At 44.0% G+C, this 576716-nt stretch overlaps 11 protein-coding genes and 6 long non-coding RNA genes across 28 annotated transcripts; 8 read left to right on the forward strand and 9 right to left on the reverse strand.

The window, feature by feature from the left end:
• Positions 1-4196: 4196 nt before the first annotated feature.
• SLC41A3 (solute carrier family 41 member 3) lies at positions 4197-44898 on the reverse strand. Of its 5 annotated transcripts, none has more exons than XM_082213275.1 (11): positions 44515-44898; positions 39240-39554; positions 28049-28156; positions 25286-25357; positions 23039-23183; positions 20294-20440; positions 14103-14247; positions 11506-11585; positions 7867-8001; positions 7461-7609; positions 4197-5929 (listed from the first exon to the last, which is right to left on the reverse strand). In XM_082213275.1, exons 2-11 carry the CDS (start codon positions 39528-39530, stop codon positions 5744-5746), a joined length of 1458 nt encoding a protein of 485 aa, XP_082069401.1. In that variant the 5' UTR covers positions 39531-39554; positions 44515-44898; the 3' UTR covers positions 4197-5743. The 5 variants fall into 5 exon arrangements, with proteins under 5 accessions (XP_082069401.1, XP_082069402.1, XP_082069405.1 ...); XM_082213276.1 differs by lacking the exon at positions 44515-44898 and adding an exon at positions 41611-41825; XM_082213279.1 differs by lacking the exons at positions 39240-39554; positions 44515-44898 and adding an exon at positions 32583-34098.
• A 17926-nt stretch (positions 44899-62824) lies between these two features.
• Positions 62825-68526, forward strand: LOC309527642 (uncharacterized protein). 3 transcript variants are annotated; one of them, XR_014217277.1, is made up of 4 exons: positions 62825-62948; positions 63141-63267; positions 63551-63633; positions 67990-68526. XR_014217277.1 is itself a non-coding variant. In XM_082214461.1 (4 exons), the coding sequence occupies exons 2-4, from the start codon at positions 63230-63232 to the stop codon at positions 68395-68397; spliced, it is 336 nt and encodes a 111-aa protein (XP_082070587.1). In that variant the 5' UTR covers positions 62825-62948; positions 63141-63229; the 3' UTR covers positions 68398-68526. The 3 variants fall into 3 exon arrangements, 1 of the variants encoding a protein (XP_082070587.1); XM_082214461.1 differs by having other exon boundaries at positions 68183-68526; XR_014217278.1 differs by lacking the exon at positions 63551-63633.
• Positions 68527-129999: 61473 nt separating this feature from the next.
• Positions 130000-133629, forward strand: LOC309522082. Its single transcript, XR_014214828.1, has 3 exons — positions 130000-130098; positions 131228-131323; positions 131414-133629. It is a non-coding gene; the product is annotated as an uncharacterized lncRNA (long non-coding RNA).
• A 1480-nt stretch (positions 133630-135109) lies between these two features.
• On the reverse strand, positions 135110-144405 carry LOC309526104. Its single transcript, XR_014216668.1, has 3 exons — positions 144280-144405; positions 140389-140436; positions 135110-136935 (listed from the first exon to the last, which is right to left on the reverse strand). It is a non-coding gene; the product is annotated as an uncharacterized lncRNA (long non-coding RNA).
• A 47676-nt stretch (positions 144406-192081) lies between these two features.
• KLF15 (KLF transcription factor 15) lies at positions 192082-218151 on the reverse strand. 4 transcript variants are annotated; one of them, XM_082210305.1, is made up of 3 exons: positions 217815-218151; positions 204501-205588; positions 192082-195187 (listed from the first exon to the last, which is right to left on the reverse strand). In XM_082210305.1, exons 2-3 carry the CDS (start codon positions 205532-205534, stop codon positions 195019-195021), a joined length of 1203 nt encoding a protein of 400 aa, XP_082066431.1. In that variant the 5' UTR covers positions 205535-205588; positions 217815-218151; the 3' UTR covers positions 192082-195018. The 4 variants fall into 4 exon arrangements, with proteins under 4 accessions (XP_082066431.1, XP_082066429.1, XP_082066432.1 ...); XM_082210303.1 differs by lacking the exon at positions 217815-218151 and adding an exon at positions 215168-215194; XM_082210306.1 differs by lacking the exon at positions 217815-218151 and adding an exon at positions 209525-210775.
• Positions 196119-204486, reverse strand: LOC309525437. Its single transcript, XR_014216281.1, has 3 exons — positions 204365-204486; positions 198463-204103; positions 196119-197949 (listed from the first exon to the last, which is right to left on the reverse strand). It is a non-coding gene; the product is annotated as an uncharacterized lncRNA (long non-coding RNA).
• A 22290-nt stretch (positions 218152-240441) lies between the features above and the next one.
• Positions 240442-241969, reverse strand: LOC309525617. Its single transcript, XR_014216460.1, has 2 exons — positions 241778-241969; positions 240442-240720 (listed from the first exon to the last, which is right to left on the reverse strand). It is a non-coding gene; the product is annotated as an uncharacterized lncRNA (long non-coding RNA).
• Positions 241970-242122: 153 nt separating this feature from the next.
• On the forward strand, positions 242123-269670 carry CFAP100 (cilia and flagella associated protein 100). Of its 2 annotated transcripts, XM_082210988.1 has the most exons (17): positions 242123-242297; positions 243153-243286; positions 245104-245256; positions 245668-245742; positions 247725-247831; positions 249533-249725; positions 251049-251116; positions 252562-252725; positions 259121-259201; positions 260173-260339; positions 261568-261748; positions 262431-262491; positions 263936-264087; positions 264994-265129; positions 265345-265547; positions 267114-267207; positions 269343-269670. In XM_082210988.1, exons 3-17 carry the CDS (start codon positions 245190-245192, stop codon positions 269454-269456), a joined length of 1863 nt encoding a protein of 620 aa, XP_082067114.1. In that variant the 5' UTR covers positions 242123-242297; positions 243153-243286; positions 245104-245189; the 3' UTR covers positions 269457-269670. The 2 variants fall into 2 exon arrangements, with proteins under 2 accessions (XP_082067114.1, XP_082067113.1); XM_082210987.1 differs by lacking the exon at positions 243153-243286.
• Positions 269671-269870: 200 nt separating this feature from the next.
• ZXDC (ZXD family zinc finger C) lies at positions 269871-286300 on the reverse strand. Its single transcript, XM_082210986.1, has 10 exons — positions 283873-286300; positions 281604-281756; positions 280764-280842; positions 280235-280365; positions 279502-279672; positions 277977-278662; positions 277087-277171; positions 274650-274804; positions 273181-273282; positions 269871-272859 (listed from the first exon to the last, which is right to left on the reverse strand). Exons 1-10 carry the CDS (start codon positions 285137-285139, stop codon positions 272773-272775), a joined length of 2916 nt encoding a protein of 971 aa, XP_082067112.1. The 5' UTR covers positions 285140-286300; the 3' UTR covers positions 269871-272772.
• Positions 286301-291267: 4967 nt separating this feature from the next.
• Positions 291268-339587, reverse strand: UROC1 (urocanate hydratase 1). The gene is made up of 20 exons (XM_082209730.1): positions 339055-339587; positions 331745-331875; positions 330923-331016; positions 328837-328896; positions 326054-326182; positions 324385-324446; positions 323905-323971; positions 322698-322841; positions 321090-321178; positions 319608-319670; positions 319102-319281; positions 316779-316876; positions 316151-316223; positions 314432-314553; positions 307808-307878; positions 305372-305470; positions 304218-304317; positions 302564-302645; positions 296106-296205; positions 291268-291535 (listed from the first exon to the last, which is right to left on the reverse strand). Exons 1-20 carry the CDS (start codon positions 339178-339180, stop codon positions 291395-291397), a joined length of 2031 nt encoding a protein of 676 aa, XP_082065856.1. The 5' UTR covers positions 339181-339587; the 3' UTR covers positions 291268-291394.
• A 4400-nt stretch (positions 339588-343987) lies between these two features.
• On the forward strand, positions 343988-397364 carry LOC309524808 (netrin-4-like). Its single transcript, XM_082209877.1, has 10 exons — positions 343988-344450; positions 354670-355211; positions 364276-364539; positions 379323-379449; positions 380903-381091; positions 387369-387582; positions 387893-388029; positions 388923-388991; positions 390040-390210; positions 395624-397364. The coding sequence occupies exons 1-10, from the start codon at positions 344363-344365 to the stop codon at positions 395758-395760; spliced, it is 1938 nt and encodes a 645-aa protein (XP_082066003.1). The 5' UTR covers positions 343988-344362; the 3' UTR covers positions 395761-397364.
• Positions 397365-403643: 6279 nt separating this feature from the next.
• Positions 403644-414491, reverse strand: CHCHD4 (coiled-coil-helix-coiled-coil-helix domain containing 4). The gene is made up of 3 exons (XM_082210858.1): positions 414338-414491; positions 409933-410031; positions 403644-404812 (listed from the first exon to the last, which is right to left on the reverse strand). Exons 1-3 carry the CDS (start codon positions 414357-414359, stop codon positions 404511-404513), a joined length of 423 nt encoding a protein of 140 aa, XP_082066984.1. The 5' UTR covers positions 414360-414491; the 3' UTR covers positions 403644-404510.
• A 501-nt stretch (positions 414492-414992) lies between these two features.
• TMEM43 (transmembrane protein 43) lies at positions 414993-430432 on the forward strand. The gene is made up of 12 exons (XM_082210378.1): positions 414993-415144; positions 418095-418244; positions 420322-420456; positions 421725-421819; positions 422661-422710; positions 423782-423851; positions 424181-424251; positions 424484-424605; positions 425216-425290; positions 425412-425513; positions 427486-427603; positions 428896-430432. The coding sequence occupies exons 1-12, from the start codon at positions 415133-415135 to the stop codon at positions 429096-429098; spliced, it is 1203 nt and encodes a 400-aa protein (XP_082066504.1). The 5' UTR covers positions 414993-415132; the 3' UTR covers positions 429099-430432.
• LOC309525544 lies at positions 424615-425145 on the forward strand. The gene is made up of 2 exons (XR_014216402.1): positions 424615-424912; positions 424959-425145. It is a non-coding gene; the product is annotated as an uncharacterized lncRNA (long non-coding RNA).
• Positions 430433-431633: 1201 nt separating the features above from the next.
• Positions 431634-451499, reverse strand: XPC (XPC complex subunit, DNA damage recognition and repair factor). 2 transcript variants are annotated; one of them, XM_082209617.1, is made up of 15 exons: positions 451300-451499; positions 449953-450092; positions 449554-449668; positions 448350-448434; positions 446463-446620; positions 445237-445354; positions 444270-444359; positions 441847-442800; positions 440122-440282; positions 439450-439531; positions 438399-438533; positions 437630-437799; positions 436300-436393; positions 435393-435482; positions 431634-433214 (listed from the first exon to the last, which is right to left on the reverse strand). In XM_082209617.1, the coding sequence occupies exons 4-15, from the start codon at positions 448392-448394 to the stop codon at positions 432990-432992; spliced, it is 2322 nt and encodes a 773-aa protein (XP_082065743.1). In that variant the 5' UTR covers positions 448395-448434; positions 449554-449668; positions 449953-450092; positions 451300-451499; the 3' UTR covers positions 431634-432989. The 2 variants fall into 2 exon arrangements, 1 of the variants encoding a protein (XP_082065743.1); XR_014216017.1 differs by lacking the exons at positions 431634-433214; positions 449953-450092; positions 451300-451499 and adding an exon at positions 433222-434520 and having other exon boundaries at positions 435282-435482; positions 449554-449662.
• Positions 451500-456532: 5033 nt separating this feature from the next.
• Positions 456533-459984, forward strand: LSM3 (LSM3 homolog, U6 small nuclear RNA and mRNA degradation associated). Its single transcript, XM_082210904.1, has 4 exons — positions 456533-456650; positions 457715-457825; positions 459204-459299; positions 459621-459984. Exons 1-4 carry the CDS (start codon positions 456630-456632, stop codon positions 459699-459701), a joined length of 309 nt encoding a protein of 102 aa, XP_082067030.1. The 5' UTR covers positions 456533-456629; the 3' UTR covers positions 459702-459984.
• A 5473-nt stretch (positions 459985-465457) lies between these two features.
• Positions 465458-475797, forward strand: LOC309525495. The gene is made up of 3 exons (XR_014216350.1): positions 465458-465559; positions 466971-467070; positions 470824-475797. It is a non-coding gene; the product is annotated as an uncharacterized lncRNA (long non-coding RNA).
• Positions 475798-576716: the final 100919 nt, after the last annotated feature.

The following is a 576716-nucleotide window of genomic DNA, read 5'->3' on the forward strand; positions in this document are numbered from 1 at the left end:
AAAAAAGCAGTGGTTCCATTAGGCATATTGGTGAGAATCCAGGGAGAGGGAGAAAGAGTTCCCTGGCTGAACTATGCACTTTTGTCCGCCCTGACTCCTCCAACATTCAGCTTCATTAGAGCTCCACAAGTTCTAGCATTAATGTGAGAGGAAACAGTCTAACTACCTGTGACCCCTGTGCCATGAATAATAAGAATACTTTGGTAAACTTCTATCAAGTCAACTTCACTTGCTTTTTCTCTATAAACTAATAAGCCTCAAATGCTGCAACCGTTCCTCACAGGGCAGCTGCTCCATCCAGAGCCAGTTTAACCACAAGGGAAACTAACTGGCTACTTAGGGTAGTAAAAAAAATCTGGAGTGGCAGAATTAGAAGAGCAGGAAAATTGGAAAGTGGATAGGCGATGATGGTGGAAGAGCCAGGAGCTACCAGTCCCAGTGATCTTTGGTGTACAGAAAGGCTGCTGCCATTTTATCTTGAGGATAAAAACCTCTGGGAAAGGGCACCAGTGGCTGCTTCAGAGCTCCCTCAGAGTTGTGGTCATAATGAGGAGGATGTGGCTGGCCCAGCAGGGTTTGGAGTAGAGGCTATATCCCTCAGGCTGGCTCTCTGTCTCCCTTGTGCTGGGGTGGGAGCAGATTCAGCCCCCCTGTCTCTGTGCCCAATATGGTCTCGGTACAAAATACAGTGTCAGAAACCTACCTACCACCTTGTACTGACTCCAAGTTCCAGGAAGCAAGGCAGAACAGAGTCTGAGTTAGCAGCTGGGGCTGGCGACTTTCAATTCTACCCCCCCCCCACTTTAAAAAAGTGATAGTCTTTACTCCACTTCATTTCCATGTTTGAAGGGTAGTTAATGGGAGGCGGAGCCTACTTGTTCTGGGATGGACAGAAAGATTGTTCATGGGAGATACAAGGCAGAGTTAACACATTTTTTAAGTGCTGAATGTTGTTATTTATGCTGTATGATTTTGGTGTTCAAGCTATTGATTTCCCTGTTATTTTTCTTTACATCCTACTGTCATTGAGGAAAGAATTGCTTTCTTAAATAAACTGGGTGTTTGATACTTACAGGCAAAGAGCCTGTTGTGTTGCTTGGTTGAGAGGGAAATCGTTCCTTTCTTGCCAGAGGTAGTGAGAGGTTTTGTGCTGTTCTTTGTATATAAGAGTCCCAAGAATAATGGGACTCCTGCCGTCCTTTGTTTCTCAAGATGGATGTGAGACAACAGTGATAATATCATGGACTGAAGACAGATAGTGATTTTAAAGAAAGGATTCCCCTCTGTGCCCTATCACAGTCCTGCTAGCCGTATGCTGCCGTGCAGCTTATCAGTGAAGCATGAACATGCGAGATCATCTGAGATCCGCAGGAACATGAAAGCTAGTAAAATCCTGGAAATATGTTACAAGTGGGCCAGGTGGATTTTATCTGCAGAAACCTGCCGTGTACAGAAAAGGCACTGAGATTTGGCCCTGAAATTCTCTGTGGGACTTTTGTGTATCTGCCTCGTGATGAGATGGTTCCCATCTCTCTACTAGAGAACGCAAAGATTGGGATGTGTGGGCCCCCTGGCAATATATTTTTTTTAAAAAAAGGTTTACTAGACAAACAACCTTAAATATGTGCCTTTGAAATCCTCTTTTATTGGAACTTATTTCCTCCTGTTGCATCATATCTCTTGAGGATGGGATGAGGGGGTGGGCATTAGTGTATGCCCTAGATGTTTGTCCGTGTTGCGCAGAAGTGAAGATGGCGTACAGCTTAGCACTATAGCAGGTGTTTCAGACTTGTGTTTCACAGAGAATGCCACCTAAGGCTAGTGCCATTTCTTTCCTTTCAGAAATGGGTATTCAGAGGCATATTTTGGTGTGGCTCCCTCCCTGCAAAACATCCACATAATTCAAAAGGAAAAACGTTAGCTGAAATAGATGGGTCTTGTTTACTTTTCACAAATAGGTGCATAGCAGGTAGTGATGAGGCCTTGCCCACAGCTGATGCCATCCCCAAAGTGAGTTGGGTAAAACCATTAACCTTCGCCCTAAAATATCATGTTTTGCAAACTGAGGGCTTGTCCACCCATGCCTAGAAAGCATAGGTCTGAGAGGTTTTCTGCTTTCTAGCCATGGGTCTAAGAGGTTTTGTGTTTGCCCTGCAGCTTTCCCTGAGAAAACACACGCTTTGCTGCTGAATTGGACCAAACGGCAATCCACGGAAAACAATCATTTGATCCGATTCAGTGGTGAACAGCGTTTCCCCCAGGGAAAATAGCCGGGTAAAGAGAGGTGTAGGCAAGCCCTAAATAATTAGAGCAGTATGTGTTTGTTTGTTTGTTTGTTTGTTTGTTTGTTTGTCAGTGAGTGATTTTGTATTATTTTACAAAATTTTGTGGCATGCTTGGCTTACCGGCATGAGGCACTATTTTTTAATTTTTAAAATTTGCCTACTTTTCAGAAGAAATTCAAGGCAGCCAATGCTACAGTGTTGGGGGAGACACTGATCTGCATTTCTCCTGAGTTGCACCCTAGGTGGCTAGCTATCATGTGCTCTGCAGTGTTTCTGTTCCTCTAGGATGCCATAAAGTACTCAAGAAAAGGAAGGGAAAAATAGCTACTATGACAGAGTATAGTGAGTGCTTTAAAATATGAAAGGGTAGATACTTTTTCCAGATCTCTTTGTTTCATCTCGTAGCAATAAGCACCCAATCACGCTCTATTCATCATCAGAAATGCAGAATAAACAAACTCTTACTGCTTGCAGCAGGCAGAGAAACGGGCTTCTTTATGGCTAGTTAGGTAGAAAACACAACTGAAACTGAAAAGCAGGGCAAAGGAAAGTCCAAGGGGTGAAGCTTAACTCCAGCCCATAATGCAAAGTTCTAATATTGAACTCTTCAAGGATCGTGCTATTATACAGCCTGGTCCCCCCCCCCCCCCCGCACCCGGATCATTTAAGTAATTATAGGGTGACTCTGATAATGAAAAATCTCTTTTTTCCCCTCCACTAAAAAGGGGACAATTTCTTGTTACGACTCCAGGGGAATGAACAGTTCAAGCCCTAGTTTGAGTGACGAAGTGGGATCAGTGAAATTAAAAGCAGATCCTGTAGTAGGAGCAGCAGCAGCAGCGATACACAGCACTGTCAAAAACACAGAAGTCCTAAAGTAGCGAAACTGTTGGGTCACACTGGCTAACCAAGCAGGCAGAGGGTTTGAACTGCCACCACACACCCCCTACGGGGGGGGGGTCTTTCCCCTCCAGGCCTGCTTTAGGAATGCCTTTTTTTCTTCGCACCATGCCTCAATTCTTTCCAAAAGGAATAAGCCAGTTTTAAGATTATATAAAGCATTGTGCAACTTATTATGCCTTCTCACCACCTTCTTTCAATTACTGGGAGCTTTACTCCAGCTTTAGAGCAAGGAACCATTCTTCCTCGGCGGACCACAAGAGTTGCAACACATCTGGGTTTGTGGCTGAATACAGCTGGAACCAAGTAATTCTGCCTTCGTGCACAAGGGGATGCAGATGTTTTGTTCACATGCTGAAAGAGCTCATTCATTATATTTTGTTATGAAGATGACTTGCAGGAGGGGAGATCCAAGTAGTTTGGGGTCAGGATATCTGAAGGATATCCCATATATACTTTCCCAGTCCTGCCAAGTCAGGTGAGGCATGTGAATACTAGGGAGAGGGCCTTTTTTGCTGGTGGCACCTGTTGTGGAATGCTTTCCCATAGACTCTTGTCATAAAGACTTTTTGGGGGCCAGGATATTTTTTTCTTAACCTCTTCCAGGCTAATAATTGAAATTTACTGTTTCCTTTGAACACTTTGGTCCCCACCCCACCCCTCCACTGAGTTTTAGCTTTTCATTATTGTTTTCATTGATTTTATGTTTTGTGCTACCATTATTGTTGAAATATTAGCTTTTTCTGTTTATTGCTTTGGTTTGCTTGTTTTATTTTCATTTTCAATTTGTGAACTGACCAGAGGACACAATGGATTGGACGTCTTGGTCTTCAAACATATACTTCGAGGTTTTACTTGCATAATTTTCCATGGCTAAAATGTGGAAACCAAACTTATATCCTTCATTTGGAAGGGAAGACTTCCTCATCTATACCTGAAGCAGGTATTTCCCATATATACTGTTCCAGTAGTCCTGGACCAGGATCCACAATGAAACTCTCAAAACATGAACCATTTTTACACTTTTATTTTACATGTGGGTGGGTGTTTCTACAAACCATAAAAACTCATGAGATTTGAAACTGCAAAACAAAAAACGAGGGAGAGAGAATGACAATTCTATCACGCTTGGCACTGATGCTGATGACATGGTGAAAATCCACCCTTGGGTCTTCCCGACAGGCGTGGGCACCCTGTGGTCCTCCAGATGCTTCTGGGCTACAAAGACAATCATCTCTGACATGCTGGCTGGGGCTGATGGGAGTTGGGAGACCAACAACACCTGGAAGGCCAGACATGCTCCGCCTCTGCTGCAAGCCATAAGCAATAACTCACTGGGTTTTTAAGAGCACTGTGCCAGGGATAAAGACGGCTGATTTTCCTGCCTGGGGAAGGACAAGTGATTTGACGAAATCCATGGGTACAGAACTCTTAAAAGGTGCTGAGTACTATCAGCTCCTTGTTCCTCAGGACCGTGACTTCCATACAGAATACAGAAAGCTCACCCCTACCCCCAGATGAGCCTTCAGAACACACTGTAGGGAACTACCTCAGTTACCGAAGAAGTACTGACGAAGTCCATCAGCAGAGCTGGCCATTTAATCTATGAGTATTCTTGCACAAACCCTGAAAGCAGTTTTGGACAGGACAACTGGCGTGGAGAGTGGGATGAGAAGCTGCTTAGCCTCTCAAGATTTTATGGGTGGGTAGAGTTGTTTGAAACCATTCAAACAGCCAATACGAAGCTTTAGTATTCAGTTTTGGCTATTTTACGCCTTTCAGCTACATTTCCCCCATCCTCGGCCACCTTCTCCTGCTTCTTAACTTATATTGCACTCCTGCTACTGCAGTGTCAACACTCTGAAACTTCTGCAAAGCACTCAAATTAAGCATCAGCATGCAAACCGAGAAACGTAAAGTACCTAAATTGCTATATACAATGCTGCAATGAGGTATTGTGAGGCAGAATCTGAGCTATTGCGGTGCAAAGTATTTTTGGTTTCCTTGTGTAGGATATACATTTATTTATTTTTTGGTGCAGAGTGTGACTAGCCCTGGACATAATTCTCTCTCCCCCACCCCGCTCTGTGTGGGAACATATAGAAGAAATACAAACGTGAAAATGTCATCTTTGATGGCCAGCTGATGCCTGGCAAAGACAGTGAAACATCCTCATCTAGGACATAATCTAAACCCCACTGAGATCAGTGGATAGCCTCCCATTAGCGTGAATGGGCTTTTCGGACTCGATCATTTCAATAACACTTCTTAACCAAGAGGAAGGTAGGCAGGAGCAGCGTTTCACAACCCATTCATTACTGACACTTCGGAAGCTGTGTCCACGTTGATGCCGTTTCATTGGTAGGTATCTTTCTCACTTCACATCTACGTGGTATTGAGATGGAAGGGGTGGGATATCCAAGCCATTCCTGTTTAAGGAGCTGGACATCCTCTTCTTCATACCCTGTTTGGACCGTGTCAAGAGCACCATAGCGATATATATACTTTTTTTACTTGCTGAAACAGTAGGCAGGTCAGTGCTGCAGCAGAAGTCCTCTTTAGTGCTTTGGTATGGGCTTCAACCCATTGCAGATCCAAACCAAGTGAAAGCAAAGGGCTAGGAAGCCAGTGCCCAAGAGGTCTCCCAGAGCGGTGAGGTAGGGGATGGAATAGTTGTCAGGATCCATGCCCTTTCTCCAGAACAGCCGCACGAGAATGTCAGCCAGGTACAGCAGGATTGCCACCTGTAAGCAGAGGGGGTGGGAAACCACATGGCCATCAGCATGCAGATCAGCCACAGTTCCATTCTGCTGGGAAGGGCTTCTGTTACTCAGGCACCGGACTTGGCAACAACAATGGGGCACAGAGGAACTTTGATTCCATGGACCACGGGAGCCCAGAGGGCAGGAATATTTAGGGCTGGGTCAAATTCTCCCCTCCACCCAGTTTTGCCACCACATTCACACGTGCTAAAGTGGAAGGGTGAGGTCACAAAGGGGGGGGGTAGTGAATGAAAGTGGGCCAGAGGAAGTGTGCTCTATCCACCCCTCTCCCTCTGCAAGCAGACTAACAGGTAGACAGAGGGCAGGAGGCAGCGTTGCCTTCACCCAGTCTGGTTTCAGGATAAACACGAAGTCGTTGCATCCTGCCATGCCCTTCCAACCTGCTACTGGTTTGTGGGTGGAGTGGGTGGGTGGGGGGAGGTATGGCAGCTGCAACAGGGAAGACACAGGAGCCGTAATGATGTGCCACTCACAAGGGATGGCATTTCTGTGTAGCACGCAGAGCAGGCCACAGGTTGCATGGGGTTGCCTGAAGAGCAGTCCTGGTATACTTGTGTGTAGAGCAGGTATCTACAACTTTTTTCAGACCCAAGACCCACTTTTAGCCCACGCGTGCCTTGGGGGACCCATTTCTCAAACTTTTCCCATGGGGGCAGTGCTTCTGTTGTGACACACTTTGAATCAGGCCGCGACCCACCAGCTGAAGAACAGTGGCACAGGAGGTCCTGCACAACCAAGACACTGGTGCAACTGGGTGTCCACTCTCACACAACTCCTACACACAAGGAGGCGCTCGCAGAGCGATTTCTCTGTAGATGATTGTGGGCAATATGCTGCAGGAAACTGTTGCCGGGTTGCGGATGGGGCTAAAATCACAGCACTGCTCTTCAGTCAGTGCATAAATGCTCTAAATGCAAGTACTGCCGGATGAAGCCTATGGCAGCCCCTGGGTATGAAACCAGCACCTTCCTAAAGCTAACTAGGCAGCTGTCAGTCTGAGTGGTGCCTGGACAGGTGAGAAACATATCTATGCCACCTTGATCAGTTCCAGGATGGAAGAATGGCAGGGCATAAATGCCCAAACTCCCCTTCAAGCTATTATAGAGATTTTGACTCAACAATTCAAATATCATGGGAAAAGGAAGGTGCATGACTGATAATTTTTCTTAGCAACATGGTGAAGATGTGAAAAGAGGGTAATGTGTTCTAGCTGGAAATGGGGGGATTTAATCTGCCACCCTGCAGCATTTTACACTGATCTCTCAATCAGTTTCCCCTAGAAATCTCTACTAAAAAGATACTGCGGCTTCCAAGTGGGTGCTGTAAATTTAGAAATCTAAAAGGGACTGGGATGAGGACGGTGGCCTGCGGTTTGTAGAAATCAGGGTCTCTCCCTGGTGCATTCATATAGCTACAGTGGCTAATTGACTCTGGAACACATGGCAGAACCCAAACTTATACTAAAAACAGAGGAAGTCAAGTTTCTGGTTACCTGTAGAACAGCAGCCATCAGGTAGAAGGAGACAAAAGTGAAGGTGGGAGCCGTATGGCCTGCCTGCAAGAAATGAATGGTGTAGATGAACAGCAGGTGCCCTGGGATCACTAGCAGGATCAAGACACGAGCAGACTTTGAATTTATTCCTGCAGGGGAGAAAAGGCAAATGACATCATAACTCTGGTTACACTGAGCGAATACGAAATGGTCTGCTAGTAAGGAGCTGGTCCCAAATGGGAGATCCCCTATATATGCGGTTTGCATTGGGACTTCTTTTATAGTAAGCAACAAATAAATACAACTAATATTATTATTAACAACAATAATTTGGGCTAGTGTAGAGTTCTCCCTGGGGGTATAGATGCGAGAGTAGCTAGGCACCAGTACCTAGAAAGCAGATTACCTGAACTGAAGAAGGTGGTACATGGATTTGGCCAGTGCTGCCTCATCTTGTGTGGCAGGACTCCAGGCATGCTCCAGAAGTGCAGAAATGTGGAGATGCGGCTGGCCTGGATAGCTACCAGATTGCCGCCGACGCCTGCAAAGCAAAAAAAAAAAAAAAAGCAGAACACACCCTTTAAGCCTCAATAGCTGGGAGACACTGGGAGGATGGCAATCAGTCAATACCCACTCATTCCCTCCCACAGGTCTGAAAGCTAAGCAGACGTCTGTCCTATAAGCTATCAAACCGCCTTACTGCCACTGGCTTACATTGCCTTCTCTAGCTCAGTATCCTTTAGAGCTCAGTATCCTTTAGAGCATTGCTCACGAGCGGATGGTGAGGCAGGAAACACGGCTGTCGCCTGATCAGCAGCGAAGTACCAGAATACTGACAGAACAACAAACGGATCGCTGCTATGGATGTTTCGTACAAGAACTGTTTCTGTTGCTACTGGCGTTGCCCCAGAGTTCTACCACCTGCCCGGCAGCTGCACAAGCACACCTGTACAAATCACAATGCCCTGAGTGAGCTTTAAACACGGCCAGCAATGCCAACGCTCAGCTGCTAGAGGTGGGGAAGTGAGAGAGGAGCCAGGGTGGGAAAATCATAGTTCCCAAGATCTTGTATCTCTGTCAGTTTGCATTTCTTAATATTGAAAGTATTGATCTGGTGTAGCGATCTTTCCTATTCTACTTAATTCAAGAGGGTTCTGGGAACTTCTCTTTGTGAAAGAAGCAAGCAGAAGGTTACTGAAGTTTGGGTTATTCCTTCTGAGAAGCTGAGTACAGCTGGTTTAAACTGGTTCTGTTATCTCTTTCTGTCAAGGTCATGCTGACTATAATAGTGAGGCCAGAAGGAGCCTAGGTCTCATTCTCTCTTTTTCTTTCTGGTGTGGTGTACAGTATATAGTGTTAAGGTTATAGTCTTACTATAAGTTTGTAAGTTTACGTCTGCTGCAACTGGATTTCTTATGGACAGTGCCAATCCTGAATGTATTGGATTTGTGACCATTACGCTCCTCCTTTGCCTTCAGTAGCAGTAAAGCTCTGCTGGATGAAATAGGATTGCCTCTGGTCTATTTTTTGGAAATCCTGTGACATGTTTAAGTTTTTACTCTGCTAATTATGCATTGGAATCTACTCTGGATTGATACTGAGTAGACTTCCAATGACAATCTCTACTGTGGTTTTACACAGAGAAATGGAAAGAAGCTGCAGGGGCTGCAGCAACTGCTCTTACTGCATTGAGGCCTCGGCAGGCACTGCAAATCTTTCAGGGGACAGAGGCCTCCTCAAATTTCTAACTACCAGAAAAGGAATTGCAAAACTGCTGCCAGGTTACACTGCACGAACTGCAACAGGGCTTCTCCTTTTGTTTCTCTTGCTCCAGATACATAACCAAATACTTCCAGTTCTGAGAGAGAAAGATTTCCCTCCTTCCTTATCACATACTGGATATTTGTGAGTTAAGATACCCAACACAGGTGCTCTGTAATACAACTTGTTTGACTCTTGTGCATAGACAGGTTCTTTTATAACAAACAGCTAACAGGTGCTGCAGTGCCTGGCTGTGAAACCACCTGCAGTATATCTGCAACGGTGGTAATTACGGTACCAGCAATTTCTATTCTGACGAAAGGAACCATGGAATGAGAGGACAAATTAAAAGTTCAGCACCATCAATCTAATTAGTCTCCTCTGGATATGGGCCACCTTGCATTCTGACAGGCTCTCGGCACGCTTGCTTATTTATTACTTGCGACAAAATTTCTATCCTGCAACTTCCTGCAACACCTGGAAGAGGTGTTCAAAGCAGAAAACAAAAACAGAATGAAAAACATACTACAATCAATTAAAATGCAATAGGATGGTAAACAACGCAGAGTGTTTGAACAGCATAAAACTGAGAGAGGCTGAATTAACAACAGCTTCTAGGGGGAAAGACGGTGAAGCTGGAAGCTGTCAATTGTAGTTGGACTAAGACTTTCCCCAGGCCTATTGCTGGGGACTCGAGTCGTAGCTCAATAACATCTTGAGGGATGCAGATTCCTGCTCTAGAGCCTGACTCCATTTCCTGCTCTACTGCTCCAGCTCTTGGGGCACACTGTATAATACTACTAATTTCTGGTTGTCACTCAGGTGGAACCTACACACATGTGAAAAACTGTTCTGAAAATTCTTTTTTAAAAAAGCGTTTATAGAAATACATTGAATTTTCCATAAGGCTCACCATCACCATCTAGTGTCACATTGTATATTGCGCTTAAAACATACTTAAAATGTTCTATTTGCACTTGTATAGCTGAGTCCATAAGCTTATGAGAAAGGACCCATAAAGTAATTGAAAGGAGAAAGCCCCCAGTGAATGTCTCCCTTTGGAGGGCTATTTTACAGCAACATTATGTCTTCAACCACCTCAGATATGAAGCAATTGTCCTATAAACCTTTGGCAATAATGAGTCTCAAGGACGTATCTGGCAGAGCAACTGCAGCACTGGAAATCCAACAGCTGCTTTCAATCCCTTTTCTCAGAAACAAACAGAACCAGAAGACTCTTAAGTTTTAAAAGCAAAGCATGGCAGAGCATTGTCACAATGTTCTTCTGGAGGCACTGGATTCAGCTGTGAGTGAATCAGCTGTATGTAATGCCTGGTAAAATTGCAAGAGAAATGTTAACTTTCTGAAGTGGAAGGAGAAGTCGCCTTTCGTGTTCAGCAGATAGAGGTTAGTTCTGTGGAAACCTGACAATGTCTTATATGTCTGGGATCTTCCACTCCTTAGAATGCTCCCTGATGCTGCCCATTTTGGCGCATTGATGGAGACAACAGTTCTTGGTAAAATCCTGTTCACGTGAATGCTGTTCCTGAGTTCAGAGTGGAGCAATCCTCTACTTCATTCTTGTGTTTTATTTCTTTAAAACTTTTTTATATTTGCCTTATTTATATCCATATTTAAAGAAAGCTCAAAACCACATTTGTTCCAAACCAATTTCCGTATCTCATGATGCAGTGCAGCACAGTTAGTGCTATGCGGAAAGGGAAATTCCAGGACTATTCAATTCATTTCAATGGGTCTACCCTGAGTATGACTGACACTGGATCTCACCCTAGAAATCCAATACTCCAGTCACTTGTGCCTATTTCCAGGGCCAGCACAAAAGTGTTAAGTACTATACACAGCTTTTGAAGCATTTAATCTTCTACTGGAAATTTAACATTTAAGTACACAGGAAGATGCTTTACTGAGTCAAACCAATGGATTGTTTATCTCAGTGTTGTCTTCACTAAATGGCATTGTCATGGGTGTCTTTTCCAGCCCTATCTGGAAATACCAGGTCCTGAAGCAGGACCTTTTGCACAGCCAATACATGTGCTCCACAACTGATCTTACGTTTCTGGTCTATCCAACCCAGACTTAAAGCTAATAAATTAAATGCTGCAGGTAGACAATGCCTTTCTGCAGCAAGCAGGATTTGTCTCGCTTACGGATCTGAAAACGAGGATTCTCTAAGTCCTACAACGATGAGGCTGAAAACAGGGACGTATATTTCACTTGCAGCCTGACATGCTTAAAAAGAAAAAGAAGAAAAGAATCAACCTACCATTGATCACAGGAGTGAAAATAGCTATGCCTTCAAAGTTTGGATTGGTTATGGTTTTGTCCAAGATAAGTCCCCCGATGCTGTTTTTAAAAAATGAGAGAACATGAGTATATTCTTCATCTGTTAGTATCCCACTACTCAGTGACTGTAAGAATAATCAGTATCTTCTTTGTTTACATTTGCTTCTAATCCTGATCTTTTTCAGCAATATTCTGTGGAAATCCTTACTTTTGCTGCTGCCATTCAGGCGGACAGCTTTACTAAGATAACAAAGATTTCACCCCAGTTCCCAGACTAGGAAGACTTGAGGGGAAATAGTATGTATTTGAAATCCCACAACAGGAAAGATTTTTGGATGAAGGGAGGTATACAAATTATATTATTATTATTATTATTATTATTATTATTATTATTATTATTATTAAACATTCTATCCCCCCCTGTACACTCAGGAAATGTCTTCAACACCAAAGCAATAAGGAAAATGTTTTAATGAACCTAACAGACCAAGCACAATAGATTGAAAAACAAAACTTGTAGCACTTTATAGCATATCATTTTAAATAATATGACAAGTACAAGGCCATAAATTTCATTTATTATGAGAACCATCATCATTTACGGCTTCAGAGTATTTTCTTGAGAATATAGCCATGCCATGACTGTTAGAAATCTGATCTGAACTAAGGTGGCATAAAAAGCAAAAGAAAAGTTGAAAAGAATAAACATATGTGATTGGAACAAATTTCAAGATAAGAACTATAACTCTGGAAGGTATCTCCACATAGCAATATGCACACCATCAGCATTATTCTTATTATTCTTGTAATTCATTACCTGCCCTTCACCCTACGGACCCATGGCAGGTTACAACAATTAAAAAACATTACTAATATTAAAAAATACAAAAATAAGGTGGGGTGTAAAAATATTGTTTTGAGTTTATGATTACTAGACTCCCCTAAATTCCTAGGTCCAGTAAGGGTTAGAATTTAATCAAGGCAAATGTTAAAATATAAGCCAGATCAGTTTCCTGACCCAAGAAATCACCTGGGGTGATGGGCCATTAGGAGGATGGTAAGGAAGGTAAGGAGCCATTAGAAAAGCAAAATTAGAGAGGGCTCTGTGCCAGATGGCAAATGGAAGCGACCTTTTGCTCTATTCAGGGTTAGTTTTTGGAAACAAAGCAGAGTTTGAAGAAGAGCCTTTAGAGTTGGCTATGACAGGACCTAAGAAAAAAGGTTGCAGTCTGTTAAAGTCAGCAAGCTGGAAAGAGGGTCAGAGCATGATGGCTGATTTCTGCGTTTGAATTGAAAACTGCAGCTATGGGAGACGCAAGACCCTCGGGGGGGGGGTCAGTGTTGTGAACCTCTCCCTTGCATGCTCAGGTTGTATATATGTGTAAATAAACCATATATCATAAAGACACCATAGTCTCCACTGTGCCTCATTTCTTAAAGGAAACACGGACCTTGGGTCAGTGCCTGGAACCCCTGGAGTCTTGCACTGCTTGGATATTGGAGTGACACACAACAATATGCATCTCAAGCCAGGGTGAAGAGGTACATCTTCAGCACTGGAAGGGAGCTGTATAGTGAAGGTGCCATACGCACCTCTGTGGAAAGGGAATTCCACAACTTAGGGACTGCCCTCTCTTGGACCACCACCACCCTCAGGGCAGAGGAACTACCAAGAGGGCACGCTGCCAAGGTCAATAATCAAAGTATGTTCCTCCTGTGCATCATCTGATGCTGGGTCCTGCGTTTTTGTTTTTTTAACATGGCTGCATTTCCACATGCCCTGACCTCCCAAGATAATCATAAATATGTGTGTGTCCAGCCTGTGTCTTATTAGCTAGCAGTTGTTTGGTCAATGAATTCTGAAATAAGTAGAGATATGCTGTTTACAGTTCAAATCAGCTCATTATGCAGTTATCCAAGCTGATTCCTTTTAAGAGGTGGGGGCCAATGGAAGCAGAGTTATATTGCAAAAGGACATGGCTGGAAGCCTGCACACTGCAACATTTTGTTTCAGGCCTCATTTGCCTCTTTTAACACATACACATAAGCAGTTTTGGGGTTGGTTCATGCTTATACCAAGAGTCCATCAGCATCTTGTGGTTACTGAATATTGTCCTCATTGCACGCTGTTGGGACTCCCACCCGCCCTGTGGAAAACCCTCCCACCAGATGTCAAAGAGAAGAACAACTACCAGACTTTTAGAAGATATATGAAGGCAGCCCTGTTTAGGGAAGCTTTTAATGTTTAACAGACCACTGTATTTTAATATTTTGTTGGAAGCCGCCCAGAGTGGCTGAGGAAACCCAGCCAGATGGGCAAGGTATAAATAAATAAATAAGAAGAAGTTTTCTTCCTTATTGTACCTCTATAAACACTGTACATTCCCCCAGCTTGCTGACACGTCCTGTGCATGTATGGCACTGTTTGGGCTACCTAAGGCTCCACACTCCAAGAACATGTTAGCTACAAACCAAATACACAGAAAGAAATTGTCCCTGGAAGCGTCGTATTTGCACAGTAAGCATCAGGGACCAGACCTCTCAAATTCCAGTCCATCTCTAGCCCACGATGCTTACCTGCTAATGGCCATGGCAACAATGACTGGCTGCCACCCAGTCTTGAGGACTTCAGCAACGGGAGGACTCTGCCTGGCAATGGCGACCCAAAGAGGAATCATAACAATGAAGACGGCACAGATCAGGGGCGACAAGTATCTCACCTCTGTCAAAGAAAAGGAAAGGTTTATTATTATTTTATTTTTATTTATTAAATTTGTATACTGCCCTATAGGCATAGATCTTGGGGTGGTTCACAACATAAAATCGTAATATAAGAAACAAACAAAAAATACATAATAAAAACAATGACAATGACAACTCAATAATCCCCCTTTCCACAACACATCTTAAAAGATATATGTCTGAATCTCCAAATCTGAAAGGATACAACTTTGTGGGGAAGACCATTCCGCTTTCTCAAGCGAAAGAACAGATGCAGTGATCGAGTGTCCAAGCCTCTTTGCTCTAGGATTTTTATGCAGCAATCCTCCATCACTGCCTGCTCCCATCAGAATAGGCTGGTGTGGGGGGGGGGGAATGCATTGGTTGCCGCAATAGAAAACCTAAAGCAAAACTAGTAAGCATGCTCTAGCAGGCAGGAGAGCAGGGTGTATTCCAGAGAACGTTAGAGGTGCAAAGTCTCAAAACCAATGGACTGAGTAACACTTATTTTTAAATGTAATTGATTTATATGGTTGGAATTCAACATCAGGGCTGTCTTTAGCAGATGCGGCGCTGGGGTGCAAATATCCTCCCAGCACTCCCAAATTACCACGGATAGTTGGGGGCCCCCCGAAGCTGCGCACTGCCAGCCATGGGGGTGGCGCAACTCTCCCCCATGCTGCTGTGGGAGAGCAAACCCGCAGAGGCTTGGGAGGGAAGCTGCGCACCGGCCAGCCACATTGTTGATGGGGCATAGCTGGCGGGCATGCAGGGAAAGGGGAGGCCACTGGCAAAGCCATGCAGCTCCCCCCACTCGCTGGGTGCCCTGAGAGGCCGGCACTCTGGCACAATGAACCACTAAGCCCTATGGGAAAGACGGCTCTGTTCAATGTAGTGCCAGGTGGGGTACATGCAGTGCTTGTGAAATTGGGCTTTTCTCCCCTCTTTCCCCTGTGCACCTCCTAAATCTGTTCTGGGGCTCCCTCCAACCCTCTGGAATAGATTTAGGGAGCATGCGAGGAGGAAGGTGCACGCTTTGTTGCATGAGCAGACCTTCTTTGTAATTAATCTATTATCTCAACTTTCCATCCAAAAGGATGTGCCAAGTGGGTTTTATATCAATATAAAACCAAAGCATATATAGAAGCCTAAATGAAGTAACACAATTACAGGACCAGCAGCAACAAAGCAACAGAGCTGGATAAGGACATAAGGAGCCACCATTAGTTATCTTCTCTTCCAAGTGCCCAGGTTCACATGGGAGAAGGTGATCCTTAGGATCTGATGCTTTAAGTGGAATTTAATTCAGCACGACTAACTTCAGGGTCAGTGTGTTTTCCATGTAAGCATCACACCAGAGTATACAAACTGGATTTGCTACTAATCTTCAGACAGAAGCCCCTTCATCACGTCGGCAAGATGGAGTTGGAGGAAGCAGAATTACCCAAAGGTAGAAAATTAAGAAACCCTAACTGACTGCTCTTGTGGGGTAATAGAACAAGCTCATTACCACATCTCCAAGAAGTGATTTTGTCATACTGCAGGACTCGGCATTTAAAAGAAGCTTGTTAATCCGTACAGAGGAAACAGGATACCTCCTAAAAGAAGCCAAGGAGCTTTCATAAAAGGAAAAAGCACACGGCTGATTTTTTTTAAAAAGGCTTTTAAGCAAGGTGTAGGAGAGCAGTAAACTAAGCAATAAGTGAAGAAAGGTAAAGGTAAAAGAAAAGGTAAAGGTAAAAATAAATGAAGAACACTATGTGTGTTAACAGTAAACAGGCTGACCAGAACGGAACTAGAGCCCCTTTTCCATTGCATAACAGTCACTGCTCACTGCTCACTAAGCAACACTGTTGAAAAAAAGAAAACAGACCCCAGAGCTTCTAACTGAACCAGTGAAAAAACCTGAGCATTTCTGAGTTCAGTCAAGGGAAGGATGCAGCTCAGACTTAATCAAGGGAGAAGACCTGACAACCAAGCATTTCTGACACTTATAAGGACAGTTCCTCACAAGTCAACTTTCGTTACCAAATTTTGATCAGCTGCGATTTGAGAAAAAGAGCTCCAGAATAGGAATTTCAGTTCAAGTGCTGAATGAAGTAATGAAAACTGGCTTCCACCCCTTTGACAATTACCGAGACCTCGCAATAGGTTTAGACGAGGCTTCAAAGAGTTAGACCATGTATAAAAAGTTCCAGACCTGGCCTGAAGAACTCTAGAATTTATAGCCGACACAGACCTAATACCGTATGCTGCTATCGTTCATGTTGTTTCAAAAGGAGCAGCTGTCTTGGTCTGTTGACTCGTAGAATTGTAGCGTTGGAAAGGGACCACGAGGCTCATCGTGAGCAAAGGCAACAAAAAACCCCATGGAACCTTGAAGTCTAACAAATGCACGGCACAGAGCTGCTGAATTATTTTGATGGTTATCCTCTTTATGTGGGTTTTTCCTTTTACCTAAAATACTGATTGTGGTATAATCCAGCTGTGTATCTCTAGCTGTGAGGTGGCTTTCTTTTGTGCCAGGCAGGCTGGATATAGCTTTTATATACTTCTTTATGAAGCACCCAGGACTGTTTGTGAAGCTACCAGACTGTCTTGTCAAAAAAGGGGATAATGGACTAGAATGCCAGCTACTCGGAACTAGAGCAATTACTGCCCTGTTCATCCCCACCCACCCCTGTCCCTTTAGCTCAGGGGTCAGCAAACTTTTTCAGCAGGGAGCTGGTCCATGCCCCTCAGACCTTGTGGGGGGCCAGACACTATATATATATATATATATATGCTTTCGTAGATTTTCACGGGTATAGGAATGTAGGTTTTGGTGTCTTCGGGTGTCTTCCCGTGTAAGAGTCGGGGTGTCTGTGCGACGTTTCGACGAGGTCTCACTCGTCATCTTCAGGCTGGTGCTTTCGGCTTCTTGTTACTGGAACAGTAACAAGAAGCCGAAAGCACCAGCCTGAAGATGACGAGTGAGACCTCGTCGAAACGTCGCACAGACACCCCGACTCTTACACGGGAAGACACCCGAAGACACCAAAACCTACATATATATATATATATATATATATATATATGCTTTCGTAGATTTTCACGGGTACAGGAATGCAGGTTTTGGTGTCTTCGGGTGTCTTCCCGTGTAAGAGTCGGGGTGTCTGTGCGACGTTTCGACGAGGTCTCACTCGTCATCTTCAGGCTGGTGCTTTCGGCTTCTTGGGGGGGGGAATGAACGAATTCCTATGCCCCACAAATAACCCAGAGATGCATTTTAAATACAGTGGTACCTCGGGTTACATATGCTTTAGGTTACAGACGCTTCAGGTTACAGACTCTGCTAACCCAGAAATAGTACCTCGGGTTAAGAACTTTGCTTCAGGATGAGAACAGAAATCGTGCTCTGGTGGCGCGGCGGCAGCGGGAGGCCCCATTAGCTAAAGTGGTGCTTCAGGTTAAGAACAGTTTCATTTTAAGAACGGGCCTCCAGAACGAATTAAGTACTTAACCCAAGGTACCACTGTAAAAAGACACATTCTACTCATGTAAAAACACGCTGATTCCCGAACCTTCCGCGGGCCGGATTTAGAAAGAGATTGGGCCAGATCCGGCCCCCGGGCCTACCCATGCTTTGGCTTATATCAGCTCCTGTTGTTTTATTTCTGTTTGTCTTCTGAATAAGTCAACCTTGGGGTGACCTTTAGAAGTGCAGCGAATGTCAGGAAAGAGGGAGAGCGAATGCTGCTTCTCTGACAAAACAAGAATGACTCAGAAGCAGAAGGAAGGAAGCTTCAGAAACACATTCAAGCAATGGGGATTGTGCCAGGCCTTTTGATATGCTAATGATCGTTCTTAGAGGGCTCTCTCCATCTGCTCTTCATAACTGGTGCAAAGCTGGGCCAGTCGCAACACATTTTGCAGGTAATGGAGCAGTTGAAGCATTCTGGAAATGTGCTTTATATTTTTTCTCCCTCTCTCAAAACAAGATTCTGTTAAAGCCTGAGGCTACAAGTATGCAGTTATCAAAGCCTTTAATCACAAAAGTTGTCTTAAATCACAAAGGATGTCACCCAAAAAGGGAACACACCTTTCTCTGGGGGGTGGAGCATGGGATTTTCACAGCCCTTAGCATCACCCCAGGTGATACAGGGCAGGAAGCATGTGCAGCAGCAGCAGCAACAACAGCAGCAGCAAAGGGGTGGGGGCTTCTCTGATTGATTTTATAACTGGAGGTTGGGAGTGTCTGAGCCTAAGCAACTCTGCTTTCAGAGACAATTATATAGCTATCAAGCGGGATACCTTTAGCAGGGAATGGTGTCCAACTGGGATTACAGTGGTACCTCGGGTTAAGAACTTAGTTGGTTCTGGAGGTCCATTCTTAACCTGAAACTGTTCTTAACCTGAGGTACCACTTTAGCTAATGGGGCCTCCCGCTGCCGCCACACGATTTCTGTTCTCATCCTGAAGCAAAGTTCTTAACTGAAGGTACTATTTCTGAGTTAGCCGAGTGTGTAACCTGAAGCGTCTGAAACCCGAGGTACCACTGTACAGATGCTACTTTTTACATCATAGGACTGCTGCAGAAAAGCTAGCTCTGTCAATATTCCTTCATCTGCACAATTATCAGAAACACAAGAAGCCACATAGCCCTTTGCATTTGTTCTCTCTTACAATGTAGGCACTCAGGAGCTTCACAACAACCCTTTGAGGTAAGCAAGGTCAAGAGCAGTCACTGGCCCAATGTTACACAGCAGCCAGAGATGGGTGAATCTGCCCACTTTGGTTTCTCTGTTTCTCATTTTCCAATTCTAAATTCAGGTCTCCACATTCCCACATCAGTTCCACAAATCAGTGTTGATTTCTCTTAATATACACATTTTGTATGCAATTTTGCCAAACTATTTTTGCAGAGCATAGTCCCTCTAGTATATATGCATTTTAATGCAAACTTTACCTCAGTATATGCATTTTTGTACACCTTACTTGGCTGAAGAACTGTACTGCAAATTTCGAAGGATGGTTCATTTTGAATTGAATTGACTCCATCCCCAATCCCTACCAGTGGGCTTCATGATTACGTTTCCGTGGTCCCAATCTAATGCCCTATTATGCTACATTGGTTCTCTGGTTTTCCTGAAGGGGAGGAGGGCTGAAATGGGAAGAAATTATTAGGCCACCTTTCTCTGCTGGGGTGTAGCATATTTGCTGTCATGTAAAATGACATAAAGGAAACCACTAAGTAACCCACATTATCTGCTCTCAATTTCCAGTTAACTTGGACTGCTGTTACTACAAACTTCCAAGAAAAAAAATCCTTAATCAACTGAAAATAAAGCACAAGCCAAAATCTCATCCTTCAGCAAACTCCTCTCAGACAGTCACCCAATAACTGCCTTGGCAATTTTAAAAATTCAGTGAAAGTGTACAGCAGATTTGAACTGCCTCCTTGTATTGGGAAACTTTGGTATCAGCTCTTAATATGCAGGCTGCATGGTGATGGGGTATCTTTTCCTATCTGGGAGGTTCTTCATGAAGAGGGAGCACAGACAAGGGATAACTGAGATTGAGGGTATCCTATTGTAGAGAGAGGACAATCAAGGCCAAAGAGAACAGGGGTGCCATACTTTTAGGAACACCTTTGTAGAAGAGGGGATCTTCTCAGGTTGTTTTCTCTCCCCAAAACCTACAAAATTTCATTTTTCACACCACTAATAAGGCACAGGATCCTCTATTTCTATCTGGTCAGCTTACTAAGAGCAAGCGAATGCACTGGGTAATTTACAGGGTGCTTCAAGTGCAGGAGTTTTGATGGGTCTGTTACACAAATTCCGATTTTCCCTTGTTGGTTACCAAAATGGATCCCACTGTGCCACTTTAAATGAACTAGGAGATTCAGAGAGTCTGAAGGTTCTCTCTCAACAGGAAGAACAAAGCTGTCCAGCCCTGCAGACCCTATTCAGCCTGGGAATCTGCTTTCCTTCCAACGTGGGCAGCTGTCTAGGGAGAGGCCATTCTGCGGTTTCAGAGCTCCCAGGCTTCTTTTGCTAACGTACCTATGTATTTGTAGAGGGTGCTGCTGATGGCAGCTAGCAGGGAAAGCGTTATCAGGTCTCCGAGGCTTGCTGCCAAGGGCGTAGCAATGTTGTCTGGGTTTATCCCCATCTTTCTTGCACCAAGGATCACGCCAATCATCACCAGACCTGAAAAAGAAGAAAAAAACAAGTGGTTTGGAGAAAGTTCAGTTCAAGGTGAGGGAGACTCCCTGTCTGCCAAGGTCTCCTAAAGCCAATAGAGGGAGCAGTAGCCCTGAAATTCGCCCAGGGCTTGTGCCCAGGATGGCATGGAAAGGCCTGGATCTGAAAGAGAAGCAAGAGCCGCTGAAGGGAGAAGATGAAAAGAGAGGAGCAAAGGAGGCTATTTTGGCAACTGATAAAGAAGCCAGCAGGGCCTGTGTCTCTCTTTTTTGGGGAGGGTGGGGAGTTAGTCCCTCCCAACCTCTACAGTGGTACCTCAGGTTAAGTACAGTGGTGCCCCGCAAGACGAATGCCTCGCAAGACGGAAAACTCACTGGACGAAAGAGTTTTCCGTTTTGGAGGTGCTTCGCAAAACGAAGCACCCCCCCTTTTCTAAGCCGCTTATCAGCTGATCTGATAAGCTGATAAGCCGCTAAAAGCCGCTACTAGCGCTAATAGCGCTAATCCGTCAATGGGCTTGCTTTGCAAGACAAAAAAACCGCTAGACGAAGAGAATCACAGAACGGATTCTTTTCGTCTTGCGAGGCACCACTGTACTTAATTCGTTCCAGATGTCCGTTCTTAACCTGAAACTGTTCTTAACCTGAAGCACCACTTTAGCTAATGAGGCCTCCTGTTGCTGCCACACCGCTGGAGCACGATTTCTGTTCTCATCCTGAAGCAAAGTTCTTAACCCGGGGTACTATTTCTGGGTTAGCGGAGTCTGTAACCTGAAGTGCCTGTAACCTGAAGCGTATGTAACCTGAGGTACCACTGTATTAATGTACATTTTCCAAACCATAATCAACAAGCCAAAGGAGTTACATTAACTACAGGAGTAAGTTGGGGTGAGGAGATAAGCTAGGGAGAAAAGGGCTTCTGTACAAGGTGGGGGGGGGGGAATACATCAGCTGAGGCCAGGTATAACATAGATATCCATTCCATATGCAGTCCAAATGGACTCCCTTTCACTGTGCCTGAAAGCTTTCCAAACAAGAGGGTCCTAACGTTAAGATCCCTGAGAACTGCAAGAATGATTGGACCTTCGTAAAGGCTTGAAAGCCCTGGCAAGCCACAATGGACTGGGCATTTCCTATTGGCAATGCTTTCAGACCTAACGAAGGCAGGGAAGGGCAATGGCTCAGTAGCAGAGAGTCTGCTTTGCCAGCAGAAGGTCCCAAGTCCAAATCTCCAGGTACAGATGGAGAAACGTCCTGCTTGAAACCGTGGAGAGCTGCAGCCATTCAATGTAGACAATACTGAGTTAAGATGGACCAATGATATCACTCGATACAAGGCAGCTTCCTGAGTTCCTAAGGTAGGGGGCCATCCACTGTTCCTTATCCCTAGTGAGTGATGTTCAGAGGAATACAGCGCCTGAATGCATAGCAGATACACTTAGCAATCAGAGCCAAAATAAATTCCTCCATGGAATGTGTCAATAGTATCATATTTCTCTTTCATACCCACTCAGATCACTGAGGAAAACAACGGAGTAGCAATCTGGCATCCTAAACCATCTTGCCTTGTTCAAACAGGAAGGAGCAGTCCATCATCCTAGATGTTGCCCTCATTTCTTTGTGTTTTAGGGTGCCAACATTTCTGATGCCGCCATCTACTTCCTTCTTTTTTAAAGGTCTTGTGCTGCTCTCTTGTGGAAAACTTGCAAGCTTCTCCTCTTAGCAGCAGCAATGCTCCATTTGGCAAAAAGCACCATGAAACAGTCTTTCTGGAGTGACATAAAATCCCCACAGCACAGAGAATGCCATCATATTACGACGGCTTAAGTTAGGAGATCAGAAATGAGAGAGGAATGCACTTAGTACCTAAGACTGCTCATCTAGATTTCAAGAGTTTTCTCTAAGTCAAGGGTCCCCAACCTGTGGCCCACGGAGGCCATTTAACCAGCCTGTGAGCCACCTCCGAACCGAACCACCCACTCAGTGAGTCCCCGAGCGCTGCGCTAAACCGGTGCAGCACAGCACAGGGACTCTCTTCTGTGGCTCCAGAAATTGATTCTGCGCATGCGCAGATGCCGGAAATCACGCCTGCACATGTCCACGGCATCAGAAATCACTTATGTTGCATGCCCAGATGCCAAAATTTGCTTCTGCACAGGCGCAATTTTTGGCATCTGGGCATGCGCAGAAGCGATTTCCAGCACCACAAACATGCGCAGACGCGATTTCTGGCGTTGTGCTGTGCTGGTCCAGCCCATGGAGGAGCTCCGCAGGAGTGATCCGGCCCACGCCCGGTAAGCCTTGTTGACCCCTGCTCTAAGCGGACAACTGGATCCCATGAAAGGCAGAAGGTGGGATATTAGGTTTGGGTGAAGGGCCAGAAAGCTTAGGGTGCTTGGGTTCCTAAAAGCAGCAATCAATTTTCTAACAGCTCTGGCTCAAGGCGAATAGGCAGTCATGACGAAACTACTGGGAAGCATACCTGAGCACTGGAGTCATCCTAAAAGAGAAAGTGGACCTGAGACTGTTTATGGCAAGGTACAGAGAGGGGCTTCCAGAGACAAGTGGATCCTACTCTAAAGTTGAGCAGTTTACAGAGACTCACCAAGCGAGAGGGCGGCTATGAACGCTGTCGTCAAACTGCTGGCACACAGGATGGCTGCTTGGTTCAGCTCCAAGTAGCCTTTGCTCAAGGCACCAAGAAGGACTGCTGCCACTGCAGCCAGGAGCCCCACCACCGTGGCCTGCAACTGTGGAGCAACAAGAATGGAGGACAGAGAGTCTCAGGAATTATTCGTCTGGTATTAACGTGCAAGCATTCCCGCAGACGTCTGGTTTAAGGTAGCACAGGAACAAATGGCATGTCACATGCAAAAGCACCAGAAAGACTCAAAATTTCTTTTTTTCAAAAAGGAGAAGCCGTTTCGAGGTAGCGAGGCATTGAGCAATGAAGCGGCAGTGTGTGTGCACGTGCTCACAAAACCTTTTCCCTGCCAGCTATCTTTCCGTATGCATGTGCTCACAAATGTTTTCCCTTTTGCAGGGTTTCGGACACACTTGTGAGGGAAGATGCAGGTCTGAAATCTCCAAGACAGGAATGTGTAATGTGGCGCTCAGAGTGTCATACTGTATTAAAATTCAGGCATCTTTAGGTTGTTCACAAAAGCTTACTGCTGCCCCCTCGTGGATGAAAACAAACATTCTACCCAATATTTCTACATGCACTCAACAGACAGGGCATCTCTGCACTACAAACATATCAATTTCATATCATATTAACTGCCATGGGTCCCACTCCCAAAGAATTCTGGGAATTGTTGTTTTGTGAGGTGCTGAGAATTCCCTGTTAGATATTCCTATTCTTACTTCGCAGTACTACAACCTGAGAAGAGAGTTTAAATATGTAATGAGGATATGGCCAATTCATTAGGACCATTAGCAGATGTTTCTGTTGATAAAGAAGTATGAAAACATGTGAGTTACACAGTTACATTTCAACCCTGGTAAGCAGCATTGTGTAACTTAATATTTTATAACTCCTTTACCAACAGACATTGGCCCAATAAAATGTACAGTGGTACTTCGGGTTACATATGCTTCAGGTTACAGACTCCGCTAACCCAGAAATAGTACCTTGGGTTAAGAACTTTGCTTTAGGATGAGAACAGAAATCTCGCTGCTGTGGCAGCAGGAGGCCCCATTAGCTAAAGTGGTGCTTCAGGTTAAGAACAGTTTCAGGTTAAGAATGGACCTCCGGAATGAATTAAGTACTTAACCCGAGATACCACTGTAATCCATTATCTTGTATCTTTAAAAGGCAGTTGAGAAAATTAACTTCTTTAAGCTGACCAATGTAGTGACCAAATAATAGCTCAGTTCAATTGCTATTATTAGGGTATCTAAATGAAGATGTACTGAACAAGGTATCCTTAAACCAGCCTTAATCAACCTGGCACAGCTGATGGGACACCAGGCTGAAAAAACGAATTTAAACAACCACCTTCAGGCATTTCCTTAAGCAATGAAAATAGAAGGAATTTAAGTCAAAGCATGTTGTGTAAAGTAAGCTTCCAGAATTCAACGGGACATTATTTTCATATATTATGTTCAGGACTGGAATCTTAATATGGGTTTATAACCAGGCCCAGGAAGATATGAAGAGATAATGTGATACAATTAATAATCTAATCAATATTTAGAAAACTATTAATATCTCTAGTCTGAATAGCTGGCTTTCATACTTTTCATATATTTCAGAACATATATTCAACTGAACAGGCATTTACTTTTGAAAAAAAGAAAATCTGAGGTTCTACCTCAACTCGCAGATAAACGTTGAGTGATCACAGCATACGGCATAGGAATGCCAATTAATTCCTAAAGGGGCACAGGTATGCAGGATCACATTCCTGTAAAGATGGTGACATTGGGAAAAATCCCAGACTATATGTAGACATCCATGTAGACAAGTTCCAAGGTATGCATATGTACACAAAAAGATTCCACATGAGCTATTCAGTACACTAAACCTGGAACTTTATAAACCTGACCTTTATGAAACATAGGTCACACTGTGAGGTCATAAATGAAGAAAAGCTGCTGTGGATGTGAGGCTCAAGCCTTAGGTAGTCTCTGATTGCAATTGCTAGGCTTTAAAAGCGTGCAGTCAACAAGACTTTGTACAGAAAAACGAGGCCTCCTCCACCGATTGTAAAGCACAGTTTTGAAAGCAGATACCCTAAGCCTTGCCTTGCTGCTCACACCACTCCACGCACCCGTGAGAATGTCCGCAGGGTGTGTAGTTTGACTAATACTATAAAGAGGTCTCAAGCAAAAGTTTAGATCTACCTACCTGAATCAGAGCCAAATTGCAAGTAGCCATTTTCCACTGTGCCTGAGTATCATCCATTCTTCCAGTATTAGCCTGGAAGGCAGAAGAGGGAAAACTTAAATGTTACTTGCTGGCTGACAAGGTGGGAGAGAATACCAGCCTGGGCTCACACAAAGTCTGGGTGTAGGAGTCTGGGTTGCAGTCATTTCTGTTTCCGCCCTTTCCATATGTATCAGGGCATTCCACATCGGCCCCTGCAGGGCATGGGTTTTCTTTTCTTCCCGTTAGCCGTGCAAACATGATCTGAGCATACAATGTGGCACCAGATTGTCAAGGACGGTGGCTCAGACTGGGTTCACCCAGTGTGCAGGTACAGCTGCAGGTTGTGCAGATTCCACACTGATGACCAAGGCATGAAAGAAGGAAAAAGCTTTTTTAAAAAATCTGTTCTGTCCAGGGATTAAAAACTTTAAAAACCATGTGTGTTTTGAATGAGAGAAAGAGAAAAAGAGAGGCAGAGAGAAATCATTTACAAAAGTTGGAAAGTCGGGAAAGAACTCTCCTAGGCAAGACCAAAGACTTATGTAGTCCATATCCTCCGATGAATTTATCTTTACAGGCAACCTATGTAACTCCATCTTGCAGCAACAAAAACTCCCACAATAATAAAATCCTGTCAAAATGTAAGTATGTGTATGCCAGTCATGACTAAATAAGTAAATAAAACTTAACACGTAACTAAGTGCTTGTTCATGTACTGACAAATGTATATATACATTATATTTTTCATTCAATCAATAATAAAAAATATGCCTAAGATCAGGAATGACCAGGTCTACAATGATATCAAACCTGGCTTCCTATGGTACCTAATATTTTAATGTGGGCATTTTTCTATTCCAGCCTGGGCTCTCACACAAACAATGATCGCTGGTTCCTAGGAGTTAATTCCTCAGCCCACTCTGCAAACCAAAACCCTGGGTGTGAAATACAGCTGCAACAATATGCTTAGTTAAAACTGAAACTATCTAGAAGGCAGATTGGAATGTATTACAGTGGAACCTTGGTATTCAAATGTCTTGGCTGCTGAACGTTTCAGAAGCCAAACGCCGAAAACCCGGAAGTGAATGTTTCCGTTTTCGAATGCGCCTCAGAAGTCGAATGGCTTCTGTGGTCCTTTTTTCCATTTTCACCATTCACTTTGCCAACAACCCTTTGATTTTTGGTTTTTGAATTTTTGGGAAGTCGAACAGACTTCCAGAACGGATTACGTTCAAAAACCGAGGTTCCACTGTATTAGATTGTGGGATGGTTTGCCATTAGCACCTAATGGTTTGTTCCTCAGCAAAAGGAGACTCTTGAGAGTCCCATGAAGATCAAACCTATCCATTCTGAAGGAAATCAGCCCTGAGTGCTCACTGGAAGAACAGATCCTGAAGCTGAGGCTCCAATACTTTGGCCACCTCATGAGAAGAGAAGACTCCCTGGAAAAGACCCTCATGTTGGGAAAGATTGAGGGCACAAGGAGAAGGGGACAACAGAGGACGAGATGGTTGGACAGTGTTCTCGAAGCTACGAACATGAGTTTGACCAAACTGCAGGAGGCAGTGGAAGACAGGAGTGCCTGGCGTGCTCTGGTCCATGGCGTCACAAAGAGTTGGACACGACTAAACGACTAAATGACTAAACAACAACAACAATATTTAATAGTTGGCTTGTGTGTGCGTGGAACAACAGGTTGCCACTGACTAGGCAATAGTATTCATTTTTATCATGGCCAATCTCCCTATCCGACACAATTTTTTGGGATTATCTGTTTCACATGTGAAACAGGGCCCACTAAGCCCTAGAAAGCCAGGCTGCCTTTTCCTCATTGCTCAGCTGATTGGTTTACATTGAGAATTAAGTCTGCTCCTGCCTTGTTTCTTGGTCGCACCAGTGACCTGGAAGCAGCAGTTCCATCATGAACATAGAGAAAAGTGGCTGCAGCACCTTGAAAGGAGAAGGGGAGGTTGCTCTGTTGGGAGTCTCCACCTCCATCATCTATTGCCTTTCCCAACAGGCAAGGGAATCGATCTTCACTATGGGCTGCTGCCTCAATACTGCTGAAGTACCTCAAAGCAGCACTTTCTCAAAGGTGCAGCCCACGCTTTGCCACTGCTGAGCAAGGAGGTGGGGCAGGGAGACTACGGCATCTTTTTCTCCTGACAATATCCATGCCCCTGCTTTGTTCTGTGGTAATATGTGTGTCTGTGTGCATGTGCGGGGGGTGGGGAGGCCAATTTTCTCTTAGCCATGTCCACCGTTGACCATCTGCCTCCAAAAGACTGGCCACAAAAATGTGGACCTCAGGCTGAAAAAAAGGTTCCCTACCCCTCGTGTAGACAATACTGAGCTAAATGGATGAATGCAATGAATAAATATAAGGTGGCTTCTTTTAATTGTTTCTGGTATAAGAGGCACACAGCATGTTGGTGTTAGCTGCAGCAAATCCATCCTTCCTTTTAATCAGATTTAATCAGCCAGTTAGAAGTACCCTGTAAGCAAAGTTTAAAAAATTAAAAAGGAGAGTAACAGGCAGGGGATCCAAAGATCTGGAGCGTTAAAGTTCTGGAGCTCAGGTCCCTGGGATACCCTGTAGCAACACCATGGGCAATTGATTTTCATGGATGGGCAGCTAAGGAAACTTCTTTGATTACACCTCCAAACTGTCCTTGTGAAATAAAAGTCATGAACACATCTCTGCATATTAAAAAGTAAAACAACACCAAAGTTGACACTTACAGCAGTAGAAAGTCTAGATGCCAAGGTCATTTCAAGGTTGCCCTTCAATCCGACAAGGGCTGGAATCAGGATAAATATTTCTGTGATAGTCTTGAACACAGGCCAGTGCTGAGAGAAAGGGAGAGGAGAGGATGTTAATCCACCACTATACCAACCACAGTCTTCTTGAGTCACAAACACGGATGCACAATTTCCACACATTGTACTTGGCAGCATGGTGATGCAACACTAGCTAAGAGAGATCTCCAGGCAATGAAATCTTTGAAATTGCTTGCCAAAGGACTAAATGATTCTCTTCTCCCCGCCCAAAAAAGTAGTGAAACAAACTAGTATTATCAGCCACCATAAACAATATATATAACAAAAATTGAGGCCACTTCTTTTATGTGACCACTTGCTTGTTGGCATAGGGATATGCAAGATTAGTAGTCATTTAGAGCTCTTCATCATGGAATAATGTTATGTTTCTGTCATGGGAACTTTTGGATAATGCCAATGAATCACTTACTCCTCCTTCCCAGAACATTTTGTGACGAGATCGTTTAGACAAAGTCATTAAGGGTGGCAGGTTCCTTCACTTGCTCTAAGGAGCAACCATTACCTCAACTTTTTGTTCCTGGATCTTTTGCCGGTCAGTCAGAGCAGAAAGCCCTGGGTTCAATGAACCAAAGGTCTGATTGTATATATTACTCTCCCTGACTATCCCTGACTGTTGTAGTCCAACTTCTAAAGGGGCAGAGGTTCTCCATTAATGACATGTGTGTCCATATGCCTTCATTCCAGGGTGTGGGAACAGGAGAGACAACATGGTGGGCCATGGCAGGAGACAGTTCAAGTGAGAATAGAGCCACACATTGGTATTCAATACCAGCTGGTAAACCTAATGACAAAGACCAGTGAAGGTCTGCAGAATCAGCTGGAAATTACCACAGAGGCTCAGTGGGCCTTGAAAAAGGAATGAGGTGAAGAAGAAGAAAAAGAAAAAGAAGCAGTTCATTGCTAAAAGCAGTTGTATATAAGGAGCTAGAAAATGGCCCTTGGAGGAATGTGACCCAAAGAAGGTGCTGTTAGATGAAAAGATAAGTTTGAACAAAGGAGAGCTTGAATTATAGATTAACAAGTAGGAACCTGCCTGCAAGGAATTGCAGGAGGCTGGAGCAGCAGCAAAGGAAGAAGGGTATTTTCTACCCTTCCAGTCTTTTGCTTATCTCTTGCTCTTTGCAGCTACTCCATTCCTTCCTTTCCTCAGCAGCTACCTTCTCCATGCAAATTTATCTATCTCCTCCCAAATTGCCTACATTCCTCCCCTCAATCTACCACCTACCTACTTACCTCCCCACCAAATTTCCCTTCCTGTAACCCACCCTTCTCCCTCGATTCTCCCCAGCCCCTGATCATAGATCTTCCTCCTCTTTCACTCCTCTCCAACGGAACAAGCCCTCACTCTTCTCCTCAGCCTATTGAAGGATGCTCGCCAAGAGTGCAGCAAAAGCCTCCCTGAGTCATCTAGGCCAGTAGCTTCTGAAGAGTTCCATATCAGGAAAAAAAATGGGATGTATGATGTTCTGCTGCTGAAGATACTCCCCTGAACTAGTAATAAACAACCCTAATCTTCAGGACTTTGAGAGAGCAGATGGTGCAATGACTCTACCTACCATTCTTCTGCAAGGACAGGCAATCCAAAACTTGCCAAGCATCATTAGATATGGATTGATTACTATGGGTTCCAACTACTAAGCTATGCATTTACATGAGTACTGTGGTACCTCGGGTTACAGAAGCTTCAGGTTACAGACACTTCAGAAATAGTACCTCAGTTTAAGAACTTTGTTTCAGGATGAGAACAGAAATTGTGCGGTGGCAGCGGGAGGCCCCATTAGCTAAAGTGGTACCTCAGGTTAAGAACAGTTTCAGGTTAAGAACAGACCTCCAGAACTAATTTAGTTCTTAACCCGAGGTCCCACTGTACCAGAAATGCAGAAAGGAACAGAATGGGGGGGGGGAGGAGAGAGACTGAGGATCAAAGTGTCGTTACAAAGCTGTGCAATATGAAAGAAAGACGCACAGGAGGAAAAGATACAGTGTAAGTTGCATTAGTAGTGATTAGTAGCTTTAACATCTTGGACCATGGTATATGGGATCAAAAAAAAATTGATTAGATGAGAAAAGTAACTCTGGAAATTAGCCTGCTAATCTTCCAGACTTGATTGTGTAGACCCAACAGCAAACACTTTGGTGACAACAAAAGCAGCCTAAACATGGAGGCATGTGCACGTTAAAAAGACAACACCTGTAGGTGCACGTTAAAAAGACAACACCTGTAGTTCAATTACAGGCAGTAACAGAGAAATCAAATAACCCCCAATTTCTAATTCCTTCCCTTTCCCCTTTAGAATACGGTTATTCTTCCGTGAATCATGATGTGTGACTCACAGCCTTAAGGGTTTTTTGTTTTTGTTTTTATTACATCAAATCCAACCTTCAGCGCAAATTACAAGAAACCCTCAAAAATGAATGTAAGTATTCTGAAATTACAATAGCTCCATCAAGGGTATAGACTGGCTTGGTGACCTCTGCATTCATCTCAAACTGGAGCCAAGAGTTACTCATTCCTCCCTTGTCTGCACCTCTTAATTTTGCTTTCCTCATGACACTGCTGAGCTCATAAAGCGGTGCTGCACAGAGGCTGCTCTTTTACAAAGTAGACAGTGTACACAGAGTGAGTAGTGTCAGTTAATGATTTTATTACTTTCTGCTCAGTTATGACGAGGTTGGGATCTGTCCTTATCGTCTGTATCCAGTACAGTCAGCTGAGCTCTTACATTATGTGGTCCATATGGCTGAAAATCCTACATGACACGGCTATCCATTAACATGGAGCTCAACAGTGCAATATTGTCTTTGTGGCATCTGATTCTAAGTGTTCAAAATGACGCCTTATGTGTAGCATACAGCTATATCCCGGAGTTTCGTTAATTAAATTATCGGCATCATGACTCTTTCTCTCCCCAATCACAATCAGAACAATAACTGCAGGGATAGGTGTGTGTGTGGGGGGGGTGTCAAATGGCACTGGTGGGAATGCCCTTCCTCCCAGGCTTCTGGCCAAATGGGGAAGGCAGAACATCTGTACCACTTGTGGCTGGAGAATAAAGAAATAAGTCTCTCCATACCATAAACTGCATTTATGGTAGGAATTTCCCTCACTCCACCTGTAATCAATCATGCTACTCATTAAGCATCGTGTGCAATTTGTCCCTGAGGGTGACAAAGAAAAACATGGCAGGAAAAGGGGCAAGGTCAGTGCTGCCAGAGATCTAATGGTGCATGTTTGATTTCCATTCCTTATATGTCGTGCATGAACTGGCCGTCTCTCTCTCCCCCCCCCCCGTATATCAGCTGATGCTCAGGGGAGGCAGCAAGAGTACTGGTGACATTTCTACCAGGATCAAAAATGACAGGGAGAGGAAAGGAGGGGAGAGAGAGAGGATGAATGAATTTGGGCTAATATAATATAATAGTGACACATGTTACAAAGATCAACAGCATGATTCTATCAACAGCATGCGGGGCTTATCCCCAAAGACTTGTGCACAGGGTTAAGCTGCAAATGGCTCTCTCCTGGTGTAAGCAAAGTCACACGCATGAGGGACGGCCATGGGACTCAATGGAACAGTGAAATGAACCACCCACAGACAAGGCAAGAGTTGTTGCATACTCAGCCGACTTCCCGGATATTGAAGAAAAACATTAATTTGGGAATTACAAACAGAAAAAGGTCACCACATCCTCCCACAAAAACAGACCAAGGAGGACAGGTATCATGGAATGTTGAGTTCAAACGAGTGTCAGTTGAAAGAGAGAGGGAGAGGGAGGGGAAGAGAGATGGAATTGGTCTGTCTGAGGCACTCACAGTAGGAATGAAATAAGGGTCAAGGGTTGCACCCCCAGTCAAATTCCACTATGTGGAAAGGAGAAGTGAAAATGATCCCCTCCCCTATGCTGTACCACTCAGGTTCAGAGCAAAATGAGCAGCATCCTGTTCACCTAGCACTGAACTTCAGAGTTCAGTAGTCTGAAGCTTGCCTAGAGAGGGATTTCCCAAACATTTATATGCTCCCCAGGATTCCCTGTTGGCCCCTCTCTCGTTAGTATTATACAACTCATCCTAGTAGCTGTGCTCCCGGACAGATACAGTCATGTGCCTTGAAAATGAACAAGAGCTTTCCTCTGAAATACCTCTTTGTGACCCTAGCATGCCCATGGAAGGTGCTTTCCCCACAGACAAGGAAGCACACAACACTACTCATAGCTCCTAGGTACCCACAATTTAAAAAGTGATGCTCAAAGTCACCCAGGCAACATTTACCAATGGTGTTACTAACGTACTTGAAAGCCCATACATACTTGAATAGTATCGATCAACAATCCAGCAAATAACAGGCCGAAACCTGAAAGGATGAATGGCACAAAAATCTGTGATGCTATGGTGAACGATGTTTCTGGAAGGAATCCACTGACTGATCTGATGTACCTGCAGGTGAAACCTCTGAGTTTTTTCCCATGGAAGCACAGCTCCAATTTCAGCTGCGTGACCACCATGACTGAGCGCCATTAACGCATACTCAAGAAGCAGGTGGGCTGGAGGAAATCCAGGATATGGAGGTGGTCCTCACTTTCAGTTGTACATTCCAGAGACTAAGGCACTTTTTAAGTCAGGGTTCTGCCACCACGTGTCTTCTGTTTGAAGCCTTCTCTCTTCCACCAAAGAACCACAAGGCTACTTTCTAAATTCCATTTGTCTTAGATAAATGCAGCTTTCATTAATGCTTCAAGGCAGCTCCTTCTTTACATTATACTCCAGAAAGGAAACAGAATCCAGAGGAAGGAATTTGATTGTTAAGATGTTTACGGATAAATACATACAAAACCACTTCTTCGGTGACTTCAGCAACCTGGATGGAAACCAGAAAGACCGGCTTAAGCTATGGCACCGAGTTCCATCAGCATGAAGCGTAACAGACTGTGCACAGATCCCTCTTGAATATTTCAGTCACTGGTGTCCTTTCTCCTCAAGTTACAAATACGATGGTTGAAAATGTAATCCTGGGCTGTTGAAACGGTCACAACTGCTTCCAGCTCATCATGTGTTGACACTGAACTATACTTGCTTGCTGTCCCGAGTCAAGGAGGCGGAGGGTAATGAACTCTTCAGTTTTCTCTTGTTTTCCCTCTTGTTTCCTCAAGGTGAAGAAAGGTCATCAGGGATAGGAGGCTGGTCCCACTGAAGAGGTCAAGAGGAATAGCTTAGGAGATGTACCGAGTGGAAAGGCACTCTTGTCCCTCTGCTCCCTTTTCTTCTCTGTTTCCCCAAGCTTTGCTAAGGGTGTAAAAGTTCAGGAAATATGTGGTTGCTTGTCTCTAAAAGACTGGCTTTCAGAAGAAGAAAAAAAATTCCACAGCAAAAACCAATGAGCTTCAAAGGCTAACACCCTTATCTGCTGTCATCACTTCAGCCTTCAGCTACTATGCAAAGGCCTGTGATAAGAGTCTGTGCACAAGTTTTATTTAAGGTAGTTCTTTAGTCTTGTTAGTCAGTGGAAAAGTTTCCAGGGGGGTTGGTTCTATGTGGTTTGTTTGTTTGTTTTTACTTCCTGTCCTAAAAGTCTGCAAGGCACTGTTATGCATAGCTTAAAAAAGAAAAGAAGACGAAAGAAGAAGAAAAAGTGACACAGTCCGTGGTGGCTTGAGAGAAAGGGTATATGGCACACACTAGTGTAAAAATGATCAGTGGGGCTCTATCAGTCCAACCCCTTCATGGAAGGGAGAGTTCTGGCCCAGGTGGTTCAAATTTTGTCAACTGTGTGGGAATTTAGATGTGGGAAGTTTCTGTCTGAGATATGTTGTCATCCCCTTTGATCAATTCTTTAAGAAGAAAATCTCAGTACACATTCTTGATTACAAGTGAGACCGGGGGGGGGGGGGCTGTCATTAATTGGATGGCAAATAGTTTGTGGTGTAGTTTTTGTCCATTCAGCGCCACCTTGAGTCTAGTTTTGGATCAAAAGGGATATAATAAAAAATGGATAGAAATCTGAATGTTTAAATAATTTTCTAAAAAGCGATAGCTCCCCCAAATTAAAGATGTGGAGGGTCATGTTTTCTTTTAATGGAAGTTTTGCAGGCATTTGGAGGACTAGACGTTTCAGGTAACAAACTTACCTGATTTTTTTCTGTTCTGTTATTTATTTTTTGTTCTGTTCTGTGCCACTTTTCGGTACCACAGATCCTCGCAAAGCAGCCTTTCATTCAAATGGTGCTACACAACGCTAACGCCCACTTTATCTCTGCAAGCACCCCCGCAGATTTCACTCTGATTACTAAAAGTGGGTTGATCATGAGGACCGAATAAGGAAGCCTTTCTGACACAAGCTGGATGGTTTTTTGTTTTTTTTTTAAGGTTTTGGTGATAATATCTGCCACGGGGAATAGGCATCTACTCAGTTAGACACGTGCCTGGCTTAAACCTAACGCATCTGCATCTAGTATCAGCTGAATGGTCCTTAGACATTACCTTGCTGCACAGGAAGAGGAAATAAAACCTCTTTAGGCTTCCTGTTCCTATGGAACAGCATCACTTTCAGAAAAACAATATTCACGTCCCTTGTTCCCTTCCAGAAATGGCAGCATGGAGGGGTACTGCAGATTCCCCTTCACACCTGCTACCCACACCCAGATCCCCTTAATCACGCTGTTTTCCTTCAGAGTCTGAAAACAACTGGCAGTTTGAGCCGAGTATTCTCTCTGGAAGGGAGGGGGTGGAAAGCAAGCTCCCCAGAGCTGCTTCTCCTCCAGCTGACTGCTGGGTGGGTTGGAGGTTCACACTGGTCTCCCCCTTGACATAATGTTTTCTTTCTGGGAGGCAGGGGGTACACACTGTCCTTAGGTCTCTCTGGCCAACGGACAGGGTCAGAACGAGATTCCCTGATTAAATATGGCTGCCCACCAGCAAACACAGCAAATACAGTACGCAATACAGGCATACCTTGGTTTACAAACAGCTTAGTTCTCAAAGGTTTTGGCTCCTGAATGCCGCAAACCCAGAAGTAACTATCTTTGTGTGTGTGTTTTTTAAAGAATATTTATTGAGATTTTAAACAAAAAATCATCCTTCCAATCAAACCAAAAAAGAAACAACACACTCAAAGCAAAACAGATAAATACAATAAAAACATATAAAAGGTAAGAAACAAAAAGAGAGGGGGGGAAACAAAAACATAGAAACAAGACATAAAAAAGACATAAAAATCCAAATTTTTACTTGTTGTTTTCGTAACCCTTCTTCCTGACTTCCTCACATCTCCCTTTTCTGTGTTCCTTTTTACACACTCATATTCAGCAATATCTTACCCTCTTTCAGATCTTAATCTATATTATACATTTCGACCCATTGTGTCTCCAATTTTTCCCTTTATATCCTTTTGATTACATTTGACACAGTGTACTCTAATTTTTCCGCCCTTGTCTTTTGAGACATTTGTTACGTACTCCTTTTACTTATATCACTAATGCCACATTGTCTTTATATCTTGCATCATTTTAGCCTTTCAACATTTTAACATTCCAACATTTTACAATGTTTTTGCAAATAGTCTTTAAACTTCAGAAGTAACAGAAGTAACTATCTTTGGTTTGCGAAGTATTTTTGGAAGTCGAACGTCTGACGGGGCTTTTGCGGCTTCCGACTGGAAGCCACGCTTTGGTTTCCAAATGTTTTGGAAGTCAAATGGACTTCCAGAATGGATTCCGTACAACTTCCGAGGTACGACTGTACTTAGAAAACAATGAAAAAAATCTTTCTAGTGGAAACAGAGTAAAACAATTAGATTAAAACACACACACACACACACACACACAGAGAGAGAGAGAGAGAGAGAGAGAGAGAGAGTGTCTTTCTCTCAAACCCCAACTCTACGAAATGGTGTGAGAGGCTTATTTAAAACAACTTTTTTTAAAAAGGTGGTGGGGGGGAATAGCTTTTAGGCACCATAAAATGGACACCAGGCAAGCCTTTTGTGAGGGGAAGGGGCCACCAAAGCCAGCCCTTCTCCTTAGTAGCCACTTGCCTTGCTGTATGTACAAAATACACATACATGAAAACATATTAAAGGCAGGCCATGTTATAGAAACATCTCCAAAATGGCAGGGTGGTGACTCTAGCTCCCAAACCTCACTGCCACTCATTTACTTTATCAACCCATTTCCCCCATCCTTCATGCTAAATCTTACAACCCTGAGAGTTAAAAGAGCAGGGACTTCTTGTAGCCCATTTCCCACAGAGGTGATGGGGCTCCAAAATGGCGTTCAGTTCGATCTCTGCCATTTCCCACCACCTGCTCTCTCTGCTGCTTTCCCTCTCACACACAGCAATTCCATGGCACAGGGAGCAGTTCCAGTTCCTACTGGGATGCAGTAGCAAGTATGGCCTTCAGTAAGGTTCAACAGTCTTGGGTGAATGAGTTTATTGCTCTCCATCTCCGTCCATTATTAAGCAAGCACCATAAAAAAGCCTACAGGCAACAAATCAATATTCAGAAAGCGCCAGTTAGCTCAGGAGACCTGAGAGTGTACAATTTCTTTCTTCCTTTATTACACAGTTAAGGTGTCTCCAGCCAAGAGGAATGCATCTGCCAGCACAGAAATAAATAAGCTTACGTATCTGTGCACACTTGGGAACAGGAGTTTTCTTTTCATTATAAGACTCCCGTATGGTGCCCAGCACCTCGAAGCACTAAAGAGATAAACAAGACACCTACACACAACACAAATAAATAAGAAATGCTATCAAAACCAAAATAACAATCCAAGTCAGCCAGTCAAGGATTAAGTGCTTTCAAACAAAGATAGCTAGTTAACTAGACAAACATAACTAGACAAAGATAGCTAGCCAACTAGACAAACAGATCTAGTTCTTGGTCTCTGATACTCATTTTTTATATTAATAATTATCTGTTGACCTCGTTAGTTGCTTGTTATGCAGAAAGGCACCCAAGTGACTTCAACAACATATTTAAGAGCATAAACGTCGGTAAAAATCCAACATGTGGCATTTCTACTGCACTTCTGCTGCACATTGTGGAACAGTCTCCCTCGGGAGGTGGTGGACTCTCTTTCCTTGGAGGTTTTTAAGCAGAGGTTGGATGGCCATCTGTCATGGATGCTTTAGCTGAGATTCCTGTATTCCAGGGGGCTGGGCTACACAGGATCCAACTCTACGATTCTATGATTCTAGACTTCCAAAGCACTTCACAGTTATTGTCAATTAGGAAGTAAAAGAGAGATAGGCAAAGTTGACTGAACTTCCCCACAGCTAAATCAAGAGGACCTTGATAGACGCAATGGCTATACAACAGAACAGACATAGAGAACCTTTTTCAGGCATTACCTCAATGGAAAGCTGTGTGTCCTGGGTTTAGAGCCATGCCACAATGGGGATGAAAACTAGACCCTTTCTTCTCTTCAGGGACATGGCCTGGGGGCCAGATTGTGAGGCCTGGTGAGCTGGATTGGGCCAGAGGATCCCCATTCCCAGTGTCACGATTCTCTTTATTGGATGAGGATAACATGTCCTTCCTTTGAACAGTGAATCTAGATTTTTTTATTTGTTTGCACTGTTGCTATTAAAATCCAATAAAAATGAATAAAAATAATTAATACAGTCAAACCTTGGCTACCGAACGCCTCCATTTTGGAACGTTTTGGCTCCCGGACACTGAAAACCTGGAAGTGAATGCTCGGGTTTTTGAATGTTTTTCAAAAGCTGGACAGTGTCGGAAGCTCCTGCAACCAATCAGAATCTGCGCCACGGTTGTCAAACATTTCGGAAGCCAAAAGGGCTTCCAGAACGGATTACGTTCGACAGCCGAGGTTTGACTGTAGTGATTTAACCGTCTTAAAAGGGTACATATTAAAAACAATAATATGGTGTCTGTTTATACAGGGATTCTTAATAGCGTGTGCAGTATGTCCTTTATTACCTAGTACAATAAAATGAGTTCTGGAACACAGTGTCAATTGGAAATAGGTGGGACCTCTAACCTTATGGGACCTAAGTGATTTGCTAAATATCCAGGAGAAATATTAACTTCAGCTCTGTTAAAGTGGGCAGGACATGCAGGAAAGGTTCTCTGCCCCCCTGCCCCCCCCCTTGTCTCAGTGTAATCCTCCTATCTGATAGATAAGGGGCAGCATGACCTGCTGCCTTGCTAGTTAAATAAATCAGGCAGTGAGAGAAAAGGATTGCAGTCCTTAAAAAAGCACCCATTAGGAAGTACTTATTCAAATTCTAGTTTTAACTTATGGAAAATACAGAAAACGTTAATATAAAAATAAAGCAGAGGGTTGAGTCACCTGTCTATAGTAATAAAAAAAAATCAACACTTGATTTAGTACTTTTAAACCCTTGTTTGTTTAAGACTGTAATCCAGTGTAGACACACCTAATTGATAGCAGTAGGACAAACCTCTGAGTTTAGGACTGTAATTTTTTTCTTGATTTTATTGTTTCATCCTTTTGCAAAACGCTTTGTTGTTGTTTACAATCAAGCAGTGTATAAATTTTTAAAATAATGAAATAAATAAATAAAGGTTTGTGTTTAAGACTATTTATTTCAGACATTATCTACAGCTATTGCACTTAAGACAGTACACAAAGCAAGATTAAAGCAATAAATACGTAACATTAGCAGCTAGCAGAGATCGGAATAGAGAACAGCAGAATCTGTAGATGTTATATACGGAAGTCATCTCTAAACAGCCCTAGGCCAGGAAGGGACACAGTGACACAGTGTTCTAATTCTTGAATCAACTAAGGAACTTAGGCACTCAAGAAAAATACCAGTACACCCCTACTCCATGCATATTTACTAAGTTCAACAGACTTGCAGGACTTACATAACTTCCCATATAAAGTGTTTGCAGAAATTCAGCCTTAGTCTTGAAGGAAATACAGGCAAAGGGATTCTGCAATTATGGACAACAAGGTGGGTGTGAATTAGCTTCCCAAAACAATATGAGATCTTGGGTTTTAACTGCCCTGGGCTGTTGACAGCTAGCAGAGAAACATCACAGATCCTGTCCTCTAGTCACAGAACACAAAGAAGCAAATGCACAGAACTTTCTGTTCTTCCTACCTGAACGTAATCCAAGACCATCCCCGCAAGGACCATGCCCATGCCCGCCATCATGTAGGGCAGGAGCACCTGCAGGCCAATCACGATGGCAGACTCCTCCTGAAGCTTTGCCATTGCCACTTTTGCTTCAGCAGGCTGCTTCTGAGGCAGCAGCAAAGAGCCATCCTCTGTCCCTTGGCTGCCAAGTTTGCTCTCTTTGTGTTTACCCTTGCCCTTTGCTTTGTGCCTGGACCGCTCTCCATTGCGAGTCCTGCCTTCCTTTCTCCGCTGCCGAGTTTCTTCACCTTTCATGTTGGCTCTTCCAGTTCAGGAGTCCTTTCGGGCAAGGGTGAGATGGAGACCAGACCAGAGAGAAAAAGGAACGAGAGAGAAAGAGACAAAGGCAATAAGAGGGAGCCATTCCACGATGCCTTTGAGAAGAAGAGTCAGTTGGCACTCTTTCATTTCTCCGTGTATCCAAAGGAAGGCAACACATTTCACCAAATTCACCCAACTTTGTGCACAGGTGGCCTTTAGAGAATGGACTCAGGGTACATAATGTAGCTCTCTCAGTCTGCTCATTGGCTGGATGGGACACTGCCTGAATGGGAGACCTGGAAGCTGCACAGAACTCCCCCCCCCCCAAGGAAGCATATAAGTGTACTAATTAAATAAAATGCATAGCCTGCAGATATCCAGGAACCCTGGTTTGTAAGCTGATCTCTAAACCAGTTCCATAACTGGCTAACACCAGAGAAACGAGCACGTCTGTGAGAATCAATTCACGTGTTGCCCCTTGGGCGTGAAACACCTACTTATCAACCAGATGCAATTCACTTACAGAACTATCCTAATCCGCAATCCATGGTGCTAGTGTGGGTTAGGATTTGGCAGAGATGTCCCTCCAATGGGCTCTGCTGCTGTGGAGGCACCTGCTGAAAGCACAGCGCCTGCTACTAGCAGTAGTGGTCTCACCAGCGGCAGCTAGTGTAAGGCCCCCAAATGATGCATTTCAGGAGTGGAGGGCAGGGATGGGCCCACTGGATCCAAAGCTGGTCCGGCTCCTAGAAAAGGGCCCAATCCACGGAGCTGGCACAGCAAAGTAGATGCAAAAACATGTTGCTCCATATGCCTTCTCTCCATTAGGATAGCTCCCCTATTTATCTAAGGGCATTCGTTTGTGGTTTAAGGAGACAGCTTTGATAACATTTCTCCCAGTACAGTAGCTGGCTACTCTGGTCCAGTCACAGTTCCTGCTGTTTTTCCTCTCTTCCATATAGCCACCTTATCTTCACTTCCTCCTGCCCAGAGCATTAGAGAAAACCCAGTTGTTGGTTATGGCAGCTCCTGGTCTCCACACTCTCCTGGTATTAATGCCAGAAGTGAGAAATCAAAGGAGGGGCATCACAGGAGGGGTGCAACCCTTACCTAGTGGCATGTCATACTCAGTCCAATTAAAGGGCCACCGACAGTTTTTTGTTGGCTTGCCTGCTGACATGCCCATGAAAACGTGAGGGGATGGTACACACACAGCATTTTTGCAATATTATTTCTACACTTAAGTTCTCAGTGGGACTCTTGAGAACTGGGGGGATCCATTAAGCACCATTGTTTGAAAAGGCTGATGGTTTCTCCTTCAGATGGTTTATACCCAATGTTTTAATTTTGCTGGGCTGATTTGGAATCTGTATTATTGTTTAAGTTTCTGGTGTTAACATTTTGATCTTAACAGGAACTGCTGCTGGGACCCATTATCCAAATTGAGTTTCTTTTTGAAAGCTAGGTGTGGAATAAATTTTCAAAGCAAACAAATTCCTGTGGAACGTAAGCGTTCTGAAGTACAGGATGTATACCTTACCTTACAGAATCTCTGACAACCCTAATAAATAAAGCGCTCTGGTGTTATTTCTGCTGCTGGACACACCAACGGGGGTGCTTTTGTGACCAAAACCAAGTAACATTAATGCCATTCCTGCACCTTCAACTGACAGTGGTGGACCCCAGGTGAGCCAGAGGCCAATGCTGAACTCTGCCCTGGGCGCAAGAGCGTCACAGATCCACATCTATCATGTTAATACAGCAGGACTTTCCTCTTCTGGAGCAAGTCGCTAGCCAGCCTCAGTTTCCCCAGCGACAAAAAGCTTGGATCACAGAAAACACTAGATTATAATGCCTTGGGGGCGAGGGAACACCACTCCAAATCCTACGATTTGGTAAGCATTTGTTTCCCCGAGACAAACGGATGCCAACTCACTCACTACGATTTTATTTTTTATTTAAGGGTGTGTGTGTGTTGAAAAGATGCGAGAATGCAAAGGTCTATAACGCAACGCTCCCTCCGCCGCCCCTCCATATAAGGCGCGGAGAGTCACGCCCCTCGCCAGCAACTTACCGGCGGCCGCCTTTGTCCTTCCCCGCCGGAGTCTATCGCCCCCTGGGACCCGACAGGGGCATCGCGCGCATCGGGAGCGCATGCGAAGCAGGGCGCGCCGCTCCACCCTCACCTGGAGCGGGCCCAGGGCTTCCTAGCGCGCGGCCCCGGGCATCGCTCGCTCCGCTGGGAGGCAGCAGTTGGCAGCGGAGCTTTGGCCAGGCGGCTCCGCGGCGGAAAAGGAAGCGGCCCGCGAAAGGGGGAAGCGGAAAGCCCGCGCAGCGAAGGCGAGGGGCGGGCCTGCTCGGAAGGGCGCGCGGCCACGGGCGGAGAGGGCCGCCCCTTCAGCACATACCGCCTCTGGACTCTCGCCCTGGGCTGAAGCCGCCAGCCGTGGTTGCCAACGCACCTCTGCTTGCAGCGCAGCGGGTTTTATATGCTGGTGTGTTTTACAAGAGGGGGGGGGGGTCGGTTTCCAGGGTTGTCTGGGGAGGCTTATTTCGGGGAGGGGGGGTCGGGTTAAGTGCTTGGAGCACTCTGCACATGCTCAAGGGGACGTTACTGCAGGGCAGAGAGGCTCTGAGAACGCCAGCGTCCAGCTGGGGAACGACAAGTAGAAATGGTGGGCGCTGCCAGTCAATGGACATGTAAAAAAAGGTAAAGGACCCCTGGATGGTTAAGTCCAATCAAAGGCGACTATGGGGTGCGGTGCTCATCTCCACTTTGCCAGCATTTGTCCACAGACAGCTTTCTGGGATCATGTGGCCAGCATGACTAAACTGCTTCTGGCGCAACAGAACACCGTGACGGAAGCCAGAGTTCAGGCAAATGCTGTTTACCTTCCCGCCACAGCAGTACCTATCTATCTACTTGCACAGGTGTGCTTTCAAACTGCTAGGTTGGCAGGAGCTAAGACAGAGCAACGGGAGCTCGCCCTGTCACGGGGATTCGAACCGCTGACCTGATCGGCAAGCCCAAGAGGTTCATTGGTTTAGACCACAGCACCACCTGTTGTGACTTGTAGGGGAATTACGCATTTCAGCATGTGTTTCAGCATTGATGCTGAGAAAACAGCTTATTTGTGCCCTGCAACGGCCTTCGTAATATGAGCTTGCACCCACCTCAGAGCTATTGAAAGGAGTGTCTTTTACCAGTTTCATCTGGTGCCACTGCTACAGCTGTATCTGGACAGCCTGACCACTCTAGTCCATGCATTGCTAGCCTTAAGACTGGATCACTGGAATGTGTTCTGTGCAGGGCTGTCCTTGGGCCCTGTCTACTTGCACTAGCTAGTGCAGAATGCAGCCACTAAACTGCCAATAGGGGCAGATTAGCAACAGCGAGTGACATCTTTGCTATCCTACCAGACCATGCTGTGGAATGCTTGTCCAGCAGAGATTCAGGCATCCTCGCTGCTATCTTCCAGGTCTCTCTTGGATATATTTTAATGCCAACAGGCTTTTTCAAGAAGAGATAGTCATTTTAAATAATTATTTTGCATTGTTTTATGGTTTATGGTGCTTTATTGCACCTGCTTTCCCCCTGTACACCACCTTAATCATTTATCTGAGGTGCTGTTCTACAAATGCATCTTTATAAAGCAAAATAAATTAGATTTGCGAAGAAATTTCCCCAAATGATTTGCCTTTGTTCGCAGAACACCACCTCAGATGTTTACAGGTACTTCTGGGCAAATCCATGGTATTTGTGTGTTTCAGCTAAATTGCATAGCACACAGTTGGGAGCTACATTTACAATACATTGAGATTTTGAAATACTGGTTGGTAGCCCACACAGAACGATCTGCCAGATACAAGATTTATTGCTCACATAGCAAATGTATGTTCTGCAAAGGAAAATTAAATAAATATTATTTTTTTTAAAATCCTGACAGCAGCATTGGCTTGTGGTTTGTCTTTGCTGAAATGATATACAGATTTTTGAAACAATAACCTTTCCTATTTTTCTTTTCTTTTCTTTTGTCCATTTATTTCCTAATGCCTTTGGCTTAAAAGTTGTAGGAGAGTGGGATTTGCAAATAAATTCTGTACTGTGAACCTCATGGGCTTAATAAACAGGAGAGTAATGGATGTAAAAGTCTGAAACAGTGAAAAATGGTCTCTTCTGCATCATTAACATTGTGTTCCATATGTGCTAGCACAAGGTTTAAACTCAAGGCTTCTTTATTAAAAAGAAAGACAAGAAAGGAAATGTACCAAGAGGAAAGTCTGAAAGGATAGGTGGATTTATTTATTTTTTTAAAAAGTATTTGACCACACACTTGATTCCCACTTCATTAATAACGTGTGCTGTCCTGTAACTTTTGTTTTTAATGAGCCATTATAAATACTAGGTATTGCCTGGTGGCCCATTTATTTTCTACAGCAGTTTGTGTGTGTCCTGCTTTCTCTGTTGCTCTTTTAATTAATTGTAGTTCTTCCCTTCCAAGGCAGAGAGTCAGCAAACATTGTCACCCCAGCATCATAGAATCAACTTTTTTGCTGCTGTTTTATTTCATAGAATTTAAAACACACAAACGCTTATTAAAGATGACACAGCAAAAAAGCAGGCCAGTTCCTAAGTTCAAAGGGGCATTTGGGAAATAGCCCTAAGTGCCCCACTCTGCATTGGAGCCCAGCAGTCATGAGTGGCTACAAGCCACCATTTTTATTTCCAACCAGTAAACGCATGCATCGTTTGCACAAGAAAGGGAAATGATTGATCTATCCGATACTAACTCATTTGTATCTCCTTCGATTAGAAGGAAGTGCATATACTTATCCCCTTATTATTGCCTGTTTGGCATTAAAATTAGTAATCACAACAGTTAAGAAAAAGGAACATTCTGTCAGCCATTCTCATGTTAAATTGATTGGAACCATGCTCTTTATGTTCTTTAAAGTTTTCAGGATTTAGAACCCTTACCTCCAGGTCACAGCTGGAACAACTGCCTGTTCCACAGGAAATAAGGTGGTTAGGCAAGACGCTTCTTAATTCCAGAAAAGGTGCTTCACATGGTCCTGTAAGGCTAAGGCTTCAACTCCACAGCTACAAAAGAGTTGCAAGATTTTGCAAGTGGCAGTAACTGAACCCTGCAGCTGCTGTGTCCCAGAGCTGTGCATCGTTTCAGGGTGTCGTTTTGAAACCAGCCAGGCTTAAATTTCAGCTCGCTTTGCAAAATTGTGTGTCTTTGCATCTTCACAAGTGGTGCTCCCTGCTGCGTGATCTGCGGCAAGGAAAGCTTTAGTTTTCCATCAGAGGAATCGCTGGACCACAGTGGTTGTGTGTTGCTCCACCTTGCTTACGTGAGTTATTATGAGAGCAGGCTTAGATGGAAGAGAGGAACGTGTTGGCTTTGTTAAAAATAGTGGCCTCGCCAAGATGCTTTTAGACTTGTTATGACTTACGCTATCAGTTTTCAACTGAGCTTCAAAAAGCAAATGAGAAGTGCCTTGAGAAATGTGCGGGGGGGGGGCAAACTTGAAACCTATAGCTGACTGTGCAAGTACATCACTAATTTGATGCCTCCTCAGTTTAACAATGATGCGTTATTAGTCATAAAATCATAAGGGTTGGAGATGGCCTTGCAGGTGAGTAGCAGTGGTGGCTATTCTTTTAGGACTCTAGCCTGCTCTTATCCAGTCCCCACATTGCTGCCTTCTGATCCATGCAGGGGGTGGCACTGCTTGTCAACCTCCTCCTTGGCCTCAGTTTTACCCCTGTAGAATTTGGCAGGGAGGCGGATGGGAACAAAACTAGAATTTGTTGGCTCTGTCCGGCTCTGGCTCTGGCTCTACCTACTGTTGGCCTCCCAGCCTTCTGCCCAATAGGGACCAGCCACTCCTGTCATCCAGTTCAACCTGCTGTGGCAGAGGAGCTCCAGAGCTAGAACATTCCCAAAAGATGGCTGCCCAGCCTCTGCTTGAAGACCTCCATTGAGGGAGAGTCTCTCTTTACAGCTCTCAGCACCTGTAACAAACTACACATCCAATAATTCTTTGGTGGAAGCCATGGGTGTTTAAAGTGGTATGATGCTGCTTTAAATGTATGGAGCAGATAAGGCCTAGCTCAGGCTCAGCGATGTATTCAAGGTCAAACTTTGGGGCAGAAGTCCAGGGCCCCATATGATCATTTAAAGAGTGGGTCCCTCCACGATACCATTTGAAGTAAGACAAATTAACACCCAGCATCTAAAATTATTTAACTGTTCCATCCCAGTCTCATACAAAATATTTACTTCATTTCCAAGGCGCCAACAACAGTTTTCATAAACATGCTACCACAGATGAATAAGGTTGCTCTTTCACAATCTGGTTTCATAGAAACAATTTGTGTACTGTTTTGATATTTATGTTACTGTCACAATGACAAATTAGCTGGCGTGTACAGTGTGCCAAATGTGCAGTGCATATGCATGCAGGCACAGGAATGAAGCGACAAAATTGAACATAAGAACAAAATAGCAGGCTGCTGGATCAGAACAGTGGATCAGAACAGTGACTCATCTGGTCAAGCATCCTGTTATCACATTGGCCGGCCGGAAGCTTTTGGTTGTTTATAATACTTTGGTCTGAAATACTATGGCCTCAGATTGGATTAATCAGAGGTCTCAGCTCTGATTAAATTAAGGCTGTGGGTGATCTCAGCTAATCAAGGAACATGTAGTCAACAGAATAACATTGCAACATTACATAACCAGTCAAGGTTAGGAAGGTGAGACGACAATTGAGAGCGACAAGAGAGACCAAGGCAAATGAACAGGTTAAAAAACAGTGTGGGCATCCTTAAAAATTATGAAAAAGAGGGATGCTTTTCATTTTTGACAAGTGTTGGAAAAATATTTGGCTCACGCCAAATAGGTGGATGGTTTGGAGGAGGTGTGTTTTGATGCTTTAGTGCAGATGTGGTTTTTATGCCAGTGATAGTTAGACCACATCTGGAGTAATGTGCCCAGCTCTTGGCACCACATGTAAAGAACAGTGTGGACAATCAAATGTGTCCAGAGGAGGGTGGCCAGGTTGGTGAGAGGCTTTGGAAATCAAGTTCTAAGAGGAACGGTTGAAAGAACTACAAATGTTTACCCTGGAAATGAGGTCAAGCTGCCTTCACATATCTGACGGGCTGTCACCTAGCAGATGGAGCAGACGTGCTCTCTGTTGCTCCAGCAGGCAGGATTAGAACCGTAGGGTGAAAATTGCAAAAAATAATAATTTTTGACTTAACTTTAGGAGAAACTTCCTAATAGAGCTTTTTGACAGTGGAACATCACAAGAAGTGATGAGCTCTCATTCTTTTAATGTATTTAAGCAAGCAGGGGCTGAACAGCCAGCTGTCTATGATACCATACATACTTTTCTTGAAACAAAATAAAAAAAATCCTTCCAGTAGCACCTTAGAGACCAACTAAGTTTGTTATTGTGTGCATGCACACGAAAGCTCATACCAATAACAAACTTAGTTGTTCTCTAAGGTGCTATTGGAAGGATTTTTTTTATTTTGTTTTGACTACAGCAGACCATCATGGCTACCTACCTGTAACTATACTTTTCTTGAGCAGGGGCTTCCAAATTCACCTTTCACAATAAAATCTGATGATCCTGTGGCTAGTTGGTGGTGTATGTACTACATCCAACTTCCATATTAAGGCCAAAGATGTTGGCCATCATGAAACTAGACCCTTGTATTCTTTCTCACTGAGTGACGCTTTTGCTTGCATATGCTCCTCTGCAGCCCTCCCACAGAGCTATCTCCCATGCTAGAGATACATCTGTTCCCTTGCAGTTGCCCCTTGGTCACATCACTGCCACAATGAGGGGCACATGTTTCTTTGATCTCTGAGCTGTCAAGGATCTGCCTACCAAGAGCCAGCACAGCTGCTCATAAATAGGATGGGTGCTGTGTCTGTGAAGATGTGTGTACTGTGGCTCATTGTAAGCACTGTGAAACAACTGTAGAGGTGCCCCATTAGTGCACAGAGACTTCAGTCCCATAGACCTGCCAGCCAATACGGACACTCTAAAGACCAGTGGGGAGGGACAGATTTGATTCGGTTCGCATTTAAAAGTGACCTTACCTAATTTGCAGCTCCCCAAACTACATAAAGTAAAGCACTGCCATTCTTTGAAATTTGTACTTCTCTGAATTTTGCAATGTGGTTCTCCAGTCCACTGATGCGCACACGAATGCACATAACACTGTATAGTGTGGATATAAATCTGTGTCTTAGGGAAACAGGTATACAAAAACACATTAAATTAGGGAACATTGTTTTGCAAGGATGTATATGTTAGGCAGAATGGCAAACAAGTATGTACATATTTAGGAGAAATTTGCACAACAATGCTGATTAATTTTCACGAGGACTTAAAAAAAATCACAATCTGATGTTGAAATGTGGAGAACTGGATTTAAGTTTAGAAAGATGAGAAACCGAGAGAAACCAAAACAGACACATTCCTTCAGCTCTTGGGCACACTACAGTATTTTTTATTTTATTTTTTAAAGGCCTGCAAAAAAAAAAAAAAAAACAAGCAAGAGCTGGGACAGAGCAGGTTCACATTAATCAGAACTACGTGCTACTTCATGCTGATTGTTTGTTTGTTTGTTTGTTTACAGGTATCAGGAGCTGATCCAGTGTGCCGTAATTGTGCTCTTCTCTAATATGCTATTACTTGGAGATTGGGTGCTTTTGCTTGGCCAACCTTTTCCATGGTGATGAAGAGCACGCTGGACCCATCAGTCTCACTTTATCCTGTTTTCCTCTCCCCACGTAATGCAGTGTAAGGGATCCCCCTTCATGAACAGGAAAGAATCCAAGAGGCAGCAGATTCCATTTTGTGCGGACAGGGCTTAACGCGCAATCGGGTATCTTACTGAAGAAAACGTATCTCTTTTTCCCATCAGCTTTTTTTGAGACCAGGGAGGCCTTGCCCTGATTGAGCTAACCGTCATATGCCTTCTTGCATGAGCAGAAAATTTGTAAAACTATGTGAATCGCTGAGGAGTCAAGAGGCCTATAGAAGGAACCCGTGAGTGTCCTGAGAGGAGGGTTATAATTTTTAACTGCACCAAGCAAGTCGGACTCCATTTGGTTTGGGGTTTTCTTAACAACAACAATAACATGTAGACATTATAATACATGAAAGCTCCCACACATGGGATCAGTTTGTGATCCTGGGAACTTGATTCTGGAAACAAGTAATGGATAAGATATTTTCCACATGATGGGTAACGCAAAACATTTTGGGGAGTGTGCACCTCCTGTTGTCACTTCTCTCCCCCCCCCCAATTTTTAAAATTAATTTTCACAAAATTATAAGCAAACAAGACAAACAAACACAAATCATAATCTTATTAAAAATTATACTTATTAACATTGTTAAATGACTTCCTTGCTTCCCCTTGGTTGAATTTCCATGCAAATCCATTTTAACGGTTTTCCAAATCACAGTTCTTATAAAATTTACCTTTAGCTTTAACATCTTTTAGTCTTTTCATTTTGAAATTATACAGATTGATTCATCACTTAATTTATATAAAATCCTAAGCTAATTAGTTATCTGCAAGTTATTTCCAACTAATTTAACTTAACATATTTAATTAAATAATCATTAATTTTTTTCCATTCTGCCTGGTACTCCTCCTCTGTCTGGTCGTGGACTCTTCCAGTTAGGTCAACTTGCTCTGAAAAATCCATCATCTTCATCTGCCATTCTTCTATCGTTGGTAATTCTTGGGGTTTCCACTTTTTAGCTAATAAAATACGAGCAGCTCCTGTTGTCACTTCTTAATGGTGACTGTTCATCTGCAGGGACTGGATGAACTCCCCAGAACTGGGATACTCCACTGTGGGACACAAAGATGAGTTTGGCCACTTGCAGGCACCATCCAGCCTATAGAATGAACTTGTCCATCCTCCGAGAGGTCCTTGAACAGGGATGGGGAACCTTTCCGACACAAGGACTGCATTCCCTCATGGAGAACTGTCCAGATGCCACATGTCAGTGGTGGGCAGGGCCAGAGGAGAAGTGGGCGGGGCCAGAGGCAAAAGTGGGCAGAACAATGGGTGTGACTCATTGTCTGCAGAAGCCAGAGGTTCACCCCCCACACACACACACAAACACCCTCCATTGTCTGTCCAGGCAAGGAGAAAGCAAAATCACAGTTTGAGGACACATTCTAGGCAGGCAAAACAGCTGAGGAGGGTATGGTGCAGGGCTGGAGAGAGCCACAGCCTGGGAGGAGCCAGATAGAGAGGCCTGGAAGGCTGTGCCTGTCCCTACTGAGGGGGTACCTAAGGTTCCCTCCTTGTCATGCCCCTCTTCAGGGTACAAGCTGGGAAGGGGTGGGAATGGCAAGACATGTCAGAGGAAGAGGACCCTGAAGTCTGGGTTCGGGAAATTCAGGTGGTAATGGGTTGCTGGGTGCCTTTCTCAAGGACAGGGAGTTACATGGGCCAGCCGCATATTGTTATTTTTTGGAAAGAGGGGTGCTGGAATGTTCTCCTGACTCCATGGGGACAGACCATGGAGAGGGCTCTAGCAGAAGCTCCCAACTCCCTAGAGAGAAGCTGGTAACTCCTCTCACACCTCGATTTGGACATTTCTCTGTGACACCAGCTTCTCCAGAAACTCTTTTTAAATCCCTAAAGGGCAGCACCTGGTGTTTTGAGAAACAGTGACATCAATGAGCAATTTATTTTAATGAGCAGCACGAATTTCATCCAATGCCACAATGCGTACCAAATGTATCCCCAAAGCACCAGTTTTTCTCCACATGTTCTTGCTTTAGAATGCCATTATTTTATTCACTGATGTTCAACCAGCAGCAGCGGTTTCAAGAGATGTAGAGAGCCCCATTCTAGCTGTAGGTGGCAGCAGAAGCTCATGAAAGCCGGTCGCAAAGGGAAGGGAAGCCCAGCAAACTGCCTGGAATGTCTGGACTTAAGGGATGGGGAAGCTGCGGGCTTTCACATATTGTTGGACTCCAACTCCCATCAGCCCCAGCCAGCATAGTCCATGGCCAGGGATGATGAGAGATGTAATCCAGCAACACCTGGAGGGCCACAGGCTCCCCATCTCTGCCTTATAAATGTGGGCTGCTTGCTCCATGGAACTTCCCCTCTCTCCTCCCCTCTGGACACCCCAAACCTCTTCTGGGGTTTTCCCCAACCCTTCAGAGCAGATTTAGGGGTTGCAATGGAAGATGAGGGAAGAGAGAGAAGGTCCTGTTGCACCAGCAGCCCGCATTCTGCACATGCAACAATGTAGTTGAGTCCCACATAAGAAGTTAAAAACCCACCAGGAAGTATTTCCTGTGCAGTTCCCTTTCAATTTACTGGGGCATGCTGGGTGAATTGCTTACCTAAGCATCTGCCACATTCTTGGTGTGTATTGGCATCATTCCTTCACATATCTGAGCTCAATACTTTCAGATACTGACTTTACCCCTGCTGGGTTGGGATGACCAAGGACACAAGAAGAGACCGTTGGATCAGGCCAATGGCTCATCTGGTTCAGAATCCTGTTCTTACGGTGGACAACCGAATGCCTGTGGGAAGCCTTGAATTTGTCTAATCCTCAAAACGATGCAAATTTCAGGCCATCACTGCCTGCTGTGTTTAGCTATGTGCCTGAATCCCCTGACAGCCAGCATTGTTGGATAACCATGCATTCTAGTACTATGAGGGAGGGGGTGAACCTTTTCTCTATTCACTTCCTCTATGCCAGGGGTGCCCAAACTTTTTTCAAAGAGGGCCAGAACATGCATTTCCCCAGGAAATAAACTTCTGTGGGGGCCAGATTAAATCGACCAGAGGGCCAGATTAGGCACCCGAAACAGACTTTGGACATGCCTGCTCTGTGCCATGCATACCTTTATACATGTCAATCATGTCTCCTCTTGTTTTCTTCTTCTCTAAACTAAAAAGCCCCAAATGCGGCAAGCTTTCCTCATAGAGGAGTTGCACTCAGCCATGGTTCAGCTGTATCATTTACTTACAGAGGGGCTTGCATGATCCCACCCACTCACACCCCCCAACCTGCATCTATTATTTTTCAGTTCTTTCCCCATGGGCTCCAGCTCCCATCCATCCCAGTCTGCATGGCCAACAGTTGGAGGTTATGAGAATCGAAGTGCACCCAACTAGATAAGGCTAAAGTTGTTGAAGCCAAGGAGACTTGCGCCCACTGCCTTCAAGGGAGCAGGAATGGTGGAAGTGGCCTACCTGCTTCAGCAGGTGCATGTCATATCCCTCTGTCCATACCTCTTCCCTCATCCCCCCTTTCTCTACCTTTTCCCCTCTCAGCAGCAGCTTCTACCCCTTACCCATTGTGCCCTAGAATGATAAAACAACCAGGACAGTTGACATTGTGCATGTGTGCATTAGCGAGAGAGAGAGAGTGTGTGATGGTGGCTTCTAAGAAAGTCTGCAGAAGTCTTTTCTGCTGCTGCTGCTGCTGCTGCTGCTGCTTTCACAGGTCAACTCACCAAACAGTACAAAGGAAGAAAAACAAATGAACAAAACAACAATGATGAAGGTGAACAATGTAATCTTGATCAGTAAAGCATGAAGGCGGTCAATGTGATTTGTATGAATTGAACACAACCTTATACAATGCTTATAAATTATATAAGTGCGTTGTTGTTTTTCACTCACAAGCAGGGATGGGGAACCTGCAGTCCTCCAGATATGGCCGGACCACAGCTCCCCATCATCCTTGAGCCCTGGTTATGCTGGCTGGGGCTGATAGAAGTTGAATTCCAAGAGCATCTGAAAGCACCACAGGTTCTCCACCTCTGCTTTACAGTATGTGCACAAGAGGGCCTCAAATGTATTGTTCTAGGCATTGACCAGAAGGACAGAACTGAGCAGCCACTTCCTCCAGCTGCAGATTGCCCACTCAGTAGGGAAGACAGAGAGCTCATGGGAAAGAATGGTCCTCACCAGGGGTGGCCCATCCAATTTCACTGACTGAGGCAAAATGGCAAAATGAGAAGCGGCAGCGGCGGCGGCAGCAAGATCTTGGACAGAGCCCCTCAAGAGCTCGCAAGAGTTCTGGGAGATTTTGCAGAGTTCTTGCAAAAGCTTGCTGGAACCCACTGCCATTTCGCCTCGCTTCTCCAGTGGTGGGGGAGGGCAGATGGGGCATCTATGGGGGCACCGCCCCATTGGAATTCCACCACCTGAGGCAGCTGCATCAGTCTGCCTCATGAATGGGCCAGCCCCTGTCCTCACCCACTGGGTGTCTTCCTCCAGCAGCAGTGGAACAGCTTTCATAGCCCTGCCACCCATAATCCTCCCCTCTTTGCAGGTGTCTCTCCATCTCATTCATGGGGGGGGGGGGCTCCAGCCCACAGATGTGCCTAGAGGTTCTAGAACAAGCCCCTGATGCTAATTCTTGATGCTCACAGAGTTTTCAGAGAGGCAAAACAGGAAAACCCCAAACTCTCTGATCTCATGGGAAGTCCTGCAAATAGACGGTGCTGCATGAAAATAAGAAAACAAAGTGAAAATTGCATTGGGATTGTGTGGTATGTGTCTGGGTCTATTTTCTCCCCCCTGTGTTTTTTGTTTAACTGTTCTGAGAACTTCTTCTGTTTTTAAAGGGCTCTTGCTAATGAGGTGATTTACATTCCCAGTTTATTGTTACTACGAAGGCCATAAGAAATGCAGATGTCTCGCTGAACACCAAAGGCGGCCTGCCAATAATAACAACAGTAATACAAATAAACAGAAAGGAGAAGGGAAGGGGGAAAGAAGAAGAAAAAAAGAAGCCCAGCGAACCCATGAGATAAGCAATGTGCCCAGAAAGCATATGACTCTGGTACAGTTCAAGATTGTGTTTGTCACACAGCTCCCTCTGTTCAAAGAAGTGAAAAGCATGCAGCTCAACGAGCTACGCAAATCCCTCCAGGCGCTTGGGCAGCCCTCCAGCCCATTGGTTTGCCTTGCTGCTAATGAATCAGCCTCTTTTGCAAAGTTACCTCCCCAGCTTGTTTACTTGGAAACCAAGTGCTTAAGGAACAGGGTGCTCTCCGCACATAACAATGACCCCTGTTTGAGATGCTCTGCCTTTGCCCGCTCGTATTTGCCGAGGGAGGGGCACAGGCGCAAGGGTGCTTGCATCTTGACGGGAACTTCCAGGAAACTGTCCCAAAGAACATGAGAACATTTTCATTTCGAGAGCTGACATTTTATGGTGCCAGCATTTTCACACACACACACACCACTGTATCAGCCAGGCCTAGATTTTTTTCTCTATGTATATAAAAAATGAAGACCATAAGAAGAACCTTGCCTGAGCAGACCAGTTCCAGCATTCTCCATCTAAACAATGGCCTGCTGCGTATTTCAGGCAAGCTTGCAAAACAAGCTTGGAAAGTGACATGATTCTCCTACTTCTAAACGGGGATACACAGTTTTACTAAGTGCAGGTAATAGACCTATTTTCCACAAACAAACTCTGCTTATATTCAGAAACCTGGACGTTCTCTTTCTTGCTGTCTGTCTGAATTAACTGTCCAGAGCTCGTAGTTAGCTCTGTTCACTTAGAGAAACTCAAGTTCATTTGATGACGATGATCAAATGATTTATTGTATTAACCAAAGACCATGACAATTTCTTTAAAATTTGCCCAGCTGCAAACCATTGCATACAGCACACAGCAATCACATTGATGTTGATGGATGTTGTACATATATGGGTGTTTGCTTGCTAATAAAGTATTTCTTGTAAATTACTATGTTGAATTTGGAACTTCACGTTGAAGATGGCCTACGGTACCAGGAGTGAAATAAGCTGAGTGAAGTTACTGCGGAATGTTTGAGGCCTCCATCTCTTTCACACGAGGCAGCTGAGGAATGGAATAAGTTTGAGTACAGTGAGAAAGGAGTGATGCTGAAAGGGGACAAAAGGAGTTGTTTTAAACAGCAGCAGAAATTTGAGCAAAGCAGGAGTGGAGGGGTGCATTTTTGTATATCATTTCCCCCAATAAGTGGATTTTCATGCACGTTTCCCCTAATATAGACTTTTTCATACGCATTCTTTGCTTGAAAAAGTGCAAATTTCAAAGAATAGCTGTGTTTCCATTCCCCTATTGTTTCAGGAAGTGCAGATTAGGTAGGCTCGCATCTCTCCACTCTCCTAATGAAGAAAGCTGCACCCACCCTTTGGAAGTCTATGCCTATTGGCATCAGGCAAGCACCCACTTTAAAACAAATTTTGTTTAAGCAGGCCTACCCAAACATGTCAATTTGCAATGCTTATTTTAATTATATTTTGAATGTTTTAAATAATATCGCTTTTAACTGATTTTCTTTTATTATTTTTGTAAACTGCTCTGATCAGTTACAACGTATATCAACCTTATGAAATAAAAATAAAGAAATGAATTTGCGGAATGGGACCTCTCCCAGTAATTTGAGAGTTAAGAGGATAAGGAGAAGCAAACGTATCAAGTCCACATGGTGTGATATCAAGTGTGAGAGTAGGGAGAAGAGGGAGATGCCTATTTGACTGACCCACCATGAATGAACCAGGCAATGGCTCAGCAACTTCCTGTTGCAGGAAGCTCCTTTGCCACTATTTTTCAGATTCACTGGGGCCAAACTGGACATGTGAACAGGATGACATGTGACCAGTCTCCTGATGGTTAGTTCTGATCGTTCCCCAAAAACAGCTTCAGAGGCTACGATCAGGAGCAGAAGACAGGAAGGGGCTGCTTCAGCCTTTCAGTTGATGCCTTTGTCTGCTGAAAATTAACCCCCTGTCCCAACTGTAAGAGAAAAGCAACTTGGGGATGGTGAATTTATGTTGGAAAATTGGTGGGAAAGGAAGGGGTTAAACAGCCCCACCCTGCTTAAACTGGCAGGGTCCAATCCCCATTTTTCCCCAGTTATAAAACAAGATTGGGAGACTGTTCATATGTTTCTAGTTTGGTCTTTAATAGTATATTTTACTTTGACATGTTGAGTACCTAAACACATTTAGGAATGCATCTGTTTCCTTCGAACGAGAGGAATAAAGTTGGCATCCAGCATTTCCTGACACATTAAAAGGCTCCTACTTAAAAGGAATCAAATCTAGACCGTTTATTCCCTTGAGCGCAATAGTATTAAAGTGTTTTCATTAAATGACTCACAAAGTGAGAATTCCACAAGAATCTTCTTCTTCCCCATCCCCCCCAGGCAACCATTTTCTTCTCCATTTGGCTGGTATATATAATTGTGCGCCATTGCACTTATAATTCATTTGCAGTTATATTTGTTTGTTTGCTGCGAATGCTTGGTGGTTGCTTCCCTGCCCCCTCCAGCAAAAGGCACTTCATAACAAATGTGGGTTTGTCTCTCTCAGGCTTCATTGTGGTGGGTGAAAGAAGACTTACCGTACTACTACGTTTGTTTTAAACAGACCAGCTTGCCTATAGAGCTTGTTAATGAAAAAGTGATGGTGGGATGAGTCCAGTATAGAACAACTGGGTAATTAAGAATTTCAGAAATAAAGAAAATCTCTAATGTATTGTCTGAGGACAATATTTGTGTCAATTTTTAAAAGAGGTATGTTGTTTGGCCATAAAAGCCCGTATCTGGGATTTAAAGGTTTTCTTAACTTGCCATTGAGGGCTAGAAACTTGAAACTCGTGGAGGATTTCTTGTTAGTTCTTAATGAGTTTTAAGGGAATCTCCTGGCCACGATTAATTCTACATTTATCACAGTTGTGCAGATTGCTATGCTCTCTTTCCTTGGGAACAGAAGCAGTCTGGAACACAGAAGTTCCATGACATTGTACGCGGCTACAATTTTGAATTTGTGGTCACCCATCTAGTCTATTCACTAGGCCTCTAGTTTAAACCTTACTTGGACCCAGTATATCTGTTAGAGGGGTGTCATGGGAGTATGACTGAACCTGATTTGGATATGAAACCCAAACCAGGACTCTCAGAAGTTCGCCTCAAAGGAGATGCAAGCACTCCCCCTCCACAAATCCTCTCTAGCTTAGGTCCGTATCAACACAAAAAAACAGATTCCACCAATCTCCCAAACACCCCGTTTTTCTTATGCTGATTGGGATATAAGAAGGCATCATTTTTCTATCCCACCCTGTATTTGTCACATATCACAAGCACCTCTGTTTCTGTTCCACTGCAGTTCATCTTCTGCCAAAATCTATGCTATTTGTCTCAAGCTGCCTGCTATGGTGAAATTACATATTCCGCCCCATTAATTTCAATGCAAAGAAAACACAATTCAAATCAATGATGAATAATCAGTTCCTGGTTTTTTTTAAAGACATCATAATTATGTGGCAGCATTTCAGTGCACATTTTTTCCTAATAGACACATTTTGCATTAAATTTCTTCCTAATCTGCATATTCTTCTTGCAAGCCACTTCCTCTAATGTAGTGCATTTTTGCGTTTTATTGTCACTAAAAAATAAAATATGCATCTATACATTTCTCCTAATTTTTGTACACATTTTGCTTCAGTTGGAGAGCTGCACTGTGCAAATCGTAAAAGAAAACTGTGTTTTGGTTTTCTTATTGTTTCAGCAATAGCAAACTAGACAGGTTCACATTAAAATGCAGATTGAACCAAATGTCATCCTCAGCCAGCTACTACTCTTTTTAAATATGATTATGTTTTGTTATATCATAAGATATAACAGTCTTCTTCTCTGTCCCTCTTTTCTCTAACTCATCTTTGATACTTCTGACACAAACAGTGTACATTGTGACATCATCACACGGTTCGCCTTCCTGCCAATATGCTAGCCAATGAAAAGAAAGCTCTGTGATTCTAATTCAGCTCTAAGAGTGACTTTTGGGTCTTGCTCAATCGACTCCTTACCCCCACTATGCAATTGCAAACAGAGACCCGGTGGTTGTTTCCATTCTCATTCTTCGGTTTCCCTCTAAAAGGGAGCAAACATACAAACCAGGCAGCTTTCCTGAAGTAATTTCTATTAGAGATAAAGCACCTAGAATCCCTGACATGGGCAACATTTCAGGAATGTAGAAAAATAGCACTGATGTAATGTATCAGTTAGTATATATCACATTTACTTGTTTTGTAAATCATGTAACTTAAGAGCTCTCTAAGTGGCGTGCAAAATAAAATTGTAGGCAAAGCACAACTATTAGAAATCCAATATGCATAAAATAGTTACCAAGCGGGAAGAAATCAGCAAAAACTTTTAAAATGAAATTATATGTCTGGGTAGGCTTGCTGAAATAAAACTTTTCAGTGGGTGTCTAAAACACCATTGCAGAAGTTGTGCGAATTTCTCCTTTGGTGTTAGCTTTTGGCTGGAAAAAATGTAATGGAAGATAGCTTTTGCAAATGAAAAATCTGTGCACGCATTCCTGCTCTGAGTCAAGATGACAGCAGAGTCGCACTTCCACATTTGGACATTGGATGGATGAGCCGAAGCAGGGAGAATAATGCAAGGCTCAAAGGGAACGCCACCACGCTCGACCCCAAATGAATGAAATGTCTGTGAATGGAAGCGACTTTTCCTGCTGGGAGCTGCCCTGGCATCCGGCATTTGGGAGTAACAAGAACCATAATAGGCATGCAGCTCTTCTGCTTCCCATATTTGTGGCATGTTGCTCGCCCTGGCTGTTTGGAGCCTCAGGCATCTGGATTAGCAGTAGCATGTTACATCTTGTGATCAGCTCGCTAATAATACTCTCGCAGTGATAGCGACATGAAAAACACCCCGGATCCTTTCTTGGAGGCCGTCCTGCAGAAAGGGGAATCGTGGAGGAAATCCGTCAAGAGCCTTGTTCAGAAACGCTGGGTGTGACTCTCTGTTTACAGGACTTCGTGCCCATCTTTTATTTCTGAGAGGGAGTAAATATTTCTTCAGTTTAATCAGCGTGTGTTATTTAAAAGCTCCTATATATGGGCTTGAAGAAACCCCAGGCAACTGCAATTATTCTAACCCAGCACCAAACACCCTCCTACTCTGATAATGTTTATGTCACCCTGTGCGGAACTCAGTGGCAGGAAGGATGAATGGACAACATTTTGTATTTTGGATGTTTGTTGTAAGCCACTTGGGGCACAGCCTTCTCTGGAAAAAGGTATGTGTGTCTCCTAAATTAAATCAATCTAGTACCCAGGTGCCTTCCAGATGTTTCGAACTGCCTCTCATCAGCCCCAGCCACCATGAACCTTGTTCTCTTACAATGGCAATGGTGCCTACCTGAGAGGTGCTGGAACTGAGTTCTGGTGAGATCCAGCTGAAAAAAAGCCCTGCGGCTTAAAATATTTTGGGGTTGCCAAGTTGCGGACGCGGGTGGCGCTGTGGTCTAAACCACAGAGCCTAGGGCTTGTCGATCAGAAGGTCGGCGGTTCGAATCCCCACAACGGGGTGAACTCCTGTTGTTCGGTCCCTGCTCCTGCCAACCTAGCAGTTCAAAAGCAAGTAGATAAATAGGTACTGCTCTGGTGGGAAGGTAAACGGTGTTTCCGTGCGCTGCTCTGATTCGCCAGAAGTGGCTTAGTCATGCTGGCCACATAACCCGGAAGCTGTCCCTTTGCCCAGAATAGGAAGTTTACTCCCCATATACATACTAGAGATGTTCACACATTACATTCAACAAGTTTAAAGTATGTGTGCCTGTGCACAACCCAACAGTCGAGCTGTTACAAAGCAACACGTGTGCACTCTTTCACACGAACACTTCTTCATGCATAGAGACAGCTTTTGCCTGTGCTCAGTGTAATGCGTGGACATGCCAATGTAAAAAAAAAAAAAAAGATGGAATGATTCAGGGTGAAGAAGCTGGTGGGAGAAAGGCTGTTGACTTGTGCCAGTATAACTGGGGTGTATGTGTGTGTTCAGCAGCCGCTCAAGGGAGAAGTGCTAGAATTCAGAGTCCATAGCTGTGGTCGTCATAAACGTCAGTGCGCAGCAACGGGATGTACAGCTCTGCAGCTGGAGTGTGAAAGTGCCTCTGGGCTGCTGCTGCAGCTGCTTTTCAGCCGATTCATAAAGCTCTCAGATCATTACGCTGATAACTGAACAGTTAACAGAGCTACTGTTTGGGTTTGCACTGTGATACTCAAAGGAACATGCTGTGCTTGGCAAAACCAGCAGGAATCGGAATGCGCATTAAGTTGGTGAATTCAGCATGGCAGGGGTGCTAGAATGTCATTTACGACTGAGATCATAAGCGAAGCCTTGGGGAGAGTAAAAAAAGGATGATTAATCATTGTTACTTGGATAATTACAGACTATTTGCGGTGAAAACTGAAGTGCCAGGAGAGCTCAAGCTACAACACAGTGCAGTCTTTCTAGGATTGAAGAGTGGCGAAACAAAATATCCCAGGCTGTCTGAAAAAGAACTGGAAGGACAATCCACTGGCTTTATTCTTCTACCATGAAGTGTCTCGTGGGGGTGTGTGGAATCCACTGTATAAACAGCTTCACTAATGATAGTCCACTCTGTGTGATAGATAGAGCCATTTAAAACCACCTTCCCCAATGGGATGGCCCTGCATATGTTGTTGGACTCCAGTTCCCATCAGCACAAGCCAGCATGGCAGGTGATCAGAGAAGATGGAACTTGTAGTCTGACAACATCTGGACGGCACCAGATTATGGATGGCTGATTTGCAAGAACAGGTTCTGTGAAGAGTTCTGCCAAAAGATGACTACAAGAAAGAAAGAACCTAAGAAATGTCCTTTCTAATCCAACATTCTGTTTCCCACAGTGGCCAACAAGATGTTTTTGGGAATCCCACAAGCTGGACATGAAGGCAACAGTTCTCTCTTGTGGTTGATCCCTAGCAACTGGTATCTAAAGGCATGTGGCTGATAACCACTGACACCACGAAGCCAGAGTCCCAGATTCAAATCTCCACACAGCTAGGTGGCCTCTCAGCTTAATATACCTGAGAAGGTTGTTTTGAGGATGAAATGAGGAGGTGAGAGAACCACATGCATGGACCTAAGGCCTTTGAGTGGGGTTAACAAATGTGACAAAAAGCAAGCATGTAGCCTTTTGGCCACTGCAACATCTTGTGGTAGTGAATTCCCATGAATTGATTGTGTCTTGCATGGAGAAGTGTTTCCTTTAGTTTGTCCTGAAGAAACCCACGGTGAGACTGAATTATTGGCGGAATAAGCCAAGGTCATGTGGATCTACCCTTCAAGTGCTTGGCTCAGTGGTAGCCAAACTTGGCCCTCCAGCTGTTTTTTGGACTACAACTCCCACCAGCTCTAGCTAACAGGATCAGTGGTCAGGGATGATGGGAAGTGTAGTCCCAAAACAGCCCTTGGCTGATCATAAATAGGCTGTTTATTGTAGTCATGTGGAAATTGGTACTCAAACGTTATTCTGTATACCTGAGAACTTTCCATTTCTAGAAGTTGCAGCCTTGTAAGGAATAGCAAAATCTGCTTTCGTCTTGTGCTGAAAAAGGAATTCTGCTACCATCACCCCAGTAGCATCATAGGAGCTACCTTCTCATATTCAGGTACAGCCATAACCAAAGAACATGTAGAACAGAAACCTATTGATTTCAACTCTGATCAGCCCCTGCCAGAATGGCCAATGGATGACGGGAGTTTGATCCAGCAGGGCTCATCTTATGTCCCAATCCACTATACTTTATGCATTTCTACTCACTTAGGCTCATATCATCCAGAAGGGATCTAATGGCTTATTGAGCATCTCAAAGTTATATGATGTAATAATTCTCTACTTTCCTCCTCAGTCACTAGGACTTCAGAACAAACTCGGTCCAGCCAAATCCTGAGATTCTTGAGTAGATAAAATCCCTTATTTTGGCATCTTGGAAAATCTCTAACAGGGTCATGGGAGCCCTGAATCTGAAAAGAGCCTTAGTGAAAAACAGAGACGTCACACTTTGCTGAAAAGCTTTCAGCTAATAATCACTAAATCTTGTGGATCCGCGTGTGCTTTGACTTTCCATCAAGCTAAAAAATGTAAACTATGCCAGCCGGTACTTTCCTCCCGGGAACAATGTTTAGACTCAATCTGTGAAATGGTTTAATACTGCAAGTTACATAACACAGTTATTCCTTCTGCTAATGGAATCGGTGCTTGCCGTGCTGCATCCTCTGACAGAGGCCTTTGTAAAACCATGTGGCAAGGAAACAGCGCCACACTTCACCTGGGAATCAGGACAAGTGGTAAGGGGCAGCTAGTTCCAGATTTACGTATAAGCTAAACAAGCTATAGTTTAGGGGGGTGGAATCTGGATGTACATTTCCAAAATACAGTGGTACCTCGGGTTAAGTACTTAATTCGTTCTGGAGGTCCGTACTTAACCTGAAACTATTCTTAACCTCAAGCACCACTTTAGCTAACGGGGCCTCCTGCTGCCGCTGCGCCGCCGGAGCACGATTTCTGTAATCATCCTGAAGTAAAGTTCTTAACCTGAAGCACTATTTCTGGGTTAGCGGAGTCTGTAACCTGAAGCGTATGTAACCTGAAGCGTATGTAACTCGAGGTACCACTGTATAAGATAAAAAAGAAATAAATTAAAACCTACATACAACAGTGTTTTGTGTTGTGTAGGCTCCTATTAGGTCCATAAATTACTATATATGTTATGTACTGAAGTTCTCACGCTGGGCCAGCAGGGGGATACTGTAGATGGTTATGCAAATGAAGGATCGAAAGTGGCGTTCAGTGATTGGATAGTTTGTATGCAAATGAAGGATTGAAAGTGATGTTCAGTGATTGGATAGTTTTAGAAAGTTGCTACAGTTACGTTGTTCTGGAGCTCTATATAAGCAGGCTGACTGAGCTCTTCAGTTCAGTTCAGTTCTGGCCTCTGAATAAACAAGAGCTGTTTGAAGAATCGCTGTGTCGTCTGATTTGTTCACCCACAACTTAACAATATAGCATATATTCATCACAAAAAACAGTGACAATTTGTTGTTGACAAAGAACAGCTAGGCATATAAAGGGCCCCATTACCTTCAGCAGCTTAGGGTCTCATCAAACCTAAATCCGGCCCTGGGGGCAGCTGATTATGGAGCATCTTCATTTTAGGTGGAAAGCGCTGTGACTCATCATTTCTCCAATACTCTGAGATGAATTCACTGAGACAAACAGTGGGGGGAATTATTAGCACTGTAGATAACAACCAGACTGCAAGTGCTAATCTGATCTCTGCTTTACATGCATAAATCTCAATATCAGCTGCTGGGAATCACAAGTGGGGGAAGTGATCTTGCAAAGTTGGCTACTTTGAGAACAGCAAGATGGATCATTGACTTGGTCCAAAAGAGCTCTTCTTATGCCAGTTAACCACTGGAAATGACATTGAAACGCTGGAAAAAGGAAAACGTCTGTGGCATGCATGGTTCTTGTTGAAGTAAGATTTTGGCAAATGCAGTTACTCAAATTGCTGAATTCAAAGTTCTGATCTGACAGATCCTTTCAAGAGAGACAAAACTAAGGCTGTATTCTCCACTTCTGTCTCCTCTGTATGGGCTGCTCTGACTGTGGGGGGATGGCTTTGCTAGCCTATGGGATGGATAATCCCAGGTTTCTTTCTCTGCACTAGGCTCTGGATGTGTTTTTGTACGCCCTCATCTGTAATTACAGTGGGAGAAATATCAAGAAGACGCCAGTTCGCTCCAAGAGAAGCATCACATGGAGATGCCTTGCCTGTTCTGCATAGTGACACAAAGGTAAGGAAACTCTATCTCCATGCTGTCACTAATGCAGCGATGTTTTCCTGGCCGGGAACCAAAATGTCATCTTGGTGTAAACAGCATCAGAGGATTTATTACAGCATTTGTACCACTGTGTGTGTGTGTGTGTGTGTGTGTGTGTGTGTGCCTTTTCACATGTTATTTAGTTTTAGATTATCTGGAAAGATTCGGATTAAAAACCATATGCCCCGTTATTTTGTCATCTTAAAAATTCTGCGCTTGCTGTTTTCACATACATATACGACCGTTCTGTTTGCAGAACTGGACCAGAAAGCGTTGCGCGAGGCCAGCGACATTTCCAAAGCTGGCAATGGAAATTCAGGAACAAGCTGCCCCAGGAAGGTGGGCCAATCTGTAAATAATCTGTCATGTGCCCTAGTCCCCAAAGTCCTGGAGATCTGTTCCTAAGCGTTTGACGCCAGAGGGGGGCTGCGATTACCACTCATCAGGAAAGCAAGGGAAGTGATTTACCTTACTGTTTTCTGCATCTTCTCAATCTATATTTGGTCTTGCTTGACATTACAGTAGCACTCCCTGTCACCTGAATTATCCTGTGCAGAACGCCCCCCCCCCCAGTGATTTCTATAGAAGGAAATCAAAGGGCAAAGGAGTGAAATACTGAGCCTTAAGGGCAAGGATTGTGCATTTTGACCCTAAATGTTTCGGAAGGAAGTGATTTGGCACCTACCTGCCGTTTCTTTCCCTGTGAAGTTCAGTACCTATTGTAAAGCTCTCTATGGAGCCTTGCAAGGGGAAAGCAACCAGGTGAAGTCCAGGGGATGTTAAATTTAATTTTCAACAGAAAAGTAGCAAGCAGGGGAAGGGGTAAGTTAGTCTTTCCCAACATGGTTTTGCACTGCAGTTCCCATCTGGTGTAGCCAATGGTCAGGAATTATGGGAGTTGTAGTCCAAAACAGGTGGAAAGCACCAGGTTGGGAAGGCTGAATTAAACACTCCCCTCACACCAGCTGCTACTGTGCTAAAAAAAAATAACCCCCTGCCCCAGCTGCTTTTCCCTACAAGAAACAGCTGTCAAGGCCATTTGGAATTTGCTGTGTCTGATAAAAATGCAGCCTGGTAATCAATCCTGGGCAATAAATGTCATAAATTTGGTTCCACTTGAGGCAACATGTTGGGTTTCATCTGGAAAATGGAGTAGAACCGAGCAGTGCTTCATGCAAATTTATTTATTTTATTTATTTGTATTTATTAAATTTGTATACCGCCCTTCACAACATAAAAACACAGTATGAAAAAGCACAGCATACATATTAAAAATATGAAACAAACACAAACCAATAATCCCCAATCCCGTCCTGTACTGGGTTACAAAATATTCAGCTAAAAGCCAAGTTGATGGAACAGGAAACAAGCTCTAATCATCCCAGTTTTGTGCCTGACCAAATACTCAGAAAACTTGCATCTTAGCAGAACTCTCATATGAGTGTGTCTTTGATAAGCTTCTGGTATTTTTGCAGATGGGAACTGCAGTGCAAAACCTCACCCTGTTCAGGCATTTAAAGGCAAGTAAGAGATTTTGTGAGTGGAGGGAGCGGCGGATGAACCCATTAGTCCCAGCCTCTCTGCTGCATCTCCTTACACAGGTCTGAGGCCTTCCTGGCTTTGTGCAAAATGAACTTCTGCAGCAGAGAACCCGCCAAGCTTGCGTAGGCTCATTGTGCAATTTAGAACCCTGATTAGGCAGAGTTCTAAGCTTTGCCAAGAGCTTCCGCTGAGGTGGCGAACAGGAGGTCTTCCCAATGTTGCCAAACCGTAACTTTATCAGGGGCGTAGCAAGGCGGGTATGGTGGGCGTGGACCGCCCCGGGTGTCATCTGGGGGGGGGTGACATTTGGTGCCAACCCTCCCCTACAAAAAGCTCAACAACTCCTAGCAATGACAATGGGTAGTGTTATGTACTGAAGTTCTCACCCTGGCCACCAGGAGTATTGTGTATGTAGTTTTCACTCAGGTCCACGTCAGTTATTTTAGGCGGGAAACCCTGGGTTGTTGTTGCTACAATGTTGACAGCCGGCTGCCTATAAAAGCAGGCCGGCTGAGCTGTTTGCTGTTCAGTTATGTGACAGCTTACAAATAAAGAGCTGCTTTGGAGAAATCGCTGTGTCGTCTGCTATGTCTACCCACTATTTAACTGGTAGATCACAGGCAGTCTTTTCATACTGGGAGTAGATCGCAGTCTCTTGGGAGTCCAACTAGATTTCAATGTGGGGTGTGTGTGTGTGTGTGTGTGTGTGTGTGTGTGAGAGAGAGAGAGAGAGAGAGAGAGAGAGAGAGAGAGAGAGAGACAAGAACTTTTCCATACTGGGCACCACCTGACCTTGCTACGCCACTGACTCTCATAATCTGTGATCATTTGGCAGGGCTGGCTGGGGCTGCTGGGAGTTTTAGTTCAACAAAATCTGGAGAGCCACGCAGTTTGGCCACCCTGGCCTGCAGCACAACTTCTACTGCGTTCTGTCTGCTGCAGATGCTTGCTCTGCAACAGCAGAAGGGCTGCAGAACTGGGTTAAGTGACACAGTGAAGGGGCAAAACCAATGGACTCAGCCTTGCTTCTCCCCTCGTGCATTTTCCATCACAGTGTTGTGAGACATGCAACCCTGCAGATGTTCCTGGGCTACAATTCCCATCAAAGCTGGCCATTTGCCATCCTGGCTGTGGCTGATGGGAGTTGCAGTCCAGCAATATTTGGAGAGAAACAGGTTCTCCATTCTTGCTGCATCACATGTATGCCTGAACAGGGCCAGGGTTGCGGATGCAGCAGCTACTAATATAAGGGCCCAAGTAAATTGCAATTATGTACACAGCTCTCTTCCCTCATGTGATCTCTCCATCACATGTCTCTAAATGCCTGAACAGGACTCCTGTCTTCTCTCACAGGAATTCAAGGCCAACTTCTCAGGCTTATTTCTTATGTAACCAAATGTTTTTAATATTAATTACCTCCTCTCTTTTGCATATAGTACACTTTGTCTCTCACAAATGCTGGCAATTTGCCACGAGATCAATCTTCATGTGGCAACCACCAGATCTCACTGCTGAAATGGGGTGGATCTGCAAACGGGGGGGGGGAGATGCTATAAATAAGTCAGAAATTAAATCGTTATAACGAAATAAAGAAAGAACCCTATGTAAAACTAACATAGAAAATTTATTTGCTCTCTGGCTCCATCTGGTGTTGCATGTTTATAACACATTCAAAGCGTCATCTTTTTTTTACTACTGTAGCTGAGTCCATGGTTGTGGTAAAAACTAAGGGCTTTCCCACACTTCCGCTTGTCCCGTGCCTAGAAAGGACAGAGCCTTGCACTTTTCTTTTTGCCCTGCCACTTTCCCATGAAAAACCTGCTCTTTTGTGCTAACTCGGAACAAATGGCTATTCATGGAAAACCTGATAATTGTTTGTTCACTGCTGAACAGCAGTTTATCTCAGGGGAAAGTGGCAGACTGAATGGAAGTGTGTGGATGGGCCCAAACTCTCCAAAATGTAGCATTTGAGAGTCTGGCATACCGTATTTTTCGCCCTATAGGACGCACATTTTCCCCTCCAAAAATGAAGGGGAAATGTGTGTGCGTCCTATGGGGTGAATGCAGGCTTTCGCTGAAGCCTGGAGAGCGAGGGGGGTCGGTGCGCACCGACCCCTCTCGCTCTCCAGGCTTCAGGAAGCTCTGCGCAACTCTTGGGAGACTGGCTCCGAGGGCTGCACAGAGCTGCCTGCAGTCCCGGGCTCAGCGCAGCTCTGCGCAGCCATCGGGAGCGGGGCGCGAAGTCCTGCCCGGCTCCCGATGGCTGCGCAGAGCTGCCTCCAGTCCCGGGCTCAGCGCACTTCTCCCCATCGCCAGCCCCACAAGCTCGGGGGACAGCGGGGAGGCGGAGCGCGCCTTTCCGCTGTTCCCCGACCTGGTTCTTCCAGTCCCGCACCTGGGGAGGAAATAATATTTTTTTCTTTATTTCCCACCCAAAAAACTAGGTGCGTCCTATGGGCCGGTGCATCCTATGGGGCGCAAAATACGGTAAGTTGCTCCTGTCAACAGGAGGAAGGCAAGCTGCAGATACACCTCTAACATGGCAGGGCTATTTGACAACTTAGTTTTATTTCTTCATCACCATTTATTTAACAGCATTTATTTACTCAAACCTCAACACAGTATAGAAAAGAGAACCCAAACTTGTTGTTTGATTTTCCCATTTTCCCTTTCCTGATTGCTTCTCCTTGCTTTAAAGCTGGTAAGCAAAATATGCAGAGGAAAATCACACCACTGATTTACCCCTCTCCTTCTCTAAACTTTTGTAAGTCTTGGGGCCTTGTGTCCTTCCGTTTATGCCTCTTCTGCTTACTATTCCCATGAGGTGTCTGGCATCCCAGCGGCAACACATGGGTATTACAAAAATGTGCAAAGAGTTAATTTAAGATTCTCAGCTATATGCTAGGAATAGAGTTGGCAAAGAATGCACCACACCTGTACTGAAATATCTGCATGGGTTACCAGTTTGTTTTTCCAAGCTGAATTCAAGGTGCAGGTTTGGATCTTTAAAGACTTATGTGGTCTGGGCCTTATTTGAGAGAGCCCTTCCACCCCAATGAGCCCACTTAAGAGTTTTAAAACCTGCCAACTTCCTGCTGAACACAAATGTTGTTTATTTTTTTACTTTTTGTCCCAGTTTTGTTACCCCTCTAGATGGCAAGAATGCAATAACATCAGTAGAACGATGTGTGGACAGTCCAGAAAAAATCCATCACTAATGCACTATTATTGCTTCAGTGGCACTCTGCAGAGCACAAGCAGCAACAAAGAAAAACAGAATGGTCAGTAGGAGGAGGAGGCCTTTTTCTGATATCGCCCAGCAAGCTCTATCTCTTTCTCTTCCCAGGAGCAGAATCCAAGCCAAGTGATACCACTGAATATAGAACCCTTTATCTTCTTCGGCCGAGTAAGATTGTCTTCCATAAACACGGTTTTAACAGTGAGTCTGTAAGTGACTGTGGAGGCCAATTCTGGACCCACATGTCCTTCCACAGTGGGGACATTGGTTTCCTGGCAGGAGTTGATCACGGTGTGGATTTGCCAAGCGTGCCTTTCTCTTAGCATGTTTCTCCCTTGCATCCTGAGTTTGAGTGTCTTCAAAGCCCATGACACCTTTGGTAATAGCTGTTCTCCAACTGGAGTGCGTGCAGACCAGTGTTTCCCAGTTGTCGGTGTTTATAAAAAATAAAAAAGTTTTGCCTTGAGAGAGTCTTTAAACCTCTTTTGTTGACCACCAGCATTACACTTTCCATTTTAAAGTTCGGAATAGAGTCATTGCTTTGGAAGATGATCATCAGGCATCCGCACAACATGACCAGTCCAACGAAGTTGATGTTGAAGAATCATTGCTTTGACACTGGTGATCTTTGCTTCTTCCAGTACACTGGCATTAGTTCGCCTGTCTTCCCAAGTGATGTGTAAAAGGAATATGGAACCCTTTATCATACCACTGACTGCATGGGTTCAAGACTGTTGCTCCCCGCTCACCTTTATTTTCCTCATCTGCTTCCTCCGGACCTTTCTTGGCAATCCTGGGCTGTCTCAGCCTCCAGGGGATTAAGCTGCACATGTCTGTCCTGGCAGAGAAGAACGGGAACATCATGTTATTTCCATTCACTTCCCTCTAGTGTTCTCTCACAGCCCTTCCATCCACCGCTCATGGCTTCCACGCTGAGCAGCCTTCTCCCAGGTTGCCATGGTGCAGCTGCTGGCTTGTCATTAATATGGTGAGTAACTTCAGATCCTTGACCCCCTTTGCTTTTCAGGGCTTTTCACGGCGAATTTCGCCCCTGATTGTATAGCTCCACATTCCCCAGCAAAAAGATAAAACGCAAATGAAAAGCTGCTGCTGCTTGAACGGGGAGATGTGTTTCACAAAGGCATGCTGCAGCAACGGCAGAACTCCAGGGAAGAAATGGGAGATTAAAAGATCCACAGACTCTGTCGGAGCAGGGAGGATGGCAGATGTTGGATTTTTTCCAGTCTGCTTACGCTGGGACTGTGTGGATCCCTGAAAGCTTAGGCTGCAATCCTAAATGCATTTTCCTGGGTGTAAGTGTCCTTTGAACGAGGTTTACTTTTGAGTACACATTGTGTAGAGCAGGTTTCCCCAAATTTGGGTCTCCAGCTGTTTTTGGACTACAACTCCCATCATCCCAGTGGTCAGTGCCTCTGTAAGTTCAAGGAAGTACAGTGGTACCTTGGTTGTGGAACTTAACCCATTCCAGGAGTCCGTTCGACTCCTGAAACTGTTCGAAAACCAAGGCGCAGCTTCCGATTGGCTGCAGGAGCTTCCTGCAGTCAAGCGGAAGCCGCGTCGGACGTTTGGCTTCCAAAAAATGTTCGCAAATCAGAACAGTTACTTCCAGGTTTGTGGCATTCAGAAGCCGATTTGTTCAGGAGCCAAGCCATTTGAGAACCAAGGTACCACTGTATAAAATACGTGTGAGACAGGAAAGAGTGTGAGGCTTTGAAATGTTGAAGATGAATTTTTTAAGAATTGCTTGACATTTTCAGGGGGAGCCCTGGGCCCCAGTGATCTAGCTTCTGCTGGTTGCGTGTTGAGTCCCACAATGCCACCCCCCCAAAAATTTCACACTTCACACATCAATTTTTGGTTAAGGTTTTTGGCATAATTTTGGCCACAACTTTATTCAAAATACAAAAAATGTGAGTGGTTGCTTAGGCATTGGTTATGACTATCTGTCCTTGCCCTCAGGGACAGAGCTGGCCCCTTCCGGACACCACCGGAAGCCAGCGTAGGAAACAAGTATTGGGTGAGAAAATGAAGCTGGGCATCAGTCCCTCACTTCTCACCCTCATGTTCCTGTGGGGCTTGCACGGCCCAAGTCCGATGCCAGGGACAAGGACGAAAAGAATGGCAAGCCCCTGGATTCCTTTAACGGAATTCCCTTTCCGCATCATTTGGAGGGGTAGGCACTTACCCCTCCAAGCACCAATTTAACCAATGCCTAACCGCCAGCCTTACAAGTTGTGACGATTTGCTACGCAGTAGGCAAAAACCAAATGGCACCAGCCAATCAGCCAGATGGCAAAATTCCTACCAGGCCCCCGCTCCAAGGTGGACGACCCCATGACAGGCATAGCAAGGTCAAGCGATCAAGAAAAAACCACCCTACTAAAGGAAGGGAGGGCGGGTGATCCGGTGCAAAACGGCCAAGAGGACATCCAACGTCTGGCCCCTGTATTTAAAGACTCTGACCCCTCCTCCAAATTGGCAACAATCAAAACTCCCCAGCAACCCAATCTTAACCACTTAAAGGCTTGGGTTCCTCACCAAATCTGCCCAGTAACGGCAGGGTGGCTTGTTCCCCCAACCGCAACACGTGCTCTCTGTTAGGGAGAACACGCTTTGGATAACTGCCTGAGGTGATGAGACAATATTCACTGACCACTCAATCAAACGTTAGAATGATGCAGGGTAAACAGAGTGAAGAGTCACTTGTGATTTTATTGTCATCTCAGACAAGAGGCCTGCAAATCTCCAGAAGTCATTGGAGAGTTTCGGTGGGGGGGGAGCGGGGAACAACGACAAAACAAACTCCACTCTTTTGGATAGTACAGCAGAAAATGATTCCCATTTGGCAAGAACTGTTCAAGTATAGCAATCGACTCTAGGTACAGCCTGTTCTCTTGCATTTAGTCATATAACTTTGGCTTATACGGAGTAGAATGAGACAAAGGCTCAGCTGTTGGGGGACTGTATAGAAGCTGTTTTGAATTTTGAGTGCTGAACGCATCATCTTGACACACTGAAAATCACAATCTCCCCCACCCCCAAAGCTTATTGCTGTTAGAAAGAGATTCATCTTTGGGAAGAATGTGGATTTCTGAAAGGAAATCAGGCTTTGTTTCCAAAACCACAAATATTATAAGGAACTTATCTATAGTTCCTGTGTTTGGTTTCAGGGCATGCCAATCTCATTCTCAATCTCATTCTCTTTATCTGGCTACCCCACCTCATCCCCAGCCGCCCCACTCTCCCCAGATCACGGCCCTCTGTGGTTCTGCTTCACACCATCCTTGGCTGCAATGTTTTCCCCGGGCATCTTTCTCTATCTTCCATCCAGGAAAATAAAAGGCGTTATCAGAGTTCAAGTGTTTGTAGAGACTATCCTACTGTAAGGGAGGCACTCAGGCACATGGCATTGCTTCTCAATTTCCCTGTCCCTGGTGGAGAAGCCAATTGGCAATGCTTGGACAAGCTCTCTGGCTCCCGCTGAGTTCAGCAAGGCTCTGGGGCGCACGGCAGCTGGAGTGGGGTTGGTGCAGGAGACGGCAATTCCCGCTTCACCTCACGTGGTGAAACAGGACAGGCCGCCACTGCAGCAAGCCTTTCAGAATAACTGTGTTTCAACAACAACTGTCTCAGAAATAATTTGGGCACAGTTATTCCTTCTTTGAGGCCAAGGATGGACAGGGTGTTGTTTTAATGCACCTCCAAGCCCCTAACATTTTTCATGATTTTATAACCGGCTCGTATGAATAAGACTTTACAGGCACAATCGTGGCTCAAATTGTGTCATTTGCACACAGTTAATCACCCCCATCTTTCCCTAAACATATGACTCAAAGCAGGCTTTTAAATACATTCCTGGTGCAGGCAACGCTCTGAAGTCCACAGAATAGCGCAAAGAACGAGGCACAACTCATCTCTCAGACTCATTACATGGGGTGCTGCAAAAAGCAAGACACTCATGGAACACTAATCTTAAATGCACAGCCAGCCCTTTAGAAAGCTGACCTATATCTGGAGAAAGTAATGTGTGTTTGTGCAGAAACAGTTGCATCCACTGTTTCTAAATATGAAAAAAGAAGCAGGAAATTATATTAAATCTTGGCTGAATCATACACAAGGTACACACTTTAGAGAGAGAAAAAGTTACCAGCTTCTTTCTCTTGCTGATCGTGCATGAGATCGCTACAAGGAGGGAGAGATCATGGATTTTCAATATTAACATTTTTAAACTTGGAAATGTTTATATTTATAATCCAGTGGCTCCCTCCTCACCCCCCACCCCCACATGGAGGATTTGATACTGGAATGGAAATTGCCGAAACCATTTTATAAACTGACATCGCTCAAGATAAATAACAGACCCAGAGCAAGCTCCAGAAGCCTTGTTGCAGACTGTACATATTTGGACAAAAATGACATAATGATTTTATGACGGAGGGCTTGCTAATTTGGGAACCACCTTAAGAAGCTGCGTGCGTCACCGATTTATACAGGAATGCTGACCTCTTTCTATGACATCACCTTGCAGGAATGAGAACGTAATTATTCTACCTCATGTTTAAAATCAGGGTTAACTTGGAACCACTCACTCGTATTTGGTTTCTTTTTTGTGATTGTGCAAATCAGCAGTCTTAACACTGCTCAGTAGATTTCTGAAAACTTATATATATATATTCATATGTAACTTTGATGGGGCAACTGCATTACAGTCTTCATGTAATGATGAAATGGCAAACTGGTGTAAGCACTCTGGTAGTTGCCCTTTTGACCAGTGCAATTTCTGGATTGATACTCACAGGTATAGTGACATCACACAAGCCATTCCCTCCTTCTGGTGTCTCCTGTACTGCTTAAATCAGAGAAGTGGCCCTCCAGATGTGGTTGGACTCCCATAAGCCCCAGTCAGTTTGACCAGTGTTCAGGGAGGGTCAGAGCTGTAGTCCAGCACTATCTTGAAGATCATAGCTACTTCACCCCTAGTCTACATCTAGACTCAGGGCAGAGACCCGTCTGCTTTGTTTTTGTTTTTTGGACAGCTAAAATTTGTTTTGCAAAAGTAGCTTATTAATAGTTACCTCGGAGATTCACTAATGGAATTGGCTTCCTTGCATTTAAATCAAGGAAGTCAAGTAATTAACTCATTATGATGACTGTTATTGTATTTCAGTTCAGCTGATGTTTTTGAAGATACCCAGAGAGGTTTATTGCTCTTTAGAATTAGGTAGAGGAAACTGGCAGCTTGCAGAGCGCATCCAGCACCTTAACTTGCTCCCATATTGACACTGCTGTTCTTGACCCAGAGGTGTCGCTGTCCCAAATGTACACCCTGACCTTTTATATACCGAATGCACATTTTTATTCTACATTTTTAAAGAGCCACTTCTTCATTTCTCTTGTCTTTTTTATTACCGTTCCAGAACCGGAGCTTGTTTGGGCTTTATTTTATTAATTTATTGCCTTTTTACCCCACAAATCTCTAAGGAGCTCCAAGTGGTATGAACGATTCTCCCCTGCCTCATTTAATTCCCACAACAACCCTCTGTGAATGTGGTTAGTCTGAGAAGCAGTGACTGGCCCAAGGTAAAATACTGGACATGGACACAAAGAGGGCATCTCTGCTTAAAATTGTAAAAGAAAAATCAATATTCACCCCAATTTCATTTTATTAATCCTCCTTCAACATTCCAGAAAAAGATTCCTTGCCATTCTTACATTACCTTATCTTGCATTTCACTAATTAACAAAACAAGTCCATCGCTGGCCAAATTATTCTCCCGTAATCTTCCTTTCCTCCTTTGGACCAATATGGCTAGTTTATCCACTCTGCTAATTCAAGGCTTTTCAATAAATGTTCCCAGTCCATTGGGATTTGTTGGCATTTCTTTGCCAAGAATTTTTTTATTTTATTTTTGCTTTTATCAATGAAATTGAAACCAATAATTTCAAATCCATAGAACTGTTAACCTCAGTCGGATTGAACAAGATTAATTTAGGAGTAAAACCCAAAGGAGCCCCAAGCATTACAGAAATTCTGTATTTCAACAGAATCATTATTCTGCTATGCTAATATAGAGACTGCCATGTTTCTCTTTATTGTTGCTTTTTGCCTAACTGGGAACATGTGTTTTCATTAAGGTATGCCACAGATCTGTATAAGATTTGAGCTTTATAATTTTATACATGGGGAGCAGCCATTGTTTCTTTAGCCTCAAACCCTAAGTTTGTAGCCTGATACCTGTACCATCTAGATTTAATCAGCCAGCAGTCTAAAAGCTGACTATGACTAAAACAACTAGCCCAACACTCTCTCTCTCTCTCTCTCTCTCTCTCTCTCTCTCTCTCTCTGTGTGTGTGTGTGTGTGTGTGTTTTGTTTCTGTTATGTACTGAAGTTCTCACCCTGAACCAGCAAGGGGATACTGTAGATAGTTTTCGCTCAGGTCCACATATGCAAATAAGGGATTGAAAGTGACGTTCAGTGATTGGATAGTTACAGAAAGTGGTTACTGTTGCATTGTAGTGGAGCTCTATATAAGCAGGCTGGCTGAACCCTTCAGCTCAGTTCTGTTCTGGCCTGTGAATAAACAAGAGCTGTTTGAAGAATCGCTGTGTCGTCTGATATGTTCACCCACAACTTAACAGTTTCTCCTTGTGCCATCCTCCTCCTAGGCTTTGCTGGAAAACACAGGAGGAGAGAAAACTCTTGTGCTTGGGTCCTGCTTGTGGGTTTCCTACAGGCATCTGGCTGGCCACTGTGAGAACAGGGATGATGGACTGGATGGGTCATCAGCCTGATTCAAGGGAGCTATTTTTTTTGCACTTGAATCCTACTTGTTAATTTAAGGGAGCTATTTTATGTTAATCAGTTTTTTGTAAGTAGGATTCAAGTGCAAAAGAATCCACTTACAAAAAACCCTGTTTGCAGTTAGGAAAGTGATGATGAAATGCATTGAAAACCATGGAATGAACAACTGATTAACGGGAAGACCTATAAACGCTCTGCAAGTAAATCAAGATGAATGCTTATTGTCATACAAGCTCCCCACAAACAATTCAGAACAAATGCTGGTTAAAGACTGGGTATAATTTCAAGCATTATGCAAGAAAATCATGCTCAATAAATAGATCATCTGGAGGAGCCTGAAAAGTTCCAGGGAACTCAAAAGCCTGCTACTATCTTGTAATATATTGGTTGGTCCTAATAAAATGTTGTCCAATTGTGTATTTAATATGTGATCTCTGACTTAATAGCACCCAATTCTTCATGCTGATGAATGCTTAACTTTTTCTGAAAAAGTGGTCTCTGAAATGGTCCTCAGACTATAGGAATGTTTTATACACCCTTTGGGAAGACTATTCTACAGAGGGATACACAGAAGATACACTGATGAAGAAAGCAGATTATCTGATTTTCATATGCCAAAGCTAAACAAGTTCTCCTCCAGGCCAAGAGGAACTGTGAACACTGAACATCTGCCTCTAAAAACCAGGCCACATACAAATAGAGTTTTATTTTTTAAAAAATAAATAAATATCCATCATCCATTTATCGCCTTTGCTATCCACGTAGCAGCCCAGATGTTGATTTGGCAACCTTTCTTTTTTCTGTGGACACCATTTCATCATTAATTTGAATGCATGCTATATAAGAGGGAAAACTGTAACAGGATACCTCACATAGGTTCCAAGATCCACAAGCTGGTTTTGGTTTGATTTTAAAGTCTGAATGAGAAATTTGAAGCAGGCAAGAAGCTCTCTGATGTAAGCCCGAAATGTTAAGGCCAGAGAAGATTCAGTAACCCAGGGTGGTTTGTTCCTAAGCTACATGTGTGTCCCTGTGGAAATATTTGAGTGCAAACATGTAATATTTTAATGTGAACTTTTTATTATGCTGGGATTTGAGATAACACATTTCTGGCCTAATGTAGGGCTGCCATACGTCCTGAATTTCCTGGACATAGCCGGAATATGGTTGTCGGAAACAGTGTCTGGGCAGAAACCGCTGAAATGTCTTGGAAAATCTGGACATATGGCAACCTATGTCAGAAGTCTAGATTTTGGCTAATTTCCTTAAAAATCTCTCAGAAACTGAAATGTTTTTGAGATTTGGGAGGAGGGGAATCAACTTGGCCCAAGAAAGCTCAACATGTTTTACTTTACAGCAACCCTAGCCTAAGGCAAATAAATTGTACTGTTTAGGTGTAGAAATTTCACAAGTTGATGTAGCGGCCATTTTGTTTTCTGATTTGGAGTCATTTCATATAGAGATGCATTCAGGGTTGGAGATTCACTCATAATATGCAGCTGTGGTGGTTAAGAACAGAAGAGGAGGTTTCCTGGTGGTCGTGGGGAGGGGACCATTTGGGTGCAAGGCTGGGAGGCCATTGATAGGTGGACCCAGAGCCAATGGCAGGTGGAGCCACATCCTGGCTGGTTGTAAGAAAGGCATGCTAGTGGGGTTGTCTGGGGGGTAGACTGAGGTTGATGGGGCAGTGACCTGTTCACCCTCATGGACCAGCCTTCGCTGCTTCTTCATCCATGGTCTAACTAGCCAGCGGTTGCTGAGCTACACCTCCCATTAGCTCCAGTAAGCATGAGCCTCCAGATGTTGCTGAACCATGACTGACCATTGGCCGTGCCAGCTGGGGCTGATGGATATTGGAGTCCAGCTACATCTGGAGGTCCCCAGGTCCCCCATTCCCTCTGTTAACTGAAAGTTTTCTGTTTCCACTTTTCCAATTGATATTCTGCATGGTCTTACAACATTCTGCAAACTCTGGAGGCCACTGAGCATACGTGGACTGGATCTGCATGTTTTGTGTGTGTGTGTGTGTGTGTGTGTGTTTCACCCTTCTTGTTTTTTCCCCCAACGCTTGGCAGTTTTGCATATGTTCACCCCAGCATGCCAGTATTTCCTCTTTGTTTCTTCAAGCTGCATACCATCACTTTAAAGTGCACGGCTTGGCCCCAAATATTGCTGGGAACCATAGCTTGTTAAGGGTGCTGGGAATTGTACCCCAGTGAGTAGTAATAAACTACAGTTCCCATGACTCTTTGGGGGAAGCTACGTGCTTTTAGTGCATGGTGCATACATAGCCTCGGTAGCCCTGTTTTGACACTGTTCCTGCCAACACTCAAGCGTCTGAGTTTGTGTGTGTGTGTGTGTGTGTGTCTGTGTGTGTCTTAGGTTGTTTTCTGCCCAAAGTCAAGCACTGGGAGAAATGTTAAGACACATGCAGAGCATGTGCTTTGTGTGTGTGTGGGTCTGGGTAAGGGATGAGGACCCGAGCAAGATTCCCGTTGCAGAGCACAGTCCCCCACAAAGGTGTTTTTTCGGTTTTTTAAAAATGAATTCTCCAATTAAGCATGAATCCGAGCCATTTGGATGTCCTATGAGTGGTTTTGATTTGTCCAATTCTACTGCGATGAATTGTGCTCTTTCTGGTGCCTAATGAGAACTGGTATTCCCATGATGAGAGATTAATTTAATTAGAGTATACGTCAGGGAGCTAAATCTGCTCGTTTGCAAGGGAGCCAGCCCCACTGCTCATTTCGGGGAAAACTGTTTAAATTTTCAGAAGAAATGTCTTTATGGTGTCCTTTTCCCTCTTCATTCGAGGCAAGTGTCACAAGGTGCTGCTGATGCAGTTCTGAGATTCAGCCTGGGCAAGTTCCAGTTGGATAGCCCGAATTCTTCGCCCCTGTGTTTTTAATTACCTAACACCAAGAGAAGCCAATGTTTAGCCAACCGCCAGGATTTCCAGGAGACTGATTGCATTCACAATTTTTGTAATCTTTTTATGTTCATTTAGAGAATACTAAACCTCCCCACATCCCCCCAAAACACAAAATCCAGTAATCAGAACTTGGCCAGTAAATTAAGCTCTTATTCAAAAGATTAGTTCACATCATCTGCACTCCATTAGATGTTCTCTCTAGCCAGGGAATATGATGCCAGCTATATCTTCTAGGGGGAATAACTTCGGCTGTTGCCAAGTGTTTGCAATTTACTGACTCTCGCAGTAGAGATATCGGGAGTTGTAGGGCTCTGGGCGCTGCAATTCCAAGCCCTGGCAGTTTATGGGATTAGCCATATGGAGTGCGTCTGTTTCATTTGGGTGTTAAGTGATTATCAATTACATGTTTGTAAGGCAGTTGGGTGGCGGACAGTATGGCAGTTTACGCAGAAAACTCATTCTAACAGTGTTTATTCAATAGCAGCTGCCATGCACCACCCATTGGCCATTTTTGTCCATGGCTGCTGTGAGCCTAACGGTCCTCCTCACCCCCATAGATGCTCTGCACCTAGTGGTTCCCCCACCCATGGTAGACACTATACAGCAAGTGGTCAGTTTTTCCTTGTGAATCGTATACATTCAGTGCCTGCTTGCCTGCCTGCTTTCTCTCTCTCTCTCTCTCTCTCTCTCTCTCTCTCTCTTTCTTTCTTTCTTTCTTTCCCTTTCTCAAAAAAGAAAAAAGATTCTAAAGTGGTGAACAAATATTAAATGGGGCAGGGAGTTCAATAATCCATGGTTCATAGGTGTAAAGCCATGAGTAGTAAGTCTATGTCAGTAGGAGCCTGCCAAAAACCAAAGCAGAAATGAAAAACAGCAAATACCTGAATAGCAGGTAGAAAAGAAAGGGGTGACTCGTGTGTGTGTGTGTGTGTGTGTGTGTGTGTGTTTCTGCTTGTGCTCTTAAACAGCAGGAAAACCCAGCAAGACCCAGGTATCTGAAGGAGCTCCCACTCCCAGATCAACTAGAATAAATGTGTCCATTTTGATTTCTCTCACTTTCTCATCTTGTCAATCTTATATTCAGTTCTCCATATTTCCACAGCAGCAGGGGCATGGGTGGCGCTGTGGTCTAAACCACTAAGCCTCTTGGGATTGCCGATCAGAAGGTTGGCAGTTCAAATCTGTGTGACGGGGTGAGCTCCTGTTGCTCTGTCCCAGCTTCTGTCAACCTAGCAGTTTGAAAGCACACCAGTGAAAGTAGATAAATAGAGACCTCTGGGTATATGGCAGTATATAAAACCAATAATAAATGAATGAATGAATGAATGATAAGTACCACAGTGGTGAGAAGGTAGATTACCTTTCTGTGTGCTCCGGCACTTGTCACAGTGTTTTGTTGCGCCAGAAGTGGTTTAGTCATTCTGGCCACATGACCCGGAAAGGTATCTGTTGACAAACGCTGGCTCCCTTGGCCTGAAAGCGAGATGAGTGCCGCAACCCCATAGTCACCTTTGACTGGACTTAACCGTCCAGGAGTCCTTTACCTTTACCTATTTCCACAGCAATTGGGATATTTTTTAAACAAACAAACAAACAAACAAACAAACAAACAAACATATTTTAAAATTATTATTGCTTATGAAAACCCATCAGCGTTTGAGTGCAGATTTTTCTGAATACACACATTTTTACAAGCACCCCCCCTTGCAGGATCTGGTTTTGTGTGTTATTTTCACAAATGTGCACATGTTCACATGCACTTCCCTTTCATGTGTACATTATTGTAGACATTGCAAACTTTGAGTAGGTACAAATTTCAGAGGATAACTGTGTTTTGATTGCATTGGTGTGAGGAGTGCAAATCACAGTTTCTGATGAAGATGCAAAGAAAACCGAATTTCTGCCCCTCCCTATTCTCAGCCTGCCCATGTCATTTTCCTCTAGGTGCCCTGAAGGAAACTGGGTGGCACTGGAAAAGGGGGAGTTCTTGGCCGTGCCACTCTGGTGGAATTCCCTCTCCAGGGAGCCTCACCTGGTGGCTGTCAACCAAATGCTGTCTTTTCCAGTGCCAGTGATCAGCGACAGCTCCATTGGCCCATGCCAGCCCAGATGCTGACACTGGGTCTTTTTGCAGTTACCATAATCTGCTGCTCTCTGTGTGGTCATTTGAGGGATCCTGGACTTTTGCTCTGAGGTTCAAACCTAGCTTTAACCACTGGATGCTGTAGCAGACAGCATGGTGGGCTGGCGGTGGTTACCGGACCTCCTGTTGGCAGGGAGGCTGGCATGGTGCAAATGCCCCAGCAAAGCCAGTCTGGCACGCATGCCAATATGTTTGCACCTTGCTTACCTCCCTGCTGCCGTGCCCCTCCAGCAACTCAGCTGTCAGGAGGTCAGATAGGCAGATCAGTCAACTTTATTGTACATAGCCAAAGGACTTTACAGTGTTTAAGTACTGCCTATCCACGATGTCATCTGCTACTGTCTGGGTGTACAACCCAACCCTTCTCAGTGCAGAATGAAAAGAACATTTAAAAGCACCAATTTGATCAGAGTCCTTCACAAAGTCACAGAATATAATGTGAACAGTCCTCTAGATTGTGTATCCCATGTTTCTTTCTAGCTGTGACTTTGCCCTCCCAACTCAGTATATTATAGAGTTCTCCTTGACTAAGTTTCCCTGGTTCTAGACAGACTATTGCTCTGTGTTAGCAGGTTTTGGGAGTCTGACTACACTCCCTAATTACATCATTGATCATACAGTTCAGGAACGTTTACTGGCCACAATGAATATCATTCTGTGTCTCTTTCCTGCTAGTAAGTAGTAAAAATCACTACTCTTAGCATTGGTGGAGTATAAGAGTGTTATTGAGCCAGCAGCAGTGTATGTACAGATGTACGTAAGTTGAACAGTGATCCAACTGTGGTGTTTGGTTCAGTTATACCATCTTCCATCTCAAATGGAAGCCAAGTGGTGGTGTTGGGAGATGAAGGCTGAGGATGGAATCAACCTTGAGCTCAGTGGTATGTATGCAGGTCCTTTTCAGAAAAAAACCTGAGCTCACACCAGAAGGAATTCAACGATGTGCTGTGGCAATTGTTCCATCATAGAATCATAGAGTTGGAAGAGACCACAAGGGCCATCGAGTCCAACCCCCTGCCAAGCAGGAAAGCAAGCATTTCAGTTTGCCAGATGAAATGATCCCCTCCACCCCCTCTTTGTGCTGTTCTGGGGCTTCTCCTAACCCCCAAGCCAATTTGGCATGCCCATGGGGTGAGGAGAGAAGGGAAACCTCAACTGTGCTAGCAGAAGTCCTTGTGCAGGCTTCTTCTAGTAGGACTTGCTAGTTGAATCCTGCCCATGAAGTCCCAGTTTTGCAGGATTTATTTATTTTTACATTTATATCCCAATGAGCTCAAGGTGGCATACATGGGTCTCCTTCTCCTCATTCAACCCCCAGAATAACCCTGTAAGTTAGGTTAGGTTGAGAAGCAAAGACTGGCCCAAGGTCACCCAGGGAGCTCCACTACTGAGTGGATATTTGGTCTCCCAGGTCCTAGTCCAGCACTCTAACCACCACACCACACACCTGGTGTGCTTAGATTCAGAAGACGCTAGTTTGATCTCAGTTGTAGTAGCTTTACTACACATATCACAATTACATTAAAACTACGCTGCAAATCCTAGAGCTTGGACTCATTAAGCAATACAGTAGGAGCTCTTCTTTTCCCCTTGTATTGCACAATAAAACTTTTATGTATGGAAACACGAATTGTTCCCAAAAATAGAGCAACAGTATTTCACTTGATATTAGCAGACTTAATCCTCTGCGATACTCCACCCTAGGCACTCTGGCTTCAGACACTGAAAAACATATTTCTCACAATTGAATCTTGGAAATACGGTGAGATTTTAATTACTAAATTGAATGAGTTTTTAATTTTATTATCATCCTGCCCAATAAATATCAAGGGGCTCTTCCCTTCAGGAAATGTCAGCCAAGCATAACCCAGTGAAAAATGAACATTATGTTAGTTTTGGCTTTCTCGACAGGACCAGAGTGTCCAAAGAGAGGGTAGAACAAAACAGAGACCCAGGCAAACAACCTGGCCTGGAAAATGGGCACAGTTTGATGCCAATGTGCTGGTATTCCAAGCCAAACCTGCTTGCCACTAAAGCCTTGCCAATTCAGATAGCTTTCCCTTTCAATTTCTCCAAGCCCAGGAAAGCACCATCAATAAAGATCCTGGAAGTCAGGGGGAAATAGAACCATGGAAGATTGATAGCTTCCAGAGCCTCAGGCCAATATCCACTTTCATCTTCTTCGTAGTATTTGTATTTTTTAGAAGACAAAGAAATAACACATTTGAACAGCTCCATCACTGTTTGGCGATGTCCGAGCCAGAATGGAAGAATCCTGTCGACGTATCTGCTACACATTGAAACTTTGTTGCAAAACATTTAGGACAAATGGGGGTTAGCTGGACTGTTCTCCCCCCCCCCCTTCTCCACCAGCTGCACTCCCAACAGACTCTGAGAGTCTGTGTACGAATGTTGCCCCTGTCAAACAAAAGATGGGCATGAGCTTCAAGCCTAGTGAGATCTTGCTCCAGAACTGGAACTGATCCCCACTCACCATCGCACTTTCTGCTGCTTGGCCATGACCAAGGTTCATGGAGAGCAAGAGGTGGACGAAGGATCTGTTCCAAATTTCATTACTAAGACAAAAAATAGAACAGCCTGAACAGGGTCACCAAACTGTTGTGATTGTTGACACACTTTGCAAATGGATGGTCATTATTCTTCCGACTTGCTTCAAAATTCTAGCCTCGAGACAGATGATCATTTTCAACTAGGGAGCAGAAGGTGGTTTTGAAAATGGACTTCTGCTGACAGTATGTGTGTTCACCCTGTGTTTACTTTTGGTAAACAAAAGGGCTCAATAATTTTTGGCCAGCCAATGAAAATTGGGTGGAGTTTAGTGATAAAGCAGATACTTTCCACGCAGAGGATCCCACTTTCAACCCTTGGTATCTCCAGGTAGGGGCGGCAGCAAAATCCATAGCAAGGACAGGGAATGTCCCCTGTCTGAAATCCCGGAGAGCCGCTGCCAGTCTGCGTGGGTAGTACTGAGCTAGATGAGACAATGGGATGATTCAGTATGCCAAGGCATTCAGAGTGCCTTTGATGTTCCTCTCAAGAAAGGCTGAGTGGAGCTTAACCAATGGCCACACCATAACCATACATCTAAAGCACTAGGACAGAGGCAGATTTGGGGCAGCATGACTGGTTCTACCACATTGGGTGCTGAGCCCAGCGGGTACCACAACTATGACATAGTGAGTTGAGCAAAATGGAAGATGAGAGGCTGGGGGTACTGAAATTTGGGCTTGCAAAGGGTGTGGCTGAAATTTGAAAGACCAGGGTCTGCCTCTGCACGATGGACACCACTTTAACTGTCATGGTTCCGGAGACTTCCGGGGAGGTGCCTCCGGCAATGGCTGGATTCCTCTGATCGGGAGGAATCAGCTCCGTGGAAATCTGGGTCTGGCCGCCACGGCGAAGGTGGTGACCCATTAAAAATCACAGGCAGGAGAAGCCTGTGAGTGTGGGATTCGGCGGGCACCTTTTGCATCTCCCCCACTCGCGGGGGAAACCGGTTTCGGGGATCCAGAGCGATGTGGGGTGAGCGGCGCGGTGCTTCGAATCATCTGCTTCTTCCATGGAGCGAAGCCGCATAGCTGTTGTCGGAGAGTGCTGACTTTTTCCTGTGGACAATTTGACTCTAACGTAACTACCCGTGAGTAGAGCTTGATCGGGAAAATTGGATTTTTAAAACGTCTAATTTGGCATCGAAACGGGGAAGGTTCAATACAGGAAGTCCGCCTTCCCCTTTTGTAAATAGACTGAAGCAATTGAGGCTGCAAGCTGAAGTCTTGGAAAGCTTTTTGTAAAATACTAAATTTTCATAAGTAAAGAATATAACCCCCCCCCCTTGGAGGCAGGAGAAGAGGGGGGAGGGGAGTTGTGGACTGAGTTTGCCTGCGGAAGAGACCAAGAGAGGTAAAATACCGCTGCTCGGACCCTGGGAACGGGCTGCTAGTAGGTCCGACGTTTGGTGGGACGTTTATTGACATCGTTTGGATCGTTCATTGACAGTTAGCATAAGAGAAGACACATTGTTTCTACTGTCTCCAGCAGTGAAAGTAACTGGAAATTAGTTTTGGGTCATTTGAACTGTGCCTATAAGAGGATATTATTTATCAATACAAATAGAAACTGTTTCCCTCTAGTGGGAGTTCTTGAAACTGGCGGCTATATAAGATCTGGGCTGGGAAATTTCCAGCTGTAAGATAAAAACCGTGAGACTGTGAGACTGACCTTGAATCTATTGAGTGTTGTGGCAGATGGGAAAGAGGCCTTAGCGGTTGTATTAGTGAAAATAAATGACTCGCTGGAACAGCTTCACAAGAAAACGGATGTGATAAATATGAAAGTGCATGCTGTAATTTTAAAATTGACTTAATGGCAGAAAGTTTAAATAACCTGGGACAAAAGGTGAATACCAATACAGAAACCACCCAGAAATTGATACAGGAATCTACCCTGATACGGCAAACTGCGGATGAAGTTAAGGAGGAAACCCTTGCTGCTGAAGTTAAAGTAATTCAACTGGAGAGAGAGAGAGTCCCATCCATACAAGGACAACTTGATGAATACAAGATGACACTTGTTATGACTGAACTTAAAGAGAAACAGATGAAATTGAGGATCAGAGCCCTACCTGAGGAAAAGAAAAGCTTGATAGAGTTTCAGGAGGAGATAGGACTAACATTGGTTGAGAAAGAGAGGTATTTGGGGGTTAGTATGACCTCCAGAAATGTGAATCTATTCAAGGGCAACTGTGAAGGACGTTGGCTTGAAGAGAAGGGGGATTTGGAAATAGGGTTAAATTGGAAGTTGTTATTGTTGGGCCGAGTTGCTGTGGGGGGGACGAGGGTTGCTGTGATGTCGGGGATGTTGCTTTTGTTTCAAACATTGCAAGCTTTGGATGGGACGGATTGTCTCAGGAGGTGGCAGAGGGACGTCTCTAGATTTGGTTGGCAGGGCAGGAAGCTTCGAGTAAAATTTAAGATATTAACGGATGCTAAAGAAGAAGGTGGACTTGCCCTGCCAGACCCCTAAATTTTGTTGTGAATTGTCTGCTTTTTGCTGGCTGAGAGAATCGGCAAAATCCGAGACCAGGGAGAAGAGCTGGTGGAAGAAGACTGGAAGTTTAAAGACTATTTATAGAAATATTGCAAAATTAATGAATGTTAGAACAAAGTTGGAATGAAGTTATATGGCTTTAACAGAAATGTTATAAGGAATTAAGTATAAATAGATTAATAGAGCATTAAAGGGAACAAAATAAGGTTAGAATGTGTTAAGATAATTATAGGATAGAAAACAGAGGAAGACGGAAAGGAATTGCTGAAATAATTAATTGATGTGGAATACAAAAAGGGAGGTGTGAGGAAGTCGTGGAAATAAGCGAACGAAAGATATGACATTGAAATTGTTTAATGTGCTTTAAATGGTCTTTGTTTTGTTTTATTTGTCTTATGTGTTAGTGTTTTGTAGTGTTTTTGTATTGTATTGTGTTGTTTTTTGTTTCTTTTTTCTTTATTCTTTTTTGTTTGTAGTGTTTAAGTTTTTGGAAACTCAATAAATATTATTTTTTTAAAAAAACAACAACACTGTCATGGTTTCTCCAACTTAGAGTCATTTAACGATCAGTCTTGTTTCATAGAGAACTCCAGGAATTATAGCTCTGGGAGGGGGACAGGGGGTCTCCTAACAACATGAAGCACCCTTAACAAACCCCAACTCCCATAACATACCCTCCAACATTTCTCTGATGAAAATAGGGATGTCCCATTCCATAATGACAATTTTGATATTTATACTTACACATCTTATTGGGTTGCCCCAACACTCCGGACAGCTTCCAACATATATCAAAACATAATAAAACATAAAACATTTTTTAAAAAACTTATATACAGAATTACCTTCAGACGGCTCTGGAGTCAGATAACTCCATACCCTCCAACATTTCTTTAATGAAAATGGGGACATCCTAAGGAAAAGCGGGACATTCCAGGATCAAATCAGAAACTGGGACAGCTTCTCTAAATCCCTGGAAAATAGGGATCCTTAGAGGGTCTGCCATAATTCTTTGAGGGAATCCATCACTGTTTGAAGTAGCATCACAACATATTAGATGTATTGTGTGAATGTGATTCCAGCACCATGACTGGAAGATTTGTGGGGCTGAAGACATTGCAGGGGGTTTAAGATGGCAGCTCCCTCACTCTCTCATGGCAGCTGCACAGTTCCTGGTGAGTGACAAGGGGAAAAGTTTAATAACACCCCTCTAGCCCAGTATACAAGTAGGCACTGCCAGCAGTGGGTCTTGCTGAGTCCAGAAAGAGGGGCCTGGCATTTGCCCAAGTGTTCTGTGCGCTAATGCCAGGCCTGTGATATCACCACAGATGAAAAACCCAGTATGTCAGGACACCAGAAGCCTAAAGCTACTCAGGATCCCAAGGTAAACCTGGATGTTTGTAATCTTCATGAAAGGCTGTGCCTGATCCATGGGTGGACTCCAAGAAGGGAAACCTTGGGAAACAGGATAACTTTTAAAAATTGCATTTTGAAGCAGCTGTTTGGCACCATGCTGCTTTTTGGGGGATGCTTGGAGTTGTCTTGGGAAGAGAGATGAATGTGAAAGAAACAGGTGAGGTGGTCAAAGCAGCTTGATAAATGGTGGTGATTTTTTTGAATACTATTGTACTGTAAAAATAATAAGCAAAGTGAAGGATGTTTTACTAGATGTTCAATAGCACGTGGCCCTTTGTGGGCTGGATTGATGAGGAATTCCTGACATTACGATTAGTGGGTGCTGAGGGGCCCCACCGCAAAGGTTTGTACTCAGGGCCTGTCTTTTATTTCCATAACTAATTCACTTTTTGTCAGTTAATAAAAGATGTTCTACTATTAGACAGCACCATCTTAGACATTTCTACCTAGAAGTAATTCCTGCTAAATTCAATGGGATTTACTCAGGTAAGTGAGGAAAGGATTGCAGCCTGAGTTGCTTTAAGGAATGCATGCTGATATTTGCATTAATTCCCTCAGCCATTTATCAAAATGTGGTTCAGAAGAGGCCGGAGTTAGGCAGATGGTGGATATGTCAATTGTTTTTTGACAGTGGACAAGGATATAATTAACTGGAAGCTCCATGTTTTAAAGGAATATATCTGTGATTACCAGAAACTGGAGGTGACCATTACCTTCATACCCTGTTTATGAGCTTTCAGATACATCTGGTTGGTTACTGCTGGAAAAAGAGTGCTGGATTAAAGAGACCTTGGTCTGATCCAGCATAAGTTCTTGAATAATTATTTTTTCTGGAAAAGGCACTAAGGTGTAATAAAATTGTCATTGGAATAGAAGCCAGCATAAGGATTAACTGTTCTTGTAACAAAGATGCCCAGCAGTGAAGATGAGAAGTTGCTATTGTGTTATATTTATGTCATTTATTATTAAATTTATATCCAGACCTTTCTTCCAAATGAGCCCAGGGAAATAACAGCAACAATTCCCCCACCCAGTCCTATTAGTCGGACATCAGATCTGAACTCTCTCCTTAACTTGATCTGACCACTGAAGCTAATCAAGTTGCAGTTTGCTCAGACACGAATCTTTGTTCATATAATTTTTCTAGAGAAACCATTCCAGATGTGAGGCACTGAAAGGTTTGCTTAACTCATGTCAAACAATGAGTAATATCCACCTAAGATATATTCAGTGTGGATGCATTGAAATTAATGGACTTACCTGCATTATTATTATTATTATTATTATTATTATTATTATTATTATTTATTGTTTTTAACCTTGATTTATTAATTGCCTTCTAAACCACTGTCTCATTACAATTTACATAAGAAATAATAACAGTTAAAAACACAAAACCAAATACATTTAAAACAAGATTTGAATATTAAAAAGGAGGCGCTTGTGGTAAAGACCTATTTAGCCAGCTGGGAAAGTCTGTTGGAAACAAAAGATTGACTTCAATTGTTTCTGGAAAGTATAGAAAATACTGCTATTCCACTGAACAGGGTCACCCACATTTAAAGCCCTGCTCTGAGTTTCTGCAGACCAGGCTCCTGAGACCGCAATGATCTATTGGGTGTATAAGGGATACATTGGTCTCTCAAGTACAGTGGTACCTTGGGTTAAGAATTTAATTCGTTCTGGAGGTCCGTTCTTAACCTGAAACTTTTCTTAACCTGAGGTACCACTTTAGCTAATGGGGCCTCCTGCTGCCACCGTGCAATTTCTGTTCTCATCCTGGGGTAAAGTTCTTAACCCGAGGTACTATTTCTGGGTTAGCAGAGTCTGTAACCTGAAGCGTCTGTAACCCAGTCCTGAGCTGTATAGGGCCTTGATTTCATCACTGGGTTTTATCCTATGTTCTTAAATGCTCTTACAAGGTGGCTAGTCATCTTGTTGCTGTGAGACAGTTAATATCTGTTCTGTGTGTATATAAGATGTAAAATGCCATTATGCATGTGAGGAATCCGTACTCGTAAGGTGAGCTGTCATGAAATCCAGAACACACGCAGGCATTGACTCCATTGCTGGCTCAGTCCCTCCTGCAAAGTTAGATGATGCGATAAACACTGTAAATAGAAACTGTTTGTTCTAAGCAATTGCTCTTAAAGAAATAAACAGCCAAAACTTGGGAGAAAAACCACTAATTTTCCCCCTCATTTATCAAACAAGACTATCTTCTTTATGCTTTTTAATTTTTTTTAAAAAGAGAGAGTTCTGTTTGTAAAGATCGAAGGCTGCGGGGGGGAAAAACACAAGACGTTCTTTCAGATCCTGTCTCTGGATCAAATCTTGCCTGGTCTTCATGTCAATGGTGCATAGAAAGCTGAGTGATGCCAGCATAAGGATTTGGCAGTGCGGCTGTTACATAATACAATCCTGTCTTTCACAGAAGAGCAATCTCTGTGCTACTCAAATGTGCTAAATGTTAACCCAATGCTTGGCTTTCTTCAGCCAAAACGGCAGTCCACTATTTTAACAAAGTACAGAAGGAGAAGGAGGTTCAATTTGGAAGGGTGTGGGGAGGCACAAAACTCCCCTGGAGAAAGAAAGCCTAGCGAGGTTAAAAAATATTTGCTTAAGGAAGTCCACACTTCTCTGATCCTTTCCCACAGAATCGGTGATGAGGAGGAAAGTGTTGGTTTTTGAAAACCAAATGTTGTATTTATAATACAAGCATGCCATGAATAAACTAACAAAATGTACCACAAGGGGCAAGGTTTGACCTAATCATGGGTAAGGTGTCCCTTTTTTCAGAAATGTTTGGAAGAATAGAAATGTCAGATGCTTCACTGTTTACATGATGCCGGGCTGTTTGGCTGCTGTGAGGGGGAATGAAAAACAGGGATAGTTCTTTCCAGCACATCTCTATATTTAACTTGCGTACTGCTTGACCAAAAAGCATGTTGTCTGCTCAGAGGTAGGCTAGAGTTGAGTAGGATTAATGCTTTGGAAAGTTGAGGGGGTCTGCGAACTGTGGCTTTATGGAGCTAAATATGGGAGAACTAGTAGGGTCCCTAAATAGTTCTAGTCTAGCTACATAGGCAGGAGCAGACAGTGAGGAGGCAGCGTTCACATGACCTCTGGTCATGTTGCTGCTGCCTACTGGGGGGGTAGAGGGCAAGGGATGGTGAGGTTATCGTGGTGCCAGTACCCGCCTGTCCATGAGGCAGACTGATTTAGCTACCTTGAGTGGTGGGATGTGGCCTTCCTCTAGTATCCTACCACCGGAGAAGTGAGGAAGAGTGGTGGCGGCAGGTTCTGGTGAGACCTTGTGAGATCTTGCAGAACACTTTTGAGATCTCCACAAGATCTTGCACAAGTTCCATGAGATGTCACTGGAAGCCATTGCTGCACAACCCTGGAAAGCAAGGCTTTAGAGGAGGGGCTGGGGGCTGCCCCTGCATGGTGCAAACATATCAGTGTTGTGTTGTTTTTTTTAGAAAACCGCATCCCACCACCAAACTGACTTGTTTTCTCTTTAGAACCAAGCTATATGAAGAGTGGGACATTCTGCCTCTCCTGGACACAACACATATATTCCCAGAATAGCTCCATGTGTATAAATAGGGTTCCATGCCAAAGTGTGAAAGCTTTTCTTAAACTGTTACTTTTATAATTACTGCATCTTTTGATATCGATCAGTGGTGATGCACATTTTGCTGTCGTGCTTTGCCTCCAGGAAAAGCCCATCTGCAACACTCCATGTTCTTCACGGTTCCAGGTTATTAAGTCTTCCATTATCAAAGCGATTGAGCAAGACATGTTGAATAAACAATACCAATGAAGAGGCATTTAACATGTAAGCGATGTTTACTTGAGTTGATGTTGTACCCTGACCATTCGTCATCCAAAGTGTCTTCAGATGCAAGCTATAATAGCATCCAAAGACTTGCACATAAGTCTTCCATATGTGCTAAGTGATGAGCATATAGCAGATATGTAAACACAGCTGTCTAGTCATTGGTGAAGTAAGAAGGCAAGAAGACAGAGTTCACCATGCATCCTTGCCAAATATCAGGTTCTAGCTGAAGAGCAGAACAAGAAACGTCCTTCAGTTTTTCAGCCATATTGCTAGCGAATTTGTTTTCACCAAGCGTGCTTTCTCACGCTCAAAAGCAACTAATGTTAAAGCAACGCAAGCTATAGTCATAAACAAATTACAGTGGGGGAATCATCCATGGGTCATAGAGTTGGACAAGACTAATACACCATCTAACTTAGCTTGAGACTTACCAAGCCAAATGCAGACCGCTAGTCATGCCTTGTGGCTTGCAAGGGGCTTGGCGAGCTCACGTTTGCTGTCTCTGGCATGCAGGAGGACAAATTGGCTGGTGAGCTGTATACAGTTTTGTGGGTTATGAAGTGCACAGGACTGATCTAGTTAACCCCCATGACCACCTATTTACTTATATTCCATAGAGCAACCAACACTGTCCGTTCTGTACTGTAGTGTGGCACAAAGCAGAAAGAGAGAAAGAGCAATGTGAAAAGATGCACAAGGCTCAAACAGCTCCAGATGACTCATGCATCCAGTTCCAGCTGTATCTTACATCTGTATCTTGCAGCAAAACTCCCCACGGATCATTCTGGCCAATGTAAACTTGGGAATATTCCTTCTGGACTCTAAATATAGAATGAGTCAGACTGTGAGTGCGATCAAGACCCATCCACAAAGTCATTGGGAAACAAAATTTGAGGCAGGGTTGGGGACTCGATTCCAACTTACCTGACATCCCATCTTGAACCCATCACTATTCCTTGAAATCTGCTCCAGAATTTCTAAATTTGCTGGAAGCTGTGGACTGGGGCTTTTGATGGTTCTGTTATTTTGCACATTACATTTTGCAGGGGAGCAGAATTGTGAGCTGAAGCATCATTCATGGGCAGTCCACATGTTGATGGGGGAAAGTTGATGCTTTTGCTGCCCACGGCTAGCCCAAACGGACTAACAGAATTGGCACTGGTGGCGATGTTACCATTGTGACAAGAACACTAAATCAACAGGAAGTACTTTAGTTAATTGCTTCCTGTTTTGTGCTATCTCTATCACCACTGTTGGTGGGGGTGTTGTTGTTTGGAAGTGCCATAAATCTTGCTTTGCCTTGCAATATTCATGTAAATTGTCTACATCTGCCTGTAGATCTGTAAGGGACTCCTTCTTGCTTTCACATTCTCATGCATGTAAGCCCAGTGTGGATGGCAGAGAAAATCTGGCTCACCGGGTCATTGTTTCCAAGACTATAAATAATATCAGGCTGCTGTCTAAGAAAGCTGATAGATTGTGAAATTACTTTCAGCAGACCCAAGGCTTCTCTTGGCTCAGGATCATACTGCTATAGGCTAGCTAAATCACTGAAGTTGGCAAGAGAGAAACAACTGAACAATAAGACACATTGCCAAATTCAGCAACGTGGTTAAATGTGGTTTGAGCGTTTCTCAAAATCAAAGCTTGAACCACATTCTTGTGCTGACTTTAAAACCACAAACAACTAGTTTTCTTTGAAAGAAAAGAACATACTTTTTTAAAAAAAACAACTCTCTGCTTTCAGCAGGTTAAACTTTAAGGGATCTGAAACTTGTCAAGAAGTTGTTTCTGAGGTTTGATTGGCAATAAATACCACAGTCCCTTTGGAATGTTACTTTAAATCCGTCTTCCAACATACCCCATTCTCCTCCATGGAGACACCAGACTCTTAGTAGAAGGGTAAGTATGTTGAGAAATTGTCCTTAAATAAGTGTTACATGTATAGTACATGTCCAGTAGCTAATTATCACATAGAAGAAATTCAATATATCTGCATTTTGTTTCTTGAAGCACACCCAAAGAAGCCTGGTTCATGTTAGCAACTCGGTAGCCTTGCCAAATCTGATCCTACAAAATAGTGAAGTCAACTTAGGTGTTTGTGAGGCACGGAATGTTCCAACCTAGTAAGCTTTTTAAAAATTGAAATGTTTAGCACTTGTCTAATTTTACAAGGCAGCTCTGTGCCCAAAAGTTGAAGCTGGCCTCAGTATTGTCTCACGCCCCCCACCCCCCATTCCTTTTAGCAGCAGGAAACTCAGGAGATATTTTGATTGCTATTTTCTTTTTTGGTGAGAAGACCTGGAAACATATTGTGTGTTGTAAACATGGATTTAGCATCAAGCTTTGGAAAGGTTAACTTCAAAGCAATATCAGTACACCCCTCCCTCAGAAATCCAATCCCCTCAAAAATCCACTCCAATGACCTCTTGGATGAGATTGTTCATCTATCTAGATCCATTTCAATCAGATTTCAGGTCAGGGTTCAGTGCAGAGGTTCCTCTTTCAACCCGGATGGTTGTCCTATACTTGGAGGACAAGGAATGTGTAGCCCTGCAAATTCTCCTGGGTACCTCAGTGTCTTTTGATACAATCAATCATGATACCTTCTCAATAGTCTCTCTGGATTGGAGACTGAGGGATTCTGTTTTAGTGGTTGTGTTACTACCTGGAGGGACATTTGGAGTAAGGTGTCATCAGTTCACAGATGGCAGTCAGTGTGATTGCTCCTTCTCATTTACCATCAGTCAAGATGTGGAAGTGGCGAACTGGTGTCTGGGATCAGTAGTGGACTGAAGAAGGACTAACAAGCAGCAGTTCAGGTGGGTGGTCTGTATGGAGAGATGGCTAATGCAGCCTACATTGTCAGAGAAGCCTCAAGTGACATTTCTATTTTACAAACAGTGAAGTCATCAGTTGTTGACATGTTCAACACTCTCAAGTGTGTCACAATAGCTGATTTCAATTGATCATTCCAAATATATTTTTTATGATCCGTGATCTTCACACGGTTTATATTCAACATTTATGAAGTCTGGCTTGTAACTCTGAATCACTGAAGCCTTCTTGACTTCACACAAAATGACAAGGTAGATTGGTGGTCAATTCCACTGAAATAAATCAGTGTTCCATTTGTCTCCATGGAAGTGCCACTTCCTGGACTAAACTGGAGAACGCTTAGAAAATGCTGCCTCATTGAGAGGGAAAGTATCCATGGCTGACTCCAGTGAAGTCAGAAACTCCTGAATGAGAGATATTTGTCAATCATCCTGCTCACTTCCTGAGCTCATTTTGACTTGTGCTTATCTAGCTGGAGTTTCCAGCTAGACTTTGATCCCTCTCCTGATCTCATGCCAGTGATTTGGAAGAGTAGGGATGTGTCTGTCGTTGTGTGTGTGTAATGAATTAGAAGCAGAACGACTTTGGTAAATGCCAAAGCCTGAAACCAGCATTTCAAGCAAATAAATATAATGGAGACATTGACTGCCAAGGCTGGAAACAGCAGCTGAGTGAAGGGGAAATGTAAAACGTTCTTGGCATTGCCCCAGAGTTTCAGCCAGCTGGGCTGCGGAGTGTGGGGGGTGGGGATGCAATTTCCAGCCCTCACCATTCTGACCAATAATCTCTGTTTCCCTTGGGGAGCTGCAATGTTTGTGATAACCTTTTTAAAATAAAAGTTTTACTCATGCATATGAATTATCATTCTTGTCTTGGGGGGGGGAATGTAGGGTTTGAGTATTGATGTGGTTATTTCTTAACAAACTTGGTGTTTCAGATCAAATTGCATGGCAATGCAAACACAATATTATGCATTAATTATATCAGAAAACTCATAAGAACAGGAGAAGAAGCTGGCCAATGGCCCATCTAGTCGAGTATCCTGCTCTCACTTGCCTTCCCCTAGCTGATAATTGAAATAACACACATGAGAAGACACACATTGGATTTGAAATTTTTATCTGGCTTGAAGACATCATTGACTTAAAAAGGTAAAGGTAAAGGTACCCCTGAGCAACAGGTCCAGTCATGACCAACTCTGGGGTTGCGCACTCATCTCGTTCAAGAGGCCGGGAGCCGACGCTTGTCCAAAGACAGCTTCCGGGTCACGTGGCCAGTGTGACAAAGCTGCAACTGGTGAGCCAGCACCAGTGCCGTACACGGAAATGCCGTTTACCTTCCCCCTAGAGAGTGGTCCCTATTTATCTACTTGCACTTTGAGGTGCTTTCGAACTGCTAGGTAGGCAGGAGCTGGGACCGAACAACAGGAGCTCACCCCGTTGCGCGGGGATTCGAACCACCGACCTTTCGATCAGCAAGTCCTAGGCACTGTGGTTTAACCCACAGCGCCACCCGCGGTCCCATAAATCCCATAAGTCCACCATTGACTTATGAGGACATAAATCCTGGTCCTCTTAGGTCCCTGCCAGGATGTTTTGGTATCTCATTTTGCAAACAATTTAATTGACTAGCTGATCATGGGGTTGAGATGGTTTTCCAGAATGCCTTGGGGGGGGGGAGCAAACCTTTGTTCAGTTTCAGACTGAATTTTTAGCAAACATAATGCTAGATGTGATACGGTTTTATTTATAAAGCATATTGTTTCATTAGATCTTTGCTCTCCTTCAGGCCCAGCTCATGAGATTGTGCCACCATCGCTTCCTCTCTGCTCCTGCCCCCATGGCTGCATCCACTCGCTGCTCCACCACTTGTCCCCTGCTGCTGTTGCTGCTGCCCCCATTCTGCCTACACACACGCCCCCAGCACTTCTGACCTTCATCCCCAGCTCACTCTGAAGAACGGCAAAGGGAGCCCTTCTTCAGTGTGAGGCATTCTGGGTGAGGCGGCTGAGAGAGTGCCTGCGCTGCTGCCATTGCCACGGCAACTGTTTCCTAAATTTGAACCGCGTTTCTAGCCACTTTGTCAAAACACAGTGGTGGTGCAGGTTTTTGTCTGGCCACTTCACCCAGAATGTCTCACTTTGAGGAACAACCCCCTTGACCCTTCCTCTGGGACTAGAGAGGGGCAAGGAGGAGGTGGTGGACAGCCTTTCTGGGAAAGCCATTTTGTCTGATGGCAAAAATGGAAGCTGAGCGATAATGAGGCAAGTGAGTGGGGATCCTACGGGGTTCCAGTTTGCTGCTCCCGACCCCATGGCTGCTGCCTGAGAGAATTGTCACTACTTGCCTCACTATAGCACTGGACCTGCTGTCTCTTATAAGCATCATCACAAGCAACATTTGATACTTAACATTTTGGGAGAAAGAAACGTTCTTTTCCAGAAGCACTAGCCAGTAATTATTAAAAAATGAATTCTCCAAGGTTTGGAAAATTCACCTTCTCATTAGTGTCTAATTGTCTGCAAATGGGTTTAGGGCCAGTATCCATTGCATTGGCTGCCATAACTGGCAAGTTTCATATTTTGTTTCTTTTTATTGGTCTTGGGAATTGAAAACAGGGAAAGAAGTTGGAATAGTTCAGAACCCAACTGGAAAAAATACCCACAGTCCGAGGACGAAACTAGACGTGATATTTTTCATGTAGTTTGCTCTTGCGAAGCTGATTTTCATTTAACAATTAACAGGATGGAGAGAGAGAGACCATGGCCTATGGGAAATGGGGCTTTAACCTTTCCCCCCTGCCATAATCCTATTCGGAACAGTTCCTTGCTGCGCCTGCTATTTGCAATGGGAGAAAAGTTGACCTCTGACTCAAGTCATTTCTATGTCAAGATGAAACTTCACTGAAATGAATGGGGATTCCGCAAGAACACAGAAGTCCTGTGCATTTCAGCAAGCCATTTCTAGTGGATTGTGCAAATTCCACTTGAGGCCCTTTTTTGTCTGCCCCCCCCAGAGGTCTGGAGGGTGGCAACACAAGAACGGGCCTTTTCTGCAGCGCCTCCCCATTTGTGGAATGCTCTACTACCCAAGGAGGCTCACCTGGCGTTTAACCAAGCCTTTCACAAATTAGCATCCTAAATCCCTTTAAATGTGTTTGTGGGAGGGCTAGGGGATTATTGTTTTGCTTGGCTATTGTTCTTGTTCTTAGTATGTACTTTGTGTTTTTATGTTGCATTTTAATGCTGCGAACTGCCCTGAGATCTTTGGATGAAGGGCAGGGAACAAATTTAATAAAAAAATAAAAACAGACCACTTTATAATGTTGCCGTCTGCCTATAACTCTGCTTTCAGACATCATTGCAGCAACAGCCATAGAAAGAAGCCCATTTAGCTTGGCGAGTGGGAAGCTGCTTAAAGGACACTGATTGGGATGCATTCCCAACAGTGAACATTTCAGAGCGAAGCCTTGGCAGGCCCCTGCAACATGAGTGATAAACTGTACAGGAAAGCAAACGCACGAGACATAAACAGATAAAATTATTATTATTTTACTATTATTATTCAATGTAAAATGTGTTTTAACCACATTACTTTATAATGTACGTGTATAATATTTATTTAAATTATTATCATCATTAAGGTAAAGGGACCCCTGACCATTAGATCCAGTCGTGGCTGACTCTGGGGTTGCGGCGCTCATCTCGCTTTACTGGCCGAGGGAGCCGGCGTACAGCTTCCGGGTCATGTGGCCAGCATGACTAAGCCGCTTCTGGAGAACCAGAGCAGCGCACGGAAATGCTGTTTACCTTCCCGCCGGAGCGGTACCTATTTATCTACTTGCACTTTGACGTGCTTTCGAACTGCTAGGTTGGCAGGAGCAGGGACCGAGCAATGGGAGCTCACCCTGTCGCAGGGATTCGAACCGCCGACCTTCTGATCGTCAAGTCCTAGACTCTGTGGTCTAATCCACAGCACCACCCGTGTCCCTATTATCATCATTACCTTCATTTAAATTTTGGATTGTATTGTGAACTGTAAGGGTCTGTAAACCGCCCAGAGGTGAATGGCTTAATAATCAAAATCGCCATTTCTTTTGTCCCACTGCTTTCCCTGGGAAAACCCCTGTTTACTGCTGAATCAGAGCAAATATCAACTGACAAACAAACAAAACCCCCACAGCAGACATTAGCAGGAGACAGCACAACGAGTCCCACTAGCACAACAAGACTCTGTCCTTCCCCATGTGCCCCCACACTCCCATATTGCCTTGCAGGGGTTGAGAGAACCCCCAGAACTGCCTTGAGGAGGAGGAAGAGAGGAAATCATTCTGTTTGGCAGGTAGAGATGCTTGTGCTGATGTCATGACAAACTTAGGGCCACACTGAATTCTACCCATGTACCGTATTTTTCGCTTTATAGGATGCATCCGATCATAGGACGCACCTCATTTTAGAGGGGGAGAATAAGGGAAAAAAATTCTCCCCCTCTCTGCGCAGCGCTCCTTCAGCGAAGCAGCAGGAGAAACGGAGCCCCTTCCATTTCTCCTCCCACTTAGCTGAAGGGGCGCTGCGCCTTAGCTGAAGGGGACCTACCCTTCAGCGAAAGGAACCCAAAGCCTCCGGAGCGCAGCGGCACCTCCCGCTGTGTTCCAGAGGCTTCAGGCGGCTATCCCTGAAGCCTGGAGAGCGAGAGGGGTTGGTGTGCTCCCATTGCGCTTCGGAGGCTTCGCGTTGCTATCGCTGAAGCCAAGGAGCCTGCATTTGCTCCATAAGACACACACACATGTCCCCTTAATTTTTGGAGAGGAAAATGTGTGTCTTATAGAGCGAAAAATACGGTAATTCTACCCGCTTCCCCCAAGTCTGTCAGTCACAATGTATGAATCCGCCATCACATTTCTCTAGAAGCCAGAGAACCCACTAGAGGAAGGCCAAACTCTGCTCCAGCACCTCTCTCACACATTTTTTGTCTCATTCTTACATACAAACAGAAAAGAATGATCTCAGTGCAAATGGGTCTCAGAATGAATGTAAACATGCTGGCTGCTCAACAAATTATTTGATTTGCTATGCATCAAGCAAGGCAGGAACAACTTTCCCTTCCTGCTATTGTAGAACTAGCCCTGATCCGGCAGTGACAGCTTGCTAACTGTGCAACGTAAGGGAGTTGTGGTTTCCTCTACACTGCTGGGAGAAAGCCGTACTACAAATTCCCAATTACAGCTGCTTCTACTTATCCCATTCAAGTAAATTGAAGCGGTGAAATTAACTTAACTAGAGTACAAGGTCTTCTGTTCTAGTCAATTTCACAAGGAAGGGAAGATCTTGAGTGCACAGAGGGGAAGTGCACATTGTTTAATTTCTTAAAAAGACAGAACTGAAAAATGAGAGCAAGCAGTCCTGCACTAGTTTTGTTTTCAGTTTAAAGGCCCATGTCAGTGATAGAGAAGCTGTGGTCCTCCAGATGTTGGATTCCAACTCCCATCATCTCTGACCATTAGGTATGCTATAATAATTCAACAATAATAATAATAATAATAATAATAATTTTTAAATACCCTGCCCATCTGGCTGGGTTTTCCCAGCCACTCTGCTAGCTTTGGCTGATGAGAGTTTGCGTTCAGCAACATGGATAGGACCACAGGTTCCCCATTCTCTGCAGCACAGAGCCAGTTACTTTGCCAGTTTTCTAGAATTAAAATAAAATCACTTGAGCTTCAATAGGTTTCTTACCCTCATGCCGCCAGTTTTCAAACTGATGGCTCACAAAAAATCCTAGGGGGTAGGAACATGATTTCTATTTAACCCACCCCCAAATGCTAAGGCCTGCGTTTGCAGGAAAAGCACTGCACATATCATTTTGAAAGCTGTCTGTAAATTGCATACAATTCTAGCAGGTGGGGTGGGGAATTAAAAAATAAACTTTAGAAATAAACTTTAAAGATTCCCTGCATGAAAATCCCTGTATGGATCCACCTATAGCGGCAGGTTTAATAAACTCTGGATGCCTGCACATTTCATCCACTTATGTAAAACATCCTGTTTTTAGATTCTCCATTATGAGGGAATCTGAATCCTCATAATGAGAATAAAACCGAACTTTGGATTTAACACATCAGGTCTGGACCCCAATTAAGAACTGAATAAAAACAACAACAACACAGAGCAGATCTGAAACAGACCAGGCTGCTTCCAAACATTACTAAAAAGATCAGCTTGTAGTCACTGCTCACTCCTAGGGAATAATAACAGCACTATGCAATTGACTTCACTTCCCTGGGAATTTTCTGGTCTGTATACCGCAAAGCCTGTGGCTAGGCTGTTTATTGAGAAGCATCCACTGCAACCAACTGTCCACTGGTGATTAGAAAGAGAGGTATGCTTTTCTCCCCACTATGAGGACATTCGTTTTTTGTTTCTGGCTTCATTTTGTCAGCAACACTAGCCACTTTGAATGGTGATAGTAAAAATCCCATGTCCCCAAGGATGGAGGAAGTTGCCTACTTATTACTTTATAATTACCTGCAAATTTTGGACGAAGTTGCCTGGAGTCCACTGTCCGCATTTTGTCCTGGCTGACAAACCTGGCAGAGGGATTTTTGTACCGGCAACAGAGAACGGGGAAATGTTGGAAAGCATGCTAAATCTGGAAAAGAAGCCTTTGAAACCACAGAGGAGCCTCTGATTAACTGGAGTCAGCCTTTGCCACTCCTGGTCTCTGCGAGCAATTCAGGTTTAGAGAAGTGAAACAAAAAGGCATTTCATTTGGGGACTTCTTGTGCCAAAGTGAATTAACATGAGGGAATTGTTCCTATTCTAAAGGCGCCTGGGCGAACCAGGTTTTCCAAAGACAAAAGAGAAAATAAGTGCTAAATATACCAAAAAGCCTTAAGACACTGTGGGAAAATGAGAAAACATTTTTTTAAATAAAAAAAATTCCATCACTCTTGTGTATCTCTCTTTCCATCTTTTCCACATCAAGGCCTGGGTACCAATAATTCACGATTCTTATTGTCTGGAGAATATTCCTGTAACTCCAATGGATATCTTCCCAGGGTGTTGCCTTCTTTATATTTCATTTTGGTCCTAGTTTTGCTTTCCATGCTAAAATTATGTTTTGATGAACTGAAATGAACCATTCCAGGTTAATAGTCAAGGACTTCTGATGCTCAAAAAGTGGATACAACATCTTTAAAAGATAACATAAATATATTCCACTCCTTTTCAGTGTTTATGGGGTTATTATGCCCCCCTTTTTCTGCACTATGCCTCACTTCGAGCTTTTCAGAAAATGAAAAAGTGACCAATCAGTTTATCTACTATATATTTTTGAAAGTGCTTCGTCTGCTTGTTTTCAACATGCTTGGACACCTTTTGAGATATTATTGCCAAACATGGCACGAGGGTCTCCAAGACAGGTGTGGCACTCGTCACTGATGTTTGGATGCTAGCCATCATTTTGATTCAAGTTGGTGGACCCAAATGTGACTTTGCCCTTTTTTTGACATATTTTTCGCCACCTGTCAGGATATGGTTACCAAACGTGGCATGAGGGTTCTTGAGGTGGGGGCGGCAGTCTTTGGGTGCCAGGCGCCATTTTGTATCAAGTCGGTGGTCCAGAACATGACTTTACCTGATTTTTGGCGTGAGAGGTCCAAGCTGTCCATTTTAAAATCGCAATATTTTTGGGTTTCTGAAAATCCCCGAGCAGTGCTAGGCTCTCCCTGATAAATAAAAGTCTATAAATAAAAGCAAAGTCAATAAAATTAAAATGCTCTTCTTCTTGTAACAGAATTATTTTGTTGTTGCATTGTATGGACTTATACAAAGCTGGAGCTGTGGACTGGATTGGGTGGTGGTGTCCCTCTACCCAGCTTTCCTGGCTAAAATGGCTGCTGAATGTGCGAGTGGGTGGGAGTCTTGCTGGCGGGATAAGAACAAATGAAGAACCTTCTGGACCAGGCTAATGGCCCATCTAGTCCTGTATCCTGTTCTCACAGTAGCCTCCCAGATTCCTGTCCATGTCCCCATTTCTGATGGGTGTTTTGTGAAGGCCACATCTAATACCCGCCAGTGTCAAGTAATAATAATAAAAAATTGCAGCAATCCTCAACAATCCCCAACCTCCGTTGTGTTCTGAGGGGCCTTATTGGGGGTTGTGCAAGTTGTAATTGAGCTAGGATTGCCCGCACACTGAGAAATATCAACACGTCTTTTCTCTGTGCGATTTATCATGGTCTTGATCCTCAGAATCCGAAATTAAACATTTTAAATGCCCTTTGCATGGAAATCTAAAAGCTGGAATCAAGCTATCCTTAACTGGCAATAATAGTGGAGTTTTATATTTTCCTAAACCAACCGGTGATGGCAATAATCAAAATAATGCAATGAGTCTGTTCCTTTTAGTGTTACCAGAATACCCCCCACAGGACGTTTCAACTTCTTACTGGCTGGTTTCCATTCCTCCATGTCCTAAGTGAAAACAAGCTTCCCATATGATATTAATTTATCTTCAAATTGAACACTTAACATTGCTGCTACGGAATATAGCTCCCACTGGAATCTTGGTGGAAAATAACCCAAAACTTTATTAGAAGGATCCATTGTATTATGGCTAAGGACTCCCAGAATGTTATGAAATTTGATGATCTCTAAACAGAAGGTCTGGGAAGCATTTTCCCTCTGGGAAATATTTTTTCCCTCAGTTGTGCAAGGAAATAATTGCACACATTGTCCACTGATTTATTTCTTTTTCTTTCTTTCTTTCTTTCTTTCTTTCTTTCTTTCTTTCTTCCTTCCTTCCTAAAAAGCAGCGTATCTTTTGAATTTGCTCCTATTGGTTTTAGAGAAGGATCTGAGGAAGGCGTATAGGGTTTTGCTGGTGAGAACAAGAATGCCAATGGACAGTGCAGAAAGAACACTGTGTTAAGAAAGGGGAGAGGCTATAATGAGCCTAACGAGTGTGATAAAAGAATCCAGTGCCCAGTTGTTCAAGAATGCATGTCTATCCAGCTGTAGTAAAAACAGATGAACTTGCTTCATGTTCTGTACTGGAATTCCACTCTTCGCCCCATTTCTGGACAAAATTATTCATTAATTGGTTTCTCTGGATATTTCATTTCATGAGGGTAGGTATACATCTCAGGTCTGTACTCTCTCTCCCCCCCCCCCCCCGCAACCTCCTTGCCAGATCCTGTTTTGCTATTTACATAATTTCCTTTCTTAGATAGTACAATGAGCCCCCTGTGTAGTGATGAAGTTCTCTTTCTCTGCAGATAGCTATGTCTTGAACAACCGAGGGAGAAGCGGTGGGGGTAGGAAGTGGACCAACGGCCAAATTCCAGATGACTCTACTAGGACATCAATACATTAGTACATTACTAACAAAAAGAAACTACCACTTGCTCAGCAAGACTGATTCTTTCTAGAAAAAAGCTATGGGGGGGAAGTGAATCTGTGCTGAATCCCTGGATATTTGAATAGGATTGTCACAATTTACTGAATGAATTATAAATCAAGTTTTAGAGTGAACATCTGAGCAGATCTCTGATGACAGTGGAAGAATGTATTTATGTACTTTTTAAAAAAGAGGCTTTGACATGAAATTCAGGATTCAGTCTCTTCTTTTTGGCTTGCATCTTGAGAGGAAAACACAAAGATGGCAGCCCTTCACCCTCTCTGCTTGGTATCACACTGTTCCAATTGTTCACAGAGAAGCAATCCTTAACAGATAGATTATGAGCATAATCTGAGGAGCTGATGAACCATCCCACAGCGAGAATGAAGCAAAAAGGCCATATGACAGAGACCAGAGGTCAGCAAACTTTTTCAGCAGGGGGCCGGTCCACTGTCCCTCAGACCTTGTTGGGGGGCCAGACTATATATTTGGGGAGGGGGAATGAATGAATTCCTATGCCCCACAAATAACCCAGAGATGCATTTTAAATAAAAGGACACATTCTACTCATGTAAAAACACGCTGATTCCTGGACAGTCCATGAGTTGGATTTAGAAGGCGATTGGGCCGGATCCAGCCCCTGGGCCTTAGTTTGCCTACCCATGACAGAGACCCATGGCATATCCTGGTATATAAGATAATGGCATTAATATTTGCTTTACACCAGTAAAACTCTGTTTCAGTTTTAATAGATTCCCTTCGGGTTTATGGGAAGAGCAAGCGCTGAACGCCATTGCTATTTGTTGAATTCCTGATTGCGATAGGATGCCAACATTGGCTAGTATCCCCCCCCCCTTTTATGCTAGTGCATTCTTCTAATAAATTACAGCCCTTCAACCTTCACAATTCCACAGGCTCCATGAATGATGAATTGGAGTGTTGTTTACCTCTCCTTCCTCCATTAATTCATCTGTGGTTTCCTACATAGGTACGGAAGGAAGAGAATGTAGCCTGTCTAAGGTGTAAGCTTACACACACACACACACACACACAAATATACACTCACTGATCAAAGGGAGGTCTTTTCCCTCAAGAAGCTATCTATCCTGGCATCAGCAGAAAGGAGGAGGGGGGCTGCTCAGGGAGACTTTGACAGAGAATTCCAAGGGGATGTCGACCACACAGAAGGTCTCCGGTCTGCAAAGGTTATGTACACTATAAATATGCAAACTGGACACGCTAATTTAGCATACCTCATTTGCGGTATGCTAAACCAACACTCCTATCCCCAACCCCTACCCCGCACACAAATATATAAAGAACGCGTTCTTGTGCACAAGCATCACTCAGATGTCTAACTTGATAAACCGGGTAGAAATAGGTAGATTGAATGCTCTTGGAGCTTGCTCCCTGTGGAAGGCAGCTGCTCCCTTCAATGATACTTCATTCTTCATTCTCCCGAGGCAAGAAAGAAGGTCTTCAGCGCTGGGGTTCTTGTTGCCACCCACCAGGTGTTTTCAGGCTGCAGTCCCTTCTGACCTCTCTCATGATCTCAAATCAAGTGTGTAATCTCACAGTTACATCATTGAATCATTTCAGCACTGCACCTTTTCACATTTTTCTTTAAAAACCAGGAAGGAAAATGGTATCTTCTTCCTTTATAGTTTTACAATTATTATTACAGTGGTGCCCCGCAAGACGAATCCCTCGCAAGGTTTTCCGTTTTTCAATGCACTTCGCAAGACGAATTTCCCTATGGGAAATTATTTATTCAGTTTGTATGCCACCCTTCATCTGAAGATCTCAGGGTTGTTCACAGCATAAAAAACCAAGCAAGCCAATAACTTTAAAATGCCTCAACAGATTCCAATCCAGAGAGCCTGCTGGAAATGCAGAACTCCAAAATCCAGGGCCGAATCTACTTCTGTAATCATCCCTGATTGAAACTCATGTCAGTCTCAATTTGCTCTTGTTATCAGCCAGGATAAAAAATACATAGTGATTGGCAGATAAAATCAGCCTAAATAACTATTGATTCTAACCCTGCTGTGGTTTTTTTAAATTGTGCCACTCACAATTATTTTAAAAGCAAGTTTCTGACTATGGAGATGTGCTCGATAACACCCAAACAATATGTTTATAATGCTTATTTCATTCGTACATCTCTTTTTCATAGATAAAAAATTAATGCATTTCAAATCCTGACTGTGCATGTGTTACTGTAATGGCTGCATACGGCCATACATTTAAAGTCCATGCCTTCCCCCCATAAAACCCTGAGAGCTATAATTTGTTAATGGTGCTGAAAATTGTAGCTCTGTGAACTAACCAGGATTCCCTTTTTTTGGCTGGAAGAGGAATGTGTTTAAAAATGTATTTTGTGGGATATACACTGTAGTCCTTAATATGCATTCTGAGTTGTCATATCCAGTATAACTGATATTGGCGGACAGTTAAGGGAGAAGGAAGAAGAGTAAAGCAGCAGGGAAAGGGGATCTGAAAAGATTTGTGCTCTAATAAGAGACTGGAAACCCTCGTGGAACACAATACAAGGTATCCAGCACTGGCCTTCTGCAAGTGTACATTGAAAGGCTTTAGCAACAAAAAGTCTTTGTTAGTCTACTTAGCGCTACATTCTGCATTTGAAGCAGACAGTGTTTGGAACAGCTCCATGCAGCTTCTTTATGTTCCCAAGACCAGAATACTCTCTAACGCTCTAATTTCCAGCTCAGCTACCCCAGGGCCAACTGGAGACAATAGGGACAGATTAATAGCCTCAGGAAGTTGGAAGAGAAAAACGTGGAAGATTTTCCGACGAAGGAAAACCTGGGAAAACTTCCCTAAACGTATAACTTTCAACACTGGATGTGTACTAATGAATTGTACATGGAAAACAAGTGCGTGCGTGCTGTTTTATCTCGGCTCCAAGTTCCCCAGACTTAAACTATTCCATAAGTTGCTTGGTTTAAAACAAAAAACCAACCCAAAACCATCAGTAGTTTTCGTGGGGCAAAAAATGTCCGCTCTGGTGATTTTGAACTTCACCAGTCTGAAGTAACATTGCTGGAATCATTTCAAATTTGTACTTGCTGTAACTGAGCAGGATTTGATCCCTTGTTTAGTTTCATAAGCTGCAAGAATCAAGTGTGCTTGTGAAGCTGCCTTGTACTAAGTACAATATAACCATTGGTCCATCTCAACCAGGATTGTTATCTCTTTGTGATAGCTGTTTTCTGAGATCCTAAGGAGAGACTCTTCCTAGCCTGGCAGGCAAACAGCCTGGGGGAGCCTTTGACCTTACACACACAACTTACATGTGCCATCACTAAGCTTTAGGCCATTCCATTCCTTTTTCACTGTTGGCAGCACATTTAGAAAGTCTTCATATGTGATAAAATAATAATCTTCTTATACCTATTTGGTGGTATATGGGATTTAGCATTGATAAACAAATTAACTGAAAAATTCAGACATCGGAAAGACAGACACAGAGTTGTTTATTGATAGATGGTTTGCGCTTCTTTCATATATAAACAATAATTCTTCAGTACAACATTGCTCAAGCAAGCATAGATCTTTAGGGAAGGACTTGACTGCTGCATGGATTTTGTGTGGTCGTTGATTCTATGAAGATTTGTCTTAATTAAGGACAATGTTCACGTTGAGTGATTGCATTTTTGTGGTCTTCTTTGAATTTATGCTTTCATTTTCGTTTGGTTTATCTGTACCATTCCTTTGAAAAAATGCAATGAAAATCATTTTTAAGATGAGGTTTTTTTTAGCCATTTGTAAGAAAGCTTCTACAAAGAGGGATCAACATAGAATTCATCCCTCTCTGTGATTAAATTGGCCTTTTTGGGGTTGAGAGGAGCCAGAATGATTTGCTGTGTTGGCCAAATATTTCCTTGCTTTTTCTGCATTGCATTTATTGAAGTACACAGCAGGGAGCTGCTAAGTCCCTTGTTTACACACACCTCCCACACTCATGAAATAATTGGGCATGTAACATGATGACCAAAGATAAGCAAAGAGCTGTAAGTTGCACAATATGCGCGCTTCCACTGTTGCAGTTGACAAAACGATTAACATTATATGAATAAGTGGCATGGCAAGGCACGCAATAGATCTAATCCAATGAAATACTTTGTGTACATTTGATTATTAAGCATTGTTTATTATTATTATTATTATTATTAATTAGTGATGAGCTAGAGGATGAGGGGAGAAGGGAAAAGAAGAAATCATTTATTGTTGTTGTTGTTTTTATTTATTAAATTTATATGCCACCCTTCAAACAAAGATCTCAGGGCAGTTCACCAGATAAAAATACAAGATAAAAACACAAGTAAAAAGTTAGAATAAAACAATAGCTCCCCTCCTAAAAGAACAATATTTATTATTATTATTTATTAACTTTTAAAAATCAACTGTGTGGGTTGTGTAATGTTGAATACACAACCCTCTATGTTGTACCACCAGTGACAAGGGAAGCTGCTTCCTTCTATGGGGGATTCTGGGAAAAACAAAATGGTGGCCACCAGGAGTCAGGTTCTCCCAGCACCGTCATCAACTTTAACTAAAAAGGATTTTGTAGTTTTTTTAAAAAAAATATTGAAAGTAAAACCAACTCTTGCACACCACTTGTGTGACATGGGAGGGCAATGAGATCTTTTGAAAGAGGGCAAGTCAAGAGCTTGGGGGAGGCTCAGTATTCAAGAATGGTAAACAACCTCCATTCTTGAGGCATTCCTCAGCACAGGTCTCCTGAAGTTCTAAGAAATGGCAATAAAATGCTATGGCTGATTTATTACATCCAAGATGCTCAACATATTTTAGTCAGATGTGTTTATCATCAGAAGGAAAAGCTGTTCAGTGTGAGAAACAAAGGGTTAGCTTATAGCAGGTGTAAGCAATATTTTGACCTGGAATTGAGAGGCCTTGTTGTCACCCAGTACAAACCTTTCCTTTCTTCAAAATAAATAAATAGTGGAATACCACAAAATGTGGCCAAACTGTTCTTCTGGAGGAATGATATGAGGTCCTTCCTTCCTTCCTATCCTCTGTTTTAAAGATGATCTTATTCAAGAGCCTCCCCACTCCACACAACATAGCGCATGCACCTTGCATGCAGCAGAGAACTGGTAAAATTAGTATTAGCTGTCTGCCACAGGAAACATCTTGCATGATTAAACATTCTATACCTATGAGTGTGTGCGTGTGCACACACTTCATGTGTTGGAAGACATTATGTTTTGTGTTAAGTATGAAAGAGCAGAATTGGAGACAGAAGAGAAGGAAATAGCAGAGATGTTAGGCATTTATTGTGCATCTGTCTGCAAAATGAAGTAAAAAAAAGACGATTATGGAGCAAAATTAGACATCAGCTGTGAAGCAGAGTTGAAGTACGCCGGGTTGGGGATAATGGAGAGAGAACATACTGCCAGCATCTGAAACTAATGTTCCAGTGTGTTCTAGGGAATTTTCCATTTACTTTACTTTTCTTTCTTTCTTTCTTTCTTTCTTTCTTTCTTTCATAGAACCCATTAAAAGTGTGGGCATGTCACACAAATTTCACACATTAGATATTTAAGAACACAAATGAAAAAGCCACCAATAGACCAGGACAGCCAGTACTTTGACAGAGAATCAAAACATTGGCCCTCATAGTTCTTTGTATTATCAGCCATCAGTGTATTAACAGGGACGAAGACAACCAAAATGAACAAGGGGTTGGGAGCACCTTCTGTACCAGGAAGGGCAAAAACATTTGGGATAATTAAACTTAGAGGGGAACAGATAACTAAGGAATAGGAGAGGGATGGGGCAGAGTTTATAAAATTATGAATGGTATGGAGAATGCACAGAGAGAAAGAGAGCGAGAGAGGGGCAGGCAGGCAGGCAGGCAGGCAGATAAATTTTTCTAAGCTCTTTCCTAACTTGGGGTCACCAAATGAAATTAATTGCCAGTAGATTCAGAGCAGACAAAAGGGACCATTGTTCCATACAATGTAGAAAACTAACTTATGGAGTTCAGAGTGGCAAATAATCCATATGTCAATGAAAAATTCTGTCACCTGCTATATGTTTACCACATTCACTACCACAAGATGCCCACTGCCTTAGATAATTGTTTAAAAATGATTAGACAAACTCATGGAAGATATATGTATCAATGGCTATTGGCCTTTGGAACTGCCATTTTCAGAGGAACTATACCCCTGAATCACAAATCCTGGGGAGAAATGACAGTGGAAGTCTGTTGCCATCATTCCCTGCTTCTATGATTCTCATAGCCTTCTGGCTGGTCATTACTGGAAGGAGAATGCTAGTCTAGAAGCACATTCGCAGCACATATGGAAAGCAGTATGATAACACATTAAACTGTCTTGCCTTCCCCCAGAGAATTCTGGGTGGCTCTGTAGTTTGCTGTGGATACTGAGAGTTGTTAGGTAACCCCTATTCCCCTCACAGATTTGCAATTCCCAAGTCAATCCCTCTTCACAGGTAACTGTGAAAATACATGGGGTAGTTTAAAGGGTGCTGGGGAGCTAATACTTACCCGCATTAATTGTTAACATAAATGCATGCCTCAGAGAAATAATAGTTACTTGGATTTAGATGTGAATCAGAGGAGCAGGCAAGCTGAGGTGATTCAGTTCCTTGCGAGAGCAAACATTCCTGCATTGTGTAAATGGCTCATCTTGAAAAGCCTGTGCCAAGTTGAACTTACTTAAACCAGACTTTTACATCTAACAGTGTCCATTAAGTTTTTATTTGCTGTACCCAATTTAGCATGTCCTCCTCTCCCAGCTCTCCCCACCACACAGATAAACAGTGAATCAATGGAAAACTATGAATGGCATGGCTGCTGGGCCATGAGCCCACACTATGTGGGATACTAAGTATAAAAACCATATAATGTGTTGACAAATACCATCCCTTGATGCTGGGAATGCTCTATACAGTGCATAATGTTCCCAAGTTTACCTTTGGCCCAGCTCAGTAGAGTCTTTATGTGAGGAGTATCAAACGACGGAGAGAATCAGTGTTGGTCTTGCTTGAGACACAGAAAATGTATCACTTTCAAAAGGAGAATACTTGTTTTGCTACAGTACATTGTGGTTGCCTCCATACAGATGTCTCCCAAGGGGGCTTCTATTGAGGGCATTTAGTGGTTTGGGAGAAAAATTGTCCCTATGCTGTAAAAAATATTTTTTATTATTTGTTCAACGCAAACACTAAACCTTCACCACCCACCCTGGCCTATATCTTCGTGTGATGGGTAGATTTTGGAGCTTGTTTGCTTTTCTTCTTTACTTTCAGTGAGTTTCACTGTCAAATGGAATTTCTACTTCAGCATTCATCAGTGGATATTGTCGTGCATTTTCTTGTACTTTGCTTGAACGTAAGATCGCCATTGCAGTTTCCTTAAACGAGGGGACGTGGTGAGAAATTTCATTGCCTGATACATTTTCCCTGTCGCCTGACCATACTTCTTTTTGCCATCTTTGTTTCCCTCAAAAAATTTCAGAGGTTTCACACAAGTGGGAACCAACAAATGCACCTCAATTTCTAAATTTTACTTTGGGACAAACATTGTGGAAATATTTGTCTTAATAACCCATGAACATTAATTTACTCCTAAGCTTATAAAGCAGCACTTACACAATGAAATATGATGCCGTGCACTTAATCCTGTGAAGAGCTACCTTGTTTGGCTTTAGAAGAACAGGTGAAACTGACAAAACAGGTTCAGTTCCTATTGATCCAGGTTATAAGCACAATAGTATCTGGGCTAGGTGAGCCCAGTTGGAACTTGAAGGCAAACATGTCAACTCTTTGTGCCAGCTTTTAAAACATTTACCTCAGAACTGCCTTCTTTTGCTGTGTCTCATGGACTTGCTAAAGGGCCATACAGTGACATTCTCTGCCACTCTATTCAGTGTCTTTATGGGCAAATTTAATTCTTGCAGGATCTCCCCCCCCCCCACTAGATCTGCCAGCTGGAGCCTGGTGCAAAAGGCATACTCAGAATTAAAGAAGTTTGAGCACAGGGGTTTGTTTTGGGAAGCAAAACTGACCTGAACAACTGTCTTTCCACACAAAAAACCCAGCCCTGGTCCCCCTCCGAGCTTCCTTCATGTCAGCTCCATAATAGAGTCGGAGTCATTTTGTCATTGCCTTGTTAAGAAATCATTACTGGTCTACAGCAAATCATCCAGTGATCTGCCAAGTAGATCTACCTTCTGCCCACCCCTGGTCCATAGGACTAGGTGTGACAGTGTAGAAATTTGCTATTATGTACACACCTTGGAAGGCTGATTGGAAACTACAGCCAGTGCAGGGCATTTTAGCCTAATTCTTTAATGGGGTGAATTACCAGAAACTCATCAATGCATTTTTATGTCATAAGAATGGCTATCATTACTTCAGTCTTGTATGCAATATCGCCTGTATATGCATAACCTCAAAGCGTCCCTATTTTCCAGGGACAGTCCTGGAATTATGAAAGCCTGGAATGTTCTGAGAGATTTTTGCATGGGCTGGATTCTAACTGTAGAAGTTACCTTTGTAAGTTTAGGTGTAGGAATTTGCATGTTTGATAGCAGTTTCATGTTTGATAATGCTTTAGTACAAATGCCTTTAAAAACAATTATTTAGATGCTATTTAGAAATACATAATCAAAAAATATCAGAATATCCCTTTCCGAAAGAGAAAACCATACCCATCACTGATGTTTTGCTTTTAGAAAAATAACTATGGGCAACAGTTAACACAGTGATCAGAAGCAGACAAGGGAACAGTACGTGTAGGAAGCTATAGCAAATAATTAAACATATTACCAAAGCCCATGAGATTATTGGGTTAGCATGTGAAGTGACCACTGGAGGAAGGCATTGGCCTCTGGAATGGCTTCATTTTCAACCTCAAGTTTAGCTCAAGTTTTGGGGGGGAAACATATTCAGCCATGACTATCCAGCATCTGCAAGAGGTTCATTGATCTGGGAGGGGATGATCAGGTCAAACCATACACATAAGCCCAAGCAAAAATGCAAAGAGGTTTGATACCTCTGTTCCAAAGTGGCCCCCTGAGGCCCTCAAAATAATTATTTTTTCTTTTAAACACGCAGTAACTTACCCTGCTCCTTCAGGATAGTTAAAAATAAATCTGAAGCAGATATATTCTTTAGTTTTCCCCATCCTATTATTACATTTGATTACTGAGTACTCTTCTCAAGAACAAAGTCATGGGACATGCTAAACGTTAATAGAAAGAGATGGTGGCTTAAGCTTCTGTGGGCTAAAGCTTTAAATTCAAGGAGAAACTTTTTGCGTTCGCAAAAGACCCTAATCCTGCTCAATTATAATGCAATGGAAAAGGTGCTTTGAAAACAGACCAGCTATTTTTTGAGATGAAGTGTGAACAGGGACTCTGCGCGATAAATCAAAACTCCTTGCTGGTTTTCAGGCAAGAAACATTTCCTATCCCTTTGCCTGATGTTGTCTTGGTTCCTCCTCACTCCCCAGGCACTTAAGAAGAACAAAAGGAAGCCAAATCCTTGTTTTATTGCTTGGAAATGACTGAGATATGCATCCCCAGCCCTGTTCCAACTGTCTTAATTGACCCAAGAGCAATGTGTTTCTTTCGCTGTCGGGTTAAGTTTTTACAATGTGGCTCGGCGCAAAAGCCCTGGCATCTCCAGATGACAGCTTCTCTTTCCATGGGGCTGCCATTCAATTGGGACATATACCCAGGATAAATTTTCCCCACTCCAAACATCCCACCCCCTATTTTCACATTTGTGCAGGTTATCCTGCACCATACTTTGTGTAAGTTACTCCCGGCTGGTTCTCCAGACAATCCCTTGGCAAGAGAGCTCCACAGAGCAGCTACTCAAGCTACTCTTTCATTACCGGTCAACTAACTGAGTCGCATTTATAGTGGCATGCCAGAAGAACACAATGGTTTGTCTAGTCCAGCATCCTACTCTCACAATGGCTGATCAGAAGTCAGAGCAAAACCTGCAAACTGGATATGAACACAGCAACACTCTGCCCACCGGCTATTCCCAGCAACTGGTATGGCTCTGGCAATGGAGGGAGAACATAGTCATTGTGGACTAACAGCTGTTGATAGCTTTGTTCTCCGTGAATTTGTCTAATCCCCTTTTAAGCCATTCCAAACTGGTGGCCATTGCAGCCTCTTATCTAATGGGAAAGGTCCATAGCTCAGCAGTAGAGCACATATTTTGGATGCAAAAAGTCCCAGGGTTTGGTTTATAAGTCACTGATCCCTCCCTCCCTTTTTTTTATTCTATCGTTTTTATTTACAGAAGACAAATCACCCCCATCTCCAGATCCATCTGCAAGTTATGCAAGGGACTTCTCCAGAATGTAACATCGTTCCAGTTGGAAACTCACACCAAGTACTTTATCAAACTGAGACAAGGTTTGATGGGAGAATGAGAATTAAGTTGCCCCTAGACACAAGTCTGTTTTATTTTGGGGATGTTATAGATTATATTTTAAGATGCAATGCCCATGGCCCACGATAGATGTGGAAACGTGGGAGAGCTTGCAGAGAGTTGCTTCCAGCTTCATTTGCCAGATCACAAGTTTATAAACAATGGAACCTCACAATGGGGTCTGTTATGGGCAATGCTTTTTTTTCTGAGGAGACGCAGGGATACGCCCCTAAACATTTTGTGAATCTTTGTACTTTTGTCCATTTACTGTAATTCTTTTTCCCGATTTCAACTATAAAATGGTGATTTTCTTCAGTCAAAATGGGAGCACCCCTAAACATTTATTTATTTTTAGGGGGAAATGCACTGGTTCTGGGTGTTTCAACAGGGGTGGAGACATAGCATTCTGAGGGGTGCTTTAAGCATTACATTTTAACTACCTGGAAACAACTCCTACGTAGGAAGAAATATGAAATAGCCGATGAATTGTCTCACATAAACAGGATTATCACATAGATATCTGTTTGCTGTGAGTGTATGCACGGGCAAGCCATGGCAAGCACATGTACACCTTTTATGCATACCTAGTGAAATAGGGGTCACATCTGCCCCTAACACATAAAGCACTCTTCTATACCACTTTCCCCAAAGAATCCTGGGAACTGGGAACTTCCGGTGAAGGGCAATATATAATTTTAACAAATAATATTAAATAGTACTGGGCTCTGCCAATAATTCTATTTTCATAGGACTCGTTGGGTTCCAGAGCTTGACTGGCAATTGCCTCCGATTCCATCCTGAGCCCAACATGTGGCTGTTCCCCATTGCTCACGTCTCTATCCAATGTCAGCTCACGATTCAATTTATACATGCTCAGTAGCTTATGGCCCAGCACTGACTCTGATCATCAGCTGCAGATCCATGTGTCACTTTCATGCACTTAACTTTGCAAAAGTGCTTGGCATGTTGGAGAGGGTTAACTCTAAGAACATAGTAGCCTGCTGGATCAGGCCAATGGCCAGTCCAATCCATCATCCCATTCTCACAGTGGCCAACCAAATGACTGTCGGGAAACTGGCAAGCAGGACTCAAGCTTGAGAGCACTCTCCCCCGCTGAAGTTTCTAGCAACTGGTACTCAGAACCCATATTGCCTATGACTGGAGGCAAAGTATAGCCTCCATGGGTGGTAGCCATTGATAGCCTTATCTTCCATGAATTTGTCTATTCCTCTTTTAAAGCCATCCAAGTTAGTGGCCATCAATGTCTTCTGTGTTCCATAGTTTAACTATGCACTGCGTGAGGAAGTATTTTTTTTTAACCTGACCTCAATCTTGCTACAAGCAGCATCACTGAATGTTCATGAGTCTTGGTGTTGTGAGAAAGGGGAAAAAAGCTTTTCTCCATGGCATGCATAATTTTATAAACTACTGTACAGTATTTTGGCATTCGTATGGAGCCCCCGTCTTCTCACAGACTTTTGACCCGTACACCACTAATCCGCTGCCACCAACCAGGTCCTCCCTGGTAAAATCACTTCAGTCTCAGTCAGCTTCTCAATTAATAAAGAAGAGTGTATTTTATTTCAGACACAAACAAACTTTTACGGCATTCCAAACGTTGTTGCTCTTTACTTTCTTACTCTTATTTTTCCTCTCTCTATCTCTTCTACCTCCCCACACTCAAGAACCCACTGCCCTAACTGTCTCTCTGTTACCAACTGCCTTTCCCAACCAGCCAACCCACTAAATCCAACCAACTACCCACCAACAACTCCCAACGAACTCCTCCCAGAACTGGTTTTATAGTCCCACTGACTCCACCCCCCTGGGTCCTGACTGTGCAGCCTATTTAACTATTTCCCCTCCAGTACTCTCTCATATATGTTAACGTCACAAGTATATCCCCTCTTACTACAACTTATAACGCTACAACTTATAATAAACATCTTTTGTAGAGTTAAACAGCCCTAAGATGTTTATTATAAGTTGTTGCATTTCCCCCACAATGTATATATGATTAGATATGAGAATCATGGTTCCAGGAGTCGGGGTACTACTACTAACACAGTGCTTTCAGCATAGGAATAGTTTTGTTCCTCCAACGCAGCTGATTGATTCAAATATGGTCCCCTAATCTGATGGAGTGTGGCTCTGATTGCATCTGAGATAACCACTCTTTGGGGAATACTAATAAAAATGCAACTAAATATGCACATCAGTGGAAAATAGTTGCCTCCTGCTACCATTTTCCAAGGAGTGAAATCAGAAAGGATTACAGAAGAGCTGGCCCATATGAAGAAACCCATAATTAGTCTCATGGATGGGACTACAATTGGCAATAACTCCATTAAAATAAATGCACGCTGGAGAAAAGCTTGAGCCCCATAAAGAACTTGGCACCAATCTCCAATTTACAGTTCTGTTACTAACAAGCTTTACTAAGCAAACATCAAGCCAAAGCTAGTGGAACATGCTGCACTTCACACCAGAGCACACTGAACACCCCTGGAATATAGAACATTTCAGTGGCACCCACTAATACTTCTGGCACAATATGTGCTTGGCACCATGGACTAAGCAGACAGTGCTGGGAAAGGGACTGTTTATTATCACCTTCAAAATTATGTTTGCATTATGTGGGAATTTCAGGAGGGTAGACATGGAATTGGATGCGAACAGCTTTGTAAGATTGGCTCCAAAAATGAGCGGGCTTGGGCTTAACAGATCTAGTTGTATCTCTGAGTTGGGTTCAGAGCCAGAAAGTTGATCCAGAAGGAGTTTCAAGATGGAACCAAGATTATAGGAAACACAGGCAGTGGCAAGGTGGTGGCTGGTCCCAGGGAGGTGCAAAAACTGTCCATTGCTATTTCCATACTCCCTCCCTTTGGCATCATAAATTTAGGATAGCTATCCCGAAAAGCAGATATGTGATTTCCAATAGATGTGGCCAAATCATTGCTGCACACTGCAGGCATAATTCTCCGCTACATTTTGCAATGGAAAACAGAGACCATCCTGCAACTAATTGTCGCCAGTTACATGAGCAAGAGCTTGGGACAGACGACTTCCAAGGTGCCCTCCGACTCTTATGATTCAATTGATTTAATTTTCTTTCTTTCTTTTTTTGCATCAATGATCCCCCCATTCTTGCGAAGGGTAAGTTCTTATTGAACAACATCTTGTATAATTAAGCCACTGCTCCCTCCACTCTAACCTAACAATAATATTTGGAAACCCAGTTTGGGGATTTATTGCAATGGTGAATATGTGATCTTTGCCTTGGGAGCAGGAAATTGTGGCTATTCATAGCATCCCTAACAGGCTGCTTAGTTAAAGGATTCAGGGAATTACTTGGCAAGATATAAGGAGCCAGCCAGCGTCAACTAGTCAGGTGTGGGTTCCAAGAAACAAGTAATGAGTTTCTGGAGAGCAGAACTTAGTGATGGTTACCTTAACCTAGGCCAGGGGTGGATAATCTTTGGTCCTCCAGGTGTTGCTGAAATACTTCCATCATGTCTTGGGCCATTGTCTGTGCTTGCAGGAGCTGATGGAAGTTCAGCAACATCCGGAGGAGCAAAGGTTCTCCACACCTGCAGTAGGCTAAGAAGTCACAGCTCTTTCCATCATTCCAGTAGGAAGAAGAAGAAGAGTTTGGATTTGATATCCCGCTTTATCACTACCCTAAGCGGCTAACAATCTCCTTTCCCTTCCTCCCCCACAACAAACACTCTGTGAGGTGAGTGGGGTTGAGAGACTTCAGAGAAGTGTGACTAGCCCAAGGTCACCCAGCAGCTGCATGTGGAGGAGCGGGGAAGCGAACACGGTTCACCAGATTACAAGTCCACTGCTCTACACCACACTGGCTCTCCAGGTGTAGGACAGTCACTACATCCCTTGCATGGCTTTCAGCAGATTATACCCATCCCTTTTTGTACCTGACCATATGAACATCTTGCACATTTGATTTTTTAAATGTGGAGACTTCCAATCTGGAAACAGATTTCATGTTTGGAAGTCAAATGTGATGATCTGGTGTGTTATTACAGATGCACCAGTTTCTTTTTATTGCCCCCACCTCTCGCTAATCTTTCTGTGGTGTGAACTGCACTGAAAACCTTAAAGCTTTGCATCAGTCAAGCTTTGCATCAGTCAAGAAAGTCAAGTTACTAAAAAATTCTCTTAGGACAACAAAGGAAGACAAAGATCTGGCTTGAGATGCCTAGGATGTTTTCAATTAAACTTGTTTTTCTTCTTAGAAGGCATCAGGATTACTTGTAAATCTCCTTCTAACAACAAGTGACTATGTTAAATATATATATAGTAAAAACCCTGTCAATAATTTTAAATCCCACCGAAAAGAAAATATTGTACCAGAATGGAGGGAAAGCTTAAAGCAATTAGCACTTATTTCATTTCATTGTTTTGCTGTTTGCAAAGCTGCTGAAAAGAATAGAGAAACACATTTGAATATAATTTTTACTTCCATAAAAACATCAATGGACATTGACATAATTCATACCCTCTAACATTTTTCCAATGAAAATAGGGATGTCATATTCTGTTGTTGTTGTTGTTGTTGTTGTTGTTGTTGTTGTTGTTGTTGTTGTTGTTGTTGTTATTTCCTCATCCATCTGGCTGGGTTGCCCCAGAGCAAGGCACACTCTTGTCTGCCTATCAGATATTTAAAGGAGCAGCATGGAGCTGCCTACAAAGGACTTTCAAGAAGCCGGGGTGTGATGGCCTGGGATTCCGATTCAGAGGCTGAACTGGAGGAATCCCAGCCTGCACAGGAGCCCCCGCCTCCAGGGCCGGCTGAACTGGGGCAGGGCCTTGAGTCTGAAGCGCCTGCACCTGTGCCAGATCCTCAGGAGCAGACACCAGATGAATCCACTCTGGCTCCAGAGGTGGTTGAGGACTCAGTGCCTACAGGTGAGTCTCCCCCTGGGTCCAGTAACCCTTCAGCCTCTCCTGAACTGCAGAGGCTCAGGGCAGAGAGGTGAAGGGAACTGGTTTCTCCCAGGAGGAGTGCTCGCCTTAAGGCCAGGGGAGGCGGGTCTCCTGGGGGCCGGGGCCGCCCCTGGCCTCAGAGAAGATAAAGGCTAGTCAGCCCAGTCCCAGGTTGTGGGAGCAACGTCGTCGTTGAGTACCTGCTCCTACCCGGACCCGGACCTGACCTTCCAGTGTTCCTGTCCCCGCCCGGCTTCCTGCTTCAGACCTCACCTCGCTCCTTGTGAACTGTTTCCAGGCTAGTGACCCAGGACTGATCTTTGACTACGATAACGGTAACCTACCCCCCAGGACCAGCACACGGACTCTGACCTTTGATGTTCTGACAACTGGGGCTTCAAAGCGCAACTTCACCTGATGTTACTATTGTATCAGGCGATTGATAGGTGGCCAGCCCTATCCACCTATCAAATTTGGCCTGTTGAGGGTGGAGAGAGTACAATCTGGCCCATCAGTCAGAAAAGGTTCCCCACCCCTGCATAGTTGGGATAGTGTCACCTTCTAAGTAACCTGGATTAACTTTCAGGTAAAGGTAAAGGGACCCCTGACCATTAGGTCCAGTCGTGGCCAACTCTGGGGTTGCGGCCCTCATCTCGCTTTATTGGCCAAGGGAGCCAGCGTACAGCTTCCGGGTCATGTGGCCAGCATGACTAGGCCGCTTCTGGCGAACCAGAGCAGCGCACGGAAACGCCGTTTACCTTCCCGCCGGAGTGGTACCTATTTATCTACTTGCACTTTGACGTGCTTTCGAACTGCTAGGTTGGCAGGAGCTGGGACCGAACAACGGGAGCTCACCCCATTGCAGGGATTCGAAACACTGACCTTCTGATCAGCAAGCCCTAGGCTCTGTGGTTTTAACCCATAGCGCCACCCGCGTCCCTAACTTTCAGGTAAGATCATGTTGTGTTTGAACACAGAGGTGATGAGATGTAACCATGACTGCATTTTTTAATTGACAAAAAGGACTGCTTTAACTGTCTTTATCACCAACTCATGCTGTTGGCATACCCAGTTTCCATCTAATGCTAATAGGTGTTCTCTATTACAAGCTTTGTTCCTTTATATAAAAAAAAGTCTTAAAATAGCCTGTCATAATTCCCACTGTATGCTGGCAAACACAACCTTTTGGCAGTCTCTCTAAGCTGACTGATGGCAAAAAGGGGGGTGGGGGTGGAATCCAATAAGTCATCTGTTTGTCTATATTCTGTCAAAAACAATCATTTTCTCATCCGTAAAACCTGGAACTCCTCCAAGTAGATCTCTCTAATTACACATTACGATCCCAACCAGTCAATCATGTGGCAGAAATAAATTTGCATAGTGTTCTATAAACGACTAATTTGGAACTAATTGGAACAAGTTTAGATAAGCTTATATGTGAACCACAGGGCACATAAACCTTAACAGTGAAACGTCTGTGGCTGTTTCCTCAAAAGTAAGACCCACTGTGTTCAATAGACATTTTCCCCCAGGGATTTTGCAGAGGATGTGAACCCAGATATTTGCTCATAAGAGACCGGCAGGTTCTTGTACATAAAAAAAAAGATTAGAGACATTCAAGCTGTTATTTTATGCATATACGCTGGCTCCCTCGGCCAATAAAGCGAGATGAGTGCCGCAAACCCAGAGTCGGCCACGACTGGACCTAATGGTCAGGGGTCCCTTTACCTTTACCTGAGAGTAAAGCAGTAAACATAGATAGGATTGAGTTGTTAATGTCGCAAGTAAGCATGGGTGTCTGCAGAAATAATTCAGGATGTGGCAAGGACTGACTTGTAACTACAGGTTGTTAATTATTTGCAGTCTTTATACGACTGAACTCAATGAGCTAAAGAGGAACAATTCAATGATAGGCATGGGTGTAGCTAAGGGGAGGCAGCTGCCCCCCCATCCTCAAAAAGTATTGAAAAGCATTAAAAATACTTAATTAACTGATGTTATGCCCCTATAAGAAGCTCAACAACTTTTGGGGGCAATCTCCCAAAAAAGCTCAACAACATTTTGCCCCCCCTCCCCCCCCAAGAAATCCTGCCTACACCCATGATGGCAGGCTGCGGCTGTTGGTGATTTTCTGCATTGTATGGGATTATGCGTTTCTGAATTAACGTCTAACAAATTACTTTGTTTGTTTAACAACAATACTGTAGGACTCTAAACCAAATTTAAAACCCAAGGCTAAGTTTCACACATCTTACACAGTATTTGCCCTGGCTGTGATATAAGCTCTGAAACCAGTCAGACTTATTTTGTTCACACTTGTCTGTCTATGACACCAAGGAAACTAGAATACAAAGAGGAATATTTTTTTAAAGGAAATTGGTGCCTTCAAAAGTATTAGCCAAAAGGGTCATTAGTATCTTCTACAAATTTGGGATAAGTCCTCAGCTTTTCTCTACGGACACATAACTAACACAAGCCAGACAATTGATCTTCACTCATTGCCAAACATCGCCATATATTCACCCTGAGCAAAGTGCTAAAGAATCATTCAATTATGCATTTTATAATTGGAAAAGTGCTGTCATTTTCATAGCACGCCTCTTTGTGTGGCGAGGCCCCAGGGCCCAAAGTTCCCCTTAGATAATAGACACACAGACACAAATATTTTGAGTTAATAGGATAAATAAGGCCACAACTTTATTGGTTACAGATGTGAGCGGTTTGGCTTAGGCACTGGGTGAAACCGACTATATCATGACTCCTGCACACCCGCAGGAAGTCTCTTAAGGGTCAACCTCCGATAGGGGGTGCCCTATGATATACATTAATTAAGAGAACCCCAGGGTCCCCAGTGGGGTTGTGGCATGGCCCTATCCCACGCCCAGGCTTCAAACAGGATCCACACCCCAGATCCCTTTAACGGAATACCCTTAATGAGGAGGGGCAGGCGGAGGCAACAACCTCCCTTTCTCATGAACCAGGCTTACCCAATCCCGGATGCCCGCCCACAACTCCACCCCCCCCCCAGGGAAGGGGATTGGTCTTCCCAAAGCCTGTCTTAAGCCGGCACTGGGAGGGCTGGGGGGAGGGCATTAAATGGACTCGCGCAGGGCAGCATATTACCAAAGGTGGCCCCTGCACATGCCAACAGCTTCTAGGGGCCACAGGTGAGAGCTGAGTACAGGGTGGGGACCAAAAGTGGGCAAACTACATAGCATTAGTATGTTGGCTATTAGATGCCATCTTTGGATGCTGTCACAAAAACTTTTCAATGATGGTTTAATTGTGCCAACTCTATTATGCACATTTACACTGTTCAGACCATTTACAGTGAGATAAAGTTTATGGGATGAGCAGTGGGCAAAGTTTGCCTAAGGATAGGTTGTCTTGATTTGTGCTTGAATCCTGCCCTATAGTTGCACAACCATTGCATCCTTGACCAACTAGCTTAGAGATCTAGTCCAAAATCAGAACAAGCAGATGAAATTTGGCTGGCTATGCCTACTGTAGCTTGGTCTGAGATTGAAACCAACCCAAAAATTCCTCCTGTACATTCCCATCACTTTCTTCCATAAATCTTACACCTAGAGACAGTTGTTCTATGCCAGAAATACCTCCTATTTCATCTGCTAAAACTGAGGATCTTATGTAAGCGTTAGTCTTCACAACAACATCTTCCCTCAGAAACCAGCCACACTGTGCTATTACCTCATTCTGCATACTTTTAGGTGTGTACTTAGCATTCCCTGCCCCAGTTTCCATTTTTTTTTAATTAAAAAGTTATTCCATCTCCTTCTTCAGCACAAAACTGTAAAAGGTTCTATCATGTTACCATGAAGGGCAAAATCATCTGACCCACAACAATAGTTCATAGAATCATAGAATCATAGAATCATAGAGATGGAAGAGACCACAAGGGCCATCGAGTCCAACCCCCTGCCAAGCAGGAAACACCATCAGAGCACTCCTGACATATGGTAGTTGATAGTACTGAGCACAGCTTCTGTTTATTTTCCTTTATAGCTCATGCTTGTGACTTACGAAGTTGTTGTCCAGTTGACACCTTTTTCCTGTTCATGACAGAAAGGAAGGTAGAAGCACTTTCATGTAAACCAGTCCATTTTGTGAGTGCTCTCTTGCAGCTTCACTGAAGGCTTTTCGCTCGGTGCAAATGTGGGTAATAAATACGCTATATTCCCCTCGTACTACTGGCTGGGAAAATAAAATGCAGTAACAATATAAAGCTCCTTTCGTAACAGTGAAGTGAGCTAATTAAGCAGAACATTTAGAAAGTCAAGCATGGGGAAATATTCTTGGACCCAGACTTTCATGCCTGATCATCACTTTCTGCAGGGGTCCAGCATTGTGTAAGCAGGTCAAATGTTAACACATATGACAGAAGATTAGCTTTTTATATTTAGTTCCTTATATCCAGTTTTTCCTGTCATTCAAGATGCACAGTACTGGTAGCTGCCTCCACCTTTATTAGATTGCATTGTGCTGTATTTATGGAAGAAAATTGGCTGGTTTGGGTGTGTTTTATTCAGAGCTAACTCCTTTGAAATAAATAAGGTTCCTTTTATACTGTGAAAAAAATGGTAATATTGCTCTTCCCCTCATTTTCCATGCCCTTCAAACAGCCACTGCTGGTTTCCTTGTCATCGCTGGGCTGTTGTTATTAATATACAGTATCCATAAAACAAAAATTTAAAGTGCAAAATGAATTGGCAAATAAAGCCATAACATCATCCAAGTTAAGATCCGTACAGAAACAGCAGTTCTTTCCCATAGATTGCTAGTGTGTGCACAAGACCCCAATCCACACACAGTCTACCAGACCCAAGAAATTCTCTTGGCAACACTGCTTGTGGCCTTCAAAATGTTGCGGGACCAAAACTGACTTCAGGATCATGGAAGAAAACTTATTCTTGGCTCACAAATTTGCCTCTAATGTAAGACATTTTGTGTCTACAAAGTTCTTTCAAATTTACTTTTTGGGAACCTAGGAGCGGCTAGGACATCATTAAAAATGTCATCCCTGTGTGTGTTTTTATTTCTCAAAACAGGCAATTGCTTATTATTATTACTGGACGTATTGCGGATCTCATTCATTGTCTGGCAAAGACACAGGCGAGGGGCCGAAAGGCAGGATATAAATATTTTACTAATAGATGGATAGTACAGTGGAGTAACTATCATGGTCTCAAAACAATCTGAGACACCACAAATTGCACTCGGAATGGAGCCACCTTATTTATGATTTTGCTAAGCAATATATGTTTATGCTGTGGGCAGCATAACACAGGCATGCCCATAATATAAATCTAAGTCAGTTCCAGGCTGCTTAACTGTTATGGCTTTCAACCAAAAAATCCTTGTGGCTCAAATCCTACAAAAGGGCCAGAGAACTTTAAACACTGAAGTATCAGCCATCTAAGATGATAGTTTGCTCTAGGGCAGTGTTTCCCAACCACTGTTCCGCGGCACACTAGTGTGCCGCGAGATGTTGCCTGGTGTGCCGCGGGAAAAATTAAAAAATTCGAAAGATTTTAGCCCCCACATGTGCATGACTGTGCCTGACTGAGGTTTTCCCCCCTCGTCTTGGCTATGGTGTGAGTCTGTGCTGTTAATTAATGGGGTTCTGCCTTCGGAGAAGATGAGCCAGCCCTCAAGGAGGTGATTATGTAATTTGCTAGCAATTCATGTCCCTCCCGGCGTGACGCTGCGTGCTGACGTCACGGGGCTGTAATGGTGGTGTGCCTCGAGATTTTTTTCATGAAACAAGTGTGCCTTTGCCCAAAAAAGGTTGGGAAACACTGCTCTAGGGGTGTGCAGCAACTTCCAGCAAATCCCAAATCCTGAGATAAAGTGGGATTCTGGGCTTCTCCAAGGTGAAGCAGATCTGGGCATGGCACCTTAGGTCAAAGCGGTGCACCTCTAAAGCACCTCTGGGTGCTTCAGTGACTTGGACACCAAAGCAGCTACAGGCAAGTGTCTACAAAGAACAGTACTGATATGTCTGACCTTACTGTGTAAGGAATTTTATGGGGAAGGTGGGGCAAATGCCAGGACAAGAGAGGGAGGAGGGAGAACTACATTGTGACTGACAGGTCAAGCTTGTGTGCAGACTCCACTGATTTGGGGGAGCAAAGTGAATTCTTGTTTCTCCTCTTCCAAATCGAATTTAAAAATGCCTAGCACGAAACCTACTGGATCAATTGGTCAGCAATTTGGCAGATTTTTTTTACTTAGGGACATCTCTTCCATATCTGCTACTTTCAGACCAAAGGGCCAAAAATCTCTAGAAACGTTTATATGGTTCCTTTTTTACCCACCTCAACACTGGAGGGAAACCGCTGCTCTGGCAGAATTCGTCACCACAGGAAGGGGCTACCATGCCTGCAAATTTTAATCAGTTTTGCCAAAAAGATAACATTATAGGCATTTCCTATTTTAAAAAGAAATTAAAATTTAAAGGCAACCAGCACATCACCTGCTGAACATATTTGTCTGGAATTTGGCAAGCTTAATGCACTTTGGAGAGGCCTGCAAATTATATCTGCCTCTGCCAAAGGGGGGGGGCTTTAAAAATGCCCATAATGAAGGGAAGAAATGAAACCCCTTTTCCAGTGCTATTTCTTGCTGCATAAGGATGAGCATGTAGACTTCTCAGTTGGACAAGTTATTAGAAGCATAAAAATTGCAGAAGTCTATGCATGTAGTTAACAGATTGCTGTATCAGGCCTAAGGGGATTTGTGGTCTGATGGCTATTTAAATAGTTCGCACCCCATTTAAATTTCAGCATCTGCTTTCTAATGCAAGTCATTCACACACAGTAGGGGTTTCAACTGATTGATTGATCGATTTTGCTTTGTGGTCATGTTTGTCTTTGCCAAGAAACCTATGTCCTTCCTCATTCCTTAGAATCCGAGATGCACAGTCAACTATCTAACAAATATAGACATTGACAGGAAGTAGTTCTTTTATGCTGAAATATGCAATCCACATTATCTCTTCTTCTCAGCCAGAAAGCCACACAGACTTTTCAGTATATGCAGCTGGAATCAGTATACAGTGGTACCTCGGGTTACATACGCTTCAGGTTACATATGCTTCAGGTTACAGACTCCGCTAACCTGGAAATAGTGCTTCAGGTTAAGAACTTTGCTTCAGGATGAGAACAGAAATCATGCTCCGGCGGCGCGGCGGCAGCAGAAGGCCCCATTAGCTAAAGTGGTGCTTCAGGTTAAGAACAGTTTCAGGTTAAGTATGGACCTCCGGAACGAATTAAGTACTTAACCTGAGGTACCACTGTACATGGGATAAAATAAAGCAAAGGTGGTGGGGGGTTTGGGGGGGAGTTTGGTTTGTGAATAATTTTCAACTTCATTCTTTTGCTAGCTGTGCTGTTTTATAATCAACCTCCCTTAACTTTTCCAAACATTAATCTGCAAGTCATTCTTGTTGTAAAGAGTGCCAATTTGTCTGGATGGATCTGACCACCTCCTTTCATCTGACCATTAGTGAAGATCCATGAGGCATCCTATTTCAGATATAGCATCATTATTTATTACTACTACTACTACTACCATTTATTCCCCGCCCTTTCCCCTAAGGTCCCAGGTTATTACAATCAAAACACAATGTTGATATTAAAACAAAGATTACACAAGATTTTAAAGCAGCTTAAAACAACTACAGAGACTTCTTCAGCTTTGCCCTATTGTTTTCAGTTGTTGATACCCAATGCTGATAGTAATTGGAGCTGTGCTTTATAAATGGGATTAATGCCATCTTTTGTTTGAGTCTCATTCACAGGACGACTTTTCAGATTTTGCCCAGTTCTCTGGCCACTGCAGAGATCGTTTTATCCTAGATTTGTGAAATAAAACTGACATCTCTAGTAAAAGATGGGGTTTTGGTGCAATTGTTTCATTCATGCATTGATAATAATGATAAAATCCTGCACCACTAAACAGACATACAGCAAGTCGCACATTCCAGAGGGTGTGCGTTAGAACAGCATATAAAATAAAATACACTGTACACATCATTTTATTTTTTATTTTTTTTAATAAATATTTTATTGGATTTTCAAATACAAAGTTAGGAACATACACTAAAAAAGAAAATAGAAGAACAAGAAAAAGAATAAAAGAATAAAAGAAGAGAAGAAAAAACCAACCATTCATCACATTTTTTATATAACTAACTGGACTTCCTCGCATCTCCCTTACCCTGCATTCTTTATAATAAAAATATCAGCAAATTATTACCTTGTTTCGTACCTTATTTTGTACTTTTCAAATACTATACCTCTAAATTTGACATACTTTTCATCAATTACTTATATCTTAAATTAAACATAGTATTACCTTAGATTTTAGCCTTTTCTTACTTAAAATATAATTTCATATTTCCCAACTTTAATTGCTGAAGCTATAGTTTCCAAATCGTGTAAATTTTTAACATTCGTACAACTTATATTGTTTTTGTAAATAGTCCTTAAATTTTTTCCAGTCCTCTTCCGTTGTTTCTTCTCCCAGATCTCGAATTCTGCCAGTCATTTCAGCCAGTTCCATGTAGGCCATCAATTGCGTCTGCCACTCTTCCAGCGTGGGCAAATCTGGTGTCTTCCAGTATTTTGCAATAAGTATTCTTGCTGCTGTAGTTGCATACATAAAGAAAGTTCTATCCTTCTTTAACACTTTCTGGCCAACAATGCCCAAGAGGAAGGCCTCTGGTTTCTTAGGGAAGGTATACTTAAATACCTTTTTTTAACTCATTATAGATCATTTCCCAGAAGGCCTTCACTTTTGGACAGGTCCACCAGAGGTGAAAGAATGTCCCTTCAGCCTCCTTACATTTCCAACATTTATTATCAGACTGGTGATATATTTTTGCAAGCTTGATTGCAATTGTTTCATTCATGCATTGATAATAATGATAAAATCCTGCACCACTAAACAGACATACAGCAAGTCGCACAATCCAGAGGGTGTGCGTTAGAACAGCATATAAAATAAAATACACTGTACACATCATTTTAAAAGCTTTTGATTATTCTGCTAATGCACATCAACAAATTCTGAAATGGCACACTTCTCGTATTCCCCCCTCATCCTGCATGATATCAGCTGCTACCCAACATTCTAAGTGGGAGTCTGAGTTAATCTGTGGACACAAACCCCATTTTTTCATGTTTCAGTAAAAATAATACTGAGCACGGGTAGTTCCTCTTCTTGTTATAAGAAGCATATATGGAGTCCTAAAAACATCTAAGATTAATTGCTGATATTCCCACAGACATGGCTCCAGAAGCCATCTTTGACAGTAGCGTAAATCTAAAATTATCAATTCCGCTGAGTTCCATGAAGCTGCTCTGGATTTACTGCACCACAACCAAGGTCTGACTCTTCTCCAAGATGTATTGCTTTCAGCTAAATGTGCAGCACACTCTTGTTTAAATATTTTCTGAAACAGTATACTTAGCTTCAGAGGAATAATTACAGCATGGCTGTAATTTATGTGCAAAGGCAAACAGAAGCATCGATGGCCAACGCTGCCTTCCCAGCGTGCACATATTCCGCAAAGCTGTTCTATAAAATGCTCCTTCGACAAAGCTGAAGATTTTCCCATCAAGTGGGAAAATGAATAGATGCTCTGTAATAACAAGGAATGGGCCTGGATGCGATTCAGATGTTCATTCCCGCTTCTTCCCCCCCCCCCCTGACAAAACTGCATCAACATACACTGTTGCAGCTGTGCAAAATGATTTATATAGTCATAAGGCTTTAAAGTATTAATGCTGGAACTCCTGTCCAGTGGGATCATCTTGACTGATTTACAATTAATATAGTTCATTTCTGCTGAAACTTGTACACCCCCTCCACCTCTTAACTATGGTCCACATTGGGGCTGTATAAGCAAGAGCAATGAGCAATGAACCCATCGCTGAACGCAACAGTGAAACTGGGTGGGGAATGGGAAGTGGGTTCACTCTGTACACACTAATTCAATTACAAGATTTTATAACTTTCCTGACGAACTGAAGGTCGGAAGTAGCCTCAAGGGCGGAATGAAGACAAAATCTTATAGATCGGCACTGGGAGGTTTATAAAACTAGCTTCGGTCCATGCAGCTGAGTAGGAGGAAAACTACAGGAATGCTGAAGAGCAGCGGTTAGGGCTCCAGAGGTAGACTTGAGCGGCCAGCTGTGCATTACATGCAAACTCGGGTAACAAAACTCTCCCAGCCACTTATTCTTTAAGCCCCCATATCATCTAAGGCAAGTTTCCTCAAACTCGGCCCTCCAGATGTTTTTGGCCTACAACTCCCATGATCCCTAGCTATAGCAGGACCAGTGGTCAGGGATGATGAGAATTGTAGTCTCAAAACATCTGGAGGGCTGAGGTTGAGGAAACCTGGTCTAAGGGAACATGTTCAGCCTTCTACTGGATTAGTTTCAGCTACCCAGAATCAAAGAGGAAAGTCAAACATCCACACAACACTTCAGAACATGGGATGGGGCTCAGTGAGTTTGCAAGGGAAGGAAATTCCATCACTGCATCCACATCTTACATGCCCCACAGTTGCCAGGGAGGCAGAAAGCAATATGTCATAGAAGGCCTGGGGTGGTGGGCATGTGTGTGGCATTTGCAGCCCACAGGCCACATTCCTCCATGGGCAACATTCCAGGGGTTGCATGCCAGTGGTGGGCAGAGCAATGCATTTAACCATTGCAGAAGATTGCATTCCAGCCATGAGAAAGTTAGAGGTTTCTACACACCCACTCACAGATCCCTCCCTCCTCAAACAAGCATCTGGGGCTTTTTAGTTTAGAGAAAACACAGGTAAGAAGTGACATGCTAGAAGTGATAGAGCATAGCACAGAGAAAGTGCATGGAGTAAAGCTGGCCTTTTAAGGAAAGCTGCTTCAATCCATTCAACCTGAACCTGCAGTCTGCAAACCCTCCTCTGAAATTCACACATCTCCGAATTTTGCGAAGTTGTTCTCCAACCCAAAATGCACACAAGTGAAAATACCATACCGGAACAAAGAATAGAATCATAGAGTTGGAAGGGATCCCAAGGGTAATCTAGCCCAATCCCTATGCATTCTCTTAGGGGGAAATTGCTTGCAAAAAAACCACAAAAAACCCACCTTGCGCTAGGCAAAACTGTATACAAAAGTATGGTTTTTTTAAAAAAAAGAAGAAATGTGCATGGAATTGCATAAAGATTTTCATGTTCCTCACCCTTTTAAAATTGCACTGAGATGATTTACACCAACCCCCCCCCCAAAAAAAAAAAAAACTGAGGTGAGGGAAACCGAAATCATCAGATTTCCCCTATCCTAGTGGAACCAGGGCTGGAACTCAATGCCAGCCTTGAAGGCAGCAAGCCAAGTGGCATCTCAAACCCTGAACCAAAGGGACCTAAACCTCATAGACCCAGCAATCTTTTACTATTCCACTGGGACAAAGTGTAAAAAGTCTGTTAATCTTATTTAAAAATAGCACAGTGCAACCAAGTATTGAATGCCAGAGATTGCTATTCTGACTTCAGCAAAAACCAGTGTAAATCCAGAATAGCCTTAATGAAGCCAGTGAAGCTGAGATCACCATTTGGCTGAAAGTCAACAGTCTGATAGCATGCCAGATTCATTACTGCACTCTTTCCCTACGCGCCTGTGTGTTAAGAAAAGAACATGATTTTTTTTTCTTTTAAAGAGAGTGTAAATTTCAAGCAGTCTAAAAGTACATTCTGTGATTTTGAAAACAAACAAACAAACCCCTTTGACGTAAAGAAGCACCACGGATTCGACAATATTTTGATTGGGTATATGTGTTTAAAAGTGCCTGCGTACACACACACACACACACACACACACACACACACACACTCTCAACAACTGAGCAAATATATTTGCTTCATGGGGGTGCAGTTTGGAACTTTCTCAATGGCCCATTCAAAGCCTGTCAAGGATACCAGCAGTGAAAGCACACTGTAATGACACTTTTGCAATGTGTGTGTGGCCCTGATGGGTGGGGGGTAGTATATATGAGACATGGTTTAGCTTGGGGAAAGTAACTGACACCAATTGTTGAAGACCTTGTAGATCAGCAAGCTGCCTCGAAAACTGTGAATATTTGCATGATCTTCTTCTCCAACATTTCTTCTCCAACATTTCACCAACAAAAATAGGGAAGGGAGGGAGGGGAGGAGGAGGAGGAGGAGGAGGAGGAAAGAAGAAGATGATGATGAAGAAGAAGAAGAAGAAGAAGAAGAAGAAGAAGAAGAAGAAGAAGACTATTTTCACCTTACGCCTGATGGGGTTGCCGCAGCCACTCTGGGTGGCTTCCAACATTAATAACATGGCTCAGGGGTCAGATAACTCCATAACCTCCAAAAAATTAACGATGAAAGTAGGAACATCCTACTATACCCTCCAACATTTCTCTGGTGAAAACAGGGACATTCTCTAAGGAAAAACAGGACATTCCGGGATCAAATCAGAAACTGGGACGGCTTCTGTAAATCCAGGACTGTTCCTGGAAAATAGAGACACTTGAGGGATCTGTTCTTCTGCAATTTCAGAAGTGCCCACTTCCAGGTCACAAGCTTACAATGAACCACTTGGCTATAATAATGCCTCCCACAGCCATCTTGACATGTATGGCTAGAATGGTCTTGAGTGCCATTTGTTGTTTGAGATTCACACTGACGTAACAAAAAGCATACGTCCTTGGTTGTCTAGGTGCCCACTTTTGAAGTCTTGAGTCATTTATACCAAGAACTTGTAGCCCAAGAAGCCTCCCTATCAGGGGACAACTTACGATTCCAGGAAATAAAATGTGAGCTCTGGCTACCAGAGCAGCTTTAAAATGTAAATGAGCATTGAGACTTCATAAAGTCTATTTATGCTCCTCTGTTTTAGCACAGTACATGCTTATAGGATTTATTGGGCACTTAGCAGCATGAAAGAGAAGCGGTAGCTTGTTATTTCTGCCAGTCCTTATGGCTATCTGTGACTCAGTGGCCTCTTGGAAAACACAAATATTTTCCAGAAAACAAATAACTGGTTCAAGCCGCAGTTCGCTGAGGGGGAGCGAGCCAGCACAACAGCCTTCATTTATAAAAAGAATGTGCTTTTTAAAAGAAAAAGGGGAGAGTATACAAAATCCATGACTACCCAGTGGCAGAAACGTAATCAATGCCTCCAACCTACGCAACTAAAGTAACGGGATGATGCTTTTGGCTTCTTCACCAGGTAGGAACATTTCTCTGCAAGACTGAAAAGGCAGAATGCAGTGTCATCATTCTGTGCCTCTAGGGACTGGAGTAAGCCAGTGACTATGGTGAGAAAGTTTCATCTTCTGGACCTGGAATGCTGTGAATTTGCAAATGAAATCCAGCTATTTGACTTTACTGAATATTTTTATTTACTGTATCTAAGAAGCATTTGGCTCTGTATGTGGTTCCTTCTCCCATCTTATCCTCTCAACAACCCTGCAGTGCAGGTGCAGTTGAGAGCTGTTGACTGACCCAAGGTCACCCACTCAGCTTCCTAGCTAAGCGGGGATTTGAACTCAAGACTTGCCAGTCCTTGCCCAGCACTCTAACTACTACTCCGCACCTACTATGCACATGTAATTGTGGGCTGTGACAGGACCTCTTATCCCTACAATGAGGTAAACCATGCTTTTCCAGAAGCTCTAAGAAGTACAGTGGTACCTTGGTTCTTGAACGGCTTGGCTCCCGAACAAATAGGCTCCTGAGTGAGTGTTCTGGTTTGCGAACATTTTTTGGAAGCTGAGCATCTGATGTGGCTTCTGTTATGTACTGAAGTTCGCACCCTGGGCCAGCAGGGGGATACTGTAGATAGTTATGCAAATGAAGGATTGAAAGTGACGTTCAGTGATTGGATAGTTTTAGAAAGTTGCAACAGCTAAGTTGTTCTGGAGCTCTATATAAGCAAGCTGACTGAGCCCTTCAGTTCAGTCCTGTTCTGGCCTTTAAATAAACAAGAGCTATTTGAAGAATCACTGTGTCATCTGATATGTTCGCCCAGAACTTAACAGCTTCTGCTTGAGTACAGCAAGCTCCTGCAGCCAATCAGAAGCTGCACCTTGGTTTTGGGAATCGAACGGACCCCAGGAACAGATTAAGTTCAACAACCAAGGTACCACTGTAGTGTCCCCTTCATAAAAAAGAAGTTTTCTAAGATGAAGTAACCAAAAAAATAAAGAAATATATTTAAAATATTGAAAGGGGGTGAACACTCAACTGTTTACCTTATTCCACTTGCAGACCTACAGTTCACATTGGGGTTTAACAATCAATTTCTCTTTCCTGGGTACTCAGAGAACTGGGAGCCACTCTCAGCAGCCTTGGAGAACTACAACTTGAACTCTGAAGTAGGGGGGAAATCAGCGCTATTGCGCTAAACGTAGCCTGGTGGTGATTCTGAAGATAGGCAGCTGTGCTGTAAGTTGAGAGGAATAAAAGTGTTTGGTGCTCACAATAACATTTTATGGTCCCCTTCTTCCACTTTTATTGTTAGCCTATTGGCGTGAAAGGAATGTGCCTCTTGTATATCCTAATTGGCTTGTTTATTGTGGGACCATGAAGTTTCCAAGCTCAAAATGCACATCACATTTCAATCCTGTCACTGGAAGCTGCCTTGAACTGAGTCAGGCCATCGGTCTGCCTAGCACCATATTGCGTATACTGGCCAGCAGTGGCTTTCCAGATTTTCAGGCAGGGGGCATCACCATGCTACTAGGAGATGCCAGGGTTGGAACCACAGACCTTTGCATGGGAAGGAAAAGCGGGTGCTCTTCTACCAGGGCCCAAGATGGTGTACAATACATGGAGTTATCTCCTTCCAGAAACACCATGTGAATTAAGGAGAAAGGAAGTGACCAGCTTGAGGATCCCCATTTTTACCTCCGTGGGTCTTCCACATCTCCTGCTAACACACTGCCTGCTACATACTACATTCTTCACATAATCATTCCCTTTAAGAGCAAACTTGTGTGACTGAGGGCCTTTCAAGTCTGGAGAAAAAACATAAAGAAGACAGCGATTTCCACATCCTTAGGGAGGGACTATAGCCCACCCACTTGTTTTGCAGCACAGAGCAACTTCTTTGGTTATGCTAATTGTGGTGCTCACCTAATCAGCCAAAGCCATTACCTGGACAATGGTTTGGCAAGCTTGCTGTTATACGTTCTACGGCCACAGATACAGAAACCCCGAAACTGGAAGGGACTCAGGGCATCATCCAGACTGATCCCCCCAAACTCATAATGGTATGCTTTCCTTTTTAAAAATAAAAAATTAAACCCTGCTTTTAGTGTTGTTTGTACTGTTGCTTTTTAATTGTTGTGTGTTACTGCTTTTAACTTTTGCAAGCTGCTTTGTGTGTTTTTAAATGGAAAAGCATAGTAGGAAGGAAGAAATAAGCACCAACGAGTGAGATATATTAAAGTGAGCCATAGTGACTGGCTCCCAAAACACCCAGTGAGCTTTACAGTACAGCAGGATTTGAACCCAGGTGCCACTGGTCTACATATTCCACTGCACCATATTGGCTCTGACTTTCTGGGATTGCTGTAGGAGCATAATTGTTCCCTTCCAACCATTTTATTGATGTAGAACGTTATTTCTTTATTATAGGATTGTTGCTTTTTAAAAAACTCACTTTAAATTATGACTTATTTGCCTTTGAGACATTGCTTGTGCATATGATTTATACTTTATAGAGGAACCTAGTAGTTTATAGGCAGCTCTCTTAATATTCCATTTGGGGGTTGTTCGGGATCATGTTTGAGAGTTTCAGTAAAGCTGCATGTGATGTTCAATCTTTTGCATGAGACTACAATAGCTGAATGTGAAATTCTGAAATTTACCAGTAATTTGAAAATTCAAAATTTCACAATACAAATGTTCTGCTTCATTTTGATTCCAATATTTGGATTTTGCCAATGTAATTGGAACTAAAATTTCAACCTGCATGGTTATTAAGAAATCAGGATGAGGCCCTCCCAGTTGCACCACAGTCTGCTGAAGTCACAGAATCATAGAATTGTAGTGTTGGAAGAGACCCTGAGGATCATCTAGTCCAACCCCCGACCATGCAGGAAGCTCAACTAAAGCATCCATGACAGATGGCCATACAACCTCTGCTTTTAAACTTCCAATGAAGGAAAGTCTACCACCTTCTGAGGGAGTCTGTCTCTCAAGAACTTTTCGGCTTGTGGTGCCTAATCTGTGGAATCATCTCTCTCCTGAAAAAACACAGGCAACAACTCTATTAGGTTTTCAATGCCTCCTGAAAACCCGGTTTGTTTATGCAGGCTTTTGCTGACAAGCCTTTGAAAAATTGCCTGACTTACTGTGGCTCTGCTGTATTTTATTGTACATATTTTAGTCTAATGCATGTGCCTTATTTGAAAGGGGTTTTTGAGTTGTATTGCCCTTTTTTTTGTAGAAAACTACCGGTATTTTAAATAAATAAACTTCCCTGTTCAATGCCCTGTGGTCAAGACTGCATGTTGGCCACTGAGTGCTGAGTTTTTCACTAAGATACTCTATCCAAAACAGAGTCCAGTCATACTGTTGTAGGTTTCAAAGCATCTCCATATTTGAACACATATGATAGCCAGTGTTTGGTTCTTCTTGCTTTTATGGTTCAGAATGATTTTAGCTTAAGAGACTGTGCGATGAAATACTTGGTCTTAAACCAGGGAGAGACTCGGGCTCAAGGTCCCATTCAGCCATGAAGTTCATGGTGTAATCTCAGGCCAATTTCTATCAACCCCTACCATACAAGGTGAAATTAAATGGAAGTGGAAGAAGCCCCATGTACCCCACCCTGAGTTCTGTAGAGGAAAGTTGGGATATGAACAAAAGAAATAAATAAGAGCACAATGGTTTATAAGAACATAGATATCTAAAGAACAAAGGGGGAATGTCAAATGTTCTTTGATAAAGTTGATGTATTATAGTGGTTAAGAGATGAATGAATCAGGAAGTCTCATGTATAAACCTCACCTGTGCCATCAATTCCTGTCAGTGACCTGAACTGCTCCATCTGCAGTGCTGGAGTGAGGGATATAATACTTACAAGATTCGTGTAAGGATTCCAACAATATAATTATGTGAAACATTTGCCAAGATGATGATAATGATTAGAAAAATGTCAAGACATACAACGAATGGTTGGTTGCTATAAAGTGTGATCCATTGTGTGGGAGTCAACCATGAGCACACACTTTGGACTTCTGTTCATGCAATTTTATGGGTTTAGCAACTCAATGCTGGCTTTGTAGTCAATAAGGGAAGCATTGTAATAATCCCAGCCTCCAAAGATTCACTCAAGCTATAATAATACTGCACCTTTCATCTGACAATCTCACAGCCTTTCTCAAACTGCTCAGTGAAAATCATCCTGGTACCATCATAAACCATGTGGTGATATTTAGTGGGATTTCAGCATTCATCTCCACCCCAAAGACAGAGAAAACTAGGCCTAGGCAGTATATGACCTATACCAAATTGACTATGGGGCTAAAATCTGAGGTGGCATACTTCCATGACAATATTATCACTTCCTAAGCTTACTTCCATTGGTGGCACAGACAATTATTGGGCAGGTGACAACTAATCTGACACCCAACTATTTCTTTATAGCTGCAATTCTTGATTTATTTACTGCATTTATATCTCACAATTCCATCAAGGAGCTAAAGATGACACACCAAGAACTTCCCCTCCCCGTTTTATTTTATCCTGAGATTCCTTTCCATGTGAACTGGCCCTGTGATTACTCCTGTTCCAAATCTCATTCAGGAACCTCTGGGAGGGGGGTTACTGTTGTCTGAACCATTAGTGAGTGGGCCCAAATTTTGAAAATTGGGCCCTAGGTCACATGACTGAGGTGAACAAGCTTTAGAATAGGTGTAAGTGTGTCCTTGCCCTCTCCCACTCCTGCTGTGCCCCTGGAACGCCCCTTTACAGGGACTCAGACTAGTGTAAATTACATCAACTTAAGTTCTGTCAACTGAACCAGAGTGAGGGACTTATGCTGGAGTCTCTCCAGCTCATCTGGGGTGAGGGATTTTGCCAGCATAGGCCTGGGTAGCTGGAAAAGTCCAATGTCCACCACATCCCAACTCTTTTATCCTGGTGGATCTTGGGTTTGGATTATGATGGATTATGCTAAGGCAGTGTTCCCAGTTTATCTTCTTCAAAACCAGTTTAAACAGGTCATGTCCCTAAATTAATTGTGCAGAGAGCACCAAGAACAGAGTTGTGCAAGGTAGCATTAAGACCAAACAATATATAGATTACTGTATGAAATCCTACATTACTGTATGAAATTAGGGTGGGTAGGGATTATTGTGTCATCTTGGGCTGATTATCCACCCACATCCTGACCTTTTTCCATTAGTTGCCTACCTGCTTTTTATTACCTTGACGCATAACAACTGCTTGTCCCAAATATGTTATTACGGACAAGCCAAATGGAACATGGAAACTTTGTGACATGGCTGAAAACAGGATTGCAGAGAAAGAGGTGGGAATGAAACCAAGTGACCTCAGTCTGCCGAAATGTGTACAGTGCTTCACTTTCAACAGATCTCTCTCAAACGCAAGGTTAAGCAAATAGTTCCAAGGATTCCTGAACTTTTGTTTGCTAGTAGATGAAGGCCGTTTTTCTTTTCTGTCATGATCAATCAAGGTTACAGTGACTCTGTCTTCAAAAGCACAGCTTCTGCCACATTTATGTATGAATTCTGCTCTCATTGATGGTCTTCTAGGACATCGATGTGGCTTTTGTTCATATTGCCAGTTACTGCATAATGGCCACTGGAATCCACACCCAAGTCTTCCCATAGATATTCAAACCAATCAAAGACTCGCTCTACACAAGGGATGAGGAACCTGTGGTCCTCCAGATGTCACTGGACTCTACCTCCCATCATCCCTCACCATTAGCCATGCTGCATGGGGCTGATCAAAGCTGGAGCCCAGAATACCTAGAGCAGAGCTTTCCAAACTTTTCATGTTGGTGACGCACTTTTTAGACATGCATCATTTTGCAGCACAGTAATTCAGTTTTACTTGCAAACTAACCCCTTTCCAGGCCCGGGGGGAGCATTTGCCTGATATACCTACACCCTGCAGCTGACACACTAACATGTCACGACACAGTTTGGAAAGCTCTGATCTAGAGGGCCACAGGTTTGTTACCCAGGGTCTACATTCATGCCCATGAATTCCTTTCCTATTATCACCCTCAGCTAAAGCCTCCTGTGCTCTCAAATGGTGCCACCCATTTTCTTTGCTGTTTCTTGAACACATAAAGCTACTTTATTCAGGGGAAGAGAAATAAATCAATGGCCAAGCATGTTTCCCACAAGAATGTTTCCAAGCTCCAGCATCTCCTGGTAGGCTAAGAATGGCATCTGCTTAGCTAGGTGGCTCAATAGTCTGCCTCATTATAATCTAATTTATGTTATACTGAGTCAGACCATTAAGTATATATTGCCCAGTACTGTCCACTGTGACTGACGATGGTTTCCCAAAGCAAAGTCGTAGGTGGAATTATTTACCAGGACTGCAGTATGAGGTTGTTTCTACTAGAAATTATGAGGAATTCAATTCCATGTGGAAAAAATATGCCCTATCACTGAGTTTATAATAGCCCCGTATGCCTCAAACTCTTCCCAGAAGATCTATGTGATGTCACCAATCTCTTTCTCCTCAAAAGCCACCTTCTCTACGAAACATTTGTACTAGGATCAACAAAAGTTTGCAATGTTGGTATAAAACCTTACACAAAATTCTGACGGAAATTCTCAGGTGTCAAAAAAGGTTATTTATGTATGCCACTACTGCAGCCCGTTTTCTGTTAGCCCAAAAATGGAAAATGAGCAAGGTCTCAACTGAAGAAAAATAGCAACTTAAACTGATGGAATATGCGCAGCTTGCAGACCTAACATATAGAAAAAGAGAACAAGAAGAACATACATTTAAAGAAGACTAGAAAATGTTTATTGAATATGGGGGGGGGCGGATTGTGTACACTTGAAAACATTGGCAGCATTAAGATAAATTCAACAGTGTAAACAAGTTTTGATGGATGTAATAATGGAATACTGAATGGTTTAGTTTATGTAAAATATGCAGGGATTTGTGATATGCAAAATGAACCACGGAAAGAGAAGGGAAGTCATTGACATTTTAAGGTTGTTTAAATGAATGTTCTAAATTGTAAAACAGAAAAATTAATATAAATTATTCACACACAAAATAAAATAAAACCTTATACATACCTTTGTTTATGGGTTAGATCTTCAAACATGGTGAGATTAAGGACTGTCTGTGGTTTGTTTTATTGTCTGGATGCTTTGCATTAGGTTAGACAGCTAGACTGTCAGAGAAGCAAACAGAAGCTTTCCCTTTGAAAACACAGAAGCCAGAAGTTATCTGAATCTGCCGCTAGCTCTAATTGGATCTCACATTTCCCTTGTAAGGCAAATAAATTGAAGCATAGAAAAATGTAGTAGCCCTTAAGTAATTTTAGAAACTTAGAAATTAGATGGTAAGTTATTGCTATGACTGGGCAAGGCATAATTTGTCAGTGTTGTAAATTGAAACCCACATCTTTTATATATCCTTTACTTTTAACCTATTAAAAAATAATCACTTTATCAATGAGGACCTCTGGCTCATACTGCTTGTTTCATCACTGTCCCTATTAAATAGAATTGGATCCTGTCTTACATAATAGCCAGTGTTTCCAAATCCATATGAAAAGCAGGTGATGATATCTTGTTTTAAATATATATTGTTTTCCGGTGCTATAGAGTGGAGATAGCATGGGAAGGAACTTAGATGTCAGCTGCCTCTCACATTTAGGCCATCCCACAATCCATTACTGTGGTTTTGATAGCCCCAAGATTGGCCTTTCAGCTGGCACCATTTTCTCTCCTTGCAATATCCTGCCCTCAGTTGGGAAGACACACAACACACATCTGCACACTGCCAATGTGTTGGACAATTTTGCTCCTGACTCACTGCTTAGATTCCCAGTATGCTGGCTTGAGAGGGAGAATCATGAGCTGTCACATTAGCTTCTGATGATGATGTCATTGAAAAGTTGGTGGAAACATCCCTCAGAGAATGTTGGGTTTATACTTTAATACAGTCACAAGCTGAACTGTATTAAAGTAGCATTGCTGAGGTGAAAAAATATTTGGTGGGAGTGGGATGAGAGGAAACCCTTTAATTAGGTGTTGAATTCAGGAATAAGGTCAGGCAACTACAGCTCCCATCACCCCCAGCAAGCTTAGTCAATGATCAGGAAGAATAGAAGTTGTAGTCTGGGGACCCAATGGTGCAGGGGAGGAACACTGCACTGGAACATATTTTCAATCCTTTCCTATTTACCTAGCAGTCCTTCCACAGCACCCATTTGCAGAGTTGCCATCTTCTCAAGTTGATTGAGGAAGCATCTTCTCAAATTGTGGGGAGTCAGGGGGCAGAGTCAAATGCCCTCTGAACATTGAGGGGGCCCAGCCCCCTCAAAAAATTGAGGAGCCTGAAACTGTCTCAGCTCCTAGGAGCTGGCACCAATGCCCCTTTGATTTCTCTCATTTCCCGTGTGTGTGTGTGTGTGTGTGTGTGTGTGTGTGTGTATCACTTCCCCACCAAAGGGCCTTCAAAGCACTTATCTGGCTAGAAACATGAAATAGAATTTTAGAATCTACCGGTACATTAAAAACAACAATAAGTAGACAAGCATTTTAGAAGGCAGAGCAGAAGAAGCAAATCACAGCAACTCAGCTATCTGTAGGCGTGTTGCATCAAATGAGTGTGCATTCTCTGTATCTCGGTAGTGGAGGCTGGTGCCATGGTAAATGAAACTTAGTCCACAAGATCTGCTCCTGGTTACGCACACTAAAGCTTTATTCATTTCAACACCATGATTTTTTTGGTGCTTAGAATAATTTCATTGTTTACTATTGTTAAACAAGTGGGAAAAAGGAATCCTTGCCCCTCTACTTCAAGCCACCCAGAGATCTACTTGTAGGTCAAGATCTATCTTCTGCCTGCCCCTAAACTATTGCATGTATACAAATACTAAGACAGAAGTATGCAGGACGAGCCCATCCATTCTCCATAACTTTGATATGAATGGTCATAGTTAATACACAATCTAAGCTTCTATAGGTTTTCTTCACCCCACTGCTCTAGAGACTGTGCTGGCAGCACCAGGTCCAGCCTTTCCACTGACTATTTTCCCCATCCAAGCCAAGGATATATTCCTCTGACCTTGCCAGGCAACAGCACTCCCCCAGTTAGAAAGACGCATGCCACATACACTCATGCCAGCAACTTGCACAACTTAATCTTGACAGTTCTGCTGACTTCTTGCCTATGTCCCCAGTACACTGTGCTTGATCCCTGGAGAGGAAGAAATATGAGCAGTCACTTTAGCTCCATATTATGTAATTGTGAAAAGCTGATGATAGATCTACTTTAAAAAAGCTAACCCCGCTGAAAGTAATGGGAATTACTTCTATACATGCATGTATAAGATTGCACTGTTACTTCCCCAACCTAGTGCCTTCCAGATGTTTAGTGCTACTACTCCAAAGCACAGTTGTGATGGCTGGAGATGATTGGAATTGGAGTCCAAACAAGACATTTTAGTCCAAAATATCTGGAAGGCACCAAGTTGGGGGTGGCTGCTATATACACTTACCTGGGAGTAATTCCCATTGAACTGATTGGGACTGGCTTGCGCTGTACAATTTTCATATGTTGCTTTATGCAGATGATTAAATAATTTACAGTTGAGGGAAGTGTGATTAAGTGGGGGAAGGAATCCCAAAATGTATGTTCAGTTTTCTGTTAGAAAAACTGAAGGCATTTTGGGATAACTAAGCATAAAATCGCTGAATAATTGATGCTTTTGAATTATGGTGCTGGAGGAGACTCTTGAGAGTCCCATGGACTGCAAGAAGATCAAACCTATCCATTCTTAAGGAAATCAGCCCTGAGTGCTCAATGGAAGGACAAGTCCTGAAGCTGAGGTTCCAATACTTTGGCCACCTCATGAGAAGAGAAGACTCCCTGGAAAAGACCCTGATGTTGGGAAAGATGGAGGGCACAAGGAGAAGGGGATGACAGAGGATGAGATGGTTGGATAGTGTTCTCGAAGCTACCAACTTGAGTTTGACCAAACTGCAGGAGGCAGTGGAAGACAGGAGTGCCTGGAGTGCTTTGGTCCATGGGGTCATGAAGAGTCGGACATGACTAAACAACTAAACAACAACAACAAGCATAAAATGTTTTGCATCAACACCAAAGGCTGGAGTTTGGCTTTTTCATAGCTGCCATGCACTGGGGCAACATGTTTCTTGAGCTCTCCATTATGACCTCAAGGCCTCATTGGCTGGTCACCACCACTTCAGATCCCATGAGCATATATGTGAAATAAAGGGGAAGGGGTTGCCCTTAGATGCATCACTTTACACTTGTTTACATTGGCTTTTCTGGTTTATTTCTCCACAGATTTCTATATTTTATACCATCAGTTTCACAGCCAACGTGCATCTCCCAGATAGCTTTTAAATCTACATTGTGTTCTGCTGTAATTTCTAGTAGCTCCTTACAGATTTTTGAGACCAGACCTTTCCCACTTGAACCTAGATTTAATGCTACAGTTTCAAATGGAGTAAGGGATTTGGTGCCCTATGCTTGAATCCAAGAGATCTGAGAGAAATCTGGATCTGAGAGAAAACGGTTTAATTGACATATCTCCGCTAAGGATTAAACCTTTTCTCCTTAAAACTCAGAGCTCTGTTGAAAAGTGCTACTCGTGTCAATATGAGGGAGGTTCAAGCCTAAACGGCTCTACAAGCCCACCTAGTTTTGTGTATGTAGTTCTTGAGGTTTGAGTGCTTTGCTGCTGGTTTCTGCTGGATCATGCATTTGAATATCACACGAGGTCATTTTGTTCAGAGGATATGTAGCTGAAGTTGCTATCTCAGCAAGAGGTGCCTTGAACTTCAATTACCCCTTGGCACAGAAGTCTAATTTGGCAATCACAGTTGTTGATCTTTGATTTTTTTATATCTATATAAAAGAGCAGCTGTGTCATTTAAGCTTACTTTCAAAAAGTGGAGCAGATAAACAGCTCAGGAAGGCACAGAAGGAGGAAGAGGGACTGAGAAGCCCCTTTAAGCATTCTTTGTTGGGGGCACTTTTCTGCCCAGGAAGTTGGAATTGTCACATAGCTAGGGGAACATATGTCCAGGTCATGTGCATGGGGCAGAAGAGAACAGATTACACAGATCCTTGACCACAGAATTAGCCTACTGCCATGAGATGGGAAAGATGCTTGTCACAAAATCAAATAATCTAACATTCAGCATTGATGTCTTTAATTTTTATTTTTTAAAAGGTGAAAATTATTCAGTTTTCTTTTATGGTATATAGTTCTCTTTTATGATTTTGAATGACAAGCCTCTTATTCTGAGTCATGTTCACCTCTATTCCAGCTAAACTGGGATCTAATGGCTGGTTTCATTATAATGCAGAGTGGAAAGTTGTGAAAGAAGATAACAAATCTCTCTGGAGGGTTAATTCACCAATTTGTTTGCATGCACAATATTTTCCACCTTAGAATTATCAATCTAACTGCAAATAAAACTAAGAATAAGCCATTGACAAGACCTTCATAGAACAGTAATAATCCATTGCGTGGCAAGGTCCCAGACCCTCCCAGGAACTGGAATAAAGTCACATGAAACAGTATTTTAGGATAATGGGCGGAAAAGGCCACAACTTTATTGGTTACAGAATGTGAGTGGTATTGGCTTAGGCATTGGAAACCACATGACTATATCTGACTCCTGCCTGTCTGCAGGGGTCTTGGAAGGGTTAATCACCAGTAGGGGGAGCCCTGCTGATGCACATCAACTAGGAACTCCCCCAGGGTCACCGCTAGGGGTCGTGCCGTGGCCCTAGCCCCCTGTCTGGGGCTTCGGACAGAGACCACACACCCTGGATTCCTTTAATGGAATACCCATGAATTAGGAGGGGCCACTACCTTCCCTCGCCTTCAACCTAATACTCCAATGCCTAACCGCCTAACATTACAAAGTTGTGATGATTTGCTATGAGGTAGGCAAAAAACCAAATGGCCGGTGCCAATTTGCCAAGTGGGAAAAAATTCCTACCAGGCCCCTTGGGCAACCAAGGCAACCAACCTAGGTCCATAGCAAGGTCAAGAAATAAAGAGCCTAACCTAAGGGTGGGAGGGCGGGAGAACTGAACGAGCAGGGAGAAAACAGGGGTGAGTCCTCAGCCATGGGCAGTTTAAATAGCCTGCACCACACCCCCGGGCCATCCAGATTGGATAGCCTAAAGACGACGTGGCCAAGGACCACCCAATGGCGCAAGGGCTATCCCATCCCATGGGGGGGGGGCTTGCTCCCAGCCCACAACGTCATCTCCACAGGAACGGCAAATGGTTTTATCAATTACACGAAACTCCCACAGTTTGGGCACCTGCAGCTACAGACCAGGTAGTCCAAGGTACCATCATACATTTAGGGTTTAAAACAAGGAAGCAGAGGGAAAGTCATCCTGTGTGCTGTTCTCTAAAGCAGATGTCTATGAATTGTTTTATTTTTAGGTGGGAGAGTTTTAGTCCATTTAAAACTGGCATAAACCTGAATAGCAGTGAGAGGAAATAAAATGGGCCATTAGATTTATAGGCATGCAGTTTCTTGGGTTCCTCCCTTTGAGATCATCAAGCACATGCCAGTGATCCAGAGATTGCCCCGCTCCATTGACTGTGCACCCCTGAAAAGTGAGGGGTGCCAAACAAGCTCTCTTTATGCTTGGGAAGGCTCAAACCTTTGACTTTGAGGAGGCTCATCGTGACAATACATTTGCCAATCAAGCCACGGATGAAATATTTAAGCTGCAATTGGGGATTGGGGAAAACTGTAGCCTTCCAATGTTGTTGGACTCTAACTCCCATCATCCCTGACCATTGGCCATGCTGCCTTGGAATGCTGAGAATTGGAGGCCAGCAACATCGGGACAGGTTCCCAATCCCTGCTTTACACACTTACTTAAGAGTAGGGATGGGAGAGCACTTCAGTTCCCATTCAACGGCAAATCTCTCTAAAGTGCATTTTCCAAAACACAGCCACACTTAGAAATTCACACTTCTTTGGATTTTGCAATGCAGTTCTCTAGCCAGGTAATGTATACAAAATGGCTACTCACCTGGTCAGAAGGTTGCGGTTGTGCAGCAGCCCCACGCAACACCAGAGGGCCAAATGTCTTCGCCATGTCAGCCAGCCATTGGAACACCTCCCTGGCCAACCGCCATCCCGAAGTTCAAAAGTGCCCTATCAGGGGCAAGCTGAGGGGTGGAGCCTGGAGGGGGATAAAGGCCATCTGGAGGCTGAAAATGGATATATACCCAGTGCTTGAGCCAAAGCCTACCTACAGCTGTAATCAATAAAATCTGCAGACAGACTGTTGCTTTTGGGAGAGGGCTGTGGGTGTATATGCAAATGCATATACTAAGGTGAAGTGTTGGGGGGATATGCCTTGCAAAAATGTGTATCTCAGGCAAAACTGCCTAGCAGAAATGTGTGCATTAGGAGAAACCCACACTAAGATGAATTTTTCTTCAAAAAAGAATTTGCAAACTGATGTGGAAATGTGGAGAATGGAATTTAAGATTGAAAAAATAAGAAACAACCATTTTGTTCGGCAAGAAACAAGGAACTCATATTAAAGTTGATTCATAAATGGTGCTAAACGCCTCACAGACTATCTTACATGAGTCCTGGTTCCTTGTCAAAGTGTTGGTAGAGGATGACAAGCCCTCAGGATGGACTTGCACATATGGTGGAAATGTCCAAATGCTTTGGGGATACAGTATGCCACGAAACTAGAACTTTTATAACCATGCCAGGTGACACCTTCTCCACTCCTTGTTGTCTTTACAGAGGATGACACTACCATGTTGTATAGCAAGAAATTAGTTGGACCCTCTCTTATTGCAGCATGATTCACAGCTGCAAATTTCTGGAGGGATTTCGCAGGAGATAATCTGGATTATTGGTATGCTAAATAAGGTATGGGATATTGCAGTACTTGAAAAATTGACATTCAAATTAAGAGTCTTTGGAGGCCAAAATAAAAGAGATAAATTTATTTTGGTATGATATGATTTTGTGACATATTTTAATGTACGGGAACTTGGATGCTCTTCATCTCCAGCTTTTAAACAGATATGTATGAGCTGAATTCTGTCAGTGCTCACACTTCCTCTGTTTTGTTATTCCTATACCCTGAAAAGGAAAAAGAAATGAAAGGAAAACCTTTTTTAAAAAATATATATGATGCAGATGTTTGTTTGATGCGGTTACCTGAGTAGATCACTTAATGAAGATGTTTATTGTGCACCTACACAGAAATTCAACCTTAATCCAAATTTTATCTGTTGTGATTAAGTTTTGTCTTTTTTATATTAAAATGTATCTTATTTTCCTGGATGTTAAAAATCAATAAAAAGTTATTTTACAAAAGAAAATATGAGAAACGGAGTGAAAGCAACTTTGACAGAGTCTCCCATCCCTGCTCAGGAGCAGGCCCCATTGAACTCAAATCTGAATTGACACACACAGGAAGGATTGTGCTGTAACATGCTGATGCTTCCAAAGCCTGCCTGATAAATCCTTCTCCCATCTTCCTCAGTTGCAGTAATTTGTGCACACTGACAGACTTTCTTTATTCTCCTAATTTGCTTGTTGAACTGATATTTCACAGAACCACAGATAACTCTTCCAAAATCTTTAACAGCTGGGGCGAAGATTCAGAGAAGGGGCCCTGTATTCCTACAGTGGGGCAGCCAAGGGCTTACGCAAGTTACTTTAAATGGCCTTCTGGGATTCTGCCTCGCCAGTTCAAGTGAAGTGGCAGACATCCCTCTACGTGTGAGGAGAATCAGCCCTTGCAAGAGGCTGTTTTGTTTTGTTTCCCTCCCTTGCGTCAAGTTCTTTTGAAATCCTTTATTGGTTGGCTGTCATACGTTGTGGAGTCCATGTTACATCCCTAGAGATTGTGCTCCCCCAACATACAGCAGTTCTCCCAACCAAGGCTTGTATCCCCGAGTCTCCTGACATGGTCCCCCAATCCTCTGAAATATAATGCTTTGCTCTCTTCTAGTATTTGAGGCTGATGCTTTACCACATTGCCTCAGCTAGACACTGTGGCTACAAAAACACAAAATAATCTATACAGGGCCTTGGGGACTCCTCCTCTGGAACAGAAATACTTTTTTAAAAAAAGTTAAAGAAGGCTTAGGAGCAGCGTGATCAATCCTTTTCTGTGACCGGTTGCCACTGGGAAACCCTGGAGCCTCTTAAAGCAAACTGTTCATTGTCCATGTGAAACTGAAGTTCGTACATTAGGTAAGTGCTCTCTCATTGCAACAGCTGGTGCAGTGGAATCCTCGGTCAGCTATAAGACTGGAGGGAGTTTATTTATTTACATATATCCATTTCTGTGTTGCTCTTCACTATCACTATTTCTAGGGCAGCTCACAATTTCTGAAGATATCGACGAACCTGTGAGTCATGTTTTGTCAGGACAAGCTACACCTGTTGAAACTGCCCCTTCTGCATGATTGTTAGATGTGCATGAGCCTTCTCCTCTTTTACATCTGGCCACTCTAGTAGCGTGGGTGGCGCTGTGGGTTAAACCACAGAGCCTAGGACCTGCCGATCAGAAGGTTGGCGGTTCGAATCCCTACGACGGGGTGAGCTCCCAGTGCTCAGTCCCTGCTCCTGCCAACCTAGCAGTTCAAAAGCACATCAAAGTGCAAGTAGGTAAATAGGTACCGCTCCGGTGGGAAGGTAAACGGTGTTTCCGTGCGCTGCTCTGGTTTGGCAGAAGCGGCTTAGTCATGCTGGCCACATGATCTGGAAGCTGTACGCCGGCTCCCTCGGCCAATAAAGCAAGATGAGCGCCGCAACCCCAGAGTCGGCCATGACTGGACCTAATGGTCAGGGGTCCCTTTACCCTATACCTTTACTCTAGTAGCAGGTGCCACAGTCACCAGCCTGCAAACCCCTAGGCTGTTGCATACAATAAGAATAACGTGCATTATGGTTTCTTCTGAAATATTTTCTGTGCATCAACAATGCAGCAATCATTTTGAAACTATGAAGGTCTGGCTCTGTTCAGAATCTGAATAGGAGATTGCCTGAGAACCCTTCTTGAGCTCCTGAGAGAAAAGGTAATGATGCAAATGCAATAGACAAATTACATACTACTTCAAGACCAAGGAAGAAAATAATGCAGCTCAAAAGAGACGTTCTGTCCATCGCACTCTGTCCAAACCACACTCATGGGTTTTATGGAATTTAGGTGTTTGTGTGGTGAGCTTCCTTCTCGCGGTCATCACACCATCCCAACATTGCATTTTCATATGTGATGATGGCCTTAAAATGAAGCCATTCAGACGTCAAAATGAAGACACAGCAACCGTATTGGTTTTATCACATAGTCCTCCATTAGGTAGATGGTGAATTGCCTCAGATGTACTGGGGGACAGAGCAAAAGGTTGTATTTAACATAGCACTAAGGTGAATGTTCCGTCAGTGCAGGGATTTTTCCTTGTGCAACAGAACATCCTCACTCTGTGTACCCCCTAGATCTAGGAGTTCCCCCAACCCTCTAGAACAGATTTGGGGATGGTGTGGGACATACCTGGGAGAGGGGAGAAATCACATTGCAGTAGTGAAAATCCTAGCACAATAATTTAGTTGAATATCACCCAAAGGCAACAACTGGTTTTATATAATCATGCTGTTGTATGGGACACACCAACATAAATAGAAAGCTGCCGTATATCAAGTCAGACCATTGGTCCATCCAGTTCCATGTAGTCTATACTGACTGTCAGTGGCTCTCTATAGTTTCAGGCATGGTGTCTTTCCCAGCCCAAGTGGGAGATGCTGGCGATTGAAGCTGGGAACTTCTGCATGCAAAGCATATGTTCTTCCACTGAATTACGACCCTTCCCTATGTGGTGTGCACACAGACCTACAGCTAGCACCACAAGCAGAATAGCATGGAAATGCTGGTAAATAATGTGGCCAAACTATGCCTTTGTTTCACCCGGAACATGTGGATTCCGCCTTGGAGAATGATGCTATACAGCGATCCGAAATGCAAATGCAGTAGACAAGATACATACAACTTCAGGACCAAGGAAGAAAAAATGCAACTCAAAAGAGCCATTCAATATAGCCCACTGCTGTCATGAGCCCCAAAGCATGGATGAAATGCCAGAAACTGGTAAAGAGGTAATCCATAACACGAAGCAACCATAGCTTCCCAAGGCGCTGACAAAGAATGCTTTGAAGCCCCAGCAAAGTATTGAGAGCAAGAATTCTCAATTCAGTGTTGATCATTAATCAGTTGGTCCTGGTCTTGTTCCAATTGGATCTGTTTGCTTGATTTTCAACTTAACATGATCTGTTTATACCCACCATCCAATCATTTGCCACACTTGCAAAATTAAGCCAGACTCCTCATTAGCCAAGGACGGAACTTGGCCTTGTAGCCAAAATTTTGCATTTTCGAGACTCCTGTCTTCTTTGCTCCAACCTTTGGGCTAGACGTCTAGCTGATATATTTAGAAGCAACTTTCCATGAACCCCGACTCAAATGAATCAGTGTGTCCAGTGTTAATGAACTTGGAGAATTACTGCTCTGCAGACAGTTCCACTGGCAATTGCAAAATGGCCTTTTCTTTTCGCTTTTGGAAATTTCACAATTGCCACTTTGACAAATGCCAAGCTAAGAGTCGGTATCTTGCAACACCGCTTATCAGGGCAACTGAAAAACACATCTGCCGCGTCATGCCCTTCATTGAGCCACCATGCTGGGTCGTGGCCCAGAGTTTGTCATGGAATAGCCAAGATAAACAAAGTGAAGGCATTACTTCTGTATTAGCTAGGACTCATCGTTGCGCTCTGAGAGCCACAAATAAGAATTTAGCAAAAACTTTGCTCTTTCAGCAATCTTTTAAGTTGGTGCTTAAGCTAGTGATTATTATTTATTGGCTGGTTCTTAAATTCCCCATTCCCAGAGCGGCTTGTAGTTGCAATTGTGCAGAGCTCCAAACGTTTCTCTCCAAATTGGGTGAATGGGTGGTTCAGTGTATGTATGAAGTGATGCACACTTGGGCAAAAATATCCTAACTGCACATGTACATTAATGGGGTGTGAATTGGCAGGGACTGACCAGAAAGGAGAATGTGCTCAAATGATGGCCAGCTCAATGAAAATGTTTGCCCAGTGTGCAGCAGCTGTGAAAGAAGGCAAATCATATATCATTAGCAGTGGGATTGAAAATAAATCTGTCAGTATCCTAATGCTGATATACAAATCTGGTCAGTAATGGTCACCACACCTCAAAAAGGATGTTGTAAAGTTTGAAACACTTCAGAAACGGGCTGCCCAAATGATCAGTGGGATAGAGCAACTCCCCAGTGTGGAAAGGTAACAATATTTGGGGCATTTTTAGTTTTGTGGCAAGAAAGGTTGGACCTGACTGAGGTATATGTGATTATGCATAATTTGGAGAAAGTGGATTGGGAGAAGTTTTCCTCCCTCTCTCTTAATACTAGAATTAGGGGGTCATCCCATGAAGCTGAACATTGGAAGAAGGTCAGACAAAAGATGGTCAGACATATAGTTAAATTTTTCCCCACTGGAGGTAGTAAAGCTTCGTGACGGAGCCTCAAGAACATCTTATAGGACGCTTATGAAAGCCTATGAGATGGCTATGAAAGCTGCTAAGAAATCTTACTTTGCAGCTTCCATTGCATCCGCTAGCTCTCGCCCGGCACAACTTTTTAGAATAATTAGTTCAATAACGTCCTTAGGAGGACAACCAAATTTAAGCATTCGACCCACAGCTGTGAGGCATTCGCGAGCTTTTTTGCAGAGAAAGTCCTGTTGTTCCGCCGTGACCTCCCTGCCAATTTAGATACAGTGACTGAACTGGAGGCCCCTCGGCTGACTTCAGGTCCAGTGTTGGACCATTTCGATCGGATACTCCCTACTGATGTGGATAGATTCCTCCAAGTTGGTAGGCCCACCACCTGCCTCCTTGATCCATGCCCGTCTTTGCTGATTAGGGAGTGTCCAGATGTTGCGCGGACCCCCCTGGTTGAAATTATCAATTTGTCCCTTGACACGGGGACATTCCCAGGGGAACTGAAGGAAGCAGTGGTGTGTCCACTCTTAAAGAAAACTTCATTAGATCCCTTAGACCTATCCAATTACCGCCCAGGTTCAAATCTTCCATACCTGGGTAAGGTAATTGAGAGAGCGGTTGCTGAACAGCTTGGTAGGTTGCTGGAGGAAACATCGGCATTAGATCCATTTCAGTCCAGTTTCCGTCCTGGTTTTGGGACGGAGACGGCTCTGGTTGCCCTAACAGATGATCTCCGTAGACAACTGGATCAAGGCGGGTCAGGACTGCTGATCCTTTTAGATTTGTCAGCAGCCTGATCGACTACATGGAATTGGCAGAAATGACTGGCAGAATCTGAGACCAGGGAGAAGAGTTGGTGAAAGAAGACTGGAAGAAATTTAAAGACTATTTACAGAAATATTGTAAAATTAATGAATGTTAGAAGGATGTTGGATAGAAACTAAGGGGTTTCCAGCTGTAATGCTTTAGGAGATACGAAAAAAAAGGTTTATAAATGGGTAAAAGCTTAATGGTAAGGATTTGCTGAACTAACAAATTGAAGTGGAATACAAAGAAGGGAGGTATGAGGAGGTCTGGGGAAATAAGCGTAAGGAAGATATGGTATGGAAAATTATTTGTTTTTTAACTGTTTTTATGTTGTATTTTGTATTTTGTTTCTTTTTATTTTTTATTTTTTCCATTGTTATATTTTAAAAAAAACTTTAATAAATATCTTTTTTTGGGGGGGGAATAGATTTGTCAGCAGCCTTTGACATGGTCGATCATGATCTTCTGGACCACCGCCTCACAGACGTGGGGATACAGGGCATAGCCTGTAACTGGTTGTGCTCTTTTATCTCTGGTCGGGGACAGAGGGTGGCACTAGGGAGGGAAATGTCATCGCGCCACTCCTTGGTGTGTGGAGTGCCGCAGGGCGCAATTTTCTCCCCGATGCTTTTTAACATCTTTATGCGCCCCCTTGCCCAGATTATCCGGAGCTTTGGGCTGGGCTGTCACCAATATGCTGATGACACTCAGCTCTATCTGCTGATGGATGGCCACACCGACTCGGCCCCGAACACACTGACCAGATGCTTGGAAGCTGTGGCTGGATGGTTTTGTGGGAGCCGATTGAAACTAAATCTTCGAAGACAGAGGTCCTATGGCTAGGTCGGGATGGCATGGGGATGAGGGACCAACTCCCTTCTCTTGAGGGGGCCCAATTAGTGCCATTGCCTTCCGTTAAGAGTTTGGGTGTAATCCTTGACGCCTCCCTTTCCATGGAGGCGCAAGTTACAGCAACAGCCAAGGCGACATTTTTCCACCTTCGCTGCATCAAGCAGTTGGTCCCTTACCTTTCCCGCCGTGACCTGGCCACAGTGATCCATGCAACGGTCATCTCCAGGCTTGACTACTGTAATTTGCTCTACGCGGGGCTGCCCTCGAAGCTGTCCCAGAAACTCCAGCGGGTGCAGAATGCAGCAGTGAGGCTCCTCACGGGGTCTCTGCCATGGGAACATATTCACCGAGTGCTTTTCCAGCTGCACTGGCTCCCGGTGGAGTACAGGGTCAGATTTAAGGTGCTGCTTTTGACCTTTAAAGCCCTTCACGGCCTAGGACCCTCGTACCTACGGGACAGCCTCTCCTGGTATGCCCCACGGAGAGCCTCAAGGTCCATAAATAACAACATCCTAGTGGTCCCAGGCCCTAAGGAAGTTAGATTGGCTTCAACCAGAGCCAGGGCTTTTTCAACTCTGGCTCCGGTCTGTGGAACGCTCTGCCTCATGAGACCAGGGCCCTGCAGGATCTGATTTCTTTCCACAGGGCCTGTAAGACAGAGTTGTTCCGCCTGGCCTTTGGCTTGGAGCCAATTTGATTCCCTCCCTCTCTTTCTTTTTTCTTTTCCTACTCCTCCTGTGATGAGGCTACATTTTAATATTTTAATGTTCCATTATTTTAATGTTGTATTTTATTTTTGTTTTTAAGTTGTAATCATTCATCTTGTTTTTATTATTGCTTGTAAGCCGCTCTGAGACCGGCCTTGGCTGGGGAGGGCGGGGTATAAATAAAAAATCCAAACTGAATGGATTCAGGTCATCCAGGGATATCTTCTGGAATGGCTCTCCCAACATGAACCCTTAGTCTCTTCTCTGGATCCTTCCTCTGAGGGAGACTTTGAGGGTGATGACAAGGGAGAGGGCCTTTTTAGTTGTGGCTCCCCATCTATGGAATGCCCTCTTCAGTGAGGTCCATCTGCTGCTTTCAGTGGCATATTTCAGTGTCAGGTATAGATTCGCCTCCTAGGCCTGTGATGGAATTTGCCTTGCTATGTTGTTAGTGTGTTGCCAAAGAATCTTATCACAGTTATGGTGGGTGGCTGTTTTCTGTTATATATATATATATATATATATATATATATATATATGCTTTCGTAGATTTTCACGGGTACAGGAATGCAGGTTTTGGTGTCTTCGGGTGTCTTCCCGTGTAAGAGTCGGGGTGTCTGTGCGACGTTTCGACGAGGTCTCACTCGTCATCTTCAGGCTGGTGCTTTCGGCTTCTTGTTACTGGAACAGAGCAGAGTCTGGTGTTTGAGTTCCTATAAATACTGTTGAGGGGTGTGGTGTATAGCCTCCACAGATCTGGCTGGCACAAGGCACAAAACCATAGCTCGCCCCTATACACGAAGCCAAGCCAGAGCACAACTAAATGCAGCACAGCCATCTTCTCAGAAAAACTCTTCACAAGCTCAAGAGGTCAAGACACGAAAGCTTTAGCAACTAATCTACACTTAATGACCCACCCAGTGATATTCAGAATATCACTCATGAAATCACCCAAGATATCCCTCAAGTAATTAAGGAACAAAAGAAGAAAAGGCACACTAATCTAGGAACTTCCTCTCTGCCCAGAACGTTGGAGGCTATACACCACACCCCTCAACAGTATTTATAGGAACTCAAACACCAGACTCTGCTCTGTTCCAGTAACAAGAAGCCGAAAGCACCAGCCTGAAGATGACGAGTGAGACCTTGTCGAAACGTCGCACAGACACCCCGACTCTTACACGGGAAGACACCCGAAGACACCAAAACCTGCATATATATATATATATATTCCAGTGGTGCCAACTTGAATAAAATGTTGTGGGGGCCCTAGTAAGCCCCACCCCACATACAGTGCACACACAACACTGTATGCAGTGCACACACAACATTTGAATGACAATGCCCATCAACTTTGTGGGGACCCAGCCCCCTCAAATATTTTATTGCGGGGGCCAAAGCCCCCCCTGGCCCCTGGGAGTTGGCTCCTATTATAGGTTGTATGAAATGTTTATGTTTTCCATTGTTTTCTAAAAGGTGTGATCTATTTATATGACTATTTTAAATGTAAGTCGCTCGGATACCTTCTGGGTAACAAGAAACTGATACATTTAAAGTAAATACATCATTGTCTTTATCATAAATAATATAATTTGGGTGGACTCAGAACTAGAGCTGCGCATCACCTCTGTATAAAGTCTGAATGACCAGGTGAGCAGGGAAGGTTTGGGTGAGGTTGTCACATGCCTGAGTTAGGCTACACTATTAACAGGATCAGTGATGCCCTAAAGTCCAAAGGCTAGCTCCAAGCACAGTGATTTGGAATCTTTCGTGACAATTTTGGAAGATATGGCTCCAAACATGTGGGAACATGAAATGCAGTTTGCTGCCATGAGCTTGGGACTCTCTGCCCCCTTTCTTGTGACACAGGGTTTTTTGAGAGAGCTAAAGAATTAATACTCCAAAAGCTGAGAGACACCGAGACGCAATCGCAAGTGGCTGTGATCAACATCTGTCAATCTAATACACTGTATGCTTCTTTTATCTCTTTGTATGCATCCCTGCCAAGATATCTGGTAGATTTACCAAATGTTAAAATGAGGATAGCCTTTACACAGACAAGACTAAACGTCCTTCCATTAGCAACAGAAAGGCCAACAGAAAGCAGTTCCTAAGAAGGATAGAGTTTGTGGCTGCAGCTCTGTATCAGCAGAATACAAAATTCATGTACTCCTTGAATGCCCTTTCTATGACGATCTCAGAAACAATTATATCCACCCATTGCTAAGATCACAGAAAAGAAGGTTGTCTCTTGCAAAGACCTGTTTTTTGCTGTCCAATGTTGAGAGAGATATGTCCTTTAGAACATCTAAATTTCTTGTTAAGGCTTTACAGATTCATGTAATGAAACTTGAGGTGGGAACAGGAAATGATTTATTCACTAGGTGTCGGGGAGTAGAAATGTAGACCATTATTAGTAGCAGTATTCCTGTTATTATTGTTGTTTTATTCGCGTAATGGCTGCTTGCTAAATACAATAAGCCAAACTGAGCTGAACAGTGATTTGAGGGAGGGATGTTGACATACCGTATTTTTCGCTCTATAACACGCACCTGACCATAACACGCACATAGTTTTGAGAGGAGGAAAACAAGAAAAAAAATATTCTAAACGAAACAGTGGATGTATGATTTTTGTGGTTCATGCTGCAGCCACAGACATGTGATCTGACGTTGAGTTTGGGGTGGCCCAATGCAAAAATCCTGAGGATCCATGTGGATCCATGCTTTGTAACCATGTTTTTGCACCATTGTGGCCCCAGGCAACAGTGGGTGCGTGATTTTTTTGGTGCAGGCTGTAACCATGGATCCTCTGCTCACGACTGCAGCAGATCCCCCTGTCATCCGTAGGCATTCACTCCATAACATGCACAGACATTTCCCCTTACTTTCTAGGAGGAAAAAAGTGAGTGTTATGGTGCAAAAAATACGGTAAATAAAAGCATTTGGTTTCCCTGTGATCATTCTGTGAGTGCTGCCTGGGAAAGCAAGGAACTTAGAAGAGCGAGAGGCTACTGGCATCCTTCCCAATCACTTCCCAAACAAGTAATTAAAACCAATACTTAATCCACTTCTTTTCATTCCTGTTTTTCCTCCCCTCCCCCTCCCTGTCCTGTTTGTGTTAGTTGGGTTTTTTATTTTGCAAATATTTAGGAGAGCTCAGTATAAGGTCACCCTACTTCTGTGCTTTCTTGGTTCACTTGCAGAGCTTTCTCTGTGATCGATTTGTTCCTTTCTGTTTTCCAACAAACAATAACCTGCTGCCAGTGGCAGAACAGGCCGATCTGGCACCTGGGGCAGCGCGCGTGCCCTGCTCCCTACAGCTGAGCGGGAGGCGGTGGGCGGACCGTTTGGGGCAGCGTGGAGTCTGCGGGTGCCCAAGCCACCACGTCACTCCCCACTGTGAGTGCCACCCAGAATTTTGTCACCCCCTCAGTGGGGACACCCGGGGTGGACCACACCTACCACACACCCCTTGCAACACCCCTGGCTGCTGCATGTTACTTGTTATTCATTTCCAGTTGCTGTTTTTTCCTCTCCTGGCTTTCATTGGCTTGTTCGAAGTTTCAAACTCCTCTCTTCGGTTTAAAGGTGCCTAAGATTTTATTACGCTGAATTCTTGCTGTCCAGTATTATCAATATTTTTATTACAATTTTCTCTGCTTCCCCCTTCTAGGTTTGATTCTTCTCCTGCCCTTCAGATGGTCCCTTTAGTAAGTTCCCAGTTGCATAACCAATTGCTACTCAGTTTACCAGAGGCACCTTCCTCAGGTTTCAGACTGAGTGCCCAGAAAGCACTTCGGGGGAGCTTCAGTGATTTCAGTTTAACCCAGCCCAAAATGGCAACATCTGTCTTTGTGGGAGAACCATGGCACCTGTCATTCTGAAAGTTGGCAGGCATCATCCCTTCAGAAGGGGCAACCATGCCTGCAAATAGCACCCAATTCTGGAAGAAAATGCAGTTGCTCAACTAAGTAATGTGTGCAAAAATGCATGTGCGGGGGTAAAGTGTGCCTATAAACGTGTATATTACAGAAAACAGCATGCAAAATGCATTCTGTTAGGGAGATTCACTTTGAGGGCAGATGCATATATCAGGGGGAAATGCATTAAAATGTGTATGTTGGGAGAAATTCTCACTAAAATGCTTGTGAAGTGCATGAATTCTTTTTAAAAAAAAAAAAATTGCAGACCAATGTGGAAATGTGGATAACTGAACTTAAGATTGGTAAAATGAGAAACTGAAGGAAACTGAGATTGACAGATTCACTCACCCCTGCTCTTGGCTCACCACAGTTTCAGTCCCCTTCATGCATACAGTGCAAATAGGGTGTTGTCTACACCACAGTAAATCAGTCATCCAGCACATCTTTTCTTTATATTCCAGCACACATATATTCTTTATATGTGTGAGAGAATTAATCCTGCATTCAGAACCTGGAGAGATCCTACTATTGGTACAAAGTGTCTCTAACAACCACACTGGGAGCACTTCCTCCCTCTTAGTACATTTCAGGGATCTGGACTCGCTCCATAATCCAGAAATCACTTACTGTCAGAATGCGCAGTGGAGCATGAAGCACCGAGAGTTCCCACTTTACAGCAATAAAGCTGCAGTGTGCTCACAGCATATTTACTGCTGATTCTCTTTTTTTCTATCCTTCCTGCAGCTCCATCAATGACCCCTGAAACACTGACAGTCAAAGAGACAGGTCTCTAACAGGGTGGCCTTCCCTGTGCAAGCATAAGCAGCCACAAGCTTGCAGAGTCAGAGTGCGCCTGGAGAACTTTAACCCTCGCGTTCCTGCAATTGTACCTGGTTTGCCCTGCATATCCTTCAGAAGCAGTCGGCTGTCAGTACTTAACAACTCAGTAGGTTTTAGCTCCACTTGACATTTCTACATACCATGTAGAACATTGTGTCTATTGACATAGTGTCTGTTGATGGGGGGGAGGCGCTAACTTGCACTTGTTTTTGCATCCTACGAGCACATTTAAACATCCAGTTTTACAGTTCTGGGAAAGTGTGAGTTCTACATGGAAGCTCTTCACAAGTACCCTGAGTCTATGGTAGAGCATGTGTGTTGCATGCAGAAGGTTTCAGGTTCAGTCCTTGCATCTTTCTGGGGGCAAGGATCAGGTTGTACATGGCAGGTGAGACCTCTCCTCGAGACCCTAGAACAGGCATGTAGAACCTTTGGCTCTCCAAATGTGGTTGGACTACAACTTCCATCATCCCTGCCCTTTGGCCATACTGGCTGATGGGAGATGGAGGGCCAGAGGAACCCCACAACTGCATTTGGAAGGTAGGGGGACTGTTTTCAACCAGAAGGCTGCATTCCCTTCTCAACAAACTTCAGAAAGACACCTACCAGAGGTGAGTTGGTACAGAGGTTAAAAAGAAGGTGCAAAAATGGATGTGACTTTTACTTTTGCATGCCAGCCATTCATACATTACAGCAGGGTTTCCCAGACTCCAGCTGTTTGTGGACTACAACCATCATCCCTGGTTAGCAGGACCGGTAGTCAGGGATGATGGGAACAGTAGTCCAAAAACAGCTGAAGACCCAAGTTTGGGAAACTCTGCGTTAGAGGTATCTATGTCCACCCATCTCTCCATCCTGAATCCAGGCAGGCAAGAGAATTGGCTTTGTACACGCTATACCTTTAAGCACATTTGAAGCACATTTCACCCCTCAAAGAATTCTGGCTGCTCACCACAAAGATACAAGTCTTATCAACACTTAAGGAACAGCAGTACTCAGAATTCTTTGAGTGGGGGGAATGGGTTTCCTATGTGCTTTAAATACATAATATGTACACTATATGTTTTGATCCTCAACCCAGTATGCAGCCATGACAAATGTCCTTGAGCCAGCATCAAATCCAAGACTCCCAGCACAGGGAGGAGGTGCACATTTTTACTAGATTCTGCATTACTGCTTAGAAATCAGGCGGTTTCTGTGGTTTCTTTCCTTCCTCATATTGACACCATTGCTTGTTTTTCTAAGTAGGAACGGCCACTCCATGTGTCCCTTTCGGCACGATATGGCACAAGTTGTCCCTCAACTCATTGTATTCTCTGAATTTGCTGCAAAACAAGCCCCCCCCCCATTGTAAAAGAACGTGTCGGAAACAAGGGCATTTTACATAACACCTTTTCTGCTAGAACAGGCTTTGAAAACTGCACAGGGATGATGTTTCAAGGGCTCTCTTATTAGGGTATATTGTGCTGAAGAAGAGGATGAAGCAGCGCCTTCTCTTTCTGGAACCTCTTCCTCTTTTCCTAGAAATAAGCTAAGTCACATGCACTTGTTTTGCTGCTCTTCAGGAATTCCAGTTCCTACTTTGGATGGATTGTAAACAAGGAAACCTGATCCCTCCAAGGACATAAACAGAGAGGGAACAAGATGTCCATAGAAAGATACTGGAGTGGTTTCAAACACCACACTGCTTTGTATTTGCATATGCCATAATTTCATACCCAGTTGCATTCCTAAATGCCTTGCAGAGAGAGGAGGGGGGGAGGGAGAGGCAGGGCTGGAGGAGAAAGAGCCTTCAAAGCAGAAGACAGAAATTGCTTTCCGAGGCACTGCAAATGAATGGTGTGTGTCTCCGCTCGTGCCTTTAAGAACATGTGTACATACATTTCTGCAGGTATAACATCTCTGTCAATGCTGCTGCAAAGGTTATGCTGCTGCAAAGGTTATGTATTTTATCTGAACCGTCCTTCCACAGTTGACAGTTCCACAGCACTTGACAAAACGAGAAGCAAAGCAATAATGTACAACATCAAACCCAAATGTGGCAGAAAACACAGTATGTACAAACAGATTACAAAGAAAGGGCAAGAAAATGAAAAGGTCTTTTTATGGAGTCGAAATGGCACCAGAGTAGGCACAAAGCTCCTTTGGAAGAGCCTTCTGTACCCAGACAAGCTAGTGAAACAGTTTCAGCATGGGCACAATATGGCCCCTCACCCCCAATTCCTGTTAGCAGCATATGAGCACTGCTTTTTCCTGGTTTTCACACCAGGGAGTCCAACTATTGCATTTTTGTGGTTCAATTCCAGTTCAGCTTCACTTGCACCTCAAGTAGAATAATAGAATTGTAGAGCTGGAAGGGACCGTGAGGATCATCTAGTCCAACCCCCCTGCCTAATGTGGGGTTCATACTCACAGCCCTGAGATTAAGAGCCACATGCTCCACTTTCTTTCTGATTCAGGCCAATAAAGACTCAGTCACCAAGTCACATTGTACTGATCATTTGCACAAATCTTGACCTGGCCTTGGCTAACAGAAAACAGACACAGAACTCACGCTGACTAGGTAAGCCTGTGTGCCTAGATAAGAACTTACAGTGCTTAAATATTGTTCCAAAATGGATTGTGTTCAGGTTAACATGTCTTCATTTACCTGTGACTTTCTGCTCTTGACCTTCATTAGCAGGCCAAAAATGTGAAGTCATGTTTTGATTCAACTTGTGGCCCTCTTCAGGCTGTAGACCTTCTAATGTGGCCCCCATGTGCCAGAAGATTGGGGACCTCTGCGGTAAACCATTACAAATGTAGTACAGAATGATTCGATTCCAGCACTCTTCTAAACCTCTGGCATGTTATTTGGCTGTTGCTGATCATTTGCACATCAGCACTTAGCTGATACACAACCAGTTTTTCAAAGGGTATCAGTCTGTATAAAGACATTGCATAACTGACCTTGCAGCAGGTCCTCACTGATGCAGAAACAAGGAATATTCTCTCTCTCACTCTCTCTCTCTCACTCTCTCTCACTCACTCACTCACTCACTCACTCTCACTCTCTCTAATTTATAGCCATTCAAGTTCCAGGGGAAAACATGTAGGCAGTTTGTGCTAAAGGCCTAGAAACCACAGGAATTCTGGGTGGGTCTTCTTGTTTTGGGAGCCCTGCCAGTGTATTATGGTATGCAATGCACTGTGCAGGATCAAATTTTCTAGACTACAGTCTGGTGGCAAGAGTCAAATAACAACAAACAATTAACATCTAATGTTCCTGTAACTTCATATTGATAATGGTTTTTTTACATGGATTTGCTGTACATGTTTTCCTTATAGAAACTTTAAATCATGGCTGAGAAGCTGAGAAGGCCTGGGAGAACAGTTAAATTTAGGGGCAAGAATGGAAAACTCTTTGGCACACCAAGCATATGGAATAATGGTGCTAGACAGAAGCTCTCATACAATTCTTGCACTGCTGTTGTGCCATGTTTATGTGGCAGAGCTCCCTGCCGCAGGGGAAACGTTTGTAACAGCAATATATGGTTGAATGGACAGACAATGTGATTGTAAGGTAAAGGTAAAGGGACCCCTGACCATTAGGTCCAGTCGTGGCCGACTCTGGGGTTGCGACACTCATCTTGCTTTATTGGCCGAGGGAGCTTCCGGGTCATGTGGCCAGCATGACTAAGCCGCTTCTGGCGAACCAGAGCAGTGCACTTTGATGTGCTTTCAAACTGCTAGGCTGGCAGGAGCTGGGACCGAACAATGGGAGCTCACCCCGTCACGGGGATTTGAACCGCCGACCTTCTGATCGGCAAGTCCTAGGCTCTGTGGTTTAATGCTGCTAGTCCTCAAGCAGGTAAGGAAAGGAACCATATCATCTGCACATCTTACAGGGCCAATCCAAGATATTTTGCTGCTTGAGGCAAAGGACAAAATGCTCTTCCTGTTCCACATATAGAAGGCAACTGGATTGGCAGTTGAATCTCAATTCAGCACTGGCATCTGAGGAGAGCAGGCTGGTTTAGGGGTTGCAGAACAACCTGGGGGGGATCTGATTTAGTTTGCACTGAAAAGCAAATCTTTCCAGTTTGCATTTTCTGAAACAAACCAAAACACAGCCATCCTTCTAAATTTGCAGCTACCCTAATTTTGCGATGCAGTTCTCCAACCAAACAATGTTTACAAAAAGGCATATACGTACTAGGAAAAGGTGCACTAAAAATAGCATACAAAATGCATTATATTAAGGGAAATTGTTTGCAAAAATGTGTAAATTAGTCAAAACTGCAAAAAATGTGTTTATAAGGCAAAAATTCACACTAAAATGCTAACTCGTTTTTATGAGGATTTCTTATTTTTAAAAAACAAGATCACAAATGGCTGCAAAACACGCAGAACTGAAATTAAGAGTAGAAAAAATGGGAAACAGAGAGAACTGAAATGGACAGTTCCTTCCATCCCTAAGAGCAGGTCCTGTAGCACACCCAGTTCTATCTCCTCCAACACCTCACCATTGCTCTCTGTCTGCCTGAGACAGTTGCCTTATATGTCTAATAGTAGGGCCAAGCCCTGTGCAACAAATCCTGGTATGAATTTAGCACAGCTTCAGCCCTGTACTCTTGGCCACGCATGGTGGACTTTCGATCCTGAAGCAATGCTGCAGCAAAGATTCTAGCCTCCACAGAGCGTCAGTGGGAAGCTTTATGCGGCATATGCATTGTCCCTTGCTAGTATGATCTCTCAATGATACAACTGTACACCTTTTGTTGGCACGCTGACATTTGCCCTTCAGAGCAGTGCTAGATCACTGGAGCTGATTGCGCCGATAAAGTTGTGATGGATGATGATGCAACACTGCTGAGTTAAGACATCTGGGAGTGGTTAATTGCCTCCCCTTCCCATCTGGACCATTATTTTTCTCTGTACCAAGAATGTGCTCTGCACTTTTTTGCAGCTCCAGTTCATTCTTTCAGTTGGTGCTAGCATCAAGATATTCGGGGAAATGACACCATCATTTTTGATTGCTCAAACAACAGTCATGGAAAGCACACTTTCCCAACATTGACAGACAAGCCAGGAGAAAGGCTGAAGAGTTAGATTCTTTTTGGTTACATCTCTTTTTAAATAGATGCTTTCTCTCCACCTTCAGTACTACCTATCGCAGATGAAGAACACATTTGTTAGTAGCAGGCTGAATACTTGAATGGACGGGCAGATCAGACTGTTTCTTTTCCCTGTCCATTTCTCATCTGTTCACTCATACGCTCAAAGCATCCCATTTCCACAATCAGAAAATCATCAGGCTGAGTTCTTAAGATCTGTCCTCCTGATCCAAATGTCTGACCCTCATCTTCAACCTCCCCCATTCCTTGAATCTATTTACAAACACAAACATGTATGCACATCATATCCTACACATTTACATGTATAAAGCCTTCAAAGAACCCATACCGAAAGGTGCTGAGATGTGTGTGCATATAGTCACAGCATGATTCTATTGAATGAAGAGCTCTTGAGCATATTTGTCCCAGCTCAAGGACTAAGCCCTCAAGGTTACGTACTGAATGAGAAGGATTCTGAACAGTGCTGCTATATTCTTTCACTCTGTCAGATGCCAGTGAATGCTCCAGTCCCTTCTTGATAGCTAATACATTGCACAGGGCCATTTCTTACAGAGTATACAGTCATACCTCAGGTTGAAGTAGCTTCGGGTTGAGCGTTTTCGGGTTGCGCTCCCACGGTGACCTAGAAGTAACGGAACGCGTTACTTCTGGGTTTCGCAGTTCGCGCATGCGCAGGCACTCCAAATGAGGTCACGTGCATGTGTGGAAGCAGCAAATTGTGACTCGCACATGCGCAGCCAAGCAGACGCAGGTTGCATTAGCTTCAGGATGCGAACGGAGCTCTGGAACGGATCCCGTTCGCATCCAGAGGTACCACTGTATATACATTGTGGGAGTTTCTATGTGAAAGTGTGAATGGGCGTGAGTCAGATATTTTTGAAAAATAGCAATATATTGAAATCATTGGAAGAGTTTATCAGCTTTCCTAGATTGGGGGTGGGGAACTATGGTCTGGTGGGCCTTCCCCAAGCCCAAAGGCCAACTATGGATAGGTTGGTGGAAGCACCGACATATCAGTCACCTGACATCATGATGATGTCAGGAGCCTGATAGGTGTGAGTTTCCAACCCTTGTCAAAGTTGACCTCTGGGGTGGGGGAAGGCTCTCTTTCAACAGCTGACTCTCTCATAACACTAAGTCTTGTGGGCATCCAGTGAGGATGAATGTTGGAAGAGTCAGGTCAGATAAAAGAATGTACTTTCCCCCCAGCCATCAGTTAAATTATGTAACTTGCTCCCAGGGGAAGCAACAATAGCCACCAAACTAGATAGCTTTAAGAGGGTTAAACAAATGTTAGTTGCTGGAAACCACAGGAGGGGAGAGGGCTCTTGGGCTGGGGTCCTGCTTACAGGTTTGCCATGAGCATTTGGTTGGCCACTGGGAGAACAAGATGCTGGACTAAATGGGCCATTGGTCTGACCCAGCATACTCTTCTTAAATTCTTCTTACCACATACTCCCAAACTGGTGAGTATTCGATTGCATCTTAAATCCCCTTGAACTCTGAAGGACTTTCTTCTGAGTAAGAATGCTTAGGATCATTCCTGAGCAAGAGTCAGTACTCTTGGAAACAGCTTTGTAACTTAAACATCTAGTTGCCATGGAGATTTTTGATCTCTTCTTTGTGAAGCCAAGCATATATCAGGAGTGGCTGGTGCAAAATGTAGGAGTTGCTGATGGGCGGAAGGGAGATGTTCGAGCCAAAGTTAAGCATTCTATAATCCAGCTGATCTGGAGTGAGTGAAACATGTCCCGCTGTAATCGACAGGACTTAAGAGGGCTTAACTTTGACTGCATGAAAAGTTGAAGCAAGAACAAGGCTGAACTGAGAAAGCGAAATTTAGGCTCTGGAGCAAAGCTGGAAAAGTATGTGGTGTTTGTTTAAAGAATTATATGGTGTTTCAAGTCTCGTTGAAGATATCAAACAATGCAGCAGAAAACTGGCAGCAATTCAAGCAGGTGTTTGACTTGCTCATGAAAGCATGTGGCCGTAATGGAAAAAATGTGTACAAAATATGGTTGTATTTTAAACTGTAGCTGGCCCTGCAAGATGTAATTGCTTTGAGATCATTTTCACGAGGCTGCTAAGAATTTGTATTGGCATGTTTGCGTGTGTAGCTTTTGGTACAGCCTGTTCTTCTAAGCCCTTATGTGTTGTTGGTGCAGCAAATATTAAAGATCAAACTGTAAGATCATCAGCGGAGGAAGAAAAGTGATGTTTTTAAGGAGAAAAGGGGACCATTATTTGTCAAAAGTTAATGAGGCATTTGAACATGTGGAATTCCATTCAGGAAACTTGATTAATAGGCAGAGTGTTGGAACTGAAACCATAGATCAAATTTTCAACTGTGACCATCTTACACATTCTTTTATCAGAGATCAAATTGCATTTGCCCCTAGTAAAAAAAACCTGTGTATGTGTGTGTGTGTGTATTGTGCAAGAATTTAATCTGAATTTGGAAAAGGCATTCAGAATCTGTCAGGTTACAGGGCTGAGTCAGCAAGGTTTCAGATCTATGAAGCAAAAGAGGTGACTACCAAGGAGTCATGAGTGAAGCTTGCAGTGTCTGTAAACCTTGGAGGCTGTTACCTTGACTATTTGTGTGCTTCAGCCCTCAAGAGTCTGTTCCAGACATTTGCTTGGGTCACCTTTCTACAAGGTGTATGCAAATTAACTCACCAACACAACAAAGTACACTAAAATGATGCATTTAATAAAATGTAACAATCACATTGCAAATTGCCACGGGAGCGGCAATGATGGCGGTGATCAGTGGCGTCATGTGATTAAATTTCCAGAACTCACGTGGGGCACCATTTCAACCAAAGCAGTTGGTCACATGGAGCTGCTTCCCTGAACAATTATGTTCTAGTGTCCTTGAGAGGTTGGTAGTGTATGTTTCACAAGTCACATTTTATATGTCATCATCCCCATGCAATACCAGTGTAAATGTGGTGTGCTTGTCTGCTGCCATCAAGTGTGCACCGCTGCATCTGATAAATCACATACCCTTAACCCAAAGGAATACTGCTGCTGATAGGCTGTTGTCCCCCCCCCCCCAAGCACACGTACTGTATACTGCACATTGTTTCAGCTCATCTTAAGAGCACACACCAATGAATGTGAATCTGGAGGTAAGTATAAAATATTTCAAAACCTCTTTTCGTTTTGTATCACTATAAAGCTCATAGATAAAAGTGTGACTGAAATGGTGAGACAAGAAATAGCCCCTCATCGTGAAAAAGCTCTTCCTTCCTAAGATATGACGGGAGTGGGGAAATAAACTTTTATAGCAAGGATGGGGAACCGCAGGCCTGGGTGAGGAGGGGGGATGTGACCCCCAGACCTCTCTATCTGGCCCTTGGGAGTCCCCCTACACCACACACTCTACTGAGCCAGACCCTTACCATCCCTGCTTTGCATCTTCAGGTTTCCCCCCCCGGGCTGGAATGCATCGGATAACGCTTCTTGCTAGCCTGGTTAGGAGACAGAGAGGGGTGCTTGCGTTTGTGTACGTAATAGCCCTGTTGTACAAAGGTAAAATTGTGTCTTTAGCACCACCCACTTTGCTTCTGGCCCCACCCACCACTGAGATTTGGACTCCAAGTGGTTGCCAGGAATGGAATGTGGCCCTCAGGAGGTTGTGGGCTCTCCTTCCTTGGAGGTTTTTAAGCAGAGGTTGGATGGACTTCTGTCACGGACACTTTAGCTGAGATTCCTGCAATGCCGGGGATTGTACTAGGTGACCTTCAGGGTCCTTTCCAACTCTCCAGTTCTATGATTCTATGAGATATATCTGAATAAAGTTGGGAAACAGTCAACAATACATTTGTACATAATAACCTTTCATTTCCGGTCATGTGCTCATTAACAGTTTGCAGAGCTGGCAGTCACCCCCTGCTCCAGCTTCAGATCTTCCACAGTTCACCAGAGTCACATGTATCGTTGTTGACTTTGGCCTCCAACGTGATGCCGCTGAAGCGTAGGCTCATCTCAAGAGACCCCTTTCTAGGAAACCGATGTCCTTCACCCTTGGTGTCCTGCACACCACAGTAGAGACCTTAACCCTTTCATCAGTGTTGCCCTTATTTACCTGACCTTTAGTAGATGGTATATACAGTATTGAGCAGACAGAAGATGTGGGGTGGGTTTATCTTATTTTTTAAAAGCAGATTAGTGCAAGTGTACTGCTTGAGTGCTCTAGTTAAAATGAAAATCCTTCCAACCAATTATGGGGTCCAAACAAGACAGCAATGGAGAGTCATGGTTCCAACTCAATGAACTGAGTCAACTGTTCCAGGACAGTGAGTTGTTTGGCGGAACTAAGTAGGAATCAATGTACATTGCTGAGATTTTTTTTCCAGAGGTAAGGAACTTGGTTGCCCAATTCCTATTAATTTTAACTGGATTAAAATGTCCCAGTTCCCTTGTGAAAACAACAGCATAGAAAGATTTTTTTTTTAAAAAAAAAAGAGCAATACCATAGGCCCCCATAGGAACAATTTAATGATACAATGATAGATTAGCATGAGATCGAATCCACTGAGACATCAGTGGCTACAGTTCTACTACAAGTTATACATATGCATGCAAAACTCGCCGCAGCCGAGCAAAACAGGCCAATGAGTGATGAATTTGGCCTCTTTCATTATGCAAGCATTCTGAAAAGGGTTGTGTGGGTCAGCATGTGAAAGCAACGGTGGAGATACGGTAGGCAACACGTATCTGAACAACAGACCCAAAGGTCTTATTTAAAGCTGCAAATTTGCAAAATTATTAACTATTGCTGTAGGAGTTTACGCTAAAGATTGAGAATGTATACAAGAGAAAGGAGAAAGAGAAAGAGAAATAAGAGCCTCCTTCTTCTGGGAACCCATTAGAGAAAGGAGGATTTCATCTAGAAGCCTGGCCTTTATCCGTTTTTTAAAAAGTTTTACACATTTTGCAATCAGATAAAGTATGACAATGGGCAGAAGATTGGTTTTTTCCCCTCCCCCTCCCCTCATATTATTCCAGTGATTAAAAACCAGTTTTGTAGAATTTTTCATGCCATAAAATCACATAGCTAAAAAAGTCCACAAGGCCACCTAACTCAGTGCTGTACAGCAAAGCAGGGTGCCTCAGCATCAATGGCAACTATGTAGATTTCTATATGCACTCCTCAATGGGCACTTTTAATAGCTACAGGGTGTGATCCAAACCATCATTATATGGAAGTTGATTTCATTTTTTTCATGCATGTTTTTCTGCAAGAGGTACACTTATTAAAATTAGACCCATCAGCTCTGACCCACCATCTTACATGGCCATTTACAGGACTATGGCTAATTACATTTCACACATTGTTTTGCGCTTCTTTCCCCTCAGTGATGGTGATAAAGATACAGAATCCCATATCTTTTTCCCAGTGGGTGGGAAAAGTAGCTGAGGGGAGGGGTAAGTTTGACAAATGGTAGGCAAGGATTATGCAGTCTCTCTGCTATTCTTTACTGATGCTTCCAGGGCTGCTTTTCAGTGGAGGAAAAAATCCTGTCAAGGTAGAGAAACACACAACTGTGTGTAACACACAGTTTGGCCTAGAGAATAGCTTTCTTGTCATGACTGCCAAAATGAGCAACCACCGCAAGCCAGCCAAACTATTGGAAATTTCTTGCCACTTAGCTTAAACCGCAGTTTTCCCATTTGTCATCCTCACTGGCTTTCTATGTTCATTCAAGAGTGCAGTCCCCCCCAAACATATGGTATTACTCTGCCTGGAGCACAATAAATTGATTTCTCAATAGCAACTACAGTTACAAAATACCAGCAAAGAACAATGTGTTAAGACACGGACTATGAGATGTTCTGCCTTAGCCACCGATTGCACCTTAGTGGGATTCCCTCCCCCCCCCCCCCGCACGCACGCTCTCTAAGCACCATTTACTCACCTTTTTGAGCAATTTCCTTGTCATCAATGATTGCATTCGTTTTTGTAAGAGTTGGAGCTGCAACGTTACCTTCCTGACTCCTAATACAGATGTGCCTTCAGCCCTTTTTCTGTATGGTGCTGCGCTCATTGCAGCAATGGCAAGGCGGAGGCAGGAGGAGAATATCCCCTGTAATCGAAGCTCTCATAGCTGGACACAGATTCAAAGGGGATGTCAGAAGTGCTAAGCGTGTGCTAATGATGGAGCCAATCCAGAGACCAGTGAATTCACAAGAGGAAGCTCCCACATAATTTGGCCCAAGCTAGTGCTTCATTTTGGCTGGGGGGGCGGGGCTTAGTTGACATAAGAGTTGAGAGGCCTTGTCACCATGACCATTGCCTTTGTCTTCAAGTCACTGGTCACTATATTCGAAGTTTGGAAATAATGTTCTTCCTCACTGCCCCCCCCCACATAACACATAATGGTTGTCTTGAGGATTAACACATTTGATGAGAAGCTCTGGGTGCAATGCTACTTGGGTTTGGTTTCCTTTGCTTGAGGGAACAGTTCTGTAATATTTGCTCTGTTTTAAGAAGCAAAACAAGAAAAGCATACATGGAGACACAAAAATATCTATTCCCAGGGCCAGATTTAGGTTTGATGAGGCCCTAAACTTCTGAAGGTAATGGGGCCCTTTATATGTCCAGCTGTCCTTTGTCAACAACAAATTATCACTGTTTTCTGTGTTGAATATATGCTATGTGGTAATTTATGGACCAAACAGGTATCTGAAGCCATTTGCACATAACAAAATATGTATTTTATCAAAGTAATTGTTGAACCGAAATACAATTAAGAAGTATGTTAATAGTGACATACAATTAAGAAGTATATTAATAGTGAAATAATTATTAAGCTCTAACTGTATGTAGGTTTTATTTTATTTGTTTTTTATCCTATATTTTGGAAGAGTACATCCAGGTTTTTCCCCCTAGATGCTGTGAAAAACCTTCTATTCAGTACCAAATCCACAATAAACTGCAACGCAGAAGAATCTGACCCCTCAGGAATGTTACTCAGAAGTAAGCTTCACTGAGCTCACCAGGACTTCCTGCTACTGAGTAATCCTGTGCATAGGATTGAAGCCTTATTCTTCACCACATGTACACTCTGTGGCACAACATCTGTCTGAAGGAAGCTCTGTGGCCATTGTCTTCCTATTATTTCAGAGAGTTCTTGCTCTGTTGCCGTACATCCAAGCCTGCAAACAGACTTATCTGCCGTGACAATGCAGCAAAGGGATATACTGACACACAGCTTGTCATCAAGGCTGTGCTTCATCAGCAACAGCGAGGGAGTTCAGAGAATGTGATTGGTTTAGCAGGAGGGTTGTGCAAGGGCAAGGAAAGTGAGGGCAAAGAACGCATGTGGCAACTTCTCTTTAAGACGATGCAGAAAGCAAAAGGAGAAAGGGAGCGGGAAAGGGAGCTGTTCTAGGAGGTTATATGTGGTGTGTGTTTCAGGGGCAGAACAACACGCAATCAAGCCACTTCTTGATGAAATACTCTAGAAAAGAGGGTAAAGTGCCAGGATGTCCATTCAAGTTGCAATCGCTAAACAATTACTTCTGCGACACTGTTTATTTTTATGGACAACTGAAGATTTTCTCTATATGGAAGCATTTCTATTAAAGGAACACAAAACCGCAGGTCTGTCCTGTTTGTGGGGAATGATATAATGATCCCCGGTGCTGGTCAGCTTCTTGTAATTGAAGCAACTCTGTATGGCACTGTTAAATCCCAAAGTGTTTATATCTAACCCTTCTAACATTCGTGGAAGCTCCTTCAACTTTATGCTGCCAACATCTTCTCATGGTGGTGAACATCCAGTCCCAAATGCTGCAGGTTTCAAAAACGAGAGCTCTCAGGACCAAATTGGCAATTGGGCATTTGTCTCGGGTGTTGACCTTGTGGAAGTCAATAAACAGTTTGCTGATGGGCACTCCTGCTTCTCTTGAATGCCAAGGACAACTGCATAATTTTTTTGGAGGCTGTTTCTGTCAGCTGGGGTTAAAAGGGGATAAAATGCTCTATGGCTTTCTGATATTAATGGGATATATTTTCCAGGTTTCTTACCATCTCCACAGAATGAGGCAAGAGGCAAGAGAGATAAAGGCATTCAGTTCTCCACATTCATTTGCAATTTTTCACACAAAAAAGTCCTCATGAAAGTTCACCAGCATTTTACCCAAATCTGCCCTAATACACAATTTTTTTTGTATACAATTTTGCCTAGGATACAAGCAATTTCCCCTCATAGAATGTATTTCTATATGTATTGTCACTAATGCGGGCATTTGAAGGGAAGCTTTCGCAAATACACAGATTTTTGTCCACATTTCTGGGTTGAAGCGCTGCATTTCAAAAGTCAGAGAAATGCAAATTTAGGATGGTTGTGTTTCAATTAACGTATTGGTTCAGCAAGTGTGAATTAGGTAGCTCTGTCTTTAAGTGCAAACTGAACCAATTTTCTCCCCTCAAAATGTCTGGAGACCGCCCTGCGGCCTACTTTTTCCTTAGCTGCTTCAGCTCCATACCCCAGCTCCCGCCATTGTTTCTCTGGGTCCTGAAGTAACCGAAATGCAGCCTGCAGGTCCCTTCTGATTTGGATCGTCTTCCTAGTTAGGGTCTGCAGAGAGCTATTGTGGAATCATGAAGCTTTTATGGAATTCTTTTAGAGAAGGCATTGTTCCTGTTTTCTACAATCACATAACTAGCTATTCTTTGCTTTCTAATTCAACACACATGGAGAATTTTGCACAGTGACAACAAAGTGCGTTTTGTTCTGTGTCACCCGATAAATAATTCGCCATCAGAAGGCTTGGATGCTGTTCTTAGAGTCAAGGATCATTGTTCCGCTCGATTCAGGAAGTTGGCAGCCTTCCTTTTCCTTCTTCCCAAGAGAATTGGGTCACTCAAAACATTGAGTAACAGTCAGCCTAGTACCCCCAACAAGATGTTCACAAAATGCCGCTGACTGGCGGGGAGGGAGAGGAGAGCGGTGGCTTAATTTGCTATTCGGCAAATGTTTACAGACAGCAGCTATTTCTTATTTTCTGCAATAGGTTTGTAACTGTTACTGCTGCGTTCCTCCCAGTCTTATCGCTCGTAATCATAACACAATCACTCATGTGATTAGTGCCTGGCTAAACGTCTTGGGTTTTGATGGAGTAATATCTGTAAATATGTGTAAACACCTGTCTGAAGGAGAAGTCTAATCACTGCAGAAGTTGACATGCTGTTACACCGGCTGTTTAACACTATTTAATAGATATGCCTCAAAGTCAAGGCTGAACTGTCAAATCTTCACGGAACCTAGGGTCTCCTAATGCTCCCAAGTCTTAAATCTCAAAGTCAGGCTTATCCACCTAGATCCCCTCCCCCAATTCCAATCCCTCTCCTTTATCTCAAACAGAAGCGAGTTCTCTCCCTGTTCCGCTAAACATATGAACAGCTATTACATATTACATGCCTTATGACCTGCATTATTGTATATTTAATATTATATGCACACAGACACATAATATTCTCCAGGTTTCCTAGAGGAAAAAGCACATAATCAGATACATGCAAAATGAATACACAGGGTGGTAGCCAATTAAGTTTTACTCAGAGTAGACCCATCGAAATTAATGACCATTAATTTCAGTGGGTCCCCTCTGAGTAAACCTCTACTGAATACCACCCACTTCTGTTCACATTCTTCTAATATTACGCAGCAGAAATATGGCACAGCATGGGGCTTGACTCTTTTATGGGGCTTTTTTTGAATACAGTTTTGCACATAATTAGTCAGCCTTTTATCTATAACTGGCAGAGTGACAGATAAAAGCATATAATCAGAATGGAATGGGTGTCGGTGGGTGGTAGCCAGATAATATCAAACAGCATTCAGGTCAAATGGCAGCAATAACAGCAGCAGCAACGACATATTGATGTGGCAGCAGGATATCACCAAAAAAGGGTCCAAATGAAATTACCAGGGAAGGGAGTTCCAAAGACTCCCTCATTTAAATGACAAACACGAGTCTGGGTGGAAAAAGAGAGAGAGGTTCTACTGTGTTTTCATATTTCGTTTATCAGAAACTGACCTCTCCTCTTCAGGGTTGTTGTTTTTAATCAATTATATCTATATCTTTTAAAAACAAACTCCTGTTCATTGTTCTTTGATAGACAATTCGTGATCCTCTATGCTTTGCAGTGCATCGCTAATGTGGCTGTGGATTTCCTCAGTGTGCTGAGTTAGAGGCCGTATTTTGAATAAATCTTTTATCCGAAATGTAGCCTGTTCCACACAGTAGGCATATTCATAAGTACCATTGGCAGTATACATAAGACTGGATATACCCTGGTGCTTTAGAGCAAGGGTGGCCCTCCAGGTATGGTTGGACTTCAGTTCCCATCAGCCTCAGCCAAAATGGCTGATGGTTAGGGGTGATGGGTGTTGGAGTCCATCAACTTCAACACAGAATGCCCCCGTGCCTGCTTCAGATGCTGCTGGTGAACCAACAATTGCGCTCTATTGCATAACGATATCACAAATGCTAAGTCACTTGGCAAGCATTCTTACTTTTTCTCTCTTTTTTTACATCAAACATGCAAGTTAGCATATAGTTTTGTTTGTTTGCATGCCAGCTTGGGCCCCTGGTGAGCCTAGGAGGTGATATTGTGCAACAGTTGCGTTAAAACATCCAGTACATTTCTGATAGCTCTGGCTCTTGTTTGCCAGAACAATTGACTCTGAGCGCAGACACTTATCGGCAGAGGCCTAAACAAATTAACTTTATTATTTTTCGCTGACTGAACGTCAAGGTCTTCCAGGGCTGCGGTTGCTGTAGCGACACAAGGGCGCACGCATTAAATGATCAACATCAATGCCAAAGCTATCAGAGTTGAAATGGCCAAAAGTTAAACGTTAACTTCAATCTTCTGTTTGCTTTTTTAAAAAAAAAAAAAAGAGGGAGAGAGAGAGAGTCCAGATTCATTTAGTTATCAATTGCTCGATGGAACCACTTTGGAAAGAGCTGTGGAAAACATGACCATAGGAATTTTTATATGAACGACTAACCGCTGACTATACTACTCAGGTATCTTCTCTGTGACAGTAACCAGATACTGCATGGCAAGGTGCAAAAAATAGTCATAATGGACTGTTATGCAATAAAAATGAAACGTGAGAATTATGACAGCTATGCCCTATAGCACAAGCCGGGGATTTCATAATGTTCTATCTTAGGAACATTTCTGTGAGGGATTTGAGAATGACAGCTATATGAAGAAACATAATCCCTTCCTTATCTTCTATGGAGGCCTCACATCTTCTCAGGATCTGTTGATTACCTGCAGATCCTGCTCAGCGAAAGGGCATTTCTGATGCTTCCAGCAGCATATGGTATGCATTGCTAGAGCTACATGCACGGTAAACAGTTAGGGACACTACCAGCAGCACTATAACCACTGCTAGCACTCCCATAGCGCTGTCACTAACTTTATCATGCATACAGCTCCATCAATATGCCATACATGGCAAGGTAGCTGACAGGAAAGTGTATAGGTTCATCCTGGGCTTGTTTGCTTACTCAATAATCAAAAGGCCTTTCATTTCCTGATTCTCAGGGTTATCATTTGGAGGCAGTTGCAGCCTCATTGCAATGCCATGTAGAAATCCAAACTTCCTCCCATACAAAATCAGGGTCAGCAGCACAGGGCCAATCGATGCTTGCTCACTGCAGTGTCGTGTAGGAATCCAACCCTTAATAATAGATACATGAAGGTGGTTGGCACCATTTTGAAGGGTGTGCTTTGTAAGCCTCCACACATATGCTGAGTGGTTGCCTGCTTTCTTGTCGAAGACCATCTCTTAGTACAACATCCGTGGAGATGTCAGTCCACGGTATTGTCAAGCTGAGGGCTAGGCCCCATATCACACCTTGACCATTAGGTCTATTTGCGTGTGAAGCTGGGTCCTCACAAAACAAGATAGTGGGTTATTCTCGTGTTAGGTTTTGTAGTTGCCTCCTCTGAAGGAGGAGGTTAGTAGTTTATGGGTACTCCTTGCTCTAGCATTGTCACTGGTAGTGAGAATATTAACCGGAGAATATTCTCCAGAATATTCCCTGCTAGAAAATTCTCCAGAGAACATTCTCCACAAACTGTAAATTCTGTGTCGTCTACACAGCTGCTTTAAATGTACACACCTCATTAACTGAGAATATTCTCCAAAAGATTATTCTCGAGAATTTAACATCACTAGTCACTGGAAACCGAGGAGGCCTCAGTGGCAATGCCTGTTTCCGCGTACAGCTGGTTCACCAGAGGCTGAAATGGTCTTGTGACACTGGTTCATGATCTCAAGTAACTTCACATTTAGACTACTGCAATGTGTACTGCATAGGGCTACCCTTGGAGACAAGCAACTCACTTAGAGACTTATAAACAGGCCATGCTGGTCTATGGCCATAATAAAGAACTGAATTGGATTGGATTATAAACAAGCTGGTGGCAGTGCTACCTAAGGGTCAGTACTGTGGATGTTCACAGATGGTTCCTGACAGTAAGGTCATAAAAACCAGCTTTCCATCAATTCTGATAAAGCAGAACTATTTGAATTAGTCTGCAAACAATCCACAATGCAAAATAATTTGAGGAGAAGCAAGGCTGTGAGACTCAGCTTGGTGCAATTTAGCTTACACTGCTGAGTAAACAAACCAGAGCAAAGGCAAAAGCCAGCTTTCTCAGTGGGAATGAGGGAGACGTGCCTTTTAAGTCAGGTGTCCCCACTTAGAGAAGGAGGGTTGGAAAGCATGCCTGTTCCAACCTAACAGCTCAGTCAAGCATTTTTAGGCAGTCTGCTGCCAACGCCCATCAGTTTCAAATCAAGAAAGAAAAGAGAGGTCTTCCTTCTGCTGCTGTGATACTCTCCTCATGCCCTGTCCATGGTTCTCATTTTAGCACTGCACATCCAACACGTTCAGCTTAGCAGCCCGACAAACAGATGTGCCCTTATCAGCTGTTGGCTCTTCCTTTTCTCATAAAACTAGGGAGAAATGTTTAGCTGATAGTTATGAGACCACCCTCCTTCCCAGCGCTAAAACTCTGTTTACATGGGTGGTGTTGTTTTTTTAAAGGACATCGCTAGAAGCCAGGACTTCCAAATTTCATACCTCCATCTAGTTAAGACTATTTCATATAGGAAGTATAAAATAATCAGTGGTGCTTTTTGGAAGAAGAACCAAGAAGCAGCCCACTGTTTACAAAGATATCCATTCCTGGAACCCATTTTTTAAAAGAAAGAAAAAGGAGAGAAGTGCCAAGAGTTCAGTGCCTCTCCGTTCCAAAGAAGCACTAAATATAGAGGGTTTTTAAAAAACTATGTTCACAAATAAAACTAGCTATAACTGGTAAAAAACCATTATTTATCACCCATGTTCTGATGTGAATGACTGCATTTAAAAGTTCTGTGAATCCTAAATGTTTTACAGGTGAAACACAGATGTGGAATTGTTTGCTGGAAATGATTTGCTCTTTGCTCTTTATACCTTGGTCTCCTCTTCAGCAAAGCCTCAGACATGCAGTCGAGAAGCAAAAACAAGAACATGACCTCAGCTGTGCAGTCTTGCTTTATTTTTTAGAGTAACAGAAGATGTGTAGCCAAGTGCAGCCATCTTCTCTAGCAGACATTTCGAGAGTTTTTGTTAGCTCCAGTGGATGCAGAAATTTCTCACCACTCCTCCATCCGCATTTTAGTGCAAATTGGCCCCAATAAACACTTTTTTTTAATCTTCGGTTTTAACTAGTGTACACATTTTCCCCAATATAATTCATTTTTGTATGACAGTTTCATGAAAATCTTCATTTTTAATCACGCTTCCCCCTAATGTATGCATTTTTGTAAACACTGGTTACTCAGACAACTGCATCGCAAAATTCGGCGATGTGCAACTTTCGAAGGGTAGCTGAGAGGTGCAAATTTGATAGATTCAACTTTAAATGTGTGTTGAATCAGATGTCTCCTCCATCCCTATCTCCAACTTAACACCAGAAGCAGCAGCGGAGTCTTAGCGCCTGCTTCCACCTCCCTCTGCGTTTTGAAAGCAACCCTCACTCAGCAAACACAAAATATGTTTACTGCAGAAACTTTGCACTTCAACCACTGCACTCAGTGCCCTGCCATGTGTTTGTTCTTTTTATACCTCCACAAGGAACAGATCCTTGCTCTTCTGAGATCGTAGCGGTATAGGGCATTTGTTTAAGGCAGATGGAGGGATACTTAAACCCGCTGTCTCATTAGGCTGATTTATTCACTTATTTTTAGATGGGTTGGAAAGACGGCATGTGAGCTAGCAGGATCAGGAGGCAAGCCAGAGTGTCGTTCATATGACATGGCCTCAGAGGTGCTAAGGGCTTCCCTATCTGCTGCAGGCAGAGAGAGCTCTGAATTCTGAGCACCTCTGGGCTGGCCACCACTAGCTCCCAACCCCAGGGCCCTCTTTTTGTTTCAATACGCAACAGAATATTCAATGAAAATTTGCAATGAAGAGCAGATCATAAATGCTCAAATAATAACAACAACCCCACTGAGTTGGTTTCCCAGCTGCAGAATTTGCACCATTTACATGCAGAAGAAGATCAGAAGCAGTAGGAAGGGCACAGAATGAGCTCGTCCACACTTCTGCTTGTCCCATGTCAGATGTCAAAGAGATAAACAACTACCTGACATTTAGAAGACATCTAGAAAACACCTGAAGGCAGCCCTGTTCAGGGAAGTTATAATATGTGACATTTTGATGTATTTGTAATGTATTTTTAATCTTTGTTGGAAGCCGCCCAGAGTGGCTGGCAAAGCCCAGCCAGATGGGCGGGGTACAAATAATAAATTATTATTATTATTATTATTATTATTATTATTATTATTATTATTAAGCATGGGTCTGAGAGGTTTTCCGCTTGACCCACAGTGCTGAGGCATGGGTCCAAGTGGTTCCCCCCCTTCCCCGCTCCTTTCCCATGGAAAACCCACTGTTTATTGCTAAACTGGAGGATACGTCAATCTGGAGAAAACCCCAATTGCTGTTTGCTCTAATTGAACACTAAAGAGCAGTTTTCCCCCAAGGAAGAGCAGTAGGACAAGAGGAAGTGTGGGTGTCTCTGAATGCCAGCTGCTGGAGAGAGTGCTGTTGCACTCATGTCCTGCTTACAGGCCTCTCACAGGCATCTGGTTGTCCACTGTGACTAGATGGCCTAGACTAGATGGCTGGACTAGATGGCCCATTGACCTGATCCAGCCAGACCTTCATATAGTCCTAGTTTCAGAATGCCTGTTGCAAGACTGCCTGGTTAGAGCAGAATCCCTGCAATACCTCTAGGAATGTGGGAGCCGCTTTTATGGGCTAGATCAAATGTCCGTGCGCTCTGTCCTGGACCCTGAGCACTTCCAGGCAAACTGTTTACTGAGCATTCGTCCTGATTTAGCTGTCACTGACCCTGTCACCCTCCAACTTGATGCCTGAATATGATTTTACTAGAGAATAAGCTTTACTGGACACAGTGGTACCTAAAGCACCTTTGGCCTATCACAATTTTCGGGTGGGAGTAAACTGTAATACAGGGAAATACAGGTTGTGCAATTAAAGGTGACTTGGAGCTCTTGCGCAACAAACCTACTTCCCCAGAAGATCAGACTTTTTGCTAGAAGGAAAGGGACAGGGAAATGCAAAGTCATCTCAGCAAATGGATTCTCAATAAGCAGATCATCTGGAAGCAACATTAGTTCAGAGAATAGTGCTGGATTCACCACTAATGACTGTTATTTTTTCTTTATCTTGATTGTTTCATGGATTTATATATACCCTGCCTTTTTAAAAGTCTTATCAGGTTTTTAAAATAAAAGTACATTTTTATAGAAGTATTTGCCAATGAGAATAAAAGCAACAATGAAACACATATATAATTAAAATAGTGCAGCTAAAAGGATTTTTAAAAGCCGGTCAGTATATACATAGTTGTTTTGGTTGTTTTTTTAAAAAAATAAAATAAAGTCATAAAAGGCTTTTCCAGCTATTAAATAAGTTTTCAAAGTGTGCTTCAAAGCACACAGAGAGGGGAACAGTTTCCCCAGGGAAATGGTTATGAACAATTAAGTGCGTGAGTGTAAGAGGTATACATCCCAAAGACCAAAAAAAAAAAAAAATCCCTTTGCTTGAAAACAAACAAGCATAGGGCAACTATTTGACCCGTGCTGTTGAAATTGCTATAATTATAAGGTACAAAAAAAGGAACCACAAAAATGTTCTTAAAATACAGTGGTGGTTCCTCCCCTGCCCTGGATTTAAACTTGGAGATTTTCAAGAATGGATGCTTAAACCCAAGACACTCACAGCCAAGAAGAAAGCTATTCTGTCTCCTTTGATCTGGTTATCAGCAGCAGAGTACCGCAGAAGTAAGTGGGCATTCCATTTACATACTATAGCTAATAGTAGCCATTGACAGATACTCCCTCCAGGAACTTGTGTAATTCTTTAAAAACAGTCTAAGCTAGTAGCCAAACGAGGGTGCCAACTTGAATAAAATATGGGGGGCCCAAGTCAGCCCCATGCTAAATAAATGATCACAAGTCCATGCACACCAGTTGAATGACAATGTTCAGACAATGTCTGGGGAGCTAAAGGCACCTTGGCCCCTAGGAGTTGGCTCCTATGTAGCCAAATGAAGCTATGTGTGAATTCTGTACGTTGGTGATGGGGAATCATTTCAGTCTAAGAGCTACATCCACTTTTGGGTAACATTCTGAGGGCACCTGCCAGTGGGGGGCAGGACAAGAGTCAAGAGTGGATGGAGCAGTACATGTGAATTGCATTCATATTATTAGTTGCTTTGCAAAAGTAAACTCAAAGAGACTTACACTCTCATGCAAAAAACCCAAAAAACTAATATAAAGCAAAATCCTGCTGTTATGGTAAGGCAGGCCCTGGACCAAACTCCTACCCCGGTTGCATTCACTCAGCCATCAATCAAAGCCTAACCCACGCAACAAGGAGAACAAACACTCTGACCTGCAGCCAGATATTCCACAGGTCAAACAACTGCTGCAATGTAAAGCGCACACACTTGCTGGCTGGGAGAACAGACCAGGCAAGGGCCAGGATGGTTCAAAGTCAGCCCCTGCCTGCTTCTGTGTGGGTCGGGCCCCCTGGCGGCTCTGCTATTTAATATCTACATGATATATCTGGTGCTATTTAACATCTACATCAAGCCATTAGGAGTGGTCATTCTTAAAGTACCATGGGTATTCGGATGACACTCAGCTCTATTTCTCCATAACATCTGAATCAGGAGACTGTACTGTACAATCCCTGGGTCGCTTCCTGGATGCAGCGGTGGAATGGATGAGGAAAAACAAGCTGAGGTTGAACCTTGGCAAGATGGAGGCACTGTGGGTAAGTAGTCTGGTGCTCCAGAAATTGGTCAGTTGCCTACGCAGAAGGTGGCCTAACACATCCTACCCACTAGAGAACACAATATCCAAGACCAAGGGTCAGCAAACTTTTTCATCAGGAAGCCGATCCACTGTCCCTCAGACCTTGGGAGGGCGGACTATATTTTGAACAAATTCCTATGCTCCACAAATAACCCAGAGATGCATTTTAAATAAAAGCACACATTCTACTCATGTAAAAACATGCTGATTCCCGGACCGTCCGTGGGCTGGATTTAGAAGGTGATTGGGCCAGATCCGGCCCCTGGACCTTAGTTTGCCTACCCACGTCTAAGACTCTCCAAGTTAAAGGCCGAAAGCTTGGCTGAAAAGAAACATTTTGCATGGCTCCAGGCATGCCTCCCCAGGGAAAACATCCCATAAATGGGAAGCTACTACTGAAAAGGCCCAGTCTCGTGTTTCCACCCTCTGCACCTCCCTCAGAGACATTTCGTATGATATTATTCATATTATTTTACAGAGCCTAACTGCCATAGACCTAACTGATCTGCTTGTACCTACTCTTACAAGCCACAGAGCAACCTATCACCACATCTTGACAAGGCAGCACATTGCAGTAATCCAGCCTAGATGTTACTGAGTCACATGTGACAGTGACCACATTAGCCTTCAGGATCCTGAATGGTACAATGGGAGCCAGTGTGGTGTAGTGGTTAAGAGCGGTGGACTCGTAATCTGGTGAACCGGGTTTGCTTCCCCAGCTGCTGGGTGACCTTGGGCTTGTCACACTTCTCTCAACCTCACTCACCTCACCGAGTGTTTGTTGTTGGGGAGGAAGGGAAAGGAGATTGTTAGTCACTTTGAGACTCCTTAAGGGGAGTGAAAGGCGGATATCAAGTCCAAACTCCTCCTCCTCTTCTTCTTCTTCTTCTGCTGCTGCTTCTACTACTACTACTACTACTACTACTACTACTACTACTACAAGCATGTCCTTGAAGCCAGCCTGACATTACACGGAGAGCCAGTGTCAAGGAGATAAAGTGGACACACACCCCTAATTACACTGGGCACATTCCCTCTACGATTGTTAGTTGTAAAGATTGGTAGATGAACAATTGGACATGCAAGTGATTCGGTGTAACTCATAGAAAAATATGGCCAATTCCTCTAGATACAGTAGTTAGTGTAAGTGCTATGCAGGACGGCTCAGAGCTGCGGTTCCCCCTTCCCCAAATTGCTCTCCAGAGAGGTGTGATCATTAGCCTTTTTGGCACCAGAGTTCCTATATCTTTTGAGGTGAAAGAGGATTTAAATGGTCCGCATTGCTTGCTGTCATTATTACTATTATGATATTGAAGCAAGCCAATCTGCATAGGGGATTTCAGCCAAATAAGCCCAACAGCCAACAAAACAAAGCATTACATACATCTCTCGCCTGGAAGTTGCTTTTATTTATGTTATTGGAAGTTGTCAGGGTGATGTCTGGGCTCCAGCCCCAAGGTGGAAAAATCTGGAGGTTGCTACACAGTGGATCTCTTTCCAGTTGGGCGGACTCACGCCTGTTATGCTGAACTGCAGGCAGGGTTGCCTCACAACACCACACATGTTTGGAAAGAGATGGAGGGTTGTCTGGTGCCCTGTGCTTCATGGTGCCAAGGGCACCAGCCATCGCTCTTCATGAGGAGAAAATAGATGATGGCTTTTCATAAGAAAAACTTAAGTCAACCCTCCCCACTTTTCAAATGGGCACATAATATTTTGGGTTCCCTTGGTACCAGAACAGAGTAATGAATAGTATGTTAAAAGCACATGTTCTTATGTTCTTATAAGAAGAGGCCCGCTGGATTATGCTAAAGACCTATCATGCTTCCTGTTCCCCACAGTGGACCAACAGCTGCCTTTTAGAGTGGCTGGGGAAACCCAGCCAGATGTGTGGGGTATAAATAATAAATTATTTTTATTTTTATTGATATTATTATTTGAGAAGTCTTTGAGCAGATGAAGGCAATAGTCCTCCACCCCTGTTGACCCAGAGAGTGGTATTCAGTAGTAGTAAATTGCCTTTGAAGTTCCGTAACCACCAAGGCTAGGAACTATTGATAGAGCAGAGATGAAATGTGATGTGAGAGACATAGGTTGATAACTCAGATGAGTCACTTGTTCACAGAGTAGCTCCAAACAAGCTGAAGTCTCTGCACCTTGTTTCCATATTTATAAAGCATGAGGTCCAAGTCCATGCTTCCAGTGAAGAAGAATAATTTTATTATTTATACCTTGACAGCCAAAACAGCATCTTTTGCTAGAGAACTAGCACAGTCATTTGCCTAGCCTAGAGAAAGTGAAGACTTTTAAAAGAAGATTAGGCACATTTACACAAGATAGGCCTAGCAGTGAGCATTAACCATAAAAATGGAAGGGCCCTCTTTAGAAGCTGTGTACCTCTGAGTACCAGAAGCCAAAGGGTATGGTCATTACTGTGGTGCCTTTATGGGAGAGGAGCTTTCTCACAATCTTGGATGACCACCACTGAAAGTAGATGATGTTCTCACTCACTGAAAGCCTTTGATGGTTCCCCTCCCATACAAAATTCAGCACTACACATAAGCATTGAATGCATTGCCAGTCCGGTGGCTCCTTTGGAACATATGAAAGAGAGCTTGTGTAGTTGTTAGACTGCTGGAGTAGGATCTAGGAAGCCAGAGTTCAAATTCCCACTCAGCCATAAAGCTCACTGCATGATCTTGAGCCAGTCACTGCCTCTCAGCCTAACCAAATTCACAGGGGTGTTGTGGGGATTATAAACAATTTTTCACTGAGAAGAAGTCACACTTGCATGAGCGCTCTACTTGTCTGAGCAGTGCGATGTCAAAACCATAAACTCACACAAAATCTCAGTTTTCCCTCTCACTCTCTGCAAAGGAAAAAAGGGTCTCCGCAATCCACAGCAAAGCTGTATTTAAAGGAGGGAGGTTGGTTATTTAGCAGCCACCCCCACATCTAGTGGAATAAAATTCCATTTTTTAGTTACACACTGCGTGAAAAAGTTAAATACTCTAGTATTAGGTTGATTAAATGCAGCGTGGGTGCCAAACCGCTGTGTTTCAGGCATAACAGTTTCAGCAGCACTGATCCCTCAAAAGACCCCTTTTGACTCCTACTCAGTACCTCTCTTCTTTCCTTAAAAAAAAATAAATAATCAAAATTGTATTATTATTATTCAGGTTGTTCTATCTAGTTTGCATAGGGTATTGTTTTGGTCTGTGTTATATCCCCAACATTCTCTTCAACCATTAATCCATTTATCCCACTTAAGAAAGAAAGTAGGTTAACTGCACATAATTTGCTTTTCACAAATCTCTGTTGACCAACTGCAGTCTTTAAGCCTTACAGTCAAATCCTGTGGTCTGCTATGGAAAAATAAGATCTGTGTAATATTACACATATCAAAAAAATGCCACAGATATTGCATTGGTATAGCAGCCTAGAATGGTGAAATTGAGTTTGTGCAATTGCAGCATGAACCATTGCAAAAGGGAGCTTATAGCCTTCACAGAATATCCACAGAGGATTGTAGTAGGCACACAAATGGGAACATTGTTCTATGCACAAACACTATGTGAAATAGCTACGTTACTAGGCATTGCCGTAGATGCCACCCAGCTGAAATATTCACAGGCCTGGATAGAGAAATGGGAATTCATCAGAAAAGCGGGAACTGAGAAGCACATCAAACAAGAGGACAAGTCTGCAAGACCCGTTGTGAACCATTAAATAATAACCTGGAACCCTAGTGTGGTGTAGTGGTTAAGAGCGGTGGTCACGTAATCTGGGGAACCGGGTTCGCGTCTCCGCTCCTCCACCTGCAGCTGCTGGGTGACCTTGGGCCAGTCACACGTCTGTGAAGTCTCTCAGCCCCACTCACCTCACAGAGTGTTTGTTGTGGGGGAGGAAGGGAAAGGAGAATGTTAGCCGCTTTGAGACTCCTGAAGGGGAGTGAAAGGCGGGATATCAAATCCAAACTCTTCTTCTTCTTCTTCTACAGATATTGAGACAAGTTTCTTTCAAAACTGAACAGCAGCTTACCACATCGGGGTTATTTTCTGTGGTGTAAAAAAGCTCCAAAAGGAACATTCACTCCACGCATGCATGCACAGGTGATATTTTTGGAGCTCAGCCATAATCAAGCTGCAAAAACGCCACACTAGTAAATCGATTTAAATTGTGTGTTTCTAAACGATCCTGTCACATAAAGCAATGCCCCATAATCTTTTCTTGAAAATGATAAAAGCGTACTTTCCTGTGAAAAACCTGTAATTTACGGACAAAACAATTGGTTCTAATGGACTGAACATTATTCCTGTTAACAAACCAGAGCTACATTGTATTATAATAGGAGACATTAGTCTCACAAGGAATGGGGGGGGGGACTATTAAAGAAGAGGGAATAAAGCATCCAAATTTAGCAGTGACTATTCCAATAACACAGAGGTGCAAAGCATCTGGATAAATCCCAGTGGAGTTTTCTGCTACACAGCTCATCACCAGGACATTTGCAGAAGACTGGAACAGATGGGGTAGCTTATGTGCTGCCCTCTAGCTGTTGACCTCTAAATGGTTAAGTCCAGTCAAAGGCGACTATGGGGTGCGGTGCTCATCTCGCTTTTCAAGCCAAGAGAGTCGGTGATTGTCCACAGACAGCTTTCTGGGACATGTGGCTAGCATAACTAAACCACTACTGGCACATGGAGGACCGTGATGAGCGCCAGTACACATGGAAACACCATTTACCTTCCCACCACAGTGGTATCTATTTATCTACTTGCACTGGTGTGCTTTCGAACTGCTAGGTTGGCAGGAGCTGAGACAGAGCTGGAATTCGAACTGTTGACCTTCTGTTTGGCAAGCCCAAGAGGTTTATACCACAATGCCACCCATGGCCTGACAGCACATGAGACCACTACTCTGCTGAAGCTAAGCAGATCTTATATACATACCTATATACCTTTTATACATAATTTAGTGTACCTATTCCCAGAGAGTTTGCAACACTCCATGCTACAGAAATGGAAAGGACTTTTAACCTGAGAACTGTGAAACAGATGGAACAGAAAACCAGAAATCCATCCCAGTTCCCAAACAGGGCAATATTCTGCCTAAATGCTGTAGGTTTATTGGCTCTAAGTTAAATTTTGCCCCTCAACGATTCAGTGATCCACTAAACCTGCTGAAAAACAGAACCCTTCAAACTAAAAGGACAGAATGCTGAACATTTTAACATACTCTGTTTAATTCCAGAGGTCTTGGGGGAAATTAATGAATGACTAAATGAACAGGAACAGACCAAATGAGGACCACTTTACAACTAGCTTCCAGAAATAGGAAGCCAACCCTATTCAGACACAGCATCCTATATTAATGGGTGACAGTTTCAGTCACTAGATGTAGTGAATGAATGACCACTGCTTCTGTTCTAAAGATGTGTTTTTGAGAGTTTCCAGTTATGCAAAGACAGTAGGCTGGAAATTATTGGCAGACTAAAAGGAAGGATGAGTGAACTATAAGAGCTTGTCCAGGTGATCAAGACTTGCTTTATCCATCTCCTGTGCCACCTGACATTTTAGCCTTCAGATGATGGTTCTACACACATCCAGTCTACCAAAAATGGTTTGGGCTGCATCTCGTGAGCACAGAATACAGACCTATTACCGTGTCCATCATTTCTTCTTTTTTTAAAAAATGCACAAGATTTGCACTACAAAGCTAGATAGAGAAACCATATAAAGAACTAGATAAAACAAAGGATTTAAAGGAAATCAATAACCCGGTCTTGTTTTATACAGTGTTTGAGGGAGGTAGGGTTCATGAACACAGGTGACCACACAGAATGGGGCAGGCATAAAACAACACTGGAATGTGGTCACATTGTCTAGAAAACTCCACCATACACCTGCAAACAAACAAAAACCTGAGTCAATAGAGACATGGTCAAATCCTCGTCACCACATGGGCGATTCCTACAAGCAACCAAGTTCCTCACCCAATTGAGGGCCCACCACAGGAAGTTCCTGTCTGGTACACAGTCCCTGTATTGGCACATGTCTCCAATTTCAATATGCAAGCTTGAGGTCTGGCACCTTGCACGGGATTTGACATGGTGAAACATGTGATTTTAAAGTTCTAGTTATGGCTTCAGATAACTCCCTGGGTAAGTAGTACCCACAAAGTCTGGGGAAAGGTATGTTTGTTGGATTGCCTCTGTCTATATGGTCGCATTGAGATGAGGAGTTGGTTATAGAATAGGTACTGCCCAGGCACATAAGTGTGGCATCCCCATGGCATCTTTGTCATCAAATTACCCACAATACTTCTTTTTGTAACATTTAATCTGAATTTCTCTTTATTGCGGGAAATCTGATAACTAACATGGGCAGTTACTGCCTGTGTGAAAACACATTGTCTTCGGGTGGATAGATTTTAACAGGTGTGGGTGGCATTTTGGTGGGTGGCATCTCATATCACACCCATACATTTGCTCCTCACCTGGGCACAACCTGGCTAGTTTTGTTGCTGACCCAAACCATAAAAAAATTCCTTCCAGTAGCACCTTAGAGACAGTTGGTCTCTGGGTTTTGACGATGCTCAAACTCAGGACGAAAGGGAGAAACGCGCTAAGAGGAAGGCATGTTTGGCAAACCCTTACCACGATCAACTCCTGCCCAGAAACCTATGTCCCTACTGTGGAAGGATGTGTGGATCCAGAATTGGCCTCCACAGTCACTTATGAACTCACTGTTAAAACCTTGTTTATGGAAGACAATCTTACTCGGCTACGAGTGATCGCCAAGGAAGAAGGAGGAGGAGGAGGAGGAGGAGGAGGAGGAGGAGCTAAGGCTGGTAATTAGTTCCCCATCTAGAAGCACCTTCTTTCTCTGCCTCTTATAGCATAAGAACATAACAGCTTACTTGATCAGACCAATGGCCTATTTAGTCCATCATCCTGTTCTCACAATTAACAGATTGTCTGCAAGTGCCCAAAGGGAGTGAAGAATGTGAGCAAGAACCTTGCCAACAAAGCTCCGTATAGTTAAAACTATGGTTTTCCCAGTAGTGATGTATGGAAGTGAGAGCTGGACCATAAAGTAGACTGATCGCCGAAGAATTGATGCTTTTGAATTATGGTGCTGGAGGAGACTCTTGAGAGTCCCATGGACTGCAAGAAGATCAAACCTATCCATTCTGAAGGAAATCAGCCCTGAGTGCTCACTGGAAGGACAGATCGTGAAGCTGAGGCTCCAATACTTTGGCCACCTTATGAGAAGAGAAGACTCCCTGGAAAAGACCCTGATGTTGGGAAAGATGGAGGGCACAAGGAGAAGGGGACGACAGAGGACGAGATGGTTAGACAGTGTTCTCGAAGCTACCAGCATGAGTTTGACCAAACTGCGGGAGGCAGTGGAAGACAGGAGTGCCTAGCGTGCTCTGGTCCATGGGGTCACAAAGAGTCGGACACAACTAAATGACTAAACAACAAAGCTTGCTCACAGTTTGAAATGAGAATGAAGGGGTGCTGCTAATGACCTTGAGGAAAATGTGGCTTTCATGGAGGAATTGGGTGGAAGCAGGAGAGGGGGCACCCCATTGATGCTGTGCTAGGGGGTTCTTCACACCATCATGGGCCAAACACCCGGCGGCCAGAGAACGAGCACTCATGGCCTTAAAAACCCTCTGCTTGTTTCTTCCATGCACAGCTCCCTCCTGCCCCATGGGTGCCTGGCTTCCATTTCTTCCTGACTCCCGTCTCCACTTACTTTACCCCCAAACCTCCCGTTCTTATCAATGGATCCCCTATAGCATAAGAGCAAATTATGCAAAGAAGGAAGCCCCGGGATGCAAAGGCAATTAATTTGCATGATTTATAGGGAGCCCAGATTTATACTGGGCGGAGAGGGTTATTTTGGTCCAGAGCACATACAGATCCAACTGTGTGCTCTCAGCTTGTAAACGACAGGGGGTTGGCACCTCTCCCAGCTGCTGGGTCTTTTCTCTTTCCAACCAGCACAGACCCACTCTTCAGTCTGAACTGGTGGACCTGTGTTTGTCATCCCTTGGCATAATAATATTTGCAAAACACTTTGCTCCCCTCCCCCTCCCCCCCTTCAACCCAGGCGGCCACCAGGGACCATCTCTCTGTTTTCCGCTCAGTAAGGCCTGGGACATGCTGTCCATGGAAAAATCACACTCATCAGAGAGAGAGAGAGAGAGAGAGAGAGAGAGAGCAGGAGAGAAAACCAGGCGACTACCTGGCTGCCATTTATAGAATCCTGAATAAGTGCCAATTTGAAAGCAGCCAAGCCCTGGTGTTTATGTCCCTCTTACATTTGCTATGGGATGGTTGATTAAATGCCTGGCGTCCATTTGGCACAATCCCCTAATATTGTAATTATGCTCCAGGGCCTCAGCCAAGCTGCGGCTGAAGACAATGGGGGCCGTGGATGCTGACAAACAAGGTGCTTGAGGTTTGGGGGTTGTTGTTGTTTCACTGTGTGAAAACCAATGAGAAAAGAGAGAAACTGTGCAACTGTGGTGCTCAGCTCTAGGGATGTCTAGGAAGCTCAGAATGTTCTGTGAGGTGTTCGTTATGTTCTGTAGGAAGAGTGTGCAGAGTGAAATCCATGTGTGTCAAAAGGATGTTGCCTAGTTTGCTCTCGTTTGTTGCAGTGTGATTAGGCTGCAATCCTAGGCACCATTATTGAAAAGTAAGCCTCATTGAGCACAATGGGACTCACATCTGAGTAAACAAGCATAGGATTGAGCTGTTAATATATGTCATTTTTTAAAGCATGCTGGATAACAAGCTGCAGTGGGTATAATGTTTTCCAGTACTTTAAACTGAGAAGCCATTGTTAGAAAAAGACCAGCCCTATTATCAGGCAGAATGAGGCAGTATCCTCAGGTGGCAATTTCCAGGTGAAGGAGAACAGCAATGAAAGGTTGGAAGGACAGAGCTGTGTCTGCCCTGAGCCAGTCTTTTGCCCTCAGGTGCAATTGAAAGCACTGTCCCATTATCACTGTTAAAGGGAGAGTCACTTGCCAGCCTAGTCAGCTTCTGACCGTGGAATGAGAGGGGACGCCATCTTGACCTTTGCCTCAGGCAACAAAATGTCATGGATCAGCCCTGGTTCTTAGTCTGCCCTCAAGGGCAAGGTGGTAGTGATGGAATGGGACATGAATCGGGGAAAAACACTAAAAGAAGGTTATTTTAGAATGATTACTTTTCTCCATGGCACCTTCACAAAGGCAAACACAGAAAATGATTCCCAATCAGGTGCCAATTTTTTCAAAAAAATTATGTGGCCCAAAGTTTCAAATTGTGGTCTTGTTTTTTGTTTTAAAAGTCATTAGAAGAGACAAATCTGCTTGTGGCAAAAAGTGCTCCCAAAAGCATTCAAGCCAGCACAGCATCAACCTCTTTCAAGCATCTTTTCAGTGCAAGGTAAGTTCTGTTCAGGTAAATTCCACTGAGTTCACTGGACTTATTCCCAGGTTGGTGTATGGAGTGGCACAGCCTTAACCACTTGAGAGATGAGGGACAGGGGTTTTTGAGAACTTTTTGAGAACTTGAAAGAGAGGGGCAGGACTGTGTCTGGGGGGAGATGATGTGGTCCCTCACTTGTGTTGGGAGGGTGTATGCCACCTAACACCAAACGGTCCTTCCTTCTTTGGAACTGCCATTGGAAAACCCAGCAAGACTGTCACCCCTTTGCTCCTAATCTAATGCCCCAAAGCCACTACACTCCACAACCCTTATTTATGTTAATTCTCAGGCCCACAACATTCAACTTACTTCCTAGCAAATGCCCTAGGGCAGGGGTCAGCAAACTTTTTCAGCAGGGGTGCTGGTCCACTGACCCTCAGTCCTTGTGGGGGGCAGACTATATTTTGAAGGGGGGGAATGAATGAATTCCTATGCCCCACAAATAACCCAGAGATGCATTTTAAATAAAAGGACACATTCTACTCATGTAAAAACATGCTGATTCCCGGACCCTCCATGGGCCAGATTTAGGAGGTGATTGGGCCGGATCCGGTCCCCAGGCCTTAGTTTGCCTACCCATGCACTAGGGGCTGCAGTTTTAGTCTTGATTGCGACTTCTATATCATGAACCATTTCCGCACTTAACATACAACAAGTGTACCTCTGTCAGCTTGCTAAGGTCTTATAAAACACCAAGGCTTCAGCTTACATAACACAGCAAAGGGTCAGAGTAATCATTAACCTTGCCCCTTTTCTAGTTCACTTTGTTCTCAAGTAACCTGTTTGCCTGGATTAAACATATAGCAATATGTTAAGAGAAGGAGAAGCAGTTCCACAGTGTTCTTCCTACTATTGACCAGGCATGGAATTTGAGGGAGGAAGGACAGGCATTCCCAGGAAAGGTGGCTTTTAAAAGAAGAAAGAAAGGACCAAGATCCACTTTCTTCCCTTCCAATGGATTCAATATGCCCAGATACGTTCCCCAGGAAATGACCTTAATAAAGAAAAGCTGCATCACTGGAAAGATCAGAAACGCTCATTAGCAACATTTAAGCAAGAACAGGGATGTTGTTGGCATTTGATTGCCATCGTATTTGTGTGTGTGTGTGTGTGTGTGTGTGTGTGTGTGTGTGTGTGTGTTGCTAATCAAGGCATGGGTCATAGAGTAAGGATAGGAAATTGCAACTAATCCAGAATGTTGCAGCTAGACTGGTGACTGGGAGTGGGCACCAAGACCACATAACACCAGTCCTGAAAGACCTACATTGGCTCCCAGTACGTTTCCAAGCACAATTCAAAGTGTTGGTGCTGACCTTTAAAGCCCTAAATGGACTCAGCCCAGTATCTCCACCCCCATTATTCTGCCCGGACACAGAGGTCCAGTGCCGAGAGCCTTCTAGTGGTTCTCTCACTGCGAGAAGTGAAGCTATAGGGAACCAGGCAGAGGGCCTTTTCGGTAGTGGCACCTGCCCTGTGGAATGCCCTCCCAGCAGATGTCAAGGAAATAAACAACAACCTGACTTTTAGAAGACATCTGAAGGCACCCCTGTTTAGGGAAGTTTTTAATTTTTGAAGTTTTATTCTGTTTTTAATGTTCTGTTTAGTCTGTTTTTAATGAAAGCCACCCAGAGTGGCTGGGGAAACCCAGCCAGATGGGGAGGGGTAGAAAAATATATTATTATTATTATTATTATTATTATTATTATTATTATTATTATTAAAAACAATGTTTGATGAAATAGGCAATTGCCAATAGGCTGCAGTTGAAGCCAATTTGTACAAAGAGTAGCAGTAGTAATTTTTTTAAGTTCTGGTCTGTGCCCCTACAAGTGTAAGTTTTTAATGTGTCCTCCTGGGAAAGGTATGTGGGTAAGGAGGAAATTCACTTTGTATTCTGAACAAGAATGCCCTGGAGAAAACTCACAGTTCAGATGTGATTCCTTCTTCTCGAGACATCGCTACATTGATATGCTCAGGATATTATTGTTGCACGCCACCCCAGTCTCTGGGTGGTACAAGATTCCAGGGGTTCCGGACGCTTACCCAGGCCTTGTGTTTCCTTCTGGAAATGAGGCACAACTGAGACTGCAGTGTCTTTATGAGATATGGTTTATTTGCACATATTTACAACCTGAGCCTACGATGGAGGGGTTCATAGTGTCAATACCCCAAGAGCGTCTTGCTTCCTCCATAGGCGCAGCCTAGGATTCCAGCAGAGATCCAATATGGTGCTGCCTGCTGCTTTGCTTCTCAGTTGCGTCATTCAGTCGCATCACCTCTCTAAACTAAGCTCTGATTTTATCTTCTGAGTTGGGGGAGGGCAACCATATGCCACCTCACAACAAATTTCTTTGACCCTTTGTAGTCTTAATGGCTTGTCTCCCAGGTGATTTCCTGGACATGGGAAGCTTAGCCCCGACATGCATCATCTTACGCTTGTCTACCTTGTATTGTCATAGCCAGTGGTCATACCAGCACACTCAAAGGGGAATGGGTTGTAGCATTTGCTTAGCATGCAGAAGGTCAATCACTGGCATCTCCAGGTATGGCTGGGAAAGTTTCCAGTCTGAAACCCAGAAGAGCTGCAACCAGTCAGTAGAAACATTAAATAAGATGGACCAATGGCCTGTGCCGGAAGTGAAACAGCAAAGATCATTCTGCGTGCAAATTAATGGTTAATTTTGTTTAATGTTAAAGTCAACTAGCCAAGAGGGGAGTGGGTGGAGGTGTTACTTAGCAACCATACAGAGTGACATGTTTACCAAGGTTGCACGTGCTCTGATTGGCTGTGTGGTCCTGAGGGATTTTTCCTCTGTATGTTTGGTTGTATGTCTCCCTGCTATGCACAAGGCCTGAAGTAAGAAAGACAAAACCTCTCTGTTATTGTTCAATTTTCTCAGTAAAGTGTAATCAGGATTTCTTTTCTGTCTGGATTTTGCGTCATTTAAGTTAGTTTCCTAGCAGCTCGGCTCAGTATAAGGCAGCTTCCTATGTTTTGAAATACTAGACATTACTATTCTTTCCCATCCACACTGCCAAGGGGCTCCATGGATTCCTGAAGAACATGATTGTGAAAACCAAGAAAAGCGCATAACATCACTTGTAAAATTTCAATTTTCTTTTTATTGTCAAAGTAAATATATTTTATGAAGAACAAAAGGAAAAAATATACAGGATTGTAACTTATGTACACTGGCTTTAAAGATATTCTTTTGTTTCAAATTTACACAATTTTCTCATACGTTATTAAAAGATATTTTATATAGATATGCAATATGTACAGTTTTATTTACATACATTCATAGGATGTGAGATAAAAACCAGTCAATAGAAGAAAGATTTGTTTATACTTCTTTCTTAGACGACAAAAGGAATGCATTCCTAGATGAAGGTAGTGAGTGGAGCTCTTGCTCGAACGTGGCGACGTGGTCTGCATTTTGACCTGGTACAAACGCTAGAATTGCAGTGTTTTATTTCCCATTTGGCTAACAAAAAAGTTGACAAGACAGACAAGGCTTAATCCTACAGAAGTTAATTGCAACCAAGTCCCATTGAAACCAATGGATCTTCAGGTAGGAGCTACTCATCCCGTCCCATTGCTTTCAGAGGGGTTGAGTCACAGACACAGGCACCATCTATGATCAGAGAAGAGATGCAACACGCTCAACTGTATTTTGCTTTAAACAAATGTTCTCTAATTACCAAATTCTATTTTGCTAGAAAGCTTCCTACGATCAGCTGAGTACATAAATAAAGGAAAAAGAGGGGGTGCAGGGGGGGGGAATGTTTCCTAACACAATAATTTTGCTGCCAGCATTGCATTATAAGTATATATATATATATATTGATATATATATGTATGTACGTATTCCCTTTTTTGTTGTTGTTGTTTAGCCCTTGAGACAGCTACTGCACCAGCTGGCTAAAACACACGATGCCCCAGTTGCATTGCATAGCAGCCCATGAAGATACTCCACATTTGGGGGGTGCTTGCCTCCTATGGCTCAAAAAAAGTGCTTTCGCAAAACATTCAAGAAGTCTTTTAAGTCCTCCCTCCCCAGTGACTGGGGGGATAAGGATTTCATTCCGTGCTGTAAACGTGGGGAAAATGAGTCCAGCATTTCTTCACGCATCCATCTGGGAAGATGCAAAGAGCCATCCCAGTTACTTCTGTGCCCATCAAAAGCCATGTGAGGAGGAGGTTGTAACTTTTGGCAGAAGGTACCTTAGGCTCCTGCAGAAATGGTACGTGATGCAGGCTGTATGCATTGTGAAAACACAGTGGCCCAAAAACAAGGTATCACTCTTACATCCAGTCCTCTCACATCATGATCACCGGACTATGAATCTTTGCCAAAGAGCAAACATCATTTCTACAAGCCTGTGAGCATCACTCCTCTCCAATGAAAAATCTTTTATAGAGCACATTGGCTTGGCTATATTTTTGGCCCCATAGGAAGCCAACATTCAACGCTCTGCCTTAACACCAGCCACACTCACACACAAACACACTGATCAGCTATTGTACTGCCAGCCTGCTTTGGATTCTGGCTGGACTGTGACTTTGAAACCTATGAAGCAGCAGTCAAGAACTGCTCCCAAAGACTGGAGGGGGGCAGAGTCTGTCGCTGAGACGCACCTCACCCTATGCATATTTATCATCCATGAACTGAATGAGACTGGTGTGTTTTAGTAATCTGGATAATTGGGCAAAGGGCATACATTCCACATTTTATCCTTTTGTTTCTTCCTCCTTTGGTTGCCAGCTTTTTGATTTCAAAAATACTGACCTCAGGAGGGGCAAGGGGTGGAAGACACTGGTGGAATAGCAGATAACATGGAAGACTCTTGTCAGCCTGGAAAGGAACCAGGGAGAATTAATTTGGTGGCTTATGAGAACAGGCCCTGACAAGACTCCAGAAGACTGTGTACAGAACTAGGAAGGATCTGGACCTTATGAGCTTTTCAGGCCACAATTCTGGCAGCTGGCAGGATATTGTGCAGCTCTGCTCAAGAGCAGCAAAATACCAGCTGGTTTGCAATTTCCCACACAGAAACACAAGTACACACATCATACACCCCCCATATGCTCCTTTTGCCCTTCCTCATTTGATAACCTCTACAGTGGGGCAGCTAGATCATTTTAGACTCTGGACCTAACAGTCGCATGAGGCATCCCTCTTTAGGTGGCAGTGTGTATGACTTCAAAATGTGTGCTGCATTTGGAGGCCTTCCTGCTCATAAGAAGAGTCCTGTGGGGTCAGGCCCAAGGCCATTCTAGTCCAGCGTCCTGTTCTCACAGTGGCCAACCAGATGCCTGTGGGAAACCCTCAAGGAGGACAGGAGTACAAAAGCACTCTCCCAGCCTGCGAGTCCCAAAATCCGGTATTTGGAGGCATGTGGAGATGGAACATGGCCGCCATGGCTAATAGTCATTGATGGCCTTATTCTCCATGCTTCTACTGCTGAGTGGGCCTTAGCCATCAAAGGCCTCTGCCCTGACAGGACTACCAGACCTCTACAAATTCCTAGCTAAGGAACACCATCACCTCAACAAAATATATAAGCCCACCCCAACCTTGCCAAAAAGGCATTGTTTTAATTTCGAAAGGAATTTGCTGTTTCCAAACTGGACGAATAGGCCAACTTAATAATAATGCTTTTTTAAAAAAAAAATTTACCCCTCACCACGAATAGCCCTGTACATGAGCAAAGCCTTCAGGAATGCCAGAACTATAATTAACTAGCAGCAAGTAGCCCATAAATTATCATGGTGCAGGAGAAAACAGCTAAAAATAAAACACTGTAATTTCAAAAGGAAGAAGCAGCAGCAAAGGAAAGGAAAAGAAATAAGGTAAAGGTGGTGGGTGGTTTGTTTTTTTCTTTTTCTTTTTTAAAAAATAGATGTGTGTGAAGTCATGGCATCAGCTGTTACAGGGAGACAAATAAATTATCGTGAGGAGGATACCGAACAAAGTTCTGTCAGTTCCTGTTCATGGGTGAAGGGGTGGAAAGGAGCAAGTGAGACCCCCCCCCCTCAGTTCACTGAGCGCATCGAGCGGCTGCTTCTAGGAAACCGGTGGACTTTGACGTGCTTGGACAAATGGTCGCTCCGAGCAAACTTCTTCTCACACACAGGACACTGGTACGGCTTCACTCCAGAATGCGAGCGCCTGTGCCGGGATAGTTCATCTGATCGTGAAAACCTGAAAGTCAGTAAGGGGGGAGAGGAAGGGTTATCAGTAGGTTGTTGTCATTGGTTGTCATCAATGCATGAAAAACCAAAGGACGAAGTCACACAATGAAAAGAGGACAAAAAGTGATTTATAAGCAGACAGAACAAAATTGCATGTAAAACAAACATATACATGAATAGCAGAGCTGGCTGCTGTTGTGCAACGATTCCAACCATTTCTCCAAATACCTCAGGTTATTCTCTTATTATGACAAGATCTCCTGGATTTCATCCAGTTTCAACAGAACAAAATGGAGAATTTCTCACAGGTGGCAGCTGTAAATCCCCTTTTGAAATCTTTGTTCATATGGTATAGTTCTTCCACAAAAGCTTAACCAAGGTACTTTCTATCCTGTAATCCCTATAATTTTATTTATTTTAGTAGATATCCTGCTTTTCTCCCAACATGGAACTCAACATGACATACATGGATTTCCTGGGCAGTCTCCCCTCGAGGCTCTGAGCATACTCAATCCACCCTACCTTTATCAAGGTAACAGTATCATTTGCCAATAAACCACTCCCCTATGGGCCCGGACTGCCCACTTGTCAGTCACCTGGCATCACAATTACACTCTGTGATCTGTTTTTCCATTGCACTGTGTACAGAAACCCTAGTGATCATCAGGGTCCTCTTTGCAAGCCCTGACAATCAACTGATTGACAGGGATCACAGCTAAAGAATCCCTGACAGATGGCCATCCAACCTCTGTTTAAAAACTTCCAGTGAATGAGAGTCCACAGCCTTCTGAGGTAGTCTGTTCCACTGTCAAGCATCTCTTACTGAGTCATTTGTTTAAGCTATGTGTAGACCAGTTAATTACCAATGTTTCTAATTGGTGTACATAAAAATTAAAAAGCATGCAATGGATAGGATTGATTAAAATTACTCGTAAAAACTATTTCCCACATGCTCTAGCAGATCTGTCCCCAAAATGGTGGCAACATGTGGGAAATTCTCCAATGCATTGGGACAAAGTCATTATCCATGAAATACTAGCAGCACAGAGGCAGATGTCGGCCACCAAGCATAGTTAAAAGTAGTCATTTCATATCCACTGGCACTGATTTCAAAGGAGGAAGAGAGTGACACTGTCTCATACAAATGCTCCTCTCATATCGGAAGGCACAGAACGACGCCATTTTGAACACAACAAGGCTCAATCAGATTGTGGAGACGGGGGAGAGAGAGACCCTCAGCTAGCAATATAACTCTCTGAGCTCCTGCCTAACATCAGGAAAGGGGAAAAGAAAAGAAAAACCCTAAATACAGTGGTACCTCGGGTTAAGAACTTAATTCATTCCGGAGGTCCGTTCTTAACCTGAAACTGTTCTTAACCTGAGGTACCACTTTAGCTAATGGGGCCTCCCGCTGCCACCACACTGCCATTTCTGTTCTCATCCTGAAGCAAAGTTCTTAACCTGTGGTACTATTTCTGGGTTAGCAGAGTCTGTAACCTGAAGCATCTGTAACCTGAAGTGCCTGTAACCCAAGTTACCACTGTACTGTCAATACTGAGATGAATTCATAGTTGCAAGGCAGGACAATGCTGATTTCTAGCTCTGAGTAATGCTGAAACTCCTCTGAAAACCCCAAGTGTTCAGGATGCACAACTGAGACTACTGCCCCTTTCGAAAGATGGTGCTATGAAGTGGGTGTCAGCTGGAAGAGTAGCAAAGGTTGGCACTGAAAATAATTCCTAAGAAGTGCTGTCAGCTGTTTGCTTGTAGTAAATGAATGAAGCCGCAGTCATTTACTAAATGCAAATTGCAAGAGAAAGGAAATCTGTAAAATGTGTTTGCCTGAAAAGATAGTAGATTGCTATGTTTAGGTGAATGCATTTTGTTTTGTTTTTAAGCAAAAAATAATAATTCTCAAGAGAAATGCAGGAGTGCCAAATTCCTGTGCCATCATTGTGTGATGCTTGGATTTATTTCTGCACACACACACATAAATGCTGAGTCCATTGGGATGAGTTTTTATTATTAGCAAAACCAGGGGCAGATGCATAAGCACCTCAAAGATATGTGCTATCTGAGCCATGGAAAGCAGCGTGAGTTAATATGATAAGAATATTCTTTACCTCATGACTAAACCCTGCAGTTGATCAGGTAACAATGTTGCTATGCTGTTGCCCAGTTTGCTTGGAAAGATCAGCTTACTATACCAGCAGAAATACACTCCCTGCGTGTTTATACAAAAGAAAAGACTCGGAAGGTGAACATGTGAAGCACGTAGAATCCCTTGCGATCGCCACACGCTAGCCTTACCAACTTTTGTTTGCTCATTTTGGCTGGCCTTCATGTCATGGTGCACATGGAATGATGTAACATATCCTTAAAGAGTTTGATTCAATCACAGGTGGTTCTCGGGTCAAACAAGCAGGACATGTGACAGATCCTGGAATCATGGTAGCAAGCTGCCTGGGTTTCACAGCAATTAGCTGAGCCCGGAAAGTGAGAAAGGGGGACATCTTTTCCCATATGTTACTTGCTCAGAAAATCTGGGTAAAAAGTGCTTCAGTGGGATTTAAGCATGCTTCAGTGGAGGGTTGCTGGCAGAGTGAAGCAGCTGCCTCAGGTTGGTTTAGGGGTGTCATAGAAGGGCAGCAGTTTGTTAGTTATTTAATTGGATGTTGTGCCTTTACTCCCAAGGAGAGGTACTTGTGGATTTTCTGTCTCTAGTGCCTCGGATACTATGCACCTTGACTCAGAGGGGGGAACCCTCTGGAACTGTTGGAGGAGGGAGTGCTGCACATTATTCACATGTGGAAATGTGCTTCATACCACATATATCTTCTTTACTTGACAGATATCCCCACACCTTTTAATTTTTTTATTACGGTAAGGCACATCAAGAGACAGGGACGCGGGTGGCGCTGTGGTGTAAGCCACAGAGCCTAGGACTTGCCGATCAGAAGGTCGGCGATTTGAATCCCCGCAATGGGGTGAGGTCCCGTTGCTCGGTCCCTGCTCCTGCCCACCTAGCAGTTCGAAAGCACGTCAAAGTGCAAGTAGATAAATAGGTACCGCTCTGGCGGGAAGGTAAATGGCGTTTCCGTGCGCTGCTCTGGTTCGCCGAAGCAGCTTAGTCATGCTGGCCACATGACCCGGAAGCTGTACGCCGGCTCCCTCAGCCAGTAAAGCGAGATGAGTGCCACAACCCCAGAGTCGGCCACGACTGGACCTAATGGTCAGGGGTCCCTTTATCTTTATCTTTATCTTTACCTTTACCTTTACCTTTACCTTTACATCAAGAGACACAATTTGCTTTGTGTTAGTAAATTGCAGTATTCTTTAGCACCTTCATATTATGCACCGCCAGTCCAGCTTCCTTGTCTTTCAAAAACCCGCCCACATTTTCTTATGTGATGGCGGGTGCTTTAGAAGTGTGCAGACTGCAGCTAATGGACTGTGTCTGCTTTCTAGTGCAGCTGTGCTGAATGCCTTGCATAAAAGAAAAGGTACAAGAAGTAGCCAATAGGCATTGCTGTGTCTCCATATGCCCTACATCAGTATTCTTCAACCTTGAATCCCCAGGTATTTGTTAGACTACACCTCCCAGCATCCCTAGTCAGTTTGGCCAATGGTCAAGGGTGATGGGAGTTGTAGTTCGACAGCATCTGAGGACCCAGGTTCAAATGCTTCTCAGTTAAAACTATTATCGTTCCCCACCCTTGAATTATACCGCCTTAATTGACAAACATTATTTTATTTTTATTTACTTATCAGATTTATATACACACAAAGGAATGGTATTCTGAAGGAAAAGCTGGTATATTTCAAGTTCCAGGGGCTGATATATAGAATTTCAGATATCACACATCCTAAAATATCAAAGATGGGGGGTTAAATATCGATTTCATAGGTCAAATACCAACCCAGGAATTGGATATCTGCATTCAGCATGAAATCTGAGTTCAACTATGTGAACCGTAGCAGATTCCAAATTGGATTTTTGAATGAAAAATGCATTTCTGAGTTAATTATGGTGGTCCAGCCATTATAAGTGTATTGATGGCTTTCCAAATTATAAGTCCACAGCTCACTTACATTTTGTGTTTGGCGATTGCTTCATCACAGGTTCTGGTAACACTCAGCTCTTGCTAACCACATGTTGCATTAATATAATATTTTTAAATGCTGGTTTAAAATTGTTTTTAATGATAATTTGAATGTTTTATTTTATATTTTTTGTAAACTGCGTAAGAGGTTTTCTTACAATCATGTGGTATATACATTTTGTTAAATCAAATAAATAAGCAAACAGACACCTTGAACTGCATTCATAGAGGAGATGCAGTGCAATCGTGGGAAAGCGTCCGTTCCAATGGGAGATATTTGTCATTTGCCTGTAGGGCTTGTTTGATTGGTTTTACACAACAGGTTATTTATTTTGTAGGCTCTCATAATGGTACAACAGTAACAAAGACAATAAATGGTCCCAGGGTATGGTCTCAAGGCAAGGGAGGCTACCACCCTGGTGAAGCAAAACTGGTCTGGCTTTGAATATAGAAAGCTGCTTTATTTTGAGTCAGACCAATGTTCTGCCTAGCTCAGTATTATCTACTCTTGACTGGCAGAAGATATCCAGGGTTTCAGGCAAGACCTTTCAGTTGCCTTGCATTAGGTCAGACCATATATTTATTCTACCAGTTTGGCATTGTCTGGCTAGCAGTGACTCTCTCTCTCTCTCTCTCTCTCTCTCTCTCTCTCTCTGGGTTTCCAAGACACAGACCTTTCCCATCACCTGATGGGTCTTTACTGGAGGTGCCAGGCACTAAACTTGGCTCCTTCAGCATCTACTTGACTCTACTGAGGTTTGGTCCTTCCCCATGGAGCAGGAGCAGAGAAAGATCCATTTGATTCTGCCTTGCCTCCTTTATTGTGTTTTGATGTTCTACTATGGTAGTAATGCACTACTGTAAGATGAGCAACTGTGGGTAGATAACAGCCTGTGTAGTAAAGTCATTGCTGTTGCTGCAGCCATCATACTACAGACAGAAGGAGGGTCGTACCACACAGCAGCATGGGGTAGCCAACATGGTGGCTCCCAGGCCTTGCAACACTCCAGCTCCCAACTTCCCTGAGCACTGGCCAGACTGGCTGGGGCTGATGGGAAATAGTGTCCAAGAACATCTGCAAGGCACAACACTGACTACCCCTGCAACAGAAGAATGAAGAAATGGAGAAGCCAATCTGTAGTAGATGTATTAGAATATAGGCACATCAGATTTCCTGGTGCATTTTGAATACCCAGGTTCTCTTTTGAGGGAAGCTATTCAGCAGCATGACATTTTGTTTTTAACCTCACTGTCTCATCTAAAAGAAGGAGCAGCTTTAGTGCTGTCCATAGCTAAGTTACAAGAAAGGAGATTCCGACCAAACTTCAGGAAAAAACCTTCTGACAGTAGGAACAAACTCCCTCAGGAGGTTGTGGTCTCTCCTTTCTTGGAGGTTTTTAAGCAGAGGTTAGATGGCCATCTGTCATGGGTGCCTTAGGCCCTTCAGTTCCCTTCCAACTCTACAGTTCTTTGATTCTAAGTATTGTGTTTCCATTTACACAGACCAGGGTAATTTTCTTTAATTGCTCTTGATGCAGGGTTTTTTAAACAAACAAACACCTGAAATGCATCTGTTTGGAAAAAGGAATCCTACACAAAGAGGAAAAGAAAACAGCTAAAGGAAAAATACCAGAAGTGTATCTCTTGGGGCTGTGTGTTCAATACAGGGCGATAAAGAAAAATGGAAAAGAACAGAAGCTCCAGGTGTACTCGGCACACACAAGTCATGTGAGGTCCCAGCTCTCTCTGAACTTCTGGAAAGTAAACATTCTCTGCTGATAAAAGGAAAGCTGTGCAATTTTGGGCTCACTTAGCCCCAGCTACTTGCCAATCTCACTTGGATGGCCAAAAACACCACATAAGTGTGCATTGAAATCCTGGACTAATCCTAGAGAGGTATATTGGAAGAAACAAACTCCCTGGAAAATGGGTGGCTGCCTCTTCCTTCCTTTTAATAACAAATACCCATTGCAAATGTGGGGTGGGAAGCCCTGGGCCCTTTCTGGCCCTCAAGACTCTCTGAAAGCTATGTTCCACCCAAGCCCTGCCCTTTACACGCAATCCACACCCTGCAGTGGCCGTACTCTGCCATCTCCTTGAATAATCTTGCCTGCCTGCAATCTGCCACTGATCTGTTGAGCTGCTGTCTTCCATAAGTCTCCTCCTCATACTGACCATGAGCTAGAGCTGTCAAATGTACAAATCAGCTGATGTAGTTAACACAGGCACTGCCTCAAAATAATAGCTCCCACCCAAAAAGATTAAAGGGCGTAAGGATCTGCAGGATGTGTAGTTTCTCAAGTAAAGAAAGGGGAAGACCTCTGGTGATGTATGTTATTGTTCTCCACAGCACTTAGACCCTGGATGCCACAGTACCAGGCCTACACAACTCACGATGCACCAAAGCAGATCACAGCTGTGCACTGTGGCCTGCGAGGTGCATGCTGTCCCTTCCCCTGATTTTGCAGAGGCAGCAAAAACAGGAGAGATCTATCAAACCTCTGGTGGACAATCATCCATGGCTGATGTACATCACTCATGTTAGTCAGCTGCTACTCACAAGGACGCAGGCAGTCATCAATGCAAGCACATTCCCCATCCCAGTAATGCAACATATCGCCTGGGCCATATCCACTGCCCTCTCTCCTGTGATAAATGTAAAGCTGCCATTTTCTGAACTTTGTGACATTCCACAAAGCCAAACCTCATAAAGAAGGTATCTTAGATAATAGTTCTTATTCTGTTTAAGGGTTACGCACTCCGGGCCTCTCTCTCTAGCCCTCGGGCCACACTTCCTGCCTTAGCCACAAGCCATCGCTGGCCCATCTTCTCATGAGTGCTTTTGCATGGCTGGAAAGTATCCTTGAATTCTGTCAATGCCCCTTGCTTGTCTGAACGGAGGATAGATTGTGCTGTGTAAGCGGGTGTAGAAACTCACCTACTGCACAAAGGCAACATTTGCATTTGTTGCTCCACCCAATTTGCTTCCAGACTCACCCAACACTTGCATGTGGCCTCTGAACAGTGGCCAAGAAGGGAATGTGGCCCTCAAGCTGAAAAGGGTTCCTAGCTCTTGCTGTAAAGCAGGGGTGGGGAACTTCGGGCTCTCTGGGTGTTGCTGAGCTACAACTCCCATCAGCCCCAGCTCAAGGCTTATGGGAGCTGCAGTACAACAACATTTGGAGGCTAAAGGTCCCCCACCTATGCACTAAAGCAGAGTTTCCCAAACTTGGGTCTCCAGAGGTTTTTGGACTACAATTCCCATCATACCTGACTACTTAGCCTGCTAACTAGGGATGATGGGAGTTGTAGTCTGAAAACAGCTGGAGATCCAAGTTTGGGAAACCCTGTCCTAAAGCATACTAAAAAATAAATTTTAAAAATTGGTGATTTCAGGCTCTTCTCTACAACTTGTGACAGTTTCACCCACTGCCCTCTTGACATCTTCTGCTCATGCTATCCATGCTCACTTCCCTTGAAATTAGGAAAATGACGTACATTTGTGGCTTTCATAAAGTACATCCTCAGAAGAAAGGATGGGAAAGCAAAGAGGACTGGAGAGTCACTGAGAGTCCTCAGATAGGCTTGCTGGGATTTCAAGTCCATTGGCTACAGAATACCAAAATCATTTTCCTTCACCAGCATTTTTAAAAAATCTGAACATTTGTCATAATTTCCTCACATCCCCCGCTCAGAGAAACAAAATTTTCCACAAAAATATTTGCATTAGGGTTCACTGTTAGGGAGAGCAAATATTCTAAATGCCATGACAGGAAGCCATCAGGACGGGAGGCCAACTGCGTAGTTAATAATCAACTATTTCCCTAAAAACCACGGGTGAGAAATGTTATGAGTCGCTTCTTGCAGGCATAGGGCAATCAACCTAGGGAAGTGTCACAAATATGGAAATTGAAGAACATAAATACTGAGTCAAGCCAAATGTCCAACCGAGAATCTCATGCCTCCAGGCATGACCAACATTGGATCCTACGCCATAGGAAAACCACAGCGATTACACAGCGATTCCTCTGTCTAGTCTCTCTTACTTACAGCATGCGGAAAACTGAGGGTTTGGAGGCATTTTGACTAAGCCTTCCCCATCCTGAAAAGAAGCATGCCCATTTCATCCTCAAGTATCCATGCCCAACTGCAACTTGTAGTAAGCACCACCCACTGCAAGATGGCATTTGACGTCGCCTCACAAGTGCAGGGGTGGCAGCCACAACAAAGATGCTCAGCACACAGATGAGATGCAGGTCAACAGACATTTAGCAGACCAGATTTGTAATGCCTGGAGAAATTTGTGTTGATTCAGTCAGAAGGAGTGTCAAGCCATTCAGAAAGCAGATATTTCCATGGGTCTGATTGTATGCATTCACTTAAAAATAGTGAATATGGATATATAATTGATAATTCCCCCCTCCCTCTTTTTTCACTAACGGCAATTATAGGAACATATGAAGCAGTCAAAATACTTTGCCCATCCAGCCTAGTACTGTCATCTCACCTGCCACCCAACCATTTAACTGGAGAGGCCCAGGACTGAGTCTGGGACTTTTTTGTATTCAAATCCCGTGCTTCACCACTGAACTCTTCTTGGCACCTATCCTTTCCTTTAGTGCTGATTGTGGGAAATGCATCACAACCAAGCCCATAGTATACAGCTCGCAATGCCTGTTCTGACAAGTTCAATCTCTCTTTTATGAGCTGAGATGACATCTGTTTTTGTTGAAAAACAAAACCTTTTCTGCCACTAAAGCCCAAGAGGTTGTGCCATTTGATTCATAGATGTTCCTAGCGTCATCTCATTTCGAGAGAACGTGCTTACCGTATTTTTCGCTCTATAAGACGCACCAGACCACAAGACGCACCTAGTTTTTGGAGGAGGAAAACAAGAAAAAAAATATTCTGAATCTCAGAAGCCAGAACAGCAAGAGGGATCGCTGCGCAGTGAAAGCAGCAATCCCTCTTGTTGTTCTGGCTTCTGGGATAGCTGAGCAGCCTGCATTCGCTCCATAAGACGCACACACATTTCCCCTTACTTTTTAGGAGGGGAAAAGTGAGTCTTATAGAGCAAAAAATACGGTAAATTCTAATGATCGCCAGGTACTAGAGAAGAAGGCACATCCTTCATTTGGTTCAAAATCACCAGCTGGCAAATAATGTGGAACGCATGGCAGTATGATGCGACCCAGCCTGCCACCACATCCCAATACTGACCTCCATCCACAGCCGGGCCACGTACACGCAAAGGGTTTCTCCCCCGTGTGCCTCCTCAGGTGGGCTTTCAAGTGGCTGCTTTTGGTGTACATCTTGGTACATCCGGGGAAAGTACATTTGTGCATTTTAATGAGTTCTGCCGCAGGGTTCTTTTGAAACTTTTGACCCATGATGACCCCCGTTTGCCCCTGGATCGTACCTCCAGGCCCGATTGGTTTTGCAGCGATCGGAACTGGGGCTATGCGGACAAATTTGGAGGAGGAGTTCAAGTTGGACGACGGAACAAGCTGTGGCACAAGTGCAAATGTTTGCCCTTGGATGTTGACCAGGAGCTGGGCAATTTTAATGTTCTCTTGCGCAGGTCCCTGTGAACTAGGGCTCGCGTTTGATGCTTGCTTTACTTGCACTGGTTGGATTTGGAGCATGACTGGGATCCCCCCATCAAGGGACATGGCTCCATTTGTTGCATCCATTGTGCCGCTTGACTGTTCACTTTTGCTATCTTTTAAACTACTACTGGGTACCATGTGATCTTTGGGCTGCATGGAAGCCACAGTTATCTGGCCGCAAGCTCTCATGTCTTTGGTCTCGCTTTTGGGTCCTTCCTTGAGCTCTGTCTCCATGTTCTCTTCCAGAAACTCCTCGATTTCCTCCAGGGTGGGCTGAAATGGTCCCGAATCCTCCATCTCCACTGTGAATTCGGGCATCCTATAATGCTCCTCCTTCACTATAGGCTGAAGTCTCCTTTTGTCCCACCAAGAGGCATGGCCATTCCCCAAGGATGCCTGAGACAACAAGTAGTCCAAGATGCTGTCCTGACTCTCGGCACTTGACGAGCTCCCGCAGCTTGAGCTAAGGACCTGGGAATCGGGACTGGAACAAGAGCAAAAACTCGAAGAGTCACTGTCATCTTCCGACAAGGGGGACGGCAGCATGTGGTACGACCTGCTGATTGCTGTCATGTCCCCAAAGTATCCGAGAAGAGGCCTTGCAGATGAGAAGGACTCATCCGCAGGAAGCAAGTGATCCACCATCCCGGGAAATCTCTTTATAGGTCTCCCACCAGCATGTACCAACAGAGCGAAAGCCTGGATATGGGAAACACAAACACCAAGAGTCAGAAGTCAGGTTTAATCATTCATCTCAATGCACTAAAACTACAAAGCTTTCTCCAGCCTGGCCCACAATCCTTGCTGCGTGCTCATGTTGCTACATGTTTTGATATTGCCTGTTATCACCCAAGAGGATTTCTTGAGCGCTCTTTTTCCAAGATTGCACCACATGCTTGCAAAAGAATTCTCTCTGAAATGCCATTTCACAACTATGTGTTCTGGAGATTTACAACAGCCTACTTATTTCCAAAGGATTGCTGGTGAGGAGAAATATGTCCTTCAATGTCCTTTTCCTTAGCCGTGGATCTTGCAGCCAATGCTAAAGGGTAGAGAGAGCCGGGAACGAGGCCGAGGAAGGAGAACTGTTGAAACTTTTACCATTCCCAAACCTCCATATCAAGCAGAGTGTTTATTACTAGGTTGCCGCTTTCCAGTGGCTTTATTTTTAACTTTCTCACATATACAAATATAGGCTAATCAGCGTAATGCAAAGCTTGGGGCAGCAGGAGCTAAAAATATTGGCTAGACTTTGACAGTGAGGATTTTCCTCTCCGGGTTAATGATTCAAATTTTCTACTGCCATTATCTGTTGCGCTGCTCTTGATACAGGCTTGAACCAAGCCGGATTATTTAATCGCCATACCTTGGCAAAGAGGGGGCCGTTCCCCACCCCTCAAAGAAAGATTACTAGCAAATTTTAGCTCTGGTCTGCATGCCCACAAGCCCAGTGTAAAAACTTCTCTCCAGCATATTCTCCTGCCTTTCATTTGAAGCACTGCCTTGGGATGAACTGAAGCATGTGACAGCTTCTAAATTTGGAAGACTCCGGTCAGAATTAGCATCTCAATTCTGGCTTTGGATTTCAAAGCATTGTGACCAGCCTCATTGTGCCATGTTCCTGACAAGCACCATCAACTCACTTAGCCTCAGGAAGGCCTGGGAGTGAATTTCCTACGGAAGCGCATCTGGGTGAGGGGGGGAGGAGAGAAATCATGCACAGGCCTTTCCCGCTCTAGCGGCCCCAAGCAAAACTCTGACAGCAAAACACCCAAAGCTTGTGCTCTCGGTTGCGAAAGGGAAGAGATACAGTCTCGGGCAGACAATTATTTGCTCTTCCAGTCGAGGCAAACCTACTTTGCCTTGGAGGAGGGTATATGAATTGTGGTGGCAGATTCTTTAAGGGCCAGTGCTGGTGTAGTGGTTAGAGTGTCGGACTATGACCTGAGAGATCAGGGTTCAAATCCCACCTGGCCATGAAGCTCACTGGGTAGTCTTGGGTCCGTCACGGCCTCTCAAACCTATTCTACCTCACAGGATTCTTGTGGGCATGAAATGAGAAGAGGGAGAACCTCTTGGAGGAAAAGGTGCAATATAAATGCAATAAACTTATAAAACCTGGGTTTGGAAGAAAGAGTGAGAGTGTGAGAAGGGGCAATGGAAAACAAAGGAGATCTCAAACACACCTTTTGCAAAGTCATTTCTAGCATGCTCGTCTGCTATTGCTACCACAGCTGCTTTGCCACAAACTGTTGTTGATATTGTCCAGGGCAAAAGATGCTTACTATTCCCTGTATAATCTGTGCTTTTACTGCATCTTTTAACTCGCCCCATCTTTGCCTCGTTCCGCTCAAAGAAATAAAATCCAAAGCACGCACCGCACAGCTGAGATGGCAAAAGATGGATTTTGCACACATCTTCCATCAGCACCAGCCCACTGACATTCCACAGGAAGCCTGAACAAGCGAAAGTACATTTCTTTGAAAAGCAGCTTCCTGACTGATGCAAGGCTGGGGACGTGGATGGCGAGTCCTGAAGCAAAAAAAGCATGGGTTGGCTTCCCAAGCTGCACACTTTCCTAGTTTACACACAAACGCCAGCCATCTCTTCTTGTCAAATGACTGCACTTATGAAATGTTCACATGTGCTGAACGGGAGGAAGTTCAATCAAAGGTTAGGCTTCACGGTGCAAAAAAAGAGGAAGGCGAACAAAGTTATTATGACATAAGCTTTCATTAAATGCTATGGCGAGTTCTAGATACATATGTGGTTGCACCAGAATGGTATACTGTGAGATCAGAAGGAAAGGTAATGCCTCCAAAAAGGACAGGAGGTAATAATTATATTTTATTAACAGTGATCATTCACACATAAAAGGTAAAGGTAAAGGTACCCCTGCCCGTACGGGCCAGTCTTGACAGACTCTAGGGTTGTGCGCTCATCTCACTCTAGAGGCCAGGAGCCAGCGCTGTCCGCAGACACTTCCGGGTCACGTGGCCAGCGTGACAAAGCTGCTCTGGCGAACCAGCACCAGAGCAGCACACGGAGACGCCGTTTACCTTCCCGCTATAAAGCGGTACCTATTTATCTACTTGCACTTAGGGGTGCTTTCGAACTGCTAGGTGGGCAGGAGCTGGGACCGAAAGACGGGAGCTCACCCCGCTGCAGGGATTCGAACCGCCGACCATGCGATCGGCAAGTCCTAGGCGTGAGGTTTTACCCACAGCACCACCCGCGTCCCTTATCATTCACACATATAAGTCATTAAATAATTCATGTAGGGTGATTTATTTATTTTTTAATCCACTGTGTTGGTTCAGTTCACAAGAGATAGCTTTGAGCCTCTCAGTGTATGGTAATTTATCCATTCCACAATGCATTTTCACCTCTTTTTGCATAATAATCACTATGAATAGTAAAGGGGATTCTTCACCTACACAGGTTAATTACCTAAGGATGCTTCAGATCTGAACATCCAGAGTTTTCTCCTTTGTACTGCTCCAGGTTTATAGTTTAACCCTGTTCATGTCTACTGATAAGTGAGTTCCATTGATTCAAATGGGATTTGTACCCAGGTACAGGACTGCAGGTTTAATCAGTTTGATAGATTAATCAACTAAAGCTTTGGCTGATTAACCGGTAGGGAAAGGTGAGCATACATGTGTTTATTCAGGCTGTGGTATATTGGTGTAATAGGAATTGGGGGAGGGGTGGAATACAAAAGATGGCATTCCCTTATAAAATTATAATCTCACACTCGCTTTAATATTGTGGGGGACGGGGAATCACCCTGATAATGGGCATAAGGAAGGTCTTCCGGGTAATATCATCCTCCTTATTTCCTGACAGTTTTGGTAATACGCCGTCAATGAATTGATCAAATCAGTCAGCAAGCAGGCGATTAACCAACCAGGGATTTCTGGGCACAATTCACACAAGGGATTGTCTTAATCTATGATGTCCTAAGGAAACTTTGCCAGCATACACAAGTGAGTGTACACACCAGTTCAGTATGTTCAGATCTTTGGAAGACACCCTGCTCTGAGTGCCATGCTTTCTGGCGGAAGGAAGGTCTTCTGAGCAATAGCATCCTCCTTACAGAATCTCCTCCCCAGAGATGCCCAGCAAGCTGCCAGCTTGTCCTTTTTCTCGTTTTGAATCAAAGCTTGTTGGGAGGGAAACACATCAAAATGCAGCGCTAGGCATTCTAATATGATCTTCATTAGTTCCTCTGCAGGCATTCGAGGGCCACGTGGTGGGATGAAGCATTTCAAAGCAGAGGTGCATTAATGAATCCTGCCCCAGTTTGGTCACAGTCCAAAGCTGCAACTTTACCAGGGAGGGAGCCCCCCTCTGAAGCTAAGGGCACTTGCTTCCGAGCAGAAATGCACAGTTCACAAGCTCCACTCGGGTGTGCTGCAGATGGCATGCAGGAGGGAGGGGGGAAATAGGAAACATATGTCTCCAAAAATGCAGGGAATGCATGCTGGGGCGCCTTAACTCTCAAATGGCAGTCTATGCCTCACCAAAGGAGGGCACGCATTTGATTTGCATAAAATCTGCATGAATTAAATGTATATGCATAGATACAAAGTAATAAACCATTGTACTATAATTTAAGTAGAAATACAGTACCTTTTACTACAGTGGGGAAGGTGGCCTGTTTGCCTGCTCAGCCTGCTGCCCAGGCGTTCCCTGTTGTCGGGCAACTTCAAGGCTCTTCCTGCTCTTCCTTCTGATGGGTTCTTTATCTTTAAACTTGACTCGGATGCCTTCAACAGAGGGCTGTCCTCCATAGGACACGTGGCCTCCCTAATCTTTCCCGGCAAGGGCCTACAATGTGTCCCAGGGTATTTGGTTTGCACGTCTCTCTTTTAGACTTCCATGCTTATGCCCATTCATGCAAATGGACTGAAATCTTACCTAACTCTGTGCTGGACTATGAGCAAAGTGCAGAAAACAGCACTGTATCCAGGTTGCTATGCAGAGGGCCAGGAAAATGGAGCACTTTAGAAGGAAAGCGTGCATGCCAAACATACAGGAAGTGGAATGAAGCTGAATGGAATGGACAGGCAAATGCCGTAGGTAGAAAAACAGGCAGAAACTATCAGGTTTGCAAGTCCTGGGAGCAAATGCTGTAGGGCTTAGTCCTGAACAGATACGTATAGGATTGCACCTTCAGGGCACATTTTAAACCATGAATGGCTGATTTGTGGCCCTCCATAGGTTGCTAGACTACAGCTCCCACAGCATCCCTGACCATTGGCCATGCTGGCAGGAACTGAGGGTACTTGGAAGCCAACCACATCTGGAGAATCGTCAGCCAACGCTGTTTCGAATTGTCCTTGTCAGCTCAGGAGCTAGCATTTCAAGCAGTGATAAGGGCAATATTAATCTCCGTGATTTCATCAGAATGAAGGGTCCTTGAATCAGGTTCTGGGGTGGGGGAGGAATGGCATGAGAGTCGGCAGATGACGAGAATGCTTTCTAGCGCGGGGCCAGCTGCTATTCATCTTACATTCCCATATCCATATGGCACAAATCAGTGCTCTCTCCTCCAGTGAAAGAAGAAATGCCAACAGGAGGCAGAAGGGTGAAACCCTAAAGGCACAGAGGTCAGTAGGCAGATGTAAGAACTTATACCACTTTCCTTGCGCTATCAGAGCTGTCACTGGAGCCAAAGGGAATTCTGGGTATTGGAGGAACATGCTGGATTCATCACTTGCCTGCTAATGATCAAATCCTTTTCCCCCCTTTTCTCTTTTGGAGATTCTTAAAGAAGTATGTAATAGTAATATTAGAGTCATGGGGAAAATACATAGCTGTATTTTCATTTACTGAGGCCTGCCCACTTTCAACAGTTTATCCATGAATAAGTTTTGCTATGGTTTGGTTTGGTTTGGTTTGTTCTTGTTCTTATTCTTATTATGTATTTTTATAGGGTTTTCCCCCCCTCTGCAACTGAAATGCAGTCAGCTCTAGGGTGAAGCACATCGACCCTTCCACAGTACTCCAAACCTCCGCAATATCCTCACAATATTGTTTTCTTGCTACTGATCTTTCAGAGCTGCCTTGTTTTGGGAACAACAGTTGCCTGTTTAGGTCACCAGCTAAATATTAAAAGGGCAGCAAATGTACTGCATGCCTGTGCACTGCTGTATTTCAGAGTAAGCATTCAGAGGAGAATGCAGAAAGCTATGCTAAACTTGAGCTGCTTGTCACTCCAGGGAACATTAGAGGACGACTGGGGAGCAGAGAGATGTTGCTGCTAACAGTATAATCCGATTTGGTGCCTTTTAAACAGCTGTGGATATGCTGACAGCTACTTTCTAGGGTTGCCAACATCTCCTCTCTTTGATGCAATGTAATCCCCTAAACCTATGTTCTCCCTACTGCAACCGATTGCACCAAGAGGGATACCTGCTGATGGAATGCACAAGTCCCATTGGGACATCATCAATGCGCCTTCAAGAAAGTCCTTGCATCAGGGCATTGGGATGCCACAGCCCAGGGATCCCAATAAACAGCAGAATTACTTTGCATGCAAATGTCATTGCTTCTGTATAGGGAAAGTGCCAAGTCAAGAAGCCAATGTGGACCAGTGCTGGATCTGTTTCCACCAAGGGAACTCAAGTCCCAGCCTCTGCTTGACTGTAGGGGGGTAGACTTAACTCCCTCCATCCCTTGTGATCTAAGGGTACTGCATTGCTAGCTCTGCTTCCCTCCACTGTCCTAACTGGGCCCTAATATCTGTGCCCAGGTGAACATCCACAGGGCTCTTTCACGTGAGGATTTTCCCTCACATGGAGGAGACCTATGTGTGTAGCTCTGCATGCACAAAAGGGCATGGCCTGTAGGATACCTGTGATCTATGCCCTTAGACCACATCCCAGTCTCAATTCTTTCTCTGCCTTCTCATACATGCTCTGTATATACATACCCTCCAACATTTCTCCGGTGAAAATAAGGACTCCCCATTCCGTAATGATAATTTTACTATTTATACCCCACACATCTTACTGGGTTGCCCCAGCCACTCTGGGCAGCTTCCAACATATATAAAAATATAATAAAACATTAATCATTAAAAAAAACTTCCCTATACAGGATTGCCTTCAGACAGCTCAGGGGTCAGATAACTCCATACCCTCCAATGTTTCTCCAAGAAAGTAATATAATTATTATTTATTTCCCAGCCACTCTGGGCAGCTCCCAACCAAATGTTAAAAACACAGTAAAGCTTTGAACATTAAAAACTTCCTTAAACAGGGCTGCCTTTGGATGTCTTTTAAAAGTAAGATAGTTGCTTATTTCCTCGACATCTGATGGGAGGACGTTCCACAGGGCAGGTGCTACTACTGAGAAGGCCCTCTGCCTGGTTCCCTGTAACCTCACTTCTCGCAATGAGGGAACCGCCAGAAGGCCCTTGCAGCTGGACCTTGATGTCCGGGCTGGACGATGGGGGTGGAGACGCTCCTTCAGGTATACTGGACCGAGGCCGTTTAGGGCTTTAAAGGTCAGCACCAACACTTTGAATTGTGCTTGGAAACATACTGGGAGCCAATGTAGGTCTCTCAGGACATCCTAAGGAAAAGCGGGACATTCTGAGATCAGATGGAACGGCTTCTCTAAATGAGGGACATTCCTGGAAAAATAGGGTTATTTGGAGGGGCAGATATATATATAGCTGCAGCATGACCAAGATGCAAACATTTGGACGGAAATATGCAAATGAGGAGGCGGGACTAGGCAAACAAAAGTAGGCTCAATTTCCAAAGATGGCATCACCAGCAGCAGGAAACAGTTATAGCCCTGTGCACACCAAACACCAATGTACCCTGGAGTGCTATTCTTCAGTAGCTACCAATTTCCTTCTAGAGACACCTGAACTGCTGCACTTGCATGGCAGTAAGAGCCAAAGCTCTCTTCTGCTGTTGAACCTGGATGGCTGAGATCCTACAGATTCCTCGGGGAGCAGGCACACAGGGGCCAGCATGTGTGCATAGGCACATGTGTTCATCTATGACACAAGGACAGAGTGGACCTCTTAGGAATCTTTCCAAACACAGACGCTCTAGAAATAATCTTGCCTTTGATAACGTATTTCATTAGCAGCTATTGTAATGCTCTGTAGGATTTTACGCCCTTGAGAAAAGCCCTACAGATCAAAGTGCAGAATGGAGGAGTACTGGACTACCAGCAGTGAATAAATGCAACAGGATAGAAGAGTTGCAGCAACTGTGAATGATGAGCCAGCTTTAATTCCTCAATTTGTATCCTGGTCTTATTCCCATCAGCTGAAGGCAGCAAACATAAGGTTGTCCCATTCCATCCTCACAGTGCCCCTGAAAGGTAGGTTTGTCTGAAAAATACTGACATGTTCTGGGGGTACTCAAGGACGAGCAGTACCGCCCCCCCCCATGTTAAAAGCATGGCAGTTACTATAGCAACTTCATGGTGAGTACCGGCACCTTTTGTTTCTTTAAAAAACAGACTGGACATGCCTCAAACCACCCAGAGAACTTCACAGCTGAGCAGAGATTTGAGCCAAAGTCTTTTTGTTGTTGTTGTTCCAAATCGAACTTCCCAGACTACAGATTGGGTTGTTTTTAAACCTAGCTGACAATCTGGCATCAAAAGAGGTATGTTTACAGCCCCATCGTATGCTCTGCTGTGTGCACTGGGTCAGCATAAAGGGATGAAGCATATAGCATCTAATCATCATCAGCGCTGTCGTCATCCTTTACTGTCATCTGCCGTCAGGCTGGTTTAAAAATACGTTTGCTGTTAAATGCGGCAAGAAAGGTTTCCTGATTAAGGAGCCTCCAGCCTGCATAGCACATGACTGCTTGGTGGTGCCAGTTAAATGCTTAAGAGAAAAGGCGCATTGGGCAGCGCACAGCAACAACTTCAGGGTCTGCTCTCACTGCACACGGTTGCAGCCGCACAGAGTGCCAAGGGCAGCTTCTCGATTCTGGCCAGCACCAAATATCATTTTACAACACAAGGCAAGTTTCTAGATCTCACGGCTGGAAAGATTTTTTTTTTAAAAAAAAAACAACAACAACCCAAAACAAACAAAACCAGGAGCACATCTGCAAATTGAGTTGTATGCAGTGTTGGTCCTACTTAGAGTAGACCCATTGGAATTGATGGATATGGCTAACATAGGTCCATTAATTCCAATGGATCTACTGTGAGATAACTGGATATAAGAAATAGTTCCGTGCAAACAGAAAAAGGTTAAAAGTATTTCCTTCCTCTCCATGGAAAACCCTCCCAGCACCTTTATCTCACCTTACTGTCCACCAAAGAATCATAGAATTGTAGAGTTGGAAGGGACCACAAAGGTCATCTAGTCCAACCCCCTGCAATGCAGGAATCTTTTGCCCAACGCAGGACTCAAACCCATGACCCTGAGATTAAGAGTTTCATGCTCTACCAGCTGAGTGCTCTCTCTCTCTCTCTCTCTCTCTCTCTCTGGGACCTCTTTCCTTCTCCTGATTCCCTCTATTCACAATTATACATTAAGAATACATAATTTATCTAAAGGCTGGTAGCCTTGCAGTACGTTAAGAGCCCTGATAATTAAGGAGAGGAAGGTGCTCCAGTATATGAGATCAAAACATGCTCCGGTTAGCCATGTTTACACACACACACACACACCTCTTTTTCAGAGCCTTGTCAAAATTTCTGCAGGAGCAGAGGAGGATCGGGGGTGTGCAAGAAATCCCCTTTCTCTCCAAAAGCCAACTGGCTTTAAAACGCACCCATTCTCCTTTGTTTTCCAGAGGAGGAAAGACTTTGTTTACAGCAATAATGGCCAAAGACTTTAATCCGGGCTCTAGATTGTGTACATTCCGCTTTGACATTCATGCTGGTCACACACACACGGAGTCCCAAGCCTGTCTGTGCTAATCTGTCAAGAGGTGAATGGATAAAAGCTCCGGGATTCATTGCACTAAGCATGGGAGGGGGCAGCACAGAAAGGGAGAAGGGATACATTTCATATCCCTTCAAGAACCAGGCTGTGGTTTTAGTGCGAGGAGTCGGGGGGGGGGGTGTTTTTGCTTCCTCTAAATAGCCGAGTGTGTTTAACCCAACCTCAGCTTCACAAGGCTGGGTATTAAAGAGGCTGACTGAACACACTGTGACTGGTGGAGTTCTCCCTCCCTTTGGCCTCTGAAGTTTGCAATGACCGACAGTAACCCTGCAACCATCTCTCTCTCTCTCTCTCTCTCTCTCTCTCTCTCTCTCTCTCCTTTCTTTCAACATTACCATAACAGCCATAGCAGAGCAAAGCGCACAGCTGCCTCCTCCTGTTGCTGCTGCAGGAGGTTGCTTCCCCAACATTACATCCTCACAAGCCACTCAAAAGTTGCTCAGGGAAACCAGTAAACAGAACCGTGCTGTGCAGTGGCGTAGCGTGGGGGGTGCAGGGGGGCCGTCCGCACCGGGTGCAACATCTAGGGGTTAGGGTTAGGGGGCGCAAATCCATGGGCTAGGGGACACAAATTATTTGCCTTGCCCCGGGTGCTGACAACCCACGCTACGCCACTGGTGCTGTGTGCCGCAGAACTTCTGCCTCTCTCTCTCTCTCTCTCTCTCTCTCTCTCTCTCTCTCTCCAGTATGTCAAATATCTCACACCCTCAAGTTGAGAACATAGGAAGCTGCCTTGTATTCCAAGTCCATCCAGCTCAGCATTGGCCACACAGACTGGCAGCAGCTCTCCAGGGTTTTCAGAGAGGGGGTGTTCCCATTCCCACCTGGAAATGCCACTGAGTCGCACCCCTTTGCTGTTAGAAAGAGATTGGCAGAAGAGGCAGAACATTGTGAGTGAAGGGGAAACATTTCCTAATTCTGACGGCAGTTCGGCAACAGAACTGCACCCTTCGTCCCCATTAGAGTCATGCTCTCCTCCAGTCACCCAAACAGCTGTTTGGCAGGCTGGGAGGAGCATGGACTATACATGAGGAGGATGCATGTTTCAAACTGGACAGCTCCACTGGTATGAGCACGAGACGCAGAATCTCAGGGTTGTGGGTTTGAGCCCCACATCAGGCAAAAGATTCCTGCACTGTAGGGGTTGGACTAGATGACCCTTATGGTCCCTTCCTACTCAACAATTCTATGATTTTACAATGCTCCCCATGTGCCTCCCTGCACATCACACTCACACTCTCAAGCAATCTGTGGTAATTTTTGGGAGGGGGTTGGCAGTGGGAGCAACTGGGGCATGCACATCAGGTAGTGCTGAAGGCCTTCCAGGGCCACATCATGTGGCCCCTGGGTTACCCATATGTGCCTCAGAGGCAAAACAAGGGATGTTTTTCGATTCGCCATCATGTGCTAAAAGTCAACGTGTCTTTTTTGCCATCTGCTTGAAAGCCACGCCATGGACATGTGGCCCAAATAAACCCATGATTTTCTCACATGATGGCATACAGGGGTCTCACATACCCATGCCCTGCACTCCCCATGGAGAAGTTCCATATGGGAAACAGTCCTGGACTTCCTAGGAAGGGTGTGCAGTATCTTTTTGTTAGGCGCATTAAAGGGGAGGGGTACTCAATAGGTATGTGTCGGGATACAGCTGCTCCAACTTTGCCTACTCCTAAGGCAGGATTTGGGACTGACTACAGGACATGGAGCCCCTTCTAGCTGTCAGGTTGCATGCTTTGCTTCCCAGTGAGAAAATGTGGCCTCTTTTCTTGATTCGGTTATACCAATATTGATGTCAGGCTGTGCAAGCTTTGGAAACGCACAGAATCCTTCATCCAACAAAATGTTCTTTGCAGCTCGGAAGCTACTGCCCTACCACGACACAAATTAGCTCCACGTATAAAGACAGCCTCCTGCTGGTTTCGTCATCTCTGCCCTGTTCTCGACTTAACACCGCAACCACAGCTGTCTTGTCCTGTCTAGGCGCTCCACGTTAACATAAACTCCGAAGCCACCGCCATCTGCAGCGCCCATCCATTTGTCCCATAGCCATGCATTTGCGTTTCACCCCCTGGGGGAGCGGGAGGGGGGGTCCAGAGAGAAAGCCAGCGGTGAAGCTTTGAAACAAACCAGAGTCACTTAAAACACCTGCTGGAAGGAGTCAAGCGTGCAAGTTAAAGGCAAAACGGGGTTTGGGGGGGGGCGAAAAGGAGGGCATCCCTAACAGTACAGGAGGAAGGATCAGTAACCGGATCTTTTCCAGCGTGGCCAGCGAAATGCACGCCGTGGGCTAAGAGAGGAAGCGGGGAAGTACCTGCACGTTTATTTCTTATTAAAGGGAAAGCGCTGGCCGCATGTTGCCTTGCTGCTGAAACTCCTCAGCCAGGCAACCTTCGCATATGGTGGGGAGCGCTGCCTCTCTCCAGCGCCAGGAGCGGAGATCGGGGTCCGCACAGGCGAGGATCTCTCGCCCTTCACGTCCAGGATCCGGAATTGGAGTCTCTGCCCTCTCTCCCTCCCGCCCCCGATCACTGTAAACATCTGAAGGCGCGCACACGCGCCCGGGCACCCACACGCACCGCGTCCTGCCTCCATCCGCTGCCGCAAAGAGGACTCGCCTCGCCTCCCTTCCGTCCACATTCCTCGAATTCTGCGCGCAAGTCGCCCCGGCGGCCAAGCCAGCTAATCGATCCTTCGATCCGACGGCCCTCTATATTGATCCGCCAGGCTAGAGCCGCCGCCGACCGATCGCCTTCTTGCTTAGCGTTTCCTGCACGCTCAGAATAAAGCAAGCATGCTGCCGGGTCCCTGGACTAGAAACTGGCTGCTTCTTCGTTTTCTTCCACTGAGGTTTACCGCCGCCCCCCCCCCCCGCCGCCCCGTCCTCCTCCTTTCCTTCTCTCCCCCCCCCCCACTCCCGTCCCGCATCGTGCACCCCCCAACACCTTATTATGGGTCACAATCGTGTCATTTGCTTCTTACCTGAACTTATTCAGTCAACCCCCGAGGGTGAGAGTGAGGAGGGGGACAGCGCACACCCCACAATTTAAACTGCAAAAAGATCCCAGTAGGCAGCAGCTCCACTTGACATTTAATTCTTTTTTTTTTTTAAAAAAAAAAAAAGGAGATGGGTGGGGGAGGAGAGAGAGAAGCAAAAAATAAAACAAGGATGGATTAAACCCCTTCAAGGAGATGATGGGCTGTGTGGCAAGCGGCGTCCTTGAGAATCGCCCGCAGGCAAACAGGGTCCCGATGGGCGGCCAGCAACCCGGCCGGCGATGTGTCCTTTCGCTCTCCTCGCGTAGTACTATATCCCCATCACATGACTGCCAGGGAGGTTATCACAGTAAAAGGCAGGGGAAGGCTTGAAGGAGGCTCGACCCAAAGTGGCGCCCTCATTGGCTGAGGGAAAGGCAAGGGGCGGGCCTGAGGTTTTGTCGTCAATGGAAGTATCTGGTATGCTCGCTCCGTTCGCCTTCCCTCTCCCTGGTCCCCCGCTCCGCTCCTCTCCTCTCCCTCCACCCCCCCCCCCCACCGCGCGGTCCATTTTTGTATCAAAGCCCAGGCAGGAATGTTTGGCTTCTGCTCCCCTCTGCTTACTCTCTGAGCCATGACAAAGAAGATCATGTGAAGGCGAGGTAGAAATCCCTCGGGCGTATATTTAGAAGGCTTGGAAGAAGCACCCCGCCCGGGGGACAAATGTCCTTCTGACAATAGTTTGGCATTTGAATTGGTCTTGTTTTAGGGAAGGGCTGTAGCATCTGCCTCTTCCCAGGTTCGATCCCTGATGTCTCCAAGCAAAGCTGGGAGTGATCCCCGCACCTGCTAGAGGAGCCCCAGCTAGATAATACTGTTGCACGCCACCCCAATCTCCCAGGGGTGCAAGATCCCAGGGGTTCCAGGCATTTACCAGGGTTTGGTCTCCTTGGAATGAAGGGCAGCAGAGATTGTGGTGTCTTTATGATATGTGGTTTATTTGCAGGTATATTTTGCACGTGCTTCAGGTTAAGAACTTTGCTTCAGGATGAGAACAGAAATCGTGCTCCGGCGGTGCGGCAGCAGCAGGAGGCCCCATTAGCTAAAGTGGTGCTTCAGGTTAAGAACAGTTTCAGGTTAAGAACAGACCTTTGGAACAAATTAAGTACTTAACCCGATGTACCACTGTATTATAAGGGTCTCCACTTGCAGCCTAACCCCCCCCCCAACTCATAACACTACTGAGGTAGAAGGACCAGTGGTCTAACTCAGCAGGAGGCCCCTGCCAGGATGGGTGACCATACTTCACTGTAATGAAGACCTGTATAGGTAGCTTTTCCTTTGTTAAAATCCAGTGCTTTCTCTTTTTGGCTTTTGATTCACCTTGGCTTCTTCACCGTCATTTTCTTTGGCTTAGAAAAGCCCATATCACCCCTGGATGAGACATAATGTTGGAAAAAGCATGCTCGTTTGAAATCCTAAAGCTTGCATATTTTAGAGAGACAGAGAGACAGAGAGAGGTACCTTGCTTGCATATAATATATATATATATATATATACACGCACAGTGGTACCTTGGGTTAAGAACTTTGCATCAGGATGAGAACAGAAATCGTACTCCGGCGGCACGGCGGCAGCAGGAGGCCCCATTAGCTAAAGTGGTGCTTCAGGTTAAGAACAGTTTCAGGTTAAGAACGGACCTCCGGAACGAATCAAGTTCTTAACCTGAGGTACCACTGTATACACACACACACTTCAAAAATAATAGACTTGGGTTTTGTTTTTTGCTGCTTACTCAAGAGAATTGACCTTGTGTCCACTGGTAGAGTAATTGCCCTGCTGTACCCATTTTAAGGTAGCCTGATCCCTTGTCTGGGCGAAGTGCTCTCAAATACTGCTGTTTGGACATGATGCAAGGGGAGTGTAAGATTAAATCATGCTGGGTGATTTCAAACAAAATGGGCCATAGCCTGAATGCAAGCATTTCAGTGTGATCAAGGGAAGCAGACATGCCAAAATGTAGAACACAGAGATGACTTTAGGACTGTCATAATACACAGTGATCTGGGAAATGGGTGTGTGGTGGGGAGAGGTTAAGAAATGGTGCAGTGCTCACACAGTCCACACTTAATCTCATTGTGTCATTCACTATTGTTTTAAAGATTTAGTCCCCTAAATCAGCAAAAGTTAGGTGTGTCTATTCTATGCATCTTTCATCAGAAGCAAATTCCTTGTGCAGTGGAGGCCTGAGCTTGCTTTCTCAGCTGTAGATCTCATTCCGTTCCATAGTTCTTACTCACTAGTAAGTTGGTGCAGGACAACACCCTTGGGGGCAAATCACACATTCTAAACGCGCAGTCTGCCACTGAATGGGGGGACATTTTTCCTTTAAAATAAAAGTTGGGGTGAGGTGGATCTGGATCCTAGTGGGAGACAAGTAACTTGTTCTTCTTTGAAACATTGTTGTCTATAGCTCATTTTTTCAGTCAGGTGTCAGTTTTGACCAGAAAAGCCAAGACCATACAAAATTCTACTTCAAAACTCTACCTTTGTCTTCAAACTATCTCAGAGCTTGAGGAGGATCCTCATCCATTTTCCCTCTGGCACAGAGCCCCTTCTCCTTGGCTTTCCTAATGGCTCTTCCTCTTTCATTTGTCTTTTTAATGGCTCATCTCCCAGGTGATTACCTCATTAGGAAACTGGCCTGGCTTATATTTTAACCCTTGCTGAATCCAGAAGTTCATTGTCTGGCACCCAGGTTAACACTCGGAGCACTGAGTAAATTCCAACACATACTAGACCCAGGAATTTAGGAGAGACTGGCACCCACAAACTCATAATATATATATATATATATATATTTACTGCATATGCATGCAAAAATTCAATTCCTGACATTTCTGGAATGGTCTAGGAAAGACTTGTAAACAATGCTGAGCTTGTTGGTCCAATGGATTGATTCAAATCAGTGATTTTCCTGCCCTTGTTATGCACTGGTGTACAGCAATACATGCAGTCAGCAGATGGATATGCCTGAGGCATCAGGAGCTGCGCCGTGTAAGGAACAGCACTAGCTCAGCATCATCTTACATCAGTTTGTCTCTCGTTGAAAATGTACAGCTTGTCCCGTGATCTTTCCTCTTTCTCAAGTCTGCCTGCACTGGACTTGCCAATAGAGACAAAACACTGCAAACCCAGCAAAGGAAATTGCACTTGATGATTCACTTCTTGTGAATCACCTGTGTCAAAAAGAAAAAGAAAAAAGAAAGGACAGGAACCTTAAGTCATGTGTTTCCTTACTCTTTTTCTTCTTTTTTAGCCAATCTCTTCTCCTTCAGATTACAGTCTGGACTACGGAATTTCCCGTTTCCTTCTCCCCCTGTTACTCACAATGCAGTCTGCCACCCTGTCAGAAACAAACTTAAAAATAAAGCCTTAAAAACTGCCACGGTACGGTTATTCAAAGGACCTTCTCCTGACAGATGAAACTGGCCACACCTTCAGGACATCAGGAAAGGGTCTTCCATTCATTTCTTTACCTTACCAGACATTGGGAGAGATGCAATGGAGAGCATTCTCCAGAAGTACTTCCCAGGATATGGAGCTCTCTGCCCCCAGAGAGCCACTCAGATGCCTCCAGGGTAGGTTTTAGGTGCCATCAGAAATGGGGTTATTGCAGGGGGCTTTGGGTTTGGCTGCTGGTATTTCCACCACCCAAATTTCAAATCCGATGCATTATTTTGCTATATTATTCAGGTTTTAATTTACTTTTAAAGGTGCTGTTTTATAGTTATTGGTGCTTTTCTGCTGTATACAACCTTCAAAGCAGGGCTGTGGAACATCCAGATCTTGTTGGAGTCTCAACATTTGTCAGCCCCAGGCAGCATGGCCAGAAGTTAGGGATTATGACAACTGTGGGCCAGAGGTATCTGAAGGGCCTCGGGTTTCCCTCTGCAAAGCAGGTTATCTAATTACGAATAGATGAATAAAATAAAATATTGTCCTGCCTTTGACCTACCGAGGCTCAATGTTGTTTCACCTGCATTTATTTTATTTATTAGATTTATATACTGCCCTTCCTCATAATATCTCAGGGTGGTTCACAGAACAAAATACAGGATAAAAACAGTGCTGTTTTTGTAGAAAAAGGGGTGCCGGGACTCACCACGAATGCCTCCCTTGTTCTCTTATAATGGCAATGGCGTCCATCCAAAAGGTGCCGGAACTGAGTTCCTGTATGTTCCAGCTGAAAAAAAAGCCCTGGATAAAAACAAGTAATAAGTAAAACCAAACAGCAAACCAATAACCCCTGCTTCCCACAGACACATTTGAAAGGCTGTAGAATACAGTCGTACTTTGGAAGTCGAATGGAATCCATTCCGGAAGTCCGTTCGACTTCCAAAACGTTTGGAAACCAAGGCACAGCTTCCAATTGGCTGCAGGAAGCTCCTGCAGCCAATCGGAAGCTGCAGAAGCTGCCCCAGATGTTCAGGTTCCAAAGAACGGTTGCAAACCAGAACACTCACTTCCGGGTTTGCAGCATTCGGGAGCCAAATTGTTTGAGTCGCAAGGCGTTCATCAACCAAGGTACTACTGTATTAATCAACCAAAGGCCGGGTTGAAGAGGGACATTTTCTCCTGGCGCCCAAAATTACATAAGGAAGGTGCCAAGCAAACCTCCCTGGGGAGAGCATCCCATAAATGGGGAGTTACTAGAGAGAAGGCCCTTTCTCATGTTGCCACCCTCCGGATTTCACGTGGAGGAGGCACACCTCAGAGGATGAATGCAGAGTCCAGGATTGTTTATGCATCTGAAGCCTAACTTTGGGAGGTGTGGGCTGACAAGACAAGCATTCAGTGGTTTCCCTTCCCCTTGCCCCACCCCTCCTGGTGACACCACCCTTATCAAGCAAATGTGCCTTCAAAGTCAGTGGCAATTCTGAGGAACAGACCAAGGATCTGGCTGATGAATTTGTTCAATATCAAAAGCACAGGGGTGGCAATTTAAGCGACTGATAGATATTGGTGGTGTCAGTTGAGGAGGGCAACTCAACACATGCTGTGTGAACTTCCCAGCTGCTGTTCTCTCCATCATTGAAGGGAGATATACCGTTGCAAGCGATAAATTATTACATTGAAACAGCTTATACAGTATTTCAAGTCTGGGTGGTATTTCAAGGATAGCCAATGAAGATAACAGTTTCTCTTTCAAACTGGCAACACACATGCTCTTTGGGAAATCGTCTTACATGAGCTGCCCAAGTTAGGAGATATGGATGCAGCTGGTTCGCAACACACTATCAGCGCCAGAACTCATTCGCAGGGGAAATCTCCATTCAAACTCATTTCAAAACTGCATTTGTGATTCATGAAAGTAATTGAAGTTGCCATTTTGAATGAACATGCACTGAAGTACAGAAAGGGGCAGTCAGATTCAGACAAGAAAAATGCACAAACTGAACAACACGGAGCAGATCCAAAGCAGATTGGGCTGTTTGCTGATGCTGCAGATACACCCCTAATACATGCATTTATTAAATAAACAAACAACACGATTTAAAACAGCCACTATGATAGTGGCTCCAAGTGTGTAAGACTGTAACCATAGGCCAGACTAGATCTGACCAAATGTGTCTTTTCAAATTAGCATGCAAAACTGCAAATAGCATTTGCACCTGGAGAGAACGGATCTTTTATAGACTCAGAGCAGGCAGTTTAACCCCTGCCTCTTCTCCCGAAGCCCTAAGAAAAATCCTTTTTCTGAAGCTTCAGTGGCTTTAAAATGGGATTGGACGAATTAATGGAGAATGAGGAAATGAATGGCTTCTAGTCACAATGGTTCTATAGCTTGTTACTTCCGGTATCAGGGACATTATTTATTAATTCCATGTGAGGAATATTGCGCTCATGTATAGCTTTGGGCTTCCAATTGGCATTTGTTTGGACATTCTGGGTGAAGATACAAATGGGCCGTTCTAGTTTCAAAGAAGGGATTTTCCCTTGGTACTACAACAGGGATAGAAAGGGTTAAATGATCCCTTTTACAACTACTTTGATCCCGCTAACTATTTAATTGTGCTGCTTGTTTGTTTGTTTGTTTGTTTGTTTGTTTGTTATTCTTATTAAATTTGAATACCACCCTTCATCTGTAGATATCACGGTGGTTCATACTTGCAATATTTTTTAAAAAAAGAAACCACTATCCATGCTAAATGCAAGGAGCAAAAAAACAGCCACATAAAATTAAGATATTTCTTTCAGCCCCTGCTGGCAGGAACTCACAGGAGGCAAAAATGACCCTCTTCCAGGTCCCTTGGCGGTCAGGCCAAGATGTGTGTGAGACAGGTGGGTGGACAGCTGGCCAAGTGAAAGCATTCAATGTCTTCTTCCAGTTAAGCCTGTAATTCAAGAAGCACCTCCTGGCCTTTAAATAAAAAGGGAGAGAGAGGAGAGAGAGAGAGAGAGAGAGAGAGAGAGAAGAAGAAGAAGAAGAAGAAGAAGAAGAAGAAGAAGAAGAAGAAGAAGAAGAAGAAAACACCTTTCCTATTGGCTCAAATTCATATCTCCAGAAGGAATAGCCTTCCTCCGGTGAGATCTTGCAGCCCATTTTTATTCAGCACAGTGACACACATATTTCAAAGCCAGGAGCTTCTTCAGCTAATAATGAAAGGGCTTACATCCCATTTGTACGTAGGCAGATGGGCTGTTTTGACCGCATTCATTTGCAGTCCTTGAACAGATAAGAACTCCAAGTCCTCTTAATGCTACTGAACTATTGACACAAAGAACGTGTTTATCCTCTGCTGCTGTGCTGCAGCGCAAGGTAGAAAAATCGGCAGCTGCCCAAGGGTCCATTGTTTATAAGGTTTCTCGAGGGCATTCAGGTAACCTGGCTGTTATGTTTTCACTTTGACACCGCTTATGCAATTTGGCAATTGGCCAGTCTAACAATACCAGCTCGCAACACTGGATTCCCCTCTGCATGTGCATCTTGGATTGTGGTGGGAAGGGGGTGGGGAAGAGGTTGTACGCAGACCACAAAGCAACAATGGGCAATATGGGCCCCTCCAGGTGTTGCTAGACTACAACTCCAGTCATCCCTGACCATCAGCTATACTGTTTGGGCTGATAGGAGTTGAAATTCTAAGCATACTTAGACAGCTGCAGGTTCTTCACCCTAGGAAAGGGATCTTGAGGATGGGGTTGATAGCTCAATGACAGCATCTGTCTGGGCCAATTTTGAAGGAGTTGGATTTCACTTTTGCTTACAATATTGAAGGGGGACAACGAAGTCCCTAAGCCACCTAGGACGGTAAAATAAGGTAAGTGGCACATTCCCTTTCCTTGTCTCTCGCATCAGATATGCAGTCAACTTGCTATCAAAGAACGCTCTCTGCATTTGGTGCAGGTGTAAAATCTTTGCCCAGATCAAAGCCAGGGGGAAACGCTTTCTATCCGTTTGGAGCCAAGGAGGATGAAAACAGCACTGATTGGTTGACTCTTGTGTCAGTCATGAAGCCACCTCCTCCCTCCTTAGAACAGCTTTTCAATTAAAAGATTTAAATCAAACAAACATGCAAAGAAAGGCACACAAAAGTCTGCCTGAAGGCTGGAGGGGATGGTGAAGTAGAAACCAGCACCGGATTTGGAGCAAGTTCATGTATCATTTGAGGAGCAAAATCGGAGGGAAACACTAAAGCATTTTAAATAGAGGGGACCTCTATTTGAAGGCAAATCTGTTGGCTTCCCAAACTTAGGGGACATTGGCTCTTCTTTCAGCCAAGACATTTTTAATATGAGCTGCAAGTGCTTCTCTAGCTTTTTTTTCTCTCCCCCCCCCCCAATTGAAATGACTGGAATTCACCCGGGCTGCAACTGTGTAACTAGGGGCCCTCTGCTGGTCAGGCCTGAGGCATCAAGGCAAATGCTGATTGTGTTGGTTTTGGTTTGATTCGTCCTTCCACCATCCCTGGGCCATTGCAAGCAAAGGGTCTGTGCTTCCCACTGATCTAGGGGCAGGGATGCACACTGCAAAGTGGGGAAAGATCCTATGGGACAATAGTCTAAGGTTTGGGCTTACAGGCGGCCAGCTTTTCTCTGACCACACATTATTGAAAACTACTCTAATATAACAACTTCCCATGGAAGCACCCGAGGCTGCCGTTTTTGCTGGCACATTGCAGCAGTGAATGGGTGCTCAGATCCAGCCCATTTGCCTTCTAAATCCGGTCTGTGGACGGTCCGGGAATCAGCGTGTTTTCACATCAGTAGAATGTGTCCTTTTATTTAAAATGCACCTCTGGGTTATTTGTGGGGCATAGGAATTTGTTCATTATTATTTTTCAAAATATAGTCCGGCTCCCCACAAGGTCTGAGGGACAGTGGACCGGCCCCTTCTGAAAAAATTTACTGATCCCTGCCCTACATCATGGGGCTATATAGGGCACAACCTCCTTCCTCCTTGTTGCCATGCTTGAATCCCCTTCAAGGATTCAAAGCTCATGCAATGAGCCCTGAAAGATCACAGCTCTCAATCACACAGGGAGCCTGCTTACTATGTGAGCTGAGAAGGCTCTTTGCTGCACAAGTTCAGCCCCCAGTGCAAAGTGGTGGGGATAAGGCCAGCGGCTTCATCCCCACCTTCATCTAATAACTGTGGGGGGAAAGAACGACTGAAAGGGATTTCAATAGTTTCTAAAGCACTGGGATGCTCTCCTCTCCATCCACTAGGGGGCAGGCCAATTTGTAGGAGAGAGACTTCACCAGGGATCTGCCTAGAGGTCGCCAACATTGTCTTTATGTTTCAGACTTTTTTATTTTATTGTGTTTTTATGACATTGCTTCTATTTCGCAGCATTTGCATTAGCTGCCTTCCCTTTGTCGTCACCTGAAAACTGTGCTATTCAGGCAGGTCTTTGCTAGGCACTTTCTTTTCACCAGCTAATTTTTACTGGTGTTGATGTTACTGTAATTTTGTATGCCGCATATTACCTTGCTGTATTTATATGAATTTATTTATTTATTTAATTTGCATCCCACTTTTTCTCCAAGGAGCTCAAGGTGGCATACATGGCTCTCCTCCTCCTCCTCCTCCTCCCTCCTTTAATCCCCACAACAACCTTCTGAAGTAGTTTAGTCTGAGAGGCAGTGAGTGGCCCCCAAGTGAGCTTCATGGCCAAGGTTTTTTGGGTTTTTTTACCCTGTTCACCCAGATCCTAGTCCGACGCTCTAAGCACTACACCACAGGGGTTATTGAAGTGAAAATGCAGTCTGTAAATATTTCAATACTAGTGGCTCACCAACCCCTCTGTCATTCCCCCCACACTAACTCTATTCCCACCCTATGGAACTTCTAAATTTGCTTTTCACCTTCCCTGTCCCATTGCTGATCCCACTTCTCTCATCTATTCTTCAGCCCTGCTTTGCCCCCCAGTTTTCACCTTTTCCCCATGTCTATATCTCCCCCTTTTTTTTTACAATTCCCCTTGCACACAAATCACCCCCAAGGCAACCTCTGCATCTTCCTCCACCCACACATTGCAACTATTACAAATCTTTTTCACCTTCTCCCCAGTTATGAAGTCACAATCTCCTCTCCAAATCTTCCAGGGCAGGATTAGAGTTTTACATTTTTATGTATCTAGGAAGAAACAAAACAAATCCTTCTGCCTAATCTACCTCATAAGGCTGTTGTGAAGATATAATGACTTGACTCCATATATATGTCACCTTTGAAGGAAGGGCTTAGAAGTTACGGTCTGGTTTTTGTCTAGGGCACTCAAATGATTTTCGGAGATTGATTGCAGAATCTCTTTCCAATGGGCTAAGGGGTTTGCAGGCTTCAGCATCCTTCTGATAGGAAATCTCTCTGCTCTGGGTCCACAAGGAAGATTGCAGGCAGGTCCCTTGGCTATTAGGCAAGATTGAAATAACAGATCTGTCCAGGCAGGTTATTAATCAACTTTCACTTGCTTGAAAGGAGAAATGTAACTACAATTGAATGCACTTTTGCATAGTGCAAGTTAATGCTATGCACCTGGTTTTATGGGCTTGGAAATCCCATTCGGCCCCCTGATAACAAGGTCTAGAATAGATGATGGAAATCCTCAGTCTGGCACCTCAGAAGTAAATGACATATATGTGGAGGCACACCTTGCAGTAATTCAGTTCAGCTCTCAACAGCCTTGCAGAGAAGGCCTTATTCCCCCACTCTTGCATAACATTGCTGTTGTTTTAAGACATCTGCCTGCAATCCCCACTTTGGACAAACACCCGAGTGTTTTTCTATTGGGATGACGTCAAAACCTGCAATCTCCCCCACATATGTCATTTCAACACCAGCAGAGATCACAGCTTTCCTGGCAAGCTCTCCCTTGCTGTCACTGAATGACAGAAATCCCATCAAGGCAGCTTCGATCCAGGCAGCATGGTTAATCGGTTACCAAATGGCAGCACGTGCGGTCCAGATCACTTTGCCAGAGGAATAATATCTGCTTGCATTGTTAGCTGTCCCTGGTAGATTCTTTCAGCAGCAGGGGTCAGAAAACCTGTGGTCAAAAGAGAAAATTGCTTCCAAGCAGGAAAATGTTCTGAACAGGGCAACTAAAAGATCAAGGGGATGGAGCAGCTCCCCGATGAAGAAAGGATGCAATGCTTGGGGTTTTTTAGCTTAGATCAGGCTAATGGCCCATCTCTACAGTATCCTGTTCACACAGTGGCAAGCTAGATGCCTGTGGGAGACAGCAAGCAGGACTCAAGTACAAGAGCAGCTTCCTGTGGGTTCCAGCAACTGGTATTCAGAAGCCCTGCGCTTTCAATTGTGGAGGACAGAGCTGGTGGCCACGGACAGACCTGTAGTTCTCCAGCCAGGCAATGTGAGCAAAAATACACATACTTGAGTAAGAATGCACAGATTCATGAAAAATGCGCACAAAAGGCATTTTATTAGGGGAAATGACTTGGGGGGGGAATGTCCCTAATAGGGGAAAATGCACACAAAAAGTGTACACTGGGAGAGATGTGCTCTAAAGTGCTGGTGCATTTTCACGAGGACCTTAAAAAAGAAAAAATTGCACTGAAGTTATCATATTCACCCATCTTTACCTGTCACCCATCAGCCAGGACTGATGGGAGAGGGAGTCCAATAACAACTGGAGGGCAGCAGGTTCCCCATCTCTGCTGCAAGTTATACTTTTTCTCAGCTTCTAATAAGTTACTGGGTTGGGGCTGCGGGACGATGACGGTGGCACAACTCTGCATCCTCTCCTGGTAATGGTTCCGTGACAGTTTGATATCAAGCATTTACAACAGCCTTTCTTTTTCAAAACCAACATATCGACTGAATATAAGGAACTTGCTTGGTGCCCAGTTGCCCAAGGGCAAACCCAGATTCCACAGAATCAGTAAAGACCCAGTTCCCAGCTCCCAGGCATCCATATTTTGGTACTGTGTTGAAGGACAACATTGCAGAACTGAATATCAGACTAGACAAAACTTTTTTGCAGCATCCCATCCCTAAGCAAAGTCTAACGCTTTAAGGACATTTTGCTGCAGCCAGTGGAGCTGCAGGACTACAGCAGGTGCTGCCATTCTATTTATAGGCTTATCAGATGTCAGCTAAAACTGTTTGCACTTTCTATAGATTATACATCAAGTACAACAAGAAAACACTTCAGAGTCAGTGCTGGTGGAGGGGCAGGTGCATTAGCCCAGGTTAAAGGCATCTGCTTAATTGAATGCATCTGGGAAAGGACACATGCTCTGGCCCTCTGCCCAGAACTTCTCTCAAGCTCCCAGAAAGCCAAGCTAATTGCTTTACAAACAATATTGTGTCAGGAGGAAAATTGGAGGTATGTATGTGCACACTTTAAAAAACGAGGCGACATTATTGGGCAGGAAGTCATTTTCAGGCCCAAGTCCATTTACAGATGCCTTAAAATAATACCCTCTTGCACGTGGATTTTGCTGAAGATATTCCAACAGCAGCCTATTGCAGTCTTGCATGTGACTCAACAACACCTCTGAATTCTGGAGCTTGCACCTGTGTGGCTTTTCTGAAACTCAATCTGAGTCTGTTATTTCCAAGCAGCAGAATGAATGAGCTGAAATATGTGAGCTTCTCAATACGTTCAGCTCCATAGGGGTAGTTTTTCTTCATTCCATACGCATAAGATATTCAAGTGTGCATATTATCCCTGATACTGAATACACATGAGCTCAGTGTTAACAGGGCTGGAAGCATCCACAGATTTATTTCAGTTGTCAAACCACTACCAGCTCCCTGTCAATGGATCCAGTTTCTCCCTGACATTCTGAGTGACCATTTTATGACAAAGGAAAGAAGAATGGGAGACTCTGCCATATAATCAGGAGCAATTTTGCTCAGCTACCTGCAATGGCCAGTAGAAATGATTGTGTCTAGATCAGGGGTATGCAGTAACCACAAGATTCAGTAAAGACCCCAAATTGCTGCTTCAGTCTGAAGCACTGCCTGTTTGCTTCATAAGGCTGCCTGATTTGGCTTGGGCCCCAAGGTCAAATCCGCTTTGGAAGGAAAACACAGCTTCATTTCCCCATCCCATTCATTATTATGGGGAAATCAAAACACCTATCCCCCCCCCCCTTTTGGCAGAAGTAGGTAAAATTTGTGGGCATGGTAACCTCTCTCAGAGTAGACAAATTACAGGCAGATAGGTCCAGTGGTTCTTATGCTGGACACCTTTAAAATATATTGTTTGGTTTAAAAAGGGAATAGTCTATAACTTTATTCTTTGGTGGAGCTTTATGAAATTTGCAAGCCTAGTGCATCCTCCTGATGCGGTGAATTCAGAAAAGTCCATGTAGTGGTTTTCCTACAAGAGCAACTTCTACGATGGTTGGAAAAAGGATTCCCATAAATCTCCCCTGGTGTTTAATTATCGGCATGACCTGTCAGCCATAGCCAGCATGGTGTAGTGGTTAAGAGTGGTAGACTCGTAATCTGGGGAACCAGGTTCGATTCCCCGCTCCTCCACATGCAGCTGCTGGGTGACCTTGGGCTAGTCACACTTCTTTGAAGTCTCTCAGCCCCACTCACCTCACAGAGTGTTTGTTGTGGGGCAGGAAGGGAAAGGAGAATTTTATCCACTTTGAGACTCCTTAGGGTAGTGATAAAGTGGGATATCAAATCCAAACTCTTCTTCTTCTCTCTCTCAGGGGTACTCTGGCATTTGTTCTATTTCCCTTCTCCTTCCCTTCTTCCCCTCACAGTTTCCTTAAACAATGAGATGAACTACAGTAGCTTAGCTTTCCGCAGACTCTTGCCTGGAGGGATTTTTGGCACCTGAGTCGTCAGGGCACCATGAGATGCTTCAGCGGGTCCCCATTTTGATTGAAGGCACCTCAGGTGCAGATCCCTCTTTGCCTCAGACAAGCTGAGAATCCCACTGAAGCACTTCGGTTGAGAGTCATCAAAATCTGCTGCACACCTTTATTCAGTACTATTTTTCTTGACAAAGAGGTGCTGAAACTCCCCATGAACATCTCCCTCATTCTCTTAGAATGGCAATGGCGCCTACCTGAGAGGTGACAGAACTGAGTTCTAGCGAGTTCCATCTGGGGGGAAAAGTCGTGTATGTATACCCTCCAGAATCTGAGGCAGTGTGCTTCTGAATATCAATTGCTGAGGGGCAATAGCAGGAGAGAGCTATGATGCTCATGTCCTGTTTGTTGGCTTCCCACAGGCCTCTAGTTGGCCTCTGTGAAAGCAGGATGCTGGACTAGCCTTTGTTATGATCCACCAAGACCCTTCTCATGTTTGTAAGCAGCACACAAGTCCATAGACATGTATATTTTCTGCAGTGATGCCTAGTGGTCCACCATCAATCCTAGTTGCAGGGTTTTTTTAATTAATCTGCATTTGACACCATAAACCTAATGAATAGAGTTGTAAATCACACCCCAACATGGGTTGGGCAGGGGAAATGCTCCCCTCAAATATAGGATGGCTATTTTTAAAATCACATCTTCCCCACCAAGAAGCGCTGGATAGTGGTAGGTAGGATTTAGTGTAACCACATTTGGGATATATTGAGGATTAGTCTGTCAGAGAGATTCTGCGATGCTGAGAGGCAAAGAAAGAAGCAAGCATATTGTCCTTATAGGTATAAGAATTATTAAACTACAAATGAGAAGGGAGGACAGATTAAAGTTATAGTGGCAAAACCCTCTCTGGTAGCAATTATTCCTCTTATCACTATCCAGGGCGATGACCTGCTGTACAAGCTGCAGATAGGGAAAACTCAGGCAGAGCAATGCTAAATGCAATATTGACACAAGAGGCCGTTTTTTCTGGAAAACAGCCTTCAGGGTTTGCTGACATCCTGGTTCACGGAACTCTGTACTTCTAGGCAGGTGTGGCCTTGAGGAGTTCAAACAATTGGCCATGGAGTTGTATCCTTCCCACTAAATATTACTTCAGATTGAATCAAGGTTTTTGGCTGCTTAGAGGTCTGTGTAAAGAAACGGGGGGGGGGGCCACCTCATTTATTCCTGAGCAAATGACCCAAAGAACCAGCATAGTCTGTTCTTGTGCTTCTAGCATCACCTTGATCTGCCGAAATCAGCAGATGACACTATCCTGCAAGGAGATAAATATTAGCACCTGCAAATATTTGAACTTGGAGGATAACTGAGTGCAGAGCTGGCAAGTTAATTATATAGATGCTCCTGAAAAATAATCTAATCATGGAATCTGAAGGTGGGGTGCAAAGGCCCCCTCCCACAACCCCTAAAAGGTGCCTCTTAAATGGAGCTTCTCTAACTCAGCTTCCCACATGGCTAAGAAATTAGGATTCAATGTTTTCCCAGCATTCCATATTTCACTGCACAGACATACTGCCCTTATATTTACCACTTTAAGCATTTTACTCATTCCAGCAATGAGCCTACAAGGAATTAAGAAAGAACAGAACAAATTAAAGATAAGTTACATTCTCTTTCAGGGTGCCAACTTGACTAAAATATGGGGGGGGCAGATAAGCCCTGCCCCACATGGTGGGGTGCACACACACCATTTGAATGACAATGTCCATCAACTGGGGGGCAGGGGCGAAGAAAGAAGAAGAAGAAGAGTTTGGATTTGATATCCCGCTTTATCACTACCTGAAGGAGTCTCAAAGCGGCTAACATTCTCCTTTCCCTTCCTCCCCCACAACAAACACTCTGAGAGGTGAGTGGGGCTGAGAGATTTCAGAGAAGTGTGACTAGCCCAAGGTCACCCAGCAGCAGCATGTGGAGGAGCGGAGACGCGAACCCGGTTACCCAGATTATAGATTTCTTAAGTTTCCACAAATCCTAACATCACTGGAAGATGAGATAATTCAGCACGTATTATCTTCGTGAAGCCACTATGAGCATACAGGATAGCAGAGGTTTTTTCTTGTTTCATCACATCTACAGAACACTGAGGGTTCCACAAAACAATTTAAAAACCCCATAGTTCAGTGGAACCTTTAAAAACTAATAAATGTTTGTTGCATCAGGATTTGTAAGCCAAAGCCCTTTGCATCAGATGCATGGGATATTATAGTCACCTAGCTTTTCCATCTTTGTGTGTATCTTAATAGACAGAAGGGGAATGTTATTATCAAGGAAAAGCAGAAGATCCAGCAATTCAACAGATAGGTGTCCCAACACTACACTGAGCAGAAATACAAACAAGAGTAAAAGATTTATTCAGAGTGGTGAGTGTAGCCCACTTCCAATTGGCGTTGCTTTAACCCTAGCCCTTTTCCCTGGAATTTAGATATTTTGTTTTCTCACTTTCTACTGAGAATTCAGAAAACATTGCCAAATCGTTGCCTTTCTGTGTTTTGCTTTGTTTTAGCTGGCTTGTGTGACCTTTCTTCCAAAAGTAAAAGAAATGTGATTGCAGCACCAGCCTTTCCATTGTGGAGTGACAATGTGCTTTTGAGGCTTCTAAGGGCTACTATACTTTTACAATTTTGGGGACGCGGGTGGCGCTGTGGGCTAAAGCCTCAACGCCTAGGGCTTGCCGATCGAAAGGTCGGCGGTTCGAATCCCCGCGGCGGGGTGCGCTCCCGCTGCTCGGTCCCAGCGCCTGCCCACCTAACAGTTCGAAAGCACCCCCGGGGGCAAGTAGATAAATAGGTACCGCTTACCAGCGGGAAGGTAAACGGCGTTCCGTGTGCGGCTCTGGCTCGCCAGAGCAGCGTTGTCACGCTGGCCACGTGACCCGGAAGTGTCCCCGGACAGCGCTGGCCCCCGGCCAATAGATGTGAGATGGGCGCACAAACCCCAGAGTCTGTCAAGACTGGCCCGTTCGGGCAGGGGTACCTTTACCTTTTTATACTTTTACAAAAACCTACTAGTTCTGCCTCTTTTAGTCTTTCTGTTCACTTCAGCTGGGATGAGTGATTAACGATACTACACCTCTATGTTACTTCAAGGTGTTAATCAGGAAGGGGAGGACCTATTTCCCCCCCCAAAAAAAAATTAAAAATTGAAAAGCACCCTTTGCTACAAAGGAAATAAAAAATGGAGGGGGCTAATAATTAAAGCACCATTTTCTTGTGGGAAGCAGGAGTTGATTGATAACGGGACATTTCATTTGTATTTCTCCAACCATACCAAACAGAGAACTATGAAAAGAGATGAAGCTGCAAGAGAAAACATTTAATTAACATAGTAGTGGGGGTTTCTGAGAAAGCTTCCTTGTGAGTAAATGCAGAAGGATCTTGGCTGGTGCTAGAATGATTGATATAGCACTATATTAAGTGTTGAGAGTAATCCCTGTTTTACTTCCCTTTGCAGATAATTGTGGGGAAATGCCCCTTAATTGCGAAAAGCCTTTAAGTAAGGAAGCAACCCAATTATCAATTGGCAAAGCAATATGATTAATGCCAAGACATAACCTTAAGAAGGGACAATAGCTTTCTGTGGGGAGCGTGCCACTATTAGCTGAAAGGCATTACTTATGGTTTGCAAGGGGGGACGGGACAAGAGCTTTTAAAATAATAATTATGTAATATAAGGTGTCTTGGTTCTCACTGACTCACTCATTTGGTCTGATTATTAGGAAGAGGAATGACATTTTTGTACAGCTCATAATCAGAAAATAGAAGATTCCTGCTTAGTGTGCGTGTCTTTTTTTTAAAAAAAAAGAGATACCTTAAATGTTTAAGATAACCTTTGTGAAAAAAACCGAGGCTTTTTTATTAGGAATTATAGGTGCAGAAATACCAAAGGAGCAGAAAAGACTATTTAAGTACGCAGTGATGGCTACGCAGATGCTTTTTGCCCAGAGATGGAAGAAAGATAAAGTTCCAACCAGAGAAGAATGGATAATGACTGGGAAGATCAGAAACCAAGAAGATATAAACTTTAATAAGGAATGGGGAAAATTTACAGAATATTTAGGAGAACACTGTAAACAATTAAAAACTTTGCAGGATTTTAATAACACTTGTAAGGGTATAAAAAGGAAGTTAAAGAAAAGATAGATTACATTATGTGATGCAGTTGACAATGATAAACCATGGAAACCATGGAGTGGCATAGGGAAGTCCAAGGATTCAGGGAATCCTATATAATATGTATGATTTTGATTTATATTTGAATGCAAACTGAATAAAGATATATATTAAAAATGCAATAAATGAATAGTAGAAGAAATTTTAAAAAGGAACCGTAATTGCTTACCCATTATCTCTGCTGCCTTATACAAGTCAGACCATTGGTCCATCTACCTCAGTATTGTCTACATGGGACTGGCAGTGGCCTTCCAGGGATTCAGGCAGGAAATCTTTCCCAGCCCTACCTGGAGACAACAGAGATTGAACTCAGGACCTTTGACATGCAAAGCAGATGCCCTACCTCTGAACTACAGTACAACCCTTCCACAGTGAGCTATGGCCACCCTAACCCTTAGGAACATACAGGTGAAACTCGAAAAATTAGAATATCATGGAAAAGTTCATTTATTTCAGTAATTGAACTTAAAAGGTGAAACTAATATATGAGATAGACTCATGACATGCAAAGCGAGATATGTCAAGCCTTTATTTGTTATAATTGTGATGATTATGGCATACAGCTGATGAAAACTCCAAATTAACAATCTCAGAAAACTAGAATATTGTGAAAAGGTGCAGTAGCTATTCAATCCATAACACCTGCAATGGGTTCCTGAGCCTTTAAATGGTCTCTCAGTCTGGTTCAGTAGGAAGCACAATCATGGGGAAGGCTGCTGACCTGACAGTTGTGCAGAAAGCCATCATTGAGACCCTCCATAAGGAGGGAAAGCCTCAAAAGGTAATTGCAGAAGTTGGATGTTCCCAAAGTGCTGTATCGAAGCACATTAATGGAAAGTTATGTGGAAGGGAAAAGTGTGGAAGAGAAAGGTGCACAAGCAGCAGAAGAGGATTGTCAGGAAAAGACCATTCAAATGTGTTGGGGACTTTCACAAGGAGTGGACTGCGGCTGGAGTTAGTGCATCAAGAGCCACCACACACAGACGGGTCCTGGAGATGGGCTTCAAATGTCTGAATTACTGAAATAAATGAACTTTCCCACGATATTCTAATTTTTTGAGTTTCACCTGTAGGAAGCTGCCCTATGCTGAGTCTGACCATTGGTCCATCTAGCCTCAGTATTGCCCACACTGGCTGGCAGCAGCTCTCCAGGGTTTCAGGCTGGGTTCTCTGCGGGATTGAGCCTGGGATCTGATGCACGCAAAGGAGATGCTCTACTGTTTGGCTATGGCTGTTCCCCTAACATAGGAGGCTGCCTTATACCAAGTCAGGCCTGTGCTCCATCCAGTTCAGTGTTGTCCGCACTGGCTGGCAGCAGCTCTCTAGGGTTTGATGCAGGTAATAATTCCCAGCCCTGCCTGGAAATACAGGGGAATGAAACTGGGACCTTCTGTGTGCAAAGCAGATGTATCTTACTTTCGAACTTGTCTCCTTTACAGATCTTCTTTAATGAGATCTTAACTTCCATGATGATGATGATGATGATGATGATGCCTTACTGGATCAGGCCAATGGGCCATCCTGTCCAGCATCTTGTCAGCGCTTGTCAAATTCAGCCTAAGGAATAAGAAGCCGCAGAAGCAGCCCTAGCCTGGCCTCACTGAACTCCCTTGAAGCTTATGAAGAATACACTCTTATGTGGGCACAGTGCAGTCAAGAGCCTGGGCTGTTCACAGTTATGTTCAGCAGCATCCCTGTCCATTTAGGTCCCCAAAATTCTGTAAATTAGATTCCAGCCCAGAATAGCCTGGCCTGGCCTGAACCCCACAAGAGTCAAAGTGCCCTGTGTAACCTCTAGAGAGGACAATCGAGCATAGGAGCGTGCAGTTAGTAGTCCTTTCAGCCCAGTTCTCTTGTTTATTTTTAACTGCTGAAAAATGGCTGGAAGAAAATAAACACCCAGAGTGTTCATTGGAAGAGATGCGGTAATTCACTGACAACCATCTCAAGCTCACACTCTCTACCCTACCAGCTTAGTGGGCTGTTCTATACACAGAAAAGAGAGGAGAGGAGTTCTGTTCTATTCCAGGTATACAAGCTGGGTTTGCAACAAGCAGCTGCTTTGTGGAGTGCTCCTGAACATATTTTTTTAGCCAGACATGCCCTTTTCCAGAATACTCCATTCCGTCCCTAATAGCCATGATGGCTGTGCACTGTTATCCACTGCCAGAGGCAGTAATGCATGCCAGATTTAGGGCAGTGCCGGCACTTCCCCTGCACAGGGTGCTGAGCTGAGAGGACACAAAATAATAAAACCTATATTTATAAGGGTACCTACTAAGAAGATCCACAAGAAAGCCATTGTACCAAAAGAATTATTGTGAAAATGAGAAATATTTTTGGGGGGCAGGCACCAAATTTTGTCTTCATTCAGGGCGCCATATTACCAAAGTCCACCCCCCACCCCCCCGTGCAATAATCTGTCTGAATACCAGTTGCTGGAAGCCACTGGAGGGGAGAAGGCTCTTGTGGTCAGATCCTGCTTGTGGGTTTCCTACAAGCATCAATGCTGGAATAATAATAATACCTTTATTGTCAATGTACAACCTGTGTACAATGAAATAAACCAAGCCTAACTGAGCCTCCCTCCCTCCCCACCCAAACACTCAATCTCTTTGCACTCTGTGTGCTTATCGCACAACACACCACCTCGCAAGTCAGTTGCGCTATGTTATTTTCCGTTCAACAGCCTAACAGCCCACGGACAGAAGCTATTTTTTAGCCTGCTGGTACAACTGATTATACTTCTATATCTCCTGCCCGAGGCTAGAAAATTAAAGAGGTGATGTCCGGGGTGTGAGTCATCCCTGAGAATTTTTCTCACTCTCCTAAGGCAACGATCTGTTGAGATGTCATCTAGCGGACTCAAGGGACAGGCCATGATATCATCTGCTGTATTCACCACCCTCTGTAGAGACTTTCTGTCCGTGGCCGTCAAGTCAGCATATGCAATGCTGGAGAGCCACTGCCAGTCGGTTTAGAGTCCAGGCATGGCCAAACTCGGCCCTCCAGCTGTTTGGGGACTACAATTCCCATCATCCCTGACCACTGGTCCTGTTAGCTAGGGATCATGGGAGTTGTAGTCCCAAAACATATGGCGGGCCAAGTTTGGCCACGCCTGGTTTAGACAATAGTGAGCAGCGGCTCTCCAGTATTTCAGGTAGGAATCTCTCCCACCTCTACCTGCCAATGCGGGGGATCGAACCTGCAACCTTCTGCTAAGGACTAAGTATATCACCAGGAAGGATGCTTCTAGCAGGGCCGCATGCCTCTTCTCTGTGGTGACATGAAGCAGGACCTTTCACGTAGCAGCACAAGTCTTACTGAATGCCGTCCCAGCAGATACCACACAAGCCTTCGGGATTTTGGTGCCTGTTGAATGTATTTTTTTATTATTATTAGTTTTTTGTATCCCATCATTTTTATTCCACCTGATTTGGTCACTGTTCATTTTGGAACAGTAGAAAGTTAGTGAAAGTGTTTTTTATCTGATGGTGATATTGCATTGTATTGAGATTCTTTTTAATACAAAGCTATTAAGACATTTTCTAAACCAATGGTTGAATACAGAGCTGCCTCATCATGCAGAAACTCAATCCAGGGTAACTAAGCTGTGGCCCTCCAGAGGCAGCTGGACTCCCAACTCCTTCAGCCCCGGCCAGCATAGCCAATGGTAGGGAATTATGGGAGCCGTAGTCCAGCAACACTGGGAGCGCCACAACTTAGCCACCCTGATCTAAATCTTTAAATGTCCACACACACAAACAAAACACCGAGCTAATGCCCTCTCTGCCTCTCTCTTTCCTCATCTCTCTCCTTTTCTCTCTCTCCCTCTCTCTGCTAAGAGGAGACTACATCCCAACATCAGATGACATCCTGTGGCAGATTTGGGCAGTGCACTTGTTAGAAGTGGAACAGCTTTTATGAAATTCACTGAGGGAGGTTTCCGCAACAAATCAGCAAGGTCCCTTCCTGTATCACACACCCCTATTGACATTTCAGGAACAAAGTTTAGGAAGCTGCCAGAAAATGACTTTGAACCAAGGACAGGGATCGTTTTTTGGTGCCTACTGAAGACCTTTCTCTCCCAAGAAGACTTTTAAGTGGGCATCTTTCTCAGTCTGCATCTATACTTGAATTGTTTTTAGATTTTAAAAAAAATATTTTGTTTTGTGTGTTTGCTGCCCTGGGCTCCTTCAAGAGAAAAGGTGTGATATTATTTTTGATAATGATGAAGCTGTCTGAAGGATCAGATGTTAGTATGAGATACACCCACGTCACCATGGTTTTTATGCATTTATTATATTTTTGTTAAGCTTATCTGATGTTATAAATATGTGCACATTTGGTCAGTTTGCTTGCCCACCCTTCAATATTGCCCTGGCCCCTGCCTTGTGAACACATTGGGGGTAAATCTTTATTTAAATAAACATTCCTAATTTGACCCTTAAAGAAATTTCAGACTTTGTTGCTCTATCAAAGTCCTGAGGTTGCTGAAGATTTATTCCCATGTTATGATAAATGTTTTATTTATACATATATAACATACCTGGAAGTTTCACAGTTTGAACCCATCCAACAAATACTGCTACCCCATTATGTTTCAGAGGCAGCACGCAGCGCCTCCTTCAGACCTCCCAGAAAATCCTACAGTTCTGACCTTGTTCTCAAACCGTCTCAAGTAGTAACTACCAACTGCCTCCTTTCTTCATATCTTCTATAGACCAAATTGGCACATTCCTTAGGATAGAGAGCAAAGGGGCATCCCATTCGGACATTTCCTGGCCATGGATGCACTCCATCTTCATAACAGAAGAGAACCTATCAGGCTAACCATGTGACCAGTTTGGCCATTTTAGCAGTCTTGTCTTAAACACACAAGAATCACTGGATGAGAAGGGAGCCTGGGAGTCATTTAGATCTACCCCCAAACCCATAACAATATTGTGTTGGCCTTGTTTTTGTTTTTTAAAGCTAAGATTCCCAACAATCTTAATCAGATTTCAGAGCTTCCATCATCTATCAGGAACTGCAGCTTTATATTATTATTATTCAATTCCTAGTCCTCTTGAGTTTAAACATTTTTAAAAGCATTTCCTATGTTTATAGGATCATTATTTTTTATTGTTATTTCTGCATTGGAAACCCTCACCATGACAAAGTAGTGATGTATGTGCACTTGGATGAATTTCTTTAATTCTCACTGATGAATGCCACGGGACCTCTGTGCAGCCTAAACAGATGTTTGGTGTGTTGTTGTTTTCAGAGTTCCACAATCAGCCTCCTTTCTCTCCTTGCTTGTTCCATTCACTCGTTTCACAGTTTGCTGGCTCCAGTATCTGAGTAACCAGCAATTACAGGAAGCGATGCCTCTGTGACAACTAAATGGAAGTTTAGAGTTTTGTTTTGATTTTTCAAAGAACAAATTGTGCCATTTATTTTATACCATACTGAGCTTCTGCAAGGTCCACAAAATCATCTGGAACATTATTGGCATATGACAGGAAGCGTTGTTTTGAAAAGCTCAGGCACCAGCCTCTGCAATTTGAAGGGGGAGGAATGCGGGGCTAGGAATAAATAACAAGGATTTGGGGCTTCAAATACACAGAGCTGGATCCAACTCTCTAGCAGCACAGCCAGACGTCTGTTTCCTCTCCTCACTCACACCCCAAATTTGTTCCAGAGAGTCCCCCAACTTTCTAAAGCTGAATTTGACAGCACACAGGAGAGGGGCTGGAAGGGACTTTAAAGGTAAAGGATCCCTAGATGGTTGTTGTTTAGTCGTTTAGTAGTGTCCGACTCTTCATGACCCCATGGACCAGAGCACACCAGGCACTCCTGTCTTCCACTGCCTCCCGCAGTTTGGTCAAACTCATGCTGGTAGAGAAGACTCCCTGAAAAAGACCCTGATGTTGGGAAAGATGGAGGGCACAAGGAGAAGGGGACGACAGAGGACAAGATGGTTGGACAGTGTTCTCGAAGCTACGAACGTGAGTTTGACCAAACTGCGGGAGTGCCTGGCGTGCTCTGGTCCATGGGGTCACGAAGAGTCGGACACGACTAAACAACAACAACAACAAATATGCTATATGGTAATTTATGGACCTAATAGGTATCTAAAGCCATTTGCACATGGAGAATGTAGGCACCCTATATATAGAAATGAGCAAACCAGTGATATTTTAGGGAGCAGGCCTGCAGGCGGGGCCCATTACTTACATCAAAGGCGCCTACACAACACAAAAAACTGTTGCTCTATGTAGGTTTTATTTTCTTTCTTTTTTATCTTATATTTTGGAAATGTACACCCATTTTTTCCCTTTAATTTTTTTGAGGGGCCCCAAGAGAGTGGGGCTCTAAGCTACAGACTGTTTAGCTTATACGTAAATCCGGCTCTCATTGCATCTTCTGGGGGACCGGATTTCACAGGTTACGTACCTATTGCGTAAATAGGTAGCTTTGTTTTGTCTAGCCTGCGTCTACCGCCCCTCTCAATTCACCGAATGACACACACAGAGACCGAGTTCTAGTATTACCAGTTTATTATTATAACGAAAAAGGGGCTGTTAAAATTCGAAGCAAGGAAAGCCTGCCTCTCCACTGCTGCGCCCCTCTGCGCAGTGCCCAGGTTGGCCAACCATCCCTCCGCAACGACGCGGCGCTTCTTCCTTTTATGACGTCAGCATCTCCCGGCAACGGGAGAGAATGGTTGCCTTGGCGACGTAAACAATATAGGAGAACAATGGCAAAGGCAGAACGTCGAGACACCAAATCGTGTCTCTGGTGCAGAAGTGCAGCTGCGCTTGAACGCAGGTGGCCGAAGGGGCTTTCCAGACGCCGAGATTCTTCCTTGCCGTTAAATGAAGCGTTTAAATGGGGCACATCTGAACTTTGTTTTCCTTCCTTGTATTTTTCACTTACGGTGTTGTTGTTTTCCAGTCGCAACTGAGAATTCAGGGTGAGCTATGCGCTTTGTTAAACCTTATATGCATTGGTGAAAGATAGGTTGATAGCTCTGAGTTGTCTGAAAGCAGGGAAGTCGACAGGCTAAATGGATGTTTTTTAGGGGAGAATTACAGTACTGTGACTTTCGCGGAAGCATACCATATCCTCAAAAGAAACTAAACTCTTGTGGACTTTACTCAGCGGTAGCATTACACAGGCACACACATCCGCAAATATTTAAAGTTGAAGATCCAGCTGCCTGTGGAATAAGTTTCCCTTCCAAAATATTTACATCTATGGTCATTCATCTGCCTCTTAAATTCCCGTCAGGGGGTTTAAAAATATTTCCAGTGTTTTCTCAGCCCAGTTGCTGTTTTTGCTCTTGACAGCTGATTTATATATTTGTACTTTTAAGGACAATCTGCTCATTCAAAGCACCAATATTTTAATGTTTATGTTTTGTGTGTGTAACCTTTCTGAGGGAGGGAGAAATTATAGACCTCGGGGGTTCAGGTTGCTCTTGACATTTGTCAGTTTAGCCTTTAGAAGGCAATGCAATCTGTTTCATTTCTTAAGATTTTTACATTGTAACCTGGGCTCAGCTTTTGGGAAAGAGCAGGCCATACTGAATAAGCATCTTTAATCTCTCTGCTCTGCAACTGGTTAAATATAATTAGTTTGCTTTTTTAAAAAGGAAGTTAGCAGGCTGTGACTGTATACAGACTTAACTTGCAAGAAAAGCTGCACCCTATGCACATTTACTTAGCCGTATGCCCTAAGTGACATTTGTTGAGAAGGGCTGTAGCTCAATGGTAGATTAAATCCTTTACCTGTAGAAAATCCCCAATTCTATCTTCTGCATTTCCAGGTAGGGCTGTGAATATCCCTCGCCTGAAAACCTAGAGAGCTGCTGCCAGTCACTGTCAACCATACTGATCTAGCTGGATCAATTTTCTCACTCAGCATAAGGCAGCTTCTATGATCATATGCCCCATTGAAAGAGTGGGTTTATTTCTGTGTAAACAAAGATCATGCAGTGTATCCCATTGAGCACAGTGGGACTTCCTTCCCTGTAAACCTGTTTTGGATTGTGTGCTGCATGAAATCTCACAATGCTACTGTTCCTTAAGTAGTTATTATCTTAAAGAATTACCTCAAAGTATTATAATATGCAAAGCTAGTCTTGAAAATTAAGACTATCCCACAAATTATAGGATTGGTTCTATCAGATGTAGTGATTTACTTGTGGTTCAGGTCCTGCAAAGACTTTATGCACATTTCATCCGTAACTTTGTTCCATTTCTCTGACTTAACTTGAATCAATTCAAATAGCTTGGAAAGATAAGACCTGTAGCTGTATGAGTATGCAAGTTTCACCCTCATAATATTTTAGTTCACTTTTGGTACACAGATATCAGTACAATATAAAACAGTGCATAATGCATCCGTGGGCATAGCTGGAGGGGGCAGCTGCCCCCTTGGATCAAGTAAAACAATAGAAATACTTATCTAACTGACCAATTATGTTGGTTCTGCACTCCAACCAAGTTCTGTCCCCACCACAACAAAAATCCTGGCTACGCCCATGAGTGCATCACAGACAAACAGAAGTTAAGGGCATTGGTCATACTGTAGTATTGAAAGAAGTACAGAGTTTCTTTGCATGTGATTTTTCATTAAGAAGGACCGTTCCTAAATGTTTCATTGGAAGTGCTTGTATAAACTAAATATTCGCATATTGTAATAATAATTAATCACCAGGAAGAATAATTGCCTCAGCTGAAATAAATTGCAATTTTACGTATTTGGGAGGAAAAATTGTACTTTCTCTGCTTCTTTGAGATGAGAAAACTACTTAATGGAAACTTTTCCCTCAATCGTAAAAAATTTGGGTCCTCCTGTTCATTCAGTTGAGTGGGGCCCTGGCACAAATGGCTCTGATGGCACAAATGACTTTGTGGTGGTCCCTTCAACAAGGCTGGGGAATGACTACCTAATGAACATGACTACCCATGGCCCCTACCTAACCTCTGAAACCAAATCTCTGTTGCAGTGCATCAGGTCCTTTTAAGCTTGCCATTAACATGTCTAAAATGATTATTCAGGCTTTTTGTGATTAATGTTTTTGGGTGCTTCCAGACAGTCACTATTTTGGGGTGGGATTCAATCACATATCTGCAAATTCAGGCTGCACAATTGTAGTTGTTTGGGAGGTCTTGGGCGACAAACCCTCTTCCCCAAAAGATCAGACATGTTGAAATAAGAGAAGCAATGAGGAAATGCACAGAAATATGAGGGATAATACATGCTTCCATGCAATGCCATCTAACTTCCCCACAAACTCATCCGAATGAATGCTCCTTAAATAGCCAATGCCATTTAATCTCCCTGCAAACTAATTAGGGTGAATGCTCAATAAGCAGATTGTCTGGAAGTGCCCTTGTGTAAGTTATGTACCTTTAAAGCACATTAAAAAACATTTTCTCCCTCAAAAAACTGGGCACTAAAGTTTATAAAGGGTTGTTGTTGTTGTTCATTTAATTTCTAGACCGCTTTATATTTTTAAAGGCTGCTTGGAATTGCAATTCTCTGAGGGGTAAGCTGCAGTGGCCAGAATTCTTCGATGTGGGAAAATGAGCTTTGAATAAGCTTTAAATGTATAGTGTGCTCACAGCCTCAGTAGTAGTTTTTACTTGTCCCTCTGAATATTTATATATCAATTTTATTTTATTTTCCTACAGAGACTGAGCAACATAGGTGCAGTTGGCTCTTCCCCACTCGCCTGGCGCATCAATTCTGTTTTTCTGCTTATGTTCTAGGAAGTGAACGCAGCATACGGTTTGGGGGAAGCCAACGTCCAGTGTAAACCTTACCCTGTATTTTATTAAGGCAGAACATCGCCAACATGTCTGTAGTCTCTTTTGCTCGTTCAGATACATCTCTGAATGCAGAGAGCTCTGAAGCAACTTACAGTAAGTTTTCTCTTTCTTTCTCACCACCTTAGTTAACTGGCTTGGCCCGTTTGGTTTGAAAACTCATGTCGTAATCTGAGGAGCTTCTGAAGAATACAGAAATCTCCAGGACGTAGACATTTGTGGGATATATATTTTTATATGTCTGTACATTTTGCCTCATATCTAAGGTTCTATCAAGGCTTACTTAAAAGAAAGAGACGGTATAGAAAGTAAGCTGGAAATCTGGGGCACTAAATAAAGCCCACGGGGACTTGGTTGGCCATTCCTGATCTAAACAGACCTCATGGTGCAGGTCCTATCATTTGAGCATTAGTTCCAAAATTATCCTCGCTTCCTGAAACCTCAAGTCTTTTTTCCAACTCCTGAGATATCCATGACTAAGGGTGGGATTGATTCTTATTGTTCCAGGAGAAAGACTGACATCTCGGCAAGTTGGGGATGTGTTTACAATTCCCTCAGTTCAGTCAGGTGAATCAAAACTAGGTAAGACAGTCTTGCAGATTTTTATTATTTCTGTTTTATAATTGCATATATGTTCCAGTTTTCCTATTAAGTTGTTCAAGCTGGCGTAGCTCCCCTTCTACCTTTTATCCCAGGGAACTCTGGGAACTATAGCTCTGGGAGGTGGACATAAGGGTCTACTAAGAACTCTTAGCACCCTTAACAAACTACAGCTCCCAGAGTTCTTTGCAGGAAGCCATGGCCATTTAAAGCAACACCACAGTGCTTTAAATGCATGGTGTGAGTGTGACCTTTGATTACACAACCTGAATCCCATCTGTAAAATGGAGACAAGTCCAGAAGCAGCCTGGAGAGAAAGAGAGAGAGAAGGTGGAGATACCCTAATGCAGGTGTGTCCAACCTCAAGTAGGCTGTGATCTATTATTCAGCATTAAAAACTGGCAGTGATCTACCACACTCTCCCATTGTCATTGGGGGCAAGGGGTAAGGTGTTGGTGGCCAGAAAACACCCCTTTCTTTCATTAGCACGGATTCACGATTGATTCCATCACCACCTTCTATGTATTGCCCAAATGGAGGCGACAGCTGATTAAGCCACAGGTCGCTCTATATTGAGGAGGAAGAAAAGGCGCTCTCATTTTATCCAGCCTCATCTCGAATTCAGAACATCACCACCCCACGCCCCAATTTCTGTTGCTCTCTAGGGGGAACACTGCACCCTCTCCCCGTCACACGAGTGCAGTCCTGCAGGGCCGCCCAGCCGAAGGCGGCCTCCTTAGTAGAGTAATATGATAGAGGCGCATGCTCCAGAGCTCATGGGACCGCAACGAAGGCACAGATCTGACCTGGGAGGGCGGAGTGCTGACTGACTCCAGCTACAAAAACAGAGGCTGTTGAACATTGATATTATTGTTGTATCTTTGGTCTTAGATCTTGTGATTTATGTGGAAATTGTTTCCATTTGGTTGTGTACTTTTTGATATGTTTTATTTATTGTTTAGGACTTATGTTTGTAATTATGTAAATCTTGTCATGTTGTGGGCATGGTCCAACTATGGAAAGTTGGCATACAAATAAAATGAAGAAGAAGAAGTCTCTCCCTCCTGCAGTCGCTTTCAAGCCCCATTCAGTCCGCCGGCTCATGGGATCACAGAAGCGGAGGCGCAGCTTATTCCCTCCCACAGCCGAGCCCCGGCTGTGAGGGAGGAGCAAAGGCTGCCTGGCCATATTGTGATCGATGGAAATCCATTCAAGGATTGATCTGTTGATGCCGATCGACACCTTGGACATGTCTGCCCTAATGCATCTCCATCAGCATGCCTGATGTGGTCCTGAATTGCACTGGACTTGAGGACGGTCAGGATCAATCTCATTCTGGCCCGCAAAGAAAGCTTAGGCACCAACTTTGCAGCAAATATAAAGCAAAACAAGAACACTACTCGGTTGCCCTAAAAGGGATGATGGGAATTGTAGTTCCGAAACATCTGGAGGGCCAAGTTTGGCCATACCTGCAAAGAGCCATTAATAATTTTGGGGTGTTTTGTTTTGTTTTGGTTTTGTTTTAAAAAAAGATTAATCTTCCTCAAATGGGGAGAAACAATACTTGTGAAGGGGGGAAATACTTTGTTTTTATATGCTACATGCATATAAAATACAAATATTAGAATGTTGTATGTGAGAGAAGGGGAAGTCTCTTCTCAGGTGGTTCTTACCACCTGAGATTCTTATATTTTTTAAAGTTGCCATTTTAAAATAAAACCTGCTGTGTATGCAGTTCTACTCCATCAAATGTTGCTGTGTTTAAATTGATTTAATCCAAGCAATCAATCAGCTAAACATTGCAGCATTGCAATTAAATACAGAATCTTTCAGGTGTTGGGGTGCCATCCATCTGTGGTGGCTGTTCCACACATGCAGATCACCATTTAGCATCATGCAAATATTTCCCCCTGAAGGGCAGCTGTTCCCCCCGCCCCCCGCTTATAACTTCCTGTTTCTTGCAGCTTCTAGTCCCGCCACAGACTTTCAGTTAGACAAGAACCCGTTCAAAATCCCTTCGGATATTGATATCTTCTTGCTGCGAGACAGGCAGAAGGAAAAGGCAAGAGCGGTATGTACCAATCACAGGAGGTTCCTGGAGGAAATCTTTCTTGACCACAAGCAGTGTAGCATTATTGTTATTGTTTATTACATTTCTGTCTCGCCCAGAGGCAGCAAGGAGCAAAGCAATGCATTTTTATAGAATTAAAATAAATTAACACAATTATAGACCATAGGGTCAGGAAGCAAGTTGCGGGAACAATGCGTTCACATGCTGCGATTTTGCATATATCCAGGGAAATCTCTAAAATGAGGCTCTGAGCTCCTTGGAAAGTGAGCTGGACACAAATGTTATAAATAAAAAGTGCTCATAAAAATACAGAAAAGAGCAATCCAACTGATCAAATTCTCTCTTTTTTAGGGCAGATAAAATAAAGTACCTCTCTGTGCAGTACGAAATTAGATTCTAGAATATGCTGCCCTAAAATGTAGCGATAGCCACTCATTTATAGTACTTTTTAAAAGGGCATTAGCTGAATTCATTGAGGATAAATCTCTCATCAATTAGCCATGAGATCCAAGTAGAACCTCCATGTTCAAAAGCAGTATACCTCAGAATACCCAACATGTTGGGGAGAAACTGTGGGAGAGGGCTGTTTCCGAATCTGGAAGTCAACAGCGCTGAGGTAGCCTGAAGTGCTGGTCTTGGGACTAGAAGCTCAGCGCTGAGTTCTGAGATCATCTTTGGGCTTGCTGGGTGACTTTAGGAGATGGACTGTGGCTCTGTGTCTTGGATGCAAAAGATCTCAAGGTTCGATCCCCAGAATCTCCAGGTAGGACTAGAAAAGCCCCTGGCGAGCAGCTGCCATTCATGCTGACAATATTCTGGCTTATTATAAGACAGCTTCCCACATCCCTATGACTTTGCAAGTAGAGCTATAGGCATGTGAGAATCCATATGAGCCATCACCTCTGGGACATCTTTCCCCCTTTACATTGTCACAATTAGCTCAGGCTTGAGCCCACAACCAATTTATGCTGTCTGGACATTCCTTTCCCCCCATAAATAGTTTTTAATTTAATTTTAGAAGTATAAAATTATAACAATATCAAATACATACTCAGATTTAGAGATTTCTATGAATCTCCAGACTTCCCACCATCCCCTGCAAGGGTTTTATTGTCATCATTTACAACTGCATATTATTTCATCATCCATATTTTAGGTCTATCCACATTATCCAAAGTCTTTGGTACATTACGAGTGGTGCTAAAATCCTGCTAATGTTTTCATTTGTTTACAGTGGTCTCTTAGATAAATTATAAATCTTTCCTGTTCTTTCTTGAAGCTTTTGTCTTCTTGGTTCCTGAACTTTCCGGTCAGTTTTGCCATTTCGTCATATTCCAACAGCTTAATTTGCCTTTCTTCTCTGGTAGGGACTCTTATCTTCTTTCCATCTCTGGGCTAACAACATCCGTTAGGCGGTCGTTGCATACGGTACATAAAGAGTCTTTTCTGCTCCTTTGGAATCTTGGTACTTACAATTCCTAATAAAATTTGCTGTCTGGACATTCCTTATCAAAATAGGCATTGGCTGTTAGAGGATGGGCAGTCAGATCTGATTTCAGCAGAGGGTCCATTCATACCTGTTCCCCTAGTTGGTCACCATTGGCCACCACCACCCATTCAATATATATATATATTCAAAGCAATCTTGGAGGTTTCTGAAAACTGGATGGAGCTATAAGCCTACCCCCTTTTTACCCTTAGGAGCGAGAGCGAAGGAAGACTTTGAAGGTTCACGAGAAGATGACCTGCTCCACCCTGCAAGGTGCCAAACAATCTGGGTTCAAGAAAGAAATCCAAATGGAAGAGGAAGCGGAAGACAAAGAGTTGGCTGCAGAAGCAGAGCGCCTGAAAGCTCTCCGAGAAAGCATCTCTTGGAAGATAGCAGTCACTAAAGGTAGGGATCTTTACAGAAAGCGTCCAGATCAGGACACAACCAAGAGACTGACAGCAGTTTGAGTGACAGAACGCGCACTGCTTCAGGCTGCAGGCTCAGTTGCTGACACATCTCCAGTAGCAAAAGACCTCAGGCAAAAACAACCCATGATGTGCAATTGTGTGCATGTTTCTCCAGTATGTTTCGTTTTTCAAACCTAAAGCAGCCATAGGATGTTGCAGTCTTTTGTAAAGGAGTGCCCCAGGGTGTGGGCGTGCGTACACACATGTGCTTGACCCTTTCCCTTCCAGCTTTTTTTCCATTCAGAATTGTGGGCACCTGCTTCCACAGAGAGAAAAGCAACAGTGGGTTAGGGGGCAGACGCTCTGTGGGGGAAATATCCATGAAGCTCAGGGGTGAGGAACCTTTGTTTTACCGTATTTTTTGCTCTATAAGACTCACTTTTTCCCTCCTAAAAAGTGAGGGGAAATGTGTGTGCGTCTTATGGAGCGAATGCAGACTGCGCAGCTATCACAGAAGCCAGAACAGCAAAAGGGATTGCTGCTTTCACTGCACAGCGATCCCTCTTGCTGTTCTTCTGGCTTCTGAGATTCAGAATATTTTTTTTCTGGTTTTCTTCCTCTAAAAACTAGATGCGTCTTGTGGTCTGGTGCGTCTTATAGAGCGAAAAATACGGTAATTCCGAGGGCCACATTCCTTTCTGGGCAACTTTTGGGGGGCCGCATGAGGGTGGGCAGGGCTAGATGTCAAAGCAGGCAGAATGCTGAATGTGTGTTTAATCCAGGCATCCCCAACCTGCGGCCCTCCAGATGTTTTGGCCTACAGCTCCCATGATCCCTAGCTAACAGGACCAGTGGTCAGGGATGATGGGAACTGTAGTCCAAAACATCTGGAGGGCCCAAGGCTGGGGGTGCCTGGTTTAATGCTTACGCAGCAAGCTGATTTAAACAGGTACTTAGCCACAACCCTCTCTGTCCTCCATCCAGAAAAGAAAGAAGCAGGTTCAGAGTTCAAGGGCATATTCCCACCTTGGCAAAAATGCTCATGGAGGTTGTGAAGCTGCTCCAGTGAGGGGTGTAGCCTTGGGAAATTCTCAAAGGTCAAATCCAGAGGCCAGGGCCTGAGTTCCTCCACCTCTGATGTAGCTGGTTGTAGACTCTTAGTTGCAAGTACATCTCAGCTTCTTGGGGAATTGATACTGATTCTTGAAACTCTCTGAACACAGCTTTTTTGCACATGGTCTGCCTTTGCTTCGCAGCTGCTTGTTCTGTCTCTGCTTTGCACAATTGTCTCTCTCCCTCCTGCCTTTCTTTCTTTTTCTAGACCAGGTCGTCGAAAGAGAGACCATGCACGACTACATCAATCAGAAACGGCAAATGTTCTTGCTGCAGGTATATGGCTTCAGCTTCGGTGGAATTTGATTCTGAGCCAGTGGAGGGCAGCAGTCGAAGCAATGGGCTTGGCTTCAGGTCGCTGCTCAGTCATGGCGCTCAGTGAGTGGACCTGGACAGGCCAACTTTAGAATGTTGTGAAGGTATAACGGAGGGAGACTGCATACATCATTGGAAGAGCAGGTCACAGTTGTGATCATACATGTTCTTGCTAGCTTTTTTCCTACAGGGAGACTTTCATGTGAGAATAGAGTTAGATATAGTGGCTACTGCTGGCATCTTATAGTGGTACGATCCTGAAAGGACTGTACCGTGTGCTTATGTAATTAGCTAGGGTTGCCATACATCCGGAATTTCCCAGACATATCTGGAATACTGCAGTTGGAAGTAGTGTCAAGATGGAAATCGCTAAAAAAAATGTCTGGGGAAATCCAGACATATGGCAACCACTGTCGGAGGAATAGGGGTGCGGGGGGATACGTCCGCTCTGGATGCCATCCCGGGGGGGTGACATTTGATTTATTTTGCATGTATATGCCGCCTTTATCTTCCAAGAATCTCAAGGCGGTGTATATGGTTCTCCTCCTTCCAATTTCATCCTCACAACAACCCTATGAGGTTGGTTAGGCTAAGAGATGGTGACTGACCCAAAGTCACCCAGTGAGCTTCATGCCTAAGTGTTGTTTCGAACCCTATTGTCAGGGAAGTGACATTGGAGCGAGAGGCGAAGGGGAGGCTCCCAGATGATGCTGGCGAAGGACCCAGCAGCAGGGGGAGAAACAGCTCAGTAGAGGGGGAAGCCAATCAGCGCAACACCAGGGATAAAGGGGGGCAGATGGGGGAAGTGGAGAGAGGGATCCAGGACTCTTCACTGGACATCAGTGAGGAGAGCCCAGGTCCTCCGCTACCCACGCCTTCCCTGCGCAGAAGACTCCCGCGCAGTGAGAGGAGGAGGAGACTGGGTGTCAAACAACTTTTATGTTGGAAGAGGTTCAAGAAACGCCCACTGACGGATTCTGCCAGTGACTGAGGCAGCCACCATGAGGAGAGGCTGTGCAGTCAGAAAGTTTTAACAAGGCAAATTAATCAAGAAAGGCACCAGTTTACGCACGAGTAACTCATACCCATTACACCTATCCTATGTCATTATCTGCTGTTCCCTATGACCTCTCCTTTGCAGGCCCAGACAGAATTGATCCAGCTCTAGGAAGCAATTATTTCACCTTGAAGAAAATGTATTTGATTGGGACTCAGTAGACTTGGGGTATAGACTATGGACTCCCTACATGACTTTGGGGAGAGAATGCAATCTTTTTGCATTGCATTTCTTTTCATACGCGACTTTAAAGGGTTGCTGAGCTGAGTCAAGAATCGTAACAAACGCAATTCAGCAAGTCTCCAGTGGGGGCCAGTAATTTTTCTCTTCTTCTTGGCCTAAATTGCAGTATGCTGTAACAGTAAAGAAAGATGAGATCCAGAAGCTGGAAAACTTGGCCATTGAAGAAGAAGCAAAGCTGGAAAGAGCCGAGGAAGACCTTGAGAAGGATGCCGCCATGTTTGATGAATTCCTGAAGGAGAATGATAGGAATTCTGCACAAGCCTTGAAAATGTAATGCTGGAATTTGGACTCCATTAGATTGTGTGTGTGTGTGTGTGTGTGTGTGTGTGTTTTCCAATATACCCCCAGTGTTTCCCTCCCCAGAATAATATGGGAGAATGGTGGGAATCAAATTGGGATTTAGAAACTGAGGAAGACGTATGGAATAGACTGTGGATCAAAGCCCCGTATAAATCTATTCCGGCATTGACAAGAGAAAGAGCCCTCAAAATTGCACATGGCTGGTATTTAACACCTAGATGTCTAGCTTGTATAAAACCCAGCAGCTCTCCTTTGTGTTGGAGAAGGTGTCCCACTATTGGGACATACAGAAATATGTGGTGGGAGTGTTCAAAAATAGAAAAATTCTGGGAAAATGTCTTTGCAGAGTTATCTTTGATTACATGGCATATAGTTCCTGTGTCTGTAGGACTGGCATTGCTTAATTTGTACAGTCAGGACTAACCAAGAACTAGAAATAAAAGAACTGACCACGGGAAGAATGACCATAGCCAGAACATGGAAAACATTGCAATGTTGACCATGGATAAGTGGTATGAAACGGTCTGGCAGACAGCTTTGTTGGAAAATCTAACATGGAAACTGCAGGTAGAAAGAGGCTAAAAGAAAAACTCCTACACCGTAGGGGACAATTTTATTGAACACACAGATAGTGAGGCACATGGGGGGGTAGTGTTTGGGGTGGGTAACATCGTTTGGAATACTTGAAGTATACATTTTAACCTTTCAAATCGTTGCAGATATAATGTATTCCTTCCTTTCAATGAGATTGGAGCACATGGTGTGTTGTTTTATGGTTTTTAAGATCATGAGAATGTTTGAAATATATGCTATGGCAAATCAACTATTTTTAAATGGAAACAAGAAACCAAAAAACCAGGGACTAAACTCCATATCAAGACTGAAGATGCCCGGAAAGGCGCATATGGGTGGGATTTTAAAAGGCCCCACATATCCTGCCAATGACTGCACACTCAAAGGCAGCACAAGTTTATTATGGACTCAGTCCTGCTCATGCCTGCAGGTTTTTCCACAGGGTCTAGCATTCTCATCCAAATGCCACCCCATTCCCACCCCACCCCACAATTTAATCCAGATTTACAATGCCCATTTATCAGATTTCTTGTGGAAACTAAATCTGGATTAAATGGAGACTATGTGGTGGGATTCTGAAGATGCAACTGCAAACTTACATACATGAGCAGTGCTGAGTCCAGACAAGGCTGCCAAGCAGAAGAGCCCTGTATGGACTGTTGTTATTGCAGAGTCCTGTGCACAACGGAATGACGAACAGTACGTGCCACATGCTTAAAGTTGCTTTATTTTCAGTTCAGTATTGAGAAATCACAAACATGCATCTTGCCTCTGCGGGAGCAGAGAAGCAACCGTCCTTCTCCTCGGAATAACGAAACACCCAGAGAGCAGTGAAAAACAGGAAACCAGTGTATGTCACATCCAGCTTCCCATTCCCGTGGGAAAACCCAACAGTGCTCTGACTGTGGAATGTAAACATTGTCTTGTGACAAGCACTTCGCTGCACAGTGAAGAGAGCAGAAACCAACATCCTCCCCCTTTCTGTGAACATCACTGGGCAGCGTGTTCGTACAATATCAGTACAAACCCAACTTCTGTACATAGGTACAGTGTTGATCCCTTGATACAATCTTGGACAATACATCAGCAGGAATTTCATTACCTGGCATATAGGACACCGTTACGAGTCCCTTCTGAATATGTTCCCTAGCATGTTGCACCTTCAACTGCAAGTGCTTCGTGCTTTGCTTACAACCTTCCGAATTCAGCAAAGCCAAACATGCTTTGTTGTCCTGGTAAACCTGGATTGGACATTTGACAGGAATTTTCATGTCTTTGCACAATTGTAACAACCATTCACAATCCTTAAGTGAATAAGACAGTGCATTCAGTTCAGCTTCACAAGTACTTAAGCTAATTGTTGTTTGCTTCTTGCATGACCAATCAAATAGACCCTGATTGTACATGTAGCAAACTCCAGACGTACTTTTCCTGTCTGTAGTGTCACTTCCAAAACTTGCATCTGCAAAAATCTCAAGACCACCAGACTTCTGATTGTTAAATCTCAGTCTGTAATGCATAGTGCCTTTCAAATAGCGTGCTATGCGTTTCAGAGCTTTCCAATCCTTAACAGTAGGATTGTTAACTTGTCTGCTTAGCAAATTACAGCTAACAGCAATGTCAGGTCTTGAACATCTGGCAATGAAGTTTAGCTTGCCTAGCACACTTCTGTACAGTGTAGTGTCAGAAAATGCTTCTTCAGTGTCTTCTACCTGATAACCTGTTGTCATCGGTGTGTCTACAGGGTTAGCATCCATCAGGTTTAGTTTGCTTAACACATCAGCAATCTTTCGTGACTGGTGTACTAGAATGTTACCACTTTGATCTTTCTCTATTTCCAGAGATAGGTAGTTGTTTACCTCACCAAGATCTTTCATGTCAAAGTGCTCTTTTAGTTGAGCTAGGGCGTTATTGTACATTGTGACATCTTTCCAAAAGAATAAAATATCATCAGCATAAAACAAACAGTACAGCTTCTTTTGCCCTTCCTCTTTGACAAACACACATGGATCAGCTTTCCCTTGTTGAAAACCTAGAGAAAACAATGCTTCAGTGAGTTTTGTGTGCCAACACCGTGCACTTTGTTTGAGACCATAAAGGGACTTCTTCAGAGCACAAACAAATCCCTGTTTTACCTGTACGCCATCAGGTGGAAGCATATAAAGTGATTCACCTAGAGATCCGTACAAAAACGCTGTATTCACATCGTGGTGACTAATGTGAAGATTCTCCTCTGCAGCTAGCTTGAGCATCAGCCTAATGCTCTCATATCTCACAGTGGGTGAGTAGGTCTCGTGATAGTCTTCACCCGGTACCTGTGCAAAACCTCTGGCTACCAATCTGGCTTTGTGTCTGACTATCTTGCCATTTTGATCAGTCTTCGCTTTGAAGACCCATTTGCTTCCAAGCAGTTTCATTCCTGGAACTACTGGAACTAGCTCCCAAGTTTTGTTCCTTTCTAAGGAATCAAGCTCAGCCTTCATAGCATTTAACCATGGCTTCCTTAGAATCCAAATCCTGGATTTCTTGGAAACTTGAAGGTTCAAATACCTTCTTGGAGCTTTTAACAGCTGCTACTGCTGTCTTAGCAAATTCATCAGCAAATCTCTTTGGAGGTCTGCCTTTTGTGGCTCTTTGTGACCTGCGAATTAGCCTTTGGTCTTCAACACTCTCCTCTTCCTTCTTAGGAGAAAAGTGACCTATTGTGAACAATGGTTCTTCCAACTCCTGATCAGAGCTTTCAGAGGGTCGCATAGAGGCTTTCGCACTCTTGAAATCCTCTGAATTATCCGATTCAGTTTCAGACTCAGAATCAGAACCTTCATCAGTGGGTGTGGGTTGTTGTTGCTTATCCTCAGTCTCATCACTGTCATCAGGATAACATTGGAAAATTCCCACATTCTCCCCCCACTTGGCATTGTACTCAACACTTCTTGTGAGCTTAATTGTCTTAGAATCAGTCATCATTATTCTGTAAGAACCTTTCTGATAACCTAGAAAAATACCATGCAATCCACGTTTGCCTAACTTGGAGCTTTGTGGTGAGTGAATCCACATGTCAGAACCAAAAATTTTCATGTGTTTGATGTATGGTTTCTTGCCAAACATCTTCTCATAGGGGGTACAACCAATCACTGAAGATAACCTGCGATTGTAACTGTAAATAAAACACGAGAGAGCTTCGGCCCAATAACTCTCTGGAAGATTGGCATCATGCAGCAAGGTTTTTAACCCTTGAAGCAATGTTTGATTTGCCCTTTCGCAAAGTCCATTCTGCCATGGCGAGCGAGGACTGGACAAATCGTGTTGAATTCCTTTCTCAGTCAGAAAAGCTTCAAACTGCTGAGAAGTGAATTCTCCCCCGCGATCTGTGAAAAGAATTTTTATCTTCTTACCATGCACATTTTCCAACCAAGCACAGAATTCCTTGAACCTTGGAAAAGCCTCTGATTTCTGCTTGAGATTATACACGTAAATATACCTGGAAAATGCATCAATGAGAACCATGAAGAACCTATTGCCACCCAAAGAGGGCGATAGTGGACCGACTAAATCAGCATGAACAATCTGGTATGGTTCTGTAGCTTGCCTACTAGACACCTTACCTTTCGCAGCCATTTTCACCTTGTTTGCTGCGCATGCTTTGCACTTCATGTGGTACCTGCAGGGTTTAATAGTCATACCTTCAACCAAGGCAGGCATTTTAGATACTGCCTCAAAATGCAAATGACCAAATTTCCTGTGAAAATCATGAATACATCCTGCATGCAAACTTTTGTTAGAACCTGCAATGCAACAAGTCTCATTCTGCACAACATCATCATAATACAAAACAAACAAACGATCAACACATTCAGCATGCAATACATAATCGTCTTTCTTTGTGATGGTGCATTTCTTGTTCTTGAAGGAAACGTCAATGTTCCGTTCATTCAGCTGCATCACACTTAGAAGATTGTGTGTGGCATCTGGAACGTAAAGTACATCATGTATCTCTAAGTCCAAACTGTGAAGAACAACAGTTCCGTAGCCTTGACTGGGGATCGTGTGGTCATCCGCCTGGTGAATCGCACCTTCCTGCGGTGTAAAAGACACGAACAGTCTCTTATCGTTGCACATGTGGTGGGTAGCTGCTGAATCAACAACGAAGAAAGATCTAGACGTCTTCTGGACCTTTGCAACCTTTGGAGTGAAGCGTGAGACCATTGCCTTGTGCTGCGTTGTCCTGGACACTGGACCTTTGCCTTTGCTTTGGCCTTTTCCACGCGATGAGCTTCCGCTGCGCTGCTCTGTCTTGGCCCTGGGATATCTGCATTCCCTCTTCATATGGCCTAGACGTCCACACGAGTAGCATTTCACTGCCTTCAAAGCTTTGGCGCCCTCTGGTGGTTCCACTGCACTCTGGGATGACGTCTGTGAAGACTCCCCCTTATCCATGCAGCTAGCACCCCGGTGATCTGCTTCATTCTGGATCACGGCAGTAACATAGGCTACTGTGAGCTGAGCAGTTGGTTGAACAGCAATCTGAGTGGCAACGGACTCCCAACTTGGACCCAAAGAATGTAGTATCATGAAGGAATACACAGCCTCTGGAAAGTTGAGTCCTCTCTGTTGCAGCTCGTGTCTCAGATTCTGCATCTCCATCAGGTGTGTATGCACATCTCCACCTTCAGCAAGAGCCATATCATGCAGCTTGGCATAGTAGTACATTGAGGAACCAGCTTCTGTCCTCAAGTGAGCCTCTCTTAAAGAGTCCCAAATTTCTCTGGCTGTGGTCTTTCCACGCAACAGACAGAGCTCTTCTGGGGATACTATCAACGTAAGCGTTCCCCGTGCTTTGGAATCCTTAGCAGTCCATTCAGCTGTAATTGGAGCTAGGGGGTTGTCTGTAATAACATTAAACAGACCTTCTTTCCGCAGAATTGCCTCTGCATAAAGTACCCACTCTGTGTAATTTTTCTTATTGAGCTTAGGAATCCCAAAAGCATCAACCAGCTTTGCATTAGCCATTATTGCTGCTTTAAACGAGCTGCGTCACTGTACTGCAGCTTCTTCCAAAAGCACTTTTAAAAAGTACTTTCGCTTTCTCAGCCATTGCCTGTATCGCGGCAAAACGGCTTTAAAAGTACAAAGTCCAGCCATAAAACCATAAATTAGAAACTGGCAGGCTGCTCCGGGCAGCATGAGCACATACCTTCATCAATCAAACTTGACGCGCAGAGCAGATAACGCGATCCGTTCCTCTGTTCCTCTGCCGGCATTCCTCAGTTTGATTTACGTCTTTCTGGGCCCATAACCAAAATGTTGTTATTGCAGAGTCCTGTGCACAACGGAATGACGAACAGTACGTGCCACATGCTTAAAGTTGCTTTATTTTCAGTTCAGTATTGAGAAATCACAAACATGCATCTTGCCTCTGCGGGAGCAGAGAAGCAACCGTCCTTCTCCTCGGAATAACGAAACACCCAGAGAGCAGTGAAAAACAGGAAACCAGTGTATGTCACATCCAGCTTCCCATTCCCGTGGGAAAACCCAACAGTGCTCTGACTGTGGAATGTAAACATTGTCTTGTGACAAGCACTTCGCTGCACAGTGAAGAGAGCAGAAACCAACATCGACAAGGCTGAGCTGGGAGGTCACAGAGGCAAGGAAGCTGGAAGAAGCTTCTCCCTCTGTCTCTCTCTGAGCAGCTGCATCTGGCTTTTCAGGGAGAAAGACCTTTAGTCCCACTGCTTGCGTCATCCCCTGCTGCTGTTCTTCAGGTAACTGTTGTTTTGATGCCTTTTTCTTAGCGCCGAAAAGGAAACCAAAGCCAAGCTGGAAAAGATCCTTGAGATCCGAGAACTGACCGCGCAAATGATGAACATCCAAAGGTCAGAACTGATTGGAAAATATTTGGAATTATTGTCAGTTATAGTAATTTTTTGTAATACCCCAGAGGCTATTTCTCCAATCCTGCAAAGAGATCTGCACTGGTTGCTGATTTGCTACCAGGCCGAGGTGTTACTATTACTATATATACTTGGGGACCCTCTTACCTGTGCGATCGCCTTGCCCTCTCAACCACTACAGTCTGTGGAACTGGTACCACATAATACCCATTCCACATCTGTGAGAAATCAACTTTTGACATGACACGAGGCAGACAATAATTTGATTAATCTGAAAAACTTGATTTAGGGAGAGGTTTGTTCCCCCGCCTTTATACGCGGGAGGTCCAACTCTGGCTGTTGCACAGCTTTCCCTGTTGGGAAACAGCAGCAGTGTGGTGTAACAGTCTTCTTTTGAGGTAGAAAGTTTAGTAGTTGCTGAAATGAAGCAGACCCCTCTGTGGCTTTGCCTCTGCCAAGAGACAAAATACATGGGTTGAAATGGTCCAACCCTGGAAGCTTTTCCTCTGGGCAGCGGTGGAGCGAGCCGATTGGGTGCCTGGGGCGGGGTGCATGCCCTGTGTCCAGGGGCAGGGCCAGCCGTCCATGGGGTTGGGGCCAGCCGCCCACAGGGCAGGGCGAGCTGGGGCAGGACATTCCATGGGGCCTCTGAGGAGACTGCCTGCCTCCTCCCACTAGCTGCCCTACAGCTGAGGGGGAGGCAGAGGGAGGACTGCTTGGGGCAGCATGGAGCCTGTGGGCGTCCAAGCCACTGCGTCACTCCCAGGAGAGACGCGTGGCTCAGGTGCGCTGCAGGCCCTGCGGTGAGTGCCGCCCACCATTTTGTCACCCCCCTCAGCGGTGACACCCAGGGCGGCCCACCCCCCTTCCTCCATCCCTGCCTCTGGGCAGAGAAGACTGCAAATGACTCTGTTCACGGTGACTGGAACCTGATGGAACTTCTCCTCCTCTAGCGAGATCGCCAGGTTTGAAGACACTATGCAGGAGTATGTAGTATTCAAGGACTTCCTCTTCCAGCTGTCCCCCAAAGAGTGGCGGGAGGAATATGAAAGAAAGCGAATGAAGGACAAAGAAAAAACGGTGAAAATTGTACCTGACAAAGATTTCCCACCTTCCAAAAGTAAGAGCTCCCAGCAAAGGACTGTCCATTGTTTGGGCACATGTGCACCTCCCATTTTATGGTTGTTTATGACAGATTAGCATAAAGGAATTGGGGAATAAGGAAAATAATCAAGCCAAGGCTAGATACTTCTCTGCTTTTCTTTGAGGGGGTTCTTATTTTATGCTGGCAGTTTTAAATTGGTAACACTTCCTTTTCTAATTAAATACTAAATGCTGCATTTTAGCTGTCTGAAAGCCTTTTGTTAGAGACCAATATTGTCAGGAGAAGCACCGCTGTCTTCAGTGGTGCTTCCCCCCAGCTTTTTCTGCAGAGAATTTCATAAATGATACATGGTTGATTAAGGATGTAGAAGCAGCTCTCCTGATCCCATGCTATCCACAAGACCACCCTTTGCTAGTCTGCTATCCTTATATGGTCAGATGATCCGAATAAATTTGGTATTATTTAGTACTCTTCTTGTAGGCATGGCTGTAGGAGCCCTTTTGCTGAGCTCCTGTACTTCAACATTTACCACCACTGCACATAGCAGAACAAGGAGGATTTAACAGCAGACGGAAACCAGTAAAGGAGAGTCGATTTGCTATCCAGGGGCAGGCAGTTTCACAGTCTGGGTGCCACAATTGGTGAGGCCCTGGCAGGTCTGGTGTGTACATTGAACAACAGGGACATAGGTGGCACTGTGGTCTAAACCACTGAGCCTCTTGGGCTTGCCTATTGGAAGGTCGGCGGTTCGAATCCGCATGATTGGGTGAGCTCCCATTGCTCTGTCCCAGCTCCTGCCAACCAAGCAGTTCAGAAGCAAGCCAGTGCAAGTAGATAAATAGGTACTGCTGCGGCACGAAGGTAAACAGCATTTCCGTGCGCTCTGGTTTCCATCATGGTGTTCAGTTGCGCCAGAAGCGGTTTAGTCATGCTGGCCACATGACCCAGAAAGCTACCTGTGGACAAATACCAGCTCCCTTGGCCTGAAGTGACATGAGCGCTGCAACTCCATAGTCACCTTTGACTGGACTTAACCATCAAGGGGTCCTTTACTTTTACCTTTACCTACATAAAAGCTCTCTAATGACACACCATTAGGCTCACCTACCTGTTAGAAAGTCCTGTGAACTGTAGGGGTAAAATATGTATACACCTCTACTCAGAAGGAATCCCCATTGAGTTCAATTGCATGAAATGTATTTGTCTGTATAACTTAAGGTGCATTTTCCCTTCTCCTGCTCAGGCCGGGATTGGCAGCAAAGGAGGAAAAGCCGATCACTGCCAAAGCATTCCAGTTTTGACCTGTCTGGAACAGATTTGACCTCCTCCAGGACTCAAAGCCAAGTTTTTGCTAGAAGGGACTCTCTTAGGCTCAGCCAGGTGTCTTCAAGGCAGAACCTCAGATCCCAGCTTGGCAAAAGATCGTAAGTGCAAAAGGGGAAGGAATTATAAAGGCAACATCATTGGCCCACATACAATCATGCCTGTGATTTAAAAAAGAAATTAAAAAGTAAAGCTCAGTCTGGAGGCCCTGCCCAGAGGTGCCAGGTTGGCAACTCTTGGTGAAGTGATGAGGCTGGTAAAAAGTGGCACACAGGACAAAAGAGAACTTCTGTAGTGACAAAATAGCTAAGGGATCTAACCAATTTACTCTACAATCCTACACTCACTTACTGTACCCGTAAGTCTAATTGAACTTAATGAGACTTACTTTTGAGTAAGCTAGTATAGACTTGCAGTTAATTGCGACACAGTAGAACCTCGACTTACGTTACCCTCGGGTAACGTAAACTTTGGGTTGCGAAAGCGGCAAACCCGGAAGTATTTTTATGCGTTTCACCTCTCGCGCATGCGCAGAAGCACTCTACCGCCATGCATGCACAGAAGTGAGATGCGGCTGGACCTCTGGAATGGATCCTGCCCGCAACTGTAGGTACCACTGTCTTTTGTTTTCATTGTGTGCTTTATTTTCCGCTGTTATCGCTTGCCACAAGCTCTTGAAAGGGGCAGGGCTAGAAACTGATTTCTATTGTATTTTTAAATCTCAAGTTATCCATTGTTATGGTCATGTTGTGCAAGCATCTAACTTAGAAATAACCTTTGCAGGAGCGTTGCAGGAGACAGGGAAACTCCAGAGACTCCATCTGATGATGATGACGACGACGAGGTTAGTAACCTTTAAACCAACATATTGAACGTATTCTTCTTGATTTACAAAATGGAGGTTTGTTGCTTGTGGTTTGTTTGGCTTACTCAAAAGTAAGTCTCATTAAGCTCAGTTAGACTTACTCACAGGTAAGCAAGTGAGCGTAGGATTGTAGTGTAAATTAATTAGAGCCCTGAACTATTTTGTCCTTGAGCTAAATAAAGCCTAGCGAGACTAAATAAGGCATAATACTACAGTTTGTATTACTTGGTAAAGAGTTAAGCACAGTAAAGCATAAGGTTACCAAGCAAGACGCTTGGACAACAATGGACACGGCCTCTGACAGCCCAGGTCTGCAGCATCGCAGGTCTGAGTTTCAGGGTCTGAGCTTGTGGGGGGCCAGATTATATTTTTGGGGGGATGAACCAATTCCAATGCCCCACAAATAACCCAGAAATGCATTTTAACTGGCCTTAACATTCCTTGACTATCCTGATGACTGTGGCACAAAAGCAGCAGTGTGAGAAATGGACTCGGCCTATTTTAAAAGGATATCCAGCCAGCTGGTCAGCTTCTCATTTTGGTCAGCTTCTCATTTTGATCCTCCCTTTTAGCCCACCACTCGTTTCTGCTAATTACAGTATTTTTCGCTCTGTAAGACGCATCAGACCATAAGACGCACCTAGTTTTTGGAGGGGGAAACCAGAAAAAAATATTCTGAATCTCAGAAGCCAGAACAACAAGAGGGATCGCTGCGCAGCAAAAGCAGCGATCCCTCTTGCTGTTCTGGCTTCTGGGATAGCTATGCAGCCTGCATTCACTCCATAAGACGCACACACATTTCCCCTTACTTTTTAGGAGAGAAAAAGTAAGTCTTATAGAGCAAAAAATACGGTAAATGCTGACTACAAAGAAGCCATACTAACTCCTGCAAGGGTGGGTTACAATAGGATAATAGCAATGCAAGACTAGGGCCTAGGCCTAGGCATCAGACCGAAGCATGAGAGGGGCAATTGCAGGCATCAGTGTAATTCAGGGGTCAGCAAGGGGGTCGGTCCACTGTCCCTCAGACCTTGTGGGGGGCCAGACTGTATTTTTTTTTTTTTGGGGGGGGAGAATGAACGAATTCCTATGCCGCACAAATAACCCAGAAATGCATTTTAAATAAAAGCACACATTCTACTCATGTAAAAACACGCTGATTCCCAGACCGTCCACGGGCCGGATTGAGAAGGTGAGTGGGCCAGATCCGGCCCCTGGGCCTTTGTTTGCCTACCCCTGATGTAACTCCTCAATATATCAAAGGTGTATTGGGATACACGTTTTATTTGCAGCAAAGGAGAACATGCATGCTGTAGTTAACCGTATAGTATCAAGGTATCAATACACTCATCTCTCCTGCCGTGCATATTCTCCTGTGTGCGTAACAGAAAGGACTCCTTGATGCTAACACTTTCCTTTGCAGGAGCCGGTGTTGTACTTCACAGATCCACACCAACTGCTGAATCTGTTCACTGAGTTGGAAGAACAAAACTTGTCCCTAATTCAGAATTCTCAGGAAACAGAGGAAACCCTTGATGAACTTCGGCATACCTTGGCTAATACGCGGAATAAAATGTAAGTGATGAAAGGACACTGCCCACAGTGAATTTGCACAATACATAGAGGCTTTTGCATCATGAGTGGTTTCCAATTTATATCATCAAAATCTATTCTGAGAAGCATAGACAGGAAAAAGAGACATCTCATAGGACATATGACCAGTTTCCCCATTAAACTTTGGAGAGGGGGTGTTTCTCTATGATAGAATCCACGCAACATTCATTCATCCAGTGCCGGATTTATGTATAAGCTAAACAAGCTATACCTTAGGGCCCCACTCTCTTGGGGCCCCCCCAAAAAAAGTAAAGAAAAATACTGAACGTACATTTCCAAAATATAAGATTAAAAAAACCCAAATAAAATAAAACCTACATACACCAACAGTGTTTTGTGTTGTGTAGGCTCCTATGATGCAAGTAATGGGCCCCGCCTGCTAGCCTGCTCCCTAAAATATCACTGGTTTGCTCATTTCTATATATAGGGTGCCTACATTCTGCATGGACTGGTTGCATGGCAACATGTGCAAATGGCTTTAGATACCTATTAGGTCCATAAATTACCATATAGCATATATTCAACAACACAAAAAGCGACAATTTGTTGTTGACAAAGGACAGCTGGACATATGAAGGGCCCCATTACTTTCAGTAGCTTAGGGCCTCATCAAACCTAAATCTGGATCTGCATTCATTTCATGAAGACCTTGTATTAGGATTCCCATGCTTGAATAATAGAGACATCATTTCCCCATGCCAAAAGAATCCAGATTATCTAATACCTGTTTGCTAGGAAGCTGAATGTAAGTGAAGTTTTATAGTTAACCTGCCTACAGTTATTGCACATGATTAGCACATGGTGTGAAAATAATGCATATCAAAACTCCTTTTTTTAAAAAAAAAAAAATGTTTTCTTCTGGACCAGGGACCGTGAAATAGAGCAACTGAAGCAGCTTACAGTCACTCTTCAAGCCAACATTGTCAAAGAGGAGGAGACTGCAGCAGACCTCGAACTCAAATCCCGAGTCTTTTCCTTTGGAGAATACAAAGCTGAGGTTCAGGTATGTATCTGAATGAAATTGATGACTAAACAACCTTGGCCAGGAGAAGAACAGATAACATGTGCCTGGAGATTGTCGCTGACAGGAGCTTGACACCTTTTCTCTGGTGTGGGGGGAATAATACCGGAAGTGTTACTCCAGAGGAATTGCTGCGGAAGGAATGTGGTCGTTCCAGTCCCAGGTTCGTGGAGGTTAATACTGACTCCTGCCCGCAGGACAAAATGTTGGTGAGCTTGCATCGAAAGGTGCTGGAAGTCTACCGGCGCTGCATTGGGGAAAACGAGGCAAACCTGGGAACCCTGCAGATGCTAACTGTGATTGAGCACCAGCTGGACGACTTACTGGAGTGCCTGGAGAGGATCCCTCCAGCCAAGATAGAACAAGCTGAGAAGGCCAAGGAGAAGGAGCGAAGGATGAGGTCTGACAGGGGCCGCCCACTTCTTCGGGGAAGGGGCAGAGTGCACATTTGGAGGTTGGGGGAGGAAAGTCCTGTGGGCACCAGTCACCAAATGGCTGCCAAGGCATAATACAAAACAGCTGGGGAAACAAACCCAGCCAGATGGGCGGGGTATAAGTAATAAATTATTATTACTATTATTTAAAGAAGAGAGACAGCACCATCACTTCCAAGGGGAAAAGGGCACCTCATCACCATGCTCACTCAAAAGAGAGAAGCTCTTTGTTCTTTATTCAGAACAGGAGCATAGATGGTGGTGGTGGTATTATTATTATTAATAATTATTATTATTGACCCAACCACTCTGAGCGGCTTCCAACATATATAAAAACATAAGAAAACATGAAATATTAAAATGCTACCCTGTACAGGGTTGCCTTCAGTTGTCTTCTAAAGGTTTTTTAGTTATTCATCTCCTTGACATCTGATGGGAGGGCGTTCCACAGGGCGGGCGCCACTACTGAGAAGGCCCTCTGCCTGGTTCCCTGTAGCTCCACTTCTCGCAATAAATATGGGCATGTTTAAGGAGGTGGGTTCAATGTAGGAGAAACTGAGCCAGTGCAAATAAGATCTGAGCAGGAAGAGCACACCTTCCGTCTTCTGCATTGTGGATTTACGAGGGCCTATTTCCTGGGTACCATTCACGGATGCTATTGCAGGTACTAGTGAGCACCCTGGCACCTGCAGGCACCATACTGCCTGATTGTCTCCAGTCCAAGTGAGAACATATAGAAAACTTGACCTGTGATGGAACCTGTGCTGTCTCTGCAAAGGAGGCAAGGCATGCCAGATACTGTTAGTTGCTTGTCAGTCCTACTGTTTAAACAGTAAAACTAAATCAGTTGATTAATTGCACCAATTTATTAAAAAAATGCAACCTGAAAAATAAAATTAAGGCACAGAGAAAAAGTTCACCCCATTTTTGAAGGCTGAACCACAGCTACACAGCTCAGAAACTTATGGCAGATTCTGACTTAAAACTTTGAACTACCTCTGTTCAATTTACTTGGACAAGAGAATGTGCCAATGCCCAGTTTTAAATTGGGATTCAAAGCACAGGTGCATAGAAAATTGTTCGCTTTCTCCTTCTGGTAGCAGCTGTCTTCCTCTGATAGACAGGGGCTTTTGTCACAGAACCCCATAAAGAGGCAATGGGCTGTGGCTCAGTGGGAGAGCATCTGCTTTGCATGCAGGTCAGTTTTGATGCCCAGTGCCTCCAGTTAGGGCTAGCAGAGAAGCCGTGTCTGAAATTCTAGGAGAGCTGCTGCCAGTCAGTGTAGACAGTACTAAGCCAGATAGGCCAGTGGTCTGACTTAGTAGAAGACAGCTTCTTATATTCTTAAGGGGCTGCCAGCAAAAAAAAGGGGGGGATTGGTTCGGTTTTTGTGTGTACATGGAAGCACATGGCATGGAAACGCCCGAGTCCCAGTCCTTGTGCCAATTCAACTTAATAGAAATCTAATCAGATAAAGTTGGCTTACATGACGTGTACTTCTAGCCCTTAATCTGTTTCATTTATTTTGCCAGGATGAGAGAAGAAAAGATAAGGCAGCAGAGGCTATTACAGGAAGAGAGGCTGCAGCGTGCGCTGGCAAGAGCACAAGCTGATGTTAAGAGAAAGGTAAATCCAGCAATTCCAGACAACTGGTCCTTGTGCACTTCCTTGATTTCAGAATTGCAGCCGGCGCACAAACCTTTCTGCTCAGTCTCCTTCTGTAAGCTCAGTTCCACTAAGCGGTGGCTATAAAAAAGACAGGGCTTTTACTGAAACACTGCCTACATCTGCCCATTGCTTGGAAGAACAAGGGATGTTTGCCCAAAGAAACTTGATGGGCAGCTTCACTTGCTACAAGTGCACTTAAACTTACTAAGAGGTCGAGCACTCAGCAATTCAACAAGTTTTCTTTAGGCTTGCTGAGAAAAGCGTGGGTTGTTGCACAGGGTAGTGGAACAGCCTGAGAAGGCCCTCGGACATCTCTGCTATGGGCTATCCCACTTCCTTTCAAGGAGCGTGTAAAATACAGAGATTGCAGTTGCCCATGCCTGGGATGGACTCAAGCAGCAGTGGTGATGGTGAGAGTAGGTGGAGTAGTAGGACAGTAGGTGGAGCCTGAGCCAAATGAGATTCCTGCATTGCAAGGGATTGGACTAGATGACCCTTGGGTCCCTGCCAACTCTACAATTATATGGCTATGCTCTGCCTCCATATTCAGAGCTCCTGTATTTGCAAAGATGAACAATAGAAATCTGCCTGACTGGGTGTTACATATTTTACTTTGTAATGCAGAACAAGCTGTGCTGACCAGGCAAAGCTATTTTTAGCAATTTGGGAACCAATAAGAAAGGGTGAACTTCATAGAAATGTTCTGGGAACAGCTGATTGACTGATCTTACTGTTTTTATAAGGCAACCAAATGTTTGTCCTCCTTCCAGTTGTTGTTTTTTAAGCACCTGGTAGCAGACAGGTTATCTTCTCTTAGCACCTCAGCCATTTACTGGGGCCTATGCTGTATGTGGGAACCTGCTGTGAACTTGTTGCTTCTCTGCTGCCTGCTCCTTTATCAGTTATTAATCCTTTAGAGACCTATCATCTTATGCCATTACTGCTGAGCTTACACAGGAGCTTATGAGGGGCTTTGTTGAAAACTCCAGAAGTCCAAGTATACAATGCTCACTGGATCACCCTGTGATGTGCTAGTTGAAAACCCTGTGCAGTTTTAAGAACAGTAGGATCTTTGAGGTTGAAAAAAGCAGGAGCTTATCACATCCACTTAGAGCAGTCTCACCTTTCACTTTCCATCTGCTGTTGTAGTTTGTAAGGCGCTTTCATGAGAAGCTGCCTCTTGAGCCAGAGTAATAGGAATGCAAAGCTGGACGTGCTGATTTGGCAACCCTTCCCTCCCCCAATAAACCATGGCTGTAAGGTGGTGTCGTGCCAAACCAGCTTGGGCATATGGCTGAATGGTGCCATTATGGCAGCAACAAACTCAAAGAACCCACGGTGGTGCTCAGAGTTCCTATCTGCCCTTAGCTTGTTATTGTGTGGTGCTTTCCATTACAAAAGATGTAGTTGTAGCACAAGGACAATTTTGTCAACTTTCTCTTGCAAGAGTTGCTACCTCAAAGATAACTTCTGATAGCACTATGCTAGTGCCAGACCTCTTCCTCCCTTTTACATGCCTCCTAAATCAGGTGCACTCAAGAATAGCAGCAGCATCTTAAATTGCAGCAAAGTGCTAACAGGATAATGAACCATCTACAGAGGGTTATTGGGTGGTTAGAGGCAGTTGCACCACATACTCTGGGAGAGGGGAACATAGAATTAAGACAATGCAGCATCCTGCAGATGTTGCTGGACTCCAACACACAACATCCCTGCCTGTTCATCATACTAGCTAGAGCTGGTAGGAGTTGGAGTCCACCAACATTTGCAGGGCCACAGGTTAGCCACCCCAAGGATAAAGGTGCAGCCGTGCATCCTTTCTAGAACTGCCACATGCGTTAGCCCTTTTGTTTCTGCTCTTTCAGAGAACCATAGGAAGAAACCACACTGGTGGTGGTTCATCTTTTTCTTCTGCAAAAAAAGCAAATACTGCAGTTGGCTCTGCTTTTGCAGATGTACTTTTTAAATGTTTTGGGGGTTTTTAAGTACACTTAGAGCTTATGGTTTCGGTAGTTTTAAATATCGCCATTTGCACACCACACATGAAAATTACTAAGGGTTCTTCTGATGCCTGTCTTTAATGTGTCTTTTAGTCTGGCAGAAGGTTGGTATTCCGGTCTGAGCCTCCTGCCTACAAAGAGAAGGAAGATGAGGATCAAGGACTCATAGACAAGGAAAAGGAAGAACTACTCTACTACTTTACTTAACAGCCCTAAAACTGTAAGAAATGGTGGAGAAATGTTTTGGTAGTTAGTACACTTTATCAATAATTTGTTCACTACTTTCATCCCATTTCCTCATTCTGGTTACATGTACACCCCCAGTAATCCAGGACAGACTACAAGTCAGTTTGTACACTGCTTTTAGTTGGACAATTCAGTTTTGCCTTTTTGTAAATAAAACTGCTTTTTTAAAATCTAACAGGCCACCATGGTTAGCAACAGCAAGCAGTCCGATGCTTTGATTTCAGTCTTGAGTCCTGGAGATACAAAAACGAAAGGATTTCTGCTATTCAGAGATTTCAAGTCTCCAAAATTAGAAAGGTGTTTACAACTTTGCTTCTCTTGCAGTTAAGCAGCATCCTGATTGGAAACAACAAAAAACAACTGAAATGGAGAAACTGGACATTAGGTTTTTTTTATTAGTCTCTTTGTCTCACCAGTTCTTTAGATGTCCACTGCCAGCAATGGACTTAGGCAGAATAAATCTGATGTTGACCTTTAAGCCCTTACCCTTCAATGTTTACTACAAATTCCATTGTAGGAATTTACAAAGCCAAGTAAATGATTTTTTAAAAGTAGACATGTTTACAAGTCTCAGGGGAAAAAACAACCCACATGTGACTTATTCATAACTCTGCAAAACAGAAGCACCACGTTTTGATGGGCCCAGTTCATACTCTTACCTAGGCTGTGATCCTTTCAGCAGTAAATGAATGGGTGTGCTGTCCCCACCCTCCCTGCATCAAAGGTAACTGTTTACCAGGCACTCTATGTAAAAAGCTGTAGAGGAATTCTTCTTGTTCAAGGGGTGAGGGAGTAGAAAGAACAGGAGATGAAAAGGCCTCATCACAGAGCAGCCCAAGTTACCTCTGAGGATCACTGCCAAAATGAAGTGTATGAACCAACCCCACAGAATAAAGAATTTGAGGTGACTTTTTTGGGGGGTTGGGTGCAAGCCTCCAATACTCTTTTAAGCAAAGTCATACATCTGCAGACCACTCAGAGTTTTGGTTTCTCTTAAACTGAACTTTAGTGATATAAAAAAAAGGTTGAATGAGTTAGCAGTTTCTTCACTCGGTTCATCTAAGGCAGTGGTGGAAAACCATAGTCTCTTCTGGGCAAGCTGCTAAGTGCCACCTGCCAGCCATGAGTGGAATCAGAGGCAAAAGTGGGTGGGGGGAATGAATATTCATTTCACCTTTGTACACAAAGCCAGTTTCCACACACTCATAGCAGATTCACTGAAATTAATAGACATGACATGACTTAAGGTTATTAATGCCAGTGCTGCTTCTTGGAGTAAAACTTAGCTGAATACAGCCTGCTCCTCTCAGTCATCCACCCGGGCAAGCAAGAGGCATTGTCAGAATTCAAGGATACATTCCAGCCATGCAAAGACTCAAGGAGGGGTGGCGAGGAATGTGGCCTAGAACCAGTCCCAAGGGCCAGAGAAAGAGGCAGGCAGGCAGGGCAGTATTTAGCCACATAGTTCTTCATTTAGTGAACTTAGTATACCAGGGCAAGGCGGTAATCAGGTAAGTTACACCACTGACAATTAAGAAATAAAGTAGTTAAGAATTTTTTTAAAATACCCATAAATTAAATCTGAAGTGATGTATAATCAGTATAAAAATGCCTTTACAATTTCAGGGAAAGTAAGTAAAAAGGCACAGGAATCAGTACATTTCTAATTACTTATGGGCAAGCCCCCTCTCAATCTTAATTTGGAATGAGCTTATTGAAGTGATGCATGGTCCAATAATAGCAGAAAATCATTTCCAGGGCCATTCTAGTCAAGTTGTGCTCTCGATTACATGCTATGGAGTAAGGATAGGTCGAAGCAACACATCCCCAGGCATTAGGGATGTACCAGGAAAATCTTCTGAAAGGATGACAGAAATCCTGGTATCCAGAATGCTACCATCAGAGGCCCTTGGACCAGCTCACCTCATTGCCATTGTTGCCAGGTAAGTCTGGGTGGCTGCAGAATTAGTCCATTCCAAATTGTGCATGAGCTTCAGAGGCATATGGGCCTGGAGAAGGGTCCAATCTGGGGAACTCATGCTTTTTAGCTAGCTACCCTCTTATTAGTGCATTCCATGACTTCAAATAAATATACACAAGGTCAGATCACATGTGTTCAACTGCAGGATATCATACTTTGTAAAAAATAGAACTGCATATGCACGCTCACACTGCAGGAATAAAAATTCATACATACACACGCTGCTTTTTAACAAAGTCCTATATATAGATACATATATATAATTTTACATCCTTGTGGCACATCATGAAAAAAGTATGTTTAAAATTCCAGCCTTGATGTTGGTTGTTGGAACACCAAGTTCTTATATTCTATGCTCAACTGAAATCTTGACATTTGCTTTTTAAAAGTCTACAGAACTGTTTTCCTATCAACTAAAGTAAAAAAGGCAGGTTCCTATTTAAATTAAATATGCACTTTCCTTCTGGGTCAAGTAACTCACCTGCATCTCAAATCCTATGACACTAGCTAGAAGCTCTTTGCTCAAGTATATAGTCTGTGTAAATGGCACATGGACCAAGAATGCAATCCTATGCACATTAACTTGGGAATAAATTTATTTCCAAGAAAATATGCATGGGACTGGGCTATACATACTGAAAGTGGCAACTTCACAGGAATTGGCAATACTGTTTTGTATTACTGTAAACATATTCAAGGGGTAAGAATTAGCATCTGCTAGGCAGCCTCCTAAAAGGTAGGAAGTGTATACTGCACCATATCAGGGATGGAAGGAGCAAGGAACAACAAGGTTCAACTTCTGCTACCCCCCAAGAACTGTATTATCATTCTGCAATTATTTCCTTAAAATTATATTCAATGCCATCAGAGAAAACAGTCCGATAATAAACACTTCAATGGCCTTAACTGCCAAGTCCAATATTCAACTAGGGGCACTAATTATGTGTATGGGTTTTACACTGCCAAGTGTAACTGTTGATATTGCAGCACTGTCCTTGAAGACAACAGTATGGAGTACAATCACAGCATGTCCATTCTAAGATAGGGTTTCAAAACATCCACTGCATAATCTAAATAATGCTTCCATAATCACATTTTTCTGACCACAAACAGAACATACCAAGATCTCCAAAGCCTTATCAAATAAAATTTACTGAACAGGTTTCCATTGCACGATAACCATCAAGCCACGAAGTAGCACTGATGTGTGCCCACTCCTATTTTTTTCCTTCAGAAGTAGGAACAAGTTTCTACTTCTCAAGATGCTGTACTTGAATGTTTCTGTCCACAGCACAATCATTCAAGGTCTTGTAGGTTAATGGTGCTTCCTGTAAACTGAGAATTATCAGAACTAGCATCCTCTTCGGTAGAGTTGTGTGGCTCCTATACAAAAGCACAGAAAAAAAATTCACAAAATGACATAGGCATTCCAATTTCCAAGTTTCACAGGTACATATGGCTGATTTAATAAGCTTCCAAATTCCATCTCTGGGAAGATCACACACAATGGATGATTAAAGAAAATCATACTCTTCTACGGCCTGCTTTTGGTCTTTTACCATTTATCCATCAAATTTTAAACAAGCAAAAACAGCATACCGAAAAGGCATCTTTTAAAAACTTATAGCAGCTATCCATTTGTATCACGCAGGGCAACCAGAATTTGTGTTGGTGTCCAACTTTAAAACACAAAAGGGGTTGTACCTGAAGGATATGAACAGGCAAGTCTACTGTCAGCTGAGAATGTGAAGACGATGACTGAGAACTGAGCTGAAATGGCAAATCTCCCTCTCCTGGGGAATCATCCTAAAGAGAAATGAAACAAGATCAGATTCTAGCCACAGAAAAATCCCAATGGCAACCTAATCTTCTGCTATAAACATATAGAAACATTTGGAAGTGGCAACATGTCTAATTAGCTATGCATTTTTAAGGCTCTCCATCCTGAAAGTAGAAATCTTAATCATTTCTATGAAATATTTAAATATATAAATCATGCTGCCACCCAATTATGGAATGGAAAATATTTACAGTCATACCTTGGTTGACGAACGCCTTGCGACTCAAATGTTTTGGCTCCCTAATAGCGCAAACTCGAAAGAGTGTGTTCCAGTTTACGAACGTTCTTTGGAACCTGAACATCTGATGTGGTTTTCATGGCTTCCAATTGACTGCAGGAGCTTCCTGCAACCAATTGGAAGTCACACCTTGGTTTCCAAACGTTTTGGAAGTCAAACAGATTTCCGGAACGGATTCCGTTCTACTTCCAAAATACCACTGTACTTAGTTACTTTATTCACTATAAGCAGACAGTTATTAAAAGGTAATATTCATCTAGCTTATTGTTCCATGGATACCATCCTCTGCATATACTAAATGCAAAAACAAGAGAGTACTTCATACAACCAAGTACTGATCTAAATGGTATCCCTTTGCTAAAGGAAGGCTTTTTGACCCAGTGGAGCTATCAGACAGCAGAACAAGAATAAAGGGAATCTTCAAGTACCTCCCCCTCCCTACACCACCACTTCCTATGCTGTTCCAAAGGGCCCAACCCTCCAGAGCACATCAAACCTGTTTTTATTCATCACCATTTGCAAATTGATTACACTTGTTTTAGACAAAGGGGTCACTTCACCTGGGACACCTGCCAGTCTACTGTATACCAGCTCATCTTCGCCCCTCCACCCTGACTTTACCACCAACTGTTTGTTTGAATGTGTTGCTGCCCGTTTACTGTTTTGTTTTAACATATTCCCAATCCATTTCACATATATATATATCAACAGTTTTCGTTTTCAGTAAACAAGCGAGGGAAGGGGTTATCATGTGATGGGTAGAGAAGAAAGCTGAAAAGTTGAGAATAACAACAACAACTTTTATTTGTATCCCGCCTTCCCCAGCCAAGACTGGGCTCAGGGCGGCTAACATCAAATATATAACATTGGTATAAAATCAAACAATAATTAAATTACCTCCTAAAAACAAGTTGGGATAGTTTGCAAGTTATTTTGTAAATGCCCTCCAGGGATGTTGCATCTGAACTATATAATGGATCATCATGCACACCAAGAACCACCTACCAGTTGCATAAAAGTAGATGTACAGTGTACATTTCTAAATACATTAATTTAAAAATGAAATGTAAATAAAGTCAGGTAGTGAATTCTTACCTGAAGTAGCTGGATTTGAACAAACTGTGTGCCAGCTGAGGAATCTCTTACTGTTAGGTTTCCATTTGGCAAAACACTATTGCATGACCGATTCCCATGGTTAGAAGAACTAACTTTATCACTTTTGCCTTTTCTTATGCCAGAGTTAGGGCTTCCTAAAATAAAGTAATTGACGTGTGTAATACAAAGTCATGTTCCAAGGAATTGAACATATGCACTTCTAAAGAATGTATTTCAAAAAAGCTTTTAATATAACAATACATGCTTCTCACCAAAGAAAGTAGGTGGTAGGTAATACTACACATGGCATATAAAAACATGGAGCTGAATCCTGATATCCCATTAGTGGAACTCAGCTCACAGAATCCTGTACCGCACAGCAGTGTTCAAAACGCCCATTGTTCTGGGTGCATTTTGCGACAGGGAATTTCATTAATGCAAGCAGTTTCTGAGCTCTGGGTGCAGCACTGCACCTAAGATTTAAGATTAAAATTGCAGAGTGGAAGGAAAGGAGGACTTTTTTTCTGCCTCCCCACTTCCAGCTACTCTCTGAAGACTGGAGAAGAGATCCTCGTAAGAATATTAGGGGGGTGGGCACGGAAAGAACTAGATCATGTGAAAAATGAACATAGTATTTTAGCTGCAGTTTTTTCTTTTTCAGCTTTGTATTCTTGTTATAAAAGAATGTGCCTAGACATTCCATTCTAGTGACTATAACCTAGGTTTAAGGTGCCATTTAGCTCCTAGCTTTCATATCTCAGTTTCTAACACTGCCTCATAGGGGAAAAAATGGGGTTTCCTCCAATGCCATCTTCAGGAACCAGTCTCTATCCCCCATATACTCCAAAACAGTGAGGGAACCTCGGGAACAACAGTGGGAAATTGGAGAAAGTTACCTCCCTTTCAGTGAGCTATAGTTTCTGAAGGATCACCAGTTCATTCACTCACAAAAGAACTAAAGAACTAGTCCTGATCAAAGCATGGTGAATGGTGAGACTAAGTTGCAACACTTTCTCAGGTACATGAGATTACACACACTTTATATATCAATCTTCCTATAAACATAAAAAGTCAGGTTGTAAGGTGCACCAAATAAGGAGGCCAGACATGCTGGAAGGTCTCCCTCTTTATACAGTCAGAAAATTGGTCATCCAGCCCAATATCACATTACAGGCTTTAGATGAGCCATTAAATAGGGGAATAGGTAATACAGACTTTCAACTACCCCTGCTTATGCCTCATCAAAAATCAATCTGGCATGTATACATACAGCAAGCTTTTACTGGGGGATGGGAGGACGACAACAATTTCTCTTTTTCCTACTAGTGAAAAATTAATTTCAGATAAGTACTGGAAGCAAGGAGGGCAAGTCAACTGTGTTTTTATCTCTCTGCTCATTGTCATATAATAAATAGCTCTGAATTCCTAACTATGCACAAGTAAGTTGCATTTATTTAAAATGGTGAAAGGCATTCCATGTGACTGAAGCAACTTGGGCCTCTAGTGACAAAGATGCGTCCAAGAGAAACTGGACCACAAACACATAGGTGTAACGGTAGAAGGGGTAAGGCCAAGAATCCAGAGAGATAAAGGTACCGGTAAGTACACCTCTGTCTCAGGTGAGGCAAAGACTTAAACTGAAAGAGTGACCAACCACTGGAAGATGAACTATAAAAGCTGTTGATGTAGTTCCTCGCCTTTTCTGGAGCAGCAGGAGGAACAATAGTTAGGATGATTCACCAGACCTTAAGGTCTCCATCTTAAGGAGCAGTTTCACCATTGTCCACTTCAAAGGTGGTGGAAACAGACCCTCTTCAAATACATTAATTACCTCCTAGACCAACCCAGTTACTTCACTTCTCCAAATATAATTACTAATGAACAGCATGGACTGAGCACACAAGAGTATGACCAAATTTCTCTTAACACCATGTTTACATCCTTAAGTCACAATAACTGAAAAAAATCAATCCAACAAAACTGGACCACTCTGTGTCCTAGACAAAGCAACAGAAACTGCTTTACGCACAGCATCAAGGTCAGAGCAGATATGATTATAATCAATGTGTACATGCCCGAGGAAGGATTAGTAATCATGGTTAGGATTGGGTGATAAGGGTATGTTACAATTACCATTTCATACAAAAGCAAACATTTAAGAAACAGGGAAAGAGCTTCATTAAGCAGTATTTCATTGCACTTCAGTGTTCTATCATCCATGGGTGTTGTAGAGAATACCCACTACTAGAACATAGCAAAATTACCCCAATTTGAGCAAGTCTTCTAAGAAGTGAGGCTCTATTCACGCGAATAGCCCCAAACTAACCATGATACTACCTTAGTAATCTATGATGGCTTGTACCAGGCACACACACAAGTCTTCAAAAGAATTTCACTCGGTAAATGGCATCCTGTGCTGGAACAATTATATACTCACCTATGTCATTCCCATTTTCTTTCTGTTTTCTTTTCTTGGCAAGCTGAATGGCTCGATAATCTGTTCTTGCAGACCCACCACTCTCCTAATGAGAGAAGGAGGTTTATGCATGTCATCAATACAACAGGATTCTTAGGATTATTAGGTTCACATTTTAGACAATATGCTTTTCCAAACATCACTGAATAGATCCCTAGAAGTCTCCCTGCATGGTCTGAACTTTTTCTATGCTAATCAGCTTAACAGTTTAATGGGATAGTGATGCAAGCATAGGGAAATTCAATATTGAGGTCACCCACTTATCTGACTTGCAGGGGATTGGAAGTACTGCATTAAGAAGACTACCACCGAAACACATTTTGGAAATGCAGCTCAAGACTATGGTCTTCTGTCTTCCTCAAACTAACGCAAGTGTTTAATTCAACTACCACTCAGAAACCCTGTTTTTGCTGCATGTGGGATAATATTACTAATAATAATAATAAGACAAGGATCAGAAGAGAAGGAACTCTTCAAGATATTGCATTGCATTTTCCTTGTTCTATAAGCAGCGAACAGGGCACTCCTTTTTATTTAGTCAGTTCCAAAGTCAACCATCACTCACTTTTGAGTACTTACAACAACTTGGAAAAAGAGGTTAATAGCACTAAGCTCCAACTGGGAAAACAAAAAGCAAACTTTCCTCCGAATGTGTAACTGGGTTTAATACTTTCACAGGCAACCACAACTTATACCACTTACGTTGTACAAAACATACGACGACTTCGTTCGTGGCAGACATTCCACAAACCCATTTGATCTGGTAGAAAGGATGGCTCATATACGGCAATATAATATCCTCAAAGCTAAGATACTAATGAAAACTACAGTTATTGAGAGCTACTGCATACCAGAAAGGAGCTGCCAGTCACCGTGCTCAGATCAGTTTCTTTCTGTGCACTGTAACTTCCTGGAGGGTTGGAGAACACAAACTGAGTCACCACTTTACTGCCTTCTTGCTGTCCCACAACATCCAGGCTAGGAAGTAAAGTTTGCTCTGCTTTACTTGGAGCCAGTAATTCAGATGCATTGTTTCCACCAAGGCTGCTTGAAGGGGTTAAAGTGGCTGTGTCTACTGACAGGTTATTACTGGAAGTCAAACCATGCAGGTCTTGACTGGAACTCCTTGTGGACAATGATGCTAGGGAGCCTAAGGCTTCTGCATTCACAGTCTGTACATCATCCAAATTTAAAGTGCTTTGCTGTAAAACTGTGGCAGTGGTTCCCAGCAGAAGAGAGCTGTCCAGGCTGTGTGGAATGTCACTGCTAGCCACTAAAATCAGTGGGTCAACTGTCTGACCAAGAGAACTGCTACCAACGGAAAGATTGCCCCCAAGCGTGGAGCCAACGGAAGCAACATCTATTGTGAGAATTCCAGAGTTTATCAGAGCCATGTCTGTTGAAATTCCAGAGGTGTTCCCAGAAACACTGGAAAAAAGGGACACAAGGTCTACATTGCTGAGGTCACTTTGTCCTGAACTGGCAAGTTCGCTGCTAGGCGTGAGGGAACCGATAGTTTCCATCTGATTTAAGAGATCTGAAACAAAGATTTAGCATGTTAGTACCACTGTGCCCATGGAACATGGGAATCAAAGGCCAACAATAAACCCCACCTGCTGCCTCTACTTCCAACTTGGCTGCCCTGCCATTCCTCCAAACATCCTGCTGTCTAAATCACTCCAGCAAACATCCTTCTCTCCTTGCAGAAGCCAATGTTAGCTAGGAGCCTATTTCTGCTTGTCACTATTCTAGTCTGTCCTTTCGGATCATTTTCAAACCCTGCCTCCCTGATATGCACACACAGTGGCATGGCTGCTGTTCAATGTCATTTTCATGTGGTCAGGGTGCCACATACTATGAGAATGGCTTGAATCAGTTTCCTGTATGTTATGCAGACTGAGAGGTACACGCTGCATTTCCCCAGATTCTGGCACCATTACTTACCACTCAGTTTGGCTAAACCACATAAGAAACAAATTCATGCAGTTCTCACAACCACGTAGAGCTTCTATCATACAGAAGCAATTTTCAGTGGCAAACAAGCCACTACTGTAGTTATATGGAATTGATCATAAAGTGTCTGGAAGCATGAGATCAATGTCTGAGAAAACCACAAGTTGACACCAGTATCACTCAGTCACTGCTCCTGCTATAAGTTAGGAAATACTATTATAAATTAATGCCCTCCTTTTAAAAGGATACAACACCCCATAGTAATTAAATGGCAAGGACTTAGGGGGAAAGCATTTGAAACCACAACTTATTGGGCTTTCTAAAATAACCAGTGTTTCAATACCAAAAATAAATATATTATGTTTTAGATACAACACATACCAGCCTTGACATATTGCCAAGCAGTCAGTCAATGGGTCATACCTGCACTAAAATTGTGTTGCTTGACCATGTGTGTTTTCATACTATGCTTGGAAGTGAACAATTTATTACAACTGGATACAGGACAACGCGTCTTCAGTGAGTCCACATCCTGAAGGTGTTTTTTGGAGTGAATATACAGACTACTACGTGCAGAGAACTTTGCACAACAACCTGAAATAAGATATCAAAGTTTAGATACTGTCCCTTAATTTACATTTTTAAATTATATCCTCTTTTCATTTGGATGCCAAAGGCAATTATCAGGATTCCCATTCCACAAAATTATGTCATGATTTTTTTGTATGTATTGTCATAAAAAATGTGGAAATTTTATTAATACAAAGTAATATAATATGGAAAATCCATTTAGACTGCAATCCTATACTCACTACAGTACTTGGGAATAAACTCCAATATGGGAATTACTTCTCATCAGACATAGGCTGTTAGTGTGGAAAACTTAAAATCTCACAAACAAGCATGTATAGGGTATCCAAAAGTGCCAGAACAAAACCGAAAACACCTTTTTAAAAAGTAGTTGTGGAGAGGAAAACACTAAAGGGTTTCTCCTATCCATGCTGTGCTATGAACGTGCTTTGCTCCCCATTGTATGATTCAGCAACAATTCAAATTTGATGCATAGAGCAGCTACCATCTTCATTTAACCCTCTCTGCATGACTAGGAACAAAGGAGATAAACACAAGCATACAAGAGCACATATACAAATAATACCTTCTACTGGGCATTCGAATGGCTTTGTGCCAAGATGAGTTATACTATGGCCTTTCAAGTGTTCGGCTCTTGTGAAGGATTTTCCACAGCCTTCTACAGAACATGTAAACCTTCTGTCATCTTCATGTTTCCTACAATAAGAATTAAATAAATTCAATATAAAATGCTAAGGGCACAGGCATCAATGATTATAGGTTGGATCCTAATCAGTTTAGCTGAACATGTGCATATTGCTATACTGTACCTGGAACACTTAAACCAGAATTCCACAATCTGGTACCCTTCAGCTGTTTTAGACAACAACTCAATTCAACCCCAGCCAGAGGGGCCATGCTGGCTGGGGCCCAACAGCACCAAAAATAATATTTCAGATATGCCTTTCCCATAGGAAGCAAAGCTCATTTATCTTCTTATATTCATTTCTTTCCCTTTGCACACCCTCCTGATTTGTTATTTCCCCCAATGTCAATGTTTAAAGTGCAAGCTCTTTGAGGACCTCTGAACAGCCATGTACAGTCAGGTAATTTACCTTTTGTGCCTTAACAGCTTGGACATGCTAGTGAAAGACCAGCCACAACCTTCAAAGTCACAGATGAAAGGTCTTTCACCTGGAGGAAAGCAAAAGCAAATTTTTTTTAAAAAAAAACCACGAATGCAATTACCAGACATTTCTGATAAAAAAAACCCACAACTGCTCACACTCACATGTTATTCAGGAAGTCTAATAATTTTATGTTTACTACTGGTTTAATTGTTCTGTTTTGTGCAGCTTATGAGCTACTTTGAGAACCTTAGCTAAAACCAGTTCATTAAATTTTAAAATAAATAGAAGAAACATTCTCACCCATCCAATGACCCTTCTGCCCGATTCCTCTCGAGTTAAATAGCTATTGGTTCTTTAACGCCAGAAGATTCAGAGCAAGTCATGCATATATCTTACATTGCTCAAAATGCTGCTGACCCCAGGCAAGCAATATGCACAGTTGTTTAAAGGACACTCTCCCTATAAATCTGAAAATATTATTTCAAGTTTACCAAATCCAAGGAAGACTTACTTGTATCAATCAGTTAAACATTAAGTTCTATTTGCTTCCACCTCCCACTCACTTAAATAAAACCAGCAAACCTGAGCTTAAGCCTAAGTTAACTTCTACTTAAGATAGCAAGCTAGCAGTGCACCCAAGGACACAGAACACCACCAGGATTCAAGTAAATCAAATAGATTGGGGGAGGGAAACCCACACACAAAACTGTGTTTATTCCTTAGTACCACAACTCCATCTAAGAATCAAGGACACATTTCAATTTAACATAATCAGTTTATCTATTAATGACAAATCAACTTTAACTAAATGCCCTAGTTTCACACCTGTGTGACTTCTCATGTGGATTTTCAGTCGGCAGGCTTTGTCATACTGCTTGTTGCAGCCGGGGAAGGAGCAGGAGAACAGTTCTTGTTCCCTGAAGTGGATTCGATTATGAGAAAATAATGCACTCACTGTTATGAAGGTCCTCTCACAACCTAGAGAAAGAAGGAAGAACCAAACTCTGCTTTAGTAGAAAATAAAACAACTGGTTATTACCGTGAACTAGAATATTATTATTACCATTATCTAGAAAAGTTCATGATAATAATAATATCATTTAAATTGTTTTAATGGTGTATCTTACTGTGTATATCATGTTGACATATCATTTCTAAGTACTATGGGGGGAATTGCCTAAAAAGTGGTCTACAACCCCATTAAAGGTAAAGGTACCCCTGCCCGTACGGGCCAGTCTTGCCAGACTCTAGGGTTGTGCGCCCATCTCACTCAAGAGGCCGGGGGCCAGCGCTGTCCGAAGACACTTCCGGGTCACGTGGCCAGCGTGACATCGCTGCTCTGGCGAACCAGAGCCGCACACGGAAACGCCGTTTACCTTCCCGCTTGTAAGCGGTCCCTATTTATCTACTTGCACCCGGGGGTGCTTTCGAACTGCTAGGTTGGCAGGCGCTGGGACCGAACGACGGGAGCGCACCCCGCCGCAGGGATTCGAACCGCCGACCTTTCGATCGGCAAGCCCTAGGCGCTGAGGCTTTTACCCACAGCGCCACCTGCGTCCCTCTACAACCCCATTAAATAACAGTAAATACATACATACATACCTCATTAAACTATGAAGACCTTTCTGGGAAATTGCTTTGGACTAAGTTTATTTCCAATACTGCAATGTACTGCAGTATAATGTCACAGCTGAAGGTAGTTTTTTGCATCTCCTTTTCACTAGCACACTGCCATTCTTATACATCACTCTGCAATTTCCCTTTCTTCTAAACTGGAGTGCAAATGTTCTTGCTGTTTTGCTAACCTTTATTCTCCACATCAAGGGACGTGGGTGGCGCTGTGGGTAAAACCTCAGCGCCTAGGACTGGCCGATTGTCAGGTCAGCGGTTCGAATCCCCGCGGCGGGGTGCGCTCCCTTTGCTTGGTCCCAGCGCCTGCCAACCTAGCAGTTCGAAAGCACCCCCGGGTGCAAGTAGATAAATAGGGATCGCTTACTAGCGGGAAGGTAAATGGCGTTTCCGTGTGCTGCGCTGGCTCGCCAGATGCAGCTTTGTCACGCTGGCCACGTGACCCGGAAGTGTCTGCGGACAGCGCTGGCCCCTGGCCTCTTAAGTGAGATGGGCGCACAACCTTAGAGTCGGACACGACTGGCCCGTACGGGCAGGGGTACCTTTACCTTTATTCTCCACATCTAATACTGTAGCATTCCAGCATGGTAAGCATTCAAATGTACAGAGACAATGTACATAATAGCTCATCTAAAGTAGATTATCTCAAGAGTACCAAATGCAGAAAACAGCAGATGGCCTTCATGCCTGCCTTCTGTGATTTCCTCTTGGAAACAGAATGGTGAAAGTTATGCACAAGTCTAAATATTACAGTGCACTTATATTGAACCCCACTACTGGGTGATTCCATATCAAGTGATCCAATTTTTTTACCTCACCCAATTTTCTTAATATTTTGTACACTTGTTGAATGATCAAAACAAACTTATTTCTAACATTTTAATTTTTTTAAAGTGTACAAAATATTAAGAAAACTGGATGACATGAGGTTAAAAAAAATGAATCATTTGATATGGAATGACCCTACAGCATTGTGGATGTTCAAACCCTCACTTACCTGCAAAGCTCAAGGAGTCATTTCCGGGCTTATCACTATCTCTAGTCTATCCCACAAGGTGCCGAAAACACCTAATGAAAAGTGCAGGGCAAAATATTTTTTTCTTAAAGAGATTAGTACTGCAAGTGGCTACTGAGATTATGGTACAACTCAACTCTCTTCCGCCTTTTCCACTGTGCAAAACAAATCCACATTGCACATTTAAAGTGCACTACTTCTCCCCAAAGAATAATGAGAACCGCAGTTTGTTGAGGGTGCTGGAACTGGTAACTGGAAGCTGGTTTCCAAGGATTCTCTGATGGAATTCGTGCGCTTTAAACGTGCAATGGATGCAGCCAGCAATCCGGGGGTGCTCGCCTATATACAAATCCAAACGGATTTTGAGGCAGGGCTCTTACCCAAGTCTGAAAGGCCGCGACTTGTTGACCTTTGTAAAAGCAATTAGAGGGAGAGCTGCCGGCTGCTTACCTGGATACTCGCAGCGGTAAGGCCGGTCGGGCTCCAGGTGGCTCCTCCGCTGGTGAGCGCCGAGGCGGGCGGCGCTGGGGAAGCGCTGCCCGCACGCCTCGCACTTATGCGTCGCCTCCTGCTCGTGGGCCCGGCCGTGCGCCCGCAGGTTGTAGATGGTGGTGAAGCGCTTCGAGCAGCCGGGCGCGGAGCAGGCGAAAGGCCGCAGCTTGTCGTGCGAGTGCAGGTGGCGCCGCAGCTTGTAGGCCGTGGCGAAGGCCCAAGAGCAGCCGGGGACCGGGCAGGAGAAGGGCCGCGCCGCCCGCCCGGAGACCCCCGACGCCGCTTCTTCTCCCGCTCCTCCTGCTCCGCCATCCTGCGCCGTAACAGCAGCGCCGCCGCCGCCGCCTCCGTGCGCGGACAGGCGGTGTAGTCGCAGCAGCTGCTTGCGGGAGAAGACCTCTTCGCAGCGGGGCTCGGGGCAAGAATAAGGCGCGGGAGTCCGAGACGGGCCTCCTGCCGAGGCCTCGTCGGCAGCGCCTGAGGAGCGCAGCGCCTGAGGAGGAGGAAGGAGCGGCGCGGGAGGTGGAGGCGGCTGCGCGGGCCCGCCGAGGCTGAGCAGCCCGTTCTCGAAGCGCACCAGCAGGCTTTGGTTGTTGATGGTGAGCGTGCCCGAGAACGAGGAGCCGGCGGCGCCGGGGTCGTCGTCCTCTGCTGCCGCCGTCTGTCCGCTCCCCTCAGGTACGGGCCCGGAAGCCTCGGCCTCGAGTGCACCTTCCCCCCCGCCGTCGCCGGGCTTCTCCTCTCGCGGAGGCGGCGGCTGCTGCGTCGTCGTGGTGGCGGCGGGTTCCTGCGAGGGGCTTCCGGAGGCTCCGCCCCGCACCAAGTTGAGCACCAGCAGCAGAGCGTCGCTGTCGTGCGGCTGCCCGGGGCCCGCGGGCGGCAGGGCCAAGGCGCTGCTCGCGGAAGGCCCCTGCGGAGGTTGCTGAGGGGCGGGCGGCGGAGGAAGAGGGGGAGGAGGCGGCAATGGCGGCGGCGGTTGCTGCTGCTGAGGCGGTTCCGGCGGCTTCTTGCCCTCCAGGAGCAGCAGCACCGGGAATGTCACGTCCAGGCCCCAGGCTCCCGCTGCCGCTCCAGCCCCAGAGTCCCGCGGCTGCGGGGGTCGGCGGGCGGGCCCTGAGGAAGAAGCCCCCTCTCCAACGGCCGCGGCGCCGCTGCCGCCATGTTGCTGGGTGCCGGGCTCGGGCCGGGCCGCCTCCACCGCGGCAGGCAGCCCCTGCGTTTCCATCTTGGGGGTCCCTGTAGCAGCGGCTGAAACCGGAGCCGCGGGGCGGGGCCGGCGGGGCGGGCGGAGAAACCCGGAATGCGGATCGCTCAGCGAGAGAGAGACAACAGCTCAGAGAGGGGATCCGGAGCTAACGCGGCTGGGTGGAAAACCCGGACACGGGATTGTTATGTGGAGTGTGCAATAGCGCAGGAAGGTGCGCCTCGCGGAGCGGAATTGGGAAATTGGAGAGAAGTCGGGGGAAAGGGAATGCAAAAATTAGAGCAGTCGTCTTGGATCAGGCCAGTGGCCCATCCCGTCTTAACACCCTCTTCTCACAGTGGCCAATTGGATGCCCGTGGGAAACCTGCAAGCAGGGTTGACGCGCAAGAGCCGTCTTCCCTCTCCTTCCCTTTCCAGCAACTGGAATACAGAAATATTGCTGCTTTCGACTGTGGAGGCAGGGCTATAGCCATCGTGGAGCTATTGATAGCCCCTCTCCTCCATGAAGTTGCCTAATCCTCTTTTAAAGCCATCCACGTCCTGCTTTTCATGTGCAGGACGAACCTAAGTGTCAGAAATAACAAGGTTTCCACCTCCTCTGTTGAAAGAGGCTTACACCTAGATTGGATCCTTCTTGTTTACATTTATTTATTACTTTATTTGGGAATTGCCTTTCACATACACCTTAAGGTGATTTAAATCATACCAGCGAAAGCAACAAAAGCAGGTTTAAAAAACTGCAAAAAGCAACTAAAGATACTGTTACCCGCCACCGCAATCTCCAAGCAGTGCAAAATCCCAGGGGTGCAAGGCACATACCAGGGGGTTCAGGTTTCCTTGCAGTGAGGGCCTGCCAAGATTGTGATATCTTTAGGATATATGGTTTATTTACACACATATACAACCTGAGCCTGGGATGGAGAGGTTCACAGCATTAACACTCCAAGTGAGTCTTGCTTCTCCCATAGCCACAGCCTTGGATTCAAGCAGAAATAAGGCATAGCTCTGTCCCCAGCTTACCAGCTTCTAGCTCACATAACTCAACTCTCCACTCTGGCCTTTATCTTGTGAACTACCAGCGAGCTGAGGGAGGGGGGCTCACCCATTTGTTTTCTGGCACAGAGCTACTTCCTTTGTTACCTTAATGGCCCACACTTAGAGGGTCTTTAGCTCCCCAGGAAGCTAGTCCTGGGGATGAATTGAATCCATGAATTGAATAATAATAATAATAATAATAATAATAATAATAATAATAATAAATTAATTTTATTTATATCCCGCCCTCCCCAGCCGAAGCCGGGCTCAGGGCGGCTAACAACAATCAAATAATCAGTCAAATAATCACACAATCTAAAAATATTTCATTATAAAAATTAAATCAAATTGATGGATGATGAATTGAATCCATTTGTATCCAGGAATTAGAAAGGGGCTGAAGCATACAGCCTATCCCCAACAACTCATAACAATACAATACCTAAGCTGTAAAGAAACGTGATGTATTCCCACTATGTACAGATGACTCCCCACTTTACACGGGTTCAGGCACCCTACACACAGTGAAAATCGTGTAAGTGGGGAGCACCCTTTAAAAGCCTCCTTCCTCTCTCTCCAAATTACCATACTACTCTCCAAAAATCAAAAATACTGCACCCAAAATATCCACAACTGGAATTGCTACAATATCATTTAAGCAGCAGGTGGTGCTATACCACCTTGGGAAAAAATTGCATGTTGGTCCTAACTTTTGACACACCCATTGTGATTTTTTTGAACTTTTAAAAATAATAATCACAACACATCTTTGTTGCTATGAAATGGACAATCTCCTCATGCTTAGCCAACTGCATTATTTCTAAAGCTTTCTGAACTGCCCCCTTTCTGTATTGCTAGGGTATTTCATACACCTGCTACAATATGAGTGTGGCACAATCAAGTCCCTTTCCCCTGCACCGGGGCAGTGGAGAGAAATTCAATTCAGTTCACATTTAAAGGTTTCTCTGCTAAATTGGCACTTCCTGAAATGGTGTGTGAACCGAACACTCAGCCATCCTTCAAGATTCAAACATTTCTGAATTCTGCAATGAATTAAGGAGTACAAAAATTCATATACTAGGTATAGGGTTCAAAAAATTCATCTGTCTATCATTTGTTAGTCACTTTTTTCAAAAAGTGTCCCAAAGCAACCTGGAAGCCAGCTAAAAGCATCCAATAAAAATCTAAAAACACAGCTATATAGATAAAAGGCAGGTCTTACAGATCCCACTCCACTAAAAAAGTGCCACCCTTCAAATTAAGGGCCAAAAGCCCGGGTAAAGATAAACCTTTAGCACCTAAAAACAGATGAAGGTGGAACTACACATGCTTCCCTGGGGGAAGCATTCCACACGCAGGGAGCCACCACTGAAAAGGCCCAATCTTGTGTTGCCAGCCTCTGCACCTCCCATGGAGAGGGCACACAAAGAAGGACCTCGGATATATTAGTGAACATAGTACCCAAATATTCACTGGTGAAAATTGCTTGCAAATTTGCCCTATAATGCTGAATAATATTCATGAAGACTCTTAAAAGAAAATCTGCAAACTGATGTGGGAATGTGGAGAACTGAAATTAAGACTGGAAAAATGAGAAACCATAACTGACACATTTGCACGTTCCTAGCCACAACTTTGCTAATCCAAGCAACTGCTAAGCATAACAAGTATCTAAAACCGCCATGAGGAAAAGCTAAGTGATGCTGAGCATTTTCTGTTGGAATTCCATATGCTTCATGATGGACCTGCATATTATAACATGGTAAACTCAAACATTAATCTGGCCTTGTCACAATGGATCATCTGTCATTGTATTCAGTGCTGTAATTTGTTAAATTAAGAGACTTAAAGGCCTGATTCGGATGTCGTAACAAACCATGCCACCATATGATCTTGGTTGGATATTTTAGTTTGTGAAGAAACAATTTGCAGTATCAACATATGTACACAACCCCATTTCTGCTCATTAATTTATCTGCCTTTATAATGAATATATCCGTACCCAGAAAAGTTATTTACACAGTTTGCTTTGTTGGTGCAGTTTTAGTATATCCAAATTCATATGAAGAATATTGGCCACAATATTATGTCTTGTCAGAATATTGTCTTTATATTTATATAAAATCTTTATAAGCGTCTTTTTAAAAAGCAACAACCCATTATTGGGAACAGGGTGTCTTTAAGTCTCTATTGTAGAGCTCACTTGGGCTATTCAGTGAGATACGATTCATTGACAGCTTAAATTGAACTGCATTCCACTGGCACAAAACCATGGAAGGAGGAAAAAATCTTGCAATGAATCGCAGTTATGAAGGAACCAAAAGTCATCTAGTTCAGCCTCTTCTACCCATAGCTGTCAACTTACAGATTTGAAAATAAGGGACCAGCAGCCAAAATAAGGGACCTGCAGCCTCACCTGTTCCAGGCACTCCAGTCTTCCTGTCGTCCTGCAGTCTGGTCAAACTCATGCTGGTAGCTTCAAGAACACTGTCCAACCAACTTTGTAACCAGAGGTTCAACTGAATAGAATCTGAATCACATGCACCACAAGGCCTATGCAGCCTGAACTTAAGATGGCTCCCCCAGTCTGGCTTTGCATTGCAAAGTTTGCAGCAGCATGTGCAACAAAATGGCGTCCAGCATTCAAAACCCCCCTCAGCTTGCATTAACTAGCCACACACAAGGCATGCAAGCTCCACTCCCCAGTCGTTCTTATACTTCTTATTGGGTGAGCAACACAGCCAAGCAACACAGTTGGAGCCTCCCTCCTCCCTGGCCGGCAGGGAGGGAGGGAGAGGAGCTGCTTCCTTTGAAATTTAAGGGACATCATTTAAGGAACATCCATCAATAAGGGACAGCAGCGGGACATGGCACTGGAATAAGGGACTGTCCCTTCAAATAAGGGACACTTGACAGCTATGCTTCTACCCCACCCCTGCACAAGAGGGGAAATCAAATGGAACAGTTCCTGTTCACAGAATCATTTATTGGAAGCAATTACTTTAGGTGCAAACAGAGTGTTTTCTACATAATTTTAACCAAGGTGATTCCATGAGCAAGTATGGCAGAAATGGAGACCCCAATTTACCCAGTATCTATGCTGCGTTCAGTAATTAAACCCATGGTTCAGCCACTTTTCATGTATTACAACTGTATTTTTCACCCTATAGGACGCACTTTTCCCCCTCCAAAAATGAAGGAGAAATGTGTGTGCGTCCTATGGGGCGAATGCAGGCTTTCGCTGAAGCCTGGAGAGTGAGAGGGGTCGGTGCGCACTGACCCCTCTCGCTATCCAGGCTTCATGAAGCTATCGCAAGCCTTGGGAGCCCGCGGGAGTTCCCGCCGGGCTCCCCCGGCTTGCGCAGAGCTGCCTCTTATCCTGAAGCCCCGGCGCGCTGAGCAGTCGCGCCGGGGCTTCGGGTAGCTCTGCGCAAGCCACGGGAGGGCTCCCACGGCTTGCGGAGAGCAGCCTGTTCCGGGGGCTGGGGTTGAGGGAAGCTCGGGCTTCATTTTTTTCTTTATTCCCCCCCCCCAAAAAAAAACTAGGTGCGCCTTATGGGCCGGTGCGCCCTATGGGGCGAAAAATACGGTACTTTATAAAAAGCAGTTTGAGCTATTTAGTTAAACTGTTTTTGTTGATGGTTAACTATTCTAGATTAACAATTAATAATTACATTACTCTTTGGGGGGATGATTATTTACATCTCATTATTAGCACATTGAAATAGCAACAGAAAAGTGTCTTTCCTCACCTAGGAAACGAAGAAAGCTAATCGGGTTCTTGTACTGATCAGTTCTTGTACTGAAAACAGATTCCTAGGCTCAGAATGTGCTCAGAGGCATGCTGTTCTTTAATTCTGACTGTTTGTCTGTTGTACCAGGCTCTGGTTACTGGATCTTGGGCTTCGACTAACATAATAATAATAGTAATAATAATAATAATAATCCAACAAGGAAGGAGCCCTCCCTTCTCTGATGTCACTGATGAAGCTAAATATTTGGCTTTACAATCTATGGCCAAAAGCTTTTAAGTGAGATGTTGAAATATTTGGCATTGTCTGCATGCAAACTGGGTGTGGGTAAACTCCAATAGAACCGGGAGCTTTTAAATTTATTGGCAAATTCCAAAATCAAAAGCACATGAAGATAATATATCACTGTGTATGTGTGTGTGTGATCTGGCATCTAGTCAGGAATGTTCTGAACGGAGAAGTAGCTTTTGTGACCTAAGAGATACAACTGTGAGCAATTTTCACATTGGATATATCAGCACCGAGTGTGATTCATCACTGCAGCTCTGTCAGCCTGAAAAGATCTCGACCACCAGCAGCCGAGGCCTATTCCTGCCTCCATTCCAGCTCGCAGCCACAACCCCATCAAAGCTGTGGCATTGTGCAGCACCAAAAGGCACCAACTCTTCTGTAGGCCATTTGCAAACTGTGGTGCAAAATGGTGGCATGTTTTTTCCTTTTTAATGAATGGAGATGATGTTGCAGAAGGAGATGAATGATGCTATGAGACAGGATGACAAGGAATGCAATGTGGTGGTGATGGTGAGTTCTCACATCCCTGATAGACAGATAGGGATATAAGAAAGGGGATGGACAAACAGTAAAATTCAGGGGAGGGGAGTGAAGAATGGGTTGTGGGACAACTCTGATCCACCCATCCATAGTGCTTGGAAGGCAAATCATCCAGGCAAACAATTAAGTGAATGCTTCACCCTTGTGTATATAATTTAGCTAAGGAATCGGGTATCCAAATCAACAAATAAATGGATTTCCAATGGGGGCCCGTGTCAGACCCTCCTGAGCAGCTGAAGTGCTGACACATAGGCATAAATATTCTCATAATAACAATGCTGGATTTTGACTACAAACCTGAAAAATGGGTTGCTTAAAAGAACATTAGAAATGGAAGATGTGTGTCCTTATTTCTTGTGCTTGGATTTCTAGACTGACAAACAATCATAGATCTTGACAATACAACTCATGCTGGATAGATTCTTTGGCTGGGAAACATTCACTGTGATGCGATGGAAATATGTCCGTTACTGTTGAATGTTAAGTAGGTTGGAGTTTCCAAAAAATGAAAATAAAAAGATTCCACTGTCCTGGAAGACAAACTCAAAGGCGTGTTTATTATGCCAACTAAACTAAGGCTTGTTGAAGACCAGAAGGGCATTGTTCAAAGCCTGTTGTTGTTGTTTAAAAAAGGCAGAGTAAAAAATTTAGTATAAGGTTAACAACTCAAGGCTTGTTCCAGGATGTTGTCATCCACCACCTTATGTGGAAGAGTCACCTTCAGCTTCTTGTCTTTCTGCATGGCTTGGCAGATGGTTTCATATGCATTGTTGTTGCCGGACCAACAGCGTCTAGCAACCTGTCCATAGGGAACAAAAATAAATGGGTATAAATTAAGAAAAGAGTCATTTGTCTCTCGGCTATGTCAATCGTAGGAGAACACTTCTAATCAAATGGTTCTCATTTTTAACACATTTGATTTCTCAGTACAGTATCTAGCTCCTTCACCCCCTTGGCCAGGCATAGGCAAACTCGGCCCTCCAGATGTTTTGGGACTACTATTCCCATCATCCCTGACCACTGGTCCTGTTAGCTAGGGATCATGGGAGTTGTAGGCCACAAACATCTGGAGGGCCAAGTTTGCCTATGCCTGCCCTTGGCTGTCCCCCCCCCTTTAAAGTAAACCTGGTATGTTTTAGTTCCAGTTACAAGTTTATTGGCCAGCACTAACCACAGGCAGTCACAGTATCAACCGGGCACTTCACAAGGTTCCCTCTGATGTAATGGAAATACTAAGGTGATCTGTAATATGTTCCATTTTAGATACAGGCATTTCTTGAGCAATCGCTGCTCATTGTATGGGGAGGTGTTACACGGACCCTAGCACTCCGAAAACTGACTGAGTACAGTGATAAAGCCTTTCCCACATTTAAAGAGTGGGGAGTAGTTTAATTTTAGCACTATTGTTTTTTGCTGTGCTTCTATTTTTATTATTCTGTTAAGTTATTATATAGTTTGTATTCTGCCTTTTAAGGGGAAGGGTCAGGGCTGCCTGGGAGTGGGCCTCAGCCAATAGAATGGCTGGGGCAGGTTCCACAGGAGGGAATGTATTGGGACACCCGATCTCAGTGATCACGGGCCGGAGGAGGAGTTACGCTAAGACCAGACCATATCATTACCGAGGAAGCAGGTTTAGTCATTGTCTGAGGACTATCCCTGCCTCCAGGTCTGGTCCTGACCGGAAGGATACTGGAATCAGCAAGGGAAACCCACATGACCTGAAAGTGTTGCTGTGCAATGCCAGGTCAATGATTCATAAGACCACTGCCATCCATGACCTGATTGTGGATGGAGGATTTGACCTGGCATGTGTGACCGAGACCTGGTTGGATGAAGCAGATGGGCCTGTCCTTGCCGCTGCTTGTCCACCAGGTTTCTCTTACGCACAGCAACCCAGGTCATGTGGGCGGTGAGGGGGGGGGGTTGTAGTGATTTTTAGGAAGTCATTAGTTTGCACCAGGCGTCCTATTGAGAAGACCCAGTTCTCTGAGTGCATGTTCTGGAAGTTGGGCAGGCAATAGGGGCAGTACAGGATTCCTATTGGTGTACCGACCTCCCCACTGCACCAAGGATTCCCTGCCTGAGCTGCTTCAGGTCGTGGCGGATGTTCTCCTGGAGACACCTAGCTTGGTTGTCCTGGGGGACTTTAACATCCATGCTGACACGACCTTACAAGGGGCCGCTCGGGACTTCGTGTAAAGCATGGCCTCCATGGGGCTGTCCCTGAATAAGTTTGGCCCAACTCATAGCCACGGACATGCCTTAGACTTGGTGTTTATCTCTACAGATGTTGGTGATCTGACATTAACTAAAAGTGAAACAAAAGAAGTGCCATGGTCAGATCACTTCCTGGTGCAACTGGACTTCTCCGCGACCCTTCCCCTCTGCAGGGAGGTGGGACCGATTCAGATGGTCCGCCCCCGCCACTTAATGGATCCAATTGGCTTCCAGAGAGTGGTAGGGGGTGTTTTATCCCAAGTTGATGGCCTTTCAGCTGATTTCCTGGTGGCCCGCTGGAATGCGGAGTTAACCAGGGCTATTGACTGTCTGGCTCCGAAGCGCCCTCTCTGATTGCATGGAGCCCAGACAGCCCCGTGGTTTTCCCCAGAGCTGAGGGTGATGAAATAATCATTGAGACGGTTAGAGCGCTGGTGGCGGAAAACTCATTCTGAATCAGACCGGACACGGGCTAGAGCTCAACTTCGAGCCTACCAAGTGGCAATGGCAACGGCGAAGAGGGCCTTCTTCACCGCCTCCATTGCATCTGCAGAAAACAGCAACAGGAGACTTTTTCAGGTGGTTTGCAATTTAGCGGAACCACCTGCTACATCGGGGCCCAGTACGGGCCACATGATCTCCTGCAATGCTTTTGCAAAGTTTTTTGCAGATAAAGTCGCTCAGATTCAGAAGGAGGTAGACTCCACCATGGGAGCAGGGCCAGGGTGGGAGAGTGCTAGAGTTCTGTCTAGTCCTGTTACATGGGATCAATTCCAATCTGTTACCTCCGAGGATGTGGACAGGCTGCTTGGACAAGTGAAACCGACCACCTGTCTCCTTGATCCTTGCCCATCCTGGCTGATAAAAGCGAGCCAGAAAGGGCTGGGCGATGGGCTCTGCGGGGTGGTGAATGCTCACCTCTGTGAGCGAGCCTTCCCAGACCCGCTGAAAGAGGCGGTCATTAAACCGCTTCTTAAAAAAACATCTTTAGACCCAGCCAATTTGGCCAACTATCGCCCAGTCTCAAATTTACCATTCTTGGACAAGGTGATTGAGTGGGTGGTTGCCAAACAACTCCAAGCACGCCTGGAGGATGCGGATCATTTGGATCCCTTCCAATCGGGATTCAGGCCTCACCATGGGACTGAAACTGCCTTGGTCGCACTGGTTGATGATCTCCAGCGGGCTAGGGACAAAGGTGAGAGCTGTTTCCTAGTTCTGCTGGATCTCTCAGCGGCCTTTGACACCATCAACCATAACATCCTTCTGGACCGTCTAGAGGGGCTGGGAGCTGGGGGCACTGTTATACGGTGGTTCCGCTCCTTTCTCCTGGGCCGTGTCCAGAAAGTGGTGGTGGGGGATGAGTCTTCAGACCCCTGGGCTCTCATTTGTGGGGTGCCTCAGGGTTCCGTCCTCTCCCCTATGCTTTTTAATATCTATATGAAGCCGCTGGGAGAGATCATCAGGGGGTTTGGGCTGGGTGTTCATCAGTATGCAGATGACACCCAGCTTTACCTCTCCTTTAAATCAGAACCAGTGAAGGCGGTGAAGGTCCTGTGTGAGTGCCTGGAGGCTGTTGGAGGATGGATGGCGGCTAACAGATTGAGGTTGAATCCTGACAAGACAGAAGTACTGTTTTGGGGGGACAGGGGGTGGGTGGGGGTGGGGGATTCCCTGGTCCTGAATGGGCTAACTGTGCCCCTGAAGGACCAAGTGCATAGCCTGGGAGTCATTTTGGACTCACAGCTGTCTATGGAGGCACAGGTTAATTCTGTGTCCAGGGCAGCTGTCTACCAGCTCCACCTGGTACGCAGGCTAAGACCCTACCTGCCCGCGGACTGTCTTGCCAGAGTGGTGCATGCTCTAGTTATCTCCCGCTTGAATTACTGCAACGCGCTCTACGTGGGGCTACCTTTGAAGGTGACCCGGAAACTGCAATTAATCCAGAATGCGGCAGCTAGACTGGTGACTGGGAGTGGCTGCTGGGACCACATAACACCAGTTCTGAGAGATCTGCATTGGCTCCCAGTACGTTTCCGAGCACAGTTCAAAGTGTTGGTGCTGACCTTTAAAGCCCTAAACAGCCTTGGTCCTGTATACCTGAAGGAGCGTCTCCACCCCCTTCCTTCAGCCTGGACACTGAGATCCAGCGCCGAGGGCCTTCTGGCGGTTCCCTCATTGCGAGAAGTAAGGTTACAGGGAACCAGGCAGAGGGCCTTCTCGGTAGTGGCGCCCTCCCTGTGGAACGCCCTCCCATCAGATGTCAAAGAAATAAACAACTATTTTACTTTTAAAAGACAACTGAAGGCAACCCTCTTTAGGGAAGTTTTTAATGTTTGATGCTGTACTGTTTTTAATATTCAGTTGGAAGCCACCCAGAGTGGCTGGGGAAACCCAGCCAGATGGGCGGGGTATAAATAATAAATAATAAATTATTATTATTATTATTATTATTATTATTATTATTATTATTATTATTATTAGGCTAGGAAAACACTGTGCTTTAAGGGTTTCAAAATCAGATTTGAAGTGTTCAAATTTGAGGAAAGCGCCTGGAGGAATCCCGCAGTTATCGCATCAGTTCAAGCTTTGTTTACAGGCTGCTGCTTTTATCATCTGCCTCTGATAAACGAGGCTTATTAAGAGTGTTCCTCAGTGGCTCAAGCCTAAAGATTAACTTCCTATACGACATACCCACATCTCTTTCAGCAATGATAAAGGGAGTTACATGCAGAGCAAATCCCTTTTGAGTCCTGCATGATAAATTGACTATGTCCACTAAAGCAGGGTGGTTTTCAGTTGCTCAAATCCCTCCTGCAAAATTAAAGACCCAGAATCCAAGACCCAGTAACACTGACCTGCCTCCACAAGAAAAAACCTTCAGCTACTGGAGCTAAACGGGAGCCATATTCCTCACTGCACAGGACTATGGCTGTTTTTTAGAATGTTGTACAGGACAAACTCCTGGAGACCTTACTAAAGCTGCAACTGCTACATTTCATTAGAAAATAGCTAGCCGAGGAAATGACGCTTCGTGATTTCACGTGAACTTACTAAGACATTTATGAAATTCTGTATTTTTCAATACATTTAAAAACAAACAAACACCAAAGCAATATTTCAGAAAAAGCAGATCAAGCATATTGGCTTACTCCATTGGAAACATCCCAGCTTAGCATCATCTTTGCACGTTCTTCTGCATCTGCTGAGCCATCCAAGACAAGGCCAAATCCTCCGTTTATCACTTCTCCCCTTTAAAATGGAAATTTATTTATCACTTTTTTGGAGTCGAATAAATCACATGCCAGCGCACTACAATCAGGCACACATTTGGGGGGAGTGAAAGATACATATTAGACCTAAAACAGTGCTGTAATTGGGCACATTTAACTGATGGCAAATGGCCAGTTCAAGTAATGGACTCTGAGAATCCTGGTGCAGGATAAGGATTTTGCCTTTTCCCACACTATGCCCAGCCAGCAAGACCAATTCTTATTAAAGTGCCAGTGCCAAGGGTTGAGCTTGCTGTAATTCTCCTGAGTACAAGACAGTCCAAACAAGTACTTGTTTAAACAAAGAATGAAAATGCCTGCATGTCTGATGATTAAGTGGCTAAAGTTACTGGGTTTCTCAAAGGCTATTGAAGTCGATTACACTGCAGCATGGAATTCAGTTGCTGTGGTGGCGATGACCACTTTGGAATATGAATAATGACCTTGGAATAGGGTCCTAATGGAATTATGAGAAAGTATTCTTTCTTTCATTAATTATTTAATTAATAGGTTGTGTCCCCCCCCCCCAGTTCCTCCAGGCTTTGTTATTGGGGGATTTGTTTTCATGTTACCTTGCTGACAAGTCATAAGAGCATGACATTTGCCCTTTGCAAGTGTCAATCTAGTCCAGTACAGTGGTAACTCGGTTTAAGAACAGCCCTGTTTACGAACTATTTAGTATAGGAACTCCGCAAAACCGGAAGTAGTGTTCTGGTTAGCGAACTTTACCTTGGTCTATGAACGGAAGCAAAACAGTCAAAGGGCACTGGCGGCAGGAGGCCTCATTAGGGAAAGCGAGCCTCAGTTTAAGAATGGCTTTGGTTTAAGAATGGACTTCCGGAACTGATTAAGTTCATAAACCAAGCTACCACTGCACTCTGCATCCAGATGCTCCTGAAGTTCACAAGTAAAGCGTGAAAGGGATGGTCACTGCCTGTTCTTTATGCTAGGTAGCTGGTACTCAACGTCTACCTGGTACTTAAATGTATACCACATCATATCTGGATGTTCCTATTTTAGTTATTGTGGATAACGGGGACAAAGCAGAACTCAACGGACTCTATAACCTGTAACACATGCTGTAAATGTGGATGAAGGCCTTCAAATATTTTTAAAGCCGAGATGATAATAGATTAAACAGAGCAGAAGCTGATACTTTAAGGGTGCCTTCATTTGTAGAGGCTGCAGCTGGAAAAAAAGTAATTAAAGACTGTGCTACTTTTCTTAGAGGCCCAGGTGTGAGTCACGTACAGAAAACAGTTAGCTGGAAAGCTCTGTAAAATGCCACCCCACTGTTCATTAAAGAAAGTTTTAGACTACAACCACAATAAACTAGTTTCAACTCTATTTAACTGCTATATTTATTTAAAGGTATGCCTCCTTTAAAAAAAGGGGGAACTTAGAAGGGAGGCATAGTTCTACAATTCTGTGTTGAAAGAAGCCATGCCAGTTAAACCCATTTCCAAACATTCTAAATTTTTCTCCAGATATGGCAACAAGTCAGAATTTGACCAAGGCTGAAGCCTAAGTTGTGTAAGCATTCTAAAACGTATAGGTTTGCATCTAACAAAGTATCCAATGAGCAGAATGACTTCCGCTCAGCCAACAAAAGATTCTCTCCCTCTCCTCCCCTGCTTGTATCCTGTGCACACACACCCCACCACTGCTCTGGGGTCCCCCAACTCTCTGGTGCAGGTTTGGGGTGGGACGAGAGGGAGGTGAAATTCTACTCCAGAGAAAAACTGGATATACCTTAAAATACTGAATATACACTGAAATAGACAGAATGGATGACAAGGTTATGTGTAAAGGGTTAGATTTTACAAAGGCAAACAAAGAAGGAGTCTTCTTGCATTTTAAAGACTAAGAAATTCATTATGACATGAGCTTCCACCATCAGATGCAATCCACAAAAGTGTTTGCTTGTCTTTTGTTGGTGTTTAAGGTGCTACAAGACTTTCCCCTATTTTTGTTGAAGGCTAACATGGCTGGAAGTTCTTAAAATGGATTAAAGTAGCCACACAGTGAACTGAGATTCAACTAATGTTGCCAGGGGAATGTCTTCAGGAACCAAATCAGTATTGCCACAGAGGCCAGCATGATATGAATAAAAAATTGTTAGATGTTCAGGCAATGCTGAGATTAAGCACCAATTTACAATGCTTTTCCAAGTGCTGTAGTTCCTCCACCTATCTCTGTGTGATGCCTGGTCAGAATCACTTTCTAAGTTTCTCATACTGGAGTCAAATCTAGAATTCTGCCATGCAGTTCAGTAGCTAAGACAGTGAGGTCCACGTTTGCCCCACTCCACATGCCTAAAAACGCTCATAAATTAAACTTACAACAAGTCATGTTTGTTAAGCTGAATTTTCCAACAAGTCTTCTCACTTTTATTGGAGAGCGCTTTGCCCTCATTAGTACTGGGTCATATATTCAAATAATTAAAGAAAGATGTGGCATTTTGACCTAAGCTACCTCCTATAATTTCCAGATGTCTCCATCCAAGGTGATCAAAGAACTCCAGGCCCCTCTTGCAATCAAGACATCACACTGTTGACTGTGTACTTCATTTGGTAAATTGCCTCTGTCTCTTTGTTGCTACAAGTCACTTTGGCCTCCTGCTAATAAATGGGCTTTCAGAACTGAGCTGCCCTAACAATGGCCAACCCTAATGTAACTCCCTATATGCTCCAGCTAATAGTAAAAGGATTCCGATTCATGTGAGTAAGTAATTAATGTTCAGCTCTGTTTAGGCGGCATGATTATCAGCCTATAAACAAAAATATCACTTCGGTCTCTGAAGGAAGAATAAAAATCTGCGGAAAGGGAACTAAAACATGCATATTAGAAGTGGCTGATAAATCCATGTGTTTATCCATTGGTAAAAACACTGCAGTTCAGATCTGTCAGTTCTCTAGCCAGCAGTATTGACAATGGAATGCTCAGCCTCACAGACATAAGACAGCACACACATTTTATCATGAACTGATGAAAGATTGAAAAAAAGCATGTCTGAATGATGGAGTTTTCAAGGACCAGATGTATGGATCCAATGCAGCCAATCCCAGTGCTGGGCATGAACTAATTCACTGATTAATTCACTGAATTAATTCGAAATTATCTGACTCACACCTGAAAATAGTTCCCGTACTTCCCAGGTGAGTTGAATGTGATTTTATTTTAGTTTATATGGGTTTCATCACACATAGCTCTGCATCTGTTGTGGTCACTGCATTTTCCATTTTTACATATCTGAAAAGTGATTTTGTTTTAGCTTAAAGATCATAATTGTTGGGGGAAACAAATAAAGCAATTCTTCACATTGTACTGTGTGTGAATGTTTTGATGTTTTCTTAGTCTTATTACAGTGGTGCCTCGCAAGACAAAATTAATCCGTTCCGCGAGTCTCTTCGTCTTGCGGTTTTTTTCATCTTGCGAAGCATGGCTAGTAGCGGCTTAGCAGCTTAGCGGCTATTAGCGGCTATTAACGGCTTAGTGTCTAGTAACGGCTTAGCGGCTAGTAACGGCTAAGCGGCTTTAAGAAAAAGGAAACAAACCCGCAAGACGTTTCGTCTTGCGAAGCAAGCCCATAGGGAAATTCATCTTGCGGAACGACTCAAAAAACGGAAAACTCTTTCATCTTGCGCGTTTTTCGTCTTGCGAGGCATTCATCTTGTGAGGTACCACTGTACTTATATGTAAAACATCAGCAGAGCGGCTTGTAAAAATTTTGAAGGCTGAAAAAAATGTGAGAACCACATGAATGCATTGTGTCTTGAACTGTAATGGAATTAGCTCCATTTTGGAGGGGGTGAACTGGAACTGGTACTAATCCCTTCTAAAAAATGAACTTTCCGAGCACTGCAATCCCCGCCAACCTCAAACTTCAGATCACCTTGATTCCTTCTAATGGGCAATGCAGACAGCCACCATGGAGGGTGGAGTATTATCACTAGTGCTTTTTTACCCTTCCTATTTAGTGCAAAGTAGCCAATGGAAAGTATGAGCTTAAAATGCATATTTACTGCATTGAAATCAGACCCTGTTATCTTTTGACTGGGGCAGAATTACAAGTTAGGAGAAACACAAGAGGGCAGAAGTCTCATTGTACAGGTGGAAGTCCTTGTGCTAACAGGCCAGCTTCATTGGATACAACCCACAGAAAGGTGCCTGATTCTGAACAAGGCAATTGGTCCATCTAGCTCAGTATAGCCTGGACCAGAGGCATAGGAAGGGGGGTGCGGTGGGGGCGGTCCACCCTGGGTGTCGTGACTGGGGGGGGGACACAAAATGCCAGGCTAGTGGGCTGCACACCTTGCGCCTGGCAGCAGCAGCTCTTCTGACTTGGTGGCAGAGAGCAGTCCTCCTCAGCCGTGGCAAGGCACACCCGGCCACAGCAGCTCTGTTGCTGGGTCATGTCTGACCTGGCTGCGGAGAGCAGGAGAGTAAGCAGCAGCTGTCCTGCCCCTCTCCTACCCTGAACTGTGGCGAGTGGGAGGGCACCCTCTGCCCCCTGCCCCCTTTGGGAGCACGCCCACCCTGGGCAGTATGTGCATATGTTCCACCACCGGTATGGAGAAGGGGTGGGGGAATCTATGGCACTTCAGATGTTGAACTACAACTTCCACAACAACCCATTACCATTCCAGGAAGCTAGCTGTACTAGCTGAATACAGACTGCATGGTTCCTGTGATCATTTATGTCTGCCAGCAGGAACAACAGGAACCAGGATAGCAGAATGGGTGAAAACCTCAATGGACAAGCGCTGCAAGGTTGAGGCAAAGGAAAGGAGCAGGGACTGTTGTGCCTAACTAAGAGCTTGGGGAGGATATCTTGCTCTAAGAAATCTTCCAGGTTCAGTGCCCACAGAAAAAAAAGGTTTAATTTGCTCCTAAAAAAAGAATGAAAAAAAAGCTAAAACTAATTGGAGTGAGAGCGGAGGAAAAAGCAGACTGGCACCTGACCTGTTTTGTATCAGCGGTCCCTTGCTGCATTTTAGCATATGGACATGTTATATTGGGGTCCAAAGGTCACAGGTTTAAATGCAGCTTGCGGGGAATTGAAATGCATCTCATCCACTGGCACCCTGAAGAACTAGGCAAGTTAATATGGTGTTGGAAGCAAGTTCTATTTAGAAAGAGAAAGAAAGAAAGAAAAAGAAAGAAAGAAAGAAAACCTCGAAACTACCATAATAGTCAGTTTTCCACTGAATGCAGTGGTCGTTGTCTTAACATCTGGGACTTTTTGAAAGATCTGGGAACGAATTAGAAGAGAATCTTGCAACATCAGTCAATAAAAAGAAACCTCAGAGTCTACTTAAGGGTTTCTTATCCTGGTTTTGCACTCTGAAGGCAGCTAATACTGTAACTTCATTCAAATGCAGCCCACAGTAATGGGCTGTGCTGCATGAATCCCACTGGAGCTGTATAAAAGCACAACTGTTCCTCAGTTTTCATTAACTTGCATAGAGATTGTGTGGGGCACCTTGATGTGTTTCTAAAGCACAGGTGGAGAGACTGTGGTCCTCTGCATGTTCCTGGACCTCCATCCCCCACTATCCCTGACTACTGGCTATTGCTGGTTAAGGGAGTTGGAACCCCACAACATCTGGAGGGCCACAGGTTCCCCTTCACTGTTTTGAAGTCTTTCCAGAGGAGTAACTATGTTAGGCTGCTTCAGCAAAAAAACTAAATGTGACACATTAATTTGTCACGGCATAAGCTTTCATGAGTCCACATCAGACTGTCATCAACGAAAGCTTATGCTACACTACGCATGTTAACATGCCACACTAAAGGTAAAGGGACCCCTGACCATTAGGTCCAGTCATGACCGACTCTGGGGTTGCGGTGCTCATCTCACTTTATTGGCTGAGGGAGCTGGCGTACAGCTTCCGGGTCATGTGGCCAGTATGACTAAGCCGCTTCTGGCGAACCAGAGCAGTGCACGGAAATGCCGTTTACCTTCCCGCCAGAGCGGTACCTATTTATCTACTTGCACTTTGACATGCTTTTGAACTGCTAGGTTGGCAGGAGCAGGGACTGAGCAATGGGAGCTCACCCCATCACGGGGATTCGAACCGCTGACCTCCTAATCGGCAAGTCCTAGGCTCTGTGGTTTAACCCACAGTGCCACCCATGTCCCCTCACATGCCACACTACCCTTTGTCATTTATAAAGTTCGAAACAGAAGCAATGGAGACTCCCATGAAGGCATGCCCTTCAGCAGCTCAATCCTGTTGCCCTACAACCATTGCTGTTTTTTGCTGCAGCCGCATGGCACTTCCTTTACTCAGGAAACGACGTCTCCCTTCCTTTTGAAGACAAATTCTCCTTACCAGCCAACACCACCGCCGTTGTGCAAGGCAACCCAGGTGGCTCCTCTGAATGAGTCTCCCACAAAATTCTGTACAGCCATATCTGTGGAGTGAGAGAGCAGATGAATTACCGAAGCATGGGGATTCTTAGGTTAATGTGGGGGAAGGCGCATGATATACGTGCAGCTGTGAACCCAAAGCTTTCCTTTCTGTCTTCATTTCATTGACTGTTTCCATTCCAGCTATCGCATTGCCCTAACATTGTTGCCAGAGGGCTAAAGCAAATGCGATGGTAGCAGATCTGTGTGGCAAACTTGAGATTGCTGCCAGATGCCATAGCAATTTAAAGCACAGCCAGTGCTAATTCCGGAACTCAAGACATCCTTAGTGAGTCACCTGAACTATGAGGAATAGGCCTGACCAGGGCAGGCAGCTCAAGGAGTGTCTGCTTCTGCTTCTGCTTCTCCTCCTTATGAGCATCACTATGCTGGCTCATGACCTGTCCTTCCCTCAGACAGGTGAGCAGGCAGGCAGCGCCAGCCAGCATGACTAATGGCCAGGGATTATGAGCGTGCAATAAACAGGTCATCCAGGGCAACTGAAGGCATTACAAAGATGTCTGCAAACATGACATGCATCCTGGCAACATCAGCCCTGACATGTGGGAACCCCTTGCAGGCGACCACAGTGCTTGGAGATAGGCAGTCAAGGCGTGTACCCATAGCAGTAACCAGAGGAGAAATGACTGCTGGGAGGAGCGCAGAGAGAAGAAACACCATGGTGCGTCATGACGCTTTCATCTGCCCCAGCTGCAACAAAACATATCTCTCCAGTATCGGTCTCTACAGCCGCAGCAAGCACCGTAACCCTCCAATGGTTTGACTTCACCCCTGAAGGTGCACTCCACCGTGGTCTCCCAAGACAGACAGATGCCAACCATTAAATGTGCAGAATCTTGGGAGGGGGGAGAATTTCCACAGTGATTTAATCATCGGACTTTCTTCCCCTTCCCTCCACTAGGCAGGATATCTGCATTTTTATGTTTTGAACTGCCACAAATGTGTTCATTGAACTGACACCTGACATTTTGTTTAACTTCTAGTAGCTCCGCCTATCAGATGCTGGGATCTTGGTTAGCTGAGTAGAGATGGGAATACCAGCGGGTTCAGCTTGTCATTCAGGGGCGAGAACAGCTGTAGATTCTGAAATTCTCTCTTTTATTCAGGGACAGGTACTTTGTCCTTCTTTGAATTAGCTCCCTGTGTATTGATGGGGTAACGGCCATTTACATTATAAATAGTTAGAATATAATGTTTACAGTATCCTGGTCTATGTGTTTAAGTTGTGCACTCAAGTTCTGTACTCTAGCTGCAAAGGATGTGTTATTTTTACAACTCCTTTTTTTTTTAACCTCGCCCTATGTGTGCTTATGCCATCTCTGTCTACTTACTGCCTCAGAAAAAGTAGGATATTCCCTATGGAAGTTCAGACTACCATAACCTAGTTAACCTTCCAAGCCAAGGATGTTTCAACATCTCCCTCACCCCCTATTTTGACATCACTGAATTGCGGGCAACCTACCAGACTAAACTCTCCATGCTATTCAGCAAAATTATTTTTCGCATCTTAATCAATTCTGATCACTCAAAAGAGACTATTCACCCATTCAGCTGACCTGCACAAAATGCTGATCCATCATAGATGTTCGACGTTTCTCTGTAAGGACTGTCTGTCCCACTTACGTCATGGTGATCTCGACTAAGGACAACTGGTGCCTGCAATATAAAATAAAAGCTGAGGAGAGAGCAGTCGGAACTAGGGTGTGTGGGTGGGTGGGAACAGATCACTCTTCCTATTTAAAAGGAAGAGCCTCAGTTGACAAATGCACACTAAACCAAACTATGGCATAGCTCCAGGTAACATGGCAGCAGAAAGACCAGGGAAGGAGTTATCACAAAATCCACCCTTTTAGATTCCAAAAATACTTGCTCCAAGATAAGGCCCACTGAGTTCAATGGGGCTTGCTCCTAGTTAAGTTGGCATAGGGTTTCAAACCTAAATCACTCCCATAATTCCCTATTGCCATCTGGCATGAATCTCTAATGGGATGGGTCAGAAATGACAGACCTGGTGAGGAGAACAAATTTTTGTTTCTGATCTTCTGGCAAGATTAAAGGATTATCTTCATCCTCAATCCCTGCTGTAAATTATTTTAGCATGGAGACCAGTCCAGATGGAGGTACCAGCTGACATCTTCTCAGGGAAAGACTTTAGCAGTGAGTGCTTGTGTTTGATAAAAAGCTTAAACTTATTGAAGTGGAAAGATATGGAGCATGGCCCTGTTTTAGGCTGCTAGCAAATTATGTGGTCTGCTTGTAGTGCACTTATAAAGATGGAAACCATGACATTAGATCATGCAGACAGAGAGAGATGATAGTTCGGCATGAGGGTTAGACCTCGCCCTACATTTTTCATTTATAGTCAGTCTTGATTGATAAAAGTATCTTAAGTATCTGAAGAAGTGTGCATGCACACGAAAGCTCATACCAAGAACTAACTTAGTTGGTCTTTAAGGTGCTACTGGAAGGATTTTTTTTATTCTGATATTCTTTGTTATTCTGCTGCACTTTCATTTGCTTCAGGTGGTTTGCATTTTTAAAGGAAATATCCTTGTCCCAATGTTTTACCTTATCCTGCCAATGTGGGTGGTGTTCAACGTGTATTTACTAGATAGCTGAACCATATGGCTTTTTCCATCACAGGCCAATATTGTATGCTAGAGGAAAAGAAGCAGGTCACACCAAAGTGATATATGCAAAGAGAATGTACCTTAATTTTTCCTTCGGCGATGCTTCGGTTAATAGCCAGTGCAATAGCAACACGACCCTTCTGATCTGAGTACAAAATTCTGGCTTGGGAACCCACAACCTAGAAAATAGAAATAATAGAAATATCTCCAATGCTCCAGATGTGAGCCAGCGACATTTCTCTTCCTCACAATACCCATCTTCAATGATTACGTTATGATGATGCCATTAGGCTTGAAATAAATTATTATTATTACTATTAATAATAATAATAATATGCTGCCCATCTGACTGGGTTTCCCCAGCCACTCTGGGTGGCTTCAAGCAAATTATAAAACCACAGCAAAACATCACACATTAAAAGCTTCCCTATACAGTACAGGGCTGCCATCATATGTCTATCAAAGAAGCCTTTTATTGTTTCTGGGTGCACAGTTGTGGTGCGTGTGTGGCCCCAGCAACAGTTTATCTGGTTTGCAAATGTGCCTCCCAGACTCCCAAAGTTTGGCAACACCTGGTTCATCCCAATCCTAGAGCTTTAGCACTTAAGCTCTTCACGTTTAGGTCATTTGTACTGATAGGGTGTCATTTGAAACATTTCTAATGTTGGACAAAAATAGCAGTGGGCAGTTTACCCATGCTTTGGGATTCATGCTTGGCTTTTGGTGCTGAAGGACTAATGCTCATCATAAGAATAAATCACACATTGGCTGCCTGAAAGCACTTTTTCTTTAAAGGTCTGCCTGCCAGAAATGAAAATATTCCCTGAAAGTCCTGTTAGCTTGGAAATTTTCCAAAGCCCCTTCCAATTTACATGACCCAGTTAGTGCAGCAACTATGGCCTAGTTTTTGTTAAAGTAATAAATCTGTGTCTGAGCTGGGCTACTTCAGATTGCAAATGGGGCGCCTCAAATGTTTTAATGCTTCTCTGTGCAAAGGAAAATAGATGTCAGGGACAAGGGTTCCAACTTTTCTCTGGTGCTTAGTTTTCTAAGAGCAGAGAATTTTCATATAAAAAAGCAATCCATCATGAAAGGTCCGCCCTGCATGCATGTTTATCACCTCAATGAGAACTAGTGACCTGAATAGAACTAGGCTGGATTCTGCATACAGCAAAGTTTGCAACCAGGGCTACTTAGATAATCCACCTCTGCAGGGTTCCAACCCAGATTTTGAGGTTCCACTGAGTCAGATATGTTTAATGGAGCAAAAATTAAAATCTGTTCTTGTTCGGGAAGTACATTTCCAGAATTTGCCAAGCCAACAAGAGGATATTCCTCTCTTTTCTGCATCTTTTCTTTAACATAATGTGTGTATGCTTAATTGGAAATAAAACCTGTAAACTGTTTTCAAACCTTACATCTTTGTAGTAAAAAAAATGCAAATTTAAAAAATGAACTGCACCTCAATTTTAATCTCCCCCCCCAAAAAAAAATTAGTAATTGTACTACAAATTGTGATATTGCAAACATTAAAAACAACAACAATAAAAATACAAACAATGGCTTGGACCCTAACTTGCCTTTGAAACAGAATTCGTGTTCATAGTATGGGACTTTCCTGCTCTCTCTCCCCTGCCCCCTTTTCACAGCCCACTGTGATCCCAAAGATTTGATCCCATGGGTTGTTGTTGGTTCTTGGGAATGGTGTGGGAATGCAGCTTGGAGCAGCTGCATATGGAGGTGGACTTGGCAGAAATCACACACACCCTTGAGTGAATTAGAGGTACAATTCTGGCCAATTTGTTTTTACTTTTTTAAAAAAGAGAGAGAGAGATGGATTTTTTTTTTTTTTAGGGAAAGGTTTGTGTATTTCTTCATTTTGGACACATGCACAAAATCCATTCTATCCCCAAAACTGGGAGTGCTATTATTACTCATCTGGAATGGAACCAAAAGGAATGTCATAATTTCAGACGTTTCATGGAGCAGAACTGAGAGAATTAGTTTATTCCTCCTTGCAACCCACATCATTGCTCAGCCTAGTGATGGCAGCTTTGCAATGATGTGGCAAATGTGATTCAAAATGCAGAAGGCAGCATAGCCACATGGACATTTTATCACATGCTGTCTGATCCACTCAGGCCACAAATGAATGAGGAAAATGTGATAGTGTGAACTGGGATGCTCATGAATGTAGGGATGTGAGACGCCTCTGTATCCAGAAGGTGATTTATTTATTTTTCAGAGGCCTGGAGGCCAAGGCAAATGTCACATACACAAACCTGCATACTATAGCCCCACTCTGTTTTTTTTTTCCTGCCTTTACGTAAATTGCTTTAGGAAGGTGCCAGTGAGATTCTGGCACTGAGAACACAGAGACAACCATTTACCAAGACAACAGTTTTGGGTTTTTGATTGGGCTCAGTCTTCCATTTGGAAACTATGCCCTTTAAAATCATGACACTGAATCTGAGCAGTGCACACAGACATTCTTTTAGTTGGCTGGATTCACATACCAAATTGTGCCTCCTGGCTTCCTGGATCCAGCGGATGTTATCGGAGTATTGCTGCTTCACAGATGCAGTCACTGGACAAGAGGAGGGGAGAGGGGACAAAATGGCTCATAAAGTGAGTACATTGCAGCCTAAGCCATGTGGTAACTCCAGAGGCCAGCACCTAGATACACTATATAGAGAATAAGATACAGGGAATGAAAAAGGCATGAGCACCTTTAAGATGACAAGTTAAATAGGAATGGAGGGTGGATAAATGATTGATTGATTGATTGATTGAGGATTGATTGATTGCCACTAGGCTTGGCTTGCACATAAACATGCACGGTCTAGAGGCAAAGGAAATAATTTACCGTTCTTAACCTGAAACCGTTCTTAACCTGAGGTACCACTTTAGCTAATGGGGCCTCCCGCTGCCACTGCACAACCGCCACACGATTTCTGTTCTCATCCTGAGGTAAAGTACTTAACCCGAGGTACTACTTCTGGGTTAGCGGAGACTATAACCTGAAGTGTTTGTAAGCTGAGGTGTTTGTAACCTGAGGTACCACTGTACTTTATCTATTTAGCAAATTAATAAACCACCCTTCATCACACTGTAATCCCAAAGCGGTTTCCAATAAAATAACAAAAGCAAGATAGCATGTTCATGACCAAATATAACCAGCTGCCAGAGATAAATGTCAAATATGTGCACCAATACTGAGGAGACATTATTTTAAGCCTGCCCAGGCATGATGTCTTCCATGATGCTTGCAGTTCAGCTACAAGATCCTTTAATTAAATGTTGAGGATTAATATGCCAATCTTTTTAATAACCATGAATAAGACATCTGCTTCCTCAGGAGAATTATACAGTGGTGCCTCGCAAGACGAAATTAATTCGTTCTGCGAGTTTTTTCATCTAGCGAATTTTTCGTCTTGCAAAACACGAGTTGCTCCTCGAAGTCAAGTCGCAACTGTTTTAAGAAAAAGGAAACAAACTTGCAAGATGTTTTCGTCTTGCGAAGCAAGCCCATTGGGAAATTCGTCTTGCGACGCAACTCAAAAAACCAAAAACTCTTTCGTCTTGCGAGTTTTTCGTCTTGCGAGTCATTCGTCTTGCGGGGCACCACTGTACTGCATTTTAAATTCCATAGGGAACTATCCTATAAAAGGACATTGGGAGACTTGAATAAAAAAATGTGTTTAATGGGCTTTTGCAAAATATGACAGAGCAAATACAAAAGGGAGTGTGAATATCTCTGAAAGGCTTTAGATCACCCTGGAAAACAAACATGGTAAATCTGGGGTGCAAAACAGCTCAAGGAACAAGCATGGACTCCCCACTTCTATTCTGTCCAAGTGCGGCAATTCATTCACCCTTCCTAGGTAGAATCACTGACCTCTCATTAGCTTAACTTTGAAAATCCTTCCTGAATTGCTGAGTCTCACATTTAAAATAAAAAGGGGGGAAAGTTGCCTCTTTTCTCATGAAACTGATCCTTTATCAATTTACTTTGTTGCCTCTGCTGCTTGCTGATCTTTATTTAGGTTCCAGAAGATACTAAAAGTATGTTGTGATCTCAGCCACATTATTTGTGTCAGCAAGGAAACTGACTCCCTAGCCTGAGAGTTATTTTGTATTTTATTTTTACATCATCCAAGCCTCTCCAAATATACACAGGAAAGCACATTCTTCACATAAAACCAGTAAAGACAATTTCACTCCCACGCCAGCCTTGATGCAGAGAGGTCATCATTTCTCAGCAGATATTCCAATTTTTACAGAGTGTCACTTCAATGGGATAACCTTGGACATACTAATTTTGACTTTAAGAACATTGCAGGAAGCAACCATAATCACATTTGAGTGTGTGTGGTGCAAAACACCAGCATTAGACTATGATTCAGTCTAACACTTTATATAGGTTAATGCACAACAACCAAAGTATCCTGGGCATTCTGCTACACAGAAGTCTATTTGCTTGTAGTAGCTATAGTTCTGAGGGTTGCCACAGGCACCAATAATTAGTCTAGTCCTTTCAATAGCACACCTGATGCTTCCATTGCTATTTATCTATTGACTGCCCTTAGCAGAGAGCTGGAGGTAACAGCTAACAGAAGGAGTCGTACCAGCACTAGCATCAACGCTGGTGAGAAAGATGGAACAGCTCTCCATGTACACATAAAAAAATCACTGGAACTGACAGCTGATACAGCCACGCAGAGGCCTCTGTACACCTGAGGTGGGTGGGTTAACAAGGTTCTTAGCTGAGGATTGGTTTTGCTCCTCATATCTTTTCCTTCTGCTTCACATTGTGTGGTAGTCCTTCTTTCTGCTTCATAGCATGGTGTGGCAAATAGCATCAAAGGCTATAAAGTTTAAGGGCTTGCTCACTGTGCATGAGAATCGCTTGGCTACTCATCAGTTGCTCACAGCTGACTGTGAGGTAATTGGCCTCACAGGAAAACTTTTCATTTGATGTGATTAGAGCAGATCTAAAAGTTCTCCCTGTGGTGGCCTTTCTGCACATTCTATGAAAAATATATTAAATAGCTGTTTGTGACTGTTAAAGCCCCAAATGGCTTAGGACTGGGACACCTTTTCTATGGCTGCATAACTCTCCACCGAAGAAGAAGAAGAAGAAGAAGAAGAAGAAGAAGAAGAAGAAGAAGAGTTTGGATTTGATATCCCGCCTTTCACTCCCCTTCAGGAGTCTCAAAGCGGCTAACATTCTCCTTTCCCTTCCTCCCCCACAACAAACACTCTGTGAGGTGAGTGGGGCTGAGAGACTTCAAAGAAGTGTGACTGGCCCAAGATCACCCAGCAGCTGCATGTGGAGGAGCGGAGACACGAACCCGGTTCCCCAGATTACGAGTCTACCGCTCTTAACCACTACACCACACTGGTTCTCTAAGAAAGCTCACTTTGGTTGCTTTCTGTCCTCACTATGCTAGGACCTTCCTTTGCAGTAGGCATCTAACCTGCCAAGTCATTAGTGATAATCTCTCCTGAAATATCCAATACTTGAAGTGCTTTACCTGCTGCAACTACTTTATCTGTCTACAGGGTGCCAATGTGGTGCCCCCTAGATGGTTTTGAACTCCAGTTTGCATCAGAACCAGCTGTTGTTATGGCCAATGATCAGGGATGATAGGAGATGTAGTTCAGAAGCATCTGGAAAAAGCACCATGTTGGTTACCCCTCGTCTATTAGTTTGCATTTTTAACTGATCATTTAAATGCTTCTTCTTCTTCTTCTTCTTCTTCTTCTTCTTCTTCTTCTTCTTCTTAAAGGAAAAAGCAAGGTTAAAACATTTTTTAAATAATAATAAATAAATAATGTGACAGGTTTCTGTCTCTACAGTTTTTGGCATTCCTTTTCCATTCTGCTTGATAAAATTAATTTTATTATTATTATTATTTAAAACAGATGCAGCTTCCCTTCTTCAGAATGACAGTGTATGGCTAGGAGCCTGAATGTGGAATGTCCCAAATTCAAAGAATTGGAATTTTGTTTTGGTCATTATAGTAATGATATGCACATTCCACAAGAGGAGTGTTTGAATGGCCCAACAAAGGAGCGACTGTAGCTATTAACCAGCCACTCAATGGCCAGCTTGATCTAAAGTTGCTGACTTGGTGTGTCAAAAATGGATCCCATGAGGCCATGTTCTGTACCTATCTGTGGAAGACAAAGAGGCAATTCAAATGTCCATATGGAGAATATGGGTTGACTGGAACCAGGAGGAATTTGGTTCACAGTGAAGCCACTGTGTGTTTGCTTCACCACAGGCACAGTTTTTGCCACTCAGCTCACATTGACCACACCATAATCCCTCCACTTCTGGAACTTTTCCAAAAGAATGGTAAATGTGGTTTGGGTTGCCAGCAAGGTCCAGGGTAAAGCAATCAGACATTTCCCCATGTTAACAAACCCCGCAGAGATCCATTCAACTGGCTTTCTCAACCTTCCAATATGTCCCTCTTGAGGATGAGGACTGTAGCTGAAGTTCTGCTTCTAGCTATAGCATAGCTGAAGGGCAAGCAGAGCATTCAGTAAGGAAGAGGTCAAAGGGGATTCCTAGAAAGGTTCATTTTATTAGACATCCACTCCACTGAAATTCAGTAGTTGTTTCTCTCTGAATTCCTCTGTCCATTGCTCTGCCAAGCACAACAACAAATTCAATAACTGAGATGCGACTTAATCTCCTTCAGTCAGCTGGATTTTTAAAATGTCTATATATATACACATACACACACACAATTCTGATGGGCACTTTCTTGTGAGACACAGCCTTACAGCTTTATCTTGCATTAAAATAGTTTGGGTCTCTATCCCCCTTGAACGGTGGGAAAGTCAAGGCAGCCTTTCTAGGGTCGGATGCCATACCTTCCGGGAATATCTGCACTGTGAGAATGAGAGCGTTCCAGCTTGTCACTGTGTTTGTCATCACCCAATCACACAAAACAAAATAGTCTTTTTGCAGGCCCCCTATAGTGCCATATGGGCAGGGGGTAGAGGTACCTTTGCAGAAGGACCATAGCTCAGTGGTAGAACAGGCTCCTTGCATTCAAAAAGTTCCAGGTTCAACCCCTAACATCTCCAGGTATGAGCTAGGAAAGACTCTGTATGAAACCAGGTGGGGCTGGGAGATACTGTCGGAATCTCCACTCGGCCAAGCTGATAAAGCTCATCTTCCTCCAGCCGAGTCTTTCAGAATCGCCCTCCGACAAATAATTAACAACCTGAACTTTTGATAAGGTCTCAGGCACGTTCTCCCATTCGGCAGAGAATCCAGCACAGGGTGATGAGATTTATGCCTACATTGCTATGCTTTATTTCTTACTACGCAGACAGCTAAGAAAGCAGAGAGCAACCGGACAAAGGAACAAAGGAAACAGGAAACCAGTACGTCACATCCATCTCTAGTCTCCCGTGAGGCTTCCAATAGCCTGGACTGTCTCTGGAATGTAAACAGAGCCTTGTGACTCTAAGCAGCTGCTCAGTGGCAAAACAGAAACTAACAGATACCCCTGTCTGAAACTCTGGCACTATTGCCAGTTACTACAAGCCATATTGAGCTAGTTGAACTATGGTCTGCCTTAGTATTGAAGCTTTCTATGTGTGTTATTAGGCAAAGGTGCTCTTTTTAAAATTCCAAAGTTTGGGGCCATTGCCAGCAACGTGCTCACATCTACTCATTTCCTTAAAAAAAAACAAATAATAAAATCATATTTAAAGTACTGTAGTGGGGTTAGCAAACTTTGTTAATATTGAGGGGCACATTTTCTCAGGTGTCAGGGGCTGTATGCTGGCAGAGGGCAGGACTTGTGGGTGGGTCTACGCCTTCTCTCTCATCCTCTCTCATTCGCTCTCTCTGGCACTCCTTTTTCTCTTTCACTCCCTCCTCCATTCTACCAAACAGGTAGCTGGCAGAAGAACAGACCTCTTGCCAGAAGTCTAAAACTATCCCTTGCAGAGGGATTTTGAAATTAGGCCAAGGGCCACATTAAATTAGGCCGAGGGCCACGTGCAGCCACTGGTTGTCCACTCCCATCTTACAGGAAGCCTTCAATCCTTTGCCAGCAAACCAGCCAAGAGATGCCAAGATCAGAAAGCCAAGTAATGAAGACTTCATATGGCAAAACCGCTATTCATTCCTTAAGCATGACAACATGAATTATTTTGCTTTCAGTGTGTCATCAGGTATATGACCTCATTATATAAAAATATCATATTTAATTCAGTCTGTCGTATCTGTGTCCCATCTTATTCCCCAAAAGCTCAGTTGCATAGATGGGGTGGTATTCAACTAAATAACTGAACTCATGCAAGAGTTACCACTAGTGCAATTTCCTCCCCTCCTCCCCCCTGTGCTTGCCATCTTTAGATCTTTCCTGGAGGGTTGGTGGAACCCCCAGAGCAGATTTAGGAGGCACACAGTGGTTGCGGGGGGGGGGGGAGGAAAACATTATATTGTGCAAATAGAAATCCTTGTGCTGATAATAATTTATAATAATAATAATAATTTATTATTTATACCCCGCCCATCTGTCTGGGTCCCCCCAGCCACTCTGATGGAGCATTAGCCTTAATGCTACGTTAAATACAACCTCTCATTTTACCCCAGATCTCCCACTCCAAGCCCTACACTCTGTCAGTCACTCTGGCCTCCTCTTGATGTTTCTACTCAAGATTTACTTGGTTTTGTTGCTTGTAATAGAGGAAGCGGTTGCAGGTGTCAATGACCCTGCAAATACACATGGAAATGGTGAGAAGTTCCAATGGCTATAAAAGACATCTGTGAACTCTGCTGTCAGAGGCAGCATGCCTTAGAACACCGGTTGCTGGGAATCACAGATGGGGAGAGTGCCATTTTGCTTGTGTCCTGCATGAGGGCTTCTCAAAGGCCTCTGGTTGGCCTCTGTGAGAACAGAGTGCTGGGCTGGATGTGTCCCTGGCCTGATCCAGCAGGGCACTTTTGACATTTCACACCCAGAAGTTGTGTCTGTCTGGGAAATTTACCTTGTATTGGATAATAATTTGGTATTTATGGTCTTAGTTTCAAGACACAATAAACTGCAGGTAGGTTTATCCATATCCCATATTCACCTTCCATACTAGAAAATGGGTCATCTTACCTCCCTGAAGTACAGCTTTCTCAAGCACTGATGTTGCAATGAAGTCGGTGGTTGCCAAATCTTCTGGGTTGCCTGAGGTACAAACCCAACGGAATGGTCCAAATCCCAAAGAAAAAATGTCACTGGGAAGGGAATATGTTTCACGATTAGAAGATAGCTGAAATTCCTGCCATATTTATCCTGGCAGTTAGCAATGCTTTTCTTTCATTAACTGAAGATGAAAGAATTCCAGCTATTTAAAAAAACAAAACACTAATCCAAACACTAAGTTCTTTGGGCCATTATTTTTGAATTTCCACCAAGGCTTTACAGATGTAAGCTATTGTTTCTGTCTGTGGTTATCACACCTGCCATAAGCACGTTCTGACAGAAGAACAGGGAGGATAAGTGAAGAAGCAACCAGCTAATTTCTTCTACTCAGAGTAGACCAATTGAAATTACAGGCAACAACCATTTCCTGCAGGGCTTCTCTTCCCGGCCCCTGCATATGTTGGCAGGGGATGCATAAGCATGCATAAGTGCATTTATCCCCAATTTCACCCTCTTCCCAGTCCAAAAGGACCCACACACCTGCAATTATGCATCAGTTGGACGCACCTAAAATGGTTGTCACCTGTAATGGACCTAGGTTAGTCATGTCCATTCATTTCAATGAGTAGAAGAACTCGGTTGGATACAACACATATTTTATACTTCAACTACATCCACAGTTAGCAGCTAGGGTGGGTTTAGTAACTCCTGGTTTAGTAACGTAGCATGAAATCAGGAGTGCAGAAAAGGCAGGGATTTCCCTTTGGAATGCCCTATGATTTACATTTAAGCTGAATTAGCTGATCTATATTCTCTGGGGTGTAAAAAGAAAAAAGAAAAGTGGGGGAGTAAGTTCATTCTTGGAACACACTACGTTTTGTCTCTCAGGTGTTTCATCTCTCTTGCCTGATTCTCTCATTACTTTCATCCAGCTCAGAATTTGTCTGATAAATCCCCACCAGCTCTCTATACCTGTTCATATGCACATGACAGAGTGGCAAACGGGACGAGCTTCTCTATTCAAGGAGCTCACATTAGTGTTTAAAGCCCTATAGCAACTTAGGTCCCAAATATCTGAAAGACCACCTTCACTCCTACTGACGTTCTTGGGTGTTAAGATCTGCAGAGAGGGTTTCCCTTGGTAGTACCTTCACCCTCAAAAGTACAGGGAAGTAAAGCCCCCAAATTGTGGAAGACCCTTTTCACTGACGTGCATTTAGCATCTTCACTTAACAGTTTTCTCTGTGTGCTGAAGATGCACCCTGGCCTTTGACAACTAAGGTATTTTGTTTTATGGGACCGACCTCTTTTGCTGAATTTATACTGTTCTGTTCTATCTGGAATGGTTTCATTTAGTTTTTATAACTCTGGTGGTTTTATCTGTTTTCATTATTGTATATTCTATTGTAATCTTCCCTGGGACTGTACGGTGAAGGGCAGCTAAGAAACCTTTTGTGAACTGCAGCTTTTAAGAACCCATCTTATAGCTTCTGGTCTACCAACAGATTACTTAATCACAAAAGACAATTCAGTTTTTATGAATATACAGGAATGACAAAAAAATGGTCCCAAACAGGAAAACTCATTCAGTGTCTTTCTCCTTCTCTTCCTAATCCCCACCCAAAGCACAAGACACACTCACATCTTCTTTCCACATTGGTGTTCCACATTTTATTCTCTCCTACATACCCCATAATGTGTTGGACGTAAGAAGGGTATCGGAATTCAGCTTTGTTGGCACCTCTTTTCTCGATGTCAGCACCTTTGGAACAATTTAAATACAGGTTTCAATTTAAAGTGTTGGGGTTTTTTTACCTTTAAAGCCCTACACAGTTTTGTTGTTGTTGTTGTTGTTGTTATTGGATATGGAATTATGCTGCTTTGTATATTGTGCTGGATATGACTGCAGAAAAATAGGATATAAATGTGATGATAATGATGATGATGATGATGATTCAACCTTTTTGCCAGAGTTTTACAGACAGGGTTTGGGTAAGCAGGATTGGATAGCTCTCCAACTGGCTGACAGTGGGGCATATTGGAAAAAGTTATACATTTTAAATGCCACAAAATTCATACACAGTAGGTATTGCATGCGGGAGAAATTAACATGAAACTCACATGTGATTCTTCTTGAATGTGAGATCATCATATACCAATGGTTACATGCTTTTTCCTACACAGAAAAGCGCCCCCCCCTTTCCTGTAGAAAATGTGCAACATGGGGAGCACCCCTCTTCTTGGGATATGTTATCTGCTGTACTCGGCCAAATGCACTACTTGCTTAACTTATGCAAAAAGGAAAAGAGCTACTTACCAGCTCTCTGAGCTTCTAGAAGGAAAGCATTTCCATAATCCCAGAAAAACATTCCTTGATCAGAGAGCCTGTTGATGGCAGCCACTTGTCTCCTCAGACTGAAAATGGAAAGTTATAACGTTCTCTCAACACTATATGAATTTCCATAAAGAAAAATTATGAGCATGCACTAGGCCCTGAAATGAATGAACCAAAGTCTGCCATGTCTTAATTGCAATGGGTCTACTCTGAGTAGGACTAGCATTGAATACCACCCGTTATTCACAGTCCTGTGTTTGATTTGCTTATTCTTTAAAGCACCCTGGGATCTTACGGGATAAAGGGCAGTTAAAAAGTGTAATTCATTAATTAAGACTGAGACTAGTCTAATTAACACTGTTATTGTGAGGATAACATGAGCCAAGGATATACTGCAAACTTAGAAGAAGGTAGGAAAGAGATCATCACAGTAAAATATTGAAATGGGTGTATTTATTTATTTGCATTGAAATTTATGAGGCACTTTTCCATCCAAAAGGGACCCTTAGAGTGGAATATCGGAGGGTGAAGCATAAAAGTTATAAAATTAATGCAGTAAAAAGTCAATCAAAATAAATACTGAAAGAATAATGTATAAAATCCTAAGCCGCAAAAACAAAGAAAAATCCCCAAGCAATCCATCAACATAGTCAATACTGCATGCACATAAATAAAATAGTAGGGGGTAGTTTTCATCAGACATATAAAGGTCATTAAAGAAAGGGCCAGGCAAACTTCCCAGAGAGAATTCCAGAGAAGGCCATTCCCAACAGCCATACCTCTGAAACTGTTGGTGGGACATGGATCAAGGTCTCCCTTGAAGATCTCGGTAGATGGGTATGCAGCCCTGGCAAAATAATTTGTGTTCCTAAAAAGGTAACTATTAATTGACATAGGCTGACAGCAAGTGTGAGAGTGGGCAACCATGGTTTGGGGGCAATGACTGCCCCTATCATGTACAAAGTGATTATGTAGACGAGCAGACTTGAAGTCTTCCCCATCTTGCTGTTTACCTTCCTGCAGTCTGATATTTGAATGTCTTTTGAACCCAGAGAGGCTCCAATACCAGAAGTAAACCCAGCTGGGGAAGCAGGTGCTGGGGCAATGGGAGCGGGGGTGGTTTGACCAATGTTGAATGCAACTTTCTACTATTGAGCCAGCTTCCTTGAGTGGCCTTCTTGTCCCTGGAAAATTTGAAGTCAGAAATACCACTGACCTCCCACATTCTAGGGAAGAATGGTTATCACTCAGGTAGGACATTTCAGTTTCTGACAACTCAGCTCTCCTCACTCACATGCTCTTTTTGTTCTTTAAGTCAAACCCTTTTCTCGCTTCTGATTTGGGCAGACAAATGGATCTGCTGCCATGTTGCGTCTAATTTAAACCGTCAAATCTGTTTGACCTAGCATCAGTCGATCGGAGTGACTCCTGGCTCCCAAACCATCTTTTATGAAAATGAGACCTAACAGGAACAAGCTACAGGAAGAGAATCATTACCGCTAATCTATAGAGCCTAATTCCCTAATTCCCAGCTCCTGTGAGAATGCATTGGAAAAACAAGCAGCTGGCAATGGCTCAAAATCAATGCAGCTGGGTCACTTAACATTTGAAGCATTCTCAGAAATAAAACTCCTCTTCCTGCACAGTCATTTGCAGATTTGATTTTAGAACAAGGCTGAATAAATGAATGACATTTCTGTAGCCTGCCTCGACCTTCAGCAAGGAGGATTCTTCTTTCTGGTGCATAGTAGTGCCCCTGAGTTTGTCATAAGTGTATGATGCTGATAAGGAGATATTCTTTCAGACTGAATTTGATATCCCAGTGTGCAGTTTCTGGTGTTCGGATTTTATGAATGTCATTCCAAAATCAATTCCACCCCCCTATAGCTAGCTAGCTAGCTAGCCAGATAGATAGACCCCAAACTTAACTGTGTCTATAGAAGGAAAGTGAATATTACAAGAGACATTTGACCTCACAACAGAAGAAGAAGAGTTTGGATTTGATATCCCGCTTTATCACTACCCTAGGGAGTCTCAAAGCGGCTAACATTCTCCTTTCCCTTCCTCCCCCACAACAAACACTCTGTGAGGTGAGTGGGGCTGAGAGACTTCACAGAAGTGTGACTAGCCCAAGGTCACCCAGCAGCTGCATGTGGAGGAGCGGAGACGCAAACCCGGTTCCCCAGATTACGAGACTACCACTCTTAACCACTACACCACACTGGCTCTCACACCACACTGGCTCTCACAGAGAGTTTTGTCTAACAAATTGTCACAAGAAAACTTGTGCAAATGATTGAAGTACCTCTCTTGCACTAGGGTTCGGAATTTCACAGGACTGCTGGACATGAGCTGGTTAGCCTCCTTAAAGCTGAGCTGTACCGGATAGTAGCCTCCATTAAAAGGATTGTGACAAGATGTTTGGTCAGACCCCAAATCAGCTAGCAGTTCTCCAGTGGTATTGAATTCCTCTGCAAGTCTCTCCCTGCACACAGAAAGAGGAAAAAGTGGACAACCATAGACCAGATTTTGGTATGGAAATAGAAAAGTAGATACCAGGAGCACCTAGACGAAATTTTGGTAAATTAGCCCCTTTGTATTGCTAAGGGATGGATGCATTGTAGGGGATGGCACAACCAACACTTCAAGCAGTTGAAACACTGATTTCAGTGACAAATACTTTAATCTCCCATTAAAATCAATGAGGCTGAAGCTGCGGGGAGAAATTTCACGACACATTTTTTATCAGAACTGCAACATGGATTCCCCACTCCTCCCCTGCCATTGCAAGGTTCATTATTAGCTACTTACCAAAGATCTACCACGTTCCCATGATATCCCAGACTAAGAGGCATTTTCTTCTTCTTTGCTTCTCTGTGTACAAGTCAAAAGGGATTAACTTTTAACAATTCAAAAGCAACTTAATTTTAAAAATCCTCTTGCAGCTATAAAGTGAGATAAAACTACTCTCCTGACATGCTGCATTTTTCTCATCTACATCCAGGGACCTCTTTCTTCTTACAATCCCCTCCTTGACATCTGACCTGACTGCCTGTCCCATTTCTCTGTATGTCATTGGCTGATCTTCTCTGATGTCAAAGTGAGTATTCAGGCAGGGATGTCACAGATGTCCTGTAGGTACCAGAAACTGTCCTGGTCTTGAGGGCTTGGATTATTACCTTTAAGACTCTGAAGTGTTTGAAATTCCAAAAATGCAGGAATAACTCTTTTTAACAAATTAAACATATACGAATCAACACATCCTTTAGCGTTATTGGATAGTATCTGGCTGAGGCTAATCAGGTGAGAGGTTTGAAAGCAGGCAGGCGACTCTTGCTGTTACGTGATATTATGTTATGTGGTACTTATGTTAATAGTGTGGTTGTTAGCAGTGATCTGTTCTGCAGTTTGAGCACTGGTGGAGGAAGAGGAGTGCGGGGGGAGTGCACCGTCCCCGGCAGCGTGACCCCGGTGGGGTGCCATCGCGGTTGCCCCCCCACCTGTGCTGGGTGCTACGCCCCCGCAGGCAGCGCGCCACGCTCCCAGGAGACTCATCATGCCCCTGTGGGCGGCGAGCCACGCCCTCGGAATACGCACCAACTCCGCCCCCGCCTGCTCTCTGCCCCCTGGTGCCAGAGCATGAAGCTCAGCCACTGGGTGTGAGATCAAAGCACTAAAGAATTCATTTATGTTCTGCTCCAAAGTGGAAAAATTATTCACACTAAGGCAGGTATGGGGAACCTGTGACACACACACCGTGTTGTTTTTCTCCAACTCCAATCAGCCACAGTCAACATGGTGAATGCTCAGGGTTGATGGGAGATGTAGTTCAACACCTCTCAGAATGCCACAGATTCCACACACCTGCACTAAGGCGGACATGGTAGAAGATGTGAGCCTTGATTGCGCTGAAAAAATAGGACAAGAATCTTATACATGCAAATTCCTACTTCCAGGAATGTGGCAAGTTGCATGTGTCATGTTTTTCACCACTGCAAAGTCTTAAATTGTTAGCCAGTTTCTGCCCCTCTTCACTACACACCTTTAAAACAAATAGGGGAAACAGATGTCAGGACCAGCCCCAACAGAGTTTTTTATTTTAGTGAGGAGCACTGACCTAGTAGTCACTCACTTCTGAGAAATGTGAGGTTAAGCACTAGAAATAAACCATAGCAGAGATAGGGCAGAGAGGGTTGTCTGCCCCAGACCTTTTCTCCATGCTGCAGAAAGGTCCTTTGGTGGGATGTGGAGTTAATTAACAAAACGCTAAAGGATGTGTTTATTGAGCCATACCTGAGCTGAGCAATACAGTGGTCCAGACTGCTAGTGATTTCCATCAACCATCCCTGCTGGTGACGCTTTAAGAGGGCCGCTTCATCAACCTGAGAGGTTCCATTAGATAAAATTGAATAGAATTAAACAAGCAACTACTGAACTTTAGAATAATTTGCCTTTAATTGCTTATCTGATTCATTTCCTACCCTTTACCATAAGTCTCCAGGGCAGGTCACAGCAATTTAAAAATACAATATTAAAAACACTTGAAAACAAATTACAGTTGCAAGGATAGAATGGGTCTTAAAAAAATATATATCCCAAGTGTCAAAGGCCAGGGTAAAGAGGTGCATATTCAGCATACAATGGAAACTATATAATAAAGATGCCATGGGCAGATCTGTGGGGAGGGAATTCCTCATCCTAGGGATTTCCACAGGGAATGCTCTTGCCCAGATCACCCCCACCCTGAACTTCTGAGGGAAGGGGAACTAGAGACTGCTCTCTTTGCTGATCTTAACACCTGAGAGGGTCTGTAGGGAATGAAGCAGCCTTTCAGATTTAAGGGTCCTAAGTCATTTAGGGCTTTAAACTCTATTGTGAGCACCTTGAATGTGGTCCAGAAATGATCTGGCAACCAACGTGAACAGCAGGTGACTGAGACCAGTGGTGTGTAGATCTGAGGCCTAGCCTGGGACAGGCCACTCCTAGCTGAAGAACCACAAATGATCAATCATTGAGATTTCTGACCCAAGCAAATTTAGAAACAAGATTTTCTCTCCATCATCAGTGGTAAAATTACACGGGTCACTGAAGTCCTTTATTACCCTGTTTAACAGCATAGCTATAAAGCTGTTATTATAGTAAGGCCTGTTTCACATGAGAACATTTCAACTCCATGGGGAAACCTTTTATTGAGTGAGCAAGATGTGCATGTCTGCCAACCACCATATAGCCTGAATTACAATCTGCCCAACAAAATTCTTGTTTGGTTAAGAAAAACAAATTCACATTAGCAAATCCTTTCATTGTTGTTTGGCTTTTTTTGTTGTTGTTTTAAAGCCCAGCTGCTGGTTTAAATGGATGGAAGCATTTTTTTCCAGCCAGTCAAGGTCTAGGGCTGGAGTGGGTAAGTTAGTGCGCAGCTCACTTAAGACCACAATCCAAAAGAGAATAAAATGCACGTAACCCCACTGAAAATCAACGGGCTTAAGCACACTTAAATCAGTTTGGGGTTGTGGCCTAATGTTCTGTGTCAGTTTTCACTGAGGGGTTCATAACCTTTAGATAAAATGATGAATTCTTTAACAGTGCGATCCTAAACTTATCTCTTCAGGTGTAAACCCCATTAAGTTCAATAGGGTTTACTCCCAGGCAAGTGGGTACAATACTGTAGCTCAAGGCATTTGCCCCTCTCTAAGCTACTGAAACCTTAACTTTTGCTAGAGTTTCCTTGTAAGCTCTCTCTTCTTAAAACCCATTTGTTCATTAAAATGCCTTAACAAAATCATAAATGAGAGGGAAGTACAGGGAGTGGCCACATGAGAATGGACCTTTTCAGGGGAGGTTGATTTAAAAAAAAACAAAAAACCAAGCAGAAGCATACAAATAAACATACAGGCTTACCTCAGCAATAATTCCCACACAGCCAGCAATGACTGCAGCCTTGGCTTGAGCGCCACTCATTCCTCCAAGGCCAGATGTGACAAAGACTTTCCCAGCCAGATTCTCCACTCCCAAGTAGCGACGGCCTGCATTGAGCACTGTTAGCTAAGGCACATTGCAAAAAAGGGTGGTGACTGTGCATGGTACCCTATGGTGTCATTTACCAATGGCGATACTTCTATCGTATCTCCATTTGTTTATCATTTGCACTTCCCATTTCATCTACTCAACAGAACCTTACATGCTCAGGAGTGAGCATGTAAAGGCCTGAAACAAAGCAATGGAGGCTTCAGTCCAACCACTCAGGATCAATTACAGGCAATTAAAACAGGAGAATACATTTCATTTTCTCCTACACTTCTGTGTGAACCACTGCTCTGGTTGTCCTTCCCATTTGGAAGGTGACAGTTCTGATGTATTAGTAGTGCTTTGGTGGCGGCAGAAAAATTCCACTCTCATGCACCTGATGCAGAGATAGGGCAGAATTGCCTGCCCCCAATGGAGATGGGTTTGAAAGAGGCATCTACGGTACATGGTTCAGAGACACTGTGGGAAGCCTCTTCCTTAGAGGAGGAATATGTGCTTATAGAAGCCTTTATAAGGTAATTGTTTTTTCACAAAGCAGTTCCCTTGCCGCACCCAGCTTGAGAGTTGGTGGCTTATATACGTTGCAATGAGCAATGTGTCGCATGGAGCTTGTTATGCATTCAGTGGTCTGTGTTTGCCTGAGCTTGAGTATGGACTAAGGATGCTGAGCCCCTGTGTTCTGATTCGATACATGATATCCAATCACAGAACATTTCAGGATTTGGGCCTCTGCCATTGGCCCTTAAACTCTGAGTCATGATTCGCAGCTTGGAAGTTTAGACAGCCAATCACGTTGGGAGTGGGAGTGGCCCAGGCCTTCAGAAATGTATATAAGCAGTTGTTTTGCCCCTGTTGTCCAGCTCAGTAGTTCAATAAAGGTTCTTGCTGTTATCACTGTGTCTTGCACCCACCTACACTTCAGTGCTTTAGAGCAGGGAATGGAGCAGTGGGTCAGCTCTGCATTTGTTGTTGTTGTTGTTTGTTAGAAATACTAAATAGATCTTTAGTCAGAAGAGAACTGATGCTTCCTTATTCTACAAATGATACATTCTGCCCAACAGTGATAGTGAGCAGTTCTTACCACAGTTCCATGGACTATTCCCTGTGGTCCAATGTAGCAGTAGCTACCTGCTGTCATCTGTCCATACCTGTCAATAGGAGTGAATGCAAGGCAGTTTTTTCAGTAAGCTATGGATGTTGTTTTATTTTTATATATTCTGCCCCTACATTACTCTGTTAGTCTAGTAGTGCAACATTTCCCATGTAATGGTACCCTTTGACACATTTCTCCATATTTCTCTTTTTCTCCATGTAGCTTCCTACGGTGTGATTCTATACATTACTCAAAAATAAGCCCCATTGAATTACACAAATATAAGCCCCACTTCCCCAAGGAAGTGAATGCATGGTTTCAGCCCTTGGGTTGTATTTCTGCATGTATACATATCATGTTCTATCCCTTCACCATCGCAGGCCTGCTACAAAAAGTTCCCAATTCAGAACTAAAAAGCAGACCTCAGAAATTAATTAGGAACATTAATTAGGACAATGGATAACTTACATTGTAACCCCCATTGCAAATAGTTTCTCATATTCATCTCTGGAAGAATAGTTAGGAATCACCTAAACAAAGCAAGGAAACGTGTCTTATTTAGAGCATTTTGACAGCACTTTTCAGCTGACCAGGCAGCCAAAGAACTGTATACAGGTACCGTAACTAAAATCAAGCCAGTCCCTGTCTTCAGAACTGCAATCTAACTGCAATGACACAGAAGGAAAAAGGGAGGAGAGGGGCAAGTAGACACCAGTTCATAAAATTACAAGAATTAAAATAGAAGTCCTGAGGTGGGGATGAAGGTGAAAAGAGAGAGGTGTCTCTGGTTAACACTGTGATTCTACCAACTTGCCAGCACAATAAAGGTAAAGGTAAAGGGACCCTGACCATTAGGTCCAGTTGTGGCTGACTCTGGGGTTGCAGCACTCATCTCACTTTATTGGCTGAGGGAGCTGCTGTACAGCTTCTGGATCATGTGGCCAGCATGACTAAGCCGCTTCTGGCGAACCAGAGCTTCACACGGAAACGCCGTTTACCTTCCCACTGGAGCGGTACCTATTTATCTACTTGCACTTTGACATGTTTTCAAACTGCTAGGTTGGCAGGAGCAGGGACCGAGCAATGGAAGGTCACCCCATCACAGGGATTCGAACTGCCAACTTTCTGATTGGCAAGTCCTAGGCTCTGTGGTTTAACCCACAGCGCCACCCACGTCCCATGCCAGCACAATACAACCAACCTATTATGGGCGCTCCCCAGCCAAAGGAATGCACACAGCAGATAGTTAACTGTATTGTCAAAAGTAGACACTTACAGTAGTTCCTATGGCTCTGAACACCCACACATAGCAGTCTAGCATCCAGGCAGCTAGTTCCTGGTTTGTGCTTTATCGAGCAGTTGCAGCAACCCCTCCATCAGTTTATGTACCTTCCCCTGATGGGCTGCACACACACAGCCAGAGGCTGTGCCTGTGTGAAAACTGCCTCTGCTCTTCCCTCTTCAATCCTCTCCTGGTTCCAAGAGACAGTGGTACAGGAGAGGGTGGGGAGGCACCCAGCCCTTCACTTGCCTGACCTGCCTCTTCCTCCGATCCCTTCTCAGCTCCATTCTCCAGCTCTGGAGCTTCCCCTGCTTCTTGCCTCTGGCTGGTACAGGTCCCCACAAATCACTAGCCCCCTCTCCTGAGCCCCTTGTTTCTCTGACTCCAGCCCCTTGTTTCCCTGTGTATACTCATCAGTGTCCTGCCATTCCCTGACACACCTTACTAATGCTGAAAGTGTGAGGGAACCCATTTGAACAAGCAAGAGGATCTAGTTTTAGATGCTCCAATTATAACTAATAAAGTTTGACCCTCTATTAATTTGGAAAATTGAAGAATATTCAAGAACACCCAGATCTTTTCCTCTCTCTGTCTCTCTTTTCCAAGGCCACAGGGAAAGGACAGCAGGAAAAACAACATGATGCTATTGGATGTAGTGGTGGAGGACAAACTCGATTCAGTTTGCATTTAAAGGTGACCCTATCCGATTCACACTTTCTGAAACAAACAGTACGTGAACCGAAACACGGCCAACCTTTGATCAATGAGGCAAAGCACAGTGCATACCAGAAAACACTGTGGGTCGTGACAAATGATAGTAAGCAAAGAGAGGACAAGATGACAGCAGCTATTTACCATGCCGTTGGTTATGACTAATCGAGGAGCGTTGTGGTGGCTGGGGAAGAGTCCCAAGGGATGCCCACTGTACATGACCAAGGTCTGGTCTTCAGTCATCTCAGACAAATAGTGCATCACCAGCCAGAACTGAAAGAGAGAGATAGAATGGGAGAAAGGAGCAGGCTAAGCTTCCTTCTTATATTGATCTGTGTTTGTAAGGCTTTTAAAGGGCAAACTAGGCAAGCTGGTAACAGGCCACCATTTTAGATGAACTGGGTGGGTCACTAGCCAATTCTTACAAAGTGACTTAAAGTGCAACATTGGCAGGTGGAAAGCCAGGTAATGTATCACACACAAACACACACACCTTCCCCCTGAAACTGCTTCTCCCCACCCATTTTTCCCCCTTCCAGTTGGATTCTGAAACTAGAAGTAATGCACATGGAGGGGTGGTGGAGAGCAGTGTTTGGGGGGAAACATGAGCTCTGGGCTTATACTGAGTAGTCCATCTAGCTCAGCATTGCTTGACGAGGCCCCAGGCCCCGCAGTTCCCTTAGATAATAGACACATGGACACAAATGTTTAGGTTGATGGGATAAAATAGGCCACAACTTTATTGGTCACAGATGTGAGTGGTTTGGCTTAGGCATTGGGTGAAACCAGACTATATCCTGATACTGCCTGTCTGCAGGGAGTCTCATAAGGGTAAACCACTGGTAGGGGGAGCCCTATGATATACATCAAATCGGGGCACCCCGGGGTCCACGATGGGGTCGTGACATGGCCCTAGGCCATGCCCAGGCTTCGGACAGGATCCACACCCCCAGATCCCTTTAAGGGGATACCCTTAACGAGGAGGGGCAGGCGGAGGCTACAACCTCCTATCCCATAAACAAGGCCTACCCAATGCCTAACCTTACAAAGTTGTGACGATTGCTACAAGGTAGGGGGAAACCAAATGGCTGGTGCCAATTTGCCAAGTGGAAAAATTCCTACCTGGCCCCAACAATAAGGCGGCCTACATTCGTCCGTGGCAAGGCTGATGTCAAGCAATACATAAAAAAGAGGGGGGGTGGAGAGCAGTGTTGGGGGTAGACATGAGCCCTGGGCATATACTGAGCCAGTTCATCTAGCACAGCATCGTCAACACCAGCCTTCCACGCCCTGGTGCTTTCCAGTTGTCATTGGACTACAGCTCCCTCCATCCTTGTCCATTGACTGTCCTGGTCGGACAGATACTGGGAGTTGTAGTCAAATGACTTCTGCAAAACACCAGGTTAGGGTGCCTGGTCTACAGCGATTGGCAGCAGCTTTCCAGGGTTTCAGACAGGGAATCTTTCCTAGTCCTCCGTGGGGGTTGCACCAGAGGCCATTTGCACGCAAGGGATGTGCTCTACCTACTAAGCTCGGGCCCTTCCCCTGAACTAAGTGGGTAACGGCTCAGCACCCCTTCACATGCCACGTTTTCAATTGCCTCTCCTCCCTGCACCAGAAATAACACTTCTAGGAATAACGTTGCTACAACATCTTTACAAACGGTCTCATTTTTCATGAAACAAAACACCGAGAACAAACTGTCCTTATCGCAGTGAAAGAAAATCATTCATCCGACTGCTGTTCTTAAGTAACCAGTGACAAAGGCATATTGTTTTGCTCCGCTGTGAAACTCTTGTTAGACATCACAGTCATATCGAAGCTGGACATGGCTGCCGGTGCAAAGGAAGAGATAGCAAGTTTCCAAATGTTGTGTTTTCTGAATGTCACCTTGCTAGACATGAGGTGCAGAATCATGTTCTTTCCCTCTTTTTCAGAACATCATGGTTGTTTCAGGAAAGAAAGCTGAAAGAGCTTAGCTCTGCCTGGGGACCTGGGAGTCCTAATCCCAGATAGAGCAGGGGATTCTTGTGGTTCCCGAATGATGAACCTAAAGCACTCTGCATCTGCTCAGAAAACATTCAGACTAAATGATATTTAGGGTGCTTCCAGATTCGTGTTTCTTGTTTATGCATGGTGTGTGCAGCATCCAAATAATGGCATAAAAATGCCAGCCCATATCTACCCCCACCCCCATTTAACCTGGATTTACCCTTTTCATGAAAAAAAATCTGTCAAGTTAAAGTTATTTTAACCAAATAATGACCCCTCACAAACCTTGTAAAAAGGTAACTGCCAGGGGTCCTTAACCTTTAAGTCCAGTCGTGAACGACTCTGGGGTTGTGGCGCTCATCTTGCTTTACAGGCCGAGGGAGCCGACGTTTTCTGCAGACAGTTTTTCCAGATCTTGTGGCCAGCATGACTAAGCCGCTTCTGGTGAAACCAGAGCAGCACACAGAAACGCTGTTTACCTTCCCGCCAGAGTGGTACCTGTTTATTTACTTGCACTTTGACGTGCTTTTGAACTGCTAGGTTGGCAGGAGCTGGGACTGAGCAACGGGAGCTCACCCCATCGCGGGAATTCGAATTGCCGACCTTCCGATCAGCAAGCCCAAGAGACTCAGTGGTTTAGACCACAGTGCCACCTGTGTCCCACAAACCTTGTAGCCTTCTATAATTAGCAGCAAAGAAAGCAGCCACAACAGGTAAAACAGCTGTCACCCCACCCGAAGCCCCCATAATTTAAGCACTGGATTGCTCTTTTGATATTTCTTAAAGTCAAAAGCCCCAACAACTGCATGGATTCATCGTCAATAACAGCCAACAACTTAGTCACATCTTCAACGAAGCAAAATATGGATGTGATGGATTAAATAAGAGCATGGTCAAGCAAGGCAAGCAACAAATGTATCAACACCATACCATACCTGTGCCCAGTTGCTGAAGACTTGTCCATTCCCTCCATAAGTTACAAGTTCCTGGGGAAACTGCAAAGAGCACATTTTAAAGTATGTTTAAAACAGTGTCCCTTATTCCAGTCTCAAATATGATTAAACCTAGTTTAATCAAAACACTGCTTAATGAGCACATAGCAGAGCTTAAATCTGACCAGGGGCATTCTAGACTGTGGCCTATTCAATTATCCTCTGTGCTGCATGAGCTCCAGAATGCCAGGAGGTAATAGCTTTTACCAGGTTGTGCCTATGGCTTCTATTAGCACCCGCCACTTCTTAGGATGCCTCTAACCTCCACTGATTCACAAACTGTAAAGTCGTTCACCTCCCCGTGTCTCCAAGCTATCCAAGCTCCAGACAATAAGCAGCAGAACCAGCGTGTTGATATAGCTTGCCTTTCAGTAGAAATGAATGTTGGTGGAGGGACAGGGCTGACTCAATACATTTTGCTGCCTGAGGTGAAGGACAAGATGACACACTCTTCCAAGGCCCAGACATAGGCTACCTGGACTGAGTGTGAAATCTTACTCAAATATAGTGGTACCTCGGGTTACATACTCTTCAGGTTACATATGCTTCAGGTTTCAGACTCCGCTAACCCAGAAATATTACCTCGGGTTAAGAACTTTGCTTCAGGGTGAGAACAGAAATTGTGCAGTAGCGGCACGGCAGCAGCAGGAGGCCCCATTAGCTGGAGTGGTGCTTCAGGTTAAGAATAGTTTCAGGTTAAGAACAGACCTCCAGAACGAATTAAGTTCTTAACCCGAGGTACCACTATACTAGTAAAAGGACTGTATCTTCAATTTATTGTCACGTGACTGTTTCGTGCATTTTAACTGCCTGTTTTATTACCATTCCTTGGTGCATCCAAGCAAAAAAATAAAAATTACGTAACATCCCTATCAATGTGGTATTTGTTGAAATATTTATAGTGCTAACAACATTATTCATATTTTTGTTTATGGGAATGAAAGAACACCAACCATCTGATTGCAGGAAATTGCTTCATAAGCTATGAAAATGTATTCTAAAAACAGTCACACAAGCTGTGTTAGATATAACAAACTATGAATATTTCTAATAGTTTTATTCGCAATAAAATCCTTTTTGGCAAGTATCAGTGGGATGGTCGAGCTTGCATTTTGCCAATGATTTGATGACTGTCAGAAATAGTATCAGATCGTTGTTGATACATAGCTTGCCTTTGTATTTTGTCTTCATAGCATAGGGTAACATATTCTTATTTTGACTAAGCAAACTTCAAATCACTCTTGGCTTAGCTATTCGCTTTACCTGGTGGCAGATTAGGTGATATTTTTCCACAAGGTGCTTAAACAAGGAGTTGTTTTGAGTGATTCTTACAGCAAGTTCTCACATAACTTTGACCGAAACTTTAAGAGGGGAAGGCTGGAAAGAGTAGGGGTGGCCAAGTCCATGGCTTCCTTCAAGAATATTAAAAATAAAAACAATATTCAAACCAGATCCATAGCTGTGCTGAAAATTCATGGATGGCAAAACTTAGAAAGCCATTTTGCTGGATAGTCTTCAGAGGAGGACTAAAATCTCCAACGGTTTTAGGAAGAGCTCAAAAAAGCAAAAGAAGAAAGTCAAATATTGGCTGGAAATTATTTTCTGAGAAATGTCAGCTCAGCCCTGTTTGTTTTTAAGCATCACATGCTCTACCTCAGAGTGGCATGCGAATTTTGCACCTCCGCTGTTCTCCTGGTGGTGCAGCAATAAAACAGCTAGCACATTTGCAAGGGTAAGCAGGGTTCGGTATGGTCTCAAATTGGATGGGGGACTGTGTGTTGGGGTTCCTGCATTGCAGGGGATTGGATTTAGATGACTCTAGAGGGTCCTTCCAACTATGATTCATTAAAATTTATGGGGGAAAGTGGCAATGCATTGATTAAAAAAAAATTAATACATTTCATCCTTTGTTCTATTTCAGAACAATCGAAGCAGAACTGCTATGTGTCAATTCACAAAAATCAATGCATTGTCACTGCTATCCGTTTGCTTTCCAAGACTAAGCCTTCCACCAAGGAATGTTCATTACCTGTGCCACTGCAGGGTCAAGATTATTCATAATCATGTGCATTATTGCAGCAGCTTGGATGGTTTTGCAGGGATATTCCTGGATGGGGTAAGCTCTGAAATTAAAATACACCAGTGAGGAAATGAAATAATTATCTTCAACCTTCTACAAGTGCGTACTTGGATTTATCACAAGCAAATCATAATAAAACCAAAACGAGAATAAAATGTTTGATATGATGGTAGAATCAAACGGCATCATTCTTCTTCTCCCCCCCCCAGAGTAATCAATATTTTCAGAGATTTCTCTGTGTATTCAAAGCACTTTGAGTGTCCCTAGCAAAACGCACCCCCACTACAAAAGCTAACGCTATGCCAAAAATTACTTCCATCGTGGGGATTTGAACCACTGACCTTCTGATCAGCAAGCCCTAGGCTCTGCGGTTTAGACCACAGCGCCACCCGTGTCCCCACAAAGAGGTACTATACTGTAACTACAGAACCAGCGATTGCCCAGCAACACAAAGAGCCAACAGGAGTCCGATTAAAGTCACAGACTCTGGCCTACTTCCTTGGTCTGAGCGACACCTTTAGCACAAAGACCAAACTACTGTCAGATTCAGCAATGGGCCAATTTACCTGCCTGCTTGCCGGCTTCCTAGCTTGCATTTCCTCCCCTAGCCAGCCTATTTGGAGACAAGTGGCCTTCTGTCTGTTCAGTTTGGTTCATGGGCTGTGCCTCCACATCAACTCACTCTGACGGAATTTAGGTACAACTCTAAACAGACAAATGGCTTTCACTCCCAACATGCCATTCCACGTAGAGCCCTCCTCAAGCCTTTACCTCATCTCAATGCGGGGGCAGAACCTGTACATGTAGATATGTCCATAGAGTCTCAGCTCCTTGGCAAATTCTGGCGCCAGGACTTCGTGGAAGCTGGAAGGGAAATAACGCAAGGCGTTCTTCAAAGCCAGCTGCACAGAAAGAGAGAGAGAGAAGGAAGCCAAAAGAAAGTGACCAAGTGGGTGGTTATCATAGCTAATTAAACACATGCATTTTTATCAGCCTGAACGGGAAATGTGCCCAGATGCTGCAAACGTATTCAAGGGCACTGACCGTTAATAAGTATGAGGCTCCAACAAACAAGGTAGCACAGCACTTTGAATGGGATCTTCCCACCCTAACCTTTGCATAAACAAGAGGCTATCCTGGCACAGGCTCCGGGCTGCACCCGTTCTCCAGAGGAGATGGAACAGCAAGCAGAATCAGCTGCAGATAACAGACATGCCAGGAACTCCATTGTACCATTATACCCAAGCACAGCATGATGCAGGACACCCCTGGTGCCTGTTTGACAACAGAACTTTGCCAAGTCAGGTTTGTAGCTCCATTGTCACACTGAAATGGCACAGAAGGTTCAGTGCATGCTAATCTAATGGACCAAGATCCCCCAGTGCTGTGCCAAAGAAAGCACAAGACTTCTGTGCTCAAATGTGCTAGCATTGCCAAATGCTGGGTGGCTGATCTTGTATCAGGAGCAATCAAAAGAGGAGTTTGGAACCAAGTTCTATGAGAAACAGTTGCACAATGATAAGATTAGCCTAGAGAAGAGAAAGTGTCTTCAAATATCTGAGGACTGTCACACAGAAGATGCAGCATACCTCTTCTCTGTTTTTCCAGAGGGCAGAACTGGAACAAATGAGTGGAAATTGCAGGAGAGCAGAGTTTAGTTAAACATTAAGAGAAACTTCCTAACAGTAAGAGTTAATTGACAGTAGAATAGACTAGCTCAGGAGGCTGTTCATTTGACAGTCATCTGCCAAGGATGCTGCAATCACATTCTGTGATTCAGAGTAGATGATCTCCAAGGTCCCTTCCAACTCAACCCCACCCTGTCACTTTGTGGTGGCACCTGCCATATGCCCTGAAAGGGATTCACTGAAGCCTTTTCTTGCTTTGGACATTTCTGCAGTTGTTGCAGTTTTAATATTTTCTGAGAACCATATACGGTTCATCAAAATGTGCTGTTTGTTACCTTCACCTCAATCTCCAGGGAAGGAGCAAAGTCTGAATATTTGAAATAAGTAAAATATGCCAGCAGGAACCCCAACAATACTTCAAAGGATAGTTGTTCCTCCAGCAGGCAAATCAGATAAAATCTTTCCTATCCTCCTCAGTAGGGTCCTCCTCATGTCATTGTCATTAACTTTAAAAAAAAAAAACCCAACAAACTACCATATGGGATATGAAACAAGGAAACGTTTGTTCACTTCTCAAGTTCATTCCCTGCTTTGGAAATTGTGCGTGCTATTAAATGTGTGGGAGCCCCAGCCCACCTGGGTGGAGTAAAAAAACTAAAACCATAAAGCAGACCCTTCTACATCCAAACTTCAGTTACCATATGTAGAAATTTCATTGCTTCCACCATGAAAATGCTAAAGGGTATAGTTATCTGCTCTACTTTGTGAAATCAAATAAACAGGCAGCAGAGAAGGGAGCTGACTTTAGCCTTTGGCTTGCATGGTATACGAGGCCAGGAAACCGTGGTGAGATCAGGGCTGTACAGGCACATTGAATTGGCTCTGCCAGCGTATTTGCACAGCCCTGACCTCACCACTGCCTTGCCTCCCACTCCTAATCAGTGACAATGCTGCTGCCAGAAAGCTATTGCTCCCATATGGAAAGGAAGCTCCACAGATGGCGGTGCCTTCAGACTATGCAAAAATATGATGAGCTAGCCCAGTGTCTCCGTGCTGACAAGATTCAAGCTCAACTTGAGCAGCATTTTAAATATTCAATCGACATTTTAAAAATACTGTTTGCAGCTCTAGGCTCAGTTTTTAGGAAGAATGGCTTACAAATCACAATCTGCTATATATTTTGCAAATGGGCTTGTCCATCAGCTCTCTTTGTTTCCAGGCACCTCTTGAGATATTGTCTCCCAATTTGGCACAACATTTCATGAGATGGTGGAATGGTCCTGAACCAGATCAGTGATCCTCCAGAGCTGCTATCTTTCCTGGGAGGGAAGTTCCCATTGGTACCAAGTCAGAAGAACACAAGGAAAGCCTTGCTGGACCAAGCCAAAGGCACATTCATTTCAGCATCCTGTTCACATTGTGGCCAACCAAATGCCAGGACCCCCACACAAGAACACTCTTCCCACTTGTGATTCCCCACAACTGGTGTTCAGAGGAATACTGCTTCTGACCGAGGAGATGCTACACATAATGGCCAGCAGCCACTGACAGCCCTATTCTCCATAATGCTCTAAACTACTACTCAAGTAGTGGTAACAGCCTAGCAGTAGAATAGTCTTTAGAAAGCCATATCCATTATTTTGGCACACTGTGTGGAAACAGGCTGTGATGCATTTCAGACACTGAATGAACCCAATTCCCTTGTTGTTTGTGGCTTAACATCTAGTCATCTGGAATTGACAATGCTGTGCCCTTTTCCAGGTGAAGACTTTTGCATTGAGCACAATGACCTTCACGTGCAAACTAACATGGCCATTTGTCCTAATTTACACAACCAAGTACTGCAGACAGCTACATTTTAGAGACAAAAGACTCTTGTCTGCAACTGACAGTTCTAGATGGACTCTACTTAAGAGGCTAGCACAAAGAAGATGAAATGTGTTTGTGTTCTACTAACTAAAGTAACTGGATAATGATGGGCTATTTGTTGGGCAAATGTCTTTGTTGAATTGGCAGGTGAAGCCACACGATGAAGAGACATCAACTGGCAGGTGGAACAATAGACGCTAAAGCAACAATCTGGAGAGCTGGCGAGGTGTTGAATTTTGACAGGCTGCAAATTGTTCAAATAAGCATCTGCTTTGTGTATCCAAACAAGTTAATTCAGTGTGGCTCCAGTTTTCCATGTGCAAACAGGAGTGGCCAATAGGGATGGATGGATCTGATCTCCTAGCAGCAGTGCCACCGTCTAATACTGGGACAGAATAGTGGCAGTGTCATCCAACCAGTGTGCCAATTGAGTGTGCCCAAACTGCCTCAACCTTGATGCTGCCCTGCTCTACATCTGCATCACTCTGGTATGCAGTAGTGGCACTGCTGCCAGGTCCACAGTGGCACCTCTCTTCACTGCTGTCTCCTGTGTGGAAATGTTTCAAAGCATATCCTTTTGGGGAGGGGTGGACCACTGCTCAATAACAGAGCACATGCTTTGCATGCAGAAGGTTCCAGGTTGAATCCCCAGCATCTCCAGGTAGGGCTGGGTTGGAGGACATGCTGCCTGAAACCTCAGAGAGCCGCTGCTAAGTCAGTGTAGACCAGAGGTTCCCAAACTGTGGTCCACGGACCACTTCATTCAGGTGGCCTGTCTGGATTTGAAGGCGGGAGATGGTATATTCAACATTCATATTGATTTTATTTCTTACACTGTATTACAATTTGAATGCTAAGGAATTAAAATCACAATGCAATGAAACACACTGTGTTAGAAATAAAAGAAACCCATTAAAAATACTGTTAAAAACCATACAGCACCTAGCACATGGGTAGGCAAACTGAGGCCCGGGGGCCGGATCTGGCCCAATTGCCTTCTAAATCCAGCCTGCATCTCTGGGTTATTTGTGGGGCATAGGAATTCATTCATCCCCCACAATACAACCACAAGCTCTGAGGGGCAGTGGACCGACCCCCTAATGAAAAAGTTTGCTGACCCCTGACCTGGCACAATGCATTATAATTGCTACAACAGGCAGAGAAACCATCAAGTGGTCCGCTAAGATGCTCAACCATTTTCATGTGGTTCAAGGGGGTGGGGGAGTGTGGGGGCCATTGGAGTAAATGATACTGCCCTAGATGGAGCCATGGTCTGGCTCAGAATAAGGCCATTTCCTAAGTTCTTATGTAAGGCAAGTTTACTCTTTAACAGGGGCACAATGAAGCGATGCAGGCTATCTATGTATTGCAGACAAAGGAAATGCAGCAGAGAGTCCTATGGCATTGTAGGATAGCAGAGTAATACATTTAACAAAAAAATGTTGTTTTTGCTGCATCAGGCCAACACAGCAACCCTTCTGTAATTTGCCAAAGGAAGACACTGTCTTTCTTAGGATTGGTAAAGCACAGAGACTTCTGCCTCTGGGCAGGGAAAAGGGGGAGACAGAGGATGTTGCGGCTTTAAGTCCCGAGCAACAAAGGGGCTTGGAAGAAAGAGAAGTCAGGAACCATATATGGAAAGAGCCTTGCAGATATGGTTTGGTTTATCCAAGGAGATTAAAGATGAGATGGTGGAAAGAGCCACGTAGCTCTTCCGAAGGACCCTGAAGCACGTGGCTAAAGCTTTCATAAAGGCCTTATATTATTGCCAGAAATAGAGATGCATGAAAACAAAACATGAGAACAGTTTTGGGTTAATACTGCAAATATAAATGGAAAATAAAGCGCTGCAGATACACAGGCCTGATCCTCAGCTTATATTAACTGGCATTGTTCCCTCAGCTTTGGAACACATTACGGTTACACTGCCGATTCTACTTCTAATACTGCTACTACTATTCCAATGAATTATATTATCATGGCTGATATTATTAATAGTCACAGCAACAATAATCATTTATATTAATTGCAAACTTGTTCTCCAAGTGCTGGTCTTGGGATGGAGCAACTGCCCTATGAGGAAAGGTTACAGCATTTAGGTTTTTTAGTTTAGAGAAAAGGAAAGTAATGGCTTGTCTATATTTCCACTGTCCCGTGCCTAGAAAGCATGGCTTTGAGCAGTTTTGTCTTTGCCCCACTGCTTTCCCCCAGAAAACTCACTCTTTAGTGCTAAATCAGAGCAAACATCATTCTGGAGAAAACCCAATTGATGTTTGCTCTGATTCAGCAGTAAAGATTGGGTTTTCCTGGGGGAAAGTAGCAGGGCAAGCAAAAGTGGATGAGCCCAAAGAGCCAACAGGATAGAAGTTTATAAAATTAGGCATGGCCTGGGGAAAGTGGTCTGATGCCAGATCCTATAGAGAAAGTAGCAAGGCTAACAGGCTGTTGCAGGACCACAGACAGCTCCCAGTGAGCAACTTGCTCCCACAAAAGTTGGGAGCAGACTAAACCCTTTTAAGCTTCTGTGTCCAGACTCCCTCTTCCAGACTCCACTGCCTTGTAGACAACTTCAGAGTCTTAAAGGGCCAGCTCTCTGGCCTGAAGACAGGCACTCTGGCCCTGTTCCCTAGTTTCTCTCCTGGTGTGCTCCCTGCACCGTTGAACCAAGAATGTGTGGTGGGAGGCCTCCGGTTTCTCAGGGGAAGGGGCCTGTGATGGTCCAGGCTCTGGCCCTATAGGCCCTGGTGGTCGACTCTAGGAGATTCTTCTGGAGGCTGCTGTCTAGCGGCCTCAGTTGTAGTCATCTCCTGCTCTCCAGCAGTTAGTTCAGGGCTCTTAATCTGACCTGGCTCCTTAGTATGTGCCTCTGCAGCCTCTGACTCTGGGCCTGGATTGCTGTGGCTTGATTCAGGGGTCAGGACAATGCAAAATTGGTGCAAAACCATCTAGCGTCAGCTCAACCCCTCTCTGGACAGAGAGCCTTTCCACCCACTGTACCTTTGTCTTGTGTGAATTATCTCTGATCTAGTCGGAGGCAGTAGGCCTCTGAATACTAGTTTTGGAAACCACAGGAGAAGAGACTGCTCTGGTGCTCAGATGCTTCTTGTGGGTTTCCCACAGGCTTCTAGCTGGCCTCCACGAGAACAGAATGCTGGTTGAGATGATATATTGGTCTGATCCAACTGGCTATTTCCCTCATGAAAGCCCCCATTGGTCCTAATTGCCCTCTGTCAATGCAAGGGACACACTAATGGATACAAACCCATGAGGTTAGACCCACTTTGCAGGATGATGCTATCTAGGAATATAAGCCTGTTACATTGAAAAGATACATAACATTTAAATTACCTGCTAAATATGTTTGGAGAAAGCGACTCACAAATATATTATGTGCCAAGACTTTTGAGCCAGCTACTGCCTCTCAGCCTAATACAGGGTGAATCCTTTAAAAGAGGCCCCGTGGATACAGGGTACACATGTTCCACGGGGCCTCTTTTAAAAGGCTCACCCTGTGCAAAGATGCCACAAGTCCTCTCTGATTCAAAGTAAAACAATCCTGGAAGCACTCTCCTGGGAATTTCTCACTGGTTGGGGAAGCGGTGGGCATGTAACAATACTTAAGAACCCAGCAGGCAACTCAGTTACTGCTTAGTTAAACAATTATTTATTTTTTGGTTGCCCAACCAAAGAACAAATCATTAACTCAACTCACTCAAGGATGAGTCTCAGTTTGAATATGCCAGGCCAATCGATTTCCCCCAAAATGTCCCTCACCACCATATCATCAGAGCAGTTTCTTTTTAAAGGCTTGAGAAACTAAGTCAGTCTCCTGCACAGACTGTTTTTGTTGAAAATTGAGAACCTATAACCCTGTAGACAACAATTCACTTTATTTATTTATTTATTTATTTATTTATTTATTTATTATTAAATTTATATTCTGCTTTTCCTCCAAAAGGAGCCTAGGACTGAAAACAAGTGAAAAAATTATTTTAAAATCTCAAAAACAATTTCAGTATGAATACAGACTTGGATCATAGGTCAGTATCCATGACCATTGGTCATTCTGTCTGGGGCTGATGTGCATTGGAGTCCAACATCTGGAAAGTAACAAGTGGCTCATCCCTGCCTTACAAGAACACATATCTCTGTATACATAAATACAGTGTTATTCTTACATTCTTATGTTAAAGGGCAAGTCTATCCATTCCTTTAAGTTTACAAAGCTAAGCACACTTACTAGAAAATGTTCCCCTAGAACATGCACAAGCGTTATTTAGGACTGGGCTCTACTTGTGGAAAGGCATGTTTAAAAATAAGCAACTAAATGTATTGTCTAATGACTAAGCAACAAAAGTACTTCACGCTTTATTTGCTTCACTGAGGGACAACAGAAGGACCATGATGATTGCTTATGGTCTCCTCTTTTGTCTAGGCAACATGTGTCTCTATAACCAGTTTCTGTGAGTATTTTTATTCCTGTGCGTTTGGGGAACCAGGATGCCACAGACCAGCAAAGGCTGAAGTTCTGGTGGGTTTAAACTGGTGTGGGCACCCAAAGAGATCCCATGCAAATGTTCTTACCTTTTCTTCATGAGAATCCAGGTTGGGAGTCCTCACGGGAGCATGAGGGATTCCACTCTTTCGGTCCCTGTTCTCTGGAAGAGGGTTCAAGGGAAGCCCGCCACAAATTTCTTTCAGGCTGGACATGGCTTGTGAGGGGATGTAATTAGAGGAAGAAGATCATTCACAGAGAGCTATTGCCTGAGGGGCAAGACAGAAGATAGAGGCTCTCTTTGGAGAGTCCTGGGGGATCTTCAGCAACTTTGAGGTGACCCCTGATGAAAGCAAGCTGCTCACTGGCTTTTGTATGTGCACCTCCAGTTCTCTGGAGAAAAGACACCATGCCTGTCAGACACACCTATTCAGTCTCCACAATCCTATTGGCCTCTCCTGCCTCCTCCTCCTAAAGAATAATTCACAGGCCTACTGATTATTCTCTGGCCATTCTTTGCGCATGCTTTTGGGCCTGTCACTTTGAACCACATTCGGCAAGCTTATGTACTTTGCACACACACACACATTCACTACTCTGAGGGGCCTGGTGGGTTTTGCGAGGTTTTGAACCAACTGAAAGACACAGCAGTGTGTGTCAAGTTTAAAAGATTCTACAATCTGACAAAAAAATCAAATCTTCGTATTTGCGTGTTTTCATTTGTGGGCCTTAATGTAGATCACCTTTGAGACTCCCCTATCTGATTATAGTAGTAGTAGTAGTAGTACCCTGCCCATCTGACTGGGTGACTTCCAACAAATATAAATGCATAACGAAACATCAGACATTAAAAACTTCCCTATACAGGGCTGCCTTCAGGTGTCTTCTAAAAGTTGTATATTTATTTATCTCCTTGACATCTTATGGGAGGGCGTTCCACAGGGTGGGTTCCACTAGTGATTAAATCATCTGTATACCCCCTTTGGGTTCCAGTAATCACTAGCAGAGCTTTACAACAGGTAAAATTCACAATAAGGTGATGAAACATACATATATATGTTTTAAAATCACAGCAACAAAATGTCCTATAAAACTGACAACAACATGTAAGTCTACAAAGAATCATGGGAGCCATGCAGCAGTAGCATAACATAATGACAAAAGCTCCAAATTGCTCTAAAACAAGGCAGCCCTTTCCAGGCATTTGAAGGAGCAATGTGAACTCTCCTCAGGAGAGATTTCTATAATGTTGGGGCCACCTTTGAGAAGCCCCTGTCCTAAGGCAAGCCCCTTGCTTCTCTGATCATGAGGAGGGGGAGGGACTCTGAAGAGGATCTCAATATGTGCCTGGCTTCATAGAGGAGAACGGCACAACTATCCTATTCCATTCATTTGGCTGCCTCAGTCAGTCAATTTGGGTTGTCAAATTGCTGATTATTTAACTTATTCTTATCAGGCACTTCCAGACCATCATATTTTAGTACAGATCTCTCACACTTCTGGGTACATGCTGGGATAATATGCCTTTTACACAAAAAGAGCACACCTTCCTAATTCACCCCCACCAGCCCCAGTGATGAAAACATGCCTAATGGGGTGGGCGGAGGGGGGAGAACTCTGATGAACCAAGGCAGAAGTGAAGTGCTTCTTACTATCTTAGGCCTTACACACATGGCCCACAAATGCCTTGGGGAAGAGAAAGAAAAGAATGTAATATTTTTGCAGATCAGGGAAATAAGTCAAAGGCACATTTGCCGAGGGTAGGGATAATAAGCCTGTTATCAGTGGGCTGCAGGCCTGGAAATCTGGTTGGAAGAAAGAAATGAAGAAAGGAAAGAAAGGAATGGCTGGTGGAAATTTTGCCCCTGAATATGTCTCACTCATGCAGTCAGTCAGAACTATTGCAGAAAGAGATTAGAAAATCCACTTTATGGCTCCAGTAGGCAGCAATCAGTTCTGGTGATACAGACACTCAGGGGCTAAAAACAGAGAGTTGTGGAAATCGTAATGTGACCCAATAAACAGACTGCTTGGGAAGATATAGAAACTAGGGTTCAAACCCCACCTAATCTGCATATTCGCTGGGTGGCCTTAATGAAATTCCTGCCGTTCAGCATTGACACACCTTCTGTAAAATGGGTATAATGCAGTGATGTATTTTGTGGTGTTGCAGCAAGAAGACGGGAAAGGATCACAGCAGGGAACAATGATCAGTATACTTGTACACAACATGCAAACATAACCACACGCATAGTTGTGGAAACATTTTGTGACTGTGGGTAAGCTAGGGGTGGGGGAACTTCAAGTCAGCAGGGCATGGTGGTGGCCCTCTAGGGCCTCTGTATCTGGCCCTAGATACTCTTCCCAGGCCAGAACCTCTCTCTGCAGGCTACACTCATCACTGGCCTGCTTCCCACCCCAAATATTTGTGCCCAGCAGGAAGGTGACCTTGAGCTCTCATAATGCCTTCTGCTTGTCTGGGTGAAGGCTAGAGAGGGTTAGTGTGAAAATCAGATAACTGCTCTCCCACTTTTGCCTCTGGCCACACAGACTTGGTGCCTGCCAAGATCCCCTGCCCCTTATTTATTTATTTGTAATAAAAAAAAACAAAGGTTGGCCTTTGTTGTTGTTCATTGCTTGGAAGGGGCTTCTCTGTTCAGTGTGAGGCTTTTGTTGTTGTTGCCTGTGTTAGTACATATGAACAGCCTGCCAAATCAGGCCGATGACCTATCCAGTCCAACATCCTTTTTGTCACAGTGGCAGAAGAGTTTTATCACTTTGCAGGGGTACGGGGAGGTATTTTTGAAAGCAGTTCTGAGCACCACCAGTTTGTTGGAAAGGAGTACGGCAAGGCTGTATATTGTCTCCCTGCTTATTTAACTTATATGCAGAATTCATCATGCGAAAGGCTGGGCTGGATGAATCCCAAGCCGGAATTAAGATCGCCAAAAGAAATATCAACAACCTCAGATATGCAGACGACACAACCTTGATGGCGGAAAGTGAGGAGGAATTAAAGAACCTTTTAATGTGGGTGAAAGAGGAGAGCGCAAAATATGGTCTGAAGCTCAACATCAAAAAAACGAAGATCATGGCCACTGGGCCCATCACCTCCTGGCAAATAGAAGTGAGAGATTTTACTTTCTTGGGCTCCATGATCACTGCAGATGGTGACAGCAGTCACAAAATTAAAAGACGCCTGCTCCTTGGGAGAAAAGCAATGACAAGCCTAGACAGCATCTTAAAAAGCAGTGGAAGACAGGAGTGCCTGGCGTGCTCTGGTCCATGGGGTCATGAAGAGTTGGACACGACTAAATGACTAAACAACAACACCATGATGTGGGTATTTGGCAATGCCCACAACAGTTTCTTACATTTCCAAATCTGTCTTCATACGCAAAAGTGGCTGAGGACACCTCTAGTCTTTTTGCTGTAAGAGACTTGTCCCGGCTCTCCTTCTGGAACTTTGCAAGGAGAAAACGTGGAGGACTGAATACAAATTTGTAAAGGGCTGGGCTGAGTTTCAATATCGTGAAAGGGCAGCTAATGGTTATGTATTTCACTTGCAAAGACACTTGTGGGATATTCTGTCTCAGATGCAAACAAATGAACAAAAAACCCCACCTTGGCTGGCCTTGGGAAGGACACGCCTTGAATTGGAGCAGGGAAGTGATATACTGTTTTGCCTCTTGCAGCAAAATAACTTTGCATGAGCCTGTAAACCCCAGGGGGATGGAGAAAACCCAGCCTGCACTGCGACCAGTCCGCCAAAGCATTGCTTCGTTTCCAACCAGCTGCAAAAATTCAATCTTACTTTTCCCTGTTTAAATCCAACTTCTTCTTCTCCTCCCAGACAGGCTCTGGCAGGTTATTAACGCTGCTCGTTAATCAGCATCCATCCTTAGTGGTCGAAGCCACTAAGCAGGACAGTACATGTCCGATCACAGCAGCAATTTGTTAAACCCTCCTCCTCCTGGACCACTTTACCTCTGTCGCCTGCCCGCCTCGGTGCTATGCGCAGACGGCGCCTGCTGCTGTTGGCCGTTATACCTGACGGGGGCGCTGCGGAGACACGAATCGACCCCGAGCCTGGCCGGTGCGAAGGGGGGAGCAACGGAGGAAGGAGCGCTTTCCCCGCCGGGCATTTGGTTTTAAAGGCCCAGGACAGGAGCAGCGTCGGAGCCGGAGGCTTGACGGGCTCTTGCGAAGTGGGGGAAAGGAGAGGCTCTGCGAGCGAGCAAACGCGGACACGTGCGTCTGGAGAGCGGCGCAAGCAGCCGAAGGAGTGCGCAAGTGAGATGCAAAACACAGACACGCACACGTATCAAAGGACAGGAAGAGGATCACATGTCAGAATAATCCCTTTTGCAGCCAGACGGGGCTAGAGGGGACCGAGGTGGCCGGCAGAGGCGATCGCCGCGGGGTTGGAGAGACGCGAGCAGCTCGGCGCAAAGAAACCTCCCTCCAAAAAAAATTAGCTCATCGTCATTTTTTATTTTATTTTATAGAAGGCACTGATCCAAGGCACCTGAAAGTGAAGGAAGGGACTATTCACCAATCCCCACAAAAGCCACCCAAGCCCTGAGCTGCCCTGAATAGTAGTAGTAGTAGTAGTAATAATCCATTTTCTTTTAAAGGCGGTGGAATACATAGGATCGCCTCTGAGACACCGGCGATAGTCCAAAGCGGGTGGGGGAGAAGGCCGTGCTTGGGCGACCGAGGAGGGGGTGGTTGGGGGGGTGAGAGGGTGGCAAAACAAAGGCGGCTTTGCCCTCGATTGCACTCGCGTTAGAGGAGCGTCAAAGCGCGAGTCAGTCCGGCGCGAGGAGGAGAGCCGAGTGGAAACATTCGGGCGGCCGAGGGAAGGTCCGAAGTGAAATCGAAAGTTGAGCGAACTCCGAAGGAACTTTCGCCCTCCGAGCCGCGCCGCCGCCTTGACCCTGCTAAGGTCGACGGGCGAGGAGGAGGAGGAGGACTAGGCTTGCTCCGCTCGGCTTGCTGTGCCAGACGTGTGAACTTCACCTCGTCTCCGGGGGGGGGGGCGAAGGGGCTCTATCTCGAAGCAGCCAGCCAGCGCTCTGCCTGAATCCACTGGGAGGCGATGGGCGGCTGAGGTGGACGCGCCGGGGGAGGCGAAGCGGGCGCGGAGCTGGGAAGCGCGCCTTAGATCCGAAGGGGAGAGAGAGAGGAAAGATACACAGAGACACGCGCGGCGGGTTCCCACCCACCCCCTCAGGGAAAGGGAAGCACGAGGAGCCCGCAGTCATCGCTGCCCTGAAGGAAAGTGTTTTTGTTTTGTCTGCTCTGCCCCCGCCCCGAAAAGAAAGGTCATGTGGGCACCAAGCTTGTAGAAATATCATCATCATTATTATTATTACCCTCGCGCCTCCGGAGAAGATGGATTTCCTAGGCGGAGTCATGCAGCAAAAAAGCATAACGCTGATCGTATTCCTGGAGTATATTATTTCTGGCCATCCTGGAGCAGGTAAGCGGAATTACGCCTAGGTTCCCAATCAATGATGGGGGAAAGCTTTAAAGCCCTTTCCGAGTGTTTATTTGTAGGAAGAGGAGAAGCCGTCCGTTTTTTCTTTAGATGTCTAGCCCACTCTGTCACCGAGTCCAGCGGCTGGCAATACCTGTGTTTCATCCCCGCCTAGGTCCCGGTTGTTCCCATTTCAAAGCCAGGAAACTGAGGCACAGAGAAAGGTAATTCTCCCAGAACCGTGCTGCACTGGGATTCAGACCAGGTTGAAATGGGATTACTGGGGATGGTTTTTCAACAGTGAAATCTTATGCAAGAATTTTTTGGTTCTGCTATAAGGAGAGCCACACAAGATTGAGAGTTATGATTCCATATTCAGCACGCTGTCTGCCTGCAAGTACTTGAGATGGGCTGTGACTTTGGGTGCATAATGTATGTGCATATCAGTGCTTTGAGTTTGGACTTAGCGCATAGGATAGTGTTGGGAATAAACATATCTTAATAAGAGCAACTTTCAACTCATGCCACAAAACGTGTCTCGCTCACCAATATGCACTGTTTCTCAGGAAGAGCATATCTATGTTTCTAACCCTCTCTGGTGAGGACTGAGATGCATGATTGACATAGAGCATGAACCATCCCCTCCCATCTGCATGTAGAACCACTCTAGTGTGCTCCTGTCTGTAAGCATGAGGCTGTGCCCTTGATGGGTCTACCTCAGCGCTATCTTACACTGACTGGCAGCAGTCCTCCAGGATGTCAGACAGGAGTTCTTGCTCAACCTGACGTGGGTGTGCTAGAAAGCGAACACAGGACTAATGGCATGTGTTGAGTTATGGGCTCCTCAATGATCTAAGGAGGGATAACAATGGTCCTTCGCAATTTGTGACCCAAAACACTGAATGCAGTCATGTTTTTGGCATTACAAGTTGTTCAGGAACATAGGAAGTTGCCTTCTACAGAGTCATACCATAGCTAGTCCATGTTGCACAGAGATGTCTGCTTGACACTGACCACCAGTGGCTCTCCAGCCAGGACTAATAATAACAGTAACAATAACAATAATTTATTTATACCCTGCTCATCTGGCTGGGTTTCCCCAGCCACTCTGGGCAGCTCCCAATAGAATATTATTATTAATAATAATTTAAAAAGCGATAAAACATTAAACATTAAAAACTTCCCTAAAGAGGGCTGCCTTCAGATGTCTTCTAAAAGTCAGATTGTTGTTTATTTCTTTCTCAAACCCACCTGGAGATGCAGGGGACCGAACCTGAGTTCTTCTGCATGCAAAGCAAGAGCTCGGCCACTGAGCTAGAGCACGGTTTCTCTATCTTTTTCCCTGACCGCGACCCCCTTTCGACCTTGTTTCCTTCATGTGGCCTCCCCTGTAAGAAAGGTAGCTATTTTGTTTGTAAATAAAACATCTTCTATTTACAATTTTTATAATTATATAATTGTACTTGTGGCCCCCCTTGGACTATCCTGGGGGTCCCAGGGGGCTATATGGCCCCCGGCTGAGAAACACTGAGCTAGAGCCCCACCACCTCCACCTGCAAGGGGATATGTTGCCACTAGGGTGAGTGTACCGTAATGCACCTAGCCATTCCCAAGAACACAAGGCCCTCCCCCACTTTTCATTGGCCGGTTCCACTTCTGTGGATAGAGCATCTTATCATTAAGAGTAGGTGGGCATATTGGCCAGCGGTTGGCGCAGCAGTAGCGAGAGCTCAGTGGGTGTGGGGATCCTCTCCTCATACACAGAGCTGCATTGGGTGAAGCCCGATTGTGGCTTAGTTTTCAGGCAGTATGGCTCTTGAGCAAGGAAAGCCGCATGGTGGTAGTAGGCCTGTTGTAAATATTGAGTAAGAAAGGAAATGAACTCCAGTTTGATGCTCTTTAACACCTGTAAAGCAAGGAGTCCATTTACGCTGCCAAGCAGTAAGGCAGGCTATGTTAGTTTTGATCATGATACAGTGGTACCTCGGGTTACATCCGCTTCAGGTTACATCCACTTCAGGTTACATCCACTTCAGGTTACATCCGCTTCAGGTTACAGACTCTGCTAACCCAGAAATAGTACCTCGGGTTAAGAACTTTGCTTCAGGATGAGAACGGAAATTGTGCAGCGGCAGCAGCAGGAGGCCCCATTAGCTAGAGTGGTGCTTCAGGTTAAGAACAGTTTCAGGTTAAGAACGCACCTCCGGAACGAATTAAGTACTTAGCCCGAGGTACCACTGTATTCAAATTGTAGGGGAAATTGTTGAGAGGCAATCAAGGGGAATTCCTGGTTCTCAAATATACTTGTGAAAACCTAAATATCAAGGTGCATGTATGAAGTTTCAAATATATCCAAATTCCATTCAGCTGCATTTTTTCAACTCCCGATCTCTGTACAGCTTTCTATCCGCTGCACCACACCAGGCTGCCTCTTCTGTCTATATACAGCTTCATAGCCCATGCTTGCTATTTTGGTTCTGTTGAAACAGCAGATAGGATGCAACCCCCCACCCCTTCTTGCCAATGATTACATTGGGTGGTGGATTATACCCCTTAGCTTGGCTGTTCCTTCTTCTTTACCATTTGTTCAACAGCTCTACGAACCAGTGAAACTGGTGTGAGTGTTTTGCTTTTTAACTCAGCGATGGCAAGCAAAGGGAAGCGTTTAGTAGTTTGGTTTTGTGTTAGTGAAAAGCATAAAATAATCTTGTGATGTACAATAAATGACAGATTATGAAACAGATGAATGCATCAGACAGTGGCTTCTCCCATTATCTATTCTCATCAGAATTGTTGTCACTTTCCATCAATCATACACGGCAACGATAAAATTACCCCTGATCCACTTTGTTTTCAGCCATTTCCCCTTTATCCTGTGACCAGTGTAAAATGTGTTACCATATTAACATTTAGCAGCTATATAAAGTTAGAAACTGCCCAGTCTTCATACATTAGGAGTAGCACGCCTTGCAAGGTTTGTGTTACTCTGTCCTGGACTGTCAGATGTTATTGAAGATGTGCCACTGTGGGACTGCATTGTGTTGAGAGCTAAAACCTCTTCACTGACCCTAGTGACTCGGATGACCTCAGCCACTGAGAATCAAGCCCGGCCTTATTTGCATAGCTCCACCCTTTCGTGATCTTATGGCCAACAAATTTCAAAGGGGATTAGACAAATTCAGGGAGGATGAGGCTACCAGTGGTTACTAAAGCCGATGGCTATGTCCTGCTTCCATGGTTGGAGGCAGCATGCTTCTGAATTCCAGTCGCTGGGAATTGCAGCAGGGAAAGAGTGCAGTTGCGCTCAGATCCTGCCTGCGGTTTCCCCACAGGCATATGGTTGGCCGTACTGAGAACACAATGGTGGACTAAATGGGCCATTGGCCTCACCCAGCAGCCTCTTCTTATGTTTTTATGGCCAAACCCTGGCTCTCCCTGCTTGATCCCACTGGATGCAAAGCTTTTGTACAATAGTGATACAGTATTGCTGAAAGACTGACGATCAGAAATTGAGGGATGAAGTTAGATCCAAATGGTTGATATCATTGGGACCATGCTACAGTAGTTGGTTACTAGACTAAGTAGCATGGCTGTTTCCACACAATTAAATATGTTTGGCTGTAGTAATTCCCCCCTCACTTCCCTCAAACAAAGCAGAAGCAGAGGAGGTGACCAGTGGAAAGTAGGAAACCATTTCAGATCCATTTTAATACTTATTTAAGGTTGAAAGGGTAAATCAGGCAATAGGAGAGAGGTGATTAGATCAGAGGGCTATGAACTAAGAAATAAGCTAGCATTCTGGTTATATGCCATCTCTATTTTCCTTCAGAGGTTAGATAGTAGGTTTATATTTCAGCAGTTTGTGGTGAAGCTTTAAACAACCTCACTTTCCCATTCTACATTTAAATACCCTACAGTCTCCACTGGGAAGAATAGCTCTCAATATAAGTTTAGTTTATGTTATTTCATATCATAAGCTTTCTATTTTAAGTGATACCACAGATGGGAACTTCATTCATTGATTTGATTTGTATGTTGCTTTTTCCACACACACCAAAAATGTGTGGCATCACTGTGTGGCAGATTCTGACCATGTTTAGCCAAATATTCAAAGGTGACCTCTTCGGACCTTCTTCTTCAGCATGCAAAGGCCTTAGACTGAAGCAGGCATGGACTGGGATACTGGGAGAGAGGGCTGAACACCTGGACAGAGCTTAGGTGTTATATCACTAGTAAAGGGACCCCTGACCATTAGGTCCAGTCGTGGCCGACTCTGGAGTTGTGCCGCTCATCTCGCTTTATTGGCCGAGGGAGCCAGTGTACAGCTTACGGGTCATGTGGCCAGCATGACTAAGCCGCTTCTGACAAACCAGAGCAGCACACGGAAACGCCGTTTACCTTCCCGCCAGAGCGGTACCTATTTATCTACTTGCACTTTGACTTGCTTTCAAACTGCTAGGTGGGCAAGAGCTGGGACCGAACAATGGGAGCTCACCCCATCGCAGGGATTCGAACCACCGACCTTCTGATCAGCAAGTCCTAGGCTCTGTGGTTTAACACACAGCGCCACCTGCGTCCCTCACTATAGAGTAGTAAATCCCATGTTCTCTTACCTCTCTTACCAATATTAGCTAGATCAGCCTTCATAAATCTGATGCCCTCCAGATGTTGTTGGACTACAACTCTCATGACTGATGGGCGTTGAAGTCCCAAGAACATCTGGAGGACACCAGCTTCGTAAAGGCTGAGCAATTTCCCCCCACCCAGAAGCTTCTTTACACAGTAGCACATAAACTATGAAATTTGTTACCACAAGATGTGTTGATGGCCACCCATTTAAATGCCTTCAAGAGGCAATTAGAATTATTACGCGACACATGGTGCATTGCATAATTATATCAGCAAACAAGAAAGATTACCATTTCAAAGAGCCTATGCATTTCAACAGTTATAAAGGAAAGGGAAGAGGGAACAGTTACAAAGTTATAAAGGAAAGGGAAGGATAAAGGGAAGAGGCAGACTGCTTTAAGGAGTTAGGCTTCATGGAACAGATTAGCCTACTAAAATGTATATATAAAGAGGAAGGGACATATATAAAGAGATTTTCCATTGCACCGTTTAGAATTAAAACTAGCAGCAGCAATTCTTTTTTCAAAGAGTTGGTTGTATGGAAGGGAACCTTGGTCGGCCTTAGAAAAAATGGTTTAAGAATAAGAACTGATGTATAAGTTCGATGATTAAGTTTGGATAAGGTAAAATTGGATTTTGTAAATGAACTAAATTAAATGAAAATAAGGTTATCAAAAATAAACTGAAGAAAGGGATGAGAAATACTGCAAAATTAATGAATGATAGAACGATGACGGCTTAGAAGCTAGGTGGTTTATAGCAATAATGTTCAAGTTAAAAGAAAAGAAAGGTTAAAACTAAATGAAATTAAGGGAGAGGACTTGCTGAAGAAATATTTTGAAATTGGAATACAGAAAGGGGAGGTAGGAGGAGGTCAGCGAAGTAAGGCATAAGAAAATAAGGGATTGAAATTATACTTGTTCTTTTTTGTCTGTGTTTTGTTTGTTTTTCTTTTGTATATAATTTCTGAAACTTCAATAAATATCTATTAAAAAAACAACAACAAAGAGTTGGTTGTAGAAAGACTCCCCTGGTTTTCCATTGCTCTCAAACGGAACATGAAGCATCCTCACCATGGGTGTGGTGTGACAACAGGAGCCTATGTACCATGGGCGTAGCCAGGATTTATTTGGGGGGGCAGGCTTTATGTTGGGGAGGGGAAGAACCGAGATATCTGCAATGCAATTGGTCAGTTAGTTAAGTATTTCTATTTACAGTATTTACTTTATCTTGGGGGGCAGCAGCACTCCTGCACCCCCTGACTACGCCCATGCTATGTAGCAAATGTGCTTGATGTCAGTAGTTATTGAGAAGCAGTGGTGGCCCTGGCAGTACTCCTGGAGGACATACCATTATCAACATCCCATCCAAGAGGATGAAGGAGAAGGTGACTGATCGCGATGAGCCATAGTTTGGATCTGCCCAATTCTTTGCATATAAGATTTTTTAGGAATGGGAGCAGTAAGGTCATGGATGCCTACTTCCAGTGAACACACATACTTGGAAGAGATTCTTCTGACAGCACAGAGGAAGAATGGCAGAAAGTAGACTGTGATCCACTCCACTGGTGTGTTGCTAGCCAATTTCCAATGCTTCACCTAACATCTGCTGGTTACTGGGATCATTGCAGGGCTAGGTTGACCTTAACTATGGTAATTCAGCAATACATTTCTTCTGTCCTTAAGCAAGCGTGCCTAGTCAGGATCCCTTAACACAGAATAGTTATGCCACGCGTGTGTGTATTTTTGTGTAAAATACACTTTACTAAATTCTAGTAAAGAATTTAAAGTGCTTTCCAGTGGCATTCCACTCTTTCAGTGGAGCAAGAAACCTGGCCAGTCTTCTCCCTATATACTGGTTTGTTTATTTTTCCATACTGCCTGTGGTTTGGTTTGGTTTTTTCTTATTTCATAACATGGCATCAATGGGTGAAAGGCACTCAATAGCAAGGGCAGACCCACTAACTTGAAACATCAAATAAAGATGGGTTTGCATAACTACTAGCTTGGAACATGTGGCGCTTTGAGTATATCATGCAAAGGTTGCTGCAGACCCACTTTTCAACCCACATGCAGCCAGCTGAACTCGATAAGGCAAGGCACACACACTATTGACTTAAAACACAGCTGTGTCATTCTTTTTCTCAGTGTGGTTTGAAGCTGGTTTGGGGGCAAACATATCAAAACACAGTATTTTCCTAGATCTGGATTGTGGCTAATGCCGTGTGTATAAAGGTAATTGTAAAGGGACCCCTGACCATTAGGTCCAGTCGTGACCAACTCTGGGGTTGCGGCACTCATCTCACTTTATTGGCTGAGGGAGCCAGCGTACACCTTTCGAGTCATGTGGCCAGCATGACTAAGCCGCTTCTTGCAAACCAGAGCAGCGCACGGAAATGCCATTTATCTTCCCGCCAGAGCAGTACCTATTTATCTACTTGCACTTTGACGTGCTTTCGAACTGCTAGGTTGGCAGGAGCAGGGACCAAGCAACGGGAGCTCACCCCGTCACGGGGATTCGAACCACCGACCTTCTGATTGGCAAGTCCTAGGCTCTGTGGTTTAACCCACAGCGCCACCAATGCCATGTGTATACCACATCCCAAACCAGCTAATCTGCTCTCAGCCATCAGCCATCTGAAAGGTTTGCCCAGCTTTTCGATGACTATGTCATTGCCAGATGCTCCAAACATTTGCCAGAAGCCCTCCGACAAACAGCCACCTTGCTGAGCGACTCCCCTGGGATAGCAGGGTAAATGCATAAATAGCTGAGTGGCATTGATTATTGCGCAACGCCATCTATCAAGAGCCAGGCACCATTCACCTCGGTGACATACAGCCCCCTGGGAGCGAGGGGAGGAGGGCGCACTGCAGCCTTGATTGTTTAGCCTGGCATGAATTATTCAAGGAGTCCCTTTTGGCATTCAGGGTAAGTCCCTGGTTGCCGGAATGCACTGCCCCTTTGCCCACCGTGCCCCACTTCTATGACCTCGCGTTTCAGAGAAATAAACCAAGTGATGGATGGGCTGCCTTATTGGCACATTAATTGCTTCCAATGCAAGACTCTTAATCAACTGCAGATTTTGATCCGGCTCTTCCCACCCACCCCCCTCTCCGCTCATTTGTCACATGTGCTCTCCTACTCTGCCGTTCCTAATGACACAGCAGTTCAGACAGGAACCATTTATTGATGTTGCTGCATTAGCAGGCACAGCAGATAAGCCTCCTTGTCATCACCACTGATTAGAAAGCCAACTGTGCTCTTCCCCACTCTGCCTGCTCCATAAAATGCAGTTAGAAAATTGGTGGCGGGGGGAGTGGAGGAGAGAGAGAGACAGGCAGTGGGATGCTTTCCGGTTCCATCTCTAGGAATGAAAAGAAGCAGATTTCCATTTTAATTTTGAGCCACGGGGCGAGCGTCATCTGTATTCATCTCCTGTCATTCTTGCATTCTGAGGATTCATTGGAAACCAGGGCAAGTCTACTTTTGAAGCAGAGCCATGCAAACAGAGCAATTCCATAGTTCTTGGGTTAGACCCAAAGGTTCCCTTCTGCATGGGGGAAAAGCGTAGCTGATCACCCAAGACCTGTTTTACAGCTCATGCTGGAGCAGAAGAAGGCAGGAAGTAGATTGGGATCCATTGGTGATTTGCAGCACAGCAGCAAGGGTTTCTGACTCGCAGTGGTTGGACAATAGCAACAGCACAATGACTCCCACCACCGCAAGTTGGACTGCTGAAATGGGAAAGAAAAAAAAAGCTTGGAGGAACCAGACTTGGATTTTAGTGTGCAGAACTCGGTTCAGTTCTGATACTTAGAACAAATCCCTGAGCTCACTGCAAGTTCAGAGCACTCATGTTACTCAATTCTAAGTTCTTCAGTTCCTTTTGCACCTGGCGCTGGTTGTTAGATCTCGTGAAACACAGAGTAGATCCCACAAGCCTTAAGTCTGCCTTCCCCTGGGCTAGAGGACCGTGCAAGAAAAGTGAACCTAAATGCAAAGAGGTGCTGCCATTTCCACAAGCAGACATTTGAGAACCACTATGGGATTCTTCCCCTAGTTCAGCCGTCCCCAGCCTGTTGCTGGACTACAGCTCCCATCATCCCTGAACATGGTTCTTGCTGGCTGGGGCTGATGGGGGCTGGAGTCCCAACCATCTGGAGAGCACCCGGTTGAGAAGAGGGTGCTCCAGTGCTTGCACCATCAACTGCAGAAGACAATTAGCTGCTCTCCCTCTCCCCAATTCCAAAAACTTTAAATCCAACCCACAAATTTTAGTCGATACACTTTAGACATAAATAGTGTGTTCTGCCTTTTAAAAAAAACTTTCTGTAGGTATGAAAAGAATAAAGCCATAGAACTGTGAGAGGCCCTAGTTCAGGATGATATTCTGCCGCGGAAGCATCCTGTGAAATTGTGACGGAGGTAATGGAAATGAGCATGGAAATGGATTTGGAACAGGAACAGAAGATGCGTAGCCTCTGGGTAGGAAAACTGGAAGTGAATTCTGCTTTTGACTACCTTTAGAACGGAGCTGTCAACTACTGCTTTGCTACTTCCCACTTGTATTTATTATTGGAACTCATTTTTTCATGCACTTAGGGCCATTTGATGCAATATTTCTTCTGATGGCTTTATGGCACTGTCGAGGCGGGCTTGATCATTTTCTCTCAGGGCGAGTTCAAGCATTCAGGTCTTGTTATCAGCTGCTACATGAAGTACCACTGGGCTGCCACTGTCTTAGGACTGTTGCCCTAAGTGTGGCCATGTGGGGGCCTCTCTAGTTTGCTCCTCCTGCTGGCAGCTGCTTCTAATAGCAAGTTTTTGTGTGTGTGCTGTGTGACTCATGGTACAAGCGCTCCAATTTTCTTCTTTTTCTGTCGCCCTGCCCTGTTTTCAGGAGGTCTCACAGCCACAGTAAATTATGCACGTTCTTCTCCATAGCAAAGGGTTTCAATCAATGCATGCATCATTTTTTAAAACAATGATTTGAGACGCAGAAGGTAGATCTGTACGAAGACATTTTAAAAAATATTTATCCTGTTGTATTTTATCCTTTGTATTTGTTTTAAATGACTGGCAAGCTTGACTTGCATTATGATCGTATTGTGCACCAATTAATCTGCCAATTAATTTCTCATTTCACAACTGTTCCTTGCAAATACCTGATCTTATCAGCCAAATTGATGCTTGGTTAAGCAAGATCTCTTTTTGGCTTTTCCACACATTTGATAATACCCGATTCAGTGGGGAGGATCGGATTTTCACAAGGCACAGCTGTGGAATGAGAATATGTCTCAGACCCAGAAAAATCAATTGGTACACAATGCCATCAAATTTGGGTTAAGTGAAACTGATGGATGGGCCATAAGTCTCTTTGAGACTTTTTTTGTTTTTGTTTTGCAGAAAGCAAACAATAAATACAAATAATAATAATAATAATAATAATAATAATAATAATAATAATTAATGATGGTGTTAAGTGCTTGGTAGGGAATCCAGGGCTGGGGAGGGACTGGGTGATACACAATGGTGCAGAATATTGATTTTATGCAGTTTTGTATCATTTTGTTCCCTGCTGCTTGCACTGCAGATTCAGCGAAGCTACGAGCCTTCCGATGCGATGGGCACTCCTGCAATCCTGCCGTGGGGAACCTTGCGACTGGAAGAACGCCAGTCACGCTTACCACCTGCGGTCAGAACAGCACAGAACTTTACTGCTTTTACCCAGACCACCATCTTCTCCACCACGGCCCCCAGGGGTGTGGACAGCCTAGGTGCACCAAGTGTAATGCCAATCAGCCTGATAACTCTCACCTTCCTTCCGCTATGACGGACGACTTCTTCCTAAACCCCGCCTCCTGGTGGCAGTCTGCGCAAGGGGTGCACAGGGAGGAGATCCGGCTGGATTTGGAGACGGAGTTCTACCTGACCCACGTCATAGTGGTGTTCAAGTCGCCTCGCCCAGCGGCCATGGTGCTGGAGAGGTCGCAGGACTATGGGCAGACGTGGAGGCCGTACAAATATTTCTCTGCCAACTGCACGGCCACTTTTGGGCTCCCAGACGATACCACCGAGGAAGGGTCTCTCTGTACCTCCAGGTATTCTGACGTGATGCCTTGCACTAGAGGAGAGGTAGGTGACGGTGACTGAAAAATGCTTCACCTTTCTGTAGTCACTGAGAGATTATGCTAAAAACAAATGGTAGAAGCTGCTGCAGAATAGAGCAGCCCTGTTGTAGTCGTGGGCAACACGTTTCATGTACCCTTTGACAGCCCCGGATAGGGTCCTATCCATCCTATTTGCATCATCCAGCCAGTTTAGCAGAGTTTGGGTGAGCATTGCTTCAGAGAGATGGAAATGAGCATCAAAATGCACATTGCATGGAGATGTTTCTTGTGGAACCGTAACCATGGATTTTTTGTTTTGTTTTTTTTAAAAAAGGCATAATCATATAATTTGTTTTCCAAAGAAAGAGAGATTTTAAAAATACACACTCAGAGAAACTGTTCTATTTTCAGCTGACAGTTTTTCTGTATAAAGCAAAGTCATTTGTCATGTTGTCAGTGCACACAGAGTACTAAGAACATTGCCAGTGCCTTGTTTTCAGAAACCTGGATCCTGTACTTCTACATGTGTGTGTGCGCGCGCGCCAGTGACTATTTTATGCATGTCTGATTGACGTACGATCATGCACACACTTGTTGCTGCTGACCCGGAAATGGCTAGAAAATGGGGCAGAATGGAACTGGGCGGGGCTTATGCATGCTCCACCAACATGCCAGGAGGTCATGGATGGAACCCTTGCATAAAATGATTGCCATATCTATCTATCTATCATCTATCTATCTATCTATCTATCTATCTATCTATCTCTACCTACCTACCTACCTACATCTATCTATCTATCTATCTATCTATCTATCTATCTATCACCTCTCATCTCTCTATCTTAATGTTTTAATTTTTTTGTAAGTTTTTAAATCTATGTTTCTAGCTGTTCTTATTTTATCTGTAAGCTGCGTTGAGTCCCAGCCAGGGAAAAAAGGTGGGACATAGAAAAATATAATAAGAAATCTCTGCAGCAGAATCCTGTGCAAGGCAAGTGTGTGATTCATCTAGTGGTACTGACTGACAATTCTGGAATTCTCTTATAATTGCTTAGCATAGTTTATCAGGCACTTGTGGCTATGTTGACATATCCTGCTCTATGGCATCCAAGTGATTTTTGATGCCGCATGAACCATGTTCAGGTTTTCTCACTTGTGGAGCCTCTATTCAGGTGGCATCATGCCTTATGAGCACCCAATTTAGATGTTCATAGAGGGAAAGGCAAAGGACTGGAGGCCACCACTACCAACGTAGCCTATCCCCTACAGTTTCACATTACTAGCTCACGGTCTGGGTCCACTCCCTTCCGCTCCTTCCTGATCAGAGTGATAGGGCAGAAACCTAGTAATTCACCTTGCCTGAAATTGTATGGGAACTGAAATGCAGCCAGGCTTCAAAATCCGCACTTCTCTGGATTTTGTGATGCAGCTCTCTAACTAAAAGAAGTGCGAAATAATTGTGCATATCAGGAGGACGCGTTCTTAAAGATGCACATATTAGTCAAAAGATGCATATGTTAGTCAAAATAGCGTAGAAAAATGCACTATATCAGGGGGAAATTCTTGCAAAAATGTGCAAATTAGGCAAACTGGTATACAGCAATGTGTATATTTAGGATATATGTTCACTGAAATGCTGGTGAATTTTCATGAAGAATTTTAAATTAATTAATAAATAGCAAACTGATGCAGAAATGTGGTAAACTGGATTTGAAAAATGAGAAACTGAATTCAAACAATTGTTAAGAAGTAGGGTTTTTTTCAAGGGTGCTGAGAGTTCTTAGGAGATCCCCTATTTGCTCCTAGAGCTACGAGTCTAGAGTGCCCTAGAAAGTAGGATTGATCATTAAGACACTCTGGAAACTGTCTCTCTCAGCAACTCTCAGCCCCCATTAACAAACTACAGTCCCCAGGATTCTTTGGGGGGAAAGCCCTGACTGTTTAAGGTGGTATGATGCTGCTTTAAATCTACAGTGCAGACAGGCCCCAAGTATGTTTAATGGGGCTTAAACACATGCCCACGCAACTGCATAGGATAATTTATTTTATCCATTCATGAAATTCATATACTGCTGATTGTAAAAACAAACAAACCTCAAAGCACTTTCCGAAAAGATTTCAGCCTTGAAAGTAGAGTTATCTTGATGATCCAAACTGGTTGTCCAAATGAGTCGCGTGACTCTCAGCTTACCTTTCCAAGGTGTAGGATACAGCAGTGTACGCAGTGTAAGTACTTGTCTTATTTTTCACCTTCTGAATGCCTTCCTAAGACATGGAAATAGTTACAGAAAGTTGCACCGTATTGCTATTTTACAGTAAACAAGAGAGGCAAATAAATTCAGTGGTGGAGCAAGTTCTGCTGGTGAAAGAGAATGCAGGCATAGATATATGCCTACTGAACTTCAAAAGCTTGCATTTTTCATTTCTTTGTTTTGCTACCCATAGAAGTTGATCTAATAAAAAGCCTTCATCTGGCCTGCTTTAAGAAGATCTTCAGTCGCATGTGCCCCAGTTTTTAGTTTTACATTCGCCTGCATTGTGCCAGATAAACAGAAGGTGTGATCAAAAGCAGACGCTTAGGTAAAAATGCTGGTGCAGATTTGTACCAAGGCTAAGGTCTCAGATCAGATAGAAATTGGAATGGATGTGTTCAATTTTTTGATTCTGATTTTTGTATCGTCCTTATTGGAGCAGTGGAAGGGTGGCAACTGCAATGCTCCCCTTTGCCGTCGCAGGAACTGTAGGTCAGAAAAGTCTGATCCACCAAGAATTTATCGACTTGCTTCTCTATTTGTGTTCCTGTCAGAATCTATAGGAGGCCAAACTACCAAAAGTCCTTTCGTTCCATGTGAGTGTCTCTTGTGACAGATGACACCAAGGGAGTGTGCTAGAATGATTACTGGAATGGACTGAGGGAAGAGGAATTGTGTATGCCTGAACAAGGCAACCCATTGCTGTGGCAACAGGTTAGATGTGCCCTGCTTGACAGATAATAATAATAATAATAATAATAATAATAATAATAATAATATATACCCCACCCATCTGGCTGGGTTTCCCCAGCCGCTCTGGGCAGCTCCCAACAGAATATTAAAAACATGATAGAACATCAAACTTCCCTAAACAGGGCTACCTTCAGATGTCTTCTAAAACTCAGATAGCTGTTTATTTCTTTGACATCTGATGGGAGGGCGTTCCACAGGGCAGGCGCCTCTACTGAGAAGGCCTTCTGCCTGGTTCCCTGTAACCTCACTTCTCGTAGTGAGGGAACTGCTAGAAGGCCCTCAGAGCTGGATCATAGTGTCTGAGCTGAATGATAGGGGTGGAGACGCTCCTTCAAGCTTTGCTAGCCAGCCTATGTGGATTGGTACCATTCTCTCTTTTCAAACCACACCAGTGGCTCAAACATTGGATTTTTCTAATGCTTTCCTTCCATGAGACTCAAATTCAGATCTGGTTCAATCATAACTGCCTCAGGATTCACAAACATGAGCCTGAGGAAAATAAACCAGCAAAAGAACCTTATTCTGGTTCCAAATCTGCTGTGAAGCCACTGCTAGTTGAGTGGAAGGACAAGAGCTCTCACACTTAGGGCCGGTCCTGCCATTAGGCAGTGGAGGCGACTGCCTCAGGCAGCATATGATGGGAGGTGGTGGTATCCCTAGGCTCTTCCTCCTGAGCTTCCTGACAACCCATTCACAATATTAAGTCCCTGTCTGGAAGCCCCCATTGCTGCGATTAAGAGGGCGGGGATTCCCATAATTGCAGCTGCATATATTTAAGCTGTTGTGATGATAGTCGTCATGATTTGGGAAAATGCAAGAGGTTAAGCCAGGACACCACCCCGCCCCCCAAAAAGATGGTGAACTCCAGGGCCACCTATTGAGTCTAACATGGTCCTGGAGTCAGCAGATCTGCTTTGGCCACCATGACAAAGAAAGCTCATCATTCATGACTCTTTAGTTATTCCAACTTCCAGCTGGAAGAGATCGGGGAAGGGATTAGTTGCTCATAGAGGCAAGTGCCCAAATGTTATGACTAGGGCTGTCTGTTCAGCATTTCGTTGAACTTGAGCTGCAGAGGAGATAAAATGCAGAGGCAGGGGAGGAGGGGAAGCAGTTAACTCCAGCAGAATAAACATGCAGATAGCACCGCCAGGTTCTGCTTCTCCAGAGGAAAGGGCCGTAATGCAGTGTGAGTGTGTTGGGGGAGTGCGCAGTACCAGGCAAATATGGTTTTGCAGGGGGGAAAGCAGAATGGAGAACAACTCAGAGGCAGCTACGATGGAAGAGGAATCCTCTTCTAACCTGCATTTCAATGAGCCACATCTGCAGGCTTGCATTCTCTTTTTCTTCTTCCTTCTGGTTTTTTCCCCCAAACTTGTAAGCTAGCCAGGAAAAGGCGCTGTTTTTCTAGCATTATTTCTGCACTTCCTGACATGCTGGATAGCAGATACTGAATAGATTTATCATCCTCTCGTCATTATATAAACGCCCAGTGAAGCTCCTGCTTCATTGGTCAGACCTAAACGGGAAGGGACCTGGGGAGCTGTTCCTATCAGAAATTGTTGCCTTTTTTTAAAAAAAAAGTTGCTTCTTTTTTATGTATAGAATTGACATTTATTAGGCTACTACCCCACCCTTCTTTTAGAAAGTAGGAGGATCAGACGGGTTCCAGTGATCCTGGGTCCAGGCACTAGTTAGCAACAGGTGCTCCCAACTCCATTCAAGGCACTCAGAAGAAACACTTTTCTGAATGGTCCTCTCTGTAAGGACAATGGCTGAAAAGCTTTCTTCTTTTCCCATCTGAGTTCATTCTAGGAAACTGGTTCAAATCTATCTGAGATTGGCAGGCACCAAAAGCAACTACTATCTGATGGCAGGGTGTGAGCACTGAGCTTGATGGTTCACAATCCCAGAGCCCAGACATCCATACCACATCACCATGACTTTGGCAAGATAAATTTGCTACTTGGTGACAAACTCAGTGTATTCATACCTAGGACTCAGCTACACTCAAGTCAGTTATATCGTTGTAACTCCATTGTAAAGATGCAACACCAGATGGCGCTGTAGAGCACAAAATTTGTCTACGCAATTTTACATAGGGGTTTTTTTTCTTTTGTTATGACGATCTAATTTATGACTTATTTATAGTGGTTTTCTTCCTGTGTGTAGATCCAGCCATAGAGTTCATTCACAAGTTCTGTTGGGTGCTTCTGAGGTGAGGAGAACTAATGGTGTGATCCCAACCAATCCTCTGCATTTACTGTGTGCACCTGTTATCAACTGCTGATGGTGCTGAAAGGAGCCAATCTCTTTTGCTGTCTGTTCTGCTATCTCTTTGCTGTGTCAGAAGGAGGGGACAAGACCATCCCTCCAGTTGTCCTTCCAGCAGTGGCCTCTCCGTGTCACCAGTTGCCAGCAGGTGATAGAGGGGTTCACTTTAAATTTTATTTCAGCTTATTATCAATCATCATCATCACAAGGTTCTGGTCTTTGATTGCTTTTATTTTGCATTGATACAGGCTAATTGCTTTATGCAACTTTGTATTAGTTGTTTCATTGCCTAGAGATCCTGCTGATTAGGATAGGCAGGACATAAATTTAATAGGGTAAATGAATAATTGTGCGTGGAATCTTCTACCTTCTAGAAGGCGCAATGTGCCTTCATTGTTTTAATTTTCTTCTGACATCTTAAGGAGGATCTTAAGATCTTTTCTTGGGTAGCCTGCCGTAGGAGGTCATGCGTAAGAAGTGCCCTGACTCCATGACTCACTCATCCTTCTTGACTCTGGGCATGAATTCCCGATAAGAGGAGCTTTTGTTGTGGCCGCATCGTTTCACGTCAACTCCAGACTAGGAGATCAGGCTGTAATAACAGAATTATCTGCATTGGGGAATGGAGAATCAAAACATGGACCCCACGAATGGCAGGAAATCAAAAATCTGAGACATTGTCTCTGGAATGAAGATGACCCTCTTGGCCGGAGATAAAATATCAATGAGATGAAGAACTGCCAGCTGCTACTGAATAGGGTGGCGGAAATACATCCCCTTCATGATGGTTGTCAGCTTGCATTTTCTGTTGCTCTAAGGCACTCCTAAATTCCTTGCTGCTAAAAAAAAAAAAAAAGATAAAGGGGGTCAGGGCAGGCAGGGATAATAATATTCCATTTATGATGAGTTGCAGCTGAGCGACTGAAAACAATAGCATGTGAGAGGTGAGAGTGAAAGGAATTCTTGCAAAGCACAGAGCTCCAGCATCAATTGGGATTATGCAAGAAAGACAGAGTTTAGCTCTCTTTTCTGTGGGAGCATTCAAAATAATTCAGAGGACACTTCCATTCTGTAAGTTCTTGAAAGTTAGCAGCCGAGCTCCGAAGTCCTAAGAGGAACTGAAATGAAGCTGGAGCTAGGATGGTGTATTGGGGTAGTATACATCAGGTTGGAGCCAGAGATGTCTACGGTTCGACTCTCTGCTTGCCCCACTTGTTGTGGGGAAGACTCTCACTTTGTACAGCAGACAGGCAGAAAAGGGGGGAAGGTGAGGGAACCACAACAACTTGGCAAAGCTAGCTGGGCTAGATCTCATAGGAGGTCCCAATCAAGCAACGCCACATAAAAAGAACAAAAGGTAGTCAATCAGAGGGAGAATTGATTATTGGGCTGGCATGGTGGGCAGGAAGCAATAGGTTAGGCGCAAATGAGATGAACTGCAGCAAAGCGAGCTGGTGAGGGAGACCAAAGCAAGTTGTCTAAGCAGGCAGAATTTTACTGGCCTGCCTAGAATTGTCTCCTCTTGGCCAGTTGCCAAAATGAATGTATTTGTTATGAGCAGCTAACATCCCTGCCTTCCTTTCCCAACAAATTCATTTTCACAGTAGTCTGCTGCCCCTTTCTAGTCAGCAGCATTCTACGTCTTTGATAATTCAAGAGAGCTGAGGAAACTGCTCATCCCAGAGCTTTATTTCTCAAGCAGAAAGAGGCCGTGAATTAATCATAGAATTGCACTTTAATGTGGGAAGCGGAAGTTCCATATAAGGATATTCAGAACCCGTTGGGACAAGCCTATCATACAATAAGCTTTGTTGCTGATGGATCAATATCCAACAGCTCGCGGGGACCAAGAGATGGCAAAATAATATGAAATATGAAAGGCAAGGCCAGAAATACATATTTGCAAAAGAATGGAAAGTACTGGAAACCTTTGCTATCTGTCTTCTTCTTTCTAGAAACTAGAGTCAAATCAACTATTTACTCAACTTAAAACAGATCTTAGGAACACTTATAACAGGGCAGAACAATGAAGGAACAAATTTGCCAGTTTTTAAATGTTGCATTTTCTTTGCTGTTGATTTAATTTGCAAGGAACCATATAGCACAAAAAATATTGTTATTGTATTGAGGAATGCTCTGAGCAGCTGACATCCTGTTCTAAAAATATTCCTCAAATGATAACACCTCAGGAGAGTTCCAAGGCCTTGATTGCAGCTTTCACAACTGGGAGGACTTCAGAAATGTTTCTGTCTCCAAACAAGTAGCTTGGTTCCAAGAGGGCAGTGCCACTGGAATGGTCCATAATAATGTGCTATATGGTTCTTTGTAAGCCTTGCTGAGATGTACACTTTTCAACTATAATGTTGTTTTGTCTACCTTATTATAAACACCTACTTTCACTGCAATGATTGACTATGCTTTTGGGTTTGGCTGTGATCTTTCTAAAGCCTTCTCTGACATTGATTTCTCAGGTGATGGCTGAGAGGAAGATGTGTGTTGATACCCAAAGACACTTCTTTCTTCTGTTAAGAGACACCAGAGACTGTAAACCACCTTGTGATCCTTGATGTAGGGCAAGATCTAAATCATCACCATCATCATAAGGCGAATATAGAAATCAGGGGTTGTGTTGGTTTCAGTGGGTGTCCTTAGGTATTTCATGCCATCAGCAAAGCACCAGACATTAAAAGCAAGCTAAACATGTAAAGAAATGCTAGTCCACATACACATCTCAGACTTTGCTTGATGGCACCTAGAACTGCAAAAAACTGTTACCTCTAGGTACAACTGTGATTAGGAAAAACATTTTTTTGTGTGCATGCGCTCCTGATACCCAGCTTCAGGTGTTGATTTCAGGATCATGTGACTATTTGGGGCTCTTGGATTTTGAACTTCAGAAGAGGAAATCTCAGTTCCAGATATATTCTCTCAGTGGCTTTTGAATTCATATTGAATTTCAGTGCTTCTCTACCAACAATGGAATGGTGCTATCTGAGCTAAATAAGCTTGTCGGTTAGCCTTTGTTTCCATTAACCAAGCTCAGGCAGGCACGTGGATTGAGTAAACTTGGTCACTGGGCTTTAATTCTGTCCATCGAAAGAATGCTGGGCACCTGTACTAAACAGAATGGGCTGTTTGCACATGGTTCCATTCCTCGGGGGAATGTGGACAGCTGGCCGGAAGGGGCCTCTGTTGTTTCTCGTGCTTCCATTGATCAAGGAATGTGTGAACACCTGCACTGGGCGGCCTAGGCTGGGCACTTTGCCCATTGCTCCCAGGAGCAAGGGACATCTCCAGTTTGAACCCTGGGCCACTTGCAAATTGGTGTCCTCTAAAGAGATGGGAAGACGATGGGGAAAAGAACAATGAGGTGATGTCAATGGAAGCCCTGATAGAGCTCCAGACAGAGTGTGTTGTTGCCCAAAACCCAGGATGAGAGAACTCAAAGTACTTTTTGCTGGCAGGACTCAAGACAAAGCAAAAATAAAGGTTTCTGAATCTGCAAAGTATTATCCATGAATAGTAGCTTTGAAACTAATGTAAACAGTGGTTTTTAGCGTTCTGCCTTGAGGGAACAATTGTCCCATTGACTTTTAAGCTGTCGTGAAATTCTTCTGTTCTAACAGGGAATTTTCAGCATCCTCCCTAAATCACAATTCCTAGGATCCTTTGAGGGAAGCCATGTGAGTTAAATTGCTAGAAAAACACTATAAATGGGCTGCATAGCTAAATAAAACCTCTGTTGATCACATGTGGAAAACTCGACTTCACGGTAGATTGTTTCCTCTCTCTCTGTCTCTCTGCTTCCAGGTGATCTTTCGTGCCTTAACTCCTGCTAACAAGATTGAAGACCCATACGGTCCTGAAGCACAAGACCTCATGAAACTCACCAATCTGCGGCTCCTCTTATTAAAGAGACAAGAGTGTCCTTGCCAAGGCTCAGGGCTGCTGGAGAAGCCCCACAGATTCTCCCATTATGCCATCTATGACCTAATTGTCCGAGGCAGCTGCTTTTGCAATGGCCATGCAGAAGAATGCCAACTTGCCAATGGGACAGTTGTTGTGGACAACATGGTAAGTGTTCAAGTTATGCCTTCTTAAAAACAACATAAAACAACCCTGCATATCTAGTGCATTAGATTTATCCTTTTGCATGGCTAATAGACCACAGGTTGTTGAATGTGGCCACAGTGTGTATCTCCAAACAATTAAAATACCTGTTTCAGGCTTCTCTGATCAGAACTTAGGCCCGGCTCAAATGTTGCTGTGGTGACAGGCCTGCTGCAGAACTTCCACACAACCAAGCTCTATGCCACTGTGGTAACATTAATTTTATTATAGCTTTTGACACTTGAATTGAGCACAAATGAAGTCAAATCAGATATTAATAAAATCACAATAAAAATAAAATAGCCAAGGCCCTCTGGTCGTGGGTGGGGTCAGTCTAGCTGGAGTAATCTGAACAATTCATCTACTGCTGATACCTTTCTGTAGAACAGGCTTCCCTAACCGGGTATTCTCCAGATGTTTTGAACCACAACTTCCATCAGTCCCAGCCAAGACAGGTGCAGTGACACATCCACTTTATCCAAATTTCCTTTAGCATGGGATAGGATGGGATTGTTCTGCACACGCAAGTTCCATAAGAGTTACCAGGTTGATAGACCTTGGTACCTGTTACTTGTGCAGAAAAGGACAATAATCACAGGATGGCAACTCTGTTCTAACATAATGTCTCAATCCCACGGAATATCTGGTGAAATTAAGTTGGAGAGATGTCTGCTTCTGAAGCGGTATGCCCATGTGGCTTTAAAGTTGCAGTTCTGCAATTATGAATGAAGAGCTAAACATCTAAGACATGTGCTTTCATTATTCCTGGCCATACTCAATGGATGTGAAGTGTTAAACTATTAATATTTAAACACTGGTGAAACACTAACATTGCACTGGGCACTGGATATTTCAAATAATTCCCTTTTTTGAAATGAAGGAAGGAAGGAAAGACCTGGAGGGAATGTTAAATCCTCTTCTGATTAACAGCGGCTCTCAATTCCAACCTTATTTTGGCCTCTAGAGAAATGCCAGATTTGCAAGGAGTCTGGGAATTAGTCGTTTTTTGGATAAGCTGGGAACAAGTTTATAATTACATCTAAAACAAAATGACAGAATGAGGGCAAATTTGCAAAGCTCATTTGGGGTTTGTGACTTACATTTACCTACATGTTCAAAAAATAAATAAATTGTAAGAACCCTTTTCTCAGTGTTTATCTTTCCCAGCAGTTTAAAATGAAGTTGATTAAAATGGGTTTGGCAGGTGATGATGAAACTAGCGAAAGGCCTATTGCTGTGTCAGGTGGGATGCTTGGAGAGAGAAGCAGCGCTACTGCTAAGGCCTTCTAAGCCAGGGGTTGAGAAGAACCTCATCCCCACCAAGCCCCTTTGGCCTATCCACGCTCACCTGCCAGTCCCCTGACACCATACAGGGAAGACTGTTTAAAAACTCAACAGAAATTGACTGGACAAAATAAATTCAAAAATAAGAAGTGACATAACAATAACTAGGAGGGAGCCAGATAGATCTTTTTGGGCAGGTACAGCCTAGGCATATCCATGGACTAATGCCAAGAGTATCCACCATGGACCTGTTCAGATGTTGTTGGACTACAACTCCCATCAACCATGACTGTTGGCTGGGGCTGATGGGAACTGCCCTCCAGCAACTTCTGAAAGGCACCACATTGGCTACCCCTGGACTAGGTCCTCCTTATAGATCTTGCAGTCCAGTTGCAGCCTCCCTCCACACACATCCTTACTCAAATGGGGAAATGTGCACACAGCACCAAAGAGTGATTTTTGCCGGTCTCTGCTCTTGGGCTCTAGGACGTTTCCCGATACCTGCTGCTCACCTCCCTGCTTTTCCCAAGGTGAGTTTACTTGTCCTTGAGAGAAGAAAGGAAGGCAGAAGAGAGGGGGGGTTTCCCCCCTCAAGCGTTACAGCTGAACACTTGGAGAACCCCTCAGGGGTTTCCGAGCTCCCAACTTTAATGTTTCTGGGGCACAATTAATTTTGGGGGTAAGGTTTGCAGCCCCCAGAACCTATATGAGTAAATCTGTTAGGCCTCAGAGTGCCAGAGGCCAAAGGAGAACTTCCCTAGAACCAAACATGGAACAGTGCCCAAAGAGCTTTTGTCATGCACACACAATTATTATACAGACATGACCTTCTGCCATTCCTACTATAAATACAAATCAGGCAGCAAGAAATATCAGGAGTTTAAACAAAAGGAACTAGAATGAGGCAAATAGGTGTCTTATTTTATAGAGGAAAGGCCTCTATCTTGAAGGCCTGTCAGAGGACAGTCTTATATTTGGAATTGTCTTCTGCTTGAATGGTGAAATGCATTGTATTTCTATTTCAATAACAATAATTATCATGTGCAAATTTCCTGCAAAATTTTTACTCTCTTTTTTCTGAAGGACCCCCCCCCCATTTCTTTCAGCAGTGCATGAACTGGTCACTCTAGACACCAGCATACCCTCCAATGTTTCTCCAATGAAAATAGTGATCTCCTATTCCATAATGGGGACGCTGGTGGCGCTGTGGGTTAAGCCACAGAGCCTAGGGCTTGCTGATCAGAAGGTCGGTGGTTCGAATCCCCGCGACGGGGTGAGCTCCTGTTGCTCGGTCCCTGCTCCTGCCAACCTAGCAGTTCGAAAGCACGTCACAGTGCAAGTAGATAAATAGGTACCGCTCCGGCGGGAAGGTAAACAGTGTTTCTGTGCGCTACTCTGGTTCGCCAGAAGCGGCTTAGTCATGCTGGCCACATGACTCGGAAGCTGTACGCTGGCTCCCTTGGCCAATAAAGCGAGATGAGCGCCGCAACCCCAGAGTCGGCCACGATTGGACCTAATGGTCAGGGGTCCCCTTTAATTTTAACAGGGAGAAATGTAAAGTATTGCACTTGGGCAAAAAAAATGAGAGGCACAAATACAAGATGGGGGACACCTGGCTTGAGAGCAGTACATGTGAAAAGGATCTAGGAGTCTTGGTTGACCACAAACTTGACATGAGCCAACAGTGTGACGCGGCAGCTAAAAAAGCTAATGCAATTCTGGGCTGCATCAATAGGAGTATAGCATCTAGATCAAGGGAAGTAATAGTCCCACTGTATTCTGCTCTGGTCAGACCTCACCTGGAGTACTGTGTCCAGTTCTGGGCACCACAGTTCAAGAAGGACACTGACAAACTGGAACGTGTCCAGAGGAGGGCAACCAAAATGGTCAAAGGCCTGGAAACGATGCCTTATGAGGAACGGCTAAGGGAGCTGGGCATGTTTAGCCTGGAGAAGAGGAGGTTAAGGGGTGATATGATAGCCATGTTCAAATATATAAAAGGATGTCACATGGAGGAGGGAGAAAGGTTGTTTTCTGCTGCTCCAGAGAAGCAGACACGGAGCAATGGATCCAAACTACAAGAAAGAAGATTCCACCTAAACATTAGGAAGAACTTCCTGACAGTAAGAGCTGTTCGACAGTGGAATTTGCTGCCAAGGAGTGTGGTGGAGTCTCCTACTTTGGAGGTCTTTAAGCAGAGGCTTGACAACCATATGTCAGGAGTGCTCTGATGGTGTTTCCTGCTTGGCAGGGGGTTGGACTCGATGGCCCTTGTGGTCTCTTCCAACTCTATGATTCTATGATTCTACCCCCTTTACTGTTCCATAGTGATGAGGATGCCCCAGTCACTCTGGGCAGCTTCCAACATGTATAAAAACAATAATGAAACATGAAACATTTAAAAAAACCTTCCATATACAGGGCTGCCTTCAAATGTCTTCTAAAGATTGTATAGTTATTTATCTCTTTGGCTCAGGGGCCACATAACTCCATGCGCTCCAATATTTATCCAATGAAAATAGGGACGTCCTAAGGAACAGCGGGACATTCTGGGATCAAATCAGAAACTGGGATGGCTTCTGTAAATCTGGGACTGGAAAATAGGGACACTTGGGGGGTTCTGTGCCAGTCAACATTTGGTTTTTCAAAACAGACAGGGCCTTTCGTGGGAAGAAAGGGGAAAGAAGTTCCGAATTACAAGTTTGTATCAGGCCCAAAGAATTCATGCTTTAGCCATGGCTCATGGTTATCAGCTGTGCAGTGTGGGCCAGAAAAACCGAAATGCATAAGGTTCTTGCATGACAAGCATTTGAATCAGAGCTCCGGGTATGTGTGGAGGAAGGGAAATGGAAAGAAAATTACACACTGCAATGAAGACAAGGATGGTCGGGAAGTAATGATAACTAAAGCCCCTCACCCTGAGATATTTAGAAAGTTCTCCAGATTCAGGTTCCAAAATCAGAATCCAGCCCAAAATCAGAATCCATACTTCTATCTTGGTGAGACATGACATTACACAGTCCAGGATTCCTTTCACAATGTAGCTTCATATACCTTTAGGTTTTTGTAATCTTGCCTTGCTTTCTTCTGAGGTGGAAATTCTTTGCTTCCATTTCATTGTTTTAGAAGTCAGGAGGACAAATAACAACTGTATGAGTTCCACAATATTTTAAGAAAAATCCTGAACCACCACAGCTCTGGCATACATCTAGGATTCACCCCCAGTATCCTAGCAACAAAGGATGTTATTAAACTCCACTCACAGGAAATATGGGTCCACTTAAGGAATGAGTCGATAAGAGGAAAGCAAACAGCTAAATATGCAAGTGTTGAAGCCTCACAAGATGAATAACACTTTAAATTAACGCAGCTGGTTGAAGAATAAACACACTGCCCAAGAGAAAACACATTATGGCCCACGCTCTTGGCACAGTGATTGTAAACCTTAGCTGGATTTCTCTTTTATATTTTCCTCTAAATATTGTGCCACTAAATGACTTCATCCAGCATGGAATTGAATTGTTTTGTTTAACTAAAATTCATAAATTCCCCATTTCTCAGAATTTAATAGGAAGAATGCATCCAGATACATTAACACTTCTTTTTTTTTAGAATGAACTTTATGAGTTTTCAGCTTGTTTTCTTGAATGTGGAAAAATACCTCCCATTTTTGTTGCTGGTTCATCTTTGCCTTTACTCTGAAGTTTCACTTGCAGATGTTGTGATTTGATCAGATTGGCTGTGATGGCCTGCTTGATTTTGTCATCAGTGTTGCATACAGTGCATGTGACGTGATTTCTGCATCCTTGGGACTGGATCCAATGGGTTTAAGTTTCAGGGTGATAGAATTCCAGTAGGCAGTAGGAGAAACATCTTGGCAGTAAGAACAGTTTGACAATGGAACCGAAGGTCTTGAAGTAGAAGGTGGTCAGGCATCTGTTGGAGATGCTCCAGCTCTGGATTTCCTTTATTGAGCTGGCCTGTACCATCTCTATGCTGTCACAGGACACATGTAAATAGAATCACATAAGTGGCCACAGCCAATAGCATTAAATAGCAGTAGATTAAGCTGTTTGTTTGTTCATCCAATAGAGGGTTGTTGTTGTTTTTTTAAGAGGTACATAAATTGTTGCAAGTCAGGGTAATTATTCATACCACAGGAGCTTTCCAATAGGTAACTTGTGGCATTTGTGCAGCAATACATTGCAGTTTTGAGTGCAAGGAAGGTGTGGTGTCCTCACTATAGGACTATTTAAGAGGAATTGAGATGTTTGGACCTACTACAAAAAAATGAGTAACAACTTTGCATTCATTGTGCAAAGACACCATAGTTTGGATATTTAATATATCCAAGGTTGGCTCTGAAGGAAGTGGTCCTTCCCCTGGTCTAATCAGGCACCTAGGGGTACTTGTGGAGAGACATGCATCAACAGTGGTGAGGAATACCTTTTGCCAACTTTATCTGTTACATGGGTTTTGCATCTTACTGGAGTAGGAGGAGTTTACTAAGCTGATGCATTATTTTATAACTTTTAGGATTGACTCGGTCCCAGCTCCTGCCAACCTAGCAGTTCGAAAGCACATCAAAGTGCAAGTAGATAAATAGGAACCACTCTGGCGGGAAGGTAAACAACGTTTCTGTGCACTGCTCTGGTTTGCCAGAAGTGGCTTAGTCATGCTGGCCACATGACCCAGAAGCTGTCTGCGGACAAACGCCAGCTCCCTCAGCCTAAGGAGCGAGATGAGCGCCACAACCGCAGAGTCGTCCACGACTGGACCTAATGGTCAGGGGTCCCTTTACCTTTACTGTGATACACTTAAGTAGAGCTGCCCTTGAAGGTGCCATCGAAGCACAACACTGCTGTCTGCCACTTCTTAGACTTCCACATTTGCAGTGTTTCCAAAGCACTTTCCCCAAATATAATTTTATTTTATTTATTGTTATTTATTTATTTATTAAACATATTTGTTGTTGTCACCCGAAGGTCTTCAAGCGACTTATAGCAAACAAAACAATATATAATATAGGGAAAACCATATAATGCATTAATATTTCATATAACATAACATTTATAGGGGGGAATAATATCAAACAACATTAACAATACTCAAATAATAAACAAAGCTATACTCTGGCCCACTAATTGGCAAATAAACAAAACCCTCAACCTTGCCTCCCTAGTCCAAAAATCATTCACATCAAACCAATAATCCCCTCCCCCCTTAACATCCTCACTCCATCCATAAGTCTGGTGTCAAGGCCAGCTGTTACAAATCAGTGGTGGGTGGGTCCAGTGTTCTCCAGGAATGGTCCAGCATCTCTTTTCTCCCTTCATGGGGGAGCAATAGCAAAGCAAAGCAGGAAGATGGTAGCAGAGGTTTTAACTGCTCCTCACATTGCTGGTGTAATGCATTTTTGTATGTTATCTTCATGAATTTGGGCATCATTATATACTCTTTACCCTAGCATATGCACACACACAGACACACACGCACACACACACACACCACTATTCATTTGGAAAACAACATTGTGAAATTTGGAGATCTGCAAATTTTTAAGAATGGCTGTATTTTGATTTGTGTATTGCTTCAGAAAGGGGAACTTGTGCAGGTTCACCTTTAAACGCAAACTTAATCAAATGTCTCCCCATCCCTACTCACTGTGGAGCATGAATGGGAGAGTGCTATTGCTATCAAATTCTGCTTATGGGCTTTGTTCTTATATGCCATCCACCTCATATTGAATTGTTGGTTGGGGTAGCTGAGCAAAAACCTGGGTTGTGTAAGGTAAAGCTAGTTTTTCTCTATCTCGGCCTTCATCTTGGTGACTTGGCTGTCGCTTTCCCTTGCACACATTATCTTCCTCTGTGAGAAGTTTTGTTCTGTTCCCTCTCATAATCCCACAACCAACTGAATTTGTACACTATCTGATCTAAGCTTTGCCAGTCTGTGTGACCTCCAAATACCACAGGAACTACTGTGTGTTGTAGCTTGCAATTCACCAAACATGTTTTTATTGGGAGGGAAGTTTGACTGTATATGCCAGTTAGCTGACTAACCCAAGAAATAAAGAGACACTCAGCTTGTGGAATGATTCAGACTAGTTTCTGCTAGGGTAGAAAGACTCTGAGTTGTTATATCTGAAAAGTTGCCCACATAAACCTTTGTCCATGAAGAGGAAACTTATTTGTTGCATGAAAATACATGTAACACTGGGTTTTGTTGTTGTTGTTAGGAAAAACATATTCAGAAGAAGATTTTTTTTAAGTGGAAATGTAGCAGTTAGTAATACAGATTTTAAACCCTTCCTCTGGTGGTTGTTTTCCCACTCCGGATCACCACCTTCCCCAGACTGCTTTTCTTCCCATGGGAATCCAGATTAATTATAAATGTGCATTTGATTTCTATCTGGAACAGGTGGAAAGCAGCTGGAAAAGTGTTTGTTAGAAAAACCTGCTACCTACATATTAGCCTGGTAAAAGAAGGACAGTAATGGCTCCTCATGATGTTCCTAAGAAACAGGTGTAGGTTTATGCCTTATTATAATGTGTGAACAAGCCCTGAACAAGGACCAAGTCCTTATAATTGTAATGAAAATGATAGGCACCAGAGTCACAGTAGTGTGGCTGAGTAAAAAAAATATGAGTTCTTCTTTGGCAATTACTTGTAGCTGAGTGAGATTGTCTTTCATGAACATGGTCTTAACAGTGAGTCTGTAAGTGACTGTGGAGGCCAATTCTGGATCCACACATCCTTCCACAGTGGGGACATAGGTTTCCGGGCAGGAGTTGATCATGGTGAGGATTTGCCAAATGTGCCTTCTTCTTAGCTCGTTTCTCCTTTCCTGCCTGAGTTTGTGCTTCTTCAAAGTCCATGACACCTTTGGTAAAAGCTGTTCTCCAGTTGGAATACTCACAGGCCAGTTGTTGTTGTTGTTGTTTTTTAGTCGTTTAGTCGTGTCTGACTCTTCGTGACCCCATGGACTAGGGCACACCAGGCACTCTTATCTTCCACTGCCTCCCACAGTTTGGTCAGACTCATGTTTGTAGCTTCGAGAACACTGTCCAACCATCTCGTCCTCTGTCGTCCCCTTCTCCTTGTGCCCTCAATCTTTCCCAACATCAGGGTCTTTTCCAGGGAGTCTTCTCTTCTCATGAGTTGGCCAAAGTACAGTGGTGCCTCGCAAGACAAAATTAATTCATTCCACGAGTTTTTTCGTCTAGCGAATTTTTCGTCTTGCGAAGCACGGTGTCGGAAAAGTTTTGGAAAAGCTTCAGAAATCACCAAAAACCTCAAAAAAGGCTACCACACCGCGTTCTATGAGTTGCTCCTCGAAGTCAAGTCGCAACTGTATTAACGGTGTTAAAAAAAAGGAAACAAACTTGCAAGACGTTTTCGTCTTGCGAAGCAAGCCCATAGGGAAATTCGTCTTGTGAGGTCAAAAACTGCAAAACCCTTTCATCTAGCGAGTTTTTCGTCTTGCGAGGCATTCGTCTTGCGGGGCACCACTGTATTGGAGCCTAAGCTTCACGATCTGTCCTTCCAGTGAGCACTCAGGGCTGATTTCCTTAAGAATGGATACGTTTGATCTTCTTGCAGTCCATGGGACTCTCAAGAGTCTCCTCCAGCACCATAATTCAAAAGAATCAATTCTTCGGCGATCAGCTGTCTTTATGGTCCAGCTCTCACTTCCATACATCACTACTGGGAAAACCATGGCTTTAACTATACGGACCTTTGTTGGCAAGGTGATGTCTCATAGGCCAGTATTTAGTCCAAACAGAAAAGAAAGCAAATGACCAACTCTTATTCAAAAAACAAAATAAAACCAGGGCATAGGAGAAGTGAGAAACCATATTGTGGCCATTTGGCTGCAAAGGGAACCAGATGCCAAGCAGAATGTCCACTCCAAAAGAGCTATCAAAGCCTGGAAAGCTATATAGAAGTTTCAACTAATAAGAAGGCCAAGGCGAAAACTAGATCTGAAGTAGCACATGGACACAGGATGCCCAGTAATGTTTGTATGCATCCAAATATATATATATAGGCACAAGTCTTTGATAGATAATATAGAAAATGAGCCCGCAGACTTAAATTTGTGCCTTTTAACATAGTGGGTTCTGTGAAACTAAACTTCCTTCTTTTGTCCTGTCACCATTCCATACATTGGAGTCAGAGCCCAGATTCACTTATTTTCTTTCCTAATATTAACTTTTAGGCAAACCCTTAGCTCCTTCAGGAACAAAAGTGAGATATAAATTGATTGATTAAATAAATAAATAAATAAATAAATATTCAAAGGAATGTCTATGGGACATTTAAAAGGGGAATGGTTTGATTGCTTAACCGCTTGGCTACTGGTGGGTTTTGGTTATTTTAATCATTTAATTGCGACCTTGTGGCTACTTTCATCCCCTGTGGAAAATCAGCACTAATCCTGCTGGTAGAGAGACATCTGATTGGAAACACTTGTAAAGGCTAATAAACTGGTTTAATTGGCCCTGTGTCTTTGTTAAAGGAATTTTTTTGCTATTAAACACATTTTTTAAAAAAAGAAAGAAGCAATCAATTTAGTTTGGAACAGTCAAAAAACATTGGAAACAAGAATTGTTCTAGAATCTTCTGGAATGACAAAATGTCAAAAACTTGGTGGGTTATACCTACATTTCCCCCCATTATACTCTTCAACTAATGTGTTGTATCAGAGGTCTTTGTTACCTGTTGCTTTTCTCTGCAGGTGAATATGACTGTGTAGGTCAGGCACAGGAACAGAACGAGCAGTCCCAACCCTGCTTACACACATACACAACACATTTATTGAATATCTGCGCAGGGCTTCAGATAATGCCTAATTCTTGAATATGTAAACAGGCCCAAAGTTTCCCTTTCATTCATCCATGTTAGAAGACAGGAGCTCAGGTAACAATTCTATCCTGTCCTACTGAATATGCTGCCCAACTCCCGGGCAGGTGAGAAATTGTACTGGTTTGCATGAAACCCAATATGAATTCTTGCCTGTTCCTTGGGGCCTGCAAGTGACTTGCTGATGATGATATGCAAATCTCTCTGTGTCCAAAATTGCTTTGGCAGCAGTACAAAGTGAACGTGTAGCCAAATGACAAACATATTCAGTGAATTGGCATCAGATGCCCAGTTCTGGAAAGGTTCCAGTACCCAGACTTCAGTCAATGGGACCTACCCCCGCCCCCATTGACTAATGACAGCCAAGAAATAGCACCAATGGTAGCAACAACAGTAAGAATCATCAGCAGGATAAAAGAGGCTAAGTGGAGAAACACAAGAGGAAGGAAGGATAAGATGAAACCAAATGGAAACACAAGTCTGCGTCACAATAGCCTGCGTCACCAATGTTCCAGCCAATGTGCTCCTTCCCACCTCCACCATGAAACTGTAGTTTCCATTCCTTTACCATCATGATTATGATGGCTGGGAACAAAAGGAATTCTTGATTGAGGTCCAGAAATCAAAACGTTGTGACAAGAGCAGATCACAGGCAGCACATTAATCCTCTTCTTGCTCAATTCCATTTGCCGCCAGTTAGCTTCTGGGGATTATTCAAGATGCTGGTTATTATATACCAGCAAAATGCCTATCGTTATGGCCAGTGTGTGTGGAAGGAAGGAAGGACATGCATATTTCAGGGACATCATGGGTGGAGAGCACTGGGTCTTTGCTTGCCTTGACTTCAGCAGAGGCCATATATAGAGTTAGGGGTCTGACACCATCTGCATAGCCCTTGCATCTGCTAAGCCAAATCCTGGTTCTGTTTCTTGAGTGCTCTAAGCCAATCCCCAAAAGTCAGAGGGAATCTGATAGTGAGTGGGGCCATGGCCTGATATGGGCCAGGCTAGAGTATACACATGTACATACATGCTAAAGCATACCCAGGGATGACCTGTCCTTTTTTGCCACCTGAAGCATAATACGAAGGTGCTGTACCCATCCCCCCAACCATGCCTCACTTGCTAGGGTCACATGGTTGCAGCGGTGGCTTCCAGTAAGATATCGTAAAATCTTGCTGAACTCTTTTGAGAGCTCTGTAAAATCTCACAGTATAGAGGTCTTGTTCAGAAAATAGACTAAACCCATGTAGCTTGTGGGCTGGGCCTACTGCTGTTATCCTGCCTCCCCATATCCCAGCACTCAAACATAAAAAGACCAAGTGTCCCCTCTTGTCCTGCTGTGGTAAACTTCAGTGACATAGCTGTCAACTTTTCCCTTTTCTTGCGAGGAATCCTATTCGGAATAAGGGAATTTCCCTTTTAAAAAGTGAAACATTGACAGCTATGTTCAGTGATCCTTGGATGAAGTGAGTTATAGAAATTCAATAAATTATAATATTTATAATGCTGTTAAGTATATATTATGTAGGAATGTTAGTCCTATCAATGCTGCCAAATTGCTTCCCAATTTTAGATCACCTTCAAGCAAGCAAGCAAATATCGTTTTTGTTTTTTTAAGCCACCAGTTCTTCATCCAATCAAAAAGTTACGGGAATATTTATCTTTCAAAGTGTCTGTCATGCCAGACATGCACAGGAATGAAGTCTACATGGTTCTCAAGGCTGTTTGTTGTTGTTTTTTTAAGTGATGCATCTGGCTTAAAATGTTTTACTTCTGAATTAACCAGAAAGTCCCTAGCATTCAACAGGATTGAGTCATAATTTTTTTCCTTGGCACGGAATTGTGGTTTTCTTGTTCCTGTTTTATCCCATCCAACTTTTTTTTCAGTCCTGCACTTGGTATTAGGGGTGGGGGAGAAATTTGATTAAGCTCACAGTTGACAACAAACTTATTTGATCTGCACTTTCTGAAGCAATACGCAAATCGAAACGAATCCATCCTTTGAGACTCATAACTGCTCTGAATTTTGCAGTTTTCCAGCCAAATGATGTGCACAAAAATGCATATGCTTGGGTTGTTGCTGGCGTCTGTCTTGAGAGACAATGGAGTGTGCCTTCAGGTGTGAAGTCAAGTCTCTGTGTTAGCAGCACCAAAGTGACCTCCTTAGGGAGCAAGACTATGCAGTGTGTATGGAGGTCCTGGTCTGCCCAGACAACAAGACCCCCATCTCAGCCTTGCTGATGTGGTCCAAAAGAAAGCAGAGCTTGGCTGCAGGAGTTGCCGGAAGGAGGCCTATAAGGCACAAGTAGATAGTCATGAAAACAACACATGAAAATGCATTATATCAGGAAACTTGACTTTCTGTATAGTAGGCATACTTGTTTGCAAACATCCACCCCAAAATGCTAAACTTTTTGAGAGGGGTGGAATTGATTTAGAAATGTAGGGAACCCAACTTAAGACTGGGAAAGTGAGAAACTGTGAGAAGCCAGAATGGACCCATTGACCCATCTCTGCTTGATAGACAGTCGTACCTTGGATCGCAAACACCTTGGCTCCCGCACAAATTGGCTCCCGAATGATCCAAACCCAAAAGTGAGTGTTCCAGTTTTCGAGCAACTTTTCAGAAGCTGGACGTCCGACGGGGCTTCTGGGGCTTCTGTTTTCAAACATTTTGGAAGTTGAATGGACTCCTGGAATGGATTCCATTTGACTTCCAAGGTATGACTGTATAACTTATTTGGTTTAAAAGAGGTCTTCACACACTGAAATACTAAGGTGACAGTTATTCAGTTGTTCTTTCTTTCTTTCTTTCTTTCTTTCTTTCTTTCTTTCTTTCTCCCTTCTCAAATTAAAAGCAGGTTCGGGGTTTTGAACACAGGCATTCTTCTACGAATCCCTAGAGGCTTCCTGTACAATGTACTCTGTCCCTTCCATCCTCCCCTGAGGCTGACTGCAGCCAAGTGCAGAGAGGGAAAGAAATGCATACCCCGAAGTCTCTGCTCAGTCTTCCGTGAGGAGGCAGCAAACTGCTCTGGGCACAGAAAATCTGCCAGCTGGCTCTAGAGGAGCAGTGGCATCAGCCATGTAGCCTGTGTCCTCATATCTGATCTGAAGGGATTAGGAAAGAGGGAGAGAAGGGGGGGGGCGGATTGCTGTAGGGAGCAAGCTGGTGAAGGGTAGCAGAGAGGAGCGTAGAGGAGATGTATCTATAAATTTAATTTTTTAAGAATACGTCTCACCAGTTTCTCACCTGCAACAACATGTATAGGCCTTGCAGCAGATGAAACACAATTGCCCCCCCCCCTTTAAACACCATAGAGAACTGCCAGTGGCATTAGTAGCAAGATTAAAGGGATTTAGATTAGATTCATGCCTCAGTCAGAACTGAAATCTCAGGCTCCACTTTTGTATATAATATGCAGTGAGGCAGAAGCATGGCTGCACGGCTGCAACATTTGGTACCCCAACCCCATGTGCAAGAGAGGGCGGTGGAAGGAATTTAGGGGTGCAGGGGGTGGTGTTTGATGACTGGAAAATTGAACTCAGTGGGGCCCATTCAGTTCAATTTTCATTCATCTCACAACCAATACAGAGGGGCGTGACTGGGAGATCTCTTCCATATTTTAAAAATCACATTTGAAAACAAAAGAGAGAAAGACATTTGAAAATGTGAGGGAAAAGGAAAATAAAGTGAACTAAACCACAGAGCCTAGGGCTTGCCAATCAGAAGGTCAGCGGTTCAAATCCCCGCGGCGGGGTGAGCTCCCGTTGCTCGGTCCCTGCTCCTGCCCACCTAGCAGTTTGAAAGCACGTCAAAATGCAAGTAGATAAGTAGGTGGGAAGGTAAACGGCATTTCCGTGTGCTGCTCTGGTTCACCAGAAGCGGCTTAGTCATGTTGGCCACATGACCCGGAAGCTGTATGCCAGTAAACCAAGATGAGCGCCGCAACCCCAGAGTCGTCCACAACTGGACCTAACGGTCAGGGGTCCCTTTACCTTTTAGGCTTTCTGCAATGAAAACAAATGGCACTTGAAGCAATTTCTCTCCCTTTGCAACGCCCACTAAATAATTATTTTAGGCTGTCAGTGCTTGTGTGTCCTGCTAAAACCCAAGTAGGCTTGGTCTCAAAGAGGTGGCCAGGTGAGAGCTAGTGACACACTTCTGCATTAAAGCATTAGGTGCAGATTCACATTTTTGCAGATTTTTCAGACCCTCGAGGTTTCATTTCTTCTCAGAAGGAAGAATAGGTGCACATTTCTTTCAGCATGTCACCTGTAAGCCTGTAGCTAGGCCTTCTCCAGTAGGACCAGATCAGGCTGCTTCAAGATATTGCCACTGCCATCCATCTTGGAACTGCTGGAAGACGCTGTGGCCAATGGGGCCTGGAGCTTTGGGCTTGGGAAAGGGGCAGGAGTCGCCGTCATCCCTCTGCCCCTTCCAAATTTTGGACGTCCAAGTGGAGAGGGTTCCAATGAGCAGCCCTTTGGGATGCAATGAATGCGTGTTCTTCCACCAAAAAGACCTCTTAGCTAGTGCATTTTAGCGCTTTATCGTTTTCTGAATGTGTGTGTTGTTGTTGCTTTCTTTGACAGGTCCATGGGAAGTGCATGTGCAGACATAACACTGCAGGACAGCATTGTGAGAGGTGCGCGCCATTGTACAATGACCAGCCATGGGAGCCAGGCGATGGAAAAACGGGGACACCAAATGAATGCAGAAGTATGTGGGTATGGCGAAGAGAGGGTAGAGATGAAGGGTTGCAATGTAATCCATCTTTCTACCCAGCAGCAAAGCCCAATAACAGCCAATTCATGGAGTTGGGATTTACGATGCTCTAGCGACAGATGGGGAACGGGATTGCCAAGCAACTGCCTGAAACTCCTTTCAGTCTCTCTCTATATGTGTGTGTGCATGTGTGAGCAAATGTGGTTGGCCTATGTGATATATTGTAAAATAGGGTACAAAGAGCAAAGCTCTGGTTTTCAAAGAGATTTTGCCCTAGCATTGCCTACTAGAGTTTTGGCCTACGATGAGAGTAGGGGAAAATATATAGATTTTTAAAAGTCCATCTGTTTCTCAGCAGGTACCATTGTAGATTTATTTATCTATTATTATTTATTGGATTTATATACCGCCCTATACCCGCAGGTCTCAGGTCGCTTCACATAATTTAGAGGCTCTCTAGTTTTATTTCATTTCGTCAAAAGAGTAGTACTTCATTTCAAGGTGCTTTTAAAAATGGTAAAGGTCCTACCATCGTTCCTCAGAAAATAATATATTCAGAATGGGTATGTTAGCTGAAATAGTGATTGAAAAGAATACATTGGATAAAGCAAAACTCCAGTTACAGTGAGGTTTTTAAAATCAGAGTTAAAGAGGCTCAACTCTAGAGGTTTAAGGTTTCCATAATCAAAATTCTAACCTCTAGGGATCCTTTCGCCTTAAAACTATGGCGCAGTTAGTGGCCTAGATGGAGATGTGTCTATCATTGCCCAATTTTACTTTTATTGGCCTAATGTACAAGTCACTCTTCCAAAAAAAGATTCTGGTTTAAACTAGTTGAGGTGGAGTGGGGTGGGGTATTTGAGGGACGAGGACTGAACATCACAGATACTTCAGGCTAGATGCAGCCCCAGAGACAATATTTACATCCCTTTTATCAGAATGGGGTGGGGTGGGTGAAGCTCTTCTCATGTTTTACATCTTATATACTAATAAAAGGCAACAAACTTTATGTGGAATCAGTTTTGCAAATATGATTACAATAAGTGCTTGGTTATCAGCACAAAAGAGGTAGGTTTATCACTTAAATTACTCAGTCTCTGCCCTACCCCTGCAAATCCTGGCTTTTCTTAACTCATACTGATTGAGGGAAATGTAAAAGGAATAATTTGTTTGTTTGTTTCATAAAACTCGTATAATGCTTAGTTGTAAAATAACAGCAACAATAACCCTCAAAGCGGCTGACCAGAAAACACCACTCACGTCACTGGATTTTCTTTACACGTCTTCCCAGCGTTTCCTTGCTCTTAACTAAAATGTTAGGACTAAATAAATCCATGCGAGGGAAAACCCCACATTTAAGTTCTATTCACTTGTACTGCAGTGTGAGTAAGAATCATGTTGCTCCTTCTTCTTTTCCCTCTCCCCCTCACCCCTGGGCTCTGGACAGAGTGTCGCTGTCACAGTCATGCTGAGAGCTGCCATTTTGACCTGAGCGTCTGGTTGGCATCAGGAAAGCAGAGTGGAGGTGTCTGTGACAACTGCAAGCACAATACAGAGGGCTACCGGTGTCAAAGGTGCAAGCCTGGTTTTTACAGAAACAAAGGGAAACCCATGTCTTCGCCAGAGATTTGCAAACGTAAGTGGGGATGGGTGGGTCTGCCAATTTGGATTTCACTTCTTCTTTCCACCATAAATTTATTTCTTCACATTTCTGCAGCAGGCTGCAGTGCTGTTGCTTTTAAAGTCATGAAAGTTCATTGGCATTATAATGTGAATTTCTACGAAGATGATGATGATGATAATAATAATAATAATTTATTCCCCGCCCATGTGACTGGGTTGCCCCAGCCACTATGGGTGGCTTCCAACATAGTATAAAAACACAACTAGCCATCAAATATTAAAAACTTCCCAATACAAGGCTGCCTTCAGATGTCTTCAAAAGGTTGTGAAGTTCTTTATCTCCTTGACATCTGATGGGAGGGTGTTCCACAGGGTGGGCGCCACTACCAAGAAGGCTCTCTGCCTGGTTCCCTGTGCCTTCACTTCTCACAATGATGGAACTGCCAGAAGGCCCTTGGAGCTGAACCTCAGCGTCCAATGTGAACAATGGGGTGGAGATGCTCCTTCAGGTATACAGGGCCCGAAGTACACATTTTTGTATGCACTTTGTGTGACTATTACACACCTTTCTGCAAACAATTTCCCCTAAGGTGATGTATTTTTGTATGTTATTTCCCAAACACATGCATTTTATGTACCCTTTTCCCAAACATATACATTTTAATACACATTATTTTGTTGGAAAACTGAATTGCAAAATTCAGAGAGGAGCAAATTTGGAATGATAACTGCATTTTCGCTTGCATATTCATTTGAGAAATATGAATTAGATATTAAAAAGAAAACTGGACTGAATTTCTTCCCCATTGTTAAATGTAAGTCATCAGCACACTTGTTTTAGTCATATTTATATATAATAAAGTAACTGATTGATTCAAAACTACCAGTGAATTTGACAGGGGGGGAGTTTCAACATGTACAAACTGGTAGAGCCTATCTCAAAGCACCATCGCTGTATGCCTGTCCTTCTCCAGGGTCAAGCTCTGGTATAAAAAATGGTTCTGCCCATTTGTAGGAGAAACCCACAGTACATGCTGATCAAGGATGCCATTGTGACATGTGAAATGTTCCCCTGGTCACTGGGACAGCTTTGCACGCTAATACATTTCCTTTCAAAAAATGGAAGTGGAAGCAAACAAACTGATGAATGCTTTGGGATTCACGCAGCACCTGAAAAAAGAAGAAAATTCTGAATTTCAGTGCAGGGCAAGATAGTCTGCTGGGCCACTGTTTGATTCACTAGGAAGCACATCTGTCATTTGAAGTACAATGTCAGTCTACTCTTTTAATATTCCTGTATCTGTATCCACCCTACTGCCTTGCTTCTGGTCTTCTGCTGCTACTTTGGTAGACCTGATCCAGGTTTCCTTTGAACTCTTACGTTTCTTGCGCTGTAATTTCCGCAGGCCCCTGGTATTGCTTGAATGGCCCTGTTCACAACACATCCTCTGTTTCTGCTCTTTTGTGTTTGCCTCTTCTGAAATGCTAGTGCTGGCTCAGCCTCCGTCCCCCTCCCTGCCCTGTTCACCAACTTTTAACCTTTTGTGAAAGCACAAGGAATGAGGAGCTGCTGAGCTAACCTATTGGTGTACCTGACCATATTGCATGACACCCAGTGACTTCTCCTGTAGCTCCTTTCTCTTAACTCTTGAGAAATCTTAGGGAAAGTAAGCTTTGTAAAGCCACCCTGCCACAAGATTAGATTTCAAACCTCATAGCAGTTGAAAGATTTGTGCCTGAGTACCAAAGTGGGGTAAATGTTTAAGTTAAAGAGCAGAAGGGGAGCGAAACCATTATTTCCTAAGGAATCAACTACAAAGCAGCCAACTTGAATGAAACTGAAGCTCAGTTTTCCAAATGGCTTTTGATCTAATATGGCTGCCTTAGCTCTAAGACAAATCTTCTCGCAAATATTTTCTTCAGCATTCACTTCTGGGAATACTGATGTTTCAATGCTTTCCAGATATCCTCTGAATATTTTCTGAATATTCAGGGAAAATCACAAACAGTATTTGATATCCAGTGGGATTTGATTTCAGTATTTGATCATTAACATTATGTGATAGTCAGCAAGTCTAGTAAAATTAATTGATAATATTTGATTTGATAGCTGGTATGCATTGATGGTTTGTTCTTTATAGTATTTGGTGGCTGACAGACAAGTTGTTGTTTTTTTAAAAAACGTAATTTTATTAATCTAGATTTCCAAGATAGCCTATAAAAGAAAACCATAAAACAAATATAAAACAGATAAAAAACATCAGAAACAAAAGCAGTTATCGAGCCACATTTAAGACATTTTTTTAAAAAAAAAAGATTGCTCAAGATTTTAACTGACATGCAAGTCTTTGACATGTGCATTAGTATTTAGTACAGTCATACCTTGGTTTTCAAACAGCTTAGTTCTCAAATGTTTTGGCTCCCGAACACCATAAACCCAGAAGTGAGTATTCCGGTTTGCGAACTATTTTTGGAAGCCAAACATCCGACGGGGCTTCCACGGTTTCTGTACTTTGATTTCCGAACGTTTTGGAAGTCGAACTGATTTCCAGAATGGATTCCATTCGACTTCCATAGTACAACTGTATTTGATTACTTCCAATATGTCACAGTTTGCCACCTGCCAAAATCAAAACAGACAAGATGCGAACAAGTCTGAAGTACCTGACTTGTGAAGTAAAATTTGAGATGCGATTTTTGAATTCTTACTTGAAATTTCACATAGTAGTAATATTAATATTAATAATAATAATAATAATTTATCATTTATACCTCGCCCATCTGGCTGAGTTTCCCGGCGGCAGGTTGAGTTTGGCAATATTTGAAAAATATGTCAGATTCAAATTATTCCTTTCAGTTTTCCAACAAGTTCTGCTCCCTGTTCGCGCATTCTGTGGAAAAAGTCTCTTCTGTCACATATCAAGCATGCAGAGCCTACGTATAGCGAGTTTTTACAAACAAAGGTTCCTTCACAAGTTGTGCTGAACGTGTATGTGGGGGGAGAGCTCCTGGTTGCCATCCTGTGCCCCCTTTCTATGTGTGTTGACTGTGTACAATTCTACTCAGTCGCAGCCAATGGAGCTGCACAGGTGAGGTGGCAGTGCCAGATAGTGAGAGGTGGAGGGGCAAGGCATCAGAGGTTTGGCACAGTGTGGGCACAGCACAGACACAGTGGCAGGAACATTGGGTTGTCTCCCCTATAATGCCCACACTGTGCCAAGCTCATTTTGCCCTGCCCTTCCACCTCTCAGTAAGAGGCTTTGCCACACCATGTTCAGAGACAGGAGAGCAACACAGCCTTACCAGCTACTCCTGGTCCTACTAACTGGGCATTAATCAGCCTTCATCCTACCTCACAATTCAGATTTGTACCACACCCTGTCCTGCTGACCTTCAGCAAAAGACCGGAGGGTTTGTGATGTACCAGTAACTCATATCCTCAGCTTATTTTGGCTGAGAAATGCTATGTTAAATATCCACCGGCTTACAAAATAAAAATAATTTTAAAAATGCTGCGGATACCAAAGAGGAAAATAACAAATTTGTCACAGCAGATTGCACAGATGTTTGTGGGATGAGCAATGGAGTTCTCAGCCCCATTGTGAGAAAGGAAGAAATGCTTTGGGGAAGGGAGAGAGGGAACGGAAACTGCCAGTGTCTCTCCCGTGGGCACTGGGTTGGAGAAGGAAAGGCCGAGGGGGAAAGCTGAATGAAATACCCCATTAATCCCTTCGTGAAAAGCTTGCTTTAAGAGTGTTCTTCCATCCAGAGCAAAGTCCCTCTGTTAAGCTGAAAAAGGCCCTCAGGCTCCTGAGAAGAAAAGCGAAGAGGACTTTCTGCTCAGAAGGAATCTCTCAGCATTAGTCACAATAATCGAACACATTCTCTCTTAATCACCAGTAAGAGGAAAAATGTGTTGTATAACAGTCTGAATGCTCTGGTGCTAGCCAAATCCTCCTCCACAGAGTTCTCATTGGTAGGGATGCACAGACATTCCTGCAAAATGAATTGAAAGGAAATAAACCAGCCCAAAACAGCAAACACATAAACATGCCTTCCCCTTCCTGTCACCTCTGTTCATCCCTGAACTTTCTTCAACTCTTTTGGTATTTTGCTGGGTGGAAGGACAGACATGCACATTAGGGCAGATGGGGCATTGCCGGCTCACCTTACTTGCAGCCAGTCAGCAAGTGGCTGGGCACACAGCTTTGGTTTCTGTAAGGTCTACAACTGACGACACAGGAATGCATGATCAGATTTCCTGACTTTTTTGTTTTAGCAGTGAAACAGGGCTCCAATTTTTATTAGAGCAGGCATAGGCAAACTTGGCCCTCCAGATGTTTTGGGACTATAATTCACACCATCCCTGACCACTGGTCCTGTTAGCTAGGGATCATGGGAGTTGTAGTCCCAAAATATCTGGAGGACCGAGTTTGCCTATGCCTGTATTAGAGCAACACTAGTGAGGGACAGGGGGCTTAATTTAGAGCCAGCCCTACTGTTAGACAAAGTGAAGCAGACACTGAAGAGTGGAAAATGCAGAGGGGTGTCGTGCCTGGCCGGCCTGCTGCCCTCTGGTGTGGTGGAGGACTCTGCCCCACTGTCAATATCGAAGTAAGAACCAGCTGCAAGTTAGGCTGGCTTTTGTACATGGAATGGGAGTGACCACATCTTGCCTTTTATCTCAGTCAGCAAAATGTCTTGGGCTGGCCCTGGCTTAACCCTCTCCCACATTCCATTTCCCATTCTAAATCATGCCCACCAAGCTGCTACTAGTCCTCATGGCGGGAGGGGCTAAACATAGGACTGATTCAGGAGCATGTGCTATTTCCTGTGGAAGGCGGACACTTCATTGGGGGAAACAGCATGGGAAATGAAGCAAAAGGTCCTCTCCCCTTGAAAACCACACATGGGGGGGGGAGAGAGAAATATCTGGAGATTCAATCACAGATCTCCCATTCCATGTGAATTATGGCCTTCAAGTTGCAATTCTGCTAACCAGGGATTTGCTTAATTTCCACTAACACCTTCAATAGGATTGAAGCCACTTAAGTGCATTCAGGGTACCAGCCAAGGCATGTCACTTTCTGGTTCACTGTGTTTTTTTTTATATTCTGTTGGAAGCCACCCAAAGTGGCTGGGGCAGCCTAGTCACATGGGCGGGATATAAGTAGTAAATCATCATCATCTGAAAATGCATCATTTGAAAATTGATTGTGTAGGAGCAAGAAATACAGAAAGAAGAAGGACACCCACACCCAATCTGACTGGCTTTACACAAATAATCCTGAAGTGCCATTCCACATATGGCTAAGTGTACTAGGTAGATGAAAGCCATTTTCTTTTGTTGTAGCATAGATAGGAAAACTGGAGCAAACAGCATTAAACTTGTCAGAAGTGTGTTCATTCCTCTACCCTTGGAGTCCATGTGTCAAACATTTCATTAATGCCAAAGTCCAAATTTGGGCGAACCATTCCATCAACAAGTCTCCAGTGTTTGGCGATAATTTAGCCGCCACAATTAGGTATATACAGGCAGTGACTGTTGTACACGTGTCCGATTGATGCTTGAGCATGCACACGCTCGTTTCCACGGACCCAGAAGTGGCTGGAAAAGGGGGTGTAATGGGGAAGGGGCATAATGGGGCTAGCTTATGCATGGTCCACCGATGCAGGCGGTGGCCAGGAATGCAACCTGGAGCTAGGTTTTTACTTAACACTGTTACAGATCGAGAATCAAAAAGAAAAAGAAGAGCAAGTTTAAGGTCAGATGAAAGTTTCCGATTAGTTATGCATTCCGTTTCTTGGAACACTTTCTGCCAAAACAAAGTAGCTTTGGGATAGGACTACCACATATGCAAGAAGAAACCAGGGGCCCTTGCACCCTCTTTAGACTCTAACATCCTACAAAGTTGTGATGGATATAAATACCAGTCCTGAGTAAGCTTAATCGTATTTTCTTTTACCTTGGCTGAAACTGACTTGAGGGGTCCAGATTGCTTGCCAGCCTTAAATATGGGTCCACCAACATCGCCCCTCACAACATGTTTTTCCATTTCATAAGTAAAACCTGGTAGGGTTTGAGAAAGAACTTTGCAAAGCTTAATAATAAGGCCTGGGTCTAATGTCTCTTGGTTATAAATCGGTGATTCAAAAGAAGTTAAAGGGAAAGCAGTCTATTCCGAGAATGTTGTGTTTATGCATCTGACATAAAGCCCTTGCAGAGATTCTGTCCCTGCAGGTGACTGTCGGCTAATCTTCTCCATTCCACACTGCGCTTTCCCATTCAGCTTGCTCCTGCCACCTCATGGGCTCAGTGAACACGACTTTCAACCAGAGCTGGAAATGCCACCCAAAGACAGGATTCTGCTTCTGCAAACCAGGCGTTGCAGGCCCCAAATGCGACCGGTGCCTCTTGGGCTATTGGGGATTTGGAGAGAATGGCTGCCAGCCTTGTGACTGTGCCAGAGACTGTGACAAGCACACTGGAGAATGCCTCAACAAGTAAGCAAACTCCTTATCACAAACTGATAATGTGCAGAATCCCTAGGCTGGTTCAGTCCTTGCTCAGGATTAGGATATTTTTGCCTAATTGAAGGATACAGAAAATATCATTGCATCTTTCTGCACAGAAATCACTAACGATTGGTTCTTAGAAATGTTCCTTGCTTGACTTTGCTTATCAAAACCCTGGAGCTAGCATTACCTCTCTGTCACTGAGTAGTAAGTGAATGAAGCAGAGGCTACCTTATGACTATCACATCCCGGGATCTAAGTGCCATTTCCATTTGTTCTGTTGTCCTCTTCTTCCCAGTTACGACAACCAGGCTTTTTTCAATATTCCCATTGGTGGAAGAATCCCTGACCTTATTCAAACACCAGCCAATGAAACTGAAGATGAGTGGCAGTGGAATGACCACGAACAAGGGTTTTCTGCACTAAGACATCCAGGTACGGATTTATATCGTTGCACGAAATGGACAGGTGCCAGTTATTAGAATCATAGAATCATAGAATCATAGAGTTGGAAGAGACCACAAGGGCCATCGAGTCCAACCCCCTGCCAAGCAGGAAACACCATCAGAGCACTCCTGACATATGGTTGTCAAGCCTCTGCTTAAAGACCTCCAAAGTCATAGAATCATAGAATCGAGGAATTACTTTTACATAGAATTACTTTTACAATTGAGTGGAGCGTTTTAGATTTACAGAGTATTTGTCATAAGTTATTGTAGTGACTGAAGGGTACTTGAGTCTGATCTCTGACTTTCTTTTTATTTAGCATATATATTAATTGTGTGATAATTTCCATGCAGAGTGTTTTGCTTCCTACTTAGAAAGCTTGGCTAGATAGGGTGGTGTTTCACTTTTGCCATTTAAGCATCATATTTGCAAATAAATGATTTCTCTTTAAAACCTATTTTAATAAGACATACTCATCTTCTTGGGCAAGGTTCTTGGACCAAATCTAGGCATTCTTGGAGGAAATTGATTTTCTGGATCAATTTCAATCGGGGTTTAGGCCTGGTTTTTGGCACAGAAACTGCTTTGGTGGCCCTATGTGATGGGCCTCTGTCATGGCCTTTTAAACTCTGTGTGTAGTATGTATTTTTGTCCTTTTATATTCTAAACGGCCCTATGATCCTTACTTAAAGGGTGGTATAGAAATTTAATAAATAGATAATAAAATAATAAACAATAGCAACAAAACATTCCGATATTTGAAAGCATATGTGCATGTGTACATGAAAATAACTTCATTTCTCTCTTTGCCAAACTCACCCAACCCCACTTTCTTAATGTGACCCTCCTCCATCAACACTGGCCTGCGATTCCCTGGCTAGAAAAGTGTGTCTGCAAAGAAAGGATACTAGGAAGTGTCACCAATTTCTGCCAGATGAAATATGCTTACGGTAAGTGAGTAAAATACCTTCTCCCATTTAAATAGTGGGAACCAAATGAAGCCCCAGAACATCTTTCCTGCTGCTCTTCATCTTTCAAAACTCCAAAGTCTGTAGCAGAGAAGCCTAACATCTGCACAAAGTAAACTCGGATACTTAATGCTCCCATAAAAATAACAATTATAGATGATGCTCATCTTACACTTATTTTACTTACACAATTGCATAAATAAATGGAGAGCGGCAGAATGCCAACTTGAATAAAATATTGGAGGAGGTCAGGTAGGCCCTGCTCTGCATAATTGATCACAATACACACACACACACACACACACACACACACACACACACACACGAATGGCACTGCCCATCATTTTTCAGGGGGCAGCCCCCTCAAATATATTTTTTGGGGGGCAAAGGGACCTCAGCCCCTAGGAGTTGGCTCTTATCGAAAGCGGAGTAAACTCACTTTCTATTTATTTTCCTCCCACCCAGCCAGAGCTGCGTTCACAGGCTTACCTGGCTTTGTGAAGATGGTGTAGGAGTTCTGGGATACTGCCAGACCCTCTGTGCCTCCTTCCCAGAGCTGGAAAGGAGGTGGGAGAGCTGTAGGACCCTGCCGCAGCCCTTCTACGCCCTTCCAAAAGCTGGGCAAGCAGCCCTCTGCCTTGCTGGGTGGTGGTGGTTCTGGACGTTCCTGGCTTCAGGCATCATTGTTTTCATGCTTGGGACCCCGGAATGAAGCCCTCGCATAAGATGTGTGTTGCCTGTATGAGATTGAATTTCTATAACTCTGTTTGTCTAGATATTATGTTATGGGTTGGCATTTGTGTTTTATGTTGTGATCATTTGATACAGCTATAATTAGCAAGATATGTAGTTTCTCCCTAAGACAAACTATCCAAATTCTATGACAGCTCTCCGAAGGCAGTCTGCTAATGCGTTTGTGTATTAATTAAGATGTGCTATAGCCACGTCTTCATTTTCTGCCAACCAACACAGCAAAATAAATTGCCCAGGGTGTAAAATTAATTGTGTTTCCTTTTGTGCTCTTTGGCAGTAATAAAAGCAAAGATCCTCTCCGCTCATGACAAAGGAACCCATGCAGAAGTCATTGTGAAGGTCAAGAAGGTTCTGAAATCGGGAAGAGTGAAAATCACGAGGAGTAACAGAAGCATCTATCCTGAGTCTTGGACCAACAGAGGGTGCACATGCCCAATTCTTAATCCTGGTAAATGCTCTGTATTTATCCCTGGCATGTCCATGTAGGACAGGAATTGTCTCCAGCCTGAAACCCTGGAGAGCTGCTGCTAGTCAGGGTTGGCAGTTATGAGTTAGATGGAGCAACTCTTTTCCTCAGAAAATGGGCATGGCAGTGCCAACCCACCCTCAGTGCTTCATGCCCCAAAAGCACTTTAGTGATCTTGTGTGGGTTGCCCTGTCCCCACAGAGTTCCCACCTGTTCCACATTAGGTCAGTGTGTAAAGGTAAAGGTACCCCTGCCGGTACGGGCCAGTCTTGACAGACTCTAGGGTTGTGCGCTCATCTCACTTAAGAGGCTGGGGGCCAGCACTGTCCGGAGACACTTCCGGGTCACGTGGCCAGCGTGACGAAGCTGCTCTGGCGAGCCAGAGCCGCACACGGAAACACCGTTTACCTTACCGCTAGTAAGCGGTCCCTATTTATCTACTTGCACCCGGGGGTGCTTTCGAACTGCTAGGTTGGCAGGCGCTGGGACCAAGCAACGGGAGCGCACCCCGCCGCGGGGATTCGAACCACCAACCATGTGATCGGCAAGTCCTAGGCTCTGTGGTTTAACCCACAGCGCCAGCCGCGTCCCTTAGGTCAGTGTGAGATAATGGTAAAAAGAAGGGACCATATCCAGACAATGTATTATTTGCTTCAGGTGGTTGGTTCTGTGACATAATCACCGCTGAAGACCTGCAATTTGCATTGAAGGGAAAGCTCCCATTGGAATAAGTGGGAGGTTTTTCCCTCTATGCAAATAGCCAGTGTGGGGACTGCAGAGGGGGCAAAGAGTTAAAACTCTCCTATTCCACATGCCAGGGCTCTGCTGTAGATCAGGCATGGTCCCAAGCCTGTAATTTACTTTTGAGAAGCCAGTCACAGAATTACTAAATACTGTACATGATGGGCGCTTCATTTGTTTTGGGCCTTAGTGCCAGAGTCTCTTGCATTATTCCTTCCAGTTTCATCGCTGTGCTTTGTAATTTGATGCACACTGCCACATAGGTTCTGTTGTCCTTTAAACGAGAGCCTGGGAACATGCTTTGGATTGTTTCTTCCATTTAAAGTCCAAGTAATTAGAGAAGGAACTAGTTTACTTCTGGGCTTCATCAGATTAGGATGAGCAAATACGTACTTCTGAAGGTTGCAGCAGTCTTGCCCCCATCCCTTGATAAATTATATTGTGCTTTTTTATTGTGACTAAATTAAACACACATCCACATTGACTGAAAGGAAGTGTTTTGTCTAAAATGTAGGGTTTATAACCTAATCACTCACCATGATTAACATGAGAAGACTTTCCCATCAAACGCCTAGAATACCACCACTGTTTCGATTTCCCATTTTATTTCTGCCCCATAAACTGAGGCTGGAGACAAACAATAGCTTTCTTGAAAGAACTGACAGCAATTTGAAAGAGGGTTTGCTGCTTAGGGTATATAAATGTACCGTTTTCATTTATGGCAAGGAGGAGTTTCAGGGTTTTGTACCATTTAAAAACCTGTGGACCAGTTAGATCTGAGTTGACCTGGGACAAAAGGAATGAAGGGAAGATTCCTTAAAATGGTTGGTTGGTTTCCAGCCTAACAGTAAAGCGGTCAACTTTCATATCCTGCCAATTTATTTATTTATTTTATTAGATTTATATACCACCCTTCATCTAAGGGCCACAGAATGGTTTATAAAAGCTCTTCCTTTATACACCTATGGGGTAGACAGTGATCATATTCCTCTCCCTTCCATTGAAATCTTCACTTAGGAGAAATTCAAACTGAAATGATGATGCAGAAATGTAGAGAATAAACTCAAGGTTGGAAAAACAAGAAAGTGAGAGAAACTGAAATTGACCTATTTCTCCACCCCTACTTCCAGACAACCAGTTTATTGAGCTTTCATCCTGATCCGTTTGCACAAATTCTGCAGGTCACATGTCACCTGCTATTCAATGAACCTCCCTTCTGATTTGTTTTCAGGGAAGTGAGATGATGCTGTGCCCAGCAAATGTTACCCCACGCTTTATAATGCATTTTTGTAACACTTTCCTTATTGCGAAAAACCCCAAGTTTTAGAAGAAGTGAGTCTGCTGCAGAAGATCCCCAAATCAAATTTAATGGTCAACCTGAATTTGTCAATATGTGCTTAAACCCCACCTGAAAATAATGAGAGTCTGGAAGTGCCGAGTCAGGGGTGCCAACTTGAATGAAATATTGCGGGGGCCCAGGGAAGCCCTGCCCTGTGTCACATGACACAGGGCACGCACACCATTTGGATGGCAATGCCCATCAACTTTGTGGAGGTCTGGCCCCCTCAAATATTTTATTGCGGTGGCCAAAGTCCCCGCGGCCCCTAGGAGTTAGCTCCTATGCAGCTAGTGATGCAATAATAATAATAATAATAATAATAAATAATAATAATAATAATAATAATAATTTATTTGTACTTGACCCATCTAGCTGGGTTTCCCCGGCCACTCTGGCTGGCTTCCAACAAAATATTAAAATACAATAATTAATCAAATATTAAAAGCTTCCCTAGACAGGGCTGCCTTCAGATGTCTTCTAAAAGTCCGATAGTTGTTTATTTCTTTGACATCTGATGGGAGGGCATTCCACAAGGCGGGCACCACTACTGAGAAGGCCCTTTGTGAGGGAAAGGCTTTAACGCTACAGTAGGGGAAAGACGAGGTGGAGGAAGGGAGTGGGGATGCTGACACAAAGTCAGCTGCGATTTAAAGCAACAGTAGAAAAAAGGCGGAAAACCCCGGTGCACTCTGACTGGCTCCTCAGATCTGTGTAAACTAATAAAAATATAGTTTGACTTTTCTCACTTGTTTAGCTACTTGTCCATCTAACAACTATATGGATCTGTCATGATGATATCCAAACATAACTATTGCATCTGTGAAATAAAGATCCATTTATTTATTTAACAAACTTCAATGACTTTGGAGGGTGGTAGATCACTGCCAGTTTTTGATACTGGATTGTAGATCACAGCCTACTCAAAGTTGGACATGCCTGGACCAGATGACCCTCAGAGCCCCTTCAAATTATGCAATTCTGATTCTATGAGTGGAGTAGAGTTTTTGAAACAGCATCTGTTGGAGGTCCTCTAGTTCTTTATTTTGTGTGAGGAGCAGGGGACTGTCACGACCCCCATCCAGCTGTAGAATCCTATGACTGAGCAGGGAATTGAGCGCAAGCCCCAATCCAGCACTATCCTCAATGCCACACTTTAAAGCCCTAAATGGCCTCTGTCCTGTATACCTGAAGGAGCGTCTCCACCCCCATCGTTCAGCCTGGACACTGAGATCCAGCGCTGAAGGCCTTCTGGCGGTTCCCTCACTGCGAGAAGTGAGGTTACAGGAAACCAGGCAGAGGGCCTTCTCGGTAGTGGCGCCCGCCCTGTGGAATGCCCTCTCAGCAGCTGTCAAGGAAATAAGCAGCTATCCTATTTTTAAAAGACATCTGAAGGCAACCCTGTTTGGGGAAGTTTTTAATATTTAATGCTGTATTGTTTTTAACACTCGATTGGGAGCCGCCAGAGTGGCTGGGGAAACTCAGCCAGATGGGCGGGGTATAAATATATTATTGTTGTTGTTGTTGTTGTTGTTGTTGGCATGTGGACTAGTTTAATGCACATGCATACAAGCAGCAGAACAGAAAATAATTTGCAAGTCCGGTTTTGACTATATTTGCATTCCCTTTCTTCCTGAATGTCCACAGTGTCCCTTCCTGTCCCTTTTTGTTTTGTTTTGAGCAAGGGGAAGGGCATCTTTGGGAAAAGACAAGGAAATAATCCACACTCGCCCCTGCTAGTCCCGTCTGGCACTGCATTCATCAGGAGTTTCTGCTGTGCGCAGCAGTCTGGCTCCCTGCCCAACCATCTCTGTGCCATTGTACGGCATGTTCTTCCCTAGCTGGTGACAGGAAGTCCATATCTAATCTCATGGCATTAGAGTATAATCATAAAAACTTCATTTATGGTGTGGTGCAGTGCAATTGCAGTGTGGGTTTATTTTTAAGTAAAAACAATAATAACAACTAAAAACAATAATAACAACAACAACTGCCTTTGTCACCAACAGAGATATAGCACCTTGAAAAAGAAACTGCCACCTTTCCCCTGCTCCCTAAATGTAAAGTCTGATTGGGAAGCCATCAGTTGGCATTGTTTTAACTGGGCAATATATTACTAGAGAAGGCAGACCTTTGGTCCATTTAGCTCAATACTGTTGACACAGCTTGGCAGTGGCTCTCCAGGGTTTCTGGCAGGGGACATTAAATGTAAGAAACACAAACAGTATAATTGCATTTTAGCTTGAAATTTAGGTAATTTCAGTGACTGCTCACGAAGCTGTGTTAATGATGCACGAGCACCCTTACATTGGTAAGTGAATTAAGGCCTGTAGTGGGATTATGCCCCGTTAATCTCAAGTCAAATCTACCATGTAAAAGAGCCAGTGTGGTGTAGTGGTTAAGAGCGGTAGTCTCGTAATCTGGGGAACCGGGTTCGCGTCTCCGCTTCTCCGCATGCAGCTGCTGGGTGACCTTGGGCCAGTCATACTTCTTTGAAGTCTCTCAGCCCCACTCACCTCACAGAGTGTTTGTTGTGGGGGAGGAAGGGAAAGGAGAATGTTAGCCGCTTTGAGACTCCTTAAAGGGAGTGAAAGGCGGGATATCAAATCCAAACTCTTCTTCTTCTTCTTCAGTGTAAAAATATCACGTAAGTTTTCCTCATATTATTTTTGGAACCTGTAAAGACTTGGGAGCCATGGCGTCGTTTTCCTTAATATAATTAAGACTCTTTCTTATAACTAGTTACCAGTAATAAATTGCATTTCATGAAACGTTTTGGCCATTATGTTTATTAAGTTTTGCAGGTGGTGACGGGCTCGTCTTTGATGAGGGTAAATAAGACTGGTTCCCCAATTCATTTGAAGCGGTCTCTGCTGTTGTGGGTTATACCTAGTAGAAGAAATGGGGGAGAATGGGTTATTACTGCTTTTCAGGGCCAAATGAGGGTCACATACCCCATACTAAGTGATTATGGCACTAGCCAGCCCAGTCATCATGTCCAGGCTGTGTTGGTGGGGCATCTGTTATTACTGTCAAAGATCCCTCTGCCTAGCTGACAATCAGGCAAATCTATTGCTTGCAGTAGGGATGCACTGACCACCCTTTTGCCTTTATTGTGAGATTACTGAGCAGCCTTCAAGGAGAAATGATCTCTGTGCTAGCATCATTTCTCAAAGCAGGGATATGATCCTGTGTGCTTAGTACTCTTCGCAGCGGAGAGGGGTCATTTTGGTTGGTTTTTTAAATTAATGTGAAATCCGCTGGTGGATTTAGAATTTACTCTTTTTCTAACACCTTGCTGTTCTTTTTCCAAACCAGGTGTAGACTATCTGATAGCAGGACAGGAAGACACACGGACTAACAAACTTCTCGTGAACATGAACAGCCTGGTGAAGCCCTGGAAAGCTCACTGGGGGAAACTAGTCGCAGACATGCTTCGAACTGGATGCAAATAATACCTTCTTTCAAAGCAAAAGCCACAGACTTTGCATATGTTAGTAATATTGCAGTGAAAGGCCTAAGTAGTTCTCTTGTTGTCTATCAGAACATTCCTAAGGGGAATTTAAAAACAGAATCTCTCTCTCCCCACCCCCGTCATATTTTGTGTTTTAGGGAGGCATCTTGTGCCTTGAGTTCTTTCTTCCAAGAATCAAAGGACAACGACAAAGGACAACGACAAACAATCCCAGCCCACAGACTTGGAAACCTCAACCCTTAACTTTGTTTGCCTAGGAATCACAGCTTATAGCTTGCCCACATCGTTTATCCAGAGCTAAACCCCACCCCCCCAGCCAGTGTCAAGATTACAAAATGCATCCCACGTTGATGCTTTCAAGTCCCATTCTGATACTACTAACGCATAAACTTACAGCTGCTTCACTAAAGCATTTGTTTCAGGGTGGGTGGGTTGCTTTTTTGAAGCAGCCATCAAGGATGAGCAAACAACTTTGTCGAGCTTTGGAGCGACAACATGCTCAACGGTTGGCCTGTCACATGACTCCCGCTTTATTCGACAATCTTTTCAGCTCACTAAGCAAGCTACAGTTAGAATAACATACGCAGCCTTTGGGGGTCCTTAAAGAGTGTGTACATTTGCACCGGGATGGAAAGATTCTGTAGATTTGTGTTGTCTGTGTCCGAACTTTGCCACCAGAGAAGCAAACAGGCAGAGCCTGTGAGAGGTAGAAGAGGCTGAACGCCTTCCCAGGACTTAGCCCCTTGGGGGATTCTGAGAAGTGTGTGCACTGCGTACAGGGAGGGGGGCATGGCTGGGGTCTGATCCTGCAGGCAGGAGTCTCAATGGACTTCACCTCCGTTCTTTCACAGAGCTTCTGGGGGAAGTGGTAGGTGGAGAGAGTTGGATTAGAGATTACAAGGACTGATGAGTGGAGAGTTGGATTAATATCATTTGCCTTCTCTAGGGCTGTTCTCTCAATACGTGCACCAAATCAACAATAGTTTTGGCTTTAATTTTGAGCCCACCTGCTCTCATCAAAGGTCTTCTCCCAGCTTGCCCTCCCCCCGGCATCCATTGCACCACGCAAATTTCAGGAGGATTGCTGCTAAGAAGGGCTTGTGCAGCACCGATGATTCCTTTGTGAGGGAAGAATGCAGCACCGGCCCACAGTTTCTGCATGCAAGTAGTGAAAGAAATCCTGGAAGTTGATTAGGTTTGGCGTTGGTAGATTCACCAAACCACCGCAGAAGAGGTTGAAGGGCCGCTAGTGAGACATACATTCAAGGAAACATCGGCTACCTCTGGGAACAGCCATGTGGTTATTCTGACCTGCTCTTTCCAATATTTGAGTCTCAAGTGCTGTCCTGCTAATATTTCATGTAAAAACTGTTGGGGTTATAGCTGCCAGCAACCACTTGCCTGCGGCAATTACGTTCCGTTTAAGAGCAGGGCTTCTCAAAGAGCTCTCTTCTCTAATATGAAACAAAGATGGTCAACTAGTGCTGTTGGTATTCTCTATTTTCTGTTGGTTGGTTCAAAGAGAATGGCACCATGAAAATGCTTAAGTGTTGGCCTTTAAGAAACACAGCACCTTGTCTTATTGATCTTGCCTTGTTTTACTGATTTAGCTGTGATCCCTGCAGTGCAGAGGATTGGACTACAACTCTACAATTCTGATTCTACAATTCCTGAAGAGCTGAAGCACAGAACACTCATGTAACTGCATCTTGCATCACCTGCAAGGTTGGCAAGTAGTGTTCCATGTCCTGGCTAGTCAAGGCACACAGAAATCTGCAAAGATACAAAGGCTACCTTTGCTTGCTACACTGAATCATGGTTTAGCATGTGTGTGTGTCTCACAGGCTCATACTCTTTCCCCTCCTCTTTCTCCATAGCTGGCAGATTGAAAGCTTCTGCTTCTGACTAACCACAGTTTACTGTGCCATCTGTGGCTCATCATGACTATGTTAAGTTTAAACAAGCCCGCTGCAGTTAACTATGGTTTGAAGTTGCCTTGTTTGAAACTAACAAGTGCTCATGCCAGTCCAAATGAAAAAGCAAACCATGGGCTAAGCAAAAGCTTTCAAACTACTCCTGGCCCATGAGATGAGAGGGGACATAGGCTTATTTCACTGCAGCCCTGTCCTGCTTGCTCATGTCACTCTAAACCATGTGTAAAGTGCAGCTTTCACCAGACCTGCCACCCCTCGAATCAGGTAGCCAGATATAGCTAACAGGATATGTTTGTCCATTGGAAGAGGCTCAAGATGCTTACAAATATATATATATATATATATATATATATGCTTTCGTAGATTTTCATGGGTACAGGAATGCAGGTTTTGGTGTCTTCGGGTGTCTTCCCGTGTAAGAGTCGGGGTGTCTGTGCGACGTTTCGACGAGGTCTACATTGTACATTGGACAAACAAACAGACGTACATTGGACAAACAAACAGACGAATAAATGCACGTATCGCAGAACACAAGAATGCCGTCAAAAAAGAAGAAAAAACTTCCTCTCTTTTCCAACACATGAAAGAAACAGGACACGAAATTAATTTTGCAGATTCCAAATTGCTCTTTAACATGGAACATCACCACAAGAGAATAATCATGGAAGCCATCGAGATAGAGAAACACCCTCACAACATGAACAAGCGTGACGACACGTCCCGCCTGCCAGACATCTGGAAATTAGCCCTCCCCACAAAAACCGACACCAGAACCAGAGGCACACAGAACGCCGTCACCAATCAACCACACCAGACCCAAACCCAGACCCTCTCCACAGACATATTACAGACTCCATCCAGTAGCCAAACTATAGTGGCACCTCCGGATGCTGCACCCCCCTGCAATCCCTACACAGATCTGGCTGGCACAAGGCACAAAACCACAGCTCGCCCCTATACACGAAGCCAAGCCAGAGCACAACTAAATGCAGCACAGCCATCTTCTCAGAAAAACTCTTCACAAGCTCAAGAGGTCAAGACACAAAAGCTTTAGCAACTAATCTACACTTAATGACCCACCCAGTGGTATTCAGAATATCACTCATGAAATCACTCAAGATATCCCTCAAGTAATTAAGGAACAAAAGAAGAAGAGGCACACTAATCTAGGAACTTCCTCTCTGCCCAGAACGTTGGAGGCTATACACCACACCCCTCAACAGTATTTATAGGAACTCAAACACCAGATTCTGCTCTGTTCCAGTAACAAGAAGCCGAAAGCACCAGCCTGAAGATGACGAGTGAGACCTCGTCGAAACGTCGCACAGACACCCCGACTCTTACACGGGAAGACACCCGAAGACACCAAATCTCTCAAATGTGTTAATCGCCAATGGATACCAGAAAAACAGGGTTACGAAGCTAATCCAAAAAGAAACACCCCCCAAAAACCAAGACACAGAAGAAAACAATGGCATGGCCCTCCTTCCTTATATCAAGGGCACTACAGACAAAATCAGCAAAATCCTCCATAAACACAATATCAAAACAGCCTTCTGCACCAACCAAAAAATAGCCAATATCCTCAGAAACCCAAAAGACAAAATCCAGCTGGAAAACCAAGGGGTCTATGAAATACCCTGCAAAGTCTGCCCAGCCACGTACATTGGACAAACAAACAGACGAATAAATGCACGTATCGCAGAACACAAGAATGCCGTCAAAAAAGAAGAAAAAACTTCCTCTCTTTTCCAACACATGAAAGAAACAGGACACGAAATTAATTTTGCAGATTCCAAATTGCTCTTTAACATGGAACATCACCACAAGAGAATAATCATGGAAGCCATCGAGATAGAGAAACACCCTCACAACATGAACAAGCGTGACGACACGTCCCGCCTGCCAGACATCTGGAAATTAGCCCTCCCCACAAAAACCGACACCAGAACCAGAGGCACACAGAACGCCGTCACCAATCAACCACACCAGACCCAAACCCAGACCCTCTCCACAGACATATTACAGACTCCATCCAGCAACCAAACTATAGTGGCACCTCCGGATGCTGCACACCCCTGCAATCCCTACACAGATCTGGCTGGCACAAGGCACAAAACCATAGCTCGCCCCTATACACGAAGCCAAGCCAGAGCACAACTAAATGCAGCACAGCCATCTTCTCAGAAAAACTCTTCACAAGCTCAAGAGGTCAAGACACGAGAGCTTTAGCAACTAATCTACACTTAATGACCCACCCAGTGATATTCAGAATATCACTCATGAAATCACCCAAGATATCCCTCAAGTAATTAAGGAACAAAAGAAGAAAAAGCACACTAATCTAGGAACTTCCTCTCTGCCCAGAACGTTGGAGGCTATACACCACACCCCTCAACAGTATTTATAGGAACTCAAACCCCAGACTCTGCTCTGTTCCAGTAACAAGAAGCCGAAAGCACCAGCCTGAAGATGACGAGTGAGACCTCGTCGAAACGTCGCACAGACACCCCGACTCTTACACGGGAAGACACCCGAAGACACCAAAACCTGCATTCCTATACCCGTGAAAATCTACGAAAGCATATATATATATATATATATATATATATATATATATATATATATATATATTATATATATATATATATACACACACACACACACACACACACACACACACACAAGAATCCAGACTTGCTGCAGTTACTTTCTTCTGCAGCTTGAGAGCTCCTCATCACCCCCACGGCTGACACACTAGTGCTTTCCCCTCTGTATCTACTTTTTAGTTTGCAAATCACTGCGTGCACATTTATTCCTTTTAAAAAACAAGAAGTTTTTAACATCTTGCAAAACCGCTCAGGCCCATCAGTTCTCTATACAGCTAGCTTCTATTGCAATATGCCAAACCTTTTTGCCTGAGGTCAGTCTTACAGAGAAATTGCCAAGTCCATACACAAAAAGTGAGTGTACCTCCATGAGCTTGAAATGGTGTTGTCTACAGAAGCCACACCTGGAACATGAAACTTGGGTCACACAGGGCAGTCTATTGAAAAGATATTACAAGGCAAGGAGACTTGCATTCCTTAGCGTTTACAAAGATGTAATATTGACCAGACTGGCTTAACTGAAGGTTTGAAGTCAGGCATCCATTAGGGACACATTTTCATCAACTGAAATGGGAGAATAGAAGATGCGTTGCTCAGATATTACTTGTCCTAAAGATTGTGAAGTTTGTTTTGAATGCCACTCGGCTGCAAGAGAATGGAAATCTAACTTCACTTAAACACGTGGAAAGGTTATCTGTAGGTTATGGGAAACACTGTCCGATGTGAAAAAATGCTCGTACTTAACCACAGGCCAAGGCCTTCTACATACAATTGTTCTTTTATTTAGACTCCGGTATGCATTTCAGGTGATCTATGAGTAGAAGCCATTACTTCTAGTTGCTCACAGTTTTCATTAAAAGTGCTAAAGTCAAACTGGATACAGTATTGTAAACTACATTTATATTATATTGTCTAAATGTAACACTGACTCCTTCATATTTTGTTATGACAAGAAGCACTCAGTGATGTAAAGAGGCTAGCTAAATATTGCTATAGCTCATCCATATAAAAAATGGATTAACGTAGATCTTCTTTTGTACCTGCAGTTTTGTGGGTACCAAAAAAAAGATGCATGGGCAAATAATACTTAGGCTCAAAATCCCTTGACTTACATGGAGTGGCAAAAATTAGTTTATTAACTAGACAGGAGAAATGATGGCAGAAGGATGGGGGGGGGGAGAAAAAGTTATGTTCTTAGAGCAGCCTTTCTTACTCTTGGGTTCCCAGGTGTTTTTGAACTATAACTCCCATCATCCCTAGCTAGCAGGTCCAGTAGTCAGGGATGATGGGAGTTGTAGTCCAACAGCATCTGGGGACCCATAGTTGAGAAAGGCTGTTCTGGAACTCAGATAACCAATGGGGTTCTTGGACTATAACTCCCATCCTTGGCCACTGGCTATGCCGCTTGGGGCTGATGGGAGCTGGAGTCCAACAACAGCTGGAGGGCGCCACCTTGGTGATCCCTGGTTTAAGAGGCAAGAACCAGAGAGGAATGAGGGTCTTAATGGAATGCCCTAAACTGGGCAATTTCACAACAGGCCCATGCACCACATTTTTGGACTTCTATTTGCTTTATAAAAGCAAACTTGCAATATGCATATTGTTTCATGTGCTTGTGAACTAGGATTATGCCGATTTCTGTTTTCGCAGCACAGAACGGGAAACAGAAAGTACATAGACCGGCCATGTTTGCAACTGCTCTGTTGGTTACACATGCCCCACCCAAATAAATACTGGTATTTACTAAATGCTGAAAATGAAGTTCTGAAAGATAAATACTGTACCTTAAAAATAAGCCATTACTGAAGAATCCTCTTCCTTCTCCTCCCTGCTCATGCTAGACAGGTTCTAAAATGGGGGCCAATATCTTCATATGTAAATCTGTGGCTGCCTTGAGGCCTTACAGGAGCAACAAGAGAACCATTTCCTATGGTGGCCCTTAGGTCCTATGGCAGGCATAGGCAAACTCGGACCTCCAGATGTTTTGGGACTACAATTCCCATCATCCTTGATGACTGGACCTGTTAGCTAGGGATCATGGGAGCTGTAGTCCCAAAACATCTGGAGGGCCAAGTTTGCCTATGCCTGTCCTACGGTGTTCAAAGGCTGGCAGGACTGTTGTGGGATTGCCACACAAAGAAGCATCTCCCAGTCTCTTGTGAAAGGCACATTAACACCCAGATTCTGTAAACACTGTTATAAATCATTTTCAAAATGTGAAAGAAAGAAAAAAGGCATGAGAAAGGAGATGAGAAAATACAAAGGCTGGCAATTTGTTTGCCTTAATACCCAGCCAGCCGAGTTTCCTTTTCAGAAATGACAGGTCCAGGTAAACCCCACTCTTAACAAGTGCCCCATATTTTATCTGATCACTCAAGGCTCCATCTCTTTGGGCCAACGGCTTAGGCGCCAAGCTTTTATCACTTCTGCACTTTTGGCACCTGCTTTGTTGCCTACTCTGTATGCAGACTGAGAGGCCTTTTCATGCTCTTTTTCTCTTTAAAAAAAAAAAGAGTAGAATGCACTTTCGAAATGCCTGCTATCCATCCCAGGAGTGAACTGCTGACAGAGAGCTGGTACTTCCACTCCACTTCGTTAAATGAAAAGTGGATGATAGAAATCAGGCGGCACTTAAGAGAAGAGGCAGCAAGGAGAGCCACTTGCAACACATTTAACAGTCTGGTGTCTGCGCAGAGGATAATATGCTGCTAAAGTGACAATTGGTAACACTTGGAAGCTCATTAAAACCACTGTAAACATACACCAACTTGGTCGGCTTTGAAAGAGGTTTAGACAAATCCATGGAAGACAAGGTTATCGTCGGCTACTAGGCAGCTTAGCCATGTTCTACCTCCACTGGCAAGAGGCATTATGTCTCTGAATGCCAGTTGCTGGAAATCGTCAATGCAGAGAGTGCTGTTGTGCTCCTGCCCAGCTTTCAGGTCTCCCATAGGCATCTGCTTGGCCTCTGTGATGAGAGGATGCTGGACTAGACGGGCCCCTGGCCTGATCCAGAAGGTTCATCAAGTGTTCGCATATTATGTTCTTACTGTACCAGCAAGCACCAAGGTACAGCAATTGTGTTAAAACCTTTTGGAGATTTTATTTCGGCTTGATTTCAGCATACACTGTACTTGCTTGCTAAAGATATGCTTGGAGCGTAACCTCGCCTACTAGACACAAAAATCCATAAATCTAAATAACACAGTGTAGTTCTGCTAGCGTGCATCTTCCAGGATACAGTAGCTTGGCTACAACAGCAACAGGAAAAGAATTGAGTAATCAATCGCCAGCATTAATAAAAGACATGAAGGCTTCAATGCAAGTTAGAAAGGTTTTGCCTTTAATGTACACTCTAGTCACAATTATCTAGTCAGAGGCTGTTACACCAGGTAACATTGCAATTTCCTTGTCAAGGGCATCTATTTTAGCAACCTGTCTGGAGAAGGGACAGGCTTGAACAGAGAGGAATCCCACAAAAGCAGGGTTGATCAGGAACATTGAGAAACAGTAGTTAGCATTCTCCCCTATCAGTGAAATCAAGACCTGATCAACACTTTTGAAAAAAATAATAATGCAAAAATCATTCCCCCCTTTTACACACACAATAATTTTCCATTACCAGAAATCAGTAGCGTATGCAAATTTCACATGCTATTAAAGCATATAAACTGTGCAAATGAAAACTTCAATCATTCTCAACAGTTTCTGAATCAATTTTAAGAGTTTTATGCCTCCCACCCCAAAAAAGCATTGGGAATATCTGAGACTATCACTGAAAATCAACCCTGACCGGACATCCTTGCTGACGGATTTCCTCCAGATTGTGTGTTGGCTCCACCTCTCTACTAGTCTTGTTCAAGTCAACCTGCAAACTTAACATGACTGGAGAAGGAAATAACTATTAAAGCAGCGGCAGTGCCTAAGAATGGCTTGTCCCCCTGCTATGCACTGACCTCTTTGCAGCATTATTGAGACCATGAGGCCAAGGTGTCTTACTTCCTTGCAGCAAGTAATTTCACAGGACACAGTGCACTGAAGAGAGGTGAAGGGTGTTCCTTGAAGGATCAGGGGAAGGGGCAGAGAGGGAGGGAGGGGAGGGAAGGGAAGGGAAGGGAAGATGCTTTGCATAAGTTATAGTGTGTCTTTGAAGTTGGAAAGGAGACCAAAGCCTCCGTGGAGCTTCATTAGCTGGATCCCTTCTCTTCCTCTTTGGTTACAGAAGCAGCAGCAGCAGCTTCTAGAGTTTTGCCCTGCTTTTCTTCATCTTCTTCATCGTCATCATCTTCTTGGGGGTACAGCTCTGGGTACTTCTGCATGCACTCCTGCATTGCACGAAACTGGTCCACACAATCGGATCCCTTTATTTCTTCCTTGCTATAATGGAAACAGGAAAAGGCAGACTTGAATTGTTCCCCGCAAGGACCACTCGCCATTCCGCCAAGGCAAGGGCAATTCCAGTTGATATCTCCATTAGGCAATATCAAACCTAGGAAAGAAAAAAAGAAATCAGTAAGCTAATGGCAGATAATGGAGATGTGACTGAACTTGTGTGCTGTAGATTCAATATGATGAACAAGGGTAACTATTTCACACTGAGCCCACACAGTCAGTTTCAATTCCCCTAAAACCAATACAATCAATTGTCTGCTTACAATCAACCCTATCGTTGACAAGATGCCACTTCTACTACTGCTATTGACACTAGCAGCAAACATAAAAGATGCCGATGATAATCACAAAAAACCCTTCATTGCTTTCATGTTTTTGCTCCTAAATGAGTAGCCAAGTCTGGGAAGGAAAACATGAAGCAGATGAGGGGCGATTTTTGTGCGGAACAGCAGAATTGTGGTTTTGCTTTATGAAGGAGAAAACACAAGATTCCAAATCTGCAAATCTGAGCAGCCTCCATAAGCAAGTGATCACATAGTGGTCACGAAATTCTCCAGATGCAACTCACCAAGCCCTGCTGCTATGCATCCAATAGGAGCACTAATGGGGCTGAACACTGATGTAAAATTATAGGACTTTTTAGTCTGAACCCTTGGAACGAGGGTGATTTTTCAGCCCCTGCAGTCCTACTTCCACTTAGCTAGGTCTTACATCTAAGTAGAGATGCTTAAAAACTATGAAAGCAGATAATCCAAGTAACTTTGAAACTGTGTTAAAACATTTATTAATGTTAAAATCTTCCAATTCCACTCTACACGTTGGGCAGGATAACCGAGTCCAAAGGGCAAGAGTGCAACCTAAATCACATTCAAGCTATTGTAAACCATTCCCACATTAACTAGTTCACTTGGTTGTGCAAATCTGCTTCCTGAGCAGTCATGGATACAGAGTTCAGACATAATGCCAAATCCCCACTTGCAATGTGGCTTCCATTTTCAATTAAACATGATTTATTATTCTTTCCAGACCCAGAACTGTGGTTAACCTTAACTATGGTTTAGGGAAACAGGCCAAAATATAATTTATTCTGGGTTCAGACATAATGAGTAACCACAGTCCATTGAAAAAGAAGAAGTGAAAGCTTCTCATTTCCTTGTAGATCCACTGGAGGAGGGAAGAGAGGGAGCTCATGACTCTGAATTTAGGAATACTCTCTGACCACAGCTGAATGAACCCAGCATCTCTCTGTATTTTCAGTATACAAAAAGCCTTGCAAATAGTCACTGATTGCTTTGTGGCACATGTGGCCTTCAAGATACTCCCATACTCCCTAGCTCCCATATTCCTTAGCTCTCATAATCCTTAGCTCGTGGCTACGCTGACTAGAGCTGATGGGAGTTCAGAGTCCCACAAAATCTGAAGTGCTACAGGTCGATTCTTTTCCTTCTTTCAGGCTGTAGATATACCCCAAATGAAAACAGGCAGATGTAGGCGGGCTAATAATGAATTGTAGGCTAGTAACTTTTGCACCTGCGTTCCATAGGGACGCGGGTGGCACTGTGGGTTAAACCACAGAGCCTAGGACTTGCCGATCAGAAGGTCGGCGGTTCAAATCCCCGCAACGGGGTGAGCTCCCATTACTCGGTCCCTGCTCCTGCCAACCTAGCAGTTCGAAAGCACATCAAAGTGCAAGTAGATAAAAAGGTACTGCTCCTGCGGGAAGGTAAATGGCGTTTCCGTGCACTGCTCTGGTTTGCCAGAAGCGGCTTAGTCCTGCTGGCCACATGACCCGGAAGCTGTACGCCAGCTCCTTCAGCCAATAAAGCGAGATGAGCGCCGCAACCCCAGAGTTGGTCACGACTGGACCTAATGGTCAGGGGTCCCTTTACCTTTACTAACTTTTGCTACGGAATGAATTTTGTGCAGGAAGGGTTTATTAGGTGGGAGTTTTCTAAAGAGCACGCAGGAACCCAAGTTCTGCAAATTATACAAGCCATGCTGAATGCAGATGAGAGAAGATGGCAGGAAGACCCCATGTTGGCATCAGGTAGCACAGAAGAACTGGAGCTTGCAACTGTTGTACTGCAGCTTCTTGGCTAGGAAGAAGATTCTGTGGAACACCTTCTATGTTCACGGAACTAGGAAAAAATCTGCCAAGAAAACAACCCTTCACAAATGCCAAGGAAAGTGTTCAATGACCTAGGGCCACTTCTCTTCTATAATGGCTGTGTCAATACCTCTTTTATGCCTCTTGAATTAGAACTCAAAACTGATGCACTATATGACCACTGCCTGAAGGTTCTTGATAAGACTTTCTGCCGTCTATGATTAAAGACAACTTCTCTTCTTCCAGCACAGGGAGGACAGTCAAATACAAAACACCTAACGTGTACATGAAGCATAGTTTCCTTTGCTTGGTACTCATGCTGAAACATTTTCAAAAGAGAACTAAAAGCATTAAAAATTGTTTATTGAAGAAACAGAAGCAGTTGGGAGCTGCTTGTAAAATAAGCTGCAACCCTAACTATATACTGTACTCAGAAGTAAGTCCTATTGAATTCAATTGAGTTTACATCCAGGTAAGTGTTGTTAGGATTGCAGCCATAATAAGATTAGTCAGTAAAACCAGACAAATTCTGCTATAACCACCCCAATTATATTTTAGAAGCTATTGCAATGGAAAGCTGGAAAGCTATACAGTACTGTCAAATCCCAGCATGACAACACAAAGAGCCAGAGATTATTCTCAGAAAATAATTCCCTATGCTACTTTGGGTGTGGGTGGGATCTTTTATACTGGAACACACAACACCACAATATTTCTCACTAAATTAAAATGAAACCAAAATGCTAAAGTTTGAAAACAGTTTTAAATGTCATTCAAATGTCAAATTAAAAATATAAACACTGTTGCACTAAGGCCTTGTGGTACATTATGGTACTTTTTCATCTATATAACAACAACAAAAACCTGGTAGAAACAAGTACAATCTACTAGGAGTTTATTCTGTGCCAATCCCACTGAAACAAATGGGAGCCTCAGTTAGCTGGCTCTTAACAAACTGAAGGGTCAATTTAATTCGTTTGTTTTGCGCTGCTATAAATCCACTTGGCTTCACATTTGGAAGTGGGTTTGCTTTTAAACAAGATCGCATTGATTTCCCCCTCAACAAAACTGCTTTTCAGCAAGACAAAAAAGAAGGGCGGAGAGGAAAATCTTAATCATTCATCTTTTTGTATTCCTGGCCAGTAGGAAATTCAACTCTAAACCAGTGTGCCAGTGTGGTGTAGTGGTTAAGAGCGGTAGTCACGTAATCTGGGTAACCGGGTTCGCGTCTCCGCTCCTCCACATGCAGCTGCTGGGTGACCTTGGGCCAGTCACACTTCTGTGAAGTCTCTCAGCCCCACTCACCTCACAGAGTGTTTGTTGTGGGGGAGGAAGGGAAAGGAGAATGTTAGCCGCTTTGAGACTCCTGAAGGGGAGTGAAAGGCGGGATATCAAATCCAAACTCTTCTTCTTCTTCTTCTTCTTTAGAAGCTGCCGCAGGAATCTCAGAATGGGAGGTGCCAACAGCCTGCAAAGCCATTCCCCCCCCCCCCCCAGCCTGTAGACACTATGCTGGTTCTTGGCCAGCAATACATCCTGCCTGAAATGATGAAGGCTGAAGGAGAGGGTGAGAGACACTCAAATTCTGCTGCTGCACGTCTTTCTGCAATAAGATGCAGATGGTGGCTGAAGCCTAGGAGTTTAGGAGCACGGAAAGGGACATCTATTTCTTTTTATCTGAAGATTACAAGGTTAACCTTAATCACAGCAAGATTTCAAATTACTTATTGGAGGAGGGTTTTGTTTTTTTTGTATTCTCTTATTAAATGCATTAGAGTAAGGTCTATGAACAGCTGCTTCTAATTCAATAACTGAAGTTATGTTTCATTAACCTTTTATTGCATTTCATTCACAATTCCCACAGGTCCTGTTTTCATGTACATACTTATCCTTGTTTTATATATTCCTGATGTACACTGCTTGTTTATGTTCAGTGTACTGCTTATTTAGCAGGCAACACTGAAGAACGTATCACTTCGGCCAACAGTTTTTAGTACTCCCTTCTTTGGAATGAATAAGCTTATGTCCAGACTACTGTGGGGAAAAGGTAAAAAACACCCACTCCAGACTGACCACTTTGTCTTAGACCAAGAGTACAGTACCACGAAGAGGAGTCAGACTGGGGGCTCTGCCATTACTGTGGCACAAATACCAAGTGAAATAAGTTAGGAGAACTTTCCACATTGATTTAGCATTGCTTTTATTGATGTAGGCCAAATGTGCTAAATAAAGTCGAGGGTCCATATGAGACCCCTTGGGCTTAGACCCCTTGAGGATCCCAAAGGTGTCCTAAATACAAGTAACAGAAACTTCTCTATGGTGGAAGTACTGCTATTAGTAAAGCGATGAGGTTATTCTACCAGTGGCTACTCCGCACCAGATTTTCTTGCTCTCACCCCAAACTCTCTCTAAATTAGCAGCTTATTATATATAAAATTAGCATAGGAGATGCCTGAAAATGCTGACCAGCCCCATGAAAAATAACCCCAGATATGTGTGGGTTTGCTGAAGTTATTCAGTAATATAACTTTTACACCTTTATTTTATACACTGGTTTTAGCTGTTGGGGAGGGGGCGGGTTAAAGTATTTTTATTACTTGTTTTACATTGTTTGTTTTGCTGAAGCCCCAAGATAGCTAAAACGGGGCATAAGCTTAGAAAATACATTATACACATTTTTTAGTTTAGCACAGCTGTTTTTACTATGGAGAAGTGAGAAAAATGTCAGGCTTTTCACTGCCAGCCACACTGTGAACGCCCATTTTAAAACAAATCCACACCATGAAAGTTTATATTGAGAGATAGGGTTCAGATAGGATCGTATACAGGTGACAGCCAACACAGTACATCGCAAGCATAGCTGTCTCTGTGTGTGACTGCTGCCCCCTAGAGATTCCTGACTACATTTTTTATAATAAAGAAAACCCAATTTTAAACACATGGAAACATGGAAGAGCACACATTAAATACCCTGGATTATTACAAGCTACTGAGCAAATCTCTCTGCTAACAGGAACCAGCAATTTGTGTTGAAAGACTTATTACGATGTTATTTCAATACCAGTATACAGCCCTATTGAACATTATGCTTTCCCCTCTCTACTACTGACCATGGTCTTCATAAGGATCATTGGGGTCATCTGCTACCAGTTCAGCATTGCTTGGTGTCTCGTGGTCCTCTTTGGTCACAAATATAATTTTGTCCTTTCCTGAAAATTAAAAAGAGAGAGAGACACAAAGAGCATTAGGCCCAGATAGAACAGTCTGTCCAGAGCAGTTGTCCAACAGAAGCCTTCGAACAATTCCATATAAAGATGCATTCCTAGTAGAAGCTCACGATTCTCTTCCAATTGGCACTGGAGAGGCTTCAATCAAAGTTGTGTGCATGAGTCTGGCCATTACATTTGGTTAAAGCGAACTGGAGGATGTTCAGAAATTAAGAATAAACACTGGGCTGGCTCCAGAGAGGCCTTTGGCTCTTCTGCTCCATCCCATTGTATTTCCCCAACTTTTGATGAAGACTCACACATAAAATTTGAGAGAAGGCTTTGTTAATACTAAAAGACCGATTACTGTCCACAAACACTTTTTAAAAAATGGTACGAAGGGGTCAGAGATCAATTAATCTCATTAGTCAACAAAGACGGGGCAAATAGTAATGAGCTTATGATGGCAGCAGGGTAGTTTAACTTCCATTGTGAATCAATTTGCTTTGATTTTATAGTGTGGCGTTGGAGCAAGCCAAATATGGTCACATGAAACAGCTATCCTGGGATGACCCTGCAATGGAGATTTTCCCCGGACACATCCCCACTGTCAGCCCCCAGAACACTGAAATCATGCATCAGCACTTCCAATGAAAGGCTTCCCTGAAGTGCTGCCTAACCCAAAGTAACTCACACAGGCCAGAGGCAAGTGAAGCATTACATCATCTTGTAACAACACTCACCCCAGTCATTTCATAGAATTGATTAGCTTCATTCAGATCTATTTTTTTTAAAAGAAAAGCAATTTATCAGAGAGATTACTGCAAAGTTTCTCTCCTTGTTAATTACAGACTTAAGGTGGATTTCAAAAATTTATCTACCTGATATTTTGCTTTTGTTCTTAATCCAAAATACTAATGCAGTCGTACCTTGGAAGTCGAACGGAATCTACAGTGGTACCTTGGGTTACAATACGCTTCAGGTTACAGACTCTCCTAACCCAGAAATAGTACCTCGGGTTGCTTCAGGATGAGAACAGAAATCACGCGGCGGCAGTGCAGCAGCAGCGGGAGGCCCCATTAGCTAAAGTGGTGCTTCAGGTTAAGAACAGTTTCAGGTTAAGAATGAACCTCCGGAACGAATTAAGTACGTAACCAGAGGTACCACTGTATTCCAGAAGTCTGTTCGACTTACAAAACGTGCGAAAACCCAAACACGGCTTCTGATTGGCTGCAGCCAATTGGAAGTTGCAGAAGCCCTGTTGGACATTTGGCTTCCAAAAGAACGTCTGAAAACCGGAACACTCACTTCCAGGTTTCGATTGTTCGGGAGCCAAAACATTCGAGAACTAGGCTGTTCGAAAACGACTGTAGTGTGAACTCATTCTCCAAATGTGAGTTCTCATATAACCAAAGCACACTATCTATACATAATGGAAATGAAATACAGGCGTGGCCGTTTTAGGTGTGTCCGATATGTGCATGAACACACACACATGCATCAGGCTGAATCTGGAAGTGAGCCAAAAACGTAACAAAAAGGAACAGGGCGAGGGCAGGCCTGGGTGTTTGCACGCTTTTTCAATGAGCGCTCCAATTATATGCGATTTCACACAAGCACACAATGACCCAGAACGCAGCCCCCGTGCAAATGGGGAGTTGCCTGAACTACCAATAAAGTTACAGTTCAAGTGCCATGACAGCGTCTGACAATGATGTGGAACGGACTCCCTCAGGAAGCTGTGGACTTTCCTTCCTTGGAGGTTTTTAAGTAGAGGTTGGATGGCCATCTGTCATGGATGCTTTAGCTGAGATTCCTGCCTTGCAGAGGGTTAGTGTAATAGATGACTCCTGGGGTCCTTTTCAAACCTACAATTCTATAACTCTATGTACAGTGGTACCTCGGAATGCAAACGGGATCCGTTCTGGAGCCCCGTTCGCATCCTGAACATAACCTAAGACGTGATAGCGCGTCTGCGCGTGTCGCATTTCGCTGCTTCCGTGCATGACGTCATTTTGAACATCCGCACATGCGCGAGTGGCGAAACCGAGAAGTAACATGCTCTGTTACTTCTGGGTCAGCGCGGAGTGCAACCCGAACATGCTCAACCTGAAGTGTATTTATCCCGAGGTATGACTGTACTACTATGTGTCTCAAATACACAGCCAGTGTTCGAAACTCCCATTGTTCTAGGCGCATTTTGCGACAAGGAATTTCATTAGTGATAGCACTTTTTGAGCTCTGGGCAGAGTATTGCACCTAAGATTTGATTAAAACTGCAGAGTGGAAGGAAAGGAGGACCTTTTTCTGCCTCCCCACTTCCAGCTACTCTCTGAAAACTGGAGAGGAGACCCTCATAAGAATATTAGGGGGTGGGCAGGCAGGGGAAGGACTAGACCATGTGAAAACTGAACATAATATTTTAGCTGCAGTTCATTTTCAGCTTTGCATTCTTGTTATAAAAAAGAGCACCTAGACATTCCCTTGTTGTGCCCATAACATAGGTTTAAGGTGCCATTTAGCTCCTAGCTTTCATACCTCAGTTTCTAACTTTCCTTCAGCCACCAACTCACAGCAGTAGCCTCACAGCATTAGACAAAGCAGACCCCCACAAACATAATTAGAAGTATTGATTTAAGACTTTAAGTGACTTTAGCTTAATCGTAAACCACAACTCATTGCTTTCACTTAAAAATTAGTACCACTTTATTACTACCATAGTTACCTAACTATTTACCTAACTCCTTATTAGACTCAACTATTAAATTGCAGATGCTGCAGTTTACAGTTCTGAAAGTTATGTAATGATAAATATGACAACATATTTATCATTGCATAACTGGACAGCAACTGCTAGACAGTGTCATAACTTCATTCACTCTATTCTGTGGGGGAAGGAAGGGAAAACTGAGAAAGAGAGTGGGGGGAAAGACTGAGCAAGCCTCATTTTGTTAACTGTCAGTAAAAGGAACAGCATCCTACCATGAACATCAAAAACTATATACTACTACAGTACAGTGGTACCTCGGGTTAAGTACTTAGTTTGTTCCAGAGGTCCGTACTTAACCTGAAACTGTTCTTAACCTGAAGCACCACTTTAGCTAATGGGGCCTCCTGCTCCTGTCGCGCCTCTGGAGCACAATTTCTCATCCTGAAGCACAGTTCTTAACCTGAAGCGCTATTTCTGGGTTAGCAGAGTCTGTAACCTGAAGCGTATGTAACCTGAAGAGTATGTAACCCGAGGTACCACTGTTTATAAAATAGCTGTGGCCTAACACCAAAGTTCCTTGCTCACAAATAAATATAAGCTTGTGTTCAAATGTTGTGTTTGTTTACTAGTAATTTACTTAATAATAATAATAATAAAGGTCACAGGTTCCCCATCCCTGCAGGGCAGAGATGCTGCCAAGTCAGAGCAGACAGTGCTGGGCTTTGGTGAACTAACAATAAAGGCAGCAACGTTACGTTCAAAACAACAGAGTTCAGTCCCTGGGATGTTTCGTGACCAGCAAACTTTGCAAATACCCAAAAGCCCTTGGAAAAGAAGGTGTCCTGACAAACCACGTTTCCAACACCTGACTCAGTTGCAGATACATTTAATAGGTATATCTGAAGGAGTGTCTCCACCCCCATCGTTCAGCCTGGACCCTGAGGTCTAGCTCTGAGGATCTACTGGCAGTTACCTCACTGCCAGAAGCCAAGTTGCAGAGAACCAGGCAGAGGGCCTTCTTGGTAGTGGCGCCCGCCCTGTGGAACGCCCTCCCATCAGATGTCAAGGAAATAAAAGAACTATCTGACTTTTAGAAGACACCTGGAGGCAGCCCTGTTTAGGGAAGTATTTAAATGTCTGAAGTTTTACTATGTTTTTATATGTGCTGCAAGCCATGCAGAGTGGTTGGGGAAACCCAGCCAGTTGGGCAGTGTATAAATAAAATATAATAATTATTATTCATTAAAATAATTTATTATTATTATTATTATTATTATTATTATTATTATTACCACCACCACCAGACGAGACGAGCCCTCTTAAAAAACCTGCCCACCCGCACTCTCCGTGGCTAAAATGTGGAAGAGCAAGGTTCAAATCCCTCCTCAGCCACATGGCTTCCCACCCCGTGACCTTGGGGACGGTCACTCTCTCTCTCAGTCCAGCTCGCAGGGCTGTTTCGAGGGTAAAGAAAACCGAGAAGGGGAAGAAGAGGGCGGCCATAGCGTGCTCCTTCTCAAGCGCCTCGGGAGAAGGAGCTGGGGATGAGACCCCCATAAGGAAACGCAATGCTTGCTCTCTCTCTCTCGCCCCCAGTACCTTCTTGCCGGCAGTAGGACATGGCTGGGGAGAGCTCGCGAGCAGCGCGTTGCTCCTTCCGCGGCGCCGGATGGCCCAACGAGCGACCCGTCCGTCCGTCGGCCCCGCCAGCACCGCCACCGTGAGCCGGCGGCACAGCGGACCGCGCGCTTTCCCCCTCGCGGCGACCTCTCACCCGCGCCGGAAGGACCCCGAGGAGGATGAGGAGACCAGGAGTCCGCCTGAGCGCTGGGTTCTTTCTGAGGCGCGCAAGGGGAGCCGGGCAGGGGCGGAGCCTTCCCTCCCGCGTTCTCTAGCGGGGCCTCAAAGGCATAACTAACGGGAGGAGAAGAGCTCGGCGTGGTCGGCTTATCCCTGAAGTACTACATGTCCCGGCGTGCTGTGCGCGTAAATCCTCCTTTTCTCCACAAAACATGCTTCGTCGGCCTGTGTGATAAATGGCCACCGCCCCCTTTTTATTATTACTTAACGCTTGGAAGTTCAATGATAGTCCCAGCGGGGGAGGGGGAGAGAATAAATAAATGCGCGTGGCCGCCCCGTCCCGTTGAACGACTACATTTCCCAGCATGCTCCACGGCCGCTCTCTGTTCCCTGACATGCCCGCGAAGGCTCGTTGGAGGGAGTGCGCACGCGCGACAGCCTCGAGCGTCCTGCTCGGCAGCGGAGAGGCGGGGCACCCCGTGGGAGTGACGGCTTAACCCCTGCCTGGGTGGGGATTCCTGAGGATTTGCATTCCGTTCTTTCCTTCCAGTGTTAAGGATCTTACGGCGGAGTTTAGAGACTCGCAAGCTCAAGATGTCTCGAAATGTAAGTGTGTGTCTCCCTTTCCTTAAAGGTGGCCCTAGGAATCATGGAATTGTTCGGTTGGAAGGGACCCCGAGGCTCCTGTAGCCCAACCTCTCTTTGCAAGGCAGGGATCTCAACTAGATCTCTACGCTCGCGGGTTTAGAGACGGGCTGAGACACACCAAAAACTTGCGGGCATCCCGGGGCTGCGATCCTACGCACTCTGGCTTGGGAGGCAGCAAGCTTCATTGAACGCAGCGAGACTTACTTCCGAGTAAATGTGCACAGGATCGGGTGGCGTGCGAAGTTAAATAGATGCTGCTTGCAGGACTTAAAATGGAGAGTTAAATAGATACTGCTTGGAGAGGAACCGTTTTCTCCTCCGTGGTTTATATTACTATTGCTACGGAAATACCGATTCCTCTGAGTCTGAGACGTTAGGTGTTGTTAACTAGCATATTCCTTAAGATGCTGTGTGACTTATTCTGCATCCTCTTTGCTGCCAACATCTAGCGCAGCTATTCCCTTGGAAAAGGGCGTCTGCTTATGAATTGTTTCAGGGTGTTGTCATTCACCAAGTTTGAAAACGGACCTTTTTTGGGTTCCAGTGCGTACAAGTACACACATACAGCTTACCTTGGCTGCAACACATGCTCAGATTAAAGGGGACTCGCTTCTACTTTCCACCCCACAGTAACAACGTTTTTAAGTAAATAGACACAAAAGGCAGGAGAGAAGCCACACTAACAGCATTCTATCATTTACCAGGGCAAATTTGATAGGGCTTACTTCTGCTTGCATATGCCTGTGCAGTTAAAACAACACCATTGGGTTTAAAATGATTAAAGCAGGCATAGGCAAACTCGGCCCTCCAGATGTTTTGGGACTACAACTCCCATCATCCCTAGCTAACAGGACCAGTGGTCACTGGTCAGGGATGATGGGAATTGTAGTCTCAAAACATATGGAGGGCCAAGTTTCCCTACGCCTGGATTAAAGGGTGCTAGGCTGCAGTCAACAAGTATTTAATTAAACAACAACAACAACCTCAACAATCACCAAGATCTCCCATCAGGAATTAATCAAGGAAGACTGGCAAAACTGTTGAATCTTACTAAAAGGATACATAGCCAAGCTAGCTGGCACCCACAGATTAATCCTGTAGGCTAAACCTCATGTGAAATGCACAGTGCACTTCTATGAATGTTTATGCAAAAGTAAGTCCCACTGTGTTCAGTGAGACTTGCTCCCAGCTAGTTGTGAATAGGTTTGCCACCTTAGTAGGGTCTCTTCTGAAAGTATTGGCTGGAGGGAATTATACTGGTCTGGTTGCCAAAAGCACAAGATGGAGCAGCACAGTGACAGAAGGAGGTAGAGGGAGGTCAGTACACTTTGAGTAGGTAGGTAAGTTTCATCCCCTGGGCAAAACTATAAAGCTGAACAAATGAGCTGGTAGACGAAGGTTGCAGTCTTCTACATGCTTACTTGGGAGTAAGCCCCATTGAACACTTTTGAACTTACTTCTCTAAAGAATTTGTGTTTTGTTTCTACCAGCTGTGCTTTGATATCAGTTCTTCAGAAGCAATGATTGAGCATGGTCTTGTTTTAACTTCTGCCCTGTGGTTAAAACAAGCAGAAGTTAGCTGGAGTAGCATGTGCACACACAGCTTCTTTGCATGTCATCCTGGGAAGCAAGTGTGTATCTGCTTGGCTCAGAAAGTCAGTTGCTATGGCCACCTGTAGAAAATATTTTGAGTAGACACACCCTAAAATGTGTTTCAGTGTGGGCAATTGATAATCCTCCTGTGTCTCTTCATAGTGTTATTTTTAAACTGCGTTATTTAGTCCTGTGCCTTAGCACATGTTGAGAAGTAGAGTCTGTGAACAATGCTGAATGTTTAGACTGAGCATTCCATGCTTCTTTATTCCCCCTTAACCTTTAAAAAATCCAAACCAAAGTATTTCCCCACCACCAGAACCATGAAGGGAAGGATTGCTTGAAGTGTTCCTTCATGCATACAGGCCAAAGTGTTGAATGCTACCTGCATTCAGTGGTGGTGGTTGCATATGCACTGTTGCAGAATTCTGATCCTTTTTCCAGTTGAAAAAGAGCTGAAAGTGACCACTCTGTTTATGGACTGGAATAACACTGCAATGTCAGTAGTCTTAGAACTGCAGCCTTGGCTATTTCCTTTTCGAAATGTGCATAGGTAGATGTAAAGGTAAAGGTAAAGGTACCCCTGCCCGAGCGGGCCAGTCTTGACAGACTCTGGGGTTTGTGCGCCCATCTCACATCTATAGGCCGGGGGCCAGCGCTGTCCGGAGACACTTCCGGGTCACGTGGCCAGCGTGACAAAGCTGCATCTGGCGAGCCAGCGCAGCACACAGAAACGCCGTTTACCTTCCCGCTGGTAAGCGGTACCTATTTATCTACTTGCACCCGGGGGTGCTTTCGAACTGCTAGGTTGGCAGGCGCTGGGACCTAGCAGCGGGAGCGCACCCCGCCGCGGGGATTCGAACCGCCGACCTTTCGATCGGCAAGCCCTAGGCGCTGAGGCTTTTACCCACAGCGCCACCCGCGTCCCCCATAGGTAGATGTAAGTGAGCATTAATAATGTATTCAGTAGGGTGGGGTGGAAACTGAATTGCTGTCTTGCAAGGTAGGTTCTTAGCTTGCGCTTATCACTTTTTTTGCCAAATAAAAACTGGTATCTACCACCATTGCTGTAGCAGCCTATTCCTCCCCCCCCCCGGGGAAATCTCATCCTTGCTATTTTTAGTGCCTATTTTCGTGGCACTAATGGACTATATGAAAATATGATCTCTATTGCTTGTAAACTGTCTGTGTAGAGAACACATTGTCAAGAGGCTGAGGCCAAGCTGCTGATTTCTCTTTTGGGTGTTTAGCATGCCATGGTAGGAACGCTGCCCAGAAGTAATTTCTTTTGATTTTGTTTTTTCTTTTATAACAGTTTTCTGACACCGGTAGCAAGAAAGAACATGTTAAAATTACAAGTGAGCGCAAGCCTGGATTTCTGGAGCGCCTCAGTGAAACTTCTGGAGGGATGCTCATAGGACTTGCCGCATTGGCCCTCTCTTTTTACGTTCTTTTTACCAATGAGGTAAGTCAAGGCAGGGAGGATGGAATTATTTTTTCAAGTAGCTCAGGGGTATAAAATATTAAGGCCCTTTGGGGATTCTCCAGTAAGACTCATAGACTGGCTGGCAATGGTTCTCTAGGGCTTCAGGCAGGAATCTCTCCCAGCCCTGCCTTGAGATGCTGAGGATTGAACCTGGGACCTTTAGGTGGAAAAACAGATGCTGTGCCACTGAGCTATAGCTCTCTTACTGGGCTCCTTTTTAAGCCCACTTTATTGAGTGGGTTCTTTCGCTCAGTAAAGTTACCTTTGGAAATAGCTTTTAAAGATCGAGCTCAAGCTTCCTCTGAAGAATTTACAGCCCTAACTTAATTATTTTGTGGCAGAATCCGAAACCAGTGAAGAGAGACGGCGGAAGAAGATTGGAAGAAATTCAAGGACTATCTTGGGAAATATTATGAAATTAGTGAATGTTAGATTGATGTTGGGTAACTGCCTATAGTGAGGGAAAGGTCCTCTGACTATGTTTGAAAGCACTCCTACACTGATATGTTTCAGGGATCAGCTACCAGCAGCCTTAAAAGCAAGTTCCTTTTATTAAGCCATAGTAAGAAAAGCCCTCTGCTAAGGACTTTGTAAGACTGCGCATTACAATGTAATGATGCCATAGTATCATTTAAGTAAGCCATAAGTGTGGGCCCCTTTATTACCCCAAACCCTGCTGTCTAATGTACGTTAAAATAAAACTCTGTGGTAGCATCATGAGTTGTGACATTTTACGCAGTAGAATATGCCAGGCAGTCAGGCCATTTAGCTAGGATACTGCATTTCACAGGTTAGTAAATCTAAGCGGTTACCAGCTGTAATGATTAAGATAATTGGGGGAAAAAGAAGAAAGAAAGGTGTAAAATTAAGTGAAAATTGAGGGTGAGGATTTGCTGAATGAATAATTTGAATTGGAATACAAAAAGGGGAGGTATGAGGAGGTCCGAGAAATAAGTTAAAAGAAAATAAGTGAATGAAATTATATGTGTTTTTAATTTTTGTGTTTCTGTTTTTTGTCTTTTTTTGTATAAATTTTGAAAGGTTAATAAATATATATATATATTTTAAAAAACGTAATTATTTTGCATTTGTGCGGCTGTGATAAGTGCTAATGTATTTGCCTCCAGAACTTCACAATGCAATTTTGGCATTAATTTTGCATCTCAGAAATAACGACAACAAAAATCTTTACATGCCATTATCTGGAATGTCCCCCGCAGAACTTTTCAAAATGTCTTAACTGCTTTTACTGGCAGAATTACGAGGGAGTAGGTGGTTCTGCAGGGACATAGGTGACACTGTGGGTTAAACCACAGAGCCTAGGACTTGCCGATCAGAAGGTCGGCAGTTCGAATCCCCGCAACGGGATGAGCTCCCATTGTTCGGTCCCAGCTCCTGCCCACCTAGCAGTTCGAAAGCATATCAAAGTGCAAGTAGATAAATAGGTACCGCTCCGGCGGGAAGGTAAACGGCATTTCCGTGCAGTGCTCTGGTTCGCCAGAAGCGGCTTAGTCATGCTGGCCACATGACCCAGAAGCTGTATGCCAGCTCCCTCGGCCAATAAAGCGAGATGAGTGCCGCAACCCCAGAGTCGGTCACGACTGGACCTAATGGTCAGGGGTCCCTAGGTGGTTCTGCATTGCTCTGCAACTGTGGTACTTCCTCTGTATCTCAGGCCTGAAGTCATCCCATAATTCATCCAGATTCTCCCCAGAACACAGCCCTGCTCACCCTGACACACTTCCTCACAGTTTCCATTCAAGTGCTCTTGCTTGCCTGAAATGTGTCCTTAAACCAGAATGCTTGCCTCAATGGTGGGTGGAGAGATTGGGGAACACTGGCATGTGGCTTTTGCCTGGCTGTCATGTAGCCCAGGGCACAAAAGTGTAAGATTCACCCATTGCTCTGCCCACTGCTGGGATGCAACCCCTGGGAGCTCCCCCACCTCTGCTTGCAAGGATTTTCTGTAGGCCAATTTTAGCACAACGTTCCACTGTCTTGTCGCCTCAAAGTGTGCTCTCCCACTCCCACCCCTCTCACATTTTGTTGTCTGTAGGGGCGAGCTTTGAAGACGGCCTCTTCTTTAGAAGAAGGGCTTTCTCTGGTGGTCCCTCTCGACGACATCCAGAACATATTACAAGAGAATGAAAGGAAACTCGTGCACCTGTCGGGTCCCCTTAGAACTTCAAAGGTAAGTAAAGTGGCGTTACCAGAAGAATTTGTAGATTGTCCCCCACCTCCACATTGCAGTGTTGTTGTTTTTTTTAAGTGCTGCTTCAGTTATCCCATACATTTGGATGCCTTGCCTGAAAAAGCTTGTGCTTGTTTATTTCACCCTATTGTATGTGTGTGTGGGGGGGGGGTTATGTACGCATGAGAATCTGCAACTTCAAATGTGATCAAAGGTGTAAGTTAGAGTGAGCATCTGGAATGCACAATTCTGCAAAAGTTATGGCTCATGCCATTTTGTGTTTTCTGGAAACACTGCTCCCTAATGTTTTATGTAGGGAGCAAAGTACAGAGGTTAATTTCTCAGTGCTACGGCACACAAGTCTAGATGCCTGGAAATCTTGCCCTCTGGCTCAGAACCTTTCTTATTGGGTAACTACCTATAGTGAGGGAAAGGTCCTCTGAATATGTTTGAAAGCACTCCTACATTGATGTGTTTCAGGGATCAGCTACCAGCGGTCTTAAAAGCAAGTTCCTTTTATTAAGCCATAGGAAGAAAAGCCCTCTGCTAAGGACTTTGTAAGACTGTCCATTACAATGTAATGATGCCATAGTATCATTTAAGTAAGGCTTAAGTGTGGGCCCCTTTGGTACCCCAAATCCTGCTGTCTAATGTATGTTAAAATAAAACTCTGTGGTAGCATCATGAGTTGTGACATTTTACGCAGTAGAATATGCCAGGCAGTCAGGCCACTTCACTAGGATCTGCATTTTACAGGTTAGTAAATGGGCTTGTGAGTTGGCTTGCACTTTTGTGTTGGCTTGTCTAAGAATGATCATGTTGTCCTTCAAAATCCAGGCAAAAGTTGTTTTTTTCCTGGTGTACTTCCTGTAGTTCCCATGCTTGTTAGCAGTTCTTCTCTGGAAAGGCATTCACTTTAGCTGACAACCCTATCTAGAACTGAGTCTGACTTGCCCTGATAGGGCTTACATAGGACCCCTGGCCAATCAGAAAAGCCAGCTGGGGTTTGGGAATACCTGTAGCCAGCAGAAAACTTTGGGCAGAGTTTGTCAGACCTTTTCAGCAGGCTACTAAAGAAGATTTCTGACTCGGAGGGACCTTAGCTCTAATTTGCAAATGCCCAACACCTAACAAGTTTGTAGACATGCCATTGCACCCCAGATTTAAGTAGTGCCTTTTGCTTCTCTGTCTTTTCACCCGCCCAAAGTCTTGGGAAACCTTTGTAAACTACAGATCTCCTGATTGGAATTTTGTTTTGCGTTTGATAGCCTTTATATGATCCCAGCTATGGACTTTCTATCCGGGCTGTCAAGCTGAAGCGTAATGTGGAGATGTATCAGTGGGTAGAATATGAAGATTCCAAGTAAGATGAACTTATTAATGCTTTCTCTGCCATGGCACATATGTGTGGGAGTGGGGCGTGTGTTTGGGCATAGGGACTTGTACTCTATAATCCAGAACACAGCTTTATGTTCACCTGTAGCTTTCCCCCGTAGCTTTCTCTTTTAATTATTTTCTGTACTCTACCCTTGAGGTCTGCAACAATTAATTGGTCAAGTCTTTTCTTTTGGAATGCAGTATATACTTTCCCCCCACGGTGACTGATTATTCAAATCTATAAAGAGCAAATGAACACAGAACTATGAGTCACTTGTTTATAGCTGGCTTCTGTTGTGGAAAGTATGAGACACTGAGCTATAGGGGAACTATTACCACTGGTTCTCATGCCTCCAACCCTTCTCCCTACCTTGCCTTGGCTGAGTTTTGTGCCAAAATAGACAATAGTCAGTTGGCGTGGATGCTGGCATCTTGCCTACTGCTCCAGATTCCTTTGTCACACCAAACCTGGACCCATTTTACTGAATATTCTACTCTTCCCTTCCTTGCAGTAGCCTTGCTATTGCTTCCCTCTCGTTCCTGCTGCTAACAGGGCACATCTCTGTGCCAGCTTAGCTCAGCGGTGAGCAGTTGACGGGAGTTAACATCTTGGCTACCCCTGATCTAAACAGAGATTTCCATTATCCCACAGAAGCAGCACTGTTGGACCAATGGTCTCTTGGACCTGATTAGTTAAAATGTTACACTGGCATTTTCTAACATTTTTTCTGTGATTCACATACAGTAAAGCTGTGTGAAATATAGACTTCTTGCGGAATGCAGTTTGGTGTGTGTTTAACTTCTCTGTCTCCCCACCCCCTCTGCAGAGAATATGAAGAGAATGGTGAAGTGAAAAAAGAAACCAGATATTCATATAGTAAGTTGACTAGCACACCAATTTCTCCCGTTAGGACTGGTAACTGTGCCTGCAGACAGCTACTTGACAGGCATACATTCAACAGGGACAGCTCTCACCATCACTTTCCTCAGCTCTGAGGTGGGGGAAGGTGTGCTGTGTTGTTGCATAAAGTGATTGCCAGACCTGCCCCTCTTGAATTTATTTCTGCCATGCAGCAGCTGTTAAAACAATGGCAGGAGAATGGCAGCAACCTTGTTGTTGTTTAGTCGTTTAGTCGTGTCCGACTCTTCATGACCCCCTGGACCAGAGCACGCCAGGCACTTCTGTCTTCCACTGCCTCCCACAGTTTGGTCAGACTCATGTTTGTAGCTTCGAGAACACTATCCCACCATCTCGTCCTCTGTCGTCCCCTTCTCCTTGTGCCCTCCATCTTTCCCAACATCAGGGTCTTTTCCAGGGAGTCTTCTCTTCTCAGCAGCAACCTTACTCTTCACTTTTGTAGCATTATTTATGTGCTGCAGCCATATTTTGTGTGTCCTTCAAGGAGCTCAGAATGGAATAATTATCCAGTTGGGTTGCCTACAAAGATATGGCAGGCAAAAGGTGGCTGAAGCCTAATATACCTTTTTTTGTGGGAGGGGGGAATACCTGCATGAGTGATTTGCATGTTATGCTAAGACTACCTGGGCTTCAGTGCTCAAAAATGCAATGAACGAGTCTGCTTTTCAGGAAATCTTGAAAGTTGTGGCTTGAAGATTCCCAGTAATTCCATTGCCTTTGCAAAAATGGATGAGATTTGGGCCCCATCCTCCATATTCTTCCACCTTGCATATTCTGTTGGCTTGCTTTAGCATCACTTCTTCACCTGACATGACCTTGTTCTGTTCAGATCCCTCACCCACCCTGTACACCTCTCAATTACATTGTTCACTTCATGGCTTATAGTCCAATCCCATTTGTTACGCACTTTTTTAGTATGCAAGTACCCCTTGCTGGTTGCACTCTGTATGCAAACTGAAGTGGGGGGGGAATTCTAAACTAACATCTCCTTGGTGTCTTTTTCTATATACTTTCTTGTTTCCCTTTTAGATACTGAATGGAAATCTGAAGTTGTGAACAGCAGAAATTTTGATCGGGAAATTGGTCATAAAAATCCTAGGTAAGCCCCGTATTTCACCATCTCACAGAACCTTGCCTATGAAATGGGTTGAAATGAATGATGGCTCATTCACTTACCATGCAATCCTAACCACGTCTACTCAGAAAGAAGTCCTAATGAATTCAGTGGTGCTTCCTCCCAGTAAATGATACTGTTAGGTATTCTGCAGTCAGAAAAGGATGGCATTGTAAATCACTTAGCAAATACATTTGAGTAGGTTTCCTGACACGGCATGCTTGTTTTGCTATATAGAAATCTTTGCTAACCCTTTCTGTGCCATTGTGTCTATTGAGTTGGAATAAACTTTGCAATTACTTTTTTCCACGCAGTGCCATGGCTGTTGAAACTTTCACTGCAGTTGCTCCTGATGTCCAAGTAGGCAGATTCTTTCTTTCCAAAGGTAAGAACTTTTAGCTTTGGTGTAGTTAGACTATGCTTTAAGATCATTCCACATTGAGTAAATTATGGAAAAACTGGTAAAAGGACATTTTGACTTTAGCAGTCTGTTTCCAGTTCCAGCTGGGTTTTGTTAAACCTCTGCAGAGCGGAAATCACTCAAGACACATCCAGAATGTCTGTTTGGGTTATTGTAGTTAAATATCACAGAACAGAGCAGCTCCTTTGTTTCCTAGGCCTTGTTGAGAAGATTGATAACTTCAAACAGATGAGCTTGGCAAAACTGGAAGATCCCCATGCTGATGTGATCCGCTCAGGGGATTACTTTTTTCACAGTGAGAACCCTCGACGTCCAGAAGTAAGAAACCATTTTACAATTAACAGTTCAAAAACTGACTCAAAACTCTGTTGCCTTCCCACCACCACTAATAACTGCAGTTATATTGTATATACTGCTTGTCTTGTCATATACTCTCACTCCTTTAAGGCTACAATCCTATACAGCAGGGGTGGGGAGCCTTTTTTGCTGCATGGGCCAGATGTTTATCAGAATCTGCCTGATGGGCCAAATTTGACTACCCACCTGTCAATCACCTGATGTCACAAATGACATCAGGAATTTAGTGCTTTGACGTTCCAAAATTGGGGCTTCAAAGCACTAGCAGGTAACTACAAACCCATTTGCAGTGAAACAGCAGCTGAAGCAGAGAGAGAACAATACTTAGATCAAGTAAGATCACCCTGCCTTCACAGAGGTGGAGGTGGGGATCCTGCTTAGTGCTGGGTTCAGGTATATGAGAGAGCTTCTTGCAGGGAAGTTCTGCACTATTGCAAAATCAAGAATGTCACTTGGGAAACTTACTTAAAGGATGGGACTAGCATGAACTCAGATAATGTAGATTTCCAAAATCTCCACTGGGAAGCTTCTGTTACCAAGCCTTTACCTTGTTTCTTTCTCTCACTTTCAGGTAGGAGATCTTCGTGTTTCTTTCTTCTATGCAGGTTTGAGTGGAGACTCATCCCACCTGGGTCCAGCAGATACGGTAAGTGTTCCAGATCTCCCCTACTCCTCCCTGTGTGAGGAGATAACACTTCTGTGTAATGAAACTGTTAACATGCAAGTCTCTTTTTAAAACTCTCGTTTTCAACTCTGGAATTTTTCAGGTGACGGTAATTGCTCGTCAACAAGGGGACCAGTTGGCTTCATACCGAACCAAGGCTGGGGATATCTTGCAGATCCTCTATCCCGATGAGCTCTCTGCTGAGGTAAGAGTTATAGATACAGGAGAACACAAGAAAAAAATGGTCTTCTCCTTGTATGTATAAATCAGATATGAAGCAGAATCCAATTTACTTTCTGCTTCTTTTCTCTTGGGACTTTGTGTCTTTGAGGAAGGGCTGTAGCTTAGTGATAGAGTACGCGATTTGCATGTGAAGGGTCCATAGTCCAATCCTTACCAATATCATGTAGGGATGAGAAAGATCATGGGTAGGCAAACTAAGGCCTTCTCAATCCGGCCCGTGGACGGTCCGGGAATCAGCGTGTTTTTACATGAGTAGAATGTGTCCTTTTATTTAAAATGCATCTCTGGATTATTTGTGGGGTATAGGAATTCGTTCATTCCCCCCCAAAAATATAGTTTGCCCCCCCCCCACAAAGCCTGAGGGACAGTGAACCCTGCTGAAAAAGTTTGCTGACCTCTGAGAAAGTCTCTTGTCTAAAACCTTGAAGAGCCACTACCAGGCAGACAAACGCTGAGCTACATCTGCTGCAGAGAACTGGGGGCCAGCCAGATCCTGGCCTCCCTCAACCACTGCGGGTCATTTGCTCCCCGCCCACCTGCCAATAAGGTGACATCACTATGACTTCAGCTGAGTGTGCTTTCCTTTGCCTGTTTGTTTGATTTCAGACTATGCAGGCAAAGGCACAGGCTGGGAGCGGCATCTTTATTTGCCCCACTTAAATGTCAAGCAAAGGGAACCATTGGAGCAGCAGGACAGAAGGGCCAGTGACTGTATCCTCGCCCGCAATTTTGGACCCATTCAAGGCATTGTTCCCAGGCGAAGATGTGTCAATCTTTGTAGTAGATGGAGTAAGAAATCAGAGAAATTTGGTTGGCAGGGAGGGTAGGGTGTCATAGGAGTAGGTATGTAGCAGGAGCGTTTCTGCATATCATTGGTCTATGACTGCTCCTTGGTCTCTTGGCCAGCCAGGAATTCTTTCTGTCATAGGATATACGGGAGGAGCATTGCATTTCAGTAAATGAAATCATGGGAGGTGTTGGAAGAACAGTAGAATAGTTAATTCAAACGCAGAGGAAATTTTCCAGACTTGTTAAATTTGCAGAGTTATATCTCAGAAAGAGAAGTTGTTTATGATGATGAGGTGGTACACTATCCAGAAAGGATTTTTAAAAATTAAAAAAGTCTAGTATTTTTTGTACTAAATGGTGCTACATGGTGTTATATCTTTATCTTCTGTTCCAGCAAGATGTTTTAGCCACCTCACTCCACTCCTCTTCCCCACACCCCCAGGTTGTTTCACACATTTCCCCCCAATATCCTACTTTCACGAAGTCCTTAAGACAGGCACGAAATCACTGCCCACCCTCATCTGTTAAAAACATAGAAGCAATGTGTGTGTGTGTGTGTGTGTGTGTGTGTGTGTGGCTGGCTGGATCTGCCCTCCACAATGTGCCAACCTTCCAGACATTTGGGACTCTGATCTCCTTCAGTTGGACTGGTGGTATTTGAAGTCCAAATCTTCTGGAGGGCACTGCGGTGGGGAAGGCCAGGCTAGATGGAGCTGTGTGTGTGTGTCCACTACATACTTGATCAGCATGATTCCAATCAAGGATTATCTCACACTCTGACCCAAAAGAGCAGTGATGTAATCTAGCAATGTAGATCAACTTAATGGAATGTTATTTCATTATGTGTTACAAAGGGCAGGGGAGTCAGTATTGCTGCTGCTACTACTGCTTCTTTTTTAAGGAATAAAAGTCAGTTGTTTGCTTCCATCTCTGTTGAATATTGTAAATAGTGTGTGTATAGATTTATATCAGCTGCATTTGGACATCATGTTCATGCATGTAACACTAAAGCACGGTTTCGTGTTGTATCCAAACATAGCCATTGTCTTATGCGTAAAAATTTCAGAACAGTGGTATGTAGAAGCAGCAGAGCTGGATCTTATAGGAAAGCTTGGTGTACTCACTGAACACTGAACACATTTTAGGAGGTGTTCCAGAAAGAACATGAAAGTAACAGCATGAAGACCTGGGGCCTCCGTGCAGCTGGATGGATGTCTATGTTTGTAGGCATCAGCCTTATGACCAGGATTTTTTACACCCTGGGTAAGTTTTGCTGGTAGCAACCTGACTTGATTGATAAATCAAGCATTTAATCAAATTATTATTATTATCATTATTATTATTTATTATATCAATATATTGGATCCAAGCAACTTCTGTACTATAATAGCAAGTCTGTCGTTATAATAGTGTAGCCAGTGCTATTTTTCTAGAAAAAGAGGTGCCGGAACTCACCATGAATGTCTCCCTTGTTCTCTTACAATGGCAATGGCGCTCACCTGAGAGGTGCCAGAATTGAATTCTGGTGAGTTCTGGCTGGGGGAAAAAGCCCTGAGTGTAGTGATCCTGCTTGTACATTAACGGATGAATTGTAACTCAGTTCTCCCCTTCCTGTGCTTTGTGTTCTCTCTCATGCTGATGATCCAGGACCCAGGATTAGGGAGGCACTTTCACAGGACACTCTAGTTTAGAATACGGTTTGCTAAGAGCGAGAAGGAAGGTACTTGCTTGTTTTTGAGCAGAGCTACAGTAAGGGTGCGAAACTCAACAGAAGTGAATGAGAACCATGTTCCACACAACAGAAAATATGTCGAGTCCTACCTCTTCTGCATAATCTCTTTTGAGACTCTGGGTTCTCCAAGGCTTTGCTTTCCCCCTTTCTGAAGTGGGCAGATGACTTAGGCTGCAATTGTAACCCCACTTGCCTGGGAGTAAGAGCCGTTCAATTCAACAGGGCTGACTTCTGAGTGGACAGTTAGGGATGGCAGCCTTATTATTATTTTTCTTACATTAATATCCTACCTGCCTTCCATCATGGAGCAGCTTATTTGTGGTCCCTCACCAGGTCCAGACCTTTTCACCTCCGGCAAGGAGGTGGCCTTGTGTGCCTTCAGATGATACCCAGGGACTATACAGAGGATGCTACCACCTGTCAAATCAGATTTCCAAACTTACTGGAAACTATTTTGTTTATTACATTTGTATCCCACCTCTGTTTCCTCTTAAGGAGCTTCGGGTGGCATATATGGTATGCTTTCAGTTTACAAGTGACAAGCCCAAGCTTATTCCGTGGCCAAGTGGAGACCTGAGCTTTGATCTCCCTCGTCCAGCTTCTGCACTGTTAACTTTCTGTCCTCTGTGGCTTTTCAGTGTTCAGAGGATTAGGCCAAAGTTTTTTTTACTGACTTAGTGGTGGGTAATTTGGGGAGGAAGAAGATTTATGAGAACGCTGGATGAGATTTAAAGCATGGTTTAGCAGCAGTGTGTTATCATGCTGATCTTAAACCAGTGTGTCACTGCTTCATGTCTTGTTTAATTCTTCTTTCCCGCTACAGTGGACTGGTTTCCAGTAGTCCGGGACCTGGTTAACCTTGGTCTGAAAGCATTTGCCTTTTGCTTGGCCACATCTCTGTCCCTGCTGACCATTTCGGTGGGCTGGCTCTTCTACCGGCCTCTCTGGGCAGGACTGATTGCCCTGTTGGCGGCGGTTCCCATTGTGATTGCGAGGTCCCGGGTTCCACCCAAGAAGCAACAGTGATGCCGTGGAGAAGGGGCCTCAAGGTGCACACCCAAATCTTTTTGGAGGCGCCCGGAACTTCTCAAGCAATTGCCACTGTGTATGTGTGGATTTTGTTTTCTGTTTTCCAAAACGAAAACTCCTTGACGTTGCAATCCAGACAGTATGACACCAAAGAGTTCCATGATGGGCCTAGATGCAGAACATGTGTACAGTTTTTATTACATAACCAAGTGAAAAAGTGCCACTTGTCTTTTTTAAGTTGATGGATACAAAATGGTAGAAATGGAATAGAATTTTTGTGTGCCGGATATTAAGCACAATCAAGTGAAGCTGCCTTTGCAGCTTGATTAAAACAGTCCGGCGACCCTCATAAGGAAACGATAGGTGGTTTGTTGTATTGATGAAGACCACATCAGGTTTTTGAAACTGTAAATCATTAGGGGTTTTTTGTGCCTTTTCCTTGCTTATCTCTGTTAAAATTATATATGAGCTTGCATATGATGTAAGGGGTGAAATGGCCATGTTAAAGTGCTTTTGGACTGTTCTCCCCCTCCACCACCACCCCTGTTGCATCCCAATTTTAAGTGTGCCTAGAGCTTTATCTTGCTCCCACTCACTTTTTCTGTAGTCTGGTAGATGCTAAGTGAACTGAGTAGGGATTTGTACCTGTGGTGATTCTCCATATGAAGAACTCACTTTATTTGCAAAAAAAAAGTAAAAAAAATTAATGGTTTATTTAGGAAATTATGACTTAAAACCAAAGCTGTATCAACAGCCTCAGCATACCACCTTTCTTGCATTTAAGCAAAGGAATGTATTATTTTCACTGAAAGGTAGTAATCATTGCAACATAATATTTCTACAAGTAAACCTCTGCAAGTACTGTTACTGTTTTGTGTCCCATGCCTCTTATACTCCTGCAGCTATCCTTTGTAGTTGGAAAAAGGGGTAAACGCCATACATTTTACCTAAAGTGTCTGAAGAGTTAATCCCATTGTCGTTAGATTCCTCATAGTGACTCCTGAAGGGGAGAGTCACATTCTGGGAAAGCAGATGATAATTATTTTAATATTGTCTGGTCTTTTCCTATTCTTGGAGCTTGGATACTGCTGTGCAAGGAGTCTCTGGCCATTGCTTGAATAGGCAGATGATCTCAACCCAGTCCTGGCAAAATGGAACTGACTATATCTGCTATTTAAGAGGCTTGAGGTGGTATTGCTTAACGTGTTGTTATTATGTCAACCGTGTGCTAGATAATTGCACAGAGGAAAATATTAAGCCGGGGTTTTTTGTAAGCCGAGGAGTAAATTCCAGACAGTAACACTTGAAATGCTTCGGTGGTTGTGGTTTTTTTTTTAAAAAAAGATGGGTGGCAATGCTGGCTTTTTATGTTTTGGGTTGTTTTTTTTAATTTGGGTGGCAGTGCCAGACTTTTATATTCCATGAATAAAAGATCAATGAGTGCTGGTATGTGGTTTTCTTTTTAAACCAGGATTTGGTTTTAAGGACGCCCATTCAACAAGAGAGGAGAATTGCATGCCTGCAATTAAAACATCTTCAAGCACCTTGTGGGACAAGCAGGAAACTGATTTGTACAGCATTTCTGGCTACCACAAACAGCCACAAAACTGGCTCAGTTGATGTGTCACTTTTCTGAAAAATTGAGTCTCCCGTGAATTAATAGTCACAGTGCAACTCTTTCATAATATAGGCAAATGAAGTTTATTCATCCTTTAATGAACCTGCTAATGTAGGTAGTGTATTTTTCCATTGGAAGTTCACACAGGGGATGCATCTTTTCAAATGGTTCCTACTCTTCCCTTGGCAACAAATGGAACTTACATAATGTACCCAATCTTGTCAATATTTATCCTTCCCTTCTGCCTTGAATTCTATATTTAGATCATGTTGTCAATACAGTGGTGCCTCGCAAGACGAAAAGAATCCGTTCCGCGAGTCTCTTCGTCTTGCGTTTTTTTCGTCTTGCGAAGCAAGCCCATTAGCGGCTTAGCAGATTAGCGCTATTAGCGGGCTTAGCGGATCAGCTGATAAGCGGCTTAGCGGATCAGCTGATAAGCGGCTTAGCTGATAAGCGGCTTAGCGGATCAGCTGATAAGCGGCTTAGCGGCTTGGGGAAAAGGGGGGGAGGGGAAAACCACAGGAACTCGCAAGACATTTTCGTCTTGCGAAGCAAGCCCATAGGAGATTCGTTTTGCGAAGCACCTCCAAAACGGAAAACCCTTTCGTCTAGCGGGTTTTCCGTCTTGCAAGGCATTCGTCTTGCAGGGCACCACTGTATGGTTCAAGTAGTCAATATGGTTTCCTCCAGCTGTTGCTGGACTTAAGGTTCCATCAGGCCCTGTCAGCATAGTCAACTCCCAAGGATGTTGGGTGTTTTATTCCCAGTAACATCTAGAGAGCCATCACTTAGCAGCTTCTGGGGTACAGAAATCCAGCCTACAGTGAAATGCAGAGAAATGTGAAGCAGGTGTTTGTAGCATGCGGCACCCACCAATAGCCATCTCTGGAAAGAAAGAAGACTCTTGCTTAAAATAATATTAAAGCTTTTATTTTAAACTAAGGATTCAGTACAAAAATATTTTTTCCTGGTTATTTTTAAAGTGCTAAATACTAGTTAAAGGGAGGTTTTTTTAAAAAAAAATGCAAAAAAATTCAGGCCAGTAAAAATGTGTAATTTTTAAAGCTGTGTCAAGTGGTATCATTAACATTTCTTTTGTAGCAAAAAGTGTGTATAAGTGAAAGCACTCTATAGAAGAGGCAAACAAGTCAATGTACAGTGATCCATTAAGTAACAGCAGAATGCAAGCATACATTCTTATATGTCAGTTCTGTTTAGAATGTGCTCACTCACACCATTTCAGACTGGAGCCATCGTAACTTTAGTTCAGTGCTCAAAACAGACATGGCTTATAATGAGGCTTATTTATGATGATGCAGAAGGAAGAGAGACAAAAACTAAATGATTCTTGAGAAGCCCCCCTACCCAAAGCTCCTATAGTACTTTTTTAACTAGCAAAAAGGTTCCCATTTGTGTCTCTTGCACAAGCTCTCTAGAAATAAGTGGGGAAATGTGCAAGAGCACAAGCAATGTTTTTTTCTGACACTCTCCACTTGCTTCTGTTTTTTGTCCTGGCAAATTTCACGGGGGACTGTGCCCAAAATGTGGATGGCCTGCACCTTTTCCTGAAGCCAAAAAATTTTAAACTCTTTACAAGCAAAGGACATCACCACCTTCAAGCCATTGATGACATAGCTACCATGTAAATCGTCTTTCAGACAAACAGAAGGGATGAGGACAGTGAAAGAGACACTGCTAACCGCGGGGAAACCAAGGAATTGCAAAAATGTTCAAGGGGAAACAGCATTCGCAAAGCATCTGATTGATAGCACCTAAGAGAGGTGGGGAACGTGTTGGACTACAACTCCAGCCAGCAAGGCCAGGGGCCAAGGATGATGGGATTTGTAGTCCCAGCTACTTCTGGAGGGTCACAGAATCCCCCACAACTGGTCTAAACCAGCCTGTTTCCCGTAACTCCACAAATACAAAGGAGCAAGGCTCGCTCCTCTGAAGGGAGGGTAATAAAAACATATCTAATTCTAAGCTCTTTTAGCCAACTTGGCACAATCCACATTTGCAACCGCAAATGGAGTAAAATGTGTATTCTATGGCCAAGACTTATAAAGGTTCCTATGAACTCCCTGATTTATTCTCACCAGAAGTATTTTCACACACAATCAAACAATTGCTCTCTTAACATATTGAGTCAAAACTCCAATCTCCATCTTGCAGCAAATAAAAAAATATATTATTTCCTAAATCTGAAGCTATTTACAAGTTGGTCTCTTTATGAAGACTCTTCTTTTCTTTGCCACAGTGGCTGCTTCCAGTTACAGCTTCTCAAATGGGAACAAGTATTTTGCTTCTCCTTTCTTTTCCCTCTTGCTCTTTCTGGTCCTTTTCCCTCCCTCCCTCTCTTGTTCCAGTTGCCGATTTTGGGGCCAAGAAACGTCCACATCCCCAGCTGGTGTCTCTGAGCTTGGCTCTCCGCCTCCTCCATCCTCATCAGAGGAGAACCCGCCTCCTGGAGTCACCATTGCTCCTGCTGCCTCATTCTGGAAGAGAAGCAATTGTTACTAGTAAAAGAATGTATGTACTGCCGTTCATTTTGAGAAGGAACACCAAGATGGTTCACAAACAAGTAAAAGCCAACAAATGGTGGAATGTTAACTGCTGCTGTGAAGAGAACCTCATTTGCAAAGGAGTTTCAACTGGCTGTGCAAAAACATCTAGACCAAATTCCAATGTTCAGATGATGATCTTGGACAATTGCATTGACAAGAAAGTGGAATCACTGAAGTACAAGGCAATACTTTTCAGGATTTTGCCGCTGGCATGACTTCAGGCAAAAAACCCTGAAGGAGAGAAGTGCTCTCGTTATCACTTGTCCCATATCAACCTGCTTCCTTCTGTGGAAGGCTATGCCCTTTCCCACAACAACTAAACCAAAGGAGCCACTGTGCATTTCAGCATCGTTAGAGCAATTAAACACACCCCTAACCCATTCTGAAGTTATTAAAACAGTAAAATCTGTGTATTGGTTGCCAGCTAAGCATGGCTGATTTAAAAACCCCAAAGCCTTAATTGCGTTGGTTTCACAATTCCCACAACTCTTTACGGCAATTTATTCTTACATGTAACATCCCAGAAGGTGGGTGCATGTGTGAAGAAAGGGGTGGGGGGAGCTCAGTTCAGATCTCCCCATTTCTGAAGTTAAGGAAGATTGATTTCCCTTCCCGCCAGCTGTTGTAGAATTAACTTACTGTCACCTGCTTCCTTCTTAAAACTTTACACAGTTTGTGGTGATTTTGGTCAAGTGGCCTTCAGCATCTTGATCTAAGCCACTGCTGAGCCCCATCATCCAAATGGCCTGAAGCAAACTGCAATCCTACTCACTTCTCAGAAATAAGCCACACTTGTGTAGGACTTGCTCCTAAATAAATATGTGCAGGACTGTGGGTGGCGCTGTGGTCTAAACCACTGAGCCTCTTGGGTCTGCTGATCTGAAGGTCAGTGGTTTGAATCCCTGTGACGGGGCGAGCTCCCATTGCTCTGTCCCAGCTCCTGCCAACCTAGCAGTTCGAAAGCACATCGGTGCAAGTAGATAAATAAGTATCGCTGTGGCGGGAAGGTAAATGGCATTTCCGTGTGCTCTGGCTTCCATCGCGGTGTCCCATCGCACCAGAAGTGGTTTAGTCATGCTGGTCATAAGACCCAGAAAGCTGTCTGTGGACAAACGCCAGTTCCCTCGGCCGGAAAAGCGAGATGAGTGCCGCACCCCATATTCGCCTTTGATTGGACTTAACCGTCCAGGGGTCCTTTACCTTTTTTTTACCTACAGGACTGCATACAGACCTGAGTCTATGTATGTATATGTCAGGGTTGCTTCCAGATCCTAGCTCACAGAGGATCACGCCAGCCAGCGATCATTAAATAAAAGTCTTTATTGAGTTACAGTCTCCATTCTCAAGCTGCTGCGCGCAACTCTACGTCTTATGCTTAGATCGGCGAAGCTCCGTCTGAGTCTCCGCCCCTTGTGCACCAACTTAATATCCTAGCCCTGCTCCACCTTTTCCGCCTGACAGTTCTCCTCTGGGTCCCTCTGCCCCCCGGGGTCTCTTCCTTCCGGGATTCTTCTGACGCTGACCCCCCGGACCCTTCTGTCTCCTTGCGCCGGGCTTTAGGACCTGGCTCCCTTTCCGGGCTGCCTACTGCGCCACCTTCCTGTGCATTTGAACTTGGCGCGCGCGCCCAACCTTCCACTTTCCGTCTAACCGTCTCTTCGCTCCCCGATGGAGGTGTGGCCACTCCTGACTCGTGCCCTCCCTCCTGTTGTGAGCTGCCAGCGCTTGATCCCTGGCGCCCTTCCTCATCCCTGCTCTCTGGCGGTGACGCTGGTCCCGATTTCCAACTGCTCCCCTCTGAGTCCCCTCTGGCTCTATCTTCCTGGGGTGTCCCCCTAGTCTCCCCCCTTGCCCTGGCCACTGGTGCTCCTTTTTGTGAATCTTCTGATTCACTGGAAAGACTCGGAGATCTCGGGTCGTCGTCATCACTCATCTTTTCTTCTGCCTCCTCCCCCTCGCTCTCTGTTTCCTCCCTTTCCCTCGCCTCTGCTCCTGAACCCCTGACAGTATACCTTGAATGTAAACTCCCCAAAGTTACTGTTAGGCTGAATAATGTCAGCAGGAACACCCTTATAGCAGTAAAAATACAGACTAAAGTCCTTTTATTACCTTAGTAGAGTAGCGTCTCTTCAGTCTCTCTTTGATCAGAAGCCCTTTTGTCAGCAATTTCCAGTTCCCCAGGACTCTCTTCTCCCGCTTCTGTTTTTTAAAATTCACTCAATCAGAAATCAAAGGATGGACACACACACCAATCCAATTATAGCTGGCCTTACATTCTACAAAAGAATGGCATGTAATTGACAGAACTCCATCTGCTCACAGGGAAGAAAGAGGATATCAAAGGCATTTATACAATCTGTGATATTCGCTGGTTATATTTATCAGTCGCCTCTAGGCAACGTACAATGCAATGTAAAAAAACAACTATTAAAATACAAGCAGAATACAAGCAACTCAAAATAATGCAGCTGATCAGCAAGAGAGAGAAAAATAAGCATCGACACCAATGCAATCATGAAAATGAGAACATCAAATGTAAACTAAGGCTAAGTATCAGATTAAGCAGATGCTAAAATGCAAGTGAGCATTTCATAGTCACTGGCCATGCTCAGTCCTCCTTTAGTTGTTTTGGGGTTCCTACCCTTTAGGTTTCTTTTTAAAGAAATGCTGCAAATTTTGGGATTCCTGCAAGCCCACTGATAACCCACCTCTTGTGCATGGAAGAATTAGTCTTGGCAACATAAGCCCAGGCAGCCACACCTGATTATCAGAAATTGAAGGAATGATTGCATATGCCGAGTGCTCCCTAACAATGACACTAATGGAGAAGTTCAATAGGAACTCCATTTGTGCAATAGATCCTTAAACATCTGTCGTTTCTGGCTATCACCTATCGAGATAGGAGGTGCTATAAGACACTGTGGAAACTATCAGCAGCTATTTAATTAGATCTGTAACGCTACCAATTTCTGGCAGTGTCAGTTCCTGCTGCTCCAACTCTCAGAGTGATTCTCACCTCCTTTTCCTTCTTCTCTCTCTCAGCTTCTTCGTTCTCCCACGCTGCAACAAGCACTTCTTTGTACTCTTCGCAGATCACATAACCTTCGGTGCTGGCGAAGAAAAAGATGACGAGAACTTATCATTTGTGCACTGAGCTGGGGAAGTTTTAAATGATCCTAGGAAGACAAATAGCCAATTGGATGCTGTCTTGAGTGTTGATGATCTCCATTATATCAGCACTTTCAAAGTGACAGGGGGAAATGGTTAGAAAATACCTGGGATCCCGTGAGGGGCTGAAAGGTGAGAAGCAAGAATGATAATAAATAGGAACAGAGGAAGGTGCCGTGTGCTGAGTCAGATCATTAGCTCAGTAACTGGTAGTAGCTCTCCAGGGTCTCATACAAGGGTTTTTCTCCCAGCTCTACCGGGACATGCCAGAAACTGATCCAGGGACCTCCTGCATGCAAATCAAAAACTCCACCACCGAGGTAAAGGTAAAGGACCCATAGCAGTTAAGTCCAGTCTTGAACGACTCTGGGGTTGTGGCTCTCATCTCGCTTTACTGGCCGAGGGAGCCAGCATTTGTCCACAGAGAGTTTTTCCAGGTCATGTGGCCAGCATGACTAAGCCGCTTCTGGTGAACCAGAGCAGCGCACGGAAACACCGTTTACCTTCCCACCGGAGTGGTACCTATTTATCTACTTGCACTCTGACATGCTTTGGAACTGCTAGATTGGCAGGACCAACACCGAGCTATGGAACTTCAAATAAATAAACTTCACTAGTTTCCTCTATGGAAAAGTATTTAATCATTTAGCTCAGTGGCTCCCAAGCAGGGAAGCACTGGAGATGTCCTACCAAACTTTGAAAAGCTGGTCATCACTGGATCAAGTTTGTCAATTTTGTTGAACAAAACAGATTAAACTGGATTTTGAATAAATGTGCTATTGCCTTCCTTAGCGGGTTGTGGAAACTGCTATTCTGAATAAAGTTTTTCATAGGGCAGGGGAGGTGAATTTATGGAGCCAAGGGGACAGTGGCCCAAAAAAGTTCAGGGACCACTGATTTAACTTAAGCCATTTCCTATTGTCTGCATGGCATGGGTTCAAAGACAAAAGACGCAAACACAAAGGAAGGCAGCACAAAGAGAAACAGGTGCTCAGCTCCCCTTGTGCTAAGGACATAGCAAGGTGATAGCTACATTTGAGCCAATGCTACAATTACTGCAGGTAAGCCGTGTAGGATGAAGAGATCCAGGGCATATTCTCCGCTGGCAAACCAGATGTCAAGAACAAGTGATGAAGGCCACCCCAAGCCTGATTAATGTGAATAGTAGTGGGACGTACACTGCGTGTGAGTAGCCACCATGAAAATCAAATCCAGTAACAGCTGGGACACAGTCAATATCCAATTTACGCGCCACTCTATGGAGGTTGGGAAGCTTTAGCTGCACACAGCCTATGGGCAACATGCTGGGTTGGAAGAGATACACATTCCCAAATTCATTCCGGGGAACCTGAAAACAAAACAGGGACAAAGAAAAGGAAGTGGGGAGAGAGGAAGAAAAACACAATTATGTTAATACTTTTATACAGAAATTAGTTCTTGCTAAAGTGCCAAGCACAGGACTAGTACCAATTAAAATGCGAAACAGTAGGTACATCACAAGGGTGAGTGTGTTTTACAAGAACGTGAGCTGTAACGCAAAACTTTCAGTTAAATTATACAACCCAGAAGAGAAAGATTTAGCTTTACCAAAGTACCCACTCAATTTACCTTTATTCTTCATTTTCATTAAAATGTGAAATTCATTTCATTTTGTACAACTTTCCCCCCGCCCCAAACCAGAAGCCTAGAATAGTGCGCAATACAGAGAAAGCCATCATCACAAAGTATTTCACAGCACCATTAAAAATCTAAAAACACAAAAACTGCAGTCTAATATCTACAATGGTTAGGTCTGGATGACTAAATAAGATTAGCAATGAGGGGGGAATCAAATTCTCCCAGGGAGGAAGCTCCAGGGTCTTGGGCCATCTCTGAAAAGGCCTCATCTTGTGCAATCACCACCCGAGCCACTCCCAGGGTGATCATGTGATCTCTCCTCCAGCTTACCCTTCCATCCACGGCAACAGGAGGCTGGTATTCCTCCGTCTGCCAGAGGCCAAACAGCGGCAAGTCCTTTTTGTCTCTGTTTGCCGGTTCTGCCATTCGTGCTTTTCTTGCTTGGTTGGAGTAGCCTATAACCATCTGTGCAAACACAAACACGAGACCAATATTCTCATCTGTTCCCACTTCTTGCCTGTAAAGTTCACAGTGTCAACCTAATCATCCCCCCCTCAAACTGAGGTTTGTGTATGCCCCTGAAGCTCACTCTCTCACTAGAAGGGAGAAGCACCCGCTGTCACTTCTGATGTCACACAGAAGCATGAAAAGAAGATACACAAGCTGCTCGCGAATGCTCTCTGTTTCCTTGCAGCAAACTGCAAGGAAACTGCAGGCCACCACCAAACTGCAAGGCTGCAGAACGGCTGCACTCTATTGATTCATAGCAATGGCAATCCAGAATTCATCTCTCCAGGATCTCTCGAATACAAGTCTTTCCCTACTTTGGGTCGTTTGCAACTAGCTTTTACTCAGAGTTAGACCCATTAAAATTAATGACCATAACCAATGCAGGTCCATTCATTTCAATGGATCTACTCTGAGTAAAAAAAAGAAATCCCCTGTCCTTAGCTTTAATTGGATACAAATGAGATGGGGCTAATAATTACGATGGTTATACGGTAACTCCAGGATTGGAGACAGCATGGCTCTGAAAACAAGTTCCTGGGGAACCAAAGTAAGAGAGAGCCATTGGTTCCCAGGTCTTGTATGTAGGCTTCCCATGGGCTGGCCACTGTGACTGGTTAATAGGCCAGGGATGGGGAATCTTAGGTTTAGACTACAACTTCCATCATCCCTGGCTACAGGCCATGCTAATTGGGGCTAACTGGAATTGTAGTCCAACCATCTTTGGAGGGCGGCAGGTTCTCCATCCTTTGGTTTGATCCAGCAGGCCTGTTCTATTCTTCAGCTCATAAGGGCTTGTGCATGCATCTCTCATTCTGCTACTGAGCTATAGGTGCCCAACTGCAGCCTCGGAGTGGATCTGCTGTCATCTTACCTTATAAGGCACCTCACCAATCCTGACCACTCGAGCTTGCTTCAGCCAGGTGTCTTTGGAGTGCAGCGTATGGATACAGTCTCTGAAAAAGTCCAAATGAACTGTACCCTCAAATATTCTCAATGTGAGCACACACATACATTTTTCTTTTTAAGTATATTGGGCGTTTCTCTGCCAATACAACCCATATTCTGCAACCACTAAAATGGAGTACATTTGCACAGATCAAACAGTTTTGCATGATTTGATTTCTGTGAGTCATGGGAGGGAAAACAAGCTATGTGGGTTATGAAAAGCCCCAACTTCCAACCAACAGATTCCCCCACCCCTGGAGTTCATCAGGAATTGCCTATACACGTGCAACTCCATCAAGTCACAAGGGTGAGAAAATGTGCTTTTTCCTTAAAAAAGAAAGAAAATAAACCAGGGACGCTCAGGAACCTGAATTCAGAACTCAGAAACAAATCTTGGCCAGCAGCTGCCAAGCCAGTCAACTTCTGCTCGGGTCTAATCCTAACCCCTTGTCTGTCTGTGGACCCTGGTTTGTTTTGTTTTTTAAAAAGAAAGGTGAACAAAAGTACTGGCAATGTGAAATCTGATATCTGACCACAGAGCAATGCAGCCACATGAAGTCACATTTCACGCCATACACACCTGGCAGATGACTCTCACCTGGAATACACAGCCTCCCCACGGCAATACCCTAGTATAGCAGCTGTCTCCGGGTAGATGGCTTCGTATTTAAGGAGATGCCTCTTCAAGGCATAAAGCGGGTGGTTCTTGTATTCGCCAATGGCTGTCGGCAGGGGCTGGTCTTGAAGTTTAACTAGAAACTGGGAGACATGACATAAGTGGTTGACTTCAGAGTTTACGCTGCACAAGCAGATTCTTCAATTATTTGGAGGACAAACATAAAGACAGTATCAGGGCCAGCTTTCATAGGATTACTTGATCCAGGGGTCATAAGGGACTCATCCCTGCTCTAACAACACTGACGAAACTTCTGTATCAACCAAACTACGTCCTCCAGATGGAATACTTTTATTAATAGAGTCCGTTCATACACTCAGCTGGGAGTCATCGACTGATGAATGAATACGCAACAGACCCACTAGGGATAAGCAGAAGATCCATGAGATAGTTGTCACAGCGGCCACCAACTTGCACAGGTTTTAAAAAACAAATTCATGGAGGACAAGCTGACTCAATGACTACTAGGCATGACAGCTGTGTACACCTCCCGTATCAGAGGCAGTATCAGTTACTGGGGAACATGAGCCAGAAAGGGCTGTGGCACCTATAGGCTTTCCATCATCTGGTTCATCACTGGGTGAACAGAAAGCTGTTATCCCTCTTGGATGTGAAACTGTTCTTATACACCAGGGTTACCCAAACTTGGGTCTCCAGGTGCTTTTTAAAGACTATATCTCCCATCATCCCTAGCTAGCAGGACCAGTGACCAAGGACGATGGGAATTGTAGTCCAAAAATACCCCCAAAACTGCTGGAGATCCAAGTTTGGGAAACCCTGTTACAGTGGAACCTCGTGTTACGGATGAGATCCATTCCAGAGGCCCATCCATAACACAGAACTGACGCAAGCTGAAGTGCTGTGTCTGCGCACATGTGTAGCGTGATTTAGTGCTTCTGTGCATGCGCGAGCAGCAAAACCCAGAAGTAACCAGTTACGGTACTTCCGAGTCGCCGCGGGATGCAACACGAAAACACGTAACCTGAAGCGGACACAACATGAGGAATGACTGTATACACAAAACAATTTAAAGTGCTTTCGCTGTTAAATTGCTTTGTGATGTCTTATAGGAAGCAGTTCATAAATGGAAAGAAATCAATGGAATTATAAATAATGCTGGACTCGAAGAGGCTTTTGCTCTGACCCAGCAGGGCTCTTCTGATACCCTTTGTTTGTGAGAGCCGGCTCTCAGGCGCTCTTCAAGCAAGCAGAGAATTCCAGAAGCCCTGCTGCAAGCACAAGCGGAAGGGGCTTTGTTAGAGGAGTCTCACCCTAAACGACTGTCTGCTCATTAAGACAGCTGAAATCATCACATACCCTGCCATGGCTCTAGATTGCTATGACCAGCCTAGGCCTAAAATCCTGTTCGCACCCTCACATTGCTGAATTACATTGGTACTAGCTTGATAACCCTGCCACACCTGTATCCTCCGTTTCCTCCTCCCTCCTCCCCAAGGCCAAGCTGGTGCCATTTAATGAAACCCAAAGGCGCTTGACTCATAGACTCATCTTCCCACGTATTTCTACACCCACCATGTTTACACAGACCAGGTATCAGAAGTAGCAAGAGAGGGTGGAGGACCTCTTAGTCAACCAGGACATAGTTTTGTTCATGGAGGAGGAAACCCGCCAGCTCCCTTCCGTTACCTCCCTTTCTTCCTTTTTCTCTCGTTCCACAAAAGGGCTTCTGTACGGTTCCAAGGTGTCCTCCCACCACTCGGCATCCACGCGGCACTTCCTCGTTGACGTCATCCACGCCGGGTCGTATCTTTGTGTCACGTCCTTGACGCACCCGTCGTTATCAATGCCGATGATGTAGCACACGGGCTTGGTGGCGTGTCTGAAGCACAGCAGAGGTTGCCCAACGGTGCCGTGGACACAGTCCACGCTGACCCACTTGTCCTCCCGTTCGAGAAAAACCTCCAGCCACTGGTCAGTGCCTCTCTGTTTACCTGGTCCCACATCGCCTCCTTCATCCTCATCGCTAGAAATTATTTTGTTCCTTTTCTTTGAGGGGTTTGAAGAGCCTGCGGTAGCCGCTTTCCCCAGCGAACTCTCAACCGTCTGAGAGTTCTTGGGTACATTCAGAACTGCAGGCCCAGACTTCCGTCTGTTGTTAAGAGCTGCTTTTGCTTTCGGGGTCCCTAGTGATGACCTCTGTTTCCTCTTGGGAGTTTCAAAGTCCTCATCAGAGATGCTACTTTCATCCTCGTCTTCCTCTGAAGCATGGAATTCAGAACCCCTGCCGTCGTCGCTTCCGCTCTCCTCTTTATATGACACTTTTGAGGCCACTTTTCGTAGGCGGTCGTTTTTGGTCCTCCCCATCCCTCCCCTTTCCCTCAGGTTGCTCACACCAGGTTCCTTTTCTTCCTCAGCACTCCTGAGTGCAGTAGGTTTATTTACTGTCCTTTTGGCTCCTGTTGGGGATGATTTCCTGTCAGCTCCCTGGCTCCCTGACAGGACCTTCTCTTGGCCTGCCTCTAGCTTGACCTTACCAGGCCCTGCACATTTTTTCGAGGCACGTTTAGGCTTTTTGGCAGAGCCACCTGATTCCTCGGAAACTGCACTGAGAGAACGCTTCTTGGAGGAGCTGGTCTTTCCCTGGGGGGGGGGATGAAAGAAGAGGACGATGGGCCATCAAAAGACAAGGCAGGTGAGACAAACACTCTGCAGTGATCCAATAGTTTTGGTCTCAATATGTTAGTTGGTAAAAGAGAGCTGTTGGTAAAAGAGACCTGTAGAATTTGCCCTATGGAAGAGATGAGCCCACAGCCCTACATAGTCTACTATGGAGATACTAAGGTGTAGATTTTGCCATGTACCTTACTGGAGACAGTTCTGAGCAAATATATGTGTGTACAGAGGCACCTCCTCTGTTCAACAGGCCTCTTACTTATTCACTATGCTCATTTCCTACCTTTCCTGCAATGAACTCAAGGTAGCATGCCTGGGCCTTCTCCCACCTTTTATCCACAGAACAACTGTCTGAGGCAGGTTAAGCTGAGGGCTGGTTGAGCTTCATGGCTGCATGGGGATTCGAACCCAAGTCTCCCAAATCCTAGTCAGACACTCTAACCACTACACCACACTGGGTCTCTTGTGGGCAAGCTCGTAACATCATGATCTCTATTCTGTTTGAGGAGCATACACAGAGCAAACACATAAACTAGACCTGCATTTCCAGAATGTGTTTTTGTACTACAGTGGTACCTTGCTTCTCAAACTTAATCCATTTCGGAAATCCTTTCCAAAACCAAAGCATTCCAAAACCAAAGCGCGTTTTCCCATAGAAAGTAATGTAAAATGGATTAATCCATTCCAGACTTTTAAAAACAACCCCTAAAACAGTAATTTAACATGAATTTTACTATCAAACGAGACCATTGATTCATAAAATGAAAGCAATAAACAACGTACTGCAGTCACAGAATCAATCAATCAGTAGCTGAACTGGGTTCCACATAGTCACAAAAGCAAAACAAAAAGAGTCGCAAAAACAAAAACGCAAAATAAATAGCAAAAACAGACAGACCTCAGCGTAACACTCAAAATGGAAATGTGGCACTCAAAACAGAGCATGTTTGGCTTCCGAAAAAAAGTTCGCAAACCGGAACACTTACTTCTGGGTTTGCAGTGTTTGGGTTCCAAGTTGTTTGAGTGCCAAGGCGTTTGAGAACCAAGGTACCACTGTACTTCCAACATGCTGTGAGGGAGATAAACAAGTGATCTTAAAAGTGAACACTCTGATGTTTGCACCTCTTGTCCATTCAACAGTTACGCTAATTAGCATAGGAAAAAGTCATATTGTGCAAGTATTTCAGCTCCCTGGAATGCTTGCGTTAACCCAGGCTTCCTCAACCTCGGCCCTCCAGCTGTTTTTGGCCTACAACTCCCATGATCCCTAGCTAGCAGGACCAGTGGTCAGGGATGATGGGAATTGTAGTCTCAAATCATCTGGATGGCCGAGGTTGAGGAAGCCTGGGTTAACCCATTTATTTGAGAACTGCTGCTTTACAGAGTCATCCTATGCATGTTTGTCTCACTGAGAGCCCTCCTGGAAACACACCAACCTTTCCCGCCGACACTTTCAGAGGAATGGGCTGCAGAGACAACACAAGGCGGCAAAGTAGCTGCAACGCTCGCAGAATGAGTAAAAATATCTATTTGAAAAAATTAAAAATGTTATTGTTCGTTAGTTTGGATTTGGAGTTATGTGAATGGAGGTTTTCCCTCCCTCCCACCCACCCTCCACCCCACTTTGTTTTTAACCAGAGGATTTTAACCCACAGGACTTTGTAACAAATTTCTAGTCTAAAAGTGATCCAGAACAGCCTTTCCCCACAGCAGATTGGCATACTGGAGACTTTGAACTCCTCTCCATGTACTGTGAGGGTTGCCAAAGCCCCCTATGCCCATTGGGGGTCGGCGTAGCTTCTCTACCAATGTACCCTGAGTGGTAAGCTAACTAGGAAAGCAGAGGGCTCTCCGCATATGCCAATGAATGATGGAGGAAGTAACAGGTTGCACATTTCTTGTTTTTACTCGAGTATTTGTGTATCAATCACAAAGCAGTTTCCAAAACCACAACCGCAAAATTTAACAATGCCCATATAAATGACAACATTGGAAAAAAATGCAGCAAATCATCCTGTAATATCAAAGCATCGTGAAATTTACATAATTGGTTAGCGTTAAAACGTAAAAATCCACAGATCTGCACAGCTAACCAGATCCATCACAAGCCTGGGTGAATAAATAAGAGTGTATCTTGAGGGTGATGGAAGCTCGTCAAACATGGAGGTACCCATTCCACTAAGGGGAGGGACTCCCCTCTACTTTGTGGGGGCGGGGGATATATGCATTCACAAATTCCTCTCCCAACCCTACCTGGAGACTGAACTTTGGAGCATCTGCATGCAAGAAAGCTACTACAAAGTTGCATCCCTTTTCCAAGGGGCCACTGATTGGCTTCACGCTCCCCCCAGCACAGTTACTAGGAGAGCAGTCTGACGTGCCCCAAAACGCCTTGTCACTTACATGAACCAATTCCTCCTCATCTCGTGCAGCATACACAGCAAAACGCCTCTCTAGGGTGGACTGCCAACTTTCTTCGCTATCAGAGAGCTCCCCATTGACAGTGAATGTCGCAACAAACCTTGAAGAAGGAAACATATTTTTTCTACTTGCCTGGCTAATAACGCCTTAATAGCTCACCCCCACAAACAACCTTCAAGTCTCTGAAGGGCTGTCACACCCGGAAAGTGAAGAAGGCAGGATCAGGACCAATGGATGGACATCGCAGGGACTCCCTGGTCCTGAATGGGATAACTGTGCTCCTGAAGGACCAAGTGTGCAGCCTGGGAGTCATTCTGGATTCACAGCTGTCCATGGAGGCGCAGGTCAAGTCTGTCTCCAGGGCAGCTGTTTATCAGCTCTATCTGGTATGCAGGCTGAGACCCTACCTGCCTGCAGACTGTCTGGCTATCTCCCGCTTGGACTACTGCAATGCGCTCTACGTGGGGCTACCTTTGAAGGTGACCTGGAAACTACAATTAATCCAGAATGTGGCAGCTAGAATGGTGACTGGGAGTGGCTGCCGAGACCATATAACACCGGTCCTCAAAGACCTACATTGGATCCCAGCCTGTTTCTGAGTACAATGCAAAGTGTTGGTGCTGACCTTTAAAGCCCTAAACGGTCTCGGCCCTGTATACCCGAAGGAGCGTCTCCACCCCCATCGTTCAGCCTGGACACTGAGGTCCAGCGCCGAGGGTCTTCTGGTGGTTCCCTCCCTCCAGGAAGTGAGATTACAGGGAACCAGGCAGAGGGCCTTTTCAGTAGTGGCGCCTGTCCTGTGGAACACCCTCCCAGCAGATGTCAAGGAAATAAACTACTTTCTGACTTTTAGAAGACATCTGAAGGCAGCCCTGTTTAGGGGAATTTTTAATGTTCAATGTTTTATTGTGTTTTTAATATTCTGTTGGGAGCCGCCCAGAGTGCCTGGGGAAACCCAGCCAGATGAGTGAAGTATAAATTATTATTATTATTACTAATGGTAAGAGACTTGGGTGGTGGTGACTTGGGTGATTTACACAGAGGCGGACAACCATGTGTCAGGACTGCTGTAACTGCAGCTGACATGAGTACAAGGGGTTGGGATGGATGTCCTTCAGGGACCCTTCCCATTCTATATCACATGTAAAAGCACAACGCCATCAAAACAAAACAAAACAAACCTGGATTAAGAGAGAGAAGCCCCTTACCACTTCACAAGATTTGATAGGAATAGGCGGTCTACGCGGCCCGCAGGCACTTTAGTAAAATGAGAGGGGATGATAGAGAGGCCGATCGCCTGGAGGTCCGGCTGAGAGCAGATCCTGTTTCTATGGAAGCCATTGGCTAGCAGGCACAGCAGGTGGACCTGTTGGGAGAAGGAAGCAGCTCCCAGGAGAGAGAAGTGGCAACGGATAGTCATGCTACATAAGGCTCCCTGGTTTTGTTTCCATGCCTCAAAAGACAGGCCCAGCACTAACCTAATACGTCCAAGTCTGCCACTAGGGAGCCAGGAAAGGTTATCGGCAGCAGACTGCGTGAGGAAGCACCTCTCTGTGAGTAACTCTGAACATGGGAGGAGAGGCCGTTTCCTCCGAGATCTGCTATGGCCAAGAAATTCAGGAGCGGCCTGCCAGTTTGGAATGTTTGAAGAGTGGAAGTGGGGAGAGAGACTTATAAAGAACGCACACCCTCCATCCCAACCCAAATGTCTCTGGCACCTTCTGCCAGGAGACAGAAGCTTCCAGAAGCATCAGCTGCCTGGGTGAGGAAGCCTTGCCCAGTGAGGGCAACATCTTGGTCATCTCTTTTACTGTATTTTGAATATAATGTCAGCTGGCCTAGAGAACGTCAGTTACTAGTGGGGCTCACATATTTAAAATAAGTTGTTGTTTTTTGTTTGTTTTTTAAGCGCCCACATTTGAGCATTGCTAGGGTTACCTTCACTTTTCGAGGGCAGAAAACGGGCTTTGGGACTTTTCTGTGACCAGTTGTCCTTTTCAGATCCGGAACACACCTTTAATCCAAACATGCATCCAGGGACCCATTTCTTCATCTTTTCAGCCTGTTTGTGTGGTGGTGGTAGTGCTGCTGTTTCAATCCACTTTAGATCAGGCTGCAACCTGGTAGCGAGTCCTGATGCACCAGTTGGACTAATGCCCCAGACATGGAGCAACCTCATGGCTGAGGCCAGAAGAAGTTCTTCCATCTCTGCCTTGTATAAGATTTACAAACCCCATCTGCCTCGTCTGGTGTCTGCTTGCTAAATTTATCAGCAGCCTGTGGTTTCTTTTCTTTTTTATGTGACTGCACCTGGTATAGTTTTTTAAAAAACTGTTCAGCTTATGGTTCAAATGCGCTCATTTGCATTTAGGTTGTGGTTTTTAAATATGTATCTGTTGTTTGCATGCTACTTTGGGTGAAGGAAAATCTGCACAGAACCATTTTTAAACAAACATAAATAGGAAAGTTTAAGCCCAGTCAGACGACAGCTGTATCAAGATTTCAACCACTGTATATAAAGGGGAAATTGGTTCTTTGAGCAACATTGGCTGTATTCATATGTCGTAGTAAACCATAGTTAATAGTGTACAGTGATTGCGGAGATCACTCTTGACTTTGCTTCTCTACAGTAACAAACCCTGATCCCGGCTTAGTGTTATATCCAAACTGGGGTTGTGGTTTGACTTCACATTGTGGGTTGTTTGGAGTAAAACTATCCACAATTCTTGGTTCAGATGTAACATTAAACCAGGGGCTGACATTTGTTGCTCCTGCCTGGGAAGCAGGGAAACAGCAAAGCAGAAGCCAACTGTATGTTCATGGTAAACCATGAACTATGGTTTATCGTGATGCACAAGCCTATTTGCTGTATTCTAAACCAACTACATCCCTGCTCTCCTAGAATGACTTGGGGTGTCAATATTGCTCCTGTCCTTGTAACAACACGCTGAATTACTATTTGGAAATACTAACGTGCCAGGATTCCCAATAAACTCTTCTGCCAAGTGCCAGAACAAGGTAACAGAATGGAAGGAGAACTCTTGAGCCCTGCAGTGTCTGCCTCCTTCCAACACATTACTATTCAGGCGTATTACCTTGTGTGTGTCTTCATAAACTCCCTTGTTGAAGCGCTTCATCATTCTCCGCAGATATGTCTCAAACTCGACCTGCCTTTTCTCTCTGCAAGATGACCAAAACAAACCAAAGGGTGAGTGCCATGCAGTGATGTTCTCAAGGCCTAACTTTCCAGCTTCTGAGCAGGAACCTGAAGCCAGAAAACAAAGCAGCGCATTCATATGCTACTGTGTGCATGAGGCTACATACACTATAGTTCTGTTGAGGGATTCTACCTGAACAGGAAATTTCCCCTCGTGGAGGAGAAACGGGGTGCTGCCTGCTAGTCCTGTCACTCCTACCTTCTCTGTTCCTGACCTTCTGTTGAGTGGGGAAGGTTCAAAGGGGGATTTTACTTGCATTTGCTTGAGTGCGAGTAGAACTCTCCATGCAATTGGGGACACTGACAAAGGGAAGGCCAGGGAATGGAGTGGGCAGGGGCTGTCAGGAGAAGCTTCATGTCTCCTGCATGCTATGCTATTTCCTGCTCAGGCATAACTGGGTTTGTGTGTGCTACTGGTTGTGTGAATTTATTTCCTGTATTTATATTCTGCCTTTCTAACCAATTTAGGCTGCCAAACCAATATAACAGAACAGCCTATTACGTTTTTAATTCTTATTTTCTTGTAAGCACTGTAAAAAGAAGTGGATTTAGCTGCCCAACACACACACACACAAACCACAAACAAAATGCCAACCAAGAGCTACCAAAAGCTTAGGCAAGCAGAAACGTTTTTACTTCACATCCAAAAGGCACCTGATGAAGATAGCTTAAGGGTGAGAACAATTTCTGCTTGCGCAACGTAACATCTCCTGCAACCCCTGAATTCCCCCTGCCCCCCAAAATCTGCCCTGGACTTTCCCCCAACCCATCAGAATAGATCTGAGGATGAAGTCGGGGGGGGGGGCGAGGGGAGAAGAGGGAGTGGAAGCTGTGTTGCATGTGCCGAAGTCATTCGGCTCGCACAATGACTTTGCTGAATTCACCCCTAAAGTCCTGGTGCCACAGTGGAAAAGGCCCTGCCACCCACCCAAGTTCCGGAGATGGAAATGTCTTAAGCAAGGCCCTCAGTAGAAGAAGGTCTTCAATCAGGCAGCCTTTTTTCATTCCAGTGGTGCAGGAACTCCAGAGGGCAAATCAGCCACAAAGGCCTGCTAATACCAAACTCACAGGCCTCAACTTACCTTCTCTCTCTTTTCTTCGCCTGCTCGGGTGTCTCAATTTCTATCTCAACTGTTTTGTTGGGCAACGCCGGGGCAGGAAGTTCTTTGAGTATCTCTATCTCAGGTTGATGAAGTTCTGGAAGCAAACATCCCTGTCTAATTAGTGTGTCTCCAATAATGTCCAGTAAGATGACGAGCAGTTAAATTCTAACTCAGGGCTGCTTCTGAAACTTCTCAACACTGGAGCTTAAGCAACATGCAGGGTAGGGAAGTCTGGGAGGATACTGTGACAGGGGAGCAAAATTCAGCTTTGATAAAACTTGGGTGACTTTGGCATGACAATAATGTGTCCAAATAATGATAAACCAAAATAACCAAGGGAACCAAGATTTACACAGCAATTTTAAAAAAATGTATTACCTTCCACATCTTCCCACTCATCCTCACTTTCATCATCTTCATCATCATCATCACCTTCTTCTTCATCTCTCTTTCTCTTTGTGACGGGAGATTCTTTTTTTGTGTTTGTTTCCTTCTTTAGAGGAGTGTTCTGCAGACCACTAGGATGTGGGGAAAGAAACAACCACAGAGTTGAAGGGGACTTCAAAGGTTATTAGTCCAAGCCCTTCCAATGAAGAAAACCCATTGTCAGACAGCTCCAGGAATTTCTTCTGAACATTAGCTAGTTGAAGGAAAAACAACCCGCATAGTTAAGTGAGCACCTGAAACCGACTTCCTAGAGAATGTGTATCTGATGGCCCCAGAAAACTGTATTTCTCTTCCTCTCTCACACACATGCTCCAGGTTCATGTAGATTCGCTCAAATTTAATGGGGAAAACAAGGCAAAATTCCTCACCCCCACCCCAGTACATGACAGAAGTTTAAGCCTTGACTCTTTACAAGGCTTCTTTCACAGCAGAAGTGGTTAACTCTTGATGAGCAGTATCAGGAGAACCACACAACTCCCATCATCTCTTGGCACCAACTTTACTGGCTAGGGCTGTTAGGAGCTGGAGTCCAAGGGAGGCTGCACACATGAGCCAACCTCACCTTGCAGGAAGATCCCTGCACCTATTCACCTTCCCACTGAAATTTACACAGCGTATTCAAAGATACAAAACTGTCCACAGTAATATAGCATTCCAACGCTATGTGCGTCTTCGTCAATATGAACAATACAGTCGTACCTTGGTTGTTGAAAGCCTTGGTAATCTGACGTTTTAGCTCCCAAACGCAGCAAACCCAGAAGTGGCTTGTTCCGGTTTGCAAACGTTCTTTGGAACCCCAACATCCGACGGGGCTTCCACGGTTTCCGATTGGCTGCAGGAGCTTCCTGCAGCCAATCAGAAGCCGCGCTTTGGTTTCTGAACGTTTTGGCATTCGAATGGATTTCAGAAACGGATTTGGTTCGACTTCCAAGGTAGGAAAGAGATCAGATGCATCTACTCTTTAGCATCTCATCCACAAGTCTGTTAAGGTGAAATACCAGGACTGAGAGAGGATTAATTCACATTGTGGTGGTTTGGATGTAAGTCTAGTAGTTTAATTTTACATATAAATAAATACGTGCACACCCAAACAAAGACCAAACATTTTACCCATGCATCAGCATCAGGTTTTCTATGGATTCAGGGGACAAGGCTAAGAGGAAGCACCAAAAAGAAGTCAATTGTATCATTACCCTAAGGATGACATGAGCGGATGTTCGGATTCAGGAAATAAACAAACAAATAAGCTCTCAATGAAAACCCTAAGCATTGAGTTACCTGCATTTTACCCTTTTTTTACAGGACCCTTTACTTTCTACCACTTTATTCTTTTCCTCCTTCACTTTGGGCTTTGGTCCTTTCTGATTCGAATTTCTGCAGGGTGGCTGAACGATATCCCTCTCCTGTTCCTTTTCCTTCTTTTTTCCAGAAGCTGTTTTGGGCAACCTTTTCTTCTGACTGGGTTTTTCCTCTTCAAAATCATATGTATGGAAAGAAAATGTGACGAAGGTCAAAAACTGTTAGGGTGGGGGATGGGAATGCAAGCTTAATCCGAATTAAACACCCAAACTGGCTCCAATAGTCTTTTCCATAAACCTTTATAATTTCTTCCTCCCTATTAGATCTTGAATCAACACTACTGTGACGCACCATGAACCCAAAGTTTAAACCTGTTGTTATCATTTTGCTGCTGCTATTTCTACTTTGTTATACAACAACATGGGACAGCTGAATATTTCTGCGTTGCAGGGGGATGGACTGAATGATCCTTGGGATCCCTTCTAATTCTACAATTCTATGAAAAAGACAGGAGGGGAGATATCCAGAGCTGTCTATCCATTTGCAGAATGACTTTTAATCTAGCAGAGGAGTCCACTAAACCAAGGGGAGTGGTGATTTTCAGCTGTAGGTTTCTGTGCCACTTCCCACACTATGGGGGGGGGTGTCCTCCAACCTGGAACAGATGGGGGTGTCACAGGGGGTTACAGTACAAATGAGGAATTGCCTCCCCTTCCCTTATGTTAACGGTTAAAAGCCGTTCTGCAAATGGATAGGCAGTGCTGGATATCACCAAGCTTATTTACAGAAGCAGAATCTTAAGACTGTGGCAAAACACTTCACTGAATTACTTTACTTTATATAAAAGTTTCTATCACATCTTTCTAATGCTCATGCACCACTTGGCTAGGTAAAGGTAAAGGTCCAGTCGTGGACAACTCTGGGGTTGCGGCGCTCATCGCGCTTTATTGGCCGAGGGAGCTGGCGTACAGCTTCCAGGTCATGTGGCCAGCATGACTAAGCCGCTTCTGGCAAACCAGAGCAGTGCACAGAAACACCGTTTACCTTCCCGCTGGAGCGGTACCTATTTATCTACTTGCACTTTTTGGCGTGCTTTCAAACTGCTAGGTTGGCAGGAGCAGGGACCGAGCAACGGGAGCTCACCCCGTTGCGGGGATTCGAACCACCACCTTGATCATGCATCAGGAACTTTTGCTGTTCCTAAGGAGAATGTTCATGTTTAGGTAACAAGGGTAACCTCTTCGTGTGTGTGTGTGTGTGTGTGCGCGCGCGCTTAAAGAGACAACTAGGAGGAAACCTCTTTTGCTAACCACGTGACATAGTTGTATAAGGTAGTATCAGGAACATGAGAAGTTTGATTCACAAGCAGGCTGCCGAACTTTGGCCACACACAATGGAATTCCAGCCAGAGCATGTGCAAAACTGTTAATTTTTACATAACCCAGGAGTGGGCGTGGCGCAAAGGCAGAGCGAGCCCAGTGAACCGTTGGTAGCTTCACGAAAGCTCAGTCGGTGCTCTTAATCTCATGGTCGTGGGTTCAAAACCCACCTTGGGCAAAGGATTCCTGCCTGGCAGGGGGTTGCACTAGAACTAGACTCACGTGGTCCCTTCCAACTATGGTTCTAAACTGCAATCCAAACTCCTGGGAGTAAGCCCCGTCGACTTCAATGGGACTTACTTCTGAGTAGCCACGGTTAGGCTTGAGCTGCAAAGGCTGTCAAGGAGCAGGCTGTCGGTTAAGGTTATTCTGCATCCCTCCGCCCCCCACTCACCCTCTTGCTGCTGCTGCGTTTTAGGACCGGAGGAGGAGGCGGAGGCTACAACTTCTCCCTTGAGCTTCTTGCCCACCCGCGGCAGCTGCACGACCCCCTTGCGCTTCTTGGCCATCCTGATCCACGGCAAATCGGCCTGGAGGAGCAGCGGGAGAAGCCACCGGCAGGCGCGGATGGAGACACAAAGGAGAAAAGCCAAAACAGCCGGGAGGGCCGGAGGGAGGGAGGGAAAGAAAGACGATCTGCGGAAGAAGGCGGCTTAAAAACAACACGAAGAGCAGGGTTGTTGCATCTGTTGTTCTCCCTTTCTCTCGCAAGTGGCCCCGCGCGACGCTGGGCTGGCAGCTTGCGTTGCTCCTCCTTCCTGACGTCCCTTCCGTGCCGGGTCTGAGCGGCGTGCAGCTTGCAGCCTTTGGGGAGAAAATGAAGGTGCCGTTCAGGATTCAACAGCTTGGCCCTCCTCACAAGCGACAGGGCAACTGATAAGCATTGCAGTATACGGATTTTGGCAATGGGACTGTCGGGCGCTTTGAGATCACAGGACAGCCCGCCACCTCTCAGAAATAAGGAACATGGTTTGAAACTGGTGCCTCTTTATGGAGAAATCCGTCCCCTGCACACACGCACCCAGTATAAAACCTGATACAATTTTAGTGGCCTTTTCCCAAATCAGGCCCAAAGTGCTCACGCTCCAAATCCATAGTAAGGTACATGGCCAAAATCAACCTTCTTTTATGTGTGTTCTATTTTGTATTTTATGGGAACTTCTCCCAACTTGCAGTGCAATGCTATACATCAGGGAGTCTTGTGTCACCAAGGAGTCCAACAGCACAATCCTAACCATGTCTACTCAGGAGAAAGCCCTACTAAATTCAATAGGACTTACTCTCCTTAAGAGGGATTAGGACTGCATATGTACTATGCCTGGCACAAGGCTCTTGTTTTTTTCTGAAACACAGATACTCCTCTGGCAAGTCTATACATTTTATACAGAAGTACCATAAGTCCCACTGAGTTTGAATGACGGGGTTTACTGCCAAGTAAGTGGTTTTAGGATTGCAGCGTTATGGATTTCAGGCTTGGGAGAAGAAATGTGGCATCAGCTTACTCCCTTTATTTTAGTTTGTGAAATACAATACAATCCTATACATGTCTACTCAGAAAGTGTGTGTGTGTAGGATTGTAGCCACCCAATCCTAAATTCACTTTCTAGGGAGCAAGCTGCACTGAGTTTCATTGGACTTATTTCTGAGTAAAGAAGCTGGAGATTGAATTGTAAGGTGAGCTTACAAAGATGAAGCTAATTCTGTCATGGCAACATCACTGTATTTTTGGTTTTTATGGAAGCCGCCCAGAGTGGCTGGGGAGGCCCAGCCAGATGGGTGGGGTATAAATAATAAATTATTATTATTATTATTGTTGTTGTTGTTGTTGTTGTTGTTTTGTTTCCTCCAGTGCTTACAAGCTTTCAAGCCACACAGGGTGGTAGGCAACATGCAGACATGTGATGAGCGGCAGAGCAACTGCTTTGGATGTAGAAGATCCCAGGTAGGACTGGGAAAAAACTGCTGGACAGCCATTGCTGGTGAATGTTGACAATGCAAAGCTAGATAATGGTCTCACAATATAAGGCAGTTTCCTACCCTCCTGTGACATGCTTGTGTTCTTCCTGGAAGATGGCATCTGTCATAAATCTGTTCAGGGCCTACAACACACCTATATATTCATCACTAGACTGCAAGGATGACTATTTTATGTGAATGGGCTGTCATATTTATAACACCCAGTGCTTCTTTTCAGGGGGTGCTCAAGGGTATGCAGTACCGGCACCTCTATTTTGTTGTTAAAAAGTATGTAACAACTTCACAGCGAATACCAGCACCTATTTTTCTGGGGGGGGGGGGGAGCACTGATAACACCACATCACCTTGCTTCAAACTCAGAGCTGTTCTCTGAAGCTAGATCACACATTCAGTTTAGTCAAGCAAAACCAAAGAAGCAAAGCACTAAGACAGCTATACACACAGGACGCTGCCTGTACTACTGAGTCAGATTGCCAGTCCAGCTAGCTCTGACTGGCAGCCAGAGCTCTCCAGGGTTTCTCAGCTATATCTGGAGATAAGAACCTAACAGCAGCCCTCCTGGATCAGGCCAGCAGCCAACCACGGTGGAAAACTCCCAAGCTGGACCTGAGCACAACATTCTGTTACAGTGGTACCTCTGGTTACGTACTTAATTCGTTCTGGAGGTCCGTTCTTAACCTGAAACTGTTCTTAACCTGAAGCACCACTTTAGCTAATAGGGCCTCCTGCTGCTGCCGCACCACCGGAGCCCGATTTCTGTTCTTATCCTGTAGCAAAGTTCTTAACCTGAAGCACTATTTCTGGCTTAGTGGAGTGTGTAACCTGAAGTGTATGTAACCTGAAGCGTATGTAACCCGAGGTACCACTGTACTACCTTTTATACATGTTTGTGGGTAGGGGAGGTTTTTGGTTTGGTTTGTTTTTGTTCTCGTTAGGCATTTTGTGTTATTTTGTCTTTTTGTGCTGTGAACCACCCTGAGGTGGATAGTATACAAATTTAATAAATAATAATACTACAAATTTAATAAATACTACAAATGGGTAGTATGCAAATTTAATAAATAACAACAACAACAATGTGAAACGCACTCTCCCCTCCCATGGTTCCCAGAAACTGGTATTTGGAAGCATTGCTGCCTCCAACTGCGGTGGCCAGCGTAGCCCTATCCTCTTCCGTGAATTTGTCTAACATGCTCTCCCTGGCACCTTTTGCATGCAAAGCTGTGCACAGAGCGGCAGCTTTTCCTTTCGCCTTGAGTGTTTGAGAGAGATGATACACCCATTCTGCTTGCTGCTGCTGCTGCTGATCAGCGATGGCTCCCTCGCACCTGAGCGAACCTGACTAAATCAGCTCCATGTGAAGGCGAAGCAAATAACCACCGCGTCGCAATCAGGAAGCACGCGCTCCAGATGCGGCCAATCGCAGGGTTTCTCCGAGCTTTGCGGCAGAAGTGTGCACGCGCAGCTGTCGTCGTCTGAGGGGGTGGGGAACATAAGGCTCTGGTAGAGATAGGAAAATAACAGAATGCATGAGATTATTAATGTCTTGGTAGTAGCTTTTATATATATAAAAGATGGCAGGCAAATACAGGCGTGTGTGTCTGTATACACACACACACACCTGTATTTGCCTGCCATCTGTTATATAATATATACACACCTCTATTTGCCTGCCATCTTTTGAATAGAGGGTGGGGGCTCGCTCGCCGTCCGACCACAGCTAAGCTGAAATCCTTACACTGCATTGTTCGCGCTTGTTTCTGAGGCAGGCATGGGGGGGGAGCAAAAAAATAAATAAATAAAATGGTGCTGAGTTGACCCGGAATCAAAAGTGCCGCATGTATCTCTAAGTAAGTCTATACTTGTCGCTTGTGCGTGAGCGCGCGCCTGCGTCAATTGCTGCGGGCGGGGCATAAAATCTCGCGAGAAGAGGCTGGAGTTGGCTTTGAAAAAATGGCGGACGAGGTGGACCAGGTGGGTGATGCTGCTGCCGGGGGAGGGTGGCCTTTGAGGGGTCGGCGGGGCCCCGTGAGGTGTCGCCGTTGTGCTCTGAGGTGGTGGGTCTCTGGCCTGGCTTAACCTGCCGAGGTGGGTCGCTAGTTGGACGCAGGCTTCTGCTCCCAGTAGCGAGGGCGACGTCCGGACTGTGCGTTTCATCTTCTCTTTTTTGTTTTTTTCGCTTATTTCTGAGAGCGTAATAACGGTAAAGTTGACCTTTGCCCTTCTGGGAAACCCAGGAGGGGGCGGGGTATAAATTACTACTACTACTACTACTACTATTATTATTATTTATTTTATTATTATTTCTCTCTACTGCTGTGCCCGCCCCCTTACCACATAGTTGAACAAAAGTGAGAAACAACAAAAAGTCCCCAAAATATTACTTGTTTTTGTGGTTCTCTCCTGGTAGCTACAAAGTTGTGGTCTAAGGGGTCTCTGCTTTATTCTTCCTTCATTTCCCCTTCATGCTGTTTTCATTGGCACTGTCATGCATAGTTAAACTTTGCTGCTATCTTTGGATTATGTTTTTTTAAAAAATGAAAAACACACCCACAAAACAAAACTTTATTATCAGATGTCAAGACACCAAGTGAGGACATTATGCACATTATTCTTGCTACCTAGTCCCAGAAAAGTGACTACGAACAATCTGTTATTGATTCTTTGTTATTGGAACAGTTTAAACTGGTGAGCCCGGTATATTAGAAAGGGTATCATAACTAGTTGACTGTTTCCTGATATCTCACAGATAGCCTTAAATTCTCCTAACTCTGCAGCAACTACTGTATAGCCTGAATAGCCTAGGAGGGATTTGCAATTCATTTGTCAGTCATTTTGAGGAGGTGCAAACGGGTAGCTTTTAATTCTCTCTGCTCTTGTACTTGAGTTTAGACATTTCAGTAAGGTTGAATAATTGAACAATAAAAATATGGAGCAAATATCTAATACTAATCTCAGTGGAGTTTTTCCTTGGAATAAATTGTATCCAACGTTTTATCAACTGTATTAAAAAAAACACAAACACTTTTCTCTTATAGCAACAAACCACAAATACTGTAGAAGAGCCCTTGGATCTCATCAGACTCAGTCTTGATGAACGAATTTATGTAAAAATGAGAAATGACCGAGAACTTCGAGGCAGATTACATGTAAGTAAAGCTATATAGAAATGAGGGGTGCTTGTTAACAGAACCATGAAAATGTGTTTTGGGAGATGTTAAGTTAGATACTTCAAAAACAAGTTAAAGTTCTCATAGAGTGAAAGCAGCCTTGACTTTTGAAATACTTCTTGGGCAGCAACAGGAAACCCTGAGTTCTCCAGATATTGCTGCCCTCTAAATTTTAACATGCACGTGCATGAAAGAAATCTGATTTTGATCTTGGCCAAAGAACAAACATTTCAGTTGCTATGGTCTCAAATAACTCTTGGCTCCAAAATGTGTATTTGAAGCTAGGACACTAATGATGCATTTTCCAGCAGTTCTCTGTGAAGAGCAAGCATGCCTGCCAGTGTTAGATTTTATGAGTGTTGTTGGGAATCTAGTTGATAATGGTATTCATTGAGCAAATTGTTGTGATTTACATCTAGTATATTTAGTTTAATGGTATTTTGTGTTGTCTTTTTCTCTACTCATTTTTGCCAACTTTTCTTGAGAATCTTTGGTATAGCAATCAAGTATTGTTTTATTAGGGACGCGGGTGGCGCTGTGGGTAAAACCTCAGCGCCTAGGGCTTGCCGATCGCATGGTCGGCGGTTCGAATCCCCGCGGCGGGGTGAGCTCCCGTCTTTCGGTCCCAACTCCTGCCCACCTAGCAGTTCGAAAGCACCCTTAAGTGCAAGTAGATAAATAGGTACCGCTTTATAGCGGGAAGGTAAATGGCATTTCCGTGTGCTGTGCTGGTGCTGGCTCGCCAGAGCAGCTTCGTCACACTGGCCACGTGACCCGGAAGTGTCTCCGGACAGCGCTGGCCACTGGCCTCTTAAGTGAGATGGGCGCACAACCCTAGAGTCGGACACGACTGGCCCATACAGGCAGGGGTACTTTTACCTTTACCTATTGTTTTATTATATACTTTATAGCCTACTTTTCTTGCTTCTTGCTTTCCCTTGTCTGTGGTCAGTGTTAATTTAGGAGGCTACTGACTTAAATGGTATATTTATGAAACAATGTATAAGTAAATATAAGAATGGAGCAGTGCTGTTACAGTTGTATGAATAAATTGTTATAGTTTGGAAAGGATCTCATGATGAAGATGTTGGATCAAGCAATTCCATATTTGTTCAAATTGAAGCATATAGAAACAAATGCCTGTACCCAACAAAGTTACACTCAGAGTAGATGCATTCAAATTAATGGATTAAAATTAGTAATGTTCATTAATTTCTGAGTAGGTTTAACATTAGATATAATCCAAAACACTTGTAGCAGAAGTTTTTAGATCTGTGTATTTGAGCTACAGTGTTTAAGAAATATACTGCCACTAGCACAATAATTAAACTTATCTAAACTGCTATCATTTCCACAGGCTTATGACCAGCACTTAAATATGATTTTGGGTGATGTTGAGGAGACTGTGACAACGATAGAAATTGATGAAGAAACCTATGAAGAGATTTATAAAGTAAGAACTTGTTAATACTTAAAGCTCCAAATGCTCTTTCAGATGTGCAGTGTTGTCTAGATGAATCTAAATTTTTTTTGCTTACGAGATCAGTATACCAACTTGACTTATAACATTAAGTAAATTTTAACCAGAGTAAAATCTAAAGCATTTAGTAACCATAGTGATTACTTCATTGTAAAAGTAGGACACTTAAATATAGATTTATTTCCCCAAAATGTGATTCTTGTACCATATGAATTTGTAATAATTATGCTAATCTTTGCAACTATTTTTACATTCTCACTGGATGTAGCCTGTACTGCTTTTTTTCATCCACAGTCTACCAAAAGGAATATTCCGATGCTGTTTGTCCGAGGAGATGGAGTTGTACTTGTAGCTCCTCCACTGAGGGTTGGCTGAAACCATGAAAAAAAATGGTCATCGTTTAGAAAATGTTGGACCTCTGGACACTGTCTTCTGATACCCTTAAGCATTAAGATTCTGCCCTTAGTTCTGAAAGACCATCCAAACCTGATTGTTGTGAAGGCGTAAGATCATTTGGCATATAAGTTGATATAAGGGTTTTTTTCTGAAATAACTTAAGTGCAGGTGTCATTATGTTTCAAATCAGTGGATATAACAATTTTAGTTGCGCTTGTGGCCGCTGATCTTTTTTAAGAAATAAATCTGTTTGGGTTTTTTTTGTATGTATGTGTTTATAAGCACTTTTCCCATTTAACATGTGTCTCATTATTGCTGCATTATTTGCTTGGTTACCATTGACAGTATCTGCTACAAATGAGACAGGATTGCACTAAGTATTTTCTGTTTACACCATGCTGTTCCAATGACTTGAGTGGCCTACATGCATGAAGTGTGTATGCGTCAATAATGGTAAGCTTTTGAGGAAGACTTCTAAGTTGCTGATTATAAACCTATGCAAATCTTAGTGGGGACGTGGACCCCAGAGTCAAAGAAACTGTCATTGTCTCATCACCCACAGTTACATTAGCACTGTGTCCACATCTGGTCATTCATCTGTATACGAGTCCCTGTTTCCACATGTGCTTTGTGCACCTTCATCCACACATTAACGCTTTCAATTTTATACTTCCAGAATCTTTCTCAATGTATCCCATCCACACTACTGGGGTGTGCTTGATGGGATATTTGTGCTAAGACTTCCTCCTTCACCATAAGTGCTGGAATCCTGAAGTCTGTTATGAGTTTGCACACAGGTATTTGTTTAGCTGTGTGTGTTCCTTTGTTTTATTTCTTTTTTTAAATACAAGTTTTCTAATATACCAGACTTTCACAAAAAGGGGGGTGGGTGGAGTGTGTTGCTCAAAACCAGGGGGCCTAAAGTCCGGTGTGGGTATGTGTGTAGGTAGCAGTTGATTTCTCTGAATGCACCTTTTAAAAAGTTTTCTAATACCATATTTGCACAAAAAGATGATGGCCTCACTTCAGGCAAATATTTGGAGTTGCTAGCATGAAATGCTGCCACTTCCTTTCTTCCCCTTTTCATTTCCTATCTTCTATAGTTGCAAAGGAGTTTTAATTTTTCATACAGCTGGTCTCATGCAAGAGCAGTTCTGTGCAAAAGAACTATTTATAAAATCCCAATGCTGTGAATGTGCCTTCAGCAACAGCTGGTGGAAAAGGGCAGGTGCCATCCTTTCCCTTGGGATGAAGGAAGTGGGTGGTATGGGAAAAGATGACACTAGAGAAATGTCACCACACATGTAAAACCCACACTCAGTGCATCCACAGTCAGAAAACATGTAATTTTATTTTGAATTATTAAAACAAATTTAGTGTGTGTGCGTGCGTGCAGGCTGCCAAGAGGCTGTTATGTGATTAAAAAAGGTAAAGGTAAAGGACCCCTGACAGTTAAGTCCAGCCACAGATGTCTCTGGCGTTGTGGCACTCATCTTGCTTTACAAGCTGAGGGAGCCGGCATTTGTCTGCAGACAGTTTTGCTGGGTCATGTGGCCAGCATGATTAAGCCACTTCTGGCGCAACAGAACACCGAAACCAGAGCAGTACACGGAAACACCGTTTACCTTCCTGCCGGAGTGGTACCTATTTATCTACTTGCACTTTTTGGCGTGCTTTTGAACTGCTAGGTTGGCAGGAGCTGGGACCGAGCAACGGGAGCTCACCCTGTGGATTCGAACCACTGACCTTCTGATTGGCAAGCCCAAGAGGCTTCATGGTTTGGACCACAGCACCACCTGCATTCCACCCACTCCAGTGCGGAAGAGCCCTAGCTTGGTGAAAGTATGGGAAAGCAGTTGAAACAAAGCAAGTATGTTAGAAGCTTTCATATAATGAAATGGCTTGACTTGATACAGCAGTTGCTAATTGGCGCTATGATCGCTTAACTTTTTAATATTGGCTTGTTAAGTGTATCCTTTTTGGCATCTGGCAATATGTGCTTTCATTTCCCACAAATTCTAGCACCACGAAAAGTCACTTTCATTCTTTGCCTATGACATTGTATGGCTTCTGCCTTTGCAGCTCAGCAAATCTTCACTGAACACTAGATGGTGCTGCCTGCATTAAGATCTCACTTAATCAGTAATGTGACTTCCTTGATAGTTATCGGTAATGTAACACAATGTACTATGAGACCCAAGTATTTTCATCAAATTAAGTCATTTTGTTTCTAATGAAAGGTTCATAATGTGCAGTCCTAAGTGGGTAGTTGCAACATGCTGAATAGTAATGCTTAAAGAACCAAATGTTTCTCAATACCAGTGGCTTTGTTAAGAAAAAAATACTGGTTAAGTACCATTATACTTTATCAGCTTTATTAAATGTTACGTTGCCTGGGATAGTATTACTCTTCATGTCCCCAGTTGCATACTGATTCCTTGGGGGAAGTGGGGGTAGGAGGAAGAAGAAACTAAAAGGCATGTGGGAGATCCGTTTCCCAATGAATTTCATCGCTCTCAAATATTTGGAGGTTTTTGTTAATGCTGCATAACTACAAGGATTGGCCTTCCGATTCATCACAGTGCTTGTACAGTAAGGCAGCACCAGCAGTCCAGTACTTTGAGTGGGGTTGAAATGGATCTTCAGGGTACATCCTTTGTTCTGTGGCTGATGAAATGAAAAGGGTAACATTGTCTTAGTTATCAGCCTTGGAAATAAGGGCTACTTAGAGTAACACACACCCCCCAGGAAAAAAAAAATCTGCTGGACCCAAATTACTTGAAATGTCTATCCAAAAGATCATGGCTTCACTCTGACATTCTCAAATTGAACTCAGTTTCATAATATAGCTCTACCTTTTCATGAGGGGTTACTAACTTGATTTTTGTCCAGGGCTGCATACTTCTAGGGCAGTGATGGAACACCTGTTGTCCACCAAGGGCTCAAACGTAAGATTTGGCAGTGTATATTGTGTAACCACAAAGGTGCAATTGCATCCAATCTGCAGAGATGCTTGAAGTAACTAATCTGATTGAGTAACATGACAGATTTGTATTAAACAACTTCTGAAGGATGTGTGTTGAACATGTAAGATGCAGCCAGACACAATTTTCATGCATATGGAAAAGAGGAGGTTCTCGAGTCTAAATTACCACACTGGAGCTGCTTCACTTGCACACAGGAATCGACAAGGCATGGAAGCTCTTAACGGTGGTTTGGGCCCTCTATTAAGTGAATATACTGCAACAGCAAATTTTCTCAACAGCTGTGCTACCAAAGAGCCAGCTTAGCTCAAAACTCTGGAAAACTTCCAAACAGCTGTTTCATATAATAAAAGATGTACACTTCATCTACTATGTCAGCTATTCTTAGTGAAGATAATATGGCCAAATTCCATGTGTGGAAAAACCCAGTTAGTTGCCGCTTTGATTTAGAGTAGTCCCACTAGAGTCAGTGTGGTGAAATGGTTAGTATGTTGGATTTGTACTGGGGGGGAGAGAACTTGAGTTTTGATTCCCGTTTGGCTCATTCAGTCATCTTGGATTAGACCAACAGAGTGACTAACCCGCCCCATTGAGAGACTGTGATGCCGTCAAATAATCATGAGTAATAAGTTGGCATTAACACACAAATGGCTGGTGATCCAGGCCATGAATGTTAGGGGCAGGGGCCATTGTTTAGTGGTAGATGGTCTCTGACATCTCTATAAGCACCCAAGAGCAAGCTGGGGAAGGCTGTTCCTGAGCCCTTTGGAGCAATGGCTTCTCAAAAAGGTGAATACTATCCACCCTTCTTCTTTACTATTTGGGCTTCTCATGAAAGTATCTTAGTTTTCCCGAGAGAACCAAAACCTGGAAACTATGCAAACTAATTTTTGCATGCTTTTTTGAGAGTAAAATTCAAGAGCTTGATATTAAAAGACACGCACAAATGCAGCTGTACATCCATGCTTCAATTTGCATAATAAATCATTATTGCATTAACACACTAATATCTGCATGTGCATCCTAGTTTCCTCCAAAGCCCTGATGTAGCAAGTGCTACTCTGAGCATAGATCCCCACTTAGATTAGATGGAGGCCGTCTTTGGATATTCCAAAGTGTTGGTTAGAGAGACCCTTGGGATGGCATGTTTTCAAAAATCAATTAACCCTCAGAAACCTCATTTAGATAACGAAGCAGATGCTATTAATCCCATAGTTATGCCTGTGTACTCTGGCATTAGATGAATTAGATATGCAGGTGAAAGCCAAAAGAATACTGCAGCAGTTTGCTCATGGGCAAATCTAATCTTGTTCTGGTTTTCTGTTTGTCTCAGCCTTGACCTGCGCTCTTCTATAAGGGATGCTTTGAGTTTTGTGGGTACCGTAGCTTGCTTCCAGCAGTGCTTGGTTTTGGCTACTGTGTGGACAACCAGCATAATGATCATTTAGAACATTTTGTAATGGATTATATAATTATGTAAATCCTTCACATAGAGTATCTCAGTAATCCTTCCAACAAGCTTGTAAGGTATTTTTTATCCCTGTACTTACAATAGATGGGCTGAAACATTGGCAGAGATGCCTAGTTTGTCTAGGGCAGAGTGGGACTTGCGCTGGGCCCTTCCCAGATGACATTCTTAGCCAATATTCTGTGGCACCAACACTAAGAGCCGACATGTACTTGAAGGCGGGGATGCGAAACCGATAGCCTACACAGTGGCAGACCTTGAGGTCTCAAATTTCAGCAGTGCCCAAATTCAGCGTCCCCTGCCTCTCGCCTTCCACCCTACATCATAGTTGTAGAGGCCCCTTCAGCGCCATCTCAGCTTGGCATCCAGTGCATCCGGACCAGTCATGCTCCCTTAAATCGGTCTCTGACCTAAGGGGTACATGTGGCTGTTGGGCTAATTTCAAGTAGGTGGTGAGGATGGGGAAGGGGGGAATGTATGTGGACCCCAAAAATCATCAAAGAAAATGCAGACAGAAAAAAACTCTGCTTTAGATTATTCAGTTCTGTGTGGTTCATCTTTTGTTTCTGATAATATAAAGGTTAGAGACTTAAAAATATGAGGATCCTGGTTATGCCTGTTTTTGTTATTAAGCAGCACCCCCAAATTATTATATGTGAATCACTGATGGTTTGTACAGCTAATAGTTTAGTATTGGGTGCTATTTTCAGCCAGAGTGTCTCCTCACAAGAATATCTCCCCACCACTGCGGCTTTCCTCCTGAAACCTGGCAGGATTCAGACCCGAAGGAAGGATGCCATTGCCTGCAAATTTCAGCCAATTCTATCAAAATTAAAGATTTAGCTGTCTCCTTAAAAACAAAAAAGATTTACCATGCATAGTACAAAAGTTTCTGAACCTATTTGTCTGCGGTTTGGCAGGCCTTAACCACTACAGAAGGGATAATATGCCTGCAAATTTCATCCACCTGAAAAGGAAACAAGGTGATAGCTGTTTTTAACTTTCCCAGGAGGTTGTAAATTTCCCATGGCTTGTGAAGAAGACTTGGGCAGCCCCTCAGCTGAACAGGGCTGGGCAGCCCATAAAGCGCTTCAGACTGAGGTGGGCTGTTTTCCTATTTGCTTTGAACTGAATTTTGTGGTTGGCGCACACCCGTGGCCTGCAGTGCTTCCTGCTGGTAATGCTTCAATGCGGTGCAGCACTGTGTTCACCAGATGGCAATGTTGCACAAAGCTTGCAAGCAGCAGGCGGCGCAGCCTGCCTGTTCTACACTTCAGCGGAGCCGGAGGAGTTGAAATGCGTGACGAGGCTCAGGCGAGGTCTTGTGGGCTGCAACTGCTAATCTTCAAGCGTAGCTTTGGAATTGGCTTTGGATCATGTGGGATGTGAGTGAAAGCTCTGATGCGCGGAACGCAAAGGGGCTCGTGTTCTCAACCGCGTTGTGAAATCCTCTGTGGCAACTTGTGGCGCACTTTAGTGGAGCGGCACAGAGAATGCCCACGCATAAACACTGCAGAAAGCTGCTGCTAGGAGCCTTGAGGACAGAAATCTGTGATCAGCCCACCCAACCTGGTCTGAAGGGAAAACGGCTGGTAGGAGAGGAAGATGTAAACATACATGTGAACCCACACTTAGCTTCAATAGCAGAGAGCCCCAATTGAGCTTAATTCAACTGTCTGAAGAGTGGGGTGGGGAGTTGTTGTGACAAGAGTGTTGAGCAATGGCAAAAGAGTGCTCAGCACTGAGACAGGCAGGCTGCTCCTTAGCATGGCTGTCAGTGTGCCAGAACCTTGATCAATAGTGGTTACAACGCATACCGTACATTGAATGTGTATTAAAGATATTTAATCCACATTAGAATCCCCAAAGAATCCTGGGAACTGTAGTTTGTGAAAGGCGCAAGGCTTGTGGCTCAGTGAGGGGTAAACTACAGTTTCCAGGATTCTTTGCAGAAAGCCATGCACATGGTGTGGATCCCGTACGTTTGCCCCATGACATTATGGACGTGGAATTGGAATCTCATGGGCAAGGGGGAACGGGCTCCTTTTGAATGCCTAGAAAACAAAAGGGGCAGTGTAACGCCTATTCCTACAACAGACTGCGGAGAGGATAAGTTTGAGTGTGGAAGCTGGGAAATGGCTGGGGAAGGAAGATAAGGCAGAGTAGGCATTAAGTGGAGAAGGCAGAAAGAATGAAAACTGAGAAGCAGATATACTTCAGAAAGTGGTGGAAGACCGAAGACCAGCAATAGAAATTGTTAGGAGGGACACTATCAAGGAGCACAGGGGCCCTACTACACCTGGGATTAATTTTGTGTTTATACAAGCATGCTTTTTAACCAGGTTGGTTTTAGTTTGGAGGAAAAGCTTTTCGTGTGTGTGTGTGTGAGAGAGAGAGAGAGAGAGAGAGAGAGAGAGAGAGATCTGCTGCATGCTCCTGATTCTGCTTTCTATAGAGAATAGGTCCTTCCTTGCTGCTCCAGCATTTTCAAGGGCAAATAGCAGCCAGGCAGGGGCAATTCTCAGCAGCAAACCTGTGGCAGTGGGTGGGTTTCCAAGCTTCTCAAGCACTTTTTCTTTAACATTAAATACAACCAGGCTCTGGAACCTTTCTTAAACACAAGAATTATATTGTGTCTGGTTGGCTGTGGGAGAGCCTGTCTGTTTACCCATAACTGAGGACCATAGAAAGCCAGAGCTGTGCACCTAGAAGTCCTGGAAACACAGTGCCAAATCTACAAAATTAGCCACAAGGGCAACCAGTCTACCATACCACCAAGCTCCCACTCTCCTGCAGGCGGGCCAGAGACCCCTGTAAAGTTGCAAATAGAGTCTGGATGGAAGGAGGGGCCTTCTTACAGGTGGATTGGGCAGAGATAGCCATGTCATATAGCAAGGTAAAGGTAGTGTATTTTGAATGTTGTTATTATTGAGTGGAACCTCTTTCCCTGCCACAGTAACTCATTTGTCTTTCTTCCTCTCCCATCCGCCTGGGTTCCATGCATTACACAGACTCACAAATGGGGGGGGGGACAATCCAGAGAGAGGGAAGAGTCACAAAGCATAGATTTCACAGAATCGTAGAGTTGGAAGGGACCCTGGGGATCATTTAGTTCAACCCCCTGCAATGCAGGAATATGCACCTGTCCCTTACAGGGACTGAACCTGCAACATTGGCGATATCAGCACCATGCTCTAACCAACTGAGTGCGCCAGCCGAGTGCTACACTTTTAACATTTTGGGGGGGGGAGGGAGGTGCTGGTACTGTGTACCCTTGAGTACCCTCAGGAAAAAAGCACTTACTGCAGCAGTGTCCACATTGCCGCCACCCTAACCTGCCACCCAGGATCTATGTCCTCTTTTGCTCTCTCCCCCTCGATCTGAGCCTGCAGAAACATCCAAAGCCTCCTGCTTTTCCAGGGCAGTTATTTTCCAAGGCTTCCCTGGGTCAGGTTTCATCTGGCTCAAGCTGTCTTTCTCCCACAGTTTCCCCCCTTTGTGCCTTTCTTGGCTCTGGGTGGTTCTTCTCTAGAACAACTGACAAATCACTCTGGCAATGGCATCATCACCTCAATGGATTCTGTGTTGTTTTCTTTCTTTTTTTAAGAATGTAGTTTTCTTTACAAATAAGAGGCTTTGCTAATTAATGGGATTTGGAAGACTGGATTAAGGACAAGAAGTTCTTGGTGCATTCATGCTGCCAGGCCCCATATACGTGGGTAGACTTTTATGGGCAATTGTGTGTGTGTGTATTGATGCCTTTCTTCTTTTCAAGATTTCTATCCGTTTTAGCCCTCTTTACTTTCTCATTTTAGAACCTTGCATTGCGCACAAACTCCAGGGGAGAGTCATGTCACACAACCTCGCGTCGTGACTAAACCTCCCGTACATTTGTTAATCGATTTAAACGCATGCCAGTTTTAAGTTGCATCTAAGCAGAGCAAGGAGTACAGCCTCTTAAACTGAAAAAGACGCAGTTCCTTTCTTGCTTTTTAAAATAACCACAGTGTTACTTCCTTTGGGGTTTGCCTTTTCCGCTCGTCATATGCATCAGCGTATCAGGATATGTTTTCTGAGCAGCACTCTGCTAAAAACCAAAGCGCAAATGGAAAGAATCGCTGTGGTCTTTTCAAGCGCTGCGGTGGCCACCTGATGCAGTCTCCTCACCACAACATCTGTCTCCTTCCAGATGTGTCAGACGGAAACCCTCCTTACAGCTCATTAGGGACATGAGGGACAGTAGAGGATTAGACTCTCAGGGCTGTGGGTTCAAGGCCTCCCCCCCCCGATTCCTGCATTGCAGCGGCTTCGGCCACATGACCCTCATGGTCCTTTCCAACTCTACAGTTCTGTGATTTCTCCCCGCATTTCTCCAGAGGGGGGTCTTCCACCTTGCATTCCATTACAGAAAAGACAGTAATGTTTTTGAATACCCATTGCTGGAAACCACAGGGTCCTGCTTTCCAGTTTCCCACAGGAATTCTGCAGTGCTGCTGTCCTAGGATGGCTCCACTGTAAAGGTAAAGGGACCCCTGACCATTAGGTCCAGTCGTGGACGACTCTGGGGTTGCGGCGCTCATCTCGCTCTATAGGCTGAGGGAGCCGGCGTACAGTTTCTGGGTCATGTGGCCAGCATGACTAAGCCGCTTCTGCCGAACCAGAGCAGCGCACGGAAACACTGTTTACCTTCCCGCCGGAGCGGTACCTATTTATCTACTTGCACTTTGAGGTGCTTTCAGACTGCTAGGTTGGCAGGAGCAGGGACTGAGCAATGGGAGGTCACCCCGTCGCAGGGATTCAAACCACCGACCTTCTGATCGGCAAGCCCAAAGGCCCCACTGTACATGTGCTTTCCCCCCTAATACAACCTAACATGACACAACCTAACACAACACCCCTCATGTGACGTTACACTTCTGTATGAGTACATTTATTTATTACCGAGTCAAGTTTTGAAAGCAAGCCTGAGTACTAAAAGGTTGTGTATTAGTGGGGGGCAATGCAAAGGAGAGAGCGGTCCTCAGAAATGCTTGGAAACTGGAAATATTATTATGCCATAGACTGTTGATCATCCCAAAAGGAAACACATTTCTTAGCCAGCCTGCTGTACAGAGCTTTGCTCCCCCCCCCATATGTGATTTCATAGTTGTTGCATCCCCTCCGCAGTCAATGGAGCAAAATCCCTGACCCCTTGAACTTTGGGAGGCAGGAGAAAGAGTACTGCTCCAGTTGAGAAATTCCGGCCCCATCCCTAATTATTGCCACTCTTGATCTACATGGCTAGATAAGCACAATTGTTGAATGTTATGGTAAAATGATCTTTGTCTCAAAAAAAGCACAACTCCTTCCTTCTGCCAAATCCTGAAGGCACAATATCTTTGTTCCGAAGTGCAGTCTTGATTGCCAATCTCTAGCTACTCAGAAAAGAATGTTCTATTTAATTCCCCTCTAAAAGTTGCTCTTCGGAGCTAGCCTGAACTTTGAGTGCACCTGTGAAGGCGCCACTCGCCTGTGTTGCTGCTGGAAACTGTACAGATGGAGTCAAGGGGGGCGGCAGAAACCAGAGTGGGAAATTAAAAGGCTTCATTTCAGAGAGAGAAGGAGAGTTAGCCAGTGCCTTTGTCTCCGCATGAAAAGAGGCACTTGTAGGGCTATTGCTGGTGCCTTTTTTCCTGGGAGTTCAACTTCCAAAATAAGGCTTGAATTCTATGAGCAGGGATTCCAGAGTCTGCAAGTGGAACCTATTAGAGAAAGGGCCTGTGCTTTGCTCTCATGGATTCTGCCCTTTGAGTTGCAGCTTTTCATTGACTTCCCAAAGAATTTGGAATCTTTTGTGGAGAGATGAAGGAAGCGTTTGACCACTGCTGTTGGAAAGATAATCGTGGAAGACACTCAAGCCCCATAAATATGATCAGGCAGCACCACTGGTGTTTCTGCTTCCATTGCCCATATATAGCTTTCTGGAACATTAGGACAGTTGTAACTCCACTCTAGTTATAATCACATCATAGAGAGAATGTTGCTGTGGACTAGTTCCTTGATCATTGTTTAAGCCCATTTATTTCATGTATTGTTATGGTGTTGTGGGTCACTTTGGGCGGAACCCAGGAGGTAGCATGGTGAATACAATAAAAATAAAAACAGTTTGTCATATCACAGCCTATATAGTTTTCAAAAACAAGTGAACATCATGGGGGGTGGGCTTAAATATTAATTCCACCTTCCTTTGAGGAGCTACATTCTGAACCATGTACAGTGGTACCTCGGGTTACAGACGCTTCAGGTTACAGACTCCGCTAACCCAGAAATAGTACCTTGGGTTAAGAACTTCGCTTCAGGATGAGAACAGAAATTGCATGGCGGCGGCACAGCAGCAGCGGGAGGCCCCATTAGCTAAAGTGGTACATCAGGTTAAGAACGGTTTCATGTTAAGAACGGACCTCCAGAACAAATTAAGTTCTTAAGCAGAGGTACCACCATAGCATGAAACAGATCACGACTGCATTTCCCCCTCTGATTCTTTTTCTGTGTAACTTGGAAGAAGATGAATGCTGCAGCTTGTTATTATTTAATAGGTTACAGTTTTAGAGCATTTACCTGCCAGTTTCAACTTGCTGAGATTAAAGTTATTGACATCTTTGGTCTCTAGGGTTGGGGTTTTCTGTGGCCTTGTTGATCTGCAAAGTCCTGAGTCCTGAGTAACGATTACACTGTTATCTCAAAAGCACTGTGCTGATCCATCACAACCTTTTCACATGCCTGGCTGTAACTGCTGGCAAAGCCTGGAAGGCACCAAGGCCTAAATGAAGGTAATAAAAGTTTTACATTTCCAAGAAAGAACTCTGTTTTCCTTCAGTTACAGCTTAGCTCTCTTCTCCCCTCCCTTTCAAAGCATATACATCGCTCCCCATACTTCATTCCTGTTATCTTTAATTATCGCCTTTCCAACCTGTCTTATCCCTTCTTCTCCCCTGCACCTTCCATCTCAATTCATGTGCACTCACAGTTTAGCTGCCGCAGTCCACTTAAAGCATCCTGTGAGTTAGACTGCAATCCTAGCCTCACTTACCTGCGAGCAAGCCCAATTTAATTCCATAGGACTTAGTGCTCAGTGGGCATGGTTAGAATTGCACTGTAAATCTGAGAAACTTGGGCTGGGGCAAATGTGATATTGGCTCCATTTGAGCGACAGCTCAAAGACTGTAGCCCAGCTCGAGGGCATGTGCTTGTTCATCTTTCTAGCTGCTTTTTCAACGAGGCTGGTGTGGGGTGCAATATAAACTTCAATATACCTGCTTACCTTCTTGTTCTTGCATAAATCCTCCACTCCTCTCTTAACTGTGGTGAAGGGAAAAGGTCAGCACCAGTCTCAAGCACACTTAATACTAACCAGGGTTCCTCATTCAACCAGGATTTGAAACGGCATTTTAACACTGAGTTCACGTCCAAATTAGACAGGAATGCTGGACTGCATCAACTGCTGTTAAGGTCAGTGCCTTATGTTAGAGGTGAAAGAGGTCACATTCCAGAAGCAAGTTCTAGGTATTTTGGCAGCAGTTGAGAGGGAGGTTTATATCTGTGCTGCCCCTTTGTATCTTTTTGCTGCCACACAGGCCAGCACAGCTATCCTTCCAGAGTTTGTCCAATATTTACACTAGGGAGAATAATGTGGGTGTTTTTTTTTTCATAATAAGCTGGTAACTTCAGTTCAGAGTAAATGAATGACCCATGCCAAGCAGGATTAGTTAATAGCTGAGTGAACTACAGACCCAAGTCTTGTGAATGCCAAAAGAGTGTTGTAGTCATTTAGCCCTGTTGGCTGAAGTTCAGTTCGTCAATAAACAAAGTCCAACGCCACTCATTTTATCTCACTGTAGATTAGGCTTCTCTTTGACATTGCTCCAAAATACAGAGATTTGCCTTCTTTGGAATCTGGTATGTCAGCAATAAAAAATATTGATGGGTATCCAAATATTATGGTGGCGTTGGTCATTCAAAATGCACCTAAACAACAAGAACTTAAAGGAACCTGTGTTTGACACACAGCTGCATCATATATAGATGCCTTTACCAAAATCAGTTCTGAAATTGCCACATGGCACGGCAATGTTATGCAGTGTGTCACTGTTATTTTGTTGAGTTGCACAAGGAAAGGACAGCTCACGCAACTGGTCTTTCCCTTCCCTACTTCCCCCTTGCAGCCCCATATAATTCCTTCCCCCAAAGCCTCTCCTCAGGGTGGGAGACTGGCCCACCCAGGAGGCAAGGTGAGGCAACTGCCTCAGGTGGCAGGTTCCACAGGAGCAGCAGCTCTGGCCTCTAAGAAATACATCACCCATTGCTGCCGCCACTGTCACAGTAGCAGTGCTCCTCCTAGGCAGCCCCCCACCATGTCATTTCCACAGAGATCTCTTGGCAAGTAGAAGGCACTTCTGGGGCAAATGGTGGGGGTTGCCTTCTGGGTCTCCTGAGCTCTGCACCCACCCAGTGTGATTCAGTGTGCCCCCATGACCTTTGATCCCCACTTCAGCCTGCAGGAAAGGATGATCCCTCCCCCCCTTTATGATGTTGATCTTCTTCCCTGACTTGGGGGATGGCGCCATTTTGTGGTTCACTTCAGGTGCCAAAAAGGCTTGGACCAGCCCTGCTTTCTGAACGTTATAGGCTGCATCTTATCAAGCTGCTAAGGGATGGAGATTGCCCAAAATCAAGTGGAAGAATCTTGCACTTGGATACAGCCCATAGTGTGCTTTTTCTGTTTGGTTTTTACCTGACCATTTTGTTGTGCTGGTGCAGTGCCATGATTTTATCCACTGTTTTGCTTTTTGTTTTTCTGTTTGTCTTTTTTTCTGTTGGTGGTTGTACTTTGCAAGTTGCTATTTTAAAAATACTGTTTTAATTATTTCAATTTTGTTATTCCCGTGAACCGCTTTGAGAACCTCGCTGCTTGAAAACATGGCATGCTCTGAGGAAAGAAACATGCTGCTTTTCAAGGAAGTCAATTCATGCCATTCACCTGTTAATCATCAAGTGTACAGAATCATCAAGCACAGAAAAACTGCACGATGTCCTTGGATAAGAAGATAGGAAGCTGTCTTTTTCTTCAGCTCAGATTATTTGTCCGTCTATCGCAGTGTTGTCTCCTCTGACTCATGGTGGATCACTAGCTGCTCCCACAAAGGCCTTCCCCCTCACCCACTGCCATTTCTCTGTTTAACTGGCGATGCCAGGATTTGACCCAGGAGCTTCTACAGTGCAACACAAGTGCTCCCTCACTGAGCTACACTCCATAGGAATCAAGCCTGAGGGTTAGATGCATTATCTATGTACTATTAGCATATATGTCACAATTTGTTCTCCAGATTATGGGAAGATGCCAGAAGCAATGAAACTTGTCCCCGGCTCCTACTTGGCCCCACTTCAGTCCTCCAGGCACTGCCTGTCTCTATAGAGACAAGGGCTAAAAAACTGATAATGTGACTTTTCTATGCACGCATAAAGGAAAATGATTGGAACTGAGCTTAAGTTCATTTAACTGGAGATACTGGGGATTGAACCTGGGACTTCTGCATGTCAAGCATGTGCTCTATCTCTGAGTTTTTTCCTTCTAGCATCCCATAGTATGCAGCATTATACTGACCAAATCATTATGCAGTAATTCAAAGCAGTGACATATTCACTGAGTCTGCATCTGTATAGTTTCTGTCCTAGGATGGTATCAGCTCATCCTTCAGGGATAAAACAAATAGCCAACCCATTATTGGAAATAGCTACTTAAATGATGCATTAACAGCAGCATTCTTCCCACCCTTAAATCCTAAAACAGGCAAGGAGAGGGAAGCATCTTCAACCTCTTAACAGTCCCACAGACTGGAATTAGTAGCTGTTAGATCAAATTGCTCAGATTTTCTGGCTAAGAGGCTCAATTCCCACACCACATGTATCCCAGATGTTTCTTTTCAGCAGTACATTTCTCTCCTGCCACAAGCTCAGAAGCTCCCAATTTAGACACTTCAGGCTTGTTCCTGCTCTCTCTCTCTTTGTCAGTTTACATATGATTAAAACCTGTGGGATTTTTTTTAGCATCTCTCTCCCACACCTTTTCCAATCCTAAAAGAATTCAGCCTCTGTATGAGTCCTGTAAAACCATGGTTACAACCAACTTCTTTCAGAAGCGTGAGTCATCGCTGCTCACCATCACACCGACATTTCTCAATCCCATCCCACATTGCCGCTTTTAGACACTGGAGTGACTCCACCAACATTGTTCTGCTGTCAGGTTCTGCTGGATCTGTGACACCTTCAGGTTTAGGGGGGACTTCACCTGAAACGCCCTCAGTGGACTCACCTCCTCTTCCTCTTATCACCAGACTGGGCTCTTCTCCTCATAACTGTCATAACTGCCGATTTTCTTGCCCTGTTTCTGTAAGCATGGGCGGATCTGCTATGAAGCGAATCCCAGGGGGACCCCAGAAACGACTTTAGTCCATACTGCTTTTTTTAAAAGGGGGGGGGGAATAGATCCAATTTCAGTTGCATGACTCAAATAGATCAATTTTTTGTTATTTATATTTCAACAATCCCAAAGCTTGAGGGTCAACAGCACAGATGTTGTAAAGGTTGTTGTAAACAACTCCACTGAAGAAGATAACAGTGGTGACCCAGACCTTGTTGCTGGTTGCAAAGGGGTGTCCATAACAGTTCAAGCTGCTTCTTTTTTATGTAGTTTATTTTCGGGTTTTTGAGTTTCCAAACAATCACAAAGGAAACAAACAAGATATAATCAATAAATCTCCTTTGACTTCCCTCCTTCCCTTTCATGGGGCCTTATGTCATCCTTTTCTCCTGCATCTCATCTGTTACTCCAGTTCCATCAAATAATAATAATAATAATAATAATAATAATAATAATAATAATAATAATTTCTTATGCCCCGCTCATCTGGCTTGGTTTTCCCAGCCACTCTTTAATTAAAATCTTTAATTAAACCATAGTCCAACTTTTAGCTACAAGTGTCATATCAATCTTCCTAATAATTTTACTTGTTTACAATAATTTTTGAATAAATTATATATTTTCCCCATTCCTTATTAAAATTTTGGTCTTCCTGGTTTCTTTCAGTCAGTTTTGCCATTTCTGCAGAGTCAATCAGTTTAGTCTGCCATTCTTCCCTGGTAGCGACTGTACTTTCTTCTCAGCCATAACAGTTCAAGTTTCAGGGCCCTCAAAATGTAGGTCCACCACTGCCTTTAAGCCCAATCCACATCACTGCCCAGGAGAGGAGAGGACATGGCTAGTGGAGAACGCTGCTCCATCTTCTTCGACCTGTGACTGCTTGCATGCCGGAAGAGGGCAGGTGAGCAGACAGAGGCAAGGAGGAGGAGCCAAGAGGTTTAGGAGAGCTGGCACTGGGCCACTGCTGGTGTGGGGGCCTCAGCCGTTGCCCAGTGATGCCACCCCCCAAGGCCAGCCAGGTTCTGGATCTCAAGTGGTGTAGCTGGAGTCAAGGAGTCGATGAGAAATTGCAGGGGAATGTTACCAACACGGTTTAGGGACTGGTGCTCAAGCATCTGAACAAGACATGAAAAGAGGGGTTTTGAAACATTGTATGTTTTTTTTTTTTTTTTAAAAAAAAGGAAATTAAGAATGAAAAATTTTAGGTCTGTTCTGATTTGGAAACATTCTATTTTTTAAAAAAACAACAACAACATGTATTTAAGGCAGAAAGATAGCCAAAATGCAAAATACTGCCTCTAAGTTGAGAGTTTATGCAGCTGTTCAGTTGTGTGGTATTTACTCCAGGATTAAATTTAAGCTTTACCCAAGGGGAATTGCCATCTGTCCACATGTTACGCTAGAGGTATCCTACGGTTACTCCTTCAAACCTTTTTCTTCACTTAATCATTTCTAGTTGTTGACTGGGAGCCTTAGAGTCAGAATGTGTTTATTTGTTTAGAACAATTCTAACCCTTCTTTCATTATAACATTTATGTGGCCCCATGCAAACATTAGATCAAGCATCCAGCTGCTTTTTGTGTGTATCCACACATAGCATGTGTACGTGGTGAAGGGACAATTCCAGGCATGCCATTTTGTTAATGATCTTTTCTTAATAAATAACTTATTTATTTATAAAGCAGTTCTTTCTTTTAACTTTGTTTTTTAAGGTAGAGAAAAAGTATTTAAAAGATCAGCCACACACCCACACACCCACACACCCACACCCAGAGTGTTAAAACGCCATTGTATCATGCAGCGGGAGAGGTGAAAAGCAGGACTATTCCATTGGCTCTGCTGAAAAACAGTTCCATCAGGTTTTTCTTCCAGTAGGCATTGTGGCGCTGTGGTCTAAACCACTGAGCCTCTTCGGCTTGCTGATCAGAATGTCAGCAGTTCGAATCTGTGTGTTGGGGTGAGCTCCCATTGCTTTGTCCCAGCTCCTGCCAACCTAGCAGTTCGAAAGCACACCAGTGCAAGTAGATACATAGGTACCACTGCAGCGGGAAGGTAAATGGCCTTTCCGTGCACTGCTCTGGCACTCATCACACCAGAGTTCATGTTGCACCAGAAGTGGTTTAGTCATGCTGGCCACATGACCTGGAAACGCCGGCTCCCTTGGCCTGAAAGCGAGATGAGTGCTGCAACTCCATAGTCGCCTTTGGCTGGACTTAACCATCTAGGGGTCTTTTACCTTTTTACCTATCTGGCTAGAGCAAAGAAAGAGGCATTGGGAAACAAAAGTTCTCCAAGAGGCTCGAAATTTTAGCTCTTCCTGTCCTCGAACTGTTGCCATTCCAGCAAGAATAATAAGAAAAAGAAAATCCGAACTTTGAATGGTAAGAACTAATGTCCCGAGTTGGCTTTCTTCCCCCAATTCCTTTTGTGCCATATCTTCTAGATCGTAAGCCTGAGGGAAAGGGCTGGTTTTTGTTTTTTTGTTTTTTAAAAACTGATTTGTGTGAGCCATTCTGGGAGGCTCTTAGGAGACTATAAAAATGATTCAGATGAATAAATAGATTGGCACCAATCAAAAAGGCAGCATGTGATTTTTAATACATTGTTAAACGCTTTCATTTTCATTTAAGCAAATATTCAATGTTTTTTTTAAAAAAGGTGAAAAGGTATTCTAGTGCAAAATAAAAGATCATTTTGTCTGCTTTTGTACAAAGCAAACACACTGATAAAATGGCACTGATGGGAAAGGTAATAGGGAACGCCCCCAGTGTTCATGCATTGCAATAAGTTCACCCACCCGTACATCTCTACACACTTCCAAACCACACCTCCTTAAAAAGATGGAAAAGTCACGCTGGCAATTTATATTGGGAACATTGTGCATTCCCCCACTCCCCACCCCCCAGTCAGATTTTATGAGGCAAAAGAACTATGGGCAAAACGCAAGAGAATAATGTCATGTGGTTGGCCTGGTAAAAAGGAAGTTGTTATGTCCTGAAGTTCTCACCCTGGGCCAGCAGGGGGATACTGTAGATAGTTTTCACTCAGGTCCACATATGCAAATAAGGGATTGAAAGTGACATTTGGTGATTGGATAGTTACAGAAACTGGTTACTGTTGTGTTGTAGTGGAGCTCTTTATAAGCAGGCTGGCTGAACCCTTCAGTTCAGTTCTGTTCTGGCCTGTGAATAAACAAGAGCTGTTTGAAGAATCGCTGTGTCATCTGATATGTTCACCCACAGCTTAACAGAAGTGAACAAGAATGGCTATTCCAGAGTGAACGCTTGGCTTTCTAGCTGTGCAGGCTGTTTCTGAACACAGAGTTCTATAACGTGAACATTGACTATGCCCCACATATATTGGGTAAAGGATGGGGCATACATGGCCCAAATAAAATAAACATGCAGCTCAAGTCTCCAGTTTCTGAATCCTCAGCACGAAGTGACTTGAGAGACTCCCTTTCTAATGCTCTGCTGCTTCTCCCATTAACTTTCATTCCCAGAGGATGTTTGTGGAACAGATGAAGATTTCATTAGCTAATATGTGCATCTGCATAATTTCATCTTGAAGTTTTCCTCTTTCTAAGTATGTGATCAGTGCCAATTCCTTAGTGGTCACCATTATCATATCTCTGATGCGAATAAAGATGATCAAGTAGTCACACACACATCTAGATCAGGGACAAGGAACTTGTGACTCCCAGAAGTTGTTGGACTACAAGTCCTGGCAGCCTCAGCTACCCTGGCCCAATGGTCATGGATGATGGGAGTTGTAGTCTAACCACATACGACGGGAGTGTAACAGGTTTCCCATCCCTGATATAAAATATATTGATGGTTGTTAAGTTGTGGGTGAACATATCAGACGACACAGCGATTCTTCAAAGCTCTTGTTTATTCACAGGCCAGAACAGAACAGGCCAGAACAGAACTGAAGGGTTCAGCCAGCCTGCTTATATAGAGCTCCACTACAATGCAACAGTAACCACTTTCTGTAACTATCCAGTCACTGAACGTCACTTTCAATCCCTTATTTGCATATGTGGACCTGAGTGAAAACTATCTACAGTATCCCCCTGCTGGCCCAGTACATAGCAATGGTGATTTGGCAGTTCTTAAGAGCTACCCAAAGCCTGGCTTGATGGATCAAATCCAGAACAATGACGTGTTCAGAAACAAGGAAGCATGGTAACTTAAAAGTTCAGTTACTGGTGATTTTTATATTTATATTTACATCATTAGTATTATTTTTTCACAAATGTTTGCTTTCATCTGTGATGCAAAACTGCATACACAAATTTGCACCCGGCACCCTGCATAGGGAGGTGGGAGCACCTGCCAGAGTGGGGCCTAGTGTGGAAGTGGTTGGGAGAGAGATAATCACCCCTCCTCCGCTCTTTCATTTAAAATTGCAGCCTTCCAAGGGTGCTTTAAAATAAACCAAAAACCTGCCAGGGCTTCATTATATTACATTTTAGCATCTGTCTTGCCGTGTATCCTAAAGCTGCATAAAACAGGCCCCACAGCTCTTGACACCAAGATATCACCACAATATCTTCATGCTGGCCTGGAGCTTCCTCCGTATTTTTCATGGGCCAGTGAGATCAAGCAGCCCTGCTCTACTCCACAGGCCTCAGGCTCACAAGCCAAGCAATTTCCCTCAGTGCGACCTTCAAGGAGTTATTGAATCCACAGGAATACTTTATACGGATTTTGACTGTAAGGAGGAAACGGCAATTATCAGTGGCATGGAATTAAAGTGTTATTGATTTACCTATTGCCTCCCATTCATTGAAAGCCCACCCTCAGCACAGCAGGGTCTTGCTTGGCTCAGCACTTATGCTTGGCTCAGCCCTTTTCTCTATTCAGTCGGCGTCCACCACACAATCTTGCTCATGCCAGCCTCGTCGGCCGCCCTTGTTCGTGCTTTAGCGTCGCACTTCTCCCAGCAGATCCAAGCGGCGGGGCGAACATCCGAACCGGCCGTCATGTCAAGCCCTTCCTTTAAGAATGAAATTAACCGCGTGCGGCGCAAATGTTTCCGTGTCGACTCAAAGCGAGGATCTGACAAACAGGTGGACTGTTTGAAATGCCATTCATTCTTTTAAAAAGCCAAGTTGCCAGTTTTTAATTTGGTTAGGTGTTGCACGGGCATTCTGCATGTGAGCTAATTTGCAGCTCTCTCTCACCTGTCAGGAAAAATGTCAGGATTTGAGTGTTCAGCGTTTGCAGGCTTCAGCTTTTGATGACAATGGGGATCTAGGAGGAGATATCAGTGAGGCAGAGAGGAGAGGGAATCGTTAGAAAAAGCATGTGTCTGGCATTGGCCATGAAAGTCACACGTCAAGTGTCCATCCTCGCTCCCCATAAAGTTTCGTACAACGTACCTCATCCTGAAGTCATTTACACAGTGTATTTACCCACTCCACATCACTGGCTGCTGTCAGTGGACAAACATGTGACAGAATGAGGCCAGGGAATGGAGGAAGATGAAACATAGAAATATGCTCTGTGAAACAGACCAAAGGCTTATCTCCAGATTCCCATGGTGGCTACAAGCAGGATATTGGGAAGCCCATAAGCAGAAAATTAACACAATAGACCAATAGAGGCATCTGGGAAGTCTGTTAATTTCAGTTTTTCTCACTTTCTCATTTTTCTAATGTTAAATTTAGTTTTTCATAGTTCTGCATCTCTCTGCTAATTTTTATTTAAACACCCCCCTGAAAATCCATTTGCATGTAGCATTTTAGTGCAAATGTTTTCTGGTATACACATTTTTGTACACCATTTTGCCTAATATACACATTCTTGCAGTACGTTTTTTTAAATAATATTATGCATTTTTGTATATTCACTAATGCTTACATGTTTATGACCATATTATCTTAGTAAATACATTTATCTATACATTACCGGGCTGGAGAACTGCATTGCGAAATTCAGAGATGCACGAATTTTGAAGGGTGCCTACACTTTGGTTTGCATATTGTCTTGAAAAGCACTGGTTTTGTGGGCTCACCTTCAAACGTATCATGAATCAAATTCTTTCTCCACCTCTAGTGGTGGCATAAAGACTACTAGAAATTGCACTTGGTGTTACAGAGTGGGAGAGGGGGACTTGGCACCAGCCTACCATTTTCATCAGCGGCCTGTGTTTCTTGTAACATTTAGCTCCACTGGAGGTCCTGGACTGGGGGAAAAGCAAGATGTCAAGCCTGGAAGTGTAGGTTTAGGACCCATTCATATGAAATCTTGTGAACGAATGAGAGCAATGAAGAGGGTGGCGAAGGAAGAATTAGGTGCACTATCTTATCCCCGGCCTCATTTTTTTGTTGGCACTTTGCATCTGCACAGTGGGATTAAGAATGTCCAACTTATAAAATTGGTTTGAAGTTCAGTTATATTAAGGTTAAGAGCATAAGAGCCCTGCTGGCTCAGACCAGAGGCCCATCTAGTCTAGCATCCTCTTCTCACAGTGGCCAACCTAATACCCATGGGAAGTCCACCTGCAGGATCTGAGAACAACAGCACTCTGCCCACCTCTGTTTCCTAGCAACTGGTATTGAGAGGAATACTGCCTCTGACAGTGGAGGCTGTACATACCATCCTGGTTTGTTGCCATTAGTAGCTATCTTCTCCATGAAATTGTCTTATCCTCCTTTTTATGCACTACATCTTGTGGGAGCAAATTCTATAGTTCAGCTGTGTGCTGTTGCATCCAGAAAGACCTCATTTTATCTGTCCTGAAATTCCCAATATTCAGTACAATAGTTATTGTACTATTATTCTGTTTAGAGTATTGTTACAAAAGCCCAGCACCTGTCCCTTTTTCTGCCAAGCCCTGGCAAGAGTGCATGGTATCTCAGGGGCCCACAAAGGGTCTCTGTCCCTTTTGAGAATAGCAGACATGGTGGACGATGTTGTGCTCTAAGAAACAGGGTTTATTCGCCTATTTACACCTGCCATCTGCATGGAGGGGGTCCAGATCTTACAGCATGGTCCACAGCAATACATTCAGTCCTTCCTTCACCCTCGCCAAGATGGATCTCGCATTTCTTCTTCCCAGAAGCCACTTGCCCTCTCCCAGAGCAGTTTACCCTGGCAGACTTCCAAATCTCCAGTCTCCGATCACACCTGGGAGAAGGAGGTTTTCTTACGACCCTCGATGGCTCTCTATTGTAATGCTAACAGCTCTGCTCTTCCCTCAGCCTGCCAGACTGGTTTGCATAAGGCAGTCCACGAATCCCCTTGCAGTTTATATTCTCCCTTCATATCACAAAAACCCCAAAACCTAGCATTTATTAATTGCTAGGGTTTAGGAGGATCCTCCCCCTATTTCTATAGCGCCATCTCCTAATAAACTGACTATGAGATAAAGATGGTGAGCTATACATTGAAACTACTGAGGAAAATATTCGGAAGTGTGTTGTCATTCCATACGGTGTCCTGTATTTAGGCAGAAATCTATAATGCGGCGTTTCAGCAGCCAAACCATTCCTATCTAGATTTTCTGCGTGTTAAGAGTCTTTCTAATGTCTTTGCTGAGTCTGTTCTCTTACGAGAGCAAAAGCCCCCAGTAGAGGGAAGCATAGACATATTTGTTTGCACCAGTAACACTTTGCTTGATATAATAGTCACCCTTTATTACAGTCACCCTGTTTACAGGAATAACATATGTGGACAGAATGCCTGCTACAGAACAGTAAAACAGGAACCCTTTCTCTGTAGTGATCATCTTCTTTTTTTAAAAAACCAACACATTAAAAATTACTTTTTGGGAACATGAAGACAGCTTCACACTAAGTCAGACTATGGGTCCACCGAGTTCTGTAGCGGCTTTCTAGGGTTTCAGAGATGGACTCTTTTTTCAGCCCACCTGGAGATACTGAGGATTCTGTATGCAAAGCAGACGCTCAACCACTGAGCTATGGCCTTCCTCCATGGACTTCCCTGGCATAGTTGGCAACAAGTAAAGTGCAGGTCCATGCAAGAAGCCTGGGCACTAAAGTCCCATGGTGCAGCTGTGCTCCATTTTTAATTCACATAGTAATTGAGGGGCAAGTAACCTCAAGCCCAGAGGCTGAATGTGGCCCTCCAGACCTCTCTGTCAGACCCTTGGCATTCTCCCCAGGCCACTCCCCTACTGGCCCTGCTTCACATGCCTCTTGCTTGTCTGGGTGGAAGATAGAGGGTGTGTGTGTGTGTGTGTGTGTGTGTGTACCTGACCACTGTACAAAGGCATATTTACATTGGTTGCTCTGTACACTTTCCCCTCTGGCCCTGCCCATGGTAAGCTCATGACCTTTGAGAGGATGCCCAGAAGGCCAGGCCAAAACCAGCCCATCCCTATAGAAGGAAGGAGCCACTGCCAAAGAAGATGAAGGAGAATGGCAAAACAAACTAAGGAACTATATTGGACACACCAGACAATTTCCTTCCCCTCCCCTGTCTTTTAAAAAAGGGAGAAATGTTCAGGCACAATCAGTAAGCATTATGTATTGATTTCTACATTAGCTGAACTTTTAAAGGTCACTTGTAATAAAATGTATAAGGTTTTAAAATTGGATAGTTAAAAGAGTATAAGATTCTGTGGACGTGTATAAATAAGTAAAAAAAATGGAACCAGGAGGGGGAGTTGGAGGGAAGTCAATTAAGATGTATGATTTTGATTGCAATGTTCTTGGGGTTTTTTTGTTTTTGTTTTTTTGTTATCATAAAATTAATAAATTGTATCAAAAGAAAAAAGAAAAAAAGAGAGAGGTTGCCCAGAAGGGAATGTGGCAAAAAGGTAACCAACCCCTTGGATGGCACAAAATCTGCAGCGATGAGAGGGCAAGAGGCAGCAGTCCCAGAGAAGGGTTTCTCTCTGTGCCCCTACCCACCTGCCCCAGTTCTCAGTGCCAACGTCATGCACACGGCTTAGCAGAACGTCTTGATCTCTGTCTCCGCTCAGTCATTTCCTCCCTCCTTTCTTGTTATTGTTGCTCTCCCGCAAAGCAGACGGTTTGATCTGCGCAAAGCACACGATTTGATCTGCCCAAGGGAACCTTGTGAGAACTTGTTTTTTCCCCTCTTTCCTCTTTAACAGGCTCCCTCTGGGAGCAGCTGGGTGGGCAGAGCAGAATGACGGAAAGACAAGGCCTCCTTCCTTTTGGACAAAGCCAGGGAACTGAAGGTGACTGGCTTGGTACAAGGAGTTCAGAAGGAACATGACACCTGCACATTCTGTCTCCTCATTCCTCCTCAAACCCTTCCTGGTCAAACATTCTGGCCATTCCTTCCTGGAGCTGAGATGGTGTAATGAATGAGGAGAAGTGTCAGGAGGCATGCAGTGGGATGGCTGCCCTAGCAACATTTGGCTGGGCCCAAGACAAACATTCTGAATATCTGGCGCTCATAGCAGGGAAGGGATCCAACTGGGGACTGTTGTTCTGTGTGGCTAAAGAAGGGCAGGGAACCTTTCTTTCAGACCGAGGGCCGCATCCCCTTCTGGATAACTTTCCAGGGGCCACGGGTCAGTCACAAGCAGGGCCAGGGGCAACAGTGAGATTTTTCTCTTTGTAGGCTGGTTTCTAGCACTTCTCTCCCTTCTGGTCTACAGCACCAGACAGTGTTACAGGGATAGGACTGGACATTCAGATTGGCTCAGGGTTTGGGGTCTGTTCAAATTATGGTGGGGAAAGGCAGGAGCCTTTAATGAAATCTACAAGTCCCATTCTCAACTCCCCGTTTTAGCCAAATCGGTGCCCCCTCCACAATCCTTCTAAGAGCAGTAGCAATGGGTGCTGCCACAAAAGGCAATGAGAAATGCCCCCTTGGGTGTTTTTTAAAATTATTTTTAATAGTCTTTATTCAATTTTCAGTGCAGAAATACAGACTTTTATAAAAAACGGGGTAGGGAGGGGGAAGCTTCATGGACTTTGCTGACCTATCCTGTAGTAAGCAGCCAATTCTCTGGGCCTGTTTTGATTACTGTTTCAATCTAGGGCAGTTGAACAGATCTATTAATTTTGTGTTCCCCCACTTTCTCATTTCCCCCCAGTCTTAAGTTCATTTCACCCCATTTGTGTGCAATTTTGTATGTGTGCAAAAAGCCATCAGCTGTTCATTACATGTAATGCATGTATACATAATACATTCCTCTAATAGACACATCTTTTGCAATTACTGTATGTCCCCTAATGTATGTTGTTTTCACTTGTAGATGTGTTTTTATGCATGCACACTTTCCCTTGGCATACACATGAAGAACTGCATTACAAAATTCACAGAAGTGTGAAATTCAGAGGACTACTATTATTTTAGTAAGTGCAAATTAGGTTAAGTTTGCATTACAGTGTGAACCGAACCATATTTCTCCCCCATCCCTAGTTGTGGGGAAACCCTACACTGGGCTGAGTTTTAAATGCTTCAACAGTGCCAAGCTGGCCCTGTCAGGCATCCATGAATTCAGTCACTAGGTTGCCAGCTGATGACCAGCCGAGCAAAGGCTTATAGAAATTTGCTAAGAGAGGAGGGTGGAGAATTTAAACTAAAAGAGTTTAAGGCTTTACCAGAAATGTTAACTACATTGTTACAATATCATCATTTTACTGAAATATTTAAAAAGGATATGAAATGGGTTTTGGGGAACAACTATCACATTTAGAGAGAGACCTGTTTAATTGTAATGTTAAAGTGATGTGTAAAATGTACAAGATGTTTTTGGAATAGGAGATAAAGGATGAACAAGTGAAATCTTCAGTGATACACTGGGCAATAGATATTGGTTATAATCTAAAAATGGAAGCATGGGAACGGTTATGGAATACGGAAGTAAAATTTACAGCATGTTATGGTTTAAGAGAAAATTATATGAAAATGCTATATAGATGGTACCTAAGATCTAGCAAATGTATAAGTCAAAGCTGAATAAATGTTGGAAATTTAAAGAAAAAGAAAGTGCCTTTTTCACATGTGGTGGTCCTGTAATACGGTTAAAGCTTACTAGGAAATGATGTATAATGAATTGAAAAAGATGTTTAAGATAACATTTGTAAAAACAACAACCAGAAGCTTTTCTCTTGGGAATTATAGGATGAGAACTACACAAAGAGTAGAGAAATTTATTCATGTATGCGACTACAGCTGCAGGAACGTTATTTGCCCAAAAGTGGAAGGATGAAGAGGTCCCGGTGAAAGAAGATTGGATGCAGAAACTAATGGAGTATGCAGAAATGGTGAAACTTACTGGAAGAATAAGATATCAAGACAACAAACTTTTTAGAAAGGAATGGAAGTGTTTTATTTACAAACAAATTGTAAACAGATCAAGCCATTGGCAGGATTATGGTAAAAACCTGCAGTTTTAATTAATTAAAATAATAAGTTAAGGCAATTTGGAGTATGCAGGAAAGGATGAAAATAAATGTAAGGAACCACAGAAAGAGAAGGGAGTTGAAATTGAAAATGTTAAAATGATGGTTAAATCATTGTTGTAATGTAGATAAATGAAATATATAGATAGATGATAGATGATAGATAGATAGATAGATAGATAGATAGATAGATAGATAGAGATAGATAGAATGCTTCTACATAGGATGAATGCGTCCTTGAATAGCCATCAGCAATTGCAGAGAGGCAAGCAGCGCTTCTTTGAAACTCATGCCAAGCTGGCAGTGTTGTGGGTTGGAGTGGAAGGCTTGCTACACACACGCACACACATGAACACACACAGCAACTGCTCCTCTAGTGTAACCCCTCCCCCCACTGGACAGTGAGCACAAAAGGGATACACTTTAGGGATCTTCATGAGGTGGACCTGTGTCTGCTCATCACACAACCATGACGCTGATGTGCTTGCACCTCCCCACCCCCCCGGGCAGCCACACATTTGAAGTTAGTGAGAAAGGACCCTCATAGTAGTAGTAATAATAATAATAATAATAATAATGTTTATACCCCGCCCATCTGGCTGGGTTTCCCCAGCCTCTCTGGGTGGCTCCCAACAGAACATTAAAAACACGATAAAAGCTCAAACATTAAAAACTTCCCTAAATGCACACCTGTGGGCACACAAGTGAGCAGGAACAATGGACTCATCAAATTTGCAGATGACACCAAGCTGGGAGAGGTAGCCAGTGCCACAGAAGACAGAATCAGGATTCAAGATTGGAGAACTGGGCCCAAACTAACAAAATGAATTCCAATAGGGACAAATGTCAGGTTCTGTTCTTAGGCAGGAAGAACCAGCTGCGCGAATATAAGACGGGGAACACCTGGCTTACCAGTAGTATATGTGAAAAGGATCAAGGGTCTTAGGGGACCACAAGCTCCACAATGTGAGGCAGCAGCAGCAGCAGCAAAAAAGAAAAAGAAAAAAAATGCTTCAACACAAGTATAGTATCCTGATCAAGGGAAGTAATAGTACTACTCTATCCTGCCTTGGTCAGACCAAACCAGGAGTACTGTGTCCAGTTCTGAGCACCACAATTTAGGAAGAATGTTGACAAGCTGGAAGGTGTGCAAAGAAGGGCAACTGAGATGATCAAGGGTCTGGAAATCAAGCCTTATGAGGGATGGTTGAGGGAGATAGGTTCATTTACCATGGAAAAGAGAAGACTGAGAGGAGATATGATAGCCATCTTCAAATATCTGAAGGGCTGTCATGTGGAAGATGGAGCAAGCTTCTTTTCTCCTGCTATGGAGACTTTGACCCAAACCAATGGCTTCAAGTTACAAGAAAAGAGATTCTGACTAAGCACTGGTTAGATGGCCATCTGTCATGGATGATTTAGTTGACATTGCTATATTGCAGAGCATTGAACTAGATCAGCAGTTGTTGGACTACAACTTCCATCATCCCTGAGCTCTGGCCTTGCTAGCTAGGGGTGATGGGAGTTGTAGTTCAACAGCATCTGGAGACCCACAGGTTGAGAACCGCTGAACTAGATTGAACTTGGGATTCCTTTCATCTCTACAATTCTATGGCTTGTCAGATTCCTGTCGTGAGGGTGCAGACCTTTCTCATCAGCATCCTATACTGTATGTGGCCATTGTGTGTGTGTTTGGAGGCATGTGAGGGACTGTCATATGCACTGACATCATCAGTATGGCCAGTGGGCACGAACCTGTTCCCCCCTTTATTCCTTCTGTGGAAGGGGAAGCATGAAAGCTGCGCATGATTTGTTCCTAGAAACAATGCTGAGCTGCCAAGCCCATCCAAAATGCGTAGGTGCTTTTGAGAGCACACTGCTTTGTGCCAGACGCACCTTTTGCCACACGAGGACAGCTGACTTGGAATGGGCTGGAGGAGCTGAGAGCCAGTACAGGCGATGATTCCCCCCCCCCTGCAGTTCCCTGGAACAGTGGGAGGCTCTCCCGAGTTGAAGAAAGCGACGGCCTGGCATCCAAACTCTGCTCAAGGGAGCTGCAGAAGGATTTGCAGGTTAAAGTTGGGATTATAAATCAGAGAGAGGGGAAAAAACACACAGAACCCATCAATCTCTTTTGTGCCAGCTGCTGAATGTGCGGCTGCCCACACAACAGATGGCCCCCCTGGGAGGGCAGAGCGACTGCTTGAGAGGCACGTAGGCTGTGCCTTTAAGGGAACTGGGGTGAAACTTTATGTAACCGCGTAGGCTGTTTGGAGCTCTTCCACTGCTTCTGTGAGCCAGGAATGGGAGGGAGACTGTGTACGACACCAATCTGTTGCTGTTTGCGAGATAAACGCTCACATGCATCAGCTCCGATAGAGCCAAACATTATGGGAGGGTGGTTGCCCTGGCAACAGAAATCTGCAGAAGAACCATGCGTGTATTGCTGTCAGCACATGCCAGGGAGCTACCAGAAATGACAGCAAGAGCAAAAACAGACTTAGAGTCTGTGTCGGGAGAGGGGCTCATGGAGCTACCATACCATGGATTGGACTCTGGTGAATGGGTTGGCCTGGCTTCCTAGTTGTTCTTGAATACCCTTCTGCAGACTTGGACTGGCCCAGTAAAAATACATCACAATTACTGATGCTCAGCACTATTTTTCTAGAAAAAGAGGTGCCAGAACTCACCATGAATTCCTCCCTCGTTTTCTTAGAATGGCAATGGCACCCACCTGAGAGGAAAATGGAACTGAGTTCCAGTGAGGTCAGGCTGGGGGGAAAAAGCCCTGCCAATAACAATATTATTATTATAATAATAATTTATTATTTATACCCTGCCCATCTGGCTGGGTTTCCCCAGCCGCTCTGGGCGGCTTCCAACAAAATACTAAAATACAATAATTCATCAAATATTAAAAACTTCCCTAAAGCTTGCCAACACTACATCTATATGCTAAATGAGGAAAGCTTAGAACATTTAGGAAGATGTAACAGGATAGAAGCACGTAAAATTATGCCTGGTGTGGGGAGAGTAGCTGGAGAAACGCTTTCCTCCTGTAATGCTAGAATTCAGGAACATGCAATGAAGCTGAAATGTTGAAAGATTCAGGATAGACAGAAGAATTTCTTCCCTGAGCTAAACGTGTCAGGCTGTGACTCTGTTCTGCTTTCACTGTTGGAGGCAGTATTCCTACGAATGCCTGTTTCTGGGCATCATAAGCAGGGAGAGTGTACTGTGGTGTTCAAAGTCCTGCTTTCAAGCTTCCTATTGGCATCTGCCAATGGAGCCCAGGTTTGGCTTTTCCATGCCTGTGGGGGAGAGATGCAGTGCAGATGCAGGAGAGCATTCTAAAGCACTCCTGAAATCTGATTCCCTATCAGGAATGTGGACAATCACATTGTGCTCCAACTGTGCTTCCTAAATGGCCGTCATGGGCAAACTTGCATGAAGCGTATCATGGCAGTGTAGCTTCAGGGTTATAAAGATAATGAGGGTTGCTTCCATCTCCCTTGAAGTGAGGGATGAAAAGTGCTTCTGGCCTTCACAGTGAACAAGGAGATTTTGACTAGGAAGAACTTCTCTGCCAGCAAGAGCTATTTGACAGTGGAACAGACTCCCTTGGAAAATGGTGGACTCTCCTTCCTTGGAGGCGTTAAAGCAGAGGTTGGGTGGCCACCTGCCATGTGTGATCTAGTTGAGATCTCTGTGTTGCAGGGAGTTGGACGAGATGGCCATTGGGGTCCCTTCCAACTCTACAATTCTGTGATTCTATGGTATGTTTCCAGGTGTAGCAGTGCATCTAGCAGCTATTAGAGGACATAAACCTGTGTGGCCAAGAGAGGCTGAAGGAGTTCAGAAATGGAAATACATGCACATTCGTCACAACGCCTGCTGAGTGCCAACTGCAGATATTTCAGCTATGTTCAGGTTCAGTTTTTCCCATCTCCCATCCTTCGGGAGGAAGGGTGGGCTAGACATCAGCACAATTTCAATTCGTTTCTGTTTGCTTATACACCAGGGGGTGCTGATGGGGTGGCGATGTCTGCAAAGACGTTCCAATTAGTGCAAAACTGGTTTGAGAAACCATAGCATCTTATACCAAAGTACAGGATGCAAATGCATTTTGGATAGCAGTCGGTGCGAAGACAGATTCAAAACCCAGCACTGGAAGTGCAGTGAATGGACAGTGAATGGGGACGTGAACATACCGTATTTTTCGCTCTATAACACGCAGATTTTTTCTCCTAAAAAGGAAGGGGAAATGTCTGTGCGTGTTATGGAGCGAATGTGTGGTCCCTGGAGCCGAAAAATGAGGCAAAAATCAAACCGCGCTTCAGGGAGAAGGGAAGCCTGAAGAGAGGAAGTGGCAGGTTTCCTGCATTCTGCCTCAGGGTCTTACTGCCCGCCCTCTCTGTTTCCTTGCTGTGTTTGCTCAAACGGAACAAAGAGCAGGGGAAGCCCCTCCCCTCCAGGCAAGAAGAGAGGAAAGCAGAGCGTCCGTCCTTCTATCCTGTCCCTGCTCCGGAGGAACAATGTTTGTGAAGGGAAGAGAGATTACAGGTTCGGCTTAAAATTCTGATTTGACTTCCTGCTTTTTGTTTTTGGAGACACACAGCATTCAAATATGCTTTCTTCCATTTAAAGAGGGAGAGAGAGAGAGAGAGAGCACACGCTGGCTGGCTTGTGTGGGTGGGTGGGGGGGAACTTTTGCCTTCCTTTCCTCACGTTATAGCCCTCTCCTGCATTCTTAGCCTTCTGTGTTTTTCCTTCCCTCCCCACTTAAAATGTGGTTACAAAGCATGGATCCACATGGATCCTCAGGATCTTTGCATTGGGTCACCCCAAATTCACCATCAGAGCACACAGCATGTCCATGGCTACAGCCTGCCCCCCCCAAAAAAAATCACGCACCCACTGTTGCCTGGGGCTGCAATGGTGCAAAAACGTGGTTACAAAGCATGGATCCACATGGATCCTCAGGATCTTTGCATTGGGTCAGCCAAAATTCACCATCAGAGCACATAGCATGTCCATGGCTACAGCCTGTCCCCCCAAAAAAAAAATCACGCACCCACTGTTGCCTGGGGCTGCAATGGTGCAAAAACGTGGTTACAAAGCATGGATCCACATGGATCCTCAGGATCTTTGCATTGGGTCAGCCAAAATTCACCATCAGAGCACATAGCATGTCCATGGCTACAGCCTGTCCCCCCCAAAAAAAAATCACGCACCCACTGTTGCCTGGGGCTGCAATGGTGCAAAAACGTGGTTAAAAAGTATGGGTCCACATGGATCCTCAGGATTTTTGCATTGGGTCACCCCAAATTCACCATCAGATCACATGTCTGTGGCCACAGCATGAAGCACAAAAATGATACGTCCACTGTTTCATTCAGAATATTTTTTCCCTTGTTTTCCTCCTCTAAAAACGATGTGCGTGTTATGGTCAGGTGCGTGTTATAGAGCGAAAAATACGGTAGCTTAAAATGACCTCACTTCACCGCTGTGCAGAATCCATCTGCGCCTGAAGCTGCAAAGAGAAAGAGCAGGATGGCCACTGATTGGAGGCCAATTTCCTTCCCTGCTTTACAGATTGATTGCTCCATCCAGCAAAAAAACCCTAGCTTCTCCCAGTGGACATTTAGTAGCCAGCACGGACCTGCCTCCAGGTGGCAAGTGGCTGCTCACGTGCCCCAAAGCCTGCCAAGCTGAGAGACAAGACAGATCTCTGACTGCATAATCTAGCATCCTTTCCCCTCTTGTTGAATAAAAGATGAGCATTTTTGCCCGATCTGGAAGATGTGGCAACATGGTTCACCCTTATCAAACAGATAGACAGCTTAGATCAGTCTTCGCAAACCTGGTGCTCTCCTGAGGTTTTGGGCTAGAACAGTTCCCCCCTCACTGATATATCTAAGTGAGAGATACATATTGCAGCAACCAGCTTTGTAGAAAAAAACACAGAAGGTACAGATTGTTGCAATATCAGGCATGGGATAAAGCATAAGTGCAGAAACCTATGATCTGGAGCTGTGTACTGGTGGTGAACAGGGTCAAATTCCAAAGAAAGGGTTTTCACACATGCGTACATGTGCACCCCATTCACACATATACACATCCCATCACCCCATTCTGATCCCCTCCTGCTCTCTCTTTAAGGATGAGTGAATCTGCCCATTTCAGTTTTCCACATTTCCATATTAGTTTGCGACAAATGAAACAAAATCCACGTAAAAATTTGCCAGCATTTTAGTATGAATTCTTCCTACTCTACACATATTTATATGAAGCTTTGCCTTACACCTTTTTGCAAAGCAGTCTCCTGTAATATAATGCACCTGATCTAATTTCATGATTATATATGATTTAATGCTCACTCTACCTCAGTAGATGCATTTTTATTTATTTTTTGCACTTGGCCGGAAAACTGCATCGCAAAATTCTAAGGAATGCAAATTTCAAAAGATCATTGAGTTCCAGTTCATGTACTGTTTTGGGGAATTTAGGTAAGCTCAATGAAAACTTAATTGAATTTCTGCCCACTCCTTCCTTACACTTGCCCTTGCTCTCTCTCACATAGATGCCGTCCTCATTCTCTCTCACCCACCCACCCGGCTGACTTCTTGTCATTTTAAAGAAATACTTTTCACTTGAAATGCTCCATTACAACGGTCCTAACACATTCAAGAAGTGCTGAAAGTTCTGCCACTCTGTGCCCCCCTCTCAGGCTCCTCTGCTTCAGATTTGACACCTCCAAAGGTCAACTGATGTTACTGAAACCCAAGAGCACACATAGGCAGGGGAGGAGATTTTAGGTAATTTATGGTACGAGGCTGGCCTCTTGAAAAGGGGTCTCATCTCATGTTCCTAAAACTCCTCCTGGGCTCAGAGCCCACTGACGAAAACAGGGAAGGGCACTTGTGTTACCAACCATCCGCTGTCAGTAGATCAATTTGATCCATTGACTTCACTCCCCGTAGACACTCTAAGCTCCCGTGATCTCACCTCCTGGCTGCTGTTTTTCTAAAGTGCCAGACATTTCAAGCACCATAGCAATGTGATCCGCCTTGCTTTAGCCATGTGGCTAATGCCGCAGATTGCCAGCCGCATGGTGAATATGCTGCCATTTGCTGTAACGTTATTCGGGGCCAGCAGGGGAGGGGGGATCTCGACTCCAGGCTGACAGCTGCTTATAAAGCTAGAGTGTAATTTGAAGATTTGGAGATATTCCACGGGAGTGGCTGGTGGCAGCCATGCAGAGATATGTGTTGGCTGTGGCTTGATTCCTCATCACCTGGAGAATGTGTGAACTGCCGCAGTGACGCAAAAGCTCCACATTTAGAGGTGGCTCCTTCCCACATGCATCCAGGCAGCACATGGCCCTACTGTTGCCAGCTAAGGAACGCAGGAGTTTCAGCTGGCCCTGAGTGTGGCTGCAGCTAACATGCCCATTTTCATAGCAGGCAAAACAAGCCCAGGGAGTGGGGAGGGCAAAAGGTAGCTCTTTCTCTCCCTGCCAAAGTCTAGACTAGAGTGGGCTGCTAATGGAGAAAATGCAATAACAATTTAAGCAAACAACAATGCTTCCCATTTCTCTCTTGCACGCACCCTGGTGGCGGGTTGCCCACAAAGATTCAGCAGTGGGATGTCATGGTAACCTTGTTGTGGCAATCTGCCCAATGTTCCATTTTTCTAGGAAACCAGTGGACTCGCCCTTTGAATCACTGGTTTCTGTGGAAATCCACAAGGCAAGGAAGGCTGCTTTTACTCAGGACCCAATTACCTGCCTGTCTCCCTGACTGTCTACCACCATGCCAAATCAGGCGTATGTGCATAAATTTGCTTTGGTTGCACAACAGGATTTGTTTGTCAAAAGGCTGTGGTGGCTGTGGGCAAGGGGAATGGGGAAGTGGACAGGCCTTTTGGGAGGCAGGTGACAAATTGTCCAAAGGATTGATTTCTTCCACGGTCAGTTTCTTCCAGGCACCAACAGGCCTGGTGTCTGAAGTCAGCTCCCCATAGGATCTCTTGGGGATCCTGCCATCTTCCATTCTGTGGACATGACCTAGCCAGCGTAGACAGTGTGAACGTGCCAGGAATGTGGACTTGGGAGAGCACATCTTTGTGGTGTCCCAAATCTTCTTGATGCAGAGCATATGGAAGGCATTGAGGTGTCACCCCTAGAGGGGGTAAGTTGCCCACGACTACATTGCAACCACTCACTTTTGCCTCTGGTCCCGTCCACCACTGACATGGGACCCCCTCCTCCATAAGGTATATCCCACAAGGAAATGAAAAATGTTCCCTGTCTCTGTCCTATACTTCAGGCACGCAAGCAAACAAACAAAAAACCGCCATATATCACTGCCCTACCATTAAGTGCCATTTTCTCACAATGCCCATGTCAGAAAATCATTGTCCATATTAGCTTTCCCCTCTGGTGCTTTATGGAATATATTTTCCTCTGCACATATTTTCCAACTTTTAAAATGCATAGATTGGTTACTAATATCTGATCTTTCTGGACCTGGGGGAAAGAAGGAGGCCACTTACTTTCTGGGAATACACAAGCAGAAATAGATGCAGCGAAAATAAACTACATCAAATGGACATCTACTACAAAGAAATGGTGATCTCTGAGATAAGCTGTTGGTTTTTGGCCCCAGGGTAACAACTGCATCTGCAGGCACCCTATGAAACTCGACTGTGGCTTCCCATGAACAGAGATTTCCCTCAAAGCAAAAGGTCAATTGAACAACATCACAGCATGCGTCTTCAGCAATCGATGGTGCCAAAATGACCAAATGCCACCTTTTTGTCTTTGTCACAGGGGGAGATCATAAATTAGGCATGCTATGCTTACTTCCAAAAGTCAAAAGGCATAGGAAATGTGGTGGAACCAACCTGTTCCCTCAGTAAAGTTGCAGCAAACATTTGAAGGCCGTGTTCAGCTTTTCAGAAAGTTTTTTATTGCTTTATTGTCTCGTTTCCTGAGGATTGTTTTTATGAACGTTGCTTAGAAATAGAAATAATTAAGCAATATATATATATATATATATATATTTGCTTTCGTAGATATATATATATATTTGCTATATATATATATATTTGCTTTCGTAGATTTTCACGGGTACAGGAATGCAGGTTTTGGTGTCTTCGGGTGTCTTCCCGTGTAAGAGTCGGGGTGTCTGTGCGACGTTTCGACGAGGTCTCACTCGTCATCTTCAGGCTGGTGCTTTCGGCTTCTTGTTACTGGTTACAATATAAAGGTATGCAAGTCATTGCAATCAATCAGACCTGATCTTCTTCTTCTTTCCTTACATTTCCAGACTGGATGCTCTTGCAATTTGTGAATTTACATCTTTTAATTGCTTGCTTTTGCTTCTCTGTCCTAGGCAGGTTGAGTGAGCTGATGGAAGGAGGAACTCATCTCACAACAAGCCTCGGTGAACTTTTGACTTTCACGGGCCTGCTTAATTTATACAAACCCAACTGTATAAATTCTTCTCCGGTGGCCTGGTGTTCCTTTTTCTCTCCCCCCCATCCCAACACCGCCCCCCCCTTCCATGTCTCATTTATCTCTGACATGGAAGCTATCAAGGAAACATGGTGCAACTGGAATGCGAGGAAGCAAATGTGATGCCAAAGGCAATAGAAATAACACAGGGCAGAACTGATGGGTGTCCTCAGAAAGGCAGCTAGGAATTGCACATGTAGTTCTTCACAGCCTAGATTGGGCCAGCTGGTTAGTGATTTAGGTGGAGGGTAGATGACTTAAGCTACAAGACTAAGTTCCACTGAATGCAATGGGGTTTACTTCAGAGTAGACATGTCTATGATTGTACTGTTAATGACTAGGAAAGGATTTAGTGACTTATGCTGATTTTTATGCTCTCTTATTTTTTCTGATAGTTTTAAAAACAATAAAACATGTAGTTTTGATGCTGGTTTAGGAGCAAACTAGACAAGATACCATGCACACAATGAGCAATTGCAGGGATGTTTTTTTAAATGTCAACTTCAGGTTGGGGCACAATTTGGATCAGGACCCTGCCATAGGGAGACAGGGCCCACTGTAGAGCATAAAGTGTTAAAGCACCTATCTAGATGGGGGGGGGGGAGCTACAGCTGCAATTTACTTTTAGAAAAGCCATTTGTGCAATTGCTCATTGTGTGAATGGCAACTCTCCCTAGTTTGGCCCTTAGATCAGTGCTTTTCAAACGTTCTGTGAACAGGGGACCTTTTGCATCTGGAAGAATTGCAGTGGGTCTTCTAAAAACTCCTGCATATTGAGATGATTCTAGGGTGTGTTCGAGGATGGAGTGCAGAGTTTGAAAAAAGACAGGTTGGGATCTGCTGAGTGATCACTGGTGGCTGGAAATATATTGGCAAGGATTTCTGGCTCCCAATTACAAAAGCAACCACGATTGGGCTTGCCGCATCCTACATCCTTGATTTTTTTTTTTTAAGTAAAGGACACCTGACAGTTAAGTCCAGTCGTGAACGACTCTGGGGTTGCAGTGCTCATTTTGCTTTACTGGCTGAGGGAGCCGACATTTGTCCACAGACAGTTTTTCCAGGTCATGTGGTCAGCATGACTAAGCCGCTTCTGGCGAAACCAGAGCAGTGCACAGAAACACTGTTTACCTTTCCGCCGGCGCATACCTATTTATCTACTTGCACTAGTGTCCTTTTTTTTTAAATAAATATTTTTATTGCATTTTTTCCAGATACAGATACTAAGTCAGATATACAAAGAAATAACAGAAAAGAAAAAAAGAAGAAAAAAGAAAAAATCATCTTTCCAACACATTTTTCCATAACCAACCGGACTTCCCCACGTCTCCCTCACCATGTGTTCTTTGCAATAAACATATCAGCAAATTATAACCTTGTTTCGTACGTTTTTTTTGTTCTTTCCAAATAATTATAATTTAAGTTTAAAATACTTGTTATCAATTTACTCTAAAAATAAATGTAGTATTATTTTAAACATTAGTCCCTTCATTAATATAACTTAATTTCCCATACCGTCAAATCTTATTGCTGAAGCTAAATTTTCCAAATCGTGCGAATTCTTAACATTCATATAACTTATACAATTTTTGTAAGTAATCCTTAATTTTTTTCCAATCCTCCTCCGTTGTTTCTTCTCCCAAATCTCGGATTCTGCCAGTCATTTCGGCCAGTTCCATATAGTCCATCAATTGCGTCTGCCACTCTTCCAGTGTAGGTAAATCTTGTATCTTCCAGTATTTTGTGATGAGAATTCTTGCTGCTGTAGTTGCATACATAAAAAAGGTTCTGTCCTTCTTTGACACCTTCTGGCCGACAATGCCCAGGAGGAAGGCCTCTGGTTTCTTAGGGAAGGTGTACTTAAACACTTTTTTTTAACTCATTATAAATCATTTCCCAAAAGGCCTTCACTTTTGGACAGGTCCACCAGAGGTGAAAGAATGTCCCTTCAGCCTCCTTACATTTCCAACATTTATTATCAGACAAATGATATATCTTAGCAAGCTTGACTGGGGTCATGTACCACCTGTATATCATTTTCATAATATTTTCTTTCAAGGCATTACATGCCGTAAATTTCATACCAGTGGTCCATAACCTTTCCCAGTCTTCAAACATAATGTTGTACCCAATGTCCTGAGCCCATTTTATCATGGCTGATTTGACTGTCTCATCCTGAGTGTTCCAACTGCTGGGTTGGCAGGAGCTGGGACCAAACAACAGGAGCTCACCCCGTTTTGGGGATTCAAACCACCGACCTTCCAATGGGCAAGCCCTAGGTTCAGTGGTTTACACCACAGCACCACCCACGTCCTTGATTAGGCTGTTAGAATCCCTGATTTCTTGTAACTCAGATAGTGATGAACATCAGTACTTGTATGAATGGCCATACCCATGAATGGCTTATGGGAATGGCAGACCAAAGATGTTTGGCAAACATGAAATGAAGGCTGGCAACATTAACCCTGCTGTGTGGAAATCCCTTGCAGACGACCACAATGCCTGGAGGCAATCTGTCAGGTTGAGCATCCATAGTAGTCACCAGAGGAGGAATGAGTGCTGGGAGGAGTGCGGGGAAAAGAAATGATGCATCTGCAGCCACACAACTGCAAGTTTGCCCACAACTTCATCTGCCCCAGCTGCAACAAAACATGTCCCTCCCGCATTGGTATCTATAGCCATAGTAGGAGCTGCAACCTTCCAAAAGTTTGACTTCACCCCCAAATGGCACACTCCTCCATTGTCACCCAAAGCAGACACCAACTAGGACTGGGGAGGCCCAGGTTACTTGGTATATTTCTATTTAAATAATAGTAATGATTTCTAAATTTGCATCTAATAGCCTGTGCAAATGTTATGCCAAGGTGTGACCTTTTTTGGGGAGGGGGAGATGTGCAAGTGGTTGGCACCTTAATTGAAATGCACAGCAATAGAGGCAAGCCCCTGGGATTCTTCTTCTTCTTTGGTGATCACTCATAGCCGAGGAAGATTGTTTTCCATAAATACGGTTTTAACAGTGATTATGTAAGTGACTGTGGAGGCCAATTCTGGATCCACATGTCCTTCCACAGTGGGGACATAGGTTTCCAGGCAGGAGTTGATCATGGTGGCTTAGGGCCCTCGTATTTACAGGACCGCCTCTCCTGGTATGCCCTGCAGAGTACCTTAAGGTCCATGAATAACCATAGTTTAGAAGTCCTGGGCCCCAAGGAAGTCAGACTATCCTCCACCAGGGCCAGGGCCATTTCAGTGATGGCTCTGACCTGGTGGAATGCTCTGTCCCATGAGACTAGGGCCCTTCAGGATTTGACCTCCTTCCGCTGGGCCTGTAAGACAGAGCTATTCCACCTGGCCTTTAATTTGAATTCAGCCTGATCTTTTATTTACCTTCTCTTCCCTCCCCCTCCCCTTTTATGAAGATTACCTGCTCTGAGACCCCCCCCCCCAGCTAATTCTCCCCTGGCCTCCTCATTGGCCCAAGTAGGACTAATTCAGCCAGCTAGCCCTGCTTATTAGATGGATTACCCCTAAATAGATTTCTGAACTTTGAATTTTATTGTTATTCATGTTTTTATACTGTATTTTATGCTGCTTTTACAATTAAGTGTTTTAAATTTGTTGTTAGCTGCCCTGAGCCCAGTTTTTGAACTGGGAAGGGCGGGGTATAAATAAAAAAAATATTATTATTATTATATTATGGTGAGGGTTTGCCAAGCGTGCCTTCCTCTTAGCACGTTTCCCCCTTTCGTCCTGAGTTCGAGTGTCTTCATGACACCTTTGGTAAAGGCTGTTCTCCAATTGGAGCGCTCGCAGACCAGACCTCCTCCTGCTTCTGCAGCTGATAAACAAGCAGATGGTCAGATCCAAATCTGTTGTAGATCATGCGAACCACAGTCTGTATGATCTGCAGTTCCTCGCAGTGCAAACTTTCTGCAGAACAAAATTCCAAACAGCCTCTTAAGGCTTTGTAAAGAACAGCAGGTGGTGCCAAATCTCACTTCTTCTCACTAGCATGCAGACTTTCGCTTAGCCACCCTGCAGGATCAAGGAATCCTCTCTTAAATAAAATTTGCCTCATCAGTGACAACTCCTTAGAGGAGTTAACGTAGTCCGAAGACTATCTGCTCACCCCTATTAAGAAATGAAACTGTACTCAGTTGCTTTGAAACACTGAACACATTTGCGCATGCAGTGGAACTCTCTCTGCAGATTACAATGCCTACACAGATTAGATAGCATGCCCCTGAGCTATGTTAGCATAGAGAGCTGTTGCACATTTTAAATTGCTTCCCCAACAAGGCTGAATGAGCCATTAGACTAATGCCAGTAGGATTTCCTCAGGCAGGTGTCCTTAGATTTGGGGTTACCTTCAGAATCATTTAAATGGGCGTTTGCTGAAAGTGACCTTAAATCACATCCATATTTTTTCTCTGTGTGCATTTTTTGCACATTCACTTCCACACCTTCCTGGTAGTTTAAGTCATTCCTTGCTATTCTGACACTTGCTGTCCACACCAATGGGTGAAGCTTGTCAGAATGTATCTGGAAGGTGGTGGGTCTTTTGCTGTTGTACCCCTCAGTCGCTCCTCCCCTACCCTCCACTGACATTTTTGTTTTGTTTTATTCTGGGCATGCACATGGGTATTTCTGTTCCTGTATGCACACACCTAAAAAAACCAACCACTCAGAGCAAATGTTACCAGCCTTCCAGTTATTGTGTTTCAGGATGTGCAAAACAGAAGGTGGGGGGCAATACCCATTTCTATTTTGTTATGTGCTGAGTTGAATAGGATCCAAAATGCAGCAGTCTGATTGGTCCTGAGAACATTAGGATTCAGAATGCAGCAGTCTGATTGGCCTTAGAAGAATAGGATCCAGAATGCAGCAGTCTGATTGGTCCACAGGATTCACCCAATCCAGCTCCAGGTGGAAGTGAATCCACAACCTGATTGGCCTACAGGTGAACCCCGGAATTAGCCAAGCACGTGGGGCCCATTGTGTAAATAATGTATATAAAGCAGACATTCTGGAGGAACTTCCATACCTCCCTCACCACTGTGAGCTGAATAAAGAGCATGAAATCCACTCTGGACTCCCGAGTATATTTCATATTTGTTTTCCATTTTTAACACGGAGGTCTTGTACAAGAGTGATATTTCCCTAACAAAGACTTACCAAAGTGTGATAAAGAGGTCTTGTGCAACCCTGATGGATATGCAATTGCTGGAAACTGCAAGACGGGAAAGTGCTCTTGTGCTCAGGCCCTGCTTCTGTGCTCCCTGCAGGTATCTGCCTGGCCACTGTGATAGAAGGATGCTGGACTAGATGGGCCTGATCCAGCTCTTTATACATATTGATTTGTTTTTAAGAAACCCCCAAGCCCAATGTGTGACTGTGATGACACTCTCCAAGGTAATCCCGCATATGATGATTGAGAGAATAGGTCCTCCTAAATGGAGTGAATTTCAATTCATAATGCAATTAATTGCAGCATGCAATTAATTAATGGAAATGAGCACACTCCCAGCAACTGGGCAACCAGAACAAAATGGCAAGATGGTACCCACCATCGTGAGAAAGACTGTGACAGCGACCTGTGTGTGCCTGCTCAACCTACTCTCCATGTGCAGTGGGTGGGCAGTTTCAAGGCCTCTGGTCTCCCTTTTCTTTACCTTTGTTTTTTTTTTTAATAAATTTTTTATTGGTTTTTCACAATTTATATAAACACAAACAATACACAATACATACATACAAACACATAAACAAACATGTATAATTTCGAATCCTTTTTTCTTAAACCTTACTTCGCCGACTTCCCCGTACCTCCTCTTTCTGCATCCCAATTTCCAAATTTCTTTCAGCAAATCCTCCCCTTAATTTTATCCAATTGTTTCCTTTCCTTTTCTTTTACTTAATCTTTTTCAGCTGTAATCCCTTACTTTCTTAACCACTACATTTTAACACTCATTAATTTTACAATATTTCTTAAGATAAATTTCAAATTTATTCCAATCTTCTTCCGACGTCTCTTTCCCCTGGTCTCGGATTCTGCCAGTCATTTCGGCCAGTCCCATGTAGTCTATCACCTTTATCTGCCATTCTTCCAGAGTGGGTAGATCTTGTGTCTTCCAATACTTTGTGATAAGTATTCTTGCTGCTGTTGTAGCATACATAAAAAATGTTCTATCTTTCTTTGGCACCAATTGGCCGACAATGCCCAAGAGAAAGGCCTCTGGTTTCCCCTTTTCTTTACCTTTGGACTGGAGAATCCTTCAAGCAGGCGACTCCTTCAAACAGAGGCCTATCCTCTAAAGCAGGGTTTCCCAAACTTGGGTCTCCAGCTGTTTTTGTACTACAATTCCCATCATCCATGACCACTGGTCCTGCTAGCTGGGGATGATGAGAGTTGTAGTCCAACAGTAGCTGGAGACCCAAGTTTGGGAAGCCCTGCTCTAAAGTCAGGCACATGGCTACCCTTGCTGTTGTTCTTCAGTGACTAGAATTGAGAAGCACGCGGCTTCTGTTCCTGGAGGTACTATAGCCTGCACCTCACTGTATTTGCCTAATCCCCCTTAAAGCCATCTAAGTTGGTATCTTGCAACATCTTGATTTCAAGCTTCAGCACGTAATTTCAGCTTTTACCTCTACCTTTAGCAGAATTCCATGTCCTTTGTGAGCTTAGCATGGGGATATATTTATTTGCAAAGTAAACAAAACAAAGCAAACCCTTCTCTCCTCTAAATCAAGAGAAGGTGAGGAAAGGACTCTAAAGCTCCCAAATCTCTTCAAATCCCCTTTGCAGGACTCAATATTTCTCACAGTGAGTTCTTTTGGTTAATTTTTTTCCATTGACAAAATCCGCTGGAAAACAACACCACTGCATGGAAATAAAGTATTCTCTGGACCCAGCAAGGATCAAGAGCTCCCTCTGAAAAAACAATTATGTTGAACATTTCTTGAAGGTGTCTTGTAGTTGTGCTGGTGTTAAATAAATGTCAACAAGACAAAGATAAAAATGTTTTTTCCTGGAATTGTTCCTAAGGCTGGACTTGAGTTGGATGGCATAGAAGGTTTTAAGTTCCAGTGACAGCCACTTCAAAAAACAAATGATGTACTAAAATGGCCAGAAAGCCAAGACAGCCTTCCTCAAAGTGATACACGTCAGATGTTTTGAACTCCAACTCCATCAGCCCCAGCCAACATGATGGTTGGATGAGTTGTAATCCCACCACACCTGGAAAGCCACCAGTTCCCCACCCCTAGTTTTCCTTGCCTGACCTGTCTCCATGGGGTCTCAGAGGTCCTTTTAACCCATAATGTTGGTGGGGTTTGAACTGCTGACCATGTGCATGCAAAACACACCACTGAACTATGGGCATGGGAAGGCCTGATTTATCTCTTGGAGCTTTTCTTCTCTCATCTGGTACTTCTAGACTTGCCAAATATCAGGTGTTGGTGTGCTGAACCAAAATGGTGCCAAACATCCATAGCAGCATAGAAACTGTCAGGCACAGTCTTCCGCAAAGGTCTTATTTTTCTGGCCTCATATGTCCATCACCCTCCTGAATCTCTGCTGTTGTTGGGCTCAGTGCCTCCTAAACTCTCTCTGCTGCCCCTGTTTAGCTATGGCCATAGATGAAGGATAGCCCTTGTATTTAAGGCCCCAACCATAATCTTACCTCAGTCATTTTGCTGAATAAATTAATGATCGAGACTTGCTCCATGGTGCCCTTCACTCTCCCTGCCTGCTGCCTTCTGATACCTATTCCTTTTTTTTATTTATTGCTGCCCTGTGCCAACATAAACCTGGGGACTGTAAAGCTAGAACATAGGAAGCTGCCTTCTATCGAGTCAGACCATTGGCCCATCTAGCTCAGTATTGTCTAGTCTGATTGGCAGTGGTTTACCAGGGTTTTAGGCAGGGATATGCCCAAGTCCTGTCTGGACACACCTGGGATTGAACCCGGGTCTTTCTGCATGCAAGGCAGATGCTCAGCTACAGTTTAATTTCTAAAGAAGAAGGAGCAGCATTCACATGTGGAGAACACGGTACTGAGATAACCCATTCTGGTTAATCTTGGCAAGACTCAGCTTTATTTATTTTGATTTATTTCGCAGCCCATATCAAGGCCTTGGCATTCATTTCGGCGCCAGAGACAGTGGGAGAACTAAAAACACCTCCATGTGAAATTGGTCTCTTGCGACTTCTGCTCTTCTTAACCAAAGCTCGTGTTTACTGAAGTAGGATGATGGGCAATCAGCAACCCTGTGATCTCACTCCAAGGCCGATACAAGATGTTTGCATTAATCCAAAGGAATCCAAAACACAGGACAACTCTGGAACCTAGAAACACAAACTTTTGCCCAAAGAATTCAAACAGTGCCTGTACAAGGGCAGCCAAAAGCTTTCAGTTGCTCAGAAACCAGCCTTTGCTGCAGGATTCCTGGAAGTTCATTGAATCCCCTGCGCACCAGCAGATGAATGTCATTGCCAGACTTCTCACTGGTTCATAGAACGACCACTGTCTTTACGGATGCAGCAAGCAGTGTGGATTGAGGGCAAGACTTTACCCTGGTGTTGTGTCAGACCTTGGATTTCCAGAAGCTCTTTAGCAGGACTGGTGAAGTTGGTGAAGTTCAAGAACCTCAATGTGACATGTTTATGCTTGATTCAAGACCCTTAGCTTGCCCAGCTACAGAAGCGAGGTGAGCTACATCTCTGTTTCACCCAGAACTTGCCTGGGATACATCTTTAGCTTCACAAATGAGAGGAGAAGCAGTGGTTGGTGAGGTGGCTCTGCATCCCATCACTGCCGTCACTGTGGTGAGGCTGGTGTGGTAAAAATGCACACTGGATCGGCTCCATTAGTGATTTTGCACTGCACCACCCAAGACAGCTTCTCACCCTTCCCAGTACACCACAGAGCTGGCACTCCAGGCCCCAGCATCTGCCCAGTTATGAGGACAAAACGAGGGGCTGCATCCTCATGTTTTGGACGGAATGAAATCTACACAGAGAATGGCCTTCTCAAATGTCTCCCACACCAGCCTGCTCCATTCCAAAGGGCTGCCCTAAAGAGGAATGATGGAAATTAGTCACGATGAATAAATCTGCAGAGGACTGAAAAACATAAAGAGCCAGAGAGCAGCTACAGCCGAAGGCCAAGAACACAGCAGGTTTACAAACAGTGCAGTCCTATACAGTGGTATCTCGGGTTACATACGCTTCAGGTTAAACACTCCGCTAACCCAGAAATATTACCTCGGGTTAAGAACTTTGCTTCAGGTTGAGAACAGAAATCACGCAGCAGCGGCATGACAACAGCGGGAGGCCCCATTAGCTAAAGTGGTGCTTCAGGTTAAGAACAGTTTCAGGTTAAGAACAGACCTCCAGAATGAATTAAGTTCTTAACCCGAGGTACATATCTACGCATTCAGCTTATTTCTTTATTTCATTTCTATCCAACCTTTTTCTCCACGGAGCTGGTGGCATACATGGTTCTCCCCCTCATTTAATCACCTCAGCAGGTAGGCTAGGCTGAGAGGTAGTGACTGGCTCAAGGCCACCCAGTGAGTTTCATGGCCATGTGGGGATTCGAACCCCAGTCTCCCAGGTCCTAACCTGAAACTCTAACCACTACACTACACTGGCTCTCTGGCTTGGCTGGTTCCCTGGGGCTTACTCCCAGGAAAGCATGCACAGGATTGCAGCCAAAATCATGTATGTTTCATAACACTAGGTCCTCATCGGGATGAGTTTAGATAAGAATCTTGAAAGATTGGGGCTTAAAGGGAAAATAAAATACCAGCGAGCAAACAAGCAACGGAACGCAATCTGGCTATTTATAGGCCAGTGCCTAGAGAGAGGCGCGTTGTAAATCAGTTTAGGCCTCGTGGATGGCAGGAACTGTATAAAATGTCATTCCTCCCCCCCCCCTTTTAATTTACTATCTGCCACCGCCAGCTGGGCATAGAAATCTATGTCAAAAGGAAAATCTGCCTCTGTGGTGGGATCAGAGAGATGCTATGCTATAAATATGACGGCACATTTTCCCGTTTGTCATGACAAATACAGAAGGGTTTGTCAGGATGTCGGAATGTTTGCTTGGGTCGCTTCCCGGTGACATAACCCGGCCCCTATTACAGCTCCAGTGTAATAGTTAATAACAGTCGCACACGGATGAGGTTTTGGAGGATCTGCACTGGAAGCAGACCGAGGTCAGCAGCTTGCTCTGTGCTGGAGCAACGATCCACTCAGCAGCCACCATTAGCAGAACCTACCCCATCTCCACCACTGCCTAGCCATGTCAAAAGGCAAGCTCGGAAGCTTCCCTTCCTTCTCAGTTGCCCCCCGACAGCCCTCACAATTCTGCCCTACAGCCTCAGCAGGTGCTGCTCTCCATGTAGTGATGGAGAGCCTGTGCCCTGCCAGACCTTGTTGGACTACAGCTCCCATCAGCCCAGCCAGCATGTCCGATGGAGGGGAATGATGCCTCTAAGAAAAGCCCTGCTGCATCAGACCAATGATATAATAATAATAATAATAATAATAATAATAATAATAATAATAATAATAATAATAATAATAATATATTATCTATACCCCGCCCATGTGGCTGAGTTTCCCCAGCCACTCTGGCCGGCTTCCAATCAAGTGTTAAAAACAATACAGCATTAAATATTGAAAACTTCCCTAAACAGGGCCGCCTCAGCAGGTGGGGAGCCTGGTCTGGTCACAGGACCAAGTCATTATCTCTCCTGGCCCTCATTGGCTCAATATGGGTAGGGATGGGTAGGGGTGCCCCCATGTCAATCACTTGACGTCACATTGACACCAATTGATGACCACCAGGACCACAATCCATGCGTAATCCAGGACCACCGTTCAGCAGGCTTGCACCTATTCACCTGTCAGTGGATCTACAGTGACTTCAAGCCTGCTTTCTGGAGGGAAAGCACAATCAATTTTCCCCATGGGGAAATTGCTTCACATCCAGTTCAGCCAATCAGCCAATTCTCCCTGCTCCACACTTGATGTCAGGTTTGTGGGAGATATGCAGTCAAATCTAATAATGCATATTCTTGCTCATTAGCATGTGAAGAGGTTAGAACCATAGAGCTGTATTGCAGATAGGCAGACTCAGTCCTTAGAAATGTAATGTGTAGAAAAGGCTCTGTGTGATGTCATTTCCCCTTCTCTCCTGGGAGGGAAGGAGCAAAAGAAGTATTTCCTGTTCCTTCTTCCTTTCTCTCTCTTCAGCCAGGACATGCCTCCGATTACTCCAGCACCAGGCATGTGCCTGAAGCATTCCCCCCCCCCCCCGTAAACACAAGTATTTTACTTGTATTTATTTTCAATGCTGTTGCTGCTAAGGATAAATGTTTGACTATGAATAAGCCACATATTTTAGACTTACTTTTCAGTCTGTAGCCTGTTTCTCTGATAAATGGGGTAACAAAGGGAGAGATCAACTCAACAGCTAATTCCTATGCTTTCAATTAAACTGCCTAAGATGGGATTTAAACTTGGCTCAGCCTCACGCTTTTAAACACAAGCAGTAAGCTGATCCTTTTGTCTATTAACCCATACACGTGAGTCCGTAGGGAGATAAAATATAGTTAATTATATTCCCTCATCTACCCTATCAAAGTATGGGACAGGTGGGTGTGGTTTGGTGGGAAACAGCCTCACAGGCGACAGTGGGACCCATACCAGGGTTCATGTGGCCCTCAGGCAAAGTTTTCCCACCCTTGTTGTTGTTTAGTCGTTTAGTCATGTCCAACTCTTTGTGACACCATGGACCAGAGCACGCCAGGCACTCCTGTCCTTCACTGCTTCCCACAGTTTGGTCAAACTCATGCTGGTAGCTTCGACAACACTGTCCAACCATCTCATCCTCTGTCGTCCCCTTCTTCTTGTGCCCTCCATCTTTCCCAACATCAGGGTCTTTTCCAGGGAGTTTTCTCTTCTCATGAGGTGGCCAAAGTGTTGGAGCATCAGCTTCAGGATCTGTCCTTCCAGTGAGCACTCAGGGCTCATTTCCTTAAGAATGGAGAGGTTTGATCTTCTTGCAGTCCATGGGACTCTCAAGAGTCTCCTCCAGCACCATAATTCAAAAGCATCGATTCTTCGGCGATCAGCCTTCTTTATGGTCCAGCTCTCACCTAACCCTGAATCATAAGATCATAGAGTTAGAAGGGACTGCATGGGCATATTTTGCCCAAGGTGGGGCTTGAACCCATTGAGAGTCATATGCTGTGCCAACTGAGCCATTCCATCTGAGCTGTTTCAGAAAGCAGCAAGCCAGATGCCTATGGAAAGTCTAGAAGCAAGTCATGCTCTGGTGCCATCAGAGAAGGTTTTTTTTTTTGGGGGGGGGGGTAGAAAACCAGGCTCCCAGTCTACAAAATGACCAGGAGGTTCCCTCAAAAGCAATGCTGGATCATCACATTTTGAAATAAGTAAAGCATTAACGCATTGCCGTCTAGTAAGGGTACCCCCACTTAAAAACGAGAATCTAAAATGGTCAGAACTGTGTCTCTGAGGTCAGGAATGCAACAGCCTTGCTGCTGCCTCCCCAGTGATTGGGATTCAGAGACAGGGTGACTGATCCTGGATGTATGTTGCATGCAAAGCCATCATGACTAATAGTCACCGATAGCCTTGTCCTCCATGAATGTGCCTAATCCCCTATAAAAGATTTATTTGGAATGGCCTGAAATCAACCCCTTGGCCAGGCTCTCTTATTTGGCAGTGTGCTCTATACAAGCAAGAAATCCACCTCCTTCTGCATGATTATTATAAGCACTTCTGAATCGACCCTCACAAGCAGCCCTTTGACGGCAGAGGAAAAACAGGACGCATCTTGACTTCAGAATTTGGAGCCTGACAGTACAATCTGTGACGTCAAAAGTAATGAGAGAATTGCCCCACCTGTGCAGAGCGTGAGCTGGAAAACAAATTCTCTGGCCAAAGGCTAGCAATGTGGTTCCACTGTTTTCACCCTTCTGTTCCTGAGAAGGCAGAGAGATGGGATTTGTCTGCGAGGCTAAATCTGATTGGAGCACTTTAGAAAGCTAAAAATAAACCGCACCTGTTTCAAAGTCATGGGGAGATATTGCTGTTTCACTCAGATGCCTCCTTTGATCACCACATTTTGGGAAGGAGCTGTTTTCTCCCCACATAGCTCCACTCTGTGCGTGCCTAGGTGCTAAATGTTTGACCTGCCGTCCCCACCCCAAACGCAGTGACATTGGCCTTGGCGTGTGTGCGATGTTGATCCGTACACAGAGTCCAACAAAAAGTACAAGAAGACTTACTGGAGCTGCGTGGTGTTTACGACGCCACAAGAAAGTGGGATTAAATTATTAAGAGTGACAGTTCAGGAGAATCATGCTTGCCTCTGTTTAATCTTCCACGTAGGATGATATAACCAAGCCAAGGGCAGGGAATAGTACATGCCACAGAAGTTCTCAAGCTCTCCTCACAGGTCACTGGTAGTCTGCAAGTTCCATTCAGATGGTCTGTGGAAAGATGGCAGAACAGTCAAGAGCTTCTGCACTTGGTCTGGCAAATGGAGATGCGAGTCCATTTTGAGGGAGGCCAGATATATCAAGTCCCTGGCCCTATATCCCAGAAGTTCCTATTGTAGTGCTGATGCAATCTACGGTTTCCCCCTTAAACAACTGCCAGTTAAATGGGCCTTCTCAGCAGCCTGGCCTAAGGTCTGTGATTTTCACAAGATGGAGATGATGGAGATCCTAGCATGGAAAACTAATTACTTGCTCTGTCAAGACTCCGACCATTTTCAAGTGGAAAAGGAAACACTTGACAGCTGCTTGTAGATGGGGACCTGATTTTTTATTAGGGATGGGACACCATAAAAATCTCAGTGTTAGGAACGATCCACACAGAGTAGCCTATTTCCCATCTCATTCCTTGACGACAATTTGACATGGGCTTATTCACAAACGTACACAGTTTGTTAAAATACAAACCATTGCAACTGTGCGGTTGCATATTCTACAAAGTAGTCTCCTTTGGAGAAAGGGCAACATATAAATTTAATGTAATAAATAAACCAAGTAATGCCTGCATAATGCAATGCATGCAGAAAAGGGGGGCTGCCAAATGTTTCAAACCAGACTCCATTTTCCTTATGAAGTAAATGGTCCTATCTTGGAGGCTGGATTAAGTTTATCTTTGCATAACTGAAGAGTAGGAGACTGGTTGTCACAGAAGCTGCTGGAAGCAGTGAAGAAGGGGCCCTGCCTTCCTAACACCTTTCCTTGCAGATTTCACTTCACTTTCAGGATGCTAGCAGTTGGTTTTGGCTCCTTCAGAGAGCTGAGGAGAGTAAGTACAATTTAACTGGGCATTCCTCCATTGTGATTAGTCACAACTGTCCCCCTGTGTTTGTCCTTGGGCAAGGTGCATAAAAGACATACAGTTACAAGGAAGGGGATATGCTGTTTGCCGCTGGGTTAAGGTTTTTGTCTTGTTTCGCTCCAAGCTCTAAATATTACTACATTTAAATTGGGGGCAGCCAATGGAGCGCTCTCCAAATACTGATGGACTCCAGTTACCATCAGCCCCAGCCAGCACGGTCAATGGTCAGGAATGATGGGAGTTGTAGTCTAGCAATCTCTGGAAGTTCACAGGTCCACCATACCTGCTTAAAAGGGTCTAGAAGAGGGACAAGCAAACCCCACCCTCTTATTGTGAGATGCTTCTCTGATTTTATCAGATGCATATGCCTGGTCCAACCTGGGATTTGTTGGACTACAAATCCCAGCATCCCTGACCATTGGCCACGCTCATTGAGGTTGATGGGAGTTGGAAGTTAGCAACATCTGGAGAACATTGGGTTGGGATAGAAGTATAGATTGTTCCAGAAGTGAAAAGAATTAAAAGACCCTTGCTTCAGTGAAAGGTGACTTCTTAGTTACAATGCCCACCAACATCCACTTCACCATCCCATAACAGTTATTTCTCTTTCTCAATGTTCACACACTTCAAATAATTATAATGGTTTTCAAAATATTTAATAATAGTCTCTTAGAGTTGCGATGTCTGGCTCTCACACCACTGACTTTATGATGTTTACCAGGTTCATATGGTTGCTTCATCCAATGAGTTTTATTCAACCTACCTTTACTCAAGAGTAGAACTATTGAAAGTAGATGGTCACAACTAACTTGGGCCTGTTAATTTCAATGGATCCACCCTGAGTAAAAGTTATTTGAATACAACCCAATATGTTGTCCATCTCTAAGTGCATTCTGTACTAACCCAGATATTAATTTAAGTGGACCAAAATCACATCCTAACAAGCTGATCATCTGCACCAACAAATGTAATGTGTGAATACATTGATCAGAGTTCAGCTCTTGAATATGTGAACTAATAATAAGGAACATAGTGGTATTCTGAGCATACGCAGCAAGCATTTCCCACACTGCTGCTTAACCACATTCATCTACCCCAAATCCTGGAATAATTCCCAGATTAGGTTTGAGCACGGACAACACTCACCTCCTTTTTATTTTTAATTAATTAGACTTTGCCAGTAGATGGCACCTGTTTCTTTGGAGATCAGAGAGTAGAACTTGTTTTGCATATACAGTACAGACGGGCTTCCCATTCAAATCCTTGCATGCTTCTCTTTGCACTAGTCAAACTGAGCTCCACATAGATGCACCCTGCATCCTATTTTTATTCTGACCCAACCACAACATACCCTTTCAATCCCAGCTAGTCTCCTTCAATGAACTGCTTTCTCTACAGCTCTTAGAGAATCTAAGACAGATATCAGCTCTTAATACTTTTGTGACTGGCCTGCTTCCTTCCTGATGTTAAAAAAAGGATTCAAGAGGACTCGGCTAATACTCTATCCAATTTAAGAAGAGGATTTAATGACCCAGTTTTATTACTTACCGGCTCCAGGCTGGATCTGAAAACTGTGTCAAAATCCATGATTGGCTCAGACCAAAATAAATGGAAACAAAAACATTTACAGGGGCGGGAAAGCTATTCTTTTTTTTGGCGTGTGAATGTTTTGGTCCCACTCTAGATTTCTATGCCAACACAAAAATAGATATATCATTTTTGCTGATGAATAAGGTTTTCTTCTCCTGTTCATCCCCACTGTAAGGTCACTCATTATGCTCAGTAGTTTGAGGGCTCAATTCATTTAAAGGTATTAGCATCCATGTATTAAATTTAACCATGTCTCAGAAACGATGCTGTGCTAAAATCCATCCTCCAGTTTCTCCACCTCATTGGCAGGGCGCATTAGAATTCCGTCACAATGATGGTAGGCCCAGGGCTTAGTTTACCTTATTGGTAGCTGAGGGTAGAATATTTTCCCTCCCTTTCTACTCCACATTTCTGCAGCCTTCCTGGATGCCTGTGTCTCCTAATCTGGATCAGTCCCATGTTGTCTTTCCCTGGGTTTTAAGTTTGTTTCACATCTTCAGACACCAAGCACATTCATTTCTTTCTCACCAGGCCTTTGACGTTCAGTTACCTGTAGATGACTTATACTTGTTTACATAGTGTAAATTGCTTTGGTTAAAAAAAAAGCCAACAAATTTATAAACAACAACAATAAAGACAGGGAGACTGGTTACCATAAACCTGAAATTGGTGCACTCATTGACTTTGTTTTCAAGGGAAGTATTTCCTTTTAGAGGTGTTGTTTTGAAAAAAAAACACAATTAAAAAATACTGATTCCTTTAAAAGTAAAAAAAAACTTCACATTTTAGAAGGAGGAGGAGGGAAAAAACCCAATAAAGATTAACTTGAAAAAAAATAAAAATGAAGATGAAATGAGACTCTCTAATTTACAACACGAAGGATACTTTTAACAGACTCACTACAAGAACGAAGAAGAAGAAGAAGACATAGGGATGACATAGGGTTTTCAGGAAGTTCAAGCATTTGGGAAGGCTGCTGAATGTAGACCACCAAAGAGATTATTTGTAGATTATACGAAAGGACAGTTACAAACATCCCTTCGGCCTCTTGAAAGTAAGGTAAGCACAAAAATCCCACACCCCAACCATGAAAATTTCACCAATTTCATCTTTCCCCATTGATAATTTAGAATGCAATTTCTTTTCTCATTAGTTGATGGAGAATAACAAAGAGAAAAAATGCTGAAGAATGTTTTGGCACAGCAATACTCAGAAATGTCTACTCCACTTACTTGGTTGCGGCTACCCCCCACTTCCGCAGTATTAAAGCTCAGGAATGCTGTTGTGTTTTTTTCTAAGATCAGTTGCTAAATTCCTGTGTTATAAAACGGTTGCTTTCTTTCAGAGGCTGTTCTGACTGGGTGATTGAAAAGTTTACAGGAAGATTAAAAGTTCAGCCCAGGAGCCTGGTAGTTGGGGGGAAATGAAACCTAAAGATTTAAGGAGAAAGGAGAAGCTTAATAGGCTTGGGGAAGCGAAACAGAAGCACTCGGCTAGATCAGCTAAACAAATAAAGAAATGAAGGCGTTTTAACAGAGGAGAGGCGTTTTTAAGAGGGCCCAGTTTGAGCACTGTAGCAGAATGGAGCCAGGACAAGGACACAACTAGACCCAGAAGCTGCTCCAAGGGATGCAAATTGAGCAGTACTGGCTTGGTTGGGGACATAGTCTAGTCTGGATGCATTTTCCAGTGTTATTTTTATTTGCTTTTATAGGTAACGGTTCAATCTGTTTTTAAAATACATTTTTTAGAAGTTTCAAAACTTATTAGTTAAGACAGGGAACACTTTCAAATGCCCTGTTTATTGAGCATTTGTTCCGACTTGTTTATGAGGAGTTTAGATGCCACTGGCTGAATCAAAGCAAATGTTTGCCCCACACTTTCCAGTGCACGTCCCTGCTGCTTCCCTTTCTGCAAGAAGTCTGATCTTTTGGGGAAGCGGGTTTGTTGCAGGAGACCTCCCAGCTGACTATAACTGCACAACCAAAATTTGCCAGGATGTGATTGAAACAGCAACAGTCTGGAAGTGCTGATACAGTAGTTTGGTTTTAGACCTGTCTGGGGATTTCTTACTCACCCCATATCTAATGGCTTTACCATTCTACCCAGTATAGGGAGTGGGTTGGGCCAAACAAAAGCCAAAGGTTTAAGTGTTGTTTAGTTTGGCAGCCAGAAATGAGAGAGACCTAGCAATGAAGTGAACAAGAAAGGGATAGACTGGTTTGCTCCCCTTCCTTCCTTCTTATGGTGCAGGCTCCAGTCCACGCCATCACATGCACGATGTATTTTGATTGGCTAAGAGGATCAGCGCTAGCTTCACTAAAGTAGTTCAAATTATCTCCCTCTGCATCCTTTATTATTGCTTGCTTGCTTGCTTATTGCTTACAAGGTCTTTAATGACAGAAATGACTGGAATTACAAAGCAAAACAAATTTCTTCCATACCCTTATGATAAGGTTACCAGATTTTTTTCAATGAATCCGGGAACACTTTTCAACTTCAATGGATTTTGTATGGGGACTGATTTGTAAATCCGGGGACTGTCCCCGGGAAACAGGGACGTCTGGTAACCTTACCTTATGAGCCAAAGAAGAACTGAGAGAGAGTTGGTGGCACGGACTGTGAGTGGGTCACTGAATGAGGCCTGTAATCCCTCCATCGAGGCAAAGGTCACATATATGTGGAAATAAACCATATATCCTAAAGATGCCACAGTCTCCGCTGTGCCACATTCCAAAAGGAAACATGAACCCTGGGTATGGGCCTGGAACCCCCGGAATCTCGCACCGCTTAGAGACTGGGGTGGCGTGCAACAATATATTTGATACGATTTAGTGTTTGTTTTGATTTTGTTCAGACCAAAAGCGAAACTCACACCCTACCTTTAATTGCTTGAAAGCACAGGCAGTCCTATGAATGTCTACTCAGAAGTAAGTTCCAGGAGATCCGCGGTGCCTACCTTTCCTGCCTCATCATCCACCAAGAACTGACCACTTCATTTCCCCCACTCTCTCCAAGGCCCTTTTAAGGCTGGTTCACTCATGCATTGCAGCGCATTTAACTTGATCTCTGAGCCCTGGCCTGTGAGGGAAGCTCACTGACCTGTGTATTCCCAAGGGTCCATTGTCCACAACACAAAGGCCCACCCGTAAAGTTCCCATAACCCTGGGGTGGGCCTTCATGTACCCCTTAGGAATAGCTGCTTTTTGCAGTAGTCTTTGCCTCAGGAAGTAGCAGCTTCTGTAAATTAACCTTGTCAAATTGGGACCATCATGTTATGAACAAACAGATCGTCAATTCTTGGAAAGAGCTATTCCAGACTGCTATATTTAAACTGTTCTCTGGACTATTTCTGATACAGTGAAAGGGGGGAGTCCAGGCCTCCTCCCAAAGTACATTTTCATCTTGGCTAGATATGTCCCCTCTTATGCATTTTTGGAGGACGTTGTGATCCGCCCTTGACTGTCGTGCCCATAATTATGAGGGGCTAAACAAGCAGTTGCTTTCAAGGGAACAATTGCAATGCATGGCAGCAGTCCATGTGCTAATATGCACTGCATGTGGGGAGAAAAGCCGGCTGTGAGAGTGGGAGACTTTCTGAATCCCATTTGCTCACCTGAGTTCCCGCACTGTCTCTTCGGTGCCTCACATCACTTTGCACATTCGTATTTTACACCAAGAACAGAAGCACGGATGGCTATGTTGGACCATTAAAAGGAGGAAGAAGAGGAAGTGGAGGACAGTAGAGCAATAACTTACATTAGGACCAGCCACAACATCAGAAAACAGAACATGTTGTGCATGAAGGCAGTTTATATGTATTTCTATTTATTCATTTTTGGTCGACACCTTTGATTGACAAGATAGCAGGAACTGCCCATTCCATTTTGCCGCCTGAGGTGAAGTGGCAAAGTGCTGCTTCCCATGCTGCCCCTCCTTCCACCAAAGCCTTGCTTACTGGGGTCATGTGGCGGTGGCTTCAGGGTTCTGGCAGTGGCCCCTTCGCCACAGGAGAAGTGGCGGCAGGTTCTGTGTTCCAGCGAGATCATGCCAGAATCCAGAAGCCAAAGCTGTAGACGTTTCTTTGACAGGGGGGTGGGGGTAGAGTGGCCAGAAGGCTCCTATGGTGGTACCAGAGAAGTGGCAGCAGTGGTAAGATAAAACCCATGAAATCTTTGTCTCTACTGGCACATGAGATTATTTAATCTCAAGAATGACAGCCCAAACCTCTTTATAATCACAAACCTTCCGTTACCCTTCTCAATGAGATCTAAGTAGCATTGCAGGCATTTGAACATGATAGAAGAAATGGAGAGGTTCATTTGTACCTCCACCCAAAAGGTCATGGAGACTCAAGGAAGCACCTGTCCATGCTGCGGTTTTTCTTTTGTTCATCCTCTCTGGAACAGTCTCAATGTGATTTCCTTTGCCTTCTGCCAAACTTTTGGGAGTTTGCAACAAAGGTGAATTAGCCAAGTGACAGCAAGTTCATGCATTGTTTTTCACGACATCCATTTTGGCCCCAGGTCAACTGTAATTGTAGGTTGGTCCTTGAAGAGGGCACCACCTATTGTGTCACTTTCCAGGGTTTAAGGGATGTCTTTCTCTGTTAGCTCTTTCCTGGGAATGAATATTCTTATGAAGTATGGCTAATTCACACAATAATTTTTTGGGGGGTGGTGGGATATCAGCTGGCTTTTTCAGTAGTTCACTTGCACTTGTGTAATACCCAAGGAACAGCTTCGACTGGCCTCCTAAACCAGGTGAGGGTAGCCAATGGGTCGCAAACCCTCTGTTAGTTAGGGAACCCATTGCATGCAAAGATGGACTCCAGCAGGTTGAGATGATGAGATCAATAGTGGATCCAATAGTCAAGAAGGCAGTTTCTGCACATACTGTATAGGGAATGGGGCTCTAGCAGATGGGGCTTGTCAACCTGGGAAAGTAGCCAATCTAGGGGGAGGAAAACTCTTATCCTAAACCTCTGCAGCCTTGCAAGATATCTTTGGGAGAAGAAAAAGCTAAGGTGTAAATCCTACACAAATCCGAAGTGGAGTCCCTTAAATAGTTGGATGGTGCCTTATACACCTCCTTCTGGCAACTCCTGCAGCCAAGCTGGTGCCAAACGTATTGCTCTGCTTTCCTTTTGACCACATCCCAAGGGGGTCTTGTTTTCTGGGCAGCCCAAGACCTCTGCCCAGGCTTATGCCCCGGAGAGGTCACTTCAGTGCTGCTAATGCAGTGGTTTGACTTCACCCCTGGAGGCGCACTCCATTGTCTCTCAAGACAGACAGATGCCAACAACAACAACAACTTTGTGTATCAGTTCATCAAGCCCCTAGTGGGAGCTTCAGTCCTGCAGCTTCAATCTTCCTTCTTCCTTCTCCACAGTGGCCCCTATTAATGATTAAAAAATAACCACAGCACTTTGAGTGACACATTTAGTTCCAGGTCTAGTTCAGCCTGAGTTTAATGTTTAGAAAATGCAGGTAACAACTGAAACAAATTTCTGTGCAGAACCTCGAGTCCCGCTCCCAACAGGCCTGCATCTCTATTTGGTGTGTGCCATAGTTTGTTTTATTGCCAATTTCCCATGTTTTAAAATATTTTTTCCCCATCTCTTTCCTAGCTCTTGCCCCAAATACCAAGATTCTGAAGAAACAGCTAAAACCATTCTCCAAAATGTGCAAAGGAACATGGATGGGATCCTAAGCATAATGTATATTGCAGAAAGTATGTCCCACTGAAGTCAGCGATAGGTACTTATGAATAGATATGGTTGTTGACTAAGGCAGCAAGTGTATGCTTCCTTGTTGCTATGGAAATCGAAAGCTAACAATCAGGGCCAATGCAAAAGATTGTGGTGCCTGTGGCAAGAGGTGACTTTGCCAACCCTATTCCTTCTCTTCCCTCTGTCACCCACCTCATCCCAGTGTGGTGTGGTGTAGTGGTTAAGAGTGGTAGACTCGTAATCTGGTAAACCAGGTTTGCGTCTCCGCTCCTCCACATGCAGCTGCTGAGTGACCTTGGGCTAGTCACACTTCTATGAAGTCTCTCAGTCTCACTCACCTCACAGAGTGTTTGTTGTGGGGGAGGAAGGGAAAGGAGATTGTTAGCCGCTTTGAGACTCCTTAGGGTAGTGATAAAGCGGGATATCAAATCCAAACTCTTCTTCTTCTATAAGGATACTCTCCAGAAAATTGTTCTTGGCCTCCATGAGTGGTGGAGAACGCCATGTGCTCAAGCACAGCAGCCATCTAGTTAATAATCTCAAAAAAAAGAGCATTGCTCTCATTCCTGTTTTCCCTGCAGTAATGAGCAGGAGATTCAGGCGGAAGCTTGCTCCATGCAAAATTTGACAGCTGCCCTAATGGTTCACCAGAGGACATTTGAGGCAACTGTCAACATGGCTGTCATTATGCTTGGACTTTGCCTTCCTGGGCAACAGGCAACTATAGTAAGAACAAAAATAACTCCCTAATGCAGAGGGGATATCAGGCCAACTATTGGGGTGAGGGAGGGGGGCTGCCTTCCATTTTTAAAGGCAGAATTACAATAGAATTGAGTAGCGTGCTGTATGAAGATGCAAAGCTGCTTCTTCCTGACTCAGTTCCTTGGTCCATCTTGCCTGTTTTGACTGGTGGGGATTCTCCACAGTCTTAAGCAGAGGCCTTTTCTACCACAGCTGCCCAAACCTTCGACTAGAGATGTCCTGGGACCTTTGCATACAAAGCAAATGTTCTACCATCATGCTGCATTCTTCTCCCAAACCTTACAGAGGGTTTTCTCAAAGGAAACACAGGTGATCTTTACATCGATTGGTGAAATGCATAAAATATATCTGGGACTTAACCTTAATAGAACCCACAGCTGTCAACTTTTCCCTTTACTTGCAAGGAATCCTATTCGGAATGAGGGTATTTCCCTTAAAAAATGGGAACCGTTGACAGCTATGATGGAACCTCGTTCACTTACTCTGGAATCCAACTCACTGGCTCTTCCTTTTGTTTCAGGGACTTTATTTAAGATTCACCTACACAAGCATAGGCATTTAAGAACATAAGAATAGCCCCAATATAATGCATTCTTATTGTTATTTCCATCAGCATATGCATTTAAATGCACCTACTCTATTTGTACATGCTACTTGGATGTTGCCAGTTGCAAGATTTGGATAAGCACAAAAGATAGCTTTGTTTTGGAAAGTGCAAATTAGATAATTTGACCTTTAAATGAGATTTTTCTCCTCCTCACTAACACATTATGCCTAGGCACTGCTCACATTGGGGGAGAAGAGGAGTTCAGGTGAATTTTGTCTGGATTCCTCAGGAAGTGACGCTTGAGGATTTCATTTGTTCTTCATTTTGGAGCAAACTTACCTGATTTGCCCCTCTTGGACTGGTGCTTGTGTCGGAATGCAGATATGCCGTCTGTATTGTTACATCAGCATATTTACAAATCTTTCTGCACAAGGTCCAGCTACTTGCAGTTTCAGGTAACACACACACACACACACCTTGGTGGCTCCCAGGTTAAAAATGCATTTGAAAATGTTTCTGGAAGCAAACATATGTCATTATGTGCAGACCCTTCCCAGAGAACTGCCCTCAGACCACCTTGCAAACTTTAAGGAAGGAAGAAAAAGGCAACTTCAGGCCACCAAACAAGCACTTTGAAAGTAGACCAAATTTAACCATGGGTCACATGTGAAATCGGCATGGACTGAATCCAGACCAATTCATCCATCCCTTAGTCTCAGCACGAGTTTGCACATTCCGCCTTTATTTATTCATTCATTTACAGCAAGATTTTGCACATTCTTCAGAAAACACCCCGGAGCAGAATACAAATATGCACACATATAAAACAGCCTAACACCAGCAGGAATGATAAAACATGAGAACCATATGCAGTTCTGTGTGGGTGGTGGTGGGACACCAGTAAGATCACATGAGGTAACTCTATTCCCGACTCCTTCCCTTGTGCTTTAAGGTTGTCTCCCTCCCCCCCCCCCCCCAAATTCTTTGCTCTTTGTCTGACTGTTCTGTTTGGGCTTGCTGGCTGTGTCTGGGGCTGATAAAGGCTGGGTCTTATTAAACTGTGGGGTGAAACAGCTTCTCTTTGCATTGCATATCTTCTGTGTGTACTTTTAAATCTGCTATTATTGCTGATACTGTTCCTTCAGGTTGGGGCAAATTACGCACTCAAAGAAACTGAATCAATATAAATGAATGGCAAGTGAAACAGCAAGAACAAGCAGTGCCGTTCAATGGCAGAGGTGCCAGAAGCACTAATGCAATTCAGTCAGAGATGGAAAGAGAAGATAAGAGGGGTTCTGTTTGACTTCTGAGGGGGCTTGAGGGGGGAGGTCAGTGCCCTTTCCACACATGCTAAGGACCTTCCTCTGCTTTTCATTAAAGAGGGGTCAATCCACGAGCTCAGGATCCACTTCTCAGCTTTCCCATGGCTCTCGTTGCCTCAGATCTCAAATCTGACTTGGCTGTATATGATATGTTTAGAACAGATCCTGTTTCTTGGGAATCTACTGGTAAAATGAGAGCGACAAACAGCCCTCTGCTAACACAGAGATGATTGACCACAGTTCTTGGTTCCAGATGCACAGCTCATTAAGGGACTATCAGAGCTGCTGAGGAAGAGGAAACCTGAGACCCCCAAGAAGTGCTGGCCCACTTTATGCCAGGCGTATCGCAGCCCCGGACACAGACACACCCCACAGAGCTGCCTCAAGCTCTGATTGGTAACGTTATTTCGGAAGCCCGTATAGATCCGCTCTGCTCCATGTGCCCGAAGCAAGTTTCAGCCAGGGAAGAGGATCTTGAAGGTTGCATGCTTTCCAAACTGTCCATTCCATTCCTAGAAGAGAGTGCTTTCCACGAAGGCCATGAACTTGTTTGTTTATTGGGCTCCCTGGAAGTAAATATAGTACGTAAATCATCTCCTTGAAGCTATCTCCTGGCTTATTGAGGAATTGCAAAACACACTTGACCATGAAACAGAAAATGGACTGGAGTGAAGGAGGCTGTGAGGGAACAGACAACATCAAAGGGAAATGAGAGATTAGATTTGGGGGGAGGGGGAAAGGCGAGAGAAGAGAAGAAGAAAGGGAGGTCTGTTCCACTGGCTTCTTTTCTTCCTTTCTGTTTTTTGGTACATGATGCCAAAGCAGATGGAGTGCAATGTGGCTCTGGACTCCCAAATGAAGCAATTAAGTAAATTTAGGAGAGAGAGAAATCATCATGTTAAAGAAGAAAAAGGGAAGAGAGAAGCAGCTGCTTGCATGGTTTCCTATGTATATATGCTCATTAGATCATTTAAATCAAGGGTAGCAAATGTAGTGTCCTCCAAATGACTCTGACTACTACCAGGCCTAGCAAATATGGGCAATGGTTAGGGATCATGGGAGTTGTAGTCCAGTGGCATCTGAAAGGTGCCATGTTGGTTATTCCTGACCTAAATTTTGGAGGCTATCCCGGAGGCCCAAGGCAGCCAACTGGGGGTGGTATTCAGCTAAATGCTATTATTGAAAGAAATGGACCGAATTTAGTTGTGTTCGTTAGTTTCTGTGGGTCTACTCTGGACAAAAAATTAATGAAACACCACATTAGCCTTGGTTTGGGGGTCTAACTTTATGGAGGCCAGGGTCTGGCGTCCATCACAGAGAAAGAGCTTCACTCCAAGGAGTGGCCTCACTCTTGCTTTTGAAAAAAAAGAATTATAATTTTTGGGCAGTAGATGGCAAGGAACATGGTGAGGCAATGCCTTATGGAGCCACCATAATCCCAGCACCTTGTTTCCCATACTGCCCACCTACAACAAGACCACAACTAAGACATGAGGGCATTAGCCCTCTCCAACTGTTGTCCCCTCAAAGTTGATGGGCATTGACATTTAAATGGTGTGTTTGTGTGCTGAGTCTTACAACTGATTTAGTTGGGGGGGGGTTACCTGCCCCCCAATACTTTATTCAAGTTGGCATCACTGGTTTCCTTGATGGGCCATCACTGGCCTTTGTCCTCTGCTAATGGCCCATTTAACTAGCTCTGCTGAGTTGGATTTGCTCACTAGCATAACTAAATCAAGGGGGCTTCTGTGTTTGGCAAAGTTTAATCAAAACTTGAGTAATTCTAACTTTTACGAAAACAAAACACATTTAAGGGGATCTAGCCCCCCCCCCCAAACTGATAAAAATATGAAGAGGATGTTAGTTTCTGCTCTCTTCACTGTGCAGCGAAGTGCTTGTCACAAGACAATGTTTACATTCCACAGTCAGAGCACTGTTGGGTTTTCCCACGGGAATGGGAAGCTGGATGTGACGTACACTGGTTTCCTGTTTTTCACTGTTCTCTCGGTGTTCTTCACTCCGAGGAGAAGGACGGTTGCTTCTCTGCTCCTGCAGAGGCAAGATGCATGTTTGTAATTTCTCAATACTGAACTGAAAATAAATCAACTTTAAGCATGTGGCACGTACTGTTCCTCATTCCGTTGTGCAAAGGACTCTGCAATATCAACATTTTGGTTATGGGCCCAGAAAGACGTAAATCAAACTGAGGATTAAAGACTCCGGAAGCCGAGTCGGAATGCCGGCAGAGGAACAGAGAAACGGATCGCGTTATCTGCTCTGCGCGTCAAGTTTGATTGATGAAGGTATGTGCTCATGCCCCGGAGCAGCCTGCCAGTTTCTAATTTATGGCTTTATGGCTGGACTTTGAACTTTTAAAGCCGTTTTGCCGCGATACAGGCAATGGCTGCAAAAGCGAAAGTACTTTTTAAAAGTGCTTTTGGAAGAAGCTGCAGTACTGTGACGCAGCTTGTTTAAAGCAGCAATGATGGCTGAAGCAAAGCTGGCTGATGCTTTTGGGATTCCTAAGCTCAATAAGAAAAATTACACGGAGTGGGTGCAGTATGCAGAGGCAATTCTGCGGAAAGAGGGTCTGTTTAATGTTATTACAGACAACCCCCCAGCTTCAATTACAGCTCAATGGACTGCTAAGGATTCCAAAGCACGGGGAACACTTACATTGATAGTATCCCCAGAAGAGCTCTGTCTGTTGCGTGGAAAGACCACAGCCAAAGAAATTTGGAACACTTTAAGAGAGGCTCACTTGAGGACAGAAGCTGGTTCCTCATTGTACTACTATGCCAAGCTGCATGATATGGCTCTTGCTGAAGGTGGAGATGTGCGTACACATCTGATGGAGATGCAGAATCTGAGACACGAGCTGCAACAGAGAGGACTCAACTTTCCAGAGGCTGTGTATTCCTTTATGATACTACATTCTTTGGGTCCAAGTTGGGAGTCCGTTGCCACTCAGATTGCTGTTCAACCAACTGCTCAGCTCACAGTAGCCTATGTTACTGCCGTGATCCAGAATGAAGCAGATCGCCGGGGTGCTAGCTGCATGGGTAAGGGGGAGTCTTCACAGACGTCATCCCAGAGTGCAGTGGAACCACCAGAGGGCGCCAAAGCTTTGAAGGCAGTGAAATGCTACTCGTGTGGACGTCTAGGCCATATGAAGAGGGAATGCAGAAATTCCAGGGCCAAGACAGAGCAGCGCAGCGGAAGTTCATCGCGTGGAAAAGGCCAAAGCAAAGGCAAAGGTCCGGTGTCCAGGACAACGCAGCACAAGGCAATGGTCTCACGCTTCACTCCAAACGTCGCAAAGGTCCAGAAGACGTCTAGATCTTTCTTCGTTGTTGATTCAGCAGCTACCCACCACATGTGCAACGACAAGAGACTGTTCGTGTCTTTTACACCGCAGGAAGGTGCGATTCACCAGGCGGATGACCACACGATCCCCAGTCAAGGCTACGGAACTGTTGTTCTTCACAGTTTAGACTTATCGATTCAGGATGTACTGTACGTTCTGGATGCCACACACAATCTTCTAAGTGTGATGCAGCTGAATGAACGGAACATTGACGTTTCCTTCAAGAACAAGAAATGCACCATCACAAAGAAAGACGATTATGTATTGCATGCTGAATGTGTTGATCGTTTGTTTGTTTTGTATTATGATGATGTTGTGCAGAATGAGACTTGTTGCATTGCAGGTTCTAACAAAAGTTTGCACGCAGGATGTATTCATGATTTTCACAGGAAATTTGGTCATTTGCATTTTGAGGCAGTATCTAAGATGCCTACCTTGGTTGAAGGTATGACTATTAAACCCTGCAGGTACCACATGAAGTGCAAGGCATGCGCAGCAAACAAGGTGAAAATGGCTGCGAAAGGTAAGGTGTCTAGTAGGCAAGCTACAGAACCATACCAGATTGTTCATGCTGATTTAGTTGGTCCACTATCGCCCTCTTTGGGTGGAAATAGGTTCTTCATGATTCTCATTGATGCATTTTCCAGGTATATTTATGTGTACAATCTCAAGCAGAAATCAGAGGCTTTTCCAAGGTTTAAGGAATTCTGTGCTTGGTTGGAAAATGTGCATGGTAAAAAGATAAAAATTCTTTTCACAGATCGCGGGGGAGAATTCACTTCTCAGCAGTTTGAAGCTTTTCTGACTGAGAAAGGAATTCAACACGATTTGTCCAGTCCTCGCTCGCCATGGCAGAATGGACTTTGCGAAAGGGCAAATCAGACATTGCTTCAAGGGTTAAAAACCTTGCTGCATGATGCCAATCTTCCAGAGAGTTATTGGGCCGAAGCTCTCTCATGTTTTGTTTACAGTTACAATCGCAGGTTGTCTTCAGCGATTGGTTGTACCCCGTATGAGAAGATGTTTGGCAAGAAACCATACATCAAACACATGAAAATTTTTGGTTCTGATATGTGGATTCACTCACCACAAAGCTCCAAATTAGGCAAGCGTGGTTTGCATGGTATCTTTCTAGGTTATCAGAAAGGTTCTTACAGAATAATGATGACTGACTCTAAAACAATTAAGCTCACAAGAAGTGTTGAGTACAATGCCAAGTGGGGAGAGAATGTGGGAATTTTCCAATGTTATCCTGATGACAGTGATGAGACTGAGGATAAGCAACAACAACCCACACCCACTGATGAAGGTTCTGATTCTGAGTCTGAAACTGAATCGGATAATTCAGAGGATTTCAAGAGTGCGAAAGCCTCTATGCGACCCTCTGAAAGCTCTGATCAGGAATTGGAAGAACCATTGTTCACAATAGGCCACTTTTCTCCTAAGAAGGAAGAGGAGAGTGTTGAAGACCAAAGGCTGATTCGCAGGTCACAAAGAGCCACAAAAGGCAGACCTCCAAAGAGATTTGCTGATGAATTTGCTAAGACAGCAGTAGCAACTGTTAAAAGCTCCAAGAAGGTATTTGAACCTTCAAGTTTCCAAGAAATCCAGGATTTGGATTCTAAGGAAGCTGAGCCATGGTTAAATGCCATGAAGGCTGAGCTTGATTCCTTAGAAAAGAACAAAACTTGGGAGCTAGTTCCAGTAGTTCCAGGAATGAAACTGCTTGGAAGCAAATGGGTCTTCAAAGCGAAGACTGATCAAAATGGCAAGATAGTCAGACACAAAGCCAGATTGGTAGCCAGAGGTTTTGCACAGGTACCAGGTGAAGACTATCACGAGACCTACTCACCCACGGTGAGGTATGAGAGCATTAGACTTATGCTCAAGCTAGCTGCAGAGGAGAGTCTACACATTAGTCACCACGATGTGAATACAGCGTTTTTGTACGGATCTCTAGGTGAATCACTTTATATGCTTCCACCTGATGGCGTACAGGTAAAACAGGGATTTGTTTGTGCTCTGAAAAAGTCCCTTTATGGTCTCAAACAAAGTGCACGGTGTTGGCACACAAAACTCACTGAAGCATTGTTTTCTCTAGGTTTTCAGCAAGGGAAAGCTGATCCATGTGTGTTTGTCAAAGAGGAGGGGCAAAAGAAGCTGTATTGTTTGTTTTATGTTGATGATATTTTGTTCTTTTGGAAAGATGTCACAATGTACAATAATGCCCTAGCTCAACTGAAAGAGCACTTTGACATGAAAGATCTCGGTGAGGTAAACAACTACCTATCTCTGGAAATAGAGAAAGACCAAAGTGGTAACAGTCTAGTACACCAGTCACGGAAAATTGCTGATGTGTTAAGCAAACTGAACCTGATGGATGCTAACCCTGTAGACACACCGATGACAACAGGTTATCAGGTAGAAGACACTGAAGAAGCATTTTCTGACACTACACTGTACAGAAGTGTGCTAGGCAAGCTAAACTTCATTGCCAGATGTTCAAGACCTGACATTGCTGTTAGCTGTAATTTGCTAAGCAGACAAGTCAACAATCCTACTGTTAAGGATTGGAAAGCTCTGAAACGCATAGCACGCTATTTGAAAGGCACTATGCATTACAGACTAAGATTTAACAATCAGAAGTCTGGTGGTCTTGAGATTTTTGCAGATGCAAGTTTTGGAAGTGACACTACAGACAGGAAAAGTACGTCTGGAGTTTGCTACATGTACAATCAGGGTCTATTTGATTGGTCATGCAAGAAGCAAACAACAATTAGCTTAAGTACTTGTGAAGCTGAACTGAATGCACTGTCTTATTCGCTTAAGGATTGTGAATGGTTGTTACAATTGTGCAAAGACATGAAAATTCCTGTCAAATGTCCAATCCAAGTTTACCAGGACAACAAAGCATGTTTGGCTTTGCTGAATTCGGAAGGTTGTAAGCAAAGCACGAAGCACTTGCAGTTGAAGGTGCAACATGCTAGGGAACATATCCAGAAGGGACTCGTAACGGTGTCCTATATGCCAGGTAATGAAATTCCTGCTGATGTATTGTCTAAGATTGTATCAAGGGATCAACACTGTACCTATGTACAGAAGTTGGGTTTGTACTGATATTGTACGAACACGCTGCCCAGTGATGTTCACAGAAAGGGGGAGGATGTTAGTTTCTGCTCTCTTCACTGTGCAGCGAAGTGCTTGTCACAAGACAATGTTTACATTCCACAGTCAGAGCACTGTTGGGTTTTCCCACGGGAATGGGAAGCTGGATGTGACGTACACTGGTTTCCTGTTTTTCACTGTTCTCTCGGTGTTCTTCACTCCGAGGAGAAGGACGGTTGCTTCTCTGCTCCCGCAGAGGCAAGATGCATGTTTGTAATTTCTCAATACTGAACTGAAAATAAATCAACTTTAAGCATGTGGCACGTACTGTTCCTCATTCCGTTGTGCAAAGGACTCTGCAATATCAACAGAGACATCTTCTTTTTCAAAAATATATATTGAAGCCTGTCCCTTCCTCCCTCCCCTCCTCTTTGTCAATGTCATTTAGATGATAATTGGTACATCAAATTGGCATCCACAGATAATTGTAGAGTTCCACAATGTTAATCCCCATTCAAAGTAGAAGTTTGATCTCCCAGGTACAAACACAGTATCCCATATGATCATATCAGAGTTCAAATGTTCCCTGGATCCTGAGATGTAACTGAATGTACAAAGAGCTTGCTGGATCAGGCCAATGGCCCATCTAGTCCAGCATCCTGTTCTCACAGTGGCCAACTCTGTGGACTCTCCTTCATCAGGGTTTCTTTGAGTAAAGGTTGGGTGGCCATCTTTCATGGATGCTTTAGTTATGATTCCTGCCTTGCAGGGGGGTTGACCCTCAGGGTCCCTTCTAACTCTACAATTCTATGATGAGGAGTCTCTGTTACAGATGCTGGCGTATTAGTAAAATTGGGTATTTAGCTTACTGCTTCGGAATCGTGGCTAGATAGAGCTGTTTTCCTGTTTCCATTAAAGCATTAGATTCGCAAAAGGGCAATTTCTCTTTCAAATATATTTCAGTAGGGCATATTCAGATGTTTGAAAGAGGGTATGTGTGTAAACTGAAATGACGTGGAAATGTGGAGAGCTGAACTGACGATTGGCAAAACGAGAAACCGAGAGAAATCAAACTTGACAGACCCATCCATTCTTGCTCACATGGCATGCACAGTGCCCCCCCCAATTTAGTCTGCTACCCTCAGATGCTGCAAAGTCATGTTGCCAATGCTGAAATATGATTCCGCTGTCAATCATTCAGTTTCTGTATGCAAAAAGTGTGTATATATGTGTGTGAGATCCATCTTGCCTCAGGGAGAAAAATGTATTGAGGTGGATGTGTAGGCAACCTCATCACCAGGTTTTATTGGTCAACCAAATACAGGCTATACTGTAGACAACCTGCATTAGTTGTGGAGAAAATAAAAGGCCAGTTTTAAATAGCTGAAACTTCCCTAAGACTGGAAAGGTTGTGGGGTTTTGCAGTAAATTCTGCACCATGTTATGTGATCACAGCCATGGAAGATTTTGAGATTCTCTCGTTAGTCCCATCCAATTTCTGCCCTTTCCCTTGTTTCACTTCCCCCTTGCCTCATCACAAACACTTACCAATGTGCCATTGTTCCAAAATAAGCCCTGTGTGCTTTGGGTTCCAACAAAGGTCGATGGGTTTTGGTCCAGCACTACTCAAAAGTGACTCTGGGATAAGCACTGATTGTGCAGAGGCCAGCAGTGTGATTCATGGGCATGATTATTCGAGGAGAATGGCTGAGCAGGCAAGCTGTTTCAAACCGTGGGCCTTTATTTATTCTTCTAATTCACGGCTTGCCCATCAATGTGATGAGCACCAAGTAAACATCCTCATCTGTGCGGCGGGAGATGAAAGGGGGAGATACCATGTTGACATTCCGCCTCCTTCCAGCGCTTTAGAACAAAGTGCTTATAAAGTGGAGTGTAGCCTTCACGAAGCCGGAGAGAGAGAAACGAAGCAGAACAAAGCTGTCAGCTGGCTAACCCCTTGATATACAGGGACTCTGGTTCCAAGTAATTACAGGGTGATGCGCTTCGTTGGGGTGGGAGGGGACCTGGCAAGGCTTCACGTTTCACAGGATTCGTCCTCGGGCAAAAGGAATGAATGGGCAAGCTTTCCAGCTTCACCTGACAGGAAGTACCTGCAAGTCCCCCTCTGGCTGTCCCGCTACAAATAAGCAGCTACTTCCTGGCCTATATGCTGCACTACAGATAAGGCAGGTTTCACAGAAGCATAGCATTGTAGGGTTGGAAGGGGGAGTCATCCAGTCCAATCCCCTGCCATGCAGGAATCTTTTTGCGCCATGTTGGAGTTGGACTCGAACCCACAGCCCTGAGATTAAGAATCTCATGCTCTACCAATGAAGCTATCCAAGTTTCGCTGCTGCAACTGTCTGGTTTTTCAGAGCTAAGACGCAGCTTTTCTCCCTCTCCATCTCCCTGTCCTTCTTGTTTAACAATAGGCCTGGCAAAGTGCTTAGGCCTGGCAAAGTGCTTAGGCGACTTCTCAGGGCTCCTGTGCTGTTAATTAAGAGTTTCCTGCCAGCAGGTCCTTCCCATGTTATTGCCACGTAATTGCTGCCTGCTGATCACAAGTGAGAGATGAGTGATGGATAGCCTCTTCCTTGTCCTTGAACAGTATCTCTTTGTTGTTCCAGCGCCAGTTTCTGTTCTTGCAGGGGAAGGGGCTTTAAATGCTGGTTCCCCCCCTTTTTAATTTTTATTCTCGTTTTTCAGTAGCAAACTAGCAATCTTTGAACAAAATTGGCTTTGAACAAAATTGAGTTTACATATATAGGATTGCACTGTAGGATGTGCTATTTGAGGGTCATTAAGAAGCCATTCATTACTAATCACCGGGTGCGATCAGCAGGAATTAATCATGCAGGATCTGCAAAATGGAAACTATTATTTAACACTGGAAATACATTTGTTTAGCAAAACTTACCTGTGAGCAAACATTATCTTGGTAGCAGAGAAGGATATTTGCTGGATCATATGTGTTGTAAACTGATTTTAATCTAGCATTTTGAAATGGCAGCAACTCATTCTGGGATCTCATACTGAAGAGAGGGTAAGAAAGCAATGGGTGGTGGTGATTATGAAGATGATAATACACAACACTGCAAGGAATTCATATTTTAATTCCACTTAGGGTGCTTCCACATGACCTGTTATTCAGCCTGTTGGATGATACTGTGTCAATCAAGTGTCTTCCCACTCCAGAGGTGCCAACCTCTTCAGCTGATTGAGGGGGCCCAAAACAATATTGTGAAACATCCCAAGGAGCTAGGGGACAGAGCTGAACACCCCCTGAAAATTGAGCGGGTCCAGCCCCCTCAAAAGAATACATTGGAGGATGGAAACTACCTTGGCTCCTAGGAGTCGGCACCCATGTCCCTCACTTTCTTAGTGCATTTTCCTGTCACTTTCCTTATTGCAAAAAGTCTGGTCATGAGGAAGTGGACTTGTTGTGCAAGACCTCTCCACCAACTGAATTTGCTGGTATGTGATTAAATCCCACTCGAAAACAGCTAACTGGAAAAGCAAGGCCTCAGTAGTGCTAAGGGGCTCTGGTGTGGAGCGGACTGGTGAAATGACTTCATAGTGTGAGTGGTTAAACTAAGCTTCTCCTATAGTTCATTTAGTCATCTCTGAGGCATGTTTCAGTACTGGCATCACTGGGTGCTGCTTGTTTGAACATGCTCAAGAGGAGAGGCTATTCAAACACAATTTTAAATGTTATAGAAATGTTTGGGGAAGCGAAGTCTTGGCCGGTGCTGAGTCACATGTAGAGCAGGAAGGCTGCCTTCCATCCCTTCAGATGGTAGCTGCCACTGCATGGTGGGTGCCATTAACGCGCATCAGCTCCCCACCCTAGTTGGGTGATTTTCCACACACACCCTTTTCATGGCTGCTCACAATGGGTCGTTCCCAAAATAGCACTAAGTGACTTGTTCCATTAGTGCAAGGATTTCTGCTGTTGTGCAACAAAACTTTACCCCCCTCTTCTTCCTCTACACCCCCCCTAAATAAGTTCTAGGGGTTCCCCTAGTTGTATGGATCAGGCTTCCAGGAGAGAACACTGAGCGCACATGGGAGGAGGAGGAAATTTTTGTAGTGCATGCAGATATCATTGCGCTGACAGGACACATTAGTTTGATGCTGCCCTGCAGTGTACATGTGGAGCCACTGTGGACCACAGTTCATCACTTATGACTGAGCATTGGTCTTTTAGTATGGTGTGAGGCCCTGCATATGAATCTTTGAGTTAGGGAGAATCTTCCATGCCCTAACAGTAGAACTGTGTTGGGTTACTTGGAACTCTGACATGTTTTGAGAGGCCACAACATTCTGCTGAAAAAATGGCCCTAGGTCCCATGGCATAGTTGAATATTTCAAAATCTTGGCTACTATACGGGCAATCACGAACAAAGCATGTCCATCAGAAGAGCCAAGTACAAGAACTTGCTTTGTACTTTGATAACAGAACAGAAAATCCCCACTTTATTTATAATGGATAATTGGGAGAATCGGATAGGGACAGCTCAGTCCAATAATCATTTCAACCACAGTACATGGTTTTAAGTCAATTTAATCTCTTTGATTACAGTGGAGCTGAACTGGCTTAAATCTGAGTTCCTCAGCTTAACTGGATTGTGGGTTAAGTGGGTAACAAACAGATGTGTTGGCAAAAGCATCTTTTGAGCATTTACTTTCTAAGCATTATGTATAGTTCCGTGAAATGATCTCATGAGTCCATAGTACAGCAAATGCATTTGATTTTTGGGGGGCTAGTCTTTCTGTCCTTCTACTTGTAATCTATTGCATATGAACTGACAGAAGACTAAGAGATAATTCCTGTCAGAGAAAGCAGGAATGGGTTAAGGTGTGCACTGTAACTGAACGAGTTAACAGTTTGCATAGGCTCTTCAGTGAACATACATGTTTTCTGTTGGGATGTCAATAGATGCTAGGAGAGGATATATTTATTAGAAACTATCCTTCCTCACGTTTGCAAGTTTAGCAGAGTGCCATCCCTTTGCAGATTAAAAAGGAAGTTTAGATAGGCTAGTTTTAGCCTTTTAGTTTAAATAATCCAGGATGCTTGAAGGCAGCAGCCTCACCCTGCCTAATGTCTGGGCTGGCTCTGCTCCTTAGTTTTTAAAGTGTGAGCATAACATTCAGGGATCAGGAAATGAAATTGGGAGACCTCTTTCTCCTGTATGTTTCGCTTATCCAACCTGTTAATAATTCTGATAGGTAAGTATATTTCCCTTCCTTTCTGGGTGCTTTTGACATTATAAAGAACAAGAGATTATTCTTTCTTTTTTGGAAAAAAAAATATGTTGCTTTTGATTACCTGCGAACGCAACCTGGAAGGAGTCCAGTCATTTCAGCATGTCTCCTGCAGAGTGTACCATTGCTACAATCCAATGTGTTTGGGGAATAATAACACTTGATTAATGGTGTTCGGTGTGGTGGAAGGAAAAATAATTAGAAAATGTTTTGTAAGCACCCCATGAATATAATCCGTGGGCAGAAAATTTCAAGCAACCTGTCAGCCTCAGCGGTATCGCAAGATGACTCGTGCGCTGATGAGATAAAAGGTAAGACGATCATGCCAGTGAGGGGTAATGCTGCCAGAATTAAATGCATGTTGCAATTTTGTTAATAAACATCATTTTCGCAGCTGAATTGCTTGAGCCTTTGACCCATTCAGAAGAGAAGAGTTCTGAACAGGCATGGCAAGCGGCCATACCTCTGTGGCAAAACATGTGCTTGGCATGCAGAAAGTTCAATCCGTAGCATCTCTCATCATTCCAGAACTTATGGACATCCGATGAACAGGGTTGGCCAACCCATGAGGCAGGGTGAGAAGAATGCCTTGGGCAGCAGGATGCACGGGGCAGCAGATCCTGTCTCCAAGAAATGAATTGTCCACTGCTGCTGCTGCTCTGGTGGAGCAAGGGCTGTGGCATGCTGCTTGGAGGCCAGATATGCTGCCTCCTGAGCAGCACTCCCATGCTGCCTCTGTGGTGGCCTTTCTGGGAACAGGAGGGGCTGCTGATCTCCTCCCACCATTGTTCCAGATGTAGCTCTTTATTCTTTCCTTGTTCCTGGTGTAAATCTTCACTCACCCCTTGTTCCCTGGTGGCGGCGGAGGATCTATTTTGTGGTTCGCCTTAGGTGCCAAAATGGCTTCCAGAGAAGCTGAAGGGTGGGTGAAATTCAGGACAGGGAAAAGAAAGCAATTCTTCATGCAGCATATAGTTATACTATGGGAGCTTGCTTCCCACAAGAGGTTGTGATGGCCACCAACTCGGATGGCTGCAAAAGAGGACTGGATAGACTCATGGAGGAGAAGGCTGCCAATGGCTGCTTGCTATGATGGCTGTGCTCTGCTTCCTTAGGCAGAGGCAGCTTCTGAATATGTTGCTGGAAGCCACGGGATGGGGGAGGGCTTTTGTGCTCAGGTCCTGCTTGCGTGTTTCCCACAGGCATCTGGTTGGCCACGGAGAGAACAGGATGCGGGACCAGAAGGGGCATTGGCCTGATCCAGTAAGCTGGTCTTATGTCCTTCTCTCCAAGTATGGGTATGAAAAGACAGACTCTGTCTGATACTGAGCTAGATAGGCCAGTGGCTCTGTATAAAGCAGTTCTGGATATTTTATTGTGCAATTGGTGCATGGAATCCAAACATCTCCCCCTGAGCTCCCCAGGTACCACATCTGCAGTTGAGAACATGCCGAATCCCCAGCAATAACCAGCAACACTTTGTTGCTGATTAAATTAAATCCCCCTCCAACCCACACACTCGTGCAGGCGGGAGATAGAGTATCTTAACCTATTCAATGAATTTTGTAACTTAGCAGCAGCAGCAGCAGCAATATGAAAGCCTTACTTAATTTCTGTAGAAAGATAGCTAATGAATGTAACCAATCAGGAATATTGGTGTATAAATAGCCTTGGACCTGCTGCTGTAGCATACATGCTGTTGAGCAACACCCTCTTACATCCCAGGTTCATGCCATTCTGAGAACATTTGACAAATATTTGCTTTCTGTTAGAAAGGCTGGTCTCTCCCTACTGTACCAATCCAGAGCAAGCAACAATGCAGTTTTCATTGAAAACACACTCCTACACAAAAACCTGCCCCATTTCCTTGCCGTTTCATGAACTGGCTCTATTCTGGGCTTTGTATTCGTTCTCCATGCATCTATGCACAGCTACCAGCTCATTGTCTAAAATTCCTCACTCCTAGTAAAGTTATCCTCCTGCAGTAGTGCCACTCCCATTCACTGTTGCATGAAGAAAGGATATATTACTATTGTTTTGATATAATAATAATTTGTATTTTGTACCCTGTCCATCTGACGGGGTTGCCCCAGCTACTCTGGGCGGCTTCCAACAGAATATACAAAAACACAGCAGAACATCAGACATTAAAAGCTTCCCAATACAGAGCTGCCTTTTGTAAACTGCCCTGGAATTTGATAATGAGGGTTGGTATGTAAATATTTTATATAATTGCTATTTTGGATCCATGCTACTGGTAATTTTCCACTAAAAAGAATTCTCAAATTCATTTTTAAGGGAAAGGGTGTTTAGAAAGACCCCTATTCCTAGCCCAGGAGGAAGAACAGTGTGTGTCGTGACAAAAGGTTTTGTTCCCAACCACGCAGATAAGGTCTAAAGTAAGGATCAGCAACCAGGGGGACCTGGTCCAAATCTGCCCCCCCCCCCCCGAGAAACAGAGTTGGAAGGGAACCTGAGGATCAGCTAGTTCACACCCCTGGAATGCAGGAATATGCAGCTGTCCCATACGGGGATCAGACTTGCAACCTGAGTGTTATCAGCACCATGCTCTAACCAACCGAGCTATCCAGGCTCCAACTGAGAGCCTTTGGTTGGAGGCAGTCATATCTGAGTATCAGTTGCTAGGAATCACAGATAGGCAGAGTGAACCTGCAGGCTTCCCGCAGGCATCTGGTTGTGGGAACAGGATGATGGACTAGTTGGGCCATTGGCCTCATCTTGTGTTCCACCATTTGTCAGCAAGAGAAGTATGGTGAGTTCGGTTGCATGGCCTACCACCTTTCACTCATTAGCTCAAAGTAGCTTTCCCATAAGTTTAATTGCCAATCACAGATCTCTGTTACCAAAGGATTTGGCAACGTTGAGCAAGCGGCTTCGTTATCTTTCGGTTATGCTATCTGCCACGGCAAACGGTATTTTTCCACTGCCTCTCCCCACTCCTCTTGCGATATGGGTTGCTTTTACCTCATCCAAAAGCCTCAAACATTGGCTCTCCCTGAGCTTTTACTGATAGGGTCTTTTAAAAAATAAACTAAGATGAAATACTTGTTCCCTCAAGCTTACCCACACTGGTGTTAGTTTTCTCCCTGGGAGTCGCTCTGTGAGTGGGTGCGCTAGTCAGTCAAGGGAGCATGTTGACATCGTGCCATTTAGCAGCCTGCCAAATATTCTCAGGCGCGGTAACTTTCCTTTCGTCAACAACATTGGTTGCCAAAGAGAGAAAACTAACTGCCTGAGTTGAAAGAGGCAAACTGGGGAGGTGGGGGGGGGGAGAGAGAGGCAACAATTGTGTAACCGGGGTCTTGGCAACCCAGTCTGGTTAAGCTCGGCTGATAGGGGGGACTTTGGCTGGTAGCAGAGGAGCACTTGGCCGGAAGGCCAACAAGGGAGTCTATGGAGATATTCCGTCAGTTGGTTTTGTCCTGCTTGCTTTGCTGATCCATATGTCAGATAAAATCTTTGGCTGGGCCAACTGGACTTGGTAACTGCCATACAAGTCCAACATGGGCAATCGCTCTTTCAAGTAACTTGTCATTCCAGAGGGTTTTCACTGGAAGTGTTGAGTAGAGATAGCAGATGGGCTTTTCGTGCCCTGCAGAGATTCTTGTAGCACCTCAAACTTCTTCACTGGCATTTATTCTTAGCATTCAATCGGTGTTCCATAATGCAGTTGTGCAGTTGATGAAAGGACCCCGGGAGGAAAACTTTCTCTGCTTGCTTCCCACCGTCTCATTTGGAAGAGTGGTTTTGAATGGATTTTTAACATTACATCCCAATTACGGAGGTTGCACCATATATAAAATAACGAAGTAAGATCCAGAGCAAGTTGGGTCCCATAGAAAATAGGAAATGTTAGCCACGATAACTTGTCCCGTTGACCTCAATGGGCTCTAAATGCAACTAATCTGTGCATGGGGTGTTGGGTCCAGATGTGCTCTTTCATGAACAGAAAGCTAAGGGGTTTTCCTGACTTACAGAGCAATTCAAATGCTCATCTGCTCCACTGGAGGCAATTTGTATGAGCTAGTGGTATCCCTCTACCCAGCTCTGCCTGGCTGTGCCAAGCTCCACCAATGGGAGAGGACTGCTATGAAAGAGCACCTAGGTGTGCCCTGCTAAACCACAGATGAGCAGATGCAGGAGTGGGAGGGGAAAGGGAAGGGGAAGGGAAGGGCAGAGCTGGGGCAGACAAAAATCTGCTGAATCTTTGCAGGTGCTGTTAATCGACCAGTTCTGGGTTTTTGTGCTGTGCCAGCCTGGAGGTGGCACAGGAAAATACAGGGTTTTCTGCCACCCCTCTCCACCTTGGTCAGCCTGAGGGCCAAGACTCTGTTGTTCCATTAAGCCCCGCTGCTCCCCACCAGGGACTTGGATTGCTCTCTTAGCGCAAGAGAACTGAAGTGCAGAACTGTGCTTCCATTTATGCAACAAGTTGCACGATCTCTTGCACAATGCTTCGAGCAGCACAAGGCATTTTAAAGGCCTTCATAATCTGAATACCACACCATATTCATTGGATTTGTAAAGAGAGCCAATGAGGGCAAGTTCCTGCTTTTCATTGGGATTTTGTTTCTCCCAAGTAGGTTTTAAAGCCTGATCCTACTCTTTTCCTTGGCTCACAGCATAAAATGCAAGCAATCATTTCTCAGTTGGCCTGGTCATCTTCCATTTCTGACTGACTGACTGACTTAGGTTACATTTATATCCTTTCCTTCCTTCAAAAGAACTCAAGGCAGGCTAGATGGGTTTTTTCCTCATTTTATCTTCAATTCCATGCAGTAGGCTAGCTACCCAGAGTGGAGCAATTTGGACCCAAGTCTCCAGCAGTGCATCTACTATACCAGGCTTTTCCAGCCTTCCTTCATCCCTGACCATTGGCTAAAGAGACTGGGGATGATGAAAGTTGTAGTCCAACAGCATCAGGGGACCCAAGATTGAAGAACTCTCTGCTACACCAGTGTCTCTCTCCCTTGCCACTAACCTTGGGTACCACCTCCTTGATATTAGACAACCACCAACCAAACATTTGCAACTGCATTAGCTAGATAATCATACTATCTATCATGCTTAGTTTCTGGTTTTGTAATATGGACTTTTAACAGAGATGGTTGTAAACCATCCTGGGATTTCTACTGAATGTTTTACTACTGATGTTTTAATAAAATAATAAAATACAAGTCTCAAGAAACAACAACAACAAGAAGAAGAATTTATTTATACCCCACCCACCCACCTGACTGGGTTTCCCCAGCCATTCTGGGTGGCTTCCAACAAAATATTAAAATACTGTAGTCCATCAAACATTAAAAGCTTCCCTAAACAACCATGAATCAGAGCCATTTATTTCGTCTTTCGTTCCTTCCCAAATATATATTTATCTTCTGTCTTAGCCAGCAGGGTCTACTCTGAAGATAACCTCCTAATTCCCTGGTAGGCTTTCAACTGGTTGCTCAACAGGCCTTTTGAGTTTTTCGACCAGCAATCTGCCTCTTGCCGTCCCTTTCTACAACCACTGCACATTATATGTTTGTATGTATGTATGTATGTATGTATGTTTACATACATTTGTATTCCATCTTTTCTTCCGTGCCGGAACCCAAGACAGCTTTCCTGTGGTTCTCAGGCAGTCACACATTCAGCCACTGATTGGAGCTAGACTTGCTTCACCTCAGCAAGGTGGTGGCCTCATATCCCTTCAGTCTATACCCCTGGACCATTGGTACATCCTTCATGCCTTTTCCTTGCCCTCTTAGTTATTGTTGGCACCTCAGTCCCAGCTACTATGGTTCTTCAGGATAGTGTGCATGCCCAATACAATCATTTAAAATGAAGAAGAAGAAGAAGAAGAAGAAGAAGAAGAAGAAGAAGAAGAAGACGACAACAACTAGGGTGAAGGCACTGTTAGGCCCTGGTAACTGTGAGCATGCATATTCAACAGGTACCCGTGGCAACAAGTCAGATGGTGTTGCTGATTCACTCAACTTAGGTATAATGGCCACAATCCAATAAAAAACTGGGCATGCTTAATGCCTATTGATTTCAGTGGGCATAAAAATACTCAGTTCCATGTTGGATTTGTGGCCAATGCCTCACATTTCTTTACAACCAAGGATCATCACCCCTCTTGAGACTTTCATTGCTTAAAAATGGGCAGATGCATTGGAAAAAAGTCTTTCTGAGGTTTTAGCTTGCTGAAGTTTTGCCAGAACCAGGAATAGAACACAGGATCCCTGACTCCTAGACGCAGACTCTCCGAAGTAGACAGCCCTGCTTCCGAGGCCACAGTAACAAAACAAACAACAAAGCCAGAAAGGGAGGAATCTGACGTCATCGCTTTTGGAACCAATTTCCATTTCTCACCGATTTTTCCTTTCTTTTTATCCCTGTCCTATTTAGGACTCTGGAAAAATTTGGATATTATAAGAATAGGTGCTCTTTATCCTATTTATATCACTTTCAGAAAAGCTTGCCCAGTATCCCATCAATTTATTTCATATTTTCTTTCATTAAAAAACATTAACATTTCCTCCATTTACAGTGGGGAGATAAAACTAGGCAAAGAGCTGCGCATCTTACTGAGAGGAGCTGGGAAGGAGGGAAAACATAATTATATTTTTATTATAATTTCACATCATACTTTTCTGAGTCATGTGCAAAGATTTGTACCAAACATGGGGTTGGGAGGGAGAGCTGGGGAAACTGCATTGCCTTAATAAAGAAGAATAAATAACTTATCAACTATAGAACAACAAGAGAAAATATAAGAGCTGGATGTTAATAGCCTTTGTCTTCTGAGAAGCTGGCTACACATTCAGAGTACAGTGTACCTCGGGTTAAGAACTTAATTTGTTCTGGAGGTCCGTTTTTAACCTGAAACTGTTCTTAACCTGAGATACCACTTTAGCTAATGGGGCCTCCCGCACCACTGCTGCGCAATTTCTGTTCTCATCCTGAAGCAAAGTTCTTAACCCGAGGTACTATTTCTGGGTTAGTGGAGTCTGTAACCTGAAGTGTCTGTAACCTGAAGCATCTGTAACCCGAGGTACCACTGTAGCCACATATGGAAACCAGGCCCTGGGCTGGATTGGGCAAAGGCTGGTTCAGACAAGGGCCATAGCTCAGTGATAGCGGATATGCTTTGCATGCAGAAGGGCTCATTCCTGGCATTTCCAGGTGGGGCCAGCAGCCCACCATGCCTGAAATCCTGGAGAGCCAAGGCCAGCCATTATCAACCAGTGGTTTGGCAGTGTGGTGTGGCAGGAGAGGCTGACAAGTATGGCAGGAACGTTCAAGGGCATTCCAACTCATTGAGTTTGTTTTCTTACTTAAGGTACATATGCAAGAAGCTAGTTCATAATTATATTTTGGGAAGGGTTCGTGTTCTTATGCAGCTGCACTGTTTCATACTTTCTGGGTGTCCCGTGACCATATCACAAAGTAGTTGATACAAATCAAGCACCACTAGGAGTTGTTTTCCAATGTATTTCTTATCAATTACGCAGCTACGTAAGAACATGAATCATTCCCCAAATGTAATTATAAATGAGTCTCTTACATGTATGTGTACCTTAAATATGCTCGCTTTTGCTGGGTAATCTAGAATCATAGAATCATAGAATCATAGAATCATAGAGTTGGAAGAGACCACAAGGGCCATCGAGTCCAACCCCCTGCCAAGCAGGAAACACCATCAGAGCACTCCTGACATATGGTTGTCAAGCCTCTGCTTAAAGACCTCTAAAGAAGGAGACTCCACCACACTCCTTGGCAGCAAATTCCACTGTCGAACAGCTCTTACTGTCAGGAAGTTCTTCCTAATGTTTAGGTGGAATCTTCTTTCTTGTAGTTTGGATCCATTGCTCCGTGTCCGCTTCTCTGGAGCAGCAGAAAACAACCTTTCTCCCTCCTCTATGTGACATCCTTTTATATATTTGAACATGGCTATCATATCACCCCTTAACCTCCTCTTCTGCAGGCTAAACATGCCCAGCTCCCTTAGCCGTTCCTCATAAGGCATTGTTTCCAGGCCTTTGACCATTTTGGTTGCCCTCCTCTGGACACGTTCCAGTTTGTCAGTGTCCCTCTTGAATTGTGGTGCCCAGAACTGGACACAGTACTCCAGGTGTGGTCTGACCAGAGCAGAATACAGTGGCACTATTACTTCCCTTGATCTAGATGCTATACTCCTATTGATGCAGCCCAGAATTGCATTGGCTTTTTTAGCTGCCGCGTCACACTGTTGGCTCATGTCATGTTTGTGGTCAACCAAGACTCCTAGATCCTTTTCACATGTACTCCTCTCAAGCCAGGTGTCACCCATCTTGTATTTGTGCCTCTCATTTTTTTTGCCCAAGTGCAATACTTTTCTCCCTGTTAAAATTCATCTTGTTTGTTTTTGCCCAGTTCTCTAATCTGTCAAGGTCGTTTTGAAGTGTGATCCTGTCCTCTGGGGTGTTAGCCACCCCTCCCAGTTTGGTGTCATCTGCAAATTTGATCAGGATGCCCTTGAGTCCATCATCCAAGTCATTGATAAAGATGTTGAATAAGACCGGGCCCAAGACAGAACCCTGTGGCACCCCACTAGTCACTCTTCTCCAGGATGAAGAGGAACCATTGATGAGCACCCTTTGGGTTCGGTCAGTCAGCCAGTTACAAATCCACTGAGTGGTAGCATAGTCAAGACCGCATTTTACCAGCTTCTTTACAAGAATATCATGGGGCACCTTGTCAAATGCCTTGCTGAAATCAAGGTAGGCTACATCCACTGCGTTCCCTTCATCTACCAGGCTTGTAATTCTGTCAAAAAACGAGATCAGGTTAGTCTGACATGACTTATTTTTCAGAAATCCATGCTGACTATTGGTGATCACAGCATTCCTTTCTAGGTGCTCACAGACTGTATGCTTAATGATCTGCTCCAGAATCTTCCCTGGTATTGATGTCAGACTGACTGGGGGGTAATTATTTGGGTCCTCTCTTTTCCCCTTTTTGAGAATAGGGACAACATTTGCCCTCCTCCAGTCTGCCGGGACTTCGCCTGTTCTCCAGGAATTCTCAAAGATGACTGCCAGTGGTTCTGAGATCACATCTGCCAGTTCTTTTAATACTCTTGGATGCAGTTCATCTGGCCCTGGAGACTTGAATACATCTAAACTAGCCAAATATTCTTGTACTATCTCCTTAGTTATTCTGGGCTGTGTTTCCTTTGCTGAATCATTTGCTCCAAATTCTTCAGGTCGGGCATTGTTTTCTTTATCGGAGAAGACTGAGGCAAAGAAGGCATTGAGGAGTTCAGCCCTTTCTGTGTCCCCTGTTTGCATTTCACCATCTTCTCCTCTGAGTGACCCCACAGTTTCTTTGTTCTTCCTTTTGCTACGAACATACCCATAAAAGCCTTTTTTGTTGCTTTTAACCTCTCTAGCAAGCCTGAGTTCATTCTGTGCTTTAGCTTTTCTGACTTTGTGTCTACACGTGCTGGCTATTTGTTTGAATTCCTCTTTGGTGGTTTCCCCCCTTTTCCATTTTTTGTACACATCCTTTTTTAATCTTAATTCAGTTAAAAGTTCTTTAGATAGCCACCCTGGCTTCTTTAGGCACCTTCCATGTTTCCGTCTCATTGGTATTGCCTGTCGTTGTGCTTTTACTATCTCCCTCTTAACAAACTCCCAGCCATCATGAACTCCCTTTCCTTTAAGTATTGCTGTCCATGGGATCTCACCCAGCACTTCCCTAAGTTTTATGAAGTCGGCTTTCTTAAAGTCAAGAAATTGAGTCCTAGTATGCTTGGCTGCTCCTTTCCGCTGTATAGTAAACTTCAGAAGAGCATGATCACTCGCGCCTAATGATCCTTCCACATCTACCCCACTAACCAGGTCATCAACATTGGTTAGGACCAGATCTAAAATGGCTGTTCCTCTTGTTGCTTCTCCCACTTTCTGGACAATGAAGTTGTCTGCAAGGCCAGTGAGGAATCTGTTTGACCTTATGCTCTTGGCTGAGTTTGACGTCCAACAAATATCCGGGTAATTGAAGTCCCCCATTACTACTATCTCCCTTCCTTTTGCATGCTTGGCCATCTGTTCCAGGAAGGCATCATCTATGTCCTCCGTTTGGCTTGGGGATCTATAGTAAACTCCCACAATGAGGTCTCTGTTATTCTTCTCTCCCTTAATTTTGACCCAAATGCTCTCACTTTGGCTTTGAGGTTCTAAATCTTGGATCTCTTCACAGGTATACACATCCCTGACATATAACGCCACTCCTCCTCCTTTCTTGTCTGGTCTGTTTCTCTGAAATAGATTGTATCCCCCCATTATTACATTCCAATCGTGGGACTTATCCCACCAGGTTTCAGTGATGCCTATTATGTCATATTTAGTTTGCTGTACCAAGAGCTCAAGCTCATCTTGTTTATTTCCCATGCTTTGCGCATTAGTGTACAGACATTGAAGTCCATTAATCATTCCCCCGTGTCTCTTATTTAAGGATTTTTTCCTCCCACCACTAGGTCCGCGTGCTGTTTGCTCCATTTGGTCTATGACATTTGGATGATCATCTTCATTAATTGATAGACTCCTACCTTCAGGAGCATTGTCTCCCTCCCCCACATTAGTCAGTTTAAAGCCCTCCTGATGAGGTTTCTGAGATTTTTGGCAAAAACATTTCTCCCAACCGTTGTGAGGTGCAGCCCATCGCTTGCCAGAAGTCCATCTTCAAGAAACTGCAGTCCGTGATCTAAGAATCCAAACCGTTCCTGTTTACACCATTTGCGAAGCCAGCTGTTCACTTCCACTATTTTCCCCTCTCTCCCTGGGCCACGTCGTTCAACTGGGAGGACAGACGAGATGACAATTTGTGCATTTAGTTGCTTCAATTTCCTGCCGAGAGCCTCGTAGTCTCTTTTGATCTTCTGGAGGCTATTGCTTGCAGTGTCATTGGTTCCCACATGAACCAAGAGGAAGGGGTATTTGTCAGTGGGTTTTATGATTCCTTGCAGTCGTTCAGTTACATCTTGGATCTTAGCCCCGGGGAGACAGCACACTTCCCGAGACATCTTGTCAGGCCCACAGATCACTGCTTCTGTTCCCCTCAGTAGGGAATCCCCTATCACCACTACACGCCTCCTCTTGGGTTTGGTCGGGGTTCTTCCGTGAGCTGTCCGTTCCAAGGTCGCCTGCACATTCCCTGAGGACTGACTTTGCTGCTCGTCTTCATATACCTGATCGACTGTAATGAGGGAGAGATCCTCAAATGGAGTCTGCTCTTCGTCTTCCATGCTAGGGGAGAGGACCTCAAAGCGATTGTGTATTTCTAGACAATCAGAGTGGACCCTGGGCCTCCTACTTCTTTGAGTCACGTTTCTCCATATATCTGGCTCCTGTGTTGGTGAACAAGCCTCCTTCTCAGGGGAGTCCCCTGTCTCCTCCTTGGTGGGGACGGTGTGCTCTGTTGCTTCCAAGAAGAGCTCCAGCTCTCTAATTCTTTGGAGCGTAGCTACACGTTCCTCCAGTTGCTGGACTTTGTCTTTTAATAGGGCAATCAACATGCAATTGCTGCAGGTAAAGCTGCCTGCAACCTTTGGCAAGATGGCAAACATTGCGCAGGAATCGCAGGCGACTGCAGCTGTTCCCTCCCCTTCCATCATGAGATCGTGTTGTTGGGGGTGGCTACAGAGGTCCTCCATCATAAAAAGCTTGAAGACAGGACAAATAACTTCCGCCACAAAAAAAAAAAACCCTAGGTCTCCCCCAACAAACGTTTGAGACTAGCTCCCCTAAATCTAAAAGATGGGTATAACTGCGCGCGCCGCTAGGCGCGCGCCGCTGCCCTACAAACTCTGATAAGCTCCTCCCACAGCTAATCCCCTGCCTCAACAGAAACCCTGCCCCCTCTGACCTTTACACAGGGAAAACAGCTAATCAGCCACCAAGAAACACACACACACAAGAAAACCCTTTTTGCTCCTTCTTCAACTGCTGCCCTACAAACTCTGATAAGCTCCTCCCACAGCTAATCCCCTAATTTATTAAAAAAATATTTTGAAATTATACTATATTACACTGATATGTTTAAATGTTTCTTTGATTGTCCTTCCTGCCACACTTCCCATCCTCTCTTGCCTCCCTTGAAGAACCACTGGCCGATACACACAGGACTGTACATACACCAGGAGTCTCCATGGAAGTATGGCATCTTTCCCCCTGACCATGAGATGGGTATCAGTCAAGCAGGTCCAATGATGGCTGAGAATTCTAACCTCCCCCACCCTACCCCCAAGAAGGCCACAGGAGGATAAAAGGCAAATGAACACACAAAGAAACAGGAACTGCCGCAGGCCTCTCTCCATCCATTTATTGCTTATTTCTGCTTATCTTATCTCTGCTTCAGCAGCTCATTTCCCTGCTCCCTTCTCTTCCACTCACAACAGTAAGACCTTTAATAGACGAAGAGAGCAGTTCTGTTTTCAACTGCAGTCCATGAGTAAAAGTTTCACAATATTCTTGAGATATCAGCCCAAAGACCTCCAGGGCAGTGTGGCCATTTACGCTTCCCTGAAATGCATCACACCCACCCAGCTAAAAAGGGAAAGATTTGCATGAAAATTTCCTGTGCTGATTTATATGGATAGATTCAGATTCAGAAGTAATTACTATAACCTGTATAGCAATACAATACACCTCACCATAGTGGGGAAGAAGACTGTGACCACGTGGTCTGTTCACCTGCTCACTCCACTGTCTAGGTGTCAACTGCTGATGGACACCTTCAAGGTGTCGCTGTTCTTCCTTCTGATGGTTTCTTTACCTTCAAAACAGACTCAAACTGGCCAGCTCTTCAAAACAGAGGACTGTCTCCTGCAGAGTAGGCCGTGTGGCCACCCTGCTCCCAGATGGATCCTACGTGAAAAGTCTGCTTGCTTTTCATGATTCTCTGATTCCCCATATTTCTTTTCCCAATCGGCACTAATTCTGGCAGCATTTTCCAGGGCGAAGATGATATTTTAACAGGAATCTTCCAGAGCTTCACAGATGGTCTGAAAAGTGCCTGAGGTAGCTCCATATCTGAAGCTTATCAGACTGCTATGGAACATGACAGCTGTACAAATGTGTGTAACAAGACGTGGGGGAAAGGAAGAGCATATTAGCTCTGCTCCCCTCCGTTTTCATCTCCTTCCAACTCATAGAATGTGATGGTGTGAAGCCTTTTGTATCAGTGGAGGCTTCCTGCATGCTTTGACATTCTGATTTTCCAAGGTCAGCTAGCTACAAGGCTGCTGAAGCACAAGAGACCTAACAACTTCCCGCAGCTAAACAGGGTCATCTTTTTGTTTTCCTTGCAAGTCTTTGAGCTCAGGTCCGCAGTTAACACTTTTTACTTTTCAGTGGCTCGGAATCAGAGTACCCAGGATTGGGACTCTGATCTCTGGATGCTCCCAATAGATGAAGCCGGATGATAAATTTTGCCGATTCCACCATCCACCTTCATTGCCTTGAAGGCCTGCTCTAGAGAGCTAGGCGACCCTTCAAAACTGCACTGGAGGAGATGAGAGCTTCTGGGCAACTGGCTGAAATTTGCCTCCCTTCCTCCATCTGGAGCCATTTCCACTGGATCTCCATCCCATTCTGCATGCAGTTGGGACACTCTGGATATGACCCATTATAATCAAATACTGTTTTCTCCCTTCATGGAACACTAAACAAACCAAATAAATAGCAAATTGCTGTGGTCAGGAAGTCTGTCGGGCTCTGAAATTGCACCAGAATGAGAGAGCAGCACACCATCCTTGATAGCTAATTATTAAGTCAAGGCTGCAAACAGCCCCCAAGCAATTCCTCCCCTCTTTTTCCCCCCTAGGAAATGTTTACATTTTGGCAGTTGCTATAAATAACATCTGGTTCCTGGCCATGGGCAGTAATGTGAAAGGGCTGATCCAATTTCACAGAAAGTAGCAAAAGAGCAAGGGGTGAAATTTAATATATTCTGCTCAGAAAGGTTCTGCATAAGCAGTACCTTTATGCTTGAAATTATTCATTTTGCGTCCACATCTTTGAATATATATCTATAGATCTATACAGCTATACATCTATATATTGATATATATGTATGGAGTCAAGTTCCATCAACAAATCTAAGCGATGCTTAATTGGAATTTCATTTGTGGCACCTGGGTTTAAACCCCTCCATTCATTCTCTGGGATGTGCAGCTTGGTCTGCAGATTGTTCCTCCTCAATCTTTGATCCCTCTCTTTTAAAATGGGAATTATATGGGCTCTCCGTACTGGGTGGCTGAGAGAATGAGTATAATAAACTATGCAAAGTGATATGCAAAAGAGAAATGGTGATGATAATAATGGGGCTTCCCCTGCAAAAATATGACAACAGCCTCCTTCTATACGTCTGGGGTCACAACACGTGCACACATTCAGTCGTTTGGAAAAGAAGGTGATTTATTTAGTTACCTACAAAAAGCCAACCACCTTTAACTGGGATGCCTGCACCAATACCTATCAACCCAGGGGGAGATCCTGTTGTTGGTACCACCACCAATAGGTATGGTGTGTGGCAGGGTAACCCATAACAATGCCTCCTCTGTGATAGCACCCTATTTGTGGAACTCCAAATACTGGCATCCATCCCATAAGGCAGTGCTTAAATTTGAGACCCCAAGTTCTGCCATTGCTATTGGTATAGGAAAACACTAGTGTTGTCTGAAATAAAAGAAAGTCGTTAAAGCCATGTGGCTGGAGGAAGCAACGCTGAAGACTGATGGAACAAAGGCTTGGTTATCTATTTCCTCCCAAGGTGAGGGGAAGTGACATATGTAGGCTAAGCCTGGTAAGACAACTTACTCTAAGGTATTAACTCCTTCATGCATTGATTAGACTCAAGCATGCTGGTTATATAAAGTCACAATGCACACAATGATCCCCTTGTTGCTCAGACAAAAGGTGAAATCTATTAGACCAGCCTGCCCTAATATTTCTGCTTAAGAGACTTCTTTAATCTTGCAGTTAACCTGTAATTCAGGGATGGGTAATCCAATGCCATCCAGATGTTGCAGAGATACAGATTCCATCATCCCTTGCCATTTGCCCTGCTGGCTGGGGCTGATGAGACCTGGAGTCCAACAGCAAGTTAGGCACTCCTGCTGTAATTCTTTACTATAGCCAAACCTTGGTAGAAGGGATCAGGCAGAATATTCCTTCCTTCTCCTCATCCTCTTAACTTCTGTTTTGCTACAAAGGTAACAATGGAGGGAAATAACCGGCTAGCAATGGGGAGATTCCTGCTGTTGCCTCACTTTCACCTCTAGACTTCTAGAACTGGGAGGGGCTTAGGTTCAACTTTTGTCTTGAGTTCAGGTTCATTGGGGGAATTCCACTGAAGTGCCACATAGGAATTTGGCTTCTGGAGCAGGATGATTTAGTCTTTTACCTAGAGAGTGTTCCCATGCGGTTGGGTGATAGCCAAGGTTAGCAGAGAAAAATCAAAACTTAATTGCCCAGGTGTTCGTTACTTGTTTTCCACCATAGGATTTGTTTCAATCCATACTCCCTCCCTCTTTCTCATAGCAAGGAGTAGACCAACATGATGCCATCCATTGGGCGGACAAGGAGCAGCTGTACAGAGCTTGCTTCTCCCTCTCCTGCCAGAAAGAACACTCCACTCCAATGTTCCATTGCCCTGGGACTTTAGAGAAAAGAAGCCCCACCCATCAGCCAAAGGCACCATCAAACCCAATATGGTGATGATGTATTCAGAGGTGCCTGAATGCGTAGAAAGCAAGCTGGCAGACATACAGCTTTCCAAAACATGTAATAGATAGGAGGTATTTTGCATAATCTGTTTATCCCACCCAAGTCTCATTAAACCATTTGTGTGCTTGCCTATTTGAAGGATCTCTGGATGTGTAAATTGAGGACAGGGGAGGGTAATTGGAGGCACCCATCCATCCATTTTCAGCTTTGATTTTATGCTTTTATGTTATATTTATGTCGTGCTTTTTAATGGTATGCTGCCCAGAGAACTGTGTGCTGTGGGGTGGCACAGAGATGTTGAAAATAATTAAGCAAATAAATAAAGTGACCCAGTGGTGGACAGGTGGCTGCACTTCACAAATCTTTTACATCGAACTTTGTGGTGTATAAAGGCCAAATTGGGACTCAAGCTCACAGTAATCCTGAAGGTTATCACACAAGGATTCATCCAGTGAACCTCCCCTCAAATTTGGACACGAGTGAGATCATATTCACACCACAGTCATGGCTTCCCTACAAAAGAATTCTAGGAATAGTTGGATGTTAAGGGTGCTGAAAGTTGGCAGGAGACTCTTCACAGAACTACATTTCCCAACAAACTACAGTTCCTGGGTTTCTTTGGAGGAGTTTTGACTACTAAAGTGGTACAAGAATGTAGGTGTGACCCGAGACACAGGGAAGTAAGCTAGACATGCCGGGAAGCCTTCTAACAACCTTTTAACATTACTCCGGTCTATGGCTATTAAATAATCTATGTCCTGTGAAAGTGTGGGGAAGAGGACTGTTGTCATTATGATTATTTTACAATTAGGCTGTCTGTCACTATGTTTTTTTATTTTCTTTTTATCATTGATGTTTTGTAATGTGTTTCTAATGTTGTACACCACCCTGAGATCTTTTGATAAATTAATAAACAACCTCAACAACCACCAAGTGGTTTAATAGGTACTTCCTGACCTCCAGCAGAGTTTCCAGCTCTTCCTTGCTCACCAATGTGAGGCTTTGCTGCTGAATTTCTGGTGAGTGTCAGGATGCTGTCAGTGGCTCCCAACTGGTTGCCCAGGAAAGTATAAAGACAAGGAAAAGTTTCTTACAGCCCTTTTTTATTTCAGTCTTTACAAAGAGAGGCTATAGAACCCAGCCTCTTGAATAATGGCATCCTGAGTCAATCTCCATCCCCCACCCCCCCGTCTCCTACTACCTTATTTGCCATTCTCATCATCTCCTACACAGGTGCCTCTTAGTGCCTTCTGTCTTTGAACTCTTTGCTCTCCTACTTTTAAGGCTTGCTGGGTTCTGGGAGATTGAAGGTCTGGAATGCTTTCTAATGACAATGTGTCAGTCAAGTGTTGCTCTGGCTCTCCCATGATTTCCCAATGCTTCCCCCTCATCTGCCTCTGAGTTGCGACCTCCCTCAAACCCCTATCTTCCTCTTCCCTGGAAGGACCAGGATGGGAAGGCAGTCCCCACCATTCCTACTTATTCATATATAAGCTACTTATTCATGTTGTTAGACTGCACCCCGTCAATTAAATGTAGAGTGGTGTACGAAGTAAGATAAAAAATATGGTCACACCACCATAGATACAACCACAACATATGGAAACATAAAAGACAGTCAAAGAGGCTTTAAGAGACAGTAAAACAAAACAGAAGAGACTAAACAAGTTAATTGCCTGGGCAAATAGAATAATTTTGACCTGGGGCCAAAAGGATAGCAGAGTCTGCACAGATCGTACTTCTGTGGGGAGGGTGTTTCATGGTTGGGGCACCATCCCAGGAGATACATATCTAAAATAATAATACAGAACAACCTTTGAAAGTAGGCCAGTATTATTATCTCAACATTGCAGACAGGGGGTGGTGGGGTGAAGGGAGAGGGAATGTGGCTTGCTTAAGCCCACCAAGTGAGTTTGTGACTGTGGTGAGATGGGGAATCGCCAACGCTCTCTAAGCCACTGCACATGACATCACACCAGCTCGCCTATCTGATGTTTCCAGAGAGAGCCTAGCTTCCTGTTCTTTCCTGCCACTGTCCTGAATAGGTCACTTTTCGTTATCATAAAATCAAGCTGTATGCAGAGCCATTTCCAGGCCTGTTTTTCTGATCTGGTTAATTCCAGTTCCTTGGACTAGGCAGCTGGACAAGAGGCGGGCTCCCTTCTTCATCTTTGGGCTACGGCTGTCCAGAGGTCGTTCGGGGACAGGGCAGTGTTTTCCCCTTAGCCTCTCTATGCTCCACACCTAAGGATGAAAGGATCCACCAATTTCAGTTCTCTCTGTTTCTCGTTTATTACAATCAAAAATTCTGTGGCAATTTGTTAATTTTTAAAAATATCCTCATGAAAATTCACCAGCATTTTAGTACGAATTTCTCAAAATAAGCACATTGCAGTATGTAGTTTTGACTAAGGTACACCATTTTGCAGGCAATTTACCCAGATATACTGCATTTGAGTGCACTGTTTTCAATAATATATCAATTTTCATGCGCACTTTCCCCTAACAGACATATTTTTGTAAACAGTGTTTGGCAAGAGAACGGCATTGCAAAGTTCAGATTAAGCACAAATTTCAAAGGACGGCTGTGTTTTTGTTCTCATGTTGTTTTGGAAAGTGAGGGTTTGATAGATTCGCCTTTAAATGTGAACAAAATCAAATTTCTCCCCTGTCTCTACCAAAGACACCTTAATTTGGAAATTTAAGATTCCACATTTCACTCCAAGGTTGCCCTAATGCTCATTCTAAGTAGGACCTATGTAAGACAATGCATCTACTGCCTCCTGCAGCTGGCTGATCATGAGCCACTAGCCAAGAGTTGCAGTAGGTTTAGCGCCAGTCTCTATCTGCTAAGCTCAGTTTGTGTCTCAGTGCAAAGATGCTGCTTGCTCCATCTTGGGGCAGACTCTGGACCTGTGGGTGTGGATCAGACTGTGCACTAACCTTTGTTGCAGGAATCCAAGCTGAAGGCTGGGGAACAACAGAAAGCGTCAGAGAAATGTGTTATCACAATGATTACACCCATTGTGGCCTTGAGGGACCTGACTGATCTGCTCTCCGTTTCCCATTTATTCTTCTGTCAGTAAATCAGTAACTGGCACAGAGCTCTATTAAAACACCCGGAGCCTCCAAGAACTGGGTCCTCCCCCCTGCAAAGTGCAACCTTGAAAGTACTGCTGTATTGTCTTGGGAAGGGTGCATATGACCCTTTCATACAAGATCTCAATCTAATTTACCAGTCATTTTAACAAAGGGCTTTTCCAGACCTCAGCTTTCCCCACAGAGGCTAGCAAAATATCAGAGAGCTAACTCATAAATGAACGAACGAATATAATCCCAGTGCAAAGGCAGTCTGCAGAGACTGCAGTCATGAAAGTGGCTTATGACAGCTCTGCAATATAGTTTGTTCCGTATATTGTGGGATGAGGGGTTATGTGGTGCCTAAGAGAATAGCATACGACAACCCTGCAGAGGTTTCCTCTGTTGGTATACTGTTATTGCAAATTTAAAGCCGTGCAGAGGGTGAGAGAAAGTAGGCAGCCCTTTTGACAGCCCTGCAATATAGTCAACTGTTAATATTGCAAGCATGGGTGAGTGGGTGTGTTGAGGCTGGTTTGGATTCTCAGACTCATATGAAATATTCTTAAGGTTGCAACAAAGGTCAACATGATCTTGGGTAAAGGGATGTTATGATTTGAAAGCACTGTAATGAAAGCGAGCCCTATCCCTACCAATTTTAGTTTGGGTGTGGGTGTTCAAATTACGTCGATTCCTATCTTCTAGTGCTCTTGCCCTGCATATGGTGGGTATTAATTAGAAGAAGTTGATTCATTATCTTCTAAAGAGGAAGGTCAGTTAAGAAGAAACACAAGGTTTCATCTAATAAACAACTACAGTAAAATAGAAAACTTGCAGCCCTGGAACTGGATAGTGCTTGCTCTGAGCTAGTTCCTCTGTGTAGCCATGTTTTGCTAAGCTGGAACCCAGCAGACCTATGGCAAAAAGTGACTCCTACCTGCTGTATTATGGGCAACCGACTATGTAAAACAGGTCTTGCTGTTTCTGGGTTTGAACGACAACTACAGTGGTACCTCGAGTTACAAACGCCTCAGATTACAAACACTTCAGGTTACAAACTCTGCTAACCTGGAAGAGTTACCTCGAGTTGAGAACTTTGCCCCACGATGAGAACGGAAATTGTGCGCCAGTGGTGCAGCAGCAGCAAGAGGTTACGTTAAGAATAGTTTCAGGTTAAGGACGGACCTCCGGAGCGAATTAAGTTCATAACTAGAGGTGCCACTGTACTGTGTTAGCCAGGGAGATCTTGCTGATGCTGTTTGGACATATGCCGATCAGCTTGCCCCTCATCAGGTGATCTGCAGGTGCAAACTGTGCACATAGCAGGGCCAGCCCTAACATTAGACCAAATGAAGAATCCACCTCAGCCATCAGACACTTAGCAGGGGATAGTAGTGGAGAAATGTTGGAGGACAGAGCAATGTGCAGCACACGGCCTGCCCCCTGCCCCTAAGCTGGTTTACTGTCCTCAGATGTCATGAAGGACATTCTTCTATCACCAGTCTTGAAGTAAGATTCCATCACCAGCAGACACAGCTCATCCCACTTCATTGCCTGAGGCATAGCAGGAAGGTGCCGCTCCCCCAGGGCCCAAAACCTTGCTTACTAGGGTCATGTGATAGCAGCTTCTTACTGAAAGCCCCAGACACACAACCCTGAGGTAAAAAAGGTAAAGGACCTCTGGATGGTTAAATCCAGTCCAAGGCGCCTATGGGGTTGCTGCGCTCATCTTGCTTTCAGGCCAGGGGAGCAGGTGTTTGTCCACAGAGAGCTTTCCGGGTCATGTGGCCAGCATGACTAAACCGCTTCCGGCGCAACGGAACACCGTGACAGAAACCAGAGCGCATGGAAACACTGTTTATCTTTCCGCTGTAGCGGTACCTATTGATCTACTTGCACTGGCGTGCTTTCAAACTGCTAGGTTGCCAGGAGCTGGGACAGAGCAATGGGAGCTTACCCCATCACAGGGATTCAAACCATCAATCTTCTGATCAGCAAGCCCAAGAGGCTCAGTGGTTTAGACCACAGCGCCACCTGCTCCCTCACCAGCCTTGAAACCAGCTTCTGCGTGTAGCAAAATGTCTTGAGCCAGCCCTGGCAGCTAGAGTCAAGTACAAGCATTGATATCCCTGGCAGGATATCAGGAACTGAAGTGCCCCAACCCACTTATTTAATAGATTGTATTGTGGCACCTCTAGAACATCAGTGTTTTGAGGGACAGAAATTTAAGGTTGCGCAATTGAAGTGGATTAAAGCAGTTTGTTGGCCTGGCACAAAAAAAAATCTGCTTAAGACCAAATTTTGGGTTAAGAAATTGTTGAGGAAATGTACTGAAAACTGCAGGATAAGCAAATGACCAATGGGAAGGTATGTAAACCCCGCAAGCAAATCAGGATGAGTGCTCATTGTTGTATAACCTCCCCTACAAACAAATCAAAACAAACACTCAGTAAAAACAGGATATAGTCCAGTCTCTAGGTAAGCTTTGTGCAAGCAAATCAAGATGGATGTTCAATAAACAGCTTGTTAGGAGGAGCCCTTTGTTTTTGCTCTCACCTGACACGAAGTATCAAATGGTACCCAGGCAACCTGCGCCAGAGTTTCAAAGAAACAAACCATTGCCTGATATTTCCCCTTTGATGTCCCCACTCCCTCCGGGAGCATCGTGTCTGGCAAAAAGAAAAGAAATGGTGATAATCAAATATGAAATGCATTGCAATCATTAACCAGCACTACATGACCTTTGATACTATACTGCTTAGAAACTGTTCATGTTTGTTTCAGGCAATATGTATTCTTATTTCTGTTCGTTCGTTCTTATTATTCTGTTATCTTTGCCTGAAGAGGTTTTATGGGTTTTAGAAGTCCTGGATTCTTTGGCAACAACAAAACACACTCTAATAAACAGGTGCTGGGCACTATCCAGCAAAAGTTCATTACAGCTTTGTGCTCTCATTGTGGGAGCAAACCTGTTTGCACTCAGTGGGATTACAAATTCCACGGAGATCAATGAGACAGCAGTACAATCCTATACAAGTTTACCTGGAAGTAAATCCCATTATGTTCAAAGAGGCTTATTCCCAGGAAAGGGTGCATATGGCATGCAACCCTCAGCTCTTTTCAATGGGAATTTGTTCCGTTCATAGAATTTATACACCGATTGATTTCACAAACAAAAATACCTCAAAGTGGTTTACAAAAGATTAAAAAGTCAGGATACTTCTACACTGTATTTAATCTGGAGCTGCCATTTTCTCAGGGTTTTTTTTTTTCCTTCCAGATTTTCCATGGTAACAGTGAACCTCGATTATATGGTGGGGTTAATGGGATGGCATCCGGATGAGGGCGATGTTGTATGGACACTGCACAAAGCTTTGCATGCCTAAGCAGCACTGAGCCGGCAGTAAACTGCCATGTGGAAGCATTTTCAACCAGGAGCGGCTTTTGCAGAATCGTGCCCATTTTGTCTGACTGCACTGTTGTTTTTTAGAGGCATGTAAGTACACATAACAGCTTGTGGGACTGCAATCTCCATGTCTCGTTCTCTTGCTTTTGGAGGCTTATTTCTTTGTGTATTAAAGTTGCATACCTCGCTTCATCCAAAGATTACAGGGTGGTTTACAACATAAACAATGACATAACTGGCTAGGACTGAAAATAAGGCAAGTGCACAGCATGTGGATGGTACAAGCAACCTTGGAGATTTGACTGTCACCAGGGTCCCATCCAACTCCAGGACTCTATGATTCTGTGATCACTGAACCCAATTCCAGGTGCTCTTTTCTGATGTATAAAGCCTGGAGTGGCTCTGCACCCGTAGGAGAAGGGTCACAGCTTAGTCATAAAGCATCTGCATTGCATGCATAACGTCCCAGGTTCAATTCCTGTCATCTCCAGGTAGGGCCGGGAGAAACCCTAGTCTGAAATCCTAGAGGGCCACTGCCAGTCAGTGTAGAATAGACAATGCTGAACTAGATGAATCAATGGCCTGACTCAGAGTAATGTAACTTCCTGACTGCCCGAAGGAGTGCCTCTCCCCTTGCTGTCCTACCTGGAATCTAAGATAAGCTGGACTGTCTCTCTTCCTTATACCGTCTTTGAATCAGGTCAAAGGATCTACGTATATGACCTGCCAGAAGGCTTTCTCAGCACTGGCACCCCAGCTTTCAACTACCCTCCCACTCAGTTTGGGTGACACCAACATTATCCACTTTTCTGCACCACCATTTCAATCATGATTTTTATTTTTGATTAGCTTGTTCTGGGACAGGTGGGAGATATAACGTACTGTAATGTTACTGCTTTGATTAAATATGTGTTTTTCTTGTTTTTACTGTACAGAGATCATCTATGATGAAGGGCAGGATAGGAATTACATAAGGTGATCTGACAGAAGGGTAGAAAGGAAGCCTGTCTCAGGGCCAGAAGCGAGAAGCCTAAATTGTTCAACTTTTTTCCGTGTGATAAAAATGTCCTTCCCTTGGAGCTGCATCAAGTGGTGCAACAGCGTCATCAAATTGAATGTCTGCTGCAGTCATGAAACAGTTCCCTACGACCTTTGCTATACTGGGCTTAGGAACAATTCATTTCTTGTTTAGGCTATGTGTGTTCTCCAAGCCTTCCTCCTCAGTCATTAAACTGCAAACATCACCAGAAATGCTGTATGTTGTTGACATGAGCAGTTCCCTTGGGTGAGGCTATTGTGTCACTGTTTGGAGAGCAAATGCGGACATCCAGACTGTTGATAAACCAGCATAGGAAGGCACTGTGAGTGACACTGGCTCTGAGTTATCAATGCAGTTAGGATGTCAAAAGCGACTTGCTTTTCTTGGGCAAATGTTAGGCCACATACAGCTGTCACTAGTAGGAAATACACAAGGCCAGTCTTCTAACAATACATTTATTGAACCAGACAACAGATCTCACCATAAAATCAATGCATTTCCTAATGTTCAAAGACGAAATACAAGAACAAACAACTCTATTGATGAGTGGGGAAATGTGGTTACCTAGATCTGGATAAGATTTTAGTTCATGTCTTCATTGCAGCTAAATTCCTGTTAAGAGCAATGGTTGTCATAATTTTATCTGAGAGAAGGAGAAAAATGTAATATGAAGATGATCTTCCAGATTATAAAATAGTTACTGGATTCATCAATTCTTTCCAGAAATCTCTTTTTCCTTCATTGTAAAAAAAATATTTATTTCCAATCTGGAACAGTTTGAATACATGCATCCAATAAAACAGCACAATAAACCTTCCTACCTAATAAATTTCACAAAAACTCATTATTACCCCATACAAATGGCCCACATAATTTCAAATGTCAGTATTTTTATTGACATTTCTATTGATCTGTCATTATCTCCCTGCAAAAAAGAACACTGTGCTCCAACTACCAGTTGCACTGAGAACCAAAAGGAAGTACACTCTGGCTTCTGCCACCAGCCAGGGCGTCAAGGGCTATTGGGAGTCTCTGCCTCCCAGAAAAATCATTACAGCAAGGGGGAAGGCAGCCTGTCCCCATCCATCAACCAGAGAATGAGCAACTGCTTCAATGCTTTCTTTTCTCTACCCTCCCCTTTCCTCTTTCCTTTTATATCATTTACATGAAAGTTTTTCAAAAACCAGCAAAACATGCCTTACTCTTTCTGTTTCTTCTGAGTCACAGGCGCAGGCTCTTATCTGTTGCATGCTGTAGTTGCATCCTGCCTTGTTGAAGAACTAGCTCAATTGGCAGAACATGAGACTCTGAATCTCAGGGTTGTGGGTTTGAGCCCCACGTTGGGCAAAAGATTCCTGCATTGCAAGCGGTTGGACCAGATGACACTTGTCTTTCCTTCCAACTCTACAGTTCTATGATTCTATGACTTCCAAGACCCGGCCAGTATGATATGCTGTAATTTGTGCATGCTGCAATTGTGGAATGTGTTTATTGAAGGGGGAAAGTTTAACTGTTTCTGCTCTGCATCATGTACAAAATGCATGAGCTTGCTAGTTAAGAGATATGTGGAATTTGCAGATGGCACCCAACTGGGAGGAGTAGCTAATACTTCAGAAGATAGAATCAGGATTCAAGATGACCTTAACATGTTGGAGTACTCAGCTAAACTAACAATGAATTTCAATAGGGACAATTTTAAGGTTCTGCACTTAGGCAAGGATAATCAGATGCACAAATACAGGATGGGGGATACCTGGTTTGCCAGTAGTACATGCAAGAAGGCTGTACGGGCCTTAGTAGACCTCAAGCTTAACATGAGTCAGTGGTGTGATGTAGCAGCAAAAAAAGCTGATGCTTTTCTAGGCTGCATCAACAGAAGTATAGTGTCCAGATCAAGGGAGGTGATAATACCACTTGAATCTGCCTTGCTCAGATCATACCTGGAATACTGTGTCCAGTTCTGGGTACCACAGTTTAAGGAAACTGACTAACTGGAATGTCTGCAAAGGAAGGCAACCAAGATGATAAAGGGTCTGAAAAGCAAGCTTTATGAGGAATGGTTGAGAGGGTTGTGTATGTAGCCTGATGATGAAGCAAGCTTGTTTTCTGTTGCTCCAGAGGGTAGGACCTGAACCAATGCATTCAAATTCCAAGAAAGGAGATTCTGACTAAACATTAGAAAGAGCTTTCTGAGGGTAAGAGCTTTCAACAGCGGGATGGACTGCCTCAGAAGCTGGTTGAGTCTCCTTCCTTGAGGTTGGACTCTCCTTCAAGAGAGGTTGGATGGCCACTTGTCAAGGCTTCTTTAGCTATGATGCCCGCATTTCGGAGGGTTGGACAGATGGGGTCCCTTCTAACTCTACAATTCTATGATTCCATACTTAACATTTATTTTAATGAAAAAGAGCTGCTTGAAAGCATGAGTAATTTAAAACATTTTTGGATGTTACAGGTATGTGAAATATTTTTGTATGCACCTTAGACAAAATGTATTCATATTCTGTAATATCATGTTTGAAAAGTGTAATCAAAAGCAGGGCTGGCCCAGCCATTAGGCAGGATGAGGCCTCTGTCTCAGGTGGTAGAAGCCCCCGAGGCGGCACCCACATAGTGGAGAAGCGGTACTGGCATGAGCGCAGATTTTGGGTGAGATCACGTCCATTTTGAGGGAGATTTCACTCCAAATCAGCCATCTGCTTCTCCATCAGTGGTCTATGTGGCAGGACACACAATGTAGGAGGTGGCAGTGGCATGGTGGCCCCTCCCATTTCACCTCAAGCGCCAATAGCCTGCAGTACCACACTTGTAATACATGAGATATGCCACCACAACAGTTTAACTGTAAACCAGTGTGGATATAAATATTTGGAAGCCAAGTCTGAAGCTTTCCCTTCAGGTCTTTAGCTAGTGGCTCTCACATCTTTCTTTCTTTCCAGAGGATCAGAGGGACATGCTGCCAGTGTGCGGGCTTGTATATGTGTGAAAATATTGTCTTGTTAAAATATAATGACAACTGACGGCCCTTTCAGCATAACTAACATCAAGAGTGATTGAGTCATTGCAAGATGGGGGCCTGGACATCTTGCATTTGCTATGCATCATAAAAGTCTACCCAGACCTACGCTGTATCCACAGAGGTACCCTTGATCAGCTTCATCCTGCCATCATCTGCTGCCAAAGATTCCTGGGTGAAGGTCTTCTTCTTCTTCTTCTTCTTCTTCTTCTTCTTCTTCTTCTTCTTCTTCTTAACTTTCCTGGTTAACCATTACTTATTAATCAATCTTTTTTAAAGATACTGGGGTTTCCCCAGACAGACCATAATTTTTTTTTGAGCATGTTAAAAAGCTACAATACCATCTAGTTTTCCTTGCGGTCCAATCCCAACCAAAAGCTATTCTTGAGGGTTGGAGGACCCTTCAGAACAGAGCGTGGTGATATGGCACAGAGGGGTCCAATGGGGAGGAACAGAAGAAACCACATATTGGATGACTTGTTTTGCATGAGCATAAGCACTTTCTGCTTGTTGTTGTTGTTTAGTCGTTTAGTCGTGTCCGACTCTTTATGACCCCATGGACCAGAGCACACCAGGCACTCCTGTCTTCCACTGCCTCCCACAGTTTGGTCAAACTCATGCTGGAAGCTTCGAGAACACTATCCAACCATCTCGTCCTCTGTCGTCCCCTTCTCCTTGTGCCCTCCATCTTTCCCAACATCAGAGTCTTTTCCAGGGAGTCTTCTCTTCTCATGAGGTGGCCAAAGTATTGGAGCCTCAGCTTCATGATCTGTCCTTCCAGTGAGCACTCAGGGCTGATTTCCTTAAGAATGGAGAGATTTGATCTTCTTGCAGTCCATGGAATTCTCAAGAGTCTCCTCCAGCATCATAATTCAAAAGCATCAATTCTTCGGCGATCAGCCTTCTTTATGGTCCAGCTCTCACTTCCATACATCACTTCTGGGAAAACCATAGCTTTTACTATATGGACCTTTGTTGGCAAGGTGATGTTTCTGCGAGTATAAAGGTAATGATAATATTTTGACAGCAAGTACCTTGCTTTTCTCCATCAAAAATGCAGCGGCTCACAAAATTAAAGTCTAATGAACATCAACAGACACTAAGAATCTTAAAATGGGTCCTGATGACCTACTCTGTTCTCTGCTTTAAGGGGCCCTTTATTTGAACAGGATGGATGCTACTTCCTCAGGCTGCCCACAGCTGTGTCTCATTCAGCTGCACTCTCCACACCCAGTTGCAGGTACAGCAGGTTTGTTGAGTTTCCCAGAGGGTCCAGAGGATGGAGAAAGCTTCCTGCTCCACTCACAGCTCTTTCTCCGCACTACTGCCATAGACTTTCATTTGACTATATATAAAATCACATGAACTCTATAGGTCCCATATTAATTGTGCTGGATCTGACTTTTATGAAAAATGGGTGCCCATATATGTGTTTTTTATCTGTCTGTGAATGGGTGAGAGAAGCAGTCAGAGCGGGTAGTGCCCAAAGGCCTGAAAACATTGGCAACCATTGCCCTAGCTTCCCATGTTGCCTGTAAGTGATACATCAAGCAGAGGCTTGAGGCATGCAGAGCATGAAGGTTGCAGTTTCTATTTGCTGACCTCACTTGGTCAATGGGGGACGTTCACAAGCTATGCATACCTGCATGGGACCTCTGGGAATTGGAAAGACCTCTTCTGTCTGGCCTCTAACCTAATTAAGTCATCCTGATTCAGTCTACTTAGAGCCCCGAAGGAGGAAGCTCTGTGCTTGAGGCACAGCTACCACTGGTAAACACATTAGCAGTCATTAGTGAGACATAAGCTTTGAATCCTTCAGCACATGGTAGTCAACTGCACACCACATACCTCTGCATTCTGACACCTGTGACAAGAAACTTGAATCCTAATGGTGCATGCATTTGGATTTTCTCTTGGTTCTTCTCCCCTTGTTTTCTAGGAAAACCCCACCCTTAGGCAGCTGAAACACTAACATTTGCCTTCCCTAAAACACCAGTGGTCAGTCTTCTTGGATTCTCTCCTCGCCTGGACTGTTTCTAACTCTGTTCCGCACTTGTGCAATCTCTCTGGGCCCAGATCATTCCTATTCTACTCCGTTTGGCTTCCCCTGCTTCCTCATTTTTCTAGCATTCCCTACCTTCTTTGTTATTGTGTATTCAGTTTCGTTAGGGGTCTAACAGCCTCATGCCCCCCTTTCCATGCCCCTGTACAGTACAAGGAAGCCTCATGCCACATAATCAGGGGCCTGGAGTGTGTCATAACATGGTTTATGCTGAACTATCTGGATGGAGTCGTGAGTTTTCTATTCTTGCTCTTGTTTCAGAGAGACAATAAAGTTCTTGTCTTCCTTCCTGACTTTTGTGCCTTATACGCCAATCGTAGGGAATCTGTAGCCCAGGAGGCACCCCCAAGGTAGTGATGAACACCAGCTTAGATGGCTTCAGAAGAGGATTGGACAAATTCATGGATGGTAAGGTTATCAATGGCTAGCTGCCATGATGGCTATTTTCAGCCTCTACTGAAAATATGTACTGGTATGTGTTCAGTATGCCTCTGAATGCCAGTCGCTGAGAATTACAAATGGGGAGGATGATATTGCAGTCAGGTCCTGCTTACAGGCTTCCCACAGATATCTGGCTGGCCACTGTGGGAACAGGATGCTGGACTAGATGGGTCATTGGTCTGATCCAGCAGGTTATTCTTAGGTTATTTCACCTACTTTTAGCTTTGACACCACCTACCATGAGATCTGGCTGTGCTTCCTGATTGACTTTTCCAGTGTTAAACCCACAAATTACCAACAAGAACAGAAGAGTAGAAGGAAACTCCTGAGTACGCCCAGATACAATTAAGTCCAGCTCCACCTAGTGATTAAACCATATAATGACAGTATCCACACAATGATGCATCTGCCTCTCATTCATAGATGTCCTTTCTAGAGATACTACAGAAAGGGATAGAATATGAAAAATTAGACTCATTAATACACCTGAAGAAACACAAAAGTTGTGGGGCAATGCTTTGCATTCTCAGGTCCCAGACTTTGTTCTTGGTAAAAAGATACTATTGACGCATATAGCACAAAAACAAAAAATAAGAGGACAGACAAGATACTGACATAAACAGCAGCAGAGGTCTCCTCTGAATCCTTCATAGCTTGCCAGCATCCTTCTGGCATCTAAAGCATACAGTTCAAGTTTAAAATGCTCTCCATGTGGACCTAACACAGGGTGCGCTCGTCCTGCAGCAGAACAATTTCCTACATTAGATCCTGCTACATTAAAACCTGCATTGCCTAATCCTTTTTATCGGAGTACATTGCTCCCGGCTCAGTCTTTTCAATTTACTGCTAATGGGTTATATTAATGATCTGGATGGCAGTAAAAAGGGTAGGCAAACTAAATTCAGACACAGCGATAACGTATTGGAAGCCATTGCAAACAATCAACAAGCAAGAACTGCTAATGCAATAGGAATGGGCACAAAATGTGGGTACAAAATTCTGAAAGGATGCCAGCTAATATGCCCATCGAGGAACAAGGCACAATCCGCCAACCAAGCCCCATTCACTTTGAGTTGTTCTAACAGTAGATCCATTTAAATGGATGGGTCCAAGTTAGCCATTTCCATTAATTTCCATGGGGCTACTCTGAGTAGGACTATCATGGAATGCAATCCTCTGCTGGGGACCCTAGAGAGTTGACCAATGCCAGGCAGAGAATGCAGTGCTGGGATGTTGGGCAAAGAATTCAACCTTATCTAAGGCAGCTTCCTATCTTGCAAGAGCATGTAAGAAAAGTTGCATGCCCTGGAATTCTCTCTTTTCCTCTTTGTCCTCATTTGCCTCCAATCACTTATAGTGTGATTATTTATTTAAATGAAGATTTGTATACCGCAATTTCATTAAAGCCCTAAACGGCCTCTATCCAGTATGCCTGAAGGAGCATCTCTACCCCCATCGTTTAGCCTGGACACTGAGGTCCAGCGCTGAGGGCCTTCTGACAGTTCCCTCACTGTGGAATGTCCTCCCATCAGATGTCAAGGAACTAAACAACTATCTGCCTTTTAGAAGACACCTGAAGGCAGCCCTGTTTAGGGAAGTCTTTAAAGTTTGAAGTTTTATTCTGTTTTTAGTGTTCTGTTGGGAGCCGCCCAGAGTGGCTGGGGAAACCCAGCCAGATGGGTGGGATATAAATAATAAAATTATTACTATTACTATTTTTATTATTATTAAAAAAGCAAAGGGATTTACAATTATAATGCAATGAAAAGCACAAAACAATTAAAGCAGATCAGTGGTTGGCTGTTATGGAGAATGTTCTCCTTAACTGTCTGCATTAAGTCTGGCAGCAAAGAAAAGTTTTCAGCAAGCATTTGAAAGTTAGTGTGGAAGATGCCTGCTGAATCTCTATTAGAAGAAGATGAATGACTAATCTGCTTAAAGATATGAAATTGCTGAACTGCTGTTGACACGCTGGATTTCAAGTGCAAGCAAAGCCATTTTCTTCACTCTGGCTACACAAATTATAAAGAAGCAGCTTTATTATGCTCTGTCTGTTGCTTTGCCAACGCTGTTCTTCTCTAAAATAAAATAAAATCCTGGTCAAGCAAGTCCGGATAAAAAACACTCTCTGTTCACAGGAGACCTGAAGTAAGGAAAGTGTTGCAGTCTCCACTTATGTCTTGTTAATGATTCAGGATCACCAAATATATTTTCACTGCTTGGTTGTTTCCCAAAAGCCTTCCACTTTCATATCATCCTCTTCCACCTGGTTAAACCATTTAACAGACAGGACATCCATAAACCTCTTCCAGAAACCTACTCCCAGTTTTGCTTTAAAACAACAACAAATAAAACAAAAAGAAAGCTAAATAAGCTCTGTTATGGTGCTGAAAAATCTTCTGGTGAGTTTGCAGAATTTGTTTGTTGTCACAACACTGGAATCCAGTCAGCCCTGGGAAGAAGCTAAGGATTTAGCTATGCTACAAACCCATATTTATTATGAGACCCATAAAATAACTCTGGAAAATGTAGCTTGGAGAGATGCTGACAATTTTCCAGTTCCCCACTCCACGAAATTAGAATTCCCTGAGTTCCCTTGAGATAGGCCTGTTGGTCAACCAGGAGTCTCCAGATGTTGTTGGACTCCAACTCCCATCATCCTCAACCATTGATTAAGCTGTCTGGGGTTGATGAGAGTTGTAGTCCTACAACATCTGAGGGCCCAAGGTTAAAGAACACTGGAATGGCTATAAAGTTATTCATCTAAATCTGTCATGGAGATGTGCCCCAAGCATACTGAATGCTGGGGAGATGTTGAGATCTCTTTCAAATGTGGTCAATGTTCTGGATGAAAAGGATCTGAGAGGCCCACTTAAAGGCAGCACACCAACACGGTCAGCTTCAGGTTTCAGAAGACCCCTTGAGTAAGACCGTCCTCTCCATGGCCTCCCCCTCCCTCAGTGAATCTACCTCAGCTGTTCCTGCTCCTTTTCTTCCTCATAACTTTTCTTCCTGCTTGCTTGCAGGCTGAAAGCCAACGAGGAAAAGGACCAAACTGCGGGAGGCAGTGGAAGACAGGAGTGCCTGGCGTGCTCTGCTCCATGGGGCACGAAGAGTCGGACACGACTAAACAACAAAACAACAATCTATTGCTTCTTCTCACCACCCTCATTGTCTGGGCCACAGCAATGGGCAGGTGAACAACCAGGTTGCAGTGTTGAGAGAAAGAGTAGGTTGGGGAGTGGAGGTGTCTTGCCAGTAGGCCCACTGCTGAGTTGTGGGTCCCTAGCAGATGTCCAACCCTTGACACAAACCCTACAAATTCTAGGAGCACATTACAGTTGCTGAGGCAAAGACTGGCAATGTTTCCTACAGCGAAGTGCAGCTCTTTATAGTCTTCCTCCTCTGCACACTTATATGGGGTTCTGGCTCTCCAAGTATATTAGATAATGATGGTCCATATCAGCTTGACAATGCCTGGGATATTTATCTGAGGGCACCCATTGGTCTTTGCTATGCTCCTCTAGTGATTACTTTGGATATTTGGGTTGGAGAACTTCCTTGTATAAGGATAAGCTTGATAATACTTTTAAGGGCACCTTCTCAAGCTGGGTTACAAGCCACTCTCCTTTCTCCAAGACTTCAGAGCTTCCCTGGACTTGATTTCCCCCTTTGAGGCTCAGCTTTGCCTAAGTGATGATTAGCACCCAGGACCTGGGCAAAATTTAGACTTAAATCTAACAGCACATTCTGCACATGTGCAGAACCCCACTTTACATTCCAAGCAGTAGAAGAGTTTCTTGGGGAAATGCCATTGGACTGATAATAAATCTGAGCATGGTTTGCTGAGCAAATTTGCATTCCAGATCTGGTAATTCCAATTGTTGGCAGCACCACTGTCAATTGCAAGCTAACAAACGTGACGTAGGGAGGTATACGTGGACCTAGAAAAGAATTCTGGCACACCTCTGGGCTTATTACAAGACTGAGTTAACCCCACACTGCAATTTCCAAAAACACATTTCTGATAATGTAAAAGAAATGGGTAATAATAAGATGAGCTGGTAGGACTGCTGGCTTTGTCTTTTATTTTATAAAACAACAATAAAGCTATTTCTGATACCAGTGCACCATCTGTTCTGTCTTTGCTGCTCTCACTCATTGTGAAAACAGGCCTAAGAGAGCCTGTGGGGGCATCAGTTCCAGTCTGAGTTTCTGACAAGGAACAGCACCCTTCATTTGGCTGTGGAAGATGGGATTTGTCCAACCATCCATCTCTGAGAGAAAAAACTGAGGCGTGGGAAGTGTTGAAGTCTATACAGATAACAGAAGCTAAAGAAATCCAGAAAGTTGGGGGGGGGTACTTCTCACCAGAATCGATGGATGAACAGATGGATATTTTGCTGGCGTGCAATGCAAGTTTATCTATCCCTAATCCAGGATTGTGGTAACGATTTCAGCTCTATCTACCTTTAAATTTCTATGTTTTGAGGTGTCAGTTTTATGTCATTACCCTGATTACTAAGTAATGTATTCCATTCCTTATCTAAGATGCTGAGAACCAGACAAAACACTTATCTTGTCCCTGGAGTCTGAAGGACAAATTACAGAGGGGACTAGATGCATTCCAAGGCCCTATTTGCACTATACAATTAAAACACTCTTATATCACTTTAAACAGTCATTATGGCTTCCCCAAAGAATCTCGGGAACTGTAGTTTGTTAAGGATGCTGAGAGTTGCTAGCGGGACTCCTGTTCCCCTCACAGAGAGAATTCCTAAAGGTAAAAGTAAGGGGACCCCTGACCATTGGGTCCAGTCATGACCGACTCTGGGGTTGCAGCGCTTATCTCGCTTTATTGGCTGAGGGAGCCGGCGTACAGCTTCCGGGTCATGTGGCCAGCATGACTAAGCCGCTTCTGGTGAACCAGAGCAGGGCATGGATACGCCTTTTACCTTCCCACCAGAGCAGTACCTATTTATCTACTTGCACTTTGACGTGCTTTCAAACTGCTAGGTTGGCAGGAGCAGGGACTGAGCAACGGGAGCTCACACGATCGACCTTCTGATCGGCAAGTCCTGGGCTCTGTTGTTTAACCCACAGTGCCACCCACGTCCCTATATAATTCCTAGAGTTCTATTATGTCTGGAGCATTAATCCCAGAATAATAGGCAGGTGGGATTTTAGAATGTAGTAATCTGATTGGCCGTTGGAGCCGTCCAATCCCAGAAGGGAAGTTTCAACCAGCCTATCAGGTGTGACCTGGGGTGGGAACAAAGGTTATATAGCCTAGGGTCTGGGAGGGGCCAGCCACAGACAAGCACTGACAGACACACTCAATGACTGACTGTTTTTATTACAAACTGAAATAAACTCCTTGAAAATGAGGATTCTCTCTGAGTATATTTCAAGGTCCCTGGGAGGAGGGATTGATTGTTAAACGACTGTGGGAATTGTGACAACTGATGCCTAGGCATTTGTGGCTGTCAGTGTTCATCCTGTGTGGAGGGGTCGATATTTTGTGTTAAAATAATCCCGCCCCCATGGGTGAACACTTCTCTATTGGTATTTTGAAAAGTGAATTTCTTACATACCTTGCATTTTGTAATTTTATTATTGTAAATTGTTTCAGGACATCCCCAGAGATGTGAAACAATATATAATGGTTGAAGGAGCTGGGTATGTTTAGCCTGGAAAAGAGTAGACTGAGAGAAGATACAATAGCCGTCTTCAAATATCTCGAGGAAGAGGGAACAGGCTTGTTTTCTCCTGCTTTGGAGGATAGGACTCAAACCAATGGCTTCAAGTTACAAGAAAGGATACTCTGACTAAACATCAGGAAAAACTTTCTGACTGTAAGAGCTATTCAATAGTGAAGTGGTCTCTCCTTCCTTGGAGGTTTTTACACAGAGATTGGATGGCCATCTGCCATGGATTCTTTAGTTGAGATTCCTGCATTGCAGGGGCTTCCACCTCTACAATTCTATGATTCTATGAGTCTATAAATAAGATAAACTAAAGCAGACCTAACTAACACAAACCAGGAAGTGACCAATTTAGTAGTACACATGAAGGGCGAAGAGGGAGCATGTGTATCCTTGGCTTGGTCATGTAAAACCAAACCATGGTTTCCTATTACACTTGAACCAGCAGAGTATAAGATGATTAAGAAGAAAAATAAGTAGGGTACAGAAGATTGCATGTGGGAAACAATGGGCTTACCCAATATATTTACGAATAGCAAGACAGGCACCCAGGTATTCTTCACGCCTGAATAAGTGAATAAGTAGGCATTTTGGATACTTCTTCCCCCTACATAGAGATGACTCCACACACACACACACACACACACACACACACACACACACACACACTATAGAAGTCAGAGGGTAGAGTCTTCCATGGAATCCAGAGGGCTGCTTTCACACTCAATAATCATAAGACCTTTTTATATAACTATTGGATTCCACCTTCATCCAAGGAAATGAGAGCATCAATATTTTTTTCAGGCTGTTTCTCCAAACAATTCTGGTCAGGTTCAGACCCACTTAGCTTCTGGAAAGGATGGGAGTATAGCAGGTACATTCTCTGCAGCTTTAATATACTTTTATGATACCCTTTCAACTTGCATCATCCTAGGGTGGATTTCTCCTCGTTTAGAAACCATTCTCCCCACAGAGCCTGGGAGATTTATAAAGTCTTTGTCATTACTGTTTTATTTACAAATATACAAGCCCATCATAGCTGGAAGCAGAGAGCCCAATCACTAATCCTGCTTTAGATTTCCAAATAGCAGCTGCACTATAAGCCCCACTCCAGCTACAAATGCTAAGTTGCTCATCTCTGCCCCAAGTCAAACTGCAAGAATATTGTTTCTTGGCCCGTCAGACCAGCTGAAGTGTCACTTTATGACAGGCTTCCTCAAACTCGGCCCTCCAGATGTTTTTGGCCTACAACTCCCATGATCCCTAGCCAGCAGGACCAGTGGTCAGGGATGATGGGAATTGTAGTCTCAAAACATCTGGAGGGTTGAGTTTGAGGAAGCCTCTTTATGAAGATGGAGAAGAGAGCTTTCATCTATCAAATAAAATTAATTGCCTCTTTAGGTGAGTAACTACACTACAGAGAGACAGTGCTGCCTGTTGATATCCATACACTCATTTGGTGCCTGTACTGTACTTAATTTTCTGTTTGTTTGTTTTTAAATCTCCCACTACCTACTAGCTACCCAGTGATAGACCCATTCACAGTATTCAGGACAACCAAACTCTTAACAATATATGTAACAATTTTCCTCTTCTGTAGACTTTACCAGATTTTTCTTTGTATTTTTCCACTATTGGATGCTTCACAAATATTTGCAGAGATCTTTTCTGTGATATTTCCTTTCTAATATTTCCCAGTATCATGCTTGGTGCTTTGTGATTTTTGGACTGCTATGAACAACGTATGAACCTTTCTTTTCTTTTTTTTACTGGGCTAGCTACATTTTATGGCTTTAAACAGATTGGATTACAAGCCCCCAAATCTCTCATGTTTTTCGAAACAATATTCAGGGGATCGGTCTGCGTTCATACAAAAAAACAAAAAACAAAAAAAAAGAAAGGTCAAAGACCTAGCAAGAAATAATTCCTCCAAAACCCTGGGTCTGGCGGATTTGAATTTGCTTTGTTTTCACAATTTCCTGTGAGATTTGCTTCCCAGAAAGGACTAGCTTCAGGGGATATTGGAGGTTTTATCATAGCAAAAGAACACTTGTATGGAGCAAGACAGTGAGTCCAAAACATCTGGAAGGCACAAGGTCCGCAAAGACTGCAAATGTTCCCTTTCGCCATGTATTCATGAGATGCCTTTAAGGAAGCAATTATCCTTTGGCTCTGGCCCCATTGCACATTTACCTGAAATACTAGGATAATAGTAACCTACTTTACCATACAGGGTAGATATAGGTTTTACAGAGATAATGTATGCGAAGCACTCGGAACATGGGAGGGAATTATTATTTTTTAAGTACAATTATAACTGGTGTTGGTTTGATGCTTCTGCTCTCCCAGAGGATTCTAAAGTCAATTTTATTGATTGATCGATTGATTGATTGATTGTCTGCCCTTCACCATAAGGTCCCAGGATGGGTTACAACATTTAAAAAAAACTATTTTATTTTTTAAAATATTTTAAAACAACTTTATATTGTTAGGGACCAAGAGTTGGATTCTTCTTCATCCGGTGATGGGGGCGAAGACTCTGAGCTTGAAAGGGAAGGTCATGTGGTGCTAACCCAAGAGATGCTACTATGAGAGGAACCTGTGAAACTATTGCCATTTCCCTCCCCCTCATGTGACTGCCATCCCCTTACTCTGAGGACTCCACTATAGAAGACCATGGAAGACCTGAGCCTCTCCCGCAGAACAAACACTGAGCAGAAGTTCCACATCCATTATGGGAATCCTCCTGGAGGAACCTCTTCTGTATATGGCCCACCATCTCGGAGAGAAGTTATGCAGCAGTTGTGCGTATCGTTTCAGAGCAGGGGCAGCAGCCCAATGGCCACATTCCCTCATGGGCAGCCTTCCAGGGGCTGCTTGCCAGTGATGCGTAGGGCAACAGATGCAACTCTTATTTTTGTACTGTAGGCCACAGTCCAGCCACGCAAAAGGCGGGGCCTTCTAAATGAAGCTCTCTCCACCCAGGCAAGCAAAAACAAACAAACCACATCATTACAGTTCAAGGACATGTTCCAGTCCAGCAAAAGAACCTGAGAGGGTGTGGAGCAGGTCCAGTGAAGGGAGATAAGTGGGCGTGACATGAGGAGAGTCCTCCTGAGGGCCGGATGGAGAAGCCGGCAGAACTGCATTTAGCCCCTGAGCCTGAGGTTCCCCATTTTGAAAAGGCATTTTGAAAAGAGTTCCGTATATGTGGTGTCAGATATCCCAGGGGTAAGAGTGATTCCAGAAGCTTAAAAGTCCTCAGAGTTTCACACCTACTTGTTAATTCAGAGGAGATAGGTTGAGCTCCAGTTCCATAAGGGAAATCTGGAAAAGACAGTTCCCAATACCTCTGCTTAACAGTCTGAGGTAGGGAAGCCCTGGGCACTCCAGGGGCAGAAGTCATTGCACAGGAGCACCTTGATGCCTTCCGCCATTATTATTCTGCCAATAGAGGCTTCTGCCATTATTGGAAGCTTCCATGCCAACCCTGCCTGCCTGCCTGCCTGCCACTGCCACCACTTCCTTCCCCAGGGCAAGTATGGGGAAAGGAGGCCTGGCTGGAAGAGCTTGGGGAAGAGCTGCCCTAGGCTCAGTCTTTCTCAGCTTCCTCAGAAAATTCTTGGAAAGTCTCCACACATTTCCTGAGAATTCTCTGAGGAAGCTCAAGGAAAAAGATGCTGCTGCAGAGGTGAGCCAATGCGAACTATTTTTAGCCTGCTACATTTGGAATTAGCGGGTAACACTTGAAAACAAAGCATTTCTCAGTTTTGAATGCAGAGAAATGCTTTACAGCAGGGGTAGGAGCCTAAGGCCAGTGGGCTGGTTCATCTGGAGATTTGGAGTGAAGTGCCCCATAACAAGCTGAGGACATTCAGCTCTGCCTCTTCATTCCATGGGCAATCGGACAAGGCTGTGAAAGTGCTAGGCCAGTGACTGGAAGGGAAAAAGAGCTGGGTGATAGCCAGAAAACAGAAGCTGATTTCCAACAAGACAAAGGTTCTGTTGCTGGGCAGTTCCCAAATTTCCCCAGCACACGCCAGTCATATCCCCATTTTACAGACAGGTGACTGAGGTTGAGTCCATAGCCGAACGAGAGCATGAATTCAGCCCCCCTTGACTGACATGTAGTATGCCACCCAGTGCCACACTGACTCTCCAGTCATAGTACGCAGAAGCCCACAAAATAAATTCCATTGTATATAAGCTTAAAATGCCCCCATGAAACCTTCATCCTTGGCAACAGGTGCTCTAAATGTCCTATATAGTGTTGTGAGTTTGGGTGGAGATTAGGCCATAGGATGCCTGAGTCCTGAATCAAGCAAGGGCTAAAAACTAACGGAGGATCCCACTGCTGAAGTAGCCAGGCAATGGAAGAAGCAAGACTTTCTGGGGTGTAAATGCTGGGAGCTCCTCCATTGTAGGCTCAGGGTGGTATTTGTGTAAATAAACCATATATTTTAAATATACTCCAGTCTCCACGGTCCCTCATTCCAAGGAAACTGAGCCCTGAGTAAGCGCCAGGAACCCCTGGAATTTTGGACGGCTTGGAGATTGGGATGGTGTGCAACAGTAAAAAAACATTACTTTGTTGACCGAAGAGGAGTAAAACAAGAACAAAAGGTATTTTTGAGCTGGGTTTTCTGGCGCTCTCCTTCCCCACTCTCTTCATTTGTAAACAACTGGGGAATTGCATTCCAGATTTCAACAGTAAACACTAAACCAACCTATGTCCAAGAAGTGAGGCTATTCTTCCAGCGTCTCTAAGCAACATCATAATATAAAGTTACAAACCACAGCCCATTTGTTCACAAGTGTTCCATCCCGGCTATTTCCTCCGATATTGTTGTTGACATTTTCCTCTGAGCCTTTCATGTTTCAAAACGCCCCCTGCATGTTGTTCAAAATCCCCACAGAGGAGGTCATTAACGGTGAACAAGGCAAAGCTATCCTTCAGGCATATCAGTCTTACATGCAATGAATGTGCATCCTTCAGAGCTTGCATAAACAAACTTGAATTAAATATAACCCATGGCATCGGATGCAATAACTAACCCTGATGTATGTGTGTGTGTGTGTTCTTATGGTATCTGAATCAGAGACATGGTCAATTAAACAAAAAAAGTTTCCGGATTTAAGTCTGCACAGAAGTGCAACCAACCGTGCTGGAAGGAATCTGCCCCTTAACTCTGCATGGCAGTTGCTCAGTGATGTGGGGGAAAGGCTCAGTGATGTGGGGGAGAGGCGCGGGAAAGGGAGGAAACAGAGAGCGAGGGGGAGGAGTCCGAAGGGAAGATGAGTGATGACGACGACCCGAGATCCCCGAGTCTATCCAGTGAATCGGAAGATTCACAGAAAGGAGCGCCAGTGGCTAGACCAAGGGGGAAACCGAGGGGAACTCCCCAGGGAGAAGGAACCAGAGGGGGTTCAGAGAGCAGCAGTTGGAGATCGGGGCCAACGTTCCCAGCAGAGCGTAGTGGGGAGGAAGGGCACCAGGCATGGGGATCCGGCAGCTCACCGCAGGAGGGAGGGCATGAGTCAGGAGTGGCCACACCTCCATCGGGGAGCGAAGAAACGGTTAAGCGAAAGGTGGAAGGTTGGGCGCGCGCGCCAAGTTCAAATACACAGGAAGGCGGCACAGTAAGCAGCCCGGAAAGGGAGCCAGGTCCTAAAGCCCGCCGCAAGGAGGCAGAAGGGTCCGGGGGGTCTTCAGCGTCAGAAGAGTCTAGGAAGGAGGGGACCTCGGGGGGCAGAGGGACCCAGAGGCGGAAGGAAAGATGCAAGAGGTGGAGCAAGGCAAGGGTATTAAGTTGGTGTGCAGGAAGCGGAGAATCAGACGGGACTTCGTCGGTCTAGCTTATAAGACGTAGAGCTGCACGCTGCAGTTCGGAAATGGAATCTGTAACTCAATAAAGACTTTTATAAAGTGAACGCTGGCTAGCGTGGTCGTATGTGAGCTGGGATCTGGAAGCAGCTCTGACAATCACGTTCCTTCAAATCCTTTAAACGGAAAGCAAAGTGGGTTGATGCTGTATGAGCGTGAGTGAAGCGAACAGAGGGTCCTCATTACCAGCTGGAGATTTTTATGAATTCGTATTTGCTCCTCTTGCAAAATTGTTACTGAGTGATCACTTTTCCTGTTCCTCTCCTGCGAACTTATGCGCTCATATTGCATTCTCATGGCTCATTTCAGTCTCCTTCCCTCCCCCCTGCAAAAAAGCCCCTTAGTTCTCACTATGGGGTCTTTTAGAATATTTTTACATGTTTCCCGCTGACCAGAGCATTGAGAACTTCTAGGGACAACACACGTACTCATCAGGATGGCTGTATGCTACTTCCAGGAACAGAAGCAGAACACTTTGAAATATCAGTCACGGAGTACAACAGCCTTCCATACCTTGCTCGTGGGCTTCCCAGAAGCATCTAGTTGGCCGCTAAGAACATAGGAACCTGCCTTATACTGAGGGTTTATCCACACTTAGCTTTTGCCCCACACTTTGATGTGTCACCTCTTTCAAACACACAGATGGAGTCGCTCATTGTAGCTATCGGGAGACTCCATCACTTCCATTGCTGTCTCTCTGAGAAGCAAACACCTGAGCTTATATTTGTTGGCTGAGCATCCCTGGCAGCTGTGGGCAGTGGGTGAACAGCACAGGACAAGTGGGACCTGCCACAATATGTTGTCATGCAGGGTTCTAGCCAGCCAGCTCTTCTTTTTAGGAAATGCAAAAAGTGAAAGTTTTTGTTTTTAGACTTTGCCTGCATTTAGCTGGAAGGCCGTCTCATTGGGGCCAGCAGGAATCAATGGGAGAATCCCAAGTGAATTTGGGGAATTGCTGTCAAACATATGGCTGAGTGCTACTTAATGCATGAAGGGGCTATGACCACAGAGCTCTGTTCCTAGACTCAGTTCAGTTGCACTCCCTCTCCTCCAGTGAGGATGTGAAGCTTCTTCCCTTCCTTTCTCTCACTCTCATTATGCCATGTAATTGACCAGGAAACATGTGTATGGACTTGCTCCAAGTTCAGACTGCATGCTTGAAATTATCTTACTATATTTTTACACCCAAGCGTATTCTAACTGTGTTCTCCTTGCTGCTGCATGAAACAACACATGATTCAGATCTTTGAATTCTGTAAGTAACTTAGTGTAAACTTACTTAACACTATGTAGTCTGTTTATTGTCGGGGGGGAGAGAGGGGGGCAAGAGTTGTAAGTGGACTAAAATGAGATTTTCCCATGCTATACAGCTGTTTAACTCTGTGATTTGAATATGCACCCAGCTGATTCTTTTGTTAATAACCCACACGTGGGTCATACAGATCTCATTCATTTCCCCCTTCACAGTAAATACATTTTGCATTGGGGAGAATTTATTTATGTTATTTTTATTTATCACATTTAGATCTCCTTTCTCCTGGGGCATAGCTGTGGTTCTGTAGCAGTAACCTATCCAGGCACTGACCAGACCCAGAGCTGCTTAGCTTCAGCAAAGCTTAAGAGAACCTGATCTTGACTAAATATATTTTTTTTCTTGTGGTTTAAATTCACCACCATCCATCAAGCACTTACCAAGGTTTAGCCCAGGTGGTAAGAGCATTTTGGTTTGTAGAGGTTCACTATGACAACATCAGAGCAACGCTTACTTCCAGTGGAAAGTTTGGCATCTGAGCCAACCCAGTCCTTGACTGCAATCAACATAAATATCATTGGGACATAAATACATAACAGGTGATTGACGGAAGGACTGCAACATGATCATCAACACTTGACAATCTTTTTGTAGTCTTTGTCATAATGATGGGCACCAATATAATCCCATCCACTCAATCATGCAGTAACAAAACAGCTAAGTAATTGCTCAAAGGTAGTATTTTGATGGCTATATAGCTTGCTTGCCTATTTATTTATTTTGAAATCTTTCTTCTCCACTCTTCATTAGAAATGCAATTTCAGAGTGGGTTACAATCAAAACCGTTTCAGAGAGTAAAAACAAGGCAGTTAAATCACCAACCAGCCATCTAAAATAAACATCAGCACTGGCTTCACCACCATGAGGCCGGGTGAATATTTATTTGCAAAAGGAAAGGAAATTATGTTTTATGACACAACAGTGCACAGCATGCATGGTTCAAGAATGGGTCAGCCATGAAAAATATAAACACTGGTGAAGGGGGGGGGCAATGCTGATGGTGCCAATCTGCCAATCTGCTCCTGCTTAATATACCCTAAGCACACCAGCTGAAAAATCTGAAACACTCTAGCAGTGGCATTCAATTTTTGTTTCTCTTATATATAACAGTTTGATCCTTATGTGTGTTTAAGACTCCAACTGGAGAGCTAGACTATATGTGACAGCAGCAAGCCAGTTTGTTTGGACTCAGATCCTCCCCAATCACATTTAAATATGGATTTGTTTTTCATTTTATTTTTGAGCAAAAGGATCATGCATGGAGACAATTCTAAGTCTTCCTCCTGATCATGGCTTGACCTCCCCGTCATTAGTCCTCTTACACACTTTCCTTCTCATCTGACCTCTGCTGGGATGGAAACAAATGCTTGCAAGGAAAGGGAATTAGGAGGCCAAAGTGGGGAGGGTCCCAGCACTCCTCGTCCATAGGCTTCTTTTGGCCTGAGTTTTGGAAGTTGATTTTTGTCCCATTTCATGGGCAGGCCTAGATTTAAACAATGGATGGGGGAGATTTTCCATGGGAGAGGTTGATCCGAGGCTGCAGCTGATGGTCAACAGAGACTGGGGAGCTAATGGTGAGTGGAGCCAGAACCCAAATTGGGTGGAGTTTGTGGCATTTTGGGATTGTATAGCTTACTCACTGTCCTTCACTATGGGCTGCTTGAAATAAAGCTGAGGAATCCATGTGGCTACAGGACATGGGCTTCCCCACTCAGGTTTAAACAAATGGGTCTGATGCTGTCCAGTCTAGTTTGATGGAAACCTTTTCTCATTTCCTTGAGGGTATGGCCCATTGAACATAGTAAGATGTACCACCTAGTATGCTTGCATCGTCTTTTGTAGCCTTCTACAAAGTTCCAGTGAAATGGTTTCACTTAATGAACAAGAACTGTGTTCAAGCTGATAACGCAAGGGAGGTGTGGCTACCTGCCCAAGTATGCCATCCGTTGTGCCTTTCTAGGCATTGACGCTAAATGAAAGGTTATCTCGCCTGGTTTCAGTCATGTAGGAACAGGGTGCAAGTGTATGATGGTTCTAGTGCGTTTCTTTAAATATCCAGCTCTTCTCATATGGAAGATGTGAGACAAATAACAGTGCACTTTAAAATAGTCTAGGCACCCCAAGGAAAATAGGAGTAAAACTAATAACTAGTAGATAAACAAAAAACTAAGCTGATCAATGGGTGGAAATGGCAGGGAAGCAGATTTCAGCTAAATAGCAGGAGAAACATTGACTGTGAAGCAGATGATTTGGGGAAGTGGTAGGCTCTCTGTAGCAGGATGTACAGTATTTAAACAGAGGCTGGATGACCATCCGTCAGGGGTGGTGGAGCTGCATTTTGCATTGTACATTCTGTACTGAGTAAAGGATTGGACTAGGAACCCCCCAAGGTAAATAATCACTCGTGTGGGGCAGAGTGGTTAGGCCATCTCACTACGGGCTGGGCTGGGCTGATCTACAGCAGAGCCCTTTAACCTTGAGCCTCCTGGATGATGAAGGACTACCACTCCCATCATCCACAGCTAGTTTACCCATTGGCCAGGGATGATGGGAGTTGTAGTCCAGCAACATCTGGGGACTCAAGATTGAAGATAGAAATGAACTGGATATTGGGCAGATTTGATTGTTTGCATTTATATCCGGTCTTTCCTCCAAGGAGCTCAAGGTGGCATGCATACTTCTCCTGCTCCCCATTTTAACTTCACAACAACCCTGTGAGGTATGTTAGGCTGAGAGTGACTCAGCTACAATAGTAAAGAAAAAGCACTTACGGTAATATGTGTTATAACACAGTGACACCAGATGGCGTTGTGGAGTTCCGTCTTTTGCCAACATGATTTCCCATTATGAAGTTTACAAGGCATTTTTTAATGTGTCTAGATCTTGGAGGTAAGCATTAGATCCTGGCAGGGTGCGGGGTGTGTGTGTGTGGATTCACGCCATGAGATTGAACAGCTTTTTTTCTCCTGCGAGACCCCTCCCTGCTCATGAGAAATAAAAGTGCTCATGTTCAGTGTTGGCAGCCAGCCCTAATCCTAAGCCCTTTAGCATTATCTAGCACCTAGATCTTACTCATATTTATTTGGAAATAAAACTGATTTCACTGCAACTGTCTCCTTCCAAGCATGAACATGACTGTAGCCTCAGAGATTTTAATGTAATGTAGGAGAAGTGGTGGTCTCTTAGGTATGCAGATCCTGAACTGTCAAGAGGCCAAAACAAACGTAGAAAACTGTCAGGAGCTGGCGCAGATGCCGAGAGCACAAATGCAACGTTCTCCCAGGAATCCAGCCATGTCTGGAGGCAGCCTGCCACATGCTGCCACCAGGGGAAAGTCCTAAATTAGGAACGGGGAATCTTTGGCTCTCTGGGTGATGCTGGGCTCCCGGCTCCCATCAGTCCCACCA

This window comes from Podarcis vaucheri (assembly GCF_965113315.1).
Source record: "Podarcis vaucheri genome assembly, chromosome: 2".
Lineage (NCBI taxonomy): Eukaryota > Metazoa > Chordata > Lepidosauria > Squamata > Lacertidae > Podarcis > Podarcis vaucheri.

Excerpts from the sequence above, each read along its gene's own strand:
- SLC41A3 (XM_082213275.1), bottom strand. The coding sequence starts at position 39,530 with ATGAAAGGTGAAGAAACTCGGCAGCGGAGAAAGGAAGGCAGGACTCGC. Across the intron at positions 14,248-20,293 it reads CACCCTCTACAAATACATAG|AGGTGAGATACTTGTCGCCC; the intron begins GTACGTTAGCAA and ends TTTCTTTGACAG. Across the intron at positions 5,930-7,460 it reads TGATGGCTGCTGTTCTACAG|GTGGCAATCCTGCTGTACCT; the intron begins GTAACCAGAAAC and ends CTCTGCTTACAG.
- LOC309527642 (XM_082214461.1), top strand. The coding sequence starts at position 63,230 with ATGGAGATGCCTTGCCTGTTCTGCATAGTGACACAAAG. Across the intron at positions 63,268-63,550 it reads TTCTGCATAGTGACACAAAG|AACTGGACCAGAAAGCGTTG; the intron begins GTAAGGAAACTC and ends TTCTGTTTGCAG. Across the intron at positions 63,634-68,182 it reads GAACAAGCTGCCCCAGGAAG|GAGCAGAATCCAAGCCAAGT; the intron begins GTGGGCCAATCT and ends TTCTCTTCCCAG.
- KLF15 (XM_082210304.1), bottom strand. The coding sequence starts at position 207,306 with ATGTGTGCAAAATCCATCTTTTGCCATCTCAGCTGTGCG. Across the intron at positions 205,589-207,267 it reads TTTGCCATCTCAGCTGTGCG|GCTTTCGCTCTGTTGGTACA; the intron begins GTGCGTGCTTTG and ends TCCCATATCCAG. Across the intron at positions 195,188-204,500 it reads TGGCCCGGCTGTGGATGGAG|GTTTTCACGATCAGATGAAC; the intron begins GTCAGTATTGGG and ends ACTGACTTTCAG.
- CFAP100 (XM_082210988.1), top strand. The coding sequence starts at position 245,190 with ATGTCTGTAGTCTCTTTTGCTCGTTCAGATACATCTCTGAATGCAGAG. Across the intron at positions 260,340-261,567 it reads AGATTTCCCACCTTCCAAAA|GCCGGGATTGGCAGCAAAGG; the intron begins GTAAGAGCTCCC and ends TCTCCTGCTCAG. Across the intron at positions 265,548-267,113 it reads GAGAAGGAGCGAAGGATGAG|GATGAGAGAAGAAAAGATAA; the intron begins GTCTGACAGGGG and ends TTATTTTGCCAG.
- ZXDC (XM_082210986.1), bottom strand. The coding sequence starts at position 285,139 with ATGGAAACGCAGGGGCTGCCTGCCGCGGTGGAGGCGGCCCGGCCCGAG. Across the intron at positions 281,757-283,872 it reads TTACCGCTGCGAGTATCCAG|GTTGTGAGAGGACCTTCATA; the intron begins GTAAGCAGCCGG and ends TTCTTTCTCTAG. Across the intron at positions 280,366-280,763 it reads AAGCTGTTAAGGCACAAAAG|GAAACATGAAGATGACAGAA; the intron begins GTAAATTACCTG and ends TTCTTATTGTAG.
- UROC1 (XM_082209730.1), bottom strand. The coding sequence starts at position 339,180 with ATGTCCAGCCTGAAAGAAATTTGTGGCGGGCTTCCCTTGAACCCTCTT. Across the intron at positions 328,897-330,922 it reads TTGACCCTGCAGTGGCACAG|TTTCCCCAGGAACTTGTAAC; the intron begins GTAATGAACATT and ends TGCTCTTTGCAG. Across the intron at positions 323,972-324,384 it reads TTTGCAATGGGGGTTACAAT|GTATGGACAGATGACAGCAG; the intron begins GTAAGTTATCCA and ends TCCTATTGACAG.
- LOC309524808 (XM_082209877.1), top strand. The coding sequence starts at position 344,363 with ATGGATTTCCTAGGCGGAGTCATGCAGCAAAAAAGCATAACGCTGATC. Across the intron at positions 379,450-380,902 it reads GACACCAAATGAATGCAGAA|AGTGTCGCTGTCACAGTCAT; the intron begins GTATGTGGGTAT and ends GGCTCTGGACAG. Across the intron at positions 388,992-390,039 it reads CCAGATGAAATATGCTTACG|TAATAAAAGCAAAGATCCTC; the intron begins GTAAGTGAGTAA and ends GCTCTTTGGCAG.
- CHCHD4 (XM_082210858.1), bottom strand. The coding sequence starts at position 414,359 with ATGTCCTACTGCCGGCAAGAAG. Across the intron at positions 410,032-414,337 it reads GTCCTACTGCCGGCAAGAAG|GAAAGGACAAAATTATATTT; the intron begins GTACTGGGGGCG and ends TTTAATTTTCAG. Across the intron at positions 404,813-409,932 it reads TGATCCTTATGAAGACCATG|GTTTGATATTGCCTAATGGA; the intron begins GTCAGTAGTAGA and ends TTTCTTTCCTAG.
- TMEM43 (XM_082210378.1), top strand. Across the intron at positions 423,852-424,180 it reads ATTGGTCATAAAAATCCTAG|TGCCATGGCTGTTGAAACTT; the intron begins GTAAGCCCCGTA and ends TTTTCCACGCAG. Across the intron at positions 427,604-428,895 it reads CAGGATTTTTTACACCCTGG|TGGACTGGTTTCCAGTAGTC; the intron begins GTAAGTTTTGCT and ends TTCCCGCTACAG.
- XPC (XM_082209617.1), bottom strand. The coding sequence starts at position 448,394 with ATGATGAAGCGCTTCAACAAGGGAGTTTATGAAGACACACACAAG. Across the intron at positions 445,355-446,462 it reads CTATCAAATCTTGTGAAGTG|GTTTGTTGCGACATTCACTG; the intron begins GTAAGGGGCTTC and ends TCCTTCTTCAAG. Across the intron at positions 439,532-440,121 it reads GGGGAGGCTGTGTATTCCAG|AGACTGTATCCATACGCTGC; the intron begins GTGAGAGTCATC and ends GGACTTTTTCAG.
- LSM3 (XM_082210904.1), top strand. The coding sequence starts at position 456,630 with ATGGCGGACGAGGTGGACCAG. Across the intron at positions 457,826-459,203 it reads AACTTCGAGGCAGATTACAT|GCTTATGACCAGCACTTAAA; the intron begins GTAAGTAAAGCT and ends TCATTTCCACAG. Across the intron at positions 459,300-459,620 it reads CCTATGAAGAGATTTATAAA|TCTACCAAAAGGAATATTCC; the intron begins GTAAGAACTTGT and ends TTTCATCCACAG.